This window comes from Lepidochelys olivacea (genome assembly GCF_965140295.1).
Source record: "Lepidochelys olivacea isolate rLepOli2 genome assembly, chromosome: 16".
Taxonomy (NCBI): Eukaryota; Metazoa; Chordata; order Testudines; family Cheloniidae; genus Lepidochelys; species Lepidochelys olivacea.
Window position 1 is genome coordinate 18,195,368 of NC_140426.1, and position 576,716 is coordinate 18,772,083.

General features: G+C 44.4%; 11 protein-coding genes across 19 annotated transcripts; 7 read left to right on the forward strand and 4 right to left on the reverse strand.

Moving 5' to 3' along the window:
- Window positions 1-391: 391 nt before the first annotated feature.
- On the forward strand, window positions 392-102,401 carry CFAP77 (cilia and flagella associated protein 77). Its single transcript, XM_084650239.1, has 6 exons — window positions 392-607; window positions 61,482-61,581; window positions 62,869-63,097; window positions 83,581-83,683; window positions 87,049-87,150; window positions 100,918-102,401. Exons 1-6 carry the CDS (start codon window positions 437-439, stop codon window positions 101,038-101,040), a joined length of 828 nt encoding a protein of 275 aa, XP_084506365.1. The 5' UTR covers window positions 392-436; the 3' UTR covers window positions 101,041-102,401.
- Window positions 102,402-111,900: 9,499 nt separating this feature from the next.
- BARHL1 (BarH like homeobox 1) lies at window positions 111,901-121,383 on the forward strand. The gene is made up of 4 exons (XM_084650475.1): window positions 111,901-111,968; window positions 112,283-112,954; window positions 117,422-117,644; window positions 120,549-121,383. The coding sequence occupies exons 2-4, from the start codon at window positions 112,495-112,497 to the stop codon at window positions 120,841-120,843; spliced, it is 978 nt and encodes a 325-aa protein (XP_084506601.1). The 5' UTR covers window positions 111,901-111,968; window positions 112,283-112,494; the 3' UTR covers window positions 120,844-121,383.
- A 3,459-nt stretch (window positions 121,384-124,842) lies between these two features.
- Window positions 124,843-197,863, reverse strand: DDX31 (DEAD-box helicase 31). 2 transcript variants are annotated; one of them, XM_084650407.1, is made up of 20 exons: window positions 197,573-197,863; window positions 194,470-194,723; window positions 193,395-193,470; window positions 192,672-192,715; window positions 192,133-192,203; window positions 191,126-191,190; window positions 189,715-189,759; window positions 187,554-187,595; window positions 185,383-185,447; window positions 181,738-181,857; window positions 181,244-181,350; window positions 180,509-180,732; window positions 179,504-179,680; window positions 175,637-175,696; window positions 168,083-168,133; window positions 166,192-166,331; window positions 157,470-157,551; window positions 151,983-152,094; window positions 147,800-147,980; window positions 124,843-129,800 (listed from the first exon to the last, which is right to left on the reverse strand). In XM_084650407.1, the coding sequence occupies exons 1-20, from the start codon at window positions 197,684-197,686 to the stop codon at window positions 129,653-129,655; spliced, it is 2,178 nt and encodes a 725-aa protein (XP_084506533.1). In that variant the 5' UTR covers window positions 197,687-197,863; the 3' UTR covers window positions 124,843-129,652. The 2 variants fall into 2 exon arrangements, with proteins under 2 accessions (XP_084506533.1, XP_084506534.1); XM_084650408.1 differs by lacking the exon at window positions 181,738-181,857.
- A 1,392-nt stretch (window positions 197,864-199,255) lies between these two features.
- On the forward strand, window positions 199,256-228,265 carry GTF3C4 (general transcription factor IIIC subunit 4). 4 transcript variants are annotated; one of them, XM_084650405.1, is made up of 6 exons: window positions 199,256-199,612; window positions 204,954-206,777; window positions 208,609-208,739; window positions 209,899-209,987; window positions 225,026-225,115; window positions 227,236-228,265. In XM_084650405.1, the coding sequence occupies exons 1-5, from the start codon at window positions 199,268-199,270 to the stop codon at window positions 225,094-225,096; spliced, it is 2,460 nt and encodes an 819-aa protein (XP_084506531.1). In that variant the 5' UTR covers window positions 199,256-199,267; the 3' UTR covers window positions 225,097-225,115; window positions 227,236-228,265. The 4 variants fall into 4 exon arrangements, with proteins under 4 accessions (XP_084506531.1, XP_084506530.1, XP_084506529.1 ...); XM_084650404.1 differs by lacking the exon at window positions 227,236-228,265 and adding an exon at window positions 225,726-225,845; XM_084650403.1 differs by lacking the exon at window positions 227,236-228,265 and having other exon boundaries at window positions 225,026-225,741.
- On the reverse strand, window positions 225,849-335,247 carry AK8 (adenylate kinase 8). 4 transcript variants are annotated; one of them, XM_084650412.1, is made up of 13 exons: window positions 335,226-335,247; window positions 324,256-324,340; window positions 319,891-319,940; window positions 317,259-317,369; window positions 309,820-309,888; window positions 297,311-297,392; window positions 295,860-295,931; window positions 294,576-294,776; window positions 291,050-291,181; window positions 287,140-287,229; window positions 269,853-269,994; window positions 229,297-229,377; window positions 225,849-226,536 (listed from the first exon to the last, which is right to left on the reverse strand). In XM_084650412.1, the coding sequence occupies exons 2-13, from the start codon at window positions 324,335-324,337 to the stop codon at window positions 226,302-226,304; spliced, it is 1,347 nt and encodes a 448-aa protein (XP_084506538.1). In that variant the 5' UTR covers window positions 324,338-324,340; window positions 335,226-335,247; the 3' UTR covers window positions 225,849-226,301. The 4 variants fall into 4 exon arrangements, with proteins under 4 accessions (XP_084506538.1, XP_084506537.1, XP_084506539.1 ...); XM_084650411.1 differs by lacking the exon at window positions 335,226-335,247 and adding an exon at window positions 333,110-333,438; XM_084650413.1 differs by lacking the exons at window positions 287,140-287,229; window positions 335,226-335,247 and adding an exon at window positions 333,110-333,442.
- SPACA9 (sperm acrosome associated 9) lies at window positions 334,847-342,232 on the forward strand. Of its 2 annotated transcripts, XM_084650416.1 has the most exons (5): window positions 334,847-334,976; window positions 338,265-338,420; window positions 339,798-340,000; window positions 340,669-340,816; window positions 342,164-342,232. In XM_084650416.1, exons 2-5 carry the CDS (start codon window positions 338,277-338,279, stop codon window positions 342,170-342,172), a joined length of 504 nt encoding a protein of 167 aa, XP_084506542.1. In that variant the 5' UTR covers window positions 334,847-334,976; window positions 338,265-338,276; the 3' UTR covers window positions 342,173-342,232. The 2 variants fall into 2 exon arrangements, with proteins under 2 accessions (XP_084506542.1, XP_084506541.1); XM_084650415.1 differs by having other exon boundaries at window positions 340,669-342,232.
- Window positions 342,233-348,856: 6,624 nt separating this feature from the next.
- Window positions 348,857-404,944, reverse strand: TSC1 (TSC complex subunit 1). Its single transcript, XM_084649950.1, has 23 exons — window positions 404,636-404,944; window positions 395,830-395,892; window positions 384,134-384,326; window positions 383,119-383,222; window positions 382,152-382,304; window positions 380,603-380,747; window positions 379,226-379,380; window positions 378,796-378,869; window positions 377,000-377,178; window positions 376,296-376,411; window positions 375,882-376,005; window positions 375,215-375,327; window positions 374,823-374,895; window positions 373,266-373,367; window positions 368,425-369,001; window positions 362,216-362,259; window positions 359,822-359,988; window positions 358,640-358,822; window positions 358,168-358,278; window positions 356,235-356,357; window positions 354,263-354,450; window positions 353,753-353,914; window positions 348,857-352,251 (listed from the first exon to the last, which is right to left on the reverse strand). The coding sequence occupies exons 3-23, from the start codon at window positions 384,237-384,239 to the stop codon at window positions 351,735-351,737; spliced, it is 3,516 nt and encodes a 1,171-aa protein (XP_084506076.1). The 5' UTR covers window positions 384,240-384,326; window positions 395,830-395,892; window positions 404,636-404,944; the 3' UTR covers window positions 348,857-351,734.
- A 6,669-nt stretch (window positions 404,945-411,613) lies between these two features.
- On the forward strand, window positions 411,614-428,660 carry GFI1B (growth factor independent 1B transcriptional repressor). The gene is made up of 7 exons (XM_084649769.1): window positions 411,614-411,948; window positions 418,990-419,118; window positions 421,451-421,618; window positions 423,067-423,329; window positions 424,029-424,166; window positions 425,290-425,455; window positions 426,280-428,660. The coding sequence occupies exons 2-7, from the start codon at window positions 419,004-419,006 to the stop codon at window positions 426,456-426,458; spliced, it is 1,029 nt and encodes a 342-aa protein (XP_084505895.1). The 5' UTR covers window positions 411,614-411,948; window positions 418,990-419,003; the 3' UTR covers window positions 426,459-428,660.
- Window positions 428,661-441,567: 12,907 nt separating this feature from the next.
- On the forward strand, window positions 441,568-455,498 carry GTF3C5 (general transcription factor IIIC subunit 5). Its single transcript, XM_084649822.1, has 11 exons — window positions 441,568-441,743; window positions 442,568-442,787; window positions 443,382-443,580; window positions 446,514-446,709; window positions 447,915-448,019; window positions 448,610-448,724; window positions 450,199-450,279; window positions 450,813-450,910; window positions 451,756-451,838; window positions 453,410-453,552; window positions 454,429-455,498. Exons 1-11 carry the CDS (start codon window positions 441,597-441,599, stop codon window positions 454,578-454,580), a joined length of 1,539 nt encoding a protein of 512 aa, XP_084505948.1. The 5' UTR covers window positions 441,568-441,596; the 3' UTR covers window positions 454,581-455,498.
- Window positions 455,499-455,625: 127 nt separating this feature from the next.
- Window positions 455,626-467,626, forward strand: CEL (carboxyl ester lipase). Its single transcript, XM_084649821.1, has 11 exons — window positions 455,626-456,715; window positions 459,283-459,433; window positions 460,115-460,237; window positions 460,880-461,077; window positions 461,714-461,844; window positions 462,431-462,538; window positions 462,989-463,106; window positions 464,079-464,265; window positions 465,323-465,526; window positions 466,715-466,912; window positions 467,354-467,626. Exons 1-11 carry the CDS (start codon window positions 456,650-456,652, stop codon window positions 467,544-467,546), a joined length of 1,677 nt encoding a protein of 558 aa, XP_084505947.1. The 5' UTR covers window positions 455,626-456,649; the 3' UTR covers window positions 467,547-467,626.
- An 897-nt stretch (window positions 467,627-468,523) lies between these two features.
- On the reverse strand, window positions 468,524-512,544 carry RALGDS (ral guanine nucleotide dissociation stimulator). Its single transcript, XM_084649886.1, is given in 19 exon segments — window positions 468,524-471,337; window positions 472,825-472,939; window positions 473,213-473,458; window positions 473,810-474,011; window positions 474,650-474,745; window positions 475,317-475,438; window positions 475,740-475,772; window positions 476,067-476,153; window positions 476,248-476,325; window positions 478,914-478,998; window positions 479,634-479,737; window positions 480,486-480,701; window positions 480,867-480,988; window positions 481,560-481,753; window positions 482,322-482,396; window positions 484,455-484,648; window positions 486,856-486,966; window positions 512,174-512,410; window positions 512,413-512,544. Coding segments are annotated over 19 exon segments (2,610 nt in total). The 5' UTR covers window positions 512,530-512,544; the 3' UTR covers window positions 468,524-471,161.
- Window positions 512,545-576,716: the final 64,172 nt, after the last annotated feature.

A 576,716-nucleotide genomic window follows, 5' to 3' on the forward strand; every position in this document is an offset into this window, starting at 1 on the left:
AAAGGCCTGTCAAAGGGCCAGTTCCCCAGCAGGGCAGCTGCAGGGGTTAAGGATGGAGGCGGGGTTAGTGCCTGGGACCCCCCCGCCCCTTAGTAATTTTCCCCACGCCCAAACTCTTCCTTACTCTACAGAGCCTGTTAGCGTCCTTCGTTGTCCTGGCAACGGGCCGCTCCATCACTAAGCGGGGGGGCGTCTCCTCACAGCGGTCCCTATTGGGCCCCCCCGCCAGAGCTGTAGCCCCGGTGTGGTGGGTCTCAGGGCCGGGGTCTCTGCCTCTCGTCTCTCCCTGCGCGCGCAGGGTGCCTCTGCCCCAGGTGGGGGGGTGTCTCCGCTTTCCCACTCCCGAACCTCCCCCACCCCCCGCCGCGTGGTGCGGTCTAGGGGGCCGGGAGCCAGCGGCACCCTGTTCCCGAGCGCCGGAGCGGGACCCCCGGCCATGGCGGCGGCCCCCAGCGGCCCCAAGGAGCGCCCCCGGCGCCGCAGCGCCAGCCAGATCTGCCCCCCGCCGCGGCGGCCCAGGACCCTGGCCGAAGTGCAGCCGGGCAGCGAGAACGAGCGGCTGGGGGTGGCCCGAGACAGCATGGTGCAGAACCCGCTCATAGCCAAGGTGAGGGGGCCCCCCCAGCAGAGACCCCCCCCATAGACCCCACCCAGCCTGGGTAACCGCTACCCCAAACACCCACCTTCCGCCGAACAGCATGGTGCAGAACCCGCTCATAGCCAAGGTGAGGGGGCCCCCCCTCAGCAGAGACCCCCCCATAGACCCCACCCAGCCTGGGTAACCGCTACCCCAAACACCCACCTTCCGCCGAACAGCATGGTGCAGAACCCGCTCATAGCCAAGGTGAGGGGGCCCCCCCAGCAGAGACCCCCCCCATAGACCCCACCCAGCCTGGGTAACCGCTACCCCAAACACCCACCTTCCGCCGAACAGCATGGTGCAGAACCCGCTCATAGCCAAGGTGAGGGGGCCCCCCCTCAGCAGAGACCCCCCCATAGACCCCACCCAGCCTGGGTAACCGCTACCCCAAACACCCACCTTCCGCCGAACAGCATGGTGCAGAACCCGCTCATAGCCAAGGTGAGGGGGCCCCCCCAGCAGAGACCCCCCCCATAGACCCCCACACAGCCTGGGGGGATCCCCTGCTCCAAATACCCACCGTCCCCCACACTGCACAGTGAAGACCCCACTCATAGCCAAGGAGAGGGGTAACCCTCCATAGGAGCCCCCAGATACAACCCTCCCCTATCTTAGAGCCCTCCAGGACCCTCATCACTCCATCCTCCACCCTAAGTGAGCAATCCCTCCACAAGTAGATTTCACACTTCCGGGGGAGAGCATGGTGTAGAATCAACTTGTTTTCAAGGTGAGGTACTTGGGTGCCCACCTCCTTGGAAGACACTCCATCCATGTCCCCCAAGGATAAGAAAAAGCCTCTGAGCCACACACCTCTCCCAGGGGAACAGAGAGCTAGTTCCTGAACTCTCATTCCTGGAGGGGAGGTTCCATGGTTTCCCAGTCCCACTAAGGAGTCTCCCCACTCAGCAGAAAATGATCCAGATTACACCACAACCAAAGTACCTCCCTCTCCCCCCAAGAAGGGGTAAATAGAAATGCCAGATTATGTAGTAGCAGGGTAAATTTACTATATGACTGTGATACAGACCAGTGACCTTGATCTCCTTGACATAGTAAAGTTGCTGAGCAGTGACAGCAGGTTTGTAAGTATTGAATAGAGGAGCAGTGCTTGCTGGTGCAGTTTTAAACGCTAGAGAGCAGCATTTAATACATTTATATCATGGAATGGTGTCCTGCTCTTACTAATGCTGAGATGCAAGCGATCTCTGAAAATAAACTCTCCAGGCAGAGAGGAGTTGTGAACATACTCGTTAAAATACAATTACTTACTAATAAATGTTGGTATTTTGAAACAAGCTTTCCATTGGAGTAAACAATTTTAGATCTGTTAATTTTTCAACAATAAACAGAATTTACACTATAACAAAAACAATTACAAGAGTACTAGTAAAACAAACATCTGCCATCCGTACTATAAGCTACAGAGAAAATGGGTTAGAGATCATACAGTAACCAAGATAAGGAGGGAATAGTTGTATGTGCAGGGGTAGAGGGAGCCTATACTGATCCCATGGCCACCAAAACTGCTAAAAGTTTTCAGAATGAAATATTGGGTAAGGGGGAGACTAAAAGAAAAGAAATCCACATATCTATATAGTAGTGACAGAAAATGTTAATTCTCTTTCGCTTTCTCACTCAAGGAGATTAGTATCTTTTCATTAATAAGCAGGAACAGGGCTTATTGGTCCAAAAATAGTAATGCAATAATAGTTTGCCTTTCTATAATACCTTTCATCTCAGGATCTCAAAGCATTTTATAAATATTAACTAACTGAGCCTCAACACCCATGGTAGGTAGTTAAGGGACAGACAGAGATCATAAACTCCTGAAATGCAGGTGCTGGATGTGGTAGCTGTTTATCAGCACCTAGCAACACTAAACAATAATGGAGGGCAAGAGGTGAAGAAGAGTCCTGCATCCAGTTGTAAATTTAGAGGATGGATTTAGCTTAGCCAGGTATAAGGCCTAAGCTGACATTTTAGCCAGAGTACTAGGGTTAAAACCACGGCTGAGACCTCCAGACTTCTTGGCCATATCAGCTCAGCTTATGTCTTTCTGAGGTGGATAAATTGAGCTTCATGCAGTTTACTGTGAGTGCCTTTCAGACTAGACCTTAGAAATGGAGGTTCTGTGTGGACACTAAAGATCCTAGGGTACTTTTTGTGGCAAGGTTTGCCCCAGTGTCCTTGGGCAAAGTATTATTTCCCTCTACTTTTGTGCCTTGTGTTGTGTGTCTGTTATTTATCTTCCATCCTAGACTGGCTGCATTTCAGTACTCGTGTACATACATAATTTGTGCTTTAGGTCGTCCCCTTTCTCTCCCCACCGCAGTATCTTAATATATAAATAAGCCAGAACGACATCCACAAAGCTTGTCTCAATGGTCAGATCCTTCACTGTGCCTCAGGTATCTCTTTAGAGCAACTGTAAGAAGAGAGAGATCGTTCATTTAAAAAACAATTTAACTTTGCCAATGATAGCAGGAAAAGGATTTCAGGGGGGGAATAATCAATTGGGAGTGGGAGGTGTTAGAAAATGAAAACTTGGCAAGTTTGCAGCTGTTCAGGGCTTGTGGGACAGTGGAAATGGGAATCCCGCAGTAAATATCAAACAGTGTAGAAACGTCTTAATCTGAGGCTTTAAGGTAAGAATGTGCTTATGGAGAGAAGGGGTTGAGAACTGTTACTTCTCATTTAAAAACAATAGGATGGAGAAGGGCACAGCCTACATCACAAGTGGAAATGGGCCCAAATCAAAATTTCAGAGCAGAGCACTCCCCAAGCTTAGCTTTTCCCTAGTTACAGGTGAAAAATGAATTGCTGATTACATCTTACTTGCATATCCACATAAGTTACCACAATGTTGAGCATGGCTGGCATGCTCTCAAGGTCAGGACTAGAATAACAATGGGTGCTGACTGCACCTCAGCACTGAGGTACAACACCCCTGGGAGTTAGCTCAGGGAGTGACAGAGATCACACACTGCTAAGATGCAGCCACTGGATTTGGTAGCTGTTTATCAACACCTAGCAACACTAAACAGGGATGCTTAGCATCCTCTGAGAGGATGACTGTACAGTTAGGCTCTTGCTTCCCTGGTTACTAAATTCACTTCAATTTGAAATTATTAAAAATGGTGTGTGTGACATTTTTCTACTCTCTGGCTTTTAGGCTTTCCTTTTAGTACCATACTCAGAAAGAGTTTGGTAACCAGACTTCATCCATTGAGTATTCAGAGAGACTTGGTGCTGTTTTAAATTCTTCTCATGTTACTGCTGAAGAACAAATCTCTTGCTAAACATATGTTTGTGTATATTTATAAACACTCATCACTGTTGGATCTGAGCACCTTGTAAACTTTCTTGTAGGTCTCTTCTTTTGAATGAGACATTTCAGACTAGCCTTTTTCTGTCACCTTTTTCTTCAGTCATATTCATGTTGGTAAGGTTCTGCTTCTTCACAGAAATCACCAAAGCCTGACTTTTGGGGGGCATTCCAAGTCTTTCAGCATTTTCGTAGACACTGTTTGTATTACTGTTGGGCCTTTTTAAAAAAAAAGTGATTTCAGTGAGTGCCTGCTCCATTCCTCCTCCTGTTTTGCATCTAATTTAAATGGAATTTATATTTAATATCATCAAAGCAGTATAAGTAAATGGAGGGCTTGTCATAAACATAAGCAAACAGCAGCTCTGGGACCCTGCTCTTGAGGGGCTCCCGCAGCCTGTATGAGTTCAGCAATTCATAGGCCGGCTCTGTCACCCCTTTGGCAGTGGATCCAAAGCTAAAGGAAACCACTCACCAGCAAATTCCCACGCAAACTTCAGCACTGGGGCTTGTAGCCTGATTTCTCTTCCGCAGCCTTTCTGGAACTTTGGGGCCCTGCACATCATAAGCTCAGCCCTGAGCAGACCTCAGTTTTGTAGGTATGAAAGAGTAACTGATTTGTTTTTCCCCCTGGCAGCCACTTGAATTACAGCTTTTGTCCTCTTGATGGCACTAGCAGAATAGCCTCAAGGATCAACCAACTCCTCGATTCCCAATCCTCAGCTAAGGGCTGGAAAAAAATGCTGACCTATTCGTGTTCCTCCCTGCAGTACTGTGGGGCTGTGATTGCTTCTTGTTACAGGATGAAGGGGAGACGCAAGGTCTACCTCAGTCAATGCCAAGCCTCTCTTGAGTCAGCAGCATTGAGCAGTTTGCAAGCAGTTTGACTGTCTGTGTTTTTTGCTCTCTCCCCTTGGGGGCAGCCTCTCCTGCTTAATTTCCTCATTTTACTACAACATACAGTGGTGCCATTCGCACCAATACAGTTCAGGTTGTGTCACTGTAGTTAGGGCTTGAGTTCCTTTTATAATCTCGCCCACCCCAATTCCATGGGGTGTATAGTTTAGCCATAAAAATTCAGGGTTTTAAACATAATCTAAAAACTTCCAGCCTTCCAGCAATTCATTTTTTTTCTTTAAAAATCAACTTGGTGATTATATAGTGGGAGTGAAAGAAAAAAGTAGTTTTATTTTTTTGCTTGTATCTCAAAACCAACTTCATTTTATAACCTGAAAATCTGAAGGCTGTTAACTCACTGGATCCTTCAGCTATGTTATCGAATGACAGTTCCTTTTGTTATAAGTGGAATTTGCCTGGGACAAGTTTGCACTACATTCCTTCCCTCCCTCCAACTAAAATTTTAGAAGTATTTTTATAAGGACAGATGTTAACAGATCACTATGATTTTTCTGTAATAAAATGAGTCAATATTTTCCCCCTTTATTAAAAAAGGTGTTAAAGAATTATGTATTTATTTGAGAGTTAAGGTCATGCTCAGTTAAGCAGTAGCTACCGTGTATTGGGTAAAAGCACTTTTCACAATTAATGCACATGCTTTACATCAAAACAGGCATAAACAACCAATCTGCTGGATAAATTGTATGTTTACAAAAAATATAAATTGGGATAATCCTGTCATATATGTATCATATATCATAACTGATATGCATTTGTAACCCACACAACATTATTATAGAGACAAAGCTTACACTGAAGTCAATTTAAGAACTACAGAACTGGGCTTAGAGTTACCTGTGTCACTACCGCTCAGCTGATATGATTTCTTGGAGGAGCCAAGAAAACACTTTGCTCAAATCTAGCTCCAAGGCCTGAGTTTATGTCCGGTACTGTTAGTGCAGAGGAGCGTGGCGATGGGAGTCCTGAACTGGTAAAGGAGCAAGCTTTTGCATAAGACATTTTAAAAGGGTTTTCTCTGTCTGTGTCTCTGATATCTCTGCAGGTGGCAATTAAAGATCCTATAGCACTCTTTAAAAAGAATGGATGATAATCTTGGTATCCTGGCCAACGTTCCTTCAGTCAAAGCTCTAAGGCTGATCCTGGGAGTTGAGGTTATATAGCACCTTCCAAAAACTGGTCTTACATTGGCTGAACGTGTAATGTTTACAGTCCAAAGCTATTTGTGATCTGAGATGTAATTTGAGAGAGACCGAGAAATGCACTGCATAGAAATCACATTTTGTCCCATGATATGGGTACCAAAGCATGTGCTTACTTGTAAACCACTTAAAGGGGAACTTTCAAGAAAGGAAGCTCCAGACTTGACTACACCAGGAATGAATGTGACCCAAGACACATACTAGTTTGCCTCCATTGAGTATCATAGAAAAGCCAGATGCAATTTTTTAAAAAGTTACTTCAGTGTCAGCAAGCAGCAGCTTGGAAAACAAGGATGGAAAGAATCCAAAAGGTCAGAGTTGCCACACAAGAGCCCTGTGCAGCTGTGGCCTACTAACCTTGAGAGAGCTACTTTTAAAATGCCTAAATATGCTGGCCTCCATGAACAGGCAGGTCTGTCGGGGTCCCAGAACTCAGGCTTCCCCACCACAAAAAACACCAGCGGTTTGCTAACCCTCTAAGAGTTCCAGAATCATGAGTCAACCTCCCCACGATCATCAGATTGGCTTAAAAAGCATGACATTTTAAAAGCAACAGATCTTAGGTTATTTTTATTTGCCTTCTGTTGTAGCATTCTGGGGCGGTGTCACATTTTCCAGCTTTTATCCATAGCCACAAAGGCTAGAAACTGCCTTTAAACAAAAAATGAAAGCTAGGATACTCAGGCAATAACTTAAGTACATGAGCTGAGGCTTTATAAACAAGTAAAAAATATCACAAAACTTCTGATAAAATCATGAGAGATGACAATGCAGATCCCATCACCATTAGTCCTGCAGTCACAGCGGAGAAATAATGGATTAAGTAGGCCAGGGAGACTGAACTTCCATTCCTTCCAAGTCAAAGTGAGATAGTTTGGGTAAAGCTAGCCCTGCTGCTGCCCTTGCTATGGCAATTCTATGGATACACAGAAAGAAAAGGAGTACTTGTGGCATCTTAGAGACTAACCAATTACCATTACTATTACCAGCAGGAGAGTGGGTTTGTGAGGGGGTGTGAGGGGGTGAGAAAACCTGGATTTGTGCTGGAAATGGCCCAACTTGATTATCATACACATTGTAAGGAGAGTGATCACTTTAGATAAGCTATTACCAGCAGGAGAGTGGGGTGGGGGGAGGTATTTTTTCATGCTTTGTATGTATAAAAAGATCTTCTACACTTTCCACAGTATGCATCCGATGAAGTGAGCTGTAGCTCATGAAAGCTTATGTTCAAATAATTGGTTAGTCTCTAAGGTGCCACAAGTACTCCTTTTCTTTTTGTGAATACAGACTAACACGGCTGTTACTCTGAAACCTATGGATACACAGAGTACTTCTATTTCCAGGGCCATCAATCCAGAATCTTTCAGCAGGGGCTCCACCTGGTATGTAGGTATCTAATAGGCTGGAACCTTTCCCCAACATGGCATTCAGATTTATTTTTTCCAAAAAGCCTCAATAATATTGCTATCAGATACTCCTAAACAGTCTGATTCGTTACAGACTATGGCAACATGGAAAGTCACTCCAGGAAGTAATTTTGTTTTCAGGGGCATAAAGGATAGGGAGGAAGAGGAGGACAAGAAAGAAAAGCCATATTGCATCAAGTTAAAGTTATAGTACACCCTGCAGAAGTCAAGGAAACTAAGTTAAGGAAAGACATTAGCTATAAATATGTGTGGTGGGAGGGAAAGGAAAAATAAATCATAGTCCAATGCTTTTTCAGCAACAACAACTTGTGAAGGCTAGGGCTATAACAGGGTTGATAAGAGAACTGGATAAATTCATGGAGGTTAAGTCAATTAATGGCTATTAGCCAGGATGTGTAAGGAATGGTATCCCTAGCCTCCATTTGTCAGAGGCAGGGCCGGCTCTAGGCACCAGGGCTCCGGCCATGCCGCCCCTAGAAATGTGCCCCCGCTGCCCCAGCTCGCCTCCACTCCACCTCCGCCTGCTCCGCTTCTCCCCCTTCCCTCCCAGGCTTGCTGAGCGCGAAACAGCTGTTTGGTGCGGCAAGCCTGGCTGGGAGGGAGGGAGAAGCCGAGCGGTGGCAGTGGTGGAGCAGAGGTGAGCTGGGGCAGGGAGCAGTTCCTCTACCCCCCGCCCCCATAACTTCCTGCGCTCCCCCCCACACCTCCGCTCCGCTTGCTCCCCTGAACACGCTGCCTCTACCTTGCCTGAGAGGGAGGGGGGAGAAGCGGACGGCGAGTTCAGAGGAGCAGGTGGAGTGGAGATGAGCTGGGGGGGAAGGGGGGAGGAATGCAGCACACCCGGGGGAGAAGGCAGGGCCGGGGATTTGGGGAAAGGGTTGGGAAGGGGCGGAGTTGGGGTGGGGAGCATGGAAAAAAAAGCGGGGCGGCAAAAATCCTAGAGCCGGCCCTGGTCAGAGGGTGGAGATGGATGGCAGGAGATGGATCACTTGATCATTAGCTCTTAGGTTCACTCCCTCTGGGCACCGGGCATTGGCCACTGTCAGTAGACAGGATACTGGGCTGAATGGACTTTTGGTCTGACCAAGTAGGACCATTCTTGTGTTCTTATTTCAACTTATAAAATGTACTAATCAAGGCTATCTCTAAGCACACCCGTGAGTTATTGCAGGGTTACTCACCTTCATTTGCAGTTCGGGCCTCTGTAGCACACCTGCATCCCAGCATCGTCATCTTAACCGTTTTTTGTGTGTACTGTAATCATCATGGATTAGTTTCTTGTACCTATAGTTAAATCCGATTTCATATCTTCACCCTTCTTCCCTAATCATTCTCTTTTCTTAAGCACCCACTGCACAGTTATATCCATGTGCCATGGTGAAACTGCAGCTGTCAACTAGTGTCACCAACACCCTCTGTCTTTGCATGAGCCAGTGTTACAAAGTCAAGATGTTCTCCTTAATCTTTGGCCACTTGGTTTCTCACCATTTTCTTGGCAAGCGCAATCACCCCAATAAGTAAGTCATGCCTATTTAATGCACTGAGATTCAAAACTGCATTGCTGTGCCTTGTGACACTATTAGATTTACACCTTCACACTATTATTTATTTTAGAAATTTCTCCATAATTGTATCAGGGCACATTTACAAAAAATTATAAAACAATATTGCTAGCAACTGGTAAAATAACCAGATCCCTGCTCCTCCTCCTTCTCAGATTAACCTAGGGTGGAATCCTGCAATTTTCACTCACGTAGGGAATCTGTACACAGCCTTGTGAGAGTAGGAGTTGGAGGATTGGACCTTAAGTTACTAAAATAAGGGCTTCCTTTTAAAAAGGATCATCGCTACGGAAATTTACCAACATGTTCATAACACAGCACATTAATGTTCATATGCATCTTAAAAAAATTGTGTGAACATAGTGACTTTGTGAAAGGTGACAGACTGACATATAGTAAAATCATCACCGTAGCCAAACAGATAGAGCATATGCAGCAACCGTTCAAGGTTCTACTCACTGCCTCATGTATGTGCCTCCCCCTGTGACCTGGAGGGACCAAATCTAGGAGTGAAATGATAGTTAACATAGGAACATAAGAATGACCACACTGGGTCAGACCAATGGTCCATCTAGCCCAATATCCTGTCTTCTAACAGTGGCCAGATGCTTCAGAAGGAAAGAACAGAACAGGGCAATTATCAAGGGTTCCATCCCCTGTCGTCCAGTCCCAGCTTCTGGCAATCAGAGATTTAGGGCCACCTGGAGCATGGGATTACGTCCCTGACCATCTTGGCTAATAGCCATTGATGGATCTGTCCTCCATGAATTTATCTCATTCTTTTTTGAAGCCAGTTATACTTTTAGTCTTTCCAACACCCCCTAGTGACGAGTTCCACAGGTTGACTGTGCGTTATGTGAAAAAGTACTTCCCTATGGTTATTTTAAACCTGCTGCCTATTAATTTCATTGGGTGACCCCTGGTTCTTGTGTTATGTGAAGGGCTAAATAACACTTCCATACTCACTTTCTCCAAACCATTCATGATTTTATGGATGTCTATCATTTCCCTCCGCAATTGTCTTTTTTCCAAGCTGCACAGTCCCAGTCCTTTTAATCTCTCCTCAGATGGAAGCTGTTCCACACCCCTCATCATTTTTGTTGCCCTTCTCTGCACCTTTTCCAATTCTAATATATGTTTTTTGAGATGGGGCAACCAGAACTTTGTGCAGTATTCAAGGGTGTACCAAGGATTTATATAGTGGCATATTGATATTTTCTGTCTTATTATCTATCAGTTTCTTAATGGTTCCAAACATTGTTAGCCTTTTTGACTGCCACTGCACATTGGGCAGATGTTCAAGACTTCAGAGCCCATTCAGCTTTTGACATTAGCGTGGAGGCTGCCAGTCAGAGGGCCAAATGTGGCATGGCGGTTGTTTATCTGCCATGATCTGGACTACAGAGGCATTCTAAGTAACTTCCCCTTAATTATCAGTTTTGTTGGTTTAAGTTATTGTTCTCTTTCCCAATTCCTGTATCGACTCAGTTATTCAGAACCAAGAAATCTCCTCTTCAAAACATCTTAAGGGGCCAAGTCTTAGCTTGCCTTAGTCATGTGAGTATTCCCACTGATCTAAATTATACGACACGCATGAGTGGAATGAGCAGGGTTTGGCCCAAAGTCTTTGTTTATTTTATGTTAATTATTCTGTTTACCCAAATTCTCTGCATGTGGTGCCTTCTGTACCTACCACTCAGGGACACTGAGGATGAATTGGTGTTTGTGCAGCACTTTGAGTCCTAAATATTATGATTATATTATTGCCATCTAAGGCCAGCATTACGTTTTTAAAAGTGTGTTCCAAGAAATCTACAGAGTGTAGCTCAATAATTAATTAGATAAATACATTAATGTAGGGCTGGGTAGCTGAGTAATCATTCGACTGGTTTTTGAGCTTTGTTTAACCAGTCCACTGACTTCTAAGGGTTCCCTTCTCAGCATGATCTGATCTAAATTTTTAAACATAATTTATTTGGTACCCAAGAAGTTAAACTCCCAGTGTGCTTCAGTGCTGTCCCACATCTTACATGGTCACTGCTGAGATTCATAAAGCATTTCAAAGTAGTAAATAAATATTCTTTACAAATGAAAATGCTGTATTTTTCTAACAATAATTTAAAGGCACATCAGGGTTCAGGCTAGAAACTGACAAATGTGGGTCAGTGGACAGAGGAGTCAGTTACTAGTAGCACATTTAAATGGATAGTTGCTCGGCCGAAAGGACTGCATAGAGTATATAAAAGAGTGAGCAAGAGGGAGTTTTGATCCTTTATGTGAACCAAACAATACAAATTGGTGAGACCAATAAACCCATAGACATCACAAGGTGAAAGCCTTTACGTTGGTGAAAATCTCATGTGTTTATCTGTGTAATACAATGGAAATAAAGACTCAAAGATGCTTTGATTTAAAGAAGCAGTATTAAAGTTAGGCAGTACAATAATAACCATTAGACTGGATTGTTGTAATAGTGTAACCATAATGGTAGTGTTGTCATAGCAGAGAACATCTACACTGCCTCTTGTGAGAACCTTCAGTGCTGGGAAATCTCAAAGAAATTAAGCTAAAGGAGGACAGAACATAGCTGGAAGGGAAAAAAGGTCACAAATGGAGCAATGCATAAAATGAGGCTGCAGTGCCACTAAGTGCAGCTGGAGCGGTGTCAAGGTGTAAAGTTTTGTGACAAACCTAAGACTTGGACTGTGTCTTTGAAAGATTGAAGAAGCTTTTGGGCTAGCAACCAGTTTATGGTGTGGACCTAAAACTGTGCCAAACCAGGGTGGTGGTTTTTTTCTTGGTGTTCTCAGATTAATTCAAATTCCAAGTGAAACTCAGAGGAAGGGAGCCCCTTTTAAATAGAGGAGAGAGGTCTTCAGAATCGGCCAGCACCACTCAATTTCTCACCGTTCTTTTTAAAGTTTATTCCCCTCTACTAGTTCAACCAAATACTTGATGATACCACCTTGTTCACAAGCCTTTCTCCAGAGGCAGAGTACCCAGCAGCTTGCGAGCAACACCTTAGACTCCACTAAAAGAAACTCATAAGAACACAATAATGGCCCTACCTTCTGGAACAAAAAAACACAGCACCTCTGGAAAAGCAGGCAGAAAGCAGGCTGAGCATACAGTAAAAAAACCTGAAGAGGCTCAAATAAGGAATTGCAACATCCAGAAGAAATAAGCACTACACAATGGGGAAGGCAAGAAAAATTCTCAAGCACACAAGTATATTTCTAGTTTCCTGGAGGAAAGTCATAAGAGCATCTCTTTATTTTTAGAGGATTTACTACAGTGAAAATAATTTGTCCATCTTTTCTTGTACTGGATGGCAGAAGATAGATCAAACCAAATGCCATTACAAAGGTCATAGGGACCAATTTTTTATTTCAACATTTTGAGAGTGAGTCACACTTTCTTAAAAGGCAAAAACTCCTTACCATGCTAATTCCCTTAGGCTAGGTATTATGTTTATTTATTGTATCTAAAATCTTTGTAATCTTGCAGTAATGATTTAGTTCTCACCTTGGCCACTAACTCTATATAGATTTCAGAGTAACAGCCGTGTTAGTCTGTATTCACAAAAAGAAAAGGAGTACTTGTGGCACCTTAGAAACTAACCAATTTAAGCTTAAGTGAGCTGAAAGCTTATGCTCAAATAAATTGGTTAGTCTCTAAGGTGCCACAAATACTCCTTTTCTTTTTACTCTATATAGATTACACAAAGTCCTGAATTTTCAAGGATATTCTGACTTTAACTTTTACAATTCTTTAAAATAAACTACATTGTATTGTAACTTTTTGTTTGCATTTGTTTTGATATAGAATTGATTTAAAGTAACACTGTCAAATGAAACTTGGACCAAAATTTTAGATAAATAGATGGGTAGAAATATATATTCCATACCATGTTTATTTTATATACATATATTTTAATACCAGTAGAAATATTTATTCTTAAACAGACATCCCCTTCTGTGGTTGTAACCCAAAATCAGAGCACTTAGAACCTGCAAGTGAAACTTGATTAAAAGTAAAAGTGAAACTACCTTCACCAAATTCTCAAGGTAAGAGAATGGCAAATGTTCAAAGTGAGCTAAAGACTATTTAGTGAAGAGCAATTCGGATTTTTTTTAAAAATCTGCTTTCATTATGCTTATGCTTATAACGCAGATAAAGAGATTTCTTTGTTTGCAGTATGATTTTTAAGCTGGCAATGTCCCTTTAAGTTTGTTTTGCTATGACTCATTCAGCTTGCCTCCATGGTTGCTACGTGTCCCCTTCCATAGTCCCATGAGACACCGATCAGCTGGCCAGGAGGCGATTGTAAGGACAATAATTACCAAGTATTATGGTGTGTTAAAGCACTAATACACACTGAAACGTAAGTATCCTCTCACATCCAAAAAAAAAAAAAAAGTATCTTGTTCTCTCTCTATATGTCCACCCCTCTCTTCCTTTCCTTTTCCACCCATAGCCACTGTTATGGGCTCCCTCGCTATCTCTGCTTCCATAATCAGAGACATAAAATTGTTATCAGATTAGCCCAAGCAATGAAAAGCACAGTCCCAGATCACACTCACAGTTAGTTAGCATTTAGATAGGCTGGGACAGGGGTCTGTACAATAGGCATCAAAGCTGAACTCTTGGTGCAGCAAGAGGGATTAATTTCTTTAACCAACATGCCTGATCTGGCCTATCTCATTACCCTGCCTTGTCAGTGTCGATGTTAGATTTGATTGAAGATTATACCATTTAGGCCTTTCCCCTGTTTTCCACAGAAATCAGGCCTATTGAATTGCACATTCTTCCATGGGCCCCCATCAATACTCAGTGGCCTGAGCCTCTAATTCTGCTTCATTTAAACTTCATCAACTTTTCCAATCAAGTGGAAGGATCTGAAATAGGCTCCGTAAGCAGAAAGGCCTTTTTTCCTTTTGTCAGATAATTTATTCTGTTCTCTCCCCCCCCCCCCCGGCTCTCCCCCTCACTCTCTTTTTCTTCTTTTCGCTCCCCTTCCCTGATGCTGAAAATGAGATTACAGTATTTAAATGACTATGATAATCAATCGGGGGACCTTGAGCCAAGATTGAGGTTAATTTTTCTTAGCAGAACAAAGAAGCGTGATGCCTTTGGGGATTTGAAGGTGCAATCTGTGTTTCATGCTTGTGGTTTTTCCCCCCCTAAAATTGCAGTTTTAGGAGTCTTTTCTTGTTACTAACTAGGCAGTTGTTGTGATTTTTAACGGAGGCAACCCCTAAGAGAGAAGAAATGTAATTTTGAGTTGATAAACAGCTAACGGCCTTCCATCAACAATTTTAATAGGAAAAAAAGTCACTCACATAGTGTGACTACAGATCTAATGAAAGTGCTATCATTTACCTTATTTATTTTTAAACATACTTTGAATAATTTTCCACAGTGTTATAGCTAGTAATTACAGCCTACATTGTGCCACTGTAAACTTTTGAATGAATAGCCCTTTCATTCAGCTGTACTCTGCACTTTGGCAGCTTTTTGGTACCTGGAAAAAGTTGAGACTTCATCATGTTTTTGCTAGTTGGAAATAGGATCACTTTGATCTTCCTTAAAACCCACACAGAAATGTCTTATTAAATTCTTAGATAATGTATTTTTAGTTGTAACAAGTGGCCATTCACTCCTACAGCCCTTTCCCCTACCTTTCTTAAGAAAAGGAAAAGAGAAACATGTATTTCTTTGCTTCCATCCTAGCTGTCTTGTCAGGACTGTTTTACATGCTGCCACCCAATGTTATCTTTTATTTGTGTCAGGAGAGAGGATTTGACAAGTTCAGTACACAATGTTCATTTGGCAAGGCAAATTTTTCATACCAATTTTGAGTAGAAAATGAAACCATCTTTCAACAGAATGAGCAACATCATTTTTGGACAGACTTATTATGAGGGGAAGGATTGCAAAACTTTATTTCCCTACACAATCCTGAAAATCCTGGAAATAATGCATTTTGTAAAAAATGTACCGTTGTTTCTTGAGGCAATCAATTTGTTTTAGAAATAAAAAATCACCGCAAAACGTAGTCAGGAAAGTGCAGCCCCTCTGTGCTAATCAGATGCTGCTGAAATTGGTTGCATCATAGATAATGTGGCTTTGTTTCAAATCTTTTAAACTGGCAAAAGGTTGGGAAAGGCAGATTGACTACAGAAATGTGTCAGCGTTCACCAAGAAGAACGTTCATTAATCCATAGCAGTAAAAGATGAGAGATTCAAAGGTGCCTAAGGAAATTAGGTGCTACCTCCCATAGAATTGCAATGGAATCTGGGTGCTTGACTCTCTTAGGATCCTTTGAGAATCCCACCTGTAATTTCTGGCTGTAGTAAGAACTGTGAACAATCCCATAACAGGAAAAGTCTAGTGGTAAATTCTATTGTCTCATTGTTTCCATTTGCTCCCCCAACTGTATGTATCCACCTGTTGTAATTTAGATTGTAAGTTCTATGGGGCAGGGACTGTCTTATTGGTCTGTGTTTGTACAGCACCTATCACCAGTGGGGTCCAGGACTGGGACTCCTAGGTGCTACCACAATAGGAATCATAAATAATAAGACTTTAGATAACGAAATATTTACTAAAGACCAATGTGTGTTTAAAAATGATTGGTCAGAACCATATTTTAGAAACACCTATCACAGTTTAAATATCTCCAGTGAGGTTTAGATTCATCCCAGTGCATGGGGCCCACACCAGGTTCTGCCTGCCATTTAAGTACCACATTAAACAGCTTAGGACCACATCATGCATGAGCTACATGTGGCCACAGGAGCCCACCTTTGGATGTTGTGGAGGGCCTCAAATGAGCCCTCCGCAGATGGTGAATTTCACCCTCTGTAAATAGGTCGGTCACCTCTGTCACCGAGGGGATTGTCATTATAAAAGGTGCTTCCTAGCAAGGCCGCATTTGATGCAGGAAGGAAGGACCCTGCTTACCCTTTAGAAAGTAGCAGAAATTGGAAAGATCCATGCTGTTGCAAAGAAAGTTCGTAAAATAACCAATGTACTTATTTTAAAAACATTAAAGAACATATCTTACAACAAGCTGTAATCTTTCAGATTTCCAGTGTTTTCTATTTTCTTGCATCCTCACATTGCCAAGGTGATGGCTTCCTGTATGATGGTTATCCTTTTTAAGACATTTTTTTCTACAGCAATGTAGCACATGCTCCTGCTGCCATTGAAGAAAATGGGAAAACTCCTACTGTCTTCAGTGGGAGCAGGACTGGGGCTTTACCCTTCTTTCTAACTAGGGTTATGGTGACATTCACTATACCTGTGTAAGAGCACTGATAGTTGGGGGGTTTGTGGGGGGAAGGGAGGGGAGAGATGGGCATGTGAAGTGCACTTTCCTAACCCAGAGTCAGGGTGTAGGGCTGTAACAGAGCGTCCTCTGTCCCTCAACCCCTACAGCCACTGGCACACAGAAGGAGCCATAGCTCCACGGGCTTCCTTGTGAGGGGAAGTTAGGGCTGCTGGATCCTTGTAATTCCTGATCCAGTGACCTACCCCCAGCATAGGCTTTCCACACCAGGGCAAATGTCACTCTTTGGGATTCCAGGCTTAAGGTCAGGCTTGACAAAGCCCTGGCTGGGATGATTTAACTGGGAATTGGTCCTGCTTTGAGCAGGGGGTTGGACTAGATGACCTTCTGGGGTCCCTTCCAACCCTGATATTCTATGATTCTATGATTCTATGATTCCAGTCTCTCCTGTTATACTGGAATTTTCTCCAATGGGGATGTGCATGCAAGTGTAGATTCCTCCATGCTAGGCCCTCTGCACCTGTAAGCCTTTAGGGTTTGATTCTGCTCCTGGGAAATCCCAAGTGCCACACCTCCCACAGTGTTCAATGAGAGTTGAGAGCACTCGGCACATCCCAGGATAGGGCCCTTAATGAATTTCACCCCTAATAAAAGAGGAAGTGGCCCATGGATCCTAGTTACTATGTACCTGAAAGAAAGCCTCACGTAGCCTTTCAGTTACCAAACTCATTTGGGGCAATGGTTTGCAATGACATTTTCCTCTCTTTAAGCAAATGTTGACTCACTGCGGGGGGGGGGGGGGAATTAAAACTCCATTAGACGTCGCAACATTGTACTGCAGACCCCATTACAGTGACTGAGTTGCAATTAGTTGGTTTCCTCAGATATTACTTAATTCAGAGAAGGCAAGGGTGGAAGGGAAAGACAAGGCTGAGCTAAACAATAATTTCCTAACATGACAGAATCTAAATAAACTAATGAGGTGATGATGCAGGTTATTAATCTCAATAGAAAGCAGAGTCAGGAAAAATATTGGGTTCATAACAGTTAAAAAAAATTTAGTAGAGTTAGTACCTATTCCGGTTACAGTCCCCATAAAGCAATCAGCCTGTGTATACAAAAATGGATGATGTGTTAGCACATTAATTATATTTTATGTGAAAATCTGCCACTTTAGAGGATAACCAGCCCTTACTTTTGTTTAGCTCTAGGGTTTGTGGTGTTGTCCAATAACTTTCTAGCAGCTGGGTTTGGGGTGGCTTCTGCAGATTTGTTGACTTCAAAAAGTTTTGTTAATTTTGTGTTGAAAAAAAAATTAGAACACAGTCACAGCAAATGGAGACACCAAGAATAAAAATGTGCTGTCATGAGTAGTCATTTTGTAACAGTCGCATCTGTAATATATTCCATGACGTGGTAGCCATGTCGGTCCCAGGATATTAGAGAGACAAGGTGGGTGAGGCAATCTGTTTGATTGGACCAACTTTTGTTGGTGAGAGACACAAGCTTGGAAGCTTGGAAAGACAAACCTGTCTTTCTCACCAATAGAAGTTGGTCCAATAAAAGATTAACTCACCCACCTTGTCTCTCTAATATTTGCCATGAGTCAAATGCCACCCGCTGCTTCCCCACTACTATGAAACACCCCCAAATCACAGCATCTTTAGTTGCACAGGGAGAGAGGCAGATCAGAGAAAAGCCATGCAAGAGTGAATCTGTGATGTCACTCACTGAGGACTTCAAAAAAGGGGCCAAATTGTGTGGCCTGTGGATCGCCATAATTTGTCCATCCAGTGTACTCTGTTCACAGGGGCATTAGGAGCTGTTTCTCTCTAAGGCACCTATTTCTCAATTAGCTGAGCATCCATGGACTATAATAGTGGCTGCAAAGCAGCTCTCTCATCCTGCTGCCAGGGGAGCAGGGAGAGGATTTAGTCTCTTCCAGCTCTAATGTAATTCCTCTGTGCAAGGCTCATTTACTCAGGTTGTGGGGGCAGGAAAGCATTTGACTCTATGATAATAAATAAATAGGCCACATGATGTTTTAAAAGATACTAAAAGAAAATTACTGAGTGGATGTATGTAATTTTTAATTTAAAGTTTTTACACAAAGTTATTATTTATCCCCACCCCCAGTTTTTAGGTGAATTTAGCACTTGTACTCACTGGAAATTGACAGCCCTTGAAACCGTAGGCTTGCAGCTTGGGCATCGGCAGTGCAAGCTTCCCTCACATTGGCCCCTGCAAATATACCTTAATTTTGATGATCAACCTCTAGTGACAATAGTTCAGGTTGTGTGACCCATTCAGTCCTTGGTCTGTCTCCAGAGATTGCCAGTTAGTGCAAGCTGGGGTGGGGATGTTTGTGGTGTGCTCACTGACCACTGGGAAGCAGACTGACACCAAGCTCACTTTTTTTAAGGATAATATTTTATTTATTGATTTCAGGTCATTTCCAATAAAATATTTCAATTACAGTGTCTTGACATGTATAAATATCTATGTTATTACAACACAAATATTTAACAGCATATTGTATATTCATGGAACATTGCTGTATCATTTGTTCCCCTTTTTCAGAATATTTAAACAAAACCAAAGCTTGAGCTATGTATAATTTAACCGTTCCTATTCACTTTTTTAAACCTTTATTGGGAAGCGAAAATTTCCTGGGGTTGGGATAGAGTTTTGGGAGATAGAAAGTGTGGAAAATTAGAGGAAGAAGGGTATGTAATTCAGTTGTCCTCTTTGTGTGCCCTTTTTGACTGACCAAGCTCATTTCACAGAGGCTGCTGAACAGCCATCAGAGGGTCACCACCTCTTTCAGCCACTACTGATCTAGGCTTGATTTGAGCTGAAAGGTTCTATTATCCCACTCCCAACCTCTTGAGCCATCATGTCCTCTGGAAAAAGTACTGATTTTATATATAACAAATACACTTCAAAATACTGGTCCTGCTCCCATTGACAAAAGTGGGAGCAGAACTGGGTTCAAATAGACCAAATTCACTTGACAGAATCTCTTCTGGGTGAAACTCATTGCTGGCAGTGCCCATTCCTTGTGCCTTGGAAACTCCACAGTGTCCCTGTGTGAAAGGATGCCTTCACAGGCCCCCTGCCACTTTGGGGAAGTTGGTTCTTTGACCTGGTCTACACTTAAAATGTATACTGCCACAGCTATGGCAGTCAGGAGCAGTGGTGCTGGAACTAGGGGTGCTGCTGCACCCCCTGACTTGAAGTAGTAATAAACACCAAATACCTGATTTCCATCATCAGCACCCCCACTATAAAAACTGTGTCAGCACCCTGGTCAGTGATGTGGAAGAGCCACACCCCAGTGACATGGCTTTGCCAACAGAATCCCCCGTGTAGATGCCGCTATGCTGACAGAAGAGTGCTTGGGGGCACTGCTGTTGGTATATTGGCAGAATTCCTCTTCCTGTCAGTGTAGACTGTGTCTATGTCAACACACAGGAAAGCGTTTGGGGAAAGACATATACAAATCAGCGGCCAGGAATCTTGTATATGGAACACAGCAGCCGCCATAGTGGCCCATGTAGTTTCCCTGAGTTGAGGAGGTTGATATTTCTTCAGCCCCCATGCAGAGCAGCGCACAAAGGCTGATTGGCTGAGCTTTACGTGGGTGAAGTGCATTTCACCCTATAGTTAACAAATGTAAATTACACCTGCTAAGCACCACTTGATTGACACTTAAGGCATCCGATGAAGTGAGCTGTAGCTCTCGAAAGCTTATGCTCAAATGAAGGGTTCATGTAGAGTTCATGCACCTGGAAACATTCAGGGCACACCCTGAGTGTTGTGTAGGAGCAGTGCACACACTGCTCCGTCCAAGGACATGGACTAGGGGAAGTCGCCCAGAGGACATGAACCGTGGGAAGCTTCCTTGGACTGGGCTCAAGGCCTGAGAACAAGGACTGTAGTAGACAGAGGCTGGTAAATAAGAATATTAATCAAAATCATATTATTTCTTTGTTGATGCCTCTTGCGGTCGGAATATGTAATGTGCAGGAGGGAGAGAAATAAAAGGGAAGGTGGAAAGCTGACAGGAAGAAGCCCGTTAGCAGACCAGCTTGCTTGCTTGCAAAAAGCTTTGTCCTGTCTTGTCTTTGAACCGCAACACTCAAATACATTTGTTAGTCTCTAAGGCGCCACAAGTCCTCCTTTTCTTTTTGTGGATACAGACTAACAAGGCTGCTACTCTGAAAACTAAGGCTTGAGCTACACTTAATGTATATCGGCATAGCGATGTTGTCAGGGGTGAGAAAAACCACACCCTTGCCCAATATAGCCCTGTCGACAAAACCCCAGTGTAGACGCAGCTAAGCCAATAGAAGAGTGTGGCTGTCAACACAGCTAACGTCACAGGGTGATGGTATTCGTACACAGGCAGAACTGCTGTCAGCATACACTGCATCTACGTGAGGGGACTATGTGGGCATAGGCCTTGTAGCCTCAACATAGTCTAACTTAATGTGTCCCTATTAAGCAGAATTTTTGGTAACTGTCCCATTTAAACAGCAGTCATTACCGTTTACCATCATTCTCTTAAATATGCTCCCTAGGGGACTGACCCAGTTAAATGGATTTCCCAATTAAGCACACCCAGATTAAGTGGAGTGTCTCGTGTAGACTCAGGACAAACCTTATAGTTAATGTAGAGGTGCAGTTTCCAATATAGTAAGTATATATACAGCCTCTAGAAATGCTACATAGGTTGTCTAGGATTTATCTTCCTTACAGGGAGGTACTTTTTCATACCTAACCAGGCTGTCGGTATCTAACATCTGAAGAGGGTCCATTGTAGACTGGCAAGGAATATCAAACAAGAAGGAAGCTGGTATATATTTCCCAGTGACACATCTAGTTAGATCATGTTAATTAGAGTAGATTTTCTAGAGATAAGCCAAAAGCATGCCAAAGCTTGGGCAAAAAAAATCTAAGTGCCCAGTGTCAGTTATTCCTTCTGCCACTCCAGAGCATCTTTTTCCAGGATCAGGATGCCATTTTGAAGCACCTGAACTGTCAATAGCAAGAACTGCTGTAGACAAAGGCAAATGCCAAACCAAAGTTCCAGGATACAGATTATCGATGGCTATTCAACTAGTGTCGTTCTGGATCTAATGCCTCAGTGTTTTTAATTTTCACCTGTGTTCTTCTCCATCACAGTGAAATTGCTTCAGTTGTTTTTCTGAGACTCTTAGATTACATATCATTATGTATGTACATTCAAACCTCATTTATCCAAATAAGATGTGGGATATGAAATAATTCAGATAACAGAATTTTAGATAAGTGTGTCATTTTTCAGCATATGTTATACACAACAAACTTGACTTTGGTTAAAATAAATTAGTTTTGTGGATTCTCATGATTTGGCTAGCTAAGGTTTAACTGTATTCATTTTCCTAAGCATCATTGTAGTAAAATGAATCACCATTTTAAGGGAACTGCGTATTTCACACATCCTTGTCTTCACACTCACTCTTCATTAAAATTATTGGTCTACTCATGCTGACTGAAGTCAATGGGAGTTTGGCTATTGACTTCAGTAGGAGCAGAATTGGGCTGCATGTTTTCTGTCATAAACATTCTTAAATATTTGAGGCCACTAGATGAAGTCCAATAATTTTTGTTCATCTTACTGGAAGATGTAACCACTACAAGGTCTGGCAAAAACACTTGTGAAACTTTTCAATTTAGTTCATTTCATGGTCTATCTCTGAGAATCTAAACTAAACAGACTCCAGAACCAATGGGCATTGGTGTCTAAAACACCACAGTGAAATATTAAGAATTGCTGAAATGTCCATAAGCAAACAATATGTTTTTTTAAGGAAAATGCAGGGCAATGTTCGATGATGAACTGAGATAACGTTAATTCAAACAGAAGAATCTATATTTAGCTATTCAGGTCAAGTAAAGTAGCACACAGGTCTGAATGATGAATTTTAATAGTTTAATACAATTTCTTTAATGTAGATGAAGTTTTTGTGCAGTTTCCATTTCAAGAAATGAATTGTTTGTAATGGACAGGACATTGATGCAAGAGACAAATTGCGACAATATGGCCCAAAGGAAGGGGGCCTTGCTTTGGTTAGTAAAAATTAGAGATGGTCCTGAGCTGGACCATAGTAACTGAATCCCCCCAGCTTTGGGGAAGTTTAGATATGGATCCAGACATCAATGCTCAGGTCTGTCTATAATGTGCTGAACAAGAACATTCCCCAGAGCAGGAGGACATTTGGATTTTGATCTGATTCCAGGTCAGAACTTAATGATTTGGACCCATCTCTTGTTTACTAATAATAGTCTGGGGGCCAATTACGGCTGCGCAACTCCATTGACTTCACAAGTGTAACAGAGAGCAGAATTTGTCCTTTTATGCTTGTATTAGCTCTGAGACCACATTTCAGTTAGCTGTTTCAATATTGGTGAAACGTTACAGTATGATTTCATGACTAACTGTGTTACCTGGGTCATTTCTGTGCAAAAATGAAATCCAGCAAGTGATGCTTAGAAAAAGAAAATTGCCTTTTCATAAGATCTGCGTAAATTGTTTATTTTATGCCACCAAAATTCATATGAGCCTATTTATGAAACTGTGACAGGCTATACAAACCTGCACTGTTTTCTTTTCTTCTCCTCGCAGGCCTGTTTGTGTGCATCAGTCCTTTTGATTTGAGAATTTAACAAGTAATTCTAATTTGGGACTTTGGAAAACCTGCGATCCTATCTAGCATGTCGATCCTATCAGATGTGGCTCTGTGCTTTCACTGCCTTGAAAACAAAAGGGAAGAAAGAGAACACATGGCAGTCTCAAACTAGAAAAGGCTTTGCTGTAAGAGGAATTTGAGTTGTTTTTTATGAAGCCCAATATTACGCTTGAATTATGCCTGAATAAGGAGAAAGGACATTGTTAAACAGCCCTAAACACTGACCGTAGCGGATCCCCTTTCTTCCAAACCCTTCAGTGATGTTGTTTTTGGCTGTAATGATTTGGTATTGTATTTATAAGCCGACAGGGTAATCCAGAGAGCAGCAGGAGGGACGGCTGCCTTAAATAAAGCTTTACAATGCTGCTAATTAAAATGATCCTTCCTCTCTCTAATGGCTAATGAGACAGAAAGAAGAACTAGGGGAGGGTTAATGAAAATGTTGCCATGAGATTCCTTTCTTAATTGGTCTTTTTAACGTTTTAATCTCCTTTTGCTGGGGGGGTTGAGAAGAATTTTTTTAAACCTTTCTTGTACAGTGCTGATAGGTTTAAAATCTTAATGTCTGGCCTTTAAAGTGTGTGTTTCTGAATATATTAAGTGCCAACAACAAAAATTTTGTGTGTGTGTTGTTGTTGTTGTTGGAGCATGGGGGGACAGGTTTTGAATTTGAACTGAAAAGAGAATAAAGACATTTGAAACATATTTTAATGTGCTGCTTCCAAGACTTCCAGGGGGGCTATTTTCAAGGCATCCTCGCCCCAAGGGTCGAGCCTGTAATATATCTTGAAGAATTGGTACTGATGCTTGATAGTATTTAGAGGCTTTAGTCATGATGCGCTATTAAATGCACTGTTTATCCCATGAATGTGTCACAGGTCAGCTAAGATGTCAGGAATTCAATTAATATTCCATTTAATAGAAGTCTGCATGCCCTAACCTTTTAATACTATTAGCATGTCCCAGGCCTCTTCCTTGTTAGGGTCAGTCCTCTGACTTTTTGCCCCAGCTAATGCTTCTAGCAACAACAGGCATGGGGAAATTAGCCACACACACACACAAAATTAAATTACTGTAGAACCTCATGGATCTCAGCAATTTGGTTCACAGGGACTTCTGTGCAAACTCCTTACCCACCCCCATTTTTCAGCTTATATGGGGCTTGCATCCCATTTATTTCGTGTCCAGATGCACCCAAAAACTCAGAGAAACTCAACTGAAACTGCCAAATTTTGCATAGTTGTAGGCCAGTGATTTCCACATGAAACCATGTATCTCCTCTCTGACACTTAAAACTCACTCAAAAATAGGGACTGCTCACTCAGTGGGATTATTAATGTGCATAAAGCATACTCACATAAGTAACTGTTTACAGAATCAGATCTTTAGTTTGGAACTCAGGCAATTTAGCTTGATAGTGGGTTTAAAGCTATTTACAATTGTATATCAACTGGAAGTCACTGTTTTAAAGTTTACCCACACTATGCCTCTCTTCCAGCATGCTCATGTTACCCAGTTTTAATGTGGGCAAAAGTTTAATAGAATGAAACCAATACCAAACAGTATCAGGATCATCTGTTCAAGCTTCAAGCATGCTTCTACTTTGAAAATCGACTCTGTGAAAGCAGTATCAGATCCTCAGCAGGTGTAAATTGATGATAACTGTATTAAAGTCAATGTAGTTATACCAATTGACATCAGCTGAGGATCTGACCCATTTTTTCTAAAAGCCAGCTCTCTGAACGAGTACTGAAAGAAAGCTAATATTGTGCCAGTATTTTTAAAGGGTAAATGGATGACCTGAATAATTATAGGCCTGTCAGCCAGACATTGATCTCTGGCAAAATAACGGAATGACTGATAAGGGACTCTATTAATAAAGAATTTATGGAGGATAACATGATTTATGCTTATCAGCACGGGTTTATTGAAAATAGGTCTTGTCTAACTTTGGTATTTTTTATGAGATTACATGGGTTGTTTGATAAAGGTAATAATATTGGTGTAGTATACTTGCTATACTGCAAGGTCAGAAATCTAATAGAGGGTTCTTCAGTCTAGCTGATAAAGGTATAGCAAGATCCAGTGACTGGAACTTGAAGCTAGACAAATACAGACTAGAAATAAGGTGAAATTTTTTAACTGTAGGGTAATTGGGACAATTTGCCAACAGTTGTGGTGGATTCTCTATTACTGGAAATATTTGAATCAGGATTGGATGTTTTACTAAAAAAGATGCTCTTGTTTACCCACAGCTTTTAGACTTGAAGCCGGAATTAATTCATGGAAGTCCTATGGGCTATGTTGTGCAGGAGGTCAGATTAGATGATCACAGTGATCCCTTCTGGCCTTACAATCTATGAATAAACTCAGGGATCTGAAGGTTGAGCTGGGCTTGTTCCTGTTTGGGCACCACCCGCAATAAAGATTCTGCAGTTGGAACCTAAGTTAACAATTCTCTTGGTAATACAAGATCTGGAATAGAATCCAGATCTCCCCATCTCTGTGTTGTCTCTGGAGCACTGACTGGAGTAAAAAGTAGCAAAACCTTAGGCAAGTAAGCAGATCTGGCTACACTGAAGAACGGCTGAGTAAGAAGATGCTTTTCTCACTTTTCAAAGTAGACTCCATTTTAAGAGCTCCTCAAGAAAGCAAGATCAGCCTATGCTGTGTGAGGAAAAACAGAACTCCATCATGTAGTAAAAATGAAAGAATATTCAAAGAAAACCAATGTTCTAAATTATTATTTACCCAGCTTGTCTTTACATTTCCAGCACTAAATGGAACAGTGTCCTTTTCAGGCAGCAATTATGGTGACTTAAAACAGACAATACAGTCAGTAAGAACACCTGCATGCAGGTGGTAGCAGGGACTGTGCTATCACCACAGCTGTGATTTCAATAAGATTTGTAAAAAGATCAACCAATAAATACAGAGTATGTACAACCACTCCTTAGAGTGGAATGAAAATCAGACTTCATGCCAGATATTTTCATGCAACATTCATTATTTATGCAGAAGCAGAGATATTTCAGGAACACAGCATTGAACCATGAATGACAAGGCATCTTTCCACAGTGCGGGGTACCAAAAAATTGCAGTGAAGTTGACAGCTTTTTAATGTAGAGTCACTATTTCACTGAAATACTGCATGCTGGCATTTTTAAAGTACAAGATGACCTATTTATTAGCTGTGAATCAAAAGAAATTACATACTAGAAAATAAAAAAGGGAAAGTTTCATGTTTGTTCCAGCTGGTAGGGTCTTTATCCCTCAAAAACAAAGCAGATCCAAAACTGTAAACAAAGGACCAGCGATCACAAAGCATTAAAAGGGGTGACTTATTTTAACATTGTGTGATCAGTGTTCATCTTGTAATACTGGGATTATCTGTGTTTGTTCCCTTATATGTGATGTAACACTAAAGATAAGTGTGGTCATTATACTTTGACAGGTTTCAGAGTAGCAGCCATGTTAGTCTGTATCCACAAAAAGAAAAGGAGTACTTGTGGCACCTTAGAGCCTAACAGATTTATTTGAGCATGAGCTTTCGTGAGGTATAGCTCACTTCATCGGAAAGCTTACGCTCAAATAAAATTTGTTAGTCTCTAAGGTGCCACAAGTACTCTTTTTGTTTTTGCATTATACTTTGACTTTCACTATCATGACTTTACTTAGGCTCACATCATCCTCTCCCCCCCATTGAAAGGGGAAGGTGCCTGAAAAACACTGGCTTCAGTGGAGCTGCCCGTAACATGCAGTCGGACATAAGGGCTCCCTGAGTTTAAACTTGTGTGACTCCCAGGTGCCCTCCCATTCACAGGAAGGCATTTCCTCCCCATGTAGAGGATGCAGGTATGGCTCTCCAATGCATGGGATATCCCAGGATACATGAGGATCTCAGGGTTTTTGTATGTAGAGGCAGTTCCCTCCATCCCTGCATGCTACTCTGAGGCTCTTCTTTTGATCCTAAAGAGTTAGCCAGGCCAGAACACAAGATCGCCAAAATCACCAGAGGGTGTAGAAGGTGCAGGGTTAATAAATGAGGAAATTCAGTTGCTGTGACCAGAATTAATGAGTCAAAATTTCTGTGAGGTTGAAAAGGGATAATGCCATGTAAAGCAGCCATATTGCCAACTCCACCACTGAACGTTTTACCCCATGTCCTCTTGGAATCCCAATCCTGAACAGTTTATCTAGCGGGGCATCTGTAGTATATCGGGAAGAAGGGGAAATGTCACTTGGAGTTCTCTCCCACACTTGCTCTCCCGTCTGTCATCCTCTCCATGCAAAAAAGCAGTGGAATGCTATGGGCCCCCAGTTTTCATTTAACACTGGTGAGCATAATGAATTATTTCTATACAGACATCATCATTTTGTAATTCAGCCATAGCCAATGAACTACAAGACCCCGAGTTTTGTAGTAATGTCGTCCATGTCCTACCACCAGAAAAATGTACATTTTTTTATGCTGTGGGGAGACTAGATTGTCTCTCTGATTTACAAAAGTAACTTGGACAGAGCTGGCCACTGGGTCCATCCATGACATTTCAGAACCAGCAGGAATTTGTCTGCAATTTTCCCATTTAATTAAATGGGAAACAGCAGATTAGGACCCTCATCCAAGAGACGAATATCAATGTGTAAGTGAGACTAAGCCCAGTGTAATGAGCATTTATTTGAACATGGGAAGAGGTGTCTTTTCCTAACCTCATCTCCTACACCTAGTTAACTCACTACACCAAAATCTTACAAGGAACTTACTTAAATTCCTCTCGTATGTGCAAAGGGAAGCCGAATGCTACAAATCAAAGAGGATTCAATGGAAGAATGAGGTGTTAGAAGATACGACAACTCAGGAGGAGTTTTACCGTACACTGAACAAAGGCAGATATCCAAAGCCACCTGAACAACTGTTTTACTCTCTGCCAAGAAGGGAAATGCCACATCTGGAGGAATATCAATGTAATCCACCGTTTGTCATTTGGAGAGTGAAAATTCAGTCTCCTCTGAGAATTTTGCTAATTATGGTTTGAACCAATGCCAGTAAAAAAAAAAAAGAATAAAATCCATTAAAATAGTTGGGTTTGCCAACTGAGATTCAAATGAAGGAGGAACAAGTTGCAACCGTCTTTCTCCCCTATCCCCCACAGTTGACTTTAGTGTTTTATTTTAAGAAGGGAGGAGGGTTAATTAATGTATGATCCCAGATTTGATAGGGTGTTAAATGGAGCTTTATGAATCCATACCTGTACATATGCAGTTGCATTTTATACATCTTACAACTCTCAAGGCAGCAGGTCCCTCTCCTACAGGGTTTGTTTTTAAATTGTTTCTCAGTTTTTACTTTAAGAACAGAATTTACAATCCGTTTACATGTTACCTAATCCCCACTCAAAAAAGGGAAATACATGTAGTACAAAAGCATGTGCCAAATAGGTAGATAGATAGATATACAGTAATACACGTTACTATCAATGTGCAAGTACAGGAGTAAAAATCTGTCTCCATACTGATGAATGCCACCTGTGGGTCTGTAAATATTCTAATCTGCAGGATCACAGCTAGTTTGTGGCATCATCTTCTGGCTTAACCACTCTATCCTTTTTTCCACTGCTTCTTTAGTAAGATGGTGACGTCTTGTTGTCCTACTGTATGACTTGGATGTTGTTTTCAAGATAAGAGTGGCAGTCTTTGTAGGCAAGATGAAATGATTGCTGGCTCTTTTCTTCTTAAGTTTGTTTACATTTTGGACCACTGAGATTTAGCTGGATTTCTATTTCATGAACTCTGCTGTGAGAAGACCCACAGCATTCATAAAAGTGAAGCTGTCTAAACCCACACAACTCTTAGATTACTTCGAAAGATACGTGAATTTTGTATCACAAACACAAAATTCTTTTAAAAAACCACAATTGGCTGAACAGAAGGCTAGAGATACACTTAAGACTATCGGGTAGGTGGAGTGCAAACTTCAGCACACAGGCCTCTCAATGCACTCTAGTCCTGAGCTGACACACCCCTTCATGTCTGGGTTCCAGGCCTTTCCTGAGCAGAGAATATCAGCCACATCCAACTGTATAGTAGAACAGTGATGGGGACCTATATCCATTAGGCCATGACCACCAAACTCACTGACACTGTCGTGACCTAACAAGGCTTTGAACCTATAGGCAGGTCTACACTATGGGGCTCAGTCAACCTAAGTTACGCAACTCCAGCTGCATGAACAACATAGCTGGAGTCAACGTAGCTTAGGTCGACCTTTTGCAGTGTCTATACCACGCTGGGTCAATGGGAGAAACTCTCCTGTCAACTTACCTTACGCTTCTCATTCCGGTGGAGTACCGGAGGCTACGGGAGAGCGATCGGCAGTAGATTTAGCATGTCTTCACTGGGCCCGCTATATTGACCCGCAGTGGATTGATCACCGCACTTGATCCCCCAGTAAGTGGAGACAAGTCCTATGCCTCCAGAAGTGGACAGTGGGTATTGCACAATAAACCATTCAGTATAGTTTTCACCTGTGCTAATCCATCTGTGCATCAGGAAAGGAGAGAATTTCATTTAGAATCTTAAGAAAGGAAAGTCCCCCTTCGGTGCCTTAGTTGTTTCTGTATATAAAGTAAATGAACAGTTTTGTTTGTCAGCTCAACTATCTACCTAAAAAGGTAATTAAGAGGAGGAAAGATGATAGGAAACTCCTATTGACTTCAGTGGGAGCAAGATCACAGTCAACCTTTTAGTGAAGACTGAAGCAAAATAGGCATTAAACACCTCAACCTTCTCAGTGACATCTGTTATTAGCTCTCCTTCCCCAGTAAGCAGAGGACATACACTTTGCTTTGTGTATCTCTTGCTTCTAATGTATTTATAGAACATCTCTTATGTCCCTTACTAGGTGTAACTTATTTTGTGCCATAAGATTTTGTCCCTACATACTTGTGCTATTCTTTTGTATTAATCCTTAGAAATTTGTTCATGTTTCCACTTTTTGTAAAATTTCTTTTTGATTTGTAGGTCATTAAAGAGCTCCTGATGGAGCTATATTGGCCTGTTACTATTCCTCCTATCTTTCTTTCACATTGGGATGCCTATTCCAACAGTATAATATCCAGTCATATCAGGATAATCTTTACCACCCTGCAACACCTGGCTAAAAGTTATTTTAAAATACATGTAGAATCATGGCACATTTGATCTACAAACAAGGTAGGTATTTCAACAATTATGTACATTAATTTATGCAAAGTTAACATATATGCTCTTCCACAAATAATCAGTCCATTTAAAAAATACCTAATTGACCATTTGACACTTAATCAAGTCGTCCGTGCTGAATGGTAAAACTTAACACAACTCTGTCTTTTTTGGTTAAATTATCTTTCTAGTTCTACACTTGCATATATACAAGCAACATACTGTAATACAAGATGCATACATTCATCTTAGTAATTTATCTCATTTCCTTTGGAATGGTGTCCCACAGTGGCTCAGAGAAAGTAGAGCTGTTGTTTTTAATAGATTTGAATTTTATCTGCTTCTGTATTTGCAGCAGGGCATAATAATAATAATAATAATAAATTATGATACTAATAAGTAAGTTGTACAGAATGGTAACAGTGGTACCATTCCCCACCCTCCAAAAAGTAATTTATGGGTACATTCTTGTGACTTTAGGGCTGTAATAAATTATCAGGATTCATTTTTTCATCCAATTTGAGGGAGTGCAGCTGTGTTTTGTAAGCAATAAACTCTCTTGTTGTATTTCTTAGCTAAGCACTGAAAAATAGTATGATTTTTCTCCTCCTTGCCAGTTATTGTAGCAATGCCTGGTAGCTTCTCTGTAGTTAAGAATTTGCCAGTATTTCCATTATAAACCCCAATTTTCAGGGATCTATAACTCTGCTCTTTTAAATGCACTATAAGGTGGGTAGAAAGCTGGCTAGATTGTCGGGCTCAACGGGTAGTGATCAATGGCTCCATGTCTAGTTGGCAGCCGGTATCAAGTGGAGTGCCCCAAGGGTCGGTCCTGGGGCCGGTTTTATTCAATATCTTCATAAATGATCTGGAGGATGGTGTGGATTGCACTCTCAGCAAATTTGCGGATGATACTAAACTGGGAGGAGTGGTAGATACGCTGGAGGGGAGGGATAGGATACAGAAGGACCTAGACAAATTAGAGGATTGGGCCAAAAGAAATCTGATGAGGTTCAATAAGGATAAGTGCAGGGTCCTGCACTTAGGACGGAAGAACCCAATGCACAGCTACAGACTAGGGACCGAATGGCTAGGCAGCAGTTCTGCGGAAAAGGACCTAGGGGTGACAGTGGACGAGAAGCTGGATATGAGTCAGCAGTGTGCCCTTGTTGCCAAGAAGGCCAATGGCATTTTGGGATGTATAAGTAGGGGCATAGCGAGCAGATCGAGGGACGTGATCGTTCCCCTCTATTCGACATTGGTGAGGCCTCATCTGGAGTACTGTGTCCAGTTTTGGGCCCCACACTTCAAGAAGGATGTGGATAAATTGGAGAGAGTCCAGCGAAGGGCAACAAAAATGATTAGGGGACTGGAACACATGAGTTATGAGGAGAGGCTGAGGGAGCTGGGATTGTTTAGCCTGCAGAAGAGAAGAATGAGGGGGGATTTGATAGCTGCTTTCAACTACCTGAAAGGGGGTTCCAAAGAGGATGGCTCTAGACTGTTCTCAATGGTAGCAGATGACAGAACGAGGAGTAATGGTCTCAAGTTGCAGTGGGGGAGGTTTAGATTGGATATTAGGAAAAACTTTTTCACTAAGAGGGTGGTGAAACACTGGAATGCGTTACCTAGGGAGGTGGTAGAATCTCCTTCCTTAGAGGTTTTTAAGGTCAGGCTTGACAAAGCCCTGGCTGGGATGATTTAACTGGGAATTGGTCCTGCTTTGAGCAGGGGGTTGGACTAGATGACCTTCTGGGGTCCCTTCCAACCCTGATATTCTATGATTCTATGAAATCTCATTGGCCTGAAACTTGACATACAACTTTGTCAACCCAGATACATTTTAAAAAAACTAAAATCTGGCCCCAGCCCTAAAGTCTTTCAGAGTCTAAAACTCCCATGGATTTTAGCGCTATATGTGGTGCTCAGAGGTATGCAAGAGAGTGTGTGAGAGAGAATTTATACCCGTTCAGTCTGCTCTTCTGTATTTGTGGCTGCCATACAGTGGCTGAGGGCCTCTTGTCCAGAACACAACTCAGGACATGATTTAGTCCTGAAAATGTTAGGTTTTTGTAATATGTTACTGCACAGTTGATATGCAAGGCCTGATTTACCCATGCAGTATGCCACTTCCCACCACACATCTGGTTCAGCCACTCAGGATTCCACAAGGTAGCGTGATTCTCTAGTGCTGCAGAGCTGATAACAGTTCCCACACAAGCCCACCTGCCTGAAAGCAACATAGAGAGCAGAGGCCAATACATCCTCAGGCCCACCTAGGGCCCAGCTGCCACGTCATCTTCTTGGTGCTATTGGCTGACAGAGTAACTTAGAGCAGCCTTCAGCGAGCCTATGATCCAGGGGGTGAACAAGTGAGATTTACATACACTCTTCTTCAGCTGCAGCATATGGTCTTTGGATGTAGGTGCGGATCAGACCAATGTTATCAGTATCAATTATTTAAAGACAGTCCCTGCCCAAATACATGTACTCTCTAAATTCAACATGACACAAGTGAGGGTCAAACAGAAAAAAACGGGGAGAGCGAGCAGGGAAGATGAGGTACTATGGTGATAGTGACATCAGAAGGTAACTCTGCAAGACAATTTTGGTGGTCCAGTTGCTGGGGTGGCTTGTATGATTAGAGCATGGCTCTGCCAGACAGTGATATCTCACGACATATTATTTTATCTGTGCAAAGTCTTCCTGAAATAAAAAGAAGCATTGATTTTGTCAGTGGGATTTTCTACAGCTAGTATCTTACACTTGCTGTGCTGTCTTGCTGATTCTCTGTGACAGAGGTCCAAGTAGGCTGGTAACTTCTAGCACAATGGGGTGAACCAACAGTGGAATAAAAATCACCCAGGCTTTCAAGCGCTCTCTCAGGGGGAGCATCTGACCATGCTAGTCAACAAGCATTTCACAGCCCCTTTGTGCAGCATTCGATCTGATGTTACCTCAGACCTCAACAGCAATGTTAGACTGATGCTTTTGCTAAACCAGCCTTCTACATGATCAGCAATTAAGCTGTGAAGTCAGCCCCTTAATATTATGTTAATATAGTTCAGTATATTAGATATAAAACAAGTCGTAATTTATAAAGGTACCTCAGCTTACTGAGTTTAAATGAAGGCAGCCGTAGGGCTATCACAACCGTATGCAAATCACCTGCCTTTTAAAGCTAACAATAGATTTTGCTTTATTGTTTTGGCATTTAACAACTGGGAAAATAATAAATTAAGCCACATGGGGAATCCCTGGTGTTTTTGCAAAGTGGAGCACTGCCTGTTTGGAGAGAGAACATTCCCCATATTTTTCCCTAGCTGCATTTCTTTTAACCTACCACCTTGTTAAAGTTATAGGACAAAATGCTCCTCTCACATTACATGGCAGATCTCAGCTCTGAGATTCTGTTTTCCCTACATTCATTGTACAGCCATAGATGAAGGCGACAGTTCTCTGCATGTTCAGGGAGCAGAACAACAGGATCAAGTTCTGTCAGGCCACAGGGATCTGGGAAAAGAATATTGTTCGGAGTGCTGGAACTTTTAAAATACCTACTAAGTAACAATGAACTGTGCAGATATGACTGTCTCCTCTTGCTGTAATAGGGAGTGTGGTCAAATGGCTAGAGCAGGGGGGACTTCACAGTTGTCACCATGCTGCACACCATGGTCATTCCAAACTTCATGGTGACAGGAAGGAGAGATTTCAGATCCTCTTGCTTCAAAGCAGAGGTCCTTTCAGCTAAAGAAGAATCTCCTTTAGTTGCTCTCAGCCTAGGGCCTATGACAACTGAGCAGTTCAGATTCCATCCAGTGGTGCAGATATGTATAGCAATTTTATAGGTATCTATAGAAATAAAAGAATGTGTTTGCTGAATCTTTCTATCGTGCAACAGACCACCTAAAATATTAATGATATTACTGCTAGTCTTGTGCTCAGTAGACAAGCACATGGTGGAAGTGCTATAGATGGGGCATGGAGAGAAAACAGGTGATTGTCTCATGTCATTAACGTTACCTCTCCAGTGGATTGAAAGGAGATCAGATTGCTCAGGGCATGGGAAAGAGCGGGGATGGACTTTTGCTTCTGATACGGATTCAGATCTGGTCCAGGTCAGTAATGGACCTTTGGCTCTTTGGAAGACTATGTGAAATGAAGTTGATTTGGTCCTTAATGGGCAGATGTCCACATCACAAATGCCACTGTTTAGCCCCCACTTGTTGGCAGTTTCTCAACACAGAACCCAAGTGTGTCATGGAGAGTCAACTCCCCCCACATCCCTAGAGGTGGGCCCTCCATTCCAAGGTTTTGCAAATCAGCGTGTGAGGGAAATGTGCTCATCTGCTGCCCATGCTGTTCCTGTCCTGTTACTGAACATAGGACGTGACTCTCCGGGGCTGGCACCTTTCACAGGCACTTCCTTAATTCAACAATGTACATATCTATGTGAAGTAGCATGAGTGGGCTGTTTCTCAGAGTGTGACTGATACCAAGGCCTCCTTGGAAATGGGGAAAACAAGGCACCCTAGAGACTGCAACAGCAACGTAGGAGCTCTAGCAAGATAGCCCCCCTGGAGTTACTGTGATACTAGGCAGCAATATTAATTAGCAACAGGAAATTGCCATCAAAAACCCCACAAAAAACTAAATACACAAAAAATGTAAAAAAAATTTATAAATGGAAACATTCAAAAATGACAAATACACACTGACATAATGCAGCAGAATTCCATCTTGAGCATCTGTACACTTATTTACAACCCCCTTAAAACCTTACGAAATATATCTGTTTCACATCAATGCTGCTGTTTGCCCCAGTTCACTACATTTAATCCATTGTCCTACCATTTGCATTTATGCATACGCCATGTGGGGAAATTGTAGGTATCAGTTAATGTTTGTGCAGCACTTATGTATGTTCAAAGTGCTGAGGATTATGGTTATTTTGATAATTATTCTCTACAGTTACCTCTGTTTGAAATAAAGGATGTCTGGTGAGTATAGATGGTTGAACTAGTCAAGCAGAACACACAAAAAGCCCCAATTAGTTTTACATCTCCAAAGCTCTTACAAATATTAATGCACCAAATAATCATTGCAACACAGAGTGAGTACTGGTATGTGATATTGGCTCAAATTAATTCCTTATGTATCTTGCTAGAAATTGATAGTTGCACTATCAATTAATCTAGTCCATTCTCCCCATTATATAGATGGGGAGACTGAAGTAGAGAGGGTAAGTGACAAGCCATACCACAGAGCAAGTTAGTGTCAGAGATAGGATTTGACACACTGCCATTCCTGGCTCCCAGTCCTGCACTCAGATCTCTAAACTATGCCCCTTGCAAAATGCAATCCCAACCTTCCATCTGCGAACAAACATTTTTAAAGTTCAGATTCAGCCAGAGTGAATTAGCATTCCCTGAAAATCTGGTCCTAGAGAACTGAAAACAGGATCTTGATCAAAATGTGGAAGGTATCAAAAATATGGAGCTAAATGTCTAGAGGGGCTAAAATGTTGGAATAAATGTTTGATTTAATAACATAAACGTGTGAGTACATACATAAGCAAGCCTCAGAGTGAGATTTACAGAATGGAGTGTCTTTAAAAGAGCAGATTAAAATACAGATGCCCCTGTTTTTTTTCTATAATAAAAGTGCAACACGGAACAGTTCGCTTGTGCCACAAACGATTTTTTCATTTGTGTTTTTGTTTCATGCTTCAATATCTTCCTCCAGCTGCTTGTGTCTCCTTTGCCTTCCCCTCACTTTGATCTATTAGTTTTCCACAGAAATGGGGTTTATAAATCATCGTAATGCAGCCCTGGGAAAGACGGTGCTTAGTGCAGGGAGAAATACATTGCAGCTAACAGTCACGGCAGGGAGGAAAACTCTCGCCTCGGAGCTGGTCTTTCGCGACAGGTTACTGATGTTGCCTGGTTATTTTATGTCTGCATTCGTGCCATCGGGGGCAAGGCCGCAGGGAGCACTGCCTGCACCCCCCCTTGTAATATTTCAAACCTCCGTCTGCAGGCTAACACAAACAGCTTGGGGGCTGGCACGGGAAGCGGAAGCCAGCAGTACGGTGGGAGGGAAGGTAGGACAGGTGGGGATGAATTGCTTTCGTTCCTGCTTTTGTGATACTGTCTCTTTTTAAAAAGAAAAATTTGTCATCACATCTCTAATACATGCTGGAAACATGCAGATTTCAAGCAAATGTCTAATCTCTTGGGGGCAATAGTAGGGTCCAGCTCTCCCGGGGCCTAACAGCTTTGATCCCTTCCAACCAAATCTTTGGTGCCTCATTTTTGTTCCGGGTTTGTACAGCCCCCAGCATGGTGAGGTCCTGGCCTATGACTGGGGCTCCTAGGTGCTACAGTAATACAAATCAATAATAATCAATGCCCCCCCCTTATGATTCTATCCTCTGTATTGGGATTGTGCCGAGGAAGGTCCATGTTTTCTCCTGGTCTCAGTCCTGGCTGTTCCATGAGACTGAGTGATGAAAAATCAGGCCCTACACCAAGATTTAGGACTTGACTAAATAGCCCCCATCTACATCAGTGTCGCATTCAGCCCCTGTGAAAGCAGGCACAATCCCATTCATTTCAGTGGAGTAATGCCTGCTTATTTGTCTAGCTCACCTCTTGTGCTTTGTATATCAGAACTAAGAACGCTGTTCTTTTGCTTTTGTTTTCTACTCTGGCTTTTGAAAATGGCCATTGCTGTTTAAAAAAAGAAAAAGCTAAGGGGCTGAGAATACTAGTAATAGCAAGGGACTTATCAATCATCAACATGCTTATGCCCAGGAGTAAACTGAAGTGAATTATTCCAGGCCAAATCCTGCTGCCCTTATTCATGTGTACAGTGACCCTGATTTCAGTGGGCCTCCTTGCATGAGTAAGGTAAGCAGGATTTGGGCCTCTAACGCAGGACACAAGTTCTTCTCTGTCCTGTTTGTAAGATTAGAAAATGATGCTCCCCTACAAGCCGTGCTGCTAGTTAGCTCTGCAATGGTTGGACACCAGTTCAGTGAGCAATCTCAGGAGGACCCGCAGGGTCAAGCTGGTTCAAGAGCGACTGCAGATTTTCGCACAACAGAGCTCTGGTTATACCAGATAGGAGATGGAGACAAAGAACGTTTTCCAGTTTATCTGCGTCTTCCTGCATTTCCACTCTCTCTCCACTGCCCTTCCCCCACCCGACCCCACCCCATTATTACTAGTATAACCTGTGTTGACCAAACTCTTCATCCTCCTCCACAGCCATGGCAGACTCTAACCTACTGGACATGGTTCTGTTCTCCTCCAGAATGGGAAGGAGGAAGGTCAGTGCCCTCACCCCCACCCATGTATGCTGTGAAGCTCTGATCAGTGGAAGCGTCCCTATGGTCCATAGTGTAGGATCAGCATCCCCTTGAGCACATAGATCCACCAGCCGTTCTTCCCTACAGAGGTGGCATGCACTAGTCACAGGGGTTCCTGCACATCCAAGGCTGCAGTAGCAGCCACGGTGCTGCTCTGTAGCCATTCTGCAGCACGAGACAGAAGGTTTCCACATCCCCAGCCCAAGATGGGATCCCCTGAGCCTGGCTACTGAGAACAAGAATTTAGTCCTAAATGCATGAAAACGGATACAGTAAATCACATCCACCTTAGCTATGTGACTTTTAGCTATTAATAATATGGGGGAGGGTTTTCCTAAAGGAAACCCACCTAGCTTTGTAAACACTTGCTGCATTCTTAGGACCCTGACTACTGATAAAATCACACACACAATCTTTTAGTATTGAAGAGCACAAACAGCCTTGGATTGGCCACCATGCTGGAAACTTACCTGTCTTTACCAAAGCACTTGACCCTCCCCACCCTCTTCCCTGTAATTGCCTTGTTATTGTCATTGTTCATCGGCTGGCCCCTAGAGAGGCCCATGGGAGCAGTTCTGCCTTAGCTAAACCAATATCTCCTTCAATAACCCCCTGCAGTTTCCTCTTTGCCATCCCACATTGAATAAATCCTCCATCTGTGTTTGCTGAATGATCATAAAGACATGATTGAAGTTTCAGATTTATGGCTTCCTTTGGATTGAAGTGCAACACTGGTAATGCCAGAGCCTGTTTTGTGACTGCACTTGACAAGGTATAGGTGAGGGGGAATTGTAAGAGCAGAAATAGGAATGCAAAGATTAAAATGATATTTTATAGCCATGGTATGTTCACACACGTGTGTGTTTAATTCACATACCTTTTCATAGCACCTTCCTTCCAAGGACCATAATGCGCTCTACAAACATTCCTGAGACCGGTAGGAATTTGTGTGTAATATTTTACATGGCCAATGAAACCTGTCTCAAGTAACCACACCAGGGACCTAACAAGAATTGGTTGCCTAATACAGGTGGTCTTTTAACTAAGGATCAAACAAAATGGTACTGTTAACTACTCTAGAGTGGTTGCATCTGAGCATGGTCCTTAGTGCAGGTTTCATTATCTATGTACCCATGTTGCTCCTTCTAGATTCCATTGTTAGCCAGAGGTGGACACTAAGGGAGCTATGCAAAGCAATCCTCCTCGTATAGTTACAGGCCTTTTTGCGATCAAAGCACCAGAAACCAAAGAGGCTGAAATTCCTAACCTCTGCAACTAGATCGCAGGCCCTGGTTCTCATGGGAGACTTTAATCACCCTGATATGTGCTGGGAGAGCAATACAGCGGTGCACAGACAATCCAGGAAGTTTTTGGAAAGTGTAGGGGACAATTTCCTGGTGCAAGTGCTGGAGGAACCCCCTAGGGGCAGAGCTTTTCTTGACCTGCTGCTCACAAACCAGGAAGAATTAGTAGGGGAAGCAAAAGTGGATGGGAACCTGGGAGGCAGTGAACATGAGATGGTCGAGTTCAGGATCCTGACACAGGGAAGAAAGGAGAGCAGCAGAATATGGACCTTGGACTTCAGAAAAGCAGACTTTGACTCCCTCAGGGAACTGATGGGCAGGATCCCCTGGGAGAACAACATGAGGGGGAAAGGAGTCCAGGAGAGCTGGCTGTATTTTAAAGAATCCTTATTGAGGTTACAGGGACAAACTATCCCGATGTGTAGAAAGAATAGTAAATATGGCAGGCAACCAGCTCGGCTTAACAGTGAAATCCTTGCTGATCTTAAACACAAAAAAGAAGCTTACAAGAAGTGGAAGATGGGACAAATGACCAGGGAAGAGTATAAAAATATTGCTCGGGCATGCAGGAGTGAAATCAGGAAGGCCAAATCACACCTGGAGTTGCAGCTAGCAAGAGATGTTAAGAGTAACAAGAAGGGTTTCTTCAGGTATGTTAGCAACAAGAAGAAAGTCAAGGAAAGTGTGGGCCCCTTACTGAATGAGGGAGGCAACCTAATGACAGAAGATGTGGAAAAAGCTAATGTACTCAATGCTTTTTTTGCCTGTCTTCGCGAACAAGGTCAGCTCCCATACTGCTGCACTGGGCAGCACAGCATGGGGAGGAGGTGACCAGCCCTCTGTGGAGAAAGAAGTGGTTCGGGACTATTTAGAAAAGCTGGATGAGCACAAGTCCATGGGGCCGGATGCGCTGCATCCGAGAGTGCTAAAAGAGTTGGCGGATGTGATTGCAGAGCCATTGGCCATTATCTTTGAAAACTCATGGCAATCAGGGGAAGTCCCAGACTACTGGAAAAAGGCTAATGTAGTGCCCATCTTTTAAAAAGGGAAGGAGGATCCTGGGAACTACAGGCCAGTCAGCCTCACCTCAGTCCCTGAAAAAATCATGGAGCAGGTCCTCAAGGAATCAATTCTGAAGCACTTAGAGGAGATGTAAGTGATCAGGAACAGTCAGCATGGATTCACCAAGGGCAAGTCATGCCTGACTAATCTAATTGCCTTCTATGACGAGATGACTGGCTCTGTGGATGAGGGGAAAGCAGTGGACGTGTTGTTCCTTGACTTTAGCAAAGCTTTTGACACGGTCTCCCACAGTATTCTGCCAGCAAGTTAAAGTAGTATGGGCTGGATGAATGGACTATAAGGTGGATAGAAAGTTGGCTAGATCGTCGGACTCAATGGGTAGTGATCAATGGCTCCATGTCTAGTTGGCAGCCGGTATCAAGTGGAGTGCCCCAAGGGTCGGTCCTCGGGCTGGTTTTGTTCAATATCTTCATAAATGATCTGGAGGATGGTGTGGATTCCACCCTCAGCAATTTTGCAGATGACACTAAACTGGGAGGAGAGGTAGATATGCTGGAGGGTAGGGATAGGATACAGAGGGCCCTAGATAAATTAGAGGATTGGGCCAAAAGAAATCTGATGAGGTTCAACAAGGACAAGTGCAGAGTCCTGCACTTAGGACGGAAGACTCCCATGCACTGCTACACACTAGGGACCGAATGGCTAGGCAGCAGTTCTGCAGAAAAGGACCTAGGGGTTACAGTGGACGAGAAGCTGGATATGAGTCAACAGGGTGCCCTTGTTGCCAAGAAGGCCAATGGCATTTTGGGATGTATAAGTAGGGGCACGGCCAGCAGATCGAGGGACGTGATCGTTCCCCTCTATTTGACATTGGTGAGGCCTCATCTGGAGTACTGTGTCCAGTTTTGGGCCCCACATTACAAGAAGGATGTGGAAAAATTGGAAAGAGTCCAACAGAGGGCAACAAAACTGATTAGGGGACTGGAACACATGACTTATGAGGAGAGGCTGAGGGAACTGGGATTGTTTAGTCTGCAGAAGAGAAGAATGAGGGGGGATTTGATAGCTGCTTTCAACTACCTGAAAGGGGGTTCCAAAGAGGATGGATCTAGACTGTTCTCAGTGGTAGCAGATGACAGAACAAGCAGTAATGGTCTCAAGTTGCAGTGGGGGAGGTTTAGGTTGGATATTAGGAAAAACTTCTTCACTAGGAGGGTGATGAAACACTGGAATGCATTACCTAGGGAGGTGGTGGAATCTCCTTCCTTAGAAGTTTTTAAGGTCAGGCTTGACAAAGCCCTGGCTGGGATGATTTAGTTGGGAATTGGTCCTGCTTTGAGCAGGGGGTTGGACTAGATGACCTCCTGAGGTCCCTTCCAACCCTGATATTCTATGATTCTATGAAGTAACAGATTCCGTCCTTTAGTGGCCAACGGTACTTTGCACTCCATGAAAACAGGAACTAACTTTGTAAATACACTGAGTATTCCATCCTCGTGTTTGTGGTAACAAATTACTTTTGAAAATTTGGGGTATCTGTGTTTGGAGGTTTGGCAAGTATCTTGATATTCACAGTCTTTCAGAGCAGCTGTGCATGCTGCCATGTGTTGAGACCTGTCCTACGCATTCAGCTCTAGCCCAGCTGTATTTTATGGACTTTTAATTGATGGATGGTCACGGTAACTTGAAACACTGAAACAGTTATTGTACAGCTGTCCCACTGGGAACTGCATGTACTTGGGGTGCATAAGTATTTTAATTCTGGGCAGTGTGGCCCTTAAGAACAAAGAGCCACCACTCAACCTTGCTGAGATTTACATTTTTCAGCTTTGGTATCAAAAACCAAATGGAGCTTCCCAAATATAATCTGCTTCCAAATATGTTGAGCCACCATTCTGCACAATTTTGTGATCGTAGTAAATTTACTCTTCTCTGATTCATGGCCATTTATATTCTAATTTCAGCAGAAACCAATAAAATTCATACAACACAATGCAGCCCTAAATTAAATGCATTTCAGCATCCCTATATAACCAGTGAGTCTTTGCTCTTTAAATTACGGTGTGTGGCTGAGAAGGGAACCTCTCTGGGAAAATTTATTCCACCTTATTTAGAAGGAAAAAACCCTCTTCCCACCTTCTTCAGGAACAAAGATTATTGTGTGTGTTATAATGAGGTATTTATAATAATGAAAGCATTGCGTGTTTGACTGGCTATAAGAGAAAAGGAATAGTAGACTTCTGTGAGCAGCAGTATTTGTGTGATGCATGGTAATATTTTTTTCTTAGTGCATTATCAAAAGAAAAGGCAAGATAAAAATATCTTCCATTTTCCCCTAATTTGTAGTTTTCTGGTGTTAGCAGGGCTTATAAGACACATGCTCCCAATTAGCTGCTCCTCTTAATTTAAATGCTTCATAAATTATCTCCTGCGCTTGTGGATTATCACTTCATAATGTGAGTTAGCATTTAAATAAATAGCTGCGATGTAGAAAATTAGAGGGGTTTACTGTCTGAGGCACCAGAATAATGAAGGAAAATACCACAGCAGCTGAACAGGGGTTGGGAGAGATATGAGGAGCCGCATGTATCTTTACCTTTTAGCAACCAAATTTGGGCTGCTGCACTGAAAATATGGGTCAGAACTCCAACAGAGCAGAATCCTTTTGTAAGAGTTGAGTAATAAGGGAACATACAGAATTTTGAAGCACAGAAAACATCTGATGTAGCAAATACTGGCTTTTTAGGGCCAGGTCTTGCTGGTCTTACTCACACAATTAGCCCTTTTGGAAATCAGTGGCATTACTAATGTATGTTAGACAAGCAGTATGACCCACGGTGTTTTAGACTTTCAACAAAAACTATGAATAAAGACAAAGCGATAGACATGAGTAGGGCTGGTATTTTATTGTAGCGATTTGGTGAAGAAAGGAACAAGGAAATCACGAGCAGGACTAACGGAAATATAGTAATAAAGTCCAAAATAACTGGCTTTAATATGTACCCCAAATTATTTAAACTAAAAATGTGGAAAAAATAAGTTATGTTCTTAGTCTGTGAGCTTCAATTGCAGTTTTGACCATACCAGAATGACCTTTGTAAACCCAAAGCAATAATTGGAAAGCCAGGTTAAGTGTAAAAATTTAGCAGGGTAAAGCAGGACAGGAAGAAAACTCAGGAGGGAATTAAAGATCTCACCAAGTGATCACTGTTCTGGTCCTTGGTGTCACTGCAGTTTTTCTGCATGAGCTCATCATCGAGACTGTGTAAGGTATCAGGCATACTCAACTCTGCTCCCATTGACTGACCTCAGTTGGGAACTGAAGGCACTTGGTCCCTTGTGGCATCAGACTCTCTCTGTTTGCCTCCTGTACAGACCCAGGTTTACCACCACAGCTCTCCATGCAGTTTGTTGAGCTGTTACGTCTCTCAACCCACTCGCTCTCACACACGCATGAGTCCCAACATGTCAAAATCATGGATATTTTGCGGGGGGGGACACGGGGGGGACAACAAAAATCATAGAATCTGTGACAGCCGTGACCAAAGTCCAGCCTTAGGCAGAAGTAAAGTTATTAGTCACATTATTGCCTGGAGAAACAGTTTGACACATTAAGCTTTCACAGTAAGTGCCATTATGTAATGAGGAGGGTGTGATTTGCTTGCCTGGTTTTGCTATTAAATTTCAATGTGCCGAGTACATTTTGCTGTGGGACAGAGTAAACAATATGGGCCAGAATCTTCTCTCAGTTACACATGTGCAAGCCCTATTGAGTTTACCTATCGCTGGCAGCACAATTTGAGTCCATTATATTTTATATACTCAAAGGTGTGGGACCAAATTCTGTCATTTACATCCATGCAAGCCTACTGATTTCAATAGAATTGCACAGATGTAACTCAGGGCAAAATTTTGCCTGAAGAGAGACATTTAACCCACTTGATTTCCCTATGTTTGGTTAGAAATTTTTATCTAATTTTTCTAATAGCCTGGGTTGAAAACTGCTCTCGGTTACACATGCAAAGATTTTGATGTCTGTGGGGGTTGCATATGTGTAATAGAGCTGAGTATGGCCCATTGTATACACAGATACACACCCCTGCATTCACATTGTGATAATGAAGCATGCAATTATTATAGCATATATTTCTCCCTGGAGTGATATTGCAGTTCTCATATGACAAAAAGTGAAGGGAGTATTGTGATAAACTTCAGAACAGCAAATCCTGCCTTGTTCAGATCATGAAAACATATTAGTGGAAAAAGCCAAACTTGGACACTGACAAGAAAGACATATTTACTGGTTCAGGGCATCAATAGGAAGGAGAGAGAAGCCCACACTTGAAGTTCATATGCACAGACACAGGGTGAATATTAGTGAAGATATTTCACCGCATGTTTTCTGACACAACTATCTTTAGATTGTGTGCTACCAAGTCAATTTGTGATGCACCTAAAGGGTTTAAGGTTTCTATTCCTGACCTTATAAATAGCGTAAGTGCTTCCTATGGCATGTCTTCTTTCAGGCAGCTGCAACATCCAATAAATTTCAAATTCTGGGAATGAAATCAGTGGGGCTAGAATTTCTTTCTAGACCTTTGAGGAGCCTATTTCAGCCTTTGCTTTAAAGTTCAGGTTCACTGTGAAATGTAAGTCTGTAGAAATTGTGTTGTGGGATCCCATGATTGTCTCCTAATAATTTCAATAGCAACTATGTTCCATTTACAAATAAAAATATGTTTGTTGTTCCCATCTCCACACCTCAGAATCTGAAAGTCAGGATGGGTTCTTGTCTTCTCACTCACCACCAGCAGGCCAAACTGACTGTGGGCCAAACTGTATCCTCATTGACATCTGGGAAACCCCACTGTACTCCATGACATAGTTGCATCTCCTCTATCTTCAGATTATGTTCTCTGTGACATCCAATGTGTTTGCTCAAGTGTAACTGATTTGTCCCATAACTGGAAGTTAGTGAACATTTATTCTGGTGGTGCACAAGGAGTAGAATCTAGCTCTTTCTTCCTTAGCTACGTTGGTTCTGCAGGTCTAAGTGTAAAAGCTTAAAGCACTAAAGGGGGCTGATCTGACTAAAGAGACACAGGGACTAGATCCATTTAGTAAGAAGGGGCTGCTTTTACAGTCACTTTCTGATGCAGAATGGCACTTTACATAGTAAAATTGGAACCCGCTCCCTATGTCTTTCCAACTGATCTACTAATCATATTTCTGCAAATTTTATATCCCTGACCCTTGTAAAGGGATTGCAGTGAAGGCGTTTTTTAAGCTGCATTTTAATATGTCAATATGAAAGCTCAAAATTATTTAAAGCTTCTTAAATAGGATTATATTTGATTTCTTATGGGAATTGTGGGGGATAGTCTAGTAAAGATGTTCTGTCCTGCTGAGGTTTTATTACATTAAAGAAACAGCATCCTTTTTAGTAGCAAAAACTTTTAACTGTTCTATGATGAAAATGGAAATTATTCAGTCCAAGAAGTACCAGAAGTTGGTAATTTGTTGCAATTATCGCAGCCTTGTGTCTTCCTGTGGGAGGTCTGAGCACTGCAAACAAGGAGGGGTTGCCTGACTGTAACACATTGCTTGCCAATCTCTGATATCAGATTGTTTGGCTCTGGAAGTCACTGTGAACGTATTGACTAACACATATACAACAAATACCAATTCCCTTGAATTAACGTGTGCAACCCTCAATGCAGCCAACAGATACGTATCAGAGGGTCAACTTTTGGCCCCCACGACTGAGTTCTACGCCAATGGAAGTCTGCTTTGGACTGTACCCACGACCTAGTAACATTGCCTCCACAGAAAGGCATTGAGCCAAATCCTGGTCTCCGTTACACTTTTCAGTTCCCTTGACATCGCTCTTGTTGCATGGATCTTGCGGAGACCATGAGGTCCACTGTGTTCTACTGAGCCCCAGGTGATTTATAAGGAAGGACCAAAAGTGCAAAATATGCATAGCACGGCTAAAGCAGGGGACAGGTTACATAAGTGTCTGCAGGGTGTGAACACCAAGGACTTAATTCTCCCCTGACTCATTGAGCTCACAGTGGATGTAAATCTCGACAAAATTTGGCCTCAGTGTTCTAGAAGGATTCTATAAAGTGGTACCAGTGAGGTTCATGAGGAGTTGCGAAGTAGGTAAGTATTACCCCCATCTTGCAAACCAATAGGGACTAAATCACTTTAGACTCTTGAAATTTCCACCCAAGGTGTCTATGTTGCTTTAGGAGTCATGCATGTGAGGAGCATGAATTTAGGTGTCCCTGTTTAGAGATGGGCTCAAGTGAAAGCCCTGGATCTGAACACCCCTCAAACTTTGGAAAGTTCAGATCTGAACTTCACAGCTCAGACCCACTACTATCCACACCCACTTTTGCTCTGACCAGGTGCCCCCTTTTCTTCCTGCCTAGCAGCCTTGCATAATATGTACAGTCCAATCTATCTGCCTTGTCTTGCTTGTGTGCTAGCTCTGGGGCAGAATTGCTCTGGTGTGCACTTCATCAACTATACCACCCTTACAGAGACTAGATTTGCTTTTTTGGCCCTGTACATTGGCACAAGAGCATATTTGGCCTAAAGTCAAGAGCAGATTTAGTAGCAGAGGCAAACTTATTTTCAATATTTCCTTTTGATCTAAATTAAACACTTAAGAACTTCCAATTTGCAGGTGTGTACCTGATAGACACAATGCCATCTTAGCGGAATCAGCAGAAAGAGCAAAACTGAGCCAGATGTTGTTGACTTATCAGTGATAAAATAATTCATATTGTAGACAGAAAGATAAATGTATAAATCTGATGAAGAGCTCAGAATCCATTAAGGAACCCCCACAAATCTCCAGGGTTACCTGACACCATGAACAGACTGGAGCATACCAAACTTGGAATTTCATTCCCTAGCAAATCGCCTCTTTCCTTGTTATATGGAAAACCGATTTTCTGTTTGTGGGATTCTGGTGTCAGAATTGTCCACCTAGCAGATATTGTATTCAAAGTATTCTCAGTCAAGAAACAGTGCAATAAGCATTTACAAATTACCAGAAGTTGGGAGCAAAATGTAGCTGTTAGGTGAAAACTAAAAGGCTGGTAAATACTCCCATGAAGAAGAATGAAAATAGTGTGTGCGTAAATACTTTCATATCTGGCTGGCCCTTTAAAACCAAAAAGATAGAGTTCATTTGCATTTAGATCTCTTTGGCTCCCTCTTTTCATCTAAAGACAAATCCTCACAAAGGCTGCTTAATTAGACCAAATTAGATTTCCACCTAGTGGCTTGTCATTCATTAGGAAATGCTGTTCTTTTTCTCTAGTTTGGTAATTATAAGCTGGTCTATACCAGCCTCACAGTATTCGCTTCAGACTTGAAGTATGACTAGCATTCATGATTTGTGCAGAAGAGAAGAAAATTATTCAGTTCCACCAAGTCCGCCCATTTGACAAGTTGGATAAAGATCATCACTGGAGTCTTTTATATAATAGGGAAGCCTCTTTCTTAAGTCTTTAATAATTACTTGTAGTATCATATCTCATGGTAATTTTCAAGACTAAAAACTAAGTACAAACAGTTCTTGCATGTACCAGCATCTCGCATGGTCTAGCTCCTGTACCAGATAGTGGATTTCTTTCCCTTGGAGATGCACTCTCAGTCCATCTAAGAAAACTCCCATTCAATCTTTTATTGTTATTTGTATTACAGTAGTGCTCAGAGGCACCAGTGAAGGTAAGGGCGCTAGGCACTGTATATATGCATAGTAAGGGCCACTCCTTGCCCTGAAGAATTTACAACTAAATAGACAAGACAGACAAAAAGGTGTGGGAAGGGGAAGTATTATCATCCTCACGATTACAGGTGGGGCACCGGGACAAGTCCTTTATCTCTCTCTGTGAAATCCTGGCCCCAGTGAAGTTGATAACAAAACTCCCGTTATCTTCAGCTGAGTCAGGATTTCAACCTCCGTGCCTAAGGACATGCAGGCAGTATGATGCAGAGCAGAGGATTGAACCCAGCTTTTCTGAGCCCCACTCCAACGACTTAACCACAGGAACATCCTACTTTTTTACCCTCTGGTTAACATATCAACCATATTTTTGGAGTGGGTAGCTCATAACTAAACGTCTCGACAATGCTGAAAAACCCAGCAAAGTCAGTCACCTGTTGACTAGTTTGTATCCTGTCTCAGGGCTCTATTGGGAAATTTTACTTGCTTATTCAAAGGGAGGCTTGTGAGCCACAGTATTTTTCCTTTCAGAAAGAGCAACTGAAATAAGTTTCCAACTGAGCTTCTTCAATACTCTACAGCAGCTAAGAGAGAGCATTGCTTTCTAATTGTAGACCTCTTTGATCACATATTAAGGCCCTGTGCCCCAACTCTGCTATATCAAATGGTCAGTTGCCATGTTATTAAATTCACTTTACAGCTGTCATCTGAGAGCATAGTAGGATGAGCTGTAGCATAAAGCACATCACCATAAAGAGGGATTTTTGTTTCAGACAAATAGTTCTGACTGTGCTTCTGCCCAACCTGGTTAAATGTGGACTTTACTGTACAAGGAGCCAGCGTTGCATTTCTCGGTCACTGTCCCAGCTTGGAGATTATTCCTTCATGAGTTGGGGCAAGTGTTCTCTTTCTCTGTGCCCCCTCACTTGGCCACCAATTTTAAAATCCGCCCTAAAAGTTAATGCAACCTGAGTGTCCCAGTTTTTTAAACCGAATCAGTTATTTTTCAGCACGGTCAATCCACTCGGGTGTCTGGTGATTGCACATTTGGAGTGACTCAGCATCATCTTAAATGTTGATGTTTTGCCAGCACACAATCCTTAGAGTGAGGCAGAGACCCTTCGCTCAGTGGAGGCCGGTGACATCTGACTCTGTAGGCAAAATTGAGGCACGAAAGCCAGTTTAGAGCAGTGAGTAAAGACCATGCCAGAGAGCAGATGATGCCCATCCTGCTTACCCTCACCAGCCTCTGCTACTTTCGTTTCTTAAACAGCAGCTTAAACAGGGAAAATCTTTCAAATGAAAGAACGACACTTAGCACTTCAGTAGCACTTTCAAGTTCTATACACATCAGTTAAACCTTGCAACCCCCACCTGTGAAGTTGCTAAATATTATTCTTACTTTACCAATGGGGAAATTAAGGCACAGGGGCTACGTGTCTCACCTTTGATGGTTACAGGAGGCATTTCGATCAGACCCGGTACTCAAAAGTGGCTGATTCCCAGTCCAGGACTTATACCACTAGTGCTCCGCCTGTGGCTAGCAACCATAACATGACACTGCAATAACAATTAAAAAAGCCAATCACTTTATAATGAAATATGTCAGAGTACAAGTCATTGGAGCCAATGTTTTCTTCTGGTCTATGGTATGGAAGAGCCAGGAATTAGCACATTAATCATGTTCACTTTCATTTTACATGGAGGGATTTTTAATGAATCTATAAAGAAATGAAAAACAGACACACACAGAATGATCCCTGCACCCCTTCAAAACTTAAAACAGTTCAGTAATTTTGATTTCTATTTTTGAAGCACTCCTATCACTGTTTTATTTTCTCAAGATTCATTCCAAACTTGCTAACTCCACTGTCCAGTATATTCAACCCTTTACTGATCATCTGGCCAAATGAGCGTGTCACAGATCTGCTAAATATTTATTATTTCATCCCATTTTTATATCTAAAATATCACCTGTACAACAGGAGCTTGGGGATATGGCACCAAATGGGGCCCTAGTCTCTCCTCTGCCACTGACTCGCAGGGTGACCTTGAACAAGTTACTTTTCTCTGGCACAGCACCCCCATCTGTACAATAGGGGTTATGATGCCCACCAATCTTTGTAAGTCACTTGGAGATCTAAATTTCTTTTTACTCGTTTTCAGTGCTACAAAAGCATCATGCCATCCTTTTGGATACAGCATAAGCTGAATTCTTATCACAGTCCCATCCCCCATGCAACCCAATGAAGTCAATTGCAACAATACAATGGCAAGATTTAGCACAAAACGTATTGATGTTAGGGCAAATTGTTACAGTATAGAAACACTATTGAAATCTAATGAGCAATAACTCTTCCCCCCGCCCCATACTTTGTAAACTAGGGGCCAGATTCTGTCCCTCACTATAGCAGCACAAAAGGACTGGAAAGGCCTTCTGGGGAATTTCCCCCAGAACCAGGCCAGTGTAGGTAGCCCAACCCATGCAGCCCCTGGCACAGAACTACACTGATGGGAGGAGAAATGGTCAGAGTGCTTTGCACTACAGGTATTTTGGACTGAAGAGCAGCCCATTGGCAGCTGTGGGGATAGTCCCTGCGGCTGCTCCAACTTACATTGGGTGCCATGCTGACCTCTACAATAGCCCGGAACTTCAGGAGGGACAAAGGTGGCAGAAAGCCACCCCCCCACCCCAGCCTGACCCATGTTTTTGTGCTGCATCTTCAAATTCATCCCTAGAGTAACTTCAGTGAAAAGAGAGGAGTTACACAAGGGTGAATTTGGCCCAGTGTCTGAGAAAAACAGATTATTCTCAGATACTGTAATACTTGTATCTAAAACTCCTCACCCTAACCCCTGTTGTATTAATCTAGATCGGGGTGGGCAAACTACAGCCCGGGAGCCGCATCCGACTCTCGAGCTCATGCCGTGACTCTGCGCCACTCCCGGAAGCAGCAGCATGTCTCCCGCTCCGGCTCCTATGTGTAGAGGCAGCCAAGGGGCTCCGCACACTTCCCCCGCCCCAAGCACCACCCCCACAGCTCCCATTGGCCAGGAACCACAGCCGATGGGAGATGCAGGGGCGGCACCTGTGGACAGGGCAGCACACAGAGCTGCCTGTCCATGCTTCCTCATAGGAGCTGGAGGGGGGACATGCTGCTGCTTTCAGGAGCTGCTTGAGGTAAGCGCTGCCTGGAGCCTGCACCCCTTACCTCCTCCAGCACCCCAACCCACTTCCCCAGCCCTGATCCCCCTCCCACCCTCTGAACCCCTCAGTCCCATACTCCTGCACTCCAGAGCCCACACTATCAGCCAGAGCCCTCACCCCCCGACCCGCACCCCAACCCCCTGCTTCAGCCTGGAGCCCCCTCCCACACACTGAACTCCTCATTTCTGGCTCCACCCGAGAGCCTGCACCCCCAGCCAGAGCCCCAACCCCCAACCCCAATTTTGTGAGCATTCATGGCCCACCATACAATTTCCATGCCCAGATATGGCTCTCAGACCAAAAAGTTTGCCCAACCCCTACTATAGAACGACGGATGCATCCTGGCCCAGAGGAGCATTTAGTAATCTTTTCTTAAATTAAGAAAAAAAGGGAGAGAAATTAAATACAAAAAATTCTTACCTTGTGTAAGATGAAGATTATGGTTTTGAGCACTCAGAAGTCAGGAAGTGCAAAAATTAGGATTTGCACATTATTGGATTAGAAGCTATTCCATTGCGTGCAATAGCTTTATCTATAATATGTGCAATGTGGGTGAGTTTAAGCTTATTATGAGAATATTAGCCATTGCATTTTTTTATTCTGAATATGTAACACTTATGCACGTGAGTCACTTTATTCACCAGAGTAGTTTAATTGAATTCACTGGACTACTCATGTAAGTAGCTTTATTGACATGTGTAAATGCAAGGTTGGGTCCCTAACGTGCTGTCTTTGATGTTGAGTGTAAGTAGGTTTCTGCATTTAACATTAATTTGACATTGTATTGTGTCTAATGTACCAACATACAAAGCTCATTCTCCAACTGGCATCATATTATGATTAACAGGTTCATAGACATTATATCATGTCCAAGCAGTCCTTTTCAGATGGGATGCAACACCCATTGATATACAGTCCCGTACAGTTACACTCTTTCTGACTTACTTCTGTGGCAGTAATCTGTGGTCTGGTGATCTGACCACAAGACTGAGCCAGGAACCAATAAATTCTATTTCCTGCTATGTTCCTGATTTCCTCTGCAGTCTTGCACAAGATAATGAGCTTCTCGGTCTCTCTTTCCCCAACTGTAATATAGGGATTATTACTTAAGGACGTGTTGTGGGGATTAATAAATTAGGGTCAAATTTTGTGGGCTTTCAGCAAGCAAAACTCCCATTGAATTCGACCTTTCGTGTTTATGAAAAGCTTTGAGGATGGTAAGCGCTGAGTGTTATTACTCCTCCACTCAAGAAAGGAAGTTATATGGAGCAAACTCCTTGTAACTAGCTGCCAGGTAGCATTTCTCCAGAGCTAACAAAGCTGGAGCTGTCTTTAGAAAACAGCATCCACATTTTACTAATCATTTTTGGGCAGGAAGGGAGCAAACAAGTTCCCCCCACCCTCCCTTTTTTTTAAGCTCATCAAATTTGCCTCCTTCAAAACACCAAACATTCCTGTTCTCATATACCTAAACCTGATGTTGAGTTACTGTCCCCCTGAGGCTCTCAGTAGCTCGGATCTGATGTATCCCTGCACTTTGTAGCTCACCGCCTTCTTAGAGTGTAATCAAACATCAAGCTAAGTAGCAAATAAATCTCCCGATCTCATAAGCTGCACAGCAAGATCATGTAAATGCAAATGAGGGGCTTGATTTCAAGCTGTCACGGGGGGAAGGGAGGGAAAATGCTGGGCCATGTCACTGCAATCACTTCACTCTGTAAGCGCAGTAAATCAGCAGTAATAATGGTAATGGCAGCGTGATGGGAGGCTTTACTGTACAAGGGGGTGTAATGAAAAGTGGAACAGAAGGTAGGGAAAGAAACAGGATCATATGAATTGAAAAGGCACAGGCATGGGGTTTGCAGGCAACCAAAGACCATAGAATCATCTAGGAAGGAGCTGGGTATGCCCAGCTGAATAAAAGCACAGGGAGAATTCATGAATTTCCAGAGCACCCCCTCCCAGTGAAGAGCTGTGCTAGATACAGGGATTAAAAATACATGCCTCCCTCTCTCTGTGTAGCTCTCTTTGCAGGCTTTTTCTATCTTTCTATACCTCTCACATTCTAAATCTCCCTAGATGAGTGAACGTAGGGGGTTGATAAGCTATAAGTATATATGAAATGGGAGGTGCACAAAGTATTTGCAACAAAATAGGAAATGCTTGAAATGTTTGCATTTTGGTGAAAATGTGAAATCCGTCCCATTTCCACAATGAAACAGGCCCACTTCCAAGCAGATTGCTTTTCTTTGCCCCCGAGTGAGATCTGGCGATCGCCTTGTGCTGTATATGGCTTATGACATGTAGCTGAGCAGTTCTGATTCTATCCAGCAGAGGGCAGTAGGGCACATACACAATCTATTTCCAAAATAAACCAACCCCCCCCAGCACAAACCCTATTTAAGAGTCTGATTAACCAAAAAACAAACAAAATGGACAAGCGTACTCAGATTTAAATGGAATTCATCGTTTTTATAGGCAATAGAACATTTACCACCCTTCTAAATGCATCCTCAATGAATATATGGAAAGAGTTAGTTACGGCCTGGGTCTCAAGGTGACATCTCTCTCACTCTCATCCCTGGAAGGATGTGATCTCTGCAGGATGATTAAATGTATTGGGAATGCTTCAGGGGGGAAAAAAACAGGGTCGTCTTTTCTGAATGGGCTGATTTAAGATGCCTGATTTTCCTTGCTAACATCATAAAGGGAAAAAACTTGCAGAAGGTACCAAGAGAAAATTAGGACCGCCTGGGATGCAGAGTGAGATGGTTTTAATTAGAGTGGAGAGGTGGGAAATAAGGCAGAGAGATGACATCTTAATGAGGTTTAATGAAGTTGTCTGCTGATGGGGACAGCTGTCAGACAGATCTGTATTCCAGCCAAGCAGCTTTGTGACAGGCTAAACCTGAAAGGAGGCAATGCTGGTGGGGTGGGGGAAGAGACAGGAGGCTTTGCATCCACTTTGGGTGCCTCTCTGAAGCATTTAGTAATGCAGCACATCTAATCACTTGATGACAAACAACTTAAACTGACTGATAAAGTTATAATAGTTTTTTGCTAATTCATGAACTAGGCAAACTTTAATCCTTAATGACTGTTACAAAGATTGCCTTCCTTCTATAGCCAATAAGGAGACTTCCTTACACAAGTGAGCAGTTGGGTGGAAGGACGTATATGACCAAGTTCTGGGAGGTGTTCAGAACCTCCCAGTTTCACTGATTTCAGTGGCAGTCATGGGTTCTCTCAGGGTTTGGCCTATTGGGCCAGATTCTTTGTTGCCCTGCATCTTGTGTAGTCACTTATACCATGGGGCTGTAAAATGCAACCAGATGCGACTATGCACTCACTGAGCAGTGGTGTAAATGACTGCACAACATGCACAAGAGAGAATCAGGCCTCTTGACTATGAAATAAATGAGCTCTGTTTGTGGAAAAATTCAAATCCTATGAGGTCCCCCATGCTAAAAATCTCACCTAAACTTTTTCAAACAGATTTGCAAGAGTGTTACAGGCCTCTGCCTTTGCTGGGATTTCTATGGGGTTTCTCCCCCACAACACATCTCCTTCATTTTAATAACTAATTTCTGACGCCAAATCATCATTTTCTGTGGTATCAGGAGAGGATCCCAGGGAAAAGCCTGAGCTCATATATTTGAAAAATGCTATAAAACCACAATTTGCCTTTTATGTCAAATTTTTCCTGCTCAGGAGGAGGCTGTTTATTGGTTCTGGGTTATATGTAATTGCATGGAGGTGGCATCATGTACAGACTCCCTGCAGACCCTTTGAATAGGCAGTCTCTGGAACCAGGATGTGCATTATTAAACCTTGCAGTAATCTGCAGTATCTAATGCGGCATCTCTCTATAGCTGCTATTAATCTGGAGTTCTTTAAAAAAAGGTAGACACATTGCTTTTGTGGAGACATTTTCAAGGATTACAAAATGGGAAATGACGGCCTAGGAAGGAGTATTGCAGAAAGGGATCTGGGGGTCATAGCGGACCACAAGTTAAATATGAGTCAACAGTGTAACACTGTTGCAAAAAAAGTAAACATCATTCTGGAATGTATTAGCAGGAGTGTTGTAAGCAAGACACGAGAAGTCATTCTTCCGCTCTACTCCGCACTGATTAGGCCTCAGCTGGAGTATTGTGTCCAGTTCTGGGCGCCACATTTCAGGAAAGATGTGGACAAATTGGAGAGAGTCCAGGGAAGAGCAACAAAAAAATATTAAAGGACTAGAAAACATGACCTATGAGAGAAGATTGAAAAAATTGGGTTTGTTTAGTCTAGAGAAAAGAAGACTCAGAGGGGACATGATAACAGTTTTCAAGAACATAAAAAGTTGTTACAAGGAGGAGGAAGAAAAATTGTTCTTCTTAACTGCTGAGGATAGGACAAGAAGCAATGGGCTTAAATTGCAGCAAGGGCTGTTTAGGTTGGACATTAGGAAAAACTTCTTAACTGAAGTCAGAGTGGTTAAGCACTGGAATAAATTGCCTAGGGAGGTTGTGGAATCTCCAACATTGGAGATTTTTAAGAGCAGGTTGGACAAACACCTGTCATAATACTTGAGTGCAGGGGACTAGACTAAATGACCTCCTGATGTCCCTTCCAGTCCTATGATTCTATAATAGCAAGGACAATTGGTACGAGCTCCAGCCTTATTCATTGCTAATATTTCCCCCTCCCTCCATTCACTAACTTCTCACTAGTCCTGGTCATTTACTAGAAATATACCTAAAATCACTAACATATGGAACAATAGATAAAGGGGAGGCTTATCTTGCAGTTAAAGCTCAAGGCTGGGTAACAGAAAACTTGGGTTCTATTCCCCACCCTGCAACTGATGCACTGAGTGAACTTGGGCAAGTCATTTCACCTCTTGGTGCTTTAGTTTCTCCCATCTGTAAAACAGGAATAATGCTACTCGTGGCTCAGTGTAGCAGGATTTCTCTAGTGGCCTCCATGTCTCTGAACCTAAACTTTCATTTTAAAAAATGGATTCTAGTCCTTCCATTTGTAATGATTTTGTTCTGAATAAGAATGGATGCAGGGCTGAGTCGGTTTGCAGAATGAAATAATACTCTAATGGCAAAATCCTACCTCCTCCATGGGCACAGGACACTCTAAATCAGGGGTGTCAAACTCATCCACATGGCAGGCCTGAGCCAATAACCTGCCACTGGGTGCGGGCCACATTCAGCAAAGGTTGTTAAAATAGAGATTAAAAATAAACCACAGCAGTAATGACTTACGTTTGTTTTAGATTTTAGTGACTGCTGCTCCCCAATAAAAACATAATGGCCACTTGTCACAAGCTGAATAAAGAAGTGAAGAAAGGGAAGGGTAGACCAAAGGGTGGGGGTTTTTTTTATTATTATTTTCATTTAAAGGGGCGTCTGCTGGTCTAGTGGCCACAGTCAGCATTCATCTTTTGACTTATGTAAAGTTTCCTTTTTTCTTTTTTTTTTGGACTTGCCAGGTTGGGGGTGGGTCCCCTCTCCAGCCTGCAGGTAAGCACTCTTCTGTGCCATTTCCCCTTGTCTGGACACATACCAGCTTCCACCAGTCTTATGCCTCTCAGGGCCTCAAATGCGAACACGTGGTTTGACACATGTACTCGAGGTTTTGCTGGATTGCTGTGCCGGAGTCTGAACTACAGAGGCGTGATTTGTAGAGCACACCAGTGTGTTGTACTCTAACTCCCACATGCAGACCCTCCTGCCGCACACTACATGTTCCTTAATGCAAGCTGACGTAGCCCTGTTTGGAACAGGACTATATCAGTGCATGCTGGCAGGGTCTAAATGGCGGGAGTTAGAATGCAACACACTGGTGCGCTCTACAAATCACAACCCTGTAGTGCATTCTCTGGAGCTGTGTAGACAAGCCCGAAAATTCATAGGAAGTCTGCAGGCCAGATTAAACCGTGCTGCGGGCCGGATGCAACCCACAGGTTTGACACGCCTGCTCTCAATGCATCACAGCCCTTCTTGTTCCACTGAGCGGGAGAGAGGCTGCACAGAAGGATGGGTTTGGTGGCATGCCGCAAGGTATCTGCCACTGCACCAACCCAAGGGCTAAATCCTTCTCACAAGGGTGCAAAGCAGCTACTGAACTATTGTAAGAGCACTGGAGCCTCTATGCAGCTGCTGCTCACCAAGGTGTCAGGTTAGAGTGGGGATGGTTTTATTGCCCTCCCAAAGAATTCTTTCCTCCTGTTGCTTCAGGCTTTGCAGATAGAGCAGCGGTTGGGCCAGAGAGATACGAATTGCCTACTATATCTCAAAAGGGTGTTGATCCTAGAATGTAACAACAGTCATTTAAATATCACTAAAAGAACAGGAGGACTTGTGGCACCTTAGAGACTAACAAATTTATTTGAGCATAAGCTTTCGTGGGATATAACCCACTTCATCAGATGCATGGAGTGGAAAATACAGTAGGCAGGTATAAATATACAGCGCATGAAAAGACGGGAGTTGCCTTACCAAGTGGGGGGGTTAGTGCTAATGAGGCCAATTCAGTTAGGGTGGATGTGGCCCATTCCCAGCAGTTGACAAGAAGGGGTATCAACAGAGGGAAAATTATTTTTTGTAGTGATCCAGTCACATTTATGCCCAGATAAATTTGTTAGTCTCTACGGTACCACAAGGACTTTGCGTTGTTTTCACTTGGTAGTGACCACTCACATCCTGAGGCCATAGTACTGCCTCCACCAAAGTGTTACTTCCTGTGTATAGGTTACAGCATCAGAAATAATGATTAAAAGCTCAGTTCAGTTCCTGTAGAAGTCAGGTGAAGATCTTTGACAGCACAGTCATAGTGTTGCCATTTGGTGCACCCGCAGTTAGGCAGACATTAGATAAGAGCCAATGTGTAACTGATTCTGTAAAATGTTTGCTTTTAAAGTAATCTAATACCTAGTTTATTAGCTGATTTTTGTTTGAGCTCTGCAAGACTGAAGGCCTCACTAGTCCTTGAAACATAACAGTTTTGAAATGTGCTGTAATAACTCCTGCATATCTTCATAAACTGCAATTTTATAATCTGCATGAATTGTGTTTATACTTCCATTGCAAAAAGTTTTGTCCCATCTGACAATAAAGGAAACAATTAGCCAGAAGTTCTGCTACCTTTTCACTGAAGAGACTTGTTAAGTGGTAGTATTATATCTCAATGCTTCCTTCTTTATAGATCTCTCAAGCATAAGGATAGGCTTTGACATTGATGATGTCACATGCTATCGTGTGAACTTTTTTCAAACTCCTAGTTATTAGAAAGCTTAGCCCATCAGATTTCACATCCATTCACTTCATGTCCATTAGATTTTGCATCCAGTGGTGGACACATGTTGTCTGTTTAATTTTATATATATATATATATACACACACACACACACACACACATATATATATATATATATATTTCAACTGCTGGCCACTCACTGTCTCACTGCTGATGATTTTGAAACATCCACATGTGACTAGAGCTGAGAATTTCCACACCCATCCCACCAACCTGACCCTATGATACCCTATCACTTATAATACGACCTGGCAATTTCATATTTATACCTTCTCTAGACTGAAAAATATCCCATCCCAAGCCCCACAGAAAGAACAAGGTCCACTGCAGAGGGTTTGGGAGCTCATTGCGTAACCTTGCTCCAGCCATCCGAGAGCAGAACCTCACTAGACATAAGCTTTCGGGCAGCCGGTCATGACCCCTTTGCCCCCTTCCTTTCAAAAGCCAATAAGGTTTCAAGACACACAAATCTCAGAGTGACTTCACCATGGAGATCATGGTCCAAATATAAAGGAGGGAAGTGAGGTCAGTTAATCCCACAGATTCCACAAAGCTGGGACACACAGAGGAGAGCAAAAGGGGGTTAATTTTAAAACTAAATAAAAACAAAGTGTTGGGTTCATGCTCTCTCTTTTCTGAACTGCGAACACTGTCACTAATATTTTTTGTTTTCTTCTCCCCTTTGGTTGCTTAGATTTGGCTTCTCAGAGATTATTGATCATTCCCAGGCAGGAGTGAGAACATGACAGACTCTTCTGGGGTTAGTTCCAAATTTCAAAAGGGATGCACAACTTGTAAATGAAAGACACAAATGGAGCTGAAAGAAATTTAAGGACTTTTAGACACTGCAAAGGTATAATCTTCAGAAGTAGCCCTCCAATAACCTTGTTCAAACAGATGGATCTTCTCAGAGTTAACCAAGCAGATCTGAACATACACTATGTTAATAGTTCAAATCCATGTATTCTTAAGCAAGTCTCGCCCCACTTTTCCAGTAACTCTAGGTTGGTTTATAATTTTGGGAAAAACCCATAAAAATATCACAGCTTTGACTCAAAACCTGGTGAACCTTGATGGTTTTGACTGAGTTTTGTTTTGAGATTTGTAGTTCATTTGAATTTGGGACAGGGGGATTCAAACACACATAGATCAAAACAACCTAAAGCAAATGTTGGCACAAACCCCTGTAGACAAACCTGCTGAGTAATGTTTTTCTCTGACAAAATGTAAGAATGGTCAGTTTGCTTCCCCCATCCCTGTCATTTCCATCCACCAGTCCAAACTGGAAGAGAGGGGTTGAATGTAATGAAGGACCTGGAGAGTCTAGGTAATTTTCATGAACAAGGGCTGAAGAAAACCCCTTATTATTCTGCAATACAGAATAATGTTGCATAGATGAAAAATTAAAGTGTGAAAATAAGAAGCCTTTCCATGTGCAGAAGTTCTGCTCCTGCCTCCTTCAACAAAACAAGAGCATCTCCTTCTGAAGGTGCCGTTTTTATAGTGTCACTTTTCAGTCAGTAGCCACACTTCAAGGGACCTATCTGTGACATACTATACCTTGGGGGAGTGGCTTGTAACCCCCATATTCCTCATCTGTATATAATTGTATATATACACACACACACCTGTATATAACTGTATATATATTGCAGATAAAGCACGCCATGGGAGGTATCAGGGGAAAGGTTATAATCAGCTGAAAGTCACTGTTCTATCTAAATATGTACATCTTTAGTGCATATGAAGTTATGAGAATTGTGTTGTATGGTGGTCACTAAAACATGCTGTAAATTGGGGAATCAGCCAGATATTAGCTCCCCAGAGACAAGAGCAAGGAGAGTAACCAATGTCCGGGCAGGGTGTCAAACAACCATCAACAGCCATTGTCCAGCAAGGGAGCTACAATTCAATGACTTACCTGCATAGGGCCACACCAGGGGAATTGATTAACCTTGCCTGGGGACTCAGCAATGCCCACCAAACATTCATGGACTTGTGTTCTCAAGCATATGGGCTAAGGGTATAAAACAGAACAGAGGGGGCCCATGCTTCGCCTTGCTCCTGCCCCCACCTATGCTGCAAGCAACAAAGACACTCAGAAGACTCTGTTTAAGGGACAAACCTGTATATTATGAATTGCAATATCCAGTGGGGTGAGAAAAACTGCTTAATCTAGATGTTGCCCAGTTTAATAGGGTTGAGAGTTTAGACTGCGTGCTTATATATTTTATTTTATTTTGGTAACTAACTTTTTGCCCCTTATAATCACTTAAAATCTATCTTTTGTAGTCAATACATTTGTTTTACTGTTTATCTTTACCAGTGAGTTTGCCTGAAGCGTGTGGTAAATCTGCTCAGATTTGCAAAGACTAGTGTATATTCACTTTCCATTGATGAAGTGGTGAACCAATTAATAAATCTGCATTGCTCATCTTGAGCAGTGCAAAATGGTATATTCCTGAGGTACAGTGCTGGGAGCGGGGGGATTTGGCTGGTGCCTTGCTCTATGAGATTCATGAGTGGCTCTGGGAGCATTCATGTAAACTAGCCTGGTGTGAGGCTCCACATGTTGTTGTACTGAGTGATCACAGTGCCTGGAGGGGTTTGCTGCTGGTCACTAGCAAGGCACTGTGAGATAGCCCAGGCTAGCAAGTTAAGGGGGCACAGCAGTCCCACAGTCCCAAGCTGCGCCCCCGAGATCCCGTCACACTGTCTACACTAGGAAATGACCCACTGCTGAAAATTATTGTCACCAACAGGCTCTCCTAGCCCAGCCCCATCTGCAGATGACAACAATTTAGCTGCTGATGTAGATGGGACAGACCTGTTTCCATACCATTCCTGAGAGTGTAATAAGTCTCGTTAAGACCAGTCAAGCTCCACCTTTGTTAGCAACGTGAAGAAAAGGTTCCAAGCCGGCGGTGCCATTTTAAAAACTGTGTTGCCTAACTCTCCTCAGAGTAAGTCGAATTGACATGGCGCTTAAAATGACACCAGCAACGCAGCTATGCTAGAACTCCCAGCATTGCCTACACTAGTGGAACCAAACTAGTGTTAGCAACATGGGGAACTTTTTGAGACGTTTCCCTAGTGTAAACAGGGCCTAACTGTCCAAGCTTTTATTACAAATCCCTATTTTCAGGGAGTTTAACGTGTTAAGCGAAATCTTTACTTTTCTCACCCTCTTACTCCCAAACCTTTCCCTTGCAGGCGGAAGTCGGAAAACCTCGGAGAAGCTGCTACACTCTTCCAGGCTATGACTTTGCATATGGGTTATACCTTCATGGGGCTGACGGAGGAGTACCTGAAGGTATGACAATGCAAGTAAAGATTAGCGATGCCATTAGAGGCTATTAAAAGGTTCCCCCCACGTGGATGGCACCAAACGACTGGCAGGTTAGAGTGTAACAACATGCCTTGTACCTATTAAAGTCTTAATAGCAATGGAGGAGTGCAGGGGAGAAAACACTCTCACTGAGCTGAAGCGGGAGAGTAAGAACTCTAGCATTTTACCTGCTCACATGAACACCATCTGTGGCATTTGGTAACTGTTGTGTGCAAGAGTCCCTGGCCTTGTCTATATTTGGGATTCAACCATCAATGGCCAGCAGCAGGCGTAGCTGCACCAGTGCAAGCCCAAAAAGCGTAGACCAGAAAAGTTGTAACATGCTCCAGATGAGCTTACTCCTGTTTGAAATCAGTGTAAGGTCAGCTGGTGCAAGTCGCAGCTTTCCTTTTCTACACTCGGGGCTCGTATTAGTGCAGCTACACCAGTGGCCAGGCTACAATAGTTGAATCATGTCTAATTCCAAATATCAACAAGGCCTTTGCTTTTACCAAATATCAACAAGGCCTTTGCTTTGCTTTTGCTGTACCCAATTGCTAAGCCCGGTACTCAAACACACAAAAAATCCTGCTTCACATAAATAGGGTAGAATATATGAAAATAACCATGTGCTTCAATCAAGACCAAGTCAGATTGTTGTGACCCTTCTGTCCTGTAGCAGAGGCCATCATAAGAGTATACAAAGTTTTTCTAAGAAAATGCACAGCTACTCACAAACTCAAGGTCTGTCACAGTTCCTTACAACTTTTGAAGCTGACCCACCTTTACAGAAACTTTTGCTCATGTATGTGAAAACTGAGCAGAGACGGGCCCAAATCCAAGCAAAGATGTGCATGAATTGGCCCACTTTCATGAGCAGAGCTGGCTTTTGCATTGGACACCTGTGAAAATTCACGTAACTTTCAGTGAGGAAAAAAATGGACGGCTTTGTCAAAATTGCTGAGCATTACAAATTGGAGGTGGGGAAATTGTGGGAAATAGGAACAATTTACTTGAGAAACTCTATGCTTAAGATTTGTGGATTTTCTTACTGGTCTCTGTTTGAACCACACTGATGTGAATGCAGTTTGAATTTCACTCTGAGTAGAGGACAAGCAAAAGGCCTATGCATCACTTAATTCTCACTGATGCAGTACATAGGCCTTGAGCTGGCCCTCTGCACCAGAACAAGATTCACCGAGGATGGGTTACTCAAAATGAAATTCTAGTAACTTTCTTTGTTCTGGCTCTTGTATTCCTTTCTGGCCTTAGCGATAGGCCATTGGCACTCGATGAAACCCAGGCCGCCTTCCCCAAGGGAGATGCCACGGAATTACATTGCCATGAACCGTGGAGCTGTTAAGGCTGGTTATGTCACAGCACGTGAATACAACCTGTACCGCCAGCTCAAGGACATCCGCTGCAATGAAGATAACGAGAGTCATTTTAAGAGAGCCCACCCAAGAGTACCTCCAGATATGACCTACGGAATTCCAGCACGGTAAGAGGGAGAAAACCCAGGCTTCTCTAAGGGCTAGATTCTCCACTCAGATCTGATCCTCATCTCTCTCTCTCCAAACAGTGACTTGAGGGAGGTTTGCTGTGAGCTGAATTGCTGTAGCACAGTACATAGGGCCTAATTCTCTATCACTCTGCAGCCATGTAACCATTTACACGAGTACAAAATACATATAAAATTCAGATTTGGTAGCATTTGGCATCCACTTTGCACTGATGTAAATGACAACATGAGGTGCTGAGCAATGGAGAATCTAACCCATAATCTCAAGAGCCTCAATTAGTTGGATTCAGTTATATGAGTTAAAGGATTAGTGCCAAATGTATTTTTTAAAGGGGCTTCAGTCGGGCCACTCATTTTGTGGATGCAATTTTGCACCAGCATTTAATTAGAGGCATAGCTAATTGCAGGCATGCAGGCTAGCATTAGATATCTAACTACCTGTTTTCTACTGGTGTAAATGATTACACAGGTGTAGGGCATTAGAGAATCAGGCCCTACATACTATATTCATGCATATGTGATGACCTCTATGTTTGGAGATATACATCCAAATAGATAGGTCATCAAATAGTCATTGTATATGCATGAGTAAAGAACATAGGGTCTGAATCTCCATTTCTCTGCACCTGTGTAACCATATATGTATATAAATATAATCAGGAATAAAACGTATACTCTTCAGAGGTTTAACAACAAAGCAAAATAACTCAGGGTCTCGGTTAAGAGGGCTGAGAGATTAGAAAGCTCAATTTGAAAGTCATCCAGGGAGGGAGACAAAGCAGCTGCAGACTGGGTCAGCCTCTACTAACATACAAATCATAACAGCCTATTGCAGAGGGTTTTAATTTATTGGGTTTTTTAATGAACAATAAAATCATGCAAACAATAATGTATGGAGCAGCACAGAATATTTGCTTTTCACATATGCCTCTTTATTTATTCATTTAGTACATGTATAGTCTTCTATTTAGTACCTTGAGTGGCTTGTTTTAAAATTTGTGGTTTGTCTTTGGTGACGGGGATGCTAATGGTTTTGGTCACAGTCTCTCCACTTGACTCCCAGATTATTATGCTACTAAGACTTAAAAATTCCTTTTTGTCTCCAAAGCAACTCTCCTACTCATGATTTTACCACAAGTCTGGCAATATGGGGTGTCACTTTTGTGACTTCTCCAAACAGTCTCCAATTCATTAGTATTTTTACTGCAATATCTTGGGGCAGCTGCAGCAGAGGTGAATGGAGAGGGATAAATACCTCCCTGCACTGTGACATGATGCTTCTGGTTGTTTCTGTCAGATCCAGACCTTAGAGCAGGAGTTTAATACCTGTATATTTGTCAGTAATTATAAGACTATGATCCATGTGTTCTCCGCTGCAAAAATACGGATGCAGACAAGAACTACGTGGCCCAGAAAGAGCTGTGGAGTCAGCATATTCTCCACCATGGGATAAGGGTGTATGGAGTGAGCAGCTGGATCACAAATGTGCAGAAAGCCAGAAATCTGCAGGACAGCAGACTCCCAACTCTAGGGATCCTGGCCAGCTGCATGCAGGGACCCTCCCTGTTTGCTTTCCCTGGACCCTGCTCATCTACATCAGCATGGCTAGGCCCAGGAATGCCTTAAAGCATAGGCCCAATAAGCTCATGTCTAAGGCCCCAGCTCCTTGAGTCATGTGATTACATCAGAATCTCATATTTCATTTAAAAAAGTAAACATCTAGCCCTCGTGGGTGCAAAGAAAACTTCAAAAACGTGACCTAAGTGTGACCAATGCAATAATTCCTGTCTGAGTCTGCAGATGGTCTGAAACAATAGCTCTGTCAGGTGCAAACTGGGCCCTGCCTCTCACTGGGGAGTTAACGCCGAGACCCACCAACTGGACCTCAGAGAGTTCTGAGTGTAGCAGGAGGAGATGAGTGCCGTGGGCCCCACCTCCCCAAGCAGACACATGCTGGTTGCAGGGGTAAATACTAAGGTGCCCCCCTGCTGCTACTCTTGCCTCTCCAGAGGGAAAGTGGACCTTTGTTGCTATCCCTGCAACCACTCCTGGGGGAGAGAAAGGGGCTTGTACCTCTGCTTCTACAGGAGGGGAGGGGACTACCTTGCCATTGCCACTCCGATTGTGGCACAGGGCCCCGATCACCTTATTCAGTCCCCAGCTGGGCCAGTAGCTGCGCTGCCATGAGCGGAGGAGCTGTCCATTGCACTTTGTGACACCTTCAAAAAGGTTTTGCGAAGCACACAGCAGGCATAAATGCTACCTTAACTTGCATCTGTTTTACTGTATGGGAGGGGGGGTGTAAAATTGGTGGGGGGTAAGCCCCACAGCTTCATGGGGCTCTTCCCTTTGCATCTTGACCAGGATAATTTCCCCTTCATCTTTTGTAGCGGGGAATTAGTCACCCACAAGGAAGAGTAGAAAGTATCCTGCTTAGCACCCTTTGACTTCAGCCCTGTCCTGCTGTGGACTTCTCCACAGTTCTCTCCCCTCTCACTTCCACTGGAGGGGTGGGAAGAGGGGAGCCTTTAAGAGCCAGTAAGAGTTTGTATCACAAGCATTCAGGTGCATCAAAAGGACCGCAAACACTTTCTGAACCTGGCTCAGAAATGCCTCTGTGGTTGTATGTTGTAGGTTTTTTGTGCTCTGCCAGGGGCTAGGCTAGACATTACTATCTAGCTTTTAAAATGAAATCTAATCACTAACAAAAGAAATAAATAGCAGCTACAAATTCAAGGGAAAAGACATGATGAGCAGTGGTGTGTATTTTACGTGATAGTAAATGGGCTTTGCATATGCAAATTGAATGGATTTTAAAATGGTATTTAATGACAATTTTCGTAGCAGACATTAACATTAATTGCATCAAAATGAAAATGCAGCATTAGCTTGCTGTTAGTAGCAAATGCCCCAGCTATAAAGCTTTATCTTTATCAGTACCAGCCCTTGCTGATGTGACAGGGCTGCTCTGCAAATTGCAGGCAAAAGGGCTTTTATGTTGCAAAAGTATCCCCTAACGCAGACCAAAATCAACATCAATTGTGCTTTATTTCTTCATAAACGGGAGGTTAAATGGCTGCCTGGGAGAGATCTAGGCCAGGTTCAAAAGTTTTACTGAAAATCCACAGACCCCACAGCATCAGGGAAAGAGGCACCAGTCTTTTAATTTAAAGTTATTGTAGCACATCTTGCTGGTTCTTTAATAGCCACCTTTTATGCAGGCTGATTGTATTTATCCCCTTACTTTAAAAGCAGGTTATAGACAAAATCAAATTACTAGGATTACTAGGATTATTAAGGAGTTGTTATGGGATATTTAACTCACTTCTCATAACTGGTGAGTTAAAGATACCACCAGCAAGGGCAAAAGTTATTGGGTCCAATTCTATCTCAATTTACATTAATTTCAGCAGGGCTACCGAAGTTGTAAATCAAGGTGGAATTTGGCCTGTCACTGATTTATTCTAGGTCTGGAGATTCTGTTTTAGCAGCCTCTGGGTTTAGTGGATTATGGCTTGGAAAACTATACTAGCCATGCTACATTGTATTTGTAATGTCTGTTAATGTTTATTTACAGACCCCAGTCAGAAGGCTTTAAGCAGATCCAAAATGCACAGGCTAGTTCATGCATGTTGGAGATTTCTGGGGCTTGCTATGTCAGGCAGCCAAAACTACACTTATTTTAAAAAGTCACTTAATTATTGGTACATTTAAATAATTTCCGTTTGCAGATTCAAAGCTCTTGCCCAATACATAGGACCCTACCAAATTCACAGTCCATTTTGGTCAATTTCATGGTCATAGGATTTTAAAAATCATAAATTTCATGATTTCAGCTATTTAAATCTGAAATTTCAGTGTTGTAATTGTAGGGATCCTGACCCAAAAAGGAGTTGGGGGGGGGGTGTCACATGGTTATTGAAGGTTTCAGAGTAGCAGCCGTGTTAGTCTGTATTCGCAAAAAGAAAAGGAGGACTTGTGGCACCTTAGAGACTAACCAATTTATTTGAGCATAAGCTTTCGTGAGCTACCGCTCACTTCATCGGATGCATAAAGTGGAAAGTACAGTGAGGAGATTTTATATACACACAGACCATGAAAAAATATACATTGTAAGGAGAGTGATCACTTAAGATGAGCTATTACCAGCAGGAGAGTGGGGTGGGGGGAGAGAAAACCTTTTGAAGTGATAATCAAGGTGGGCCATTTCCAGTAGGTTTCCAGGAGTTAACTAGAACATCTGAGGAAGAGTGGGGGGGGAGGGGGAGGAGGAGGAATAAACAAGGGGAAATAGAAAAGGAGGACTTGTGGCACCTTAGAGACTAACCAATTTATTAGAGCATAAGCTTTCGTGAGCTACAGCTCACTTCCTCAGATGCATATCGTGGAAACTGCAGCAGGCTTTATATATACACAGAGAATATGAAACAATACCTATTCCCACCCCACTGTCCTGCTGGTAATAGCTTATCTAAAGTGATTTCCAGCACAAATCCAGGTTTTCTCACCCTCCACCCCCCCACACAAATTCACTCTCCTGCTGGTGATAGCCCATCCAAAGTGACAACTCTTTACACAATGTGCATGACAATCAAGCTGGGCTATTTCCTGCATAAATCCAGGTTTCACTTAGTATAATGACTCAACCACTCCCAGTCTCTATTCAAGCCTAGGTTAATTGTATCCAATTTGCAAATGAATTCCAATTCAGCAGTCTCTCCTTGGAGTCTGTTTTCGAAGTTTTTTTGTTGAAGAATAGTCACTTTGAGATCAGAAAGCGAACGACCAGAGAGATTGAAGTGTCCTCCGACCGGTTTATGAATGTTATAATTCTTGACATCTGATTTGTGTCCACTTATTCTTTTACGTAGAGACTGTCCAGTTTGGCCAGTGCACATGGCAGAGGGGCATTGCATTGTAGGGGGTGTTGCAGTACTTCTGCCCTGCATTCTATGCAGCTGATGGCAGCAGCGCTGCCTTCAGAGCTGGGTGCCTGGAGAGCGGCAGCTGCAGGCTGGGAGCCCAGCTCTGAAGGCAGAGCCGCCGCCAGCAGCAGTGCAGAAGGAAGGATGGCCTGGTCTGGTGTTGCCACCTTTACTTCTGTGCTGCTGCCTGCAGAGCTGGGCCCTGAGTCAGCAGCTGCAGCCTGCCGCTCTCTGGCCACCCAGCTCTGAAGTCAGCACAGAAGTAAGGGTGGCAATACCACGACTCCCTTAAAATAACCTTTTGACACCCTCCCCCCCCCCCGGCAACTCCTTTTTGGGTTAGGACCCCCATTTGAGAAATGCTGGTCTCCCCCATAAAATCTGTATAGTATAAGGTAAAAGCACTCAAAAGACAAGATTTCATGGGGGGAGACCAGATTTCACGGTCCATAACGTGTTTTTCATGGCCATGAATTTGGTAGGGCCTTACCACTACATCTCAGCTGTGGCTGCTGATCATTGGGAGAGCACTCTCAGTTAAGGGGATGGGGTGTTTGGAGGTAAAAGGGCAGAGATAATTGCAACATATCGTACCCTTCATGGACTCCAGGAGCTGGGAACTCAAATGTCTTTAGAAAAAAGTGGCTTTGGTGAACATCATATTCAAATGAAGCAAAGTTACATCTGACTATCTAGGGCCTACTCTGGGCCTCATCTCCTGAGGTACAGCAGACAGCACAATTCAGGAGGAGTAGGGGAAAAGATGACTTTATGCCACCATTGCCTCTGTTCTGGGCTGCTGCAGGAGTCCTAGGGTGGCCAGGTGGTTTTCAACTGGAAAGTCCAGTTGAAAGGGGGACTTGACAGTGTCCAGTCAGATCTACTGACTGGACACCCAAAGTCCAATTACTGTGAGTGGAGGCACCAGGTCATCACCCACTCTGGCCCCTACTTAGCCAGGACCACCTCCTGGCCCCGGCTCCGCAGACAAGTCCTCCCTGACCTAGGTGGCGGGGAGTGGGAGGGGAAAAACAGCAAATGACAGGGGGAAGAGGGGTATAGTAGACAGGGGCGGGGCCTCAGGGGAAGAGGCGGGGCAGGGCCTTGCGGGGAATAGGTAGGACAGGGGAGATTCCGGCACTCCTGCTGGAGTGTCCAGTTTTTAAATATTACCAAGTTGGCAACCCTATGCAGGACCTCTGCTTAAACTGCCTATAGGCTGCACAGCACCCCAGAATCCCACATAGGGCTGACTATGAGCACTTGAAGACAGAGAGGCGGCACCATAGGGACATTTATGCTGGCCCTGCTCTGCATCTGGACTGGGGTAATCTCCCATGGCCCGTTGTGGTCACTTTACGCCACCAAGGTTGCCCAGAGGAGCCAGAATCAGCTCTCTAGTTCCCATTTCAGAACAGCAGCAGGAGTTATAAGGGTAAATTCATGTGGGGGAAGCAATTTTACTGTCACTGGAACATATTCTATATTACTATATTGCTGCCTATGGATAATGCACAGACTCCTTTTCAAAATGGAGTAGTGTTTCTCTGGCCTCCTTCATTTCAGATATTAGCCCCACTGCCATGACACAGGCCTATATGTGTCCCCCAGCCACTAATGTCAGGCATTCTCCAAGGGCACCGAGAGTAGACTTCCCTACCATTTTGGCTCATCCAGAATAAAAATAAATGTGAGCATAATGCTTTGGTTGCTATCCAGGTCTTATTAATCCTGATCTGTACATTCTCCATAGTAAGGCAGATCATCTTATGCTTTTGAGAATGGCACTTTCCAATCTTGGTGGATGCATATTCCACAGTTCGTTTCGTACGCACAGGGTTGTAGGCATTAGAGCGAGGCTGAAGTTATGGGGCCTGTTTGTTCCAATGGATGTTACCTTAGAAGGTCATGAGTGCTTTTGACTAGTTTACGAGGGGTTGGGTTGATTAGCCACTCTGCTTTTTGCTGATTCCACCCCTCCCCCGCCCAGAGAATTGTTTTCTACAAACCATGTGGCCAGCTTTGTTGTAAGAGTCATAAAAAGGACATTTTTCATCTCCTTTTTCATTCTCTCTCTCTTTCTCTTTTAGTATCAGACATAGATTTATTCTCTCCCTGATGCCTGTGGCATTCAGAGTTGGGAGGGGTCAGGGGAGGCGCTGATGGGACAATAATAGATAATACAGTGGTTCCCCAGGGTCTTGTCCAGCTCCATAGCCTATCCATCAGCAGGCAGTGCTTGTGCCAAGGTCAGCACTAACGAGGATGTGGTAGGGTCCCGGCCTCCCCCATGGGGCATCCTCCAATCAGATTTCTCAGATTCATGCTCCAGCTTCTGATCTTTACAAGAGCTACCTTGTGTGAACCAGGATTTGCAACAGAGAGTGTGTCCGCTGAGTACGAGAGCTGGAGTAATGGCTGGGCTGCTGCCGATGCACACGCTCAGGCCCCTCTGAATTGTAAACAGGTTTCTGTGCTTTCTCTGAAGGAAAACGGCCGTCATCAGTGTTGCCTCCTGCAATAGCTAAATACACCCTGGCGGGGTGAGAATCTCCTACACAGAGTGTAACATACCTACATAATGTTTGCAGATGATGGTTACCGTTTCCTTTGCATTTATTCCCCTGGCACCTTCACTTTAAATAAAACCTTGCTCTGTGGTGTTAGCACTGAAAAATGGGTCTAACATCTCTGTCCAGCCATGGTACTTATCTTGCCCCTATTCCTGTAGTATCTGAGCACCTCAGAATCTTTCATATATTTATCCTCAGCACCCCAGTGTGGTAGGAAAGTGCTGCTATCCCCACATTACAGCGGAGATTTTTAAAGGAATTTAAGCCCCTGAAGATGCAGATAGGACCTAGGGGGATTGTTGTTTAAATCAATAAGAGGGGCACGTAGGTGCTGTTGAAAATCCAAGTAGACACCTATCTGCATTTTTAGGTGCCTAAATGCCTTTAAATATCTGATGAAGTGACTTTCCCAAGGTCATACAAGAAGTTTGTGGGGGAGCAGGAAGACTTGGGTTCAATTCTCAAGTCCCAGCCAGTGTCCCAACCGTATGGCAACATCTCCACAGGTTTTAGTGACAAGTGTTTCTGTGACCATTACTGTGACTGGTGTTAGTTTCTCCCTTAGAGAATGCTCATACTTTGCCAATGCGCCACTAGACTCAACATTCCTGTCAGGAAGTAGATTGAGACACAAGAAATGCATTTCACTATTGGACTGAATAGGAAATTAGGAATTTCTAGAGTTGTTGTAAGATAAATATGATCACTCTGGTTTGCTCTTGTGAAATTAACCTTAAAAAAATCAGGACTAACCCCAACTGGACAATCAGCCAAAGGCAACATGTATTTTCTGTGTCCTGACCACCATCCTCATGTTGTCAAGAGAGAAACTTCTGTTTCAAGAATAATTCTTTTATTATATTGGAGACATTTACATTTCCTGCTAACTAGCTGTAGTGTTGCTAGAGGGTGATTCTCTTTTATAGCACACTGCAGTTCTCCTAATTGTCTGCACAGTGCTTTGAACATGCAAAGTGCTCTGTAAAAGCTAAGTATTGTTATTGTTTTTAAATAACTTTGAGTGTACTCATGCAAATATTGGTTCTGGTAAAATATGGATATTTGCTGCAGTTATGGTTTCTACTCAACTTCTTCAGGCTCTTGGATATTTTTCTTTTTAAGAGAAAATGAGCTGTCATATCATTGTTAATGTACAACCAAGTCTTGCTTATTATGGAAGGCATGATGAGTAAGGAGAGCAGCATATGGCCTTAGTGTTAAACTTAAGATCTAGATTTCTTCTTATCAAATAGCTCATCCTGAATAGCAAAAGAAAGGGGAAAGAATTTGCCTGCACACATGTGTAATCCCCTTATGTGGTGTGTGTGGGCTTTGATTGTATATATATTAGAGCTGGTAAAAAAAAAATTGGTAGAATTTTTTCAAACAGAAAATGGCTTTTTGGATTAAATGGAAATTTTCACCAAAAAAATCTGGTTTTTGTCAAAAAATTATGGTTTTACAATGAAAACCTGAAAATTTTAGAAGAGAAAATTTGATGGAAACCAAAAAAATTGGAGTTTTTGTTTAAATGTTTCACAAAAAAAGTCTCTACCAGCCCTAATATAGATTCAAACACTTTATTTTTGCTGTAACTATTCTTTCAGTACCGAGTGAAAGTAAAGGCCCCTACGACTGGTTTCCTCAACTCTTCTTTCACTTGTTGATTTTGATGGTTGCCCATCGAATGCTGGTGCTGGTTAAGGCTCAGCCAGAGCAGAGCACTCCAACCTGCATTTCAAACTGTGCTTTAGGAACAAGGCCAGCTGGTTTGTAATGGCCAGCTTCTAGAATAACCATTTCCTGCCTTCGTTTTTCAGAGAGCAAGACACAGACTTTCAAACAACTATGAAGGAAAAATATAGATATTTAGTTTCCTTACCCTCTCTAAAGATCAAAAGGTTAAATTGGTCACAATTACAGCTGAGCTGCCTAACAGCGATTGCACAACCTTCAACATGTGAAGTCAGTTATTTAGTGGACGGTAAGAGCTGGACTTAGTACCCTGTATATAAGATATGGGCTTGTGCGTGTGCTTATGATTGGTATGAGGGTGTCTCTTGTATTCTTAGCTTGGGAGAAAACAGTAAAGCAAATTGGTGCTCTTGTAACTACGTATACTCCTAAGTACATCTATGAGCATCTGATAAATCTTTTAAAGTGTATGTTTACAATGGATTTTATTCTTTTTACTGTCCTATACGTACGAGCCCTCTGAGCAAAATAACGGATCCTCCAACACTTCGAAAAAGAAGTTCTCTCATTGGCTGCCCACAGTGAAATAATGTATGTTATTTCCCCATCCAGATTCCAAAGAGTAGTAGAGAAACACTGGAAATTCAGAGGAATCTGCAGCAGCACAGATCCAGCAGCCCCTGTGTAGGCAAAACACCCACTGATTTCACTAGGAGATTTGCCATCATAAGGACTGCAAAAAATTGGTCCCCATTTTTATTTAACCAATTTGTCTCTTCTTATTTTCTTCAGTGGTTAACAAAAAGTGAGGATAAGTGGAGAGCATTTAAAAATGATCTTTCTGGCTTCTCTATGGGTTTATTGCCAGGGCCCATTTAGAGTTCTGTGAAGCTGTTAAGGTAACTTTATGTTCTGCAAGCTCCTTAGGAAAATAAAGAGGCAGGACATTAATGCCCTGCTAGTTTTTCCATCGTTCTCATTAGGAATACGTGTGCACATGTGTAGGGACTTTTGGAGCGGCTAATTGAATTCACCCTTGTGAAAATGTTAACAAATTGTAAATGACCTTTTATACAAATTTAGAAGTCAAGAATTTGCTGTTAAATATATGTCCCTCCTCTGCCGTTAGCTTTTATGCATAAACCACAATTAAAAAATAACAAAAAGCCCAGCGGCCCTCTTTCCTAATTAGCTGCAGAAGTCAACGCTTGTGAGTGTGGTTAAGTGCCTCAATTACTTCCCCCTCCTCTTGACTGTCCTTGTTAGAACAGACAGGTCTGCTGGCCAAAGGGGAACAATTAAAGCAAGCGAAAGGCAGGCAGTGTGCAGGGGGATGGCTGGGCTATGCCTGCCTCCCAAGCAAGGGCCATAGCTGTAATCATGCCCCAGATTCCTGCTGGGCTATACAGAGAGACAAATTAATGGTGGATAGATAGCTAGTTCTAGCTCATCAGTAACAAGGAAGGGTGGGGAGCCAGCATAATACCACCGCTAGTGTAGTCGGCATTTTCCTGTGCTGTCCACCTGCCTGGGCAGCCTGGTATAAAGCATTAGCTCTTTACTATTATTTAAATTGCTGTCACACTGGGGACCTCGATAGGACCAGAACCCCATTGTGCTAGGTGCTATATAGACCCACAGCATGTCTGCGGCCAGGGCCCATCATATGATGACCTGTAAATTGTGATAACTGTCAATGTCAGATCACATTTTTACATCTCCATGTCCTGACTGTTAGAGAGCAAATGTCTGTCTCTGTGTCCCTTCCCCATCTCCTGATTTCGGAGTTGTTAGTCTAGGCTCACCCTAATGGCAAGAAAATAAAGTTCCATCTATTTTCAAAAAAAAGAAAAATGGAATGAGGAATCAACAGAAAACCCCATTTGCTTAAGGCAATCTGCTGCCGTCTATGGCCTTGCTAAGGACACTTTTGCTTTGAAGAGGTCCAGGAAATGAATTGGATTTCCCAATGAGGAATCCACATCGTAGCACCAGTTCCCCAGTTAACATTCTGAAGCCATCTACAAATCACAAGTTCTTGCTCAGTTAGTGGGCACACAGAGACGAGTTCAGTAGGGAGAAAGTTGTTCAGTGAGTATCCAGATGGATAATAATAATAATGAGGATAAAGAAGTAAATCCAGGCATCTTGCTAAGAGGTCATTCTGTAAATGTGTTACTTTCTCTCCCACTGGGAGGAGCAGCTACTTCTCCGCAGTGTGAGGATCCCAGCAATTAGCCCCTTGGGAGTCATACTGCAGGAATGGAGGCTGAAATTTAAGCCAATCTGACCATACCGTGGGCCTGCAGTATTGGTTGCACTGTTGTGACCTGGACATTTTCCTGGCTGGTGTGGTGTAGCAAGATTTTAACATGTCATGTCCCACCATGTAACTAGAAATGATTGTTTCCCAAAAACCAATTGCCACCAGATATTTACACTGCATCGACATGGAGGGTAACTCATCTCACCACAATGCAAACAAACTCTTTCTGCAACAAGGAGAATATTCACGGAAAAGATACAATAAAAGGCTCATAAGGTGCTATCCACATTTACTGTCTCACAGCACTTTACGACAAAAGCAACAAAGCCAGAAGCTAAACAAACAGTAACCCAAAGCCAATAAAAATAAGACCTCAGTCTCCTTAGACTTTGTCTACAAAGGCAGTGAGAAATTCAGAGTTCCTGATATCAGAAGGGAACAAATTCCACAAAATGGCGGCAACATCAAGAAAATGGCTCCATCGGACTCCTACATATAGAATTAATGGCAGCCTCAGGTCAGAGAATTGTAAAAAGTGGGGTTAAGAATAAACGGGTCTAACACATTTAGGACGTACAAGGGGCCTAAGCCATGCCAAATTTTAACAGTAAAAAGCAAGATCTTAATGTAAACATTGATTGCTCCCAGAAACCAGCGTATACTCTAAGGCAGGAGTTATATATTGTCCTTCAGAAGCTCTAGTATAGCACATATGGTACAGCAAATGAAATCACCCACTGTCTGGAGACATGAGCTTAACGATAAAGTTTCAACCCTAACTCTTATCTTGGGCTTTGGTTTTATCAAGCCAGTCCCCTTAGGGCTGAATTTTCAGAAAATCTGCAAATCGGTCCGCGCACCCTCCCTTACAAGCCATTTTGCACACCATAGGCATTAAAAAAAGCCTGAGTTTGTACTTGCCAAGTTTGCATTTCTCGCAATGTTTGGAAATTTGGCCTTTACTGTGATCTTTGCCAACTGGACTGTGAATGAGGAAATGCACTGCTCAGTTCTAGAGGAGGAGGAACTGGTTTGAAAGAGATTTTGCCAAGGAGGGTCCAGCTGGAAAAGTCATCTATTCATGCACTAATCTGCTGCAGCAAAACAGCAGCTAGGGCCTGACAAACCAACGCAAACCAAAAATAATAGGACTGGGCCTACATTTTTTGCCTGCCCCTGTTGTCCTGGTGGCATCTCAACAGGACATGGTTTTATGTAGCTCGTGTGCTGCACCTGTCATCCCTAAATCTAAGTTTTCCTGGCTTTTGGTGCATTTAACTCCTTGACATCCGAAGTCAGTTGTACTGATGAGTAGTCTCTGAACAGCAGCAGCAGCCCAGTCCCCAAAAGAACTCAGCTAAACTCAATGTTCATTTTACAGAATCTGTTCTGTACACATTTCCATTTAAAAAAAATTAATTGATTAAGCCATCAGGAAGGTGGGTGACACCATAACTCATCTAATTGTTTGGTGCTATTATGGTCTATAGCATAAATACCAGGTAAGGCTAGCTCCTGCTCCTATTAAAGCCCTATTTGTCATGTACAGGTTTTTGCAATAGGCCCTATCAGCTGCACCCTACATATGGGTGAATCCAGTGACAAATTCTGTCATTCTGCTCTGCCTGCCAATTTATCTCATTGATTATCAGTGGGTGACCTGTAATGTAGGAAAGGCAATATATTGGAACTCAAATCTACCAGGACAATTCAAGAGCTCAATTTTGCCCTAAATGTTTATATCTGATCTGCTTTTGACTTACACTAAGCACAGAAAAGCATCTACAAGTATAGCTTTTACCCTTTTACAGCAGTGATCAAACCAATTGTGCCTTAAAAAATTCCTCCTGAGCACAGTCCTTTACACCAACTTTTTGCCAAATGTGATTTTTTTTTTTAATGGACAGTGTTTAAATCTTCGAAAATAAGTTTGAGGGGAAACTGTCACAACTTTGACTACAGTGGTGCCACACTCAGTCGAGTATTGTGGATAGATTTAAATTTCATCGTAACAAAATAGCTGTCTCCAGTGGAAGGAGCATCAAGAGCTAAATGAGGACCCGTCTTGAGCTGAATCACGTTGAACAGACCTCTGCACTGTCATTGATTTTCTGGGAAGAAAAAAAATGCCTCTGGCTACTAAACCAAATTAGTAGTCACTGATGACCAATTATTTTGCCCCACTGTGAACGGAGAGGAGTACTAAAATTCCAGTTTGTCAGACCCAAGGCTCCCTTCTCAAACACCTTTCAACAAGCGTGTACCGAAAGTCCCTCAGAAGGTTCTGACGGCTCCCTATTTTCTGCAAGTTCTCGTTCTCCACAAAGTTTTAATGAGCGGCAGATATGATGATGGCCTGCCGTAAAAGGATCCCGTCTAATCTCGGTAGAGCACTATTGGGCAGAACGCATGAATCATAGCTGTCAGGATTTATACACACATACACAAAGAAAGTGTCAGACTAATATTTGCAAATTATAATTACCATTTCTCTTGCATGTCCCCAGTGCCTTCATTTTAGATAAATCCCGGCTCCGTGGTATCGGTTGCAAAGCACTGAAGGATCACATTGCGGGGAATAGATTTAACTAGTTTGTAGCTCATTTAAGGTCTACACCATTTCATTTTAATGTGTGTTAATACTTTATTATAGTTAACATTATTTTTACAGTAAAAAGAACCCATTAAAAGGCTGAAAGTTTCTTTTCCAAGAGATTTCTGGCAGGAGAGTCTACCACATCATATAACCAAGTTAGCAGGAGCCTGTCATTTCTATAGAATGTAGTTATAAATCCTGTCTCTTGAAAATAATTTAGCAGAGGAGTCTATTAAAGACACAGAAAATGTTCCAAGGGTAATAGTTTCGAAAATGTGCATAAATAAATTTTAAACTATGTAGGAAATGTCAGCATTAGAAATGGCTCGAACAAGGTGACTATAAACGGAAGAGGCTGGGTTTTTTCCACAGGTATAAATAATTTGTTACATCACATCAAAACTTTTCTCTCCTCTCCTTCCCCTGGCAGGGCCCTTGTGCCAAAACAAAGAAGATCTCACTTGTTGTGAAGGAGCTTTGTTTTAATCCATAATAAATGTTTTGACTGGCTGCCGCCTCCCACCCCCCACACAAGCATCTGCAAAACAACAACAACAAAGTCTGCCTGATTTAGAACAATGGCATCTGTTCCCAGACATTTAATCAGGGCTACAGGAAGAGACTCCTCTCCTTGAGTAACACTAATGTGAAAGTGAATTTCCTCTTAGGTCTGGCTGCAGATGAGATTTACTGCATTAGTGCCAAATCCTGGGCCCATTGAAATCAATGGCAAAACGCCTAGCAACTTCGGTGGGACCAGCATTTGACCCACGAAGAGTGGGTTTCCCTCTGAAGTTTCTCTGGTTGAAGTTATTGTTGCTGAACTGTTCTTTTTTCCCCCTCCTCCACTCCCTTTTCCACATTTAGCTCATAGAGGATCTTGGAGAAACAAGGTGGAGCATCCACAATGAAAAGATATAGTAAGCCCCTGCTCCAGCCAAGCACTTGAGCATGGGTGTAACTTTGAACATGCGAGTCACTTAAAATTACACATGTGCTTAAAAGCCTTGCAGGATCAGGACCTCACTGTAATTAATCACAAGAGGGAAGGATCCCTGAAGAAGAAGATCAAACCCAAATTCATCTTTCAACCAGTAAATTCAACACAGTTAAATAGTCACCTCCGTGGAGCTACAAGACATGCCTCTGTTGCAGAACGAATAACCAGAGTCTGTATTCAAAGCTTCGTGGAATCCCTACCACACTTACACCTTTACCCCCTATGTACCATGTAGAAGTGAAATTAGTGCTGGTAGAAGGTGCAGTCTTGACAGCCTTGAAGACTGAATCCCTCTGTTTCTTGATGACACATATTCCAGTGACACTGGCAGCACAAGCTTCCTCCCACCCTCACTATTGTGCTTTGACCCTAGCCTGGGTTTCATATCCATTCTGAGAGGAGCTGAATATACAGTGGGGCAGCACCCTCTGTCTGTTGGGGGGGTGGGTAGCAACATCACACAGCAGCAACCCTTCTGAACAATGCGGGAGGGAATCCCAGTGGACCAGAAAGATGGTGGCCATAAAGTGACACACCAGAGGGAGTGGATTAGATGTGTCACCGCTCTGTCCCCAGTTTGATCATTTCTGTGTTCCAAATGTATCTTTCTGCACACTGCAAGCCAATGCAATCAGTGATGCTTTCTGTTCCTTTTGTCACACTGGTGGGTACTGTATTAGCAGCTTTCCGATGACGCAATATGCAAGCACCGCACCATTGGGACAGTGGCTTGCACTATACCATCCAAACAGTAAATAAAGGGCGATCAGCCAAGCAGCAAACAAGTTAATGTGTGTGGCTTTGTATTGTGTTTTTGCCAGGACTAAACAAACGTACCCAGGTAGACTGAGTTACTAAACCAGGCTGTCAAATTTAAGTTACCTGCTCAAGAGTTGCCAATTTTCCCCTGGGGGCCCTCTCCTGTGGATAAAGTGTGCTCAGCACCTCACACAATCAGACCTGTTCTGCATTTTCTTTTAGTAAATTATTTTAGTATCTAATTTGCCAAGCTCCCTGATTAGAATGTAGATTCAAATCAGAGGGAGAAAAGGAAACCAAGGGACAAGTCAGTGTAATCTTTTGTGTCGTGGTGTCCCCTTGCTAGCCAGCTGGTGAATGGTTAGAGTCAGCAGCTGGTTGGTAAGCAAATGCTTGAAAAGACCGACCCCAGCAGCATGTGATCTATGAAATGGTAGATTTGTAGAAAGATGTCTCTTCCCATACAAATGGCCTCTGGGGGTGTACATGGCTAGATTGGGCATCCAGTATCATTAGAAAACACGACCATAGATTAGGCTGTTCTGAAGCATGTGGCGTGCAATAATTAAGTAATAAAAGTCACCGCAGGGGTGAAGGAAACAGAAACAGAAGAGTTAGTATTTGCATATACACTGCTGGCATCCTTCTGCACTATTAAAAGATTCTCCAAGCACGAGTGGCATTTAAAAGCTGGTTGCTACTGATTTCAGACTGAGTCCTGCTGGAAACTTAGAAGCATAAGAAGGGAGTGGTTCTGTGGACCAGAGGACATGCTCTCTCCACAGAAGACAATCTCCTGGTGCAGGAGGATACAGGAGTAGCCCTGATTGCTAGCCAGTGGTGGTAGTTTCTTGCTGTTGATGCCACCTAGCAGTTGGCCTGGACAGGCCTGGAAGAGAGCATTCCTATTGTAGTAGTGGCAACTAAGGCTATGCTACAGGAGTAAGCAGAGCAGGGTGTCTGGTGGCTACATATTGTAATAGGCTGCTGCTGCTGCAATGGAAGAATTCCTCATCAGAAGGGTGTGTGGGGAGGAGAATTTATAAAAATAGTAAAATCAAGATCCCTTCACTTACTCATCATTTAGCGTTTTTAGTTTAACATTTGCTGCTGGAAATACCATCATGGAGTCGTAGAACTGGAAGGGACCTCAAGAGGGCATCTAGTCCAGTCCCCTGCACTCAAGGCAGGACTAAGATTACCTAGACCATCCCCGACAGGTTTGTCTAACCTGCTCTTAAAACAAACAAACAAAAACCTCCAATCATGGAGATTCCACAACCTCCCTGGGCAATTTATTCCAGTCCTTAACCTCCCTGACAGTTTGGAAGTTTTTCCTAATGTCCAACCTAAACCATCCTTACTGCAATTTAAGCCCATTGCTTCTTGTCCTATCCTCAGAGGTTAAATAAAATTTTTCTCCCTCCTCCTTGTAACCACCTTGTAAACTGTTGTGTCCCCTCTCAGTCTTCTCTTCTCCAGACTAAACAAACCCAATTTTTTCAATCTTCCCTCATCGGTCTTGTTTTCTAGACCTTAATCATTTTTTATGCTTTTCTCTACACTCTCTCCAATCAGTCCACATCTTTCCTGAAATGTGGCACCCAGAACTGGACACAATACTCCAGTTGAAGTCTAATCAGCACAGAGTAGAGCGGAAGAATTACTTCTCGTGTCTCGCTTATAACACTCCTGCTAATGCATCCCAGAATGATTGCTTTTTTTGCAACAGCGTTACACTGTTGACTCATATTTAGCTTGTGATCCACTATGACCCCCAGATCCCTTTCTGCGGTACTCCTTCCTAGGCAGTCACTTCCCATTTTGTATGTGTGCAACTGATTGTTCCTTGTTAAGTGAAGTACTTTGCGTTTGTCATTGAATTTCATCCTGTTTATTTCACACCATTTCTCAATCATGAAACTCACCCTGAGGAAACGAACTGTATTCACAGTAAGGATGTTTTCTGCTTCCTTGCTATTGCTCCATCTTTCACATTGGTTGGTGAAATTAAACCTGCCCTGCCTCCTCGGACCAAAGTCACAAAGAAGGAAGGGTGCAAACACACAGTTCCGATTCTCACAGCTTGCCACTCTGGCTACTATCAGCTCAATTCATTTAGCCAGGATACTAGCTGAGAAGCAGCTGCCTTTTTACTCTCTTTATTCTTCTGTTCCTCGAGGCTTAGCTAAGCCATGTGCTGAGCATGTTACCTCTGGCATCGTACATGCCCTGTACATGCCTCCTGGCGGGAGCATTTCACCATTGTATCCGTTCACACACAGCTAGTGTAGTGGAGCCTGTTGGGAAGCCACATCGAAAACACTGTATTTAGTGTGATATTAAAGTCAGACTTTTACTATTAAGACTCCATCCCTCCCCCCCAAAAAAATAAAAAAAATGAAAAAAAAAAAAGAAGGTTCTCCCAGTTCTTTGCCAACTTTAAGAACTTTATTTTAAAAGGCAGGATGTGTTTGGTGCACATGGAGAACGCATTGGACTGGAACCCAGGAGATCTGGACTCAGTTGACAGCTCTCCTACAGACTCCCTATGTGACCTTGAACAAGTCCATTTAATCTCTGTGCCTCAGTTCCTCCTTGGTTAAATTGGGATAATAATCCTTCCCTGCTCCCACATTTTATCTGAACTATTAAGGTGTTTGGGGAAGGGCCTACCTTTTATTTATGTCTGTACAGGGCCTAGCACAATGAGGCCCTGATTTCAGTTAGGGCCTATAGTCAGTAGTTCTACAAATTAAAATTTTGTATGAGCTTCAGAGCAGAGCCCCGCAACCCAGCCCAGACCGAACAGGACCCAATTACAAGTGTCGGGTTCAGGTCAGCCCTTCTCCTCCTGCCCATAGGGTTGGTGCCAGGGCAGCTTCCTACCTTGCTCCTGCCAGCCAGCACCATCTTGCTGTTGCAATGCAGAGTGAGTGTGCCAAGGAATCACAGCACCTCTCACTTCACAACACACACAGCCCAGGCGGGGGCAACGGCAGGCAGGAGCGGAGCATGGAGCCACCACTAGGCCAACCCCATGGGCCAGAGGTTGCAGATGCACTGACTTAAGTTGAGGGGAAAGAGTCGGGGTCAAGTCAGAAAATAATTAGACTCTTTTGGGCTTGGCTTATGTGGTCTTGGATCCAATTTAGATCTGGGTCGGGCTTAAACTTAGGCCTGAGTACACCCACCACTTCAGACATCATCACTTGTAATGATCACTAAACTGCCGTGTCAGGGATACCGTAATCTCTCTCTTTTGTTTTAATTGTATTTCCTTCCCGGATATAGTAGTAGTTGTTTTGTATGAAGTGTGGGGAAGGAGGTAAAAAAAAATAGAATAAAAAAACAAAAACAAAGCAAAACAGAAAATTTGAAGAGCACCTACCATGCTAGGAATCAGGGTGTGAAATGCAAGGCCTGCAACTGGATTCATGCTGGGGGCAGGGGTAGCTTTGCCATCATTAGAAATTTTAAAATCAAGATTGGACGTTTTTCTAAAAGATCTGAGCTAGTTCAAAGAGGAATTAAATCCGTGGCCTCTGTTATACCTCAGGTCAGGCCAGATGACCACCATGGTCCCTTCTGGCCTTGGAATCTGTGAATCTTTGTGCAGTTTGTGTGATGGGTTCTGGCTCCTCTGTATACTGATTGCAGGGATCGAGGTCAGTGAACGATGAGACTGGGAGACCTTGGCCTGAATGTCTATTTTCTTTGTCAGTGAGGAGGAGGTTTTTGGTTTTGCTTTTCAAGACCTTCCTCTCTGAGCACAAATGGATCATTTTTCTGATGGAACATTTCAACTCTCGTTTAAGTTGCTTAATGGGCAAGGTGTTTATCAGCATCTTCCCTTTGTCCCGCTACAGCTGGAAGCCCCTCCTACGCCCAGTCTGCCAGGCCTTCAGTTCGGCCCTGCTGTTGCCTGGTTCAGCTTCTTTGGCACATGGGAGGTCTGATGGACTTCAGAGCCTCTCATCACACCACCTCACTCTTTGTGCCCCTTTGTTAATTCAGAGGCAACTACCACTCAGATGGGTGGGGAACGACTGACAAGGCAGGACTTCTGGAGGCCTGTCAGGGCCAGAATCACAGCTCAAAGCTCTCGGATATTGATGTGAAGGCTCAGCACAGCCTTTTATCATTTTTCCCTGAGCTACTTGGTTCCCAGAATGGATGCCCCAAGTCCAGAAGGCTAGAATGTGCTGTCTCTAAGTTCTTAGCTGGGTCCCAGACTGAGTTGTCAGGCAAGGTGCTGCTGCGATCCTTCCACCATACTAGAGACCTTTATTGCTGGAGATCAAAGCTGCCCCAATATTGTGCAGAAAGGCACATTTGGTGATCGGAGTGTGGTGAATGCACTAGGGAAGCTTACACTATATATTGCGTGGTTATCTTGAGCAAATACTATACATGGGGCATTTAGTGCTGTGTGAGCGTACATGATACGGTTTCTTTCTGCAGCAGGGCCCTCTCATCAAAACAGATTTTCGTATTTCCAGCAGAGATGATATAACCATAACATTCTCACCAGTCGCATTTGCCATCCTCTGCAGACATAAATCAAAGTCTTTTTTAGAGGGACCAAACGGGTGTACCCGTGGGATGCTTTGGCCCATTGTGATTTTATCGTCTGAATGTTTTGTAGGCCTTCCACTCCCCTCTTCGACCTTCTCCAGCACAGGTACAAGGAGGTGTGGATGGAGCAACAGAGGGCAGTAGCCAATACCCAGCAAGTGGAAAAAAAAAAGGTAACAGCACTTTGGATGTAGTATCCCTCACTTCCTGTCCTAAACTTGTGTAGCTTTGCTGACCACTGTTAAGCCACTGCTTTGTTCCTCCCCAGAGTTGGAAACATTTCAGTAGTGGGTGGAGGGCACAGGGCTTTTATACTCTCACTCCCTAAGAGTGTAGGGTTTGAGAGACATGCCTCAGCCCCTAGCAGCTCAAAAAGGTTCCATGGTTGGGCCAGGACTCTTCCTACAAAGCCACTTCATGTAGGCAATGCATTTGGAGAACAAGAGCTGCTGGTAAGCAAGGTCTCCCTACATCCCCTTTTTATTTTTATAAATACCTGTGGGATTTTTCAGGGCAAAAGGCAATGCCCTAAATGTCAGTTGCTCTAAGATCAGTGATAAGTTTAAAGATGGAGCTTTGGTTCCCTGGCTGCTAATAGCACCATCAAAACAAAGCAAAAAGATCTTAAAGTACTGCATTTTCTGCGGCAAAGCATTTTCCCTCTGCAGAAATGTCCGTATTTCTCTTTTTTCCTTTCCATTAAAGTCAGCTTCGCTTCAGCTAGCAGGTATCTAGAGCATTGTTCTATGTCAGCATACACCACCATAGCTATATAGTGCAAATCTCAAGATTTGTACAACTGAGTATATGTTTTAGAGACGGGGGGAAGATTTTTAGAGGTATTTAGGCACTGAAAGAGGCAGATAGATGCTTAATGGGATTTTCAAAATCCCCTTGGCACCTAACCCTGAATGACTCAGTAGGAATTAGGTTTCAGAGTAGCAGCCATGTTAATCTGTATCTGCAAAAAGAACAAGAGTACTTGTGGCACCTTAGAGACTAACAAATTTATTAGAGTATAAGCTTTCATGGGCTACAGCCCACTTCATCGGATGCATAGAATGGAACATATAGTTAGATATAGATATACACACATACAGATAAGTTGGAAGTTACCATACAAACTGTGAGAGGCTAATTAGTTAAGATGAGCTATTATCAGCAGGAGAAAAAAAAATGTTTAGTGATAATCATGATGGCCCATTTAGGCAGTTGACAAGAAGGTGTGAGGATACTTAACTTAAGGAGATAGATTCAATATGTGTAATGACCCAGCCACTCCCAGTCTCTATTCAAACCCAAGGTAATGGTATCTAGTTTGCATATTAATTCAAGCTCAGCAGTTTCTCGTTGGAGTCTGTTTTTGAAGCTTTTCTGTTGCAAAATTGCCACCCTTAAATCTTTTACTGAGTGGCCAGAGAGGTTGAAGTGTTCTCCTACCGGTTTTTGAATGTTATGATTCCTGATGTTAGATTTGTGTCCATTTATTCTTTTGCGTAGACACTGTCCGGTTTGGCCAATGTACATGGCAGAGGGGCATTGCTGGCACATGATGGCATATATCACATTAGTAGATGTGCAGGTGAACAAGCCCCTGATGGCGTGGCTAATGTGATTAGATCCTATGATGGTGTCACTTGAATAAATATGTGGACAGAGTTGGCATTGGGCCATCTTGATTATCACTACAAAAGTTTTTTTTTCTCCTGCTGATAATAGCTCATCTTAACTAATTAGCCTCTCACAGTTTGTATGCTAACTTCCAACTTATCTGTATGTGTGTACATCTTACTATATGTTCCATTTTATGCATCCAGTGAAGTGAGCTGTAGCCCACGAAAGCTTATGCTCTAATAAATTTGTTAGTCTATAAGGTGCCACAAGTCCTCCTGTTCTTTTTTCAATAGGAATTAGGAATCTAACCTACCTAGGCAGTTTTGAAAACCCTACTATGCCCCAATCTGCATCTTTAGATGCCTAAATACCATTTAAAATCAGGTCCAAGGTTCCCACTGTGATTGAAAACCCTCATATCAATTAAGGTGAATGGGCTTGATTGTCCTTAACAGTAAGGCCTCTTTTTCGCTGCTGCAGTGGGAAGCGGCTTTTTTTTTTATGACAATTGGGACCAAAGTCTTCTGACATTCCGGAGTCCTCAAAGGAATTTTATCTTTACCCTGGGAGTCACAGTGAAAGATCTCAGAACAATGTCACCCCCAGAGATGGACTCTGTGCAAGTTACTTGGGACCAGTGACCATCCTAACATACGTTCCAACATGTGTTAAAATTAGTAAAGGCATCAGCCCTGATCTAAGCATTGCTTGTCTGTCTCCAGCAGGCAGAGTGGTCGTCCGAGTGTGAAACACTGCACCATTATATGCAGCAATATTGTAATAACATTTAAAAGCAGCCAATGACTGGTTTTATTAGTTAATGGCTCAAGGAAGAGTTGAGTTAATATGGTAATGACCAATTTCAGCGGTATTATTGCCATTACAAAGTATGTTTTATAGTTGAAGTGCAAGAATACAATGTTTTTAATTAGCAGCTAGTTTACAGCTGCACTGTCTGGAATGTTGGAAAATACATTGCTACCTGATCTATTAATGACTGATTTTTTTTTAATCTTAGAGAGACTATTGTGTTTCCCTCCATTTTCTCAAGAGTTCCTGAAATCTGCAGGCATCTCCTATTGAATTAAGGAATGCAAACCTAAACACTAGACTGCACTTAGGTGATACAGAATCCCAGGTTTCACCATATAGCCAAAAAAGTTCACAAAATCTGTAGCACTTTGTGTGTCTATCAGGTGCTACAAGCTAAGCATGGTCATGCTAGCATAGTACTTGAATGGCCAACAGTCAAGAAATCCACACCTTGCAAGATGGACTCTTCTTCTGGGTCACTATTGAACCACTGCTCGAGCATGGAGAATAGGGCTCTGTGCTGGTCCCTTTGGGATGGAGTATAAAATAGAGGTCCTGATCACTTTTGGTCACTAAGAATCCCATAACCATTTTTGCAAGAGTAGGCCCATTAACCTTTATGCCCTGCTCAGATCAGAACTACATCATCTGCTTATCTAAAATCCCTCTGCCTTTCAGTTAAATGTGGATAATTTTCTTCTTTCTCTTCAGAACAGCTGCCCTGTTTCACTCCAGGGGTTGCTGCACCATAGTGATGAGGAAAACAATGCTTCTGCATGGTTTTATCAGCTTATTACATTTGTTGAACATTGAGGTTTTCCTGAGCAAAATGTTCTCTGCATAAATGCCAGCTAGAGTTAAAAGTTAATATGAGAGGAAAACTGAGACCCATTAAATAGGAGTATCCCCTTTACCCAAAGGCTGCCTCTAAAGACCATCGATCCAAAAATGATTTATCAAGAAATGTCTTTAATTCCCAAAATTATAATTCTGTCGGGATGAGGTCTAAATTGCCACTGCATATTGGAGATCATCTTATCCATGAAGGCATCTCTTCACTGGAATAGGATTGTTCCCAGGTGGTTATTTCCCATATTTTATTTGCCTTTAGTTGCAGAAAAATAAAGTCTATGAAACTCGGACCACGCTTCTCAGAAAACCACCACAGCCTGTGAAATTGGATTCCCTTTGGCACATGCCCCACTTTCAGAAGGTATGATTGGGCACCTGCACAGATACATGTGTACCCCATTTAACACTATACAACAGTGTGCTTGGTATTATTGTACAAAGCAAACAATGAAGACAGCCCTTGCCCTGATGAGCTTGCAATCTAAAGCCCCAGTTTTGCAAACACTTACACATATTTAATTTTAAGCATGTGAATTGCCCCATTGACTTCAGTTGTACCACTCACAGGGTTGAAGTTAAGAATGTGCGTGTTTGCAGCATAGGGGCCTAGAAGACAGATATGGAGGAAATAGGAACCTCCAAGTCACTCCCTCCTTCAGGCTATTTGTTTGCCAAATTCTTGTGAACACTTTCAGCAGCTTTGCCAGATTAGAAACGCATCTTTTTATGCCTCGCTCTTAATACGAGCCAGATCTTTTATTCTTCATTAATAACTGAACCTCAAACGTACCCTTGAAATGAGCAAGCAATACTGTTCAGAAAACAGGCATTTACAAAGTGTGCCATCTTGTTGCTTAGCTCTATAAATAATTCATACCACGCCGGGTTAATTTGGTTCAAGAAGTATTGTTACCCTGAGAATTACAGGTTTCCAGAAATGTCTGCACTCTTGGTATTCCTCTAAACTGTCTGATTGACAATAGTCTCCTTGAGATTGAATGAAGGGTCTGCTGAGGTTTATAGAACCACATGACACTTACCTAATTTGATCCAGATAAGAGACAAGGTTAAGGTTTCATGTCCTAGCATGGGATCTAAGCACCTCGCTGTATTAATCTCTGCCCCCCCGTTGCACTCTTGGGTGCTTTTTTGAATTCTGGGATGTTTGTTTGTGGTGTAAATTACAGAGAGACCGCAAGTACAGAGCCAGGGGGCATTTTACAAAGAAAACGAAGAAGGGAGCTAGGCTGAAGGGGAAAACAACTGAAAGCCTGAGAATCCAAAACCTGTGGGGAGTTTACATGGCCACATCTGGCATTGATAGATACTATTATAAAAAACCCCTTAGCATTGGCCACCATTTCGGGGTGGGGGGGGGAAATTAGTTTTTGCAGCTACGTTGATTTAAACTGCAGTTTAAACAACGAAGAGGATTCGTGGCTTCCTGAAGCTAATCTACTTACACAAGTTGCAGAGTTTCGACCAGGAAATATGTTTTGCACCACCTTGATGTATGCCTCTTACGTCCTGCCTAAGTCTGTCCTATTAGCATATGCCAGTAATCATTTATCCCAGCTGCCTGTCAGCTCGGAGCTGCTACTGCAGCTAATGTCAGGGAAAGAACATGACCGATCGCTGTTAAACAGATTGTGCAAGTCACACAAGATACTGGGGCATGCCTTTGCTTTATAGCTCCTTTCACCCTGGACCTTTCCATCACTATTCATTTTTCACTCTCTCTTTCTTTTTCACTCTCCCCCTTTTGTTTTGTCCGTGAGAGTAGTTGAGTTTTTATATATTGCCCACACAGGCAGTCTCATGCACTCTCTTTTCCAAGCTCTTCTCTATCTGCTCTTCCCTTGGTCTGCTGGGACTGTTCCATTTGTGGGATCCAGGCCTTAGCCAGTTTTCTGTAGAGGCCCATCGATTCCATAATCCTTCTATTTCTTACTACATTAATCTGGAAAGCGTTGCTTCTCCCCAGCTGCAGATATGATTTGCTATCAGTCCATATGAAAACTTAGATTGGGAAAGGCAATGCTCAACAGGGCTTCAGAGCAGGGTTCCCATAAAGGGAAATTAAATATTTCCATTGTACGGCCATGAAACTATTTGCCAAGTTAATACAGCAATAATAATAAAACAAAGGAGATGCATGGTGCTATGGCTGACAGTTCCATGGCCATGTACCTCTACTCAATGTTTTCCAATCCCTGGTCTTAATACATATCTCCCACTTATAACTTCATATGAGGGGTGGTGAAACAGTTCTGTTAAAATACTAACTGATTCAACTGTTGAACCACACTGAACCCAAGCGTTTGTTGAGGTTTTAAGAAGTTGGATGAACTTCAGTTGTGCCCGCTGCATTTATTTAATTCCAGCCAGAACAAGGAGCAATACCAGAATCATACAAGAAAGCCTAGTCTCCTGATATTTCAGAGCAGGGCAGAATCAGGAGGTATAATCCAACCTTTTGTGCATGGTGCAAGGTATCTTTTTACACAAGCACTTTCTTGGTTGTGGTTAAGTGGCTGCAGTCTTAGTGAAAACTGAATATGATGGCACAGGGAGGAGACAGATAGTGCTGTCAATGCAGGCAGTTTAACATGATGCTACTTTTAATCTATATAATATGTCCCGATGCTTTGGTGATGGGGTTAAAAAAAAATCAATGAGTTAATAAACAATATAAGTCTCAAGAGTCTGTTCTCGTTAGATTTCCAATCCATAAGAGGTCAGGAGAAGCTTCTCATAAGGCTTAAACGGCATCTGGACTGGATCCTATCAGTTAGTGCAAGAAAGTCTATGCACTCAGAACTGTTTATAGACCAGTTTAAAGTCTAACAGCTCCCCTAGACCAGCCCCCTTCTCCCAGGCTTCCTACTTCTCTCAAGAAACCCTCTCCCAAGCACCATCTCCTGCAATCTTCGTCACTGCTCCTTAGCCAGCCCACCCTGGTCTCGCCATGCCCCACTCCTGTGCACTTTCAGAATTCTGCCTCTGGAGCAGAAGCCAGCGCTGTATGGTTCCTAAGGTCCAGCAGAGCAGGGAGGTGCTCCAGCAGAGATGAGGAGCTCCACAAATCAGACAGCCCACAGCTGGATTTTAACTATAATGGCTCTCCAGCTCCACCCTCTGTTCTTGGGGGCCTCTGCATTACCCAGGGGAAACTCGAAAGAACCCCCTATACCTCCTGGCCACTGCTACATTTCCCCCAAGGAAGGAGGAGCATTTAAAGCCAGTTTATGGCAGCTGTCTAGAGCGTATGGGTAAGGCGTATTCTTCTCAGCCACACTAGCCCAGAGAATGGCAAGGAGGGAGGGTGACGGCAGTGCAGCAGATGGTTCTCGGCCTTGGAGCATAATGTTTTGGTCTAATGTGCCCCATAACACACAGGGCACTTAATATACTGTCTTGCGTTATTTAGCTGTGGAGGGTAATTGGGGATTCAGGAGAAGGGTTGCTATGATACAAGACTGGAAGGCAGGAGATCCTGGTTCCACTCCAGGTCTGCCACAGACTTGCCAAGAAACTTCGGCAAATCCTATGCTTTGGTTTCCCCATCTGTAAAATGGGGACAATAAAGCTTTCTCATCTCATGAGGGGAATGGGGTGGGGGGTGGAAGGGTTGTAAAGTTCAACTGATGTTTGCAAAATGTTGTGAGACCCTCCTCTGGAAGGCACCCTGAATGGACACCGATATTGTATTAATACTTTGCTCTCACATAGAGTTTGACAAGCATTAATCAAGCCTCAGCTCTGCTAGGAGGTGGATATCATAGGTGCCGACTTTGCTCACACCAGAGGGTGCTCGACTCCCCCCTGCCCCACCCCCATTCCAACCCCTTCCCCAAAGTCCCTGCCCCAACTCCGCCCCCTCCCTGCCCCTATTTCGACTCCTTCCCCGGCCCCGCCGCTTCCCCGCCTCCTCCCCTGAGCACACCACATTCCTGCTCCTCCCCCCTCCCTCCCTCCTGGAGCTTGCTACGCCACCAAACAGCTGTTTGGCAGTGGCAAGCGCTGGGAGATAGGCGGAGAAGCAGAGACATGGCACGCTCAGTGGAGGAGGCAGAGGCGGAGCAGAGGTGAGGTGGGGCAGGAGGTTGGAGTTTGGTTGCCAGTGGGTGCAGAGCACCCACTAATTTTTCCCCGTGGGTGCTCCAAGAGAAGGAGATTCAACAGCAGCAGTGAGAGAACAAATGGTGTGAAGCTTCCTCTCTCTTAATGATCAGACTTTGTCCTTGTACATCATCTTTCAGGTGCCTTATAAACATCAGGCCTGATCTCACATTGATTTCCATGGGAAGTGAGAGGGCTGAGCGCCCTGTAGCATCACATCCTTGTAATGGAAGAATAAATCCTATGGTAATTACATTATTCTTTTAAGCTTATGAAAAGGAGAGGAAAATTTCTCATACGCTTTGCTCTGGTCACTTGCAGAGGGGCAGAAATTGGGCGCACAGATCTTCAACAGCCCTTAGACTGGAGTCAACACCGAATCCACCGAGGACTTTCACCTGACCTCAAACTAGTGCCTGGTGGGAGGGAGGAGGAGGAGGAAATGAAGGAGCTTTGCTCTTTTCCACTAATTGCCTCTGTCCATTCTCCACAGCTCCACGGTTCCATGACATTACATAGTCATTCAGTCACTAAAGTATAGAAAAATTGACTATATTGTCATTTGGATTTAGGTTTCAGCCCCACTGCTTTAGAATAATGGCACATGCTATTCAGCTAACCATTTGATTTACAAGCTTTCATTCACTATACAGTTTGTTCTTACTTAACAGCTCTTTGTGGAAGACTAACCCTGATTCCGGATTCTCCTGGGGCCCCCAGCTTGGCAGGCACTGCCCAGCTCGCTGATATAACAGGATAGTGGGGAACCAGTGACACACCAAGGTGCAGTTCATTAGTGAAAGTTGCTGATTTGTGGTATTTTTATAAGACACAACAGGCAGTTGCTCTAGGCTTAACCCCTTGTTTATCCCAACAGGAAGCCTCTACCCACCCACCCAAAGAAGGGAAAGGACACTTCCGTTGATTTGTTTTAGTTTTGTTTCAGTTCCTGGGTTCCAGTTTTGCTAATGCAGCTCTCGTGTGTCCAAGAAATTCTCTGTGGCCCATTTTATTTCTCCTTCCTAAAACTTAGTCTTGAGGGGACCACACTCTAGCGAGTGCAGGGACAGGGACAATCCTGCACAGTGAAAAACAAACTTGTGTGTGATTAGATACAACTATGCACATACGCTGCAGAATGCAGGGGAATTCCAGCTATGTACAGCCCAGAGAAATGCACCTTGAGCCCTTTAGACAATCTGTCCTTTCTAGACATGGGACTAAATACACAAGGGATTGTAAACAGTGGCCAGCCACTGAGAAAGGGCATGTGCATAAATACGTAGACCACCTCCCTTACTCATTGGTAGCGTCTGTTATGCTCCGTTGCAATGCTGAGCATACAGGATGTGCAGAATGAGTTCTTCTGTAACTTATCAGAGGAGCCGGGACTGGGGGCGATGCAAGCTGTTTCACTGGCTAGAACACATATGCCCATAACCACCCAGAATTTGGCCATAAACTTGTTTTGCCTTTAAATAAACCAAATTCCCATTATTTTATAAGGATGTTTTTCCTTGTAGGCCTGAAGGTCAGGATTCCAGCAATGCCCTTTTTGCAAGACACTCCGTGTAGCAGCCAGGTAATTCAATTTATAAGAAGGAAATTTGGGACCCAAATTTCGCTGTATGAAATCCCAGATCCAAACATTCCCAAGCTTTAAAGAAACCAACCCTTTGCAGTGCTAACTAACTGCAAGTCAAAGCAAACAGAACCAAACAGTTCTTGTGTGTCCCCTAAATACAAACCAACCTTGTGCTCCCACATTAGGGGCACAGAGTGACATCTCTGCATTTATGCTGTAGAGGGGCTGCTACAAAGCCTGTTTTATTTTTTGAATACCTTGCTGCTATATGGAATGGTTTGAAAAGGAAGAGGTCATGAAAATCTTGAGCTTCAGAAGGAGAAAGGAGGTTAAGGTAATTTTGGGGACCTAAATAAGCTGGACTCACCTCCTTGAATATTACCATGTGAGTTGATGAATCATGCTGTCATAATCTGACAGTGGTTGCCTAAAACCTCACCTTGCTAATAGGCAAGGATACTGCTGGAAAGAATTGTGTTTTGCGGTTATGCACTGGATATAAGGAAGGTGGAAGTGGCTTTCTAGAAAGAAGACACAGGATGTAGGCTGAGCAGTCCTGGGGAAGGAACCCTGGAGCAGCCAGAACTGGGGAGAAGGATTTGGCTTGGATTTTTGTGTTTCATTTTGAGTTTCTTTTGAAACTAAAACCAAACCCTATGAGAGGGGTAAATTTGGACCCACAGCAATCTAATCAGTGACAACTCCAAAGATGACTAGCTCTCTGCAATGCACTGGGCCAGCTTGGCTTCTGACCTCATATCTCAATCACGGATGTATCTGACCCTTTATCTGTTTAAGGGTCACGATTTGCCTGTTTTGGTTTAACCAGACTTTAGTCCTAGGTGTCAATTCTGATTCTGGCAGGAAGCTGCTGTTGAAATATAGCATTTGTACAGCACCAAACACAGCGAGAGCCAGTCCTGGTTGGGGCCCTTTGGGTCTACTCAAACATAAATGTTTAATACTAATAATAAGCTAGCATGTCAGTAAGCCAAAATTGGACAGTCTGGACTAGCTTCTAGTCTCAGTTGTACTGGTATAAATCCAGACTGGCTGCCAACTTGCGTGGAGTTACTCCAGATTGCACTGATATAAAAGAGAAGAAATGGCCCGTCAGAATAAATATACCTACACACTGTCATTGACACGCATTAGTGTCTCTTTACTCATTAGAGGTTTAAACTCACATAGGAATGCAGGCTTGCTTTTCAGGGAAAGTATTCTTGTTTACTTGGGCACAAAAGAAAAAGAAAAAAGAGAAATCCCACAACAACTTTGGACAAAACATTTGTCAACAGACACTGCTTTCCCAAACAGATAAAATAAGCTGCACTCAATACGCTATATGAATAAGCGATAAGCAATTGACAAGCAAGTGTTAGGATACCTTGGCAAAAGACTTAATTTGCAACCTAGCACAAAATCAAAGACACTGTCAACGGCTGAGGAGCTCTCCTTGAATATGCCTTGCATTACCTGAGAAAGCACTGTCAGGTAAATTTCCAGTGAAAGTAATTAAGGAATCCCCACCGTATAAATGTTGCAGCAAAATTCTGGGCTCTAGAATTTGATTCTCACCAGGGATCGGATATCTGCTCACAGCCTGATCCTTCACAAAAATTAACAGTTGAGGTTTAATAAAAAAAAAAAAAAAAAAAAAAGAGTAGAGTTTGTTTTTTTCTGCTGCACCTCTATTTCTATCTAAGGAACTGAACTGACAAGCACAGCTCATGTAATCTTGCAATTGTCTTGTCAGAAAAGCCTTACCCTGTGCTTAAATAACCAGTGTTGAATATATGTAATACACACTGGGCCAGCTGTTTAGATCTGGCATTTATCTTCAGAAGTTTGAGGAGGACAGCAAAAAACTTCACACATTCAGGGTGTTATAAAACTCATCTCCTGGAGATCTAGATCATTCTTAGAGAATAGAGTAATGGCCAAGAGAGCTTTCCATGCTAAGCTGTAGTTGACATCTAACTCCGGTCAGAATATTGACTGACCAAGAGTCAATAGCATCTGAGGGTTGTTTTGCAGCCTATGTCAAATGAGTTGGTGGATCTCAGTCCAGTTCCTAGTGGACTCAGAGCTCTGCATCAAATACCACGATGGCCTTTAATTGGCACCTTGTAGGCAAGTTAGATGCCTCAGTGATAGACACTATATAAAAACCTAAGGCAGATATTCTCAGCAGAGGCACCAAAGATTGAATGGGCTATGGAAAATGGAACTACCATTTTACCCTTCAGGTGACCCTTCCAGATCTGGGTTGGGGCAACGTGAGGGGAATCTTACTCCTGCCTGTGCAATCCTTGTTTTATGGATAAATTGAGGACTTTAGTCTCAAGTGTTGGCCACAAGCACTAAAATCACTTTGGTTTCTGCTAACACTTTTGCATAATGGTGGCCGATACCTCACCCAGCATGGCAGCTCTGATCACAGCCCCTGGTACTCCCCTTCCCATATATTTAATAACCCCAGTAATCCTATTTTCACCAGTATCCCTTTCCATGTCTACAGTGTAATTAGTAACTTCTCCCCTTGTGTCTCTAAGCCTTCTTCAGCAATCCTCAGTTTACCCTTCCTTCCCAGTGCACTGATGGCCCTCGTTGCTTTTCCCTCTGACTGTCTCCACTGCTCTTCCAACTCCTTCCACTTCTCCTGATTGACACTGATGTAAGGGAAAGCCGGATCGGGTCCTGAAGTTCTCTGTTAAAAAGAGATCTTATCTTCTGATCAGAGATAGGCCCAATCCAAAACCTAAACCCAAATACCTCAGAACCATTTGGAAGTTGATTTGCAACTGGTCCACTTCCGCTGTACGTTCAACGAACCATGCCAAAATCTGAGATCCAGTCATACACACTGAACTTTGCAGCTCAGACCAGCTCTTGTTTTTGATGGGTAAAAAAATATCTATGTTTTAAATTGCTTTTCCTCCACATTTTGTTTTTAAAAAATGGAGTGATTTTGGTGCTGGTGGAAGATCCCAGATTGACAGCCCTGGAGACTGAAGGCCTCAAAGTGTCCATAAGATAAGGTAGAGCACAGGCAATGCGTAATCTTCCCCATACTAACACCTTCAGGGCTGAGAAGGTAAGCTCAGTATCCACATTCATTCAAATTCTTGTCCCCTTCATTGGCTACCAACAAGGGTTGGCAGCTGGTGCCTGTTCTCCTGGTGTTTCCCATCCTGGGGACACTTAACCATGAGCAAATGGACTCCGACCAGTTTGCTTTCAACATCGTTTTGCACATGTAATACAAATCGTGTCCTCAGCATGCACTGCAGGGTACCTCCATCACTACTTTCACTATGAACTAAGCACATGCGAATGCTTTTTAAAATCACCTGATGTTTCATACCATGGGTCCCTTTTCTACCTTCAACACAGGACACATTTACCAACAGGTTTGTTGGTCTAGAGAATAGGCTCTCAGCACGCACAAGGTCCTGGGCTTAACTCCCCAGGATGCTCTGACAGCCAATGTGAAAGTTATCTGGATCCAGTGTCAAGGTGAGCTAGTTGAAGGTCCAAATGAGTGAATTCCTCTAGACCAGTGGAATCAAATGAATGAAATTTTTGATCTTTGGTCCACAGACCTCTGGGGTCCGCAGACTGTGTCTAAGATAGCCAAAGGGATCCACACCTCCAATTGAAAATTTTTTAGGGGTCCACAAATGAAAAAAGGTTGAAAACCACTGCCCTAAACCCTCCCAAGGCCAAGTGACAAGGGACTTTTGGTGCTCAACTTAACACATCTTAAAGGGCCCCAATTTTCAGAAAGTGCTGAGCAGCTACATTCTGCCAATCAGCCCCCTTTAAAGTGTCTCAAGACAAACAAAAAAAAATGCTAGTCGCTTTTGAATATCTTCATGTTTTTGAAGCAAAATAAGAATATTCCCCCCACACACAAACACCCCATTGTGTCTTTTAATCTCTTTATTTTCCTTTTAATTAGAAAAGAAAATGTGGAGTGTGAGGAGGGAAATAACCCTCCATTTATTTAACTTGCTAACCACTCTACCTACAGTAATAGCCACAGTATTTATAACCCTAATAATTCAGATGCTAAACTCTCCGAGTTTGGTAAAGCTGTGGACAGAATAACATCTGCTTTAAAAATACCTCCTGCTCTGTAACTTGTCATGGCATTTGTTGACAACCCTATTGAAAGCAGCTCTCAATGTGACTGTGAAGGATCTTTCAGTACCTCTTTCTCTTTCCCAGACAGTTTTTGAAAGGGAGGTGGCGAGGGGGACCCATCAATACAGGGGGAAAAAAGCATCAGCAGCCAGCATCGGCTGATGAGGCTCCTCACCTGGGCCCCCAGCGCACCGCCTCCAATTAAATCAAAATGGTTTGTTTTTAATGGTCTTTTACACTGACAAGTGGGCTATCATTCCAGGCCCAGATAGCTGTCAGGGAGCAGAGGCAAATCCTCCGTTGATAATGCCCAATGCTTCCAATTAGGAACCGAGGCCGCTCCTGGCGCGTTAACGATTCCCCAGCCTCCCCCTAGGCCCCTTCGGCGCTGACTGTTTCGTCTTCACTCCTCCTCCGCCGCAAATTACTGACACAAAACGGAGGCGCCCCGGCGTCTCCTCACCACGCCAGGCCCGGGCCTGTTGGGTTTAATGAGGCGATGGAAGTTTTTGCGGCTCTTTCGCTAAATTCTTTTCTTGTTTGACAGCTGCTCGACTGTTGACCTTATAAAAGATTTAGTGTTTCTCATTATTTTCTGTCAAGCTTCACAAGTGATGGCTTCACGGAAATCATTTGCATCCATATATATGTGTGTGTGTGTGCATGGGGATATTGTATATATAGGTGAGAGTGCACGTGTGTACTTGTCTTCCATATTGTGTGCTATTTTCCGCTGGAAAGAAATCTACAAATATGACAGTTATTTTGTGTTGATTTTTTTTTAAGAAAACTTAAAAGGGCCTTCCTTTGTTAGGATCCTGTAAATGAGCGATGCTTTGGAAAGGGAGTAAAGATTGTTTTCCTGTGATGGAAGCTTAAGAAAGGGTTTTGTCACCTGCTAAAGGGATTAAATCAAGTGGGTGATGGGGAAACAAGGGGGAGTCTGGGGGCATCCTTTTTGTTAACATGAAGAGTCATACAGGGATTGGATCCCACCTCCCCATACGTGTGTAGTTTGGGGTAAAGCTCACAAAAGGAACAGGCAACTGGATGCAGGTCCTTTCATTAGGCAAGAAAAGCCATGACCCCATTCATTCCCCACCTAGCATCCCTTAACAGGTTCATCCTCAAAAGCAAATCTTTCAAATAATTTAATTCAGTTATGTCAATCAACTATTCTGCCACTCTTCCATGGAGCCCTGTTCATTAATAAATACTACTAATCACTTTATACATTCAAAGGGCTAAAGTGGTAATATAAATGTAGATTTCTAGTAAAACATTTCTAACAAATTTAGTTCCTATATACTTGGAGCAAAATAAAAGTCTCAGGGGCAGATCCTCAGCATCACTCTGGAGCTCTGCCAGTTTTCACCAGCTGAGGATCAGGCCCTCAGTGTTTATTGTCTTTTGTACTATTTATCCATCCTCCATTAAAACGATAGATCAGCCTTTACTTGCAACGACTTTTGCACAACAATGCTAATGCTCAGTAGGTGACTCTCTATATTTTTCTTCCTTCTCAGCTAAAAGGACTTTGTGTAATTGAGAAATTTATGTGGAAGTAACCCACAAATATGCATCTCTAATTTTTCATAATAAGGGTTTTCCCCTGTAATTCCTGGATGTGAGCTCAGATGTTAAATACAATCCACCTGCAAAAGGCTTGTATAGATTCTTGGTGTGATCTGACATTAAAATATGGTTTCAGTTAAAAGTTGCTTTTAATGAGCTGAGTTGAAAGTAATTACAACTATAAAACCCTACAACATAGGACATTTAAAAAAGCACTTTGTACATTAGCACCCGCTCACATGATTTGTTTCAATTTGTGTATCAGATGTGAGACTTCAGTATTGCAGTTCAAACACCATCAGAATAATGGTTTAGATTATCAGAGTTCTCTAGAGAAAATGTTATTTGGTCCATCACTTAAAATGAGAATTAGAAGTGGAACAGCCAGAGATTAGGATTCACCAGTTTAGCATTGACTTCTTGTACCAACCTCTGTCATATCATGACCTCTGACATAAAGCCATCCCGGTCTTGACTATAATTACTGTCCTGGGACTAATCCATACTTCTCAAATGACCCTTGTTATCAGAGGACTTCTCATTTTTTAAAGCAAAATTTGCCCCTAACTTACACCTGGTGCTTCCCACTTATTCATACCGAGGTCAGAAGCCTTAGGCTGTTCATAGGTTTGTGGAGGGCTTTAACTGGTCGTATTGTCCATTGTTCCTACATTTGGGTGTTAGTAGGGTGGAATCTCAGTGCAAAGTTCCCAGGTGAGGTAGTGAATAAGCAGCCAGCCTCTGTCATTAGGGCCTCAAACGCAACCAGGAGTTTGTGTGTTATAGGTCTGGAGGGTTAGTTCCAGGTCCACCTAACTGCAGCGTGTTCAGATGCTCTGGAAGCTGCTAAACTTAAACTATTACCCCTGTGAAAAGTAGCCCTCCAAATTTAGCGTGTCAGCTTGTGCCAGGAAGTTAATGTAGGAATTTTGACTCTAGGACTAGTCTCATTCAACCATAATCAGCATTTACCCTGGATAACACTAATAGAATGCATCCACTTGTACTGTAGTTTATACACAAGACACCAGAATACTGCTGTTAACTTGTAGGAGATCCTTACAAACCTAGTAACAATTCTGCTTAAATAACATTTTATTTCTCTTCTGTCATCTTTATATTTATGAACAAAGGACCCTGCATGAAAAGAGGGATTTTTCCCCCGCGATGCATTCCCCTGCTCCTGTGTTCTGCTCGTGGTAGTCATTCTCACAGCATGCAATGCCAACGTAACAAATGATATCATGACTTCAGTTAGGGAATAAAGAGTTGGAATGGAGGAAGTTGAGTCAGGAGTTTGAGCTTCTGGACTTGAAGTGGGGTGGGAGAGAAATACAACAAATATTTATATATAAACTAGAATTGTTGCAAAATGTAGCACTTCCGTCCAGTTTCACACAGTCTAATGGAAAAATTAATACCATTGTATGTGAAATAACAAGTATATTAAAGTGATGCCATTTGTCCCTAAAGTATTTGAGTGGAATTTTCAAAAGCACACAGTTTCAATTCTACCTGGTTCAATTCTACTTCAGTTCAAATCAGTGGTAAAACTCTCATGGTTTTCAAAAGTAGAGTTAGCCCAACAATAAACACGTTTGAGAATCCCAAGCTCTGACTCTTAAAAGACACTGAAAAAATGATCAAATTTTTAAGAGAAAACACATTAGCTTCTGGGATCTCTCTCTCATACCCATTTTCTTCTCATAGAGAGATTTATCATGTTACAACTGTGATGTTGAGACACTTATTATAGCCAGAGTTTTCAAATGTGAGTGTCTACAGTTAAGCACTTAAATCCATATGAAAGCACTTAAATGCCATATTTTCAGAGTTGCTGATAATCTAAACGCACCCTTTGACTGCCTTAGTCTCTGCCCAGAAGAATTTACAATCTAAATAGGCAATCTCATACACACACATACATGCATAGATATTGTATATATTTGCTGTGTATGTATATGTATACACACACACACACCCCACCACTCTAAAAAAAAAGTCATGGGAACTAATATGATGTCTGCCAACTATCACTCTGATCACTCTTTAATATGTTCCATCCCTTTCCCCCACTCTATGTCTTCTTGTCCATTTAAACTGTAAGCTCTTCATGGCAACAGCTGTCTCTTAAGTATGTTTGCACAGCACCTACCACAAGGAGGCCCTGATCCTGACTGGGTTTTCTAGGTGCTACCAAAACAACAATATTTCCTCGTGTCTTCAGTGTGAGGAGTGGAATGCATTCCACACCTCTGACAATGAGCCCACTTGTGCAGGTGCCAAGCTCTAGCCATGGACATTTGAAAATGTCAGCTTAAATGAGTGATTTGTTGTAATGAGGTTATAGGACTTGTTTCTGGAATGTTAACAAGATTATCTCCATGATTAAATACTCATCAGCCAACCAGAGAGTTAGTCTTAATTTTAAAATTGTTAATTGACTTTCTTAAGAGTAATAACAATGAGGAGTCTGGTGGCACCTTAAAGACTAACAGATTTATTTGGGCATAAGCTTTTATGGGTAAAAACCCCACTTCTTCAGATGCAACTTTCTTTAGAGTGTGGAATAATGTTCTGAAAAAGACTGAAGCCGATGAGCTAAACTGTAATCTGTTTTCAATTCATATTACAAATTTCTTCTCTTTGAATTTCTGCTCGCTGTAACCAATCATATATCTGCTTCTTTCATTATAGGTTGGTCCTCATCTCAGTACCTTTCCAGACCGTGACGCTCATAAAAAGGCGTTCAGTGTCTACCACTCAGAAATGCCTGTGAGATGTGGTCCCCTTGCCCAGGGCATATATACAGCCGCCTGAAAGCTCCACAGAAGTCATTTACTGAACAATGTAATATGTTAGAATACTAAGTTAGCAATATAAGATAGATTTTTATTCTAGTGTACAATTATTTTTTCAAGTTTAGAAAGGCTACATTCATGTTGTAACTGAATAAATCAGCACATTTACCAGTTTCTGGCTTGCCATATACATTTCTTCACTAGGAGCATATGCAAGCATTTTAACCAATCTTATCATATCAAATAAGAACATAAGAATTGCCATACTGGGTCAGACCAAAGGTCCATCTAGCCCAGTGTCCTGTCTTCAGACAGAGGCCAGTGCCAGGTGCCCCAGAGGGAATGAACAGAACAGGTAACAGGTAATCATCAAGTGATCCATCCCCTGTCGCCCATTCCCAGCTTCTGGCAAACAGGAAAAAATCCATTACTGTGGTCAGGTTAATAATGCTACAGTGCATTTCTCCCTTGGATTCAAAATGGTAGCACAAAGCCACCCTTACTAGCTTGATTACATAGCATGACTACACTGAAGATAGCTCTTCTTTCTTCCATAGTACATTAGACGGGAGTAACAGTCCCTAGTTCCCTGACTTATATCTTATCATTTATATAATATTTTTCAACATGTTCCAATTGATAAATAAGTCCTCCAGTAGGCCCACCCTCAGAAAAGCATCTAATGATGTATTTAACTTCAATTGGACTTTAAGTATGTGCTTAAATACTTTACTGAATTAGGGCCTTAGTGCAAAGTAACTCTTTACTTGAAGCCAGACGATGATGACATTTGTACTTGATTAACTCTTGGCTCCTTGTAGCAATCAGGCCTGTCCATTTTCCACAGGGCTACCAAATGAATTTACAAGCTCAACCAACTTCAGTACAAGTAATGACAATTATTATTATTTCCTATAAATATTACAGTAACGCACTTATATGCCCCTTTGTGCTAGACACCGTACAAACACATATGAAGACCCAGACCTGCCCCTAAAGAGCAGCATTTACACTGGCAAGTTTAAAAAGGCCACTCCTAGTGGGATAGCTCAGTGGTTTGAGCATTGGCCTGCTAAACCCAGGGTTGTGAGTTCAATCACTGAGGGGGCCATTTAGGGATCTGGGACAAAAATGGGAAATTGGTCCTGCTTTGAGCAGGGAGTTGGACTAGATGACCTCCTGAGGTCCCTTCCAACCCTGATATTCTAGTATTCTATGACCTTAAGAAATTGCCTCTGAATAATGGGTATGATCACTTTAATTGCTTTTCTGAAAAACTGTTTGCTGAATAATGAATTACTCCTGTGTTTTCTGCTTTTCAGCTCTATTAACATGTCTCACATTGTACCAGATATATTTAAATACAATGTTTTAAACATCTGTTTGCATCATTCCTTTCTCATTGAGTGGCCATATCAAGCTAAGTCCTTACACAGCCCTTAGCATTGCAGTTCCTTAGCACCTCACAATCATTCAAGGGTTTTATCCTCACAGCACCCAACCCCATGTACAATTCTAATAGAGAGTTGGGTGGGCTTGAAGCCAGCCAAGAGATCAAACTGATGGTTCCAGAACTGGTGCCCAGCACAGGGCTTCCACTTAAGAATATCAGACTTTCCAGCCTGACCTTTGGCACCTATGCATAATGGGACAGAGTCCTGCATGAATAGTGAGATTGTTGATCTGGACACTGGGACAAACAAGCACTTTTCTTACCTTGGAGGGATGACTCCATTACACTGGCAGCTCCCTGGGGCGAGCTAGGCCTGGTGTGTTGTGTCTGAGATTTCTAAGTGACCCTGCTCCTAGGGGCATCTGCTGCTTAACTACCCATTTATATAAGGGAGTGTCTGCCTCACTGCTCCACCCTGAGCACACCTGAGCCCAGCTAAGCCTGGCGAGAGAGAGATAAAAGGCCAGTTCCAGAGACAGGTGCTCTATATATTTCTCTTTGTCTAGTGTGGGTCTCTTACTAGAGCAGATACAAAGTAACTGGCAGGCTAATAGTAAGATGTGATGTGATGTGATGTGCTGAGAGAAGTTGTGTGTAACAAGAGACCTTTCCCATCACACTGGGGAGGAAGAAGGCTGGGCCTTAAATGTCTTGTTTTGCTAAAAAGTGATTTGGCTTATAACCTGAATCCTGGAGCCAAGCCACTATGCATCTAATAAACCATTTGCAACAAGTTCTCAACTATATACTATGATTAGGTTCATGCACAACCTGCCATTCAACAACAGGAAAACAACTTCCCTGGCCATGTAAAGTGACCTGTCAGCTCATTGTAAGGCTGGGTAAAAGGGGAAAGGACCATGATAATAACATCTCTCTCCCCAGAAGGGCTTCATTAGTACAGGGCTAAAAAAAACTTTCCGTGGGCCTAACGAATGCTGTTTGAGTGCTGTGGGCTTACAGAAAGTCAGTACAGTGAAAAGGAGACTAGAACTAAGCTCCATGGGTCTGATCCCACGTGCTGAATGCCCTCAACTCCTATAGAAGTTAATAGGGTTTGGGCAATCACTACATCTTGCAAGGCTGTTCCATATGAAATTGTGAAAAGAAAGGGGTTTAGGTACCTCTCCATACTATACTATACTATGGGTCCCTGCTGGCTGGAATACTGAGGTTTTCCCAGTGGTGGGTGCCAGATGCCCAGACGGAATATGAGAATGGTTGAGTCAAATAAAAGAGTGTTAAAGGGGACTGGCTGGTAATGGACTGTGGAGTGTTTTACCTCTAGATTGCCAGGCTGAATCCAAGGGCAAAAGTTGCTGCAATCTGGTGGCCTGCTCAGAAAGAAGTGGGTGCACCTCACTCCAGGTCCGACTGGACCCGCATCCACACCACTTCAGTTTGAACCAATTCCCACCCTAATGCCTTTATTGTCAGTCACTGCAGAGAGGCCAAGGACTGAATGGGCCATGGAGCCTGAACCCCATTCACATTGCAGGTTGGGGCACAATGGCAGGAGATGCTGACCTTGCTGCTGCCCATCTAGCACCAAGTTCACTCAGAAGAAGAAAATTAGGGTCCTCTCATCTGTACATCACAATGCAAAGTGCTGTGTCAGCTAGTTCTAAAAGCTGTTTTATGTATTGGTTAATTTGTTGCAAAGGGAATCTTGGTACTGCACAAAGCAGGGGCTGGGGGGGAACAGAATATGCAGATGTCTCACCTAGTCATATGGTATTTCCAGGTCTGCATCCTGTTTTTCAGATCCGCTTTCTTCCCCCACCCCTTTCCCCAGCCCTTCTTTACAGGATGCTGCTTGTCCTGTAGTGACACCCACTGGTAACTCTAAGATTTTGATGCTCTTGCAGGTTCCCCACAGCTGAGGCCTCTTTGCAAACACCTCCTAGTTAATGATTTCTGCAAAGCACAAAGCTGCAGGTTAACTCTGATTCCCCTTTACCATGTTATCATCTTCCCAGAACCCCCTGTCCCTCTCTTCCCTTCTATTTGTGCTCTGCGCGCCTTTCTACTAGTTAATAAGATCTTCATTTAGGTGTTAGAATATCGCAAGTACAGCACATCGACCCTGCTGCATTCCCTCATCTGCTGGAACTATATGCCCCTTGCAGTAAATGCAGAGTTTACATGTCATCATATAACTATGAATTTAGCCTAATAGAGTCTACTGGGATATTTTTATAGGTTAGCCTCTTAATAATTCCAGGTGTGGTTTAAAGACTTTTTTGTGGCAAGAGTTATACAAGAAATAGCTGCTAATTTAAAAAAAAAAAAAAGGATCACTTCCATTTATAACAGCACCCAGGCTGACCTGAAATCTCCTTGCCTTAAATATCTGCACGCATTCACCCGAACTGACTGAGATCATTTACAGTTCACAGCCCCTGCCCTGAGTTAGGGGCTCTCTTTGCCAGCTCACACCCACTCGGGAGCATGCAGGTCTGGTTCTACCACATAAACAGGACGGGCGGTCACCTACAGGGCAGTGAGAGCTAAATCCTCAGAAGTGATGAACTCTTACAACGCCCATGGGAGTTTTAGATGCCCTGTGCCTCTGAGGATGTGGCTCTAACAGGTAAGGAGGAGTTTGATTCGGAGGAAGGAATGGATGTTTGTCAATGGCACAGGACATCAAACCCCTAGCCGTGTCCCTGGGTGTGAGGCATATGAGGCATATGAGGACACTGCAGGAGGCTCAGCTCAAACTCAGTGGGGTTTTGTGCTTGCACAGCACACTCCTGGTGTTTTATGAACAGAAACGCCTCAGGAATATGGGTTTTAACAGTAGCTGCACTTGTGTTGTATAAAATCACTGGGCAACAAGCCTATCATAAGGACCAGATCCTGCAAAGGTCTTGGGTGCCCCCAACTCCTGCTTCAGTCAATGGGAGCTGGAGGACACGCAGCACCCCACAGGATCAGGCCCTAAAATCTGTAATAAGGCACTCATTAACTAAAAGATTTAAGCCCAGATCCTCAAAGGTATCTCCCTGGGAGCTAGGCATCAAAATACCTTTAAGGGCCATAGTGCCTGGGGCTTGGTAATAGAACACACAGACTTTCATTTCTTGATCAGTAGTCCACCGCCGTCCCAGATGAGCAGTGTCCCAAAGTTGTTGACAGCTGCTGGCTTCATGGTGGCATGCTGTGAAAGGAGTTGATGGGGCTCATTCCACTTGCTCCTGGACAAGAGTGCACATCACAAAAGAAACCTGCACATTTGACACTGAAGACCCAGCCTTGCACACTATATGCAGACAAAACTCCTGATGCAATCAGTGAGCATCTGGTGTGTGCAAGGACTGCAATATTGACCTCCTGACATTATTAACAGAAAGACCAATGAGCAAATGGGCCATGGAAACCGAACTACTTGACTTCCTTGCCCCTAGAATGGGGCCCTTTGCTCAGGTTTGAGATAGGTTTTAAGTGCCTGGAAGATAATAGGGTAATAAGGAATAGCCAGCATGGAATTGTCAAGAACAAATCATGCCAAACCAACCTAATTTCCTTTTTGAAAAAATTACTGGCCATATCCATGATAGGGAGGAAGCTATAAAGATGTTATAGCTTGATTTTAATAAGGCTTTGACGCAGTCCCACATGACAGTCTCATAAGCAAACTAGGGAAATGTGGTCTAGATTAAATTAATATAAGGTGGGTGCACAACTGCTTGAAAGACCAAACTGCAAGCATAGTTGTCAGTGGTTTGCTGTCAAACTGGGAGGACAGATCAAGAGGATCCCTCAGAGGTGAGTCCTGTACTATGCGCTATTTTCATTCATGACTTGGATACTGGAGTGGAGAATAGGCTTATAAAATTTGCCGATGACACCAAGCTGGGAAGGGCTACCAGCACTTTAGAGGACAGGATTTGAATACAAAATTGAATATGCATCAACCATGTGATGCAGCTGTGAAAAAGGCTAATATCATTCTGGGGTCTATTTACAGGAGTGTCATATGTCAGACATGAGAGGTAATTGTCGTGCTTTATGTGGCACTGGTGAGGCCTCAGCTGGAGAACTGTGTCCCATTCTGGGGATCACACTTTAGGAAAGACATGGACAACTGGAGAAACTCCAGAGGAGAAGAACAAACATGATAAAATATTTAGAAAATTGATCTATGAGGAAAGATTTTTTAAAAACCGGGCATGTTTAGTCTTGATGATTTCTCAAGGTCCCTTCCAGCCCTACATGTCTATGATTCTATGATTCTATGTTGGTGGAGTAATGGAGAAAGCTTGCATTGCTTCTACTACACAGGTTATTGCTGTGGCTATGGATAAATAGGGATCCTCTGTTTCCAGTACAATTGATCTAATATAGTCCAAGGGAACTAGAATATAATAAATACAGTGTGTGGTCAAGGCACAGGCCTAGGAGTCAACTGACTGGGGTTCTAGTCCTGGATTTTCCACTGACTAGCAGTGAGACCTAGAACAAGTCATCTGGGGCCCAGGCCTGCGAAATGCTGAGTAATCTCAACATCTACTGATGTCAATGGGAAATGAAGGCAGTCCAGTAAGAGGTGCTCAGTACTTCATGGCATTACATGCTTAACTACCCTTCTATATGGCAAATCTAACTGAAGTCCACCTAACTCACAAAGGGAGGGTTGAGTACCACACTCATTGCTTGGAAAGTGCTTTGAGATCCTCAGATGGAAGAGGAATAAGAAGGGGAAAGTATATCATATCATATTATATTTATTATATTATTCTTCCATCCAGCGTTCAGTTCTTCTAAATATATTTCACGGCATTGGCTCCCCCAGTGCCAGATTCAGCTAGAAGGTAGAGCCAGTGAAAAGTCTAGATCCTACAAAAACTTAAGCACATGCCAACACTGATTAGTTTCATTGAAGTCAAATCCTAATTAATTAATACTCATTTGAAGTCAATAGGACTACTCACATGGGCAAAGTTAGGCATGTGTTCAAATCTTTGGGAGACTAAAACTGGCATAACATAACGTTCATTCTTTATGTATATTAATGCATTCATTATATTTATTTATTAATGATGTAGCACCCAGCAGATCTAGCAATGGACCAGGACTCCATTTTGTGATTGGTACTGTACAAACACATAACCAAAAGACAGTCCCTGCCCCACAGAATTTATTTACAGATAGTGCCATTTACCATCAAGTGACTGTTTAGTAGAAGGTTAAAGGAAAAGGTTCCAGACCCAGACATAAATATAATCCCTCATTTAGAAACCTTAGACACAACCTGCTCCAAAGAGCTTAAAATCAACTCTCCTCATTCCAGTGAGCCTGCAGAATACCCGATTTCCTAGTGTACTGTTTAAAAACTCTGAAAAGGATGAAAACAAATCTACAGGTAGTAATTTCCTCTCCAAAAATAATGAAGTTGAGATGACAGATTATGCTGGACCTTGAAAGACTCCTAGCCTGGGAACCTTACTAACGCATTTTAATGTTGATATTTTACCAGTAAATACAACCTGAGGCTCCAATTTCACAACTTTCCCTAGAATTAATTTCCTTCCCCCCCGCCCTAAACTGAGCGTTTATATTTGTGTATTAATTAATGGTATGCTGTTGTTAGCAACATTCGATTTCGAGCCCTTGGGGAATGGCTTTGTGACGTGCCCTGTCATATCTCAAAAGCCAATTGCCTACTGCATTGTCCTGACACCTGACCTGGCGCAAAACCAAAACTGCCTCCTAAATGGTGTTGGGTTTGGGCTGCTGGGGCGACCTCGCAGAGCCCGAGCTGGTCTCTGCCTAAGGGGGGATGAAGCGAGTGAGAAATAACCAGGGGAAAGTGAAAATGGCACAGCCCTGGAAGGGGCCGATTCGGTTTTCATTTCGTTCACTCTGGAGGCTGCGTGGTTTAGCTAAAGAATTAAGCCAAGAGGCGATTAGGATGTTTCTCATCAACCCGATCCAGTTAACGTGATCACTAATACAATCGGTTTAACCCGATTCTGTCTGGGGGAGGCTAAAGTCCTGGCTACTTATTGTGCCTGGATACTAGGCGACGGCGCCGTGGGAGGGATACCGTAACATAGCTAATAATGGAGGGTTACCCAGAAATACAAAGAGCTTTTATGATCCACTTCTGTCTCTTTCACCCGATTTTAAAATTCATAAAACCGGCCTCGTAGGTTGGACCCCATTGTTCTTATTTATTTTAAAATCCTGTCTCCTCGGGGCAGGTGGAATCCGGCGGAGACTGTCCCAAACTTGTGCTCTGCACCGTGTTAAAAAGGGCAAACGACTCAAAAACCACCTTCGGAGCCGCCAGTGAGAAAGCGATGGAGTCGGGGCTCTGATGAGGCCCTGACCTCTGCTAGGAGAGGCGCTGCCCGTTCCCAAACTTGTATCAACTCTAAACTCCCCCGGCAGAGAGATTTTTTGCAATGATCCAAGGGGTTGGGATGGAGCCAGACGCCTGACAGTCACCTGAAGTCTTTTCCTTGACTTCCTTGGGCTTTGGATCAGCCCCATTAATCTATGAGCGGTTCAAAAAGGCAACTTCAGGTGTCCGGTCAGAATTGAAGCGTGTCAGATAAAGGCCTAACCCCGCCATACACACCTTTGAAAGGACTTTGGGCTGAGTGACCGCAGCGTGGCCTGGCTCTGGTTGAAACGGAGCAAAGGCAGGAAGACTCCAATGGAATGAGAAGCCACTTAAAACAAGCCTCTTTATGGACTTTGCGCAGGGAGTACTAAAACTATCCAACCTTTCTGTTAAAAACGAGGGGGGAAAGAAATTAACCAGATTAACAACAAGATTTCCTTCAACGGAGGGCTTTCCTTTCCCTCCCGGCTGGTGTGCTGAGCCTGGCTGGGAGGGAGGAAACTGGGGAGGGGAAAAAAACAATAATTAAAGAGAGCATGTATGTATCCAAAATCCTGGAGGCTGTTGGCAGAGGAATCTCGATGTCAAGGTGGAGGCTAAAGGCAGCGGTTAGCCAGCCCCAGATCAGAACTCCATAGGCAAGCAGTTTGAAATAACAGCCCGGGGGAAGGAAGGGTTCAGTTACCTTCTCTCAGGAACTGGCGTAAGGTGCCTGGATTTTCGTTGACCATTTAACAGCATGCGTCAATTTCAGAGGTGGCAGGGGATGGCAGCATTGGGGCTGTGCTTAGTATTAACCTGGGTCAGGGCTGAGCATCGCTGAAGCGACGTTAAACAGCACAGTTAAAAGGGGTAAGCCCCCGCCCCTGCAGGGGGAGGGTGCGCTAAGAATCGTCCCTAGATTTTGGTTTGTTTGTTCGGTTTTGTTCTTGAAAGCGGAGGAGAAGGAAAATCTTTAGCCTGGAAATGGGGAGAGCCTGTGCTGGGGGTGGGGGGCGGAGGACTAGGATCCAGGTCCGACCCAGAACTCCAGGAGCAAGTCCTGGAAGTGCTGGCAGAGTCTGCCCCTCTGCGACAGCTGGCAGCCGCATTCGGTCCTCTCTGGGGATAAGGAGCAACTTCTGCAGTCCCGAAGCTCGGTGCATTGCCCGCTTCCAAGCTGCTGGCCAAGGGGATCTTTGGAGGAGGGACAAGAGCCAGCAGCCGCCCGGATGGAAGGGGCGAAAGGAGAAGAAGAGGGAAATAAATAAAAAATGAGAAAAAGGGGGGGAAATATTTGTAAAAATAACAAAACTTTGTACAGACAGATCCACGCCGTTCCCTGCCTTTGTGGCGAGGGGCTGCTCAGAACTCAGTGTAACATGCAAAGCGGGGGCCCAAGACCCGTCAGAAACGACAAAAACTGCTACATATAAGTACCTGGATGAATGGACAGACAGACCGATTTGTCTACAAACCTGTTAAGGTGTATTCCTTGTAAAGGGGCTTGGAAGCTCTCCCAGTTGCATTGCCAGGGAGTAACTTGAATTAATTACAAACTCTGTCCCGAGTGGTATTGTGAGCCCTTAAACTAGAGACAGCGATTTACAGATCTTCGGAGATCTGGAGATTTTGATTTTTTTTAAGAGCTCCAAAATCTAAGAAAAAATCGTTCTCTTGGGGAAATAGGAAGGGAAATGGTTCCACAAAAGGGGTGGGGGGAACCCCTTCAGAGTTCTCACCTAAATGCATCCCCCTCCCCAGCCCCCGATCCTTTATTTCATCTGCATTTCTGGAAGTTTGAGAGGCTGGGGTAGAGCAGCTTCGCCTCCCCTGGACTGGAAGCTCGGGAAAGGAAAGAGTGCTCGGCCATGGAGATCATTTCTAGGTGTTTAATGAGCAGTGGGGTCCCATTCCCTCGTGGGGTTTTGTGGAAGGGTTTAGACGGGCAGAAAAAGCCAATCCAGCAAAATTCTTTAGCGTTGACAGTGATGAGAACCACACACGCACACCATTCTATCGATTGTTACATTCACTTCATGGTAGGGTAACACCTGCCTTTGTATGTTACTTCTTCCTACCTGATGGATCGGATAAGTATCTCATTAAAAGCCAGATAATCCTGATCCGGATCTGTTTCCTACTTTATTATTGTTTCCTCTTTCTGCGCTACCGCTCTCTATATATTGCCCATTGCTCGATTTACGAGTCTATTACTGGTGTGGCGCCATTTCCAACTTCTCAGTCTTTAGTGCTATCTTGTTTTAAAAAAAAACCATCAAAAGCAAATAAACATTTCGCTAGACAGAGCCCGGCAACGGAGCAAGAAATTTTAAATTAAAAAAAAAATGAAAATCGGTGTAAAGGAAAGAGGGTTTGACAAATGTACAGATAAATCACTAAAACTTTATCCTTGCCATTTAAAGAGGAGGGGGAGGAATTCTTACTACTCCTGTCTGGTCTTCAGTATTTAGAGCACATTTAAATCATTCGTCCGTGGGTTTTTGTTTTTAAACATGCAGAAAAACTTTCTCAGCGTGAGGGGAACTAATGATTCAGCTAATTGTGGAAGAAGCAAAAGTTAAAAAAAAAAACCACAACCCCACACACATCAACCCAGACCTACCCCCTATCGGTAATAACCCCATTAAGAGCTTCATCAGCGGTGTAATGAAAGCAAACAGGGTGGAAATTGCCTGTAAACAGTTGGATCTGGGCTGTAATTAATTCAGTGTCTCTTTTAATCAAACTGAAAGGAGATCAGGTTCCTTAGTCAGTGTGTGACATCACCCCAAAAGCACCCCAGCCAATGAGAAGGGCGGATGCTCAGACACGTGGCCCTGGCACCTTAAAAAAAGAAGAAGACGACGAAGAAGAAACCCAAACTTAAGTGACACAAGTTGGTTTTTTTAAAGGGGAACGTGTCACCCGCGGAGCCGGCGGGTCGAGCCTGCCGCTGCCTCTGTCCACGGTGCTGAAACCGAGCCGCGCTCCGCCCGCCACGTCCGCCGCCAGGAGGGCGGCCCGCCCGCCCCGACGCCATGGGTGCCGCCGCTCCCAGGCGCCCGCCCAGGCGCTCTCGGAGGTGCTGAAATCTCCATCCCGCCTCGCGTCGTGGGACCAGCCTGGCTATTGAGCGCCAAAGCAGGATCCGGCCGAGGTGCTGGCAGGGCACCCTTCCCCCTTCCCCCCCCCTCCCCCACCCCCACACATTGATTTTTGAATCATTAACTAGTTACGGCGCCGAAAACCCCGTTGGGTCGATTTCCCCCTTCCCCTCCTCCTCCTCCTCCTCCTCCTCCCTGCGGGCGCCGGAGTTCAGCGCTGATAGATGTAGTGGGGAGGGGGGTGGGGGGTGGAGTTAGGATTAAATCGAGGGGGGGTCCCCCCCAAGCAAACTTTGACTTTTTAATCCTTTTTCTCTTCCTGTCTGTCTGTCTCTGTCTGTCTGTCTGTCTCTCCCCCTGGCCGCAGCTGGCTGGGATGCTGAAGCAGGAGAGCTGAGCCTTGGATCTAATGCACCGCGCCCCACGGGAATTGTTGGTCAACGGGCTCCCTGGACCCCACGCTGAACTCTGCCTTGCCCCAGCCCCACCCTCCCCCGCCAGGTCCGGACTGCCGGCCAATGTCCGCCTGAAAGGTGCCGGGTGCGAGCGATCGGCTGGGGCTGGGGGACGAGCCTGGCCATGGAAGGCTCCAACGGATTTGGGATCGACTCCATCCTGTCCCACAGAGCGGGGAGCCCGGCCGCGCCCCAAGGAGACCCGCTGATGGGGGAGTGCAGGTCCCCCCTGGAACTAAGCCCCGGCTCCGAAGTCAGCAGCGGGTGCCCGTCTCCCCACTCGCCAGGGAAGGAATGCCTGGAGGCGGCGGCTCCCAGGCAAGGGGTGGCCGTGGGCTTGGAATCTCACCTCCAGCCGGGGCAGAGCTCGGCGCCTTCCCAGTCCAGAACAGTGACCTCGTCTTTCCTAATCAGGGACATCCTCGCCGATTGCAAGCCCCTGGCAGCCTGCGCGCCTTACTCTAGCACCAATGGACAGAGCGGCCCGGAGCCGGCGGGGCGAATCCCGGCCAAACCCGGGGAGGACTTTAGAGAGAAAATGGACAAAAGTAGCAGCAACGCCTCGTCGGACTCGGAGTACAAAGGTAAGAGCCGAGGGGAGGCGAGAGCCCGAGCTACTGACCAGCTGCCCCCAGCCAGCGATTGGATTGCTTTCAAAACATCCCTCCAGCCTTTCTTTTCACTCCTCGCTCTGCTGTGAAGGCATTTTAAAGAGCTTGACATTTCCTGCACTCCCCCTTCCCATCCAAGAAAGCGCTGGTCCTCTGTCTCTGGGAAGAGAATTGGGGATGGTGGGGTGATTTTGGGTCCCTGTTATTTCTTGGGGGTGGGGGTGAATCTTGATTTGCTATTGAGCCCATAGGTTGTGTCTGGGAGGAAGCTGATTCTTTACACCTCCCGTCGACAGTCCAGCAATCAGGAATAAATAATGAAAACTTCACAAAGCTTGAGTTTAAAACAATCAGGTCGAACTTTAAATAGTGGGGTCAGGAGGGGGATGGGGGGATTTATAGCATCGTATTGAGGAATATAAAGATCACTTGGGGAGAAAAAATACAAATGAATACGCTCCTTCGATTAAACCCGCAGAATTTCCTTGCCCCTGTAAAGATCTGAATAATTATGAATCACAAGAGTGGTATGTGCCCCAGAACTCAATTAATATATTTTATTTTAGCAATTTCATTCTGCATTTTCGGGAGGTAATTGGCTAATCCATCACGCATAGAGAATTAACCTTTAGACTCTTGGAATTTTGCTTCCGAGCTATTTCCAGATTAGAAGAGCCCAAAAAGAAATGGTTGCCCAGCAAGTTAGATTTGTCCGTCGCTTTTAGACACGGGGGAAAGCTGTGCGAGTTTTTAAAAATAAGGCATTGTTTAAGTAACGTCAGGTGATCAGAATTAATTTCACTCCAGTCCGTTCGAGAAGGATCAGCTCTATTACCAAGCTATACAAATGTGGGTAAGCTCCATCATGAAAGGAGGAAGAGGTTCTTCTCATCCTAGTTCGTGAAAAACCCTGGCAGGAGACTGGGATTTTAACTTCACGTTTTTGAGAGGGACATTCTATAACCCCGGTGGGTTGTTGGGTTTTTTCCCGTCTGTGTCTGATTGTGGTGTATCCTTGCAAGTGTATTCGGTCTCTCGCACTTTCTTTTAAAACTTTTAACATGGAAACATTACAGATCGCTAGTTCTAACCTCTGCACAAAGTCCACAAGGGATACAATCATTTTAAAGGGGCCGTTTGAACTCTGCGCCGCTCGGATGCAATAATGCATCAGGCAGAATTAAGGTTTCTGCTGCAAACATTCCTAATTTCTGCATATTGTATTTATGGGTGACTGAAAGAAAGATTGAGGAATGTGGTAAAATAGGCCTGAATTTCCTTGGAAGAAGAGAACTTTGATCTTCTCTGCTTGGCTGCTTATTTATTTGTATCTTTCTTAATAATGTTTTACCTACTGGCCTCACGATTTTAATTATAATTAATTCCCATCCTCTATTTTACAGCAGATAAAAAACCCCAACAGCAACAACTAAATATTAAATTCATTCATGGGGAAGTAAGGGAAACGTGCCTCTTTAAAAATATAGTTTAGGTAGCAAACTATTTGCCAAGCAGATTTTGGAAACTTTCTGAATATGCCCGAATGAAGCTGCATTTTATATTCTCATTCCTCTCACAATAAGCAGAAGTGAAATGTATCTGGCTGGGGAGGAATAGAAATTGACTCCGGTCTTTTGAAGGAAGGTGATCAAATGGAAGTCAACATTACGAGCTTTTTTGTTTCTTTATTTTTAAATCCTGTCTCTCTTTTCAAAACTGCCAAGCTGGGAAAGAAACTAGGTAGAAAAAGAAATGCACGCTTGTATCTCCCCTCAAGCAAAAAATATAAACTATATATGTCGATCTGATCCTCAACAGGAAATTTTTCAAACCAGTTTTTACCATGAAAGATTTCTTGTCAAAGCCATGCACAGCCAGGCTGCCCGCAAGTGGGAGCTGACAAATTCCATTTCATAGTAATCGATTAAATAATATATAATAATGAATAATAATAATAAAATTAATAAAAGGCAACTAGCAGTAACCAGCCCTTCCCCAGTGCAAGGCGGAGTCCGCAGTCAAAGACAGCTTTCCCCTTCCCTATCAGGAGAAACTCGTAGCTTGTGTGTTTCCATTCGAATAAAATACAGCGGAACGGAAAACCATTTCATGCATCGAATGGTAACAAGCAACTAGTTGTTTAATTGTTTAAAAATATAAGGCCCAGACCCAAAGATAGGGCCCCTTCCTCCGTGTTGAAGCCACTCGTTCCCATTGATGTAAATAACCCTGAGCGCCCGATTGCTTTACGGACAGAGTCTCCCGAGTTCAATGGGAGGGTTGTTTAAAACGTGCTGGCACACAAGGATTTCGGGATTGAGCCCAGATGAAAAATAAACGCTTCCCATGAGTTTCTATGCAGCCAAAACATTAACTTTTTTTAAGTGGGGGGGGGACCCTGATATGTACAAGAAAAACTCCCTTAATAATTGAGCGAGCTTTTCAAAGCAATAGCTTTTAAGGGAGGTGTTTTATTTTATTTTATTTCCGCACCTCATCTAAATACTGGGCTAAACATATTTTCCAGCTGTGTTGACTAGTCGTAGAGCAAATCAGAGAAACTCTTTTGTGTTTAGTTGGACTGAAATCCAAAGGGAAGTTCAGTGGCTAAACAGGGATTCTGGGAATCCGGGAGAACAATCCATTCCAAACTCAGTCATTTCTCTCTCTCTCTTTCCCAATTAACTTTTTTGAGAAGTCCAAACTTTAATAATGTTTAAGTGTTTGGCTCAAATCATGTTTCTCAAATTCCAATGGCCGTCTAAGGAAATGCAGCTACATCTGCAATAACTTTAATGGCCAATCAAATAATCCCCAAAGTTTCTCCCCGATCGCTTCACCCTGAGACCTGAAACAAACATCGTGAAGATTCCGTTGAAAGGGTGTTTCCCAAACTATCCTCTTTGCAGAAGTCACAGGCTACTGGTTCCACCGGCCCCTATTTGATTTTATTTTATTTTTGGAGGGGGAGAAGATGGGGGTGGGTGGGTGTTTGTTTCGCCATTAAATGAAACAGAATCTCATGTTTAAGAGCTATTCAGCGGGTTTGTCTCTATCTGGTCTGCTAGATTCTGGATTTCTGGTTGAAGGGTTTCGTTCCCTGGTGGCTCAATTAACCGGATTATTGTCTTCCTACAGAGAGAAATCAACTCGCATTCAACTACAGCCCTGTCACTTCTAAAACCTTTCACAATGAAATTTACCATAAACCCCTGTAAAAACCTAATGCAGCCAATTTATATAAACTGAAGCTTTTTGTTACATAATCTCTTTCAGGAGGGGGAAAAACAGAGCTTTTCTTGCTTAGATTTTCCAATCTCGTACAGATGTTTTCGGGTGTAAATCATTCTTTCTAGCCATCAGCGTCTCTGTAATATATTGATCTGCTTGTGTGTATATTATAGACACACAGAGACTTTCCTGCGTTAATGAACCATCAATAAAACCTCTCATTAGGCATTTTAAAAGTTAAATCATGGCAAAAGCCTGGCCTCATAGCACCACTTCTCAAATGTTTCCTTCTACCCGTTTAAGGGTTCCATTTGTCTTATGCCTGTGCGCCGTATGCCCTACTCAGAGATATACGCATTTCTTTACAGCATATTAACAATCATTTGTCAGTGAAAAGTGGCTCTTTTTAAGCATTACATGAATTAAAAAGTAGGCCATGCTAACAAGCCCCCCACTAACACCAAATCCGCAGCTCCACAACTTTATGGTCAGCAAATCCAGATCCTCCCCCCCCCTCCACACACACACTTGATTTTTCCTGTACAAACATCAACCGATCCATCATTGCAAAAGCATTGGTCGGGTTGACTGGGGTAAACCTAGAGGAGATGGGGAAACTCTGTTGTCAGGCATGACAGCGGAGGAGGAAATGTAAAGGGACTCAATCAAAGAGCTCGCAGAATTATATATATTTTTTAAATGAGGATTTCTACTAAAAGACAAAATACGGGTCAATCCTGGGTGTATCCTATACATACTCTGGATATATTAGCCTTTTCCCCAGGAATTCATTCGCTCTCTCTCTCTCTCTTTGAACTGCATCTCTGGTATTCAAACGAAACATGGACCATTGGCTACTATTCTCATATCCGGTCATGCCCAGCATTTGCTCTTATTTTTCCAACTTCTTCTGCATTACCCTCCTTCCGAGCGGCATGACATTTGAATCCCATCACCAACCTCACAGAGCCAAAAGGCAGCCGTGATCAGAGAACACCAGGGCCTAGGAGAGAAGGCAAAAAACTCCAGGGCAAACTCGCCCGCTTGCATTTGCAAAACAATAGCCGGGCAGGGTGTGTGCGTGTGATACTTATTTCTTTCTCTGCCTGAGCCTCTCTGTTCCTGCTGTTGCAAGGAAGCGACCCAGAGCCGCTTTGCATCACCTCTCTTTCTGCCCTGACACGATGTGCATTCTTTCTCCCCCTCTAGTGAAAGAAGAAGGGGACCGAGAAATCTCCAGCTCCAGGGACAGCCCCCCGGTGAGGCTGAAAAAGCCGCGCAAAGCCCGCACCGCCTTCACAGATCACCAGCTCGCCCAGCTGGAGCGGAGCTTTGAGAGGCAGAAATACCTGAGTGTGCAGGACAGGATGGAGCTGGCGGCCTCCCTCAACCTCACTGACACCCAAGTGAAAACGTGGTACCAGAACAGAAGGTAAAAACAGCACAGCGCAAATCTCCCTGATTCCCACCCCCCACCCCGGACCCAGGGGAGTTCCGGGGGCAGCCTCTGGGCCCACAGCATCTTCCGCAGAGATGCACTAAACAGGCTTTCCCCAAGACACCAACTAGGAAGTGGCTTTGAAGCGAGTCCCTGAAAGCCACCAGGTTTCCCAGCGCGTCCGAAGGGCGGGGGTTTGAAGGGCGGGGGCCCAGGTAGCTGGGGTGCCAGGTCCCGGGCTGGAGCGGGCTGAGCGGGGACCAGAGGCTGCGGCGCGGTTTTATCTGGCAAAGGTAAAAAGACTGGGTCTGAATGCAGGCTGCAAAGGCCAGGCCCGAGGGGATGGGCGGCTGAAAGCGGCCCGCTGCTTGCCGCGGAGTGGCAATGCTCAGCGGGGATTTGCGAACCATAGCCACCACAGGAAGACAGACAGCCCCTTATCTCTAAAACCAAACCTCCCCGAGCGGGAGCCCAGGAAATCCGCCCCTGTACCAACCAGCAGCCCGGCTGGGCGCCAAGGAAAGCGGGCGCGGGGGGGGGCGGGTGGCATGGACCAGGATCGGGCCCGACCCCGCCGCAGAAGGCGGCAGTTTGGCCACCCCAAGCTCGGACGCCGCTCCTAGAACGGGCTCTTCATAAAATCACAATGAAAAACGCAAGCCCTGGAAGACCTGCCTCCAAACCCCAGCAGAGTGGATACCTGGGTGGGGGTGCAATGCGTGAAAGCAGAACCCGCCCCCATACAAAGGCTGGGGAACAAGGGATGAAGATGAGCCACCCAGCCATGGGCACACGGGGCTGGAAAGGCAGAGAGCAGCCCCTGGCTCCTTCCACACCGGGCCTTGCCGCGGTCTAGCGAAGCAACACGTGTCTTCCTCGTCTCCTTTTAATAGTCACTGGCTTAAAAAACAAAACACCTGCAGCAATGCCCCCCCCCTCCGTGCTATCCGTGTGGGTCTCCTATTCCCAGCCCCCCCCCCCCCATCCAGGTAACAGGAAGCCCCCACCCCACCCCACCCCAACAACCGTTCAGGAAAAAGGAAGAAATGTCCTTTTCGATAAACACAACAGCATAACACATCGGCCCATTAATAATAAATCCCGGGCATCCATAATTAACGCCAGTTACAGTAATTACACAATTATGATGATGATGAATAATTTAAGGATGGAAATGGGCCTAGCGCGTCAGCGACAGGCTCGGCTGATCCCCGGCCGCCTGCCCCGACGTGCATCCCGGGGCTCTGACCCCTGCTCCGGCCATTGTCTGGAGAACGATTGTCATCGCAACAAAAGGAGCAGCAAACACGTCTGGGTTCCAGCACGACCCGCTGCCCAGTAAAGTTCACCCTGTTTCTGGGCGCGGGGGCGGCTCTGGTCTGACATTCGGAGGACGCAAAATAAAATCGCCCAGCTAGGAGGCTGCTCCTTGGGGTAGTTTATTCTCTCTCTTTCCCACCCCCAGAGAGAAAGCGATGTGGGTATTTCTCAGGTCGGGTCTGATCAATGCTTTCATATTGCCATTTAGAAAGCGATCACAACATTTCGCTTTTTTGCGGGGGGGGAAGGAACGGGAACAAATCTGGTGAGAGTTTAGTTTCCCCGTTTAGGGTTATTTATTTGGTTTCAACTAAACTCCTAAGGCCGCGATAAAAAATTCCAGGTGCTATTTCTCTCCCCAGATTTCCAAAAGGCCTTGTACGAATTCAGTCTTCCTTCTAGCTTCATCTGAAACCTGAACTTTTTAAACACCGGTTTAAATTTGGTTTAAGTGATTTTCTGGGGCTTGTGTGAACGTTTTAAGAACCCAGCGCACTGATTAGAAACCAACAAGAATCCAAATGTCTGAGAGGGCCGAACTCTTCAGGAGAGCGTGTGATTCTGTCTTAGCATGTGATCATCATATATGATCACATCAGACAGATAGAAAGATAATCACCTGCCTGAGCTGGCAAATTAGAGATGGATGTTTCCAATCACTGTAGATCAGCGTATGTGCAGTTACATGTTACCATGTGCTGTGATCACATATTATTATTAATTATTCTTACACACACAATATAGCAGAGAGTATGTCTGATGCCATTTGCCTGAGCTGAAAAAATATATTCAGGCAACTGGTATCAGACATACTATCTGATACGTTATATACTTGTGAGTGACTAATAAATAATAATACCTCTCTCATGATCACAACACGCAATAAAATATACACATTTTGCCCGGGGGGCATAGCTGGCATTGCACTGCTAACATACTATGCTATACGTGGGCTTGTACAAATAGAGGACAATTAATACTCTTGTCAATTTCCCCTCCCCCCCCCACACACTTCACGTTAATATTCGCAAAGTTAACATCCAGAGAGTCCACCCGCGTTCCTGGCCGTCGGGGTAATAAATCGCTGCGGGAAGAGGATTTGGGTTCTGGAAACAAGCGTCAGCTCAATAAAAAGAACAGGAGGACTTGCGGCACCTTAGGGAGGAACACATTTATTTGAGCATCAGCTTTGGGGGGCTACAGCCCCCTTCATCGGCTGCATAGAATGGAACATGCAGATCAATGATTGTGTTGCCCTGCGGTTCAGCACAGGCGTGTGAGTGGGTGTGAAAGATTCCACAGCTTTCACCCGAGCTATATCAGGTGTGGGCGCTGCAAATCTCTCCCACCTGTGACTGCAGGAGGGGCTGCAGGGGTCTCCAGGGGCTTGGCTGCTCCTGAGAGAGCCGGGGCTGGAGCGTTGCAAACTCTGGAAGGGTGCTCAGGTTTCTTGCCCATGGAAGGCCGGCGGTTTGGCCACGTCCGCTCAGTCGGAGGAGTGGGGGTGCACCCCCGGGGCTGCTTTTCTGTCGCATGCTGGCTCTCTCCTGACCCGCGTATCTTGGCTTCCCTCCCCAGGACCAAGTGGAAGAGGCAGACAGCAGTGGGACTGGAGCTACTGGCAGAAGCTGGGAATTATTCAGCCCTCCAGCGAATGTTCCCATCTCCCTATTTCTACCCGCAGAGCTTGGTCTCCAACCTGGACCCCGGAGCGGCCCTCTATCTGTACCGGGGTCCCAGCGCCCCTCCCCCGGCTTTGCAGAGACCTTTGGTACCCCGGATCCTCATTCACGGACTGCAGGGGGGTAGCGAGCCGCCCCCACCTTTGCCCCCCCTGGCAGGCGTCCTCCCGCGAGCGGCTCAACCGCGGTGAAGCGCCGAGTTCGCAGCAAAGCCCGCTGCCAAGGAAGCCAAGAGGCCCCCTCTGCTCCCTTGCGTAGACCGCCCTGACCATCAGAAACTGTACCCCGAGCCTGGGGGGGGGGGAAGAGAGGCGGGCCGGATCCTTGGCACTTCAACCCCCGCCTAGCCACCTCACAAAACCATCGTTCACCCTAACGGAGCAAGAGGAAGCTGGAAAGGAAAAAACACATCAAAGGAACATCTCGCGCGCTCTTTCGATGCGGTTGGTGATCCGCGCTGCCTAACCTGGAAGGGGGTGAGCGATCGCCTGCCTAGCAATGGAGAAAGGGAACCTAACAAACGACAACTCAAACTTCCTGGAAAGCATCTGTTCAACTCTGGGGTGGGCGGGAGACACGGAGGAGCTAGGAGGAAACACACAAATAGACAAATCTTTTGTGATCGCCCAGACACAGACGATTCCGAAAGACCTTTCAATACTGAAAAATATCCTCCTTAAAAACATTGAGGGGATATAATTCCCCCCTCCCGCGCACACGCACAACACAGATTTTTTTCCGGCTTCACCCCCCCCCCCCGCCCTTCTCTTTTTGCCCATTGAGGCCTTTCTGCCCCTTCCCCCGCTTTCTAGCACTAAACTTTGCCACACACACAAAGGAGACTTGTTTCAGAGTAGCAGCCCTGTTAGTCTGCATCCCCAAAAAGAAAAGGAGTACTTGTGGCACCTTAGAGACTAACCAATTTATTTGAGCATAAGCTTTCCTGAGCTACAGCTCACTTGGTGGGATGCATGCCGTGGAAAATACAGTGGGGAGATTTATATACACAGAGAACATGAAACAATGGGTGTTCATAAATTGGTTAGTCTCTCAAGTGCCACAAGTTCTCCTTTTCTTTTTTAAAGGAGACTTGGGGACAGATAATACCCAAAGATCAAATAAGGAATCTCCACAAGCTGCAGAATTCAGAAGCGTTCCCCTTTCAGACGGAGTTAGTTTGAAGAGAGGAACCGAATTAATCTGCTAAATAAGCCTTTTTTTTTTTTTAAAAAAAGAGCCGTATTACGTTTTAAAGGATCAATAACAAGAGGAGGTTTAGGATTCTGGGCGTAGGAGACACACCGTTAAACACATCTCAGGTTTTGTTTCCATTCAACGAATTCACTGCGTTCCAATTATGTACCGGCTTGAAGCTCTATTTCACCAGCAGGACCAGCCCCTGGCTAACTTCAGGCTGGAGTTTCCAGTTCCTTGCAGTTCCAAACACACTTCCTCGAAAGAAAGAAAGACAGACAGACAGACAGACTTCCCTCATGCTAAACACGCGCCCGACTTCAGTGGTTTTTGCCTGAGCAAGGACTGGAGGATGAGGCAAAGGTAATTGCCAATAAACTAGCTCACCTGAGCATGGCTTCTCATTTTTGTTGGTTTGTTTGTTCCCAAGTATTAGCCATTCTCCTTTCTGCCATCCCCAGGCCGCGCTTTGCGATAGGGCATCCGTTCCTGGCCTTCGTAAGTAACAATTCTACTTGTGCAGAAATGGGGGTAGGTAGGCGGATGGCCCGCGTGTGCTGACATGAAACATACAACATCTGGACCCTCGTTAGATTCATAATGAACAGCTCGGAGCTCGCCCCATGGCACCGACCCATTGGGTCGCAGTATTACCTAGAGTAAGAGGAGCCCTTTCATGCTAACCCGAGAGTATGTAACTAAGAAAAAATTGTAAATACTTGTGTGCAAAATGTATATGAATTATTTATTTGTGAACCCCGAGGACGTATTTGTGTAAGTGATTCTTGTAAGTCTGTATTCCCGGGTTCTCCTGTCTGGACTTTGCAAGGAAAAGAAGCGAAGGAGAATGCGGCTTTAAAGAGATCAGAAAAGAAAAACAAAACAAAACTCTGGCTCGCCCTCTCTCTCTTTTTTTTTAAATGTGGAAATAAACTTCTTTACAAACAAGCAGATCCAGTCATTCGCGGCCTTTTTATGGTGTTTACTCTGGCTGATCAAAGAAGCCGAAGGGAAGGGGGTGGGGGAAGTTTCCACGATTCTCACCCACGGGCAAACGTATTTTGGCCACTCAAAGAGGGGGCCTGATTCTGCTGGGTTGTAACTCCACCCGCTCAAGAGAAGTCAATGCTGATTTACACACGTGTCTCAGAGAAAGGAGACTCATCCCTGACTGCCAGGGAGTCACTCCTGATTTCTACCCCTGGGAGAGGGGAATCAGGCCCTCTGATTCCAGAGCCACTCCCGATTTAGACTCCAGCAGGATCAGCCCCAGAGAAAACCCAAGCAGCGCCACAGTGCTGGCATGTGGGGAGCAGAGCCGGCAGCCCCCGCGATCCCTGGCAGCCCCCTTGTCCCGGCCCCTCGCACCTTGCGGGGTGGTGGGTGGAGGAGCCTTGGCGCAGGGCTAGCCGCGGTCCTGGTGAATTATTAACGCTAATCTTAAGTGTGTAATTGCCTAAGTGCTTTAAATGATCGCTTTGGAAAATGGATTGTTTCCACCCTTTAAAAGTGTCGCTCATCTGGCTGCAGCCAGCTAGCCCAGCAGCTGGTCACCGGGACAGGCTGAGAGCGGCTACCCGTCCCGGGGACCCGACAGATGGGCTGCGAGGCTTAGCCCTGGGCCGCCCCCCCGGCCAACCTGTGGGCCAGGCTCCTTGCACAACTCCCGTCTGAGCGCACGCTGCCCTTCCCGTGCGGGGGGGGACGGGGACGGGACCCTAGACTGCAGCAGGTCCTAGCTCCCCGGCCATCCCCTCCCCCAACCCAGCTCTGCAAACTTCTCAGCACAGAGCCCAGGCCAAGTCTAGCGCCCATCACCTGTCACACCCCCCACCACCACTAACCACCCCAATGACCCCCGGCTGCAGCGTGGTGGGCCCCACGCCTTCCCCCGGCCGCTAGCACCGCGCCCCGGGGGGCGCCGTGATGGGACCCTACCTCGGGCAGGGCGAACTGCTGCTGATCAAAAACAACTAGCCCCTGACCAGCCCCTGCAGCAGGAGTGATTACTACAGCGAGGGACGCTGGGAAAGGGGGGGGACCAGGCTGGGCCAGGGATCTCCATGTAAATGGCAACGATGGAGAGATCTCGGGGAGGATGGGGTGGTGGAAAAAGCCTTCGAAGAAATAACACCCAGAATCTCCCAGGCCTAAGGAACGCCAGATCCAGAGCTGACCCTGTTTCTATTTATTTTGTTTTGTATTCTTCCTGACAGTATGTCAGCATTGTTATAATTTTGCAAAATGCACAGCAACTAATTAAGTCAAGCAGCCCCCTTGCCTTTGTGGAGGGTGCTGTTTCTTTGCATCTGAATGGTGGGGTTTGGTAAATCCCCGGCTCTGGATAGGAGGGATTGTCCCCAGCTCAGGGTTAATGAAGTGGGAAAGGAGTCTCTCAGAGCAGCATGCAAACAAAACCCCCCATGCAACAAACCCAGTCCAAAATCCTACATGGATTGACTTAAACCCAGGGGATAAGTGCTTTAAATTAATCTCATTGAATAAGAATGAGGCCAAACAACACTCTTTAAAATCATATTAAAAATCTATCAAAGGACAACTTGCACTGGGTGCGCTTTTCATTTTGTGAGAGTGAAGGCAGAGAAAATACAGCAAACTTTCTTACATTTACCCAGTAGGAATGTAAATCAAAGACATTCTCTAATATTTAATTGTCCTTGTACCTCTTAGCAGATTGCATCTCTTACATTAATGAAGTACAAGCTTCCCTACAAGTTTAGAATGGCAATATTTAAATTTGTTTTGCTAATTCACACCTGGAAGAAGCTGGAAACCTCCATGGTAAAGTGGATTTTAACCAGCCTATTAAAATATTAACTAGCATAGTGTTTGTGCTAAAATTACTGCAGTAGGAGAAACCAAGGCTACAGTCCAAAAGAAATATCAAGCTTAGGGAATAGGAACTGACCAAACTAGAGTCCTTCTGGTAAAGAAAGTGGAGAGGTGTTGAACGTTAGAGCTGTTTCCTTAAGGGAGCTTTAATAGTCACAGTAAAAGAAACAGTTAATTTTTTAAAATCACAATTTAGTGAAAACACCACACTGAGTATATGCCCTTTATAATAATGAAGTATATTTCCCATGTAAATAGCACCTTCTGTAAGAGGATCCCAACGTGCTTTGAAACCATTAAAACATTTAACCTCACACTACCCTTCTGAGGTAGGGTATTATCGTCATTTTACAAATGGAGAAACTGAGGCATTGGGCGGGGGAAGAGACTGCCCAAAGAAATCATAGAGCAAGTTTGTGTCAGAGGTGGACATAGAATTCAGCTGCATCAAGTCTTAGTTCTGTGCTTTAGCCACAAGACTATCTTTCCCCAATATACTGAAAATTGGAATGCAATGGTCCTCAGGACAGGGCCTGCTTTATTACTAGCTGTTTGTACATCATCTTGCCAAGTGCAGCTGCAATCCTGGGCTCTACTCTAAAGCAAAGAATAAAATCCCTGGAGAATTCTTAGTGGAATTAAACCTGGTGCAATGGCTTTAAAACAAAACAAAAAAACTTTTGAAATCAAATGCTGGATGAGATGCATCAGTCATGTGAAAGAAACCAGCTACAAGACTACAACTGTTCTAGTCCAAGGATTATTTTTCCCCCAAGGGCCAAGATTTTCCTTGACAAACATTTCATTAATCTTTTGCTTTCTGTTCAGAGTTTGGGTTCTGAAACATCAACAAATTAGTACAATTGTCAGGCCCACTATAAATGCAATCTAGGTTTCCAAGCACAGAAAGGATCTTTTGTCCAACTTTGTGGTCCATCTTCATTTTTTGCTCTTTCGGTTTGAAGGGAGCTGGCTGCAGGAGGAATGGATGACAAGGGGGCTAACCCCAGCTCCCATTTCGAACATGGTAAATCTGAAGCAACTCCATGAAAGTCAGTAAGATTACTCTGCATCCCAACCAGTCTATGTGAGATCAGAGTCTGGCCTACTGTTTATACTGTATAAGCAGTGATTCACTTAAGGACATATACATGCCTGTGGATCGCTAGTCTGTTCCTTTCTCAATGCAGGGACTGTCAATGATCCTTTCTAACCGTTGACTTCAGGTGTAAACAGGTGCAACCATTGTGCCAAATGCTGGAACAAGGTCACAGCCTGAGTGATCAGGCAGCAGAGTGGGGTTCTCTGCAGAGGCTGAAGGAATACCCCCCTTCCCTCCATTCCAGACCACAGATCAGCAGAATCATCACGCTGCAGTAGCTCTCCATCAAAGGTATTTACAAGGCACCTATTACCCTAGCATCTAAGCACTGAACAAATTATGCTGAAGCACGAGTCCTGAACAAATGGTGTTTCTCTCTCTGCTCCCCTGGGTTACAGAGGAATGAGAATTTGGATGGGCAGGGAAGTTTTGCTGTTTTGTTTTTGATTACAGGCATTGGCCCAGGGAAAAGGTTTTATAGCAAAGGTGTCTTCAACTTAGATCTGAACACGCTCAGCCTGATCTTCTGGAAAGGAAGCCCCAAGTGGAGCCCTACCACCAACAGCACCTCCCCCTGCCAGCATCTGAGAGGTGAAATCTGGGGCATTTCAAATATCTGCGCAGCGTAGCTGTCTTGGAGGGTCTCAGAGGCAGTCTCTGCTGGAACCAGGCCCCAGCCCAAAGGTACATTAGGAGCAGAATCTTGAATTCTCTTCTGAAGCGAATGGGGAGTCAGTGGAGATCAAAAGCACCCACGGGATGATGCACCAACTTCAGCTTTCTTGGGATGGTTCCACTTAGCCTCTGGGAGAGCATGAATTGCTAGTCTGGCCCAATTGTGCAGCACAATTGTACCAGTCCCACCCAGGCAGGGCCCTTTCTGACCTTGAAAAGAGAGTAGGATCTGGCCCCTTACTTGGCCCTATGCCAGACACAGACAAAGATATGGTCACTGCCCCATGGATCTTACATCTTTGGACTCATGTTTATTTAGATTGTAAGCAAGAAAGTGCAGGAGCGTTTTTTGGAATGAGAATTCCAGGCTCCATCCACACACCAGGAATAGAATTCCTTGATTGTAAGGGTATATATGAATGGAAATCTGAAGTGCAGCATATCAGAAGAGGTGGGATTAACTGAAAATTAAAAACAAAAGGCGTTATCACTTTTAAAACCAAACTCTGCTGTGAAATCAAACAAAAAGTCAATGGGACAATAAAGGCGCCCTTTAAAATTTAAAGATACAGACAAATATACAGTAGAATTATGCTGAGGTTTTCACACAACCGAGATAGAATCTCTATACCAAGAGCAACACTCAATATTTATATTGTATGATTTATATTAAATGTGGTTTAAATTTAGCTAAAGCTGCTACATCTTCCTTCCTGTATTATCGGGGCAGTAAAGTGATAAACTAGATCAGAATACAGATTCTGGGACAGACAATGCAATCAGTTCGGCTGCACAGGTGTAACTGAGAGCAGAATTTAGCTACAGATAAACCCACCCATAAATCCAGGTTTGCAGAAGGGACCTCAACATCATGATCAGATCTTGGACTTTTCTTTAACTATACATCTATTTCCTTTACCATTTTTCCTGATGATCTCCCCCACCTTCCTTCCCAGAATCACTCAGCATTAATCCGCAGCTCTCAACTAAAAGATGGTGCGGCTCACAGAGAAAAGTATACAGGTAAAAAAGCTTAATGGCTCACTGTTTCATCAAGCCCATTACATGCCCCAATAACACAGAGAGCGAAGAGATTTCCTAATGTCTGACTGACATGTGTTGTCTGGTCTTTAGTATTATAAATTCACCAATAGTCTCTATTAATTCTCATATGACAATCAGCTTGGAGAAGGTCATACTTTTCCCACCCTTCATGCACAGGATCAATTCTCCCCAAGCTTACACTTTCTGCATCACATGATGAGTCATTTTCAGCCTCAGGTTGTTTTATAAACCTGATTTCCCATTCCCTTCCACTCCCACAAATATCAGGAGGGTGGTTTCTTTATTTAATTTTAATCTAATAAATGCTGATTGCCCTCCTACTCTCTGCCCTTCAGTTTTTCCACATCCTTCTTTCTCAAAAACTACTGCTGTCAAACCAGGAAGTCGCTGTTCAGTGATTGCCCGGGAGAAGGGAAGAATTGTTCTTGACAAAATACACACTTTTGGACTGATTGCTCTCCTTCTGCAACACGAGACCCAACTCACTGTTACTCCGCATCGTGTGTCACCACTTATCTCAGTGCCAAGTGGATACCATGCTGATTCGGGCAAATTTTAAGCCCACTTTGCACTGCTGTGAATTCAGTTTCATATACGTTCTTATCCCACCCTCCTTGCTGTTCTATCTGAGCCCCTTACGGTCGTGCATTAGGCGACATGACTAACATCTGTCATGTGTAGTTTGTTCTCTCTCTCTCATCCTCTCCCCAGGGGAGAATGGTGTGTGCAGTGGAGCGCACTGTTTTGGTAGGGTTTGTGTTTTGGTTCGGGTTTATTTTGTTTTTTAGCATGTGTGTTTGCTCTGTCCTTTTCTTACAGAAGGCAGACTGACGCCATGAGCCTTGCACTCAGAGCGGAAGGTGGTGAAGTTTGTGAAGGTCCGTAGTTCCAGTGGGAAACTCATTCTGCAATCTCAGACCAGGCCTTGAGAAAGCACCATCTCCTGCACAGAATGACGACCCAACAGAATCCTGGCCCGACTGACGTCACGGGGAGTTTTGCTATTGCCTTCAAAGGGCCTAGGATTTCGTTCCAAGTGCAAGGCAATCATGAATGGGCCCAATCACAGCCTCTCTCAGATCACACCACAAAGAACTCCCAGGAGTCCCCTCCCTCCTGGGTTCAGATGAGGAATAAAATAAATAAAGGAAGGAAGAAATTCCAGCTGTTGGGTCTTTCCACTTCAAAGGCAAACAGGGGAACACAAGGAGACAAATCAATTAGCCTACAATATACTCCTGAAAAGGAGAAGAAAATAAATAAATAAGCTTGACCGATGCCAGGAACAGCTAAAGTCAATGTGCTTTTCAGAATAAGCAACAAGGCGCGCTTCAAAATGATGGTATCATTAAGTGTTAGAAATGCTCCTCTCAGACTTTTCTGTGCTGAGAAGCAAGACATTACATGTGGCTAAATCCTGAAGGATTCAGGGACAAATCTTACCTATAAATTTTGCCCGAGACAGGAGTAGGGAATAGAGCATTTGGTCCTTTGTCTATTTACATACAATCTTGTTCCTAAGTGATTGGGAGTTTTGCCATTCACTTCAATGCCATTGAGATCTGGCCCAAATGCCACAGTTTGTTCAGGTCAGACTAAGGCTTGCATACTAGCTAACCTTAGAATAAGCAACTAAGGTAGTAATGCCCACTGCAATACTTCAGCTTTCTCTATTAAAAAAAATTAAACAATTGATTCCTATAGACCTTTTAAACATCATAATCGCCCCAATGAACTCCGCTCCTATCTTAACCCATTTGATGGTCACTTTATATTTTGGTGGTTGCACATTTCCCCCTACACTTCATGTGACTGCTCCAAATTTTCTTTACAAAAACAATGGTCATGGCTTAACACTGCAAAACTTAGAAACTTTGTGCATCTTCATGAAGCTGCGTTTATTTGCAATGGAGGAATCTTGACTGAGAACAGGACATGTTTGATTTCAGCCCCATTCAGGTCTTCTGGAGGCTCAGCTCTCTGAGGGTTTAGCCTTTTAAAAATTCTGTTAAATTCTGGTGCACCTCAGTTTGCGTTGCATGTCCCTTTGCCTTCTGCCCCATGCATTCTCCAGAACTAGTTTCTGCAGCAAAGGGCTGGAAACTCCCAGTTCAGGTCAGCATTTTCTGGTTGCCAGGTTTTCCATGTTTTTTCTTTCTCTTGACCTTGGATACACCAGAGTCCATCCCACTAGAGTATTCAGATCGCAAGATTTCAGCCAGGCGGGGTTTGCCTTGGGTTTTTCTGCGAAGGTCAGGCCTGAAAAGAAGAGAGCAAAGAGAAGGAGTTTACATTTCTTTCCTTTTGAAATCCAGTTTGGTGGGTTACTTATTCTACAGCTGTGCAAGTGACATTTGCGCATAGCAGCTTCCTCTCCTTGATGCCTGTTTTTAAATTCTGTCTCATGCAGAATTAGATATTGTTGTGACAGGTTTTTCATAAAAGTGGCAAAATATCATGCCATTTTTAAAAGGGAGCCTTTGTTCTGAACAAATGCTCTGGCGGGGGGAGGGGGGGAGGGTGTGTGTGTGCTGACGGCTGATGAAGTGTGTGACACAGCAGTTTTCAAATAAAAAAACCCCCAGCCTTAAGACACTGAGCAATGAAAATATTTTATAACAGAACTAAACCCTGTGCTAAAAAAACAAATACCCCAACCCAAGACAATTATTTCTGCCAGTAGCCTGCAAACAACACATACAACTTGTCGACTTTTGTGGCAGATACGGCAATTGCCTGCAATAGCCTGGAAAAACCTTCTTGAACTAAGTTTAAGTATCTTTGGAGTCCACTGTATGAGATACAAAGGTTCTGTATTATTGTGGGCCTGGCTGACCAAAGGACTGTACTGAACAATGCAGCAGACAAGAATGGTCTTTTGGGGTAATACGTATGAAGTGGGTTTCCTGAGAAATATCTAGGGGGACGTGAATACAAATTCCTGGCCTCCTCCCCAGGTATGCAAAACCCCAGCCTTTTGAAGCTATGCCCTGAGGAAGGGACCATATGGATTATCTATTCCTGGAATAGGAAGATCAAGTTGTATAAGGGAAAAGTATGCATGAGTCTGCTTGTTCTGAGCTATCGCTGTTATGAACTTGTAAACACAAGGGTTTGAAGGATTGACTCCTATCAGAGCACCCGCAGGAGTTGGCAGGCAGGGTGATCTCGAGTAAGTTTATTAGCATGTGACTAGGCTCTTTTATTCTTTTAGTACTTTTTCTCTTTGATTCTTCCACCTTAAGAATACATGTGCTTGCTGTGTGGTAACTTATACATGAGGGCAATTCTGGCCTCTGAAGAGAGAGCCACCGACGCTGGCCTGTTTAGGCTCTCTGGCTTGCGGGCAAACAACACAGTGTAGGTACGGAATTGTGCAGCCTGGAAAAACCCCAGTCAGGAAGAAGACAGATGCAGGTCTCCCCCAAGAGAGGTGATGGCTGATGAGCCAGACCTCTGAGGGGGAAGACAGGTACAGTTGCCTGGAATTGTGACAGCTTCCGCACCGGAGTCTGTTGCAAAGACAACTGTATTCTGACTGGCTGCTACATTCCAAAATGGATCTTCTAGTGGTTCTATAGGAGAGGTGGGCAAACTACGGCCTGCGGGACCAGCCTGCCCGGCCCCTGAGCTCCTGGTCCAGGAGGCTAGCCCCCAGCCCCTTCCCCCGCAGCCACGCCAATGTGCAGGCAGCGGGGCTGCGAACTCCTGCCACTCTGAGAGGCATGGTGAGGAGACGGCACACGCGCGGCGGTGAAAACAGTTGGGTAGGTAGGGGATCCTGGGGGGCAGGCAGGGAGCAGTGGGTGGTTAGGGGCGGGGGTCTCCGGGGGGCAGGCAGAGAACAGGGGGCGGTTGGATGGGGTGGAGATTCTGGAGTGGTCACGGGTTGGGGAACGGGGGGGGGGGTTGGATAGGGGGTGGGATGGGGGGCAGTCAGGGGACAAGGAGTAAGGGGGGGTTGGATGGGTCGGGGGTTCTCAGGGGGACAGTCAGGGGGTGGGAAGTGGGAGGGGGCGAATAGAGGGAGGGGGCCAGGCTGTTTGGCGGGCACAGCCTTCCCTACCCAGCCCTCGGGCCAAAAAGTTTGCCCACCCCTGTTCTATAGGCTCTGCCACAAGGTCCTGGTCTGTGACTTTAGGCAAGTCACCTCCCCTCTTGGGGCTTCTGTTTACCCTCCCAGCCTTTAGGCTGTCTTGTCTGTTTAGAGTGTAAGTTCTTCAGTGCAGGAGCCATCACTCACTATGGATCTGCACAGTGCCCAGCACAGTGGAGCCCCAGCTGTGGTAGGTGCCTGTAGGTGCTATAGTGATATAAGTAATAAATAGCAATAATGGATCTCAGAGCCCATTGCAAAGCAGGTAAGAATGTATCTGCTCTTCTACATGAGGTGATGGTAGACAACAAACGCCCTGAGCATGCTCTAGCAGTGATATTCATTCATATACACAGGTATGCACTAGACTAGAGCGTTAGAAACCACAGGCGTTTGGTCTTGCATTTTGTGTTATATTGTCTACCAAGTGCCAGGTCATTTAGCAGAGGGGGAAACTGAGGCACAGAGGTGAAATGACCCACCCAAAGTCACATAATGAGTTGGGGAACAGCCAGGAATAGAACCGAGGAGTCTTGACACACAGTCACCTACTTTTATTTAGGTAGTAATTTTAGTCACCACTTACTTATTTAAGTGAGTTTCTCAACATATGATGAAGTTTCAGACGGACACTTTCATTGAGTCTTCAAGCACTTACGACAGTAATTTGAGGGTTACTGGCCAACAAATAAGTTTACTTAACAACACAGAACTATTTGCTGCTGAGGACAAGTAATCTATCAGTAGCTGCCAGGCTGAATTTCAGCTCAGCAGGGAGGTTGTACACCACTTTATTATCAATCAGGTGAAATCACTGCCCAATTAGTAAATCAATACCCCCTGCTACAGTGATCAGCTGTAGAGGGAGAGGCAGGGAATGGGGATGCAGGAGAGGAAAGGCTGCTTCCTGTAACCAGTGCCACAACTCGATGGAGCTGTGCTGTGGAACCTACACTAATCATGGCTGACTTAGCTCTCGTCCCCAAACGCCCCCACTCTACTTGTGCTACATTGATGACATCTTCATCATCTGGACCCATGGAAAAGAAGCCCTTGAGGAATTCCACCACGATTTCAACAATTTCCATCCCACCATCAACCTCAGCCTAGACCAATCCACACAAGCGGTCCATTTCCTGGACACTAATGTACTAATAAGCGATGGTCACATAAACAACCCCCTATACTGAGCGCTATACTTCCCTACATTCCTCCAGCTTCCATCCAGGACACACCACACGATGATCCATTGTCTACAGCCAAGCTCTAAGATACAACCGCATTTGCTCCAATCCCTCAGACAGAGACAAACACCTACAAGATCTCTATCAAGCTACAATACCCACCTGCTGAAGTGAAAAAACTATTGACAGAGCCAGAAGAGTACCCAGAAGTTACCTACATATTGAATCTATTTCCCCATGTTAAGTATCCTCACACCTTCTTGTCAACTGTTGAAATTGGCCATCTTGATGATCACTACAGAAGTTTTTTTTTCTCCTGCTGATAATAGCTCATCTTAATTAATTAGCTTCTTACTCCACCTTTTCATGTTCTCTTTATGTATGTATATATCTATCTTCTTACTATATGTTCCATTCTATGCAGCCGATGAAGGGGGCTATAGCCCATGAAAGCTTAAGCTCTAATAAATTGGTTAGTCTCTAAGGTGCCACAAGTCCTCCTGTTCTTCTTGCGGATACAGACTAACACGGCTGCTCCTCTGAAACCTAAGACAAATATAGCGTTGCTGTTGGTGTCGGGACCCTATTGAAACAAGAGGTGAAAGAGTCCTAGGCAGTAGTAATAATCTATAGCAATAGTAAATTTGGAAGGTCAGGATCACCGGGCCAGATTCTGATCTCAGTTACACCAGAGTAAAATCCGGAAACTCCACTGACTTCTGAGTTACTGTAGATCTCTAGGGTCTCGTCTACAGATGACCACAGTGAGGAAGGATGGCTTTGTGGTTATGACACTGGGCTGTGGGCTCAGTGTCATAACCACAAAGATCTGAGATCTGAATTCAGTCCTTGACTCTGTCACACACTTGCTGTGCAACGCTGGGCAAGTCACTTAATTTCACTGTGCCTCAGCTCCCTCAGCTGCAAAACAGGGATGATAACATGCCCCCTGCCACTCCACACCCTGTTGTACAGCCACTTTCATGAAGGTTTGTGGGGCCCCCAGATACTATGGTAAGGGGCTCTGCAGAAAGGCTTACAAATGCATAACACAGCTGTAGAACAGATAGAACCTAACCATGTCCCCATAACTGGGGGACTGTCCAAGGTTTCTTTCTGTGATCCAGCACCTAGACATGACAGGCTCTTGAGCCCTAACCAGGACTCATGATGGGCAGAGAAATCCACAGCCTGTTAAATTCTTCCTTCCAGAAGAGCCATTCCAAAAGCAGCCCTCCACATCTGAGGTAGAGTTCTGCAAACCCAGGTAACTTAGGGGCACTGGTAGGAAAAAGGTTTCTCAACACACAGTCCCAGCCCGACTCTGAAATGCCAAGATTTTAGCACAGTTCAGAGGAGGAGCAAACATTTAAATGGATACAAAAAGCCAATCTTCTCTTTCATTAGATGGAGTAAAATATGAAAGGGTCAGAAAAAGTCAAAGTTCAGGGCACAAGATAGACACTAAATGTCAGGGGTTAGGAAGAAACTTCCCCTATAAGCAAGTCATTCCATTAACTTTTCCACTGCATGCATCCAATGAAGTGAGCTGTAGCTCACGAAAGCTTATGCTCAAATAAATTGGTTAGTCTCTAAGGTGCCACAAGTCCTCCTTTTCTTCTTGCAGATACAGACTAACACAGCTGCTACTCTGAAACATTCCATTAACTGTTCATTATGGGGTTCCTTGTACTGTATTCTGAAGCATTTGGACCTGGCTGCCATCAGAGGCAGGATGCCGTTCATGATGGACTATGGGCCTGGTCCAGTCCAGCAATTCCTATGTTCCTACCGATGAAGTGAGCTGTAGCTCACGAAAGCTCATGCTCAAATAAACTGGTTAGTCTCTAAGGTGCCACAAGTCCTCCTTTTCTTTTTGTGAATACAGACTAACACGGCTGTTACTCTGAAATATGTTCCTACTGTATCGGATCTTTGCAGCGTCTGGACTCCGGCGAAGAATTACCTAAAGCAATATTGGATCAGAGGCACTAACAGGGACAGATGTCAAGAGCACGCTCCATCTACATTTCAGGGGCACCGTTACACCCTGATTTCTAGTGCCAGGCCCATTAAAGGTCTACGCATTGCTCTGGGATACACAGCTAGAAACTTGGCACCCTCTACCCAGAGACAGCCCTGGTTCCTGTTCTTTCTTGTCAGAAATCTAGAAGATGTTTTTAGTGTTGCCAGGTGACAGGTAAGATCAAAGTCCCCCTGGAGTCCCTCTAATCACTTCATTAAGAGGGTGGGGACAAAGCTGTGTTTGTGCAGTGGGGCAGGGGTGGGGGGACAAGGTGGGGAGAGAGAGATAGAAGCCAGTAATTGCGTGGTGTCATTTGGGGAATAAACCTCCACACTGGTAGGAATAAGAGACCACACTTAAAGCTGCCTGCGCACACCTGTAATTAAATTGCAGCCTTGGAGAACAGGGCACCAGGAGCCTCTGAAGAGAGACAATTACGGGAGCAGAGGAAACAGCCTAAAATGATTTGTTTTATCCTGAGCAAAGATGAAGGCGGCCGGATGCGGCCAGTTTTCAAAAGAGGAAAAAGCTCAGCACTCCTGGGGAAAAAATAACCTGGAGTCATCTGACTCACATTAAGTACAACGGGCGATTTCTACATCACGCTGAATACAAAACCAGGCTAGTATCCAGAGGGGCTTATCAGTGTAAGAAGCTGGCAGCCAGGTCAACCTCAACCACACCCCCCGCCCCCAGCACAAAACATTTCTGAGGTCTCTGTAAAGTGCCAAGTGCTGGAGTGTGAATTCAGGAGGACATCCCCATCCCTACCTCTTGGTTTCTCTTTCCAAAAGAGAGACAGACAATGTAGAACTGACACAACAGAAAATAAATGGAAAAGTGATGGGGCCTGGCAGGAAAAAAAAAAAAAAGAGAAAAGAACATACTAGAGTGGAAAAATGAGGCAATTTGCTCTTTTTCTTCCCAGTATTCACTATTCTTAAAAATAACAGTTTCCTCCCATCCCCACCTTGTCCCACAATCCGAGTCACCACCCCAGAATGCTATCGCTATGCAGGAGGTCAGGCAGCTCCTAAATGCAGACTGACCAGAAAGGGATGGTGGTGCCTTTCCCAACAACCTCTCCTCCCCTCAAAGCAAAATCCAATGCCTGTTCTTGGACTCGTATCTTCCAAGCACCATCCTTTAGCCTAGCTGCTCTGAAGCCTGTAGCACCATTGCGTGGTGCAAGAAATATAACCCACACTTTGAGAACGCCAGCAGACCGTATCAGGCATGAATCACCACTCTCACACTGTCTTGGGCGCTTGATGGCTTTGCTAGTGCAGTGGACTCAAATGTTTATCACCTTCTAGACTCCAAGACAACTGATGGTAAAATGCAGAGGGAAAGGAAAACCAGGGAAACATTCAACATAAAATGACGTGTGACACAGGGGGAAGGGATAGCTCAGTTGTTTTGAGCATTGGCCTGCTAAACCCAGGGTTGTCAGTTCCTTGAGGGGGCCATTTAGGCATCTGGGGCAAAAATTGGGGATTGGTCCTGCTTTGAGCAGGGGATTGGACTAGATGACCTCCTGAGGTCCCTTCCAACCCTGATATTCTATGACAGCCAAGATCCAAAACAAGACTAGAGCTACTGATGCTTTGCACCAAACCAAGTTTCGGAACATTTCAGATGCTGAGACCTTCTGGACAACTGAGAGGAAGAAACAGAAGTGAGACAAACACCCAGAAACTGTTCTGCTTCTCTATAATTTCTGTTTTTTATCTGCCCATTTGAAGCGATCATCTGCTCCTGAGATTTGTTCTCAGTCTCCAAGTCATAAGATCCACCTGTGACATCACGAAGTAGAAAAAAATATGGATCAAGTCAGTCAGTCTTGGGAATTCAACAAGAGAACTAAGATGATGCGAGTTTAAAGAAGAATGATTTCCCCCCCCCCTCAATGTTCTCCATGATGCATTGTTTCTCATTCCCAACCAAGGCTTTGGCTGGTCCAAACACAAGATAAAAAGGGAATACCAAACTGAACAGAGGTTTCATGGCTGTTGTACAGATTCTTCCCCCCCAGCCCCCCGGTTTAAAGAATCATTATTGTTTTGCACAAGAGAGAGACTAATTCTTAGTAGTGCTGCCAGTGTGCTCCCTGAAAGACATCCACCATGGCGGAGTCACCTGGGACACGGTGACAACATGCACACCTCTTTTGGGTTTAGAACCTTCTGATTTACCGTGCGATCTCTTTATTCAAGAAGTGTTCTGGGGACGTAAAGCATTTAGAGAAATGGCAGAGGAGCTGAAGTCCAAATGCTGGTGTCTGGGGGATATGACTGTGATGCAGATATGAGAACATTTTGGTGGTTCAGAGTTCAGATAAATGGGATCCTATTGGAAGCACAGTAATGGATGGATAAAATTAAAAGATGAGAGGGAAAAGGACTTTAGGAGAGGTTTGCAAAGGGTTGTCATTTTATTGTTTATTATTTTTATTATGGTATCATCAACAATATGCTCAATTGTTTTTTTCATTGTATATCTGGAGCAGTGGTTCTCAATCTATTTACCATTGTGGGCCACATATGCAGCTCTCTATGTGTTATATGGCATACATTCACACAATAAATATACTACCTGTATGGCCCTGAGGATGTCACATGTGACGCAGCTGTGTGCTGACTGGGTTGCAAATGGACCGCAAGCCGTGGGTTGAGAACCACTAGTCTAGGAGTACCTAGCACAACTGGGTCCTGATTCTTGACAGAGAGCGCTAGACGTTACTGCTGTCCATTTACTCGTTGGAACACACAATTCCTGCTCCCAAAATATTTACTAAACTATAAGTAAATTTATAATCTAAGATTATAATTTTGGGGTGGGATTTTCGAAAGAACTAAAACAAAGCACAAGTCCCATGGGACTGAATGAGACTTGTGCTCCCAAACCTTCTAGGCATTTTTGAAAATCCCACTGTAGCTTTCTGAACTCAGTGGAACATTAACTCCACACTTTGCTTTGCTCTCACTGAACCCTGGAGTAGTAAATTCTGTAGTAACTCTAGTGTTCCCTATTTGGTTCTAAAACTTGTGCATCAAAGTCCTGAATATCCAACAGAGAAGGCTACTTCTGTCAGATTCAATTTGCTAGAATATGCAAAATACGCTCATGGTTTGAGAATATCAAACATTCATTGTTGGAAAGGACTAAGAGACACAGACAGAAAAAAAATCTGAAGCTATCCTTAATTTGCACACTAAAATTCTAACATGCTATGTTTCACTGATACTTTTGTTTAATTGAAGAGCTGTGCAGAACACTCATCTTGGATTCAAAAACTCCTATGTGCTGGATTAGTTCAAAGGCACATATTTGGGAGAATACTCTTGTTTTGGGGCCATAATGAGAAATCTGATAACTCCAAGAAATCCTTCTGATAATATCTTTATCGCCCCTTAACTGTGAACAAGCTCATTCTCAGCGATCTTTGTTCAGCATGGCCTGCTCTTTCTTTGTCTTCAGCTGTGTGAAACCCTTGTGCAATGCAATGCAACAAGTCCTAATGACCTTTAACCAACACGTGTAGGTTGTAACAACCCAAGGAGTTCCCAGAATTGCGCCAGGTTTAGAAAGCATATTGAGTTCTGATGCATAGACCTAGAACTCATGGTGTGTCTTTGGAGAAGAACTGAGCGGCCCGTATAATTTATCAGAGAACATTTCAATGTGGATCACGCCATCAATCTGCTTGACAGCATCTCCAACAGCTAATTCCATCCTGCGGCTGAATCTGTGCCAGGCAACAGGGCTGGGATACCTATGGGCCAAGGCTGATGCAACACCTGCTTTTTTACCTATCGTGTTGGACGAGCCATCTGCAGCCAACGCAACCCAGGCTTTTGGGGGCAAAGAATTCATCAACGGTGCCGCGTGCCTTTCGACACGTCAACAGATGGCCTACATACAATGTCATCGGTTGATGCAAACAAGCTTGGTAAGATGAAGGGAAAAGATCACTGGATGACACGGAGCATCGACTGTTGCTCTGCTGCAGAAAACGTTAACCAATAAAGAACCCAACCGTAGAATTATCTAGGTCGATCACACTATAGCTACACAGAAGAGAACGGACAGATCTCTCACTTACCAACCACCCACTGTTCATCTCCCTGTGGAGACAGGATGAAAAATGAAACTGGAGAGCTGTTCACCCCACAGCACCCTGGCCTATGTCTACTCACTCCCTTGGCCTAACAGGCAGAAGAGACTCTTCAAATAGAGAAAGGTGTTCAATTCCAGCACTGGTCATTGCGATTTTCTGGCTCTACCTGCTTGCCTTAGAACATTGCAAAGCCAAAAGATGGAGCAAAGATTCTGTATTGTGGCTTTGGTGGGATAAGACAGGCATTCAAAGAGAACCTTCTCTGCCTTGCATGCATATGATGGATATAAAGCATACTCTGCTCTCAGGACAAACCTTCTGGTAGCACCATGATGCTGGTAAAAGGACTTGCCTGTTTCGCTTGAAATACCGTGTGGAACTACTGTGCATTTGTCTCTATTGACTAGCTCCTCTTCTCCCGGCCATTCCTCCTGCATTTTTTGGATCAACTTTGAATTTCTGAGTGTGGTTCCAGCCCTTCTCTTGTATCTAACATTTGGCCCTGTTTGCCTTTTTGCAGAGCAGACAGTCCATCAACCAAACTGAGTGAAATCCCTCAATGGGCAAAACTCCAGATTTGCCTTTGACTAATTAAGTGATATTAAGGAAGCTGTAAATGCCACACAAAAATTGGCAGGCAAGCTGCTTCTAATGATTAGATTATTGCTTCATAGGGAGATACAGCTGCAGCCTTGCTATGAGAGCCCTTTTGTTAGAGGAGTCAGTCTTTTCAAGGTTGTCAATGCCAAAGAAAAGTTCAAAGATGTCACACCAAGGATACCAAAAAAAAAAAAAAAAAAAAAAGGGTACCAGTTTGCATCCCATTCTGCTCCCCACCCCTGCATCTCCAGCAGTGCCTGGGTGTGGGGCGGTTGTGAGAGTCTGCTGTCTAGCAATCAGGAGAAGGATATGATTTGGGGTATAACTTATCACTCCAAGGAGCGTTAGTATAACTGACCACTAAGTAGTCCATGTCAAAGTGCTCATCAGATGAACAAGCATAGCCATGTCACTACTTAGAGGAGGGGAGACAGAGGAGAGACCAGCTGATCAATGTTCCGCAGCAATGGTGATGTACATGGGCACAGGCATTTTCACCACTGTCTCATCTAATTCTGAGAAGGCTTTCATGACACTGTGGGATAAAACACCTGAGCCCAGTCTGTGCTAATGCTTTCATCTCTGGTAGCAATGCTGCATCTGTACCTGTGCTGAGAAACAGGTACTAATTTTCCTAATGTAGACAAAGCCATATGGCCCGAACCACTGAGGTGCTGAACACCCATAGCTCACTTTGAAGTCAATGGGAGTGGAGGGAACTGAGCACACCCTCCGATCTGGGCCCTTAGTGGGGAAGGAAAACGTAACAGACCGATTCACCATCCAACTGGCCAGAGTGCTACGCACCTTACAGACCTGCAAGTCTGACCTCTACACTAAAAAGCTGGTCATCTAAAGAAGAGCTTTTAAACCTTTCTATCTAGCTAGCTACTTAGACAGCCCCACTGTAATACCTACGTGCATCAAACTCATGAATGCATTTATCCTTACATCACCTCAGAGGGATTATCATCTTCATTTTTCTGATGGGGAACAGGGGCACAGAGAGATGAAGTGACTTGACTTAGCAAGGTCATACAGGGAGTCTGCGGCACAGCTGGAACCCCAGCCCAGTGTCTTAACTACAAGGCCATACCTCTTCCCTTTCCCTGAAGCAACAATTAATGGACATTGCCAAAGGCCCTGGTGATGTCACTTTGCTCAATGTGTTTTAGAACCATTAATTAAATTAAGCCTCATAAAGACCCCTGTGAGGCAGGTAACACAGACGAGTAGGCTGATCGGGTAAGTCCTATGTTCTTTATAACTCTTCATTTGTTACTTTATGTTCTATTCCTTATTTTAACATCCCCTTTCCTCCCCTCCCAGAAAAGAGACAATATTCAAACATCAGCCTTTAATGTTAAAGGGAATCACTGTAACTGACTTAGAAGCTGGTGGTTCCCGAGATTTTTTGGTGCTTTTGTAACTGAAAAATGGCTTCAGAGAAGCAGAGAATTCCCAGTCCAGCTTGGCAATCAAGCAGCAGCACTCCCCATCCTGATTATCTCACGTACAGCCCCTCACACAGAGAAAATAACTGAATGGATCTGGAACAGCATTCAGACACAAAGGACCATGGGAACTGCCAGACTGGATCAGACCTGAGGTTCATCTAGTTCAGTGTACTGTCTCAGAGTGTGGCCAGCACCAGCTGCTTCAGAGGAAGGTGTAAGAACCCCTCGATAGACAGATGGGGTGTAATCTGTCCCCGCCCCTCCGCCCATAAAGGGTCTCATCCAGATCCCCAATAGAGATTGGCTTAAACCCTAAAATGTTAGGTATTTTCCCCTTCCAAAACTTTTTTTTTTTTTTGGCTGCATTAATTACAACTCTAGCTATTCTTGTTAACCTATAAACATCCAATCTTTCTTTCAAGCTCAGTAAGTTTGTGACCACAATGACATCATGTGGCAAGGAGTTCCACTGTCGTTGACAGAAGAGAGAAAACTGCCAGCTCCTCCTACACAACTGCTAAATAAACGCTGCATTTCAACCTTCTAAGAAGATCCTGAGTGATTATTTTAATATAAACATGCTATCTTCCGAATGAAGTCTTGCAAAGAACGGTACTGTTAAGGGGCTATTCAGTTTATACCCAAACAGTTTATAAAGAGTACTAGCAAGCATAAGAGACAGAGAAAACAAACGTGTGTATTCAGGATAGAAAGGGTGTGATTCAGCGTTTCAGCATTTACAACAAAACAAATTCCTGGCTGCCATGGTGTCCGTTTTTGGCTTTTCTACCTGGACTTTCTAAGGGTGATTAAGGAAGGATGTTTGAAAAAATGAAAAAAAAAACAACAACTTGGTCTTTGTCCGTTTAATGACCTCCAGCCCCGGCATTTTATTTCTCTATTTCTTTCTTTTTCTCTGGGCTGTTTGCTCTTTATTCTCCATGCAGGTGGTGAGAGATGGGGCTTTGGTTTGCAGACTACTAAAAAGATATCGGGTGTTTGGACACAATGTGTAATTACCATATGACAACCGACGCTTGCAGTATCACGTGATAAATGCTATGAAGAAGAAAGTCTGTTCCATGGCTGTGCTGCTATTATTTCAAGCCTGCATTTTACAAGTAATTAAAAAAAAAATCGCAGGCCAAATTCTGATCTCAGTTACACCAGTGTAAATCCAGAGTATCTCTACAGAAATTAAGAGAGTTACTCTGGATTTACACTGATGTAACTGAGAGCAGAATTTGAACCCATATTCACTATTCTTTTCACTATAAATTCTAACATAGCCTCTCTCTCTCTCTCTCTCATACACACAGAGAGAAAGTTAATTAAAAAACAAGGCTCTGCACAGAACAACAATCGTTGTACAGGGCAACTCTGGTTACTTTGTGGACTCTTTATTTTCCAGCTGCCCCAAGTTTGAAATCTGGAGTCTGAGCCGTGACCGGCCTGTGCAAAGCCTGCTCACTTTCCCTGACCTGCAATTATACAAATCCATGTACACATGAGCGTTCAAGTCACTCTTACGCCATTTGTTCTAATGCCTCCCCACTGCCTCATGCTACCTACTGTATCTTCAGCCTGTCTGTACTCTAATGGGGTAGGAGGCTTGGGGAGGAGGAATGCCACCTAAAGAGGCACATAACAACAGAAAAAGTAGCTGTAACAGACTAGCAACATCACAGGAACAGAGAGAGGCATTGTCAGGGGCCGAGTAATCCTGTGACACACTGCTGTCAGTCATCACTTGGCTCCCTGCTGGGCCAGCAAGACATCAAAGCCCGCCCCATACCATCTTACATGCTCTTTATCGGCTAAGCAGGCTATTCTTCCCTAAATAAAGCCCTGTTAAATCCCTGGCTCACAAGGGCATTCCCGTCCTGTTGCCCATCTGCTGGCAAGGGTCAGCTGAAGCAGGAGGCAGAGCCCGGGCCTATCCCCGGTGGCTTCTCAAAGCAAGGACAATGCTGTCTCCAACTCTCGCGCCCCGCCGCCCCCCGCATCTCTTTCCCCTCCCCCCTTGCCTTTTCCAGGGTCTGTGCATGAGCTGGAGATGTCACAGGCCTATAAACCATTATGCGGAGTAGTACTTTAAATGCATGGCAAATGGTTGCTAATACGAGTTTGCAGCAACCATTACACAGAAAGAGTCCAACAGACATTTATTAACGAAAAAAGACTTTCTTCCTTTTAAACACACAGCTACATTTTAGTGGCAAGCGATTACTGGGAGCAAGTCCTCTGCTCTGGCTACTGAGCAGGACCGTGGCGCCCGTATTGCCTCATTTCCGAGCAGAAAGGCCTTCATTTGTGTGGGAGCAACTGGAACACCAACCGTCTGATTTTCAGAGGTGCCGAGCACCCACAACATTACAAGTTAATGAGTGCTATGGGGGCTCAGCGCTGCTGAAAACCAAGCCCACCGTGTCTAAGGTTGGTCACACAAGAACCAAGACAGCCCACATTAGGCCCTGTCTACACACAAAAGTTGCCCCACTTTTACTGTACTGGTACGAATCCCCTAGTGTGGATGCAGCAGTACTGGTGTAAAGGAGCTTACAGCTTATGCTGTAAGGGAAGGGGAATAAGCTATTAAAGGCATAAAACAGTTGGGGGAAAAATCACTCCCCTAACCAACATAAATATACCAGTACAAGAACTGTGTACAGATCAGGCCTTTGCAGACTTTTTCGGGAAGAACGGGCTTTGTGTGCGGCAGACTGCAGGGGTGGGAATGCATAAAGCACTGGATGAGCCAGAGCTGCCTGGGTCTGATCAAACACAAATTGCAGCCAGCTCTCTAAAAAGCAGGGGTGGCTGTTCCATCCTTCCCCAGTCTGGCAGACAAATTCAACCTTCACCAGCAAACCGAGGAGAGACTTCATCAGCCCAGTCTGCGTTACAGGATGAGACCCGCAACTAAACCCAGAGGTAACGCAACAGGTCTGTGCAACTCTGGATTTGCTGACAAACAACTATCGGTCTATTTATTAACAGTGAGTCATTTGGATTGATTCAAACCCGCTGAACGTTTGGAGCATTTGAAGCCCTGGTTGTAGTTCAACCACTAAACCTTGTCTGCACCAGCATTTTCCTTAATTTCCTGCAGGCACACGAGCACCAATGAGGCACTGCCTGTAGTCGGAACGGTGGGATTGCTAGTGTAATGGTAAAGAGGCAAATCCCGAAAGAAGAGGAACTGCAGAAGTGCAGATGCAGGGCACCTCTGGGGATCTAGGGATCTGGCCCAAGAACACGGTTAGTTGCAAGTGACAAGTAACATTTTGCGACCATCAGATTTATAAAGTACTTTACAAACATTAATTAAGCCTCACAACCGTCTCACCAGCATCATCCTCATTTGACCAGCTGTGATACGGAGAAGCTAAGGTCAACAGTTTCAAATCTGGGGGGCTAGATTCTCAGATGGTGTAAATGGGCATAATTCCCAAGGCTTCCAATGATGCTGGGCCTATTGACACCAGCTAGGTGCCTGGCCCTGGGTACCTAAAATCAGACACCCAAATTTGTATGAAACCATTTCAGCGGCCTGATTTTCAGAGCTGAATTCACTGGGTATTGTGACTCGGACAATCAGAGCTGTTGTTTATGTGCCTAATGTTGGAAATGTGAGCTTTGGTGACACGCCCAAGGCCGCACGGTAGCAGATAAGGGAACGGAACATCTAGGAGTTCTGAATTCCATTCTTCTGCTTTGACGATGACGATGTGTTACTTACACTGCGGTAGTGCTGAGAAGCCAGTAGTAATGCTAGGTGCTGTGCAAACATGTAGAATCACAGAATATCAGGGTTGGAAAGGACCTCAGGAGGTCACGGCCCCTGCCCAGAAGAGCTTACAGTCTAGGTTTAAGACGAGAGGTAGATCTGACAAACAGATGGGCGGAACGGAACGCAAGGCAACAATGCGATGAGAGTGATAAGCCACGGTTGCAGCACACCTACTGCCTACCCACCGTCAAGTGTTTTGTAGGTCTCGGTGGGTTCTGCGGAGAGACGTCAGGGAGGATAATGCCTTGCAGATGAAGTGAGCTCCTTGCATGCGTAAGGGACAGTGCATGGGGGAAAGCACCAACCCCACTTGTAGGGAAATCTGACAAATAGGCAATCAGTGTAGGCATCACCGGCAGAGCGCAGGTGGGAGTTTACATTTCTGTAGCACAGAAGAGAGGATAAATGGGATGAGAATACGCCGTGAAAGGCCTTAAAAGTGAAGACTAGTTGTTGGTGCTTGTTGTGGTGGAAAAAGGGGAGCCAGCGGAGGGCGCAAAGAGAGGGTGCTACGGTCTCAAAGCGAGTCAGGAAAACCCTTTCTGCAGCAGCAACTGCATTTGCCGAGGCCAGAGAGGAGGAGGCTGCCGTGATATCGATGGTCGCTAATGCAGCCTCACTGCTAATGAACAGGAGAGTCGCTACTTAAAAAATTGAAAGTGAAAGCGTTCATCTCCTCACCATGCCTTCGATGCCAGTGCTTCCCCATCCAACGCGGAATACCAGCCATGAGAGACTGCATTAAACTAGGTCGGGGAGAGGCTACAGCAGAATTGTTTCTGAGCGTGTGGGAAAATCATGGTCTCAGCTTCTGAATACCCAGAGGGCCAGCCTGGGAAGGTGTATTGTGGAACACAGTATTTGCACTGTATAAGAAGTAACATGCAAAGCAAAGCACTCTGCTGACTTGGGGATACTCTTCAGGAATCAATTCAAGTGAAAACAATTATCTCTTGCAAACATTTAGTGTGAAGGGCCATGTCCCAGAGAACATACCTCCAGGAGGGAGAAGGATGTAGTGGGACAGGATGGTTCTCAACCTGCGGCCCACAGGCTGTTTGCAGCCCAATCAGCAAAGAGCTGCGGCCCATGTGACATCCTCAGGGCCATACAGGTAGTATTGGGTGGAGCCCACAATGGTAAATAAGTTGAGAACAATCGCTCCAGGAGGTGCTAGAGCATGGCAGCGATGGGAGATGGACTAACTGTCAATGGGAGAGAAAGATTCCAAGCTGTGAAATGTGTCACGTTCTGCACTGTGTCCTGGAATGTTCACAGCATCCTTTGTATCCCGTCCACCCTGCCTGCCCCTCTGCCCCCTGACACACACACTTCTGGCAGGTTGATTTCCTCCTCACATGAATTCTTCAAAGGGGAGAGAAAAAACTCCCAATCAAACCATGACCTTCCTGTTTAAAAGGCCTACTGGAGATGGTGTTTTCACAGAGGTAATAAGTGCCCAGAAGATAGAAATAGAACAACTGCAGCAAACTCAGAGCTACCGGATGCAGAGTTGCTGATCCACACAGGAGCATCTTCATGCTTCTAAACTGAACTCAGAAAAGGTGATATTTACTGGAAGCCAAAATACAGGTAATTAAAAAAAATTATTATTATTATTATTTTTTTAAGACTGAGCTCCCACTCAAACACCCAGTTTAGCTGTGTTTAGTAATAAAGCATATCAAAATAACACTTAGGACTAATAAAGGCTTTGGGAAAATAAACTAATTAAGTATACACTGCAATTAGCATGGCGGAAAACTGAGGCACAGTGAAATCATATAACTTGCCTAATCAAACAAACCAGTATCACAGCCAGAATTTCCCGGTTCCCCGTCCTATGTTCAGGATCATTAGATTAGCCAGCAGCATTGCTTGTATTTATGAGGTTCGTTCGCTCAAACGCTGCTCTCCTTTATCTGCCCACATCCCAGGCAGTTCACCTCAGTGGCATGCCCACTCTCCCACATCAGGTTTCAAGGTCACTCTCTTGTCCAGGTCTCATGTGCAGCAGTGACATTACAGTGGGCCAGGCTACACTGATACACATCCATAGACCAGCTCCAGGTTTGCCAATGCCCTTCGGATCATGCAGCAGAAGTGAATAGCTTTGCACAGTGAACGCACAAGGATTTATTTTGGAACACAATCTGAAAGGGGGAAGCGTCTTCATTCACAGAAATAGATTAGAGAGCCAGAGACCCTAACAGGCCAAATGAAACAGCACCTCTCTCCCCCCCGCATGCTCATTAGCAGATTCGTGGGGAAACATACCACACAGCCATGCCTCAGTGCAGCTCAGCGCCAGGCAGATGTGACACGGTTATGTCTTGTAGGCAGGTGTGTATGAGAGTGCTGTCACTGTATGGCGTGTGTATGTGTCCCGAAAGGTGCTTGGCACAGAAATTCTGCCTCTTCACAGGTGGCCAGAGGACGGCCAGGAGCACAGTGTATCGTCTACTCAATGTGGGCACTCAGTAGCAGTTGAGTCGCCCTCCTCTCAGAGCAGGTAATGCTTTTCCTGAGAGCCACCCACTGCATCCCACCGTCTTGTGAGTGACTTTTGGGTAGCAAGTCATTCAGAACCCCAGGGCCTCTCCATGACCCCAGACCCCAGCACAGCTTGTAAAGAGGAGGATGGCTGTTATTAAAGCAGAAGTCAATAGGGCAAACAAAAAACGCTAGCCCTCTTGAAGTAGCTCTTTCCACTGCAAACAGAAACTATCAGGCCTTTTTCTTTTCTCTCTCCTGGGGGAGGCTCCTGACTGATTGGATGGTGGGATATTGTGTTGACAGTAGAAACAGTGGACCCAGAGGGGCAGGTGGTTTTTGTGTCCTCATCTCCATCTTTCTGCTCCTCAATTTATCCCAGTTTTCTCCCATTATTTCTCAGCCCCGTTGGTAGAAAACATTCAAACCAGGGGTAAAAACTGCATGCGCATGACGTGGCCCTGGCTCCAGAGAGCTGGACCTTCCTACCTTTTTGGTTTCAGTTTGGTTTTCTTTCCTGGACTGGCAGCCATGGAGGTGCTGAGGTTCTGAGGGGCGTCTCTCAGCCCAAAGCTCTTGGCCACATGGCCCAGGTGGAGGGATTTGATGTGGAAGATGTGCTTCAGGGTCTTGGGGTAGGTGGTGTAGGAGCGAAGGAAAGACTGCAGTGCTGCGAAAGACAGAGAGAGATATTTTTTTTTTAAACCTATTCCATCCTGCCTGTCTCAGCTGAAAGGATGTTGCCTAGCCATTTGTGACACCCTGGATATCAGCTCTAGGAATGGTTGGGATATTAAAAATATGTGAAGTACTAGTGCAATCCTGTAGGAGGAGGAATGTTGTGAGGAGAGAGGTCAGGAGCAGAAAAGAAACGACATGAAGATACACTAGGTTTGCACAGGTCTGCCTCTTCTAAACACTGTCCCCCTGCCCAACAGGGTGGTGGTCTTCCACCTGCTCAGGAACTGAGCTGGTGCCCTTGTCCAGTAGAAACTTTGAGAGGGGAAAAAAGGGACGAAAGAGGAGGAAGAAGACAGGAAGGAAGTGGGATGAAGAGAGGCAGAGAAAAGGTTGTGAGGAGGGTGGGGGACAGACTCCTCCGGTACCACAATCCCAGCAGCCAATAAATTCTTCGCCAGTCACCAGCTAGTCCCTTAGAAATACCTGAGAGACACATGGATTTTCCATTTCATCACCAGGCTGAGAACAGAGCTCATTTTTTAAAAGGGGAAAAAAAAAAACCCCCAGCAGCATGTATATTTCCTTTGAGTCTTTACCCCTCTAATGCCTTCCTCAGATCCTACTGCTCTAAGGACAAGTCTCATGAATGGCAACACTGCGAACCACACCTGAGGGGATCCCAGAATGCTAACGGCACCCACACTTCAGGCTGCAGCTTTCCTCTCTGCTACTGGGACACTCTTTGACCGACGTTCACCCCCAACTTCCAAAATCCCCTGCTCGGCTCACTAAATCTCCCATTCGTGCCTCCCACTCAGACCTGCACCTAAAGCTCCCTCTCACAGTCCCCGACAGCAGCAAGCTCTAAACTCTAACCTCCCATGCCCTTGCTTGTTGAGCCACTGGACCAGCAAGTTTGCCCACAGCTTAAATCTAATCTCTCAGCAGCAGCAGGAGCGTGGAGTTTATGAACAGTAATAAAAATGTCATTTTAACAGCTCAGCTCCTGGAAGGACCTTGGGAATCCATCAAAGCTCTGTTTACTGAGTAAAGCGAAAGCCTTTTCCCAATCGATGAGAAGAAACTCAGGTGAATCCTTTCGCACCCCTCCCCTGATTTCCTACCGGGAGTCTTTCAGGGACATCTGAACAACTAGGGACCAGTGTTTTCGGAGAGGATGCTTAACATTTCAAAGGCGCAGTCTGCTGGAGAGGCCCTCGATAAGACACCAAGAGCAATAAGGACCCAGCTTGAATGCTCTCAAAATCCCAATACTCCTCTCTCTCAATAAAGCTATGGGGTCAAATTCACTCCTGCTGTAAGGTGTAACTCCCATGAAAAATTCTAAGGCAGCTGCACCCACTTGCATCAGCTCAGAATCTGGCCCACTGACTATTTCACTTCCATCCAAGCTATAAAGTCCCTTACAGCACTTAAAACGCTTGGATCCCAAGGACCTTGGGGAGCCAATCCTTTTGGAAGCAGCCTGTAATCAAACACTGGACGTTACCACTGACTTGGTGAGAAAATGCAGAAAAGGGAAACAAATGCACTGCTGGCATGGTTTCCAATGGCTTGTCTGCCATGAAGGCAAAAGCCAGCTGCAAATGTTAATTATTCATGATTCTTGGCTCGGAAGGGGAGGAAGAAGGGAGTCTATGGAAGCTAGTCAGTGATGGAAAATTTGCATATGCAAATAGTGGAACCGGAGAAGGGGGGACGGGCAGCCCTGGTTCAAGACAAACAGTGGGTGCATCATGTTTCAACATTTCATGACATTCTGTATGCATTTCCCCACAGCAGCCATCAAAAGTCATCAGCATGTAGCTCAGCAACAAGAGCGTGTGTATAGTTACACTGTGCCTGCACAGACATGGATATGTTTTGTACAGGACTCAAGCCCATTCAGTTGTTTCCTTTTGTCACAGTCTATTACAGGGAGCGTGGTCTGGAGACATGAGCAGGGCACTAGGGCCCAGGACTATTCCCAGCCCTTCTGCTGACTCTGCATGACCACTTGCAAGTCATGGAACGGTTCTCGGCCTCAGAGTTTCCTCAGCTGTAAAATGGGGATAACTGGGGACACTCACTGGAATGTCAAGAAGCCTAGTTCGTTAGGAACAAGAATTTGATCAGGAAGGAGGGCTTGGCCCTTGTGTTTGTAATCAGCTTTGAGGTACTTGGTTAAAAACCATAAAAGTACTATAGCATCAATTAAGCAATGAATAGCAACACCCATGACAGCGAGGTTTGGCTACTATACTTTGCAAGTCTCTAGCACCTTCCATCCAAGGAGCTCAAAGCACTTTAAAACATGAATGAGTTAAGCCTCCCAGGCCTCCAGAGGAGGGAGGCAAGAATTAAAGGAGAAAACAAGGCAGAGAGAGATTCTATGACATACCCAAAGTGAAAGCCAGGACCAGAACCCGAGAATTCTGACTCCCAGTTCCTTGCTCATCATCATCTTGATGCACGCCGTTTGAAATGTACAGATTAGATTAGGGTAGGAAGATCTATTACTAAGCATGATTCCTTCACTATACCCTTACTCAAGAAGCTAGCACGACATTCAGAAAATAGCCCTCTTGGCAACAGACCCAGCCATTTGTCTTACATTTAAATACAACAGCCTTGAATCCTGAATTTACATGATATATTGGGCGCATCTTCTCCCTCCCCAGCATGTACAAGATGGTGCTCTGTGGTCCTTTTCTTTATTTGTACCTTAAAACAGAATGATCTTTTCTGGCAGACATTACCATCCACAAGGAAAGTATTTCGCTTTTATGGTAGGTTTTTGTTTTGGTAAGGATGATTCAGATTGTTAATAACTCAATACACAGAGTGAATTCATAAAGAACCCTCCTCTCTTAGAAGTTAATGGGAAGTTCTGAAGAACTGAAGCCAATGGGAATTCTACTGAAGTTAGGACAGCAACGTTTAGTCCGTACCTGAGTGGGATGGGAAGAAATTGACCAGGAGGCGAAGTAGATGGAAGGAAGAAGTTAAAAGGAAAACAAACAAACAAACAATCTACTTATACATTTACCCTAGAGCATAGATGGTTCAGTTCCTTGGGTGCAGGATTGGGGTCCTCGAAAGGGCATCCAATATTAAGTTTGGGTAACACTTAGTAATTTGCCTTGGATACTGTCTTCACAACAGGTACTTTGTTTTTGCATGCACATTCTCCTGTGCCCCAGATCTGCCTTGCAGAACAGGAGGGCTGTAACAGTTCATATTGTTTGGTTTGGTTTCTGCCAGGAGGCAGTGCATCAGTACAGGATCTCTGGCCACTTCCCTGGTAATTTTCCCCCAGAGCAGACACAATTTCTTGCCCCCTGTCCCACTTCCATATTCTCAAATCTAGGTATAGATGGTAAAAACTCACTGCATTGCTCTGTACCATACTTTACATATCCTATCTGGCAAAAACAGAAGATGAAACCGCAGATTTGTACATAAAGATGCAATAATCATTGTAGTTATCAGTGATTGTGCTTTCTCTGCTATTGGTGTGCTTTCCTCCATGCACACACGTACACACACGTACACACACATCAAATGGAAATATATCCTTGGCTGAGGGCTGCTAGGCGTTTCTTCCAAGACATTCTGTCTCACTGGGTCAAATGCACCCCTGGTGTGAACAGTGGATTCAATGCAGTTACAGCCAAGATGAGGTTAGCCAGTTGCCTCTGACCTTCCCCTTGTAACACACAACCTAGACACTCACGTGACTAGGTCAGAGCCGCCTGGATGCAAATCCTAATGAAAGCCAAGACTGAACCTCATTTGTGCGTAATACGTGAAAATAAGAAATTAATATTTAATATCGTTATAAAGCCTTCTGCTTCCATTTCAACCCCCCTTAGAGACACTGGCCCCGAATGCTTCTGCTAGGCCTTTCCCCCAAAGACTTCCCCATCAGAGGGGAATCCTTTCAGTTTGTATCAGCCATTCGGTAATAAGTTTAAAGAAACCTACTGACCTTTCTTTGCCCACCGGACAGTTCCCTCACTGGAGTGCACATAATTTTCAAATTCGGTCTGCAAGACCGTCGCCCGTTCCCGCACTTCCTGGGGGTTCACGCCACGAGATTTCTAGGAGGGCGGTGGGAGGATTAGAGGAAAGACAGAGTTTGAGTCAGGAATAATGAAGCAGTTTAGAATAGATTTAATAACAGTAAAATCACACAGTAACCACCCCAGGGCCAACGAGGGTAATCCTCTCAATATTACTAGGGAAAAAAATATGTATAGATAAAGATGTTAAAGTCAAAGCAACCAGTGAGCACTGCTTCGTGACGGGAGCAAATCAGGTTTAATTTTGTGTTTTCTAACACCTATTACGTATGTTTTCCCCCCCTCCTGCTAGCAGCCACTTTGGATTCACCAATTTAGCTTCCAATCTTGGTTACAGCAGAGTCAGTCTGGAATAACTCCATCCAGATCAGTGGAGTTACTCCAGACTGACACCACTGGGCCCAGTTTTCTCTTGCGTTTTAGAATGATGTTATGCTAAGTAAAACAGGGAGTAAATCAATCCATCCATCCATATAACCAGTCCTGCCCTAGGACAATGAATTAAACCCCCCCACATTCGTTCTCTCTCATTCCCTATCAACTTCCTGCTCCTTATTCTCGTCTTCACTGATCTTCCTCTCCCTACACTTCCCAGGACTCTCCATCCAAGCTGCTCTCTCCACTTCTTTCTTCCACTCTTGGCCTACTGTCTTCCTACACCGTGAACAATCTCTTCCTTCCTGCACCCTAAGTGCCCTCTTCACTTCCTTCCAGAGAGCCCCTTTATGCAATGACGTCTCTGCACCTTCCCATGCATCAACCATTGTCCCATGTATTGCATCTGTGCACGGCAGACAAGGGGATCTAGTCATTTTACTGGATTTTTGGGGGAAAAAAGGTCTCTATATAATCTCCAAGCTACAAAGCACAGCAGACCAAATTCACTCCTGGTGACACAGGGTGCAAGGCTGACTTAAATGCAGTCATGTCTGCTTACACCTGTGGAGAACTGAATTATTAACAATAACTAATCTGATGAGCTATTTCGCAGTCGAGGGTCCATGCAAGGATATAATATGCCAGAAGTGGAGCCACCTCACAAAAGCGGACATTTGTCGTTGTCATTATCAAGTTTCTACTGACGTGAAACATAAAACTTTTTTTTCTCTCCCCTCCCCACTTTTTCTTTTGTTAAGCCTCTCAGGCAGCATAGAATGTCACCTTCCCTGCGTTTTTTAATATGAATGTGAAATTAGCGAGGTTGCCCTTTCCCCTGGCGGACAGAATCCTCTGTTATTAAAAAGTAAAGCACTTTAATAATGAAAACTTTTTCTCTTTTTCCTGTGTTTTAACTGTTTAAAATTAATGAGAAGGGCATAACAGTTGTCAAAGCGATATTGAAAGCCGGGTAGCCAGGACCGAATAAGCACGAAAATCCCTCCAGAGTGTTAAATAAACAGCGCTTCAGCCCTCTCCGAATCCCTCTGTTGGTTATTGTATACATTCTGTAACAGCACTCAGAATAGATCTGAGCGCTGGGGAGGCAGAAAGGTTTCAGAATTCCAATAAAGGCCTCAAATTAAAGACAGCCTGGTGCGAATTCCAGGAGAAAATTAAAGAGACCTCAAGCTTAAGTGACAGGTGACTTGCTTCTGTGTCACAACTGTCAGGGGATTTAGTGATAATATGGCAATATATTACAAAGGACTTTTCTTATTTCCCCCTTTAGGCTTCAAAATGAGGCATCTCTTCTTGCTGGTGCGGGAGAGGGTGGGAGTAAGACTAAAACGAGGGATAAAAACTAGGTGCATAATTTCCAAAGTGTGAGGTCAGCCCAAGAAAAATAATAAAAAAAAAAGCAAATGGAAGAAAACATAACGTACTTAGAAAACAGCTTCCTCCTTCCTCTCCTTCCTTCTCTTCTATCCCCCTCAACCCTGCCAGAAAGATTTCATTTTAAAGTTGCCCCTTAATGGGCATGAAGAAATCTGGGTTTTGATTCCTGCCTTCCAGGGAGGTTGGTCTTTAAAAAAAAAAAATCTAAATTTAAAACTGACTCAGTCGAGCAGTGTAAAAAAAAAAAAAAAAACCCACCATACACCACTGTCTGAGGCTGTGGACAGATAAAACGAGTGGATTGGCAGCTACAAGAAAGTCTGCATCCTTTACACACCCGAGTAAATCTCATTCCTGAGAGCATCCCTGTTCAAGTCAGAGAGACAATACATCTGAGGCCCTTCTACCATATGCCAAGGCCCAAAAGATAATGCATCGCAGTATTGGTTTGCTTGGCTGTTTCTCCTTCCAGATATATTTACTGCCTCAGTTAGCGGAACTAACCTTTGTAATGAACGCATGCTAAACTCTGTGTGTGTGTGTGTGTGTGTGTACGAACGTGTGTGTGTACGTGTGTGTGTACATGTGTGCACACTATGTTACATACTCCGCCTCATTTACAAAAGCTTCTACTACTCTGCGTTTGTGCAGTGCCTTGCGCAATGGCACCACATACTTGGCTGGTCCATAGGCACTGCCATAATAATAATAATTAATAAATAATAATATACACAAGGAGCAACTCATTTTATCTGAGCATTTCATGACATCACAGAAAAGAAAAAGCAAGCAGGCTAAAAAAAAAGATAGATTCTCTATTTCATAAGAGAGAAACGTATGCCTATTAAGACTGGAATTTTTTTTGGAAGGAGGGGAAGGATATTGGAAATCTCCAAGTTCATTAAGGAAGAGGGTTAATAGAAACGAGAACAGGAGGGATGTTCTTATGGTTAAAAAAAGAAGGGCGAGGCCATAACATGTCCTGCTTCTGTGATACTGGAAAACAAAATGAAGGATGTTGTTTTAATAACTTTTTATTGCCTGGCTGATTCTGATCCTCCTGCACAGTCCCTAGAACCCACCACGGTATTTTTTTTTCTACCCCTCCCCCCATAAAAGTTGAAAGATCAGATTTATTCTCTTTGTAGGTGTGTGAACAGATGTAGCCACATATATATTTTATGTGTCTAAATATAAAATATACATTTTACAGGCACTTCAGCTCACTCCCCCGTTGCTCACAGGAGCCCAAAAATGTGTGTTCCAAAGGGGTATTTATAATGGACTTCAGTCAAGGTGGTGAGAGCCGAAGAGCATTATAATGAGGTCTCTGTGTGCACAAGTCTCACGTATACATGACTCCATGCGTGGAGAGCTGATAAGGTAAAGAGAACTCTGTAACTTGCAAGTAGCAAAGTCATGACTGGGTTCGGTTACATCCTTCATAACAAGCGGAAATTAAAACTTGCAGTCGCTGTCTGTTCCACACACAGTCTATTTTGTTCCTCGTTCGTTATACTGGCCCTATGGAGAAGTCCTATAGCATTTAGTAGGGGATGATAAATTTTCCATAGACCTTTTAGAAATCACCCTATAGAATCTGACAGAGAATTAGATCCCTGACACAGAATGCTACAGGCTGCCATAGAAAGGATTGCATCCTCTATTACATTTTATAGGCTTTTAAAGAGTAATGTCTATAGAATCCTATTTAATGTCCATAGAACTACATTGGTTTCATCCCTATTAAATTTTTCAGGACATTCCCGTAACAAGATATTTCCTCTCTTGGTCAAAGTCTTTTAAACCTGTGTCAGGCAGCACCACCAACTTCCCACAGTTAGGGTGAATCCCAGCTCCACTGAATTAAATGGCAAATATCCCATTGTCTTAAAAAGGGCCAGGATTTCAACTTTAGATTGGCAAGATCCCTGGGGCAGGGATTATCTTTTTGTTATACGTACCTCACCTAGCATAATGGGGTTCTCTAGACACTACCACAAGTAATGAATGGGAATACTAACCAGTTTCCAAATATCAGTTTATTTTGGTGTGGTTAGCGGTTAGCCTTATTCTACAGATGGAGAAAATGAGGCACAAAGAGTTTGTTAATGTCAATGTTTTCAAAAGTGGCCATTGATTTGAGAGTCCTCAGTCGTTGGGTTCTCAATTCAATGCACCATGGCCCTGATTTTCACAAGCTTCAAAAACAGCTGCAATTGAAAGACCAAACCAAAACCTTCCAGAGAAAGATTTTCTCTTCCCAGACAACACAATTACACTGGCCCAAGATGGGTTATATTCTGCCCTGGGCCAGTGCCAGATTTAAAGTGGGATATCTTTAGAGCCAGCAGGGCTAGAAATTGGGAGTTTTATAATCGTTGAAAGGGGATTCCAAGTCTCCAACGGTACACACAAAGCTTACTTCTTGACAGGAGCATGCACAAGAATAAAATATGATCACTTTTGGAGGAGGTGTGCCCCTGCTTGTCCCCCCTTGTGTATGCCCCTGCTTCCAAGGATACTGGACTTCAAAGTGGTGACATTTTTATGCACAGAAAAGGTACGTTAGGTCATTTTTAAAGAATGCAGCAATCCCAAACTCACACCAATGAAGCCTTTATACTAACACACACGCTTATTAAACTATGTATTTGTTAGACTACTTTACAGACCACACTCCTGAACAATAAGGATTTGTTCCAGGCAACATACAACAGAAAATAAAAAAAAGTATATACTATATATTGACTTTAGCAAAGGGCCAGAAATACATGGGTTTTGAATAGAAATGTCAGATGATCTACAGATCTTCATTGTAGAAGATGTACGGCATAACAGAAGGATGACTATTTTTCAAAGCCATGGGAACACACACAGTTCCCAACAGAGCCGTCAGTAGGAAACTGGAAGACAGTGGACAAGTTGAAGACTGCTGGGTGATGTAATGGAACGAGTGAATTGGCAAAATAATGAGCGAGTGGAAAAATAAACCTGGATAATGCTTGACTTTCACTCACATTCTATCTAAGACCTGGGCTCTTAAACAGCAATACTCTCCAATTTGCTCTAATGACTGAAAGATCCATTGCAAGTGTCTACATTCTGGGAATGAGCAAGGAAGGGGCTGATCCAAAGCCCACCAATGTCAGTGGAAAGACTCCCATCTGCAGCAATGGGCTTTGGATCAGGCCCTGGGCGAACAAGGTGAGGATTAAAAAAGCCTGGAGAATGCATCACAAAAAATGTTTATTTACTTGGAGGACTATTGTGTAGTTTGTAATCACTTAAAATAGGTCAGAATCTGCTAGCTAATGGTCTGCAGTAGGTTTGTAAAAAGAGCAATGCAGTTTGTTTGCCATAAAAGCCCTCACTACGGCATGACCTACTGTGAAATCTTTGCTGAGCATTGTAGAGGTACGTTTTGGGGCAAAACTTTCAAGGAACATAGATTAGGGAAGTGTGGAATAGAGAGGTTCAACTGTCATTTTGCACTGCCCAGATCATGGGTTTGCTAATCCCTTGGCTTGAAGAAACAGAGCCAAGGAAAAGCCTATTTGTCATGCTTGGTTAGGAAACGAAAATTTAAGCAATTCCAAATCGGAACATTTGCTCACCTTGTTTCCCCACTGGCGCCCCTTGAAACGATCGTCTTTCATCAGGCTGGACAGAATATCCTCCATCTTCATCTCGGAGACACTGACGCAGCAGAAAAGAAAAAAAAAATTGTAATGTCTCCTCTTTTCCCAAAGACGACGCACAGCTTTCTATACGGCTGTGTCTACACCGGCAATTGAACGACAGAACTTGTGTCTTTCAGAGGTGTAAACCCTCCCGCCCCCCAAAAGACAAAAGTTTTGCCGCGACAAGTGCCAGTGTGAACAGCGCCGCCCGTTGGGGGTAGAAGTTTTTTGTCGGCAGGGGAGCCAACAAACAGCCGCTACACTGCGTAACTTTTAGGGGCATGGCTGTGGAGACATAGCCTTCAAAAGTGGACTCGATTCCTCACCAAGGGGATCAGACATAACCAGTGATCCCAAAAATGCCACAGAATGGTAAAGCGGGGCAGAAGGGACCAACGCCTAAAATTTCAGCCTGAGATGATGCCCGATACGTTTTTATAGTGCTTTTCACTCCCAAAAAGTCTCACTTCAGACACAATTTACAACACTGCCATAACAGACACGGAACCTGGGAGATGTCTGAAGACCTGGAGTGAAATCTTTGTCCTACTGAAGTCAATGAGAGTTTTTTATATTGATTTCAATAGGGCCACGATTTCACCCATAATCTTGCTCCCATTAAAGTGAAGGGAAAAATTATCACACACTTTAATGGTGCGGAAACTAACATAACAGTAGCCATGGGTGGGAAGTGAAGAACACTATAGTCCATTGGAAGATTCTTGGCTCTCACCTACCATAAAGTCTTCAATAATTAGCACTTCCAATTTTAAGGTTTAACTGAAAATTATTAATTTAGCTCTAGAGAAAAGAAGCAGGGTAACTGGGAAATATTAGTGTATTATGGAAAAAGTACCAGATAAAGTTTTCATATGGTTCCTATCCTCAGTAATTTTGAGCTGGTCAGTTTTACAGTAATAATTGATAAGACTATGAACCTCTAACACACCTGGACGAACTCAAAGGATTTAATAAACATTAAGGTGACCTGCAAAAGAAAGGAATTGAGTTTGTGCACTTGTGTGTGCATATATATGAGAGAGAGAAATTCATAGATTCAAGGCCAGAAGGGACCATTCTGACCATCTAGTCTGACCCCTATATAACATAGGCCACAGACCTTCCCCAAAATAATTCCGAAAGAATATCTTTTAGAAAAACATCCCATCTTCATTTTAAAACGGTCAGTGCTGGAGAATTCACCAATACACTTGGTAAATTGTTCTAATGGTTAATTACTCTCACTCGTACCGTCTTATTTCCAGTCTGATATTGTCTAGCTTCAACTTTCAGCCATTGGATTGTGTTACATCTTTTTTGCTAGATTGAAGAGCCCATAATTAAATATTTGTTCCCCAGGTAGATACTTATAGACTGTAATCAAGTAACCCCTTAACCTTCTCTTTGAGTCTATTGCTATAAGGCATGTTTTCTGATGTCTAATTCTTTAATCATTCTCACAGCTCTTCTCTGAACCCTCTCCAATTTATCAACATCCTTCTTGAATTGTGGACACCAGAACTGGTCGCAGTATTCCAGCAGCAGTTGCATTTATGCCCAATATAGAGGTAAAATAGCCTCTCTTCTCCTCCTCAGTTCCCCCATAACCCCCAAATCCTTTTCAGAATCACTGCTTCCCAGGACACAGCCCCCCATCCCATAAGTATGGCTGATATTCTTTGTTCCTAGATGTATAAATTTACATTTAGCCATATTAAAATGCATATTCTCTGCTGGCACCCGGTTTATTTAGTGATCCATACTGCTCTGTATCAGTGGCCTGTCCTCTTCATTATTCACCACTGCCAATTTTTGTGTCATCTGCAAGCTTTATCAGTGATGATTTTATGCTTTCTTCCAAGTCATTGATAAAAATGTTAAATAGCATAGGGCCAAGAACCAACCCCCGCAGGACCCCTTGGAGACACACCTGCTGGATGGATACTCCCGATTTACAATTACATTTTGAGACACAAGAAAGGTTTTTCCCCTGCTCCCAGAAAAGAAAGTGTTTCTTTTTGCTTATTTTTTATTAGGTCTCATCTTTCCTTGTTTTAGTGGTGGACTCCTCAGAAGACTACAGAACGTGAGACGGAGCATTCTTAGCCTTCATGGGCAGAGCATTTTTAACTCTAGCATAGGAAAGGTTTTCTCCCACATGTTAACAACCCCCTCGCCCAAATATTGTGTTGAAAAACAAATGCTTGAAATGCAGGTATAAGCATTCATAGGTCATATCTTGTGCTAATTGAAGCCAATGGAAGTTTTTCCATTGGCTTCAGTAGGACCAATATTTGGCTGTATGAACAGTACTGTATTAAGAATTAAACCAAAATTCTGGGAAAATTTGAGGGCCAAAATTTTTTTTCTGGCATATTATGCAGTTGCTCCTCCACGTTTTTCTACCTTAGCAAACTCTGTGCCCATGTGAAAGCATAGAGGGGCTCTTATTTTTAAATCACAGCATTCTAAATGTAACAAACAGATTTTTTTCGCCAAGTTCTTTTGCTTAATGCTGCCATGTGGAAGACTCCAGGTCAACGTACAGACCCATCATATCATTCCCCAGCTCAACAAGGCATGGAGTGCATCCAAGTCTCCACTGGAACACACAAAGCGTACTTCCAGGCAGGCAAGTCAACCTAGATACAATCTACATGGAGCTACTATTAGGTGGGTGCATAACTGGTTGGAAAACTGTTCCCAGAGAGTAATCATCAGTGGTTCACAGTCAAGCTGGAAGGACATATTGAGTGGGGTTTTGCAGGGATCAGTTCTGGGTCCGGTTCTGTTCAATATCTTCATCAATGATTTAGATAATGGCATAGAGAGTACACTTATAAAGTCTGCAGACGATACCAAGGTGGGAGGGGTTGCAAGTGCTTTGGAGGACAGAATTAAAATTCAAAATGATCTGGACAAACTGGAGAAATGGTCTGAAGTAAATAGGATGAAATTCAATAAGGACAAATGCAAAGTACTCCATTTAGGAAGGAACAATCAGTTGCACACATACAAAATGGGAAATGAGTGCCTTGGAAGGAGTACTGCAGAAAGGGATCTGGAGGTCATAGTGGATCACAAGCTAAATATGAGTCAACAATGTCGTAAAAAACCCCAAACATCATTCTGGGATCTATTAGCAGGAGTGTTGTAAGCAAGACACAAGAAATAATTCTTCTGCTCTACTCCACGCTGATTAGGCCTCAACTGGAGCATTGTGTCCAGTTCTGAGTGCAACATTTCAGGAAAGATGTGGACAAGCTGGAGAAAGTCCAGAGAAGAGCAACAAAAAAGATTAAAGGTCTAGAAAACATGACCTATAAGGGAAGATTGAAAAAACTAGGTGTGTTTAGTTCAGAGAAGAGAAGACAAAGAGGGTCATGATAACAGTTTTCAAGTACATAAAAGGTTGTTACAAGAAGGAGGAAGAAAAACTGTTCTCCCTAGCCTCTGAGGATAGGACAAGAATCAATGGGCTTAACTTGCAGCAAGGGCAGTTTAGGTTGAACATTAGGAAAAGGTTCCTAACTGTCAGGGTGGTTAAGCACTGGAATAAATTACCTAGGGAGGTTGTGGAATCTCCATCGTTGGAGATTTTTAAGAGCAGGTTAGACAAACATCTGCCAGGGATGGTCTAGTTAATACTTAGTCCTGCCATGAGTGCAGGGGACTGGACTAAATGACCTCTCGAGGTTCCTTCCAGTCCTACATTTCAATGATTCTGTAAAAGGCAGCCTATACAGCTCTGGAGTAGGGACCAAGCAGCCTCACTGTCACTCAGCAATGATGCTCGTCATGTGATTAAGGAGCTCCTAAAATCAGTATATTCTCACCCAGAAGGATGGTGACAGCAACAAAGGGTCTAGAGGCTAGGGGAAAAGAGTGGGATCACCAGGATTTTTCCATCCCCCACCATCCTGCAAAACAAAATACTGTAAAGGACTTTGTTTTACTAGCTTGCAGCATCCATTTCCCAGCCAAGTTATTTCCCTTTCCCACAAGATCTTGCAATCATTACGATTGAATGCAATGTTACTTGGGTTAGGGCTGATCAGACCCAGTCTCCCTGTTGGATAAGCTCACTCACCAAGTCTGACATAGCCTCAGCAGCCATTTTCAATGCCAGCCCTAAGACTTTATTTTCTTTCCTTTCTGGGATCACAGTCAAAAAAGTGAAACTTCAACATCTCTTTCAGGTTACGTGTAAAACCAATGCCCTGCCTGTTTGTAATCATTAAAAATCCCATGGAGCCTTTTGAAATAAAGGAGACAATCTGGTGTCATAGCCAAGTGTCGCAAGGGGTGTTTATTTTCATGCTGTCTATTTCAATTTCTCCTGTCATTTTAACTGGATGTGTTGCTCTCCACTCCCAGTTGTAATACATAAAGTAAAGCACATGCATGAATGTTTGAAGGATGGGGCCTGGGTTCCCAAGAGGCTACATTCAGAGGTGGGTAGATAGATCCCTCTATACAAAAGACCAAATTCTTCTCTTTGTTACACTGATGTAAAGCCAAAGTAGCTCCACCAAAGTCAACGGAGTTACTATGGATTTATACCTGTTTACAGGACAGCAGAGTTTGGACCACTGTTTAGGAATCTTTCTCGATCAACGTTATCATAGGAATGTAAGGATTCTGAAAGGTATTATTTTTGTTTTCTTAAATTTGGTGAATTCAGAGATTAATAATAATGCTCTGCACTTCAGTGCCTGCATCTGAGGATCTCAAAGCACTTTACAAATAGGAATTGATCTCGATACTCACAATACCCTGCAAGACAGGGATAACAGAGGTGACCTATTTTGCAGCTATGGAAAAAGAGGCAGAGACAGGTTAAATAACTTTTCCCAGGTTACACAGGGAGTCAATGGCAGAACCAGGAACAGAACCCAAGAGTAAATACTGACAGCTCCACAATTTATTCGCTAAATCACCCTGCTAAATGCAAGCATGGCACATGGGAAAGCTTCCCCTTACAGTTCTGCTAATGAACCTTGATTGTGACCTGCAGTACCACACCATCCCTGCTATTTCAGTCATACCCAGTTAAAGAAACTGAGGTGAACACAACTTCTTGAAACATCAAGTTCATGACATGCCATGAAGGAGCGGAGCCAGTCCAGAGAAGTTATGATTCGGTCCAAAGGGTTGAGAGTTATGGTTCTGCATTGGCCAAGATCCCAACCTATGTGGAATGCAAGCATCATCCCTTATGCAGCTAGGAAATCCTGCACAGAGAAGATTCCTTCACAGAGAATGTAGAGGTAGAGAAAGGAAAGGGGAGGCAGGGGAATGGAAGGAAGGGAAATGGAGCATAAAAAGACAACTGAGGGTTTTTCTGTTTGTTTTTGAAAAGCATAATGGTAAATTAAAACATAAATGGCAACCACTTAAGCAAGAGAAATGCATTTCTCCCCATACCCCCAAAGGTTGCTTTGACAAAGCTGTGAATGAACATGTCAAGCCTTTGACACTGATTTGCCTGAGATATGTCACCCCCGCTCCTCTCTCCTGGCATGGTGCCAGCTCACAGCCTTATAGCTATGCAAACTCAGTTCACAGCGGGGAGCATCATGCAAAGGGGAAATGGGGGGAACGACTGGTGCCTTCAAGTGGATGTGCTTTCCTTCATAAATTAGTTAGGCAGCCGTTAGGAGATAAAGAAATTATCTGATGGCTGTCGAAGCAGGCGCGGCTAGATTACACTTGAAGGAACTAAAAGAGACATAAGCAAAAAATATATATATCCATATCTTGCTGACTTTCTTCTGCTTCTTGCTTCCTTCCTTTGAAGGAAAATCTTTTAGTTACACACAGGGCTGAGGCAGACCATTTTGGAATCGAACCTTAAAAAAAGAGGGAAATACATAAGAAATGACAGGGAGGGAGGGAGGGGGGAAGAGAGAGAGAGAATTTCTGGCTAGGGAGGGAAAACGTAACATTAAATTACGCAAAGCAAGAAAACAAAGTTGCAAAGGAAACCATACAGCATTCCTGAACCCACTGGGTATTACTGTTCTCAGCAAAGCCAAAATGGAACGGTTTTGGCAAAGGCTAACCCTGCTCTGAGATTTTAGAAGCCAAATAACGACTTCAGGTACAGGTGAAAATGAAGTAAAGGTAATCATTCCTAATTCTGAAAGAGATTTTCATTCAGGAACATGCTGCATCTGCTCTGATTATTTACGACTGTGAACAGTTCTGAACCTAAACCCAATGCCCACTGGGGGAGGAAAAAATCCTCCTGGCCAGATCCTCAGCTGGCATAAATCAGCATAGCTGTTAATTTACACCAAAATTCCAGCGACCTGTCTTGTGCTTTGTCTTCCTAGAAACACATTTTACCTACTATTTTACATAAACCGATAAACCCATCAGGACTTTGATTAAAAGCATATTTTCAGTTAAGCAAAGAAACAAACCACAAACCCAAACAACTTATGCAGGCTTCATAGAAAGATACAAAGAAGATCCAGGAACAAAAGTTCTCATGGCAGTCCAGCGCCTGCTGGCTTTTGCCCTCTACCCTAATTTAAATGGTCAGGATTATCACCGTAACGCTCAGGTTATGAAGTGTGGTGGCAATTTGTATGGATGGCACTTGCTGCCCTGAGCTTCAAGTTGCCTTTCCAAATCTTTTCGGTAATTCTTTAGCACTCCTCTCTTGCCTGTTGCCCCCTCACATACACTGGCACGATGATTTGGAAGAGAACAAGATATGCCACTACATACAAGCCAAACCACCAGCCTGTCCCAATTAGCCACACATTTCTCTGATCAGGTAACTGTGGGTGAATTACACTCCACTCTTCTAGAGGCCCGCAATCCTATTGCGTGCAAGTTTTATTACGAAGATTAAACTGAAAAATAAGACAATATACTCAGTGTAATTTGGCTGTACTGATTTCAGAAGGGCTAAAATACATTCACATACACCTCCTCCAGTCAAGCTGTGGAACATAACATCTAAGGACACCCAATGATCAGTATCCAGCTCAACAAGAGGTCTCCTTAGCTGCTATAACTGCTAGCAAGCTCAGGAGACACTGCTCCTTAAACGTCTCAAAAATACCCAAAAGGCTGAAACTTTGCTAATTAAAATTAAAGTAAAATAAAAACATGCAATTTCACCTCTTTCTCTCACACAAACAAAAATACAACTTTCTACCTGGAGTTAAAAACTCACAAAAATGTGGGATTTCACCTTTAAAATGTCAGTGCTATTTGTTACATGGAAGAGAAGGAAAAAAACCCCAAAACATGTCAGCTTAGCGCTCCAGGTCTTGCTGGTGTCTGCTTAATAGATTGTTTCCTGGGATGATGGATGGCTCTTTGTTAGACCACTAAATGGCTCACTGCCTAGAAGAATCTGGTATTTGTTGCCAATGTTAGTTTATTTCAAGAATCCAAAACCAAACTAGAATCTGGGCTGTTCCACCCCATACATACACGCGCAAAATAAAAGCCAGTTCATTGTATATCACAGTGATGTGACTTGGCTGTTGTTCTGAACAACAAGAGACATTGATACGAGGAGTACAGGAAGGTGTGAACATCCAAATGGCTGGTGAAGAGATTTGGGACATGGTGGCAGAGTAACGAGCGCTCCAAAACAGCAGTGATTAGCAAGGATGGGGAGGATTCACTCTAGGATGCACAGCCCTAGTTAGAGGTAGGCTCTTTCCCTCCTAAATTGTGAGGAAGACTTTAGTGTTCACAACAACTTCAAGACTGATGGCTCCCAGACACAGAACTCCTATTTATACACAAAGCAGGTAGAGGCAGTGCAAACTTCCCCCACCTCTCAATGTACCTCATGTTGGGTCACCTCTAAGGGTCAGAAGGCAATTTGGTCTTCATGACACGTTCATCCTCGGTTTTATTCAGGAGGGAGCTGAGAGAGGGACTAACAGGGTGGTGGGTTTTGTGATGTGGATGCTTGTCCATTGAGAACTAAGACCTCATTTCATGCAGACTGCCGAACAGCCATCCATATGTAGGCTCTGGGCATCCTTACTAGCCTGTCTGGCCTTCCTCAGCCATACTCCCACATTCTTTGACTAGCCAGAGCCGGCAAGCGCTACTGAAGCCTCCTCCCCAGGCTTTGCCAATACACCTCACTTTTAGCCTGCAACACTCATGCCATCCCAGTGCCAGGGCCCTGTACAGTTCTACCAGCCTCTCTTAAGTAGGACGTCCAAGAGTCTCTACTATTGCAGTCCTGAGCCCAAACATAGGGCACGGCTTGGCCAACTCTCTCAACTGTGACCTGCAACTCCCCAGTTATGCCAGTCCTGGATCTCTGGTGAAGAGACAGCATGAACTCTGACAACGTGGACAAGTGTCCAGTAGCCATTAGAGGTGCTCACTTGACTTGTGACCTCCAGTAGGCAAAGTCTGAACACAGGGCTTTAAAGGTAACAACTGTGCACAATAGCTCCCTTCCTTGCCATCCCCCACACAGTAAATTTGTCATACTGAGGATTTTATAGGTTTTAGTTCCCTCTTTTTGCCATTCTGTGGCTAGTCCTGAAGCACAAGAATTAATAACTCTTATTAAAACCTGTACAAGACACAGTCCCTCTGCAAGTGCCATGGAAGGTTAATTAGCTGAGATGAGCTGAAACTTTTGTTCAGGTTTCTGACTCACTTAATCTTGTGAGAAGCCAGCGAGTTGACATATTCTGCCTCCGAAGGAGTCAGGACGAGCAAGCTGTTCCCGTGACAGCCAATCCGAGCCGTCCTCCCAATTCGGTGGACGTATTCCGCAGGCGAAGCCGGAGCGTTATACTTCAGAAGGAAACATGAGAGGGAAAAGGAGGAATTAACAGAACACGGTGGTGTTAATTATAAACAAGGCACCTCGTCTATTAACGTAGAGAGGATCTGGGTGCCTTGCCTTCCTTAGAAAGGGGCTGTTTATAAAGAACCCATCGGACTGATCCCTGGAACCATCACTCAGCTCAGCCTCATCAGCCATAGCAGGGTTTTGACATGAGAATGTGACACATTGGCCAAGTTTCAGATAATAGGACAGTTTCCCCATCTCAATGTCTCTCTTCGCCTTTTAAATGTTATTTCTGCACAGGCTTGTCAGTAATCTGTTTGCCTTTTTTTAAAAAAAACAAGATTGCCCACACAGAGCAATAAGCTGCCTGCAGTACATTTGGGAGAAAAAGCTGCCAGGAGAAAGGAGAAGGATTCAAATTCAAAGTCAGGCTAAATTGCTCTGGTTTATTTAAAGTGAATCAGTGCCAGTTACTCGGCAGAAAACAACCACAGGCAAAGTACAGGTGTACAGCTCTTTATGTAGGAGGTAGGTGATGGATACAGACCAATTGTCTTTCCATCTCTACTCATCAGACACTATTAACATTTTGATTAAGCCCCCAGTAATAAACCAGTGACACCCATTTACTTCAGTAGGCATTAAAGGTGTTCAGCAATTTGCAGCATCAGGTCCTATAAATTGGGACACGTCCTCCCCCAAATCATCCTGGAAAACCAACACGCACAGAGATACTGCTTAGAAGTAAGCCCTCTGCAGTTTACTTGGAAAAAACCCAACGACCAAAGCCCATTTTAGTCTTTATATCTGTGCCCTTTGGCAAAAATTCTACTGGCTAGAGGTCTGAGTAAGACGCTGTGAGCAATCTAATTGCTCTCTGCAGGTCAGTGCTCATGGACACTGCTCTCAAGACAACCGAGCTTTCGCCTTCTGGACAAGCACAAGTCTCCCAGGGCCTTAGATAATTTGCACTGTGTTCAAGCACTGGCAACTATATCTTTGGATAAATAAATTTGGCCTGCAAACTAAAGACTTTGCCCCCATCCTCCTCTGACCAGCTATTTGCTACAAAATCTCTTTTTTTTTTTTTTAGCTAAAATTAAAATCAGACTAATTACATCGAGGGGCGTGCTAGAAATTAAAAGGCTTTTTTGTTGGTGAACATAGCATGCTAGTACCCAACCATCTACACATCTGCTGGGAGGTGGCAGCACCTTGGGCCAGCTGCCATCACAGCCACACTGCTATTTTTAACATGCTGGCTCGATCAAAGCTAGAGCGTGCCTGAATTACACCCCAGAGCTGCAATGGAGATGGACCCTTAGTAGGTGAAAATCTTGGGTTCCATATTTCTCCTTGTATTTTTCAAAGTCAACTTATAAAATTTACAATTATTTTAAAGTTATAAACAATATTTTACACACACTCCTCTCTCGCCCTCAGTCCTTGAACTTACAACCTGCCATTTATTCAGGGTTCGATCCAGCTCCCACTCAAAAGAAGGGCAAATCCTGCTGTGGAAAAAGAGGGTACCTGGGAATCCTGTGACCCAGAAGGAAGCTTGGGCCCCGATCCTGTGGGATCTACTGCACCTGTGAACCACGGCACTTACGCAGAGACTGTAGGACTTGACCTAGCATGGACCCCCGGCTTTCAGGGATTGTATCCAGGTATAAGAGTATCAATACAAGGTTTCACTTGTCTGACCACGAGTATATAGTATTTATTTACACGCGCACACACGGAAACCTACCTGAACAATCCAGGTGACCTGAGGCAGGTCTAATCCTCGTGCTGCGACATCCTTTAAAAGTAATTTAAAAAAACCACAATTTTTAAAAACTGCTTACAAAATAAAGGCAGATACAATGCATTCAGAATGATTGATATTTGGGGAAATGCAGAGTTTCAGGCTGTGGGAGTTTTACATACTTTGTTTAAATAGAGACAGACAGAAAGTTTAAAACCAATGTTTATGAGTTAAACAAAAACAAAGTCGAAAAAGGGTTTTTACAAAACCAGAAATATTTTCATTATTCTGGGCCAGACCCTAGCAGATGTAAATATACCCACTTCACTGTAGTTATGTTGATTTATGGTAGCTGAGTCTTTGGCCCTTTAAATTCTATGGGAGAGATTCTGCCCCCCTCATGCTCGTGATGCCTTACTTCTTGATTTGTGCCACTGAAGAAAACGGAAGTGCTCAGACAGGAAGATACTATCCACTATGACTAAGGGTGGCAGTATGTAGCCCTCTGAAAACAATGTTACTGTTTGAATTTAAGCGTTCCAATGCAATGTTTGCAATCTGGACGTTTCAGCTTGTGCTAGTGCATGAGAACCTAAGAGTGGAAACCGACTTGCCTGAGTTTACTTTCCAAGCACCTGCTTCTTATTTAAAAGGCCAACAAGCACTTCAGTAGAGACCAAGACTTGCAGGGAGCAGGTGGGCTCCTCCAGAAGATGGGACCTGATCTAGCCATTTGATTTACACTGAACGGGTTTTGATTTGGAGCAATAAAACTCAGCCCTGAAGAGAACAGTCTGAAACCCTGCCGCTGCTGGGAGAGTTATACGAAGCACTGGCTAGTGAACTGGCTTACCAACTTACAGAAGGACTTTTGAGTGAGATCCTTTGACATACCCACAGCCAGTGAAGATTACAAACAAACCTTTTCGAACAGGTCTTAAGGTTTAAATATTGCCCTCCAAAATAGCTTCAAAATCCCCATCCCTGATTTCCTGCAGCATCAGTATCATCCTTACACATTCCTTGGATTTAGCAATCGCCCCACTCAGTACAGTGGCAGTATGCAGATTTGCCTCTGCTGGGAAATGTTTTGGAACACATGTATCTTTCAGCTCATTGCAAAATAGAACACATTAAGAATGTAAGTAGGAGCCTAATGTGCTAAAAGTGTGTCAGCCGCCCACTGAAGTGTCTTCAAGCAACTCCCACGCACGTGAAAGACTAGGAAGCCGAAGTTCCAGCAGCAAAGGCCTTCCCATGAACGCCAGCCAGGTTACACTGTGGCTCCAAGTGAAGTCAAACAGGAGCCACTTTGCATAGACACTACTTAGGGTATGTAGACACCTGCGACTGGCCTGTGCCAGCAGACTCGGGCTCATGGGGCTTGCGCTGAGGGGCTGTTTAATTATGATGTCATTGTTTGGGCTTGGGGCTGCAGCCCGAGCTCCGGCACCCTTCCACCTTGCAGGGCCATGGAGTCTGGATTCCAGCCTGTCCCCCAACGTCTACACTGCAATTAAACAGCCCCTTAGCCCAAGTCAGCTGGCACAGGCCAGCCGCGGGTGTCTAACTGCACTGTAGACATACCCTTAGAAGTCAACACATCCTTTCGCCCTGAAGTGCTCATTATGAAACGGCTCACTCCTACAGTCAGATGAGCAGAGGTGCAAAAAGTCACATAAGAACATTAAAGCAAATAAATAGGGAGAAATCAATTTTGCAGCAGTACGGGAAGATCAGAGAGGTCAATACACCCTATTCCTCTGAACCTGTGTTCTCAAGCCCCAGGTTGAGAACCACTGCTGTAAACAGCATTATCCCCATTGTACATTTGGGAAAGCAGTCAGAAAAATGAAGAGGTTAATTCTTGTCCTAACAGAGAGTCAGGGGTAGGAGCTGGGATTAGAATTTAGGAGGAGTTCCAGGCTCCCAGACTCCTGCTCAGTTCATTAGGCCATGCTGCCTTCTCAGTATCAGCAGCAGGATTCAGTTTAGTTTGCTAATTACTAACCTTTATTCTCTTGAGGATTATACCAGCCTTTTAAAATGAGGTCATGTGATTTACTGGTAATTGGAAAGCTCTGCAGTCCTTCAGAGATTCCTCAACATTAGCCCACGTGCGTCTCTTGTGGATCCTATTCCTATAAACTGCGTAGCGTGAAAGCAGCACAGGGCAGTTCAGTGGTAGAACTCTGAGCCTATTCGCCTTCTGCTGCTGGGACACCCCATATGCGATGAGATTCTTACTTCATAAACCTCCATAAAATACTCTTTGGGAATCTGCTCTGGGAAGGTACCAGACAGAGCTACAGAATTGCGGGGATAAATATCCCTTTTACAAGCACCAACTAGACTAGATGGTCACATTTAGCGGTTCTCAATGCTCCAGAGGTGACATCCTGGTATCAGTGAAGAAAAGCGAGGTTTAAATTTGATTTGACCAACTCCTTCAGTTCTGACCAGCTATTCGATTCCATTCTAAAGACCCAGTTAATAGAAGTGGGATTTACCACACGCAGCAGAGATATGAGAATGAGCTCTGACTAGCCCCAGTCCACTTTATAACTAGATACGCTGCCACACTCAGTGTGTCGAAGCACGCCAGGCACGGTACAATGCATGTCAGTAATGAACATGCTGATATCATCGCTAGTACAATTAGGGCCAGATTTGCACGTGGCCTCAAAGAAATTGCTGGTGCAAATATCAATAATTCCATCTCTACCCAGCTGATCTGAAACACAGCCAGGTAGCTATCACTTCACTACAAAGAGCCAGGCCTGCAACTCAGTGAGTGCAAAAAGGTGACCACAGTTATCTGTGGGCACAAGAACTGCTCCCGCAAAAACAGAGGCGGGGGCTGAAAATCTGGCTCTTAACTTCACATCTTTAGTGGAAACGATAGAGACCCAGAGATTACAGGTGAGAAAAGACTATTCTGCATTCATGAGGAAGTCCAGAGGATCTTCCATTTAATGCTCCCCTTAGTTTTTCCAAGGCACATGACAAAAGCGAGAAAATGCCCTTTGCAGCCTATCAACACCACTCCGTAATCAGCTGTAGGGATCCCTGCTGGCCCAAGCCAGGAGCTCCTCCTCCCACCTGGTGCCTGAGTGCACTGCCTCCACAGCAATGGGCCTTCCATCCGGGAGTGGGAGGAACATGGAGACTATTTTACAGGAACGATGTGAAAGGAACAGCGATAGAGCAAGGAGGAAAAAAACCGCAGAAGCCGTATACACGTGTTTCATCTGATCCCATCTGCAGCTAGACTGGAAGCCGCAGAAGGGCATGGCATCAGGACGTATCCAGCCGGGGGGACCACTGAAATTGTTGGAATTTCTGCTCTCACCGATTCTTGTCACCAGATTGTGTTAGTTGCCTGTGGCAGGGTGTGGGGTCAGGGAAGTGACTGAGGAAGCTAAACAAGGTGAATTGCCACAAAACATTACCGATGGACATGAAACTTTTGTTTGGGCCTCGGTCCACTTGGTCGCTCTTGTGCAACCTAATGACGGTGAAAGAAATCACTAAAGTCGCTTTTGAAAGACACTCAATGGTGAGGTCTTGAAGATCCTGGGCTTGACAATTGGTTGCCTACATGAGGCCTAGAAGTACAGATGGAAGGCAGCTTGCTCAGGTGCCAGGCTGTCAGTTGGATTAAAATGACTCATTTATTTACCAAAGAACCTCACAAAGTGCTTTAGCTAACAGGGAGAGAGGGCCTAACAGCTCTCTGAGCTGGGGAAGGCGCTCTCGTGCTTACCCGGCCTGCCAAAAGTCATTACTGCTGAGTGTGGAAAGCCATCAGCAGGGTAGAGACCCCCACCGGCAGGGTGACAGATTGGGCTGCGTAATCAGAGGAGGAAGGAGAGAGCACAGAAGCTGTCAGAGGCGAAAGCTCTTGGCTGGGGCCGCCAGAAAACTGGCAAGATGAGTTAGCGTGACTGAATAAACAGCAAACAATCTCCAAATGATCTTTCCTCTCTCCCTGGAAGAGATGAACTTGTTTAAAAGGCACATCCCGAAGGAAGCTGCGCAGAACTTCAGCTGCAGGAAACCCTTGGAGAGTCATAGCCTCTTTATTCTTTGTTTGCCAGCCTACTTTGCATGGCAAAAAAAAAATTATATTATATTATATAAATAATGAAAGAAACAAAGCATCACAGGGACTGCCACCATGGAAAGATGAGTGAGAGAGACACCGGAGTCACAGAGAAATAGGAAGGAAGAGGGATTTTTATTTTTCCACGGCTCTTTGTTAAGTAACAGAAGCCTGCGTTTAGTGAGCAAGACCTGGCACCTTATGGGTACAAAGCACGTAGAGGGCTTTCTAGTAAAGGGGCTGGGAACTCCCCCACGTGAAACATTTTCACTGCTAGTCAGGGAATGACAACTGTATAGAAGACACCGGCTGTCAGATAGAGCAATGAACTAGTAGGCAGGCACATTTCCTGGCTGCCCTGGGGACGTGCGTGTTAGGTGGCACCTGCAGTTCGGGAATAGTGCTAAGTGTCTCTCTTTCCCTAAGGTATTTATATGGCTCGCATTTTCCAGACGGGGCAGTGAGGCACAGAGAGAGACAAAGGGCTTGTCTGTGCGAACACTTAATTTGTGGTAAGCTGGGGTGTGACTTGGACCTGCACTAGTCCGCACATACTAAGGATCCATGTGGATCCTGCAGCTACACACTAAAAGCTCCTTTGTGTGCTTTAATCAACTCCCATTTCACGGTGGGGTAAGTCAAAGAGCACTAGGGAACCGTTAAGAGTGCAGCAGCAGGGTCCCCGTGGACAGTCAGCAGGCTAGTGCAAGGTAGATTTATACCCCGGCTTGCCACAAACTAAGTGTTCATACAGACAAGCCCTCTGTGACATCCTCAGGGTCGCAGAGGACGGCTGTAGTAGAAGAGGGAACAGAATCCAAGTCTCCAGAGTCCCAGGCTAGCACCCTAACCACTGGAGTATCTTCCTTTCTGTCCCCCTTCATCCTATTTATCTTCCCGTCTGTCCCCACCCTGTTCCCAAGAGCGGAGTATCTTGTAAAGGAGGTTGTCGTAGACTGCGTCTCCTCTCCCAATCCATCTTCCTGTTGAATGGTCTCTCCCAGGAGCAGGTGCCCAGCAAATTGATTCATCTCTATCTCTTTGTCCAAGGCTCAGTCTCCTCCCTCTACTTCTACCTGGGAAGAAGGTAACCAAATCTTCCCGTTCTCTCCCTTCCCACCCAGCCCCGTTGCAGCTGGATTCTGTGAGCCCAAGGAACCAACACCAACTTCCCAGCTGTTTATAAAGGGTCCATGCTGAGTATAAATGTACTTAACTAAAGATCACCAGCCCAGAGACATACTCCTGCAGCCGCCTAGTCATAGCTTGAGACAAATGAACAAAGCAGGGCACAAACCAAGGAGCAGCTCCGGTTTATAAAACAGGCTAGTTCTCCAACTGCCTTTGTCTAGATTTGTGCTAAAGATGATCGCGGCATGTAGCTAGAAAGCAACAGGCTGGTTTAAGGAAGTAGAAAGCTTCACCCACCACCAACTGTTGTGCCCTCGTGTGATCCGGTAAAGCATCTACTATGCACTGCGGTTCTTAGATGTTGAGAATCACCCAGTTAAAACCATGGCACAATGATTAGCAGGAGGAAGAGGGTTAAGCCACCAGCCTTTCATTTCTGCGGATTCTGGGTTCCAAACCTGGATCAAGTTCCAAGTGAAAAGGAATTTTCAAACCAGCCCTTTGTGCCATGTGATCGGCACAGAAGAGGTGGGGATGTATTGAAATTCAGGAATGAGGTGCATTTGCACAGCTGCACCGTGCTCATTATAATTCTCCCTAACTTCTGTGGATGGATTTTGCGGCTCACTCCCCTTGCACTTCATCCATCTACTTAAAGCAGATCTGAATTTGTGCATTGATGGGAGATGGAGGGACCAAAACTAAAGACTTGATAACTTTGAACATATGCCACACAGAAAAGACAACATGTTTATGTTCCATCTGCACTTCTGCAGAAAACTGGAACAATATGTTGTTAGCAAACCTACATTTACTACCCATCAAACCTTCACACAGCCTTGCATGCTGCTTTCTAAATTGGGATTGGCCTATAATTACACAGTAATATGCTACTTCCCTGAAAATGCTTTTAATATAGAGCGCGAGCACAGATTCTAGTAAGTAACAGTTATATAGTATTTAGCATTACCTAGGCTATGACTTCACTACCCGCCGCATCGGCGGGTAGTGATCAATCTATTGGAGATAGATTTATTGCGTCTTGTCTAGACGCGATAAATCAATCCCTGAAGCAACGCCTGTACTCCACCTCAGCAGGAGGAGTAAGCGGAGTTAACGGGGGAGCTGCTGCGGTCGACTCGCTGCCGTGAGGTCGGCCAGGTAAGTCGAGATACTTCGACTTCAGCTACGCGAATAGCGTAGCTGAAGTTGCGTATCTTAGTTCGAACCCGTTCCCCCCCCCCCGTGTAGCCCAGGCCTTAGTATTAGTTTCAAAGTATTTTACAAACATCAGTGAATTAATAAGATTTACAGCCCTCCTCATGTCGCAGTAGATAAATATTATCTTGATATTATCGGGGAAACCGAGGCACAGTGACTCGATCAAGGTCAAGCAGCAAACGGAAGTGGGTTCCTCAGGCCAGGACTAGCATCAGATGGGCACATTTTGCAGGTGTCACAATCTGGGAGAAGCAACACTCTGAGTCAAAGGCTCCTCTATTCAGGCTTGGTAATCCCAGTGCAAACTATGGCTTTTACATACAATACATTAAACTACAAACCCCCACAAACCTGCCACCTTTTCCCTTTAAGAACAATATGTCACAGCAAAGAGAGTAATTTCAGAGCTGGAGAGGGTTTCTCAGCTCTAATTATTCCCGATCACTGTAATTTACAAGTTTGCCGTGTGTCGAAATCACCAAGATTCACACGTTTTCAGATCAACAGCTGCCACTATTAGAGAGCAAATCGTGCAGCCTTCTGCACCATTGCAGCAGGCTAGCTGTGGCACTGACCGGTCAGAAGCTAGAAGTGGAAGATGCCACATCTACACAAAGGTGCCAGCAAACTTTAGTAGAGCATGGCAATTTCCCTCCCCACCCTTGAAGGAAGCTTGAAGGGCAAGCCATGGATAGCAACAAAGCAAAACACAGTTATAATGAAGTAGTCCTCTGGTTGGTCTTCCCTTTAATCCCTGCATGTTTGTGTCTTTAACCTTGGGATAGTCATCAAGTCAGGACAACTTTTCGTTTACTGCACATGTAGGGCAAGTTGCCACAAATGGACACATTTTCCAAGACATGCAGGTATACAGACGCTTTACATATAGTGCATTACATGCAAGGATCATAAAGTAATTTACAAAGAGCGGTAAAGTTCCTATTCTACAAGCGAGGGAAACTACAGCATACAGCCGATAAATGCCTTTCCCCTAGAGAGTCAGGATTAAGTCAAGGTCTCCTATCACCAAGTCATCTGCTCTCCCACTCCCAGATCAAGACCCATATAGTCTTTTGCATGTTGTATGCTACTTTACCTACAGTGCAAAGTAAGATGCCTGTCTTGCATTGTAAGAACTCCTGGAACACTGCTGTCCTTTCCTGGAGGATAAAAGAAACACAGCACATGTTTATACTCTGTTGTAAAGCAAATAACTAAAATTTAACAGTTTATGTTTGAACCCTCTTCATCGTCCATCATTTCTGTCCAGTTTCGAGAAGTGGGTGGAATTCTGTGGCTCCATCCCAGCACCTTAGGAGATTTGGAAGTGAGAAAAAAATCTATGGCAATAGTGGTGTCATTCCACACAGTAAAGACGATCACACCATCGAGGAAGGTGCAGCATCTGGTGCTGGCCCAAATGCATATGCCCAGCTCAAGATGGCCAACATCCCAAGGGCCTGTGAAGACGCAGGTGGGAGGGTGATGTTAGTATGCTGAAAAGAATCACCTGTATCTGTGGGAAAAGGACCCACCAAAGAAGAAAACGGTAGTTTATGTTGGACTAGAACAGAGGGGGGCAAAGTACGGCCCACAGGACCCCTCCCTCTGGCCCCCGAGCTCCTGCCAGGGAGCAGGGTCAGGACAGGCTTGCAAAGGAGCCAGCTCAACTCCCCAGCAGCGTGGTGAGCGGGGCGGAGGCTAGCCCCTGGCCCCTCCCATTCTGCTCCCCTCCCTCCCTCACAGTCACAGTTCCCCCAGCACCTTGGCAGCATGGCTGCAGCTCCGGCCGGGTGGCACGGCTACAGCGGCCAGATCTGGTGCTCCAGGGCGGCATGGTCAGGGGGAGTTCAGGGGGTGGGGGGGAGGCAAGGAGCAGGAGGGCTTGCATGGGGGTGGTCAAGGAGCCTGGGCCCTGCTGCTGGGGAAAGGGGCAGAGCAAACCAGGGCCCCCTTCCACCTCCAGCATGCTTGGCCCCTGTCCCCAGCAGCCAAGCCCAGACAGGAAGCAAGCCTTGCCCGAATGCCAGGAAGAGCAGCCAAACGAGTAGGGGAAATGCACAGGGAAAGGACTGAGCCCCCCTGAGTCCCCCAACCCCAGAGGTAATGTGGGGTGGGGAGAGCAGGGAGGGTTGGATGGGGGGGGGGGCCCAGGGGAGCGGTCAGGGGGTGGGGAGCAAGGGGGGTTGGATGGGGGTGGGAGTTCCTGGGGGCTGGAATAGGGGTGGGGGCCAGGCCATGCCTTGCTGTTTGGGGTGGCATAACCGCCCTCAGCCTTCCCTACCTGGCCCTCCATACAATTTCTGTACCCGATGTAGTCCTAGGGCCAAAAAGTTTGCCCACCCCTGGACTAGAAGGAGGCAGGTCTAGTTGCTGGCTTAGATATAACTCTGCCTGGGAGAGTCTATGAGGTTCCCCCTAGCGATCAAGTTGGGTTAAAGCACTGTGACAGTGAAAAAAAAAAATCACTGCTTTCCTCTCCCCCAATCCATGCAGCACTCACATCTTGGGGGGCTTAAGTATCAGAATCATCAACTGCTGAGCTGAATGAAACATTTTCTCGAACCCACTCTAAAGCGAGACCCTCCCTGCCATTCCCCCATCAGCATCCCCAGGAAGACACTCGCATGTGGGGAAGCAGCTTAGCCTTGTCACCATGGCCTGGGCCATATACACTGAATTGTCACCAGAGACGTCTCTCACCCTAACAGAGCTTGGAACACGGGCTCATCTGACATCACCTCGCACAGCTCTGCCAAGACCCGACACAGCTCCACCAATTCACCTCCAGCTCTACCTGCAGAACCTTTTGCTATTCCAGCCCTGGGACTTTCCTGAACAGACACTGTTTATTGCATCCAACCACACTGTATTTTCTTGTGAAATAAAAAGGGACTTTGACTTACATCATCCCATCAAACCCACATGAGGCAATCCTTGAACCCAGGTCTCCAGAGGCAAAAGGCGAATGCTTTAATTTACTGTACCACCTGGTCTCCACCACCTCTCCTCTCTTCTCAGCTGAGGGAAGTCAGTGAACATGTCCCAATCTACTTTCCTGAGTTGTCTTAGATCTCACCCTTTCCATTTCTCTAGCTCAGGCTCTCTCTAGCCTCAAGAATATCACACGTCTCTTTGGTATCTATTGGCAGCAGGATTTCCCCCACAAGGTATCCTTGCCCTCACTCTCCAAGCCTTGCTCCAACTCCAATCCCTATCAATATAGGTCTATTTCTAGCAGGGGGCTAGATGAAAGAGGCATCTATGGAATCTTTACCCATTTGTGCCCTGGCTGGACGCATCATTCTGCTCCGAGGAAGGACACTAGCAGCCTGGGCCTCCCTGACATGCCCAACCTTCTCCCAACAAAAACGGAAGAAAAGAACGCATTGCATCTTGTTGACACTGACAGCAGCCGTGCTCAGCAGTACCATATGGGATCCACAATTTAGCTCCATTAATGCTCTTAATTTGAAGACATCAAGCACTAATTACACACTGGGTACTAAAAAGGCAAAACCCTTCCCTTGATGCCAGCTACTTAGTGGCGTTCTGTTGCCTTAACAGCTGGTCGGGGTAGAGTCGGACCAGACCAGGCCTGCTTGCTCTCAGGCGGGCAGGCTGAAGGAAGGCCAGCATACAGGACAGCGAAACACATGTTCCTGGTCTTGGCAGGATGGGAATGAGCGAGAGAAACAATGGCTCTTCACCTCTTGCCTCATCAAATGAGCACTGTTCATTTGCCACCTCTGCCTTGCTGCTCAGGGCAGGGCAGTGACTCTCCCCCTGGGAGAGGGGCAGGGAGAGGGTTGCTGTCTTTTCAGAGACAATGGCTCACACGTTTCACTCTCCTACTAAGAGAGAATGAACATTCACAGCAGAAACTGACACGCTTCTCCTGGCCTCTCACTTCCTTCTGGATCAAATCTTATTCTAATCAGCTGGTCAGCGAGGCCCTGCATATCCAACACCAACACACCAGTCGCTTTTGTTAGGTGATCTTTCGTTGGGTTGCTGTAATACAATCCCTTGCCAGACAACTCCCTCCCACGGGACTGTTCTTTGCAGCCAAAGCCACTCTGCTCAGCTCCATAATAATGGGGCCAGCAATTTGTTAGCTGATACACTGGTGGACCGAGTCCTGAATGTTATTCATAATAAATGTTATTTTATACGATTATTTCCTTTGCTAGTCAGAGAACTTTCCTGCCTAGCTCAGAAAGCTGAAAATGTAGGCTCACGAAGGGGCAATGGTTTAAGTTTGTCCACTGGGGAACATTGTGTGACTGCATCAGCGCACTGAAACAACAGCACAGCTTTGCCGTAGCGCTTCGCGGGCGTGGATCACTCTGCGTATCAATGCATGGGGAAACCGAAGGCCCCACAAGGTGAAACAACTCACCCAAAGTCACACAATGGATCATTGGCCGAGTCCGGTATAGAAGCCAGGTCTCCGGACTCCCATACCTGTGCCCTAACTGCTGGACCATGTTGCCACACTTAAGAGGGCTGACCAAGGCTGGAATCAGAAGAGGAGGAGAAGGAAGAGGAAGTTTCTGCTACAAAACAGCACCTGTAGACCCCTTCACCAGTGTTCTGTTCACACCATGTGATCCCTTGGGTATAAAGAACCCATAACATGCCTAGAAGCACAGCTGCATAGATTCAACAGCACAGTGAGTGACCAATTTCCAGTCCTAGCACCATGTACCAGAGGGGATGATGATATTGACCTCCTTTGTAAAGGGCTTCGAGAGCCACCGATCAAAGGGGCGATATAAAAGCGAGGTATTCGTATTATTAGGATGTACCAGTTTTACCCCAGTCACGTAACTGGAATGTGGTTGTAGAACAAAACAGAGGATGTGAAAAAACTTTTCCTGTGGGGGAGGAGATTAGGGTGGAGGGGCAAATGAGGACAGTCCTCAGCCCATTCCACTTTTAATACACTCTTCAGCGGTACCCACCTCCTGCTCCATGTTGCCGTGTAGTCGCAGGAACTTTAAGTGTGAAGGGGGGAGCGGCAAACGTTCAGGTTCTTCAGCCTTTCGGCCTCCCAGCAGGATTTTCAGGAGGAGCTTGCAATGGAACTCCACTTGCTCACAGCTGGAGAAAAAAACGATCATCTTGTGGCGTTTTTCAAACTGCAGGGAGAACAAGAACACACACACACGGCCATGTTTATAAGCCTCGGGCGATTCTCTGAGCCCCCAATGACCTCAGTTTCTAATACATCCGAAGACAGACCAATTAAAAATGTTGGCACATAAACTGGCGGCTAAAAACAAAAGTTCCCATCCCACACACAGGAGCCTCCCGGCTGAGCTAGGAAGACAGAGGGGAACAGCTCACGCTGGTGCCCTGCACACTCCACTGGCTCCTAGTTCACTTCTGAACACAGATCGAAGTCTTAGATATAAGCCACATGGCCCTTGATGGCCTAGGACCAGGCAATGCCCCAATCTGAGACAGCTGTATGCCACTGGAACACTGCAGCTGACAGAGCCTAGGCTGGGCTCCTCGGGTGCTGAAATAAGGGATTTCTCAGTGGAAGGCCCCAAGTTCCACAACTCCTGACCAGAGGAAGTTAGACTGAGCCCAAGTCTGACCTTCATCAGAACACAATGCAATTTAGGTATTCGTGTTTCCAAACGGGGGTGAGGGGTGTGTGTGTGTGTGTACACCATATATGTAGAGCTGGCCCTCAACCCCAGAGCCCTTGAAAACACACACACAAGAGTTGGATTCAGTGGAAGTTTAGCCCAAGGAAGGAGCTCAGGATTTGGTTCACAGACAAAATCAGGCTACCATGGAATGACTTCGGCCATTGGATTTTATGCAGCAGAACACAATCCCATCTGCTACTCACTTTCATTTTCAGTTGCATGACCCTATAGAAAAATAGGAGGCAGAAATGCTCATGAGCCACTTCATTCCAATCAGGTGTGAATACAACACAGACGGAGCCTCACCTTGCACTTCCCCAGGATAAAAGCTGCTAGGGTGACAAGCCGCAGTTTGCTGGGAACCAGCACCACATGCTGTTTGAGTTTTTCCGGTATGGCAAAGCCTTCCTCTACCATGCGGGCTGGTGAACACATGGCTTCCTGCTCTGGTGTGGTTCTGTCCCAGGTTTCATCCACAATGGCAATGCTCACTGGATCATGCAAACTGATATCGGCCAACCTCGTTACTCCTGCACCAAACAAAATCCATTACACACAAAGCAGAAGCTTCTCTGCAAGTAAACTGTAGGAAATTGTTCCGCTTTGTCTCCCTGAGTATTAATGTAGTAGAATAAACATGTGCACCTCAAGAGCAAGGCATGCTGGTCTACAGGAGCAGTAGAGGTCAGCTTGAGGTTGATGTAGGTGTAACGTTTTCAAGAAATTGGCAAAACATTCCGACAGACTTCAATGTTTGATACATGAGAGATGTGTGACCTGAGAGAGAGGCATGGTCTAGGCGTGCTCTACAATCAGAGCTGCAGGAACAATTGATATAGTGGGGGTGCTGAGAACCATTGAACCAAACCCTGTCTATGATGGAAACCACTTGAAGCCGGGGGTGCAGTAGCACCCCCAGCATCCCTAGTTCCAGCAACTATGTCTATAGAATCATAGAATATCAGGGTTGGAAGAGACCTCAGGAGGTCATCTAGTCCAACCCTTGCTCAAAGCAGGACCACTCCCCAATTTATAACTTACCCTCTGTGAGCGTGGCTGAGAGCAGGACATTCTGCCGCCTCTCACTCTCTGCATTTAAAGCATTGAGTATCACGGTCACATCCTTCTCAAAGCCCATGTCCAGGATCCTGCAAATAAGATGGAGACCACAGAAGACATTATGGGAAGAGAGAGGAAAAGAGAAGGAAGAGAAGGCTCAAGGTTACATGAGCCAATTAGGAACATAGGATGGGCCATAGTGGATTAGACAAGTGGCCTGTCTAGTCCCGTACCCTATCTCCAACAGTGGCCAGCACCAGATGTGTCAGAAGGTGCAAGAATCCCTGTAATGGACAGCTGTAGAATAACCTGCCCAGAGGGAAACGTCATCCAAACCCCAGGCACTAAGTGGTTGGTTTATGCCCTGGAGCATTACGGTTTAGATCTCTTATTTTTAAAATGTTGAATACATTATCTAATGTAGCTGTAGAGGTTCTCGTTATCCATGTCAAATGTCTAAACACTTAAAAGTTTACCTGTCAGCCTCATCCATAATCAGCCACTGAATACGACGGAAGTGAATGCACTTTGTGGACTTGATGTGATCAATCAGGCGGCCAGGAGTTGAAATGAGAATATTTATTCCTTTACGTAATCTGTTCAAATTAAATTAAATAAAGAGTTCACAGTTTATCCTTAATCTGGTAATAGCAGTGATCTGGACTTGGGAACTGGAGCCCGCATAGTACAGGGGAGAAATCCCATCCCCACTACAGTCAATGCCAGAACTCTCATTGACTTCAGTGGGGCCAGGATTTCACTCTAGTTCTTTAAAGAGAAGATGCTTCACACAGCTAAAAAGCAACCAAGGACAACTCATCCCTAGTTTGCAAGAGATGCATCTGAGTTTTCAGCTTTACTCTGCAGAAGTGCCCAATCTTGGATAGCAGCATGCGTATTATCATATAATAGCTCACTTCACTCTTCAGGTTATCTACTACACTAGCTCTTCATTTCCATCATTAATATAAATAATACATGGCACTAATATGGAGTTTTCTATCTTCAAAATGCTGTACAAATACAGCTAATTAATGCAACCCGCTGCGAGACAGGCCAATATTTTAATCTCCATTTTACACAGGCAGGGTTAAATAACTTTCCCAAGGCCACAAAGTGAGCCAATATCAGAGATTAAAACACAGGCATTTCTGGCTCTCAAGTCTTGTCCTCATAAATGCAGGGGGTTTTCCTATGTCAGTGACAAATTTAGATAACGGGGGTTTGAGGCTATCGTGTGCATAAATATATGTGCACACACACAATTTGCTTATATATAAACAATAATATAAAAATACAGATATCCACACACCCCCTATATCTGGGTAGACTGATTTAAATCATCACTGTTAATCATGACTTAAATCAGCAAGCAGGAAACCTAAATTTAAAGAATTGATTTTAAATCTTCTCTTGCATTTGTACCTTTTAGTTATTTTCCTTAGAATGAATTTTTTTTAATTGGTTGGTAATGATTAAAATATAGCTTTTACACTAAATTTGGTACTTGTTTTTGCTAACCAGGAGGATACACTGTATCTATACACATTTACTTTAGCAATTTTATAGCTGGACATACATTTCATTGAATTTTACATGGTTTATAATGTTAGCTAATGGCAAGTGATGCATTTCTTATTTACTAGATGATAATTTCTGATTTTTTTCAAGCCGCATTTGGATGTAAACTGGAATTCAATTAAAATTGCACAAAACCAGCATTTTAAATTTGTGCTGGATGTACCAGAAAAAAAAGCAAGTTTATCAAAACAAGCTCTGCATTTAAAACTGGTTTCTAAAACAAAGGAAATATTAACTGTAGTTAGTGAACTGATGGATTATTTCTGATCAGCATAGGCCAGACTTTCAAAGGTATGTAGGCACTGTACCGAGACATGCTCTGTCCCCGTACTCTGATGCCCCAGAAACTTCTCAGACTCTGTGCAGTAAGAGGCAACTTCATGTGATTTATTTACATTCCCATCACCAACCCCAACACAATCTTGTGCAGTGAATTTTTTTACAGCGCTTCGTCACCTTTAGCCCTTTCCCACAGGGCTAGGGAGGAACAGAGATCTCCCTTACTTGAGCTCTCGGAACACACCAGCCTCAGCTAGCCCAGGCCCTCTCTCCACTACTTCCTCCCTATGCCTTTCTTATAGATGGGCTAATTGGTTCATCAGCCTTCCCAGTTAATTATCTTACATATCCCCACTAGGCCTTGTGTGGGGGAGAAGGGCTGATGGTACATAAGTGATCAGAGTGCTGGCTCATCTTTAGCTCCCAGCACTGCCAAAGGCACCTAAAGATGCAGATAGGTGCATAGTAGGATTTTCAAAAGTGCCGACACAGGTTGGGCACCTAATTCCCATTGACATCAATGGGAGTTGAAATTAAAGAGAATTAGCACCCAGCCTGCTTTGGCACTTCTGAAAACCCCAAAAGGCACTTATCAGCATCATTAAGGCCAAAAGTATAACTGGGTTCAAAATAGAATTAGGTAAGTTCCTAGAGGATAGGTCCGTCTATGGCTATTAACCAAGATAGCTAAGCCTCTGACTGCCAGATGCTGGGATTGGATGACAGGGTATAGATCATTCAGTAATTGCTCTGTTCTGTTCATTCCCTCTGAAGCATCTGGCATTGGTCACTGTCAGAAGACAGGATACTGGGCTACATGGACCATTGGTCTGACCCAGGATGGCCATTCTTATGTAATATCTCTGAACATCTGACACCACATCCTTCAAACGTTTAGAATTAGTAGACCTCTTTGTCTTCCACCTGGTTTTTATTCATAGATTGGAGGAGAAAACCAGCTTCCCTGCCTTTTCAACTCCCAATCAGCTTCCCAACTTTGAATGAACTAATTCAAATGAAGAAAACATTCCCTCTGCACATACTTTTAGTCTCAGTTTAAGTAGCAATTAAGGCAAAAGCTTTTCTGCACAACACAATCTGGAAATACTTCCATTTCGAAAAAATGTAAATACCAGCATTTGCTTCATTAGAAAGACGGACAATAATACGGATACTTAATGTCGAACATGGCTGTGACATTTATAAGTTTGAATGGATCACAAAAAATTAAATGCATTTTCTTCTTGATTTTATATATAATTTGAAAAGCAGCATTAACTCACTCAGAGTTGAGGAGGGCTCAGTGAAGCATCATATTTTTAAAATGTTATTTAAATGATTTTAATCGCTTACAGCAAATTTAACCATAGAAGGTTCATTAAAAAAATAATTTAAATGAAAAAAAAAAAAAGTTTTGATTTTTAACCACACAAGGTGTACATGTATGTATTAGAACTGGCAAAAAAAATTTCCAATGGAAAGGATTTCCATTGGAAAATGCCTTTTCATCTAAATCAAAACTTTCTGTGGGAAAGTGCTGATTTTTGAGGAAATTTTGAAAAAAATTAAAATGAAAGGTTTTGATAATGTTGAAAAGTTCCATTTTGACTTCTTCATAATAGAACACTTCAATTTTTTGTTTTTAAATCTATTTTACAAGATAAATTACAACATAAAACTAAAAAAGTCAAAATCAAAACAAACAACATTTGAAAATTGTTTTGCAGAATATTTAGAAAATCTTTGGTTTTGTTCCGATTCAGAACTAAAACAAATGTCAAAATCATGGAATTTCCCACTAAATGGGAATGTTGGTTCCCACACAGCTCTTATATATGTAATATCCACTTATGCAAGAACACTGTTTAGGATTATTTGCTTACAATTAAATAAAAAGGGTGAGATTTTAACAGTAGGGGGAAAAAATCCAGCTGTTATCTCCATGACAAATACATTCCTGTTTCAGACAGTGCTGTAGACTAAGCAAATATAGGTGTTTGTCAGAGGAAGAAAAACACTGACTTCGACAGGGGTCATCTCATCAGAAGGCTCATCAACATTTTAAAACTAGAGCTAACTGAGGGAGGCGAATGCTCCCTGCTCACCCAGTCACTAGTTCTGTGTAAGATCGGGGGCGGGGGGGGTCACCCCTTGATCAAGCCACAAGCATCTCTCCCAATAAAAAGGCATTCTCAGCAATAGAAACAGATGAAAGGATACAAGTAGAACCCAAACATAATTTTAAGAAATTGGCTTCCTACCTGGCTTTTTCAGACTTCCTCTTTTCTCCCCCCATTAGCACGCCAGGCACAATCCAGGTAAATGGCTACAGTGGGGGTAAACCAAGACCTATATGAAGTAGTCTTAAGAAGAGGCCTGATACTAATCCAAAACTGATTTTTCTTGACAAAAAGATAGGCAACTCAGATTTATAGCTGTGCTTCTGATTTGATCTAACAGATACAGCCCACGTGCACTGTACTACCTGCAGCTAAATATCAGTGGTAAATTTAATTCTAGCTATTTAACTTGCTTCTAATGTTGTTTGGGAAGATGGAAATACAATCATTTTTGCATCGCTTCCAATAGTATAATAAGTCTCCCCCTCCTCCTTGTGTAACCTAAATGATCAAAGACAATTTGCGATTCTATTTCTTCCTGTTGCCTTTTAAGCAAAATCTTCCTATAGCCAAGCAAAATATAAAGAAACATAATAAAGATCCTTTATATAGGTTTGTTATTGGGCTAATAAAGGCTCCCAAGGTGAAATACCAGCTCCACTGAAGTCAATAGGAGTTCTGTCATTGATGTCAATGGGGTCCTAATCTCCAGCAGAATAGAGCGAAGCCCAGTTTTTAACAGTTGAAAACAAAATACGGACCCCCTCCACCTCATTCAAGAGGGGGCTTGGAAGAAAGATGGAACATAAGTTTTAACACGGTACATAATTAACCACAAGATATGTAAAGGCCAGGACACTGCTCAGCTTGTGACATGCCATGTAGGAATACAAGAACTCCCCTAACGGAGCGGGCCATTGGACCATCTAGTCCAGCATACCATCGCCAATAATTTATTACATTTAAACTTATAATAAATCAAATAAATAAATATTTTAAAAGGAGTGTATCCAAGGTTCTAGGTGCCCTAACAAACACAATAAAATCCCAGCAGCATTAATATTTTCAACAGGAATTCAGCCAGCTCCTTACAGAAATGTCTTTCCACCCCTTCATCATTATGGGAAGCCCTTACAAAAACCCGATCAAAGAAATTAGCTATACCAGGAAATGTAGGCCTCACCAACACTACAAATTTTACCACACTGGGCCATCATACCATAACAAAGCAGTGGCCATGACTGTATTTTAACCAGGTTTAGTCTTGCTTGTGTGGATATTACCTGTTACACATAAGAAAGAAGAAAACAAGAGTGCAAGTCCAATTTTCCCCTCCTCATTGAAATGTCACCTTTAACTGCTCTAGATCTTGATGGAATGCAATTGGCCAATGTTAAAAGGAAGACTTGAATTTAATATCAAAGATCTTTTAATTATGACATTTAATTACAAAGAAAAAATGACTAAAATATTTTTAAAATGTCTTTAGTATAATTTTTTAAAAAAAACACCTTGACAGTAGGGTGATGGGGTAGGACTTGGGAAACTAGCTGGCTGCATGGGAAGGCAGAGACTAAGGCCTCGAGCTTGCAAATGCTTATTCATAGGCATAACTTTACCACTGGCCGTCGTCCCATTGAAATCAATGGAACTACTCACGGAAGTAAAGTTCAACATATGAGTAAGTGTTTGTAGGACCATTGCCTAAAGCTGTTGTGAGGGGCGTTCTAATATTCTTACCGTCATTTTCTTTGGGTTAATTTAACCAAATTAAAAAAAAAAAAAATACCAACACAACACTTTGCAAGTCTCAAATTTCCGCACACATTCAAGAGGCCCTCTGATTCCCTGAGGCCCATTTTACTACATCAGAGCCTTCTCTGTCTAACATCAGTCTGAGTCCAGTGGTATCTGTCCCGGTAAGAGTTCCCATTCAGAGACATGGAAATTCTGAAGCAGTGGCAGGCATCTCTAAAAACAAAACATTGCAACAAATCTATTTTTAATATCTACTACTCTTCTTTAACAAATATGTATTTAGCTCCCTAGGGTATTAGAAAGAATCATCACAGCAGTCACTGAATAGTTGAAAACATCCAATAGGGAAAATCAAGCTTAAATGTGCTCAGCTTTCCCTTGAACGTTAAAAACAAAGTGAACTGGTTTTATTCTTTACTTTAAGGACTAGATATCCTGTTAGGTACGGAGTCCCCTCAACTCCCTATTGCGCTTAGGGGAAGTGATGATGCTTAGTATCTCATAGCAAAAGGCTCGGGAAGGAGTGAAAAGGAAATAAAGAATGAAATCCTTACCTTCAGCAATTTCTGGACTGTATCAAAGCTCTGTAGGGCTAGCTGCAGATATCAACAGATGGAAAATAAAGTTTTATGGAAGTCTGACACGTCCGTACTAGAAAGATAGCTTCACACAATTTATATCAAATTTTAATTTTTCTGCAGACTCTTAAAAACTGGTGATGTATGTTGGTGATGAATTCTAAATATCTTTATTAAATAAAAAAATATACCCCACCCAGTATCCTATCAATTAAACAGTCAGCAAAAAGGAAGAAACCTCTATTTGCTTTGGACCTATACAAAAACAATGTCTTGTGCTCCCTCTGCTGGTTCAAATTAATAAACACTGTTCTCAGAGCTGTGCACGTTTCTGTTGACATCTTCGGTGATGCTGATGCACAAGAAAGAAACTATCCAAGGCATGCTGGGTTTTCCTTCACTAAAACCAGTGTGGGATAATATGGAATGTCTTCCAGGAGAAAACTGTTAGAGAAAGGGAGTGTAAACCATGGGTTAAAGCAGTGGACTGGCAGCCAGCACTTGTGGGTTGCGTTCCCAGCACTGCCACTGACTCAGTGTGCGACCGAGGACATGCCATGTGACCTTTCTGCAACTTCATTTCCCCACCTGCAAAGTGGGGATAACATTTACCGAGCACACGTTGCACATGTATATGAGTGAGGCTTATTTATGTGGGTAAAATGATTTGAATTCCTCTGACGAAACGTGGGCAAGTGCTAAATATTATTTATTTGCCAAACTTTCAAAGAGGCCATTACAAACCCTGGAAAGTAAAAATAATACCAATTGTAATCACAGACTAACTTTATAAATGTACTCAACAGCAACCCTTTAATCCATTTTATGAACATGCTTAGTATTTATGCAGCATCCTGGGGAATCAGAAAGTTTGCCACTGTAAAAAATTTAAAATAGCTTCAGAGCCTTCTCCCTTCCCAGAATTGAGCTGAGATACTGCAATGCAGGTTGCATAAAACATTGTGCCCAAAACTAGTTACCTGTGATCAATTCTCCACATGGAAGTTATTAGCGTTTGATATGGAAAACATTGATACTCTGCTCTGAAATTGCCTTTGTAAGGCAAATAAAATAAATCAAGCAAGAGTTCAGAGAACAAACAAACTCCTGGTTTGCGTATACATTCACTGATGGATTTGAAAAGGGGCTTTAAAAATCAACAGGAATGTCTGTATAAACCGTTGCGTTTGCAGCACTGATTTTACTCAAACTCTCCCTTCCCATGCTAGACAAATTTCTCCCTTCCTATGTATTAAGCCAAGGAGCTTCCAGTGTTGCCACCAATTCTTAAACACAAGGGGAAACTTGGATGTTTCTCCCCAGCTTACTTCTGTATGGCACTGAAGGCAAGAGAAAACATTTCATACTGACAGCAAATATTCTTACTGGAAGGGGAAGATTTGAGTGAAGGATTGGAAAGGAGAGAAGAGATGAACCACCAAACTGTCCCACTGGGCATCCCAAATCTCTCACTCTTAAATGCTTACTTTTTGTTAAATTAAAGATGACAGGGAGACTTTGATAGAAGGGAACACATGGGGTACAGAACTGAAATCAAGATTGGACTGCCTCTCTTTATAGTTCACCACTAACTGGTAACATGCCAGCTGATCATATGGGATATCCCGGGAAGAAACATTTCCATGTGGGGGATCTGGAGACCATGTGGGCCAAAGATCACCACTGGTAGTTGTGGGCACAACTCCACTCCCTGCAATGGAGTCGCAAATGCTTATGCCAGGAGTGAATTCGGCCAATAATTCCTCCTGGCAATGACACGAGCCACGAATCTCTACCTGAAAATCTACCCCTCGGCACTGGAATAAAATCAAGGATATCCCTAAAAGATCACAGAGCAAGAACTAGTGCAAGCACTGCCATGCTGAAAGTTGTTATAATGTAACTTAGGATGGAAATTAGAGTGTACGGCAGGAGGCACTGAACTCTCCTGCACTTGAAAGTTTTCACGTAAACTTCTCACTAGCTAAGACATCTCACGAGCACTCTTGAGCTTGCCAAGAGCCCAAACCTGCTCCTACTGGAATCAATGGTCAAATACTCAGGGCCTGAGAAAGTAACAAGAACCACAACTCTAAAATGCCTGCATGAACCTTAGAAAAAAGGCGACTTAACTTACCTCTCTTGTTGGAACTAATATAAGTGCATAAGGCCCATCACTGCGCTGCAAATAGAAGAGACAGGGTACCATTGAGCAGAATGCACTGTGAACTCAGAGAATCATAGAAGACAAAGGTGGCTATTCGCTCATGAAATCAAACCTACTAAGGTTCAAGACAGAATTGTCCCCCTCACTGCATTGCCCAGTCCAGTTTGAAATGACTCAAAGCAATGGAGATTCCATCACTTTCCTTAAGGCTTCTAGTGAATTTCTACTAGACGGCAGAGCTCCGTTAGGAAGTTGTTCCCTGATATTCAACCTACATTTGTTTTTGCACAGTGTCATTCCATTACTCCTACTTATAATCATAAACAAATCTTTTTTCCTTCCCTGGTGCTAACAACCTTTAAATGTTAGCAGAGGATGGTCTTCTCTTTTTTGCACTGTGAAATCCACCATGCTGATCATGTAGCTAAGATTTCATTATGTTACACACACCTGTTATATATGATCTATACAATTTCACATATTATTTCTTAGTCTGCAGAAATACACTAATATTTGATGCACAGAAACAATTAGACACACAACAGACAGATAGTGACAACCCAGGCTGTTCTGCAATTATTTCAACCCATAAACAATTTCAGAACAAATCCCCCTTGTCACATCCTAAAGAGGCACAAAACAGGAGGACGGATCTGCAGCACCATCCCCTGGGTCAACATGATGATCTGAATGGAGAGAGGCTGTTGAAATATATGGAGGCCAGGACGTGAAGAGGAGAAAGCATACCAGGAACCTGCCTTTGCAAGTCTCTGGACCTCCACCCTAGTTCTGAGCCACTGCCATGCTCTGAAGCTAGCCTCCCGGCATGCACTGACCACTCCCATCAGGGTTTGAAAAACCACGGAGAGGGAGCTACTGCTGCTCCTAGAAGTGTCAACCTCCAAATGCTTTAAGCATGGCAACTCTTGATGGACTTGAGAGGGAACGTATAAGATAAAGCAGCTGTTCCCCGACTCTTCCCGCTTCAGGAACATGGAGCCAGGCTCTATTGCTGCAGAAAGGAAAGAGGTAGCTGTGCAAGAGTGGTGGAGGACATCTGCCATGTAACCACCTTTCCCACTACACAGATATTTCCCTTCCCCTACTCCCCACCTTAAGATTTTGGCCCATTCATCCACCCTCTGTGCTACATTAAGTGTAGGGGAACATATAGCCCTTAATATTTTTCTTATATTGCTTTTATATTTACAGAGTACGAGGGTCATGTAGGCCAAATTCCAAAATGTCATAACTAAATAGGGAGAGAGATTGCTTAACCATCATAACAGGAAGAGACACTACTGACCTCAGTGCACCAGCTGTAGTTTATTTTTATTGCTTTGAAAATAAAAGAGAGCACACTTATTTCTATGGTACATACCTGTATTTTTGACTTCATTCCCTGCAAGGACTGTACAAGGGGGATGCCATAGGCAAGAGTTTTACCTTAGTAAGAAAAACAACAAGATGTTTATGTCATTTTAAAACTGGTAGAAATTGTAGATTTCAGTAGTGATGGGAAATCAAATTTAATGAATCGGAGGAAGGTTTAAAACAAACAAAAGGAGGTACTTTTTCACATAATGCACAGTCAACCTGTGGAACTCACTGCCATGGGATGCTGTGAAGGCCAAAAGTATAACTCGGTTCAAAAAAGAATTAGATAAGTTCATGGAGGATAGGTCCATCAACGGCTATTAGCCAAGGTGGTCAGGGACGCAACCCTGTGCTCCATGTGTCCCTAAAACTCCAACTGCCAGAAGCTGGGATGGGACTACAGGAGATGGGTCACTCAAAATTGCCCCACTCTGTTCATTCTCTCTAGAGCATCTGGCAATGGCCACCATCAGAAGACAGACCTTTGGTCTGGTCCAGTATGGCCGTTCTTATGTTCTTAAGTGAATCATGAAAAAACAGAGATCCCACTGCTCCTAAATTGAGGTCAGAGGCCAGAAACCTCAAATGGGAAGCTTGATGGGTCATGGGGTCAGACTGGGAGAAAAAACGTGGTGATACTCTTTCCAGCCCCACCTATGTGAATCGGCAAAATTTGATGCTGCTCACAAAAGACTGAGCAGGTATTCAAAATATGACACTGCGTGCAGCCTGGAACCACTGGTCCCCTTGAGCGTGGCTTCTTCTTTGGCCTTTGCTGGGCTCCTTGGATTTGGGACTAGCTGGCAGATGCATGTCATGATTGAGATACACTGGTGGAGCTGCATGGAAGAAATCTGCACACCCCGTATCTACAGTGTGCCTGTCTCTAGCCAGTGTTGTTGGTCTGTCATTTTCACAAACTGTAACAGGTGAACGTAACGCTTAGTTTAAGTATATGTAATCCAAATGATATTGTGCCCGAGTAAGGAACACTGTCAATTAAATACTGACCTGACCCTGTCTGGGACCTCACCAGTGCATCCTTGCCTTTTAGCAGCACAGGAATAGTTTGCTTCTGAACACTACGTAACAAAGAACACAAATTAAGAACACCAAACACCAAATCAGTCTCAAAGTATTAATAAAGATGTGAGGTTTTAAAACCCTTCAATTGTTTCAAAACCATGTACCTGGGTTTACACAACCTGGATGCTCTCCCAGTTATTGCTGAAAATTACTACACCAGAAATGGGGATTTGTGAAAATAGAGCAACAGAAAAATGTTATTTGTGCTAAATAGAAATAAGGATGATTTTGTGGTTAAAGCCCAAGAGCCAGGACTCCTGGGTTCCATTTCCAGCACTGCCAATGACTCTCTACATCAAGTTACTTTATGGCTTGCTTTCTGGAGGTGTGGCACACTCACAGCTCCCGTAGACTTTCACAGGAATTGTGGGGGCTTATGAATTAATTACGTTTGTAAAGTGCTTGGAGATCATCCAGTGAAAGGTGCTACAGAAGTGAAAAGTATTTTATACAGGTTAGTTTACCTGGTCATACTAGACAGCTTCAAGACAGTGGTTATTGTGGAAACCTAAAGAGATAAATACAGTGTTAAAAGGTTTTAATTCTATAGTACTCACTTTCATGACTTTTGCAATGCAGGAGAGGGAGACACCCCAAAGCATGGTATTCTCTCCCTCTCTCTGATCACTAGTCCAGGCAAGTGCTTGGAAAAGTTCACTGGTCCTACAAGCATTCCTGTTAGTCCCTCAAAATGTTATTAATCCTGAAGGATCATGACATGCTATCAAATCATGGCCTCAGAGTGATCCTCAACATATTTTGGTTGGCAACCCACATGAAACCATGGGAGGTGTTTGGATGCAGTGGGATTGGGTGCCAGCTGGGCCTGGTGTTAGCTGAGAAAGATGACCTGGGACTGGTGGGGATATGGGCTACTGGTGTTGAAATGGCATCTGGATGTAGCGCTGATGTGGGTTGCTGACATTGGATGGAGCACAGCTAAGGGTACTGATTGGGAGGTTGATGCAAAAGCTGCCCTCAGATGGCAACATCACTAGTGAGCTAATCGGAGTCACCAGGAGCGGTTCCTACAGGGAGCATGTCTCACTTCACAGGGGGATATCCTCCAAAAGTTCATCTCCACGTATAAAAGCACAAACCCTCCCAAACAAAGACCCATTAAAAACAACTCTGTAAAACAGCCTTACACCACTACACAATGACCTTGTTGCCCATCTAGCACTCACCAGATGGGGATGGAGGTCCAGCTGGCTGAATGAATCCGAAGTGAAAACTTTTTCCTGCACCTGTTTCACTCCACCTCTGCAAGTTAGGAGAAATAATCCAAAGCAACTTGAGACAGTTCCAAACACCCACAGGCTACAGGCCAGATTCACAGGAGAGTCAAGCTTGGGTTCCAATGCAAAAATCCCAGTGGCAGAAAGTCTGCCTGGAACAAGACATCTGCCTGGGGAAGGGACAGCATGGAATATGCTGATTCAGCACATCCCTAGGGCACCCTCTAGGGGAATCCCCCATTATTGGTGGAATCCTAATGTAATTTGCACCTTCTGGAGACAGCAAAAGTGAATCTGACCCCTTACTTAATGCTGCTTTTTCTTTACAGGGGCTCCCATTAAAGCCTCCTTTCATGATCCAGCACAACAACAGACAATGAAGGAAAACTACCTAATCAGTACATTGTTAACAGCAGCTAGGGAACCTACTCCAGCTCCTGAGGGCCTACCCCACCAAAGGGCATGGGATTCATAAAGGACCATCCAAGAAATAAAACAGTTTAGAGCCAGGTTAAATCCATAGGGCAAACCAGGATGGTCTCCAGGCTACAGTGTTATAAATCTAGGGAGAGGTACAGTCTATTTGAGTGGTTTGAGACCACTCTCTGCCATGGGTCTTTTGAAAATACCAACCAACCCTAGGTCCAATTCTTCCATCTGCCACTTAATTCAATGACAAAACTCGTACTGACTTCAGCAGAAGCAGAATCAGGATTTTTGCCTTATTAGATCAGAGGCTCTCAGCATGGGGGTCACAACTACCCTGCCCTTCCTATTCTATTCGACATGGGTTCTTATACCTTCCCAGATTGTGAAATGGGAGAAGGCGCCTGGCTAGAACCAAGGTACATGGATGGGGGATCCTGGTCTAGAAATGGCTGAAAACCACCATACCAGATGGATGATGAGACTGCAAGTACATAGCAATGGGGGGGAAAAGGACAAAGCCTCATACTTTGTACATATAAGGGTGATAAATCAATAGCATTTTAGTGGGGTGTGTGGGATTGTTTGTTTAAAATACCTGCGAATTTCTGGAATCTCAGGGTTGTTTTTAAACAGACAAGACGTCTTAATGAAAGGTCTGCTACTTAGGCTCTCATTCTGTCTGTCAGCCGAGTGCTTCTTTGGAGGAGATTTTGATGACAAATTTCCCTTCACGCAGATGTTAGCCTCCTTAGTGCATTTCTTGATTGGGGATACTGACAACTTGTGTTTCTGCTTTGAAGGTGTGCCTTCGTCTGCCCATTGGAGCTTCCTTTTCAGAGCTTTAGGTTGCTTCAGTGATAGCAAACAAACAGGATGGATTAATACATAAGGATTAACTATGCAATATTATACCCTTCCTAAGGCCCTAGAGAGTTTCAAATCTCTTCCTATTGGAACCTTCATGACCACATATAGAGAACAGAGTTTGATTTTACAACTGGATCTGTTCACATTCTTCAGAGCAGAGACTGTAATACAAATAGTAACAATCTAAATTCTTATTTTGGTGCCCATCACTACTGTATCTGATTCAGTTTCTATAGTAACTGAACAGTACCCTCTTTAAAATATATATAATCCAAAGCATTGCTGTGCAAATCTCATGATCAAATTGAAGCCAGACCTCAACCCCTCGTCTTTCTTTCTCTCTTTCAGGGATGAATCCTCCTTGATTCTGACCTGTGCTTCCATCAGACTTCAGGAATTCTGATCTTTCTATTCCTGGCTCTACAGTGATCCTAATTTCTTTTGAAATTCCTTCTGCTTCCTTTTGGAAATGTTTTTGCTTGCCCCATATTTCTCTGTCAATACTGAGGCACACAATTAATTTAATTTTCTTCCATCGCTGAATGTCCTTCACCATCTCATGCATGTCCTACATCAGTCATGTCGTTTTGCTTACATACCTGAAAACTTTCTGAATCACCTTAACTCACTGAGCAATCCTCTATTCTTTCTCTACTCGTCCTTATATTTCCTCCTTATCCTCCACATTCTGGATTTCATTCTGCAATCTTTCCAGCCTTCTCAGCACATGCCTTTCAAGCCCCTTATTATGTTCTGCCTTTCTTTCTTCAATTATATTGGCCTTTACAAAACAAACTCCTAGGGCATGCTCCTTATCTGGTGTAAATCAATGCAATGCTAGTGACATCAATGGAACTGTGTCAATTTACACCAGTTGAGGGTCTGGCCCTTATTTCATAGATGGCTAACAGAAGTCTTAAGACGACTGCACATCAATTTTTCTTTAAATATTTTTTATTATCCCTCCATGTCATTTCCCCCATTGATTTATCTTATTTAATCTTGTCCAACATCTTATACATTCGTTCAAAATGTGCTGAAATTCAAAGGGGGACTGTCAACGTAACACTTTTTTCTTAAAAAAGTTCCCCAATCAGGCAGTTAAGATGTCAACAAACCCACTCCTATGTGCCCCTTCTAATATCAGCATAACCTCCATGCCCTCAAACACTTACATCACACACATTTTCATACTACTACTAATAATTTTAACACGTCTGCATCCGCTTAAAAACCATCATGCTCTCACAGTGCTTAAGAAGATATTGTCATTTGCTCATGATGTTAAAAAACTTCTTTCAGAATTCTCTCCTCTACTGGGGAATAGCTTGCTAACTGAATCCTATAATTCCATTGATTATGCAATTTTCAGAAGTGCCTAAGTCACTTAGGTACTTTTGAAATGTACACAAAATTCAACAATCTTCGAATGACTCAAGAACAAATTATAAACTGAGAAAGCGGCAGCCTGTAGCCTGCTGAGAATCTTCCTAGCACCCAGAGTTCTAAAGGGATTAAGTTACAAAGAGGCTCACACGTGACATTTTCAAAATCATGCCCATCAGATGATGTATTCTTTCACTTCGACAGTCACAGCCAACGATCCTAATCCAAAAATCCGATCTACATGGGCAGACCTTTGCACTCACGTAGAGACACACTGACTTCAACGGTACTCAGCATGGGTGCAAATTCCATCCATGGGGGTGGAAACCAACAGACTCCAAAGCACAAGATTTAGCGCTATAAATTTTCTTGGATGTTGATACTTGTGCAGCCCTTTCAGCATTTAATTTATTGATCAAGACCTGTCACAAGGGAATCTCTTTGCAGACTACACAATGATTACTATATATATATATATATATATATATATATATATATTAACAATATTTATTATCATTTGTTAACTACACTCAGTACTATTCAAGACAAATGAAGACTGCGGGTGCTGGTGGTGGCCTGTGATATACCAGAAGTCAAACGAGATGATCTGTGGTCCCCTCTGGCCTTAACCTCTATGACTATGACAAAGTCCCTACTCTGAAGAGTTCACAAACTAAGGTTCCAATCCGACAAAAACGTGTGCATGTGCTTAGCTTTAACCCTGTGAACAGCCCCATTGAATTTAATGGGCCTAAGGCTCTGACCCTGCAATGAAGGACTTCTGCGTCCGCACAGAGCCAAGTCAGTGGTGCTACGACCAGGCCCCTGTCCACACAGATCGATTGCAGGATCAAGGAACCAGGACAAAATCCTTCAATTACATACATGTGTGGGTAGACCGCTGTGTCTGTGCGGAGCCCCACAATGATGTGCCCAGGCAGATCCAGCTGCAGCACTGGGGCCTAAAGAACAAATCCTGAGACCCTTACTCACTTGAGTAGTCTTTCTTCACATCAGTAGCTGCACTAAAGACAATGGGAAGGTTTGAGTGAGTAAGCAGTGAGCATTGCAGGATCAGGCAGTTTTTATAAAGTTGGGGGCTTTTAAATTAGGCATAAGGGAAGCATACTGTTGGTACTGGTTTGTGTTAGTGAGTCTCACCGAATCAAACAAATAATATAAAACTCTCCTTTGGACTGAGACCAAACATAGAAAGACTCAAGCCCAAACTGGGTGCAGTGGACCCAGTTACAGAGAAGTGAATTATAACTAATGCTTATTTCAAATCTTAAAAAAAAAAAAAAAAAAAAGAGGGAATGACTTGCTGCAAATCACAAGCCATAGCAGTTTAGGTTTATAATATTGCATTTGAATTCTTTTCTGGAATAGTTTGATCAAAGTATTTTTTCTGTTTGTATCAGACTCGGATGAAGAACTAAACATACCCACTTGTCCTTGCCGGGCAGTGGCTTGCGGCACCTCTTGTGTCCTGCAGAATGGTGGGACTCTGGGGAAGGCAGAGAACTCACGTTGAGAATCAATCCCTCATCTGCCTCCATGGTTTGATACACAGCTTTTGAAGGGGGCCTTTATCTGCAATAAAACCACAGCCCTGAAGCATATTACTCCACAGAGACACCCATGCGATTGCAGAGAACCCGAAGCTCCAAGGCAGAGTTCAACTTAGCAGCAGCCAGCTACACCAGACCCCACACGTGCTACCCACTCCCAGCTCAGCCCAGTGAGGGAGGACCCCAAACATAGCTGTCTTCCAAAGTCCCCTAAACAACAAATCGCAAACGCACTTTTCTGGACAGAGTATTTCATTTTGAGCCAACCAGCTCAGGGTCCTACATTCATCCTGAGAGAGGAGGGATTTAATTTGAAGGGCAATGTTTAAAGTCTCTCTCTCTCTTTTGTGAGGAAAGATTTTTTTGCAGTACCAATGAGACATTTAAAATCTCACCGTCTTGGGCTGCTCTCAAACTGGGGAAAAAATTGAAGAAGGAAGGCTCTCTTTTTTTTGCAAAATAAATGAGTGAGATTCTTAAAATGTCGCTTTTACATTTGTAGAGCAAAAATGCTTCTTTCCAAAGAAAGCAGCTTTAAAAATTACCCTACAATCCCTATTCCAAATATTTGCCATTTCCCTATTTTATTCTTCCAAAAATCTCTCCCGATCCCATGTATTTCAGAAGAATTAAAATGCATTTCACTGTCAATATCCATGTGTACAGCTTTCAATATCCCCAGGACAATGGGTTGGCATACAGCGTAAGGCCACCAAGTATCTTTGGTGAGGATGAGCAGCAGGTCAGGTAGCTACACAGACTTAGTGGTTGCAGTAAGGGCTGTGAGCTTGCCAGGGGCTGAGGATCCAACTGTTACAAATCCTGCATAGTTTCCGCAGGCAAAGCCTTTTAATTTGGATTTCACTTGGGTCCAGTGAGAACATAGTGTTTTCGTTTTATTATTATTTATTTTATTGGTATTGCACCCAAGCGATCCACTCATATACCAGGACTCCACTGTGCTGGGTGCTACACAAACACCTAACAAAAAAGACCCTGCCTTGAGAAGGTTACAGTGTCAAATCTTCAATTTAATAACAGTAATTACTGTCAATGCAATGTGTAGAATATAGTAATATTATTTAGTATACAGCTGCACAGTATTATTATTGCAGGGGACTGGACTAGATGACCTCTCACGGGTCCCTTCCAGTCCTAGGATTCTATGATTATTCATTAAATCTCTGCCATCATGTCATAACACTTGTTGACATTATTGTAAATTCTTCCCTGCATCATTTTTGGATGATTGTTATGACAGGGTAATATAATTTTAGTTTACATGCAATATTAATAAGTATTGTTGTGGTTTATTATAATTATAGCCCCCGTGCAACATCATTACTGATCACTATTATGGATAATATCACTCTTCCTCCTGCACCATGATCATGACTCAAGGATCCACGTACTCTAGTTATTGCTCTCATCCACGGCTGGAAGGAAGGGATTTTAGTCAGGCAGTGGGTAGGCCACCCCTAACCCAAGCCGGGCATGGGTCCTTTATGGCCACGGTCTCGCCGCGCGCCGCGCATGCGCGGCGAGTGGCTTGTGTGAGGCGGCGGCAAGATGGCGGAGGCGGAGGCGGCAGCTGGAAGTGGGGGGAGTCCCGCGCTGTCCTCGGGCGGGGAAGAGCCACCGACGGGCCTCGAGTCGCCGGCGGAGGAGGCGGTGTCGGCGGGGCCGAGCACGGGGTTTCGGCTGACGGCCGTGCGGCGGGAGCCGGCCGTGCGGCTGCAGCACGGCGTGAGCGGGCTGGAGCCGCTGGCCTGGTCCGAGGACCACCGGGTGTCGGTGAGCACGGCCCGGAGCATCGCCGTGCTGGAGCAGCTCAGCGACATTCACAGCGGCGGGCAGGAGCTGGTCATCCACCGCACGGCCGTGCCCGCGCCCGCCGCGGGCTGCCTGCTCAAGGTGAGGCGGCGGAGGGCGGCTGGGGACCCTCCTCTCCTGCCCCGCGGATGGACCAGCGCCCCTGGGCCGGGGAGAGACTGTGCCCCTCTCCCGACCGGGGGCTGCAGGGTTGAGCCCCGCTCCCTCCCCACGCTCATCCTTGTCTTCTCCCGGTCCCTGCGCTCTAGTTCGGGGCTCTGCCCTTCGCCTTTTCCAGCCGTCCCCCCAAACGAGAGGCAGGAGCCGCCTGCTGAGGGCGAGACCACTTGGACCTGGCCACGCCACTGACTGTTCAAAGCGCTGTGACCCCCCTCTCCTAAGGCTGCCCTGCTCTTGGTCCAATCCCGTTCCCACAGCTGCTGCTATTGTCAGAGGTTGGCCTGTGTTTTGTTGGAACATGTGGCTTTGTTTACTAGAGGAGTTTCTCTCACCCTGACTCCACCTCCGCTGTTCCTCAGATCCAGGCTAATCCAGATAAGGATTAATTACTGGAAAACGAATTTTCTATCCTGGGATAAACTTTAGGAGATAACTTCTTAGTCCATGAGTACAGCAGTAGTGCAGGATCTGTGTTGACACACCACATAAATACCCATTGTACACAACAGCAAGAACAGGTTTTTGTCACATCCGTTTGTGTGTGACAGTACAAAGTATTGCCTGTATATTCGCTGAGTCCATCTATGTATAGCGGGTTCACAATCAGTGCCACGCAAAATAATAGTATGGAGAATGTTCATTCTAAACGTTACTTTTTAAAAAACCTTGTTGCTTTCGGTTTGCTTCTTGGAGCAGCTCCTAGAGTAGACTGACTGCATCTTTGCCAATACTAGAGAGAGAAGGTGGGTGAGGTAATATATTTTATTGGACCAATTTCTGTTGGTGAAAGATACAAGCTTACACTGAGCTTTTCTTCAGGTTTGGGAAGGGCACTCAATGTCATAGAATATCAGGGTTGGAAGAGACCTCAGGAGGTCATCTAGTCCAACCCCCTGCTCAAAGCAGGGCCAATCCCCAACTTTTGCTCTAGATCCCTAAATGGTCCTCTCAAGGACTGAACTCACAACTGCAGGTTTAGCAGGCCAATGCTCAAACCACTGGGCTATCTGTGCCCCTGTCCTTTTTCTTCTACTTTCATTTTGTGTAGGGCACATTTCAGTGTGTTCTTGTTGTACGGTGTAATACAGGATAGTACATTAAATGTAAATATTTATTTAAATAAAAACATTTACCTTGGTTATATCCTGAGCCTTCCTAGTTCTTTATTTTCAGAGCCACTTCTTCTTTAAAAGAAAACTAAAACAGAATTTTCAGAAGTTAAACTTTATTTTGGATTTTAAAATTTCCCTGTAGTTTGTTTATACCATGATTAAAGCATTATTCCTAGTACATGAAAACCAGAAAGTAAAACTGCTCATCTGTTTTCTTTTCCTAAGAGGAACTAAATACAGAAAGTAAAAAAAAGCATTAATAGTTACAAGTAAATTAGACTTCCCAAAACTTTTTCAGTTTTAAGGTATTCTTATAAAGTAGGCTAGGCAACGACTTGACTTTCTAACTCTTGAAAAAAGTTCTAGGCACTAAAGCACAAACTAAAACTACACCTGTGCTTATCCCAGGAATGTCCAAGTGAAATTGTTTCAGTGTGCAACTATTATGCATCTGAAAAAGACTCTAATTAGGACTAAGTTTTACTGACACTCTTGCTGGTGTCAGTCTTGTATGAGACTGCAAATCAGCTTCCATTCTACTCTAGAATTTGTTTAACTAGAAGAGTATTGATTATTTAAGCAAAATGCATTGTCATTTAGAAGTGCAGTGGGGAAGACTGTACCAAACAGATCAGAGTAGCAGCTGTGTTTACTTCATCCAGTGCACTAAATACCTCAATAGCAACTATATGGGTGAAACCAGACAATCCATATGTTCTCAAATGAACTCATATAGGAAAATAACACACACAAATGCCCCATCACCTGTGGGCATACACGTTTTATAAAATGATCACTCATCTGACCTTTCAGTCCTTGTCCTCAGCACTTTCAAAAGACAAGTCTGGGAGCTTAAACTCAAACTTTGCTAGACACTAAAATTATGCACTGAACAGACACACTGCATTTATGACTTATTACAGCAATTTGACTCACCAACCACCCTTTTTTGTTCTTTGACTGCAGAGGTGTTAAAGGGCCACTTACCCTAAATTTAAGAGATTATTCAAGGTGATGTGTTAACTACTTATGCTAAATAATCTATTCTACCTTGTACCTGTGACATTCTTAGTACTTCTCCCAGACTTTAAGAAGAGCCTAATGTCAGATCTAATATGGACACTAATATCAGATATGTTACCTTGGGATTTGTTTGGGGTGGATGTGTAAACTGCGGTTTGGTCTCGTTGCAGTTTCCTATGTTGTATGCTATTTGCTGACTGAAAAACTAGTATGAGTGTCCTAAGTGTATTTATATCTGCATGTCCGAAGAGTCCATTGAACCTGTTTTTGCTGACTGCTAGCATATAAAGATTTAAGCCTGAAATCTTTGGCTGATTTTAGGGCTTGTCTACATTATGGATTTTTGCACCAGTCTAGCTACACAAGTGCAAACCTCTCCCAGTAAAGATGCACTGCCCCAATATTTGCAGCAGTTTCAAACAGAGGTAGGTTACACTGATGCAGTGCATCTTCAGTGGTGCAAAATTCCATAATGTAAACAAACCCTTAAATGGCTTTTTAAACCCCTCATTTAACTAATTGGGTTAAACTTAAATGGAAAAGGCACGGGTTGTAAAACTCAGTGTCGTTGTTGCAGATTGACAATGAGTAAACTCAGGTGCAACTTCAGTTATTATTAATGTAGGTTTCTTAGACTGTAAGATCTCTTAGCCAGGGACTGTATCTGTTTTATATAGAACCTAGCACAGAAGGACCCCAATCCTGATTAAGTATGTCTGAGAGATACAGATATGAAATACTCATAAGATTGCAGCAGATCTGATCTAAGATCTTCCACACTGCCAGTGTCACATTTAGCAACATGGCTACCAGTAGCAGTAAGTTTAGAAATATTAAATTAGATGGCTCAAAATATCAGAGCATTTCAACCAGTTCAAATCTACTGAAGGGATATTAGTAACAAAGACATAACCAGTAATCTCATTTGAAGTGGTCTTAGTTTATGGGCTGGTGTTCCTGGCTCACAACACATTGTTGCCTCTTCCACCACAGAAACAAGAGTTAAAAGGGATAAGAAGAGTGAACTCTCCATCTGTTCCTAGGATTGATTCTCCAGATCATAGTTGAGACACACTGAGAGAACAGTATGAAGAATCATAGAATCATAGAATATCAGGGTTGGAAGGGACCCCAGAAGGTCATCTAGTCCAACCCCCTGCTCAAAGCAGGACCAATTCCCAGTTAAATCATCCCAGCCAGGGCTTTGTCAAGCCTGACCTTAAAAACCTCTAAGGAAGGAGATTCTACCACCTCCCTAGGTAACGCATTCCAGTGTTTCACCACCCTCTTAGTGAAAAAGTTTTTCCTAATATCCAATCTAAACCTCCCCCACTGCAACTTGAGACCATTACTCCTCGTTCTGTCATCTGCTACCATTGAGAACAGTCTAGAGCCATCCTCTTTGGAACCCCCTTTCAGGTAGTTGAAAGCAGCTATCAAATCCCCCCTCATTCTTCTCTTCTGCAGGCTAAACAATCCCAGCTCCCTCAGCCTCTCCTCATAACTCATGTGTTCCAGTCCCCTAATCATTTTTGTTGCCCTTCGCTGGACTCTCTCCAATTTATCCACATCCTTCTTGAAGTGTGGGGCCCAAAACTGGACACAGTACTCCAGATGAGGCCTCACCAAGAAGCTTGCACCTTTGCTTTATCTGTTCTGTGGATAAACAGAAGACTTCAGTTTTGGGAACTTGTCAATATTTTTATGTTCTCAGCTGAGTTGCAAATGGAAAGGAGAAATTTACAATCACAAAATGCAGTTATAGTTGGCAATTTTTAAGAGGCCTCAAAGCATAGTTTTAAATTTACTAAAAGCCAAATACATGCAAATTGGGAGAGGGGATAAAGAGGAAATTTTTGAAGTAAGAGTTTTACTTGCATCTTTCAGCTTCATAATTCAGATTTTGATGGAAAAGTGTAAGCACAGCCTTACCAGGCCTGTTTCAGCCTGGAACAGCTCTGATGTCATATGAGGACTCCCAAATCCTGCTTCTCTGCAATACTAGAACATTTTAGGTTGTACTCATCTGATACTTAATATATATGTAACCGCTGCTCAGTACTCAGGAGAGAGGCAATAATTCGTAAGTTAATATGCCCTGTAGGCTAAGACTATGACCCTTCCAAACCCAAAAGTGACAGTCATTGTAAACTTTTGCAGGTAATCAAGAATTGTGTGTGTGACCTTCCCATAAATATGGTTAGATGATGCACAGGATTAAGTGAGTTTGGAGGCTTCATTGTAATTTGTAGAGAGAGAATAGACCGTTGAGGGGAAGGTTATAGTAGGAAAGTTTATGGAAGCAATATTTTAATAAGTTGTCTAGCCTGCACAGAGTGGTGTGCGGAGTTTTTGATCGTAAACTGATTGGTTTGATTCAGTTTTCTAGTGTGTCTCTTTAATAAAATATACAATGTGTGAAGATGCTATCTCACAGGAATACTCAAAATTTGGGGCTATTGTTGGTTGAGGAAGTAGCTAGTAGCTATTTGTGCATTTGTTGCATCCATACTCATGGTGATTGGGGGAGGGGGAGAGGGATAGCTCAGTGGTTTGAGCATTGGCCTGCTAAACCCAGGGATGTCAATTCAATCCTTGAGAGGGCCATTTAGGGATCTGGGGCAAAAATTGGGGATTGGTCCTGCTTTGAGCAGGGGTTGGACTAGATGACCTCCTGGTCCCTTCCAACCCTGATATTCTAGGATACTTAAAAACTTTTATGACAGTAACCGAGTGTATTACTACATGCTACTTTTCAGGTTGTTTGTTTGTTTTTGGAAGTGTAAAAGGCCATGATTAGCGTAGCAGAAATTACACATTTGCAATTGGGTTTTCCTCTTTTCACCAGTATGAGGGAGTGCTTCACTTTAGTGTTGTGTGTACCTTTCAACTACTGGACACAAATGCTGAAGGTCACATCTTAAGATTTACTCGGAATAGGGGCCATACTTTCAGCCGTGTCTTCCATTGATTTTAATGGAAGCTAAAATCCTTCTCTCCTTCCTCTCTTCTGTATTGGACACAGCACATAGAATTATTAAATTGATATTTGTTATAGTACAACTAAAATACTGTTTTAGGAAATGTTTTTGTAAAATTGTGTTTTAATAGTACTTATTCTGTTTCAGGTTGGTTCAAAAAAGGAGGTTGCAGAATGTAAGGAAAAGTTTGCAAGCTCTAAGGATCCAACTGTTAGTCAAACCTTTATGCTAGATAGAGTATTCAACCCTGAAGGAAAGTCACTACCACCTATGCGAGGATTCAAATATTCCAGCTGGTCTCCACTGGGCTGTGATGCTAATGGAAGATGCCTTCTAGCTGCTCTAACTATGGACAATAGATTAACCATCCATGCTAATCTTAACAGACTACAGTGGGTGCAGCTGGTTGATCTGACAGAGATTTATGGGGAGCGTCTGTATGAAACCAGTTACAAACTTTCGAAGGTTGAGACCCCCAGAGGAGAACTAGGGGACTTTGCAGAATTTCAGAGACGGCATAGCATGCAGACTCCAGTCCGTATGGAGTGGTCAGGTATCTGCACCACCCAGCAAGTGAAACACAACAATGAATGCCGAGATGTTGGCAGTGTACTCCTAGCCGTACTCTTTGAAAACGGAAACATTGCCGTTTGGCAATTTCAGCTTCCTTTTGTGGGTAAGGAATCCATCACTTCTTGCAATACCATAGAGTCAGGAATAAATTCCCCTAGCGTCTTGTCTTGGTGGGAATACGAACACAACAACCGAAAGATGAGTGGACTCATTGTAGGGAGTGCTTTTGGACCAGTTAAAATCCTTCCTGTCAACTTAAAAGCAGTTAAAGGCTACTTCACGCTCAGGCAACCTGTTGTCTTATGGCAAGAAATGGACCAGTTGCCAGTACACAGTATCAAATGTATTCCTCTCTACCATCCTTACCAGAAATGTAGCTGTAGCTTAGTAGTGGCTGCAAGAGGATCTTATGTGTTTTGGTGTCTTCTCTTGATATCCAAAGCAGGTCTGAATGTCCATAATTCCCATGTGACAGGGCTTCACTCTTTACCAATTGTATCCATGACTGCGGATAAACAGAATGGCACAGTATACACGTGCTCAAGTGACGGAAAGGTAAGGCAACTCATTCCCATCTTCACAGATGTTGCATTAAAGTTTGAGCATCAGCTTATTAAGCTGTCTGAAGTGTTTGGCTCTGTGCGGACTCACGGGATAGCTGTAAGCCCATGTGGCGCATACCTAGCAGTTATTACAACAGAGGGTATGACCAACGGCCTTCACCCTGTAAACAAAAACTATCAAGTTCAATTTGTAACTCTCAAAACATTTGAGGAGGCAGCTGCTCAGCTCTTGGAGTCTTCTGTGCAAAATCTTTTCAGACAAGTGGACCTGACAGACCTTGTGCGCTGGAAGATTTTGAAGGATAAGCATATCCCTCAATTCTTACAAGAAGCCTTGGATAAAAAGATTGAGAGCTGTGGATCTACTTACTTTTGGCGTTTTAAACTATTCCTCTTGAGAATTTTGTACCAGTCAATGCAGAAAACTCCATCTGAGGTCATGTGGAGGCCTTCACATGAGGACACAAAAGTATTAATATCGGATTCCCCTGGGATGGGGAGTACTGAGGATGATCATCAAGAAGAGGGAACTTCAAAACAGGCCAGCAAGCAGAGTTTGTGTGAAGTGAGCAAAGGAAGAGACCCAGATGATCCAGCAGATGACACTCTTGTCCACTCAAGTGACATAGGAGGACATGAGCCAATGGAGGAGAAGCTCCTTGAAATACAGGCACGAATTGAAGCAGTAGAAATGCACTTGACACGGGAACACATGAAGCGAGTGTTGGGAGAAGTCTACTTGCATACATGGATTACAGAGAACACCAGCATTCCTACCAGAGGAGTCTGTGACTTCTTAATGTCTGATGAAGGCTATGATGACAGAACAGCACGAGTAAGTGCACATGTATATTTTTTTTGGGATTCCATGCTACAAAATTTCCTGGTTTTCTTCATTCTCAGCTTTACTCCCTTGGGGGCAGAAGGTGGACGGTTGCTTGTATCTGTTTTGGAGATTAGTTGCCTGCCTCTCCAACTGAGGATGGTGGGTGGTGCTGGATGTGGGAAATCTGAATACACACCTTAGAATTTGGGTCAGGCATAGTAAAGAACAAACCTGTGTATACATTTCTGCTGGGATGGGTAAACTGGGGAGGACGACAGACCTGTAATCACTTTCAAAATAATTTAAGTGATCTGAAAGAATGTGGTGGTAGAAGGGGGCATCCTTGTTTTTTTCCCCTGTGATTAGGATTATCTATCACTTCATCTATTTACACTAAAATGGAGGTGGCCTTTTCCCCCCAAAATCAGTTATTACATCTTCAAAATTTTAATTCTTGAATACAAATATTTTATGTAAAACATTGTCACTGTTCATTTTAAATGATAAATTTGGCTTATTTTAAACACACTTCCTTTAGTAGTGCTGTTATGAAATCAAGGAAAGCATCAGGTTTGAGATTTTTTTTTAAAATGACAAAAAAAATTGTAAAAGTCAGTGTTTCAAAAAAATTATGTAAATGGAAAACCAATCAATTGACTTGAAGTATCTTAAAGACATAATTTAAAATTTGATTTATAAAACATGTATTATTGCCTGAACCTCTGGGTCCATTTATATTCTAAAAATATTAAAATAAACGTAACTGAATAGGATGTTGCATCCAAGCACTGTCAAGAACATGCCCCAGGTTTACAATTCTCCCTTCTGCAGTAAAACTTAAATACAAGAGCAGCATCCAATCCATCACCAATCCTGAAAACAAAAATACTCATCACAGCAAACTCTGTTCACTCATGCTTTTTTCTGAACTATGTTCCTTGTGGTGGGTAATGAAGTTAGCAAACGTGTGCTGTATCAGACAAAGAAGAGAAGCAAGAGACCCTCTACTGAGAATGGTCTGCCACCAGATGTTCAGACTTAGAGCACACACTGCAATTAGACAACCATCGGCTGGCCCATGTCAGCTGACTCAGGCTTGCCATGCTTGGGCTCTGGGGCTGTTTCGTTGCAGTGTAGATTTCTAGGCTATATATATATATATATATATATAAACAAACCACTCAAATTCTGTTATGAACCTCTGTCAGTCATGACTGTTGTACCTGCCTAAAATATTTCTTCAGCATAATTTAGGGATATGGCTTGTATCCGTTGAAATGTCAAAGGTAAATTATAAAATGACAAGTATGGTAATAAATTTGACCTAATACTTAGGCTTTCAGTGGAACAGCTATATGTATTGTGTTTGATAGTGATTGCTAAAACAACGGCATCAGATTCATAAATAATTAACAGGACTTTAAACTCCTCCATTGTCACAGCCATGAGACTTATTTAAAAAAAATTGTGTCTTGCCTTTGATGTTCTGTAACGTGGTGTAATGTGTGGGTCTCAAGTCCAAGTTGCTTTTTTTTCAGTCACCATTAGCATTTAAGTACCAAAAATCCTGGTTATTTTAAAACAAATTTTGTATCCCTTTCAGTGATGTGTGGGGTTAGGCAATTAAATCCATCCGATTGCATGAATAGCATGTGAATCAATCCATCTCTACTACAGCACTATGTATTTGAGTTGCCTTTTCTTTCATTTGAATTCAGTTGAGTGCACTGGATTTTTGCATCTTGTATTTTCTTCTGAAATCATGCTATCCTGGGAGATTCTCCACCTTTCAACAGGCAGTCTTTTCCTGTAAACACTGCTGACTGCTGTGTGTTCCCAGGTGCTGATTGGACATATCTTAAAGAAAATGAACAAACAGACTTTCCCGGAGCACTGCAGCTTGTGTAAAGAGATCCTGCCATTCACAGATCGCAAACAGGCGGTCTGCTCCAATGGCCACATTTGGCTCAGGTAAGCGGTTAAGGAGCTTTTGCTTTGATTCTCTTCTCTGTTTTGGATGAGTGGAAGGCATTTCAGTAGCTAATGTAAAATATATTCTCATATTGTGAACGAGTTAATGGCATGGAGCATGTTGTCCATGCTCTGCAAAGAAAAGAGAGGAAGCAGACAAGGTGTCTGGTACTCTCTTCGTAAGAGTGAGAAAGAACTAAGGGATATTGTAGAGGGAGGGAGGTAGGCCTAGATTTGACGTTATTTATATTCTTTTGAATATTGTTTTATTTTCAAAACTAATGCTTCAGTGCTCCTAATTCACGCTTTGTTTCTCTTCTCCTCCTTTCCCCACCCCCAAGAAAATCAAATGGCTTATAGCTTTTTGGATGGGAGGGTAGAAGAGGAAAAAGTCCCTATGGAAATATATTTTGTGCATTTCTGGCTATTTATGCTTCTTATCTCAAATTACTTGGTTGCCAAAAACAAATCTGGCAGTTGATTGGGTCTTAATGAAACCAGTCAATTTGCATGCCCAGAGTTACTTTAACATCATTTCAGAATGACCAGAGTGCAGAATCCTCACAAAGCTTTTAACACTGAAGACCAAGAAATTGGATACTTAATGGTGGTTGTCAGTAGAGGTTTGGCCACAGCCTTTGGTGTGAATTCATTATTCTGATAACAGAATCCACTGTCTTGAAGAGTCCTTTGACCTTTCTAAGTGTTGTGAGCCCTTAAGATAGTACATAAAACCTGCATGCATCTTTAAATCATGGTGATTGCTGTTCAATGACTGTCCATTAAAATAGCTCTCAAAATCTTCGTCTCTTCAGGTGTATTTTGCTTAAAATTGTAAAGCCAATAGTGGAAATACTTCCCTCCCTGATCCTTGATATGTTGCCCTCTGACCTCTTGTACATGTATATTATTACAAGGCAATCTTAATTAGTTCATGCCAGCCTACGTAATTTGGCTAATTAAGTTAGATGTGAAATGTTAATGCTAACTCATATTTTTTAAAGGTTTTGATATGATGTAATCAGTGATATTGGGGTAAATGCTGCTCTTACACAGCCTGACAGAAGCACAGCTGTTAGCTGAGAACAGAATTTATCCCTCTGTCATAAAGCATACAATTAGAAACTTCTGTTTGATGATGCAATTTGCCACCTTTCAGGTGCTTTTTAACCTACCAGTCCTGCCAGAGTTTGGTATACAGAAGGTGTCTGCTTCATGACAGCATTGCACGGCATCCAACCCCAGAAGGTGAGCTGCTTCCGTGGCTTGAAAGGGCAAGATTGCATTTTCTCACCGAGTGTTTTGTCATCTGTATAGTGACATGGATCCGGCTCAATGACTAACTGTTATTGCAGGCAGCTATCAAATGGAGTAGTAACATTCTACTCTTCGTGATGTTTGACTGTAGTCTGTGTCACAGTTGTAAAGCCCTAATTAGAATATAATAATTAGAGAAAATCATGTGTAAATATGTATTGCATTTTAATATGAGCCAAGTACATATGCAGTCTGTGCTGGAGTGTTACAACAGATAGATTAATACTAATTTGTTTAGATTTCTTTACATGTACAAATTGCAAGCCCAATCCTACAAAATGCTGAGCACCACTGATTTCAATGAAAGGTGAGTTTTCTCAGCACAAGCTTAGAAGGATCTTGGCATCTTGCAGGCTTAGGCTCTGAAATGTGATAAATACAGCTTGTTTAGACAATGTAATCAAATTGAAGGAGCAGGTCTTTTGATTCTGAACTTCCATGCTTTTCCTATATCTGAGAAGACAGAAATTCTGTAGTAACTTGTTTTGAATTGCAGCTGATGCCTTATAGTTCTTTGAAATCAGTGTTTTTTTATGTCCAAGTTTTAACATTTAAAAATGTGTCTACTGTGTCTGATGGCAAAATATTAAACCTCAGTTCGTTAAGGTATTTTTGTAATGCTGTTCTTCAGGGAGGATATGAACTTATCTGGTTTTCCAAAGCACTTTTCTGCAGAACTGATGCGATCTCAAAGGAAGTTTTATTCTACAGGCATGTGTGTTCCCTTCCTAGAACTTGTGAGGTCTAATTCTCATCGATACCAGATCAGCTACAAATGGATCTAAAATGCTGGAGAAAGCGTTGCTGGCTTCATTTTACATATGGGAGACTGAATTACTGCAGTAATTCAAAGATCTAATTTCAACTCACAAAAACAAGATCACTAAGTTATAGCAGAAAATTGTCCTTAAACTCTACCCATTTTGTCTGTGCATGGCAGACTTGTTTGTGTGTAAAGACAAGCTGCAATACCTAGGCAAGCTATAGGGTGGTGTGGACAGCTTCAGCCTTAACTTTGTCTCTTTCTGCTGAAATGGCATTTAAATTAATTAATATGAGGAGTTGGGTTCATCCTAAATCTTCAGTGAGTCTTGTCAGATGTACATCTCAAAACATCATTTCAGAGACTTTTGTAGAAGAAGTTTGGTCCAGTTAAAGGATGTGAAGCAAAATATTCATCCATCATTGTGATCTTTCTTCTGTGTAACTTGGGCTTTAAACCACTTGTTTTCCTATTTGCAGATCCTGAATGGATCAAGAGGTTATTGCAAGGACCTTGTACTTTCTGTGATTCTCCTGTGTTCTAGAGAAAGCTGTGGGAAGCTTGAAGACCTTTTCTCTACTGCATAAGACTCCATTCAGTCTGGAAAGAGGCAGAAGGTGCAGGAGTATATACATTTTACTGAAGGCAGAAGACACTGTTCCTAACCCTGTAAATAGAGCACTTGACGTTCAAGAAGCTCAGTAGTGTAATGACCCATTTCATACTCCAGAAATGAGAGCATCCTCTGAATACCTAGCACAAGGGATTTATGGAGCAATGTTGAGGCAACCATGGACCCTGTTAAAGCATCAGCATTTGATTGGATAAATTTCCTTTTATTGAAAGATCAGAAATCTGAGAAGCATGCAGCCTGAATACCATCTCTGGTGAAAACTGGATGCTTTTCTCAAGGGTGAGAGCATCCCAGCAGGTAGAATGCAGGAGGCACTTCTTGAACAGTCTTAGTGGGAAGAGGGCTTCAGTCTCCAGTGCTCCTATTTGTTTGCTTAATGAGTACTGGCACTCACTGTACCACAGAATATTAAACTATCAGAAATAATGTGTGATTCTAATATATTTCTTAAGTGACCTGCATGTCAATTTTAGCCACTTGAGAGAAGTCAGCCACTGCATTAGATGTTTCACTCCATAACTAGCAAAATAATTCCTGGTATTTCTCAGGGTTTGGGGGGAAAAATTGCAGTCAGAAAGCTAAAATCGGCAGCTTGTGCCAAATATGGATCAAGAGGAAGTTTTTAAATTCTAATGGTTATAAGTAAACAATATTAGCATTTATATATTCCATGTCAGAGACCCAACTCTAAAATGTATAATATCTGGTGATCAAATCTCCTTATCCTTTTCTGAAATACGTTTTAACCATTTACCACACTTGTGCTAACACCTGATCTCTTCAGTTCATTTCACACACTGTCAACAGGTACCATGCTCCCCTCCTATATAACCCAGTAATCACCACTTTTCCTTCCCTCCAATCAGGCAGTGGGATTCTCTTCAAAAGCATTGCAATACCTTGACCCAAAACCAGTCATTTCTGGTTGTCATTTGGTTTTCTTAAACTGGCTTTTTATAGTAAATAGAGTATAAAAGAGAAGTATTAAATTAGATGGGAAATATCTAACCAAAACTTTCAGAGTTTGGTGAAGCTGTTCTGAGGTAGTTATAAAATAAAAGGTGATTATATCAGGCATTCAGAAACGTGTGTGAATTATCCTGGTGGAACCCCTGTTTGTCACTGTCACTGAAACAGTGTTTTCTTTGACTGTCCCACTGGATAATTGTCCTTTCTGCCTTTGGGACCCAACTTATGTGGGGGACATTTCCTTTTCAACTTTCTACAAAGTGCCAGAGGAATAATAATTCCAAAACGAGTTTCTGTCATTAGAATCCATCTTGTCTGGTTAAGAACCATTTTCTCAGGCCATCCAAAATTCTTTGTTTCTACTTAAAAATGCCAGTCCACTAGATGCTCCCTGGAAAAAAAAGATTTTTAGTTGTTTTGTTTGTGGAATGCATGATGTGTAAAATTCACTTCTCCAGGCTTCTTATTGTGTGGGAAGCAAGAGTGTGAATCTATGGCGCACCAGCTTGTTATGCATTAACATTTTATGTGGACTCTGTTACAGAGCACAAATACTGTATTAGGTATTTGAGAGCAGCAAGGAATTATCCAGACAGTATTCAACAAATGCATGTGTGGATTGATGCTTAAGTTTTCTTGACTTAATGACTATGCACATTTTCCTATTGTTCCTTTACCCTTACTAGGAGCAGTCACATCTCAATTCATATTCAAACAAGCCAGCTGCCTTTACATTTCAATGTTTCATGTGTTGAGCATGATAGTGCTCCTACAATAGACAATTCTAATAATTCAGAAGATTAGAAAAAGGTTCATTTGTAAAATAACCATAGCCTTGTCTGTAAATATCCCTGGGAGTGATACCATACTTGTATTAAAGAAATGTTTAGTTTTTTATTGGTGTGCATTACAAATTGAAATAAACTTAGTGGTATATTTGCAAAGAGAGTTTGTAGCTCCCAGTGTCAGCTAGCAAAGCAAGCAATGGAAAACCATTGTCAGTTGGAATGCTCAGAGTTGAACTGACATCTGTTGTATGCACAGTTCGAGGCAAGTACCAAGGTTGTGCCTGTGGTAGGATTCCTTTCCCTTCTCAGATGCTACCTAACTCTCCTTTCCCTGGGGAAACAAGTGCATCATTTTTAATCCAATCTGAATGCTGTGATAGTCTAGGGTTGGTGGTGGGTAATGGCCTTGAGAAGTAAAGCTTTATAGGCTCTTGTAAAAAACAGTGCTAATCAACTGGTCCTAGTCGAATATTCTGTTGCCCTTCTGAAATAATTCTAATCATGGGGAGGGTTAGAGGAGCTTTTAAAAAAATTATATAAATGAAATCTAATTTTTCTGATAAATTTGATTTAATCTCTGTTTCAGGCTTAGTGGTTGTAAAATCTACTGGTCCACTGAAGTATTTCTAGGTCTGGCAGACCAGAAGGTATTAGACCTAAACTCATTATTCTGATTACTGACTTGCTTTAATTATGGTATAATTTTAGCAGCTGTTCTCTCAAACTGCCCTAGCTCGAACCTAATGCTTTATATACTTGGAAGGTAAGAGTCCAAGCTACTTTCAGCATTGGTGTTTAGCTTCAGAAATTTTCAAGGTAGTGGGCACTCAAATTAGATTAATTTGGTGGTTGTACATGGTGGCAGTTGAGATGATGAGATTTTAAAGTCTTCCCACAACCTGCAAGTTCATATGCCACTGGATAGCTGAGAGTCTCAGATTTCCTTATGGAAACAGCTTTTGTTTCTTATTGCTCTGGGTCAAGAGGTACTGTGGGTTTTAAAGCCATGTCATTTTTTTTGGCAATTAGTTGAGAGCTGAATAAAATAGCAAGTTTCAGACCAGTAGTGTCCCACTGGATTTTTTTTCCCTCCCTCCCTCACCTACCTTCTCAGAACTTCCCTCTAGTGAAATAACTTGTAGCTGTTGAGTAGTGCCCATCACTTGTCATTCTAGGAATAGGTTTAGTCCTGTTTCTCTAGAGCATTGAAACAACCTGCAGAACCTACATCAACACCCTAAGCATTGCTCTTCCTAAATACGTTATTGTGGAATAGTCTCTCTCCCTGGAACATTTAACAGTAGACTGGACAGAATACCAGTTCAATAGGGAACAGTCTTGCACAAGAACTGCTCTCCTCTGAGAGGGTGCTTGGCATTGTCCCCAGCAGCTCATGGGAGTACTACACAATTCCAAAATGAGACACAGGGGAATGGAACAGTCATTGTCTCAACTATAGTCTGAGGAGCCCTTCCTGGGAGTCTGCAAGATGAGAGCAAGCAGCTGGGGAGAGGCCATATGTGTCTCTCCGCTCCATACTGTGATTGTGCTGACATGTAGCAAATACAATCAGCAGTGTGGGGCTTGCACACCTGGCTGTGTAACTTTGCTGTGGCACATGTTGTCTTAGTGGATTCCTCTGGAACCATTCTGTGATTAAAGCATGTGTATGCAGCAGAGCAAATGTGTTGGAGTATGAAATCATGGTAGTCTGACTGAAACATGGATGAAGTGATCAGTACTCAGCCACCATCCTTTTTAACTAACAGTTGAATGAAATGTAGAAGAAACTCCATGGGACTAGCACCCAGATACCATGGTTATGAGTGTGGTAGATTCATAAGGCTAGATTGGTCCTTCCTGGGGAAAAATGCTATACAAGCTGTGGGGAGGAGGGGGCGGGGAGGGGAAAGGTGTTCTTTGCAGAGATCCCCTCACCTTGTTCTCTTGCAGGGGTGGGAGACAGGATTTGCCCCCTCATGGCAGAATTGTGTCTGAGGATGGTATTTCTACTCTACAAAACACAGATTCTTGTACTGCTTTATCTTTGGGATTTCAGTTTTTTAAACCAATCTGTGGTTTCTTAAAGCAGTGGTTTTCAACCATTTTTCATTTCCTGGCCCCTAAAAAATTTTCAGTGGAGGTGTGGACCCCTTTGGAAATCTTTGACATAGTTGTGGCCCCCCAGATGTCCACGGACTACTGGTTGAAAATCACTGCCTTAAAGGTAAAGTCTGGTATTGGCACCCAATTTTTGTTGTGTGAGAAACTTGGTGTCCTAAGCTAACATTTGTAAAAGCACCTAAGCCCCTTTGAAAGTTAATGGACTGAGGTTCTTTTGAAATTTGTACCTCTAATGCTGAAGCGAGGACCTGCCTTTGCAATGAAAGTGGATGCTTGAAGGTTTTAGTAGACTCTCTCCCAGCTTTTTGTTATAAAGACACTAAACTTGGAGCTCCCAAATCTGACTTATAATTGGGAGGCCCATTTCAAATGTAACTTGCCATCATCTAAAACTGACTAAATAATATTTCAGGACCAGCCGAGATACTATAAGCTGGAGTCACTGCATTGCACTTAAAATACAATACAGAAGGTGATGCACAGGCAGACTTAAGTTGTTTGCTGTTGTGTTTGGGGATTGATTAGGGGAGATATATATTGAGATAGATAGATATCTATATATATATAGATCTATCACCTACTCTCTGCCTCAAGTTAATCTGTCATGATCCTTGATAAGGAATAGCTTCTTATGCCTCTAACTACTAAGATTCATACGGACATCAATCTTCCATCCTGACCTCAAGCAATTCCTACCTAACTGGTGTGTATGCCAGGATACTGGGGTGTTCTCGCTGTTGGAAATTATTGGAACTGCTGAAGAAGCTAGTAGTTACTAGTGCAACTGTTTTCCCCAAGCCTTGCCTTGCCTGTAGTTTGAGGCTATTCACGGTGTACTGTGAGTTTAATACATAATAGGCAGTACACTGGGTTAATTGGATTAAAACTGTGTAAACGGGTAATTAAATACTGAACAATATATTCTTATTGTGGTAAGACTAATGGGAGCTTACAGAGCAGCTAAATCCTCTTCTGTTGGTGCTAGCTAAGAAATCCAAACTGCTATGATGGATTCACAAACGGGCTCTGGAAAGGCACTGACTGTCCGGATTTGTGATAATTTGGTGCATAAACCTCTTCTCTTATAGCTGTCAAAGCACCATCACTCATGTTGTGGTGGAAAGCTGGAGTGGCAGTGACTGGCTCCAGTGCTCCAATCATTCCTTGGATGTCAGGATCAGTAGCAATGGAAAGCACTTATTTTTATACCAGCCCCATCCAGTGGTTGAGTATTAATTCTTCTCTCCATTGTTTCCTTACATTTAAAAGTAATTGAATATAAATAAAAAATAGTCTAGAAAGAGCCTGTTTTTAAATGCCCCCTTCCAGGCTGCTAGTTCTGCTGTACATCACTGGTTTTTCCTGCAAGACTATGTTAGTGCTTGTTCATGGATTTCTAACAAACCCAATAAACGTTTCTCAGCATATTATGTGAATTTCCCTTGTGGCTCATGTATCATATAGTGACTTTACACGCAGTGTGTTGATACCCATTTATTTTGTCATTACTGCTAAGGATTTCTTGAGAGAAGAGTTAAATGTGAATTTTGATAGTCCTAGTTGATGTCTGTATTTATATACCTTTACAAATTTCAGATCTCTTTTGTGCTGTCCTTATGCCCAAAATAAAATTGAGGACTAGTTAGTGCGAGAGATTAGTAGCATCCTAAACACACAGTCCTTCTGTCTGCTGTTCTGCAGTTTGTGAAACAGTAGAATTCTTTATAGATGGAATCACAAATATCCTCAGTTGACACCCTTGTGTGTAGCCTCTGCAGAAAGGTCAGGGAAGGTGAACTACCTTCTCTCTCCAAAAGGGGGTTCCTTATCCTTTTGGGTGGGAGACCGGCACTACCCAAACTATTGCTCTTATGTCAAAATGTAGGATTTTTAGGCTCAAATACTTCAATCCTGCATCTCGTAGAGGCACAGAAAAAACAGCAAAAAGCAAGTCTACTAAAACAAACCCCCAGGTCTCATAATTGTGTGTTGGTCAGCTTCTTAGAGAGCAGGGCACTCCTAACCACACTATCCTGTGTCCTTTTTTGAATGGAGCGGCCAGGCGTTTCAGTGGAACAACGCCATATGCCTGTGCTTGCTGTAATGAATCAAGAAACAGCTGCTAGTTTGTTTTACCTGCCAGCCTTCACTGTCTTCATTATGAGTTTCAATTGTCCATTCATTCTGGTAGCCACCTTCTGCTTTAAAAGGTCATATTTCCTGGAAGGTAGTAAACATGCAAACCTTGCTAGATTCAAGCACTAAATCTGGTTTGTATTATCTTTTTGCAGCTGGGAATGGGACTAACGTACTCATCCTTTTAACCCTCAAAGTCAGATTTAGAGGTAAGACCTAAATAATAATTTAGAAGTAAAACAGATTTAAAGTTGTAGGTACTTGGTTAATAAAAATGAAATTGTCTGAGTAGCTATTGGATTTCTTTTCTACCCTTTAAAATTTCCAGTCTAAAGTACCTCTGGAAGCCTCCTTTTCAGGCCTGGTCAAAACACACAAATTGGACCAGTTTTTAATTGAATCAGTTTAAAACTGATGCAGCTGAACTGATGCAAACCAATGGTTTAGCTTGCATTGGTAGATTTACACTGGTACATTTTTAACTGATAAAGTTGCCCTGATTTTACATAAACAAGCAGAGCTTATATGTGGAGCTAGGGACTTCATCAGCTTTGTGTAGTCTAGGAATCTAAAGTTCCCTTAAGGATGCTAGAGTCCAGTTGAAATGCAGAGTAGGGCTGACAAGAAAACAAGGTTTTCATGTTGTGAAAAATGGAGGGTTTGGAATTTTTGTTCTTGTGGGAATGAAATCTAGCTTTTGCGAAGCTTTTCATGGAAAATGAGATGCACACCCCTGTGTAGCCAATGGTCCGGTGCACTCACCTGGGATGTGGGAGACCCAGATTGAGAAGGGCCTAGATCCTGGGCCTCCCACATCTCAGGTGGGTGCCCTCATCACTAAGGTGTAGAGTGTGTCTCTCCCACAACCTCCTGTTGAAGCGGTTCCACTTCATATGACTAATTATTCACTGGGCCAGAAAAACTGACTCTATAGCCCAGTGGCTAGGGTACACTACTGGGATGGGGAAGAGACAGGGTCAAACCCTGGCTTGAATTCAGGCAGCAGACCCCTCTCCTGATTTTGATAAAACTTGTTCGTCAGGTATAGCATTTCTAGTCAAACAGAGACACTACCGAACAAGCAATACCCTAATGGTTGGGCTATGGAAGAACCAGATTCAAGTCCCTGCTCTGCCTGAATCAGACCTAATGAAAGTTTGATCAAAACAGGTACGTCTCCACAACATTTCAGTTTTGAGGAATTGGCATTTTCCAGTAAGTTTCAGCTAAATTCCCTGCTCTAATACAGAATGCATCTGGAATTTAGGCTGTGTAAACCTCAAGCCTGGCTAGTTCCTTTCATGTGTCACAAACTAATGTATACCCAGAACTATGTACAGTGATCTATTGTCTGCATTAAACTGTAGTGAAGCAGGGCTATGTGTAAATGTTTTAATTGAAATTAACACCTATCCTAATCCTAAACTCTACGTTTGGTGTTACATTGTACAAAGTATGTGTGAATATTTTTACACTGGAAATGTTCCCAGACCCTCAGCATCAGGTTGTACATCATTTTTACGAGTGGGACATGGGGCTTTTCACCATTTTTACTTAGTGTTAAAAACTAAAGCTTATATTCTTAATTCAAAAGATCCGGAGCCCCTGCCACTTTAGATTTTGTATGTGTGATCTATTTACTGCCTTTGATGTGGCATCTGACCGCGTACGCAGCCGGTGTTGCTTTCACTGCTGAATGCAGCCACCTCTTGGGTGGTACCTGGGTTACTTACTAGTGCTAACTACAGTGCAGGTCAGGGCTAGAAGTGAAGGTTTTCCCTATGCTATCCTAGACTTCAGTGGGATAAGCCAGAAGGTAGATGATGGCAGTGGAGTTTCCTCTTCATAGAGAACCTAACACACTGCTGTTTCCCTTACAGATGGTGCCATGTTCAGTCCTGTGGTATTTTCTTTATTTAATACTACTGCAGTTAACTGGTCCTGCAAAGGGAAAGTTGAGGGCAATGGAAGTGTTCAAAGAGGAGTTCTCAAGTTTTGACACATTTTTGACTTAATGATGGAGCTGGAAGTTAATTTATTCATTGATCTTTTCAGGCCTAAAGGCCACTTAAATGCATTCTGGGGTGGGAACAGTTTAGCTGGCAGGCCACTCAGTTACCAGGCTGAATGGAAGGATATTTGTTAATTTCCCTTGTATTTCAAATTCAGCTCATAAGAGGGTCTGACAAAGTTGCTGTGAATACTGATGCTGTGTATATGGCACTTTTTGTAAATGTGAAGCAAACTTGAATGATGTGTTTTGTATACTGCAACAGTAGCATTGTAATCCCACCCCTCTTTTTTATTTCAAATAAACAAACAGCCTAGTTCTTGTATTATGTGTGCATTATAAGGGGATGGCTTTAGGGGAGAAACATGGGTTCCCAAGATTTGAGGGGGAAGTAGGGGGCTGGTGGTTTAAAGAATACAGCTCTTCAGAATGGCTTCATGGTGTAGAAATATAAGGTGGGCTGAGATCTCCTCTTGATACAGCCACAGCTTCTACCTGCATAAATTGGAGCTATGCAGGATGGGGAATAGACCCCTATGGTTTGTAAAATCAAAGCACATTTCAAAAGCTCAATTATTAAACTTGAAAGGCTCTTCACATGTTTTATAGGACATGGGAAGGGTGAAGTATTGGCCAATGAGTCTGGCTGGCCACTCCTGGTATTGTGGAAGGAATTTGTGCAGTTAATGTATCTAATTCATCAGGTTTTCTGATTGTTTTCTAAACAAATATTTAAATATGGCAGCCTGATGCCAATTCTGCAGGTTGAAAAGATGAGCCTTGCACCAATAATTCAAGTGGTCCTTCGCAACTGATTGACCAGAGTGAGGAAAAAACAATAAGGATTTTTTAAAATCCACCACATTGTAATCCTTCAGGGTGCTAGCTCAGTATAGAAACTGGGGAGTTTTTTTTCACCCTTTCTAAAAAGTCAGCCCCTAAAACCTGTATAATATTTTTCAGTGCACTTAACTTCCCATGAACATTCAGAGTTAAGGCTGACCATTTTGGCTAAATCAAACAGTCATTGTATGTGGGGAGGATAAGACATTGAAGAGAACGCTTTAAGAACGCAAGGTGTTCAGGTATCTCCCATGCTACTTGCTTCAGGAGGCTATTGTCCTTTGGTAGCCTAAAATATTCAGTACTATCAGTTCCCCAACTAATATTCTACAGCTTGATCTTGGAAAGTATTGAACACCCTCAGTTCCCACAGAAGTCGGAGAATTGAAGATCCTGAGTACCTTCCAATATCGGGACTCAGAGCTGATTGATTTGAATTTGGGACCCTAGTGAATACATCTAATACCGACTGACAGGAATAGTTTTGATTCTGTGCTTTGAACAGGGCCAGGGTGCTGCTCTCCCTTTGAAATGCCCTCCACCAGCTCTTTCTGCCTTTGCAGAGAAGGGGGTTCTCTGCTATTTTCAAGGACCATGCTCAATATCTTAGTCTATTTACAGAGAAATAAGGGTTTAAATGTTCTCAAGGCAGCACAGTGGAATCAGGGAAGGTGGGGGGAGAGAATGTACTACGAAGCTTGCCTCTCTTCCATTTGTTAACAATGACTTGATTTTGTATTCTGTCATCTTGACAATAATTGAAAAATATACAGATAGTTCGAATGTCAACAAGAAAACAGGCCTTCATGTTGCCACCTTCAATTTTGGACCTCTTTCCTGTTCCTAACTCAGTAAATGCCTGCTTTGAGGTTGACAAGTCGTGTGTGTGAAACATACTCATGTGCTCTTTGATTTATATTTATTCTCCTGTTGGTAAGACACACTGCTGAAAGGTATACATCCATATTTGGTCCAATAGGGCTGGGGGGGGAGGGGGGCAGGTTTGTAAGTTAAAACTGATAAAGAACTAACAACTCTAAAAGTAGTAAATATAAATGAAATGTGTGATCCACTTCCAAATATACAGATGTGATGGTTATGTAGGTTTTGTTAGAAGTTTTATAGGTTGCATGGGGGGATATATATAAATTTATTTTTTTAAAAGTTAAAGCAGGGATTTAGGTTTTATTATGCATAGAATTTGCTCTATGAAAAGGTACGCCTGTAAGATCTTTTCATTCACTATCACCAGTCCTTCGAGTACATGCTCTGGGTCTGGGGCCCCATTGGAGTAGGAAAGGAACAGAAGTAAAATTGCTGTATTGGTTTCACCACAGAGCAAGTGTGTGGTCATTGCTTAGTTATAGGGGTCCATGCTGGTTGAGCTGATCGGCTCACTCAGGTGCAAGGCCTTATGTGAGAGAGAACTTGTACTGGCAAATGCTGCTTGTGCATGTTAGATCCATGCTCTTGGGTAGGGGCTTCTTCATGACCCATCTAGTTGTTCTACAGCAAACACATTCTGTGGTGTTGCTACCTCCTCAGAGGATGATCACACAGTTAGGATGCAGTATAAAAGAACTCCAGTGCCCTCAACTCTGACAAAATTCATGTAGGAAAAACAGAACGCTTCCAAACATCTAGTGGGAATCTTAACTTCTACCTGCACACAAGACCTCAAAACTAGGTATTGTCACCAAAGATTTTTATAGGTGCACTTATTCTTTAAAATAAATGTTTGTGTAATTCTTCCATCTACAGATCTGCAATGCTTTGCACATGGTAACTACCTCATTAGGGTTATGAGGGTTAAATTAAACTTTATCCCTGCCTGGGGAAGCTAAAGCCAAGGGAGTGCTAGCCATTACACCAGGGCACCTCCTTTTTGTATATGAATGAAGTGAGCTGATGCACCTTTCCCTCTCCTACCCCCCAAAACTCAAACGGCCTCTCCTGTAGAGGGGGGAGAGTGACCCAAGTCATTTTCTAGATGGGAAACAATTTCAGCATTTAAAAAAAAACAACCTACAAATGAGGAACAAATTAAGTCTTGAGCCCTGTTTCTGTAGCTGCATCCATGCAGCCAGAGGCAATTCATGGTCATGACCTCAGTTTGTTCCTACTTGAGACTAACCCTTCTCCCGCTGCATCTAGGGGAAGCAGGCCTGGAGTGCAAGAAATGGTAGACAGAATGTATAGTCTCAACCCATTGAGCTGCATGCAAGTTTTATCCTAACAAGGCTTTCAGAGCACAGGAGGATTCTTGGGAGCTTCTTGGTTTATATTTGATCTCTTGAACTACATTTGTCCCTCTCCCTCCACCCATTGACAGTCTTATTGTTCCTATAGTGTCTTACTTCTGAAGGTATATGTCTACCTATTTTACAGTTTTGCACCAGCACCATCACTGCAGAATCAGTGTTTGTATTCCTCTAGTGGGGATAAGTACCTTTCCCCCTCCACCAGGTTTTGTTTCACATTTACAAGAGAGGTGGGGGGTCCACTGCTGACACAGTATCAAATGAACAACATTCCTGCCTGTAGCCATTCAAACTTCATCCTGCAGCATGATTTGCTCCAAGATGTGTCATTTTATAAGACCATAAAAAGGTCCATCTAGCCCAGTATCCTGTCTTCCAACAGTGGCCAATGCCAAGTGCCCCAGAGGGAATGAACAGAACAGGGAATCATCAAGTGATCCATCCCCTGTTGCCCACTCCCAGCTTCTTGCAAAGAGAGGCTAGGGACACCATCCCTGCCCATCCTGGCTAATAGCCATTAATGGACCTGTCCTCCATGAACTTGCCTAATTTTTTTTTTTAAAAAACCCTGTTACATAGTCTTGGCCTTCACAACATCCTCTGGCAAAGAGTTCCACAGGCCAACTAAGTGTTGTGTGAAGAAATGCTTCTTTTTTCCAACAGGTATATGTGGAAGTTTGTGGAGCAACTGGACTTACCTCATTCTTTGCCAAGCTCCCCAATTAATAGTGTAAGATGCACTGTGCAATACAACCTCCAAACACCCCTCTCCGCAAAGTGTGTTTGCAACACAGTGGGAAGATCCAAGCTGTACATTTCAGAGCTGTACAAGCGTTCCAAAATAAGAAGTTCTTTCCCTGCTGTGCTGCTACCTTCTCCTCTTTACCTTGTTTTTCTTGTTGCTTAATGTTTGTTTGGCCAGAATAAGATGCTAAAAAAATCAAGCCTAGTTTCCTAATTGGTTTTAAAATGCCATATTCCAATTATAAAAGCCTAATTCCTTCTTCCAGCCACTGAACCTTTTTGGTATTAACAGGCTTTACTATGCAAAGTGATGCAAAGGGCTGTTTCATTTACAGTAATTAAATGAATGTCAATTGTTTTAGTTGTTTCTGAGGGAGAGTTCTACAAGAGTATTAGCATGTTCTGCTAACCCTTATGTGCTGCACTTCAGGCCTGCTGCAAACCCTTGGGGGTTGACCATTGACCTGAGACTCCATGCACAGACATGCCAAGTGCATCTCAATGAGATGAGCTCTTTTTCTCAGTTTCTATGGAACCAGCAGAGTGGAACTAATATAGCATTCGCATGTAGATGAAAGAATGGAGAGGAAAAAGGGCTTTACAGCTAAATTAATTAAGCAGATGTACCTGTCTAATTAAAGATGCACTGTCCCTTTGTACCCTAGTTGCAGCGCAAACAGTATTTAAATGCATTCTTGATCCATTTCAACTATCAAAATATTTAGCAGGAACACTCAAATGGAGACAATATTAGCAAGATGAGCTTCTATGTATTATTAATAGAAGGGCTCCCAATTATGCCTAGAGGCTAAAGCATGTCTTTATATCCATTGAGGAAAAACGGCTGTCCAACTTGGTTACCGAACAGCACATTTGTAACTGGGGAACTGTTACAAATCCACTGGCCCAGCCTCATGAGAGGGTATTGCAGTCAGGCCCAGCCCTGTGTAAACTACATTCACCATTAGCCCCCTGGTGCTGTGGGTTGGAATTTCTTGGCACAAAATTCATTAGTGATTCACGCTGCTGGTGGCAGTAGCTTTAGTTTCCTTAGATTTCAACACAGACACGTAAGCTGAGAGTTTCTAAATTGTGTAGGGCATTTGCATACCTGATTCTCATTTTTTAATCTTTTAGGACGCTTTGAAAAAAATCTCAGCTTTAAAGGCTGATTATCTGAACCCCAAATATCCCAAACATTTCAGTGTCCCCTGGGCCATTTGGCTAATGGAGAGGCTCACCTATGTATTTTGTATGTGCAAGGAGAGGATTTTACAGGAGCTTTCCTGCTGATTTATGTGTAACCTTGGACAAACATGATCACGACAGCCACAAGCATAGAAACTTATTTACTATGATCTGGACAGTGCTTAATTTGTGCCAGGCCTTGCTAGGGTTGAGCCTGGGGCATCAGTTATGAATATAAAAAAAATTGCTTGAGCCTGGGCGCCTCTTTCATTGCAAATTAAGCACTGGATCTGGACCAGGCAGAAGTTGTTTGGAGACTAAGAATTCTTGGGGGACTGCATGGCAGGGAATACACAGCTCCTGAAGGAGAAGGTAGGAGCCTCCCTTCCTTCAAGACCCTGGGGAAGCTCCCCTTTCATTTTTTAGTGCCTTCTCTGCACTGAGAACACTTAGGGATAGTAGATAAAGGGTCTAACTCTCCTCCTGTCTTTTCTCCCAATCCCTGCAGACTGCTGTTTCTCCAACCCTTTCTCAGGATCAGGAGGGAATCAGCGTTGCCCTAGATATGGAGTGATCTAGTTAACAGTAGTGCAATATGGTAAGTGTTGGCTAAAGTCAAGCATCTTCCACTGAAAACAGACTTACCTGGCATGGCTGCTCCTTGGCTCTAGTTTGCTCCAGAAAGACTGTGTGTGTGACTCATCATCTGCTACTTCCTGATAAATGGCTACTATTAGGCTCTGGCAGTTCAGCTGTGGCTAATTTAAGGCAGTCACAGGTGCTGCGCTCAGGCAGCAAGGAATGAGGCAGGATAAGAAACCTGGATTTTCACTCCACAAGGAAGGAGGGCTCTAGTACATGTCTCAATGGCTAGAGATAATCTGTTTAATTTAATTCTGAAACAGAGGAATCTGTGACCCATTTCATGGGTGTGTTAATATATGCTTTTGTTTTAGCTTCACTTGCTCTGCATCCCTTGGGAAGCCTGTCCCAGTCACTCTATTAGGACCTATAATACTGCAGTAGTAGATGCTATTGTGCAGACAACATGTGGGTGTTTTTACTGCTGTCTCATCCGCACTTACTCAGAGCAAGCTGAAGTGACATGGGGGTAACAGTGCTTGCATCCTGTCAACACTTCAGACTCTGCTGTTGCTACCACTGATCCTCATTTTCAAAGCCCTAGTGCCCTGTTTTTTAAATCCTAGACTAGCATGATGATGAACGCCACCATCCTAACTGTACGCCGTACAGAGAACTGCAGCTGCGCAGCACACACGCGGTCAGGCTGCAGGTTTTGTTTAGTGGCAGTGAGTATGACTCCAGACAAGTACACTTCAAATAGATTTAATATTCCACATTTCCCTGAATCACGCACCTGGAAAAGGAGAGGAAGTTTAAACATAATTTCTAAAAAATGAACTTTCTTCCTGTCTCACCCTCTGGGATTATTAAAACAAAGAGCTTGAACCACTGAAACTTTTCACCGTTTATGTTGTTTGTTTACTCTCTGCACTTCACTCACTTCAGACAGTGCCCGTCCATTTGAGTTCTAGGTCCCTGACACTAGCCCAATACTGCAATGTTTGGATTATAAACACCGCAGGGAAAAGTTTAAATCCAAACAAGCTTTTCATTTTACAAGGTTTTGGGAAATCATCCCTACTCATTAATATTAGCTTTTGCAAAAAAATTTAGCCTCATAAATTTGAGTCTTAAGTCACCAACTAATTGACATTGCCTGGTAGCATTTTGGACTAGCTGGAACTGCTGTTTTTAATATGTCAGGACTTGTGTGGAAGGGGCTTAACAATACAGCTTTCTATATACTCAAAGACAACATAAGGGTCTTGGTCAGCATTGATGTAGAAAGCATTGTCATAAAACTCCTCCAAGTCGCCAGCATGCCTGTAATAGGTCTCCAGGCAAATCCTGATATTTTCTTCAGTGTCTTTAGGGTTCTGCTTGAGACGAGCTTGGACCTCTGGTAATGGAGCTGGTTTGTACATGGCGTGATATCTAGAGATAAGACACAAACCCCACTTCAGTTCACAATGAAAATCTGGGAAGTGACAGATGTTACCAAATACACGGTTTGTTTTTGCTTATCCAAATAGGTGTCCCCTGCTGTGCAACTAACTTGGCAGTTAGGCTCTGTCAAAAAGATGTTGGGAAAGTTTAGGACAAGTTGATACTTCCGATTTATTTGATATCATGACTGTCAGGGATCCTAGATACTTGGAGATATGAGTTTTTCTTGAAGTGATCTAGTCCTAAATATTGATTTGGCACAATCAATCCCATAGGTGACTGAGCAGGAGTCTATACTACAGCAGCCGATGCTCCATTTGAGGGCTCTGTTAGCAGGAATTTGAATTTTTATGAAGACTTCAAGGGCATACCAAGCTTGGCCTGTTGCAGAGCCTAATCCAGATTCAGTTTGTTCTAGTTCTATATTGTAATCTTGGGATTCTGCTCCACCCCCACCTTCACTTGTGCAAACCCTCTAGACCCACCTGTCCCAAAGGCCACAGAGGAAAGTTAGCTGGCAATGGTGAGTTCAAATGGATTTAGGTGAACAATGCCCATGAAGTCCATGGATGTGCACATAAGGGACAAGGGCTTCCCAAGGCTGGCTGACAGCAAATCTACAACTGATCAGCTAAAAAGATTCTTAAAGTAACAAACAATGTTAATTAAGGTCATGCTGTTTTTCAGTTGGCCAGAGCAATGGCTCTGTACTGCGTCTTCCAAAAGAAAAGCCCTCTCATGGACCCGTCTCCCCCTCCTGATGCCCTAGTACTCCGCTGCTTGGTTCTCAAAGGGTTTCAAGTTTATGACGTGCTGGAAGGAGCTCTACAGAATGCTGCTGGCCCAAAGCCCATAACCACTGAACTAAAGAAGACACAAGCCACCCTTCCCCTGATCCTGTCTCTCATGGAGGGTACCACGTAGAATATATTAAATCCTGTTAGGATTTTCTAGGATCACCATCAATCTGTCTTCGAAGAGCGTATGTTTGTATATTAAAGGGAGAGGAAGACGGTTAACCCATTTCTGAACTGGATTGTGGATATTTCTAACCATGCCTTCCAAAGGCACAAGATTTTGACTTTCTGGAATTAATAGCAAAAGCCCAATCATCTACACCACAATTTTTAGTAAGTCAGAGGAACATTTTTATAACCTGAGCCCCCTAGCAATGCTGTAGCAGAGTTTGGGTTGCCTGTGTAGCTGGAACCAAAATGTGCTTTACCCATGTTGCAAAGTTATGATACAGCCTTGTGAAGATCACTAAAAACTGCTTTGTAAACAGGTCCTCAGAACTGATGCCACAGTCCTATTTCAGGTGAATTATTTATTTTCCTCAAATGAAGAAACAACTTCGTCCTTCTCACTGTATCACCCTGAAAGCAAGTCTTATGTGCAAAAGACTTACACGTAGATAAGATGGTTGGATAAATACAAAACCAAGAAGAAAAGCAGAGTCCAGTTAAGACACTGTCTTGGATATTGTGTATTCATCCTACATTAGTACAAGTTAGAATACGATGGAGGGCTAGCCTACTCCCTTCACTTCATTGGATCCATTGCTGCAGTAGCATAATGCCCAGGATTAGATGTAGCATCTAAAACATACCTCCATCAATTCACAATGAATTTGGGAAGACTAAAACCAAGACTTAAAGCCTGAAAGCGTGTTAACTAGAGCAGATACTGTAGAGACTAATCCTAATGATAAGAAATGCAAAGATTTGCTTCATAGCATTAACTTCTGCTGAATAACTGTGTCACTTATTACTAGAACAAAAGGAGGGAGAATAATTACAGCAAATTACATGTTGCACCTAGAGTGAAATGTCTGAATAATAGTGTACCACTTTGACATAAATACAGTATTTATGCCTTTAACCCTTTAGGACTAGGATTTAGAAGGTTCCCAGCATTTGTTATTGATTCAGCATTGGGAAGGTAGTAAGACATACAATCCAAATCTACCAGGAAAGTAAAATATTGTTTTGCTGTTTCTCAGCATAGGGGTTTAATATTGCTCACAAATTGATGTACTACTTACAAAAATAAAGCACAAATGTAAGGTGCAATTCAAGTACCACTTCTGGAAGGAATTTAGGAAGAGTTTTCCTTGTTACTTTATTCCTAGAACAGTTAGGATGGATCAATCAGTAGAGCCTGAAGATCACTGACCCCACCAAGCTGGAGTGACTGCCACTACGAAGAGCTGTCACATATGAAACTTGAGCTCATATCCAGTGGCTCAAATAAAAGCTTGATCTATTGAGGGACAAATGCATTAATATTTCACAACACAAGAAGCCATCAGTGGGACTGGGGAAATCAAATGCGGCCAGATCTCCAGGTGCCTCTGTTAGAAAGCCTTCCATTATTGCCGTCTGGTTTATAGCATTATCATCCCTAAACATTATTTTGCCACCCATTTTAGTTTTCATGGAACATGTAAAAGTTAGATCAACTGCTGCTATGGACTTTGATATCAGAGATTTAAAACTGCACTGAGCTGAGGTCTGGAACTTCCTTCATGGAGAGCTGGTACCTGAGGGGCGATGAATGACCTTTTCCTTTTCAGGTATCCTTAAGCAAGAGCACAGTCCACTTTTCTTTAGTTTTCTACGAAGCTTGTCAGAAGCTTTTGTCTTGCTGACAGCCCTACGAAGTTACAGAAATTGGTCCAGTAAAAGTTATTACCTCACCCACCTGGGCAGCCTTACAAATTGTTAAACACGGGACATTAGTGCTAACCTTTCTCCTGTGACTGGATCAATCATCCGCTGAGCCAGACGTTCCATGACAGATTCAGATGGGAGATTCAGGAAAAATATCCTAATTGTAGACAAACAGTAAGGAACAACATTAACATCCTCAGAATAGTAACTGTGGCCTTCACAGTATGAATTAATATTTACACTACAGGAATGCACACACAATGAGAAAGGAAATAATTTTGAACAACCCCGAGGTCAATGTCAAAAAGCATAATGCATGTAAAGAAACTCTTTTCTTCAGCTTGGCCCTTGCATCTTGGTCTTTCTTATATTTTTTAGATTATAAACTCTTTGGGCTGGGGACTGTTTTATACGTGTCCTATACAGAACCAAGCATATTACCAGCGTATAACAAATAATACAGTGCAGACTCATACTTGATTTCCACAGGCTGAGCATACATCAGTCAGGGGGTTTCACATTTCCTTTGCCATCCAGTAGTCCGTGCTACCTCTGGACCTTCTCAGAATCCACTCTCTAAACCCAATTCACAGTTCAAGTCATATTAATATTCTGCAAGAGCCAGATGGAAGATCATTCCAATGGCTAGCCTTTCAGTGGACTCTCAAGGACAGAGAAATAGTTTGGCTTGTAACAGCATCTCCAATTGCAGGATGGAGATTGCTCCCTTATTCTACAATTTCTTCCGTAAAAAACCCCAGCAACACTGTATGACTGTTAGTGTTTGTGCCAGTGGACATCTTAAGTAGAGCCCAGTTTGTCTTTTTCTCCCTTTTCTATCTCTTTGTCTTTATTGCAGTATGGCTACTTCCAACCAGTGCCCCAGCATTCAAGTCCTCCTACATCCCACTCCTGCAACTCCATCCCCAGACATCCTTCTGTAGCAGTGTATGGAATCAGATTTGGAATCCATCACATACTAATTGTCACTGTTTGGTGCCAGCATAGAATTGTCCTTTCTCTCAAACCTGACCCAGAGGGACCACTGCTATGGGAGTTTGGTTGCCATGGTGCATTCAACACTTGGTTCCTCTGTTGAGACTGCCAACATGACAGACAATTAGGGCTTGATTTTCAGAGGGTGAACACCTGCAGCTCCCATTAACTATAACTGGAGATGTAGTTGCTCAGCACTTGTAAAAATCGGACCCTAGATCCAGATCCACACAGGTACTTAGGCACCTAAACCCCAGACTTTGGCACCTAAGTCCCTTTTTTAGGCACCACTGTGATCCACAAAACCTCTCTTTGGCAGTCACCTAACTCTACAGGCACCTAAACTCACCTGACACCTACAATTTCTGTCAAAGTTTCTGTCGAAGTTCCCGAGGCACCTAAGTTTCTGTCTCTGGGCATGTGCAGTGCTGCTTCACTCTTGATACCCTGACATCCATCTTCTGCCTAAGCCCTGATATGATCCATGAACCAAGACAAAATAGATGGAGGAGCAGCTCTCTCACCTCTGGGGTCCAATCTGGAAGGCGTGCTCCAAACACCAACCCCCTGAGCTACACTGTTGTATCAACTGAAAGAAACAAATAGAGTTGCCCCGGTCGTACAATTATCTTCCTAAGTCAGTTAACCTCACTGTAATGTTTTTATTAATTTTATATTCAAGTTCATAAACTCTTAAGCAGAAAATTCTCACAAATACATTTATGAAGAGTAGATATAAATCACTAGGCTGTGGGATATTCCACAGACTGTGCTGATGTCACATAAAGGGAAATTTTTCATATGGGAATTTTTAAAAGAACAAAAAAAAAATCCTTCCAAACTTATGGAACTAAACTTAAAAAAAAAAAAAAAAAGGATTGTGGGCTTTCAAATGTAGATTTATTTACAATACAACAATTTCTGCCTTCGAGGGCAGACTTCCTATTTTGATTTTTGTCTGCCTCACAAAAGATACTGTATGTTTTAGACATTCACCAAAGAAACATTTTACACTGACTGGCTGGAATCAGACCAGATGAAAGGCTGAGCTTTACCTTGGCATGCATATAACAGATCACTAGAATTCTTTGTAGGACTTAAAGTTATGAAAATCATTTCTCTCTTCAAATGTTTACAGATAATGACTTCTGTTCACGTTGTGGTAACAAAATAACAGGCTGGAATAAAACATTCAAGATCTCGGAGATTCTAAAGACAGGAAAAGAATCATAGTTCCAACATTCTTTTATCCCTTACACTCTAACATTTTGTTTTTCTTTGTTTCTCTTGCCCAACAATGGCACAAAAATGTGATTGTCAGAATAGGTAACATCTGATGATATATCTCGAGATGAATATTCTAGTAGAGTGGAACAATGTTTATACAGCCCTGATAATTGATACAGCTCCCTATTATATTCTGAAATAAACAGAACAGTTAAAGGATTATAACCTGGCATATCAAGAAAGCTTGTCGCAATTCATAGTTACTAACTCAAAAAATATTATAGTATTTGAAACAGAAGAGCCTAAAAACTGTACTTAAAAAGCTGCAAACAAAATGAACTCTGAAAGCCTTGTCTGAGACTCATCTTTTTTATACAAGATTCTTATTATCCAGTCTGGTGTCACCATTAAAGAAAAGTGTAGGGGGAAGATGTAGGAGACTACAGACATCTTTTCTAAGATGTGTTTTTTTCCCCAAAACAACACATGACAGAATTTACCATACAACATCACAGAATCAAATCTGACAGCCTTTTCAGAACAGGGGTTAGGCCTACATGTGGTGTGAAGAAGCCTGCATTGCCCTGCCCAAACTGTACATACCGTACATGTTCTGTGGATAAGGATTATATCAATCTCTAGGGCTCATCACTCATAAGCAATATATTCAATGGAAAAATGTAAAAGAGAAAATATATATAGCTAGTGACTGCAGTTAAAATGCTTCTAACTAGAAAGATTATAACAGTTTGAGAGATATTTCCAATACACATAGGGTCTTCCTGTACCACCTAATGGGGCTTACTCATGTGATTAAGGGCTGTCCAACCTAGCCCATTAATGGGGAATACGGGAGAGACTTTTAAAATAAATCCACTGTATAATGCACATCTTGGGCACATAATCATTCTCTTTCTGTTCAGGAAAGTGTTTCTGGAAAACACCACCAACCTCCAGCCCTGCGTCAGTTTCTTCAAGAGGCTATGATTTTGGTTAGGTAATTTAACTCAGCCCACCAACTGTTTGAGTGATATTTTGGTAAGACTTCTGTCTAGAATACTTCACAGATACAACATTATGTCCTCCTTAGATTTTAAAAAGCACAGAGTTTGATCCAGCATTCATTAAAGTCAATGGAAAGACTCCCAAAGGACACTGGATTGGGCCCATTGCTTGGCCCCTTACCCTTGAAGAATGTAATATCTTTTATATATGCACACTCCATAAAGCTCTCCTTAGGAATCATCATGTCTTTGTGTGTTGCCATGTGTTGTATCTTCTATCCATAGGAAATTTGCACTGTGGTTGATAGGCAGGAAGGCAAGGAAAAGTAGCGTAATATCAAAGAATAATAATACATTATAGTGATGGATTAGCATCTGGTACTGCTTCTATTTCAGAGCTGGCAAGCTGCTATTTTAACTATGCAACCATACGTCATTGAAAAACATCCAACAGTGATGGCATAAGATGTCTAATAGAAGATTGGATGGCTTGGGGGGAGCAGCACATAGAATCTTTCCCCTCTACATCGATTCAAATCTCATCTAGCTCAGTAGTGACCAAAAGTTATTAGCATCGATTGCTGTTTGGTGTCCTACATGATGTAACTTTGTAGGGTCTCAGTTCAGTTCCCAGTGGAAACATATCCCCATCACAAAAATCACCACCACAGGCTGGCAGTCTTGTTGGCAGTCTCAGTGTACAGGCCAAGGATCGACTGGGTCATGGGTACTACACTATGCTCTCTCCTCGAGTGGTGGTCCCTTATGTCAGAGTTCAGGCATGTTGGCAGGCAATATTAGGGAAGTACATATACCACTGATGGTAGGAAGACTTAAGGATCCAGTGCTGTCAATCTAGCAGTTTTCCTAAGTAATGAAATAATAAATAAAGCAGTTAAAAGGAACAAGGTGAGAGAGATATCAGAACACTGTCTCTTCCTCACTGTATCTGAAATTACCAATCTAATCTCTTAGAGCGTTAGGGCACAGCAGTAAGGTTAAGTCCCACAGACTGATAAGATTGATGGTAACCGTCATTGCCTGTCAAGGCAAAGGACTTTTTTGTTGCTCCATTCTGGGACTTCGAGGGAACCTATTGGTTTTGCAGAGGCTCTGGGGAAGAATGCTGCTTTGGTGACAGAGTACTATTGATTGTCTAATAGGACTCTTACAGTCATCTTTTGCTCTTGCTATTGATACAGCCTCTTTGCTGTCTGAAGCCTTATAAGTCACCATGGTATTTTGATGGCTTCACGGTGACTCATGGAGTAAGAAGGATCCTGCCAAGAGCATTGGTGGTAGAATTTTCATTCCAAACTGGATCAACTGTGACAAAGCATTTCAGGAAACATGTGCCATAGTCATGCAGTAGGCAAAGGAAGGTTTCTTTACATCCACCTTGCTGTGATCACCACACCTGTTTTGGCTGGTGAACAACCTGGTTAATTCAAGTTATTTTCATCTAGTGATGGTGTTAAGTTTTTCTCATCCCGAGGAATTTTTATGCTGTTTTGTGGATAAAACTGCACTGTGCCAAAGCAATCTGTTTCTACAGTGGTAGAGTCATGACTGGTGGCACAACAAACAAAATGTTCTATACTTGAATTGTGACTGGAGTCACTCACTGATCTGCTGTGGGCGCTCTATGCTGTGACTTGTGAGTTAGATCTATGTTCCTCTTGGCTAGCGAAGGCAAATGGAGAAGCAGTGGGACCATTGTTGGTATAGACCGTGAATATCTCCTCTTCAGGAGGCAAGATGCCAGCTTCTTTTAAATAAGTGATCAGTTGCTTGCTCAAGGAAATATCTCTTGACATGGAAGTTCTCTCCAATTATTGTTCTGTCTGAAATCTTCCCTTTTTGGGAAGATTATTGAGAAGATTGTTCCAGAACATCTCCAGCAGCCTCTAGAGTCCTCAGATCTTCTTGCCCTCAGTCACTTTGGTTTTAGGCTAGCCATTTGTTAGAGGCTCCCTGGTTGTGCTGGTGGATCTTCTCTTGGTGACTAACAAAAATGAGGTCACCATGTCAAATTTGTCTTAACTGCCAACTACTGTAGGCCTTGCTGGAGCCCTAGGCATAGCTGGCAGGGTGAACCAAAGTAGTCCTGGCCTTAGCAGAATAGTAACACACCAGGTATTAGCTAACCAAGTAAACACATTCGTGACCTGAGAGGCTGGAACAAGAACACCCAGAGTTCTCAAGTAACTACGTATACAAATTCCCAAAAAAGGGTACAGGAACACACTGACCCCTCGTAAGATAAGGATGGAATGACAGGTTAATGGTTGAGGACTTTTTTTCAAATTAGCAGGTACAAGGTACAGGATAATAATGAAAAACATAAGGAAGGTAATGCGTAACTTGTTTGTATCACTGTATAAAAGGAGAGTCGAAGGAGGGGCATCTTTGTATTGGCCCACAGAACAGCATTAGGTTATGCTGACTGAGCCGCTACCTTGTCACAGGTATACATGTGTTTCGTGTACCGATAGCCATTGAGCCAGGGCACTAGTACCGTGCTTTGTCGACAATAAACCTGGCCGAGTGCCTTCTCCACCAAACTGAGCCTGTGTTTTTTCTTTATGAGCAACGCTGAGGGATGACGAATCAACATGCTGCGCTCTTTGCTGGTGCAGCTGACATCAGAGCCACAACAGCAGCAGCTCTAGGAGCACTACCGACGCTCCACAGAGCTCCCATCAATACCACTGAGCACGAAGTGCCACTGACTTGTCTTGACTTGACTTCGTGAACCCTCGCGAAGGAAGATATGAAGGAGCGGAGCGACTCAAACAGAGGTTTGTATTGTGTAGTTGTTCATCTGCCCTGAGGATGCCCCCAAGTTGAGTTTTGCAGGTTTCTATGCGGTTGGCCTGTCTGCACCATATGCTGCATATGGAATCAGTAAGAGGGTTAGTGAACCACCACAGCATACATTGTCTTCAGGATGATGAAGACACTCAGCTTTATATCACCATCTCTTCCAGTTTGGCGGGTGTGATTGAAGAACTTGTCCCATGTCTAGAAGAAAGTGGGGCACAGATGAGGGTTAACTGTCTGAGGCTCAAGTCAGATATGTCCTAGTGAAATTTAAGTAAACTAGGTATAGCCAGTTGCTTGGCTATGCTCAGGATTCAAAATTAAAAATATTCAAGAGACCAAATAGCCAAGCTTAAACTGTTTATTAGTCAAAGACAAAGCAGGAGAACATGAAAAGGAGTGATACGTACAAGCCCTCTTGGGAAGCAGCCTCGCAGCATTCACCTTAGATGATAGTTCTGCTTCAAAAATATGCATTCAAGACTACATGTATTTATACGATAGTTTACATGCTAAAAGCACTCTATACATCACCCAGCCTCAACCCACCAGTTTCTAATCTTGTTTTTCTATACGGTCCTGCACTTTCATAGAATATCAGGGTTGGAAGGGACCTCAGGAGGTCATCTAGTCCAACCCCCTGCTCAAAGCAGGACCAATCCCCAATTTTTGCCCCAGATCCCTAAATGGCCCCCACAAGGATTGAACTCACAACCCTGGGTTTAGCAGGCCAATGCTCAAACCACTGAGCTATCGCTCCCCCCTTATCTTTGTTTTGAATATCAAATTCCAGGTGTCATTGGGCCATGGAGATACCTCCGAAATGTACAAGGACATACTATTCATACATTTGGTTTCTGATGGGTTTTGTGTTTGTCTATGCCAACGAAAGAGTTCAACCGTACAAAGTGTTATAGGATACACGATATAGGATACATGCGTGAACAGCATAATATGGGGAAGGCATAATAAAATTCATAGTTATATGATTTAACATAACTACCCAACAGTCAGATAGAATAGAGTATGTACAATATTCATGTTGTGCATGTAATACATATTAATGTGGCGTGCCATATGCAGCATACCACATAGATATCGGCTAACTCTTACAGGCAACCATAAGTACTGACAGGGTTGTTACTAGCACCCCCAATAGGAGATTTTCCCACAATTTGCTATGAAGCTTTGCAACCTGATGATCTTGTTGGCTCTCCAACTGCTGATGGATCCCTCTCTGGGGATGGATGATCAGGCAGTAGCAGCTACCAAGAAAGTTTTTTTCACTTGGACTTGAAAAGAAAGTGTCAACCTTTCCCTCTTCATGGATATAGTCAGGACTGAATTATTGTGATGCGTTTACACGAAGCTACCTCGTAAGGCTACTTGGAAAGGGCAACAAGCTGCCTGCTTGCTAAGCGGTGTTTCCCACAGAGAACACATTGCACCTGTCTTCCTAACCAACCATTAATGGTTGGGGGAAGTTTAAAGTGCTGGTTTCAACCTACAGAACACTAAATAGCTTGGGCCTGCCTATCTAGAGACCATCTCTCTTCTTGAGTGATACCATGGTGCATTGCAGTCAGCTGAGGCACTGAGACTAATAGTTCCCTACTTTAAAATAAGAGGGAGCTGCTGGCAATGTGTTCTCAGTCAACAGTCTTTGGCTCTGGGATTTAAGTCTAGTTGTTCTACCAGGCTTTCCTGGGACAAAGCAGTTGAGTGGGGTTCTGGGGCTGATGGCTGGGAAAATCCACTATTGGTATTGTGCCATTTTATATATACCATGGGTCTGATTCTGATCTCTGTTACAGTGATGTAAATGCAGAGTATTTACACTGACTTTACTTCAGATTTACCCCAGTGTAATTGAGACCAAATCTGTCCCATTTTGTTTAATTACTGTCTGGGAGTGTGTTGATCAGCACATTAAAAACAGATCTAAATAAATAAATAAATTTTCATTATTAAGAAATAAAAAGAAAGATCTCAGATAGAAAGATCCATGCAGAATGCTACCTTTCTGGGTACCATTTACAGACAGACTAGGACCAATGACACAAGACCATTGGTGTTCTTGTGACAGCCTTGGTGATGGACCAAGTTCTCCTGCAATGAAGTTGGAAAGCCTAGATTTAAAAAAATTCTTTGCCACTTTTAATGCAGCATTTTAACTTTTAAGTTGAAACAGCAACTTTAAAAATAGCGGGCTATTCATCTTGTTCTTGTTTTTTAAAAAATCCTATACATCTTCCCTCTTGCACACAGGTAGCAGCTGCAATATTCCCATTCTGCACGCTCTGCACACCACACAAAAAAGAGGCCCCTGCCGGCCATTTCTTGTTTAAAACTGTGCATAATTGATAGTGGCAAATCTACCCCAGCTGTGTCTAAAACCTCTCCAGGGGCAAGAAAAACACTGTCTATGACTGTCATTAACTACTAAATTAGCAAGCGCTCCTTGCAATTTACAATGCACCACATCAGTCTGTTTTAAGGAGGAGGATGCAAGGATCAGATTCCTGTGTGATCTTAAAGTTATAGCAAACTTTACTATCAGATATTTAAACACCCCGAGTTGAGTCTGAAATGCGCTTTCAGGACAGAGAAAAACAAACAAAAAAAAACCTAACCAACTTTTCCAAGGCAGACAGACAAATAGAGCTTGTCAAAATCAGTGTTGGGAAGTTAGAAAACGAAGACATTAGCAAAGTACCATACATCTGATGGGACATACAAAGAACTAAATTCACTAGCAGCTTACACTGGCTTTACCTGTGGCACAATTCGCTGGGGATAGGAACTCTGCTGCAGGACTTGGCTCCAGAAATGTAATAGCCACAGTTCCATTAACTGAGATAAAAGGCAGTGCTGGCTAAGAAGCAGGTGAGGCTGGGCTCTTGGAGAGAGTGCTGATTCAGCAGTCCCCACCAGCAGAACTCAGAGATGGTGCTCACACACATTTCTGAAAGGCAGGCATGGAAACACCATAGGCCAGCCAAAGTGGTGAGAAAGCCCTGGTGCAATATAGGCTCAGTTGACACTGGTTGATGTACTTTCTATCTCCCTGCGCTATTTCTGCTGGGTTTGGCTAAATTGAATGCCCCATGCCTTAATTTTCTAGCTGAAGAAAGTTTCAAAGGAGATCTTTGAAATATATACTGTCAAATAACTGTGGGAAGTGCCTACAGCCATACCACCCCATGTTGGGTCACGTCAGGCCTAAGTAGCTTAGTAGGGTCTGGCTAAGTAAGTAGTCTGGGATGAGAAAAGGAATACTTGTGGCACCTTAGAGACTAACAAATTTACTTAATCATAAGCTTTCGTGAGCTACAGCTCACTTCATCGGAGGCATTCAGTGGAAAATACAGTGGGGAGATTTATATACATAGAGAACATGAAACAATGGGTGTTACCATACACACTGTGAGGAGAGTGATCACTTAAGGTGAGCTATTACCAGCAGGAGAGCGGGGGTGGGAGAGGGGGGAACCGTTTGTAGTGATAATCAAGGTGGGCCATTTCCAGCAGTTGACAAGAACGGCTGAGGAACAGTGGGGGGTGGGTGCGGGGGAATAAACAAGGGGAAATAGTTTTACTTTGTGTAATGACCCATCCATTCCCAGTCTCTATTCAAGCCTAAGTTAATTGTATCCAGTTTGCAAATTAATTCCAATTCAGCAGTCTCTCGTTGGAGTCTGTTTTTGAAGGTTTTTTTGTTGAAGAATTGCAACTTTTAGGTCTGTAATTGAGTGACCAAAGAGACTGAAGTGTACTCCAACTGGTTTTCTCTCCCCCCCCCCCCCCGCCGCGCTCTCCTGCTGGTAATAGCTCACCTTAAGTGATCACTCTGGTTACAGTGTGTATGGTAACACCCATTGTTTCATGTTCTCTATGTATATAAATCTCCCCACTGTATTTTCCACTGAATGCATCCGATGAAGTGAGCTGTAGCTCACGAAAGCTTATGCTCAAATAAATTTGTTCGTCTCTAAGGTGCCACAAGTACTCCTTTTCTTTTTGCGAATACAGACTAACGCGGCTGCTACTCTGAAACTAGTCTGGGATGAGATGCCATCTTCTGGTTGAGATATAAAAATGAGGTCCTGACCACTTGTGGTCACTAAAGGTCAGATGATGCTTTTTCCCCCCAAGAATCAGGGTGCTAGCTCAAATAGGCGGGCCATATTTCAGTTTTTGTACATTCTGCATCCCTAAATTTCCTCTGAAAGTTCAATTGGATACTTAGGTGCACCCACTAGGAGGAACAAGAGGGATATGTTCCCCTCCCCCCATTTTGTCTGTCTTGCTTATGTCCCCCTTAGTTGAGCTGTACATATTTCCACTACTGGTACACATCCCACCAATCTTTTAATGTGCTTGAACCACTGACCGGACACTGTATTTTTTATTTCCTGTCCTAAGTGTCGCTGCTGCATCCTGCTCAGTGATGGGTGAAGTATTTATCCCTTACTTATGTAAGAGGGCTGCTGGGAGGTTTAATTAATTAATGCCTTCAAGATCCTTCGATGAAAGATGTGGGGTATTATTATGGGAAGCAATCTTAGCCTCTAGGCTTTAACCATAAGGGAAGAATACATTGTATAACATCTAAGACACAGGTTAATCAACGAAAGTGAAGCTATCATCGAGATCCTATAATAATTCATTTGATATCAAGCTATTTCCAGACACTAGATTCTTCTTTTTCAACAGCTATGTTTCTGTCAAATATCTACAAAAGGAAGCTAAGTGGGTCACTATTCCCAGTACCTGGCCTCTGGCCAGGAGAACAAGATGAACAACTTCCTCTGTGGCTGCAGTCATGCTGCTCTATATATGAATCAGTAGGGCAGAGCCATGACGGAGTCAGATGGCTCTCCCTCCCCTAGATCAAGAGCATCACTTCCGAGCTGTGCTCATTCTCCAGCAGCCCAAGGAGTCAAAATGTCATGGGCCCACCCACATCACAGCACACCACTCTGTTATCTCAGCATCACTGATAGTGGGTACCAAGACCATCTTTTCATAGAGAACAAATATAACTTTCCTATGTAATTACCATCAGTGCTGATTTATATTACAAAACCAGTGAGTTGGATCTTCAGCTAGTATAAATTGGTGTATCAGTTTACACCAGCTGAGGTTTTGGTCCCATTTATTGTGTCAGGGAAAGCTACTCAATTCAAAAGTGGTCTGAAGAATTATCTGTTGTGTAAATGTTCCATAGGCACATTGAAAAGCACTCACAAATACAGAGCAAATGTTTCCATTCTGGGGTCTTCAATACATTTTTAAAGCTTCTTTTGAGAAGTCAGTTTTAACCCTTTCTACCCTTAATAGGCAGGGGGTTTGGATGCATTAGTATCTCCATCCAAAACTGCTTTACATTTTCCCCTCATTTTTATTCTTTCCCTTCTTCTTACTCTCAGCTATTATTCTAGCATCTTTGCATTCCCTCTGGAGCTCATTCCCGTGGTGCTTTATGAATCACAGAGTAAGATGGCAGCAGGGCTGCTTCAGAGTAATGTGTAGCTGGCACAGTTTCCCCTACCTGTAAGGTTAATCGAATTCCCTCTCAGATATTCTAAAGCCTCTGCTTCCTCAAGGCCTGAGGTCAGGAATCTGAATCCATTCCCAAAAATGCAATTTTAATGTTTCCTTAGAAGCTGACCGTGCTCCCCTCCAATAATTAGATTCTCCAGAGCAAATTTTGAGCAGTGCAAGAATTCCAGGGTTAAGGACCAACAAACTCATATTACAGTTGATGTCCTGGTTACTTGTCTGCACCTTTTTCACTGGCACAACCTGTGCTTAACAAAGAAAAGCTATATTCCCCTCCCCCTTTTAAACAATCAAATTTACCAAAAATAATGTTTTATCCTTGTTGCTGCTATGTAATATTGCATTGAATGATTTTTTTTTGGGGGGGAGGGGAGAAAGCATTAAACATTAGCTTTTGTTATTGGTAGGGTATTTGGTTATTAAATAAATAAATACAAAAGAATTGACACCAAAAAGTGTACTGGGAAAAATAAAAGAGTGGATTATAATGTGTCATTTTATATATGTGTGTCAAAGGAAACTAATTTCATCGTAGGGAATAAAAATTATCTGTTTAAATACTGTCAGATAAACCCTCAAATCTAATAGGGTTCACTTCTGGGGAAAAGAAAAACTAAATCTGATTAAATATTAATATCAAGTAGTATTAATTAAGAGGGAAAAAGGTCCATCAAGAGAACCCCAATATGTTTACTGTGTCCCCAGGAAGCTGGAAAATTTCACAACCAAGTGTGTAAATGTTCTAAAAAAGGGTCCTGAATATTTTATGAATATTTGTCATAAAACAGAAATAATAACCACTGTGCAGAGCTATTAGAATTAATATTTATGCTTCCTGCCATGAAATATTCATGGGGACAGAGAAAGGGGGGCCCGTAAGACAAGAATTAATTTACATTGGGCTCGGTTTACCCACTGGCTTGATGTTTAAAGACGGGTTGACAAGCCTCCATATGAATCCGTCAGTCACTTTCAGCTGTAGGTGGGGTGAAGGGATGGGAAGGAGGGGGAAGAAATGGGTCCAAGCTGCTGACAGCTCACAGATTGAGTTTCTGACAGCCCTTAAAAAACATAAACGGCCCCCCACCTTTTTTTCCTTCTTCCATTGCCCAAGGCGCTCTGTACTGCCACCGTTCATCCAATCTCCTCTTCCATCTGCTGAAATTAACGAATTAATGAGCGCTATACACTTTACAGTGGGCCCCAGGAATGTTTACTGGTGATTAAATTATAATGCAGCAGAGCTGTATAATTCATGAACCAATTAAAGGAAGTGTTAGTTGATTTGATGGGATGAGGACGTACAAAAAGCATTTAACTAATAGGGAACCATGGGCTGCCGGTCGCCTTGGCTTTCTGGGATTACGCGGCTAATTGCCCTGCTTTATAGGGCTGTCACAGATAGCCATGCATATTTCATTGTTCTCAAATACTTGAATTGTTTGCTTTCGTGTCGCTGCTGTAATATGTAGAAGCCCAGCCAAACTTCAGTGTAGTTAAAGCACTACTCCGCAAAAGCAGGCTGATTGGGGATGGGAGGGATGAGAAGGGGCAGAAGGAGAAGGCTGGCTGACAGAGGAGTAATTTAAAGCCTTAGAGTTAAATGTCACTCAGCAATTACATGATTAAAAGGCGAAACATAGGATAGTCTTTTGTTTTACAACTTTTTGGACACTAATTTTCTATGCTGACTTCACTGCAGACAAAATATTAGGAAACTAAACACTTGAGTCTTTTTTATTTATTGGGGGTTGAGGGAGGGTTTGATTAAAAAATAAATAAATAAAAAGGTCCAGAAGGAAAGAGTTGAATTGCTATGATTATCACAGATAATATACATCATGTTTTAACTTACATGGTTCTGTATTCTGAAATACATGGGAGATGAAGGAGGCTGATTTCCCTTCTGGGAGAATGTTCTATGTCTAATTTAGAGAGCTGCTGAGTCGTGCTAGCTATTCATACCAACAACTTCAGTTTACTACTCTGCAAGGAGGGGGAATTTACCAATTCTGCTTTTACAAAGTACACACCCCTAGCTGACAGGCCACTGGATTTGATTAAACAGATCCACTAAAACACTTACTGCCTATCAGTCAGGCTACTGCAGCCCTCTCTCAAAACCAGGCACATTTCTCTGATAAAATGAAAAGTACATAACCAAAACAACAAACACACATACACCCTATATTCCTGAAGATATTAGCGGTTACCACCTTAAATCCTTCTGGTGAATGGACATAAAATCACAGACCAGAAAGTGGCAAGTCAAGGAACTCTCTCACACAAATGAACACACCAGACTCAAAACCATGAGCCCAATGTCACCCTTGTCACCCTTTGCCCATTCAGCCTGGGATCTCACATACTTTATATTGATGTCTAGGCCTGGAAATCATTGGTACTAACTGATGCCACTAAATAAAAAGCCAGGTAAATACATAAGCAAAATTTTAAGTGGATAACAAGGATTGCTATCGTGAACTGTTCCCTAATCAGGAAGATTGTCATAAGGTAGTTTATGTTGACCTAATTATGTCAGTGTCTACACCACAGCCTTCCTCCCACTAATGTAAGTGCCCTACTACACCAGCATAATAACTCCACCTCCACAAGAGGCATAAGGCTTATGTTGGTGTAGTTTGGACAAGGTAGTCTCTATGCAGACACTGTATCCCTTACATCAGCTGTCTTGTCAATTTCATGGCGGGAGTGGGAGCTGGGAGGAAGAAGCTGGGACAGCTGGACCCTGCTCCCCGGGGGCGAGAAGCCCCTGACAGGGAACAGGTAGGGGAGAAGCCCCAGGCGGCTTCCTCCACTCCCTGTGAGGAACTGGGAGTTTGTGGGGGCAGGAACCTGCCAGGAGCCTGTCAGGTCCACACACTGCCCCTCTTAGGTCGGTGGAAGTGCTCCTGGTGAGGATGTGCACCACTGACCCAAGGAGGGTAGTGTGGACATGCACCACCGCATTAATTACTGCAGTGGCTATAAGTCGACCTAATATAGGTTGACTTAGGTTTGTAGCATAGACATAGTCTCAATGCCTTATATTTTCAAAGTGCTGTACAAACATTAACTACATGATTTTTACAACCCCGCTTTGAGCTACTATGGTCTGGATCATCTCCTCCCACAAACCCACTAGAGAGAGCCCTTACTGACTCCTCCTCTAACATTCTGCTATGTCCAGATGAGTGTGGGTCTCTCTCAACCCCCACCCCAACCCATGACACAGATCCCCATTGTTGGTAAAGAAGTCGATGTTCTCTACAAGCAACTCTTGTCTCAGACCTGACAAACTCACTACACCGAATACAGCATTTTCATGCTATTATCCATGAAGGGTAACTTGTGAGGTCTCTACTGAAAGCTTGTAACTTATTAATACCTATAATCATTGTGAGATACGTTTACGGGTAATATTTAAGGAATAATGTACCTATATTGAAAATGATGCCCTCATGGTCTTGGAGTATAAGTTAGTTAGCAGGGAATCATATGTCTCAGTGAGACCTGTTGAAGTGTGAGGGTGTTGTCACCCCTCCCTAGCTATCTGATTATGTAATGTATTATTCAACTGCCTACCCTTGCCTCATCCCAGAATAGTCCATGGAAAACCATCAAAGCCAACTGCAAACAATTGACACCACGTGGAGGTAAAAAGGAACACTATAACAGATGGGATCGCCCTGTCTGTGAATAAATACAGAACAGAAGACTGATTCAGTATATGAGAGAGTGGAGAAAGACCTCTGCATTCATTCACTGAGGAAACATCTTATGGAGCGGGGGGAGTTTCTCATGAAAGATTGGATCCTGATTCCTGCAAGGCCAGCCAGCTCTGCAAGGGAATGTAAGGGAACATAAATTACACTGCCTTACACATCACCTCGGTATTAGATCTAGAACAGAGGTTCCCAAACTTTTTTTTTGCTGTGCCTCTCAACTCCCATCTGTCTGAGGCAGAAAGTGACTCATCAAAGGCACTGGGCAGCTCACACCCATGGTAGCAACGGAACCCAGCTGGAGCCCAAAGGCAGTGTGGCTCAGAGCAGACCAAGGATCCTCTCCCTCCTACACCTTGCCCAGAGCCTCTCGCTCCTGCAGGCTCCAGGGAGTTTAAAATACATGGGGCTGCAGCTGACCAGGCGCCCAGGGCAGGGCAGCAACAGGGAGAGCATGCAAGGAGTTCTCAGCAGTCTGTAAGAGGTAGAGCAGGAGGGGACCAGGCTGCTGCTGTGCTGGGACAGCGCTGAGTGGGGCTGTGTTCCCTGCCCACCCCAGGTACTCCCTGTGTGCTCTCCCCGCTTCTGCCCTGCCCTGGCCCACCGCAGCTCTGTGCCCTACTTTGCGGCCCTTCATAACTTTGTTGAGCTCCCTAGTTTGAAAACCAATGGTCAAGAGAGTTTAAGTGACTTTCTCATGTCTAGCCAGTGAGTCAGAGGCACAGCCTGATTAGAACACAGGAGTTCCTGGTTTCCTGACCAATGCTCGAAGCACCAGAATACAATGGTTCTTGCTGGGATTACAATCTGGTCACATCAATCTAGGACCCACAGTACGCAGTGTTCGATATAATGAACTCAGGCTTGCTTGGTGGTCTAACAGTTGTACAACGTAATACCATGTCTTGTGGAATTTGACTTTGACATTAATTTGATGCATCACTCCACAAGCTGGCTGGAGATGGGAAATGCAATGCTGGGCAATTCCTCAGGAAAACTCCTCCAACTGTATGAGTTACCTTTACTGGCTACATAGGGATGGAGGTTCTACCTTATGCTCCATCTATATTACAAAAATACCCTCTAAACATGGTTTTGTCCAAGACATGCTATAATTTGCTTTTTCCTTGCTTGTGCAGACAGAAAAAGTTATATTATAACCCTGGTAGATATCTAGCCTAATTCTTAAAAGAAGTAAAATTTGTAACAATTTGGCCACAACCATGTTTAAACATGGTTATTTTGCAGTGTAAATGGGATTTAAGTCTTTGGCACAAGACATAGGCCACCCAGTGGAGTCTGGTAGAGGGATCTAAACATGTTCCTCTGGAAAGCCAAAATATTGGCCAAAATATGCCAATGCAAGAGTAAAGGTGGGGTGATAGAAGACTCCTGGGTTAATGTGTCATTCCCCTTGCCCATGAAACTACAAAGAATTTTCACTAATGATTACCCAGCCTCAGGGAGATACTATTATGGAGAGACAAATGAAAGTGTCAAACAGCTGAGGGGCTAGAGCAATGGGGAGCAGCCAAAACCACTGAATTCTGGAATTTACATTTGCAATTGAAAATGCAAGATCTATATTTCAGGATGAATTATTTAATCAAAAGGACTCTATTCCAACACAGCAGGGCAAAGGAGAGCTCATGTACAGGGGCATTTCAAAAAAGGCCCTGCAAGAGTAAGAAAGGGTGGAACAAGATCCCGGCAGAAAAACAACTGGATAAATCATACTTTTTTAAAGCAACTCAGAAAAGCGGACTGGGGAGCCCTTCATGAATAAAGTGAACCAGATTCATGTTCTGATGTGTGCAGGCAGCACTCAGAATCAGTGTTTGGAGAGGTAGGGCTGCACACTCACTATTTAGTCAGATGGATTTGTGGGCAAACCTGCTATAGAATCTGGAGGTCTCAAATCAAACCCATTGACTAGACAAAGGAGAGAGCTCTCCTGTTTTGTAATAGGTATGTTTGGTGTCCCTTCTTGTGATTTCATTTGCTGCTTTGATTTAAATAACGGCGGGGCAGACTTTAATGTAACAGCTGACTTTTCTTTTAAGTATATAGGGCAAAATTCTGTCCTGGCTTGCACGCCACATAGCCTCATTGAAGTTAGCAAGGCTATATGTCAAAGAAAACTTTAGACCATTCATTTTAGTCAGAGCTATTTAAATACAGGCCAACTTCAAAGTGGTTACTTTATCCTCAATTTCTGGGTCAGTCAAGCGATGCAAATTTAGCCCTAGGTTTAAGTCATTAACTAAGCAGGTGGGCTCTGGAGTAGGGAATAATGACACCAGTTACACAACAGGAAAGTTTCCCATTAACCCCACTGCCTAGTTGAGTAGAATGGAAATTCAATCGCCTGTTTAGGAAAAAATGCATGGTTAAACTGTTTATTTGGGAGAATAAAGGTGGGGCTAAACTCCCTTAAGTGAGTAGTGCCTCAAATTTGAAATCTGAATTGCTAGGTGATCAGCTGGTTAGTTAAGTATACAATTTAAAGCCTAGGAGCTGTATGGGTAGGTTTAGAACTAAACCCATTTCTGGGGTAATCAGATCTGCAACTTGCCAAGATACGTTAAATACAAATTTTACTCTTTCAATGCCTTATGACATCCAAGGAAGGAAACTTCCAAGACCCTTTAGACATAAGCTAAATGACCTGACACACCATTCCCAGAAATGATAAACTGCATCAAGATGTAGCCCTGGAGATTCCAACATAAGCAGTGAAAGATGGAGATGGGACACGCACAGAAATTGCTCTCTACCAATGACTGCTGACAGGAGACATCAGAATATGACAGTGCCATGAAATCAGAAGCACTGCAGAAATTATTTTCTTTGTTGTTTTTGAAGTGCCCTCGATACAATCAATCATAAAAAAAATCCTATATTTTGGGTCAGTATGGAAAAGACTATTTGCATTTCAATATATTCGACTCATCCTGCCAATAAAAACATGGAACCAAGAAGAAGAGATCAGCCCGCTGGAGTGAAAAACAGAAGATGACATCCTGCAGACCTTTTAGATAAAACAGCTCCTTACTTGTAACACTTCTGTTGACTTCTTTATATTTCTGAATGATTGGGTTTTCAAATGAGATCAGTCAGCATGCAAATAAGGAAACAGGATCAAGATCTCTCCCTTATCTGATTGGATGGGGAAATTATCAAAAGCCCTTTTTTCATATCAAATTTCCATCACCAAAGGTCAAACTTTCAACTCCGATTACTCTTGCTAACTGCATTTCTCTGTGCCTGCCAGCTCATTCCTGCTGCTGTTTTAGGAGAAAAAAAGAAATGTAAAGAGCGACAGCATTTTCCCCCACATCTGTCATACAAGATGGACAAATATTTTCTAATCTTATTCTATTTTTCTCTACAGCCCTGAAAAATCCTTGAAGCCAAAACATTACTTCTATCCCAATTAGCTATTCCCAACTTGAGGGTTTTTTATTGGCTCTTTTCTTATTTTTCAGCCTACATACTGACAGGACTGCTAGCTGTGTCGCCAGAACGTTTTGTTCTACGATTTGGTCATTTAAAATATTTAAGAGTGATTCTTTAAAAATATCTTTCCCCGTGTTGCCTAGCTGGATCGGCACCTATACACAAGCATAATGGACATTATAGAAAAGCTGAGAGAAAGGGGAACGAGAGAAAGACAAAACATCATTTCCCCTGAAATTCTCATGTGTTTATTATTTTACCCTTCAGACCTTCCCCTGTAACAAATACTGCCTGATGTTTGTAGACTGCCTTCCACAGTGTACTCAGAATCACTGTCTCCAGTCAGTACCCTTCTTTAACTGAAGCCCTGTAATGCCAGCTGGTCCCCTGGCAGACTAGTTCAAATGCCTGACATCGGTCAGAGTTTGCCTCACCAAGTCCACATATTTATTGAAGTGACACCATCATAGGACCTAATCACATTAGCCACGCCATCAGGGGCTCGTTCACCTGCACATCTACCAATGTGATATATGCCATCATGTGCCAGCAATGCCCCTCTGCCATGTACATTGGCCAAACCGGACAGTCTCTATGCAAAAGAATAAATGGACACAAATCTGACATCAGGAATCATAACATTCAAAAACCGGTAGGAGAACACTTCAGCCTCTCTGGCCACTCAGTAAAAGATTTAAGGGTGGCAATTTTGCAACAGAAAAGCTTCAGAAACAGACTCCAACGAGAAACTGCTGAGCTTGATTTAATATGCAAACTAGATACCATTACTGGGTTTGAATAGAGACTGGGAGTGGCTGGGTCATTACACATATTGAATCTATTTCCTTAAGAATCCTCACACCTTCTTGTCAACTGCCTAAATGGGCCATCTTGATGATCACTACAAAAGTTTTTTTCTCCTGCTGATAATAGCTCATCTTAACTAATTAGCCTCTCACAGTTTGTATGGTAACTTCCAACTTATCTGTATATATATATATATATATCTTACTATATGTTCTATTCTATGCATCCGATGAAGTGGGTTGTAGCCCACGAAAGCTTATGCTCTAATAAATTTGTTAGTCTCTAAGGTGCCACAAGTATTCCTGTTCTTCTTTTAAGTTCACATTATTTCCCCCCACATGCATTAACTTGTATTTTGCCAAGTGTAGTCTCATTCATTATTTTCTTTAGGTCCCTTTCTTAGGGAAGTGTTACTGCTGTGTGTAACACCTCGCAATCCGTGGGGGGATTGGTCCCTCTTTCCACATAGTACTCCTTTTTGGAGACTTTCACTGCACTGATGTGTGCCGCCTTTGTTGTCCTTTATGTAACTGGAGATGAAATTCAAAGGCATATCCAGCCCTTGAGGGAGCCTAGATCCTCCTCTTGGGAGCAATGAAAGTCAGAAAGAATGACAGACTCCTTGCTAAAGGGACTGTTACCCATGAACATGTGTTGGGGCCCCAGGCCTTTTCCAGTTTGAGGTGGATGGCGTTGAGGGAGTTGCATTCTTGGAAGCATTGCTTGGCCCAACCTGGAGAGATCAAAATCACCTTAGTCTAGGCTTATCTGTTCTTTCTGATCACCAATGGAAGTCACGGAACAGTACGAAATTATAGAGGAGATCTCTACCCTCGTGTGACAAGATCATGTCTGCTTCCCCTTTTATTCTTTCTCTTCCATTAGAAATCAGAAAGATCAGGTTATACTGATACACAGCTCTCCTGTATCTATCATGGGAACCTTCATATCATCCACCAGTGTCACCGCACCACCTAATGGACGAAAGTCTCATTCCAAATCCTCATTCTTTCCCTTCACCTCATGGCCTGGATCATGGGGAATTTACAATTTCTGATCTAGTATATTCTGCTATCTGGCTGTATTCCAGGAAACCATACACACTGAAATGTTTCTCAAAGAAAAAGATTTCCTTATGAGCAGCAGATACAAATCTACATCCATATTTTGCCTCCATTGTTTCTATTTTGGATTATTTATTATACCTGAATGATACACAGTATTTGTACCAATATAACTATCTCAGTTAGGGGTGTGATTTGCTTACTTAAATAATTATACTGGTACAAGCCATTGTGTGGGTGCACTTATACCAACATAAAGAAGCCTTATACCAATGGAGCTTATTCCCCTTCCCTTATGGGAATAAGTCCTGGTCTACACTAGAAAATTAGGTCAGTTTAACTATGTCAGTCAGGAGGAGGAGAGGGTTCTTTAATTCACCAGTCACTGAGGACAGCATTTCTGGATCATGACTTCTTCCTTCCCCTGTATAAGATATCAGGGATGTGCCTGTCTTCATGCAAATACCAGAGGCAGCTCAGAGTTTTCATGGGGCTTTTGTCCTCACTCCAGATTTTTCTGCCCCAGGTCATGTAAACAGCAGTGATTAGTCAGCACTCCCACCTTATCCTTTACCATACTGCCTTTAAAGCCAAATTTTGGGGCAGCAATGAGTGCTATTCTTGTATGTGGGGTGAAGTACAGGGAGATGAAGACATTAATAAAAAGTGCAGGGCTCTATGTATTTGATGCCTCTAGTCCCATAATATTTCTCTCTCAATATTATTATCATTGCAACATATATAACCCATCAGATTAGTACCTAGAGATTTCTACTCATCTGATTTTCTCTGTTCTTCTTATTGCTCAACAACTAAATGTTTCACAAAGCCATTTCCTACAGAAATATTTATGTTCCCAAATGTTTATTGGCCCCTCTATCATGATCAAGATTTTATGAGCACTCTGTACACAACTCTGAATTAAATACATAATTCCTGATCTATCAAATCTTGGCTTGATGCTATGTTTGTCTACACTATACAGTAAGCCATTGTAGTGAGCTACAGAATGCCTTATAGGAAAACTAATTTATATAGTAAAGATATTTCTATCCAACACTGGCTGTGCAGGTTAGTGATTAAAGCAACATAATGAGAACTAGGGAGATTCTGGGCTAAGCTTTAAATTCGGGCTAAGCTACTACTCACTTGTTATATTGTGATCCTTGAACAACCATTTTATGTAATTTACACACAAATATGGACATTTGGATTTGTACCATCACATGCCAGCAAGAGGAGATGGAAAAAACACCTTGTAAATGTTACATATATACTTTTCTCACCACTTAATTCACATCTCCCACACATGTGCACAGCTACAGAAAGGGATTCTCTCCCAATGCATTTTAACAGTTGGATCTTTTATTCTGTGCTGCAGCTGCTAGTCATAAACACTGATAAAATGATCAGACTGTTAGCCATTTCTACGAGCTCTTTGCAAGCTCATTTGTTTCATCTTTAGTTATCCAGGCATTTTCCTTTCCTCCTTTTGATCATGAGCTCCTCTAATGATTTAGATCCATTAGAGAGGCATCTAGTGTACCAGTTAGTCAGCCTCAGTGGTCATTTATAATGTCAGAACCAGCCCTGATTAGTTTGAAAGTCCAGCGTTACCCCAAATCGGATTAATGTGGTTGGATATTTTTGTTTCCTTTTTACCAAACAAAAACAAATCTCATAACCAGAATCCAAGGAGAATTTCTGATTTAAGGATGTTCTGCAGTTGTAAAATAATGGAGAAGGTACTTTGTCAATACATCTCCTGCCCTTCCTAATCCTATTACTACTGAGACCCAAATCATCAGGCCTCATATAATTTCTTAGTTTACTGCCATCTTCACTGATAGGGCTTTTTGGAGCTTAAAGTTTAAAATCTTCAATCTTCTCTGAAACTTGTCCAGTCAGAGGCTGTTCAGGATGCACTGTGTAACTCGACCACTGGGGAAGGCCTGGAGATCACAAGGTTTAAAGACATCAGCTAGCCCAATGGAGACTGACAATATCCCATCATGAATTTTAAAGGCTAGCAGCAAAGATTGGGACTAGTTGGTTGCAGAACAGTTCTTGTTTTCAGATAGAGGAACACTTGGTATTTGAAGTTTGGAAAATATAAGAACCAGCCAAACCTTTCTGGAAGACGAAGAATTAGAAGACTTCCTCTGGAAGGGATCAATTGGTAAAAGTAGAAAATACAGTTGTAATAGGAGACAGAGATATAACAAAACTAACTTTAAATCTGGAGCAATGTTTGTGTTTAGAGAATACAGCTCCTTTAAAAAAAGTCTAAAATGGAAGCCCTCCAAGTTCCCATCTAATTTAGTGGTGGTCAATACTACTTCTTTGGTCTACCTCCAGTCCTTATTGCGAGTGACATTATGTTAGCTTAACAAAGAGAAGGTTAATGGGTGACTTGATTACAGCCTATAATATCTATATGGGGAACAAATATTTAATAATGGGCCCTTCAATCTAGCACAGAAAAATATAACACGATAATGGCTGGATGATCGAGCTAGAACAAATTCAGACTGGAAATTCAAGTTGTAAATTTTTAAAGTTGAGAATAATTAACCACTGGAACAATTTACCAAGGGTCATGGTGGATTCTCCATCACTGGGAATTTTAAAATCAAGATTGGATGTGTTTCTAAAAGATCTGCTCAAGGAATTATTTTGGGGAAGTTCAATGGCCCGTGTTATACAGCAGGTCAGGCTAGATGATAAAAATTATCCCTTTTGGCCTTCGAATCTATGAATCTATGTTTGGAGTATAACTGGATAGAATTTGAAAGCTACTGAAAAAAATAAAAAGGTGGAGTTTCACCCTGAAGAATGTTCTGAAGAAAGAAAAACCACATGCTTTAAAGGCTCAGCATCTTCGCAAAACCGTTTGTATCTATGGTTAAATGTAGGATAAGGTCATCTCTACTCCCAATTTATACAAAGCAGGATGATCCACAGAGCCTTAAGTTTACAATAATTAAATCACAAGAATTCTCTCTCTGAAACCAATAATCAAGGCAACACTTTTGCAGAGCCAATTCCTGCAGTCCTTACAAAAGTAAAACTCCCAGAAAACACTGAATTGTTCAATATTCTAAGGGCACTGTGTGCATAGCTTAAGCAACGTAACTGGCATTGTATTTGTTTGTGCAGAATAAAGTATGTTTAGAAGGACTGAAAAATCATAAGCCATTTTTGCTAGGGCTGGTTGGTCCCAGAATAGGTTTCTATACAGGCCTTAAGTAAAAGGCTTGCTCTGTCATTACCATAAATTACACTAGAATATTAGCACTGATACAGCATCTTTCATTAAAAAAATAGAAAGCAAGCCTTTCAGAAGGGTTGCCACTTGCCATTCCTTCTAGGTAATCAGATAGCTGTTAATTAATAAACCTGTCAGGTGAATCGTCCTGCTCCGGTCATCATTATCCATTCTGTAACAGAATCCTGCTATCATCACCACTATCTGCCCCATAGCTTCCAGCTCAATTACCTTAATGCTATGCAAATGAGAGGCTCTCTTCATCATTAGCTTATAGCCCACGAATGTTAATAACATAATTGGGCCTTCAACAGGGTAATTAGACACGATTTCTTCCATTAGTCTTACAAGGCTAATTATTGTTGATAGGAGAGAGGGGACAAGTCCCAGTGCTGCAGGCAAAGAGGGGCATCTGGTTAAAGCAAATATAGACAAAACATCAACAAGGTTAAACAACAGTTGAAATCTATAGCAGGGTCAGGTAGGGGTGGGGGAAAGGAAGATATCACTATGAGAAACATAGGAACTGCTGCAGAAATTGTCCATAAGGCAGTAATTTAAAATATCATTCTGCTTAAAGACAGAGCTCTCATATGCCTAAGACCACAATAACATGATGCTTAACAAACCATAGGAAGTTAAAATGAGGTACCCCTAGAAGGGAGGGTTTGAAAGCTGGACCTTTTAACACTGCATGTTTGTAATGCAAATATATGGAGATAGAGTGCACCAAAAAGCGGCTGAAAACTGATTTGGTCCTAAATTTCTCATGTCAAGATGTTTAGGGGCCCAATTCTGGAACCGTAACTCAGGCAAGTTCCTTTGACTTTTATGGGACTGTTCACCTGAGTAACTGCTACTCAACAATAGGAAGGATTGCAGACTCAGAGTATAAGATACCATGTCTAAGAGAATAAAATGCTCTTTAAAAGCCAGTGAGCAGGATGCATTCCAGAAATTTATTTACAATTTCTTTTTTTTTAAATAAATAAAACTCAATACCACATGCAGGAATTCAAACCATCATGCTCTTTGATGTCACTATAATTGGGCTTCTAGTAATGTTCTCCAACTGAAGTTAAAAGAACTGGACAGTGTGTTTTCAAGCTGTATTTACATTTGTGACGAAGTTATAAAAACTAATGACTACATTCTGCCCCAGTTATGTCTATGCAGCCCTGGTTACAGAGGTTACACAGGTGTAACTGGAGAAATAATTCTGTCCTAAAGTTGTCTTTTTTGGAAGGGGAAAGAGCATTAAAAAAAAATCTCTAAAAGCTTTCAAACACCTGCATCTTGTATTTGAGCTCATAAATTCTTAAGTGTAATGCGGGCTTCAACATTTCAGTAAGAAAGATAGATAATTGAAGTGAAATCTGAAGACTCCTAAAGTATGATATGGATGAGGGAAAATACAGTTTTTTTACGTTCATCTCTGTTTTTTGAACCTTTGGGACTGAATTCTTGTCTACTGCAACTCCACTGACTTCACTGCAGTTACACTAGGGAGGAAGTTGGTCCTTTGTCCTTAGCCTGGAAATTAGTTTGTTAACTGTTCGGTCTTATATTTACTAAAACTGGTGAGATTTATTCATCAATACTTAAATCAAGTGCCAAGTATTTTGTGGTCTGTTCTCTGCTAAACATTAACCTGATGTACTGTGAGATGTCTCAAATGCATTAATTTAGTACATATCAGTGGGACAAGGTTTGTAAAGTAATATCTTTTATTGGACCAACTTTTGTTGGTGGAAAATACAAGTTTTCAAACTACACACAAAGTTCTTTTTCAGGTCAGTGTATGTCCAATAAAAGCTATTATCTTACGTACCTTGTCTGTCTCATATCCTGGGACCAAAAAGACTACAAGAACACATATTAGTGGGACATTTATCAGAGTTCATATTATAAGAATTATAATCTAAAGGGAATTTAATTATCTCTGTTTTGCTGATCTGTGCAATGTGTAACACTGCTTTTAGGAAGCCCATAAGCTTCTCAGAAACAAATAGTTTTAGAAAAAAATTGGCATCATAGTAGGTCTATATGGAAAAGAAGCAAACCTGGTTCAAAATTCATCCTATGCCACACTAAGAGAGAAAAACAGCATTAATAGAGAACTTGTAAATATAATGCATTTAAGGATAGAAAATATGAGACTTACATACCACAATCTTGCACCTGGCATCACCTATGCAAAGTGTGTGTGAAATGGTACCAAATTAGAATGGTGGCAGTTTACATGTGTAAATGACCGCATGAGATGCAAAGTAGTAGAGAGTCAGGCCCATTGAGGCTGTAAGAAGAGGAAAATGCTCCAACAATATCTTCCCCACAATAATAGCTGTAATGATATTACATTTCTGACTTCAGTCTTAAATTATCCTGCACTTACCTACTAGAAAATACTGAGCAAATATCTTGGTGCAAGGCAAACATCAGTAAATCCATTGGAATTTTAATGTAGATTAGATCTGTTAATCCTCATGGTAATAACAAACTCGTCTGCATTCAACATGCAGCATCACTTGACAGTTCTAACCACCCCATCTGGATTGTATTGCCGCAAAAGGATGCATTCACTTTCCAAATTTTCAGCTCTAAACAGACGATTTTAGGATCCTAAGTAAAAGCAGCATATTCCCTGCTCTGTCTGTGGATTTCACTATGGCCCAGATTCTGTCAGAACTACTCACTTTGAGTAGTGCCTTCCTCTAGGAGTAGTCCCATTGATTCCAAAGGAGTATTCGAGGAGTAAGGTCCTACTCAAGATGAGTATAGTTGGCAGAATCTGACCGTATGTTTTTATTCCCAAAGTTCTAGGAGCTGGCAGCCATGAGGTTCAAAGGTAATGTACATTTCTGATGTAGTTGCTTCAAAAGTAATTGCACTTGTGCCCTCAAAGGCAGATAGCAAAGGTAGTAACAGACTTTCATAAACTAAGTTTTAACCCACCCAGAAGCAAGGACCCTTCCACATTTACTCAGAATAATATTCACCAGACTTTTTCTAGCACAAACACTGGAAATAAAAGGTAAAATGTCAACAGTCCAATATGCTGAAACTAATGTGATAGCCTTCCTTTTCCTACTACTGTTTCTCAGTTACTATGGGCTCCATCCCCCTGTTCTTACAGAGACAAAACTCCTATCGACTTAGTCAATGAGCATTTGATCTCTTGCGGGATCAGTCCCCAGAAGATTAGAATGCTACATCATAATACATTTGATATTTCCCCACCCCAATTATTATTTGCCAAAAGTTTTTCTGGTCCCAGTCAATTCCTGCCTCCAGTTGCTTCCTTATGAAAGCTTCCTAAAACATCTACAATCAGACTAGCAAATATTTTTGTGAACTCTAGCGGAATGAGGAATGAACACAGATATTTTTGTGAACTCTAGAGGAATGAAGAAATTAAGATGAAATGGCCAGATCTATCACAGTAGAAGACTTCAGTACATCTTATGTTACTTGGTCAGTTCTATTGATGCTACATTTTAGGAAATGGAGTGATGCTAAATGACAACATTGGACATACGACAAACTTTATTGAGACTGGCTAAATAAAAGTAGCAAGTAAGCTCAGCTCAAATTTGCAGCCTGGACTTACAGTTTCAACATGACAATGCCTAAAATAACGTCTTGGGATACTGGCATCTCATTGGATTCTGAGTCAAAAAGTCACTAAGACTAGAATTAATGTGGAGCAAACTGGGAGACTTTGGTGAACCAAGTTCTGTGGGGTTAGTAAGGAGCTATTAGGAGTACGCTTGCTGGCTCTGTCTGTCCTGATTTTCTAGTGACCTAAGCAAGGAGAGTTATGGGAGGAAAAGCACAAATCAGATGATTAGACTAGTTGAATAAGAATACATTGCTTTTCCATTACCATCAAAGGGAGCCTGTATCAGATGAGTTTCCAAAAACAGCATCTGCCTCCCATGACCAAAGCCCTCTAGCCACACTGGAACAGAGCAGAGAACAAGAGGCGAATCTCGTGATAACGTGCAGCATCCCCCATAAATGAAAGGGTGTTATGAAGATGCAGGGACTCTCTGCTGATTTGGTTATGCTTGGTTCTAGATTCTCAACACATAAGTTAATGGCTTTACCCCAGGATAGAGAGGCCCTGAAGGGGACAGCACAGGTGTGACATTGTGGGTTAGGTCAGGAGGCTCCCTGCTGGACACTTCTCGGCCCTGCCTCACCCTGGCCCAGGAAAGAGCAGAGGAGAAGTCCTCTAGGTAGCCTAGAGTGGCTGCAGGAGACAGCAATCAGGGGCCAGATGGACCATTTAAAAGGAACCAGGCAGCAGAGACAGAGCAGTCAGTTGGTGCCTGGAGCTCAACAATGGAGGACTGGGTGGCTGGCTGGCTAAAAGAGCAGCAGGACCATGGACAGGTCAGTGGAGGCTGGCTGAGCCCAAGGGACTGAGCCCAGAACGTAGCCAGACCAGGTCATGATGGGCCCTGCTGGTCTGGTTGAAGACTGAGCCCAGGCAAGGGCTGCTGAAAGTACACCAACTGAATGTACCAAGATGGGCCCCTGCTGGGCTGTTGAAGAAAGCAGTGCCTCCAGGGAGGAAGCCTTTGCACTACAGCTCCATACCAGGGCCATGAACAAGAACTAGAGACTGCATACCCTGGAAGGGGGGGGACAGTGTGTGTGATTCGGCTGGAGGGCTGAGTCACTGAAGACCCCCCCAGAAAACTGTCGGCCTGGGGGAAGGGGCGCTTGCGAGAGGGGGGTGCCACCCCATTCAAAACTGAGTGATTGCAGGCACATACCAGCCAGAGAGCAGGCACCTGCAAGAGGTGGGTGACAGCCCCATTACAGCAGGTCATACGGTAGCTGCACCAAGAGCTGCAGAAAAGGCATCAATCTCTTTTGAGGGAATGCTCAGACTTTTATTTTATTCTCTGGTTCCCCCTGGGGAGCATCAAGGAACTTACTGTCTGTCTCCTCAGTCTCCAACATTTTAGCAATCTTCCAAATCAGTTTGTCCAAGTCACTTGAGTCAAAGAGTCTCACAGTCTCTAGAGGAACCAAAGAGGAGGAGGAGACTTTACCTTCCTATGAGGATGAAGGCATTATCTTTCTGACTGGTTTCCTACCCTTGCTGCCTTTCTCTGTCTTTGTCTGTTGTTTTTTCTTAGGAGGAAACGCTGTGGAGGACAGGAAACAATTCCAAATGTTCTCTGGTGAAGAAGGATAATCCTTGGTGATGGATGGGGAAAGAGGAAGGAAGGAAAGGTCAAAAGCAAGGTGGGGTTTGTCAGGTTTAGAAGTACAGAGAAGGCATCATCATCTCATTTAATGTTGTATTAAAGATTGCTTGGACCAAGCATTCTCGCTCTCCCTGGTGCTTGGCTGGCTGGCGCTTTCTCACATGCTGAGGGTCTAGCAGATTGCCATATGGAGGTTCAGGAAGGAATTTTCCCCCAGGTAAGATTGGCAGTGACTTGGTAGGGTTTTCGCCTTCCTCTACAGCACGAGATTCAGGTCACTTGCCAGGATTATCTGGGTATATCTCATTTAATATTTCCCTGCTATTGCAGGGGCCTCAGACATTGGTGTAACTAGGTCCCTCCTATGCTCTCCCTGTGACACAAAATAACAGTCTCCTGGGAGCTGCAATACCTTAGTCTAATGTGCAGGTGCTGGGTGGTACTGGTGGCCTGTGATACACAGCAAGTCAGATGAGATAATATGGTGGTGCTTTCAGGCCTTAAATTCCATGACTTTATGACAGTGTTCCTCATTGCTACTGGGAGTGTGAGGCATCACTCTTGCCACACTCTTACTGTCTCCTGCTAAGGTGCCCAAGTCTCCAGGTGAGATGAGGGGTGGAAAAAAAGATTCCCCTCTGCCATCCAGGCCACAGAAATTCACACCTCTCTGGGCAAGGAGCGACTTCTGCCAGTTAAGGGGTTTGAGTGCAGTTCTCCGCATTAAATATAGGTAGAGCTCTACCAAATTCACGGCTGTGAAAAACACGTCACGGGCCGTGAAATCTGGTCTCCACTGTGAAATCTGGTCTTCTGTGTACTTTTACCTTATACTATACAGATTTCACGGGGAAGACCAGCATTTCTCAAACTGGGGGGTCCCAACCCAAAAGAGGGTTGCTGGGGGGGTTCCAAGGTTATTATAGGGGAGTCATGGTATTGCCACCCTTACTTCTGCACTGCTTTCAGACCTGGATGGCTGGAAAGCAGCAGCTACCAGGAGCAGCGCAGAAGTAAGGGTGGTAAGACCATGACCCCCCTACAATAACCTTACAACCCCAGGACTCCCTTTTGGGTCAGGACCCCTATAGTTACAACACCATGAAATTTCAGATTTAAATATCTGAAATCATGAAATTTATTATTTTTAAAATCCTATGACTGTGAAATTGACCACAATTGCCCATGAATTTGGTAGGGCCCTAAATATAGGGGATTAGTTGGTGCCAAAAAGTATCCAACTGAGCTGCCTCTGTGAATGCAAGTGGTCTGTTTATCGAAAGGAATTCTTGAATGTGACAGCAATGTCTAGAGTTATATATAAATAAGTTACATATATATGTAACAGGCTGGCAGTGTTTGCTTGAAATATCACACGCAGTTAGCAGCTGTCGATCTTGCTGAGAAAGAATTACGCGGGGTCTGCTGACTCAGTGAGACAGATGCCTCAATCTCTAATACAGATATAAAGGAGAAGGAAGCAGATTTCTAGGAGAAGAGGATCTAGTGTGTGGGCTGAGTAGTGCTGAGTGCGGAACCCAGGAAGCAGCCAAACTTGGGAAAAAGGCTTGTGCTGATCTTTATCATTCTTATTGTTGTTTTCTTTACTGATAAGGCCAAAGTCCAGTAAAGTGATATGTTTGGACCTTGTATACTATGTTGCCTGTATTTATAAGCGTAGTTTGGGAAAGGTGCCTGCTTACAATCCCTCTCTCTGTATTCCTGATGTTAGTGAAGATTATTATATTGGTTTAAATGTCTTGATCACCAAACTTATTTTTTTTTCTGTGTTTTTCTTGTGAAAATGAGGAGCAAATCGGAAGAGAAGTTATAACATTTACCTCTCCATCATTCATCACAGATTTTTGTATATCGTCAGTTAAAATGCATGCCTATTGTAAATACATATAATCCAGCATTTAAATTTGACCCATGTTTTAAAAAATGCCCTTGTAACATTTTCCATGCCAGAATAATTCAGTCATTATATGGATTCTCGATACAACTATTTTGGGACTTACCTTTTTCCTCATTAACGAAGCAAGATATTAAGTCATTTACCTTCTTTTCCATATCTATGTCAGTTACAAAGAACAGCAAGGAAATGTTGAAAAAAAAAAGAATTTGAAGTTCTTATCTTTAACAAAAATATTTCTTCTGATAAAGAAAAGGCATCTGTGGAAATACATATTCAGTGATAAGTATTCTAGTCCATGTCTGGTAAACTCTCAGATAATGGCAGCATGGTAGGGTCACAGGGATTCTATTAGCTCAATTAACGAGGAGTAAGATAAGGCTAACACCTAGCTCTTCAAACGGCTAAAAAATAAAGCTGGTAGTAATGGAGTTATTAACCTTCGCCAGCCATTGAATTTTGCTGCTGATTCAAACTCCATTTCCTAGTTCAGGCCTCCATTAATAGGCTGTTTATTATCCCTAATCCACATTGGGATCAGCTGCAGAAATATGAAAGCTCCATGTAAAGACCAAATGATAAAAAAAAAAATCCTTTTTTTGCATTCTAATTTTTTCCTTTTGTTCTTAATATATTCCCAGATTCTATTTTAGGAAATAAAAACAACATTATCCTTGTTCTAAGTTATTGGCATACAGGCTATTATTAATCAGATGAAAAAGAAGTTTAAAAATATTAGATAAGTGACATAATTGGAGACACAGCCACATCCTTTTGAAGTCCGATCAAGAAGCAATATGATCTCCAAAATAAACTCTCTAGAGTCATATTTAAAGTATTTTCTGTATTGGTAAAGAAACTTTGGGATCTGACAACTGGAAATTTGGTGAAGTATGCCATAAACCTCTATTAATTTTAGAATTAGCTCCTCCTCCTAACTCACCCACTTCATGTGTCCATTTTGTCCACCTGTTGTGTTCCATCTGACATCTGCATTGTGTGCTTTCTGGGGCAGGGACTGTCAGCTTTGTTACTTGTGTAGTACAATGGGGCTCTGATCTTTGAGTCAGATAAATATAATAGCAATATAAATCTCTCTCTCTGTGTATGCGCAGTGTTCCCAGCCATTTGACAGTATCATCATCAGCCAGGTAAAAAGCCAGTAGCCTGCTGTTGAAGTAAGTCAGCTGGCACCCATCAAGGATATGCAACATAGTCTTAAATTGACCAGATCTACATCACGGGTCATTAAAGAAAACCCATTTGAAGAGACTGGCCACACAATTGCCCTGTCCTGTTTGAAACTGGTTCAGAGATAACCACAGGTGCCTTGACAGGTCAAAACCTGGTGGGCAGATGGTTGGGTTCGTGACAAGATAGTGATTGATGACTGTTGTTGTAGACCACTTGTTATGCCAAGCAGATTCCACCGTCATATCCTGTGGTGGCATAAGTGACCATAAAGGTCATTTATCAGCTATCAGTGTAGCAGAACATTACGGTATTGATGGCTTTGACACCATTTCACATTTCTCAGATGTTAAACTTGGCCATGCAACATACATGCTTTCCAACATATCTGATGCTATTCCATGCTCTTCCTCCAATTTTTATCATGTAATCCAGGTTGGCAGCTTTTGGATTGCGAACATATATACGTCACCAACTTTGCACTGGGGCCTCCCAACACTTGATCATCCAGCAATCTTCATTGGAGATTTCAACAGTCATCACTCTGAGTGGGAGTATGTGGATTTGGATGACGACGGTGAACGGTTCAAGGACTGGGCAATTAACAACAACTTTGTGTTGATTCATGATGCAAAACAACTTGGCATATTTCTCTCGAAAGAGTACTCACCCGACCTTTGTTGGGTTAGTTCACTAGTTGGCCATCCACAACTAGCAAGTCATATAGTAGTTGATAACTTCCCTCGCAGCCAACATAGACCATCACTCATCCACGTTGGGTTCCAGCTACCCATCATTCAATCAAGCATCAGCGGAATTTTTGTAAGACATTCTGGAAAAAGTTTTCCAATGCTTTGGAACATAGTGTGGTTACCATTCTGTCGCATAGTATCCCAGTTGATGAAGCCTATTGCCAATTCCAAGGAGCCATTTACAAAGCTGCATTTTCAGTCATAGCACGGGGCTGTCGACCAATTTACACTCCCTGCCTGAGTGCCAATTACCAAGCCTTGCTCAGGAAATTTGAATTATCTGGCAACCCAGATATTGCAGACCAACTGACTGAATCTCTAGACACTGCCAGGTGCACTCGGTGGAAGGAATTTCTGGCAAAGCTTGACTTCACTTATTCTAGCTGGAAGTGCTCGAACCTGATTGGCTGGCTGGGTGCTGCCCAATGACCTCCAGGCCAAAATCACCCACTGGTTCAGCCCAATGAGGTTGCAAGTCATCTACTGCAGGTAGCAAAGGTTCCTCTGGAAAAGCGAGTTATACACAAAGTATATGTCAAATGGGGTCATCTTCAACATAAGAGTGTGGGCAGAAGTCAACCAGAACCATTCCCAGTCATTGAGTTAGATAAGGCCCTTAACTCCATCAAACCAGGCACAGCAGCAGTGTATGATAACATCTTGCTGGAATTCCTTAAGCACCTTGGACCAACGGTGTCACAGTGGCTCACTAATTTCTATATATGGGTCATTAATGAAAAGAAGCTACCACACCCTTGGTGTCAAGCAAAGATTATTACCATTCTCAAGCTGGGCAAGGACCCCCCACAACATGGTGAGTTACCGCCCAATATCCTTCCGTAAGTGTGTTTTAAGGTGTTTGACCAATTAAACCTCCTACAAATCACTCCGGAGTTGGATGATGTCTTGCAGGTTGAGCAGACAGGGTTCAGAAAAGGACACAGCACCTGTGATCAAGTCTTGGCCTTGACCACCTTTATCAAAAACAGTTTTCAACAAAATCTAAAGACAGAAGCCATCTTCCCGGATTTGACTGCTGCTTATGACATGGCTTGGCACAGAAGTTTTCTGTGTAAACTCTCTGGAGTTACACTGTGTTGGGTGGTTGAAGTAGCAGAGCTCTTCCTCCAAAACAGGCAGTTCAGACTAAACATGGGTGACCATTGCAGTTCCTGGAAGTGTCAGATTAGCGGTCTTCCGCAAGATTCAGTTCTTTCACCAAAACTGTTCAATGTGTATATCAACGATTTGCCAGAAACACTCTCGTGCAAGTTTACCTATGCCAACAACATCTGCAGCTATCAAGCACAGTCCTTCTCAGAAATTGACAAGGTCCTGAATGATATGAAGCTCATGGCAGACTATTGTCGTTGATGGCACCTGCAGCTAACTTTTCCAAGAGGGTTTCTAGCATATTTCATCTGCATAATGTAGGCGCAAGCCACGAGTTAAATATTTTCTTAAACAGCACAACCCAAACCTGGGTTACCTCAGCATGACATTGGAAAGGTCTTTGCTGTACCGCAACCACTTTAAGAAGACAGCAGCCAAAGTTAGCACTCAGAACAATTTTCTCAGAATTGGCTGGCTCAACCTGGATGCTTAGAATATCAGCCCTTGCCCTCTGCTATTCAGCAGCAGAGTACTGTGCTCCTGTCTGGTGTCACTCATCTCACAGGAGCCTGGTCGATGAAGAACTTATCAAAGCTATGCACAGTGTTACTGGGACTTTACATGAAACTGTGTTGCCATGACAGGTTTCAGAGTAACAGCCGTGTTAGTCTGTATTCGCAAAAAGAAAAGGAGTACTTGTGGCACCTTAGAGACTAACCAATTTATTTGAGCATGAGCTTTCGTGAGCTACAGCTCTCTTCATAGCTCATGAAAGCTCATGCTCAAATAAATTGGTTAGTCTCTAAGGTGCCACAAGTACTCCTCTTCTTTTTGTGTTGCCATGGCTGCCAATACTTAGTAACATAGCAACGCCCCATATTCACCATGAGGGGGCCTCCATCATGCTCCTGGCCAATATCTGTGAGAACAGCAGGTTGCCTCTCTACTCAGACCTCTTCAACCACCTGCCAGTTTGCCTGTTTTCTAGACGCCCTTTATGGAGACTTCTATAAATAATAGTAATTAACTCTAGCAACTTGAACTCCTGAGGAACTGTCCCTTGACAAAGGCTACTATGGTCAACACACAAGGCTGTCTGTGCTTTTGCTGCCTGTGAGTAGACAGTACTGTATAGTTAAATAATTTTTTTACAAGAATATGTGGGTCTCTGATAACTTTTTAAAACAAACATGTCTGAAAGATAACAACCAATTCTTGTGCACTAATGTTGCTGATCTATTAGGGCAGGTTTGTTTACTCTTGTGCACACCTTATGATTACATTTTAAAGATGTGAATCCAATACTGTGCTTTTAGGTTAAGTTTTTGATGGTCTTCTTCAGGTTCCCTAGAAGATCCAGATTATCTCTGGAATGCTCTGGATTGACAGACAGGATTGAGCTTTCTTCCTGCCCAAGATACCAAATCATAGAACTAGGGAGAAGATAGAGAATGCTAGAGAAAGGGGTTGTATGTTGAATCAAATGATCTTGGTGGTGGACACATTAGAGAGAGAGAGATTGTATCAAGGCACACACATTCTCAGGCACTTTAACAAACTGCCAACATAAATCAGACCACAGGACCACCAGTGGTAGAAAGTCCACTAGAGGGAGGCTGCAGTGGCACAAGGTGGTCACAACTTCCTTTCTCTCAGGGACTTACAAAGAGCTAGAGCTCACAAAAAGTGAGCAGCCCAGACTAGGGAGCTGGGCATGGCCAGGGAATCTAGAAGATGCATGATTTAGAGCATCCCTACACCTGGCTTGGCCTGCATGCTTCCTACAGAGCCCATACCAGAAATGAAATGGAAGCCATGTCTTTAATGAAGGATGCTAACATGTCAATAGGAACTATAGCAGGAGTCATATTTTAGTTATCCAGGCATAAAAATAGTGTGGTGTTTAATACAGAAAATTTGTTTCCTCTTGCTCAGATAAATCAAATGGGTTATGGATTATACTCAAACTTAAATAAATAAAAACAGACAATTTCGGATTGAGTCCACGCATGGAAAGATATAGTCTAAAAATGAATTATTAGGAAAGTTATGAATGGTAGAATCCAGGGGTTTTGACTTACCAGCTCAATATTTACAGTATGATCAATAACAATAAGGTAACAAAAAGAGGGGTTGTTTTACCAGTTTTGAGGGGTTGGGGAAGAGGCATTGATAACAGGCATATAATACAGGCTTATTGGGCCTTGAGCTAAATGGTCTTATGCTACTTCTTTTTGAGTCCAAATACGCTGAATCAATATATGATATTCATGACACAAAGCAATTTTTCAGTGCATCTTCAGTGAAATGGGAAGTTCTATTCCTTAGCAAGCACAGACAAATGCAGTCAGTTTGTAGACAAATGTGCTCTCATACACTCAGTTGATGTGACTGTGATCATTGTCATTATATTCAGAATTGACTGAGACGAGCTGTGCACCAGTTGGGAGCTGAAGTTAATAACAGGAGATGTATAACAGTAATAGCCTACGTTGTTGCTGGTGAACTTTATTTCAGCTGTAAGTTTGGCAAAGAGCTGTAGCTCTGTTTTACTCAATGTGTACTTTTGTAGAAAAATCCAAACTTGATATTTTCATTTGGCCTGTGGTTTTCTCTAGATAGTTTGGAGAACAATTTGCCCCTCGACCTAGTCCATACTTGTATATGTAGGGTGGAACAGCATATTTTTATAGAGGTTTTACTGTATCTTAGAAACATCCAGAGCTGTACAATCTACTTTCTATTTTAGCTCTAGTAATAAAAGAACAAGAGCTAGAACTGACATTTGCACCTGCTTTGATAAAGGACTACACTGAACCCTTAACATCAGCAGTCCTGAGCATCTGATGCTAACCTGTAACTATATTTGGACTCTCATTTACTGCAGACACGAAGGGGTTAACAGTCTTCCTTTACTAGGAGGCTGAGAGACCACTAATAGATTCAGCTTCTTATTTGTCCTAAAGGCTGCCACAGTTCAACACGATTAGGATCCTGTCCACTTATGCTATAACTGCATCATAAGGAGGACTGTAGAAGGCAACGCATGTGTTCTCAGAGTACAGAAAGACTGGTGCTACAGGAGGACATTTCTGTCTGATAGAATACAGGTGTCCCTGCACCAGTCTGCAGGCTAGTCTTGCTCTAATACTAATTTTAAAAAAAAATCTAATACCTTAGATTTGCAATGTGAAAATGAATTATTTTCCTCGTTGTTCTTGGGCAGGTCTTTGGATGCAGTGGCTGATGCTGTATGCCCTTTTTTTATTATTACATTTTAACTAACTTTATAGCCCATTTTGTTTGTTTTCAAATAACTTTATTTTCTTTCTTTTTTTCCATCAATTACTAGGTTTGTTTCTCTTTCCATAAGACGGAGGAGTCAGGAGACTGATCCCGCTCAATGGTGTATAATTTAGTATTATGTGCACTAGGTTTATGAGGTGGGAGTCTGATAAAACATAGTATTTGAACACTAACCATTTATTAGCTCTAAGGAACAGATTTATGACTTGACAACGAGACAATAACTCTGTTTTCCGATCAGCCAAAGAGGTCTACTTTGAGTTCAAAATACAGAGTAACGTACCCTTTCACAAATAATTTTGTTTACTGATGTGACTAGATTTTAATAATAAACTTGATATATATGTAAATTTATTTTAATTTAATTTCATCTACAGAGCCCTCCTAAAATGAGACTTTGTAGGTTGTTTTGTGTCTGATTTATAGATTTCTGCATTCTATTCCCAGATTGATTTCAAGGCTATAATTCTATCAGGATTTTCTACTGATGTCAAAAACACCACCACCACAGATAGTGTTTTATAACTAGCATCACAAGAGAAACTAAATTACAGCCCTTCTATTCCGTATTGCTATATGTCCTTTGTTTATAATCTCTCTCTTTCTTTCTGTATATACCTGGTACTTCAGTTTCATGGAAAAAAATCAACTCCAGAATCAATCAGGTTAGCATGATATCTGTTTTCGTCCCTTACTTCAACCTCTGTGTAAAACAGTAAAGGGCCAAAGTCTGTACTGAAATACATACATACAGCTTCTATTAAAGCCGATGGGAATTGAGTGCATGGATCAGAGTGGAATTTTCACATCTAAGCCTTTATACACCAGCCACTGTTATGTGCATTATTATGCCCTGATTCTGCAAACATGCACAGTGAATTCAATGGGAATATTCACATGCATATACCTATTTATGAGTAGGGCTCTGTGTCTGTCACAGAGATCGTGGAAGTCATGGATTCCATGACTTTCCACTACCTCTGTGACTTCTGCAGCAGCCAGTGTGGCTGACTCCAGGGCCGCCCAAGCAACTGGCCCAGGTGGCCCCAGGGACAGCCACACCAGCTGCTGCCAGAATGGCTCTGCAGCCAGGTGCTGCTGGAGTGGCCCCGAGGCAGCATTCCGGGGGTGGCCAGAGCAGCGGCATGGGGCAGTCCCGGGCAGTTGGCCCTGGGGACTGCCCAAGCAGTGGCCTGTGCAGTTGGCCCTGGGGTCTATCTGAGTAGCAATCCTGGGGGCGATGGGAGCACCGGTGGGTGGGCGGCCCCAGGGTCAGCTGGAGCAGCCGCTGCTCAGTGGCCCCCAGCAGTTGGTGACACTGGCCACCAGTCCCTGCCCCAGAGCAGGGGTCCCCTTGCCCCCCCAAAGTGGAGCCCGCCCCCTCCCCTGGCCCCCAAGAACAGTACCACCACGTCCCACCCGCCAGCTAAGATTTAGTCAGGGGTATATAGTAAAAGCCATGCACAGGTCATGGCCCGTGAATTTTTGTTTATTGCCCATGACTTTTACTAAAAATACTCATGACTAAATTGTAGCCTTACTTATGGTCATGTATACCCAGTCATGTATACTCAGTCCCTTAATTTTTTTTGTTTATGAATGCACCTTCCAGGAAATGCTATTATTTAACCTAATCTGACACGGGTTTAAGCATCTTCTCCTCTTTATCTCAAGTCATCAGGAAACTGGTTTCTCTTTTAAAAATATTTGTTTTCAATAGTTTTTCTATACCAAAGACTTTATACAAAAACAACACCCTCCCTTCTCTTTCCTTGCCATATTCGCAATACCTCCTCTCCCAACTCAATCCTACCCTTTCACCTCCTTCCACTGTAGCCTTGGGTAGCAGTCACATGGAAAAACAGCTGGGGGAAGGAGAGATTTTGCCAGTTCAGTGTTGTGTTAAACATTTTTGCATGTGAATTGCCTTTTTCAAGGTTAGCTCTGGAAGTCTAGGAGCTAAGAATTTCTAACATGTGCTTTTGTGATGGCCACCATCTTGGTCAACACCCAAGTACTGGAATCAGGGACCTTCTGAGGTGAAAGCAGGAATCTTAACAACTTGAGCTAAATAGCCAGGAACTCTAGCTGAGAGCTGTAACAGACTCCCACCCTCTGTGGACCAGGCGCAGAGAGTGCCATAGATTATTTTCTCAAGAGGTTATAACAGTTCTTTTATGATGTTTGAGTAGTTTCTGCCCCAAGAACTCAGTCCCTCACGCTACATTCCTGAACATTCTTTTAATAAGCTAAAATCAAATACAAACATCACATTGTCTTTCATTATTCCACATAAAACAAAAAGACACTGATCTCATAGTGAGGTCCCAGCCATACCAATATAATTCTAGGAGATCACACATACACAGATGTAAGCAGCTGTAATTTGCACCCAGCTCTAACAAAATATATGCACTGCATATAGTCCAAATTTAACCCCTTCTTGGGGTCTGGCTTTAATGATAAACCACCACAAAACAAATCTCAACCTCAGCTTGCTCCCCAAGTTTGGCTGTCCCTAGGTTTTCCCTGCAGGACATCTCTGTTCTAGCCTCTCTCTCTCTAACAGAGAAGCTCTAAACCCTTTTTATATCTCTGGCTGGAGTTAACAACATTCATCTGTCACTATGACTCCACAGTATTTATCCTGCATCTTTATGCAGGGTTCAAGCACCTGTCATTGGGATGATTCAAAAGGGGAGCCCTCATTCCTGTACAAGGTCCTAGAGTCTGCCAGTCTGTTATAACTAGCATAAACAGCCAGACTCTGTTGTTTAAAGTCCTCAGAATAATAATGATGCACCTAGTTCTAAGTATAAGTCTTCTCGAAACTTGCAGGGTGGGATTTTCTGAAGCCCTCATCATTGGCCTAATTCTGCTCCCACTGAAATCAATGGTAAAACTACTATTGACTTCAGTGGGACCTGAGTGAGGCCAACACTGAGTTCTTTTGAAAATCCCACCCTTAGACTCCTGGCTCAATCAAAAAAAGTGGATCAAAAAAAAAAAAAAGAGTGTTTACCCATACAAAAACTGACTCTTCAATGAGCCAAGAAAAAATGGATAAAAGGAATCAAATGCTTCTACGAGAATAAGACCTTTTTATCTCTCAGATTTGATTAAAGTAGGTAAGAATAACAAATAAACAAGAATAATACATATTGTTATTAAAAACATTTTTTAAAGTCTTACCTGTTTGGAATAATTCCTGCTTTTACCATCTGTTCTGCCTGATCTAAATCTCTTGGGAAACCATGTAGCACCCAACCGTCAGTCATGCAGTCTAATCTGTTGAGACGATCTGTCAGTAACTTTAAAATGATGTTGTCTGGGACTGGAGAGGATTTGAAAAAAAAACAAAAAACCACCGCTTATTTTGTTTGTCAAATTTCAGCACTAAGCAGACAGCAGAATGCTTCTTGTTAGCTATGAAGTGAACTTGGATACAAAAAAGTTATTAATGTTTGAAAGCTGTAAGCTTTTTGAGTAGGGACTATCATTTACTGTGTATGTACAATGCCACAGTGGGGCTTCAAACTTGTTGACGCCTTCAGGACAATCACAATATAAATAATAAATACTGCCTACATAAGCATACAGAGTAATTTTTCTCATAAACAGTTATCTATGTATATCTACATTATCCATATTTTAACTCTCAATTGTGTGACATGACTACATAAAGACCTACACAGGCAATGATGTAAATTGGATTAAATACCTACTTTGTGGAGGAAAAACAAACAAACGGTATTTGAACATATTTAACATAGCAGTTCATAGTGGCTCCTCTCCAGCAGTGCCTAGTGTATATTCTGGCCTTAAGCTTTCCTGTAAAAATAATAATTATTTTCTAGTCTTTGACTGAGAGATAAATTTCCAAATGTGAAACAATTGTAAACTGTTGCAGTGTTGTCTTCCTTAGCTTGCAGACAGAATTCTAGCACCTCTGTTGCTGTTTCTGTTTACAAGGCTCTGATTGGTTTCACAACTGCTATTTAGAACCAAGTAAACCTTTGTTTTAATTTTATAGGATAGAGGAGAATGGAGGGATGGCTCAGTTTTCACTATAGCCTTCATAATCTAAACTACTTCAATCAAGATACTCCATTATCATTGTTTATTCCTACTGATTTATTGAAGAATTAAATTAGTGGACTGAACAAGGACTATTGCCAAACTTCCAAGGGCTGATCTGATGTATTAGGTTTAGAAGCAAATACTCAACTAGCCCCATGAAAGTGGTTAGGGAGCATGATCAGAAAGACCTACTAGGAGTCCTTACAGGGGCAAACATCTAAAACAATTTTTAAAAAGCAGAGACAGTGCCTCCTCTTGTATTTGCACAGTATCTATTACATTAGGGGTCCTATCAGAAACAAAGAAGAATAATGGATTGCCACATAAATCCATAATAAGGAATGTCGACATTTTATTATTCATCCTGCCATAGCATTTGCATACAATAGTACAGTGGAAAGTTTTCATACCAAAGTATGTGTTTCAGATCTGTAATGCTGGGACTCACCTTTGCAGCAAATAGACAGGTGCACACATGTATTTCAGTTGGGTATGTTACCATTGACATGATACTATCACAAGTGCTGTGTATTGCAGGACACACTGTATAGTCCATGTTTCTAGCAATTTTTAAAGAATGGACTCTCCATTGCATCCCCCACTTTCTATTCCTGAAACTTCAACATCATCGACAAGGGAAAAATCCCTTCAGTCCCAGTTGTTGGGGAGTCTTGTTTCTATTGACTCCTGTAAATCTATGACAGCTGCCACTCCATTTCCAGCACCAGTACATGCTTATTCTCTCATTTTTCAGAGCCTTTAACCCTCAGCCATGAAATTCACCACTTCTCCTTTTGGAATTGAATCACTGAGTTTACAGAATTGCTCTCAGGCTTCAATGTGCCAGCAAAAATGAAAGAAAACCATAGGGAATTAATTAGAAAACTGATTAGTGTATTAATTGAGGATACCCACTTCACACTAACAAGTTAAGGATAGTACTCTTCTCTAAAAAGCATCTGCTAAACGAAAACTGCAATGGAATATAATCTTTTCCAGTCACCTGATCCCATGTGAAGTGACAAAATCACAAGAGGTACTTCTGTAAAATGCCAGCATGAAGAAAGAAGCAGCCATATTGTCAGACTGATGATATATATATATATAACAAGAGGAAGATCAGAGCTACATCCAGAGACAGAAGGAACAGGAGATCCCCCACTGGTTGGCTATTTTGTGGGGAGGGAATAAAGGTGAATTCTTTATTTTTTCCAGGAGTTTCACAGATTAACACAAAACTGAAAAAGCCCAGGACAAAAATTAAGAAATCAACTAAAGAGAAGCTGTGGAAATTTCCTCCTGTTCCCTTCATCTCCGGTTTGAGGACTGGACTTTCTGTCTTGATATTCATGATGCCTGCAATAATCATCTTCAGAACAGTTTACATAGATGCCCAATTCATATCAATGGAAATTTTTAAAGATTCCTTAAAATGTTTCACCACTACTTCATAAAGGAATTAAGTGATACTGTATTGACTGTTCACTGGAGCCCCATTACTGATGTAGAATACCCTTTCATGCAGGATTCCAGAGGCAGCAGCTGGCAAGAGCTCTTGCTGGCTCCAATAAGGTGAAACAGGGAAATAGAGGGAGCAGCATAAGGCCCTGAAGATGATACAGAGGAAGAGGCTGGTACACAATATCCCCTCCAGCAGATCTCAGGGATCCTCAGATTTAAGGTGCCAAGTCTTTGCTTCTTGCATAATGGGAGGGAAACCCCCCAAACCCTAAAACAAAAAAGTCAAAAGAAACTGTGAAGGGAACATTGTGGAATTATTCCTGACCCTGGCTCCCTTCCGCAAGTCTTTAGTTTGAGTGAGTGATCAGATTCCAATTCTTAGGTGACGGTTTCTTCTGGCCAGAGTGTAGCAGCCATAAGATAAAAAGGAAAAATTCTACTGTACGGTGAACCAACAATTCATCCGTTAATGGTGTGACTCCTGTGCAATGTACTAGACATATCTGCAATGCTGAATATATCAAGTATATCATGAAATGCTGCTAATTTCAATGCCGTGTCACTAGATAACAGCAACACAAATGGATAGCCATGCATCACTTTATATATTCGGTACAGTACATGTGTACATAAACACACACCAGTGTATATGTTTACATGTTTTCTTGTGTTTCTAAGTTTGATGGTGAGAAATGAAGCATAAACAAGTCAGACAGCAGGCTCTGATTAGAAAACATAACTATCACTTCTATACAGTAGGGGAAGATAGCTTGTAGGCTGTTCAATGGCGTTACAAAGTACATCAGTCACCCTTGAACAGAAATAGTCACAGTTAAAGCAGCTGCTTTAAAACTGTAACATCCTTGGCAGACCAAAAAAAAAATAAATAAATAAATAAAAGGGGGAAAAGAAATCCATATTATTCTTACTTCCTTGTGGTACAAACAGAGTAGTACATAATGAAGAACTGTGGGGTATGGAATTCCTTTTCATTCATGTGGAACTCCCTAGTGACTGCGAGGGAAATTACTAACCTGTAATTGGAGTGATACACAGTCTCTAGATAACTAGCCTTGGATCCACTGGCCTCAAGCGTACGACCAAGAGTGCTTGCTAGCAAAGTAGAATTTAGAGCCATTCTGATGAGGCAGTCAATCTACATGCTTTAGGGGGATTATGAAGCACATGAGCTTTGAATAATCTTTTTTTTTTTTCCCAACCTAAACTTGTGTGAGTTTCCAACTCTGTCTCTGAGAGTTGGGCGAATGAAGCTCTAGAGAGGTTTCTTATCTTTACAGAAGTCCAAATATAAGAGACTTTTAGAGATTTCCACTTGTGGAGATTGTTAGCCAAGAAGGATATCCCTATTAAGTATTGTGGAAACATATCCCCATTAGCTAGTGAGATCAAGACACAGAAATGAAGTTCAGCCACTAGCACAGAGTCCGCAAGGCAGCAGAACCACAATGATGTCTCTACATTGGGACAGGGGTAAGTAGCTGTGGACAAGGAACCAACGGTGCTCCATAATCTGTATACATGGCAGAGCTCGGCTCCAGACCAGCCCCATACAGAAGTGCAAAGAAAGAATAGAGGAATATCCCTAATATCTTCCAACAAAGCATATGTAGAAGATCTCCAGCAATGGCTGGAAGTTGAAGCTAGACAAATTTAGACTGGAAATAAAGCATACATTTTTAAGAGACAGAGTATTTAACCACTGAAACAACTTACTAAGGGTCATGGTGGATTCTCCATCACTGACCATTTTAAAATCAAAATTAGAATTTTTTTTTCTAAAAGATCTGCTCTAGGAATTATTTGGAGGAAGTTCTATGGAGTGTTACACAGGAGGTCACACTAGATGATCACAGTGGTCCCTTCTGGCCTTGGAATGTATGAATACGGTGATATGTACGATAAGTACCAATGGGAGTCCCTTGCCTCAGAACCATACATTGCATTATCTGCATTATATTGTGATGTTTAGCTAAGGAAGTATGCTCTTTGCTTTACTGTGCATACCTGCCAAATAAGTATCAATGCTTCATGGCAGATAACTTAGCATGTCTCCATTATCTCACAGTCATTGACACAGTGGACACATGACCTGTGTCATACAGCTGAACTCCTTGAATTAGACACGAAGATTGAATCAGCCTCCTGACCTAATAGATGATCCAATCAATTGAAGGATGAGGCACATTGGCAGGGTGGTGTGGGTAAGTGTGAACTGCTGCTCTTTGTGCTGTAACCATTCTCTGAATAACAAGAGAACTTCAGTCTCTAGGACAGTCAATCAGCACTTTTCATGAGTACTAGTTTTCAGACATTAGAGTACAGTGCAAACACACATGATCAGAAGATAATGTAGAACGTTTAATGAACATACACTTGCAGCAGTCTGCTGTAAAATAGCCAAAACAGTAGGAAAAGTTGATGGGTATTCAAGGGAAGTCATGAACCTGTCATTCATCCCAAAGGACTGCAAACTTTCCCACAAAGTACCCACTGATGAAACTCATGGGATTGTGGCCTATAAGCTTGCGCCCGTCACAAAAAACCTCTAGAAACAATAAGAGAACAGAAATGTTGATCAGTTAAATTTTTTTTATCTTTATTGGCTGCTACAGGACACAGGATAGCAAAGAAGTGGTACATTAAGGGCAGAGGCTCTGAGGTTCAGTAGAGGCTGTGTAAGTGAAGTTGTGGTGGAAGGTTTCTCTCATGAAGACCTAAAAAGGAGCTGTGCAATCAAGCATTTCTCATGCACACCAGGAAGGAAGGAAATATATTACTTGGGAGGCTACAATGTACTACGCCCCTCTATGCATGCAAGTTCCAGTGCTTTCTCGGAGATACAGTAAACTTTATTAAATCACCTTGTCAGTCAGCTCCAGAGTGAAATACTAGAGCAGTGGTTCTCAACCCGCGGCCCAGCTAGGGGCAGTTGGGCTGCCCAGTGCAGCGGGGTCTGGGGTTGGGGCTGTTGGCCAGTCCTGCACAGTGCGCGTCTGGGGCTGCCGGCGAGCCCTGCACGGCAGGGATCCAGGGCTGCCCTGCCACCCGGCCCCATGCAGTGGGGTCCAGCAGATTGGAGCTGTCATCCAGCCCCACAGAGCAGGGTCCAGGGTCCCTGCCACCCGGCCCCCCACCTGGCCCCATTCTGTGGAGGGGACTCTGGGCAGGAGGTGCTGGGTATAGAGGTCTACAAGATTCGGGGGGTTGGGATGGGGACACTGTGGTTCTCAACCTGTGGCCAGGTAACACATTGTGGGCCGCATATGTGGTCCCCACTGATAAACAGGTTGAGACCCACTGCACTAGAGGGTGCGGATAAGCCAGGACTCTGGATCCACAAAGGATACTTTTGTAGAACTGATAAAATGCACATGTTCCAAGCTGAACACCTCATATTTCAAATAATACCTTCCCAATATCTTTTCCTTTAAAACACAATGTTGAAAGACATTGACTCACTTCTCCAAACCTATAAATCCTTGATTTCAAGTACAGCACAAATGCATTTGCAGGAACGTGTCCTGTCAGTTTTGTGCAGCAGCAGAAAGTTTAAAGTCCCTTTGATAATACTGTCCATATAGCCTTTATCATTTCCTTAGACAGAGATTTTTCAGCTAGGTCTAAGTCTTTCACTGTTAATTCAGATGCCTGAGGCCTGATCTCAATGTTTGACAGTTAACATCTTGCCCTGAGTATAAACCACTGCCAAGGGCTACTTCCCTGGATTGTCCTGTCAACCATAAATTTAGCAAAGAGTGAGATATGAATATCCTATTGTTCCAAGAGCATCAGATTACCCACACTGGATAATTTTATTTGGTTCTTCAGTTTTCTCACTGGCCTCAGGGTTGTTAGAGTTCATATTCATTTGGGTTTTTTTAATGTGCTAAAGAGAGATTTAAACAGTGATTTACTGTGGTCACTGTGGCGTAGGCTGACCAATACCTTCATTCAGCCTTGCCAATGCACCAGATTTGTGATGACAGAAGGATTTTCTTACCATATATTATGCACTGTGTTTCACCTAATGAAATACATACAAATAAATATAATTCTTCAGGTAAATGGTAAATCAGTGCAAAAAGGAATAGCTATGGGAGTGAGGGATGATTTTTGTCCACATGCACAGAGTTGATTGTAGAAGGAATTTCCTCCCCACACTATTATTGGCAGGAGCCTTGGGGAGTTTTCACCTTCTCCTGGAACATTGAGCAGGAACACATGGTTGAGTAACATATGTTCAGTTCCCTGCACTTGCAGGGGGCATGGGGCTTCAGACATCACTGAACAGCAGTCATCTAGTCTTCTGTTCCTTTGAATGTGAATTTATTAATTCAGACGCTCATATATAGCCTACCTCGACTTCCAGGGTATGTGCATGGACTCAGATATGACTCTCTAGGAAACTCGAGACACTTTGAAGATGACTTCCAAAACTACATGCAGTATAAAAGCCACAATATATTGCAAAGAGGTTTATATAAATGAGGCTTTCCATTGTACACTGAGCTTTGGACTTTTCAAGTGACAGCTAACATGTAGTATGGTGATAGCGAAGCAACCATTAATTCCTTAACACAGAAGCTGCATTTATGGTTTTGAGCCTCCTCAATTGGTGCTTTCATAAGCTCCTCACTGATATTACAAGAAATCATGACTACTGTAGATGCCTATGATAGTAATAAACAGAACAGAGATCACATTAGGCAAGGATTTTTTTCGATGCTGTTGTTTGTTATTTATTGCCACCTGCTGGTAAAATGAGATTACTGACACACAAGGTAATCACTCCAGACAAGGTATGGGAAAAGGCAAGTTAAATTATGAAATGGAGACGACCCTGTATAGAAGTTTCAATTATGCATTTCTGCAGAATCTCATCAGGTGAAGGCTGGAACAAGAAAACACGACTTGCTATAGAGCAGACTCTTATTTGTCCATAACTGCAACCGACAATAGAGTTCCACAGTATTATATGTTTCAGAGTAACAGCCGTGTTAGTCTGTATTCGCAAAAAGAAAAGGAGTACTTGTGGCACCTTAGAGACTAACCAATTTATTTGAGCATAAGCTTTCAGGAGCTACAGCTCACTTCATCGGATGCATACTGTGGAAAGTGTAGAAGATCTTTTTATATACACACAAAGCATGAAAAAATACCTCCTCCCACCTCCTGCTAATAGCTTATCTAAAGTGATCACTCTCCTTACAATGTGTATGATAATCAAGTTGGGCTATTTCCAGCACAAATCCAGGTTTTCTCACTCCCCTCCCCCCCCACACACAAACCCACTCTCCTGCTGGTAATAGCTTATCTAAAGTGACCACTCTCCTTGCAATGTGTATGATAATCAAGGTGGGCCATTTCCAGTATTATATGCCAATCAACAGCATAGAATTTTGGCTAATTTACAGAGACTGTCGAAGATACTTCTCAGTTGCTCTGTTAACCTCCTTTAAGTGCAGAGATTTAGCTACCAGGGGATTCTAGAAGCATTTCTATTTATTCATTCTGAAACCACTTTTAATCTGGTTAAGAGAAAATTTAATAAATAATAACCAGTATTTATGTAGCATTTTCAAAGCACTGCGCAATATTAACAAAATAAAAAACAAAACCAAAAAACACTCTTACTGTATTCTCATATTCACTATCCCCAGCTATGCTGATGTAGGACTTGTCATCAGAATTAGGATACTTATTTTTATGTAATAAAGTAAAATATAATAATCCAAGTATTTCCATTCTACAGTCTCAACTTTTTACCTCTTGGGACAAATGAGAAGCTTTTCGATTCCTAAGGTTTTACAGAGATAATATGGTATAACTTTGGGCTTTGATTTTTGTTTTTTTTAATAGAAAGCAGCTATATTAGAGTTGAAGTGAAAATATTTGTAAAAGACATTTAAGAACTTAAATCATTAATACAACATGTGTAGAATTAAAAATTACAAGACATATTTTTAAATGAAAGGAGTTGACCATTCTTTTTCTCAGCTGCAAAGCGTGAGTTTTGGGAGTCTTTGTTTGCCCCATTACACGTTATGATATTCTTCACGCTTAAAGAACTAAGAAAGACAGCTCCCTATACCGATGTAGCTATTAGTGATATCCTTAGTTATAGCAGGAGAAACAGAGAAGTCCAAACTCAAAGGCTGGTACATAAAAAGCTACTTAGTTTCTCTTCTAAAATATTATTTGAATTTTTCCAGTCCATGGTGAGCTGGGAACCAGAGCTCCTCGGGTCTAATCCAGGTTCTGCCACTGACTTGCTACGTGGCTTTAAAGGGAGTTACTCAAGCTTTCTGCCTCGGTTTCACCATCTGCGAAATGGAGATACTACTTACTTCCCTACCTCACAGTGATGCGTCTAATCTGACAAGTGACTCTGTAAAAATGGCATCAGTTTACTCTACATCTCTGCTCTCCACATGTATTCAGAGTTCTATCTGCTAATGTTAGGGACAAAAATACATTTGTACTACTACTGCAGAGCCAATATGGCTACAGGACAGCAAATAGAATTCTCTGTCAGCTCATGTTGAATTACTGGAATTGTGCAACCGAAGACACAGATTCTTCCCTCATTTACACCTGTGCATTTTTACTGAAGATCATAGGGTTTGTGACTGAAGGAAGAATTTGGCCTGCAGAATCTTTCCTACTGCTGCCGATGTGCAGGAAGGAAAGCACCTAGGCCAGCACTTGCAAAAAATATCTTTGACTTCTAAACTGAACAAGCTTGATAAGGGGTCATTAAGGCAATAAATCTGGAACCCCACCAGGCCATTTTTCCTGTCACTTGGAGAACAGAACAGCTTGTTCATGTTAATACAATGCTTTGAAAATATACAGCGTTATGTAAGAGCTAAGTATGTTTTTTAAACCTCTTAAAAAAAAAAAAGCAGCATTTCAGTTTCGCATTAAGGCCTGATTCTATATACATGGCTCCTAATGAAACGTACCCACAAGGATGAAACATACCCACAGAATTTAATTTTTAGTATTTACAGAATAAAAAAGGTGGCTGCCAAAATGTGATACGCTTTCCCCTTCATAGGTATCTTATAAATTGATGTGATTACTTAACCCCACTGGGAAAATAAAATTTGTTATTAAAAACAAAAACAAAACAGAAACCAAGTTAGCAGTCTAGTGCTCATGAGCCACTGGTTTAGTCAGCTGGGCAGGATGGAGAGTAGTGGGAAGGGAAAGAAGATATTTGTCAGCTTCCCAAGAATTCTTGTAAACAAGAAGGAGTCAAATAAATTTTAAATGATTAACACGTAGCACTTTGCCTCTTCAAAGCTCTTTATGAACACAGGGCTTCGCCCTATGAAGTGCTGAGCACCCTCAGTTCCTACTGACATCAGTCAAGATTTAGGGCACTCAGCACTCTGCAGATTGGGCCCACTGATATCAATGGGAGTTGTGGACACACATCACCTTGTAACATGCGTCCTATCCTGCACCCCTTATTTATGTGAATAATTCCATTAATTTGAATAGAACTTCTCATCTAAGTAAGGGTCATTAATAGATACTACCAAAATACAAGTAATAATTTTAAATAAGGGTTGAGGATCAGGACCTGAGGTCATGATCATACTTTCACTTAAGCCAATGGCAAAACTTTCATTTATGTTAATCAGAGTAGGCCCATTAACTAATTAATGCTCACATCTATCTGCATTGGAAAATACCCTCACTAGTATATATTTCCTCCGATCTGGGGTCCAAGATGGGATCTTCATTTTAACAGGATGGGTCTTTGGGATTTTTATTTCTTTGCCGAGTGATTCTCACCATGGCCCATTTCTGATCTGAATATTTGGTAACAGTATTTGTCAATTTTAGCTGGTCTGTGTTGAGCAGAAATACAGCCAATAGATTCCAGGATATTAAATTAAAAAAAAAGGGGACACTAATTTCTCATCACTGTGACAATTCAAACACATAAGGAAAAAAATAACACCAAAACTCAGACAAACAGAGGGACAACATATAGCCCACGTATGTTGATGTACAGCTCACTAGTCTACAACCTCTCCTTTTCTATTGAAACATTAGCATTTAAAAAGGAAAATATCTATATTTTAAAATGTTATTTTGTTCTTCTGACCACCAATTTTCTACTAGTGGAAAAAAAAGGCTCCTACCTATTTTCCATAAAGAAATCTTTGTAGCAGTCCCAGTGGAAAAGTCAAAAGTTTGACTTGAAAAACGGAGCCACTTCAAAAGCATTGTCAAGCAGAGGTGAAGGGTTCTTAAAAATGTATAAATTTAAGTGTGGTGTGTTAATAAATATCTCTATAACTTTATACCGTCTATTCGTGATATAGATGTGGCGTACAGAAGGTCCAGATGAATGTACAGCCTGGGTATAAATAGAACTTTCATAAAATAGAAAATCAATCTGTTTGGACTGTATGTGTATGTGCGTGCATATGTGAAAAATGAAAGAAAAGTGGAGAGTTTTTTTCAATAATAAAAAGGGAGTTGCACTGCAGGGCCTCTAAACCTTGTGAAAAATTAAACTCGACGGATTCAAACTGTCCTATTTCCACTTCAAAAGAGAAGAGGCACTGAGCTCTTCCCAACTTATCTTCAAACGCCCAGCACCCTAGAAAGTTTCTTTAAAAAAAATAAAGTCTCTAGTTCCCCCAAGCACTGTACCCGTTACTGTAGCTGCTGTCTCTCCCTCTTCTAATTATACCCATGTGAGTCTATTAATCAACTTGTAAATTATTTAGAGAGCCATGCGCTGTCTTCAGCTAGTACAAACACACTGCATGCAAAGACTTGCTGAAAACCAATGGAGCTCCCAAAGGGTCTCTCTCCAATGTTCAGACAGCTTGCAGCTCGCCAGTACAACGCTGTTAAAAACAAGAAATAACACTAAGCTTACCTCCTTAGATATCAAGATTTACTTCTCCTTTCAACTCTCAAGCTCTTTCCAAGTTTTTAACAAAAGAGAAAGCTGTTCTATTGTTAAATCTTTAGCTCACACTTAGTGATGAGAATATTAATTTACTGTCAAAAGGAATGAAGTGCTTCAGGGAGGCTGTGATCACCATTGCCAGGGGACCCCAACTTTCACAGACTGCACCAAAAGCACCCCTTTAAAATCATGCCGATTTAAAAAAAAAGCTACATTTGTATAGCAATACTTTGTATTAGTAATTTCAGAAATTAGGGAATCCCATATTTTATACCCCCACATGTAGAATGCTATTGGGGACTGCTTCAGATATTACTATTTTATAAATAGAAAAGGTAAGGGGAAAAAAAAAGCAACACAGATTGTTTGTGTTTGACTCTAAAAGGCTGCAAATAGTAGGATGTTTTCGATCTTCCACGAATCAGCTATCTTTACTATCTCAATCTTCCCTTTTGGTGGAAAAGCCATTATCCAAACAAACAGTGCTTTTCCCAGCTGAAAAGAAGCATCTAGTTTTTTACATTTTGGTGCTTGCTTTGCATGGTTCTGTTTAATTTTTTCTGGGCTCGGCTTATTGCAGTATTCCAAACAGGTATATGAATTAGCAGTGATTCTTCCATCCCATCTCTCTGATAAACACATGCAAATGTTTGAAAGGTAAAGAATGACACATGAATTCCTTCTCATGTGAAGATTAACCTTGGTGTTCTCGTGATAACCTCACATCCCAGGAAGTTATTGCTTTTATTTTTGTTAATAAAACCACACTCCTCACATACCGAACAGGAAGGATTTCAACTGAAAAATCTGATACACGTTTTTGAAGTTTTAATGTCCTCCCAAGGTATCATATTCTGACAGGCATCTGAAAAATGGTGAACATATATGCTGCAAAAGCAGCATCACTGTGCACCTGTACTCTGGCAGAGATCTGCTCCATGTGCAATCTAGCCCTACTATTACTAATAATAATCTAGGGAGTAGGTGGTAGCTGTTCATAAAGGTCAAGAGTGTACATGAATGGTCCCTATGCATGTAGATTCCTTGACTATGTCCCAAAAGGATGTAGGAGAGAGGTGGTCTGCAAAACAGCCTCTCCATAATATTTTGGAGGGAATCAAATAGATTGGATTAATGTGGGCCTTGTGTTGTTGTTGACTATGGGCTTTCTGGCATGAGCCAATGCACAGAGCAAGCAAAAAACGTGCAAAGAGTGAGAATGGTCAGCATTACCATACCACTAACATCCAGTAACACTGTTAACTAAAAGCGGGAATGGAGAATTAGACTCACTGGATTTAGCTCCAGAAAACTGGGATCAAACTCTAATACTGTCACTTTTCACATACAGTCAAGAGTAAATTTAGCAATAATTCATGTTTAACACTTGGTGAAAACACAAGATCAAAGAACCCCTAAGGAATAGTCAGTGCATTTCAGACTGGTTATCCAAAGGATCACTCTATGGACATGACAGACAGAAAGAATTTGGATGCTGAACTTTTGAGTGAAAATACATTTTTTAATTATCCAATGGGCACAAAGTGTAGGATAAGTGTCCTGGGAAATTAAAAATTCATGGACTCAAGGACATTTATGCTGCCTTCATTAAGCCAAATCAATCACCATGAACAACATGGATGAGGCTGATAAAGCAAGGAGTTGGAACTTCAGGAGAGTGTGACTGTAAGCAAATGCACAGAATAGAAATGTACAGAGTTTGTTAGTGGCTTGAATAATAGAATTGTTTGAATATAAGATTGGGGTCCTCTTGTAGTACATGTAATCTATGTAAAGGACAATCACAGGGAAAACATCCCCCGGCAATACCAAGAATAATTGTGATTGTTTTTAAATCTTTAAAAGCTAACAGAGTAGCTGTGCTTATCTACCAGAACTTAAGAACTGGTATGAACCCAGATAAACGCCACTATATTGCTGGAAAGGAGAGTATCAAGATCCTTCTGGTAGCACATAACTATATGATTTAGGGCTCAAATTTACCACGTGATGCATAGAGTGTCTCACCCCCACTCTGACCCCTTTACATCAGTAAAAAGGCTGGAGCAACGCAAAGGGGCTCAAAAAGGCCTGTGAGAGAATTCCTCTGGCACAGGAAGTGAAGAAGACAGCTACAGGCTGTCATCTGAGGACACTTTCGCAAGGTCTGACATAAAGGGGTTTGCCAGGGTGGGTCTGGAGGTGGGTGTTGGGGATGAAGCTACAGCACCTACAACTGTGAAGATTCTGTGCAGTGTTGCTGTCCATAGGCAGCCAGGGACAGGCTGCCATAACATAAACAGCCCCACAGCACTGTCTAGGGCATGTCTACCCTGCCCCTCAGTTCAGACTGTGAATAGCAGTGTGCACTAAAGTGCTGCACAGTAACTCCCCAGTGTGGATGCTATGGGCACACTTCAAGTTCCAGACTTTGCACTATGCCCAGCTTTGCCACTGGACTGCAGAGTGACCTTAGGCAATTCACATCATCTCCCTACATCTCCGGTTCCCCATCTGCAAAATACAGATAATGCTACTTACGGCCTTTGTAAAGTTCAGACTATGAAACAGTTTCCCAAGGGAAGTGGTGGAAGCTCTATTGGACAAAGTACTCAAGGATTGTACTATAGTAGAACAATCTTGAATAGGCAGGAGGAGAAATGATGCCTTAACAGGGCTATTCCACTTCTAGACTCTGTGATAAAACTATTACATTTAGATCTTAGTACTACTGCTTGTTACTGGCTTCCTTAAGCATTTTCATTATGTTTTTATGCTCTGTGGCTGGGCTAGTTGTTAATTTATTGGCATATGCCAAACTGTCATACATTGCTGCAGCGTTTATGTGTTGGGGTCAGATTTTTAAAAGCTGACCTCCAGTTTCACGCCCATAATTTGAAAGTACAATATTGTGGGTACAGTTAATGTCAGACATTGAAATGTCTCATTTATGGGCACAATGTGGTACTTCAGTATCTAACTGACATTAACTGTGCAATTACTTATGCCCACAAAAAGAGTTGCCGGGTTCAGGCCAGTCTTAAAACTTGGCTTTATATGAGAGTTTCAGAGAAGTCACATGATGTTAAGACTATTATGATTCTGAGAGATAATAACTTGGGGGTTAGGTTTCACAGGGGCTATGTTTGGTTCCCCCGTAGTGGCTGATGTCATTTATGAGTCATTGCTTGGAAGGAGGAATAGGGCCCCTTTGTCTATACCCTGTGGGGTTTGTTGGCTCAGAGGGCTAGGGATGCCATGAAAAGGTCAGTCAAATATTAATTGCCTTTCACATTTTAAATATTGCCAGTTGCTGGCTAATTAAGTAATCAGTTGACATGTGACCCCGAGACCAAATTCGGTCAAGTATTATCTATGTTTCTCTCCTGTTTTAACCTGCTTGCATTTTTGCACCATTCTAAATGGAATTCTTTGCCATCTTCTCTCCTCAGTATGCTATGCTCTTTCATTTTCTCAAGGCCTTTGTGAGGGCACTAATGAATTCTTGTTAGTGTTTACTAATGTATATTCATTCTTTGTTATCCCTTGGAGAGGAGGATTAGTGAAATCACAGAACTTATTATTCCTGATACTGCTATATAATATTTATTGCTATTCAGTCCTTAATTCTGTAGTATGTCCCACCACAAACAAAAACAAACAAACAGTGTATATATAAGCAAAAACTATGGGAAAAATTTTTAGCACAGTGCACAGGAATAGTCATGGCTCACATAAGAATTGGACAGCTGCATTATTGCATGTTACAATAAAAATACGTTCACATAAATTTGAAATAATTCCTAATTTTCTGGGGAAGTTATAATTCCAATTTCATTTTGCTGAAGTGAAAGCAGCTCACTTGGACTAAGGAAGGATGTATTTTTTGGACTGGCTAGGATATTAATAGCCTTCCAATTATTTTAACATATTGGAAATGCTCCCAACATCTTTGTTAAAGAAACCTTAATCATTAAGGAGAAGTTTGTAAAATACACTTGAAGCATTCATGGTAAAGCTCTTAAAGGACTTTCCTATAAGGATATAATTCACCCAGGCTCCCAACACAGTTATAATTCGCAAAAAGAAAAGGAGTACTTGTGGCACCTTAGAGACTGTTAGACTAACATGGCTGCTACTCTGAAAACAGCTATAATTGAAATTTAGAGAGGCATGTCTTTACAATAGTTGTTCTTCAGTCTAGTGGGCTGAGGAGAAAGTGAAAATGGAATATGCATAAGAGTGTCTAAAAGTATTATAAACTGTGAAAGATACATGGACCCTGATCCTGCAACCACTTAGGCATGCAAGTAACTTCACACATGAGGAGTCCCATACATAAATGTTTTTTCTGTGATTTTTTTTTACTAATAACCCACATAGGTCTCCTACCCTTGAGTTATATGACCACCAAGTTTAGCACTGAAAATACCTTAACGCTCGAAATATATAGAACCTTCTCTTAAAAATGGCAGCTCCAAGACAAAGGGGCGGCGACGCGGTGGTGGTAGGAGGCGTGTGAAAGTTATTGTAATCCACTTGGTCAGTGTCCTTTGTGTGTCCCCCTCACTGCTGGATCGACGGAGGAGATGCGTCTGTTGCAGACCCCAATAATACAACCTACCCTCTTTGGCTCAAGTTGTAAAAGCTTATACTTCCATGTTCTGGAGGTCCCTGGTTCAATCCCTGATGTCAGCCAAGATGGTGACTGTCACACTGTATTACATATCTTGAACCAGATGGAGTTATTGCACCAGCAATGAACATGACCCATTCAGTGGAGCTGAAGTTAAGTGTTAAAAATTATTATCATGTGGTTTGACAAATTGACAGAGGATAGGATACTGCAGCCTGCCGGAGGCCTTTTTGAAATGCTTCAAAAAGTACTCTGTCTCCTGACATGGTATCTGGGGAACATCAGTTAATTTTATAGGCTCACGTTTCGGATCTATGTAATTCAATCTCAGAATTAAGCTATTGTATGAAAGAGGGGACTTGCTGGGCTTTCCAATTCACCAAATGGCTTTCCTTTCCGAAAAAAAAAGACAATGCAGATTTCCCTGCACTCAGAGGGGGTTTGCTCAAAACTCCATTAATACTAAAGCTTAACTGAGATTTCTCCATCTTCAGCAAGACTATTTCCCTGTAATACTTGTTCCTCTGGTAACTATTTGGCATGGTGCCAGAAAAAGGACTGGAGGTTCCTATAGTGTCTAGGCTCTTGTACTTGCCAAAATACAAGCATTCCTTCACCACATTGATATACAGCCTACCCTTTGGAATTGTGGGGTCTTTTTCATATCTATAAGAATAAATGGTAAAGACTGTAAGCTTCTCAGGGCAGCAGCCTAGCCGTATTCGGCTGTTAATTGACTTGCACCGTTATGGCCATATATATAGTGTGCAAGGCAATTAACGTCCGAATAAGATTAGGCTGCTAACCTGAGAAGCTTACAATCTTTACCATTTTTCTCAATATAATCACTCGTCAGCCTCCCAAAGGCAAAACTGTTAAATTCTTATGGTGCCCCCTCACCAAAAAATCCTATGGGACAAATCTTGCAGTAGCATTTCTCCTAAGTTAAAATACTTGCGTCAAACCAGACAGACAATCTCCATCAGAGCATGCTTCAAATGAAAATCAAAAGGTTGTTGTGTTTTACAAACTACCAGTGATAAAAAAACAACACCAGATTCCTAATTTTAATTCAGGGACAACAATTAGAATTCAAATATGGGATCTGGAAGTAAAGAGTCTGGGCTCCACTCACATAGGTATTCAGTCTCAGTTACCCTGAAGAGATTTACCAACTGAAAATTCTGATCTCAGTTAACTCCAGTGTAAATCTGGAATAACTAAACTGCATCAATGAAGTAACTTCATATTTACACCAGTGGCTGTATGAATTTCTCCCACAGATTATTTTCTCCCATGAACTAGTAACTACAATGCAGTAAGACAACAACATGCCCTACCTGGCCATCTGCTGTCAAAATAAGGCTTAATGAGTTCTCCAAGTTTTGTCTTGTCTGCAACAGCTTCCTTTAGCAGTTGCCCGCAGCAAACTGAGAGGAAGGAGGAACAAAAAGACACAAGGTTAAATTTTAAAAAGGAAGCAAGCAAGAAAGAGAAAAAACCCAAGAAGCTGCATATTGGAAAAAGGTCACTGAATAAAATAAAAGTTGTGGGATTTTTTGGATTTTGGGGTTGGGTTTTTTTGGCCAGGCAAACCAAAAAGCAAAGAGATTGAGCAAGGGAGAATACTGAATAAAAAAGAATACTTTTGACAAGGAACATATTAAAAACGGACGCAGAGAGAAAGATACTAATCAAATACGTTACTAAAATAATAACTCAAGGGATAGCTGGTGGGGTTTTCACTTTTTATAAAACTTATAATTACTGAATAAAGTTACACTTGCTGAACAGCATCTGAACAGTTCTGCTAGAGGTACTGGATAATATGCAGTTCAAGAAAGTGGCCCCTTGGATCATTTAACAATCATGTAAGAATTATGTTCATGAAACTGTATTAATGCAATATGATGGTTCAAAGTTCAAATAAGCAGAACATCATGAAATTTAGAATTAAGATACCAAATCAGGCCACTGCATATTAAATAACAATATTTGTACCTATATGGCACATTTCATCCCAGCAAATTAATTAAGCCTCATTACCCCTAAGCGAGTTAGATAAGTATTATCCTCATTTTACAGAGGGGTAAGCTAAGGCATGGAGACGTTCTGACTTGTATAAGGTCACACAAACTCCTGACTCCCAATCATCTGTGCTAAATACTAGATAACAATCCCTTTGTATGCACTATGGCAGGGGTAGATAACCTATGGCACGCATGCCAAAGGCGGCACACGAACTGATTTTCAGTGGCACTCACACTGCCTGGGTCCTGGCCAGCTCCGCTGCTGGGCGGGGTACCGGCTGTCGGCCCCATGTCACTTGGGGTTCCGTCCACTGGCTCTGCTCAGCCAGCTGCTGGCCCCAGGTCCTGGCCACCAGTCCTGGGGGCTCCGCAGCTGGCCTGGGGTACTGGCTGCCAGCCCCTGCCAGCCAGGGTTCCATCCACCGGCCCTGCTCAGCCTGCTGCTGGCCCCAGGTCCCAACTCGGGGGGCTCCGCTGTTGGCCTGGGGTCCCAGCTGCTGGGCCGGGGCTCTGCAGCCATCCCCAGCTGTGGCCCACTGGCCCTAGCCTGGGGCAGTGAGGGATTCAGACAGGGGAAAGAGAGAGCACAGCTTAGCACCCCCACCTTAAAAATTGTTCCAGTGCCACTGTGCTGGGATATTTTTAAGTCCTGATTTGCTGCTTACATCACTATCACACCATGTGGAACCGCACACTGCATTTGACTTTGAGATTAGAATCTACATGCAAGAACTGGAATCGGAATTTTCTGACAGATTTCAAGATTTCCAGCAATTTGACCCAATGCTTTCTTTTTTGACTAAACCTGAAAAGTTCAACGAAAGCGATTTTATTTCAGTGGATGGATGCTGAAGATTTCGAAATGCAGCTCATTCAGTTAAAATGCTAAGAATTGTAGGCATCAAAGATTGGAGATCTGCAGAGTGCACTTGAAGCTACCGAGAGAGATCATGAGGCTTCTATTCTGACCTGCTGGACGTCCCTGCCAGTAAAATCTAACTGTTTGAAGAAAATTGTGTTTGCAATGCTTTCAGCATTTGGATCCACAAACCTGTGTTGAACAGGTATTTTCACACATGAAATCTGTTCTCTGTCCCTCTCGGAGCCGGTTAACAACTGATCACTCAGAAGCCTGTGTGCAGCTTAAAGTATCCAAATACATGCCAGATATTGGAAAACTCAGCAAGGAAAAGCAAGGGCAAGGATCACACTAAACTGATAAGATCTGCATTTTAATTTAATTTTAAATGAAGCTTCTTAAACCTTTTAAAAACCTTATTTACTTTACATACAACAATAGTTTAGTTCTATATTATAGACTTATAGAAAGAGACTTTCTAAAAATGTTAAAATGTATTACTGGCACGTGAAACCTTAAATTTGAGTCAATAAATGAAGACTCAGCACACCGCTTCTGAAAGGCTGCCGACCCCCGCACTATGGCATGGTCTTTCAGTACATGATGATGGGCCTGTTTTATGGAAAATAAAATGCAAATTGTATATCTAGATGAAATATTAAAATATTAAATCAAACTTTAGTCTATTCTTATAAAGTTCAGAAAAGTGTATAGAAATATACAAAATATGAAGAATTTAAAGAGAAAGTGTAACCAACCAATTTTATTTTTGATTAGTCAAATGACAGTCATTACTGCATTAAAGAATAAAGCTTTTGTTAAAATTAATAAAATATTTTTAAAAATAAAGGTACAATGTAACATAATGGAATTAACATACTTCAAGGTACAGTAAGGTTTTACTAATTCTATCTACAGATTTAATTTTTTTATTATACAGATTTAAAAATAAGGTTTCTTATCTTTTTTAAATTTTATTAGATAATGTTTGTTAATTATTTGTAGTGTATTTTCAGAAGCATTTAAGTAAAATGATAATTGTTCAAAATAAAAAAATACAGGGGCCAGATCCCCCAACTGGCATAATTTCAACATAGCTTCATGACTTCAGTGGAGCTACACCAATTTATACCTGCTAAAGATCTGGACTGAAAATGTTTTCCTTTAATGGCAATGAGCTAAAGGAACGGATGAGCCCTCTCTTGCAATCCATACAGCGAACTCACACTGAACTCATTGCAGGTTCTGAGCACGTAGCACTTACAGGATCGGGCCATGACTAGGACTAGTGTAAATGTAGGGCTGGTCAAAAATTTTCTGTCGAAACAGTTTTGACAGAAAAGAGGGTTTTTCAACAATATTTTTTTTTTTTTTTGCAAAAGGTGTCTACCTTCTGCAGAACAGTTTGAGTTTTTGTCAAAAAAATCAAAATCTAAAAATTATTTGTTTTCTGTCTAAAATTTTGGTTTGTTTTTTGACAAAAAGCCAAATTTTCCACAGCAATGTAGACAAATGTATTCTTTTGTTTTCATCAACATTTTTAATGACATTTTCTGATCTGTAATAACACAGGTAAGATCATTCAGTTCTTATTCACAAGAGTAATCTCACAGGATTGCTTTGCTGAGGGCCTGATCCAGCTCTCATTGAATTCTTTCAGTTGACTTCAGCAAGAGTTCAATTAAGTCCACAGGACTCGTCACATCAATATAGGAGGCAGGATCAGGCCTACTGCTGTCTTTTTTCCCTAAAACTTATTATTTCTGGTTATTATTGTAGGGTTTTGGGAGTTTAAAGCACACTAATGAAATCTGCTTAAATATTACTTGAAGGAGAAGAGCTGATCAGCTATGCAATTTTACATCACAATTCCAAAATATCTGCAGTTTTTCCAGTATTACACAATATTACACCATTATTACACATAATAAGACACTAAGAGTCTTCTTCCCATTTCAAAACCACTTTTCTTTTAAAAGCCTCCCAATACTGAGTAGACATCTGAAAGTGCAAAGTCATTATGCAAGACCCACTGATGCGATGGAGAATTCAGAGCACTACAGACTATTCACAGGAGTACCTCTGGTGTATAACACATGAAAAACTACTGATCTAAAGGGTATAAAAAATGATGACTAAAAAAAATGTTGGAGCTAGTTTGGCACAGGATATATGTTTTTATTGGTTAATATTTTTTTATTGCAAGATTTTCCAGCCCCCCCCGCAAAAAGTTTGACATCCACAGTGATGGACTAACAGGGAAATTTTACGAGCGAGTAAGAAAGAAAGACAGCAAAAGATAAATGATCAAAAGGAGAGAAAGAGGGAATGGAGCAAAGTGCATATTTACTGAGAACTTACTGTTGACAATGCTGTATTTCTGAGCTATTAGTGCTGCCTGCAGGCTCTTCCCACTGCCTGGGGGTCCACAAAAGAGAATCCGTGGTGTAAAGGGGGCAGCTGATCGGCACCAGGTTTGGACATAGGTCAGAGCTAGAAAGATAACAGAAGGATAAGAAAGTTAGAAGCCTATAAAAAGAGTTAAAATCCATTTACTTTTGCTTTCTTAACAGAAACAATAATTGATGAATTTCTTTATTTATAACTATGACATTATCATCATTTATTTGTATTACATGAATTGAGATCAGGGCTCCAACATACCTGACATATTCTATCTGTAACTTACCATACTATGGTGACAGGCATTTTAGGAATCCTAGTATAGCTAAATTATACTTAGCACTTATATTGTGCCTTTCATCAGTGGATCTCAAAGCACTTTAAAGGAGAGATTCAATTACTAACTGCACTTTTACCATGCAATTTTTAACAGAAACCAGCTTTGCTTTTTAGCTACACTTACCATGCAAGCTGCAGGGGGATATCATTACATTTAATAGTTACGGTAGTTTCTAAACAAATAGATATGGTAATTATGAAAGAGGCAGGATATCAATTTGTCATGACACTTCCCCAGCTTCATATGTGATTAATGCCCCCCTATTTAGTATGTTTTAAATTTTTGTGGGACTAGTAAGTCATGACACAATATAGCATTGATGCCATATAATTACATGTGATTTTATTCTTGTGCACATAATTTTTGCATGAAGGGTAAAGACAACTTGATGTTCTCAGCCCAGCTCCACTCTCCCTGTTGGACACAGCTTAATTTTTGCTGATCTTGCTTTGTATTGGGTAGGAAACTATTAATTTTATATCAGTCTAGGGGCCCATCTCCTGGGAACTCTGAAAAGACCATAGACCTTGTAAAGAATAATTCAAATTGTTGCATTACAGTGATCCCAACTTTGCTGCAGTCCTAGAAGAAAAGTTGATAAGATAGGTCTGAAAGAAGGTACAGTAAGGTTTAGCTTGATAATGAAGATATTTTATCATCAGAATATTTGGAACACAGTCTGCCAATGCGTTGAGACCCTCAACTCCCATACTCCTTTCAGGATCAGGCCCTTGATGAACAAGACGAAGTAGATATACAATGTTGTTGTAGCCGTGTTGGTCCCAGGATATAAGAGAGGTAAGATATTACCTGTCCTACCTTGTCTCTCTAAAGAGAAATAGAAACATTTAAGCAAGACTCTAAATTTCCCATGTTACACAATAGTGTATGGACTATGGAAGACACAACTGAATGTCTGAATGACTATTTCAGTCCAGACAACCTTAAATTCAAATAGATTCTATGACTCTCTGTGATACACACTATAATAGTCTAATAAAATGGGTACAAGAATCCAAATCTTAGACACTGATTTTCCCTTTAAGAGTAATCCCATATTTTAAACAAGTTCTCCTTCACTGCATTTGGCACTTTAAGGGATTGGTGCTTTAATCTAGCATTTTACGTGTTTTTGAGACACTAACGTATACTTGTTTAATGATCCCCCTTTGTGTCTGATTTCCAGATCCTTGTACCTCCTACTGTAGAAAAAAGTCAGAATAGCACATTCCAGTTCTGACATTTCTAGCTCCTGAACTGGGAGTAGTTGCTAAGGAGCACTTGAATCATACTGAATCATAGTGCATGGGATACATTCCTTGCTCCCAAACCATGGTGAATGCTGTACAGCTGAGATCACTGAATATATTGGATGTGAGTCTGATCTCACACCAGAATAAATCAGAAGCAATTCCAATTAAGTCATTGGAGTTGCACTGGTGTCTAATTGGTGTGGGATCAGAACCAGACCCTCAGTTCCTAAAAATGTAATGAAGTTGCAATTTCTTGACTCCCTTTCTCACCCACATCTGTCATTAAACATACAAATTAAACATACAAATCTTGAAAATCATAATCTGTCTATCACATAATTTATCCAAAAACAAATGTCAGCTAACCAAGGAGGGCTCTATTTATTCTAAGCACTTTCCACAACCAGGGTATCCAAAAGCACAAACATTATTGGCAAACCATCCTGCTTACAAATGATGCTTAATTTGCAGTAAATAACCAAGTTAATTAGGAGTAATGATCCCCCAGACAGTCTCCACATCTAATTATTCCTTTAAAAAATATCTGGCTGCTTGATGCACTGCAGAAAAAGATCTAGAGAGGATTTTTTTTCATTCCAGTTTTCAATTTATCTCACTACATTATTAATTAATAATAATTAATATTCAGGCACTCAAATTTTTATTTACAATTCAATGCATGAATTATTTATGAATTATGATATGAACTTTTAAATTTAATTAAGTAATTTAGAGGTAATTAATGTGTAAATTCCGAATATAAACTTCCTAGTTGTTTATCTTAAAAGTGCAGCACTTGTCATTAAAAAAAGACCTTTTTGAGATGCAAAATTACAGGGCTATAATAGACCATCAACAGGCTGACAGATACAAAGTACATTATCACTTGGTCTTCCCGACAGTTTCCTCATTTTTTCATGAAGAATCGACATGCAATATCAGAATGCATCAAAGTAAAGTTGAACAAAAGCAAACAAAGCATTACCACATAGCAAACCTTTCAGTGCAGGCAACTTTTATATAATGAAATACAACCTGCCTTGAACGACCACTACTTGTTAATAGACTTGTGCAGGTAGTACCTGTACAAGAGACTAGCAGTGGTTCCAGTATGCATACCAATATGGATACTGCAGGCTTTTATAACTGCAGCTCTAGGCTTCCCCATCACTTAGGAAATGATTCTGTAACCCTTACTCACATTCCATCCCCAATGGGACTGCTCTTATGAGGAATTGCTATTCGTTCTGAGTAAGGGTTACAGAACCAAGACGACCTCCCATTCAACCGTGCCTGTTCTAACCAGCAAAGAAGCTGTCTGGAACAGCCCAAGCTCAGCAAGTTACAGGGAACACAATCAAATTAGAGGCAAATCAACACTGACTGATACAGGTGAGATCTTAGTCCTATAACTTGGCACACTTGTCTCTAAAGTTCGGGAGGACTTGTGGCACCTTAGAGACTAACAAATTTATTAGAACATAAGCTTTCGTGAGCTACACCGATGAAGTGAGCTTTAGCTCACGAAAGCTTATGCTCTATAAATTTGTTAGTCTCTAAGGTGCCACAAGTCCTCCTTTTCTTTTTAGGGATACAGACTAACACGGCTGCTACTCTGAAACCTATCTAAAGTTTGGGAATCACTCTTTCAGATGAAAAAACAACAAGGAGTCCTTGTGGCACCTTAGAGACTAACAAATTTATTATAAAACCCACTGGCTAAAGCCCATGAAAGCTTATGCCCAAATAAATTTGTTAGTCTCCAAGATGCCAAAAGGACTCCTTGTTGTTTTTGCTGATACAGACTAACACGGCTACCTCTCTGAAATCTTTCAGATGAGAATTTGTCAGCTATCAAATTTCCTTCTAATTGTACATAATCGATATTTACCCTGGGAGAATACGTCTGCACAAGGTTGGTCGGCATTGATCAATTTTAATATTTGCTGATAGATATGGAAAACTCTGGGAAAGTTTCTATGATATTCCAGCAGGTGCTTTGCAGTCTCCTGTTCAGATATGCCTTCTGCCTCCACCAAACGCTGTTGCACCAGAGGGTCGCTTGGCCAGTCAAAGGTGGTATGGTACACCTCTAGAAGTTAAACAGTAATTAGGACCCATTACGAAAAAGAATTTGATAGAACTTGTTCAGTTTGCAAAAAGGTTCCTCATCATAATCAAGGTCTAGATTGTACTAAGACCTTAGGTTGGGGCATAAGGAGAGGGGAAGCACAGTGATTCCTTCCTAACTACTACTGCATAGCTCCACAAAGAAGACAGATAGTGGCAGAGAGAACTAGCCAGCCATGTGACAGTGCGGGGTAGGTATGTTTATGTCCCTTAGTGCCCGCTACCACTACACACTGGGATCTCCAGAACAGATCTATGCATATCTGGTAACATCAAGCCTTTAATTAAGAATACGAATAATACTTTGCACTTCCCTAGCACCTTCCACCTAATGATCAATAAACACTTTTTAAGCATTAAAATATTGATTCTTATAGCACAGCTGTAAGGTAGGATATTATCCCTGTTTTCCAAATGGGGAGATGGAGGTGCAGAATGGTTGCCCACGGTTACACGAGAAATCTGTGGCAGAGCTGGGAACCGGACTTAGATTTCCTGGCTCCTACCCTGAACTTTAACCAAGGCCTTTGTAGAAAAGCAAATAAAAGCCATCTCTTTAATTCAGCATGTCCTCCCAGTGCTACTCCTGAAACAACTGACATGGATTCCTGTGGAACATCCAAAGCGTGCCACCTGCAACATTGCCATTTCCTGTTGGCTCTCCCACTTGGCATCACACACAGTGGAGGTTATCCAAAGGTGTTACTGCCTTTTATGGAGAGGCAGACATTCAAGGTCTATCAAAGATGCCATAGTAAACAGTAAAATTCTTATGGTGTAACTACACATTAGGGTGACCTGTGCTGTAATACAGCAGTGCTGCTTGCCGCAAAACAGGTCTTTACAAATACTTTCCCCACTAAATTGGTGCAGAAAATGATATAAGTTGAATTTAAAACAACATCTGATTCAGAATTACATTGCCTACTCACATCGTAAAGGGACAGCAGTAAAAATCAACTTTAAAAGCATCAACACTTCAGTGTCTCTTGGGTTGACACAAAAATGTTCTCCTGATGGGATCAGTAACAAAAGCATACTACACCTTTTGTGGATGGATCAATCCTTTTCCCAAGGTTCCTCTCAATAAGCACAGTATCTGGAGCATACAGCACGACTAAGCATAGAAGAAACAGAATAGAAATGCATTTTCAGTTAGTTACTGATTTCATTTCTTGGAGATGCTTCCAAGTGTGCTCTGCAAGTAAGGATGGATTGATGCAGTTCATCTACATTTAGCCATCTTCCCCATTTGTAGCATTTTTCCTTATTTGCCTGTATTTTACCTATGAACATTTGATTTTGGGGGAAAATTTTGGCCAAAACTATCAGTCAGGTGGCACTTTTAGGAAGAAATATATTGTGATAAATACATAGTTCAATTTAGTACATTCTGTGATGCAATAATCTTGCTTCTTTAATGGTCATTCACTTACTAAATTCAACTAATTTAGGCATGTGCATTCGATCTTGCAAGGTTCTTCTTCATTTATATTCTAATTAAGGGTGCTATTTTGTTCTTGATTATACCGATAAAATTGAGGAAAGAATTTGACCTTCAATACTGTTAGCTACCTTCAGAAATGACCATTTAAACACATGTACTACATACAAGTACTATCCAATATACATATTTTTCTAAACACTATCACAGTGATTCTGAATTCCTTTACTAACAGCGGAATTGTGTACAAATCAAATCCAAAGTAGCAAATTATCCTGTCTCTGCTGACTACAACTGGGGCTGGTTTATTACTCACACTTGAGCTGTGCAGATTTTAAATCATATTCACCAGCCCCACCCTCACCCCAATTTTCATTTTTCTCATGTATTTTGGATAGGGCCCTATTTAATAATGACTTGGAAATGCAGACAGTCCGAAGGTGGGCAGGGCAGGTGCTAGGGTCTTGTCCTTCAAGGCCCTGCCACTATAGAATTATCTTTGCTTTGACTTGCCCAAGATTCCACCTGTGGCATGAAAGGTCAGGCTTAAGACCTGGGTGTTTCCATTTCATTTTGTGTGTATTCAGTAAATTGTATTTATTATTCTATCATACAGAGGGAATGGCTTGGGGGCTCTTTTAGATCCTTTTTGCTCCCAGGGATCAATTAAAGCAGAATCCTTGAGATTTGGGTCCTGAGGTCGGAGGAGGTTTAGACTCAATGGAGAGGCAGAGAGGCACAGCTGTTTGCAGTCACTTGCCAGAAGAGGCTTGAATTTTCTGGACTAGAGGGAGGTAGTGGGCTCCGAAGTGGTAAGAAGACAAAGGTTCATCTAGGTAAGGTGGGGTAAATAATTCAACAGACTGCCCCAAAGTTTCGGGGGGGGGCATTTAGCCATTTTCTCCAGTCCAGTGACTGTTTCTGGTTTGCTCTGATCTCTTGGGCATGTTATACGCATTTAAGAAATACTGGTTTTAACGTTTTAAGGTGTTTTTGTTTAGGTCAGTAGTGGCTTTCGCCTCTGGCACACAAAACAATCTTGTATTTCTTACCAACATGTCTCGGAGTGATGCCAGCTAACTGCAGCATCCATGCTTGGTCCCGGTTTTCAGGAAAACCTTCCAAAATCCAACCCTATTGCACAAAAAACATGAAAGAATTATTGATCTAAACAGAGGGAATCTTAACAATTAAATCCTATGACTAAAAATCCCATTTGTTGAACACAGACTATCTGATTCTGATCTCACATCAGTGTAAATCAGGAATAAGTCATGCATTTAGACCAGGGCTTCCCAAATGTTTCCGGAAAATGTACCCATTTCCCAGACTAAAATATCAGTTAACATTTGAATCTCCTTCTACCTCTCTGAAACACAGAGTTATCTCACCTGCTCAGACAAAAACAATTGTAACCTCATTTCATTCTTTCCTAGTGGACAAGTTCAACCTATGAAATATTTTTAGAAGAGATTTAGGATCATAATCTTATACTGACCCTAAAACAAGGGGAGGATTTGGATAATGAACATATTCAGAGTACTCATCCAAGAAATTGTTTAGTACAATCCATACAAACCTCTTAAATGAATGACTGATGAAGACTCTTCCAACACTGAGCTCATCTATGGAATATCATAATCACTTCCAGTGAGTGGAGGTAGTTATAAGTTTGATGTTTTGAAAGCTTGATAGTTTCAGTACTGGGCACTTTTGAGATTTTTGAGTGTCAAGAAGATTTAATTACATCTACAGATCACTGGAGACCCAATTCTGTAAGGCGTCAAGAGCACTTGATTCTCAGTCCATTCAAATCAATGGGATTTAAGGACATAGCACACACACACACACCTCCCCCAGGATTGAGCCCTTGGTAATATTGCTAGTTACATCAAGTTATTACCTCTTGAATATTTATCTGGATAAAGCCTGGATCTTTGGATCTGACTGAGATATGCTCAACACAGGACATGAGAAGGTGGAGAGGCAACTGGGGGCCAGTTCATACTCTGCATGTGTCAGAGCAGCCTCAGCACTGCTCTAGTTTATGGTGTAAATGCCAGGTGGGGATATTTGGGGTATACCATGTTCTTTCCAAGCGCACTGCCCCGACATAACCCTATATGGGGGTGGGGGTGGATTTTAGATGTTAGAACAGACTAGCTGTAAACCAGTCTGGAATTCCTCTTTGCTGGGGGGAATCTTCAGATGTCATTTTAGGGCAGCTTTACGGCCCCTTTATGCCAGCAGAGTTGTACAATGGGGTCATAGCATGGGCCAAGGTCTGGCTCTAAATGCCTAGTTCTTATTGCCTTGTGGTTCATCTTTTTTCTAGAAAGCTGATCTCTTAACATTTCTATAGGATACATAAAGTTAGGGTGCAGTGAGCTGGGGACTGGCTAAATGCAAATGAATTTATCCAGATTTATTTCTATTTTGCCATATTTTAGATCATTTATGTGATTAACTTTTTTCCTAATTTTGGATAGTTTAAAAAAATATTACATTTATGGAAGATTTTGGTACATGAGAAACTGCAAATAAAGCCATCTTTCAGTTGACTGCACTTCCAATTCCTATTGAAGATTATATACCATCTTCCTCCTCACTCATTGTATGATTCATTAAGTTCACATAGTATTATAAATAATATAAATTAAACTTAAAGAGACACCACCAAAAATTAGCAGCAGATGTTAAAAAATAATTTCACATGTTAACACCATCATCTCAATTTATTACAACTGAAATAATTTCTTAAATCAAATGTACTTTTCACCACTTGAACTATTAGCACTCAGCTTGGGCAGTGAAATCAGACAGGTCAAATTATTATCCCCATTTATCAGACAGGAAAACTGAGGAACAGAGCAGTGAAGTGACTTGCTCAAGTTCAGACAGGGAATCAGAGGAGGTAACAGGAACCAGATCTCTTCACTTCTTGTCCTGTGCTTTAGCTGCAATATCATCCTTTCTCCTTTATTTAAGGTAGAATTCACACCCACATCCGCCCAAAGCCCAAGAAATCAGATTTGATGTGAACCATTAAGCAGGCATTAAGGAAATATAACATTTACACATCCCAATCTGCAGGCAGACCAGGGCGTTGCAATGCAGTCCCTCTAAAGTGGTTACTCCAGCTTTCTGCAGAGGGTAGTCCACCCCTCCACAATACAGATGTGATGCCCCTTTGCCTGCACACAAAGTTTTGCCTCAAAATGGGACCTTGTACTCAGTACCAAAAATGAATTTCATCCAGCAGGGAGAAAAGCATCTCAATGACCTAGAGCATAAGATTTGTTCTACTGTGGATGTTTGGGAGAAAAGAAACTGACCATTTGCAGTGTTGAATATGTTGGAAAATGACATGCACTAATAACATCATCACAGTAAAATGGACACTTACATATTCTACTCGTGATTTATTTTTAAAGTTTCAATCTAAAAAACCTAAAAGGATACAAACAAATGTCTTCTTTCTTGAAAAAACAAAACAAAAGGCAAAAATACCCTCAAACAGCACAAACCCACCACTACAATTTTGAAATATTCAAAGGAATACCAAGCCACACCATGGATTAAAAAAAAGAGAAACTAAACAAATCTAAAGAGCAATGAGCACTGAAGAAAATATGCACTCTTTCATTATTTTCTTAAATTATACAGGAAAACTCATAGTAATGGAAACCTACTTCCCATAGCTAATGAAGCAACAGAGCAAAAGAAAGAAAATCCTTTTGCTCCCTTAAGTCCTTGTTATAGCCAGATAAGTGTTGGACTGAACGTCTTTAAAAAAGAAGCATTTACAGATCTATGAAATACCACAGGAGTGCTGCAGCATTACTCAATTTCTATGTGATGCAGTATCTGAAATCTACCTCTCTTATGTCTCCTGAGTCTAAATCTGCTAAACTTTGTCTAAATTTCTCTCTGTTAGTTGTTTAGCTGAACAAGTGCTTGTCACTGTACTCCCAATAACTTTCTGAGGTGGTAAGGAAGCTGAAAGAACATATCTTTGTATGAAAAAAGACATTTTAATACTGTATTGCATTAGCTAGCAATCATCGTCATCTCCCACATAAATCTGAAGCTCTATCACTATGGGGTACAAAGATTTTAGAATTATTTCAGCTAAACATACCTCAGTGACTTTTGTAGGAGGAAATCCGGGCATTCTAATTACACAAGAAAATAGAGTAGACTACTTAAAATTCCCTAATTAGTCCGATTTCACTCATATGCCATCCTGCAGTTATCTGAGGACAATAAAAAAAGACTCCAGTAACTGCAAGCCATATTTTGCCACTCCCAGTGTTTGCTTTATCAAATTAGGATGAACCACTGAATAAGGTCACACAGGTGCTAAAAAATCAGTTTTTCCCTTGAGAGTTACCGAGGAGAGAAAACAGAAATAGGTTCCACGGTGTTTTAGCAGTATGTTAGGATCCTAGGCATTGTAAATGTGATCTGTTCAGTCATACATGTGAAACTGAGTCCTGTACCCACAGTGGGCCAGATCCTAAGATGGTGTAAATGAGTATAACACCTCCGACATCAATATGCCAATTTACACCAGTTGAGGACCTGACCCACTATCTCCATTCCTAGTTTAATATTCTTTGGAATCCAAACTAAACAATATATTACAAGCTTTCTGGTGCCAGGGCAGTTTAGAAGCATTACAGCTCAAAAGCAAATACTTGGCAATGAACAAAAGATAGAGGATGATCTTTTTAACAAGATGCAACACACTTCATAAGATTCACATACAATTATACAAATGCCAAAGTCCCTTAAAGCAGATCGCATACAATTTAATGGCTAAAAGTTTAAGTAAGAAATCATAGCTCAGTGAATAGCTGCGTGTAACAAATATATTTTAAGTCACTAAACAAATACATAATAAATAAACCCTATATAAATAGTTAGCTTTTTGGATCTTATTTCCAAGGTCTCTGAATTCTGAGGTACCAATAGTCCCTAATTAGAATATATTATCCATCTACTTGACACTTCAGTGAAATGTCTATTCTACCACAGAGTTGGAGCTTTGTTCAGAGCAGGTTTATTGATATTCTGATGCATTCCCTCTCCATACCCCCAGTGGCTTGGTTCTGTTTTATCACACATCAAAAAGGCCGTATGCTCAGGGCACCCCATGCACAGCTCAGAGCTGGAGGTCTGAACAGCTGCAAGTAGTATGGTATCACAGGAGGGACAAGCTCCAAGCAGATGTCACAGATAAAAAAAGAAAAAGACAGTAAAAAGGGAGTGTGGCTTGGGAACTAAGCAAGAGGTAGCAACATACAGCAGAGCAAGACCTGACTTAAAATATGCCTATCGTGCTTTATGCAAACACCGGTCTTTTCTGCCCTCCTGACTATCATTAAAGTGTAATTAGTAACTTCACTTGATAAGAATGTGTTTCTTTATGAAGCCATCTATTTTCTCTTCTTGATAACAATAACCTCCAGGCATCCAAGCATGGGCAGCACATCCTCACATCTAGCCGTGAATAAAAGCTAGGATCCTGAGGATTCCATAATGCTTCATTCTGGGGCCATCATCTACTCCCCACAACTGGACCCTCAAATCCCCTCCAACTTAAAGACAGTGATAAATGCAGCATTCAGCTCTTGCCTTAAGGTCAGGTAAAGTGCTCCTTGGAGACCTATCTCACTGTGTAAATCAGCAGCAATGAGGTATTTGTACAGATATCACCTAACTCCTTCAAATTCAAGCAATCTGAAGCAGACAAAACCCAAGGTCATTCTCAAACATGGGTGTCCTTTGCTACAGTGCAGTATTGCTATCAACCTATCTGTGACTGACACCTTCCACCCAAATAATAGTTACACTGACACTCAGCTTTCTTTTGTTAGTGTTTGGCCTGAGCATCCTCAAAACTCATTACAAAAACAGAAAGCTATTTACACAGATAGGGTTAGAACGAGGCAAAGAGTGAAGAAATGCAGAAAATCAACACTCAATCACATTAGACTTGAGAAAGAATTCTCAGCCACAGGCCCACAGCTTTGGAATGCCCTTTCATAAAAGATTAGAAAGCCCACAAATCTTGTTGCCTTCAGAACAAAATGTCTCCACCATTGTTTTCCCACAACATTCAGATTTTTTAAAAATGTATTATATGCCCTTCCCTCCCATCCAAAGAAAGGAGAGGTAACCAAACAACAAAAAATTATCAATGAATATAGTCCTCTGTGGACCCAAGTCTGTTAGATACCGGGGCATGGAGTGCAGTATAAATAGTGAGATAAGCAGACAGACTTAAAGGTGACATAATAATTCTTACAAGAATAGGAGCATCCGGACTGATGTAGGCTGCATGACCTTTACCGACTGAAACTCTCCCATGACCATACCTCTTGCCAATACAATGCACTGTCTCAGGCCTTTTGATGGCATCTCTATAAGCTTCAATTGTACAATCTTTTCTGCAGTGAACTACTCCTTTATTTATTCTGTACTGGGCACATCCTCTTCCTCCATCCCTATGAACTGGGGGAACAAGACCAAAGGGAATCGGGGAGGATACCTCTAGCAAAGATGCCACAATAATCACTATGCAGAGGGCAGTATATGTGACAGTATCTACTGACAAGCTGATTCCTGCAATTTGTCGGTATTAGGAGTGTGACACTAGACCCCATATTCTTCATAGAGATACTGTTATCTCCATTCTGTGAATATGGCATAACTCAGATGTGTTTTATGCAAGATGGGTCTTTTGAGATATCATTGGAAAGATTATGATTTGCTGAATATGATTATCCTATCTGTATGCATGTATCGTTTATGTATCTGAACTTAGGAATATTGTCTATGTATCAGTTACAAAAGTGTTTGTACCTGGGGAACGCCCACAAGACAGAATGCAATCAGTCTGGATGGGCCATAGGGGAAAACAATAGGACTTTGAAGATGCTAATCTCCCACCTTTCTGAGAAGCTTCCTGGAATGCTACAAATGTCCTTAGACTCGTGGCTGATTTGACACTGCAGGGCCATGTGATCATGTCACCTGGTACTGGACTCCATCATAGAATACCTGTATTTTCAACTAAGAGGGGTGGGAATTCCACTGAAAGACAAAGTAAATCCCGCCATATGTAAATCCTATTTAAGACAGGGAAATGAGTTAATCAGGTTTCATTCTTCACTGAATCCCTGCCCAGGATGACTGCTGAAAACATCTTAGAAACAAGGACAAAAGTGGGGGAGGAAGAAGAGCTGAGCCCAGGCTGGAAAAGGTGTCTGGCCTATGAAAGAAATGCCTAAAACAACATTTAGGGTGAGAAATTACTATCTGTAACCAGTTTCTTTAGTATATTAAGCTTAGTTTGTGTGTTTGTTTTATTTGCTCAGTAATCTGCTTTGATTTGTTGGCTATCCTTTATAATCACTTAAAATCTATCTTTTTAAAATCTAATAAACTTAGTTTTGTTTTCTCTAAAACCAGTTTGTGGAATTCATAACTGGGAAGCAAAAAGCTGTGCATATCTTCCTCCACATTGAGGGAGGGGACGAATTTCATGAGCTTACACTGTATAGTTCTCTGTCCAGCGCAAGACAATACAATTTGGGGTTTACACTCCAGAGGGGGTGTGCACTTGAGTGCTAAGCAATTCCTTAGCTGAAGCCTTCCCATACAGTGCTGATTTCAATGTCTGTGTCTTTCTGCAGCTGGAGCTGCACCTGTGTGTGTGCTGGAGGAGGCCTGAGGGCCTGGCTCAGCAGGACAGTGTAAGGAAGCCCAGGCTGGTGGAACAGGCAGCCTCAGGGATACTCCAGTACATCAGGTGGCACCCCAGACAGGGGTGAAACGGGGGCAACCCGTCACAAGGAGGACTAGAGGTTGGAGGAGGTCACACTTTGTCAATCTCTCTATTGGACAGGAAAGTCTTTTCCCACACAAAAAGCATTTTGGTAGCCTCAGTACTGAATAAGAAGCCGTGTCCTGTTTAGACAAATAAATTAATGTTAATGGGTCAAATTCTCCCCTCTGTTACACTAACACAGTACACTATCAACTTGCATGGGGTTGCACAGATGAAACAGGAGGCAGGATTTGGCCCATGATTACATGATCTCATCCACCAAACAATAACCAAAGAAAGTTCCTGTAGCCAATGCAAGTGTGAGTTCATCACTTTTTACACCCAACCACCAGCAATCTTTTCTTTCACATCAATGAAAGCCTCTTCAACTCTCCCAAACTGCTTAGTATCAACAAGTAAAATACCCCAATTACTCAAGTTAATCACTGGCAAAGGCTAAGTTCCCAAATGATCTTGAGACTGGTACATAAGGTTCAACTGCCACTCTCTCAAAAAGCCATTCCTAAGGGTGCAAATTCACCACTGACCAACCTCTACACTAGACTTCTCCAGTTCTATAAATTCATTCCACAAAATTACATCCCAACAGCACCAAGAATTAGGTAATAGCCAGTGGAGCTATAGACACCATGTACTAACCCTATAAGATGAAACATCCTCATATCAGCTTCACAGGTCCCTTGTTCTAACATAATGCCTGCAATAAGTTTTCTGTGTATGCTGTAAGACCTACCTGCCTGATCCCTTGCAGTCCTAACTACATTTGTGTTAGAGGAACACACACATACAATCTCAGCAGAGCTGTTGATCAATAAAATTGTACTCCTTAGAGGATGCCTGTGACATCTATAAACCTGTGAGTGTCAAAACAATGGCACAAAAAATTCTGTATTCCTACTGTCAGTGGGATGAAAGCTGTGCAATTAATGCCAGCCCAATGACACCACAAGGAGAAATAAAACAAACAGCTGGTGGTACTATGTTAGTCCAGCACACTGCTCCTGCAATCTAGTAACATCTTCAGTATAAAATACTGAATTGTGTTATGAGCAATATAGCATAAATCTATAGAAAGAATTCAAAAATCTACAGTCCACAATATTAATTGTATTAGATTTCACTTAAAAAGCGTAATAAAAATGCACTGATCCTCTTTCATATGGAAATTAAGCATGCGCAAGTAGAGGACAGCCTTACGTTTAGTGGCTGTTGATTACTGCACCATTATACATTCTTTCTAGAGCCCAGTGAACTTATTCACATCTAACTCAACTAGTAGCAAGCACTCCCTTTTTGCTTAACTTGGCTTTTTTGGAGATGTCTGTAAGTTTTTATTGCCCCAAATGTCCCGTCACTGCAAGCACTGGTTCAGTTCTACTGGCAGTAACAACAATGGGAGTGACAGGGTTCCAGGCAGTTGCTGGCATTTTAAACATCATGATGTCCTACTCAGAGTAGGTCTACATGCTTAAAATGTCAGCAGCTGGAAGTGCCTTTTCTTGACTCAAGCTCCGATCATTGCCACCACTAGTGGAGCTTAAACAGCATTAGCAACTGTGGAAAATATGGGGCAAAAAAGTGTAGTGTGCACAGGACCTTTGGAGAAGAGTGGAATTTGTCTGCATATTGAAGAATGTCGACACTTATCTTAATAGCACCACAATGAACATGTAAGAAACTTAGCAGTTAAAAACGTGTGTGCTTCAGCAAGAGAGAATATGGTTTCTGTGAGGGATGGGAGTACATTACAGAAGGTTTAGAAATACTCTGGTGCTTTTCAAAAACTCCTAAACTGAAGAATTATTCACCAGTAAACAGAATCTGCTTTGAAGGCCTTGTCTGCACATAACCTCTTTCTCTAAAATTTCCCACCATTTCTACCACCAATCACCTCCACTACTGGTGACAACAATGGAAGCACTAATGTACACAATGTACCAGCAGCTATCATTTCAGTAGGTCTGCTCTGACCATGGTTAAAAAACATGCTTTTAAAAACGCTAGTGGCAGCCTGTAACCTTGTCTACGCTAGCGACCCCATTGCTTCCACCAGCAGTGGAGTTCCACCAGTGGTAGTTATGGTGGCAAATCTGAGTAAAAATAAAAACCTAGCATAGACACTCCTTTCTTTGATAATGCAAGGACAGTATGTCTAGTGGTTAGCAGTCAGAACTCCTGGGTTTCATTCTGGGCTTTGCTGTGTTTTGTAATTATTTTTATTTCAGTGGGTTTGGCCTCTGAGAACAAGCAAGCAGTTCCATCTAGCACTTTATAGCCATCAGGTGTCTTACCTCCCACTCTCCTGGTCTAGCCATTAAATCATACTCCCTGCCTTCTAAGTGAGAATTGTGTCACTATTATTAGGGGGCATGATAAGCATGCTGATTTTACTCAACTAGAGAAATATTAAAATGTTCATATCCAATTGTGAGGGCAACAATCGTACAATAAACTGAATCATTCCTTGCCATAGAATTGCCACAGATCTTTGACAGTCTCATAGCACTACCTCGATGTAAAATTTTGGTTGTTTCTATTGCCCCATTCTGCTCGGTTTCAATTATACCCACAACTGACAATATTGGTTTCACTTGAGTTCAGCAGTTGCTAAACCACATATCACATAATTGTACAAGACTGTGTATTGTATAGTTGTGTTTTTAAACACATTCTACAGTTACACAGAAAGGCTTAATTCCAGAGTGTATTTAGTACATTTATGCAAATACAGTAAATACCACCAGATATTTGGCCTGAAGGGATAAACATCTATCACCATTTAAAAAAAAAAAAAAGGCAGATCATCTTAAAAAAAGCTCTAAGAGAAACTAGGCAGACCCAAATAATTCAAGCATAATGATTTGCAATGCATAAGTTTAATTCTACTTTGCAAATTCAAAATGAACAGATAAATTATGGATTAAGGCATACAGTATTTTGTACAGGAAAACTGACAACCACTTCCCAGACATTTAGGTTTTTTTCCCAAACTCTTTACTAATTTCTTTCTAACAATTCAAAATGATTGTTTCAAATCTCCCAGTGGTTGAGAGATGGAGAGTGTGCCAGGACATTCTAAAATGCAAAGAAAATAGGCCATTTAAAAAAGGAGGGGGAGGGGAAGTCTTATACATAATGAACTCAAAAGCTATTCCATAGTTTTTTCTGTCCTGGACTCATACCACTATACCATGAGGATTCAAAGGGGAAATAACAGCTAGATTTAGGGAAGGAGCATTAGCTTGAACTAATAAAGTTGTGCCTTTCATCATAGATGATGTAATTTAGATATCTGGGGCCTGATTCATCATTATGCTACTCCAGTTTTATGCAGCTGTAACCCCATTGATTTCAAGGGAGGTACACTGGCATAAATCTGGATTAATGTAATGGTGAATCAGGTACTTGGTCTATAAATTTCCTTTTGTAAAGTTATGGTATATATTTGTTTGGGGTTTTTGAATACATGGTAACTTGGAAAAAAATCTTATTGAAATGTTACAAAGCATACCCTGATTTTTTGGATGACTCCAGTCTCCTTAGTAAATACATATTTAGCTAAATATATATTAAGGTATTTTAAAATAACTTTATTTGTAAAATATGTAGCAATAATTTAATAGATTCACAGATTCCAAGGGAAGAAGCAACCATTTTGCATCTAGTCTAACCTCATATAACAGGCCGTAGAACTTCTCCAAAATAATTCCACTTGAACACCTTTTAGAAAAACATCCGATTTTGATTTAAAAATTGCCAATCATGGAGAATTCACAAGGACCCTTGATAAATTGTTCCAGTGGTTAATTATCCTCACTGTTAAAAATGTACGCCTTCTTTCCAGTCTGAATTTGTCTAGCTTCAACTTCCAGTCATTGAACTGTGTTATATCTTTATCCACTAGATTGAAAAGCGCTTTATTAAATATTTTTCCCCATATAGGAATTTACAGACTGTGATTTGTTTATTCCTTTGATGCCTTCTCTTTAGATTTGAATGAAATTACTTAAGGAGTAAGACACAACATAACGCAAATAATGGTACCACAGTTTGGCCTTTTGTGAACTGCAAATATGTAACCATAGTGTATTAATGCCGTTTTTTGCATTTGGTTTCCTTTTTGTTTTTGTTTTTTTAATTTCCACCTTGTCATTTAAATGGTTGCATGTAAACTTTTAAGTTCAGATTTAATGGTGGTAATGGGTTGAGCAATGGAACAGTGCACACTTCAGCTGTTGCTCGGCTGGACAGCATTTTCTGCTACTGGACAGTACCACACCACTTATGTGGTCATAGCTATGTACTTGCAACAAAAATAGATAGAAGAGTTACACTACTTGTGCCACAAAATCTACAATCTTAAAGCACAAGGTAGTGGCCCAAGTATGTGGTGGCCCATGGTTTGGTCTCACCTGTGATGATGGGACCATGACATGTTACAATCTTATTCCAGCCCCGGATGTTTAAATGTGGTTGGTTTTGTAAAATAAACAAGGCCTCTATTTTTCCTCTTAAAACAAAAGCCTAGAATTTGCAGAACATTGCAAAATGCAGTACAAATCATGGAAACACTACAGATTCATGGGCTACATGATATTTTTGGCACCTGCAATTATCTGTTAAGGCTGTTTTAGGAGAGGATTTTTCAGTATTTCAATAAGACATTATCTCAACATTAGCTACTGTCTTGCTTTATTCAATGAACAAGCCAGGCAGTGATGTCAAAAAGGGACAAGGTTTTATTAAATGGCAAACCTCACAACATCCCTGTCATGGCAGGAATTGCCATCTGCAGGTGGGTAAACTGAGGCACAGTTCAGCTGATACACCACAGACTGCGTGAACCTAATGTAGACTGTGGTCTGTACAGTGCTTTTAGAAAAGTGCACCATATACTGCATAGTCTGTGTTATGGCATAATTCAAAAAGAGGCTTTATACCCAACAGACTGTTATGGCTCTAACAATCTTATTAATGGACTGATTATTGACTCAATAACCATAACAGCTTCTGCAGATCTAAAGGAAATACACAAGAGGGGGTTGGGCTTTCCTTTAGTCCAGATTCAAACCACTCAGTTTGCCCAGTATTAATCTACTTCAGAAGTTCCAGTTTAGGACACCCTCCTTACATTTATGCAAAGCCCACAGGAAAGAATTTCTTGCACCCATGGGCATATTCGAGCCTATTCATTTGCCCATTTCTGCAACCTAATAATTAACTTATTAATGATTACTGGGAAGAGTATATGTTCAAATACAGCATTTCTTAGCATGGAGGGGGAAAAAAAGATATGATGAGAAACAGAGGAGATTGAAATGAAATGATAAACATTAGGGCTCTTTCTCCCCACCTACAAGGGAAGTTAAAACTCTAAACCAATATATTGATTTTTACGTATTTTCTGTTTATCTGTTTTGTCCACTGTAACTGCCAGTTGCCCCAGGCAATCAACAAAGCTATGCTTGTTCAACCTTTGATCATCTCACTGCTATACGATTAGCATATGCATACTCTCATCCTCCCCTTCATCCTGCTAGTAAAGCTCCAAACTCCCTCCACGGATGTTCAAGAAAGCAATCCGCTCCTCAGTCCCTGTTGATTTGCTCCCATTCCCTCCTCTGCTCGGGACTTGGAATGCTAACTACTGTGTGTGAGTCCTGTAAGTGCTTATCCACTGGCCCTCCAAGGAGCAATTCTTACTTGTTTGATGCAGTCCACATTTGACAGACGCTCCTGGATCAGATTGGCCCACAGTGCATTGGGAATTTTCTAAAGAAAGAACAAAACAAAAAATAAAACAAAAAAAGAAAGGCTGAATATTCACAATGGAGTTCAAAAGGAATTTTATCACTCAGGCACTCTGGCTAATGGTGGACTGAAATGTCTTCTTAAAATACATCAATCAATCAAACTGAGACCCCCAAATCATTAGCACAACATATATGTTGAGTTAAAAAGAACACAGAAATTCATTTTAAAAATAAACGAAATGACTTTTTACTTGCTAAGGTCTGAGTTCATGGTTCTGCTTTTCACCTACCAGGCTTAAACATGTCATGAACATGTAAACAGCCCCGAGATCCACACTCCTACTATTGTGTTAGGCCACAATCCTGCAAGTGAAAAAAAATCTTATGATCATAAGAAGTCCCACTGACTTCAGAAGAATTCTGGTCTACGTGCTGTTTTACAGGACAAGGTCTGTGGCATTAGTGATGTTATCAGCTGTAACATGGGACATGAAGAACCCTGAACTCAGCACTGGCAATCAGGGAGAACATGATTTTCAAATACTGTATTTTATAATCTTATATCTCTGAATTTTTTACATATATACACTGCTAATTTCCTGTGTTCTTAAAACAGTCCTTCATATTTTTTCCCAAAAGCATTTCTCCTTTTAAATTAGGGGAAACAATTTACAAATATATCAGAGGAAAACAAATACAAATACTGTAGGTTCACTAATAAGAGAAGTGGGAGACAGGAAATTCACAATGATTCTAGAAAGCTACTTAACGTTTTTTTAATAACAAGGAAAAAAGATGAAAAGTGTACAGACAGTAAGAAAAAATGAAGAATGCATTAACAAAAACAATCTATACTAATTCAACGGGTCTGGATGGTCTGCAACACGGGTTACTAAATGAATTATTTGCTAACAAGTGTACTGAGCTACTGACATTGTTATGAAGCCAAGGAAAACTAGAGAAACACCTGAATACTGGAGGAGAGGAGGAGAGACACAAATAGGACACTAACTTTTCAAAAAAAGAGGAAAGGGCAATCCTGGTAATTACTCACTGAAAGAACCTAACTTAAATCACTGTTCAAATAACCAAACAACTCTCCAAGAGGAAAATAATCCATAAACACCTACAGGATGATGGAACTACAAGCAATAACTAGCATGGGTTTATAAAAATCAAATCATGCCACACACCCATGGTCGCTTTCTTCAATTAAATGTTAAAACTTAGAGGGAAAACATAATGCAGGATCCTTGACTCAAAGAAATTGGATATAGAAAAAAAAATCTATTAAGCCACCTAGTGCATCCTCTGGTAAGCCAAGACTGTTCCCTACCATATTTTGTTTAGAGCTTAAGTCAGTGTAATTTTTAATGTTCTGAGCAATATGGCTTCCACAACTTCCCTTAGGAAAATATTCAACGGTCTTGTAGCTCTTGCTGTCAGGAAAGTTTTCTTGATAATCAATTTGAATTTCCCTTTCTTTATTTTATCGCAATACTCCTAATTAATAACTCTTTGTATCTCCCTAAATAATTTGTGGTGTGTACGCCACATATCGGCAGACAATTATCATGTCCCACCCCACAAAGCTGTAGTTGTTAGTCAGACAAATTAAACATTAACAAAAGCTTTTCATCTTTCTTCATAATTAAACCCCTTCAGCCCCATTCCTTTCAGTTACTCTTTTCTGTATTCTATCCAACTTCTCAATATCTTTACTTTCTGGCAATATTTCATAAGCAAATATCTTCCATGTCAGATAGCAGAAGAGATTATATTATTCTAGATGTTTAATGATTTTTTCCCCTAATATTTGTTCCATTGTTTTACTAGGTTCACTTGGCAGCTATTGTCAGAAACACCCTTCTTTCTTTTTCTGAAGGCTGTATCACAGCTGTATTTCTCCATTATTTTAGTACCTCCCATTTCTCCATGGCTTTTCAAAAATAATGAATAATGGTTTGGTAAATTCATTAGCTAATTACTCTAATACCATAAAGGAGTATCATTCTATCAATGTTAAGATAACTATTAATTATTAAATTACTAGGGCAGTTGGCTCTTTTTCTTTTTACTTAAAAGTCTTAGCTGACTGAGTATCCTCATAAAGGCAATGTACATTGGATACTTCTTTTTCTTTGGAACTTAACATATTAAGCCTTATTTAGGTCATCCAGACTGGTGGATCTTAAAATCCCTTTCTACCACTTCTTATTCACTAGGGGCCTGATCCTAAAATGAGCTTTGCATAGGCGGACCCCCAAGGGCCCACACAGAGTTCATTGCAGGATAAGTACCTTAATTTTGCAGTTTTCCAGAATGTACCTTGCAGAAGTCTAAAACCCTCTACTGCTCAGCAAAATCATTAATTACTCTGCTAAATTGAAGCAGCTCATGGTCCATGGTACCAAGCTCCCCTATTAATTTTCACAATCTCATTGAGTTCCCCATTATTGTTAAGAACTAGATCCAGGATTACTTCTCTAGTTGGATATTCTACTTTCTGACTCAAAGTTATCCTCCACCTAACTCAGAAAACTCTTTGATTATGTGCATTTGATGTTTGTTGTTCCAAATAAACATTTACATCACTTGTGGGTTTCCCCATTCCTTGCTTTCACCACACAATCTGATGGGTGTAAACCTGAAGAAGGTTTCGTTTGGGGTTTTTTTGTTTCGTTTTTTGGTCTTCTTGTTTAGGATAACGTAGTGGGTATAACTAGATGAAAGTGAACAACAGAAAATTTGGCTGAACATCAGGAAAGATTCCCTAACAATGATCTCTGTTAGACCATGGAAAATTTCCAAAGGAAATGGTGAAAGCTCCATTATGCAAGTCATTTAAAATTGGATGGAAAAAGCATTTAAGAATATACTACAGAGAACAATGCTGCCCCTGCTGGGGAATAGCCAAGATGACCCAATTAGGTCTTTGTTATCTCTAATGTCTCCAATTCTCAATCATTTTCCTAATATCAGCCATTCACGAAACAGCATTCAAGCAGGTAAAAGAGAAAAAGTGAAAGAAATTGCTCTGTTTCTTGAAAGTCAGTCAGTCCCATAGGGTAGTGCGTCAAAGCCTCCTGCAGCCCTTCATTGTTGGAGCCTGGGTCTGTGGCTTTGAGTCTGTCACCTTCCAAAGGTGCGTCATGCTGCTATCAGAAACAGCTAGTGTCTTACTGACTTCTTTGATGTGTCATGTCAAGAAAGGCTAGCAACTGCCAGGGGGTCCACTCTGCTGAGCCCTGCCAAATCAATTTAAACCAAAATTATTCTAACTTCTTTCACTGCAGTGGTAATCTTAGTCCTCTTTTTTGACCAGAATTTGCCGGAGAAAAATAATCAAGGGCATATGTATCGGTGCTGCACTTTATCAGCACTCAAGCCAGATCTTTCTGAAGACTATGGCTCAATTCCAGTTTAGTTTCCTGGTCAGTGAAGTTTTCACTAAACAGTAGTCTACAAAATCACCACTCTGTTTAATATTTTAATAGGGCATATTCAATCACTTTAGACCAGATCACTACACTATTGTATTGTATTGCCCTGAATACAAGGGATGCTGTAATTGACTCTAGCCACTAGGCCGCGCTGTCCTGAATGCAAAGGCCGCTGTAATTGATTCTGGCCATTGGGCTGCACTGCCCTGACCCCAAGGGCAGCCATATTGTCTCTGACCTCTGGGCCGTGCTGCTTTCAGCCTAAAGACTGTCTGGTAGACTGTAACTGTGGTGGTATCACAACCCCACCATGCCCCAAAGGAGGATGGGGTGTGCGTACCATGCGACTCATACATACAGACATTTTCTATTTGTTCTTTTGTAGTGCTTTGTCCTGGAACAGATCTGATCACTGAGCATGCAAAGATAAGGATGCCTCTGTTTTTCTTCTCTTCTTTATTTCTCCTTTAAACACACAGGGAGACTATGCAGGTGCTGACTCGCAACAGCAGAGCACTTTTAAGTAATTACATAGTATGCAAATATCTGCACTACAATTTGCTACAGTCCAAAGAACAAACTTTCCACACAAGTCCCTAACACCTATAGTTGTTTCAATTTCTTGTTTTAGCCAGTTGACAAAATAAGTAAATCTTTAAATACTTAATCATTACACTTCACTAGAGGAATAACTTGAAGGTGGTTTCTACTGTATTAACATTGCCATAACTAGAGATGAGGAAATAATTTGCAATAATTTATCTAAAAATGGACCCTCTACTTCCGTTCATGGAATATTTGTTAGCAGATCATGATTCCCTCAAATTTATCCAGTATTCAAAAATATCTGACTTCTTCTTTGAATATTTGTAAATGTATATTGATGACAGCTGGCTGTCACTATTTGAGCTCATTAGTCAGTGCTAGACCATGGGTTAGTGAATGCTTGCATGTGCAAATTTAAAAATTCAGTTTCTGAGAATAATCATACATTTAAAATCCCCATTCCATAAACCTCTGGGCCAGTAAAACTCAAATGCTCAAATTTTCACAGGAAGCAAATGGGGCCAAAGTGAACTAATCAAAAAGTTTGAATAAATATTTGTGGAAATTGTTTTGCAGTACATGCCCAGCTCTAGTAACAATACATAGGTATACTAAGTTAATGAATGCCTGAGCTTTTTGGCCTTTGGGCTAATTCAGCCCTGGTTATCTCATACACACGAAGTAAAATGATCATCTAAATAAATTAAACTGCAATGGATGATCTTCAAGATGGACTTTACAAAACATAAGCTCATTTCATTTATTAAACTGCTTTGGAGAAGTTTGCAGTTCTTTAGTGCCCAGTTGTATATTGAGCTATATGTATATTGCGTTCTGTATTCTAGTCTCTGCATACTCACCCTTTTCCTCTTAGTGCTAATGGGTGCAAAGTGTGCATATGGCATCAAATTCACCACTGGAATTATGGCCACTTATGCCAAAAGTGGGTTTAGATCATGGACAGAAGGAGTGAGCAAGGAGGAAAAAAAAAAATCTTTGAGGGGGAAATCCTGGGCACAATTAAATCAGTGGCCAAGCTCCCACTGACTTCCATAGAGCCAGAATTTCATCCTTAGCCATAACAGTCATACATGAAAAGACAAAATCATGCAAGGGAATTGGAAAAATTATTTATGAAAGTCATCCCTCTAGTAGCTAACATCCTACAAACAAAGGTGTAAACAGCACAACACAAAAACACCACCGATTTCAGCTCTCAGATGCTCTTTGCCACTTGATTAGCCCTGATATCTTTGGCTTTAATCTTCTACACCATCAGTGTTTTTAAATCAAGTAAGCCCAAAAGGACACCCTTGAAAGTGCTTCTCTTCAGTCTGAGATATGTTAATAATTACAGTAATTAAACCAAAGGGAATTTTTGTTTTAAATTTCCCCCTCTCTGAATTGAGTTTCATGAATCTAGTAAAATAATCTTTAAAAAAACCCTTCACTCAAATTATTAAAGTTCACTTTCTCAATAAAAGCCATTTTTATACCAACCTATTCCATCCCATTCAAAAGCAGACGTTTTGGAGGTAGTCTCAGTGATTTTGATGGACTTTTTCCTCACAAATCTTCAGACCAGGAGTGCTACTCGAGGCATCTCCAAACCTTACTCTTTGATTCAATGTAATAAATACAGGGGTTTATTTTTATTTTTTTGTGGCAGGGAGGGTAAAGAGGGTGCTGACCCGATTTATTCAGGACATCCTTCCCCCATTTCATTTTCTTCTATCTTCACTAGCTGCGGGAAGCGGCGCGGATCAAGGGACGTGCTGGCCGCCCTTCCCGCAGCCCCCATTGGCCTGGAGTGGTGAACCGTGGCCAGTGGGAGCCGCAATCGGCCGAACCTGCGGACGTGGCAGGTAAACAAACCAGCCTTGGCTCGCCATGAGCTTTCCCTGAACAAGCAGCGGACCGGCTTTGAGAACCACTGCTGTACGTCTTACTTCACTGACCTACAAGGCAAGTAACTCTCATGTCAATACCATACCTCAAGTCAACTGGCAAAAATGCTCACTGAACAACTTATTTCAAAAAATCTTCCATGAGATGTTAGGGACGGGGAAAGAATGGCTCCAGAGTACTGGGCCATAGATGTGGGGTGGAAGGATTAATAAATTCAGAGAGAGTAGTGAAACAAATGCTCTTCTGACGGTTGGTTGGAGCATTTAAATTTGGCCAGCCTAGGAACTGGGTATGTCTACACTGCTATGTAAACCCCAGATTAGTAGAACTTGAGTTGGTTAACCTACCAGATCCTGGGTTTGTTAACCAAGGGCTTCAGCATCTACATTCAACTGTAACCCCAGTTTAGGAACTGTTGAACCCTGGGTCCCAATGTGGGACCCCAGCATCTACATGGCATTATGTGGACTTGAGTCCAACCACCCATATCCCAGACTTCCTAATGGCTTCCCAAAATGTGGCCACTCTAGCCCTTTGTTCAGGTGCAGTGTGGGAAAACTTCATTGTCCACCAAACTTGACTGTACAGAGGACAAAGAAAGTCGGCACTTGGGATTGTGGAATACTTTTGGTGGACTCTGAGAGTGTGAGTCCAGTGTAGCTGCATCTTCACTACAAAGCAATAGGGCTAGAAACCTGGGTCCCGACTCAGAGGTTCCACCCTCATCGAGTCCTGGGACCCTGGGTCTGAGCCCTGGGTGAGCATGATTTGTGTTTAGATGGAAGGGGTGTTAGTCTTGAGCCTGAGTTCAAACCCTGGGCTTACACTGCAGTACACACATACTCTAAAAGTCCTCCTAACCCTGCTGCTGCCTCCTCAGCCTGAGTGCCTCTTGGGTTTGCACTCACCAAATGACTAGATTGGCACACTACTCTAAATTAGTGCACCAAGTACATTATTTGTGTCATGCTACAGAAAAATCAACCCTACATAGCTAAGTAGCTCTGTCACATCGAAGTGTTTGGTCTCCATGAACATATCTTCTGGAAGTATTTTGTACTGAAACAGACCCCAGAGAATAGTGCTTACTTAATGGAGATCATCAAACATGCTAAAACAAAACAGGGTCTCTCTTGTGAAACCGTATAACTCTTTAAACAGTACTGTGCATACCCAGAAATGTATATCTAGTATCTAATAAGAATCTAATGTTAAGGTTTTCAATCATTGCCAATCCCTGTCTCTCCCATCCCTGTCTGTGTCATAGCATATTTTTATCTCTGTTCATATTATCATATGCAGCAAAAAGATTATTTTGTCTCTATGGAAACCCCTGCACCTACGAATTCGTACACCCATGTTCAAACCACCATTGATGCAAAACTATATACTTTAATCTGATCAAGTTGTCCACCATTTGAAATCATGGCAGTGTCATATAATTTGTCTTCCGTAGCACACTGAGCTGGTACCATTACCTCTCCCTACATACCTGTCCTCTCTCTTGAAATGCCGTTACTTCTTTTGTCAGCTCTAATGTTTCTTCCAATAAAGTCTCCTGAGTGATACAAGGGGTATTCAATTGTTTACAAAGCCATGTTGCCTGGGGAAAGAAGGGGCAGGGGGAGATGGGTGCAAAGAAAATAAAATATGTTTTCAGAAGCCCCACAGAAAGCAAAACAAGTCAGTATTTTCCTAGCCTCCAATTTAGACAAATAATCCGTAATTCTAAGCTTAATAAGTACTCACATTGCAGAACAGATGCTTTGTTAATATGTAATTAAGGTTGTGAATACTTATCAGTAAATTAAGGGGAAATAAAAGAATGCTGAAGTTTTCAAAACCATATATATTGAACAGCCAGGAAAAACTGATTTTAAGGTAAAACTTAAAAAAGCAGACAAATATGAATATGCATTGTTAAGAAACACAAAAACAACCTTAACTCTGTATCCATGCCCCTAACCCTCCATCCAAATTAATGACACAACCTTATGCCTGTATGACATCTTTCCTGGCTTAGAAAGTAATTGAATAGGTTTCTAATACCTTAGATAGACATTGAATAATGAGCCAAATACTCCCATTACACTGTGATCATACTCAGCATAATCTGTGCAATACCCACCCACTCCATGGTCACAGACGGTCCTCCATTCACAACATGGCAACACCAAATACTTACCTTTTACAAGTCATAAGCACAAAGGTTCCAATCCAAGGCCCACTGAAATCAAAGAGTATTTCCACTGACTTCAGCACATTTTGGACAAGGCCTGAATGACTCACTTAACCTCTTCCTCACTTTCCCAATATAGTTTCCTAAACACACTTGAAACTCAACTATGTAAACCATGGTATATCAGTCCAGGGGGGAATTTTGTAAAGGTGTCTGGAGTTACAGATTTCTTAAACTCTATGGATGAACCACCAAATTATAAGACTGAACCTGAGAAGTACTGAGCATCTCCAACTCCCACTGACTACATAGGATTTAAGATGTCTCCCAGACACGAGAGGTCAGGGGCCAACCACGAAGCTATATGTCGGGTTGAATAGGGCAGCTGGCTGTAATATACAACAATACTTGTCGATCAAGTACCTATCTTTCAAGTAGGGTGCACTGGATGGCGGGGATATCAGGACAGAATATAGATAACGTATGGTACTTTAATTCTCTAATTACATAGTATTGTCTAAAATTTTTAATTTAACTTAATTTCCTAGCTTTTCAATGTTTTCTTTGAAATTCCACAGTTCTTTTAAAGTTTGTTTCCTCCCCTTTTTACATTTTTAATGTGTATTTACAAGTTTAACACCATTTTCACAAAGTTTTTTTGGCTGGGAATTCCATAAAGTCTTATCATCTTGTCAAGGGAAGATACCAGTACCCTGCCACATAATGGAAATATATATTTATGTTACACGGAAAATAAACACCAGTGCAACCTCATCGTTTTCAATGGAGTTGTACCAGCGTAAATGAGAGTAATATTGGCCCTGCTGCTGAACCAGCTAACCATTTTCTCAATGATGCACAAACCAGATCAGAATCCAGCTCCCTATCTCACAACTGCACTGTTTCTGCACTGCCAAAAGGAGAGGAAAAAAAACCAAAAAACAAAAAACGGTAGAAACTTATTTTTGTCCCTGAAATTTGCAAATGTGATTTTAAATACACACAGAGAATGGAAGCTGTTGAGAAAGGTGCTAGTTGTACAAAGACCATTTCTTTGACAAGTCTTAACTGCATCTGAAAAAAGTTTCTAAAAAATAAAAATAAAAATGGATATTAATTCTTAAAAGATAAAAAGCCATAATTATTTTTTTTTTGGAAAATACACTGTTATACTGTAGTCCTGTAAACTGTAAAACTTTTAAGTCAAAAGCAGTTGTGACAATTAACACATTTTAAATTCTGTGTGGCTCAACTCCCTCCTTCCCCTCCCCTCCCACCCACCACACACATACATACACACACACACAACAGTACACTAAGAATCACACTTTCAAAAGTGGCCTCTAAGTTTGAGTGCCCAACTTTAGACACTCAGGGTAGAATTTTCAGAAGTGCCCAGGTGATTAAGAAACACTAACTTTAATAGTATCTGTGCTCCTAAGTCACATAGGCACTATGAAAATCGTACCCCTCAAGCCTGATTTTCAGAAGTGCCAAGCACCCAGAACTCCAACTTAATTGGGAGCTGTGTATGACCAGCACCTCTGAAAATCAAGCCCAAAACATCTGAAGTTGTACACCCAAAACTTAGAAAACACTTCAGAAAATTTGAACCTAAATGTCTCAAATCCATAAATGTAATAGGCTTGCTAGGTTGTTTTGTGTAGACACCGCTCGTTTCTCACATTTTTTCAGTTCCCCTGTTCTGAGGTGCCTGTGCTTCTGTCTAATCTAATCTAGTCAGTCTATCACTGTGGTATCTAGGCACAGGCCAAAACTATGGCACACAAAAGCCCACAAAACAGGAATAAAAGTTATTTTTATTCTATAGTCACAAGACTTTTGACTTCTAAATACATAGTTATTCTAGCATAACTGAAGAACAAGTTCTTATTTGCAAATATATGGCAGTGCAGTTTTATAACACTTAAGGTAATATACTTACAATAGTGGTTTTTCCAGAGGCGGGTGGACCAAGTATACAAATTCTTGGAACTATAGAATAAATATACATGAATGTCAAAATACAGAAAGGCAAGACACCTTTATTGTTTCTCCATATTACATAATATACAACATATGTAATTATATTGTAATACAGTTATTTCACTGGGAGTCCTGCTTGAGTAAGGACTGCAGGATTGGGGGACCAAACTAGTCATGGCTATGTCTTAATTAATTTCCATAGTTAACACGTTTAAGACTCTGATTTGGCCAGGCACTTAGCACATATCTAGCTTTAAGCACAGGTAGCTTATTTGTAACTCACATAAACAGGGCATAAATACTGAATACTTATTTTTCTAACTTTTCTTTTTATTCCCAACATAGAATATCAGAGTTGGAAGGGACCTCAGGAGATCATCTAGTCCAACCCCCTGCTCAAAGCAGGACCAATCCCCAATTTTTTTTGCCCCAGATCCCTAAATGGCCCCCTCAAGGATTGAACTCACAACCCAGGGTTTAGCAGGCCGATGGTTAAATGGTTTTGATCTGATGCATCTTACAGTAAAGTATTTTAATTTTGTATCTGCAGTATGATGGAAAATTTCAAAGTGTATAGTTTCTTATTTTACTACTTTGTACTAATAATGCATTTCCTTTTCATTTTTAGAAAATGAAACACGAGTAATATAATTTCAACTCACACCTTTCTCTAGACAGTTTATGTCATGGATCAGGAAGGTTTATACATTGCAAAATGGGCACTTTTCCTTGCTATTGAGGATAGCTACCTCATGGGTAGAAATAGAAAAAAAATGTATACGGAACATTTTTCAGATTACCTGTGGGACACTAAAACTTTTCATAATCACGGGAGAAAATGGGCTACTCCACATTTCTCCTCTATCCATTTAAATGCCCTCCATTTCTCTAGTCAGCATTAAGTTCCATTTTTTTCTCCCTTTGTGTTTATCTGCTGCATGTCAGTCTCCCTTCCATACGGAGGGGATGCAAGAGGGAAGGAAGGAAAAAGAGTTACTTGCCATGGCAGCAACCTCTTTTCCCTTAGCACACAAATTCCTGTCTCATCTCTTTTAGTATTTATTAGTTCCAGTTTTATTATTCGTATAGTGCCACAGCTGTACAAGGCAACCTAAAGAATAAAAAAACTGAATAAGGCCCCTGTCCCAAGAGATTTACTATCATATAGACAACACAATGATTATTCTCATTCTACGGTGATGTAGGGAAGGATCAGCAGTGTGAAAAAACAAGGAGAAAGGGAAATATTGCTTGAGAAAGATTTGAGGCTTTTTTTGCACGCATGCATTTTGGGCTGTGATCCCTTGAATCGTCATGCTACATTAACACCTTGGGTTTTTCCTCTCCACTTTCCATTGCGGGGAGAGAAGGAATCAGGCTTGAAAACAGTGACTGATAGGTATTTATTGGCAGTAGTATGGGTCAAAGAAGATGAGTTAGGGTATCTATCCAGCCAAAAACCTCCCCAGGTCATGACAACCAAAAGGAATATATACTCTCTGATCTCAGCAGACAGGAAAGAATGGGAAATGTATTTTTATGAGGACCTTCCAAACACGTAGGAGCAGTTGGGCAGGTGCAATTTTTAAACATTCATAGAACCCAAATTACAGCTTAATCTTTACAAAGTTATTTGACTGGGAAGGTTTAAGGAAAACTCCCCCTGTATTGGTTCTTGCAAGCGCAACAGAACTAGTACACAATGTCGAAAAATACTTTAAAAGGATACATCAGCTGTTTTTATCACCTAATTTCTTTCAAATGTAATGTGATTAAATCCTAGTTTCTTAAAATCTAACACCTTGAAACTCAGCCCGGTACTGAGGAATTATTTATAAACAGCGTCATAAAAGAGTGCTCGGGTGCCAACACTAATCAACTTCTTCAAACCACTTCAAAGAAAATCAAAAAACCTTTCCATCCACAGATCCTTTTGAGGTTTAACTAGGAGCATGATTTAAAATTCACAAGAAAACCCTTAGGTATTGAAGCTTTAATACACAACTTTCTTGGACAAACGTTTGATGAAAAACGAAACGTACCATTATATACACCATATCATGCTTTAATATTGCCCAGGGCTACTGTAAATGCTCACTTTGTACTAAATCTGGTTTTCTCTCTGCTTAGTGGCTGGCAGCAGATGAGGCAGTGTAATGCACTGATTTACTCATTTGCACACTTGTAAGAATCTTCTAAGGCATTTTCCCCTAAACATATGACACAAGGGCACAACCAGAGCTTCACTCACTGTATGTAATGTTTAACCCCTCAAATCAGCACACAGTTAATATTAAATGCTTGAGGTCCACACAGGCAACTAAATGAACACTGAGAAATCTGCCCAACACCTTTTTCTTTGGTAATAAACCACATCTCAACGTTGAGTCTTGAGATGTTACAGAATTTACTTTTCCAAGCAGTCTTAACATTTAGCATTCAGTTTTAGATGGAATTGAATTATTCCTGGCACAATGCAAAAGGATGGGTTGGACTCGGTAGGGGTCCCGTCAAGTCCAAATGATTCGGTGATTAATATTAATGCAAAAAAAATAACTTAACATGTAAGGCAACTCCTCTGTTGAACCGGAGAAGCATACAGTACAAGACTAACATTTTTCCAGAATTTTGTAACATTTCATCATGGGCATGGTTATATAGGAAGTACTCACCAAAAAAAATGTTACTTGGATTCTGGAAACCTTTTATTAGCACAAACCCAGATAAAGTGTACAAAACAGACATCTTTGCATTAAAAAATAGCTTAGTCATCACACCACTCTCACTTTTTAGAACAATCACATGAAAGAACACTAACACATGGCCTTGAGTACGAGAGCCCAGTCACGTAAGATTTGACCTAAAAGCTTCATCAGGATTGTTGTAAGTTATAATCATTGGGTTTGTTTGTATTTTTTTAAGAGTGCTTTAGATACTGTTGTTAATTAAATAGATTTTCTAACTTTACACCTGGGGTAGCTGCAATACCTTTTTCCCACATCTCTGTTTGAAAATTTCTCTGGGGCTAAACCTGTTTAGCTAGGCAAGCTCATGAAAATTCATCACTTTACTGATGGCTCTGATAAGGGTTTTTTCTTCTAAAGAGTCAGCACCTTCCACCATGATCAAAAAGTAAATATAATCTCTACTACAGATTTCTCTTACATTGTTTTCCATAAAATTTACTTTTAAAACAACATTTAGGCTTTAATTTTAATTGGAGTTCCTTCCACATCTTAATAGATTCTTTCAAACCACAAACAGATAGCAGTTTTTCATTTGACAAACAATTGCTGTGGTTCATTCTTTAGTCTCTTGTTTTACTGAAGTTATGAATGGCAACCTGCTTGATTCTGTTCAAATAATACTGTGGGGTTAAAGAACAAGCCTTAGCTCAGCGTGATGGAGATTTATCAGCATTCTATAAAATCTCATGAAACTCCTCATCTGTATACTTTCAACGGGGCTGTAAAACAGATCAGATTTCTCATGCTGCCCACATCAGAACAGGCTGGACACAATTTGCAGGATTTGATTTTTGCTATTTAGCCGCATTTCAGTTGACAGCCATCTGATCACGAAGGAGAAAGAGCTCTTAGCATCTCTTGTGATAATGATTTCATTGATGCTGTAGCAGAACTTTCATAATGGTTTACTATGGTTTTAAAGAAACATCAAAGCAACGTGATACCAGCTATTCCTGACAGCTCATGCAGAACAAAAATTATAGTTCAGTTGTGCATCTCCAAATATAATCTGCCTAAGGGTGAACAGTTTGTAAATCAAATAATTTGATTGAGTGTACATGCTTTTATTGTGCAGAATACATACTTCCTATTCAATTTATCAGGTTTTGTTATACACATGGGTAGGCATGCTTGCTGTTCCTTCATCTGAGATGCCACTGAGCTGTGGAACTCATTAACAGTAGCAAGTAACTAAGTACTCAAAAAAACAGAGAAGCTGCCAGCCCAGGTAGAATGGGAAACCAATTTTACACCTGACAAAAGGGGTAATTAGCGAGTTTAAAGACAACAGAATATATCAGATGGGGCACAGAAAGCATTAATAATTGATACACTAGAACTCTTTGTTATTCCCTTAGAGGATTTCATTTTTATAACAGTTAAAGTGCATTTTTATTTGATTATCCACTAGAAAAGAAATTAAAAACATCTTACCAATAACTATTCCAAATTGCTTAAAAAAATTTGAGACACAGGCTGAAAACTTTTATCCACCATTTACCAACTGAAGTAGAGTTTCACAACAATGGTTTATAAATCACGAGTTGAACTACATATGGTCTCTCATTTTCACTTACCATGATCATTGTCTTGCTTTAAGTGGCTTATCATATACTGGATGGGCTCATCAGGTTTATGGATTAACAACCCTTCAAGCATGTTCTGAAAGTAAATAGGACAGACTCAGCAGGAAATTTAACACAGCCGTAGTAATAATAATAAATAAATAACAATAATAATGATGATGATGATACTTTGCATTTCTATAGCAATCTTTCATATGAGGACCTCAGAGATTGATATTCATTCATCTTCATAAGTTCCTGTGAGGTAGGGAAATATGAAGCCCATTTTAGAGAGGGACAGACTAAGTACATAGCGGTTCAAAGACGATTTGCAAAGGAAAATAAATGGATGTGTGGACCTTTTATTGTTTATGGTGCAGCAAGAAGGCCTGAAAGATTTGGGGGCTGTTATTTATTTTATTTATAAACTCCCCCCCCTTACTTGATTTACCCTAAAAGTATCAAGAATTTCACATATGGTCTTCCCTGTTCTTGCTGAAAGGCTTCTTGGAGAACATAGAAATGTGGATTGTCAGCTCTCTCAGACCTTCATTGAAAGGGCAGGATGGTGAATCTTAAAGACATCCTTTGTCCCAAACGTTTCTCAGCCAAATCAAGTCAGTGTTAACACAAACAAATTAAAAAATAAGGAATTGTGACTAGTGTAAATAAAAATAACTTTCCCTCTTGATCAGTTTCCCCATCCTCTTTTGGTCATAATCCTATTAGTTCTCCGGTAGCCTACAGGCTTCAAGGGTAGACAAGACCTGAATTTCTGTTGTAAAAAACCCTGCCTTAAAAAAAATATTGTTTTCAAGTCTTCTTCATACTTCATAAAGAACCAAAAAAAAAAAAAAAGAGCACAAACTTCTTTCCACCATGCCCACGACCTTGTCACGTTTCCATTTCTCAGGTTCATATAGGATCTGATCCAATTCCCACTGAAATCAATGGATATCTTTGCACTGACTTTGGAATAATATCCAGGAATCCTAACTTTCAGACACTCTTACTGTAACTACCCAGCACTCCATCACAGCAGATAAGTCCATAACCTACATGTGAAAAATGTCTCTAATATTACTCCTTAGCTTTTTCAGTGCTGGAATTTTATCATAATAAGGTGGTGCATATTATTTCTGGTAGCAGGCAACAACGCTCTGGAGAAGCGGCAAAGAGTCCTGTGGCACCTTATAGACTAACAGACGTATTGGAGCATAAGCTTTTGTGGGTGAATACCTACTTTGTCGGACGCAACGCTCTGGAGGTTAGCCTTTAGGAATATAGGACCTAACTCAATAAAACCTCCTTCCATTTTCTGTGATGCCTAAGGACTGGTCTACCCTACAAAGTTAGTTTGACATAAGTTGCCTTGTGTCAACTATTTATTCATGTGTCTACACTCAAATGTGTCTCCCGCTGATGTAAGCACCCCATTCTTGAGAAGCAGTAACACCACCTCCCCAAATGGCATTGATTCATGGTTGATGTACCATGGTCAACACAATGCAAAGTAGACATTGAGTGACATATGTCAACCTTACCACTCCCCCAGCAGGTGTTGTACAATGCCTGACAGTGATCACTCTGATCACAATTGTGAACTCCACTGCCCAGGTCATGGAGACCAGAAGCCAATCCCTACCCCCTGATCTCTGCGTATTTTTTAAATGCCATTTCCTGACTGCCAGCTTGGTGAACACACCTAGCAGCTCTCCCTTGTTGTGTGCAACTTTCCAACCGATCCTGCTGGCGATATGTTATAGACATGCTCCTGGCCTCCAGTATCCAGGAGGTACTGGATCTCCTGGGCCTCCGGAGAGAAGAGGCTATGCAATCACAGCTAGAAACCGCTCGTAGAAACATGGTCATCTACAGAAAGATTGCACAGGGGACGAAAGCGAAAGGGTATGACAAGGATCAGCAGCAGTGACATGAAGAGGTGAAGGAACTGCAGCAGGCATCTCATAAGGCCGGGGAGGCCAACACTCAACCTGGTGCAGAGCTTCAGACCTGCTGCTAGTTTTACAGGGAGCAGCATGCCATACCTGGCGGAGACCCCACCAGCACCCTGCAGAGCACCCTGGGTTCCTCAGTGGAGTCCGAGACCAAGGCTGTGAACAAGGGGGGCGGGGGTCCCATGGTGGGGGGAGTCCAGCTATGAGTGAGCCAAGATCTATTCAAGACTCTACCACAGTCTAACCAGTCCTGCCAGCCAAGCCCAATCCAGGGGAAGAGACCAGGATAAGCACATGCATGTATTCTCCCATAAAAAGTTTAAATGTGAAGATGGTACCCAGCACGAACCCAAGTTAGCAGGACACAGGCATCTGCTTTTCACTGTTTCACTCGTACAAAAAGACACAGAGGTACAACAAACAGAGGTAGAGTTATCTGCTTTTCATTCCCTTGTATTATTGGGTGGGGTGGAATGCTGATTAGTTTATGTATACAGGGATGTCCCTTATACACTTCTGAGGGATATCAATGAAACTTCCATGGAAGTACAAATCCTTTCCCAAAGGATATGAGGAAAGGTTGCTGTATTTCTCCCTCCTCAGTAGGACACTTTCCTACACCACTCTGCAACGACTTCAGCAGGCACCACTGGGGTAAACAAGCTAGCAGGATAAGGGCCTGGGCAGCTTCAGGACACCAACAGTTGCTGTGCTCTCTGTGCCTTTGTTAGCCTCAGAAGTGAGATAACAGCTAAAATCACACTGCCTGTGGAATACAGCACCAGTATGCAGTGCCATTGCCCTGTACTCGTACCCACAGAAATAGGGGCCAGATTTTTTTTGGTTTACTTAACCAGACAACTCACTCTTCACCCTACTCTCTCCTCACCCTCAGCAAGCCAGACTCACTATGGCTCCAGCTAGACAGTGGTGTTGTACAGAGGTGCACCAAAGCTGAGGTGTCTTGATTGAAGCATATCTGATTTAAAACTTTTATGGGAATAGGGGAAAGGAGTTCTGAAATTTATCTTTTGCTTTCCTTTGTGACTGTAAACACGATACACCTGTCTGTTTTATCCATAGCTGCTGCCATTGCAGCCTTGAAGGGTGCCCCATTCACACCCACAGAATGCCTGACCCTGATGAGAAGAAAGAAGCAGACTTGGGGGGACATGTTCAGTGAGATCCTGCAGGCCACTGCTGTCTTGGACCACAAGCAGAGGGTTTGGTGGGTGAATATAGAAGTCAGCCTGGAGAAGGAAAGAGCAGACAGGAGAAAGGCCTAGGAGATCCAGCAGGAAAAGGAGAGGGAGATGCCCCAGGGTATAAAAGGGCATCTCAGGCAGCAAATGCAAATGCTGCAGACTCCTGTTGTCCTACAGGTCCAACAGTCAAGTGCTCGCCTCCCCTTGCAATCAGTGGAGAACTCCATTTCACCTGCTCCCTACGCCCCACATGGCATCATGGGCTATATCCCTATCATTACCACTCCGTGCCAGGAGACAATAACAAAAACCACAGCTTCACACATACTGATCTGTGAGAACCATGGTTGATGTATGTTTGGCAGAAATGAACTGAAATTGCTAGAAAACATTCATGTCCTAATTTTAAAGCTCTGTTCTGTTTATTTTATAAGTCTGCTTTTTAACTGCACATTACTCTTTGCACTGTTTTTGTTACACAATACATTTTTATTTTTTGGAAATTAATTTATCTTACTTCATAACATATACAGCAGAATACCTAGTGCTATCGAAAGCACACATTAAATTATAGTTGAACAGGATCACAGAATTCATAGGTTCAGTGCAAAACACACTGTAATCATTATAAAAGTCCAGTAACCAGTGTGATATTCATAAATGTACTCTACAATTGCAAACACCCCCCAAAACGTCAGGGCCAGGCACAGCATAGTCCAGCACAACATATTAACATTGCTGACTGTTAAAATGCTCTTTCAAGGCCTCCTTCAGCTGCGTAGCTCCCTATTGAGCTCTTTTATAGACCTGGTGTCTGGCAGTTCAAAGTCAGCGGACAGATGCTCCACCTCTGCCTTCCCCCTTTGCCTCACAGATATTATGCAGGACAAACAGGCAGCTATAACATTGGGATATTTTTCTCACTGAGAGCTAATTTAGTGAGTAAACATCACCAGTGTCCCTTCAATCCACCAAAAACACATTCAATTGTCATTCTGCACCTGCTGAGCTGGTAGTTGAATCTTTCCTTGGAAGTGTCAAGCTGGCTAGTGTAAGGCTCCATGAACCAGGTTCCTCGGGATCACTATTGGCATTTCATCACCACAAATGGTAATAATCTGCCAATCAAGAAAGAATGTTCCTGCTTGCAGCTTTCTGAACAGTCCTGTGTTCTTAAAGATACAAGTGTCATGCACCTTCCCTGACCAGCCCCTACTGATATCAGTGAAGTGACCCCAGTGACTCACAATGCTTGGATAACCATAGAAAAGTAGCCCTTTTACTGATGTACTGTGTTGCAAGGTGAGATGGGGTCAAAATATGGATATGCAAGCCATCTATCACCCCACTGCAGTTTGGGAATCCCATAGCTGCAAATCCATCCACGATGTCGTGCATATTGCTGAGAATCTCAGTCCTGCTTAGCCAATTAACCAACTCAAAAATGATTTCCCACTAAGCGGTAGCAATCCAGTGTTGCAAGCATGCACATTGCAATCACCACTTGCTTCTCAACTATCAATGCAGCTCTCATTCTGGTGTCCAGGCTCTGGAGAGCTGGTGTGAGCTCGGCAGACAGATCCAGGAATGTGGCATTTTGCATCTGAAAGTTCTGCAGCCACTGCTCGTCATCCCCAACAGGCATTGCGATGCAATCCCACCATTCAGTGCTCATTTCTCTGACCCAGAAGCAGTGATCCACCTCTTGCAGCTGCTCTGTGAACACCATCAACTTTTAATTGGTTTTGCTGTGCCCCTCAGCAGTCCCTCCTCAAAGAAATCATCCTGTCCCCCACTGTTGCGGTACTTTGTGCGGCTCCTCAATTACCTGAGGATCGCATGTCCTGTGTTTGCAATGTTCATGACAACAGGGCAGAGCTGTGCGGGCTCCACGCTTCTGTCAGAGATAGCAGGCAGCGACAATTGCCATGCAGGTTTGTGGGATTTTAACAAAAGGTCTGAAAATTATGCCATAGGGATGGTATTATGGGATGGAGAAAGTTGCATGATGGGAATTTATCACAGACTCATAGGACTGGAAGGGACCTCAAGTGGTCAACTAGTCCAGTGTCCTGCACTCATGGCAGGATTAAATATTATCTAGACCATCCGACAGGTGTTCATCTAACCTGCTCTTAAAAATCTCCAATGTTGGAGATTCCACAACCTCCCTAGGCAATTTATTCCAATGCTTAACCACCCTGACAGTTAGAAGTTTTTCCTAATGTCCAACCTAAACCTCCCTTGAACCAATGGACTTAAATTGCAGCTTGTCCTATCCTTAGAGGTTAAGAAGAACAATTCCTCTCTCTCCTCTTTGTAACAATCTTTTATGTACTTTAAAACTGTTATGTCCCCTTTCAGTCTTCTCTTTTCCAGACTAAACAAACCCATTTTTTTCAATCTTCCCTCATAGGTCATGTTTTCTAGACCTTTCATCATTTTTGTTGCTCTTCTCTGGACTTTCTCCAATTTGTCCACATTTTTCCTGAAATGTGGCGTCCAGAATGGACACAATACTTCAGTTGAGGCCTAATCAGCACAGAGTAGAGCAGAAGAATTATTTCTCGTGTCTTGCTTACGACACTCCTGCTAATACATCCTAGAGTTATGTTCACTTTTTTTGCAACAGCATTACACTGTTGACTTATATTTAGCTTGTGGTCCACTATGACCCCCAGATCCCTTTGTGCAGTACTCCTTCCTAGACAGTCATTTCCCATTTTGTATGTGTGCAACTGATTGTTCCTTCCTAAATGGAGTACTTTGCATTTGTCCTTATTGAATTTTATCCTATTTACTTCAGACCATTTCTCCAGTTTGTTCAGATCATTTTTAATTATAATCCTATTCTCCAAAGCACTTGCAACCCCTCCAAGCTTGGTATCGTCCACCAATTAATCCTTATCTCCCAGAGTACTGTGTGCAACTCATTTCTAACCTAATAAAGCCTCACATCCAAAACCTTCCTAACTAAAGGTAGGAAACATAATGAGCCACAGTTACACTCATATCCAAAACCCCATTTATCCAAATAAATTCCACATCTCCTGTTCCATTTCGATAAACTGAGTGTGTGAGGGGCAATGAATCTACAGCATATCTGCCTGACTATTTATGCTGTTTACCTTTTGTATTTTATCCAATTTATGCAGTTTACCTTCTGTATTTTATGCTGTTTGGACAATGAAAATAAACTAACCAGTTTCACTTGCAAGTGCTCATGCTGCAACATCTGGGTAACAAACACCACAGGAAAATATTTAAATCTCAGGAAAGAAAATTGTTTTCATTGGTATTACAGTGTAAATACATGAAAAAATATACTATGTTGTTAAAAAATTATTTTAAAAAACCCCCAAAACCAAATTTGGCACCTAAGTTTACCTGACAGTGATTCTTTAAAGATTATAAATAACAAACCCAGAAAACTTGTGAAGTTATGATGACACATGGTTCTTTGAGCTGTTGATGACTGTTACTTCTATGATTCTAAGCTCCAGTGCTCCAATCACTTATGCACAAACTTAATTTTACTCACGTGTTTAAGGTTAGGTAAATGCATAAATGTTGAAGAGTTGGGGCTATTATTTACAGGTGTGTGTTTGTGCCCTCAGATGGCTAACAAAGCTGTGATCTGAGCAGATCCAGATTCACTCTTAGCAGTCCAAGAAGGATTTTCTGTGATGTGCGGTCATGCTGGTGTTTTTCACCTCTCTTTGGCATGCAGAATGAAGTTTTATGTTAAAGAACAAATTTTATACAGCATTGCTCATACTAAGTGGATCTCAAAATTCTCACAGAATAACATGATTAAGTTACAGAGCTAACAAATAATAGTAGAGACAGAGAAAAAAAGGCATATGCAAAGGAGAAAAAGTATGTTTTGGGGTGAGATTTGAGAAGAGACCATCTTCCTAATGCACAAAATAAGGATGTGAACAATGTTAACACTGGTATGTGTTATGGACACTTTTTATAACAAACTATAACAATGTTCATCACAATATTAGAACTCTTATCCCTCAACAAACTTTTCAATGCTCAATATAAGTAAATTAGACCTAAGGAACAGACTGTAGAAACTCACAACCTCCTTTTTGGCTAAGAAGTCAATCTCATTCTTTACTAAAATAACAAGGCTTCTTTGTAACTCTGTTTTTATTGGTTTCATATTAGTTGTACATATTCATAAAAAGGCACAACAAGAGCATAATTTTTTGATGAAACAGCACAAAATAGACAATGCCCCCCCCCCAAAAAAAACCCAACATATATTAAGATTATGCATTAATTCACTAATCTAGTTTCAAAAAGGGCAGGTACCTTCACATAATTTTTAAATACAGATTTCCCTACTACTATTCTACCATACTACTTTCCATCACAATCCACAAAGTATAATACTTATCAGGCCTGCTTTGCATTTGATCGACTCAACACCTTTCTTCCACAGACAGTCAACATTTTTACAGAATTATAGATTGCAATTAAACCTTGTTGATAGCCAGTGCATTATGTTTTTCTAGCATATAGCTTGTCCAATTTCCTTGAGACAGGGACTGTGTCATCTAAGTTTTCCAGAGTGGCAAACTACTCAAGATAGTGCTTGAAAAGTAAAGAATCATAGTGCTTAAATAAATAACGATAACCTCAATACATGGGGGATACAAAGAGATTCATATTTCCTTATGATTAATTTGACAACACCCCAGGCTGCAGACATAAACAGTGCTCCCTCTTGAAAGATAATGAGGAGTCCGGTGATACCTTAAAGACTAACAGATTTATTTGGACATAAGCTTTCGTGGGTAAAAAAACCCACTTCTTCAGATGCACGGAGTGAAAATTACAGATACAGGCATAAATATATCTTGAAAGATATGGTCAGATACCTCGTGTTGTAAGTGATGCCTGCACCAAAAGTGCCCAACTGCATATCAGAGGTGCCCTGATGTACCCGAGGAATCATTGCTTCTTTTTTGCCAGATGCACCCCAGCAAGTGCTAGCATCACTCTTCATGGAGCTGAACCCCTCCACCCCACAGCTCTCACCTGCCTGCTGGGAATGGTCATTACACTTTCTCCCACCCTCAGCGTACCCCACTGTATGCTGGGAATGGTTTATACACCTCCTCTGAGCACTCTACCACATGCTGGGAACAGTCATTATGCCTCATGTCCTCAAATATACTGTGGCATGTTGGTACTCAGGAACAGTCTGCATCAGGTAACCCCAGGCCTGGAGTAGGGTTACCTAGTGCGTGCTAGGAATTGTCAATATGTCCAATATACCAGCATACGGTGGCAGCAACTCTTAAACCCCCACACATGGGGCAGGACCCACTGCATGCTGGGTGCAGCCCAACCAGTGCCGGGAATTATAAGCACCACCCACCTGCGCTGGGCACCCCAATGCATGCTGGGAGCAGTCCTCCTTATAGGGGGCTCCCCTCCAACCAATGCTGGTGCATGCTGGGAACTATAGTTGTTACCACCCTCCCTTCACCTCTGGCTTGGGCCCCCCAAGGCACGCTGGGAACTTTGGTTGCTGATAACCACCACCATACCCACCCCCAAGCCCTTGGGTGCCCCAGTGCATACTGGGAGGTGTCCCCCCTCCGGGGCGGGGGGGAACACTGTTATTCCATCAGTATAACCTGCGGGCGAAGGGACTTGCGGCCTCCCCGCCCCTGCCCTCACCTGCAGGAGCTGGAAGAGCTCGTGCTTTTCCGCATAAATGCCCATCTCCCGGGGCACACGGAGCGGCCTGGAGGTAGCGTCCATCGCACCCTTAGCAACCGCTCGTCGCTAAGGAGGTTACGTTCTCACCACGCGACGCAGGAGGCCTCGCCCGCCCCTGAATCGGCACGAGCCTTCCCCAGGCTCGGAATGGGGCGTGTGACCTCATCAAACAGCGACAGACTCCTTTAAAGGGGCGGCAACTGCTCCCGGCGTGTCCGTGCCCCGGCGAGTCAATGACCACCCCCCCCCTTCTGCCTCTCACCCAAGGGCGTGGGCACGAGCCCTTCGCTGTCTGGACGTGGCGGGGGAGAGAAAAGCTGAATCAGATCCTCGCGCCTTCCAAATCCCCACCCCAGGACCCGTCCCCCACAGCCCCTGCCCCCCACACAAGCCCGTGCCAGTGCCCCCGGCCCTCCCCCACACAGCCCCTGCCTCCCTTACAACTCCCTATCAGTGCCCCTGCCCCCTCACATACAGTCTCCTGCCAGTGCCTCCCGGGCCCCCGTCCCCCACAACCCCTATCTGTACCCCTCCCCCCTCCCCCACAGCCCCCTGCCAGTGCCCCCGGCCCTCCCCCACACAGCCCCTGCCTCCCTTACAACTCTCCATCAGTGCCCCTGCCCCCTCACATACAGTCTCCTGCCAGTGCCTCCCGGGCCCCCGTCCCCCACAGCCCCCTATCTGTACCCCTCCCCCACAGCCCCCTGCCAGTGCCCCCGGCCCTCCCCCACACAGCCCCTGCCTCCCCTACAACTCCCCATCAGTGCCCCTGCCCCCTCACATACAGTCTCCGTGCCAGTGCCTTCTGGGCCCCCGTCCCCCACAATCCCTATCTGTACCCCTCCCCCCTCCCCCACAGCCCCCTGCCAGTGCCCCCGGCCCTCCCCCACACAGCCCCTGCCTCCCCTACAACTCTCCATCAGTGCCCCTGCCCCCTCACATACAGTCTCCTGCCAGTGCCTCCCGGGCCCCCGTCCCCCACAGCCCCCTATCTGTACCCCTCCCCCACAGCCCCCTGCCAGTGCCCCCGGCCCTCCCCCACACAGCCCCTGCCTCCCCTACAACTCTCCATCAGTGCCCCTGCCCCCTCACATTCAGTCTCCGTGCCAGTGCCTTCTGGGCCCCCGTCCCCCACAACCCCTATCTGTACCCCTCCCCCCTCCCCCACAGCCCCCTGCCAGTGCCCCCGGCCCTCCCCCACACAGCCCCTGCCTCCCCTACAACTCCCCATCAGTGCCCCTGCCCCCTCACAAACGGTCTCCTGCCAGTGCCTCCCGGGCCCCCCTCCCCCACAGCCCCCTGCCAGTGCCCCCGGCCCTCCCCCACACAGCCCCTGCCTCCCTTACAACTCTCCATCAGTGCCCCTGCCCCTTCACATACACTCTCCGTGCCAGTGCCTTCTGGGCCCCCGTCCCCCACAACCCCTATCTGTACCCCTAGCCCCCTGCCAGTGCCCCCGGCCCTCCCCCACACAGCCCCTGCCTCCCCATCAGTGCCCCTGCCCCCTCACATATGGTCTCCTGCCAGTGCCCCTGCCAATGCTCCCCGCCAACAATGCCCCTCACAGCCCCCCTGCCAATGCTGCCCAGCTCAATGCCCACTCCCCCTACTCGACCCAAACTGACTTTCCCCCGCCCCCTGGTCTGTGTTGCCCTATGGCAGGGGGAGACGTGGATACCCTACGTCACCGTTACCTCGGGAGACGGTTGTAACAATTGCCCTGCTGGGAGCTCGCAGCTGGGGCTGGCGCCCGCAGGGCTCCGGGAAGCAGGCGGTGTCGGGGGCAGGAGGTCCGGGACATGCAGGGGTGGGACAGCAGCCACAGGTGAGTGTAGCTCGGAGTCTGGACTGGCCAGAGGGACTCACCAGTCTGCCGGGCTGGGATAAGGGGTGCCCCTCAGCCAATGCAGATGCCCTCTCCGCACCCGCGAGCCCCTCAGCCCTTGGATGCATGGGGCGATCAATGCACCTGCAGCGGGCCCCAAAGGCTGAAGCTGCATATTCAAAATTCTGACCATGCCTCTGGTCAAGGCCACAGCCCCGTTCTCCGCCAGCCCCTCCATATCCCACTTACCGGCCAGGCTCCTGAGCCAACCCGCCTCTGTCCTATCAGCGACCCAAACAGCGCAGCCTAGAGGGGCTGCTGTCGAAACTAACCAGCAGCTAAGTGAAACTGACCTCCTGCCTTGACAGCTATAGAAAATAAATCCTCCAACAGGAAGAAGGGAACTTGATTTTAAATACCGTTTTGAATAAGGTAAGGTGTCATTAGTAAGACAGGTAAGGAAAGAGGATGGTTGACAACATGCAAAAGTTAACAATGACAGGAGATAAAGAGTAGGCTTATATTCTGTAACTGAATTGATCATGAGCTTCTCTGAGCTGTAGGGTCCTGGTCAGTCGGTGAAAGTTTTTACTAAAGGCCCTAGTTAGCCTCAAGAATGCTTTACAAGATAAGGCACTTCTGGCATAATTCAGTTGCTGGAGAAGTTTGCTTATGCTGCGTTACTGGCAGCCACGCTAATCGAAACCAATTCCTTGTGTGCCGTTTAGTAAACAACTTTTTTTCTTGTCTAAGGCCTTTCTGCTAAAGACTTCAAAGCACTTTACACAGCAGCAGGGAGTGTTCAGAGGAGCCTAAGGGAGTTAGGTTCCCAGATCCCATTGAATTTCACTGTGAGGACACTTAATTCCTAGGAAAATCCCATCCATCCTCCTGTCTCTATTTACTACTGGATGAAAATGAGATTGAGAGTTTTAGTCTGTCTGTTCTTAGTGTAGTCTCACTTTTGTGACAGTCAAACTGTATTGATGTCACAGAGAGGCAGGACTGTAGAGATGACGAACAAGCAACAGGAACAAGTGAATGCCACGACTGATTCTGGGAAGTGCTAGGTGCCCTATGTGCCCCATTGAAACCTTAAAGGCAATTTGAGGACCTATTGTATCTTCCAAGCTGCTAGAGTTTCCACTTGAATGAAAACTTGCTCATAAAAATAAATTGTAACAGGAGAGTTACAGAGGGTGATTTTAAAGGCAAGGTATCTCAAAAGTTTTTCAAACTTGCCCATGAAGTGTAAGACTTTAAGCAATTCGCATGGTAAGGAATGGGAGCTACTTTAGACAAGAATATACAATTTTAGTTAAACCTATTTACTATCTTATAAAAACATCCATTAATAGATCTTGTAATGAATTATTTTGCTAGTAAAACCCTAATAGTAAGGAGTACAAGCTATATTTGTAAAAACTCAATAGTCAGACCTGTTACTTGCTCTGTTTCTGAAATCCATTGTAGACCTATACTTTTTTTTGGCCCCTTTGGACATTTTTTTCCTAACAGAGTTGTAGCCTATTTATGACACCTGCAAATAAATTCATTTGACCTGTGCTTTGATTTTTAGAGGAGCTATGTAATCCAACTCCCACTGAATTCAAATGGGAGCTGATGGTGCTCAGTACCTTTGGGAAGAATCAAGATATATTACCCATTTTTTTTTATGGAAAGTCAGATGCATTTTGTATTTAATTTAGATTTGTTATATTTCTGATCTAATCTCTACCCTTTTACAAACAAACAATTTTTAGTGCAGAAATGTAAACATGTTTGCTGTGTCAAACTATTAGGATTGAGGGAAAAAATACATTTTCTCCACTGGAGACTTTTACATTGTGGATTTCAATGCCAAATTGCTACTTAGTTATTAAACATGCAGAAAGTGTAAATAGCTTCTTTGTGATCAGTTTTGATCTTGGTAGAGGGACAAACCTAAGCCCACCCAAGTGAGTTTCCCATCCTCACCCATCCCAGAGTATATGTAGATTTTACCTCACTCCAACATGAGGGCTTCTGAGGGCCAGCTATAGTTTTTATGTGGGGATGTGTGGGGCCTCAGGCATACATCCATAAACTCCACCACATATTTGGGAGTGGGATGGTTTGGCAGCTGGGTAAAACAGATTATGGGGATACAGGAAGATTTCAAACTAGTATTGGAGGAAGATAGGGACATCAGGGTGCTTGTTGCTATGGGGCATCATCAGAAGTGTAGAGATGGGGGATTTTAGCAACTGGGAGGTGGCCCATGTTCAGTCCGTAAGAGAGGAAATCCTCATGATCTGCTGATGGAGAAGGCACCCCAAAAGTAACTATACACTTGACAAATCCAGCCATGAAATTTGGAACCATGGACAGTTTTGCCATTCATTCTGGGTCACCTTCTGGCTCTGCACTGTATCCTCGGAGTATTAATACCACTCCCAGCTGAGTGGTGTGTGCATTTATGGGCACTCTAAGAATCCTTCTTCTGACCCCAGAACTTGAGAGCCAGATTTACCCAAGGACATGCAAATGGTGGTGGTGCCCACAGTGCCCCTTCAGCATCTAGATTGCTGGGGCTAGGAGCAATAGTAATGATTTGTTGTTGGTTTTTAAACTGGAGGAAGATCAAAAGGGAAAGAACAATAGCAGCATCTCCGGAGTAGGAGCAAGGCAAGTTAAGGTACAACTATGGGGATGCAGGGAGTACAGAAACTGGTAGCCCTACGCAGTGTTCACACCGCCTCTACATTCATACAAGACCAGCACTGGAAATCAGCACCCCTTGCCAGGCCCCCATCTTGCTGTGAAAGAGCCAGAGGTTAACCTCAAGTCCAGGTCTCCCTTGTTCCATCGCACTTTACTGCACACTGCCTCTCAAGCTGGCCTTCATTTAATGTTAGAAGACAGTTTTCAAGCCGCTTGGGCAATAGTTTTACACTGGATAAGAGAAGATATTTCTCCCTTTGGTCCTCTCACAGCATTGTGTTAGATGCATTGCTACATTATGTTTACAATAGATCCACTAGGGTTTATGGCATCTGATTGTCAGTGGTCCCCTCTGGGTTCTCTGCCTCTGTTTGCAGCATCATTACTACCTCATTGACTTACTGTTTGGCGCTCTGGGGCTGCAGAGCCTTAACACAATATATTTTCCCATCTTCTTGATTTTTTTCATTTTTGGGGGGCAATTCAACCCATCTGGCTAGAGCTGTAGGTGAAAATAAAGTTGCACATGTAAAATTGTATCACGTTAAAAAAATAACTTCCTCCCTCTCCTTTTTCAAAATCCAGGAGGGCGGGAAAATGAACGAGGTAAAAGAGTGTCTGAGAAACATAGAACAGACTTACAAGGTCTTCCAGCAACAGCAGTTCACATTTATTGCAGCACTGGACCACACCAGAGAGGAAGCACATGACAAGATCAGGCCTGTAGCAAGTATTGGACAGGTAACAAAGAAATCAGCACAAAGATCTCTGCCAGTAGTGATGGGGATAGCATAATGCTGTTATGCGCTTGTGTATATTTCAGTGGCAAATAACTATTTGCTAGGGGAAACTATATACAAACCCCTCTAGTAAGATCTGTTTATTAACTCATTATTATATGCTACAATAGATCAAATAGATACAAAAGTATCTACATGATGATCTACCCATTTATACAAATGCTATACTGCTCAGTACCACTTTAGACAATTTAGCCTAACCACCCCATTTCCCTACCTCACTCCTAACCACAAATATACAGTACAAGACGAACAAACTCATCCTCCCCTGCCACACTTGTTGTAGTAAGCAGCTTACTTGCCTCTTCCCCCGGTATTGGAGCTACTGTATCTTTCTATAGTGTTTTTTTTAAATAATGGCTGTGTTAGAGAGGTGGGATGATGGAATGAGGGCTGAATGTCTCTAGAGAGTAGGGGGTTCTGAGTTGGTATGTAATTTGTCTTGGAACTTTCAAAAATATTGAATATTTTAAATAATGTGAAGAACTCAGAGCCTGGAAGAGAGACTGGGAAAAAAATCTCAATAAAATTACAATTGTGCTGAGAGCAATATTACGTCACCAGGATCAATCCCTTTGCATGTGGAGACAGCATGTGTCATCAAAATCAGGGTTCATTACGATTTAATTTTTCTACTGTAATAACGCCAGGGCTTTGTTCACTATTCAGAAGAGTATCTGGATAGATTGTGTTATGAAATGTCAGTTTCTACCAGGAATTAGCATTGAGATTTAGTCTTAATTTTTATTAAATAATAAATTTAGCAATACAGATGCTTTGTAAGTGTTAATTATTATGTCAATGACTAAGGTTCAAACTAATCCACCTCCTGCTACTCGGCAGGAAGACCTTGTACCTAGTCATTTCATCTCTTTAATTTCGATCCACCACTCACTAGTATTAAAAAAAAAAAAAAAAAGGTGACAGGACACACCCTCAGATCATAGTAATGGAGCCACACTGGCCACGTGGCTGCAGTAGCTCGGCCAGCACTCCTGTTCCAGCAGGGGAGGGAGAAGAATGGCCAAGGATTTGCACATCAGTGGATTTCACCAGCCACACCTCTCCAAATCCTATTGCATGGGAACAGAGGAAGCTTTTTACCCAGGCAGGCTCCGGAAATCCAATTGCATGTAGGTTCCACTGCACATTGCTTCCTTCGGAGCCAGGGTTGAGAGGGCAGTTTCTCTGCAATATAACACACACTGCATCGAAGCAGCCCTTTGAATGTAAAGCAATAAAAACGGCACCAGCTTGTCTGAACTAGTTTCAGTGCAGTTTACATATTGCCCTTCCTTGTACATGTTGCATTACACAGGTGCAGGCATACATGGATCATCACTGTAACAACACTACCGACAGACGCATCCTCCTTTTGTTCTTGAACATCTGTAGTGATCTGAACAAACTCTGCCAAAAGCTAGAAGCCCTGCATCCTGGTACCAGTGTAACGAACAATATTTTGGAGAAATGCAAGCTGCTCGTTAGCCCCAGCAACGACCTGAGCACCATCCGAGCCAAGTAGGTCTATTATCAGCTCACTTTGATACATTTCTCATTGTAAAAAAAGCAAACATCACATCACTTATAAAGCTGGGAAACAATCAGAGAGGCATGGTCCTCTGCGGATGTAAGCAAAATTTGTACTCCAGACCACCACCACACATCCATTAAAGCCATGTGACTAGGTCTTCTAATTCCAGTAAAAGAGCAAGGGTGCCCCAGTAATCCCGTTGGTTTTTGGAGAATTTCCCCCAATACTATTTACTCCCCACTCACAAATGGTTAGATTTTTTTTTTAAATTTGTGAATTTCAGTGCTAGTGAAATGTAACATATGCGCAGCCTAGAATACTGAAGTCACATGCAATGGCAATACAGGGTTTCCCCACCCCACACTGTCAATGGTTTATTTCAACTGAGCAACGAGCAGAGGAGAGTCAAGTATTTTTTACACGCTGTTGAAATTAAATCTGGGGGCAACCAGATTTGGGCCCAGTGGTGAGGATTGTTATTGGACAGGAACGATTTCAGCCACACAGTCTAGTTCTGACCATCACTGACCTTTTGTCTTGAGAAAGTAATTGAAAGTGTCTATGTACTTGTAGCAGCGACCCTGAAAGTGGCATTGTGGGGTTCCATGTGTGTTTATTTACTATCTGGTAAATAACTGCTTCCTGCCCCCCGCAGGTACCCTCATGATGTGGTGAATCACCTGAGCTGCGATGAAGCAAAGAACCACTATGGAGGTGTGGTGAGCCTCATACCCATAGTCCTGGACTGCATGAAATCATGGGTGGCCCACAGTGAGAAGTTACCTCGGAACTTCTTGCAAAATGTGAGTGATGGAAGTGCTGACTCTCGGAAGAGAACACAGCAGGATGTGTCAGCAAAGGCATCTGCTCCCCTAGGCCCACGTCCCGCTATCCTCACTACTGCTACTCAGACCTTGGTTAGTTACAAAGACTATTCACGAGAGCAGAACAGTAAGCATGGTAAAAAAAAGCACCTGAATGGCACAGGGAGTACCACTTGGAAATCTCTCAATGGACCCTGGAAACCACCTGGGAAACACTCCTTTTAAAAGGAACAAAGCTCATACATCTTTTGCATAGAGGTGGCTGGTTATTAAATATGGTATCCAGTATTCACTTCAGTTGTTTCCTCCTGCCTTGACCCAAGTTCTGAATATAGGTAGTCCTGTAAGTCTCCAAAAGCAAATAAACCTAGATCTTATCAGACACCTTTCTACTGAGATCCAGAGAAAGAGTGGGAACAGGGGTAGTATATGTCACATGTATTCCTCCTTGACAGGTCTAGTGGTGAGGGTAGTGGATGGAGTTAGGACTAATCAGATTCTGGTCTCTCACCAATGCTGTGTCTTGGGCAAGTCACCTGAAGTCCAATTGTATGACTTCCTATCTGATTTTCTCAGGTTACAGGTTGCTCAAACTTACTGTTGTAAATAGCCTGCTATCTGAAATCTAAGCTGGGTGCATTGCATCCCACACCAATACTAGTAACAAAGACTAAGCCAAAATCTGACTTCATTTATAGCCGTTCAACCCCTTCACTTTCTATGGGGTTGCATAGGTGTAAGTGAGGACAGAATTTGGTCCTGTAGTTTAATTGTCAGTGTGTGAACCACAACAGAATCCAGCTCACTCTCCCAGAGCTGTTTTGGCTATGCAGGGCTAACTAGAGGAAAAAGTTATTTATCACTAGTATTAGTGTGCAAGACTCCAATCCAGGGAGCAGATCTACTGAGGAAGAGGTGACCATTTTCAGACACAGCCTCTTTTCAGAGTAGAATTGCACTTCAAGGTCTCTGTGCCTCTGCTTTCCCTTGGGTACATCTTACCTACCTCACAGAGGTGTTTGATGCTTGGGGCATTAACAGCCGTAAGGCATTTGAGATCAGCTGATGGAGTGTGCATTGAAAAGTGCAAAGTATTTTTAAATCCTTGCCTTCCTACAGAGTCTCTGAAGCCAGCTAGCTATCTACCTTTCCAGGACTAGGTTATGAAAGCCAGTCCATCTGTAGGCTCTCTTCCCACAGTTATCACTTAGAACTGATCTGTATCATTTGCTCTATGCTTTATGGAAGCATTAACTAAGCTCTTAACAAGATCTTGATAGTCTGATGTATTTTCCTGTATCTGATTGCTCTTTTCCCCTCCTACAGGCAAGTTAGCTCCTGTTCTTTTGCCTCCTGCCTGAAGACACTCCTGAATAAAAGTTTCCCGTGCATGCATGGCTGTGTTTGCTAAAATTATGGGGGTGCTATTACCTTAAGATGACCAGATTTTTGAAACAAGTATCAACTGAGATGGGAGGGTTGAGCAAACAAGGAAGTGCAGGAGGGAATGGCAGTTCGGAAGTATTTACAGGTGAACTTTCACCTCCCCCTCTATGTATTTGTTCTCATTCTCTTCCCCCACCACTCACACACTTCTTCATAAGATGTACAGGAATCATTGCACTAACCCTCAGCACTGGGATAGACATGATTTCTTCAGCAAACGTCAATTATTTTTAAGTGATCCTATTCAACTGAAACTACTGGGGAATTCGAACAGATTGAAGATTGTTGGGCTATTTAACAGACATAGTTGCTAGAAAAGATTTTAACTAGCAAAAAAGCCACCTTCCTGTAGAAGGCTTTATTTAATAGCTGTATCATGGAGGTGGCTTTAGAGAGAAAAATTAAAGTCACTAATAGCATCTAAATACTTCAAGTCAAGTTTCAGGCCTGATTGTGCTAGGCACCGTACAGACAAGTAACAGATAAAATGCTCTCTGGAGCAGGAACTGTTAAGCAGGAAATGTGGGCTATTGGTTAGACCATGGGCCTGAAGGTTACCACTTCCAGGTCCTATTCCCAGCTTTGCTATTGCCTCATTGAATGACTTTAGGTAAAAGTCATCTAACCTCTGTGGCTTAATTTCCCAATCTGAAATTCAGGAAAGCAGAGGGGCTGGGAAGCTAATTGTTTGTAAAAGCACCTTTTAAAATCCTTAGATGAAAGGGGCTACAACAAGAATAATTTTTACCCACTAACGATCAGTTTCTTGAAGCCCCTTGCTATGTCAGCCCAGAGAGTGGGTGTAAATACTACCAGCAGCAAAGGAAAACCCCCAGAGGGTATCACTCCGCCTCTGGAAAAGGCTGGCTGAGCATGCTCAATTTGAGACTTGCAGAGCACTGAAAGTACATCTGCAACCAATATCCAGAGTGTCTCCAGATCCACATACACAACAAACACTGGGGGATGTTGGAGTTGGCATTTTAAGGGAGTTTGCAAAACTAGGGCCCCCATCCTTCTGTCATTTAAGTCAAAGGGAACACTGACACTGATTTCAGTGAGAGAAGAATCAGGACCTGTGTTAGCAAGTTAAAAACAACCCTTCTTCAGTATCAGTGTGTCAGCCAGTCTGAACTTCCACAGCTGCACCCTACTCCAGATTAGACACAGGACACAAGACTTCCTTGAATAAATTCCTGCTTCAAGTCCAATAGCTGTGGTTGAACTAGAGCATATCTTCTAAAAAAAAAAAAAAAAAATCATTCAATCTTGATTTTAACTGTTCCAGTGATGGAGAATCCACCACAACCCTCATTAAGTTGTTCCAATGGTTAATTACTCTCACTGTAACAGGGTTCCATTATTTTGCCTGTGCTTATGCCACACAGCAGAATTGCTGGGGGTGGGGAGAGGGGGGAAATCTAACAAGGGTATTTCCCATTCATTAAAACTACCAACTCTTTTTACTGCAGTACAAGTTGATCAGAAATCACCATCTAAATTTAGTTTTAAAAGGGCCACAAGTGTGACTAAAATGGCAATTAAAAAATGCAATTGTTAAAACAGATATTCAGTTATATTCTCTTTAAATACCTGTATTTTAAATGTCAAAGGCAAGCAGTTAGTTATCACTTATCTGTTCTTGCTACATAAAATGAGTGCAGTTTAGGATTTCTGAGAATAGTGGTTATGTGACCATACGTTCTGACCTATATTTAAATAAAAAAATAGTATGAAAATAGGGAATTTGCACTTACTGTAAATGTCTGCCAGCCTAATCAAAAGTTATGGTATATGAAAGATAAATGTCCTAGCATTTGTTTGTGCATTTTCGTATGTTGATCAGCACATTGTTCCAGCAGCTGCATAAGTCTGAAAAAAGAATCTCTACTATGGTAGGGGAGCTCAGTGACTCTAGAAGAGGGAAAGCACAAAGAATCTCCCCAAAACAAAACAAAAATTGCAGGGTGGGCAGACAGGCATATTTCATCTACCAAGCATTTTACAAACATTAAGTCATTCACAACTTTGTGAGATCGGCAAATTACAGATGGGAAAACTGAGGCACAGTGAGAGGTCAAGTGACTTGCCCAAGGCCAAAGTCCAAGTTTTGGGGATTCCTGATTTCTAATCCCAGCTTTGACTCCTAGTCCTGGGCACAGACCAGGTCTTATTGCACTAGTATAAGATCTGAAAATCCAGTTTTAACATCATTCTTTATATCGTGTAAGCTGCAATATTTGGCTTCTGATCAGCTCAAACTACCGTATTAATTTTGAGGTTAACATAGTACCAGTTCACTTTCAGTTTTGTGTATTAAATATCAGAACCCTGCCACCCAACAAGTTAAGAGCTGTTGCTCATGTCTTACCCAAGAGTTCCTAAACTTAGCAAATTAGTGAATAATTCCAAAACTAACTGCCCCAGTCCTCTCACCCAGTCCTGTTCACTAAAATTCCTCATGGACTCTTGAATGGAAAAATTGGAAGTTTCTAGGGAAACTATAGTTTTGCAATAACATGACAATGGTCTTTTGGAAGATTTTTTCAAAGATAAGTTGCAAAAACAGTTTGTCCAAATTACTTTAGTTTCTATACAAGTTTTCCTCTACAAAATAGATGACCACTACTTCAGATAGAGCGAAGTTTGAGAGAAATTTAGAAGGTTCGTAGGGTAGGAAGAGACAAGAATCAGCTTTGCAGCAGCAACCTAGTGGCAATGTTGGAAAGAGTACCATCTTGCCATAAATCCAGTTGACACTGAGTAGAAATTGCGGTAGTTGGAATGTAATTATCCAAACATAGCACTGTAATAAAAAACTTTGCTTTAACTTTGTCTTCCAAGTTCATACCCACAAACACAAGAAGCCTGTCAGGCAGCCAAACTAACTTACTTTGTGTTCCTCAAGTTCCTGAAGATCTCCTTGATCACCTGCTTTTCCTTCTGAAGACAAATACAGATACAAGCAGAGTACACAGGATCCCAATAAAATCCAGCTGTCTGTATGCTACATACTACTTCTGTAGTTCTGATCCAATTTAGACAGGGGATGGCATCAATCAACAACCTGTATCAAATCCAAAATACCCCTTAGGTTAAACTTTTAAAAACCAAATCTTTAAGACTGGAGACACCATAACCAAAAGGATGCTGCTTACAAGCCATCCAGAAGAGAGCCAGGATCAAGTCAACAATTAGGAAGTCAGGGATTCAGCTAGACCTGAAAAGTCTTGCATGGAATCACAACAGGGAGTTTTGAGCTCTGCAGCTCAAAAGATTAGTTCTGAGTGAGGTGGCAGAGTCATGGAGGCCTCTAGTGGTCAGGTTTGGGAAGCAGCACTAAAGAACACAACAAGAAGGTCAAAAGGAGAGTCTGGTACGTGGCAGCAGAACTGTGAGCTGGGAGGAAAGCCAGGCTACTGGAAGGATGGGAAGAGGAACCAGGAGTTTGGCTCAGGGCCATAGCAACTGTGGACTGAGGAGTTCCTGAAGATCAACCTGTTGTGCTTTTTCTGGGACAGCATGACACACAGTACATTTTTTGAAGAGCACAACAGCAATGTACAGCAAAGCACACAGAATTCTATGTCTGGAAATGCACTGGCCCATATCCACTAAATTAATTTGAATGCTGTCAATAATAAGTATACTTTACAACAGTATTTTAAAGTGAACAAAAAAAATCAGAAAAACGCTTGTTACCCTATCAGAAGTTCAAGAATCCCAGACATCAGTGCTCAAGCAACAATCTTCTTACTATATTGTGGGGTTTGTACTAACACTCTGCAGTTTGCAAAAAGAAAAAAGGAGTACTTGTGGCACCTTAGAGACTAACCAATTTATTTGAGCATAAGCTTTCGTGAGCTACAGCTCGCTTCATCAGATGCATTAAGATGAGCCAACAGGGATGCCAAAGATCTTGAAACTGAATTGATAAGCGTTGCTATGTCTAAATTCAGTCCTGAATTTGGACAGTTTGTTTTGTGCAATCCAGAACAAACTACTGCAGTGAAACACCCATGAAAGACAGTTCATAGCCATTAGCCATTAGCTGTCTTACTGAAAACATTTTTCCTTCTGAACTAAGTCCCAGATGCGATACATTGATCAGAAACTCGTGACTGTAGATTTCAAAAGTAGTTTTGATTTAAAAACAGTTAATCACTCATGACTCAGTTACTATGAGCCCATTGGATCTTTTACCTGGAAGAGTATATTTTATGTAACTCAACTGAACAAGTAAAAACCACAGAGTGATCGTATTTTGGAAGTGGAGGACCCCCATTCCTCTGCTTTCTTTTGAGGGATAGGATCAAGACTTTGATTTGAGATTACAATCTTCCACTGACTTATTTTTGGTTAACACAGAGGTGGAAAAATAATGTGAATTTAGAAAAATAGAATTATGAACTGATATACACATTAAAGCGTGTCAAGCAATGAGTCCAAAGCTTGCGTGAAATAGTCTTGATTGTGAGAGAACGCCTTGGAAAAGGACTTGCAAACTCAGGCCCATTGGAAGTGTAATCACAAAGGGCAGCAAAATCATTAAAACCACTTGGGATTCAAATTAGTCTCAGAAACAAAGCACATTTAAGTTTTAGCTGTTTGCCTACAAGTCAAGCCTCTAGCATGTCTACAAATCAAGAAGGCAACTGGATAATCAATTTTTGTTCATTTCCTAAATTATTTCATCCTCAGATGTCAAATAATTTTTCACATTGTTTTTAAAATCCATACCATTGCACCAATAGTTAAATAGCTAAAGTAATAAAATCAAGATTCATTGAGGAATTCTTGTACAGATTCAGTAAAATGAGTAATTGAGTATTTTCCTCTCCTGTTGTATGATTCTTATTCATGGTTGTGTTTATGAGCATTAGAAAGTAACAAGGATAATTTATTTCTCTTTTTCTACCTTTGTGGAAATATATAGTTAACTATTTTTATGCTGGTCAGAGCAGTTTTTGAATGTTAAACTTGTATTGAGATATGTAACACTCAATAAAAGAGAGTCAAGATTCTGTTTCTGCTGTTTTTCTGCCATTTACATCCTATTGGAAAAATTCATCCCAGTGCAGAGAGTCACAACAAGGCTTCCCACACCATCTGACCCTCACAGTAAGGGATTAAAGTGTGGTAGGCTTTGGATAAATCCTGTTTTGGGGATGAAGTTTATCCCCATACAAGTAGTTGACCTGTGCAAAAATAATATGATCTCTCCGGCAGCATCAAACGGTCCAAGTTGGTTCATGCATTTAAAAGTGTTAATTTTTATGCTCAAAGTACTTTAACTGCACCACTGAGATTCATGCTCGAAGAGCAAGTTTAAAAAAAAAAGTTGCATTTGTGCTCTTTCAGATTTTCATTCTGATTCCAGAATGTTGTAAGAGCACAGGTCAGCTTCTGAAACATCTTTTGACTCATCTGTATTTAAGAATGGCTGTTCCATTGCATTTGAGAAGTTGTTCTCTGGGTCTATTGGTCCTTCAGTGCATACAATTCCCTACGCTGGTACACTCCTATGTAAAAAGTCCCAAAGTGGAATTTGTTATGTAGTCACAACCTTAATCATAGTAAAACTAGCTGGCAAGATTCTAATACAAGTCAGACCTTTAAGATGATTCTAACTGGGTCATCTGCAGTAGATGTTAAATGTGTTCCAACAACTAGACACTTTTCTGTTGTCTTTGGGGGCCTCCAAACACACTCAACTTCTCTTTGGGAACTTCAGGTATGGCATCTGAAGCTGACATCTGGAATAAAGTCACAACGGTAAATGCTTTCTTTCTGGAAAGGATAGCTCACTATACCACTGTGATGTTCAACTATCATTGGCTGCTTGTAGAACAGTGGTTCTCAATTTTTTTTTTTTTTTTTTTACTGGTGACCCCTTTCACACAGCATGCCTCTGAGTGCAACCCCCCCTTGTACATTAAAAACACTTCTTTTTATATTTAACACTATTATAAATGCTGGAGGTGATGTGGGGTTTGGGATGGAGGGTTACAGCTTGTGACCCCCCATGTAATAACCTCTTGACCCCCTGAGGGGTCACGACCCCCAGTTTGAGAACCCCTGCTGTAGAAGATGAACAGCAGCATTCTGATCATAGTTCTACCCTCCAGACCAGCAAGCAGTGCTACGTAGAAGACAAGTCAAATATCCAGACTACTTGCAGGTATCTCTAGGTTTGTAGATATGCTTGGATACCAGAAGTAATAGGTCTGGCACAGAATTAACACTGAAAACTATATGTGCAGTTAAATTACTGGATTATACATAGCTATGACAACATCAAAGCTATTTTGCAAAGAGGGAAAAATTGCTCATGCTATCTATAAAAATAGGTTATAGAAATATAAAGGACCCCATCTGAAGGGCAGGACATTTATCCGTTTTGTAACATTCCCAATACTATTAAACACTTGGACCTCTAAAAGTGCTTTAATGCTATGAAAAGCGCTTTAATGCTAATCTTATTCCTGCACAGCTCACGTTTAGTCAGTATAGGTTACTGGCACAGATCCTTCACCCTGAGGGCACAGCTTGCAGAGAGCTCAACACAGAGTAGTGCAAAACAATACATTTTTATTTGTTCACAGTTAAACACAAGCAACTGCCTTGACATTTTAGAACATTCTAATAAGGACAGCAAAACCTCCTTTTGGTTTAAAGTTCTCTTTAGCTTAGATTGTACCATTTTTCCTTGTATTTCATATTTATGGCATTTAATGTGGATTGTTTAACATGCTTATAAAGAGCGAGGCAGGGAACAGATTAACTTTTGACAAAGACAGTGTTTTTAGATTTAACTAAAAGCAGTCAGTTAAAAAATATCTGTCTCCACTTCACTGATGGGATCCCTTTAAACAAAATGCAAGTTACTACATAAAGTAGATCCATAATTTTAGAGATTTACAAAAACAATGGCAAAATTTGTTCCTCCATAATCTTTGTGGTCCATAGATAAACCTTCTAAAGTGGTTTCTGATTCCATCCCAGTGCTAACATCCTTTTAAAAGAGAAAAGGTCACCTACTGATGAGCTCTGATTAGTTCCAGAGCATTTTTGCTACTAACAACAACAAAAGACCCTCCACTAAAAGAAGTGAGTTACCATGTGGCAGGATAGTCTGTTGGGAATTGCCAAACTGTAGGGATGTTCTAACTGATTCCCGTGACAGAACCGTACCCAATAGCTGAGCTAGCCCTTTTAGGGGCAATGTGCAAACTGTTTACTTCTGGGTGAGTGGGATATGAAGCCTTTGAGTCTTCACTCATTTACTATTGCAACTACCACCAAGTCTTAGAAAACCTACAGACGTGTCAACGAAACCAGTCAATGTCATTTGTTAAGTGACACTATTTCCTATTCTGTGCAGGTTCAAGCTTTGAAAAAAAAAAAAACACTGAAGTTCACCTTTACTTTCAGAGTCAGGACTGGCTGAAAGGCAGAAATGTATACAGACCATAGGTGTTATGGGAGAGGTGGAATGGAAGGGAAGGTATTGTCTGGTTGGGCAATGAGGGTGGGGGGGTGGTGAGAAGACTGGAAATCACAGCAGCTCTGTTTGTCAGGTTAGCAGAATGCCAGCCTGCTTTGATCAGTTCTATCCCTATTTAGATTAGGTCAAGCTAGAAAAACAGAGTACAAGTGTAGTTACCTTTCAGAAAATTCTCACCACCACCCATGTAGACTGTTTAAGGAAAAAAAAGACTACATCTGTAAAAGTAGGAACAAAATGAATACTGTTGCAGCTTGGCTCTCAAGCTGAAAAGGTCATATTACAGACTAAGTAATCCTGGACCCAGACATATCAGAGTCTCACAAAAATGAACTTCTCTCTCTTTCCTAATAATGGATCTCTGTTCTGACAAGAAGGAAACCAGAGTTTGATGACTGACATAAATCCTGATCCCAAAGTCCTTCAGCATGCAAGGCTCCCCATTGACTTCAATGGGAATAATAAAGATGGGAAGGCTGCAGGATTGGGTCCTGTATATAATTTTGAGCTATATACACTGGCCCAACAGCAAGCTCAGTTGCTTGGGAAATTGGAGTGGAGGGGGAAGGAGAGAGAAAAGGAGAAAACTAGGTAGCCACAAATTGGACTGCCATGACCTCTGTATCCAAGAGAGCAATAGCACTGTGGGGAGGACTTCCTTTGGGAGTCTATCCAATTATTCTTGAATCAAGCCTGGAATCTTATAACCTACTCCTGGGAAGAAGAATGTTTGAGATTTTTCAACCCAGAATGAGGCTGTCTTGGTCAGCCTGGACAAAGACCACAATGAAGAGTCCAGGCATCACAATGGTCTCCCAGCCTAGAGAAACGTTTGCAGAATCTTCTTCAAAATGCTCACTTGGAAGTTTTGGTGAACCCACTACTTTACACAAAATCTCTACATACTGTCCTTGTCTGGATCTTCCTGCACTCAGTATTCAGTTCTCATCACCTCTACTCATGCAACAATTTAAGGTCAGACAAGTACCAGTTTGTCAAACAAACAATGAACATCCTCCTTACCCACCCAAGGAAAAAAATCAGAAGCAATAGTGTTTTAACGAGACCTCAGCAAATAGTTTGGAGTTCCTTGGGGTGGGACAACATTTGTTCACATGTAATTTTCCAGGAAATGTTAAGGACAAAAGAAACAATGATTATGAATTGGGGTGAATGCAACATCAGTTTGCAGATATGTGTTGTTCTTTAACCATTTAGTCACTTGATCATAGTCCAATCTAATAAAGACTAAAGTTGGGGGAAAACAAAGAGGCAAAATAAAGACCTTCAGATGAATGCACTAGAAACTCTGGTTTTGCTTCTTTACAGAACATAATAACCAAAGTCACCTGCAAGGGCAACACAATTAACTGTTCTAAATTGGAAGCTTGCTGAGATATTTCAGCTAAGCAAAGCACTAAGCATTCATAGGTAAAAATAAAAGGAGGACTTGTGGCACCTTATTGACTAACAAATTTATTTGAGCATAAGCTTTCGTGAATGATCTGTAGCTCATGAAAGCTTATGCTCAAATAAATTTGTTAGTCTCTAAGGTGCCATTCATAGGTAGATTCACAAAAGTTAATTTGGCCTCATATTGCACTCAAGTTCATAGGATGCAACCACTCATTGGGGAGGGGAGAAGGGAAAAAATACTTATAAATGCTAACAGTTGCCCCTTCAAATTAGTACACACTACTACTGATGGGATTTGAGAGAGGAGAAGCAAAAGAAAGTTAGGCTGGGCATTACCGTTCCAGACCCTAAATCCGTTTTGCATTCATTCAGCAGTCATCTTCTGCAAAAAAAACATCAGTCCTGTTTCCACTCCACGAGCTAGCTGCTCATACCAATGAAACATAAAAGCTTTTAATTAAACTTGCATTCACGCCTCCTGTTCTATGCCAAGAATATGAAAATAACACTGATTGACTATCTTCCTTTTTAACTGTGGTCATGATGAGTTTCATTGTAGTCCATGATATGAAGCTGTCCAACACTGCTTTCCTGGTTCATGGGCGAGGGACTGGGGTTGTCAGGGCTTGAAGGAGCCTTTACCTCCACCATGCTTGGATCTTTACATAGTTCACTCTTTAGAGTGTCAGAAAGACTGTTGATGGTCATACTCTCCTCATCACACTGGCTCTCACTCTTGTTGCGGAATAATTCACGCACCTTCATTCCAAGAAAGCTCTTGGAGCTGGGGAGTGAGCCTACAGTTAGTGGGACACTAGTGGAAGGCTCCAGCAACATGGGTGCTTCCCAGCGACTGCTGAACTGACCCATTCTCTGGTTCTGGGGTTTTTCTGGGGTGGACAACTCACTGCTGCTGCTGCCGCTGCCTTTAGTGCTACTACCACCACCCCGGGTGCTCGGAGGTTTGGTCTCTCCATTTCTACCAATTGCTTCTTCACCGTATCCTGCCACAGAGTCTGCAAATCCTTCATTACTACAATCCAACCTGTTTTGGAATGAGACAGAGAAAGAGAGAGTCAAAGTGATGGTAGCAAAGGTACACCATGAAGAGATTAAGCTTGCTGGAGAAAAAGGCAGTTTACTTTGATTAGTTTCTAACTCTACCATTGCAGATGGGCTAAAACATACCCTCACCAGTTTCTCCTTTCAAATCAATCCTGCAGCAAAGCATAAACCATTGAACATACTACAGCCAGAAACATAACCAACATCACAGATTTAGTGGTGGTCGTAGGTCCAGGACTGGCAGAGAGCCAAAGGGTAGGATGTACCTGCATCCTCACTGCTTTAGGAAAGGAATGGGGCTATAGTTCCCACTTGGATTTGTAGATCTATCCTTTGCCTGCTGCAGACTTGAACAATAGCTGCTCTCACTATACCAATTGTTTTTTGTAGCCATTCTGAAATTACTACAGGGTTAGGAGCAGGAAGCATTTCATGAGTGGGAAGGATTTATTTAAATCATATATAGGTGGATGCTAATCAGCAGAACAGACAAATTCCTAAGAGGGCAAAGGTAACCGTTGAGTATAATCAAGGTTATTATTATTTCCTCCCCCAGTGGAGAATCCCTTTTTAAACTCAGATAAAAGTCTCTAGACTTCAATGAAAGCAATAGAGAGCTTTTCTTTGACTTCGAGATAGCTTCAATTCAAATGTGCTAGCATAAAAGAGATGCCCCTGACATCTTCTACACAAGCCAGTCATGCCCAAGTTTTGGTGTGATGATGGTAAATCCAGATAAGTTGTGAGAAACAATGCCTCATAACTGACAATGTTTCAGACCAGAAAAGATGGTCAATTCCTGAGACTTTTGTAGTCATAATGAGGGTTCAGCAACTTTCATGCTAATGCAGCAGTTTGGATTAGATCATAACATCCAAATTTGGATATTAGCAATCCTAACGGTCCCTATTTAATGCAACAGGAACAAAAAGTGCTAATGGAGTAAACTATTTCCCTGGACAACATCCCATTTAAATAGAAGGTATTGTCTACACTGCCTACACTAGTTCCTGCTAGTCAGTCAGCTAATTGTTACAAAGGGTAGAGCTGCCCAATCAGACAAGCTAAACTAGATTCATTATGCAGCAATTAGAATAGTTAAGAAAATTCTATTTGGTTGTAGATTAAAATGATAGGTCCTGGATGTGAGCTACTGGAACTCAAATTCTTCAGAGAGAAAATAAAGAGAGTGTTTTACTGGAATGGGTTTCAGGTGTAGCTAGTTTGCATAGTATTGTAGTTACTAAAGAGCTCCTTTACAGTTTATTCTCAACTCTGTTACTGACTCACTGGGTTACCTGGACAAGCCACTCATCTCAGTTTCATCACCTGTAAGAATGAGAAAAACTGATGCTTCGCAAAGGTGAGTAAAGTACTTGGATACTTAAGGATGGCAGACACTGAATGCTAAACATTACTAAGGGAGGTTTACCTCAAGCAGCTTGCAAGTCACTCACCAAGTTTTGTAATATTGTCCTTACCTTTCTTCTGCTGCTTCAGCTGCTTCTGTTTTTTCATCGTCAAGTTTTTTCAATAGGCTATCCTTCTCCCATCGGCCATACAGATCTAAAATCTCCAGCTCAAATGCTTGTGTAATTCTTTTCTGGGCTTTGTATCTGCTCTCTACCGCTTGCAGCTGGCCTCTGAACATACAAAGAACACATTACTATCAATTTAAATTTCTCAAAGTATAACCCATCTGCCAATACATTTTTTGAATTTTATTTATAACAACGTAATATATTTTATTGCACAAACTTCTATTGGTGAAAGAGACGAGCTTTCTTCTAAGCTTACACACGCTTCTTCAAGTCCTGAAGAAGAGCTCCGTGTGAGCTTGTCTCTTGCACCAATAGAAGTTGGTCCAATAAAACATACTACCTCACCCATCTTATTTCTCTAATATCCTGGGACCTACAGCTACAACAAAATGGCAAACAACTTTATCTATAATGTAAGTTAGTATTAGTTACTGAAGTTGAAATCCCAACCTTGCTTGGATTTTGACATCCTCCAGATATTTCTTTTGCTCCAGTAACAGGTGATCTTTCTTAGAAAGCTGAGACTCCAGTTCAACTATCCGCTTCTGGGAGGCATCAAGCCTCTGGCTTTGCTGTTGAACACAGAATTTTGCTTTCTCCAGTTCTTTCCGAAAAGCAGCCTGCATCATTTCCACTTCCTGAAAAAGAGGGGTATTCTGTGTTCCTGAGCAATATACCATTTAGTGTCACATAAGTAAAAAGGCTAACTTTCATCAGATATAGTAAAATATCTACAACAGTAGATCCATCCCATGCCCCTTTGTTTTGAAGAGTCTAAATCTGTTTTCTCAGGATTTCACTGGGGAAGAAAGGTTTTAAATAGGGCTTTAATAGGGACAGGATTCCTATATGGTTTGTAGTATTTATACGTGTGCATACAGTTACAGATAGCATAATTTCTATGCAAGATGAAACAAAGCAAGTGTCCAAAAAAAGAGATGCAGAATTGGAGAATTTGTGAATGTATCAGGGATACTAAATTACCATGAATATAGCTCCACATGACCAGAATTTATTAGCACATCAGTGTTCCTTACTTAAGCCCTTTCCAATAGGGGTAATCTTGTATCAGATTAGAATGGATAATTTTCAATTTCTTTGAAATGTGGCCCTCAAAGTGCCAAAAGGGCACTTTTTTTGGCTTTACAGTTCACTTTTACTGGTTGCTGTCTCTCATGTAAAAGCAGGTACATTGTGCTGTAAATATCACTTGCCCTACTGGTACAAAAATGTTTCCCTGAGCAGGGGTAATAAAATCATATGGTCCTTAGAACTATTACAAAAAAAGAAGCAAGGAGCATGAGACGTATGTGTGGTTGCAGAGATGAGCACTTTTGGTGACAATTGTTGAAGAAGTGACATGGCACTACTTCTGCATGCTGAGACCTACTGTATTAACACTAAGCGCATTCCCATGCAATATCTCAAGGAGCAGATTCTCTTTTTACCTTCACCTAGAAAATGATATGCGATATGGATTTCTGCTCCAGGGTGATACAAATGTAAGTTTCCAAGGTCACTGAACCTATTAAGGGTTGGCAATTTTCCAGGAAAAGCTAGTTTATGCCAGGACGCTGGTAAATACCAGGTTAAATCCAGTTTAAACTGAGAAAAATAATTGCATCCACATCCAGTGAGTTCAGCAAGCAGAGAACAAATCTTTTCAACCTTTGGATATACCCATTCAAAACTGAGGAATAAGCTCAGTCTATCTACTATATCAAAGTTGGTCTTTTGCTGCATGGCCAAATGGACTGGTAGTTTGCAATTCTCATGCTTCTGACTGCTCAATGCGTCAAGCCTACAACTCTGCATTACTGTCATTTTCCTATAATGTTTTCGACTTTTATTTATATAATACTGAAAACTGAAATGAGTCATGACATGAATAACTTCCTTGAGAAAATACCAAACCAAAATGCACAGTCATTCCAATGTTCGGTATAATAATTACATATATTAGTATTACGTCCACTGCACTTTTACTTTTTATTTGTGCAACTCTAAATTAATCTATGCATCTACTGCATTATGTAACAATCTGAATGTATAACTAAACCTAAGTGTAATGTGGTCTGCATCAATTAAACAATTTTTAAAATAGAAAATGCCTTAAACTGTGATGAACTAGTTTTTCCTGGTGCAGTAAAAACCATTATTTACCTAGTAAAAACTATGCCATCCAAGAAGCTATTTGAAGACAGACTGGATAGCCTGGCATGACTAACACAAAAGCTCTCACTGAAAGATAAATCACAGTAGTATATTCCTTCATTTGCTTTGAAACTGGATGCAAACATCTATGTCTGTTTGCTGATTTATAAAGAGTTTCCTTCTTCACTGAAAAGCCACTGCTGAACTTGATGATGATCCTAAGACAAATCTTTCCAGGAAAGCCTTGCCTGTGACCCACATACGGTACCTTTGTTGTGTCTGCATGCTTGTGCTGCAGCTGTTCCAAGTACAGCTCATTGACCTCCCCAAGAACCAGAAGTTGCCTATTCAAGAACTCCATCTGCTGCTGGACTGACTCGCTGTTGGAAAGCTTAAAAAAAAATTTTAAAAAAAGAAGAGTCCGCAGTGAACAGTTTAATCTAAGTGTCACACCTGACCTGCACTACATCTGGGGGTTATTTTTTACTGAGAGGAAAAAGGAAAATCAAACCATGGTGCCTAGGGAAAGTAGCAGGCAATTATGACAATCAAGTGAATGGATGTTACTCAAAGTTGCTTCTGGTAAATTGTGACATTCCATGAGACAAATGCAGCATTTAGTTAGCTTAACCCCTCAGTTTGCTTCAAATAAGGTAACTGCTTCTCCATTTGTATGTGAAGTCCCTTTAACTTCTGACAGGAGCTCTTTAACATACAGAAAGTTTTAATCCAAGCACATTATTAATTACTTCTGGGGAAATTCTGTGCCACTGCGCATGCGCAGAATTTATGTCCCTCACAGATTTCTTTACTTCCCCGCAGTAAAATGACTTTCTGATGGGGAAGCATAAGGAAGCCACAAGAGCAGTCATGAGACCCTCCCCAACAATATGTTTTGGGTGCCCAGGGCGGCCAACAGAGAGGTAAGTCACTGTGGGGCAGAGGGCAGGACTGGGGAAGACCTGATTGGTGACTCCTACCCTGTGCTAGGCTCAGCTGCTAGTCCTGGCTGGGCTGGGGAGGATGGGACTTCCTTTTCCCCTACATGGCATCCAGGGTCAGGTCAGACCCACCCCCAGATTTCTTCCCCAGTTGCAGGAAGCTCTGCAAAACTCCTCCTCCCACCTGCCGCTTCCTACTGCCATCGCTCCTCAGCTGCAGGGGGAAGAATCCCTGTACAGGGAGCTGCTCCTCCATCTGCCCAACCCAGGTGCATCCAGACCCCCTCGTACCCAGACCCTTCTGCCAAGCCTCACCCACCCGCACTCAGAATCTGGCTGCTGAGCCCCACGCCCCCTGAACCTGGACCACCCTGACAAGCCACCCACCACCAGATTCCCACCCCACCGATGCCCAACCAGCTGCATCTGGACCCCTACTCTCCCAGCATCTGGACCCCCACTGAGTCCCCCGCCCCCCCCCCAAACCCTCCCGCTAAGCCCAAACCACCTTCACCTGGACCCCCTGCAGAGTCCCATTACTGTTGCACCCAGAACCCTGCCCCCAACAAGCCCCTGTGCATCCAGATCTCCCCCGCAGCCAGATCCCACACCGAGTCACCCACACCCAGATTGCCCCACACAGAACCCTCTCAACCCATACTTGGATCTCCCCACATTTAAGCCCCTCCACACTTGCATTCTTCCTGCCCACACCTGGCATGGAGGGGCAGGGCCCTGGGGTGTTTCTGGGACAGGCTTGGTCCTTGCACTGTGTCAGGGTTGGGTGCGGCCTCACCACTGAGTCCATGTCCTGGCCGGGGGGGCGAAGAAGAGCTGCACAGTGATCTCCCACCTCTGTGCGGCCAGTGGCCTGTGCTTCCCAGTGCCAAGCTGGAGCCTCCATATTTATTTGACAAATAAAATTTGCAGAATTTTTAAACACTGTGTGCAGAATTTTTATATTTTTGGCACAGAATGCCCTCAGGCATTGCTCAATCTGTGAAATTCCAAATGTGGGCCAGACCCAAAATGAGGAGCGAGATTTCAGAAGCATCAGGACAACGCACATTTAATTTCTTCAGCATAACATTTTTCATACTCTTTCTGTTCTCACTCATTTAAAATCAATACCATGGAACTCAGTGTGGTATGAGGAGCAGCTTACCCAAAGTGATAGAGGCCTTATGAGGAACGAAGAGAAATTTGAAATGGGTACTAACAAAAAAAGACATAACAGAAGGGCCACAAGGAGAATCTTACCTTCTGAGAAACTTGGCTGAGAAGCAACTCTGTGTGACACACCTTGTTGTTGGCTTTCTTTAATTCTACCCTCAAATCTGCAATCATATTCCTACAGTCCTTCAGCTTGGTCTGTTTAAATAAACAGCAAGAGGCTTAAGGTTCTGAAACTGTACCACAAATCTAGCAAAATACACATTTGGCAGGATGGCCAGCATTCCCCCCACCCAGCATAATCAGCAGTTACAGACTAAACACTAAAAATGATCATCATCTACGGACTAGTGAAAGGCATGCAATTTTCCATTTCAAAGCAAAATAAAACAAAGCCACAAAGAACAGAATCACATTAGTTAGATGAATTTTTAACTGCATGTTGTCTTATTTGGATTGAAGTGAGAGGTTTAATATACTTAAGAGCCAGATCATTGGGGGGTTATTTTTAAAGCTATGTTATCTGTTCACTATAGCTTTTCCATGCTATGTTTCATACCTGCAATTCCTGGCTCTGGTTGTAGAATTCTTCCCTGTCATGTTGCAGCTGTCGGATCTGGCTGTGAAGCTGAGCCACTATATTATCATGTTCTTCCTGAAACTGGTGGTACCTGGCCTGCTCTTTCTGCAGACTAAGCTTCAAGGACTGGATATCTTTCTCCTGTAGTTTCAGCTGATCTTTCTGTCCGGAACCATATACCAAAAGTCAGATGACCAAATTTGCTACTTCAACTAGTACATCAGAGACCACTGCCCCAAGTCAACCACCAAATAAAGGATCAAAACCAAAACCCACTAATAGCACAATCTTCAAACTTGGCTATGTTACAGCACTTTAGTATGTTCCTCATATAAAAAGTTTTTTTTTGTTGTTTTTTTAAAGAAATGGTTAAAGATGCCAGGCTGAACATACTGGAAACTGAAGTTACATCCATGAAATATGGTCAGCAGTTATGTATGTTCCTCCACATCACCCCATGCTCCAGTAGTGACCTAAAGGGACAGCCTCAGGGAAGAGAGGGTAGTTCCATTTCCAATAATTACTTCGTTCTTAGCCTCTTTGCTGTGACTGCAATAAAGATCCCAATTTACATGGCAGCTTTTATAACATGGACTTAAGAATTCAAACAAGATTAAAGTTATTTCAAATGGTTTCCACACAACTAAGTTTCCATCACTAATTAGGGCCAGATTCAGAGACTCTGAAAGGGAGAACACACTTGAAATACTTAGCTTTCTGCCAGCATTCTTCCTCCTCAAATGGAAAGTATGTACCTCTTCAGGAAACTTAACAAGGTTACTAGCCTAATGCTAAGACTGCCCAAATGTTAAGCAAGCACAACATTAACTGTTAAATCACAACATCTTTCTAAGCTAAGTTTGGCAGTTATTTAAGCCAGCTGGCTTCTTCATGTATGTGTTCAGTTCAATGCCCTTTATGGGAAATTTCCAGTTTCAACTAATCATACTGCATCAAAATTATCCACAATCCATTCCACAAAAACTGGAGTGTTCAACGGTTACTTTAAAAACAAGAAAAAACTTCAAAAATAAATACTTTAAAAGATTTTAAAGTTCTATGATACTATAGTAGATGTTGTCTGGGGCAGGCATTCATAGATTTGATAGTGATGTATTAGTAGCACTTCTTGGCATGCCCAACTCTTAAATCCTTGCTCACCATGGCAGCATTATGTTCCTCCAGTGCTGTTGCTTTGATCACTTTCCGCAGGAGTCGCCGGTTCCGAAGGGCATGTTGTTGCCTTTTGAAGCGCTCATACAATAACTGGTTGTGTAGCAAAAGCAGCTGGTTACGCAGGGTGTGAATCTCATCTGAAGGGGGAGAACCTAGACAGAGTTAAATGACAGAGCAGAGGTTACTGCTAAATATATTTGATTCTATTACATACATTCAAACTTACATCCTCTTTCAGGCCCATTCTTCTTTTCCAGGGTTATTTTTTAACTTCAAAACTGAATGGAAAAAATTAGGAATTTAAATAAAGGTATCAATAGTTAGCACAAAACTTTACATGTTCAAAACTTTATACAGTCTTGAATCTTCATCATACCCACAGTTCACAGTACTAATTTATTATCTACACTTTACAGAAGGGGGTAAAGTTTTCTAGAGTGTTTAGATGGCTTAGATACTTTAGAAAGTGTGAGTGAGATTATGTCTACACTACAAAGTAAAAAACTGACGGCACCAGCTTAGAGCCTGGGTCAACTGACTTGCGCTTACAGGGCTCAGGCAGCCAGGCTAAAAATAACAGTACAGACATTCCCCCTCAGGCTGGAGCCTGAGCTCTAAGACCCTCCCCCCTTGACAAATTTCAAAGCCCAGGCTCTAGCCTGTCTATACTGCTATTTTTAACCCTACAGCCTGAGCCAACTGACCTGGGTTCTGAGACTGGGCTCTACATTTTTTTTTTTGCTATGTAGACCTAGCCTAAGCTACCTACGTTCCACTGACTTCCAGTGCTACCGAAGACACTTTTGAAAGTTTTACCCACAGAATCTGAAAGAACTAATTTGCACAAAGTTACACAGCAAATCAGTGACAGAACCAGAATTAGAATTTAGGACCTTCCAATTTCTAAGCCTGTGGCTCATTCCTCCAACCTATATAGCCTTCATAATTATATTAAAAAAAATAATACAACAACTATTTGAAGCCTGAAACTGAAGTCTGTTTCCCTGCCAACATTTTCTCTTACATTACATGTTTTTGTCTCTCATAAACAGGTTGCTCATGAGTGCTGTGCTTGTGGCTTACATTATTATTTCTGGGAAAGAGTAATGAGAAATTGTAGGACATGGCTTTTACTGCACCATCTAAAAGTGGTAAGATTGAGATTAGCCTCAAGCCATCTAAAAATGTCAGTTTTAAATATTTCAAGAGATGATGTCTTCCAAAAAGCCACGGGAAAGATTTTAAGACAGGCCAATTTCACACTCCTTTGTTATTTCACCATCCTACCTTAGTAAGACAGATTTATCTAAAAGCATTCCTAAGCACAGGCAACACTGAAAAGTTTTCTAACACTGTACAAAGTAGATTTTTGATTGACAAAACTGTGCTTAAGTCAGCTATGACTTAAGTGGAGCTTCCAGATGGCTCAGGTGAAGAAAGACAAGGGACATATTTGAATTAAGGGAACCAGACCAATGTGTCCAAAAACAACTTCTGTTCTAAAACCCCTCTGCCTCATAGTTATATTGATTTTTCAACCGGCTCATTTTTTTAAATCTCCCCAGAGGAGTAAATATTACCATCATGGAAGTCAAAAGGAAGCCTAAGGTGACAAAACTGTGAGATATATGTTAAAATGGTGAGGAAAGATTTCAGTTTTAGGCTGAGTTATGATCAGCTGGGGGTGGAGCGGGGGGAATATTTAAGTAGGTCTTTAAACCAGGTGGAATTCAGCTTTAAAACTGAAGGGCCATTCACCTGAGTAGAATTTGTTTCTGCATAGGTGGCCATAAAAACAAACCCATAAAGAGAACGAGTGTCCCTTTGAAGAAGGCCTGTACATGCAATTGCAGATTTGATAATGGGCATGAGTACCACTCCAATCTAATGGGGAAAAAAGCACATAGCAATATTTTTGGTTCTGCAGGAAAGGCAATTATCACTTTCCAAAGAAAAAGAAACTTGTAATGTTGAAACACAAAGGTGCACCGTCTGCTGAGCAGATAAACTATATCTTAATGACGCAAAAAGAAATGGAGTACTTGTGGCACCTTAGAGACTAACCAATTTATTTGAGCATAAGCTTTCGTGAGCTACAGCTCACTTCATCAGATGCTCACTTCATTGGATGCTCACAAAATGAAATGTGTCATCGGTGCCACAAGTACTCCTTTTCTTTTTGCGAATACAGACAAACACGGCTGCTACTCTGACACTGATCCTAATGACGGTCATCATGGAACTGCAGCAGTTGAAAAGAAAGAAGCCAAATACGCAGTCCACCATTTAAGTAAACCAAGTAGAAGAAGATACAAAGAAATGTATTTTTACTGATTACGGACTACACTTATGGTCCTAAACCAAGAAAAACTTGTTTACCTCCAAAGTGAGTCCAGTCAGCAGATTTGCTTGGCAGAGGCAATCTGAAAATAAAAACACAGTATTAACAGTTTATCGTTACAGACCAGTAAGTTACAGACCAGTAAGTCTGACGTCAGTACTGGGCAAATTAGTTGAAACAATAGTAAAGAATAAAATTGTCAGACACACAGAAGAACATAAATTGTTGCACAAAAGTCAACATGGTTTCTGTAAATGGAGATCATGTCTTACTAATCTATTAGAGTTCTTTGAGGGGGTCAACAAACATGTGGACACGGCAATCCAGTGGACACAGCGTACTTAGATTTCCAGAAAGCCTTTGACAAGGTCCCTCACCAAAGGCTCTTATGTAAATTAAGTTGTCATGGGATAAGAGGGAAGATCCTTTCATGGACTGAGAGCTGGTTAAAGGACAGGGAATAAATGGTAAATTTCCAGGGTAGGAATAAATGGTAAATTTTCAGACTGGAGAGGGGTAACTAATGGTGTTCCCTAAGGGTCAGACCTAGGACCAACCCTATTCAATGTATTCGTAATGATCTGGAGAAAGGGGTAAACAGTGAGGTGGCAAAGAGGTAAACAGTGAGGTGGCAAAGTTTGTCTAAACTGCTTAAGATAGTTAAGGCCAAAGCCGACTGTGAAGATGATCAAAAAGATCTCACAAAACTAAGTGATTGGGCAACAAAATGGGAAATGAAATTTAACGTGGATAATTGTAAAGTAATTCACATTGGAAAAAATAACCCCAACTACATATACAATATGATAGGGACTAATTTAGCTACAGCTAATCAGGAGAAAGTTCTTGGAGTCATTGTGGATAGTTCTCTGAAGACGTCCATGCAGTGGCAGTCAAAAAAGCAAACGGGATGTTAGGAATCATTAAAAAACGGATAGAGAATAAGATGGAGAACATCTTATTGCCCTTATATAAATCCATGCTACGCCCACATCTTGAATACTGCATACAGATGTGGTCTCCTCATCTCAAAGAAGATATACTGGCATTAGAAAAGGTTCAGAAAAGGGCAACTAAAATGATTAGGGGTTTGGAAGGGGTCCTGTCATAAATATAAAGGGAAGGGTAAACACTTTTTAAATCCCTCCTGGCCAGAAGAAAACCCTTTCACCTGTAAAGGGTTAAGAAGCTAGGATAACCTCGCTGGCACCAGACGAAAATGACCAATGAGGAGACAAGATACTTTCAAAAGCTGCGGGGAGGGATAAACAAAGCCTCTCTCTCTGTGTGTGTGATGCTTTTGCCAGGGACAGAATAGGAATGGAGTCTTAGAACTTAGTAAGTACTCTAGCTAGATATGCGTTAGATTCTGATTTCTTTAAGTGGCTGAGAAAAATAAGCAGTGCTGAATGGAATGTATATTCCTGTTTTTGTGTCTTTTTGTAACTTAAGGTTTTGCCTAGAGGGATTCTCTATGTTTTGAATCTAATTACCCTGTAAGGTATTTACCATCCTGATTTTACAGAGGTGATTCTTTTTTACTTTTTCTTCTATTAAAATTCTTTTTTTAAGAAACTGAATGCTTTTTCATTCTTCTTAAGATCCAAGGGTTTGGGTCTGTGGTCACCTATGCAAATTGGTGAAGATTTTTATCAAACCTTCCCCAGGAAGGAAGGGTTTTGGGAGGATTTGGGGGGGGGGGGGGGAGACGTTTCCAAACGGACTCTTTCTTAATAATAATACCGGTTAGACGTTTGGTGGTGGCAGCGAAAGTCCAAGGGCAAAAGGTAAAATAGTTTGTACCTTGGGGAAGTTTTAACCTAAGCTGGTAAAAGTAAGCTTAGGAGGTTTTCATGCAGGTTCCTACATCTGTACCCTAGAGTTCAGAGTGGGGAAGGAACCTTGACAGGTCCCATATGAGGAGAGATTAAAGAGGCAAGGACTTTTCAGCTTGGAAAAGAGGAGACTAAGGGGGGGATATGATAGAGGTCTATAAAATCATGAGTGCTGTGGAGAAATTGAATAAGGAAAAGTTATTTACTTGTTCCCATAATATAAGAACATGGGGCCACCAAATGAAATTAATAGGCAGCAGGTTGCAACCAAATAAAAGGACGTTCTTCTTCACTAGCGCACAGTCAACCTGTGGAACTCCTTGCCTGAGGAGGTTGTGAAGGCTAGGACTATAACAGGGTTTAAAAGAGAACGGGATAAATTCATGGAGATTAAGTCCATTAATGGCTAACAGCCAGGATGGGTAAGGAATGATGTCCCTAGCCTCTGTTTGTCAGAGGGTGGAGTTGGATGGCAGGACAGAGATCACTTGATCATTACCTGTGTGGAAGTGTGAAAGGGAAAAGAAGATTTGTGTGCAGTTATTTTAGTTTGGTTAAGAGACAGAGCAAGAAATAGGCCAACCTCAACCCTAGTAACGCAAGATTTGTAGAAGTGGGGTTTGTGTGAAGCGGATGGGAAAACTACAAGGGACCTTGCTTTAAGATAAGAATGGAAAGCAGACTATAGCAGAAATTGTTGAGAAAAATAAGATATCAGGAAGGAATATGTATAAACAAAATGCAGCTGTTGATTATTATTGTATGTAACAAAAGGTATAAATGCTTGACATAATTGTTTTTCTTTTGAGAGACTGGCCGAGGAAGGGGGAATCCCTGTCTGTGTGTACTCTCTCCCGCCTTGCAACTGCTAGAGAATAAAGACTGTCTCTGACTTGCTGCAACCAACCTAAGAGCGAAGACTCTGTTTTCTTCCACACCTGTTAGGCTCACTCCCTCTGGGGCACTTGGCATTGGCCACTGTCGGGAGACAGGATACTGGGCTGGATGGACCTTTGGTCTGACCCGGTATGGCCATTCTTATGTTCTATATACGCTGTAAGTGAACACTTTACAAGGCAGATTGAAATACAGCCCCTGTCCCTAAGGCTTTGCAATCTAACAAATGAAACATCATACTCGAGAATAATTCAGGTAAGACGGTGTAAAGATCACTGCAAGAAGTGGGCTTTAAGGCGGAATTTGAAAGACAGAAAGGATGCTTGGTAGACAGAATGGGAGAGACTGTCCCAAGTGTAAAAAGCAGCTTGAGAAAGGGGAGAAGCAGGAAGTAGGATAAGGAGATGAAGGGAGTACATAATAGGAAATGAAAACAGACATGGATGCATCCATATATGAATCTCCCTTCTTACACCTTGGCCCAAACAAGTTTTTCCAGTTCCTGACTTTCACACTAGGGGGAAGGAATTGCTATGCTTCTCCTGGGCGCTAGACTTCGCCCCATTACTGGACACATAACTCTGCCCTCATGAACAACTTTATCTAAGGGCATGACTACACTACAGACTTTAAATTGACATATGTCCACATTACCCTCCTTCTGTCAGTGGTGCACATCCTCCCTAGGAGTGGTTCCACTAACTGAAGAGGGGTGTGTGAGTGCGAGTGTGACAGAGAGAGAGAGAGAGAGAGAGCGAGAGAGAGCGAGCGCGAGCACGCACGCGCGGGGGCTGAGAGCCAGGACTCTCAGCTCCATGCAGCTCCCCACCAGGAGCAGGGGGACCAGCCTCCCCCTAGAGTTCTTGGCTCTCCGCTGGGAGTGGGAGCAGCCGCTGGACCTTCTCAGCTCCCTAAGTGGGGAGCCAGGCACTGGCAGCATGGAGCCCTGAAATTGACAAGACAGCCAATAGCAGTGTCTACACAGAAATTGCGTTGCCCTACCTACCCCAACAAAAAACCTCCACGAGAGGCGTAGGGTGAGTTATTTTGTCAATGTAGAAGGGCACTTTTATATTGGCGGGAGAAGGCTGCAGTGTGTACACTGATATTATTAGGCCGACATAACCTGACTTATCTCAACCTAACCTTGTCTCAGACAAGCATCTAAGCCACATTAGAGAGAGGCAGCCAATGGTCCTCCACTTCCTCACCATCAGGTTTAGCAACACAGCTGAGCTCCATCAGCAAAGGCAGCAAGAGTCCTTAGGTTATTCACAGACTGCTAGACTTTAAGGTCAGAAGGAACCATCGTGATCATCTAGTCTGACCTCCTGCACATGGCAGGCCACAGAACCTCACCCACCCACTCCTGAAATAGACCCAGAACCTCAAATCATGGTTTAAAGACTTTACCTTCAAGAGAATTTACCATTTACACTAGTTTAAACCTGCAAGTGCCTTATGCCCCATGCTGCAGGGGAAGGAGAAAACCCCCAGGGTCTCTGCCAACCTGACCCAGAGAGAAATTCCTCCCAATTCCAAATATGGCAGTCAGTTAGACCCTGAGCATGCGGGCAAGACTCGACAGGCAGATACCTGGGAAAGAATTCTCTGTAGTAACTCGGAGCTCTCCCCATCTAGTGTCCTGTCTCCAGCAGTTGGGTTTTTTTTGCTACTGATGATAGCCAATGGGCCACATGCCATTGTAGGTAATCTCCTCATATCATCCCCTCCATAAATTTATCAAGCTCAGTCTTGAAGCCAGGTAGGTTTTTTGCCCAGCAGTGCTCCACTTGGAAGGCTGTTCCAAAACTTCACTCCTCTGAGGATTAGAAACCTTTGCCTAATTTTGAGCCAAAACTTGTTGGTGGCCAGGTTATAGCCATTTGTTTTTGTGTCCACATTCAAGCTTAACTTAAATAACTCCTCTCCCTTCCTGGTATTTATTACTCTGATGTATTTATAGAAATAAATCATATCTCCCCTCAGCCATCTTTTGGTTAGGCTAAACAAGCCAAGCTCTTTGGGTCTCCTTTTATAAGGTAGGTTTTCCATTCCTCAGATCATCCTAATAACCTTTCTCTGCATCTGTTCCAATTTGAATTTATCTTTCTTAAACATGGGACACTAGAACTGCACACAATATTCCAGATGTGATCTGACCAGTGCCTGGTATAATGGTACTAACACTTCCCTGTCTCTACTAGAAATACCTCACCTGATGCACCCTAGGACTGCATTAGCCTTTTTCACAATTGCATCACACTGACAGTTCATAGTCATCCTGTGATCAATACACCCAGGTCTTTCTCTTCCTCTGTCACTTTGACCTGATAAGTCCCCAGCTTATAGCAAAAATTCTTGTGGTTGGTCCCTAAATGCATGACCTTGCATTTTGCTCTACTAAATATCATCCAATTTCTATTACTCCAGTTTACAAAGTAATCCATATCTTCTTGTATGATATTTTGGGTCCTCCTTGGTATTGGCAATACCTCCCAACTTTGTGTCAACCGCAAATTTTATTAGCACAAACTCATTTTTTTTTTAAACCAAAAAGTCAGTAATAAAAATGTTTAATAAGATTGATCCCAAAACCAAACCCTCAGAAATTCCACTAGTAACCTCCCTCCAGCCTGACAGTTCACCTTTCAGTATGACCCACTGTAGTCACCCCTTTAACCAATTTCTTCTTCACCTTTCAATTCTCATATTAATCCCCATCTGCTCCAATTTGGCTAATAATTTCCCATGTGGAACTATATCAGATGCCTTACAGAAATCCAGGTAGATTAGATCTACTGCATTTCCTTTGTCTAAAAGATCAGTTATCTTCTCAAAGGAGGAGATCAGGTTAGTTTGGCAGGATCTACCTTTTGTAAAACCATGTCTATTTTATCCCAATTACCATTCACCTCTATGTCCTTAACTACTTTCTCTTTCAAAATTTGTTCCAAGACCTTGGATACAATTGAGGTCAAACTAACAGGCTTGTAGTTTGCTGGGTCACTTTTTCCCCTTTATTAAAAATAGGAACTATATTAGCAATTCTCCAGTCAGAGTATGACCCTTGAGTTTACAGATTCATTAAAAATCCTTGTTATTGAGCTCGCAATTTCATGTGACAGTTCCTTTAATATTCTAGGATGGAGATTATCTGGGCTGCCTGATTTAGTCCCATTAAGCTGTTTGGGTTTGACTTCCACCTCAGATGTGGTAATTTCTACCTTCATAAAGACATTTTACTTATACAGATAAATGTTAAGCTACCTTTCTGGCTATAAAGTTCACGTTCAAGAACTCACGCATGTCCAGCTAGGAACCTCTGAAGAGGTGACTTAACATGAAGCAATTCTGCACTTTCAATATAAGGACTACAGAGCCATGTCTGCAGAGCTTCTTGGTTTCCAAACAAAGCAGCCTTTTAGGCACAGCTATTGATATATGAACTGACAAGGAAAGGAATAATGAAATGGTAACCAAGTGTTTGCAGAGCAAGGTCTGTAGACACTTACTTGTTGAGCTCCTTGGTATGTGCATCTGCTCCTTGCTGTATCAGTCTATCCAGTACTTCCATTGGAGAGGTGGAGGATGTGCAGTCTTCTTCCTGGTTTCCCTTGACTTTCTTTCGCAGTTCCTCAGTCTTCTTGCTAACAAAGAGGTAGGCAGTCTTTGGTAATGCAACCTCAAAAAGGTGCTCATATGAGGGATGCTGCCCGCTCCCAAACCCCATTTTTCTCTGTGCTGATACTTTGCAAGGGCTGGGAGTGAGGATACTGGTCTCCATAGAGGATTGGCCTACCCTGATACCAGCAGGGCCTTCATGAGAGGCTCCACAGGGTCTGTCAATGGGAGTAAATGCTTGTTTTGGTGTGTCTCGTGCACCCTCAGGCCCAGATTTGTCTAGAGACGAGGCTAATGGTTCAGAGTTCAGACTGTGTCCTTGAACACTGGAGACTACTGAATGGGGCTTCCTTTGAGAGGCTGGTAGACTCTCACTTGTGCGGTAAAAAGGAGAGTCAAATCCTCCTCTAGGCACCACGGGCTCAGCATCTGCTGTAGTGATCTCAGAAATCTCTTTTGATATTGCATCTGAGGAAAAAAAAGGAAAGGCAGTTAATAGGCAAAAAAGCTTTAAAAAAAAATAAGTTTGGTGCTGTGTTAAGACAATCCACCTTTCACCCCCTATAGAACGCCCCCAAACCAACTCTGTGAACATTTAGACATCAGTTTACCTGGCACATACTCAGGCTTGCTCTTTGTAACCTGGGATACAAATCCTGTACACTTTCTTAATGTAAAATTAGAACAGGGTCCAATATCAAAACTGAGGGATGCAAATTAACTCATGGCTTTATGTCAGAGAGATGAATTTTTCAAAGTGTAATTTGAGTTCTTAAAACTTTGGGAAGATTTTTCAAATTGAAATACACCAGACAAAGTATTTCGGAATATACACAATAGGATTTAAATTATTTACCACAATTAAGATAATACAAATAAGAGTAAGTTTTATTAAATTGGAAAAACTAGCTTGTGGGTAAAAAGCTAGAAATAAAGCAAATAAAATAAACCAGCCTTTCTATACAGGGTGAATAAAAACACCAACTAAGAAACATTTATGCTGATAATAGCTTATCCTAATTAGCCTCTTACAGTTTGTATGGCAACTTCCACCTTCTCTGTACGTACGTATATATATCTTTTTACTATATGTTCCATTCTATACAGCCGATGAAGTGAGCTGTAGCCCACGAAAGCTTACGCTCTAATAAATTTGTTAGTCTCTAAGGTGTCACAAATACTCCTGTTCTTTTTTCGGATACAGACTAACATGGCTGCTACTCTGAAACCTGTCATTTAAAAATTGATTTATTTAAATCAGAAGTTTTTAAAATTTCATTAAATACTTAAAATTTAATTTAAAATTGACAACTTCTTTTAAGGCCTAAACTTATTACAAATTACAATCATTTTAATCAAATACAAAAAATATTCAGCAGTTCATATTTGCTGCTAAGTTTTAGGAAGAAGTCAAACCACTGAATAATACTGAAAGTCACTGGATAAACACTTGGAACCAGAGTTTGTGAAAGTGCTAAACCAGCTTTTGACAGCAGTAGCCTCTTTTGCAGGTGTAGAGAGAATCTTTTCTTCATTTCAGTTTTTCAGCTTCCAATCAATTTCTTAACACTGAAATGAACTAGTTGAATAAAGCAGGAAAGCTTGTTTTCCTCTTCCAATCTATGAATAAAAACTAGGTATGAAAAAACGAGATCTATTCATTCTAAAATCTTGAAAGACACTGACCAGAAATCATCAGTTCAATTCATTAACTAGAGATAATACTTCATTTAATAAAACCGTTAGTTTTAAATGCAAAGCATGTTTTGATAAGTTTTTTTTAAAATGTATCCAGCACATTTACGGTAGTTTTATTGAATAAAAAAAAAAGTTATTTTTGTGCATTTTAACTGAATTTGAATTTCTATCCAAATAGCACTTTACACAAATCAAAAATAAAAAAAATAAGTTCAGTAAATAGACAATGGTGAACGATGCATTTCTCAACAATAAAAAATGTGAAAATTAAGAAACCAAATAGAGGTAAGTTAAGCTATTGTGACAGGGTCGGGCCAGATGGCTATAGGAGAGTAACAGAAGGCAGATACATTAGCCTCAGGCTAAGTAGGTCCCTTTTCCCTGGGTCAGGTACCAGGGAAGGTTCCAGAACAATCAGGAACCTTCTGGAGATCATTAAGACAGGCTGATTAAAACACCTGCAGCCAATCAAGAAGCTGCTAGAATCAATTAAGGCAGGCTAATCAGGGCACCTGGCTTTTAAAAAGGAGCTCACTTCAGTTTGTGGTGTGCATGTGAGGAGTGGGGAGCAAGAGGCACTAGGAGCTGGGAGTGAGAACGCGGACTGTTGGAGGACTGAGGTGTACAAGCATTATCGGACACCAGGAGGAAGGTCCTATGGCGAGGATAAAGAGGGTGTTGGGAGGAGGCCATGGGGAAGTAGCCCAGGGAGTTGTAGCTGTTGCACAGCTGTTCCAGGAGGCACTTGTGACAGCTACATTCCACAGGGCCCTGGGCTGGAACCCGGAGTAGAGGGCGGGCCCGGGTTCTCCCCAAATCCTCCCAACTCCTGGTCAGACACAGGAGGAGTCTACCTGGACTGTGGGTTCAGAAAAAAGGCCAAGCTGAGGGCTGCCGTGAAGCTCCAAGGCGAGCAAATCCGCCAATAAGTGCAAGACCCACCGAGGTAGAGCAGGAACTTTGTCACACTATATAATTGCTTAAATATAGGTATATAGATATATTGTATCCTCCTGGTTTTCAAAAAGCACCACTAAAGTCTGTGTAAAAAGACTATATTTAGTTACAAATCAACATGTTTTAATGGTCGCCAACCACTGAGAATCAACCTTTCATTAGGAAAGTAATTAAAAATATAAAGAATTATATATATCAATGTTTTCTGCTTGTTGAATTAAATCATGATCAAAACTGGTGATGTAAATCAATGCACTTTGTTTCTAGAGTTTTGGGGTTTTTTTATTTAATTCGAGTCCTTGTCAATTGAAGTTCCAAAGAAGAGTGATAAATTTGTAAATATATTGTTTAGTTTATCCATAGGAAAAAACGCCTCTGAATTAAAGAGTCACATACATCTGTAAGAAAAAGGGAGACTAACTATACTAAACATGGAAAAAGTGTTATATCGTCCCTTATAGTGCTAATATGAAGAAAATATTGAAGGACACCCTATCAACACAATGTGTGTTAAGACACTACTATGAAACTGACTACTGTCTCACTCAAATACTCAAAATAGGGTTTTAAGTGGTACATAAACCTTGCAATAGGCCTCTCCATAAGGGTGAATTTTCCACATAGCAAGTAGGGGGTCTATTTTTATACAAAAATCAAATATTTGCTTATCCTCCTATAAGTTTGTTTTTAGAAATTTTGACAGAGAGGAAATTGATTTTTCCTTTTCTGCTAACTACTTCCTAGTATAGAGTTTGGATTTTTTACTTGTGGGGAAAGAAGGCTGTTGTGAATACTGGAAATAAGTACAGACTTTAGGATGGAATAATTTTTCAAAGGAATAGTTAAGGGTATTGCAACCATTTTTTTTTTTTTTTAAATAATGGCTATCCCTGTTTATGTATCTAGAAAATACAGATATTATGCTGTTTTACAGAATATCAGAAAACTAACAGAACAGGGATGGAAAAAAGGAAAGTTAACCTGTAGATATTAAAAACTCTATAAAATTTTGGAAAAAAAATCTTAAGGGAGAGTGAAAAGAGATACTATAAGTGCCTGATCTAAAATCCACTGAAGTCAATGGAATCATTCTATTGACTTCAATAGACTTTGGCTCAGGCCCCAAATAAAGTCACTAGAAGAAAAGTCTAGAGCCGTGCCATCTAGCCTGGCATGCTAATTAAGGAACATTATAAAGTTTTATTTCAAAATTATCTTGACCAGAATATTTTATAAAGGGACTATGTAATCATCATGTATGTCAGGGATGGGTGCACAGAAGTAATTCATTCTTACAAAATGTAAATGATAATGTCCTAAAATTAAGATAGTTTGATCCTTGATTTTAAAATAAATAGATTTTCCACTTGCCTATAAATAGTAATTTTTTTTTTTAAAACCAGTGCAAAAAAAGAGTCCACAGAGTTAACTAGGGACTTACTGATTGTCTCAAAGTCAGAAATTCTTCCCAGATTAAAAAGAGGAAATACAGCCTTAACACTAGTCATGTAAAGAAGGGTTTACTATTATTTATGTATTACACTTACTTCTGAAATAATCCGATTTTTACATTGATACATATGTAAACGATAAGGATCGCTACGAGGACTGTTGCATAAAAGGAGGAGGTTTCAAAAATAGAACATTTAAATGGACCAGGAAGACAAAGCCAATGGGGGGGTTACAACAATTAAGCAGGGCAGTGTGGCTCAGTATACCTTGACAGGAACAACTTCTTTCAGAAATTAAGGATATTTCCTTCTCATCAGAAATATGTGCAGAGTTGCTGCATATTGAACATGAAGTCTCTTGATTTACGGGGGAAGAGTTGATAAGAAGCAAGGTGAAATTAACTAACTATACATTTATGCCACTTTTGGAATACTTATCAAGAAGCAGCTGGTATCCCCGATAGGTTCCCTGAATCCACACATTTTCTTCTGGCTGCAGTAATAACTAATACTCATTTATAACTGGCTTGATAAAATTAGAAAGTCTGCATCGTCAAACTCAGTACCATACTAGCTCGAGGTCTAAATGCATATAAAACCTACATAAGAATACCAACAGACATTACCTTCTTCTCTGTCCTTCTCAACACTATCTTCATCAGAGGCCAGGCAACCTAAAAATTCTGGAAGATCACTTAAATTTACAGAACTTTTACTGCCAGGCACTTCTGAAGAAAAAAAAACAAAAATTAATTGTACAGGTGCTATATGTCATCATAAGACTTAACAATATGATATCTTCCACTTCTGCTGAAATAATCTTCAAACAACATTCTCCATCCCTCTAGATCCTCCCCAAAACAGGAGCGTACCCCATTTCTGCTCCACCCACAAATCAAAGAGTCCTGAAGTGTTAGGTCACTGGTCCCTCCAGAGACAGCCAATGTGATATTGAAATGACAAGAAGTGTTACTGCAGAGTGAGATGAGGTAGTCTCCTCCACAGAAGAGAAGTACGTTGTCTGCAGTTCTCCTACCCATGAAAAGGAAGGACAAAGCTTACGTCTCAAATATGTTTGCACTGCTAGATTTCCAGGCCAGATCTAAACTCCCTTTAAAACACTCATCTTGCTCCAATAAACAGTACTTACCTACAAAAAAAGCTTAACCGAATGAATGCAGTATAAACTAAACCATGTGTGACTGAATAACAGATCAAAAGTCTGAGACAGATGATAGAGAGGCACATACTAAGCAATGCAAGGACAGAAACCTTAGGTTCGCAGCTCAGTCACAAGCTGTGAATCCAATGGAAAGTCTAGCACAAATGCCAAATACCAGAAAGTTCAGATACCAGTGTTGCAAGACAACTCCACTGTGGAAAGCTAGTTTTAAATTCCAGCATCTTGTCCACCCTGAAAACATTTCTACAGCAATTCTTTAACATCCTAAGTGTGGTGCCATCAAAGTCCTTTCCCACCCCTTCCAGAGATGTGTGGCTGTGGGATAGAGGGAAGAGGAAATGGCAAATACAGATTCCATTTCCAGTAAGATACACTTTTCTCTCAAACATTCTCTATAGATTTTACTACTCCACAAGTAACTAGAAAGGGTTCTCTCAAATGCAGTGATATAGTAACACTGCAGGAGCATGAAAAAATACCAAGTTCTGCTTCCAGAAGCATTTGAGGGGAAAGAGTCTATACTGAACTGCTGACGCAGTGAAGGAACACACCTGGGCAGTCTTATAGATGCATAACACTGCAAGTCCTTTTGAAGTTGAGGAATCTAAACATAAGAGAGCTTCCAAAGATCATCCTCAAAGCTTGAACTTCTCCTTTTTAATCTTTTGCAACCTTCACTTTAGTTCTGTGTTCCAAACATTAAATATTTAAATTGTGGAACACTGGGGTGGGGATGAGGGGCAGCTAAGAAGGCAGTCCATGCAAAGTATTTCTGGAGATGAATAGTTAACAGAAAACAAATAAAAAGTTTTTATCATGTGAAGTTAAGCTGAATCGTAGTGCTGGAGTGGGATTCTGGAACCACTATGGAATGGATGGGGAAAAAAAATGGAGAAAGGGCAAGGGAGAAGTCTTTCGTAACTGGAAACATTTATCCACAAATGAGATCACTGCTTTGGGGTAAGACTATTGAGAGCTGGGAGAAGAGGATGTAGTTTACCCAATGCTTTCTCGCTGTTTATGACATTTTGCTGTCGGGACAGCGAAGGCCTCCCGGGATCCGGTTTGTCCTCCTGGAAGAAAATAAGGATTCTTTGCAACAGACATCTATCATAAAGCAGCCTCTAGTACATGTTCAGTGAGAGGGAATTTTTCCAGACAGATGACTTTAAGTGGTAAATTGATAAAGGACTTCGGAGACAGGCTAACCCAAATATAATTTGCCTGAAGTTACAGGCAATTTGTTAGTTTGTGTTAAGGCCCAAACTATGTTTTCATAATTAAATACTTTTGATTTACACACAGACAACCATGAGTGAAAAACAGGTTCTCATGAAAAGTTAACCCAAAGACTGAAGCCAGCTTTGCCTGCAAGTTACATTTTGTCTTTACCTTCTTGAGAGGTGTGGCAGCAGCTGGAGGGAGTGAAACGTGCACAAAGTCATCTGAAATGCAGGGTGGAGGAGGGGAGGTGGCTGGTGTTCCTAGTGGGGTTCCTTTTCCACCTGCTCAAAAGGCAAAGAAAAGGTTAATCACCATTAAAACTCCATATCCTTCTTATTTGAGTTAATTTCACATTCATAAAGTTCAAGTAATACACACTTCAAATGATTTGCCATTCAAACCTCACAATTTTCAGTTTCATATGGGACATCCAGTTTTCAAACTTTGGTACTTAACTCGGGGTACCCAGTTCTCTGTATCAGTGTTCATAGTAGAACTTAGCTGTGTAAATGAGTACTTGGATGTCTAAATGCTGATTTGGAGAACTCAAATGCAGAATTGGCAGTTCCCATTTAAGACGGCCATTCAAAAAATTGTATGCTCCATTCAAGTGTAGAGTAATATAGCTAAAGACATCAAAACTTACAAACAGCAAACTACATAAGAGAATTTTTAGGGGAAAAGCAGTTTAAAGAAGTTCCAAATACACTTAGATTCACCTTTAAAGAGCCTGTATGCAACCCTAAGTATCTACACAGATATTTTTAACAAAGTATCACTTCTAGACCAAGTTAAAAAACCCATTAAAATACTAACTCTGAAATGCAGTACATACCAGGTGTGCTAAAATATTTGCTATAAGGCTGTGATGAAGTTTGTGAGGACTCTGACGAGACAATTCCTGGAGAGGTTGGTGGAGTGGTCATACCACAAACTGCAGAGGGGCTCCAGATGGTAACCTGACTCACAATATAAGCAAATCAATTAGGCATATGTAATAAAAACCTAAATGAAATACATTCTGGCCAATGCCAAATGTCAAAAACAAAAAGGTATAAATGAGGATTACATTTAATTCTTTACTATATTAGGTACAGAAGTTATACTAGGAAGCTGCAATGCTTGCTCAACTGAAAGAAAATGCACTTTATTTCTAAAATATCCAAATCCAATGAAAAAGCCAATTTAAAAACTGAAGAGTGAACATCTTTGTAATAAGAAGCTGGTATGCCATGGTTAGGTGCATTACCTGCTGTGGCTCAGTTGACAGCCGTGAAGACTGTGGGCTCAGAATCGGAGGTAGCTGCCCTTGCATTTGTAATAGGGTTAGCCTAGGAGTGGAATAAGGGGTAGAAGTGGAAGTCCCTGGAGTTTAAAAAAAAAAAAAAAAGAAAAGAAAAGGAACATTCATGTTAGTTTATCAAATCTTATTTAGGTCTTGATGGTCCTTCTTGCAGATATTTAAGTTTTTATTTAAAAAAAATCAAATCCACTCATCCGTTCTTATACACAATCTGGCTATTGGAGAGCAGATTTATCCCTTTCCATCCATGCAAAATATATAACACCACTAATTTTAAGTGGCTAATGATTTTTTCAGTATTTGAGTGTGCAACCTTAAAGAGGCCTAATTCTCAAAGTGCTGAACACTTGACCAGCTAATCACTACTGTCAATTCTGAGTATATGACAGACAAGGCAACAGGAATTGTCTTAGCTCATCCTTCAAGGAAAAAGGACACAGCTTTGTGACATTGCTAGAGAACAGTAATATCAGGACTTCATACGCATGTACAGAAGGGGGTGGGGGGGAGAGACAAAGACAGAATGTTCTTTTTGCAAAAGTCGCCTTGCAGAACTGGACTCTAAGGAGGGTATAATAGTAAGAACTGATTTTTTTGTAACATAGCTGGTCTGCTTCCAATGGATATTAAAAGTGCCAATCAGCTCTTACCGTAGCTGCTGTGTGTGTCAATGTAAGGACTGGCATTGGGGTCAGTTTGACGGGGCTGCAAGCATATGCTGACTGGCTGTGACACAGAATAATAGCGGTCTTCATATGAGGCTTCTTTTGCGTCCAGGGAAATTTTGGCACATTCTATCACAACATCATGAGTTTCTAGTCTTTTCCACCTGCAGATAGTTTTTGGAGCCAAAAGAATAAGTTAGTCTTAAATAAGCTAATTATGATTCTAAATCAAGGTTCCTGGACATATTAGGAACTGGTTTGTCGGATGGCTCATTTGTGTTCCTGCCAGCTTTGCATGATCCCATCTGAAACACGACTGAGGCACCATACAAGTGCCTTGCAACATTTTAGACAGTTTACAAAGAAATTGCACCTAGATGACTCATAAGAGGTGACTCCAATTTGGAAACGTAACCGCTTTGAAATAGATCTATTTGAACCAAGCAGAGTCTTCTGTGGAGCACTCTGGAAAGGAGGAAAAGCATACAAAGGCTTGAATGGTCCTGAGCTTCAATACATGGAGAGATCAGATCAGCTACCCTCAGATGTTGGGAGTCCAAATTTAGACAAACGAGCAGTGCAGAATCTGAAACTATTTTGCAAATTGCTATCTGGTACACCAACTAAGGAGTTTTACTTGTTTTAAGTTTTGGGCACAAATATTATATTTGTTTCTTTCACTCTGTACACCTCTTCTCTGTATAACTGAGTAACTAAACTCAGCAGTCAAATCAGAAAAGACCAAGACCTCAGAGGATGGAAGTTCATTGCATGTTAAAGTATAGTAAGAAAAAATGGGAAGTTATCCATTTAGAAGCTGCTTTGCTTTTGGCCATAAGATAACATTTGAAGTAAGATAGTTTATGCAAGATACTAACCCAAAGGGCTTTAACTGACAATTCTGTGCCAATCTAACTCTTCAGAGGTGTTGCCCTGCCCCCACCCCAAAATGCAGCTGGGAGAAGCCTGCAAAATTGATCATTGTGATAGTCAATGGGTTCCCATTTAGTAGTGTTTTCCTAGTGACTCAAAGCAGGGGAAGAGCACTATTGTGCAGGAACAAGAATCAATTTCTCCTCTTCAGTTGCTGGGCCTGTGGAGACAAGAGAAAAGCAGCAAGTGGTGCTGCTGCAGGCAAATGGGCCTATTTCTAAAAGTTAGTACAGCTGAGGCCACATAAAGACACACCTGTTAAAAGAATTGATCTGTTAACCGAATCGAATTTTCTAGGCACCAGATCAGATACACTGAAGCCATTTTAAATACTTAAATTCTATTAAGCACTTCTAATGAGCCAAAGGTAAAAAAACACAATATTAAAACTTGACCCAGTGAAACAGATATGGGTAGCTTATGTCAAATCAAAATGCACATAATGAGCCTGCAGATTCCTCTTTATTTTGTTAAGAAAAATGAGCAAATTAGTTGTCGATAACATTGTTACATCACAGTAGTACTAACTGGTTTCTTCCATAACTAAAATATCTTCCTCAGGTATTGTAATTATCCACCCACCAGACACAAAATGAAGTTCAACCCCCAAACAAACAACTGGTAAATGACCTATTACAACAATTTTTGTGTCCCCACCCCCAACTGAAAGCTAGGATGCAGAAACCTTATGATTTATCTGGGGTACCTTAGAATATTGATTGCAGAGTATCACTGGCATAGGACTTTTCTGTTGGCAGGCACAAATTTCTGTTGTGAGCCTCCTGAAAAAGACCATCTAAAGACTGCTCATTCACAGCCTTTCCTAATAGAGGAGTGAATTTATATACCTTCGTGGGTCCAGTTCATGGTCCTTGGATCCAGTCACTAATTCTGGATGAATTCGTACATGTTCCATCATTGGCTGGAAAAGTGGGGGCAAAACACAGAAATATGTATTTAGTGCTTCTGAAAAAGCTTCGTACCATATTCAACTCCAAAAATGGAGCAACAACAAGTAGTTGAAATAGGCAAGGGCTAAAAGTTTAGAGGACAGTTACACAAGTGTGACAGCTAGATTAATTTTTCAGACTTGCTTGTATTTAGAAAGCTGTTTTTGCTTCCACTAAGGGTTCATTCTGCCAGTAATCTGTCATGATCCCGTTTCACTGCACAGTACTCAATCCAATTATATCAATGCAGTAACTCTGGCAGATAACTACAGTCTTGCAGCTATAAACTACACCTTCTTAGCTGATATGAACATAAGCCATATTTTACCTTGACCACCTCTTCAAAAGTCTCCAAGTTTTCCTTCATACTGTAGTGAGAGCGCAGAAAGGAGACAAAGTTGCAAGGATACATTCCATAAAGGCGGTGAAAGAGTGCATAAACACTGGCATGGAGATGGACGAGATAGATCTCTGCCACATGACCTGGGGGAAATAGTTAGAGCCTTTTTACATGATGGAATTGGAGGAGAGAAAGAAGAGAAATTGTGCTGATGAGATCAAAGAAATTGAGCGTCAGAAGTTAAGAGATAGTGCTTTAAGAATGTCTGTTCTGATTCAAGACAAATGACAGTTTGGAAGTACAATAGCCTAGCAATGCTTAACACCATCATCTGTGTGAAAGGAGAGGCCGCACTTGCACGTCACAAGTGTCAATCAGCTCTGAACTAAAAAGTCAAATCAGGAATGGAGTATTCATTCAGGCTGTCTTTTATCCTGTGTTTGTACAGTACCTAAGGTCCACAGCTAGGAAGCCTACATGCTACAGCAATACACATAATAAATCCTTAAAACAAAGCGCTTTCTATTCAGATTGGCTCCTTTGCAGAAGAGTTATTTTTTCAACCATCATAGCTTGCATGACTGACTGAACACTAAGCAAATCAATAAGGATACCCCTTTCCGCTCAAAGTCAAATAAAAATCCGATAACCACAGGGAAAAAAGTATCACAAGTTTGAATTGTGTAACTACTGGCTTGTCTTTCTGGCCTGTAGATGCAGCTATGATATTAGTCAATATCAAAATGGCCTTCTAAATCACCCCTCTATATACTCAACTATGGCGTTTGTTCACAGGGTCACACAGACAGAAGACATACAATTTCTAGAATAGTGCCCCAAAATGGCGTATGGATTGTCAGAATGGACTAAGACCAATCAATGTTAAAATGAAAAGTCTAATACTAATAGCACTTTAGTGGTTACTGGTTCAGAAGCATTGTCAAATTCCTACATCCATAGTTAACACTCATAACTGAGAGCCTCCAAACTAGCACCTGGTTCAAGCTAGTTGTTTTCTCTCACCTTTCCATCTACTAGACCTAACTATCCATCCACATCCTTAGAGCTCTAAGGGTTGCATTCCTGCCATGTAGTGGCAGAAACAGCACTACTGATCTTAAAGCATCACAGAATCCCTCATTTCAGAGTGTTGTACCAATAAGCACCATGGTGCAAGAGCAACATCCAGACATTAGCTGTCAAAGAAAAGAAACAGCTTTGAGTTTAGTATCTAATTTTCCCCATTTAACTAACCCCAGGAGTCAGAACTGCAGCCCACCACTAGTCTCCCAAGATAAAGTGCTCGCCAGCAGTCAGAGAAATGGTGCTACTGAATCATACTTGCAACAAAGTCAGATCTCTCACCTGGATTCTTCAAGCACCAGGATGAGAGACGGCCAAATATACCAAAGAAATCATGAAGGTACATTTTGCCTGACTGTGGAATCATTGGCAGCATGGTTATTAACACTAGGACACCAGTGGTGAGTACTACAACATCTGTGTCAGTCTGCAATGAAGAAAAGTCGTATTAGTCAGAATTCAAATGGAAAAGCTTCATTTTTTCCTGACGCAGCACTGGTACACAATGGACATCACATAGTTAGGCATCCTTAAAGTAAGGACCCTTATCAGGTTGTAATCTAAACCAACCAAACCTTGACTCACTCTCACACCTGCCCTTTAATCTTGCAGATCCCCAAGAGAAAGTCAGGGATTCAGCTACCATTCTGTCTTCCAACCACTGACCTGCTGCCTAAGAATTCGTTAACTTCCTTCAAAGGCAGTCTTTATACCAGTTCCTTATCTGAATGGAGAGAACCACTACTGGTATACCTACCTCTTCCTGTCTAGAGCTAAACATGCTCTGCCTCCAGAGCCCAAGAGATTTGAAATTTGATCTGGGTACCCCACATGCCTGGCAGAGGACTAAAACTAGGCCCCAGCTGTCCTCATGTTAACATCTCTTACATGCATACAAGCCTCTTTCTGTACAGCCACACAAGTTAAATAGTATACCTGTTATAGTAACAAGGCCAAAAACATGATAAATATGAAACCATTTGGACCAGAGCATAATAATCTGTATCTTGAGTTTAGAGCTTTAGTATTAAAACTTGAGGTTAGCTACAACCAGTTTGTCAGATTGCTGAAATACAGACCAAAAAACTGAGCACTGCTGAAACAAAACACTTGTTAGCTGAAGGCACTGTTGCATGATAAATCTAAGGTAGCTGAAGAGGTCCCAAACTGTAAATTCTGTCTGCCCGATGCCTCCAATTTAAAAGAAAAAAATAAACAAAACTTTATGAATAGTGACTCTACTAATGCTAATCTACTATAACTAATTATGCAAATTTCGGTACCTTGTATTCATGTATCTTTGCAAACTTCAATCTATTCTCATAACTCGCATGTGAGATACACACAGAGTATATAAATTACTACTCATTTATCAGATGGGGAAATAAAAGTACAGGACGGTCAAGTGTCTGGCACGTTCTCTCAGCAAGTTAGGGGCACAGGAAGGAAAAGAAACCAGGAGTCTTGACTTGCAGTCTTCCTGCTAATCACAAAACATTGTTTTCTCCCTATATTAACTTAGTATCTTAACTTTTTACATGTTTTCATAAAGCAAAGGATACAAAGTTGTACAATTTAGGAAAATTCAGTGTTTATAAAACAAGAAGCATTCAGACCTAGGATTATCAGTGATCCACAGAACATCTACCACATGGGAAGTGTCAGTGTAAGCTTCCTCCACCAGTGTGCTTCAATGGAAATAGAGAATGTACTCACTATTTTTCAAAATTTTCCTTTCCCCTAACCAATTCATGCAAATGGCACCCAGATATTACAGCAAGGGCCCCTTATAATACATATAATAAATACTCAGTGTTGACATAGTTCTTACCTTAAGACACTTAAGTAAGGAAAGCAGGAGAGGTGCTTGAGAAAGTTTATGTTTCCAAGATGGCTGTCGTCTTATCACATGACCCAGCAGTGAGAGAGTATGTAAACGGGTAGCAGCTTTGCCCATATATTCATTAATTTTGTCCAGTAGGTGCTGAAACCAAATTTGGGGGAGGAGGCGGAGGAGTAGAAAATGAAATGAAATGTTACAAAATATTTACAGGAACCTGATGAACAACAGGAAAGGACACCAATCTGTATGTTTGACAAGTTGCTCTTCTCAGTTACAGGAATTACATGCGTTTTACAAGTGTGTCTAGGGAGCCAGACTGAATACAATTCTGTGAGTACAACACAGGGATACAGATTAAGTCTCTCTGTGGTGATACTGACAACAAAATGTTGTTCAAAACAGAATTTGTCATTGTGCTTGGAAACTCATTCTGCTCCAAAGTATTCAGCCATAGCAGAAAAAAAACAGCTGTTAGTTTTGCCAAGTGTTCATTTAAAAATTCCCACATGCCTGCAGAATCCCTGTATATTCTTGTGCAGTTGCACTTTCCCCTCCCTTCAATGGGAAACAAATCTAGTAACAGTAATAAGCAGCTGCTGCCACAAGCTGTAAAGCAATTCATTACAGTAAAAGATATTAAGTATCTGTATGAAAGATCTTTTATGAGCTTTGTAATTTCATCTCGTGATCAACATGTAAAGTTGATGGCAGCCATGGACCCAGTTTAAGTAATCCATGAAACAAAATGAAGTTTTGTGTTTAGGTTTAGTTTTTTAAAAACAAAACAAAACAAAAAACAAAACTCAACCCATTCTTACAACACAGATAAAATGTATCAATTGATTCTACATCAAGGGAAAAGAAGAATTTTAACTGGCCTTCTATTTAGAAGCTTCTCTAATACTAGAGTAACATCTGCCATGCTCCATCTTCTCCAAAAACTAAGTTATTTTACCTTGTCATGAGGCTCTTGCAATGTGGACAGGATCTGCAATGCCTGCTGAGAATTGTTTTCCAAGTAGTAATCTACTAGCATATTCACAAGCATCGGTCCACGGTCTACAGTTTGTTGTCAGCAACAAAAAGGAATAGGACAGGTTATAAACTAAAATGAACAAAAATTTTCTATTGTAAAAGATTGTTGTTCAATTCTGCAATTTTATTCTTACAAGTGCCTCTAAAAAGTTACCCAGGTTTTTAAAAATGAGACCTCCCAATTATATTCTCCCACCCCCAAGTGTCTCTCTGATTGTCTAGCTTGGTGAGAGAGAGGAAACAGACCTTCCTGAAAACTGACACCAGGATTTCCTGAAGTGTCCCAAACTAAATGATTAGATGTGTGACACTGACTAAACCTTTGTAGAGAGTCTACAGCTAGTGTTCCATGCTGCTGGGTGAAATCTGGCAATCAGCTGGATTCCCTCCTCCGTTCCCCACATGAAGCAAGTTTAGGGGCAAGGGGAGTAATGATGCTGTTCCACACTGAAATGGGTCCACTAATAGCCATAGGAATGCTCTTAGAGGTAGCAGAAAGCATTTGTATAGCAAAATGAAGAATGGCATTTCACAAGGAGAAGGCATTGTTTGAAGTGACTGACGTGGATGAAACACCTTCACTTGTTGGACGTACTTGGTAGGAAGAGAGCATGATATCTACTTAAAACCGGGGTGTGCATGTTTTCTTTAGTACACCACAAAACCCTAGTAACCTTATAAAAGGGTCAAGAAGACCGTCTCAAGGAACCAGGAGTTACAGTTTATCAGACCTTCCAAGAAGTGCCTCTTTTAGCAGGAGGAACATAAGGAGCATTAATCCTTGAAGCAATCACTGCCTCTGACAGAGGGTTTCTTCAAAGTAAGTCACATTTGCAGGAGATAATGAGTAGATTTGATAGGGAACTTCAACTTTTTGCTTATTTCTCTACAAAGCTTCCTCCAACCCTCCAGTTTAACATCTAAGAGGCACATACCAGAGTTGAGGTTATCTTTGAAGACAGCTGTTATATCTTCCTGGACAAGCAGAACTGAAGAATCCAACATAGAGAGGAGCTCACCAATATTTGCTTGCTGGGCCATTCTGTTTACTACTATAGGCTTATGCACGTGTTATATGAATGTGCAAGTTAAAACTTCTTCAGGTTCCTCATTGGTGCCCCTACCACACTGGGAAGACAGAGCAGAGTACAGATAACAGAATATATCTTTCTCATCTCAAAGACCTCATCACTGCTATACTGGTAGCTGCAATATTACCCTTTTTGACAGTTAAATACCAAAAACGTTTGTTAGTGCAGAATTAAGGCTGCCCAGTGATAGCTTGTACCCTTCCAGAACATCGAGTTCAGCAGAACTCGAACTTCTGAAAACCAGGAAATACAGAGTTAAGGTAAATGCTCAGAGAACCTTAACTCTGCCCCACTAGAGCTGGCAACAGCCAATGGGAATTATATGCATGCGCTCTAGCTGTAGTCACAGTGTTAGGTATAGCTGTATTGAATGGTGGAGGAATACACTGTTAGCAACAGGAACACACTGTTGGGAAAGCTGTGATTTAGGAGATCTGGGCCTGAGTCCCCTATGTATATTATCAAAGGAAAGAGGTGCATATGTGCCATGAAGCTCCAGTCTACATTATTTCAATGCAGAACTGTGTAGGTTGTATCAGTGGCAAGGCACTGGGGGTCTCTTTGCCATGGGTACTGCCAGTAGTGAAGTGGGATATGAGAGCAGTCTGGATTTAATGATGGGTACAGGAAAGGATAAGTTTAGACGGTATCCTGTGTTCAAGTGTGCAGGAGTTCTAAAACAGTATAAAATGGCTGTTAAATTTTTTTAAAGTGTTCTATTGTGTTGGGAGAAGAGGCTCAGTGTTTGAACACAGGGCAAGGACAAATTGCCTTTTCACTGTAAGATGGACTGAATGGAAGTGTGTGTATCATAGCTGTATTGGTGCATCGCTGAAAGAGGGTAAAGTTAAAGTTGTGTTGGCATTTACCATGACTCTATGTTTCCTGGTTTTCACAAGTCTGAGGTTTGCTGAATTTAATTTTCTCAAAGGGCACAAGTTATCCCCAGGAAACATTAACTTTGCATTGATGACATTTTTTGCTATTTAGTTTCCTAGATTTTAAACAGAAAGAGAAATATTTACTGATAGGCGATAGTGGTCATTTAGACAATTTTAGTTCTCACACAGGTTTGCAGATGATATGCTGCTATAACTATGTAATAAATCAAAAGACCCTTGGCTGGTCTATACTGGGAACTTACATCATCATAGCTACATCCCTCATAGGTGTGAAAAATCCAAACCACTGAGAGACATAGCTATGCCAACCTAACCCCAGGTACAGAATTCTACTGTCAACCTAGCGCTATCTTCTGCTGGCTTAACTACCACCACTTCTATACTGATAGAAGAGCCTTCCCACTGGCATAGGTCAGTGGTTCCCAAACTAAGGGCGCCACTTGTTCAGGGAAAGCCCCTGGCGGGCCAGGCCGGTTTGTTTACCCGCTGCGTCCGCAGGTTTGGCTGATTGTGGTTCCCACTGACCGCGGTTAGCTGGTCCAGGCCAATGGGGGCTGCAGGAAGGGCGGCCACCATGTCCCTCGGCCCGCACCGCTTCCCACAGCCCCCATTGGCCTGGAGCAGCGAACAGCGGCCAGTGGAAACCACGATCGGACAAACCTGCGGACGCGGCAGGTAAACAAACTGGCCTGGCCCGCCAGGGGCTTTCCCTGAACAAGCAGCACCCCTAGTTCTTTTGTTCTGTTTACTATTCCTTTAACCATTTAAAATCTGCCTTTTATACTTGATAAATTTGTTTGGTTTATTATTAAACCCTCTCCACAGTGAGGGAGGGGGCAAATTTATGAGCTTACATTGTATATATTTCTCTACAGCACAAGACGGTATTATTTTGGGTTTATTCCTCAAAAGGGGTGTACCCGTGAGTGCTGGGAGAATCCTCTCACACAGAGCTAGCTGACTTCAATCTGTGTCTGCAGCGGGGTGTGGCCCTGCCTATGTGTGTACTAGAGGAGGCTTAATAGCCCGGCTCAGCAAGACAGGTTAAAGGGGACCTATGCTGGCAGAACAGGTGGACTCAGTGGGATCTCAGCACATCAAACGGCACCTTGAAAGGGGGGCAACCCGTCACACTCAGATTTCTGCCCAGAGTGGGTTTCAAACTTAAGCCATGTCTACACATACAGCACTACAACTGCATCACTGCAGTGCGTCTGATGAAGACTCTTTATGCCGATGGGAGAGAGCTCTCCCATTGGTATAAAAAAACCCACCCCCACAAACAAACTGTCAGCAGGAGAAACTCTCCTGCCAGCATAACACTGTGCCCATTAGCGCTCATGTCAGCATAACTTAGGTCACTCAGAGGGTGGAACAGTCACACCGCTGAGTGATGTAAGTTTTGCCAACATAGGCAGTAGCATAGACATAGCCTTAGTTGTAGGCTCAGAGATATTAATTGGCCCATTCTTTCAGCTGAGAACCTCTCATTGAGACGAGAGTACCTAATGGAAATGAATACAGCCTGAAACAATAACTCTGACAGAGAGCTGCTCCATTCACATCAGTAAGCATTCCTTTTCTACCTTTCCCACTGCTGGAGAGTTCCAGATGTGTGCCAAGCATACCCACTCTCAGTTCCTTACCGCAGCCTCAGCAGCGTGTTCTTGGTGCATGCTCTGAGCATGTCTGTTCTAAGCTCCCCACCCAGAGATGGAGGGCTTCCCCAGATACTGGCTCACAGGGGAGGTATGGAGAGGAGCTAAGACACTCCCACAAAGACAGCCCCCCCCAACCCTGAACCTGGCTCACATGCAGGGGAGCAGAGATAGGATCAGCCCCCACATAGATGGGATGGGGCCCCCAGATCCTGGCATACACACAGGGAGAGGGTCAGAGAGGGGGCTCAGACAACTCCAGAGGGCATGGACCTCTAGATCCTAGCTCACATAAGGGGAAGGGAGTGGGGCTCAGACCCCGCCAAAGAAAAGCAACCCCCCACAAAGAATCTGGCTCACATGGGGAGAGATGGGGAGTCATACCTCACAGATGGGCAGGAGTCCCCCAGATCCCAGCACACATAGGGGATAAGGAGCAGGGGCAGAGCAGGGACCCCGCAGATCTCAGATTGCATGGTAGGGTAGGGATAGGGGCTCAGGGACCTCCAGAACCTGGCTCACATGAAGGGGGGAACAGACTGCCATAGATGTGCAGTCCCACCCCCGAAGCATGTCACAAACAAGGGGCAAGAAGCAGGGGCTCAGACATTCCACAGATAGGCAAGCCTCCTCCAGAACCCGGCTCATATGGGAGGGTCACACCACTGTAGATGGGCTGGGGACCCAAGGACAGCACACACACAGTGTTACTCCTGGAGGAATTCTGCACCACTGTGAATGCACAGAATTTATGTCCCCCATATATTTCTTTGCTTCACTATCAAAGTAATTTTTCTGGAGGGAAGCAAAGGAAAGCCACAAGAGCGGCCATGCAACCCTTCCCAGCAATATGTTTTGGGTGCCCAGGGCAGCCGGCAGAGAGGTAAATCACTGTGGGGCATGAGGTGGGACTAGGAAAGACCCAGCTGGTGGCTCCTATCCTGCACTGGGCTCAGCTGGGTGGGGAGGACGGGACTTCCTCTTTCCCTGCACAGCATCCGGGCCGTGTCAGACCCACCTTCAGATTTCTCCCCCACATGATAAGCTCTGCAAACTCTACTCTCCTTCCCCTCCCCAACTTCCTGCACCCATCTCTCCTCAGCTGCAGGGGGAGGGATCACTGTACAAGGAGCTGCTCCCCCATTTGCCCAACCCTTCCGCACTCAGACTACCCCTTCCCCCCCAAATGAGCACCACTCCCCCTGGACTACCCTGATGAGCCACCCACACCTGGATCCCCACCCTATCAACCCCCTACTGCACCTGGATCCCCACCCCATTGAGTCCCTCTCCCCCAGCATCTGGACCCCTCACTGAGCCCCCCGCACTCAGAGCCCTCTGATGAGCTCTATCCTCCACACACCCAACCCCCCGCCCCACTTAGCCCCAACCACCTTCACCTGGACCCCCCTGCAGAGTACCCTTACTATTGCACCCAGAATCCTGCCCCCCCACAACAAGCCCCTGTGCATCCAGACCTCCCACACACTCAAATGCCCCACTGAGCCACCCACACTCAGATTGCCCCACACAGAACCCTCTGAACCCACAGCTGGATTCCCCCACACTAAACCCTTTCACACTTGGATCCTGCCTTGCTGAGCCTGCCTGTACACACCTGGTATGGAGAGCACGGCCCTGGGGTGTTTCTGGGGCAGGCCCTGTCCTTGCGCTGTATCAGGATTGGGTGTAGCCTCACCGCTGAGTCCAGGTCCCAGGGGGAGGTGCACAGTAATCTTGCATCTCTGTGCAGCCAGTGGCCTATGCTCCCCCATGCCATGCTACAGCCTTCACATTTATTTGACAAATAAAATTTGCAGAATTTTTAGGTGCAGAATGCCCTCAGGAGAAACACAGAGCAGGGGAATGTGGGGCTGACATGTGCCCCTGCCCTCTCCCAGCTCTCCAAGCACTCACTCCCCTGTCCCCACTCCCACTCTCCTATCTTCTCCCCTCCCACTTCACCTACTCTTCCACCCCAATCACCCTCCCCTCCCAGCAAGCATTTGCTTGCACAGTTTTCTTTTTTTTTCTTTTTTAAATAGTTTCAGCACGTTCTGACTATTCTGCTGTATTCAGATTATATTTCTCCAAAATAACCCCCTCCCCTTTGACAGAGGCAGACTGGAGCAGTATACCAACTTTTCTTCCTTCAGATTTCTGCCCTCGCTTGGATTTTACCTCACAGTGCCTTGGGTAGTGCTCAGATTCAATGAACTTAAAACATCCTCAGAGCCACCCAGCCCCTGTAATACGGGGTAGTTTTCCAGATAGATTACACTGAGCATGTGCATAGAGAGATACTTGCATGCCTCTTTGTGTGCCTGATAACTGAGAAGCAAACTCTTTTTGAAAAAAGATTTTAATTTGATGTTCCCCAGTGGGTGCCATGCACTCTACTGGGATAATCTTTGAGATCATGGTGCAATGAGCTGAGCCCTGGTTTGAGCTCTATCAGTGAGCAAAGATAGTTGACAGGTTCTGGCAACTTCAACCAAAACTGCTTTTTCCCTGGGTGCTATATTTCTGGAACCGTTTGGTCAAATGCCCCCAAATTTGGATCACTAAAATAACCCAAGCCTCCAAGAGGCATTCCAACTTTCAAGTCAATCCATGTAACCATGTAGATTTCAGAGCACTTAGAATTGAGCTTTAAACAGAAAAAGTTGGTCTTAATCTTGACTATAGCAGAGCTCTCACTCTGCTGTAATGTTAAATTGAAGAGGCTACTAGGGATATTTTTCCTATGCACATGCATGGGAGAAAGTTTATAACTTTCCCTTCACACTCAATGAAACCAATACATTATATGCAACCTTGAACATTAGACCCTGTTTTGTTGAGAATATGTTGGCTGAGACACCTGGATTACGCCCTTCTCATCAGAGTGCTATGAATCTTTAGTGTAGATCTGGTCAGCCAGTTATGATTACAAGAAAAAGCAGCTGTGAACAAAGTGGCAATAGCTCCCTGAAAGCACCAATCCTCCTCCTCCTCCCACAGTGGCCCCTAATGCAGCCCGGCTTTAGAACAGTTCACACATACCAGGCTACACTCAGGAAGTAGCCTGCATACTCAAGATTCTCTTTCCTCCCATATTTTCAGGTCAGCTGCAATCCAGCCTCATTCCAGAGACTTACTTACAGCCCCTCCTCATTCTTCCAGAGGTTCATAGCCCTTTAGTGAATGAGATCAACTCTGAGTGGACAGGTTGGTGTGGGAAAGGGTACAGAACGGAAAAAGGGAAGGTGGGGGGAGGTAATAAAGTGCAGATGAAGTTAACTGTGCAAGAGTATGACCCAAGAAACATGGTGGTATCTGTCAATCAACTGTAAGGGGACTCCAATAAAAGTAGTATGGAGCTGGATTAGAACCTAGAAAGGGATGATCTGCAGCCTAATTGCATTAGGTTTCCTGCAACTAAACTAGCAATTTGTACGGTTTCTGTGGGGCAAGGAAAAATATTTACCATACTAGCAAAAAATGGTCTACCAAGCCAGCTGCTGACAAGAATTTTGATGACTTTTCTGAAATAGGAGGAATCTTGTTCACAATATAGACATCTAAATAGGGAGTGGCACATTTGTATTAATATACATAGGGCAAAACTGAACTGCATTCAGACCAGGTTTTATGACAGTAATCACAGGTTTCAGAGTAACAGTAGCGTTAGTCTGTATTCGCAAAAAGAAAAGGAGTGCTTGTGGCACCTTAGAGACTAACCAATTTGTAGCTCACGAAAGCTCATGCTCAAATAAATTGGTTAGTCTCTAAGGTGCCACAAGTACTCCCTTTCTTTTTGTGACAGTAATGTTTTACTACATTAACCTTTCAGATTCCTATTTTGAACACATGGATGCATAAGCCATTGCCGAGTGCATAACTAGTAGCCAAAATTCCATAATTTACTAATGTAATTCCATTCTTTATTTTACCCAAAGGAAAAGTAAAACATCAACCTCTCCAGATAACGCCAGCAAACAGACAGTTATTCTACATTCAAATTAAAACATGTTGATCCTTACTAAATGGGACAGAGCGATTTTATTTACCCAAAAGGTATACAAAATGTTAGACTAGCAGAAAACCAGCACAGTGACATTTCTGACTACTTGCTTGGATTTCATGAAACAAGATGTATGAATTACAGGGAGGATAATTTTATCACCTATATAGATAAAATTCTGAAAAATATGGCAAGTCACATTCTTTAGTAGTCTACAGCCTGCCCACTTAATTTTTTAGAGGGAACAAGTACAGTTAACAGCACATCACAAACAGGAAGTGAAATGAGCAAAGACAAACTTGAGTGGATTAGGAGTCAAAGCACAGATTTACACATACCGCCCTGCTCTGAGTCCACAATAAACAATGCTGGGATCCTGGTTTATTGCCCAACTAGCAGAAATCACAATCTCATGAATACACCAAGAATGGCAGACTGTGTTAGAAGTTTCCTAAAGCAAGAGAGTCATCATCTTGTGGATGAAGTAGGTTCTAGCCCACAAAAACTTATGCCCAAATAAATCTGTTAGTCTTTAAGGTGCCACCAGACTCCTTGTTGTTTTTGTGGATACAGACTAACATGGTTACCCCGGATACTTGACATCTTGTGTTTGGAACCCTCAAAGTCAGAGTTCATATTTAGCTGGACAATAGCAAGCTAAGCATTTAGCATAAAGGTGAAGGAAAAAGTGAACAACAGAAAACAAACCAGTCACTTGACAAATAGTTAAATCATGGCTCCTAAGAACATAAGGTGAAACATTTAATTCTAACATGAGTCAAACTGGAGAGAAGTTCACTAAAAGTATCTTGCTCTGTTTTCTTGAAGTCAAGAGCCAAATCAACAGCAGCAAGAAGATCACAGCCTATTATGGGTCAAGTGGAATGGGATGCTGTAGTTTATCTGTTAGACTGTTTAGCTGTAGATTCAGTCAGTGTCAACTTTATCAGGACTTTAATACCCAGGATTAAGAAACTGGGTAGGATACAAAGTTCAGATTCACACCCACAGTTAGCACTTTCACATGTATTGAGATGTTTTTCTAAACAAGGACTGAAGTAGAGAAGATTCAGTCAGAGCAGGAAAGAGAAATTACTTCAATTTAATATAGAGGGCAAGCCTGCGAGTTAGAAAAATGTTGTATTACATTTTGAATCTTTCATACAGAAGCATGCCATGCAAAATACACAAGTCCACACTCTACATCCTACTTGCAACTGCAGTGCTTCGTAACACTTTGGGGGGGGGGGGGGAAGAGGGAGAACCACCTCTGCCTTCTAGCGTAATGTATTCTTAAAGGAAATCTGTAGAAGGTCCCTTTAATCTCACTTGTGAATCAAAAAACATGTTAAATCATCAGCAGTATGTAAACTTTAAAGTTATAAGTTTCTCCTCTTTTTCTACCTGGAAGGACTAAACTTTGATGTTTTCATTTCAGTTATTCAAGCTTCTGGGCAACCTCCTTCCTGGTCCTTCAAGGAAAAATATGGTATAAAGCCATTTAAAACATTTACTAGATCACCAAATCTCAGATAAGTTAGTTCTTGCTGAATAAGCAACTATTACCAATTATCTCTTTCTGTGATAGAAAGACAAGCCTTTATCAAGTAACCACAGAGAGCCTGGTTTTAGTCTTACCACAATAATCTGCATTTTGCAAATACTGAAATCTAGGCTGAATAGTTGAAACCAGTTACCGTGGCTGTAGCCAAGCAAACTGGACACTTGCCATCGTCTGGTTTTGATGTCAGCTTTACATTGCAGTGCTGACAGCTTGACATTCTGAATGCATCACAACTCTCTAATTCCAAGTGAGAACCAGTGTTAACAAGTCTCACTTTAGAAGTTATTCTATAATCGACCTTTACACCCAAATTGGAAAGGCAACTATTGATTTTATAGTATGAACAATCTAGAAAATAAATCCCAGTAGATAAGAGTTAGAACTGTGCTAAACAAGGAACATATCACATATGTATATAAAATAAACAAAACATGGAAATCACCTGGTTAATCTGGAGCAGAGAAATAAGACTCTTTAAGTTGTACTTTTTTCCCCAAGAGTTACTAGTAAAGCGTTAAAATGGATTAGCTTTATTATTTTAGAACAAGGGCTAGTTGCTCAATAAAGACAAGGTTAACTTAGAAATCAGAAAGGGTCAGCCTTTGCAGATGCAAAGATAATTTGCTGAAGCACTCCATGAGCTTTACCTAGGGGAGATAAGAGGGGCAGCTCTAAGTAAATTATGGTTAATCCCCTCCCCCCATAGCGCACTAAGGTCAACAATATCAGGAGGCGGCAAAGGACTTCTGTTTAAGTTCAAGTGATCTAAAACAGAAGGGAGTTCGTGTGGCACCTTAGAGACTAACAAAATCTAAAAAAGTATCTCCATACTACCACTCAAATACGGCTCTCCCCAGAGGTACTGAACTGTATTAGAGAGCACGTCATTTAAAGAGCCTGAAGCTCAGTACACAGATCTTGAGTGAAAGGTTCCTTAAAGAATGTAAAGTATGAAGCAAATGTTTGCTTAGGAACACCACATTTTTAGAAAGCCTAGAAGAAAAAACTTATTTAGTACAATTTCTAATTTGAGAAGAGTGTGCTAGTAGCACACAAAAGGAATAACCAAAAGATTTTAAGAATGCATACCAGCTGGTCAATGGAAAAGTAGAGACAAATGCAATTTAGTGAAGAGGCAGCTTGGTAAATAACTAAGAAGGGCAATGTCTTATTGATCCTAACCTAGATATGCACAGAAAACTCTCATTCACATTGGAGTGTTTGCCCATAAAAAAAAAGGACAGGATGAGGCTTAATTTGACTCTAGAGTCTACTTGAAGTGTGTCTGTTATAACAGGTGTCAACTATTTAAATCTTCTGCACATAGATGGGATAGCAAATGTCTCAAATTGTAAAGAATCCCTTTTCAATCAGGTAGCATCCAGAGTTATCAATTGTGACAAATACAACCTGATAAAAGTTTGGTAAATCGCTCCCAATAAAAGTCTTCTATGTGCAATTTTTATTAGTCTCTAACATTTTATAAAGAAAATTCATTTTCCAATCTCTTTCAAGTAAATAACTTGACTGACAATGAGATCTTCTAATCACCTTTAATTCTGATATTCTTAACTCAGATATGTTCAATGAAAAACAAAGATACAACCATTATCTTGCAGCAAGGGTAAGCAAACTTAATTTTTAAACACTGCTTTAATTAAATACTGTAAGCAAAACTCAATACACAAATCAGAAAATTCTAACTTATAGTTCCCACAGTAACCAGAACCTCCCTGGTCTGCCTGTATTTGTATTAAGTTGTGCTGCTCAGTGTGTGACTTACTACATGCAGTAAAGCCAAGTAACAGCAGCTGTAGTAACCATAACTGAATTTCCTGATAACAGCTGCTATGTGGCTACATTGCATGTATTAAAACACAAATTTAACAGCATACAGTAATACTAAGTACAGGATAGCAGAATTCTGGTCACTGTGGGAACCATTGCCTTGAATTTCCTGATTTGTGCATTTAAAGTTTCACTCATCATATTGCATTAAAACAGATTCTGAAAATGAAGTGCATTTGCTGTTGTAAAAAAGAGAGTGTTTGAAAACTGCAAGTATCTCAAGTGTATATGTCCTGGAACAAGGAGACCAAATCCTTCACTTTGATTCAAATCCTCCAACATTCATTGTGAAAATGCCTATCTTAAACATTTAATCCTGTCTCATTCCCAAATACAAAGGTAATGAGAGTGTGCATGGGTCTACAGGATGAAGTCCGAACTACTGTTGTGGCATCTTTCTTTACTCTTTGCTTCCAGCATTGGGAACAGCTAAGTGTTATGCCCGCTCTTCTGAAAAGAAAAATATTAAATGCCAATTTCAAGACATGAACACAACCCACCAAATGGATACAAGTAATAAAGTAAAGGCTACAACCCCCATTATGGTAGGTGCTGCTATACAGTCATTGTAAAAATTGGTCAGGGACCAGCAAAACCAAACTCTCCAAGCTCCAGGAAGACAGTCACACAGGCTTAAACTTCTATATTTGAAAAGTCCTAGATTCATGGAAACTGAATGATTTCAATACATTACTTCACCATCACACAAACTTTTGGAAAGAGTGTTTGGAAAGGATGGGGGGGTGGGGAGGAGGAGGAAATGGATTGATACTCAGAGCTTCAACAGGAATTCCGAGAACCCCTTAGAGTGGGAAGAGAAGGACTTAAGCCAAAAATTTCTGCAGATTTCAGGCTTTCATTTTTTAAAAGTTAAATTCCTAGCTTTTATGTTTGCAAATAAAACCAGCTGTAGTGCCATCTTCCTAAACCTGCTAGGATGGCTCCGGTGACTACTGCTGTTCGTAGCTTTACCAAGAAACAGTATGAAGATAACAAAACTCCGGACAGTTTCAGTGCCAATATTCAGAATGTTGTGAGCAGTAATGAATCAAGAATTTTCACACTCTTAACACTACTTGGGAAAGCTATGAACAGAGACAGGCACTTGAGTTATTCAAGGAGAAGGAATGAAAAAAAAAAAAAGGTTGAGAAACAGTGGTGACAACCCTGCCTTCACAGCAGCCAGGAACTTAGCAGTAGGAAGACAAGACAGAAACCTCCTCCCTTCTAGCAGCTAGGGAAGGGCTTTAGATAAGATGCTTACTAGTCACAACCTGATGCAAATGATGGAGTTTCCCTCCTTCCAGCAGCGTCCAGGGACAGCACACTTACCAGCAGCTGACGTGGCAGAAGGGTCTTGGTGTCTCACTAGGCTTTCCCCCACCAATAATCTCACTGGTGAGGGCCCTACCCTTTGTATTTACCTCTGGCTAGTAGGTTTTGGACAAATTTTACAAGTCCTGAACTGTTCTCCCCCCCTCAGAAGTCCTCCCTCAAAATCAGGTTTGAAATACAACAGAGCGTGCAGGGGAAGCTTTTAACTGCTATTGGGTATGCTGTACCTGTTCTGTGGACAAGTAGGACTTCAGTTTCCAGTGCTGTCAATCTGGCACCTTTCATGATCACTGAATTGAAAAAAGGATAGAGAGGTTAGCATATGCTACCATTAACACTGTTATAAAGCAGTTGAAAAAGCCTGCTGTTATGTTTCACTGCAGTTTTGTCGTTCCTGCATTACAACATCAGCCCCCAATTTGAGTAACAACCAAATAAGTTGCATGGTTACTTCTTCTGGTTCTTGATAGCTTAAAGCCACAAGAGAATCAACAAAATGTTGGCTTCCACATTCATATTTGTGCTTAATGGTATGAATTTACAAAATCTGCTATGAAGAGACGTTTTTTAGTGTATACCTTTAATAAACACAAGATTTTTGTATTTAAACATTCCCCTAGAGAATCATGAACCAGAGAAGAAGCAGAGAAGAGGACTTTAGACAGAAGTGAAGAGGACCATTTCATTTTGCTGTCCAAATTGAGCAAGATACAAAACTAAAATTAAAACTGTAGAAAATAAAAGATTAAAATTCAGTTTTGTCTACAGTGTTAGTAACAGAATCAAGGACTTTAAATAAACATGTTTTATGTTGACAGGATTGCTTCAAAAAAAAAAAGGAAGCTGTACTTTTTTTATATACATACATATATATAAAAATAAACACACTTGCGCATCTCAAGATGATTCATTACAGAAAATAATTCCATTCACACACCTAAACTTTTGGGCCATTTCTATTACTTGGACACACTGCTATGAGTTAGCTGGGGGTTGTAGGGCAGTCTCTGACATTTATAAGATCATATAATTATTAAGCCTGACACTTCAATGATTCTCATGCTCAGTACCTTTACTGATAAGTTGTGTTTTAAAACGTGAGCTGGGTTTATCCAGTTCACGGGTGAAGCCATGGACACACCAGATACCCTACTGAGGGACTGTCACAATACAGCTGCCTGGCCTTGCATAGAATCGCAAAAGTTAGAAAAGGAGAAAGATTTAGACCACTGAGTCAATCCCTATACAAGCAATAAGCACAGGCCCCTCAAAGGGGAGCGATATCACTTGATCCTCTGAAGAAAAAGGTTTTTGGTGTAACTGGGTAGAGTGGCAGCCAAGAAGTTATATTTATACACCTTCAAAAGAGGTGCTTTTGAAAAGTTATTATGCACGTGGGCTTGATTTTGTATGGGGAGGTGAGAGGGGTTATTTCTTAGCACATATAGAGCAATTTATACAGTAGAAATGATGTAGGTTAACTTATGATGTATTTCAGTTTTCCAATTAACTGACTTAGAAATACCATTTCTTCTTCCAGTGAATCTCATTACTCGTTTAGTTTACTTAAGTTTTTGCCTGTCATTCTCAGGATGGACAGTGAGGAAAAATACACATTCATGTGTAGGAACAAAGACAAGATTAACAAAGTGATAACCACTGACCATTCCCAACAGAAGAAAGACAGAAGTGTGAAGAGTAAGAGGAAAATGGTTGCAAGTTCAAAGTTGGCAACTTAGTTGTTTTTGCAAGAGCTATATCTTTCGCAACAAACTATCCAATAATGTTCCAATAATCTATGTTACTAGCATGGCTAGAGCATACACACTTTGCTCTTCCCTTTAGCAATAAAACTTTAATTCAGTCTTCAGCAGTCATGGCTGGACAGTCAAAGTGAAATCTCACAGTCCATTTATAAACAAGCAGTGTTATGTTCAGAGTCCTTCAATAGTCAAATGTTTCAAATGTAAAAGCTATCCCCTCACACAGTCTGACTGTTAGGCTCTGACTGACGATTCCAACTGGGATCAATAGCAAGACTTCCAATGGAAGATACTTAACAGGAGACTATTAACACCTGTTTCAAATTCTCATCAGCAGCTTGTTTTCAAGTGTTTTCCAAAGCAGATGGGTGGTTCTTTATTTTTACAGGGATTGGACCACACGAGCATCCAGAGTGTGCCAAAGTTAAAATGTGAGCCTTTGGGAAAGGGACTGCATTTTATTAAGGCAACTGAGATATGAAGGAGAGAGAGGAATAAAACACACAATCCTTTATTAAAAAAAGGAAACAAAAAACAAAACACAAAAAAACAGCTAGCCCGCTCTCTAGCCTACGTTCAAGAGACTTAATGCACTGGCCTTTCACTTCAGCAACTGCATTCAACCTGAATAGACCACAAGTGGGTTAGTCTCAAACTCCCCTCTGAGTAGGTCTACACCTCTAAGTTTGACAGTTAAAACCTTCACCTGAGACATCCACATTTTTAATAGGCATACTACACATCAGGATTGAGGTACATTGGCATAACTGTATGGGAGAAAACTGCTTGCCTGCAAGCAGCATGGTCTACAACCAAGCAGCCCGTTCCTTGATTTCCGTGGCCACTATCTGCAAGATTATATAATGGAGTTAGAGAGCTTGATGCCTCAATTGTTTTTTGGGATATGGAATCTGCCAAACATAGGATGCTGGTGAATCCATTCCAGAACAATAGTGAAGTAAAGTTATTATTTCACAACTATTTGGTTGCCTAAATTAACAGAATTGGTGATCTAAGTCATTACTAGTGCACATATCCACATCAAAACAGTGACAAGCGACACCTATTTTGAGACCCAGAGGCCAAAAACAGAAGGGGCGTAAGTTCTAGCCTACTCTTTTACTCTATATGGACTTGTCTACATTGTCCTTTTTCTTCTGATCTCCCTCTGTCATACCACCAAGGCAGGTACACCTACAGTAGGGTTTCCACTACTGTAGACAGAGTGTAGACTTTCATTTAAAAAAAAAGCATCCTCTATAAATGCTCAGAATAGGTCTAGATGAAAGTGGTAATAACACCAACAGCAGCTCCTCACTAGTGTGCTTGCTATCATTAGAGCATGTGAAGCTATATTGGTGTTAGTATACCAGTGGGAAATTAAGAAAAATGCCCATGTAGGAAAAGCAGATACGTCTCTCAAGCACAAGGTTCCACAACACGATGAGAGGAGTGTGGGGAAGCATTGTTGGTGATGTACCTGTTCTGCAGATAAATGAATGTCAAACTTTTAGGGTGTCAATCTGTTTAAATTTAGTCTTCACAAAACCTGACAAAGATGAGGAGGATAGTAAAGAACATGGCTGTTCTATCAGAGATGTAGTTATCTAAAAGAATTACTCGGTTCCCTAACTAATTAAACCCTGGAGTGACCTTGTGCCAGTAAATGCAGAATATTCCTACAAGACATGTCAGTCAGTGGATTGTACATTATTACTGCTCTATTTTTATAGAAGTACTAACAATCTTCACTCCAATAAGCTGATTTTTTTAAACACGTGTAAAAACATTCTAAATAAAAGTTTCAAATTTATACTGTACAGCATCTTGCAACCCGATCTGATATATTGCTGAAGTTAAATGAAAACAGCAAGTAACACAATGCCATGAACTAAAAACGTTTAAGGCAAATTAAATACTTTGCCGACACAGGGTTTCAAATGAATTATTTGTTGATATAGTCTTAAGCTGTCAATTGTGGCTTTCTGATCAACCTGGTCTATGATGCTCACTGTAAGACAAAGGAACTCATATTTCCACATCACTCTTGAAGACTAAGCTACAAGTTGTCCTCTAATAATTAAATCAATTTTAAAGTCAATTTTGGGAAAGTATTTAACATCTATAAGGAGGCAATGTGTTCCAATGAAAAACACAGGTTTGGAAGATGTATACCCATTCCTGTCCAAAGACCTGTTGTATAATCTTCTGCAAAAAACACAGACATCACTTGAGTTTCTCTTCTGTAAGGTGGGGAATACAGATACTTAACCCTACTATGTAAAACACAGAAATCTTCAGATGAAGACTATCATAGCTGTTTGGTATTATTATATCCAACTAGGATTTGGAATATTGTCAGTAGTAAACCAGCTCTCCATCTGACCCTTGTACTAATGTGAAGAAAAGTCACTTCCTTCATCGCCGTTTACACTGTGCACAAGACAGACTGAAAACAAAATTCCTTATTTCCCAGTTTGCATGTTGCATGTTCTCAGTCCCCTATTAGAGACAGTAAATTCAGCAAGATACTGTCAGTGCTTGGAGTTGGCAGGATGACAATGGTGAATCAATAACTTTTCTTCCAGTTTATCACTAGGTATTTTAGCCCCTAGTATTTATACCTTTTTTGTGGCTAATTTTAATATCTTCTACAAGGAAAGTCAAGATCCCTTGGTTGGGTATTAAAAAAAAGAAAAGAAGAAATGAACTTGTTTAAGTGTTTACACACACACACAAGTTCATCCCCTCCCATTGAAAAATTAGAAATAGCTATAGCAAATTATCCTAATCTTACATTCAGGAGCTTTCACAAAAGAGAATCTTATTAAATGAGTCAAAGCAGTAGGACTAAAGAATTGGCCTACAGAGAAAGAGGGAGAAGCCAGGAAACCTCAATTATGGGACCTATAAACGATGTGTTCTTTTCAAGGTGCAGTTTGCCCACAAGTCATTGTAACCAGTCAAGGAACAATAGACTGAGGCCAGAAGGGAAAGGGTAAACAAAGCATCTGTACAGTGAAAGAGATAATGGGATCTCTCTGTAGGGTACAGGACTTCCACACACATTTTTGTCAAGAGAAAATTTTCTTCTGTTGTGAGCTTTTATCCCAAGCAGAAGAAAGGAACACACATTTCCTCCATAAAGGTAATACCACTTCCTATAGTAATACAGATTCAGACAAGTGAGGCACTTTTTCTATTGCTGACATCAGTATTTCACCCCACTTGCCATGACTTTACGTTTGGTGGGGGGGAGGGAGAAGAGGCCAACAAATTGTTTCAAGATGCACCCCATAAGGGGGACTAAATGTTACCAAACACAGAAACGCTTCAACAGCACATGACATCCACTAACACCCTGGACTCTTCACAATCAGGAATTAGACTTGGCTATGGTACGACAAACCTTCAGGCTCATACTACTCCACCTAATTAGTATTTTAGGCAGACACCACAAAGTGCTGCTTAACCAGCATTAGCGGACAATGGGAGTGAGTGGTGGTGTAATCACTCGTTTCAATGAGAACTCAGAAATTGATAAGCAATTGCTCCTCATCCTCAGGAGCACTTACATACAGTCCCAAAAGGATCAATCCTGTCTCCTCTCGCTTGAGATACAAGACTTCCGAGAGCCTATGTGTCACCATGGGTTCTACTGCCATCAATATCCTAACAGTGCCCATTTGTACACTTCCTTTTCAGGTAAGACTATCATCATTGCCACAAAGATAATGGATGAAATAAGTGACAATGAAAAACAGTAACTCAACTCAGAAGAGAGTAATGCTTGTATGGAGAGAGAAGCACTGAACAGCTAACCAAAGCACTGACCACACACTCTACAAAATACACGGGCTCTCCAACTGTCAAAACAGTAATTATCCTAAGGCCATGCAAAGTTCATCTTTTCCCTCTGGCTGCAGAAAGTAGCAAAAGATATCCTTCCACTCCCAGACTTACAAAGCTGCACTGTTTCCTCTCAGACCTAGCAACTATGATGCACACATTTGTCTAGTCTTAACCAACACCACTATGTAGCTGGGATTACAACAGTCCAAACAATAACTCCAGCATGTTATAATATGTGGCAGCCTGCATTTCAATAGAATTAGCCACTAGTAACACATCACACATCTCCTCTGCCCTGTTCACTTTCAAGTCCAATGTAAGCTGCCAATTCTAGTTACTTACCAACTACTGAGTTAAAATCATAGTTGCCTAGCCTGTCCATTTTCATCTACCTTTTTGCAAAAGGTTACCCTCAACAGGAAGGAAGAAAAAAGAAAAAAAATCAAGGTTAAACAGACAAATCCTAGGACTGTAAGAGCAGAGTCCAATTCAGTGTTTTTTATGCTTCTCTTGAAATTGTGTTTTGTGCCAAGATACTATGCTAATTGCTTCCCTACAAATACCTGACAGAGGAAAAAAAGAAGAAAATTAAAAAAGCACGTCAGGAAAGGGGGGGTGGGGGTGGGAATGAAGCTTGGTAGGGCTGATACTCTTTGGCTCTTTGATAGAAGCCATGGACTTACTGCTAATAAGCCATTACTAACCTGAAAGAGAATTTTTTATTTTAGCTCTGCTTACAAGACTCAAAATAGATTACTTAAAAAAAGGAACAGAGTGATCCATTTTACTATACTACTTTTATTAAATAGTAAATACCTTGTCAGATCCCTTAGGTAAACTAACAGGCAAGGGAAGGGCTCTACACTCCACAGAGATATATAAGCATCAGGCCTCTCCTAAATCTTGAGAACAAATTTTTGTCAACAACAGTACTCTTGGCACATGTTCACTGAACTGGGCTGCAACTACCCTGCTCTTGAATATAGTGCAAGACAGATAAGGTAACTAGTCTGGTTAGACTAAGCATTTTAACTCCCATAGAAATTAAGGAAAATACTTGATACTCTCTGGGTTGCATGTAAGGTAAGAAAGAAAACAGTGCAGATACACAAGGCATACCAAAGGCAAACATTTGCCTTTCTAAATACAGCTGTTCTGGTTCCGGTAATCCCACTGACTATATTAAACTAAATGACCTAGTTTGTGGCCACTACATTGTGAATTCTATCCTAAGCCATTATAATACCCCTTTAAAAAGCCATACACCTGGCTGCTACATATCATACAAATCCCACAGTCCCCCAAGGACACCATTAGAGGCTGTTGTGTTTACTCATTTGACTTGCTGACTTGTCATTGTTGAAGGCATATTTTCTGATTGTTTTCTATGGTAGAACATTCAGTTCCTGTAAAGACCAGCGTCAGTGATCAGATACTCCATTTGCAACATGAGGTGAACAAGATCTTTGATAGTGCAAGACTGCTAGGGTTAGATAAAAAAAAAATCAGCATCCTACTAATCAGCATCAGTTCTAGATCACATATGTATGTTTTAATCCAGAAGTCACTACAGAAACCAAAAGATTGTTTATTAAAATATCTGTAGTTGGACTATACACCACAGATTAAAGCCCTTTAACAAAGAGCAAAGTAGTTTTAGTCAATATAACCCTTAGTTTTTATACTCAAGTGTTAGACACCTTGTCAAAAAAAAGAGAGAATTGAGATTTGCTTTAATTTAAGTGATTTTACCTTATCTACATCAGCTGCTGTAACCATCATATTTTAGTTTAAACAAAACCTGCTTTCTCAATGAAGTCATGTGGGTCTCCTTCGTTGCTCAAAAAAAGTTACAAAACTAACTCTCTCTCTTTTATAAAGCTCTTTTTAATTAATGATTTTAGTGTGCATTTAAACATTACCCAGCAGTGTTTATAATGCAACACCAAAGCCTTGTACTAGTACACAACAGGAAATGAAATCAACTAAGAACCACAACAAAAAAAAGTGTGTATTCTTACTTATCACAAAAAAGTAAAACAAACTGCATACATTGTGGAAGATCTAATTTTTAGTTCTTTGTTTTCAAATGTCTAAAATATTGTTAGTAACAAACGAATTGAAAAGAGTTATTTGATCTAACAGTATCATTATAATACCACTTCCATTCTGACAAGCTTACAGTGACTTGTACAGAAAATAACTTATAATAATTGTCAGTCTGATCCTATGGCATCCTGAAAACCTTCAATTCTAGCATCTCCTAGGAGGTGCTCAGCATCCAGTTTCAAGAGTTACAAGTGGTTTTGTACACTCCAGCTGCTTCCAAATCTCCCTGCCAATTTGTGTGGTTTCAGACCCACATGCTCCTTACAGGCCTGTGTTTCTCTCCCTTGTTGACTTGTATGAGACTCTCACAAACAATAAGAGAAAGAGACTGACTGTATTATTCTGCTTCCCCCATACAAATTACATACAAAGTAAACAAAGACAGAAAGAAAAAAAATAATTTGTCTCTACCCTCTTAGATTTAGTCCTTTCAGGTGTTACTTGTAACACTAACAAAATATTTTCAAGCAAAAGTGTGATTTTTTCAAAAAAGTTAATAGTATCCAAACAATTTTTCCATTGACTTGACACATCAGCCATTCCACAAGAGAATGAGAAAATCCTTTATCACCAGAGAAAGAAACTTTTAAAAACTGCTTTAAAATTAATCTCAAAGGAATGAGTCCCCCTTGCAAATGTGTGAGAGTCCTTGGGGTCAGGTCTGGAAATTGCCACTCAGCATTTGAAAGGAAGGTGCAGAGTCTGCTTCCACAGTCAATGCACCAGATGAATAAAACAAAATAGAGAGAGAAACCATCTTAAAAGGAGATGCCCAGAGGAGCCGTGTCTGGGCAGAGTCACATGGGGGAGCTGATGACAAAGACCAGGTTTAATTGGGGGACACAAACAAGGGGGGAGGGGGAAATTACACGTTATTCATCCTCTCTCTTCCCCCCACAACTTCTTTCCTTCCTCTCCTCCTCCCCCATCTATCCCCTCTCCTCACTCCCCCTCCTCATTCCTAACATCTCCCATCCCCTTCTTCTCCCTCATCACCTCCTCTCTCCTATCCCCCATCTATTCCCTCCCTCCTCTCATCTCCCATCCCCTTCTTTCCCCTCCCCCATCTATCCCTCCTCTCCTTCCTCCCCCTCCTCACTCCGAGCATCTCCCATCCCCTTCCCCCATCCCTCCTCTCCTTCCTCCCCCTCCTCACATCTCCCATCCACTTCCCCCTCTATCCCTCCTCTTCTTACTCCCCCTCCTCACTCCCAGCTTCTCTAACGCCCTTTTCTTTCTATCCCTCCCCCTCCTTTCTCTCTCTCACTCTTCCCCAGCTCCCTCCTGGGTGGGGGTCCAGGATACTCACCCCTCCTTCTCTCCAACTCAGCTGTTTACCACTCGGGGCTCCTCTAGCCCACAGGGCGCCGCCATCTTGGCCCTGCCTCCCTCCCTCCCCCAGCCTAGCTAGTCACTCCTCGAATCCCTCCGCTGCAGAAAGTAGTGCGCGGGACCAGCCCCGTCTGCGCGATACGGCGCCGCCTGCCCACGCCCCGCCCTCGCTGTTTCCTCTGAGCGGCCTCTGTCCCTCGGCGGTCCGCGTTCCAGGCTTGGGATGCCCCGCGCCGAAATGGCGCGGAGTTATCTCAAGAGGGAGCGAAGCGGCCCCAGAGCGGTCTCGTGATTCTGGAGAGGGCCGCAAGAAGCGCCGGCTGAGGATCACGTGATTCGGAGTCTTCGGGAGGGAGTGGGCGGGGCGAGTCAGGCTGGGAGGTAAACAAGGCCTGCTGCCTGTGGGGGCGAGGCAGGATGGCTCTGGTAGTGGGCCTGGACCTGCTGCAGCCTCAGCGCCTAGCACCCAAGGGTGTCTGAGTGCTGAGCTCAGGCAGCTTTCCAGGCAGGCTGTCTGTCATGTTACAGTGCCAAGGGCGCACGCAGCCGCACACAGGAGGTGCCACACAGAGTGGCTCTCGGCAGTTCATTGTGGCACCACCATGGTGACATGCCACGGTGGACACGCAGTCACAACACGCCATGGCCACGCTCAATGAGGCCACCGTTGCGTTGACATCTACAATGAGAAGCCCCAGCCGCACCACGGCAATATTACAGCAATACTCTGCAATACTCTGACACCATGCAATGCAATACTCTGACACCATGTTGCCAGGGTGACAGAAGATGGTGATGCCACTGAAATCCATGGAGTTACACTACATATAAACGTGACCTATGTAGACCTCCCCCTGACCTTCTCAACCAGAATGTGCTCCTATGCAGTGTTGCCAACTCTCAAGACTTTATCACAAGTCTCGCAATATATGTGCCCAGCTCCTGGCATCAATTGGCTCTCAGCTTTCATTGAAAAAGAAAGGATATGTCTAGTCCTCGCGGTTGCAGAGGAAAGCTGGAAAACATGAAGCAAGGCTCAGAAACGGAAAAGTAAATGAAAAGAACCTCAGCACTTACTTTTTTAAAAAGATCTCAAGATTTTTGCCACTTGTGGTTTTGGGGGGCCCTGACTCATGCTTTTTGAATGCTTGAAGTTGGAAGTACTGTTTTGGTGAAGTAATGATCAAACGAGCAGCACATCTCTCTGTTTTCTTGTGTAATGCACCTTTGCAATTTCCATTCATCCACAGATCGTACTGTTACCAGTTTAAAACAGGGATCTAACGAAGCCCCATTTTTATCCTCCTTTTGTCTTCTCTAAGCCATGGTAAATTTCATTTCTGGAAACTCCTGAAATTTTTTTTAGCCATGTAATTCCCATGGAGTGCTGTAATTTTTAACCTTACCATTGCAAATGTACAAAATGGGCTGTCCTAGAATCTATCAGCCAGAGTGCCATTTCAAATTTACATTGCAATGAACAAGCTCCTTCATAGCCCACAAAGAACAAAACTACCTTACTTGTAAAAGTACGTGGAAGGTATAAGAAAGCATATGGCTGTGTGTCAGGGGGCACTATTGAAAACTCACAGCTATCAAAATATTCCGTTCTTTTAGGCTGTCAGTTGCTGTGGTTGCCAGTGTACTTTTAACCTGGGACAAAGAATGCGTTGCAGCACCACCATGTGTAAAAATAATAGTACTGCATATCTGAAAAAGAAACATCCTTGCAACGCTGGCCCAGTTCCACCCCTGATGTAACTCCACGGCCTTCACCAGAGAACAGTGGTGGTCCCACCAAGTTCTGCCCACACCAAGCTCTGCCCACTCAAGATACCAGAATGAGATTAGACTCACAGCAGATTGTGCAGATGTTCAAAATGTGACCACCTGGGTTCAGCTGGACTCCTCAAACTTGGCTCCCCAGCAGTGATACATCCTTGCACAGGCCAGATTAAGGCAAAGACACGATAGACACATACTTAGTGCCACAGTAGCCAGACTCATGGGATACTATGAGAATCTAAGCTTTCATTTAAAAAAAGTTTCTAGGCTCAGGGTTGTGCAGAAAAGCATGAAAACATGATCCGAGGATAACTTTAGGTTTATGTGAAATAATACTTACAAGACAGTATGGAGGCATGCACCATTGTTGCAAAAAATTTACAGGAAAACTCTGAAGTCTGGTATGCTCAAAATGTGATCTACTTTTTACTTTGAGTTAGCAAAGTTCATGCCATTCTTTATATTTTTAATGATCTATACAGTGATGGATTGCAAAATGCTTTATGAGCTGATGTACAAACCTTGCACAGGGATCACTTCACCCCTTGCCAAAATGCAGCAACTGTGGGAAGATGCATAACATTTCACCCCTTCAGGTTTAGAGATTAAGTATATCTTATCCAGTTCAAAGTGCAAGAATTTAGGGCGGAAGAATGAAATTATGTAAAACAGGGGTTCTCCTGCCTTTTAATTTTGTAGACCATTCATGGACCTCTCACCAACCATCTCTTTACCCCGCACCCCAGTCTCCATATAGGTTGGTTCTCAAAAAAGTTTCATTCTGTGGGCTAGCAGGAAGAGTTCTGTGGCTCTCTGGTGATCCACAGGCTACAGATTGTGAACCTCTGGCCTGATTCTGCAACTCATACTAGTAGTCCCTTTGAAGCTAATGAGAATTCTCTCATAAGGGTGGCAAGATAGAGCCTAGGTTCAAGGAAAATAAAAGCAGGATTATAATGCTACTGGTGAGGTATCCGTTGCTCTTTAACTACTGCAGCACTAGATGGCATATGTTACAGCTCTGATTGCTCTCCCTGTGGAACTGAGATCCCTCTGAGCTTGTTTCCCTTGATGTTGCACCTGCAATAGGTCATCCTATTGTAGGGTGAGAAAGAGTTTCTAGATGTGAGCATGTCTCTAACCTAGTCCTGCTTTGTGCATTATAATTAATTTTTATTCCAGTCTGGGCTGAGTGGGCTTTTTTTTCTCTCCCTGCTGTGCTGGGGACATGTTTATTTAATCTTCCTGGAAAAAAGATCTCAAATTAGGCTGAGTTTCAGAAAAGAAATGGAAGCAATTAGTGGTGTTATTCCGCATTGACTTAATTACCATAGTACTACCAGCACAAAAGGAAACCCAGACAAGCTGGGAGGGGTTTGCACATGCTTCTTATTGCTGGACAGACACAAAAAGGAAAGAATAGTGCATAAAGAGTGGTTTTTGTGTGATATAATTAACCTTGCTTAGTCTTATTTACCTACATACTTCAATGATTTGTTTAATTTGCCCATCATGAGCCATCTGAGCATGTGATGTGTATTAAGAGCAGGTAGCAAAACTCAGAATTAAATTGTCCTCAGTGGACAGCACAAATAGTCCTGCCTCCAGTATGCCCCCAGTGTACCATGGGTGAAATTCATCCTTGTGTAAGGAGCCAGCACAAACCTAAGCAGTCTCACTTGAGCCCTCCATGGCAGGCAGCCTGCCTTCCTTCCTCCTAGGTTCTGCAGAGGGTGCTCTACTGGTCCTGGAAATTTCAAGGGGGAACAGATGAGATGGGGAATGAATCAGCTGAAGCAGGGCCAGACAGATATGTATTGTGCCCACATCAGCCCAGTGGAGATCAGAGCAGAAAGAAAATACAGCCCCAAGTGTATCCATAGTGGGAATCCCCCTCAAAGGGTGTGGCTCTGGGGTAGCTGCTGCTGTGGGAGCTCTCTCAATGGGCTTCTCTGCACTGCAAAGTTAACTGGAGTTATGACATGAGAGTTGCCCTGTCCACACACAAAATCCTTCAACTCAAGTTGTGCAGCCCATCAGGGCGTTTCGGGTAAAACCCAAGTGAGCACAACTCATCAGCTACTGACATGACCACTCTGTAGGATGGACATAGGCTAGTGTCCTCCAATGTCTTGCCACAATTCCTTGTGTGCCCAGAAAGGACAGACAACTCTCATACGTCACTGGGAAAGAATTCATAGTGTGGCTCAGCTTAATGTGGCACTAAAAACCAAGGGATGTGCCCCCAGAACTCTTAGTGCCACACACAAGTGAGTGCAGTTCCAGTGTGGACACAGCAGCTCCAGTGTTATTTCAGCATGGCCGCTCTCATTCAAGGTAGGCTAACTTAGGGGGACTAACTCAAGTGTACATACAATTGAGTTAATATGCAGTAAAGACAGCTGCGGCTCTATTGAAGGAAGGGTGATAATAGTTACTCTTTGATCCTCAACTTTCCATGAGGTATAATAGGGATAATAATAATCCTTCCTTCCTCCTGCCCTTTGTCTGTGCTGTGTATTTAGATTGGGGGCAGGGACTGTCTCTTATGTACAGTGCCTAGCACAATGGGGCCCTGATCTTGGTTGGGCCTCTAGGCTGTGTTGGGCTACATATAATAATTAATAAAACAACTGTACCTATTATGTTAATGATCTGATTGTGTGCAATGACATCTCTGCTTTGGGAGATTATGGCAAACTGGGACAGTGGATTGGCTGGTATAAATGTCATAGTTCCAGCTGTACTCCTCCCCGTTGGTCACTGAGGCCCAGGAATCTAGCTGTCATCCTTCTAGTGAGCGCTGGACGCTAAACGCTTTGAAGCCTTTGACACCTGATTCAACCAGCTGGGTTTGGTGAGAATTTATTGAGTACATTGCTGGGTTCCCTGCACAGATTGCCCAGCAAACAAAACCTAATAGAGTCATGCCCGATTGGGTGACTGTTTTCCCCAACTACAGTCCCAGAACCAGATTCTAGCCCTAAGTGTGTCATGAAATAACATCTCAACCCTTTCACCAGCCTGTCATCTTTCCCTTTTTTTAATTCCTGCAATTCTCTTCACATAAAATCCCCCTGAAATTCCAGTTCACTTATTGGTTTTCTTTCACAATGCATGTTTTTGTAGGGGAAAATGTAATCCCACAAATGTCTGTGTTTAAGAGGATGCAAATAAGTTTGCCAGCAGAATGCTTTGTGAACAGTTTCTTTCATGCAAAACTCTGCTAGATAAATAAAAATCAAAGGGGGGAATAGGAGGGAGGAGGTAGAGGAGATGCTGCTTCTATAAACAACAAGAATTAATTATCCTTCAACAAAATCACAGATGTGACAGAATCAAAAACCTTAAGATCTGAATCTTTCTGAACTTTGGAGAAGTCTAGATCTAGAGCTAAATGTTGCAACAAAACCTATAGCAACGGCCCTTGCCTTGTCTAGTGTCCTGGTGAAGTAAGGAGTCTGAAGGGCTGGGGGCTGGCTGTGCATTGTAATTTGAGATAGCACCAGCAGATGGCACCACAAATAGAAAACCTCACAAGAACTATCATTAGTAAAGAGACAAGGTAGATGAGGTAATGTCTTTCAGTGGACCAACTTCTGTTGGTGAGAGAGACAAGTTTTTGAGCTACACAGAGCTCTTCCTCTGTGTAGCTTGGAAGCTTGTCTCTCTCACCAACAAAGGTTGGCCCAATAAAAGATATTACTTCACCCACCTTCTCTCTCGATTATCCTGGGACCAATATGGCTATAACAACACTGCATATTATGAGTAGACTCTAAAATACCTGTCACTTATATGTAGTAGTTTTACTTCTTCAGGATGATTGTAACATTGCAACAGGATCTCTTTTAACTGTAAAAGAAATGGTATTGCTTCCTTATACTTGCACCACGTTGAACTGTATAGGACAAAAGGACACGCTGATTTCTGGTGGACTGGTTCTCCAAAAAATAAGGTGTATTTGAAAAGGTTCCTACTGAGCAGCAAAACTCCACTAAGTGAAAGCTTTTCTTTGATGGCATCCATGAGCATGTTCTGTACTCCATGCATGGATATGCATCTAATCTTAGATTACACTTCTTAAATTGTAAACTCCTTGGGCAGACACCTTGTCTACTCCATGCTCTGTACATTGCTGAGCATGCTGATAGAGCACAACGCTTTGCACATGCCATAATACAAGTGTGTCTCTGATAGGGAAGATCAGAGAGAACAGGAGAAAGTGGAGGACAAGTTTTTATTGGCATGTCATTTGGGGAGATCACATTACTATCAGTGCAGCAAGTGAGGGCACTGTCTAATGATTATTGCAAGTTGCTGGTATTCAGAACTCACAGATTCTGTTCCCAGCTCTCTACAGACTCACTGTGTGATTTTGGGCAAGTCAGTTTACCTCTGTGTGACTAGATTTCCCCATTTGCAAAGTGCCTCACAAAGGTGTTGTGATGTTCAGTTGTTTCATATTGGTAAATTCCTTTGTGATTCTCGGGTGAAGGAAGCTACAGAAGTACAAATTCTTATCTTTACTCTTGAGTGGAAAAGCATATTGGAAAGAGGTCTATTAATTAACTTGCATTTTTCTAAATATATATTTATATAATACATACGTGAATGAAGTATGTGTAATTATTCATATAGATGCTTGTTAATGATCTTGTATTTTTGCTAAATGTATGCGTGTAATGTATATACATATTTATTTTTGTTGCATGTATATACATTACACGCATATAATGTACATTTTGTTGCATATACATATGCATGCAACAAAAATAAATATGTATATACATTACACGCATACATTTAGCAAAAATACAAGATCATTAACAAGCATCTTTTGCAGATATTAGATGGAGGTATCTAATCCTTTTTTCCATGTAGACTGCAGAGGTAAAGATACATTTTGAAATAAAAAAAATCTTGTGTATGTGCATTAAATGGTTTTGTGCATGAGTCTGAAGTGTGTGAGTATGTATATGAGAGAGAGTGGTGAGATGTCTGAGAGCTGTGATGTGTAAATGAATGTGTGTACAAATACAGCTTCCTTAACAGCCGTTTCTTTTTTTGTAAAGTCTGTTTGGTACATTATTTCCCTGTGTCATGCACTTTGTCAGTATCACAAAAGACTATTCCAGCAGAAAGCCCCACTGTGTTAAGGGCACTGCTTCTACGGAGCATAGTTGAGCAACATGAATTCTCTTCAAGTTTTCAAAGTCCTGGAAAGTTTTGATAAGCAAATACTATGCAGGCTCTGCTTCTCCATTGGTTGTTTCTTCACCGCCAGATTTTGACACAAATAATCTGATTGAAAAATCAGGGAGGGGAACAGGGGCAAAAAACAGAAAGAAAAAAGGAGAAGTATCTATTTCAGAAGACAGCTACCAAGTGAAAAAGTGGAAGAAAGAGCCACAAAAAGAGAAAGAGAAGACCTCTTGCTGGGGGTCTGTCTGGGGAGATTTCAAGGCTGAGCTTGATTCCTGCAAACCACAGCCCCCCAAACAGGTGATTTTTTTTTTTTACACGTTTACTGACTTTGTTGAATTCATTCCTATGATGTGTCTTCATAAGCTTTTCTTTTTTCTTTTCTTGTGTTTGCAGATATATCCCACCACATGAGTCAGTTACATGTGCTGGGGATTTTTTCAGGATAATAAGGTGCTTAGATAAAATGATCAAACCTTTTAAAAACTGTACATTTATTTAAGTTAAACACATGCACACGGGCATGTGCATGCACACACACTTAAGTAATTAGTAGCAGAGAATGATAACAGCAAAAAAGGTACAGATAAGATATTACTATGCCCTTAAACACCTAGGTCACAACAAGCACCTATAAGCAGAACTCATTTCCAGATGTGCCCCTTTGTATCTCAGCAATGAGGACATATTACATTTTTTCTTTTAATTGATATTTTCATGGAGCCAGATCTTCAGCTTAAGTAAATTCACAAAGCTCCATTCACTTCAATGAAGCTATGTCAGTTTACAACAGTTGAGGACTTGGCCCATATTATTTAGTATTGTTGGCTCCAGTTTACCAATTGATTTAACTTGTTTTTCCCCCTCTTAAATATGTTGATTAATGTGGCATAATTTTTAGCATATGGAATAAGTTTGAACTCCCACCTGACATACAGCCAGATCGGCTCAATGCACTGGTCAGGAGAGTGAACAAATGACAAGCCCACACGATGTGTGAGCCTGTAAATTAAAGGAATATAGGATTTGCTTTACAGTACCTTGTCAAAGCTATTTATCCTTTGACACCCGATCCAATGCCCATTGAAGTCAATGAATCCGCTCCTAATGAACAATCCTGGAATCACTTTTTAAATCCCTTTATTTTTAAAAAATGTATTTAATCCAGATGGGCGAGTATTTCCATCCACATTATGGGCAAAATTTTTATGAAAAATTGCCAGCCCTGGCACAACGTCCATTTGCCCAACCTTACCATGATAATGAAGAACTAATTATATGTTTACCTCTCCACTAAAAACAAGTACAAATTACTCATTCCTAATGAGTAGAATTTTATAAGGCTGGACTAGTGAGTTTAAGTTTTGGTTTAAAAAACTGAAAGTCTTTTTGAATGCTACTTAAGATCCAAAGCGTCAGGAGCCCGTAAAACCTCTTATTTTGTCAGTACTCAAAAAAATTAAAATACATGCGGATGATAGTGAGGTTTCTTCATAATGTAGAATCTTCTGTAAAACAGAGAGTTCTTTATTTTTATAAGGTTTGTGCTTTGGTTTGGTTTTGTTGTTTGTTTTGTTTTGTTTTGCACCAGAATACTGGGAAAAAAACTATAATATCAATTAAAGTTTGTAGGAAGAAGAAAATATTTTCCCCTGGGCTGAACACTTGTACAATGAGCAACCCATCTGAAAATGTATTTTATTTGTAACTCTAAAAGTCTGTTGTGGATTTCCTTCAAACATAGTGAAAAAAGCTTCCTTCATCTTGAGAGTTAACTTTCCAAATTCGGAGATAGAGAGATTTGAATTTCAGGAGTTACAAGGAGATGAAAGTCTGTCTTAGAATGGAACATATGTAACAAATTTAAGGCCTGATTCTGGATGGTGTTGAGTGCCTTCCAGGATTAGGTCCATAGGTTGCAATCCTGAAAACATCTGCTATCGAATGTTTGCTTATTGTTGTGAGTATTCCCCTTGAAGTCAATGGGACTACTCACAGCTGTAAGTGCTTCACTCAGGAGTAAGTGTTTGCAGGATCAGGGTCTAAGCTATGAAGACCATATTTGTCTCTCCATAACAGCAGTCTTCTGACAGGCACAAGAACCCTTTACAGCACTAACAAAGGGCCTGATCCTGCATTTTTTGTGCACTGCAAACTCCAATTCATTTCAGTGCGAGTCAGGGATGCACAAGGAATGTAGGCTCAGGCCCCATGTCTCAGCTCAAACAGAAGTCAGAAACCCCTGAAAATAAGACATTCTAATAGAAGTTCTTGTACATTGAGTGTAACAATGTGACTGCAGTACATCTTACACATTTTTGATTAGATGTCCCTATAAATTCTATTGTCCACCTATCAAAAGTGTCCTAAAGGCTCTAGGAACCTTTGGGATGGAAGGTGTGCTGCAAATATAAGATATTATTGTGAACATTGGCCTAGATTTTCAAAAGGGGCTAGTAACTTTGGGTGCCTCAGTTTTGGGGGTACCAAAGATGCATTAACGGGGCCTGATTTTCAGAAATTGCTGACCACCCACCCTTTGTAAATCAGGACCTTTAAAGGGTCTCAAGTTAGGCACCCAAAAATCAAAAAGTCCAAAATCACTAAATCACGAGCCACTTTTGATCTAAAAATCTAGGAATATTTTTTCCATGCTGCAAGCCAGAATTGTAACTTGGCTACTCTCCCTGGGGCTTCCTCTGGCTGCTTGGAAAATACAGTAGCCAGTTGTGCGTTCTGTAACTGAGCAGTAAACAAGTAACTCTGATAAGTCTGACATTGAATTTACATTCTCTTTTGAACCAAGAAGAAGCCAAAACAGTCACATTTTGAGCCACATCCTTGGCTAATCAGTGAAACCTTTCTTATATGACAGGTTTCAGAGTAACAGCCGTGTTAGTCTGTATTCGCAAAAAGAAAAGGAGTACTTGTGGCACCTTAGAGACTAACCAATTTATTTGAGCATGAGCTTTCGTGAGCTACAGCTCACTTCATCGGATGATCACCATCCAAGGAAGGGATTGTCACCAAAGAGACCAGCAAAAACCAGCTCCCTAAAAGATGGGTTTTAAACTAAAGGTTGAACAAAACTGTGCTGGAAGACTCAGTGGTTGCTTAAGACATAGGGCTGCCAATTTTGGTTGTATGTATTCCTGGAGGTTTCATCACATGACATAATCTTTAATTAAAAATTAATCTTTGATTCCTGGAGACTCCAGGACAATCCTGGAGGGCTGGCAAGCCTATAAAATAATACAAGTGTTGTCTGTTTAAGGTGGGGTCCATAGTGCTGGTTTCCCTTGATATCATGGTTAGATATTAGTAGCAGTTGACCACTTGCTACTGATAATCTGTGTTTCAGGGGGAGATAATATTTTTCTCTCACAATCTGTGCTTCCAGCTTTCCTCACATTTGGTCGTGTGAATCACAAATATAATCTGATGCAGTTAATTAACTACACTCTGGGTTCCCAGTTCCTGTTTTCTCTGTAATGTGGGGTGGGGGGAGGGGGACTTCCTTTTGCAACGTTCAGTAGTGCATAAAAGATTGTTAAACTAGGCACAGGCCATTATCTGCCATACAGACACTGAGCCAAATTTGGGTGTCATTTATACTGGTGTAAATCTGGAGTAATTCCATTGATTTCTGTGGAGCTATTCCAGATTTATTCTAGTGAACTGAGAGCAGAATTTGGCCCAGTGTATCTAAATGAAACACTGTGGGCCCAATCTGGCAAACACCCCACCTGGGAAACTCCTATTGACTTCAGTGGCAGTTCTACACACATTGACTTGCAGGACTGGGCCCTGTAACTTTGTGGTGCTTAAAAGAAGCCTCAGTAGGGAGTTATGGGAAAGTAAATAGAACTAGGTAATATGGAGTCATTGCCTGCTAATCAACACTGATGGTTAAAATACGCTGTCCATTTTCAGCTCTATATTGGTCCCCTTCTAACTTTCTAACATAAAAAAAAAATTCTCCTTGTGACCCAAACTTTCACATGTTAATCTCAAGTCACTTGAAATTTTCTTAGTAAAATTTGAAGAAAACCAGGTGAGCCTATTTCAGAGTAAAATCTGACTAGGGCGTTCAAGATTTGGCCTAATAGATGGGTTAAGTGATAGGAGCCCTGGGCCAGATTTACAAAGGTATTTAGGTGCCTAAAGATGAGGATGGGGTGACGTGTGATTTACAAAAGCACCTAAACTAGTTAGGTGCCTAACTCTTATTGACTTAAATGGGACATAGGAACCTAACCTACGTAGACACTTTTGTAAATCACACTAGTCACCCTATTTGCACCTTCCGGCACCTAAATGCTTTTGGAAATCTGTTCCCCTGTCCCTTGCACAAAGCACTAGCCTATACAATTATATTTCAAATACTCTAGGTCAGTTTCTGCACTGGGCCCTGAAGAATGGACTAGATGAACTCAGAGACCTTTCCCATCTCTAGTTGCTGTGTTTCCATGATCCATTCACAACTTTCCCTGGCTGCCCTATCCTGCCTCACTGAGACATTTCAGGTCATTCTTGCTCTACAGGTGCTAGGCTTTTTTCTTTTTTTAGTAAATATGTACATTATGCTTCAACTCCTCTCATGTGGGGGTGGGGTGAGAGGGAAAGGGGGAGAGGAACACTTCCCTGTCAACACAGAGCCAGGATTTACTACAAACTTTCCAGGGTAAAATATACCAGGCTTTGCTTTTACTGCCACTGTACTGAACAAAAAGAAAAGGAGTACTTGTGGCACCTTAGAGGCTAACCAATTTATTTGAGCATGAGCTTTCGTGAGCTACAGCTGACTTCATCGGATGCATACCGTGGAAACTGCAGTTACCTACTACAGGACAGACCTAACAAAGAAAATAACAGAACGCCACTAGCCGTCACCTTCAGCCCCCAACTAAAACCCCTCCAACGCATTATTAAGGATCTACAACCTATCCTGAAGGATGACCCAACACTCTCACAAATCTTGGGAGACAGGCCAGTCCTTGCCTACAGACAGCCCCGCAACCTGAAGCAAATACTCACCAACAACCACATACCACACAACAGAACCACTAACCCAGGAACTTATCCTTGCAACAAAGCCCGTTGCCAATTGTGCCCACATATCTATTCAGGGGACACCATCACAGGGCCTAATAACATCAGCCACACTATCAGAGGCTCGTTCACCTGCACATCCACCAATGTGATATATGCCATCATGTGCCAGCAATGCCCCTCTGCCATGTACATTGGTCAAACTGGACAGTCTCTACGTAAAAGAATAAATGGACACAAATCAGATGTCAAGAATTATAACATTCATAAACCAGTCGGAGAACACTTCAATCTCTCTGGTCACGCAATCACAGACATGAAGGTCGCTATCTTAAAACAAAAAAACTTCAAATCCAGACTCCAGCGAGAAACTGCTGAATTGGAATTCATTTGCAAATTGGATACTATTAATTTAGGCTTAAATAGAGACTGGGAGTGGCTAAGTCATTATGCAAGGTAGCCTATTTCCTCTTGTTTTTTCCTACCCCCCCCCCCAGATGTTCTGGTTTAACTTGGATTTAAACTTGGAGAGTGGTCAGTTTGGATGAGCTATTACCAGCAGGAGAGTGAGTTTGTGTGTGTATGGGGGTGGGGGGATGTGAGAAAACCTGGATTTGTGCTGGAAATGGCCCACCTTAATTATCATGCACATTGTAGGGAGAATGGTCACTTTGGATGAGCTATTACCAGCAGGATAGTGAGTTTGTGTGTGTGGTTTTTTGGAGGGGGGTGAGGGGGTGAGAGAACCTGGATTTGTGCAGGAAATGGCCCAACTTTATTATCATGCACATTATGTAAAGAGTTGTCACTTTGGATGGGCTATCACCAGCAGGAGAGTGAATTTGTGGGGGGGGGTGGAGGGTGAGAAAACCTGGATTTGTGCTGGAAATGGCCCAGCACTTTATATAAGCTATTACCAGCAGGACAGTGGGGTGGGAGGAGGTATTGTTTCATATTCTCTGTGTATATATAAAGTCTGCTGCAGTTTCCACGGTATGCATCCGATGAAGTGAGCTGTAGCTCACGAAAGCTCATGCTCAAATAAATTGGTTAGTCTCTAAGGTGCCACAAGTACTCCTTTTCTTTTTGCGAATACAGACTAACACGGCTGTTACTCTGAAACCTGTACTGAACAAGTATAGGGAAAAATGCAAATGTGTATGCAAATAAGAGATCACCTGATCTCCTTGTAGTGTCTAACGTTGAACATTTTCCCATGTTCTCTAGCACAAGACCAGTTATTAGCCCTTGGGAAGTGGGGAGGGAGTAGGCCTGGGTACTAAAGATAACAGATGCACTGCAAGTGAATTTCATATGATTAAATTCCAGCATTTGATGTTTGTTTCTAACTCGTGCATTTCAACAGCCTCATAGTGTTTGTTTCAGAGACAGCGTGTAACCCTTTCCCACTGAGCACTTCTGCTATGCCATTGCTTTGACTGTCATTTGTCAGATAAAAAGCCAAATCATCTCACAGCGCTGGTAAAGAAATTTCATGTGCATTAAAGAGTTTAACCCCACATCAGATCAAGGCTCCCTCTCTATCGTTGTTCAGCATGTCTTTCACGTTGTTTTGTTGTTATCATCATTAGCATTTGTACAGTGGCAGCACCTAGGAGTCCCATCATGGAATAGGACCCCACTGTGCTAGGTACTGTAGAGATACAGAACAGAAAGACACCCTCTGGCACAAAGAGATGTTTTCCAGCCAGCTCTCCCACCTTGTTGTCCATTCAAAAGACTAGAATCAGAGATGCAGCATTGTCTAGCGGCTAGAGCTGGGGAGTAGGAGTTCTGCATTCAGTTCCTGTCTTTGCCACTGACTCACTGTGTGGCCTTGGGCAAATCATTTAATCTCAACGTGCCTCATTTTCTCCCTCTGTAAAATAAAGATAACAATACTTCTTTGCCTCAAAGGGCAGGGGGCTTATATTAAAGCACTTTGAGATTTGCAGTCATCTCTGCAGCCACTGACAAACAGTGTTTGACAATGACATGGTGCTCCTCTTGCCCTGTCCATGGGTTTCAGTCTCCTGCCCTGGAGCTGAATCCATCCCAGCTCCTAATTCCCTGCAGCCATTCCTCTTTGACTGGCTAGGAGTAGGGGGAGCAGGATCTTTCAACTGAATGCTCTGTCTCAGTATAGGTTGTTCATCCATAAACATGACATAAGGGTTTTATTTCTGGTCATCAAAGCACCAGGAGCTGGGGGGTAGGAGAGTGGAGAGTGATAGAAAACATTTCTGTCCCTCACGATTATTTATGCCATCCTTCAATGTTTCTGCCCAGGAAGTGCCTGGAAAATGCCACGTTCTTTTTTGGTGAAGAGTAAGAAGGCCCATACCTACCACCAGCACCACTCTGTGGAAGAGGACCTGCCTGTATCCACATGGGATCCCATACCATCGCTCTGTCTTGGTGAGTCAGATGCATCCTCTGGGCTTGCTGAAGTACACCAAGGCAAACAGCAATTGGAAAGCCATGCTGGAACACAGAGCTGTGACACCAGCTGGGAACCTCTTTAAGAAACTTGCCTATTGAAGTCAATGGGCGTTTAGCTTGAGTAAAGCGTGAGTATGAACTGATTAAACAGTGAGTGAAGGGCCCCAATACACAGACAGTGGCTTCCCCTCTACGTGCTTTCTCCCTTGCCCTGCTTCTAGACCAAATCCACTGCTGGCATAAACAGGTGCAACCCTGTTGAAGTCAATGGAATTGCACCTTTTCTTCAGAAACTGCATTTGGCCTCTGTTTGTGTCTCCCCTTTGACTTGATGGTTTAGCGATTCCAGGGGCAGCACAGAGATACCATACTATACTGGAGGGCTTTGCTCGCACCTGTGAATTTAAAAGCTTGAATAAATGTGTTTCTATTGATTCCCAGATCCCTGCCTTGCTTGCATGGAAATCACTGCAAAAAACCCTCCCTTCTTCTGCTTTCTTTCATTTTAAATATAAATATTTATTCCCATGTTCCCCCCAGAGGGCAGGTTTAGGACATGCAGCGAAACCTGTGTGGATCTCGCTGCACTTATGTTCAGCCACGGCAGCTGACTCCAGCAAACATCCACTAGCGATCAGAAATGCTTGGAGTTGGTGGATGAATTTTCACGGGTGCCTAACTATGCTGCCTGTATACCTATCTGCCACACATACACTCTTTGTCTAGGCCCCATCCGTGCACTGTCGCTATGGGTATTTCTATGCTGCACCTGCGCAAGTGAATGGCAGCTTGTGTAGATATACCTGCACTAGCTAGCTCACTAAAAATAGAAGCAAGGTCCCTATAGCCTGGGCTTCCATGGGGGCTAGGTACACATCGAGGTACACACTAGCTTGCACAGGTGGTGCTGAAGCCTGCACCACAGCATCCTCACTTCTAAGCTAGGGTGCAGTGAAGACAGATATGTCTACCTGAGCTGCAAATCACACCCCAGCTGCAGCGTAACCTGTGTCTATACCCCACTGTCTGTGCAATACCAACCGCCGGTGAGTTGCAAGGAATTTCACAGCAGGATGGAGGGGTGACAGGATACCAGCGTAGTCACGACCGTGGAAGGAATTGCCCCCTGACTATTTCACAGTGAGGAACTTGAGGGGCAAGCTGATGTGTGTTGCCTGAACTTAAACCAGCCTTCTTTTGTGGATGGATTTCCCGCCCCTACCAACCCCTCTCTCCTCCCATGCATTCTCCCACAGCTGTCACTGGAGCAGGACAGATGGGGCAGTTATCTGCACCCCTCAGGCACCATTCAAATTTACTTTATTCAAATTCAGGCTCAATTTACAGTTTGTTTTGGCCCCATCTGTGAAACTAGAGCCTAGCCCTGCCATACCCTCATGGGAAGAAGTAAAGAGACAGCATGGTAAATCCCCATCCTTTGGAGAGTCGTATTGTCCAGTTCAGTATCAAGGAAGGGTCCGGGCCTTTCTCTGATCTCTATTACCCTCAAGAAACCCCAGCCTCTTCTGAAATCTACGACACTCTCCCTTTTCAGATAGCCCAACTCCTCCCATTTCCAAGGTCAACCCATTGCTGAGCAAGGAGAGAGGTGAAACCAGTACTTGGCCTCAGACCAATTCAGACACTTGGAACAGGCCCATTCCATCTCCTATTGCCAACCAGCAAAAGGTGGTGGGTCTGTTTTAGAGATGGCCTGGCCAGGTGTAGAAAATGTGAGGGTCATTGAACGCTGGGGTAGGGAGGAGACTTCTGGGCTCTGTTTCCAGCTCTGCCACAATGTGACAAGCCCTTTAATCTCAGTTTATCTGTCTAGATTTGGGAATAATAATCCTGAATGCTCTGCAGGAAGGGCGGTGAGGCTGAATTTGTTAATGATTGTTAAGCACCTGGATGAAAGGTGTTATATATGTGCAACTTACTGTAACAAACCCCTGGACACTTAGGATTTCATGGCTGTCAGCCTGCTGCATACCAAATGCCCCACTCCTTCCTCCCTGCTTCCCTCTTCCCAGTCCATGGTTTTCCACTTGAGCCGTCAAGGCAACGATAGAATTCAGATTCTTCTTCTCCAGCATGCACAGGCCCTGATTCTGGAGCTAAGAATAATCTCCATTAGCACCACAGGGCTTATGACACACAGTTAAGCAGTTCTGATTCCCTCCACCAGAGGACAATGTAGTACATACACATACACAGACACACTCATTCATACACACTCGCTAACTCATTACATTATTGATATTTTGCCAGCTAGAATAAACTAACCCTGATGCCATTCTGATCACAGCCCCATGTGACAAGTCATCAGAAGAAGTCAGGACCTTCAGCGCAGAGTTCAAAAGCGAGTACCCAGAATGCCTTGTTCCAAAACAAGACAAGGACCGTGCTGGACTGAAGGAAGAAGGTGCGCCTGCCCTGTATCTGAACAGGACATTGTCAGGGCCTCCCGCTCAAGGTTAGCTATACAAGGCCAGACTCTCCAAAGAGCTCAGGGCCTGATTTTCACATGCTCTGCACCTACAATTAGGGCCAGATTTTCAAAAGACTTCAGTGCCCAGCTGACTCCCATTGTGACACCTCTGATCACACTGTTTATGGCAGAGCTGAGCCCTTTTGAAAACCTGGCCCTGAATGGTTCATGAATCTAAGAATTGCACGATGGTTGTTGCTTTGGTAACGAGGACCTCAGAATAAATAGGGATCAAGAGATATTATTCCAGATTATATGAGGTATTGACCAACTAAAGGCCTAGTGATTCTGAGAGGGTTCCATCCACTAGCTCACCTTCACAGCCAACATCTGAATGTAGGAATGTCACGGCCCATCGGCACCAGCACCACTAGCCCCGTGTTAAAGGGAAGTCTCATATCCGCCAAGAAAACATGAGTGCTGGAAGCATCTCTTCCCTACCTCATAGGCCCTGGTGGCCTTTAAATCTGATGAGCTTGGCATATGGTTACTACAGTATGGGCACCTTAGAGATGTTGGTGATTGAGAGATAGACTGGGGTTGTTACTGTCACGGTTGCATATGGCCCCACATGTGCACACACGTCCATACCACCACATTCTTACAGCACCACCTGATGACAGTCTCCACTAGTACCTCAACCCCTCTGTTCTCCGTCTGCGGTAGGTTGCCCAGTCTGCTTGTATGTAGCAGGCCATTGACAGGCACTGCACCAAACTAGGAAGTACAAGCTGAGCTGCTGGGAAGTACTAACTGCCCTGCCTAGAGTATCAGCAACATGAAGCTAATCCAGCCACCATACGCTGGGACAGATTTGTGTCTAGGGTGGCTCCTAGACCACATACAGCAGAATTAAGACAGCTCTGCCCACCTACCAGAGTTATGAGAAGGCTTTTCTGTGTTTCCCACGGGCAGCATTTCCCTCTGTGCTTCTGGGATAGATTTGTTTCATGCCAGACAGCACGGCCATACATTTCAGACTGAGATTAGAAACATGTCAAACCCCCCTAACGGTGAGCTCGTTCTGTCGTTTCCTGCACAAGAGAGAAGAGACAGTAATGAATGCAAAGGGGACTTATTACAGAGGCACAGCCATATCCTGCAGGTCTCTCTGAGGCTCGAGCTCCCAGACTGCACTAGTCTCATTACACAGGCTCTCCCAAAGCCCTGGCCTGGTCTGGGCATCCATGAAAGGGACTGTATCCTGATCTGAATGCTGTGGCTTAGGCCCATCTGTAGATGAGATCAGCGTTTGAATTGAAGCGCACTGGTTACTAATCTTTCCCTGTAGCTTTCCTGAGTCTTGTATTCTCATTAAAGATATTAAGCAGTAATAAAATGACTTTGCTGAGCAGGTCTGGGAGCATTTGCATGAGTACCCAGGCAAAGCAGAAAGCCTGCCAATCTGTTCTCCTTCTCCTTTGCCACCTCAGAAACATCCGTCCCAGCTCTGCAAGTGAAGGGCTGCAGCAATTCCACAAGCACCCCCACCTTCTACAAGCCCAGATTCTCTTGGGATGCCTTCCATTCTCCATACAGCTACAGGCAGATGTCTTCCAGCATGCAGTCAGCCCTCCTGGAGCGCTCAGTTAGTCTGTATGGCAGCCACCTCCTGCCGAGCTCTGAGCCGCCTATTGATTACAGCATGCGTTACTCACCGGACCTGGAGACATACCACTGTGTGAAGTGCAACAAGGTACATCACCAACTAAAGCCATAGGGCTGGGGAGGAGCCTGGGATGATTTTCATCACATACATACACCAGTGTCCCACAGGCTTGATTTAAGGTACAAGGGACCCAGCTGGAGGATGGATACCATGGGTCCGATACAGCCAAGGGCACCGGGAGCCTATGCAGGCAACATGTACTTGGTGCTCAGTGCTCCCCCACCCATGCCACACCAAAAGTATAGCTCCTGCACTGGCACCTACACTACCAACCACGATCAAGTTGATAGCAGAAGGTCTCTGTAAACAAGAACCTGGCTCTGCTGAGCAGAGATTGCCATAAGCCACAGAGTTTGGATATGGATCTGAATCTGAACATCACTAAAGTTTGGATCTAGAGTTTTGGCTTAGCCCACTGGGAGAGTAAGGCTAGCTGCCACGTTCAGAGCCAGCGTAAAAGTTTGGGAAGAGCGGGTGTGTTCCCAGGGGTTTGGTTTGAGCCCCTCTCTGCTGGTAAATAAGAGCACCTCATTTTAACTAGCCCAGAAGTAGAACTAGCGGAGACAGCTAGCTATTCACTCTCCTGGCTGGGGAAATAGTTCTGTGATTGGGCTCAGCTAATATGGGCAGCTGGAGGGAAACATCAGACAAAGAGAGGGAACTGGAAAATAGAGTTGGAGACATGGCTGGCTCCCAGGATCCTCACTGGCAGCTTTCCTCTTCCAGGTATTCTCTACCCCACATGGGCTGGAGGTCCATGTCCGAAGATCTCACAGTGGGATGCGGCCCTTTGCTTGTGATGTGTGCGGCAAAACCTTTGGACACGCTGTGAGCCTGGAGCAGCACACGAACGTCCACTCCCAGGTTGGTCGCCAACAGGGAGCCGATGGCATTGCAGAGTCACCCGTGGCACTGAATTCCGAAAGGGGCTGGCTCCTCTGATACCTCGAAGCAGATTCTGGGCAAATCCCTGCTCGTGCTGAGTCCTCCTTGTTAGGTTTGGTGGCACACCTCACGTGACATGATATGATTTGCTGGACTTTAATTGGCAGGCCCTCTTGAAAAATAGCAGGGAGTTTGGGAGGGAACAGACATAACTAGAGATGGGTCTGAGCCACAACCAGGGCTGGCCTTACCATGAGGCAAACTGAGTAGGCCACCTCAGGTGCCAGACTGGGGGGCGCCACTAGGACCCAGAGTTTCAAAGTTTTGGCCCAAGCGAGGGGGCATGGGGGCATCATTTGAGCTCTCCGCCTCAGGTGCCAAAATGTTGTGGGCTGGCCCTGGCCACAACATTCAGATCTGGAGCCAGATCCAAATGTCCTAAGAGTTAAGGGGTTGTCTGGATAACCAGGGTTTTGGTTCAGTCCACTGCAGCAAGACAGGCGCACCCTGACATTCAGGTCTAAGCCTCCCCAGAGTTTGAGAGTATTTGGATACAGGAATTTGGCTGGCAGCCATCTGCTATAACAAAGGGGGAATCCCCAGCAGGTAAACACAACAGCCTTCCTGCAGACACACCAACAGAGCAACACCAGTGCCAAAAACATTTACACATCCACAACAGTCAGGAGGACTGAGGACAATGGACCTCATTCTTGGCTCTCTGTTCTCACAAATCTCAATGTTCTCCTTGGTAATTCCCTGCTCATGTCAGTGGTTCATTTGCAATAGTTTCCTCCTGTGATACACTCCTCCTGCATGACACAATCTAGTGACTAGACTCCTTTAAGCTCTTTGGGATAGAGACTTTTTTATCCTGTGTTTGGACAGCACCTAGCACAATGGGATCCTCCTGGTCCATGACTAGTCGCTGCTGTGTGCTACTGCAATACAAATGAATAATAATAATAGTATTCCTAGGAGAGGATTACCTGATTTGTCTTGTCTAACTTGCTAGCCTGCCTAGTTTTCTGCTAGCTTTGGGCTCCATCACTTCACCTGTGAATGACAAATCTGATCCCCAACATTTCATTTCCCCCAACAGGAGAGAAGCTTTGAGTGTAAGATGTGTGGAAAGACTTTTAAACGCTCGTCCACGTTGTCCACCCACCTCCTGATCCATTCAGACACGCGGCCCTATCCCTGCCAGTACTGCGGCAAGCGCTTCCACCAGAAATCGGACATGAAGAAACACACCTACATTCACACCGGTGAGAAACCTTTCTGACATGAAACACACACACACACACACACACACCTGAGCCCACAGCAGTCACGCATACAGACACACGCACACACACACCAGTCACACTTATACGTGCATACATGCACCTGAACTGACAACACTAACCTGCACACCTGTACATGCGCACCCGAGCCCACAACATTCATGCACACACCGGTGCACACATGTACACAGACACGTGAGCCCGGTGTTCACGCACACACTTGTGCATATGCACTGAGATGATGTACAGAAAGATGCTGATGGTGAGTCCAATTGTGGGCTCAGCATATGTGTTTTTAATTTTGCATGTATGCCAGAGGGTATGATAGATGCATTCACACCTGTGCGGGTGGGGGTGGGGGGGAGGCGGAGGGGGCAGCACAAGGTCTCGGCACCAATGAAGTCCCACTGGCCCCCTGCAGGGGTTGAATGTTCCCCCTTGGGACCCAGTCCGTAATGCCAGGCGGGAGGGATGAGCCCATTTTCCCTAGTGTAGGGGGTTTGAGTTTGTGTTCTGCTTGGGAGAGTTGGGGAAGAGGTGCAGGGATCAGAGACGGGGGATGAGAAAAAAATGACAAAAAGAGGGTGAAAAAGAGCAGAGGGGGCACTGACTGAGCAGCCGCGGCAGAGAGACCAGGGACTGAATGGGCTCTGCAGGCCGAGCTCCCCTCTCAGCCCTACAGGGCCGCGTGGCGGCACATCAGCAGGGCAGTGTGTGGCGAACAGACCCGCACTGCCCACGCCCATCGGCCCAGCACAAACAGCCACCTCAGTTTGGATCCGTGATGGTTTGTTTCTGTCCCATAGGGGAGAAGCCCCACAAGTGCCAAGTGTGCGGCAAAGCCTTCAGCCAGAGCTCCAATCTCATCACCCACAGCCGCAAGCACACCGGCTTCAAGCCCTTCAGCTGTGAGCTCTGTGCCAAGGGCTTCCAGCGCAAGGTGGACCTGCGGCGGCACAGGGAGACCCAGCACAGCTTGAAGTGAGAGCGCGCCCCGAGCTCTGTCTTGGACCCCCACTCCCAGCCACATGGAATCCCACCAGTATTCTGGCCTCGTCTCTCCCTCTGCTTGGCTTGGGGCACCCACCTTGTTAAATGCTTATCTCTGCCCAGATTCCCTGTGGGACTGGCACAGCAACGTCATCCTCCCTGGTGTTACCCCGCATCCCCCTGTGCGTGACCAAGAATGGCACTGCCAGGAGCACTCACTGTCTAGTTTTGTCATAGGAATTGGGCTAGGCTCTGATCTCAGTTACTCGGCTGTAAATCCCCTGGAGTCATCATTACTCTGGATTTACACTGAGTGCCGGATCTGGCTCATCTCATCCACTGGCAACACAGAGGGACTCCTGGGTTGATGACACCAACTGACTAGCAATCTGTGCCAGGCGGGTTCCCTAACCACGCTTTACTTTGATGGTTAGGAAGATAAGGCCTGGGCATGCAAATAATTTGCATTCAATGAGCTGCGCTCAGCTAAAACAGGGTTCCCACAGAGGGCATAAATGTGGGGCACATACACCTAGATTCACATTCTTTCAACAGGAGTCTTTTTGTTATCGGGTGAAAAATATGTAGCACTGCATGTTTATCTTACAATAGAGTGGGGGGGGGGAGGAAACTAAAAATCAGATGCTGCATGCCCATATTAGTACCACCTGGCTACCTACATGGACTTCTGAGCTACTCGGAATTCAGGACCATGGGGAATTTTGTTTCCCGGTCACTCTTATAAAAGAAGAAGCTGATCTATCCATCTTGCACCCATCCCATTAGTATGTGAGTACCCCACAAGTATTAGCAAGGCAAAGTAGCAGGATTTCCTTCTCTCTCTGGTCTAGCAGTTAAAGCACAGGGCTGAGAACAAGAGCCATGGGTTCTTTCCTTGGCTCTGCTACAACCGCACTATGTGACCTCAGGCAGGGCGCTTCCCCTCTTTCTGACTCAGCTTCTCCATCTGTAAAATGGAGACGATAAATATTAATGTATCCAGACTTGTCAAGTGCTTTGAGACCCTCAGCTGGAAGACACTAGAGAAGGGCAAAGTGCTATGTTAGGGAGAGACGTGCCTTTAAATGAGAGGGGCAATGCAGCCCCAACCAAGTCAGCCTGGGACACTGTGTCAAACAGTGACATCGCTGTGTTTAGCTTGAGGCTGGGATGCAGCGTCGGTTCCTTTGCCCCTCTCCTTACCCTAGCACTGATGAAGGAAACAAAAAGCCCTGCAGTGACTCTCCTACAGACAGGAAAGACATGATGCAAGTGGAGAATTCATTTACTGGCAGGAGGAAAGGGGCCAAATCCTGCTCGCAGTTACCCCAGGGTAAATCCAAAGTAACCCCAATGGCTCTGGCCGAGGATGTGAAGCATAAAAGCCTCAGTGTTTGTGCTGTGTCTAGGCTACTTTCCACTAATATGCAATCTGGCCACTCAAAAAAACTCTCCCCTCCTTTGCTTGTACATTTACATATGTATTTATACTTCTTGTAATGTATATTTTTACTGTAATACACCAGACTGTAACAACCTGTACGGGCCTGTTAGATTTCCCAGATAAACGCTATGTTTCTTCTCAGCACCCGGGGGAGGAAGACTATCACAACACTATGTGGACTAAAGACACAAATTTCAAGAAAGGCTTTGACCATGCCCAGCACTGGATTTGCAGTAATCTGTCTGATTTACAAATCTCTCTCTTTACGTATCACAGGGGCCTAGTCCACGCCATGAACTAAAGTGTCACTTGGGGGGAAATGCCAGCATAACCTAGTGGCTAAGGCACACTCAGTTGCTACAGAGCATCCTCTACTCAGAGCCTACACTCAGACCAGCAAAGAAATCTTGGATCAGGTTTTGGTCCTGTTCACAGCGTGATACATACAGAGAGCCCCATATAGGCAGAGTACAGTTACCATCAGCAGGTAATACACTGAGAGAGACTTATAGTCAGCTCCCATTTGGTCAGCTCTTTTAATAGATCACAGCCAATGTTAGGATCCTGGTCAATGGCAGGGCTTCATGGGTTGGGTATCAACAAGTGGGGGGAAATGGGACTGAGGAATCACTCTCAGGATTACGAATGGGACAGCAAGCACACACACACTCACACATACTCGGGGACACACAGCGCGTGCAACCCCTCCGCAGGGTAAAAAGTCATTGTAAGATTACTAGAAGTGCTGCCAAGAATCCAAATGTTGATTGCGATTTGTTTGTTTATTTTGCACCCCTAAAATCTATAAAAAAAATATTTAAGGAGTTCCCAGGTATCTGAACCTCTCGACTGCTTCCCACTCCCAACCTCCCGCCCTTATGCTCTGTGGCAGCAGGTGTTTGGGACTAAGTTAGGGGCAGAGCTGGTCACTGCAGTGCTGGCGTGGCCTGAATAGAAGCTACACCAAGAGAACCTGTAAAACCACTCATAAAAACAAATCAGACAGCTGGTTCTTCCAAGCACTAGCAAACAACAGCTGCTGTGTCTGGGACATTTCCATTGTTATCACTGATTTCCATGGGATGGCAGAGTCGCTGCTTGGGGGAGGGGGCTGATATCTCCTCTCCTGAATCCCTGCCTCCACAGCCAACTTCTTTCCTTCGAACCAAAGCCACTCACCCGCTTCAGTCATTTATTTTGCCTTGGTATCAGCCCTGGTATCACTGAGCTGACTGGATAACTGAAGAGTTGTTAGACTGGAGTAAGCAATGGCAGCCCTACATTTATGCTAATTATGTGATCACATGAGCCCTGTATATCTTGGAGTCTCATGTCATGCAAGGCTGACTTTAGACACAGGCTAGACAGGCAGCCTCTAGAGAAACACATTTTCGGGGTACTATGATATTCAGGCATTCCACTACTGAAAGCTGCAATGTGGCCAGAAGATGCCATGCACTGAGAGCTCATCTGCAGATCAAATGCAACAGGAGAAGGGTCTGCCTGACCTAGAAGCCTCCCCGTGCCCAGAAGTCTCTCAGAGCACATCTCTAGGAGCATGGGTGGTGGAATGAGGCCAGCTGGCAGAAGGGGACGGGAAGAAATGGAAGGTGACCTGGGAAAGGGGGAAGGGATAGAACTTATTGGGTTGGAGGCTGAGATACCACAGCTATTCTTCACGTAGGGTAACAGTATACCTGGGGTAGGGCCAGGCACTGCTCCCTGCTGCCAAACAATGGATAGCTCTAGGGACACTGGTCATTTCCTCTGCATCCTGCATTCCCTGATTTCTGCTCAGCCTCCATTCCATGCAATGGGTGCAGGGGACCTTTTCCAACTGGTTTCCATCCCCGCTTTGTGTGTTGTGCTCTTGGCTTCTACCCTTCCCTATAGCTTTTGTTCTTGGGTGGTGGCCAAGGGGGTTTCATAGGTATGTGGAGTTTGAGGGGAGAGCTTAATCACAGGCCAGGAGGAAACTGGGCAGAGCCCTGCAGGTCTTTCCTCACAAGATCCTTGAGAATCTAGGCTTATCCCTGTGAGAAGGGGCCTGAGAGGCCCCAGACTGGGGTCAACATGTAAGTTGCTCTTATCTCATAACATGGCTCCTCTTGAGGAAGGGATCCAGTTACCCAACCAGGACTCCAAACTGCATGGGGTTATGAGACCAGGAGGATAGGGGTGGGGAAACCTGAGTCACAGCCACAATGAAGTAACAATGTTCTAAGCACAACAGTGCATTTCAGGCCAACCTACTGGGCTTCACAGCACACCCAAGACATGAGTGTGGGCCATAGCCCTAAGCACCCTTTCATGTTACACCGCTTGTTCAGAAATCACAGTTCTGTTGTCCTCGTCTTTGCCAACACAAAAGGCTCCTTTGTCCAGTGGGAGCCCTGTTACAGCACTCTGCACTGACACACTTCCCACACACCTGAGCTGACTATGTCAGTGCACTCTAACATTGCCCCAACAGAGCTTTTTGCATTTCATTTCCCTGGTTTTCTGAAAAGGAAAGGGAAAGGAGGAAGAAAAGCAAAAGGCCCACAGCTGCAACACTATGGAGCTAAGTGATTCTCCTTTGCACAATTCCACACTTTAATCTGCATCACCTAAAACTGTTGAAATTCACGTGAAGGAGGGAGGGAAGGAGGAAGCAGTTGTGCCTACAGACACACCACACTGCACAGGGCTGGTGGAAGAGCCTTCAGGTCCGAATTCTGGAAGGAGACCTGTCAGCAGAGAACAGATCATGGGCACAAGATAGGGAGGAGGCCTTTAGGCAGCATACAGCCTCTTTCGAGAAGTCAGTTAGCCTATGGGCTAGGCTTTGCTGTAAAGGGCTTCCCTTTGGCTCATGCTTCATCCAAACCTGGGAGCTGCTCAGCTGACTTAGCTGGTAGTTGGTGGTGCTCAGTACCCTACAGGATCAGGCCACTGGTGTCATCAGATTCGGACACACCTGCCCCCTTGTTCCCCAAACATACAAATCCTTCCCAATTTTGACTGCTCTGAACATAGCCCCCTTCCCACCGTCTATCCCAGCATCAGAACATTTTGGTCAGTCAATCAAGAAACCAGATAACATAACAAAAAATCTCAACTAATCTTTGTGGCTGAAGAAAGAGCTGACTGTTTTTGCTCCTCGCTGAGCCCTCCCTTCTCCCCTCCCATGTCTCTCCCCCAACACCTTCGTTCCTTTATTGGAGGAAGAAATCCTGGTATTTGGACTGTTTTGTTTAGCAAATGAGGGCCATGCAAAGCGATCCCTCCGGGCAGCTGCCAAAAGGTGGGGGAGGGGAATGAGTTGCTCCCAGCAGCCTTCAGCCATAGAGGGCTCCAGCCCAGCTGCATGCTATTGATCATGGATCTGTCTGGACATAGCCTGGCCCCGGAATGATCAAAACTGGGAAGAGCTGGGAGGAGGGAAAGGAGAGGGGAATACTTTCCCAGGGGAGTGCCAGCAAGAAAAAAAGCTTTAGTAAGTGAGGTTGGAGGGTGTTGATGGGAACCAAAATCTGTGCCAGTTTCAGGAAAGCACCTCTGTTCAGGACAGCAGATTAGCGTTGCTATGAATAGAAACAGACTCGCTTAAGTCCTCTCCTGAATCAGAGCCTCTTGAAAGACTATGGGGAGGCCTAGGCCCAGTCTACATTACAGACCTATATCGGTGTAACTACGTCCCCTCAGGGGTGTGAAAATCCACACCCCCTGAGCAAGGTAGTTATTCTGACCTAACCCCCCCATGTAGACAGTGCTGTGCTAAGGGGAGAGCTTCTCTGGTCGACATAGCTACCGCCTCTCGCAGAGGTGGATTAACTACGCTGACGAGAGAAGCTTTCCCGTCAGCATAGGAGCATCTTCACTTAAGCGCTACAGCAGTGCAGCTGTACCGATGCAGCGTTTTAAGTGTAAAAAAGCCACCCCTAGTCTTTAACCTGACTTATGCTGACTCAGGTGAAAACTACAAGATGCCTTATCTCTACTAGGATTTTACCTCGTATTGGTTACCACATGTTAGCTAGCACCAGGGAAGAACCCTTCTGTTCTCCTAGTGCAGGTGAGGTCTGTGAGTAGCGGACACTCACTAAGCAAAATGGCTGCTTCTAGGCCAGGGTAGGGCAGAAGCAAGCCACACACTCTTCAGAAACAGCCTAAGCATGTCCAGCAAGTGCAGGTTTCAGAGGAGTTTGTTTGCCAAGTGCTGTTGCCTCCCTCCTGAGCTGTGGTTATGAGGAAGTGTTTTCACTGAAAGGGAAAACAAATAAGCCCATTTCCCAGCCCAAATCCCCACCTCTCTGCAAGTGCTGCATCCCTTGGGAGCTTCTCTCAGCTCAAGGGGATCAGCAAGTCACCGCTCTACACTCTAAACAGAGGACATAAATGGAAGCCTCAGGACATTAGTCAGTCTCACAATACAGCTGCAGAAACATGTTCCCCGTTAGTCTAATAAAGATTCTTTCCTATTATTAAGGCCTTGTCTACAGGGGGGAAGTTGACCGGCATATCTGTGAATAAACTATTCCAGAAAAGCTATTCAGGTATAATTTAGCTATTCCAGAATAGATCCACATATGGACACTCTATTCCAAACTAAAAGTGTCTTTGATTCAGAAAGAATTACTCCACTCACACAGTGGAGTAACCATTCTGGGATAAAAATTACTTTTATTCTGGAATAGAGTCCACAAGGGAGCATTATTGTGGAATAGTTAAATTATACCAGAATAGCTATGACAGTCAATGTACTCTGTAGAGAAGGACTGAGACAACACAGATCTATGCAGCAGAGTTACTGAACAAGGGCACTCTAACATATCATGAGTCAATGTCGACAGAAAGGTTGGTCTTGTGGCCAGGCTAGGGCTCCAGAGATCTGGCACAGATTTCCTGTGTCCTTGGGCAAATCACTTAGTTCACATTTTCATAATTGCTCAGCACCCACTTTTTAAAACCTGTCCCTTAATCCTTGAGCCTCCGTTCTCCATCTGTAAAATGGAGAGAATACCTCCTTTCTCCAACCTTTTGTCTGCCCTATCCACTTAGATTGTAAGATCTTCAGGGCAGAGACTGACTCTCATTATTTATATAAACAGCGCCCAACATGATGAAGCTCTGATCTCAGTTGGGCCCTCTAGGCATTATTAGAATACAAATAGTTAATTAGAAAAATAACTCTGCAAAGCAATCTAATTCCAGAACTATCAGAGGATGAAAGAGAATATCATCCTAACCAGACACACAAATAATAACCCCCCAGCACTATAATAACCCCCCAACATACCCAAGAGACAGGAAGAATAAAGAGAAAGAACAAACCAGACCACCAATGGTATGTGCAACTGTGAAGAACATCCCAAGGAAAGAGACCTAGGGGGACATTAAGCCTAAGAATCATCCTGCCACAGTCTGGTTTCACTGAAGATTTAATTTTCAAGGAGCAGTTTAAAGGCAAATATTTGCTATTCTGGCCCTGAGACTGGTTTTGAACTGGTGACCTAGGAGCACTCCCTTTGCCAATCAGGAAGGGCAAAAGAGCAAGAGAAGCAAGCGTAGAGAGAGCAGGAGTGGGGAAATCTGAGGCTGGGGAGGAGCTGACCATGCATCGAGCTCAGCTTTTGTCTGATAAGTTTATCAAGCACTGCCGGCTGCTAACTGTCAGCCAGCAAAGCGGGCCTGTTAGGGAGGAGGAACAGCTCCTGGTGTGAGATAGGACAGCCCATGCCTTATCAGAGCGTCTGAATGAAAGAGAGAGCTGGAGAAAGAGCGTGCTTTCCAACCACTTCATCTGAACAACAGACAGATTGGCAGGAAAAGACTGTCAAGCCCAACCAGGCCTCAACAGACAGACCTGTTCCATGCAAATAACTATGTTAAATGCAACAGGAAAGTTGCAAATTTGACCATAAAATCTCCAGGAAATGCAAAGGTTAAGATTCTAACAGGAGCCTTGCCAGCAGTGTACATTCAGATTTCCAGCAAATAGCCCAGCCAGTTATTGAGCAGACTACCTATTCAATGTGGCTGAGAAAACATTTGTTTTGGGACATTAGCTTTCCTGACATTTTGTGGATCAAATCTGAGACTTCAATGCAGCATTAATGTGGGCTTTTGTGTATAATTTCCTTGGGAGGTAGGGGGGACTTATAAAAGAAGAAAATAGGGGAGGGGAATCAGAGAGAAACAACAAGCCCCCAGCTGCTTTAATATGTAGCTGAGCAATTGGGCCAGATACCCATTTACACTGAGGCCCCTTTACACCACTCCAGCAGTATAAAGGAGCCTGAGTTTAGGAGTAGATGGCATTTATAGCCAGCAAAGCCAAAGGCCCAATAAGCAATTACATTTCCACTCATTTTAAATTCCCAGCACAGTGTAAAGGGAGCTGAGTGGGTTTTGGGTTTTGTGTTGAACAGAAGTAGTAATATGTGCCACACACAGATAAGCACCATTGTGGACACTTTGATGGCAGCCTCAGCAGAGAGGCCATGGACTGAAAGAACCATTATAACTCCTCCCCACCCCCTTCAGGGTGCTGTACATCACTGGGGCAGGCACCTAGAAGAAGCACTCCCATTTTGGGGGACTAGATTACAGGGGATGGATCACTTTGTTCGGTTCACTCCCTCTGACACATCTACTGTTGGAAGAGAGGATACTGGGCTGTCTGGACCATTGGTCTGATCCAGTATGGCCATTCTTATGTTCTTATACATTTCTGCAAGGACTGTGATTGTGACAGAGCCTTGCTTACCTGCAGGCCCTCACCCTGCATCAGAACCAGCCATGCTCTGGCTCTTAGGCTGCATTCAAACTGATGACCTAGGGCTTGTCCAGACTCCACTAGAAAGTTTTACTGGCAATATTTCTGCAGGCGTAGTGCTGCCAGCATAATGCTACTTAATAAAACTTTTTTGGCAAAGTGCAGTCACACTTGGTTGCTTCTGCCCATGCACCGTGTCCATGCAGCATCAGATTGTATCAGCAAAAGAAGTGTTGCACCACGAATGTATCATGATCAGTGAAACTGGAGTCTCAGGGCCTATGTTTCCTGGGGGGACCGACTGGACATCAATGGAACGGGTTGCTTAGACTGGAAGCACCTCAGTCAAATGAACAGAGCAGTGCACAGGGTTTAATAAAGTTCCATTTGTTCAACTTAACTTGTATTGCTTCACTCTTTGCTAATGAAACAGTGGGTAGCATCCCAGTGTCCTATGCCACCATCTGCCATGCTACTCTGTGGGAAGGATACCCTCACTCCTCTCAGGGAACTAAGAGACTTTGGGGTCAAATTCCCACAGCCCCCTCTGTTCCATTCCATAATCTACTGCTCTCCAGCCCATTACCAGCCCCGTGCACTGTCCAATCCCTTCACACCTCTAGAAGGCTGAGGCTGGTTCTAAAGCGATTCATCCATTCCCAACTTCTGTCAATGCCACTCTGAGTTTCAAAGGTTTCAACAAAACAACCCACTACCCCCTTGATTTTGGCTCCCTACTGGGTCATTTTAAAACAGGACTTATCTCGCTTCCCAGGCCCTTCTATATTAGGAGCTTTAACAGGATTTTTGGCAGTGGCCAAGCCTGTTGGTTTCTTCCCTTTATAAAATATAAGTTATCTTTTGCCTCAAGTGGGGACTAGGAAGTCAAGAGACTGGAGCATTACTGTTCCTTAAGGAGCCACATCCTGAAAGGCACCGGGGCCTGGTGAGTCAGCATGTCAATCATTCACTGCTGTAGCCAGCCATTTATTTTGATCCAGCCTGCACCAGCCTGACTGCAAGTGAGTCAGGTTCAAGAACTGCCCTTCAATAACCCTTGAAAGAGAGAGTTAGAAGAACTTCAGCTGCATTCAGAGGCAGTACAGCCTAGTGCACAGACCACAGGCCTGGGACTCAAGAAACCTAGGTTCTATTCTATTCTATTCTATTCCTGGCTCTACCATTGGCCTGCTGAGTGACCTTGGGCAAATCACTGCCCCACTGTGCCTCAGTTTCCCCATCTGTAAAATCACGATAATGATACTCCTTTGTAGAGTGCTCTGAGATTGTAACTTGGCAGCTGCCTCCCAAGCATCCTCTGGTGGCCTGGGGTAGCTCTGCACTGCCATGCCTCAGTTTCCATCCCTATAAAGTTCCACAAGAACTCCACCTCACAGTCCAATGGCAATTAAAACTCTCCCATTCTGGGGTCCAATTTATTTAGCCCTTAACATATTAACCCTACAGGACCCAACACCAGTTCACTGTTTTTCCTTCCCTTGAGTCTGGCATCCCAACCCTCCTTCCCAGATCAGGGTTCTGTTCCTTTATTCACTGCAGAAAGTAGTCTTGTTCCCTCAATACTCACCTGCAGCTCCAGGCTTCTGTCCTTCCTATCACTCCCTAGCTGGAGTCTCAGTGACACTTACATGAGCTCCTTTTAAGTCCCACACCCAATGCAGGTGTAGCTGGGCAGGGTGAATGGGACAGGGTTGGCTGACCCAAGACCTGCTGGCCCTTACAGGGGCAGGCCGCCTTGTTACAGAGATCTCTGGGTGAAAAGATATACTGGCATTAGAAAAGGTTCAGAAAAGGCCAACTAAAATGATTAGGGGTTTGGAACGGGTCCGATATGAGGAGAGATTAAAGAGGCTAAGACTTTTCAGCTTGGAAAAGAGGAGACTAAGGGGATAGGATAGAGAACTATAAAATCATGAGTGGTGTGGAGAAAGTGAATAAGGAAAAGTTATTTACTTGTTCCCATAATATAAGAACTAGGGGCCACCAAATGAAATTAATGGGCAGCAGGTTGCAAACAAATAAAAGGACGTTCTTCTTCACTCAGCGCACAGTCAACCTGTGGAACTCCTTGCCTAAGGAGGTTTTGAAGGCTAGGACTATAACAGGGTTTAAAAGAGAATGGGATAAATTCATGGAGGTTAAGTCCATTAATGACTATTAGCCAGGATGGGTAAGGAATGGTGTCCCTAGCCTCTGTTTGTCAGAGGGTGGAGATGGATGGCAGGAGAGAGATCATTAGATCATTACCTGTTAGGTTCACTCCCTCTGGGGCACCTGGCATTGTCCACTGTCGGTAGACAGGATACTGGGCTGGATGGACCTTTGGTCGGACCCAGTATGGCCATTCTTATGTTCGTATGTTCTTAAGCTTCACAGGAGAGGTAACATGAAGCCTCCTGGTTGTTTTGTGTTTGTACAGTGCTACCACAATGGGGTCCTGGTCCGTGTCTGGGATTCCCATGTGCTTCGGCCCAGATACTTGAAAGTATTTAGGTGCCTAAGTTCCATTGATTTCAATGGGAACTAAGTGCCTCAATATCTTTGGGGCTCTGGGCCCATGGTAATAAAAATACAAATTATTATTATTATTAATAACAATAATAAACAATAGCTGTCAAAGTCAATCATTTAAACTTTTGGGAATTTCTTCCTTTGCCCCACTCCTTCAATCCCAGTGTCCCCAGCAATCTTAGCTCAGAAATGGAATGTGACTCAGGCCTTAAACTGACAGGTTGTCACTGGCAAAACCTAGAGGCTGGATGTGGCCGCAGTTTTATCACTGCCCGCCAGCTGCCTCCCGTGCCCCTGCCTCCTCCCCGATGATTCAGCAAATCTTCTTAGAGGAGAAAAACAAGCATATAAGTGAACAAATCACAATGTCAGATTACAGAGATGAGCAGGGGAAAGTGTGGCACAAAGAGGGAGATAAAGGGCGACAGAGTCATGTGGCCCAGTGACTGTCAGGACTTATGAAGACTTTCTTTGTTTTATTTTGTTTTTTGTCGAATAAAAAACACATGAAAATGCGCTAAGAACTTGCAGTGCTAATACCTTCAAATGCTGAGCTTGCTAGCAGTACAATACAATGCAGGAGCGTGGGCGGAAATGGGGCTCATGCTGCTCGTAGTTGTGCTGGTGTCAATGGGGTTACTCTCGATTTTCAAGACTGTAAGTGAGAGCAGAATTTGGTCCAATCTGTTTAATATTATAATATGATGCCCATTTTATCATGCAAGCTATTTTCAAAAGTACTTTCTGTGTTAATACTAATACAAAAATACTGGCTACCATTTTCAAAAGTCTGAGTGCCCAAGGTGAGACACACCTTAAAGGGGCTGGGTTTTCAGAAAGTGCTGAGCAGCTGTTCTTGGAAAATCAGGCACCTTTAAGATATCTCAAGTTGGGCACCGAGCATCACTACTTACTTCAGAAAATCTTGGTCAGCAACCATTTCACCTTCCATTAAAAGGCAGCCACCTCTGGAGTAGAATGTGGCAGCTGCTTAACAGTTCAAAGCAATACTCCATGACAGAAGAGAAAATGAAAAGAAAATGCAATAGTTTAGATAGAAAAAATATTACTTCCAAAACTGGAATTTGACCAGGACATAACAATTAAAGACCCCCCTACTCTTACAAGAAATGCCATGGAATCTTTAATGGCTCAGCCTTTTATAGGAAGAGATCTATATTGCCCATATTTGATGATCTAGGATTATCCTGTAGAAAATAAAGTTTCCCAGTTCATATTTAGTATTCACAAGCCACTCCTTTCCTGCAGCATGGGCCATTCCAGTGGTCCCCCTGAGGTCTGCAAAACTCCAAGATAGAGCTGTACACAAGACGGAAACACAAATGCAAAATGAAGACATAGCAGGAAAGCCAGAAAGTCAGCCTTACGCAGAATTCACAAAAGTTGCTCAAGAATTTGTGATGTCAAGTTGTGAGTATGTGTGTTTGTGTATACTGGCGGATGAAAACTGTGAACCTTGATTCTGCTCTCACACCAGTTTCACACCAACATAACTCTTCCTTATTTACACCAGTGTAAGCAAGAGGAAACCCAAGCTCTGTGTACTGGAGATGGGGTACTGCTGATCAGAACAATACCACACCTGTAGACCAGTGCATATTAGAAACCTGTTAAAGTCACACATTAGGACCTTGGAAATGTATTATTGTGGCAAGTATTCATTCTTCAACACTATAGCCTGGGTGACAGTTAATGAGATAAGAACAGGGCTGAACATTAATGTAACTGACTATTGGGAAGCTAAGTATCTCGTACAACAAAAAATAAGTCACCCATATGAGACTGCTGATCCAGCTCACAATATTTGAACTGGGTACTTCATGCAAAAAGCTTTTCACCCCCACAGCTAGCAGAGAACTGACACATCTGTACTTGCCCTATCTCAGGTTGGAGGAGCAGAAGAAATGTGGGATGGGGAGGTGGGGAAACACCAATGCTCTTTGAGTCCCTTTTACTGGCTGTCACATGAACAGCATCTTTGGTAATCTTAGATGACATACTCAGCCCTGGCATAAGTGGTTGCAGCTCCCACTGACCTGAAAGGATCAGAGTCAGGGTCAATCCACCCATGTGTTTTTCCTTCAAATGGACAGAAACCACCATGCTAATAGATAGGGAGAGCTGGCATAAGAGTGAAGGATGGAAAAGTGGGTAGGTGGCAAACATCCAAACCTAGCCACAGGGCTGCAAGTTCTTCCATGTCCCCCGGTACCTGAATCAGTGCAGATGATGAGCCTCCCTAGCAACTCTAGAGTATTTTATTCCTTTGTAAGATGTTAATTCTTTCTCAAATATTAACTTAAAAACAAGTGTCTCTGTCATGGCGAACACTGACTTCCTATTGTGCTCACCCAGGGAATTATTGACGTCTAATTCTTATTCTAAATGACCACAACACCCTGTTCGATTAACAAACCACAGTGCGGCTATCAGCTGAATTCTGTCCTAATGCGCCCCCTGCTGTAGGTCAGATGAATATCAGCAACAATTGTATGGTCCCAGGACATTAGAGAGACAAAGAGGGCGAGATAATATCTTTTATTGAACCCACTTTTGTTGGTGAGCGAGACAAGCTTTCGAGCTTACACAGAGCTCTTCTTCAGCTCTGGGAAATCTACACAGAGCGTCACAGCTAAATACGGGGTGGAACAGAATGTTTAGCATAAGTTATTAACATGTATTTCTAGGGACCATTAACCTTGAACAACTTACGCTAAACAATCTGTTCCACCCCGTATTTAGCTGTGACACTCTGTGTAGATTTCCCAGAGCTGAAGAAGAGCTCTGTGTAAGCTCGAAAGCTTGTCTCGCTCACCAACAGAAGTCGGCCCAGTAAAAGATATTACCTCATCTACCTTGCTTCTCTAATCAGCAACTATTGCAAGAACTCTTTCAATACCTAGTATGTAATAGGAAATGATGATTGTTTTATCAATTGCAATATTGCCAACTTTCACAATATTATCTTGAGTTTCACTATTATCTTGAGATAATTAGTGTACTCCTTAAGGCCCCAGCTCCCAAAAACAAGGGAGTATTTCAAATCTGAGCTTTCATTTTTTAAAAAGTCAGTTTCTAACCTTAATGGTTGCAGAGAAAAGCTTAGAAATGTGATGCTGGAATATCCTGAGAGCTCAAAACACAGAAAGTATATAAAAACAACCCCAAATTAATTATTTATTATAAATCTCATAATCTGTAAAATAATCTCATGATTTTGGGTGTCCTGATTCATGTCTTTTGACCACTTGGTATCGGCTATACTACTTCCACCCTTTACCAAGGTTCTCTGGGTGTAGCACAAAACAATTAACTACAGCTGCAACAACAAGAAAAGCAAACAATTAAAAAAAAATAAATTTAAGACGTGTAAAACAATGAAACACTAGAGATAAATTAAAATATGTGTAACTCCACTCTCTGCTGTGGAGTTATGTCTGATTTAAATCAGCCAAAACAGTAAAATAAGGCCCAATGATTCTATAAGCACTAATTTTTTAAATGATAGGTTCTATCTACCTTCGGCTTTCTCCATAATTTACATCAGCACATCCCAGAAAAAAACAGCTCTCCAGGTTCATTACCAGTACTAAAAGGAAAACAAAGGAGGACAATGTGGTACAATAAATGGGGCACTGACCTGATAGCCAGAAGACACAGGTTCTGTTCTGTCCTCTACTATGGATCTGCTGTGTGACCTGAGGGGCAAGTCACTCCATTGCTCTGTGCCTCTTTCCCCCTCCTGGGTCCTTGGGAAAGGAACTACACTTAAGGCTCACCATGTTACTCAGTGCATCGTTGGAAGGCACCCAGATACAAGAATAATAGGGATGGTATAAGAATCTGAATGGAAGAGTGGTGAATGAGCTGTAAAAAGTACAGGCTTGGGAGATGCCACACAAGGGCATGGAGGCTACAGGCTGAGGTGTGTGTGTGGGAGCCGCACGCAGGACTTGAGGCAACAGGTGAGGATTTGGGGGTGAAAGCAAAGGCGCTGTGGGAGGGAAGCTAGTTAATGGTCTCCAAGCTGCAGAGAAGTGGAAGAGGCACAAATGAAGGGGCTGGAGCAGGAGGACCCACACAAAGCGGGTGGGGAGGCGGGTGGGAGCCACACAAAGGCTGTCAGGCCTTGTTTGAGCCACAAAGCCCTTGGGAGAGGGGGCTGGGAAGCTATGGAATGTCAAGAGCCAGGCTGTTCCAGGGGGCGCTGTTCCCCCACCTCGCCCCCTTGCAGTCTGGCTGGGGGCAGGTTGTTGTGGCAGGAACCGTTCTTCCCCGGAACCTTGGTGCTGCACCGGCTGGGGGAGCGCATTGAGGGGCGGACCGGAGGGGGGGGGGTGTCGCAGAACCGGGCGGCGGAGGCGGCGCGGCGGGAGATGGCGGCCGGGGGAGGCGGGGAGCAGGGCTCGGCCGTGCTCGAGCTGCCTCGCGGCCCGCGGCTGGTATGCGTGGAGTATCCGGGCCTGGTGCGCGACGTGGGCAAGATGCTGCAGACTCTGGGGGGAGACGAGGGGGTGTCCCGGGTAAGGGGGGCCCCGGGGGGAGGGCGAGCTCGGGGTAACCAGGCTTCCTGGGTAAAGGATGCCCGGGTGGCGGGGGCTTTCCTGGCTGGTTGCAGGCCTGTTGGGGCGGGTTCCTGGGTGAGGGGTTCCCTGGGTGCGGGTCATCCGGGGTAACGTGGGGATGGAGCTAAGGGCTTCCTGGGGGAGGGGTTGTCCCAGTAAATCTCAGGGAGCGGGTGGGGGTGCGCTGCGGAGGGGGGCTGGGAACAGGGTGCTCTTGGTAAGAGTTGACTGGGTTACAGTGAGAAGGGCCTGGGATTTTTCAGAAGGTGGGAGATGTCCTGGTTAACGGGACCTCAAGGGGAAGGAGGCTGGGGGCTATCCTAGCGAAGCAGAGGGCGAAGGATAGAGGGAGATGTTGGAGATGTTAACTTCAGAGGTGGGGGGTGGGTAATGAAGGTATTTGTCGTGGATAAAGGGAGCCCTGGGAAGAGGGTCTAGAGTGCTGAGTAAGGGTGGATGATCCAGTTCAGCGCTTGCTGTGGGTGACCCCATAAGGTACGTGTTGGGATTAGAGTAGGGCTCAGGTAGGGGTATTAGATAGACTGTAATTGGAGGGCAATGCCGTAAATAAGAGTGTGAGAATCTATGGTTCTCTGGGGTAAAGAGACTTGCTCTGGCATGGTGCTCTGTGGAAAGGAGGTGATGGTCACTAAGGGAAGACAGGGATAGCGTTTTGGTTTGGAGGTGGATTGGGCAGGGGGTATGATGCAAAGGAAAATTCAGTGGTTTTTTTGGAGGGACAAATTTGATGTTGAAAAGTGCTTACACTCTTGGTAATGTAGATATATGCCGACCCTGGAAAAAGGCTCGAGTTGTACTTCCGCCCCAAGGATCCCTACTGCCATCCTGTGTGTGCCAACCGTTTCCCTACCTCCTCCATGCTGTTCAAGGTAAAGAGGAAGATCAGGAGGAAGCAGCTGGAAGCTGAAGGAGAAACCCAACAGGAAGTCAAGTTTGAAATGGAAGTTCTTGGGGTTGTCTCCACTGTTTACAAATTTCAAGGTAGTAATTTCATCGGACCATGTGTGTGGAGTAGTGACTAGCAGTTCTGGTGGGAAAAGGGCAGTGCTCCCTCTTGCTTGAGTCCAACAAACAGTGTGTTCAGAAAACCCTGCATGTCAGCCTTACAGTGCTGGTATCTAGGGACCTCAATGTGTGACCTGGATTTGATACCGTCCCCCTTCTGTACTGTGACTTAATACATTGTTCTCTCTGCTGTTGCATTAGGTTATGGTGTAATCCAAGATGTTCTATAATGGATGCACCTATGCAGGAGGAAGGGGAAAAGTAGTAGTTTCATGTATTATTGTTTTTAATCTTTAGTTGACTGCTTGGCAGATGTTTAAGATAAGGAAATAGAAAGTATTATGCTTTGAAAGTGAAAGTAGGACAAGGCTTCTAGGGTGCTTTTATGAATGCAGTGTAGGGGGACCGTGGTGCTGCTTCCCAACGTGAATTAATACCTAGCCCATTTAACTCAGCTCAGGAAACAGCATCTTCCCTGAGTGAGCTGTCTGAGGAAAGGAGAACTAGGTATTGTGCAGCATATTATTGTCTCTGATACACATTTTTATCTTGACTTTTCCTTCCTCATAGGAATGTCTGATTTCCAGTACCTGGCAATGCATTCTGGACCTGATAGCAAACAGATCTCTATGTATGACAAGGTCTTGATGCTCAAACCGGAAAAGGAGGAATTCTTCAATAGGGAATTGCCCCTCTACATCCCCCCACCTATTTTTTCACGTCTGGACACCCCTATAGACTATTTCTATCGGCCAGATGTACAACACCGGTCAGTGCCTTTTCTTGTGATGTAGTAAATAGTTACATTGTCTCTTGAATGAATAGATAATGGAAACCTTTTACTGGGCCAGCATATCACTTATAAAATCTGAATTTTCAAGTTCACTGGGAGGATATCCCTGCTTCATTACCTGAAGAAATCTCTTGTAGTATAACTGGCGTGGTTCAGTAGTAAAGGATCTTTCAAAATGGCCTATAAGAAAAATGATGGGGTTTGATGACCTTGGGGGTCATGTTGTTTGTATCAGGCAGCGATCATGACCAAAGCATAGGACGCTTTTGTTTTTTGTTTCTTTGTCCAGAGTCTATCTATGTAATTGAAATGAGAAAAAAATAGAATTAAAGTAACCAATATACCACTGAGTGTTTTTTAATGTGGAATCTGTGCTCTTTCAGAGCAGCATTTTAAAATATTTCAGTCATATGCCTCATCAGGGCAAACAGCTATAACTGTTATATGCCTTTGTTATATCTCTCTTTCTGTGTTAGCTTTGTTTGTTTCAATACAATATGGACAAAAATACTTGGAAGGTAGCACGGGCTAAATGAGGCTCTGAAAGTCAAGAGCTCTGCCACTAGCAAGTGTGTGGTCTTGGGCAAGTCACTACTTTCTGTTTCCTTATTCTTGTTCTGAACTAACTGAGATGATAATTATAGTCACCTGCACAAAATAGGTCTCTCCAGAGTGGAGATAAGGGGTTGCTTAGTTGGGGCTTGTGGCCTATTAAGTTGTTTCTGGTTTGAGTTTAGTGGACTTCCTTTGTGTTTGGGGGGAACAAGTGCCATTGTCACAGAGATTTTTTTTTAAAAAAAAGGAAGAAATGGGTAGAAAGTATACTGTGGGGAAGTAATCCTGCACTAGCCTACTGGGGATTGAACAAAGGAGCCCTGTGGAGAAAATTGCACTGTGTAAGAGAGAGCCATTAATGGGATCATGTTTTGGGAAATACAGCCTGGTGGATAGCACTGCAATCTCACCTCACTTTGCTTTCAGGCAGTCTCAAAACAAACATCAAAAATAGTGTGCCGTATCCTAGAGAATTGTGCAGTATGTAAATGTGGTTCTTACTGGAAAAGTATTAATGTGATTTCAAATCTCATTGTGGCAGAGGACTTCCAGCTTGTGGCATTCAAGGTTCTGAGAAAAAGGAAGGATAGCCTCATAGTCAAGGTTGTGGATTAAAACTCCAGAGACCTGGATTAATTTCAGTCTGTCACAGATATTCTGTGAGATCTGGGCAAATCACTTGTCTGTGTGCTTCAGTTCCCAATCTGTAAAAGGGGGATAATAGCACTTCTCTACTTCACCGATGTTTGTGAGGAAAAATACAGTATCAACTGTGAGGTGCTCTGTCACTACACTGATGAATGCTATATAAGTATCTTAGATAGGTTTTTCCCTCAGAAACATAAAGAGTTAGGATCTCACCTGCGTGTCCATTTTCCATCCCATGCATTCTCTTCCCTAAAAGCCTTCTGTCTACTTTAAACCCAAACTAAAACTATAACAAAATAAATCTTTTAGTTTTTTTTGTTTTAAATTTCCACTCTTCTCCCAGTATTGAGATGCAGCTTGAGACTATTTGGCAGCTTCTTTCTCTCTCTCCCCCTCCCTAGAAATTTTGGCAGGTGAGCTGAGAAATCCCATTTTAATAGCTGCTTTAAAGCTTTTTGTTTCATTAGGCACTCTTGGCGGGTTCCCAAGTGAAACTTTGGGTTGAAGGTCTGTTGCATCTAAACATAAGAGAAAATTTCCACTCCTAAGAGTGGGAGTTGGACACTGCATGGTAATGTGAAGTTGTATCAGTTTGGCCTTTTGGCTGGCTTCCATGTGTTTCCAGTGAGCTGGAGGTTGATGGAAAGTGGTGCAAGAGCACATGCCATGTGTTGTTGGGCTAGCATTCACTGGCACTGTTTGCTTCTGTTACTTTGTTTGTTTGTTTTGCCATAAATGAAATCTGTGATGTCTCCCACGAGAAACATCTTTATTTTTCTCACTGTTGTCCTTCATTGGGGCTAAAAAGTGCAAATAAATATAATCTGACTCCAGGATTGAATTTTTAACTGCTCCATTGCCTTATCTCCCTGTATATCCCTGTACTCTTGGTGACTGTAGCAATGGGAACATAAAGTAGGTACCCATGGAAGCTAAGCCTGCCTTTGTGGATTGAAAATTCTGATTGAGTGACTAACATGTAATGCAGAGGTCCCCAAACTATGGGGCATGCACCTGTAGGTGGGGGTGGAGGAACATTCAGAGGGGCATAGCAGGCTCATGCCAGCCCCCACTGGGGAGGGACGAGTGGGGGGGAGTACCGTCCCGCCCCCAGCTCTGCTCCTGCCCCCAGCCGTGGCTCCGCTCCTGGCCCCATCCCCAGCCTCAGTGTGGCTCCGTACCCAGCTGCAGGCCCCTGTCTGTGGCTCTGTTCCCAGCCTCGGCCCCCTTACCTCGTCCACATTCCCCCGCCCCTGAGCCGCATCACTGCTCCCGGCTCCAGGGAGGGGGCGGCGGGGCGCAGACCCTCAAAAATTTGGGGACCACTGGAGTAAGGTTTATTTCAGTTAATATCAGTACATGGAAGCTCTGTCCTAGGGGTATTGGACATCGATCATAGTTTTCTCATTGGAAGAGTGATTCTCAACTTTTTCACTCTGGACTACTCCATAAAGGAGTCTTTAATGGTGACCTAGCTTGGACTACCCAAATCCATGTTTACTTGGGACCCAAATATCTTCCGACCCTAGATCTTGAGGGGCAAAGGGCTAGTTCAGAAACCCCTTATTCTACCTAATGCAATTCCCCACCACCACTTTTTCTAAGACCAGAAAATAAACTTATTTTCCACGTGGTTCAGTGGAGGCCACTAAGTGTAAAAGAGGAGGAGGAAGAAAGTATGACTAATACTTTGCATTGCTTCTTAGGGATGGCTACAACAATCCCCAGGTGTCTTGTGAGAACCTGATCGGCCTCAGCAGGGCCCGTCGACCACACAATGCCATCTTTGTGAACTTTGATGATGATGACATCCCCACTAAGCCGCTAGAGCCTGCAGTGCAGACCTGGAAGAAAGTGTGCACCAATCCTGTGGATAAAAACGTGGAGGAAGAGCTGAGAAAGGTACAGGCCAAATCTCAGGGGAAGGGACTGGGCCAAAAGCCACCCCAGTGCACAGTGTGTGGGAGAAACTTCATCAGCTGCCTTCAGTGACTTTTTTGACTTCCCGGAAAACTGCTATCTACAAGGATTTATTTTATATATCTGTGTTTAACATTATTTACAGACCTCCACAAAGGATTCTAAAGACTGATCAAGGTGCTGTATTATAAATGTGATGGTGAATGAGACAGTGTGGTCTGATCATTAGAGCAGGGAACGGAAAGCCAGAACTCATGGGTTCTGTTTATATTTCTGCCTCTTATTTGCTTTGTAATTTTGTCAGTGTTTTATCCCTCTCTCTGTTTCTTGATTTGTAAAATGGGAATGATAACATGGATGTACCTGGTTATAATATTTAATGTTTGCCAAGTCCTTTGAAATCTTGAGGTGTAAGGTGCTATAGAAATATTAGATCCCCAGGACACTTACAATTCTCATTGCCAAGAGTTTTAGGGTTCTTCATGGTTTTATGAAAATTCTATTGGAAGCAAGAGTAAATACACTGAAGGATAGGGCATGGCTTAAACCACCAAGGAGAAGCTATAATTATCCTAAGTTACTTGAAACCTGAACAGCCAGGTGGTACATCCATTACCTTCTTCCACTTCCCCACGTATTTTAAACTTTGAGTGAATTATGTGTTCTTAAATGTGAGATATATGGGATGAAAGTTTATCAGGAGCAACTCTGTTAAAGGCAGTGGATGTCATGTGTCTGAAACCCTACCCATAGCTCTGAAAATGTATCCTTTTCATGTGGGCATATATTGTGAAACCATATCTTTCAGTTTGCCTGAGCCTACCAGCTCTCAAGCCATTCAGGAGCAGAGCCCGTCTATTGTACTGAATTTTCTGGTGTGTTTTTGTTGATGGGACAGGCCACTGCCTAGGGACTAAGCTGAGACCACTGTTCATTTCATGTGCTACCCAAGTTATTATTTGAGCCTTTCTCTTCAGAGATGAAAGGCAGGCTTGTTCCCTCGCTGTGCCAACATCCCTTAAATAAGGCTTATTTTTACTTTTCTTTCCATTGCCATCGTGCTGCACTGTAGAAATGCGGTGACAGCTTTTAGTCTGGGGCAGAGGCTGTAATAAAAAGCAGATTCCCATTAGGAAATCGAAATTGGCATTATTAACGCTTACTCTCCACTTTGTGTGTTTCTTTAGCTGTTTGAGATTCGTCCCATTTGGTCTCGGAATGCTGTAAAGGCCAATATCAGTGTCCATCCGGACAAGCTTAAACTTCTGCTACCATATTTGGCCTATTATATGGTGAGTTTCTTTGTATACCTGCTGTGCAGCTTGTTCTTATTTGAGGCAGACTTGGGGGCAAAGGGATGAGAGAACCAGCTGGATGTCTATGGACAATTCCTGGTTATCTACTGTTCAGATTCCCCTGTCTGGTACCCAAAGCTTTGCATTAAATATCCTTAAGTAGGAATTCCAACTTTTTTTGGGAGGGGTGGAGAGAGGAGGAAAATCTTGCTTCCAAATGGAACCCACGCATAGTTACCAATTAAAGCAATGAGTGATGCAGTGGCTTTGTGCTACTGTTGGTTCTGGTCTGCCTTAAAGTTATAGTAACAAACAGTCAAATTGACTGTCTGTCTGGAAATGCTAGCAGGAGCCCTCAAAAACAGTCTGCTGTGAGCTTTGGACTTCATTTCTGAAATCACAAATATCTGCAGCATGTAGCCTTCCTTTGCCCAAGGTTAGGTGTTAAATGCGTGTGTTGAAAGGGGGAAAAGAGGGAGGGAGGGAGAATCTGTAAAATAAATATTTTGGGGTAACACTGTTGCGCTCATTAAACTCTGCATCTCTGTACTGTCTCCTGTAACCACTCATACTCTGTATCTGTGCAGCTCACAGGTCCCTGGAGAAGCCTGTGGGTTCGGTATGGGTATGACCCCAGGAAACATCCCGAAGCAAAGATTTATCAAGTCCTGGACTTCAGAATTCGCTGTGGAATGAAATATGGTAAAATGGCCCAAGCAAAATAGATTCACTAAAACGCCGCCGCCCCCCCCCCCCCCCACAGCTCTTCTGTCATCTCTTTCCATTTGTTTTTAAACCCTCAGGGCCTCTTTCCTCAAGCTTTCTGTTCGCAGAAAGGTGCGGGAGAGGAGGTCGTACCGGTGATTGTTTCTGAATTTCCTTCCCTAGAATCTATGGGGACATCCGATAACCCCAAGTTAGAGGAGCAGAAGGGACTTTTATTTGGCCACTGGGCATATTCCAGGCCTAACAAAAAGCTACTCAACTTCCTTCCTTGTTATGTTCAAAACACAAATGTGTGTCAGTGGGGTATCTTGTTATCTTCCTTCCCACTCCAGGACCTGCTACAATTTCAGAAGGGGGAGACATTTAAAATGCCACCTAAGGATTCGTTTCTTTGTCATTTCTTCCACTTCCAGAAGGGACCAATTGAGTGACTGTTGCAAGGATGACTTGTCCATCTGGCCAACTAATGCTGGAGAAGCAATTTCTTTTAAAAAAATAAATAATAATAACATTTAATGCCACCAGCTGGAAAAGCACATAAGACTTGTGCAAAATGGAGGAATGTGCATTATGAACTCAAGGATGCATCTGGCTCTTATCCATCCTCATCCGCCCTACAAGAAAAATCCCATAGTGCCCTATCAGATGCTACAGACAACACAGTGAGAGTTTAAGATCTTTTAGCTCAGTGGTTCTCAAACTTTTGTACTGGTGACCCCTTTCATAGCAAGCCTGTGAATGCAACCCCCCTTATAAATTAAAAACACCTTTTTTATATATATTTAACACCAGTATAACTGCTGGAGGGAAAGTGGGGTTTGGGGTGGAGGCTAACAGCTCGCGACCCCCCCATGTGATAACCTTGCGACCCCCAGTTTGAGAACCCCTGTTTTAGCTTATGCCATTGCATGAGTTTTTGGTTTATACCATTGTAACACATCTGGGGTGTGTTGTTTTTACCAATTCGTTTGGCCTATTTAAGTTTAGTGCAGTGCTCAGCTCTGTACAAAACACCTCATTTATTGCATTTTCGTACTTCAGTTTCATACGTTCCCTGCCATAGTTTTAGATGTGTGATGTAAATTTAGGTCTCTCTTTTTTTGTGGGGGGGTTTCAATACAATAATGATAGTGCTTATTCTTCAAGGATCTCAGAGCTCTTCACAAACTACTAAATCTCTAAGTATTATCATCTCTATTTTATAGAGGGGGAAATTGAGGTCTAATGACCATGCAGTAAGTCAGTGACAGGGCACATCTTCCCACCTTGTCATATTAAATAGCTTTATTTCCCTGATTGTTCTTTCTCTCTCCATCTCACCAAAATCAACAACACAGTATTGGTTGGCTCTCCTTTCAAACCCTAGTCCAACGCCCCGTGTTATAAAAACTGGAATATTCTACAGGATGCTGATCTCTGTTCAGAAACTGTTTTCTTTCTTGGCCTCCAGGTTACGCCCCTAGCGACATGCCCGTGAAAGCAAAACGCAGCACATACAATTACAGCCTGCCCATCACTATCAAAAAACCAGGTATGCCGAACAGGCAAAGGGGTTGGAAAAAGGTGCGCAGCTTACCGTGGCTTCTTCATTTCATCTTTTCGTTGCTGCTGGTGGGTGAAGAGAACACAGTTCAACTTATTTCAGTAGATTTTTGGGGTTTCCTTTATCTCAGATCGTGATATATGTGCCCTATTAAAACCTGTGGAAGTGTTGCCCTTTGAGGCATGTCTTAAGACATGTCTGGCTGATGGAGCCAGGGGTAATAATGGGAGGTGAGCGATCAGAAATTAGAAAAGGGGTCTATTTGAATGAGGCTGTATCAGAAACACTTCCCAGTAGCTGCAGAAATGGTCTGCCTGCCAATACAACTGCCAGAAAACAGGGTAGAGGGAATGAAGTGGAGGAATGAAAAATGAATGTTTACGCTAACTTTTGCTATGCTGGCTATTTTTCTGCTGCCAACAAAGTTGAACTGAAGTAGAGAAGCAGCTAAAATACTATACTATGCCATGAAGTGCAAACTATTGTGCACTTCAGGAATCTTCTTCCTTTATGTCTTTCAGTAAGTCACACGGTCAGTGTACAGGACCTAAAACATGGGCTGGACACAGCGAGTACATCCAGTGCAAAAAAACCTGCCTCCAGCAGGTACAAACTTAAAGTAGGTATTACTCTCTCCTACCAAGAGCTCGGAGTGGTGTAATAGGAAGGGTATCTGTTATGGTTTGTCACTCTTTTGGGGGCAGTGTTGACCCAGATGTACTATGGGCATTGATACAGATTTTACTTGGAGATGCAAGTGACTAGCTAAGAAGAGCTCTCTGTAAACCTGAAAGCTTGTCTCTGTCTTCAACAGAAGTTGGTCCAGTAAAAGATATTGCCTCTCTAGCTAACCTTATGGTAGACTTATCTGGAAAGCCAGTAGTCATCCACATCACTGCAAAGTTTGCTGTTGTTTTTAATGTCTTTTCTAAGCATGGAAAGTCATACATTCAGCCCTTGCCTTGAATGAGACTTACATTGCATTTCAGGAAGCAGATTGTGGAGTGCTATGAATAGCAAACTCTTAAGCCCATTATGGTGCATTTTCAGATTGCTCTGTAGAATCCAGTAAAGCAAAAGAAATAAGGGAACAGGGTAGTCTATACTTTTGCCATTCTCCATTTTCCTGTAATGGCAATTCCTCCCCCCTTCCTCATTTTGAAGTATGGGTGATAGTGTAACTGTTAATAGGTGTGAATGGTTTTCTCCACAGAACTTTGCTGTGTTAGTTCTGATTGCTGTGGCTGGCAGGCTGCAGTGCAATTCTGCTGCATCCACAGTCTGACTTTGTCCTCTACCGCACACAGACTCACACACTCTCTCACACTCCTCTTCCTGCCAGGGAACTGAACTCTTACAGGAAATGCCTGGATCCTGAAATAGCTCTTAAGGAAGGATCTCTAATGTATGGGTGTGGAAATGATTTGGAATGCCCATTGAATCTTTGTCTTTGCCTCCTTCTAGGACTCCATCTATATCTTCCAGGAAGGAGATCTGCCTCCATATCGACAGATGTTTTATCAGCTCTGTGACTTGAATGTGGACAGGTACTGCACCCGATTAGCTGGATCTTTTGACAAAGGGAGATTTTGCAGATGATTGAGTACAAAGGCCCCCCATTTGTACCTAACCACCTATCTTTCTCCTTGACCCGGATGCTTAGGAGATTCCTAGTTTCTCAACAGACAGACTTTATTTACAGTGGAAATTCCTTCCCAGTAAAGTTGTATGAGCTAGCAAAATATACTTTCCCAACACGTGTTTTGGGCCTGATCCCAATCCATTGAAATCAGTGGGGAAACTCCTAGTGACTTCAACAGGAGTAGGTTAGGCCCTACTCCCATTGGATAAATATTTAACCTGCAGAAGGAAAAACAAATTGTCACATAATTCTGGGGAAATGCATTGTTACTTTAGTTTGGATTTTCATGTACACATGTACCCCTATAGGTTTAAAAATATACACTATAGACACTTAATGTAACCAACTAGCCATCACATTTAGAAAAGCATTTTATTTACAGTCTTATTTCCCTCTGCATTCATAAGATGCATATGTTGTTACAGAGGGATAGGGTAGACATAGTTGAGGTACGATAGGCAAGTAGAACAAAGCACAGCCAGAGAAACCTACCTGAGAAGAAAAGCATGGCATGATCTAGTGATTGAAGCACAGGCTTGGGACTCTTATTGGTTCTGCAACTGACTCATGCAATCTGAGTGAGGTACTTCATCTATCTGAGCCTCATTCTTTCCTTGTGTACATTGGAAATAACTTTCTTACTTTACAGGTGGTTAGCAAGTAGAGCTGAGCGAAATTTGGCCTTAACTTGTGGGAAATTCTGAAATTTAACAAGTGTTTTCATCTCAGTCTGGGACAAAACATTGGAATATTGAAATTTTTCACAGAACAAAATATTCTGAAAAAATTTGATTTTTTATTCTCTAAACCATTTGAACAATCGAACTGATGTGAAACAAAATGTTTTGGGTCTTTTCACCAAAATGAAATATTCCAGTTTGGATTGAATCAACCTGAAATGAAATAGTTGGTTTTGATTTTTTTTTCACAATAAAAAACTGAAAAACGTAGGCAAAATTTAAATTTTCCAATGAAAAATTTCAGTTTTGCAGAAACTGCCTTTTTTTGTAGGAAAATTCCCAACAAGCTCTACGATGGAGGTCTTATGTGTGTGACATGCTACGAGATCCTTGAGGAGGAGCACTACAAACTTTATTACTTAATCTGTTTCATGAATGCAACCCTGAATCACACTGATTTTTCTGGTTGCAGGTTCTTCCAGTGACTCTGAAAACTATAGCAGCAGAAGTTTTAACTCCTGCTAGTGCCACTCAGGCTGGACAGGTCATAGGGCAGGGACCAGATGAAGAGCAGTCCACTGACCCTCCAGGTTGGGGGTTGAGTAATAGGTCAACAGCGTAGCCTTGTAAAAAGCTGAGTTATAGAAACACAGCAGTGTGGCCGTTCGGGCAAACAGCACAAGTGATTTGAACAATGGAGCCTTGTTCGTGCCCTGTGTGGTGTTTGGCGGCATAGGAAGGTTTCAGAGTCAGATCTGGCTGCCGGAGGCTGACTCTTTTCTTGACGGCTATTTAGCTTACAGAAAATCATCCATCGGAATGATGGCATGGAGGCAGAATGCACAGAACGGGACGGGTGGTGCCTTCAGAAGACCAGTGATGATCTGAGGGATACCATGTCTCTGATGATAAAGCAGATCATCAGATCCACCAGACCCGGTAAGGATGGCTCTGGGGTTTTGAGCCTTGGAGGGTATGTTATAAAAAAATGTTTCGAGACACAGGGGGGCATGTTGTTGGGAGCAGCTGAGTCACAGTGTTGCACTTTGCAGTAGCACTGGGAACTTGTCTGTTCGTTTCCTGCTGTAGATCCCCTTCTCTTGTGGTAGGAGACTCAGTCTGCCTGGTTAGATGTAGGTGGTTAGATTCTTCACTTGCAATGTTAGCATGATGTGCAAGTTGATGTCATCAACCTGGATACCTGCAGGACACCTGCTCTTCTTAAAGCAGCACTGGTTAGGCCATTGGAAAAAGACCTAAAACTCTGTGGCACTGGGAAAATGTAACTAGATTTTGCCATTTGAAGACCAGCAAAGTGAATGGAGGCATGAGTATGAAATAGTTTGGGGGTAAGAACCTCCCAACTTTGCCTTTCCAATGTCATCGTGGCTAGGTTTTAAATGTCTTCGTTCCATGATACTCTTACTCATGTTTTTATAGTTATTCAAATTGGAGGCATCTGGATCTTTTCATTAATGTGTTTAATAGCATACTGTAATAGAGCAAGGACAGGAGAGGAAAGTCTCTTGTCGTGATCCTGGCCCAAGGAATTAGGTTAGTCTCAGTTGGAATGAGATGCACGATCACTCTAAATGCAAAACCTCCTGGCCTTGTTCTGTTAGAATTCCTGGCACAGGAAAGCTGCTTTTGTTTGATTTTTTTTTTTTATTTGGTTTTATTAAGGTGCCTGACTGTAACTATGATCTTCATTTTTACATCTTCTGGCTGGCTCTGTTAATCTTATCTGCAAACACGTCCCCGGTTTTAGTGAGGAGGGAAGTAATGTTGACATCTTTTCTTCTCTTTCTGACTAAGCTCTGTTTTCGAGTACGTCGAACACTGAAGATGGCAAAGAACAGCTGACGTACGATTCTGGAGAGGAAGAGGATGAAGAGGAGGAGGAGGACTTTAAGCCTTCTGATGGGAGCGAGAATGAAATGGAAACAGAGATCCTGGACTATGTGTGACACAGTGAGCGAGCAGGATGAGGCTGCTTGGAACTTTTGTTCCTTGAGCCCTGGGGGATATGGAATCATGACCAGGCTTTCGGGAAGATGCTAACCAAACTCATGGCTCACGGGATGTGGTGCTAGCAGTTGTGCTAAGTACTCTGAAGGTGCAGGCGCTAAAGATCACCTTTTCACAGTGCTGGGGTGACAAGCATTTGTGAAGGTGGCATTGTGGGATGCTGGCCCATCCCAGGCAACATGCATGGCCGGCATTTACTCTGGCAGTTTTTTGGTCAGAGTGGAGCTGGTTGGGATTTCACTTGCTTTGGTTCTCTTGGCCATTAGATTGTTGTTTGTTTTCCCTTCCCTCCCTGTGCTTACAAACTGCAACATCTGATCCCATCATCAAAGAGATCTATACTTCCCTTTGAGACCATATAGGTGTTCCTAGGACAGCCATTGTGAGGGTATGTTAATGTACTGTCTCCTCTTACCAGAAGTTGAGAGCCTCTTCATCCTTGCTAGCTCTGATATGTCAGAGACTTCAACAAGTGCTGAATCCAACCCAGATCAGAGGTGTTCCACTGGCCTCTTGGGCCCAAAGTGTTAACCTTTCATTAGAACCATTGCAGGGAATGTGTGAAGGTCACACCATTCTAAACCTAGTGTCTGGGTCAGTGGGAAAAACTTCAAACAAAATTAATTCTGTATCGAACAAGGTCATTGCTGATTCTTAATCAAGAGGCTCTGGAGAGTGTCATTTGGGCTGGCTTAAATCAAATGTGGAGTCTATCCAATGGGACATGTGCAGGTATCTGTAATAACTTTGCATATGCATGAGAAGCAAACAGTAATTTCTCTTGGGGAAAGTCCATCTCCCCATGAAACAGAACCCCCTGTCTATTTTTCTAATAAAACTCTTCCTTTTTCCAATAACACATTCTTTCATGGATTTCCGTGTAGATATACATAATACAGCCAATATCCCCAAAATGATTTTGAGTCAACAGAAACATTTTGGTAAACTGGACATTCATTAGGTAAGTGATTCTGATTTGAGAATTTTAACTAAGAGTTGGATTAAGAGAGTTCATCTAAACTGAGTTTTACTTGGTGGTCAGATATATAAACTGAGACAAAGATCCGGATCAGACTGATAATTCACTTGAAGTAAGGAGAAAAACCTGAATGGGATTTCTGTGTTTGTTCTTCCCTGTAAAATGCACTGATTGGGTTCACATCCTCAGTTTGATGGGTAAAGATGAGAGAGAAGTTCAGGAAGGAATTCCATACCTCGCAGTTACTGGGATGTGTTGCCTTTTGCTCTTCTGAGTGGGAATAAAATATTCTTTGTACATTGACTGCACCTTCTGCATTCGATCAGCTTGAGAAGTTGGAAAGAAAAGCAGTAGGAAGGAACTCAAATTAGAAAAGACTTCCATGGCAGTGAGTAATTCACTTCTCCATGATGATGCATGTTGTCCCTGCCAGGCATTTACTCCCACAACTTTGCAGTCATCAGCCGGCTTTTGATTCTGCTCATCGAGAGAGTGTGGGGACAGAAACACACAGCTTCAGATGCTTGGAGCCTGGGACCTCTAGCCATGAACATGCTGTTGTTTTGCTGAATTTCTGACATTCTGTCATAGAAATTAAAGATCTCTTGGGACCTGTTGAGTCTTATATTCTCCAATCCCCAACCAGTGCAAGATTGTTGCCTGGCCTATAGTACGTTTTCTAATGCATGGTTTAGCCTAACTTTAAATGTAACATACATGGGCCTTAAGTCTTTTCCCTTCCCGCATAGAACTCTTATAGACATGGAACTCATGAAACAGTTGGCTTCCAGCCCATAACAGCAACAGCTGGAGGTCTCTCATACTCTAGTGCCAGTTATCTACATTTTCAACCATGAAATGGAAGATTTGGTTGCAGCCAGGTGAATTGCAGGTGTGCGTGGTCTCTGCTGGTTCACACGGCAGCGAGAAGGGCGTTCCGCAGAGTGCGTGGACATGTGCCAGTTTCTCTGCACTCCTATTCCGTATATATAGGCATACGTGCTGGGACAGGCTTGTCTAGCACGCATCATGTGTCATTGGGAGGTTCTGTGCCTTGCCCTAGCCTGCTACCTTGGAGTAGCAAGGGCTACAACAGTAAGTATGAGGTAGTTCATTGATGCATAACCATCAGTGTAAAGGTAAATTGTGTTAGAGTGAAAACAGGCTGCCTGGGTAGAAGAAAAATGTGCTTTTAAGGTTTTGTATGCCATTAGCTAGATGAGAAAACAGATGTAGCTATTTTGGATAGTTACCTAAGACTTCCATTAAAGGAGAAAGGGGAAAAAGGGGGCTGTGTCCCCTTGCTATTTTATAGTATATAAAGGGCTCCAACCCATTTTTTCCTTTCCTTTGCAGTTCTCCTTTAATGTATAGCTCGTTGCCTACTACCTCGCTGATATAAACTATCGTCTGCAGCACTCCACTTTCCGGTTTTTCTTTCTTCCTCTTCATTTTTCTGAGTAAGAAAAGGAATCTATTAAGTGCGGAAACCTTGTTGGTACTGCAATATGAAGATTGCAAATCTGAATGCACACCTATTTGGGAAATACTCATTTTAACATTCCAATGGAAACTTTACACCTGTTTTATACAGAGTTCTACGTTTAGCTATTGAAAATACTATTAAGGGGTATGTGTGGGTGATTCATTGTTGCCATTAGAACCTTAATGTTTGCACTTCCTGATTCATGGATTTTGCATTTTTTTTCCCTTTTGACCAGGATTTAAAGAACAGAAACAACTTTATCTGTGACGCTATAGTATTGTTCAATACTGATTTACGCAACTCAGTATCTTTTAAATGTTGCCACTTTAGAGATACCTAAAATATACCTGGAGCACTGTGGAGTTAATCAATAGTTGCAGGCAACAATATAACGAAACAAACTGTTTTTATTTGCAATGTACTTTAAAATATATATTCTCAAACATACCATTGACCCTGCATGCATCCAAAACTCACTGAAATTAGTGGGAATTTTGGGCATGCCAGGAATTTAGGTTCAGGCACAATTTAACTCTTCCAGAGTGGTTTGTTTTTAAATATCATCTGTTTTAATTTTGTATTTAACTTTGCAACCGATTTTTTTTATAAAACAAACTGAATCTCTTTCCCACCAATTGCCTTAATACATCAGTAGCTGAACAGACCTTAAGTCAACTTTCCAGCACAGTGAACCACTTAGATACAGATGAGATGAAATGTGGAAAGTTCCAACCCAAACAGAGCATTTTTGAGAAAAATTTGATCAAGTACACAGAAAGGGCTGGTTACCATGGTATCTGAGTAGAAGCATACCTTGTGTGATATATCTAGAATCAAATACAAGCAAAATAAGTTTTAACTTATTCTTCGATATTATGCATTAATTTGGGATAAATTTTCTGTTCTCTCTACTCCTTTGTACTGTTTTGTGAATTCGGGAAAGCGACGGAACTGCAAGGCAGCCTTCAGAGTAGCTGCATAAGGGATATTCCACATCCTGTGTGTGGCAGAGCCCTGTCTTATGGTCTTTCCACAGAGTCTGAATGGGCATGTCAGGAAGGGACGTGAGGGACAGGGAAGCAGTTTTACAAACTGTATTGATCCACCAGCCAAAACACTTGTGTACTGGTGGGCTGTGGTTAAGTAGGAAAGCAAAGTAGCAAGGGGCTGGTTTTTTTAACTTTGCATAAAGTAAATAATGGAAATGGGCAATTCTAGCTACTGAGTGCAGGCAGCTAACGTGTACCCAGAGTGTTTGAATGGGGCTGGCCTATGTTTCTCTTGCCAATGCTCATCTTCGCCTTCCTGGTATCTGGGTAGCTTTCATCCAATGAAACGAGAGCCACCCAGCCTTCTCCCTGCTGTGTCTCCCTGAGCATGCTCAAACTTGTTTGAGCAGCTCCTGCCTCCTCAGTAATGTTGAAGGGTAGGATTTATTCTTCTGTACAGCTCCTGGTCCAATATTAGGGAGCCCATTGTGATAATTTTTGGCAGCAGGTGGTGGCAAACGTTTACCTTTTGCATATCATCTGTTATATCTTGACTGTAAGATTCTCTGCAAAGTAATTTAAGGTCCAGTTCTGTTCGTTATGAGTTAATTTCGCTGCTTCTGTAGTCCTTGAAATGGCCAGTTGGAGTAAGTCTGATACTTAGGCTCCATTGAGAATCCCAGTGTGTTGATATTCAAGGGGATCTGGGTGCCTGACTCCTTAAGCTTCATTAAAAATCCCAACCCTTGTGTTGCATGGGCTGGTATCTTCAGTATTGCATAAAACAACATTTAGTTCAAAACTTTCTTGCTGGAACTCCCTTTGACTTCATGTCACTCCTTTGCTGTATCTCAACATCCCCATCTGTAAAATGCAGTCAGGATTTATCACCATCTAATATTTGTAAAACGCTTAGAAATGCCTGCTGGATAAAATCCTGAACACAAGTGCAAGTTATTCATTAACAGAGTGTGGTGGTCATTAATTTTATAAAGAGTCTTCAGAGGATGCTATTTCAGTTGAAGTCTGGTTAGGAACACCACTACTGTGGAAACATACTGTTTTCATAGCGAATGCATCTTAGGGCTGAATGATTGGGGAGATTTGTGTTCCTGCTGTGAATTCTGCCTATCTGCATTCACGGGAAGATGTTTGCTGTCCCCTCTCTCCTCTTGGCATGTGTTTAGTTGGGTGTAGTGTACACTGAAGGAGGTTTTGTTGAGGGCATCAGTGAAAAACTGGGTCTCTTTGGTGACTACGTCGATATCTTCAAAGGAATCCCTTTTGCTGCTCCTCCAAAGAGTTTTGAAGACCCCCAACAACATCCTGGCTGGGATGGTAAGACACACATTTAGAATATCTTTTGTTTTCTGCCCTCATCCCCAGAACATTTTAATTCTCATACCATTTTGGAAGCCTGGTTTGTTTCCCCAATACTGCATTAGCCATCTTGTTGAGTATGACAGAGGCCTCCTCTGCGAGGGGCTCTAGCTTTCATACCCCTGCTGGTCAAGGGTGGCTACCAATGATTTTATTTGGGGATATATTTTGCTCCACCCTCATGAACGTCATAAAGTTCTGTTCCCCTTTTCTGTCATTGCCCTTCTCTGTGGCATACCTTGCCTCAGCGGTAACATACTGCACTTTCATTCAGGTGATCAGCTGGGTATGTTGCTTTCATTCACTAAGTGAATGTCACTAAGACGTTGCCCGGGCTGTTAGAAAGGCTGATGATTGTAGACAGGAACTTTGCGTGGAAGTGCAGGGACAGAGCTAGGAACCTGCAGATTCTGTGGCCACAATTCCCGAGGTTCCCGCAAGCTTAAAGTCGTTGTAGCTTCTGCAGTCTCGTGGGTATGAGGTGGCCAGTCAGAAAGGGGCTGTCTCATCACAGCTATTTTGCTAGTTGGAAACAACGCCGTGGCGGTGAGTGAGGGCCGGGAATGGGACCTGAGTCACAGGCCTGCAGGATGGAACCGAGGGTTCTAAAGTGGGATGTTGTTTTCTCTCTCCTTGGAGGTACTTTGAAGGCCAAGGAGTACAAAAACCGTTGTCTGCAGGTCACGCTCACCCAAACCAGTACTCGTGGGAGAGAGGACTGTCTTTATCTGAACATCTGGATCCCTCAAGACAGGAAAGGAGGTACAGGCATGATGGTAACACTAGGTGATTAGGGAGAAGGTTCTCTGCAGGCCTGAGCAGCTCTGTGTTTGGCTGCCCATCCCTGACAGACTCCCTTGGGGCTGTCAGTCTGCAGTCATGTATTCTCCCCAACTCCATGGGCAGTAGTGGGCTCCTCGGGTTATGGCAGCTACAGCCCCCACTCCCGTTATGGTGAGTTCTCTTGCAAAGCACTGTGTTTCTGTGGACATGACCCTCCCTGCAGGCTCTGGGAGGATAGACGGTGATACTGGAGACAACACTGAACCTGTTTCCATGGAGAGCTTGTGCTTCTCTTGGCGAGTAGAGATTGGAGTTCCATGCTGGGTGTCTCTTCTGCACTGTATTGCTGCCCCGGGCTCCTTAAGCCCTGATAGAGCAAAGTAGCTGAGTCCTAAGTCCATTGTCATGATGAATCATCTGCCTGTGTCTGTGGCCAGGTGGACCTGGAGTCAGATGTTTGTATATTCACACAAGAGATGGGCTTATGCCTGAGTGAGGCAGTACTTGCTGATGAATGGGCCCAACAGGTGGTATCCTGCCTACGTGGCATCAAGGGACTTGGTTTCATTTGGACAAGGAAGGGCTTTCGTCTGACTCTGTGTGGTCTGTCCCTCCCCGCAGTGTCCACAAATCTGCCGGTGATGATATGGATATATGGAGGCGGATTCCTCGTGGGAGGTGGGCAGGGTGCTAACTTCCTCAATAACTACCTCTACGACGGCCAGGAGATCGCAGTGCGAGGAAACGTCATCGTGGTGACCTTCAACTACCGAGTGGGACCGCTGGGGTTCCTCAGCACGGGGGATGCCAGTATTCCAGGTATGGCAGCTATTTCACTTTGCTCCAGAGACCTCCAGTCTGCCCCCACACCTCCGCACACGCTGGGGTATCTCCTGCCACCACACTCCCCTCACACAACATACTGAGCTGTCTCATGTTATGTCCCCCTCTCTCACACACGCACGGCGGGGTGCCACCTTCACTCTGTATGGGGGAGTGTGGCAGAAGAGATCTCTCTCACAGGATGAGAGGGCCCACGTTTATACTTGGAGCAGAGGCTGCAAGTGGATTGGGTATTTGAGGCACAGCTGGCGTTGGTTAGATGGGTTGGGTACCCACCCAGCACATCTTGTCTCTCCTCTCTGACCAGATGGTTAGCAGAGTTAAGATACTGCAGTGATTTCTGTGATAGCTGGGGATAACGTCCAGCAGCACGAGATCTTGGTTTCTTTTCAGCATGTGGCACGAGGAGAACATGGGTGTTGAGAGGGAAAAAGCCCTTGTTTGAACGCACAGCTTCACAAAACATATAGACATGAACGCAGGAGCCAGGAACTCCTGAGTTCTAACCCCAGCTCTGATACTGAGTGGAGCTGGGGGCACTGGGCAGGGTGGGCTTTGAGCCTCACTGCTTCAACTCTCCTTCTTGAAATGTAAATGCCTTCCCTTGGCCAGGTAACTACGGGCTAAAGGACCAGCACATGGCCATTGCATGGGTGAAGAGAAACATCAAGGCCTTCGGGGGCGACCCAGAAAACATCACCATCTTCGGGGAGTCAGCTGGTGCCGCCAGTGTCTCATTACAGGTGTGTGATTGCCGCTGGGCCATCATGGGGTTCCTTTTCCCCTCAGTTTTGTGAAGGGTCAAAACTGCCCCATCACAGTTGCTGGTCTTTTCTCACTGCAGGTGCTGTCCCGGGAGTAGGTCCAGCCACAGTGGGTTAATTAACATCCCGTTTTGAGCAGCCCACCCTGATAGAGAAAGTAATTGTTTTCCTCACAGCTGCTCTCTCAGCTTTGATTTAGAAATGTCCTTTCTAAACCTTCCAGATCTGGAGGGTACTGCTTTCCCAAGTGATGATCCACCTTAGGGTTCCCCTAATGTAACAGCATCTCTTTATCTTCAGCCCCAGTTCTGTTCTCCTATAGGGGTTCTTGTACTGCCCTGCTGGCTCTATAGCTGAGCACCTCAGCTGCCTGGTGGTTTAGAAGATTGAGTCCCTGGATTCCTGAGACACTGTAATTGAGACTTGAAAAGAGCTAATGACTTTTGAGTCCCACGTAAAGCCTGGATGGGAGCTGGAGCTCTCTGCCATGGCCATGCCAGAATACGGAAGGATCTTTTCAGGACTTGATACCAAATAACCTTCTTATTTCTCTTCCATGTTGCAGACACTATCTCCGTACAACAAGGGGCTGATCAAACGAGGCATCAGCCAAAGCGGAGTTGGCCTGTGCCCCTGGGCTATCCAGGAGAACCCTCTCTTCTGGGCTACCAAGGTAAAGTGGACTCCAGAAGTAGGGCAGTGTCCTGAGGCAAGAGTTTCCTAGGGTCTTTGTCAGATTTGAGCCTGGGAGAAGCTGCACGGTAGTTACAGCTCCAGGAGGACAAATGGTGCTCCAGTTGTCCAAGGCCTTTGGATTCAGAGACGCACTGATACTCCCAAGCTGAGGCCAGCTGTCCTGGCCAGACTTCCTGCAGTTAAAGGTCTGTCTTGCATGTGAAAAACTGAGGGTGATTTAATAAGCAGGAGCAGAAGCAAAACCAAAAGTGTTCAGAGCAGGACAATACTCCATAGAGATGGAGACTTGCAAACAAAATCCTCTAGGATTAAAAAGAAACTCCCCCTTTCCCAATGGGTATTAGTTCAGTGCTAATTCCTGGCTGGTTGTGCCAACAATGGCTAGGAGTGTAACTACAAGGTAGTTTCTCTCATTCATGTTCCAAAGGTGGCAGAGAAGGTGGGCTGCCCTACGGACAACACCACGGCCATGGGCAACTGCCTCCGGGTCACCGACCCCCAGGCTGTGACGCTGGCCTATCACCTGCCGCTAGTCAACCTGCCATGTGAGTCAGTGGGTGCTACCAGGATGGGAATCAGGGCACTGTGTGTTGCGTGCCCACAGAGCCCAGTCAATGAGCAGATGGGACATTATGTTGATCATTCGATAAGGGAAGATGTCAGCCCCCAGCTCAATAAAGTACATTTTGTACTGACTGGGATTGATCATGCTGGAAAAGATGCTGCTCTCTTTAGCACAGTGGAGCTGCACTACCGAGGTAGCCATGGCATGGCTTAACACAACCTCTGTGTCCCTTGGAGACAGCTGTACTGGCCAGTACTGTACCACACTTTATATTCTGTGAAAGCAGAGAGCAGAATTCAGGAGCAATGCTCAAAAATTGCCACTGCCCTGCAATTTTCAGTTGGGCCACTAGGTGGGGCATATGAGCCAGCAAGACCCACTCCCAGTACAGCTGGTAGGGAAGTGTTGTTTGCCAATTCAGTGAATACAGGACTAGCTTTTCACAAGAATGGTTGCCCTGCAGCCCCATGTCTGAATCCTCTGCTGCTGGCAGCAGGTGAACAGGGCTGGAACGAACGGAGGAGCTTTCGCTCAGGAGCAAGCCCCACTCTTCTGTAGCCTTGGGTGGGCGAGTTAGCTGACTTTGACACTGGTCTGACACAGATGTCTGCTGTTTTGCGCCCTCCTGCCACCTTAATGCAGTGTCTGTGATATCTGGCTAAAGCCTGTCTTGCACTATATACTGTATATACCCTGAAGCTCCCTGTGCAAGGCAGCCATAGGGTGTGCTAGGTGAGAGGTCTATAGTATATAGGTATATGCTCACCTTCCACTATGTAACGGGGGAAATTCTGGCCCCTCTGAAGTCAGTGGCAAGACTCCCATTGATGCCAGTGCAGCCAGGATATCACCCAGAAGCTCCCTGTGTAAAGCAGCTGTCGGCCATGGCACGAGGGCTGTTGGCTCCTCTCACAGATGTATAGTGGATTTCTGTTTCTGTTCCCTCCTGCAGATCCTCTAGTCCATTACCTCTCTTTCATTCCTGTGGTTGATGGAGATTTCCTCCCAGACCGGCCAGAGAATCTCTTCGCTAACGCTGCAGACATTGACTACATTGCGGGCATAAACAACATGGACGGGCACTTCTTCGCTGGCTTTGACATGCCTGCTATCAACCGCCCGCTTGTGAAGATCACAGCGTAAGTTCCATAGAAAGGAAAAGCAAGTTGGGCTTTTGTCGAGAAGGGGACAACCAATGAGTAGAGCACCTGAGAACTGGCAATGCAGTGATTGGCTTGGGCGCCCTGTCAATAACACCACCACTCCCATAGATCAGGGCTTCTCAAACTGGGGGTTGTAAGGTTATTACTTGGAGGGGTTGTGAGCTGTCAGCCTCCACTCCAAATCCTGCTTTATCGCCACAATTTATAATAGTGTTAAATATAAAAGTGTTTTTAATATAAAGGGGGGTCGCACTCATAGGCTTACTGTGTGAAAGGGGTCACCTATACAAAAGGTTGAGAACCGCTGCAGATCAGGCCTGGGCCAAAATAGCACCTGTTTAGAGCCAGCTTTGCTCCTGCGGCATATGAATGCAATGGCAGGGCAGAGAACAGTTTCCAAGAGCCAGCCTGGATCTTTGCCTCTTGTATCGTTTAGCCAGGGGCTTAGAAAGGAGAACTCTTCCTTTTTTCCTCCAGCTTTCAAACTACTTTGTGGCTTCTCTCCCCCCCCATCTGGGTGGGGGCTTTTGGGTCCCTCACCTGTCAGACATCCTGCGTTCCAGAAAGCAAAAGTTTCTTGGCTTCACAAGTAGCGTGTAAAGAACAAGGCTGACTCAGTGGGCAACAGTTGTACCAAGTCACTGGGCATAAGGACCTCTATAGAACAGTATTCTAGAGGGCTCCAAATCCCCCTGGCTCCTTCCTGCTCTTTGGGAAGGGAAAAGGGATAGAAAATTGAGATGCTGAATCCCTCGGAGCCAGGAACTGAACCCAGGCAGGGCTGGAAGTGAAAGTCACATTCACCAGCTACACCAAGCTTAGCTTCCAGCTGTCTTCCCAGGCTGCAAGCCTTGCCAAAGGTTGAGCTACCAGTTGTGAGTCACAGGATGATGGTAACCTGCAGTCACCCTTGAGCTGGATTTACACTAGCAGCCTACTGCCTGAAGGTATCTCATCTATAGCACCAAGATCTATTGCTTTGAGCAGTGAGCTCAGAACCAGGACCTAGTTAAGATGTTTTGTGTCTTTTCAGAGATGAGGTCTACAACCTGGTGCAGGGGCTGACTCTAAAGAAGGGGGTGCAGGCCGCAAATGCCACATTCTCCCTATACACCCAGTTGTGGAATGACAAACCTGACCAGGAGGTCATGAAAAGGACAGTGGTGGACCTGGAGACAGACTACCTCTTCCTGAGCCCCACGCAGCAGGCACTTGCTCTGCATAATGCGAACGCTAGGTGAGTCCGAGAGGGTTATGGTGGGCCCAGAGGCAGAGTCTGTGATTCAGCTACTTTACTCATGGTTTAAATCAGCGAGCTGGAAACAGTCACTGGAATCTTGTTTTGCTCTTTATTTTCCTAAAGAAAGGTTGATTCTCATTGCTTGGTAGCCACTCAAACTTGTTTAATTGTAGTAAATTAAGTGTAAAGGTTCTCTTGCTACCCAGGAAGTTACACCATAGCTCGAAGCAATAGTTTAGCTTAAATTTTACTTAGAAAATGGTTACCCATGCATTTCTTAATCTACTAGATGAATATTTTTACTTGTGTCAAGCTGCATTTGGATGGAAACTGAAATTTTATTAAATGCACAGAACCAGGATTTTAAAATAAGCTACTGTAAATAACATGGTTTGTATTAAAGTATCAACTGTAGTTAGTGAATTGAACTGATTATTTCTGGTCACTGTTGTCTTTCAAAAGTTTAGATCTCATTTTTAGTCATATGGGAAAACAAGCATTCCTGCTTTTGCAACTCCCAGTCAGTTTCTCAACTTTGAGTTAGTCATTGGGCTGTGCCAGCTGAATAAACTGACATGAAAAAATAAATTCTTTCTGCACATGCAGAAGAGGCTACTGCTGTCAAAAACTGGATTAGCCCCGCAACTCTGGTTCTAGGGGCTCAGCCAGTGACTTGATTACCTTTAACACTTTGGGAGCAAATATATACTGCTTAATATTTTTTATTTAAATGATTAATAGGTTATAGTAAATTTAAGCCTTAATAATGTATCTTCATTCCAAATTAGTTTTTTTCTATTTAAAAATAAACCTACATTTTAAAAATCATTGATTTTTATCTACCCTAGGAGTAGGTTGGTGACTCAGTTCAGCCACGAATGTGTCTTCGTGGGGTCAAATTTGGTTTCGTTTGTAAAAATGAACTTTTACGCACAGGGCCCAGAAAACATTTAAAGATTCCCATGGAAACAGGTTTTATTAAAAAAAAAAAATTGTACGGCTCAAGTCAAGGTGGCCAAGGTAAAATGGAAGGGCAAGTATTTGTAATAGGATTTTAACCTGACAGTGCATGGATCTTGCAAGACCAAACCTCTTCCAGTGCCAATATTGTCTGACTTCGTGCATAGGGAGTAATGGTGGTGCAGATCCTCTTCACTTGCTGAGAATCTATTTTGGTTTGTGTAGGAATGCCAAGACTTACTCCTATGTGTTCTCCCAGCCTTCTCGAATGCCTGTGTACCCCAGCTGGGTAGGGGCAGACCATGCAGATGACCTTCAATATGTCTTTGGGAAGCCCTTCAGCACCCCACTGGGTTACTGGCCTAAGCACAGGACCGTCTCAAAGGCCTTGATAGCTTATTGGACCAACTTTGCCAGAACCGGGTAAGGAACTCAGCCTGTGTGGGGCAATGCCCTGCTAGTTGCACAGCTTGATGCAAAATTCCAGTGAGCAATCTTCCCACAGCGGGGGGGAATCTGTCACACCTGCAGCACCCACCCACATGTAGGTGGCCACTAGGTCCCCCTGCTATAGGGGAATGGCAAACACACTGAACTGGGATCTTGAGTTGAACGTGATGGTGAGGTAGTGGTGTTCCAGTGTAAACCTGGGTGTGCACCGTGGCAGTTCACTGTACTAACATACACAACATTTCTCTGCCCAGCAGCCCCATGACAGCTAACCCCAAGGTTTAGGTCTAGCTCCTCAAAAGGTGTGCAGGCAAATGCTTCCCTCTCCCAGGTTTATAGGCCATTAGAAAGGCTGACCTGTGAGCCCCTTGGCAGCTTTGCATTTAATACCAGCTGTTTCGTCTGCTTTTTCAGTGACCCCAACGAAGGGACGTCTACTGTACCCATTAGGTGGATACCCTACACTCAGGAGGAGAGCTTCTACCTCGAAATCAACAGCGACATCAACTATGATTCGGTGAAGCAAGGTCTGAGAGCCTCCTACGTGCAGTTCTGGAATACGACCTACCAGAGCCTGCCCGACCTTTCTTTACCTTTCCTGGATTAGAGCCAGGCCAGCACACCAATTCTGTAAAAAAAACTACTCCTCCTCGCCAAATTCTGATTAAATGCTTGTTTCTGGCTGCACCTCCTGGCCTCTTCCGGTCTATTTACTACAACAGAATTTTCCCTAAGAACATTCAGAGCTGGTGGGAGAAGGGGTGACATCAAATTTAGTGGGCAGTTTTGTTCTGTGAAAAATATACCTGGTGGCACCTGTTGCATGGAGCCATTCATCAAACCTGCATCATCATCTTGGCCTAGTAAATTGCTCTTCATGTAAAGGTCAAACCTTGCACAGAGAGACTTTAAAGGAGTTGCTTGAAATGGGGGTCTTTCATAAAGCTGTCACTGACTGACAATCCTCGGCAACAGAAGAGCCCTGTTTAGAAAGCTGGCTGCTTTCTCCTGCACTACACCAGATGAGATCAGTTCACTAATGCTACTTGGCCCTAAGCCTTCATGCAGGCATGGTGCTAACCCTACTAAAATCTCTACCATATTAACTAGATATTTAGCCCTGTTTTACAGATGGGGAACTGACTTACCCCAGAATGGGTAGAGCTACGACCAGCTGTCAGGTCCTGACCCTCCTCCTTTGCTCTCGCTGTGGGATTCAGTGGCCTAATGCAATGCTACTTCAGTGCTGGAAACCTGGGGTCCAGTCTGTTTAGGTGAGAAGTAGATAGTTTGCTGACATCAATCCAGCAGGGCCATCTCTGCTCCCATCTGAAAGAGCAGACCTGCTAGTAATAGAAAAAACACAGTGATTCAAATCCTGTCAATTGCCTCAGGGCCTCACTCTTTTCCTAGCAATAAAATGTCACTCACTCGAGCAATCCCTGCAGGCATCAGTCCCTCCCTGCTCCTCTTTTGGCTGGTGAGAAGCCCAGGGCTTCGCAGGAACAGCACCAGCCTTTGTCCTTTCCTCATTTTTGTGGTACGCCAGCACCTGAGGACAAACTGCATCCAGCCTCCTGGCTGTGACATTTGCACATTGGTATTTTATTGCAAAGACTAATTACATTGCTGTGTACATGTCACACCGCTCAGTGTGCTCCTTCATTGAAGTTGTGTTACAAAATACATACATATAATACATCCAGCTTCAGTGATCACATACACATGGGGCGAGCTGAGCCCACCTGGAAAGACAGGGAAGTTGACCCTGCCCTGCCTTTAATTTCAGGAGTGGGCACAGGTGTTCAGGCACAGAGCAGTACAAAAGCTGAGCAGGCAGCTGTCCAGTGGAGAGGGCAGTGGGGGTGGGGTCAGTTTGTGAGTGTGTGGGATGTAGGGGTGTTCACATTCTCATAGGGAGTTAAGGGAATATTTCACAGTGACAGTTCACCCTGTAGGATCCTCTGGAGCCAGGGCGCCCCCACAAGACAGTAGCATTTAGGCACTTTCTGCCACAGCGTAGTGTAGGGTAAGGGAATGCCCTAGGCTTGCAGGCTGGCCATGCTGGCTGATCTGCAGAGAGTCCTTGCATGAAGATGATCTCTTCCTCCCAGCCTCCCCTGATACTACAATACTCCTCAGGTAAGGAGGGGACAGGTTCAGCTGCCTGGCGGAAGCTGGAGGGGTTTGGTTTGCAGCACAGCCGGGGAGTCGCTCATTCAGCCTCCAGCGGAGGAGGTCCAGCTTGTTGAGGCTGTGCCTGGCAAAGGGGCCACTGAGACGCTGTAGGCAGGCCATGGAGAGAGGAGAGGCTCCTGCTTCAAGGAGGCCATGGCTCCCTTCATGTGCAGGAGCTGGGGGGTGGGGGAGGGAAGGAGAGGAGAGAGGGTATTACCTGAAGCTTAGGCCCATGCAGATGCATGAACAAATGCCCTTTACAAAGTGCCCAGGCCAGACCCCAAAGCAGCAACACTCCAGAGTGACAGGCCCAAGGCCCTGCTAGGAGTTACCACCCAACCCAGAAGCAGCTGCTAGAGACAGAAGTGGGGTGGAAGAGAGCAGGCAGGTCCCGGGAAAGGTCAGCATGCGCTGGATACAGTCATGCTGGGATAAGAGCTTCCCTCCCCATGCTCCCCGCAGCTTGACGCTACCTCTACATACCTGTGTCTAGCTTTCCTCCCTGCATGGCCCAAGTCACAGCACAGATGAGACATGCAGGTCAGGTGGCAACTTCCAACAGGGTCCTACAGACCTGGCTCCTAAAAGACAGCTCCCAGGGACTAGCACTCCTACAGGCTTGTTCAGGAAAGGTCCTGTCTGCTCCCAGAGCTGGCAGGCTCACCAGCATTGCTACAATGGGCAGGGGCATGGGCATAAACAGGAAAGGGCTTGAGGAGCTCCAGGAACAAAGAGCCCCCCCACTGTGAGTGTTTTGTTCAGTGATTTAAAAAACTGGGCTTTTTCTCTCCCCTGCTGAAGCAATTCCCTGTTAGTGATAAAGAAACAAAGGGGATGTGGAAAAGTCTCCACTCCTGCACACAACAGAAGGCAGCCATTACAAAGATGGCTCCCAGCAACTTTAAAGACAAGCGGAGGGCGGGGAGGGTTAGTAAAAATGTACACATTTGACGGTCCTATTTACAACCAATAAATATTGAAAAAGATTCAGTAAACATCAGGGGTTTGTTTTTACAAAAGTTTGCTCACACCCCTCCTCCATTTCATTGTCAAATGTTTAAAAAAGTCTTTTTAAAGCCCAATGTAAGTGGCACTTTCTAGGGGCTGGGTGGATGGAGCCCAGGGCTGTTAGCCCCACCTGGCTGCTCCTCTCCCACCCAACCAAAAAGAAAGTCTCTATTTACAGACACTTGTACAGAAGTTGGCTCCGCTCCTCCTGGCTCAGATGGCAGTTCCGGCTGGGTGTTTTTTGCCGACGAAGAGACACTGGCATTTGATCTTTGGTGCAGGTTTGAAAGTAATAGAGCACTGGAGGGACACGGGAGTCCAACCCAGAGGATCAGTAGAAAGAAAAAGCAGCCTTGCAGAGCTGAGTCATCAAAGCCACCGGCCAGGTCATCACACCAAGGATGCCCCACCGATCCTGTGGAACAGCAGCTGCGTGGTTTTCAGTTTCGTGTCCCTAGGGGAATGGTCCAGAGGCAAAGTGCAGCTCCCCAGGGGCAGGTGGGCGATGCAAAATGGTCATGCTGCCAGTTTACCCCAGAAGGGGAACGAGGGACCTGGAGGGAAAGCAGCTTCAGGGCCCAACTCAGCACAGGAGGGGATACACCCCGTTGGAGAGGGAGAGCTCAGCTCTTTCGCTCCAGGGAGTCCGCTAAAACTCCCTGCATGTGGCCCCCCCTGCAGGTAGGTGAAGGGGGCCCTTGGCAAGTAGTCCTCTCCTCCGCTCTTTGACAGAAGGCACCTAAGGCAGAGAGGCAGGGCCCAGCTCTGGGCGACCCGACGGCCACAGCAGTGTCACACATTGGAAGGAGTTAAAAACCCAGCCTGCGTGTAGGAGAGCGCCCGGCTCGGAACGCAGGGTTCCACCGAGAGGCCACAGCCACACCCGCCCATGCAGCTCCAGGAGAGTGATACCCTTCCTCGCGGGTCAGGCTGGCTCACCTCACCCAGGCCGGGTGGTGTAAAGATAGACCAGCAGCCAGGCCCAGAGCAGGCTGCCCTCGAAGCCCAGTCAGCGAGGGGTGCAGCCCAGCCATGGCTAGAAGATGCCCTTGGCAATCTTCAGGCCCTTCTGCTTCATCCTGGGCAGGGTGGAGCTGGAGCCGTGCTTGATCTTCACGCCCTTGGAGAAGCCCCTCTTCTTTAGCACAAAGTCGTAGTTGGCAGCAGAGTTCATGGCGTAGAAGACGTTGGCGTTGTCAGGGATCTTCAGCTCTGCAAGGAGAGTTCAGTTAAGTCACCCACGGGCTCCGGCTGCCTTCACGGAAGGGGAAGGAGCACGTAGCCAGGAGCCAAGGTAGAGCAAGGCTGGGACTGCACAGGGTGAGCCCCTGGGTCCTAGCCCCACCTCTGCCGCTGACTCACATTTAACTTTGGCCAAGTGCTGCAGCCTTGGCAGGACGGAGATGGTGCTCACCTCCCTGACAGACAGGAGAGCGGCATGGGGCTGCCTCAGCCACTGGGAGGATCACAGGGAATCTCTCTGGCTCCAGAGCATCTGGGAGGGAGGGCCCATTTTACAGGTGGGGGAACTGAGGCCCACAGACTACACAACTTGCCCAAGGTCTAACAAGAAGTCTGTGGTGGAGAGGGAACAGGATCTGGGTCTCCAGCAGCCCAGGCTGGTACCCTAAGCGCCGGGCCATCCTTTCTTTTACGACTCTAGGGGAATGTTCTCCCCAGAAAGTGATGGCAGAAGCAGCTCCAGTAGCTCCTTCCCTGGGGGGCACATCCCCTCTAAGGAGTTGTGGACAGCTCCATCTAAGGTTCTGCCTACACAGCAGCTGCCAGATGTACACAGGCTAGTTCTACTCAGGCTACTGTGCTGAAATAGCATAGCCCCAGCAGCTGGGGTTAGCTACCCAACTACAACCCTACGGGAGAGCTATGGTCTGTCCTTGGGTCACCAGCCCAAGCCCCTGGCTGCGCAGCTGCAGCCCCGGCTGCTGTTTTCATAGATCCCAAGCTCAGAAGAGACTGTTGTGACCATCTAATCTGATCTCCTGTAGAGCACAGACCTTCCCTAAAATAATTCCCAGGGCAGATCTTTCAGAAACATCCACTCTTGTTCTGAAAATTGTTCGTGCTGGAGAATCCACCTGACCCCGGGTAAATTGTTCCAATGGTTCATTTTTCTCCCCGTTAAAAGTTTAGGCCTTATTTTAGGGTACTAGCACATGTAATTCCTAGCTCAGCGAGACATACACCTCCCAGCTTCTGTGTAGACATACCCCAGTGTAACATGGGCAGCTCAGGCTACGAGGGACACCAGAAGGCCCTAGGAAGGGGGGACCGTGTCAGACAAAACATGTGTCAGACCCAAAACGTCACAAAGTTCAGAATGGGTCCATTAGCTTCCCCACCCCAACTCTGCAGGGCCTGGTCCCAGCTGGCCTGGGAGAAGCAGCAAACACCGGGACAGCTCGTTCCTTTCAGCGGCTTCTGCAGCTGGGTGGTGCAGAGCTAAGGGCTCAGGCCAAGCATCCCAGCGGCAGCACGCTCTAGTCTCCCTTGGCCAGCAGAGGTGTTTTTGAACTGCCCAAGGGCCTCTGCTCGCACAGGGCGCTGTGAGGGCACGCTCCATCTCATGATAGGGGCAGAAGTCTGGGGTGACAGCCTCATACCGAAGGGGAGAGGAAGCGAAGGATACTGTGAGGGGCAGTTAATGCCAGAGGCAGGGTCCCAGCAGAAGCCCTAGGTACCTCTTTCCTCTGAGATGATCTGAACGAGCTCGTAGTCTTCCGGCCGGTCCCCGTCCAGGTTGTGTTTGGCCATAGCCTTGCGAATCACCACTGGGGTCTTATCCTGGCTCGTCACCTGGAAGGGGAGAGTGCTCATCAATCCAGGGATCAGGGACAAGGACCCAGAAGTGGCTGCCAGGCCTAAGACAGGTCCCATGCCCCCCTGCTTGTTAGTTCAGCAGCAATCGCCCTCTGTCCTTCCCGCTGCAAGCTCTGCCAGGAGGTGCTGTGAGGATCAAACACCTGCCTCAGGAGGCTCTGGGATTGGGCACGCAGCAGACTCTCCCCCGGATGCACTAGCCCAGACTAGCCCCCTCCCCCGGATGCGCTGCGGGTACCCAGTGCTCACCAGGATGCTTTTGTACATGTTGCCATTGTCCACGGCCAGGCTAACCCGGATGATGCAGCAGTCATCGATCTGCTGGTTGTAGAGGGGGAGGGAGAGGGAGGAGTAGCTGGAGATGCCCGAGACGGAGCGCTTGTGGGTGCGCGAGGCCGTCACCGGGGTGGAGGAGACCGAGGAGGAGGAGGCGCTGCTGGAGCCAGAGCCGATCCCCGACGTGTCCAGGGAGGAGAGCGAGGTGCATTCCCAGAACTGGGGGGGAAGGAGGGACAAGCACCGGCTTCAGCATCTCCATCCAGAGAGGAAAGCGGGTGTCTCCCCCAACCGCACCCCCAGGGCCAGGAGAGGAGCGGGGGTTCTGCTCAAGGGAGTTACAGCCACAGCGGGGGGGCAGGGAATTCCCAATGACAACCCCCACTCATGCCTTGGACGGGAGGGATGGAAGGAGAGGGGCTCAGCCTCCCATCTGCTCCAGGTTAGAACCAGCCTTTAGGAGACGCGTGGGGGGAACCCCCACCCCCCAGGGCAGAGGCGGGGCTGCAATGGGCGCACCTGGCTCCTGATCGCCTGGGTGCGAGGAGAGCCCAGCGAGCTGCCCTGTACCTTCTTCTCCTGGCAGTCGGGGGACTCGGGGATGAAGCTGATGTTGATTTCCTCCACGTCGGAGCTGCTGGAGCCAGCCGAGGTGACGCTGACCGAGTCGGCCGCGTCCCCGCTGCACAGGTACTGCCCGCACTTGAGCTGGTCGAAGGATTTGGAGTGGGAGCTGCTGCTAGTGCAGGGCTCAGTGCTCGGCACCTGCCGGCTGCAGGACGGGGGAGACAGATACGGTCAGGAAGGAACAAAGCAGACATGCACCGTGCAGCCGGGGCACCCGCCCCACGCCCCCCCCTGCAGCCTCTGTTGCCCGCCCCCAGGGAACCTGCCCCGCAGCACCCACCCCATGCCCTCTGAAGCCTCTGTCCCAGGCCCAGCTCCCTCCGCTCTAGAAAGAGCCCAGTGTCCTGCCTGCACTCCAGCTCCAGCAGTTCCCTTCTGTAACCGTGAGCCCTCCCCCAGCTCTGTTAACGTCGCACAGCCCCACTGCTATTCTAACCCTGACCCCACAACCAAGATGTGCTAATGCACCCACAGCCTGAAGTGCAGCCACCCCTGCTATCCCAGGCCTGGGGCCCAAACTCTGCCAATGCAGCTCATTGTTAACAGGCAGCCCCCTAGGATCTCCCCCAGCTTGGCCATCACCCCTTACTCTCGGCCCATGGCGCCCTTCGCTGCTGTGGCTGGTTTCACCCACTGCACTTGGGTCAAGAGCGGGGGGCTGGAGGGAGACATGCCAGCCAGCAGTTACCCAAATACCACCCCCCACAGCTTGGCCTGGCCGCTAGCTCTGGGCAGCCCATCTCTGCTCGGGGCCCTGGTGAGAAGGGGAGCAGGGAGACTCACTCGCTCCATCGCTTGATGATGCCTGTGTTTTTCTTTGCCTTCAGCGTGTTGCTGGCCGACTCAGACAGGGGCTCGATCTCACATGAGAGGCTATAGCTAGGAGAGGGGAAGAGAGCAAAGATTCAGTCAGGTGAGGCTAGGGTCCCCCTCCAGAGCTAGCCATGTTAACAGTGCAGGGAAGGGAACGGATTGGAGCCCACGCACAGCACTAGGGTGACCGCAGGTTTCTGACAGCCTCAGGAGTTGGGGTGCAAGGTGGGGTTGTGGTCCAAGTCCTGAGGTTTCAGCCTGGCATCTGAAGAGCGGGGAGGCTACAGGTGTTTAGACGCCCCCTGTTCTGGGGGAGTCAGTCTGCAGGGTCACCAACCCTGCACCCCTTTCCCAGTGCCAGATTCGCCCAGTGCGTTGGGGTTTGCAGGGAGGCGGCTCGGGGCGGCGCACAGTGGAGGGGACAGAGCAACGGGCCTAAGGGCTCAGCCGCAGATTTTCAGCAGCCTGGATCTGAAGGAGACAAAGGGTCCCGCTATGGGTCCAGGCAGCAGAGCGTCACAGAGGGAGGGTGAGCAGCAGAACAGCCCACGCTCTGGAGGCCCATCCAGAGGAGGAAGGTGCTGGGTCCCTGCAGACGGACCGGTAGCTAAAGCCCCTGGCTCCGGGCCCAGCTCACCTTTCAGCCTCACTCAGCCGCTCCACGCCATGGAACCACTCCACGAAGCGATCCTCCTGCGTGAAGCTGTAGTTGTTGCAGGCCGACTGGAGCAGCTTGATCTGGGCGATGACTTCAAACTCCTGCAGGGAGCCGAGGCAGAGACAGAATGAGGCCCGCTCCTACTGGCTGACCAGACCCCCAGACTCCTGCCCCATGAGGTAGGGGTGTGTGTCTTAGACAGGCACCATACATGGAATCACAGAGCCCCAGGGAACCACTCCCCCAGAGCCAGCTACTGAAGCTTCAGACTTCAGAATGAGGGAGCCCAACTGGGCTGAGGTATCTGCAGGGCCCCAGCTGCCTGGATGCACAAAGTCAGCCCCTTCCTCTAACCCAGGTCTGCTCAAGCTGAAAGCTCGGCTGTACGTGAACAGCTCTCACCTTCCTTCTCTTCTCAAAGTTGATCAGCCCCCCCTGAAAGATAGAAATCAAACAAAGGTTACAGGGAACCTGCAAGCGAGGGTTCCCGCAGCTGCCAATAACCCCTCCCCCTGGGAACCGATCCCGCAGAGCAAGACAGGCGAGGCCTTGCATCACGCTAGGGGGCAGCGTGACTTCAGTAATGTACCCATGCGTCCCGGGAGTCTCACCATGCAGGGATCCAGCCCTTTATTTTCAGCCACAGCCTCCCTCAGCCAGTTTCTGGGAGCTCCAGGGCTCAGTGAGGGAAGCCAGGCAGAGAAAGGGAGGCAGGGGGGGAATACTTACATCCAGGAAGTCTTTCATGGCAGTATCCAGCATCACTAGGTCTGTGAGGAAGGTGCCCAGGTAGGGAATGGTGCCCTGCATCACGCCCTGGAAAAGGAGAGAGAGTCGGGGTGAGCCCCACACAAGCGACGGCCGCAGAGCTCTGAGTGAGCTACCAGCAACGGGCGGCCACGCCACTCACCATCTCCCGCTGCTGCTGCTGCCGTTTCTGGGCCCTCTTTGGGTTGATCTCCAGGGTGGCGAATTTGGACGTCCCCTCCTGGATTGGTGGGAAGACGACATAGGTTGGCTTATTGATTTAACGTCCCTGCTAGAGGCTCTCCTTGATCGCTAAGATCAGGCCTCCTGGGGCAAGAATTCAGACAGTGCTTTGCAAACCCTGGGTAAGTCCCACTCCCTGCCTTGCAGCTCATGCTGTCAGACAGAAATTCAGGTAGGGCAGGGAACACAGGAGCCCCACCCAGCCAGGTTTACAGAAGTGCCACCCACCTGCTGAGGGGCAAAGGGCTTGTCTATGTGGGAGACTTTTCTGGTGTAGAATTATATCAGCACAGTTAAGCTGCTACAGTTCTACTGGCACAACTCCCCATGCGGACACACTTATCCCAGACTAAGAGTGGCTTTTTTTTGGCTCATCTTAAACAGTGCTGCCTACTGCACAGAGCACTGGACTGGGACGCAAGAGACCTGGTTTTCTGTTCCCACCTCTCCCACTGGCCTGCTAGGTGACCTCAGGCACATCCCCTCTGTACCTCAGTTTGAGAGCTACAGGTGAAAAGCGCTAGATAAAGAGCCGGGTATTATTATTAAACAGCTTCCAAAGCGACATTTGCTCAAGTGAAACCAGGCCCTCTTCTACCGGAACAGGAGCGCCCACAAGGGGAGTTAAACTGGTATAGTGATAACGGTTTAAATTCACACCCTACCTTATACCAGTATAGCATCCCATGTGGACAAGACCTCTGTCTCTATGGGGGTGGGAACATGATCAAAGCTGAGCATTCATGCTATAAACAGGAGGAGTCTCACCCGATATGAGTCATGCCGCCCTCCCCTCATCTCAATCTCTCTCTCCGTCTCTCACACACACACACACACACGTACATATTAATAGCTCATCAAAGGGATGCTCTGTTCCCTTTTGGATTTTGTGATCTCAGCCCCAGACAGAGATGGGATGCAACGTCCGAGTGAACGCCCTGATGCGGAGATGGACATTTCTATAGCAGCATTTTACAAGCTTTGGGCCCGAGCCTGAGAAGGGCTGAGCACTCACTGCGCACCCTAAAATCAGGGATGGCTCAGTGGTTTGAGCATTGGCCTGCTAAACCCAGGGTTTTCAGTTCAATCCTTGATGGGGCCATTTAGGGATCTGGGGCAAAAGTTGGGGATTGGTCCTGCTTTCAGCAGGGGGTTGGACTAGATGACCTTCTGAGGTCCCTTCCAACCCTGATATTCTATGACAGACAATCTATGACAGTGGGACTCTGGGCAGGCCCTTTGTATGTGCAGGGCTGCTAAAATGCAGCCACCTCTGGGGCAGAGCAGCCACCTGGTGCACAACATCCTATACACACCCCTCTGATGTTGGGATTTGACCCTGGGGCCTCAGGCAGCCAGGCGATTCCAGCACAGAACCATTAAGCCCAGCCCTACATGGAGCCAGAATGAAAGCTCCATACATGACACTGGGCAATACAGTAACAAGCAGGCTCCAATACTCCTTTCGCACCCACTGCATCCTCGTGCAAGGCTGCTGCCATCAGCCGGGTTACTCTTGTGCCACGGTGGTGTGAACGAGAGCAGAATCAGGCCCACTAGAGAGATTTTCAGATGCAGTCTTGGTTTGGCCACCAAGTCGGCTACTTCCTTTCTAGGCAGCTAACAGGCGGGGGCGGCTGCCGCGGTGCTGGCTGCACACACTAGGCCAGCAAGCGCACATATATGAGAGAGAGCACGCGTGTGTGCATGCGCAGGAGCCAGTCCAGGAGTTCATCTCACAGCCGGCATCTGGCATGGGCTCACACAGCCAGAGCTCCTTTACCTCTGTTCCAGGGAGATAAGGGGAGGGAATCCCTCTGCAGACACTCCTCTCTCATAGATAAGCCTCTCCCCTACTTATCTTCTGCCCTCGCTGGGGATTTCCTTGCTGCCAGAGCTGGCTGCAGCCCAAGCCCAATCAGAGCCATGCTCAGCAGTCCAGGCTGTCAGCATCAGCCATTCACAACATGCCGCCTTGCTCTGCCCCTTTCAGACTTAAAGGGAAACTGTCCAGTTGGAAGTTCTGGGCCAGACCCTCAGCTGATGTAGTTCCACTGAAGAGCCATCGATTTACATAGACTGAGGATCTGGCCCATGAAAAACTAGTTTCCCCTGTGTGTATTATAAACACTGCCTGACAGTTAAAACTGGGGAGGATTCTACAAACCACATGCCCCTTTCTCCTTTCATCTTGGGCAGCCGAAATAGCCCAGTCAGTTTCAAGTCTCTCACTTCCTGACACTCATGTTCCAGCAAAAGGCTGCAACATCAGAGATGCAAATATTTCAGAGGGAATCCTCATTTCGGTTTTAAAATCACCCACACTCCCATATACATTCCCATTGGGTGCAGAAGCGTGCAAAAAGTTTGTCTGTGTGTGCACACTTAGTGTGTCTGTAAAGGGCATGCTTTAAAGATCATGCAAGACCTCTATCATCTCATGGTATGTGCTGCTATAGACTTCACTACCCGTTCCCATTGCTCCACACATCCTCACTGCAGACTGGGCAGCATCAGGGTAAACTCCCATCCCACCCCCGGTTCAGAAACAAGCCCACGTGTAGAGAGACTCTGAGCTCCTGGTACCTTAATGAGAAGCTCCCGGCTCAGCGAGTGGTTGTTCTCATCCGAGAAGATTTCCGACAGCTCGTGGAAAGTGCGGAAGCTCTCCCTGTTCGGGGCGAAACAAGGAGGCATCAGCACCGGTGTCCCCAACCCGTTTGGGGCTGTCTTCCCCTCTTCTTGTGCAAGCCTATGCCCCTTTCTAAGCCCCACGCTGCTAGTAGACCACGAGTCCATTTCATTCTCCAAATTTCCACTTCCCCAAAACACCAGCTTGTATTCTGGATTCTTTCTTAGGCGATGGAGAAGATTTTCCCAGCATGCCTTGGGAGAATGGCCATTCTTCCCCTTTGGCTCGCAGATTTATTGACCTCATTTGCCTGGGAATCTGCCTGAATGAAACATTCCCTTCCAGGCTGGGCCATGCCCCTGGGAAGGACCCAGCTGATCACAGCATTAGTGGGTAGTTCTGCCATTTTGGAGGGTATCCAGGAATATTTTACGTGTGGGATCTACCGTAGTTTCCTCATGCTGATAAGACAGCAAAATGTCTTACATTGGTCCCTGGCTTTTGGACACACTCCAGGAGGAGAGCCGAAATGATCACAGTGCCATCTGCACGATCACCAGGCCCTGGCTATAGCCCTGGGATGTGAGTCAGACAGCGTTACAGCTTGTGGCATAGATGGGAACCCCCAAACTATGCTAACACTCCGGCCACGGGACTCAAGGGGCTGCGCTCACCGTGACACCTCGTCCCAGGTCTTCTTCAGCCTGTGAACCGCGTTACACTGCAGGGCGGAGAGGATGGCTCGGAGAGAGGAGAAATTCTTTAGGATGCGACACTCCTGAGGGGAGACAGGGAGGCGGCAAGGTTTAATGTTAGTTGGAAAGATGGCAGCCAGGCAATAGTTATTGGTTTCCCCCTTTGGCCATGGAGACTTTTAGGGCCAAATCCTCAGCTGGTGTAAATCAGTGCAGCTCCACTGAAGTCAGAGCTATGCTGATTTAGCCCAGCTGGGCAGCTGGCCCCTTAACATCTCGAGTCCCATCTGTACCCTCCCCTCCCTGCAAACCTTTTTCAGGTAGGTCCCAGCCCAGGCTTAGGCCCCTCAAACGGGGGTCTCCCTTCACACAGACAGGAATGGGTGACTTTAGCTCTACAGAACCGCACTGGCCGAGTTTTCGTTCTGCAGAATCAAAAGTCCAAGGCAGAGGGATGTCAGAGCTGAACCCCACTTACTCAAACCCACAGATGATGGGGGTTTAGTTTGGTCCCCCTCAGCCATGGGCTCCTTGGAAAGCGATCTAGTTTTCTAGTGGGGGCATGGTAGGTGGGACAGGGAGTTCCTGCCATTAGTTACAATTCTTATCCCCATTCATAAGGCTTTATAACGGGTATCATTATCCCCACTGTACAGAGGGGGAAACGGAGGCCCTGGAAGTTGAGACTTGCCCAGGGTCGCAGAGCGGGGCTTAGAACCCCCTCCCAAGCCAGTGCCCTATCCACTGGGCTACACTGCTTCAAGCACCAGCAAGGGACATCCCAGAAAGACCCCACTGGGCAACGGCTGGCATCACAGAGGACAGTCCTACCCGAGCCACTTCAATCCACCGCTCCACCACTTTGGCCCTCTGCTGCGGTTTGAGGGAACGGTCCCCCAGGCACGTTGCGATGACGCAGTTGGTGACGCTGTTGAACTGGGAGACGGTGGCGCGGATGGTGGGGGCCAGGTGCTCTTTGCCCTTCTTGTCCCGCTGGGACCAGATGCAGCCCAGGCAGTGGTAAGGCACCACTTTCTTAAACAGCTCCTGGAAGAGAGAGGGTTGGAGATGGGTCTCTCGAGGGAACTCTGAGCAGGGAACGTGCAAGCAGGAGAGCGAGAGCGTGACAGGCCCAGGCAGACAGCAGAGCGCAAACGGGCAGGACCCCAAGCACATGGGCAGAGCACTCAGTGGCAAGGCAGCAGTACTCACAGCATCCATCAGCGTGAACTGCTCAGCCACCATCTCCTGGGAGAAGGCGAGGAAGTCTGGCTTCCCCTCCCCCAGCCCGTTCTCCTCCACTATCCGGAAGGTGCAGCTGGTCTGGTCCGCAGCTGAGAAAAACAGGGGGAAATGACAAAGGGACAACCCTCCATTCCTCAGTTACACACTTCACCCCAAATACAGACACCCCACACCACAGCCAGACCCTTCCCCCTAACCCCCCTTCCCACATCCCGATACACAGCTTGCCCTCCCCTCCCCCTACACAGACAGACACGCTCACACCCCTCAGGCCACCCATCTTGTACAGGCCAGGAGGGCGCACAGGAGGTGCCTGCAGGAACTCCCGCCCAATGCAAGGAAAGCCAGCATCCTTCCCCAGACTGAATCCTCCCAGGGTCATTTACAAACTGAATTCCCCTTGTTGTGGGCACGAAGAGGTCCGAGGGGCTCAAGAGGGCAGGGCAGAACAGAACGGACTCATTTAAGGGTGGATTCATTCGGCTTTGGTCATGTGGCAGGTTTTTCAGCTCTGGAGATCCTCCGGGGTGCTAACCCTCCTCCTTTCCACCCAGGCCCCGCCGACGGCCCTCACACGCAGTTCTCACAGGCGTCACCAGGGAAGCCCAGGACACACACCACACAGAGCACTAAGGGGCACGGGGAGGAAGCACCGCTCACCGTCTGCCTCTGCCTCGCTGTGCTCCTGCTGCTGGAACTGGGCCAGCAGGATCCGTGCTCTCCGCTCCAGGTCCGAGCCAGGGATGTTGTGGCGCACGTAGGAGATGAGCTGCTTGAGGCAGGTGAAGTCTGGGGGCTTGCGGAAGTCTTCAGAATACTGGTCCAGCCAGGCGCCCAGGATGGAGGAGATGGTGCTGGGGAGAAGCAGACGGACAGACTGGCTGTTAAAAGTGGGCATAAAGTGACACCTGTGTGCAGGCGCGTGCCAAAGTGTACGTACGCGTACACGTCTGATGGCGGAGCGCCCACATGCCCATCAGCCGAGAGCCAACATCCCCCAAATGTGCTAACAGAGCTGCAAATGTACTTTCAGCAGTGTCACATCATTAACCTGTGGAACTCACTGCCACAGGATATTACAGCTCAACAAATTGGACCTTGACAGGCAAGGACACATGGCCTAGCAGTTGGAGAAGGAGACAGGCTCGGGAGACCTGGATTCTATTCCTGGCTTCTTTCCAAGACCCACCCAATCCGAGTTCCCAGCTTCTGACTCGATCCAAATCCCAGCCCATCTCAGCCCAGCATTCTCCCTGCCTGTATCCTCCTAGACCTAATTCCACAGCACACAGCCCAGAGTGGATGGTCCTTTGGCACCGGGAGACAGTTCCATCCATGAAGAGAGCAGAGGGGCCAGGCAGACACATTCCCTCCCTACCCTGGTGCCGAGTGGAGGGCTCATGGCAGCAGAGGTATGCTTACTTTTTCAGCTCCAGTCTCTCATCCACAGTGTATCTGGTGTGGTCCCCATTCACCTGGACATGCAGTTTGCCGTACCTGACAAGGGGATAACAATGCGCCAGTTAAACCACACACCCCTGGGCAGTTGCCTCTCCACAGCGACCCTGCTGGAGCAGGCAGGCATCCTTCGCTCTGGATCTCTTCCCAGCATACCACCTGCCCCCGGCCAAATGAGTCCTACCCCCTGCATGGAGTTTGGGGACTTACGAGGCATTTCAGCCAGGGCAGGGTTCCGAAGACACCTATATCCATGCACTCCTGCCAGGGGCCTTTCAGGAGCCTGTTGCCAAGCCAGGAGGGGCAACTAGTACCCACTGTGGACTCTCAGGGTTGCCTTAGGAGGACTCTGGATTTCAAACTGTGGGGGACGACAGGACCGGCCCATGTCCCATGCACACAGGGACAACCACCCTAAGCAACCACGACAGGTCGCCCTTTCCCATGCATACCTTGCCAGGCAAAGAGAAGCTGCAGCTGGCAGGCAAAAGTCACCAACTTGTTCAATGAAACCACACCAGTTTCAGAGTTGGACAGCTTAGCCCATGTCTCTCTGGCTCAGCCTGGTGCCAGGGAAGTGGCACTGCATCCATGGGCATCTCCTGAAGTACCCGCACTGCTTGAGACAGCCGACAGGGCTGTCACGTCTGGACAGCATTCCCAGAGGCGGCACTTCTGGGAACGCCATTGTAACATCCATCAATCAGTGTTCCCACCCCCACGGTGATGCTCTTAGAGTATTTCAATGTATAATCAACCAGGTGCATTATAGAAGACAGAGGGCCACCTTCTCCTAAAGCAGCAGGCACTGGCCACGGTCAGAACAGGGTACCCGGTGGGATGGACCTGGCTTTGATCTAGGAATGCTGAGACCCGGCACCGAGGCAGCTCTGGGCATTTCACAGACTCATTGGACTGGACTGGCCCTTTGAGAGGGACAGCACAGGCATGAAGAGCAGAGTTCACACTGTCTCCCCCCTGCTGTAGTCATCGCATGGCCCATAAGGCCCCCTCCTCCCCCCACGCAGAGTGCAATGCCCGGACAATCCCGGGAGTATACATGCTCCCTGGTATGCGCTCCCGCTAACATTGCCCCCATTGTTCCGGCGTCCTGGCAAATGCGCTGTGCTAGGGGCACAATGAAAGGCTGCCTCCGGAGGGGGTGGGGGCGATACAGCTCCAGTTACAAACAGCAGCATGAAAAAGGACTCAAGGTTGGGGACGCTAACGTCTCTGGAGAAAGCAGGAGCAGCTCTCCTAGCCTAGCTTTCCACACAGTACTGGGATGTGCCCTGCTCCACCTCCTGTCGGGCTTGGAAGGCCCTGAGCACAGGTGGGCTAAGGGAAGGGCAGAGCTGGTCGATCCGGGACTACACAAAGATCTCCACTCCCAGCTATGGGCCTTGGGGGGGTGGGGGGAGGGCGGAGGGGAGGAGAGACACACTACATGGACTATTCCATCCCTGAGGCTGTAGCATGGCTGAGTACCACCCCACCACCCTGCCCCCCACTCAGTCTGCATGAGAGGAGAGGACCCAGCCCAGCCAGAGTTTTGAGGCTGGAATGGGGGCAGCTCCCCGCTAAACCCAGAGGGGCCCCCCCAAGGAGCAGCTGTGATGTGAGGTGCTGAGCCATGGTCAGAGGCAGGCATGAACCGGCACGAGCAGGGCCCGGAGGAGAGAGCTGCATGAATCGCCTGTCTGGAACATGGGGGTGTGGGGCACAGGAGGGATCGTGGCACGGATAGGGCACAGACTTCATAGATTTCATAGATATTTAGGCCAGAAGGGACCATTATGATCATCTAGTCTGACCTCCTGCACAATGCAGGCCACAGAATTTCACCCACCACTCCTAAAAGAGACCTCACACCTATATCTATGCTATTGAAGTCCTCAAATTGTAGTTTGAAGACCTCAAGGAGCAGAGAATCCTCCAGCAAGTGACCCGTGCCCCATGCTACAGAGGAAGGCGAAAAACCTCCAGGGCCTTCCAATCTGCCCTGGAGGAAAATTCCTTCCCGACCCCAAATATGGCGATCAGCTAAACCCTGAGCACCACCCCAGGGGCACCACAGGGAGGGAGAGGCAGCATCACCTGTTGAGCAGCAGGTCTAGCACTTGCTTGGTGGTGGCGAAGGCCCGGTACGTGCAAAGGAAGATGGTGACGTAGGTGGAGTCATTGCCCTTGAAGGCTGAGACCAGATACTCCACCAGCTTCTCCAGGGTCCCAGCTTTTATTGTCCGCACCTTACACGTCTCGTAGAGGTTCAAGGCCGACTCGTTCTCAAACTGGAGGTGGGGGATGATGGACGGCGTTAGACGGAGGACAGAGAGAGGAACACGAGCGCAGAGCTGAGGAAGCCAGGCCCCAAGGGGGACACACACACACACACAATCATTTCCCTAATGGTGCCAGGGCACCTCTCCCTTCAGGGCGCTATGGGACGGTGTCCCAGTGCAAAGCAGCGCTGGAATGAGCACAGGACAAATGCGGACGTTGTGCTGGTTCTTGCTACGCCACTGAATCCGTCACCAGTGGGTCACTTCCCTCGTGTGGACAGGGACTCAGTCCAGTAAAGCCTGAGTAGCTTCCCCAGGAGCTTCTGCAGCATTCAATCAGGCCAGGGCAACGCTCCCGCAATGGGCCTGCTCCTTTAAGCATGATCGCAAGCATGGGCTCCACAGACAGGGAGGTCACAAGGGGTAGGGATGGGGAACCAAGTCCCTTTGGAAACCAAAAGGCTCAAGAGCTCCGCCCCCTTCCTAGAGGCCTTGCGTTTCCCCCTAGCCTGGGCACTTGGAAAGCTCCATGCAAGGAGATCCTGCTCAGCGCACATGCATTTGTGAGAGCTGCAGTTCTGTTTAGTGACCCATGGGAGGCGCTGCTCACAGAGGGACAAAATCAGAATTGGACCAGCACATGTGTCCAGGCAGGTCTGGCTAAAGACTCACCATGACACTCCTGGGGGGGGGTGATTACCCCAATTTTACGGGGGGGGGGAACTGAGGCACTGAGAGGCCAAGCAACTCGCCCAAGGCTACAGAGGCTGTCAGTGCCAGGATTAGAACTGGGGCATTCCTGGCTTCCAGCCCTATGCCCAGTCCGCCCCTCTACTGACAGAGCAATCTGTCCCAGTGGGGAGGTGCCCAAGCAGATCCAACTTGCTATGCCCTCCCCATTCCTACACCCCTGGTATCTGTTATCCCTGCTCAAGCAGACAGAAGGGCTGGCATCCCTGGCTCCCCGTTGCCCATGGCCTGGACCTGCCTGGCTCAGCTCAGGAAACAGAAAGTTAAAGAGAAAACAATAGGCGGGGAAGGGCAAAATGAGGATCTCCAGCAGCCGCCTCTTCCTTCTACTGGCTTCAGGGCTCCCACATGGACTCTGCATGAGACACACCCACCCGCGGGCAGCAGGGAAAACCAGGCCTGGAGCCTTATGGCTCCGGGATCCTTCTCTCAGCGCTCCCATGCAGGGGTTGCCCATCCGCTCTGCCACTGGAATGTGATGGAATTGGACAGCCGGAAACAATAATACCCAGCGCTGCATTCCTGCGGGCCTGTCTGGTCCCCCGGCCCCATGCCAGCTCCCGGAGGGGAGAGGCTTTTTGTTGGCCGTGTCTGAGTTGGTATGGGAAGGACAAAAAGGATGTCGGCTTCCTCCAAGACAGGCTGTTCAGCAGGAGAGAGAGCCTCTCTTAACCCCTTCTTCTCCAGGGAACAAAGCACCAGATCCCATTGAGCACGGAGCTCTCCAACTCCCACAGATTTCAGTGGGAAATGTGTGCTCGGCCCTTCCCAGGAGATTGGGGCCCTATTCTGCAAAGGGCAGCCTAATTTGCATCCCTCCCAATCCCCTCCTGATGTGCAAGTAATCACATGGCTCCTCCTGCCTCCCCAGGGTCAGGCACCTTCTCCTTCCAACTCTGGCAAGGAGTCAGACAAGGATTTGAACTCTCCCATGCACACTCAATCCAGACACAGGGCCAGGTGCTGGTGAGCTCTTGGTAGGAGACCCCAAAATGGGGATGCCCAGTTTAATGCCCAAAGCAGGAAGAGGATGAGGCACATGTGAGCATGTTTCATCAGGCCGTCCTATTGGGGGGTCACCCCCTGCACGGAGCTGCAGTTGGCAAATCGAAACATCTGTGTCCACATTGGCTGGGGTGCTCCATCCCCTCACCCTGACTGTTGTATGCCCATGATCCCCAAGCCAGCCACCTGCCTGCAGGCAGCACAATGAGTGCCACAGTGGGTGCAATGACAGGCCTGGAGAGGGAAAGGACGAATGGATCTCCTGGCCGCTGTAGGAAACGCTGCCCCTAGCATGCTAAGAACTGGACCTGTGGCTTATGTGGCATGTGCCCACCCTGCTGGAACCACGACACCCCGAAGGCCACCTGCTGCCATGCTCCGAAGGCACAAGGAGGAGCAAGCGTGGGGAAATCAGCACAGCTGTAGTCAGAGAGGGCAAAGGGAGGCTGGGCCCAGCTTACCCCGAGCCATCGCTGCCCCTTGTTGGCTGTATGGTGGAGCTGCACCTTCCGGAGCGATATGCTGTAGATCACTCCGTCTCCCAGCTCTTCTCCAATCTCCTGCGTGGAGCTCTGCCATGGGGAGAGGAAACAGCGCAGTTACCTTCACGGCATGGGGGAATTTAGCCCTGGGAATGGCTGGGAGGCCAAGATGGTGACATTTGCATATTTAAATATGAAAATCAGGAGGCATCAGTCCGGGGGGGGGGGGGTAGGAAGGTTTTTTGGGGGGAGCAAAGCCTACAGGTACTTCTCTTCTAATGTAAGAAGAGCTCTAGAGTGCTGTACCGGGGGGGGTTCTACCTACCTACAGATAGGCATCGGTAAGGGGGGCACCTCCTAATGCATCCGTGTTTCAACAGCAGCACAAGCACTGGGAGAGCCAGCTCAATAAGCTGGTCACTCAACCCCCTGTCCTGCAAACTGTAGGAGAGCTGAACCCCCAAAACTCGCCTCCTCCCCAAAATGCAGGGGGGCCAAGGGCCAAAAATCACAGCCTCGAGCTCTTGGGACACAGCCCCTCCCACTGCCTTTAGGGTGCTCAGCCCCTCTGCCAATCAGGCCCAAGGTGCCTGACGCTGATCAGAGCAAGAACCCCGCCCCCTGCAGCTAACACTTCGGCAGCATTTGGGGCTAGGTCGGCAGCGTTCCCTGGTGGGTTTTAACCTGGGAGCGAGTGCTCCCAGCCGCCAGAACGTAGTAGTAGTGCTCCAGTTGCTCTCCCTTCCTTGCCTGGGCTGCTGCCCATTCCAGCCCCTGGAGCACTTCCTAGTCCCTCTGGTAACCGCACAGGGGAACACCGCACTCTGCCCTCTGCGCCTCACTGCTGGGCCGTGCAATCACAACACACGTAACAAACAAACCGTCACAGTGAAACCAATCTGCACTGGAGCGAGGGATCGCACCTGTGGCAGGGAACCTGCTCGGGAGACAACATCCAGCAGGGAAGCTCAGACACAGGGAAAGCCTGCGAAGTGGGCTTTGGATACAGACAGGAGAGGCTGAATTACTGCATCCACAGGAAGAAAAGGAGTACTTGTGGCACCTTAGAGACTAACCAATTTATTTGAGCATGAGCTTTCATGAAGTGAGCTGTAGCTCACGAAAGCTCATGCTCAAATAAATTGGTTAGTCTCTAAGGTGCCACAAGTCCTCCTTTTCTTTTTGCGAATACAGACTAACACGGCTGCTACTCTGAAACCGCATCCACAGGAGGCACTGCAGTGACATGCCACTGACTGGTTTGTCCCCAGCCATTTCTAATGGACCCATCACCAGGGCATTCAGGTACCAATATTTTGCCCCTCTCTTGATGGCACCTTCTACAGACCCTGAAGCGCTTTGCAAATACTAGTGTCAGGGGTTCCAACACCGAACGTGAGAGGGATACGTGCCAGGATCCCCTTTGTGCAAATGAGGGACCTGGCCTACATTCCAGTGCCCCCACATTTTGAGTGTGGCGGTTCTTGAGTGCTCAACCAGAGGTGCCTGGTGCCCCATTCTCAGAGGCGCTCAGCACCCATAAGTCCCGCTGAAGCCAACAGGGCTGCGGGTCCCTGGCACGGCTGAACAGCAGGCCTTTGTTTTCTCAAGCAGAGCACCCGAAATTAGCAGTCACTGGGAAAATGGGGGGCTAAGTGCCTTGCACCTAGGCCATACAGGAGGGCTACAGCTCCGCTAGGAATCAAATCCTCTGGCCCAACTGAAGGCCCTAGAGCTCATCCAAAAGACCATTCTGCCCCCCACAGAGAAAGGGCTTTTGGGGTGGGGGGGCGAGGAGTGGCAGTTTACGCCTGACTGATCCTGAGGTCTGAACTGGTCCAGGAGGCTGGTTAGGGCAGCTCTGATGGTTGCTCTAACTTCTGCCTGCTTCCCCAAGCTCCCCTCCAGCTGGCGTAGCTGTCACAGCAGCTGCAAAGCAGCCTTGAACTGGGCTCTAGGCCTCCAGGCCAATGAGGCCAATTTAGCTCCATTACCCACAACGGCTCCACAGAAGCCTATGGCCCTTCCTCCCTACGGCTTGCTGAGGCAAAACTCCCTCTAAGAGGATTTATCCGGATCCTTTTAAAACACTGGGGGATCCCTCCCTCCCCGCCTTTTCCTGCCCAAAATGGCGAAACATGTTGACATACAATAAACCTGCCACTTGTCCTATGGAGAACACACCTGACAGCAATACCTGGCTAAGCCAGTTCAATGGAGAGATTTACCCAGAGGAGGCTTGCAGCCAATTCCCTCCTGTGTACACACAGCACATCAACAGAGAGAAAGCTGGGCTGTGACACTGCAGAGCGAGCAAAGGAACAAAAGGAACGGTGGCTAGCAACAGCCCTCCTAGTTCCCGTGGGTGATGCGCAACGGGCTTTCTCAGCCACTGAGGTTAACGGACCCACCCCAGGGATGGGTTTGGCCCAGTCAGACATTGCACTTTGGTTTATGAACCATAACACATGCCCGCGAAAAGGCAGGAAAGCCGCCCTGCACGGCCACAGGGACCCCTTGCGCCATCGTTTATCTAACCTGGGCTGGCCGCTCACCTTTGCGCGCCTCGGAGGGGAAAACACAAACTTGATGCAATACCGGGGTTGAGCGCATGAAGCAAATGGGCTGGCCCCAGCCTGGTGGGCAGCGACCAGCTCCTGTAGCAGCCTGCCTGGCTCCCAGTTTCCAGCTGAAAAGCTGAGTTAGGCAGCCGGCTCCGAGAGCCTGTTGCTGAGGAGACGGAGACACCTTGTGCTGCTACAGAAACCCCATCCAGTGGAGAGAACAGCCTGGTTTCCACAGGAGCAGGATCTGACCCCAGTCAGCTGCTCCCATGCTGGGACCCTGCCTTCCTACTCAGACACAAACTGAGCCCAGCTGGTGGTGACTGCCACTGCACGGATTTAACCTGGGCATTGGATTGGGGTAGACGCTCCCCGTAAGCGAGCTCTGTCTGGGGAAGAGGGAGTCATGCAAATGGTGGGTCTGCTGGGTAAGGGTCTTTCCAGGATTTCTGCAAAACCTGGAGTTCTCAGCCATGGAAGTCCCTTGGCTTCTCCAGCAGAGATTGCAGGAAGCATTTCTATCATAAACCAACAAACCAAGCCACCCTGAACCAATCCCTGCAGGCAGCCATCTCCATCATAGCTACAGACGGCGGAAACTATTCCCTCCGCTCCACCCCCCATTGACTTCACAGCTTAGGGCTTGTCTACGCAGAGAGTAATCCAGGAATAGCTATTCCTGAAAAACTCCACATGTAGTTGTGCTTGTTTAGCTTCAGGAACAAGAACAAGCCACACTTATTCTGGAATAAGAATGTCCAAATAGACAAGGCCTTAGATGGGGATCAGTGAAATGGGAATGTGGTTAAGTATGGGCATCTGGAACACACACATGCTCCTCTGAAGTCAAGGCATATCCCTTACGATAGTGTTAATTATACCACAAATCCTCACACCCATTCTTAGGCCCAGTCTGCTTAAAAAGAATGCCAAGAAACGCCTTTTAAAAACCATTTCAGCCAGAAGGGTTTGTCCCAAATTGTTGATGTTTCCACAAAAAAGACAATGTTTCCTGTAATTTACACCCTCAGACATGCAATTTTCCCACCGGATCAGCCTATTAGTCCCTATTCTCTAGGATGGCGACCACCAAATGCTTCAGAGGAAACCAAACCCTGCTCCCACAAAAGGACCTATCCAGTTGCACAGGGACACACATGGAGTTGGTCAGTTTCTGCTTTGCCACTCGTGCAATCACCATAATCTAACCTGCGGAGCAAATTCTGCTCTCTAATTACACTGGTGTAAATCTGGTGATAATCGGGTTCCTCTGGATTTATGGCCTGATCCCAAGAGATGCTGAGCAGCAGCTGTACCTCCCAGCAAAGTGAACGGGGATCTGAAGGTGCCCAGTACCAGTCAGGATCAGCCCTTAATTGGGTATAACTAAGAGCAGAGCTTGATTCAGCCACTATAAATTCCTGATGCAGAATTTTGAAGGACTGCTAAAACTGAATTCACCTAATTAAAATATAAACAGACATATATTGGCAAGTACAAAATTTCCAGTGTTTAATCCATGAATCACTAGCAGAGTTGCCATGCAGCTGAAAGGGAAAGCAATGTTATGACTCAGCAATCAATCCCACTCACGAGTTCCATGTCACATGCAGATGGAATACCCTGTTTTGTCACATATATGTGCAAACTCCATTTCCTTCCTACTTTGAGTCCTTCTGATTCAGTTATTTTTTCCCCCGATGAGTTTTGCGATACCCTCTTGACAAATCATGCACAAAGTAAACGGATATCCGATGGGCATAGGACAGGCACGCACCGAGGGCCTGATGGGTTGCTAGGATGGGACTCTATTAAATATTAAATCTTTATTCTTGGCATCAGCTTCCTCTTTCCTCCCCATTTTTTCCTGCTGATTGTGCGTTCTGCACATGTTGGCCAGAAACTAAGGAAGCAAAACAAAGCAGAAACACAGAGGCAGCTAAGGCCCAAACTGACATCTGCACTAATATTTCCCCCTTACTCTGCAATTTAGCAGAAACAGAACAGGAAGTTGGACTGGGAATGAGGTGAGATCTAGTGGCTTGGCAACAGGCTCCTGAAAGGCCTCCGAAACAGTGGCAAACAAATTTGGTTTTTTAACTTCTTTGAGATGAGTCAACTAAGGTGAAAGAGGAGAGGAAGTGTGTGACTTAATTTAAGTGTGGGCATGACAAAGCCACTGCAGGTGACATACAAACAATTAACACACAATTACCAAGGCCTAAGAGTTAACTCATGTGCCCATTAGTTCACACTTAGCCGTCAGTAAATACAGATAATGAACTGTTATTAAAAAGGTATCAGCCTGCAATACAGGTGACAGAGAAGCTATTTTTACACTGAGGCATCCTGGACAGCATCTGGATTAAATAATAAGACTCTGCACTTCTCTAACACCTTCCAGCTGGGGAACACAAATGCTTTACAAGCCTATTACTGTTTATTATTTGAGCCTAAGTAAATGATACCTTGCATCCTTCCCCAAGAGATACCATCACCCTGTTTACACAGATAGGAAAAAACAGGGCACTGGAGCGGTTACTACCACAGGGTAGATCTGGACGCACAATTCCAAATAAATGCAGCTACTCCAGCGGCAGTGGAAGTGGAGGCTGCCGTACAGGCCAAGACTCAAGCGTGTTTTACCGTCATCTCATCTAACCCTGTCTACAATTCACCCGCCACCAGTGGCTCTGCACCTGCTGAGAATTAACAGGCTGAGAATGCTAGCCTAGACAAGATTAAGGACCTGCTCCAAAGCCCATTGAAGTCAATGAGAGTCTTTGCATGCAATGGTCGAACTTTAAGGGACTCAAGGGATGGGGCTCCCGTCCCTTCCTTTGGGGAACTATTCCACAGCTTGCTCCATTTTGTACAACGGACTTTGGATCAAAACGTAGGTGACTTTTTCAAGGTCAGTGAAAGTAAGATTTCCGGTGCCCCATTCTAGACAGCGCTCACTCATTGATAACTTGGGAAGAGTCCTTCAGAGAAAGCCAAGAAGCTTCCTCTAGAAATGTGTTCCACCTATGCCCCTTTCCCCCAGGGTTCACACAAGCCCTGAGTAGGGTTTCCCTCATTCACTGAAGCAGAAGCCTGGGTTCATCAGGATGAACTGCAGTTACTTCTGGGCCTCTTACATAAGCCACAACATGTGACCCTGCTTGAAAGGAAACAAAAAAACCCCTCTCTAGTGAGAGAAAAACAGCTTCCTTTCTGTGAATCGGACACAAAGGCAGAAGCTCCGCCTTGTTCTGCTTGTCTAAAATAAGAATAAGCAACGCAAGAGGTTTTCTTGGGGGGATTTCCATGCAATGCCAGAGAACGGCAATACAAGCAGCAGAGTTTTGTTTTCCCCACCCCTTGGGATTGTCCTCCCCTCACCATCTACACACAGGGATATAAGCCATATCCTTTCAAGTGCCATGCTCAGAATGTCCTCGAGAGAGGCCATACTCTGATTATTGTGCCAACCCCATCCCCGTGGTATCCAAGGGCCAAGGACACGGGAAAGATGCCCTGCGTAACAACATACCAGATCTAGATTACTGCTAGCATGGGCCTTGGTAGACAAGCAACTTAAGGTGCCAGGAATGTAGGACACCCATTTAAGGTACCAGTAGAGCACCAACTGCACCTGGGGCAGCATGTAGGGCCAGCCTTTCTGAGAAACCATCACAAGAGGCAAAAACCTCACGGATGCCCATTGAGCTAGAACTTTGCCCCTCAGGCCCTGCTGTTGTCTATTCTCCAGGGGCAGGGTTTCACTGTGCAGAGAGATGGGGTCTTCACAAACACTGAGGCAGAGGTGCTTTAAATCAACCCCCTTTCAACCATTACATCTTTGTTAACACATAACCAGGGAGGGAGCTTTGGAGAGACCCAGCAACACTGAGCTGATGGTCTCTGGAGCCAAGATGGAGCAGTCCTTTGGAAGCTGAATCTGCACTGGGTGGTGGGAGCAGATGGGGAGAACAGCAACAGGCTCAACCCAGCAAGATGCTAACCACACCCTGAGTGGCGTGAAGTCCTTGCATTCGCTTCCTCTGAAGTCCAATGGGAACTGCAGGTGCCCCACCACTGCCAAGACACCGCATGCCGCAAAACAGGGAACATACACACTTCCACAACTCCCTTCATCCCTGGTTCTCAAAGCACAAACGTTGAACAGCACCTTACAGTCCCCCTGTGAGAAAGGCAGGCATGATCACCCCCATTCTACAGATAGGGAAACCGAGACACAGAAAAGTAAAGCAGCTGTGAAAGGAACCCAAAGATCCTGACTCCCAGTCTCCTTCTCCAGTCTCACTGACTGGAAGGGGAGACAGGGCCAACCTCCCTTACTGTGGGTTACCAAGCCCACTGTAGCCTCCAGCGGCTCCATCCCTGAGAGCTAATCACTCAAGCATCAGAACAATAGTGTCAGGAAGTTAAACAGATGGAGATGTATTCTTCCAACTCTATAGAGTCTCTGCCTTCCTTCCTTCCTGTCCTTGAGCCACTTCAGTCAAGGAACAATTCCAAAGCCCTATTAAAAAGTAACTACAAAGGGGAAAACAGGAAAGGTATGGACCAGGGGCCAGAAGCCAAACTTGAATGGGGGTGAGGGAGCAGAGGAGAATGGTTTCCCCCAAGACATGGGAGCGGCCAGTCGCCCCATCAGCTGCTTGGCTTTGCAGGTCAGGATTTCCTGACACACTTAATGCATATTTTGTTTTACTTTAGGCATTAAGAGCGGAAAATTGCAGTCCCTGGCCCCAGCGGAGCCAGCCTGAGCTACCGGACCTGAAGGACCAGTATTTTCAATGGCTTTAGAAACCTCAAGTTGCCCCTGACTGAAATCAAGATCTGGGAGATACCCATGAACCCCCCCACTGTCGGGAACCAATGCAGGCATATTCTCCAGTATTAAGTCCAGTCGAATTTTAAGTGACTCGAGGGATGGGGCTCCCGTCCCTTCCTTTGGGGAACTATTCCACAGCTTGCTCCCTTTTGACCAAGATTCTCCAAAGTGACCAGTGGTTTTGGGGGCCCAACCTGACACACATTTAAGGGGCCCAATTTTCAGGTCGGTGGGGTGGGGGGGGGAAGTAGGCCCTTTTAAGGCACCTCAAGTCAAGACACCCAAAATCACTAGGCCCTTCGGAAAAACCTTGGCCTGAGTTACTAAAATCCACACTCATTGTTTTGGCAGAAGAGAACCCCAATGGCATGGGGGTCTGTTACAAGGGAGTCTTTGCAACTTGCACAAGTGAGTCAGTGGCTGGGGATTAGGAACTAAACCTCTTCGTTCAGACACGAGGCAGTGCAGGGAGACGGAGTTCTCCTCTGGTCTGGTTTCTCTTCTAAAGGGGGTTTAAAAAAAAAAAAAAGCCACACGCACACCTCTTTGCTGCACACAGTCTCCTCATCCGCTGGCAATAACGGGCTGGATTTAAAGGGGTGCTCAGCACCCACCAAGTCCCCACCGCTTTCAGCTGGAACCGCAGGGCTCAGAGCTTCTGAAACTCAGGCCCCTTACATGGAACACACAGGAGAGTTGCACTCCACAGTGTGGAAGCACTGACTGAGCGAGACACCGGGGCGCTGGATTTAATCCAAACCCCACATCTCTGAACACAACAATGTACGACGGCCACTTGTGCACGCAGACAGTTGCGCCCTATATGAAAAACTACACGGACAAGCTTCCCCAGAGGCAGGACTTCCAAGGACAGACAGGCATTCTGGGAACAGCTCCTTTTCTAGGGTGATGGAATTCATGAGAAAACTCAGCGCTGCACGTTTCTCCCTCCACCCAAAAGCTCAGGGCAAAAAGCACCCAGCCAACACAGCAATTTCAGCCCTTGCTTCCACATTTCTGAGCTTTCTGTTCTTGTTAACTTAAGCTTGCATTTCCACAAACTATATACAGCGGCAGCCACGCATGGCCACATGCTGCTCACACACGAGGGCACAGCTTAGGGCACAAGGAAGAGGAACCAGAATGTCACTGTGGGTGGCCAATAGTACACAAAACAACAATAGGTATCACTGCATCGGATTAAACAGAGAGAGTGTCTGACGGTAACTCACTCCACTTCAGAAGGACTCAAACGACGTAGATCTGACCCCCAAATGCAGGGACGTGGTGCAGGAGATGGAGAGAGAGAGAGAGAGGGGTCCAGAGATGGAAGTGTCTAGACACTATTGTAATGGGTGCATTTGATATGCAACAACATCATTACAACTTAGAGACGAATCAAAACCATAGTGATTTTTCTGTCTTCTTCCAGCCATGCCTCGGGGGTAGGTTCCCAGGGAGCCAGTACTTGACCCATGGGTTTGGTTTTTTGGCAAAAATAAGATCTGCCTAGCAATGATTTGAAAACCAAGAAAAAGCTACCTGCATTTTTGACCATCACTATTCGCAGCCTTGATAGGCCAGAATTAGAACTACTTATCTGTCCTCAGTCCCGCTGCTAACCTAGGAACATGTATAATTAAAATGAGAGCCAGGTAAAAAATAACTCTGGTTTGGAGGCATGTGGGGAGGACACAAGGGGATTGGGCTTACAAAAAATCAAATATTTTAGTGTTTTGCAAAACCTAAATCTACCACTTGATTTTAGAAATGAGCAAAACGAACTCTGACAGACTAGAGAATTAAAGGTTCCGTGTTTAATCTGGATGGAAAAAATCTCTGCACTGAAAGCATGAACCCAAAAGCTTGTCTTTTTCACCAACCAAAGTTGGTCCAATAAAAGATATTACCTCACCCACCTTCTCTCGTGAATATAATAGAAATGCGTCCAGCAGATGTAATTATTTATGTTATGGCAGTGCACACACATGACCAGGGCCCCTTTGTGCTACACATGGTATTCAAACACATAGGGAAGACAGAGCCCTTGCACCGAGGAGATGAAAAAGCAGAAAAGGTTTTATTCCTCTTTTAATCTATGAATAAGAACTAGGTATCAAAGGATGAGAGATATCAATTTTAAAATCTTGAAGGCTATGGTAACCAGAAATATTCATAGATAGATATTTTTAGGTCAGAAGGGACCATTATGACCATCTAGTCTGACCTCCTGCACAACGCAGGCCACAGAATTTCACCCACCACTCCTGCAAAAACCTCACAATTTACTTCCTTTGTTTAATAAACCTGTTAGTTTTAAATGCAAAATGTATTTTGATAAACCTTTTTCTCCTTATATATCCAGCACATTTAAGGAAGTTTTATTTAATAAAAAAATTAAAATATATCTTTTGTGCATTGAATTTGAATTTCCATCCAAACAGAGCTTGACACCAAATCACAAGTATGAAAGCTATCATTCACCATTTTTTAACATCATAAAAAATGTAAAAGTTAAGAATCTGGGGGGAAAAACAAAAAACAAAAAAAAACCCCAAAGTCAAGCTATATAATTGTTTAAATAAATGTGTACAGAATAGTGTAACCTTCTGGTTAGCAAAAAGAAGCACCAATTTTAGTGCCAAGCTTATTAGTTGCAAATCAACATGTTTTAATGGTTACCAACCAATGAGAATCAACCTCTCTTTAGGGAAATAACTGAAGTACAAATGCAAAACACAATTAAAATTGATGCTTTAAATCAAGGTTTCCTGATTGTTGATTTAAATCATGATTAAAATTGGTGCTTTAAATTGCTGTGATTTAAAATGAGTCCACGCTGGTTTCTAGCTGCCTGTTGAGCTCTTGGGACAGGAGTGGAATGGGGGGCTTCTCTCCCCTTGAGGGATTAATCCTCAACCCTCTCCACAGGGGCCAATCCATTCTTCTCCTATCCACGCACCATTCCAGAGCAGCCACTCACTGCAGCTCCACTACTCTGTAAATAGCTGCCTATTCAATAATCCACCAGCTTTAGCTTGTAACTCATCAACTGGCCGCAGTTCAAACATGTTTTAGCTGTGCGATTCCAATCTCACTTCTGTTTTTTCCACACACACCCCCACCTCCCACTCCACTGGATGCCTTTAATGCAGACCTGGTTACTAAAGTGGCAATAAAGATCAAGTCAGTGTCTGGGACTGGCAAGAGGAAACAAGGATCTCTGCGTCAGTGCTAGCCATCTCTAAGGCACCGACATTCTCTGCTGATGAAGATGACTGCCAAGGGATCTGACCTTGCCTGTACACAAATTAGCACTGCTTTACTTTAGCCAGTGCAAGGCCCCGTGTGGACACGCTTATTTCAGTTTAAGAGGGGCTGTTCCTAACTGATTTAAGCTAAACCAGAGCAAGCCACACAAACTCAAATAAGAGTGTCCACACAGGGATGTGTACCAGTTTAAATAGGATTACATTCAGATCTTAATTAATCTGGTACAAACTCTATGCCTAGGCAAACCCTAAGAGTCAAGAACTCCGGCATTTTAAGAGTCCTGGTGACCCCAACTGCTTCTCTTGGCAGTCATCAAATCACTTAGGAAAACATTTTCCAAAAAAAGCACGCACTTATTTCAGGTGTCCGACTTGGGACATGCATGGACTTTGTTCAGAGGTGATGAGCTCTCAACTCCAGCAGAAACCAGTGGGCGCAGCTGGTTCTCAGATTTCTGCAAGGTAGGCTGGTGTATGAAAAAGGGGGGCAGCGAAAGTGAGTGGGCTATTTTGAAAAGTCAGCCAGAATCTCTCTACCTCAGCTTCTTCCCCTTTTACAGGAAGGAGGATGTCACAAGGTCCTAGATACCCAGATTCATTTGCACCCTTGTCTGGATCAGCCATTGCACCTGCACAATGTAACGGCACTGAAGCGGCTAGCGAAGGGTTCCCAAAAAGATATATACAATCCCCAGACACCCCACCGAAAGTCTATGGCCTGAGTGCTCTGCAAGCTGTGAACCCCAGCCCCACCACTGATCCGCATGGCACGGCAGGGTCAATGCACTCAAGTAACCCAATTCAATGCTGCTACTGTATTAATTAAGGCAGAGAGGGTCTCATTGTACAGTCTAGCCAATCAAAAAACCACCCTCTCTCTCTCCCTAGCTTTCTTTCTGTTGTTGTTGTTATTTAGGGTGACCCAGTAAACAGCTGAAGTAGAGAAAATGCAGGAAAGGTCCATTGAATGCAGCGGCCAGCGCGGGGCTGTTTGTGAAAGGCAGGGAGAAAGAAAACGAGGGCTTTTGTTCTCCGGCCATGCTCCCCGCCCCCGATTCCGGACACAGCTGACGCATGACTCTTCCATTTGTTACTGCTGTGCTTTCTGGGTTGTTCTGCACCGCGTGAGAGGGTTCAATCCCCCCCACCCCCAGCCGCTCCCCACAGCCTTCTGACTGCCCAGATTTCATGACAGAGCCCTATGCTGCAGTGTCTCCTTCGGCTCCACCACCGTGAAATGGGGATGTGCCTGGCAATGTTGATTAGTTGGAGATTTTCCTCTCAGATGGTTACCCTCCCAGCCCCCAGAGTCGGTTCTGCCATGGGGGGGGAGGAGGGAGAGGAGAAAAGAGAGCTGGAGGGGAGGAGACCTGACAGCAAGCGCTTCTGTTTTGTAATTAGGAAAATCTCATATTATTGGGACTGCAGAGATGGCGCCCACAGGTTGGTAGGTGCTTGCAATCAGGAAAGAGAGTCACAGGCCAACAAGTTGACACCTGGGAGCTGAACATCAATATCTGGAATTAAAGCCGCCTGGTTTTCACAGGTGCTGAGCTACTGAAGACAATGGGAGCTGAAGGTTCTCAGCACCTTTGAGAATCAAGTTACTCTCATTTAAGGGCCTAACCTGTGCACCGAGCAGCCTAACTGGTAAACACCCAGGTCGGAACATTCTGACCACAGTTCCTGCCCGAAAGGGTCCGAGGGCCCAACCCTGCATACGCTGCTGAGAGCAGCCCCAGCGAGGTGGAAAAGAGTACCCAGGCTCTGTGCCCTCAGCGCACAGAATTAGGGCAACATCAGGGCTTGAGAATGGTCTTCTCTGCTACCTGCCTGAACATAGTCCCTTGATCCCCCTCATCCCTGCTTGGCCTGCATTGCATTTGTGCATGCATAGCCTGCAGCACAGCCCACCCCAGCACCACCCAAAGGCTGATCATTTGGCGATGCAGCCAAGAAATCCCCTGTAACACGAAGATTTAAAATCAATATCCTAGGTTATACGTCCTAGGGTGAGGCAGCTTCTGCCCAGGGGCCATTTCCCCTGCCCTGAGCTAGCACTTTTGAGGCCACGTTCTGGGCAGGACAGCAGCACATGACTGAAAGGCGGTCCCTAATATCTGTAATGTTACCAGAGTACCTGCAGCTCCCATTGCACAGAAAATCAAATAATAAACACTGAGCAAAGTCAGCTCATCCCTAGACGCAGCAATTTAACAAGCCACTGCAGACACATGCTGGTGGGCTAACTGGTCTGCTCCTCCCACTCAAAAACTTTCCAGAGCTGGATTAGCACTCTGTTTCCCTTTGCGGAGCCTCATTCACCTGCTCCGGATTACCAGCTACCCGCCGCCACAGAGACTTATCCCCTCCGTCTGAATTCCAAGCCACGTTCCTGTTTAAAATCATTTCTCTAGGGCAAGGACTGCTGGAGGGGCCTCAGCAGCCCCAAAACAACAGCTGTTGGGATCCGTAGGCAACATCCACCGTCACTGCGTAAGCACTGGTGTGCAAGAGAGGCAGAGGTTCCTGCCTTCCACCCACAACTCTTTGGGTTTCAGGGGCTGAGCGGAAGGAAGGACCACCCTGAACTGTCCCCTCTCGCGACACCAGAGCTTTGTGGGGAGGTTCTGAACTCTCTAGCACCCCATCCACTTTCTCTGTTCACTTGCATGGGATCAGACTCCGGGCCCTGGAAAGGACTGGAGAGGGAATTACTTCAGTGCAATAAAAGGCTGTTACAGCACTGATGGCCCAGATCCAAAGCCCCAAGAAGTTCTGACAGCTTGGAGAAGATGCAACTCAACAGCCAAGCATTCAGGGGCTTCTCTGCAGGATGTCCAAAGCTTCCCAGGCTCATTGAGACCCATCTACACATTAGCAGAGATGGGTCTGAATCCACTCCAGGGCCAGACACACTCAAATCTGGGGGGCATTCAAAAAAATCCAGAGATGAAAGTTATGGCACAATCCAACATGATCAGAAACACTGCAGGAAACAGGTTTCAGAGTAACAGCCGTGTTAGTCTGTATTCGCAAAAAGAAAAGGAGTACTTGTGGCACCTTAGAGACTAACCAATTTATTAGAGCATAAGCTTTCGTGAGCTACAGCTCACTTCCTCAGATGCATATCGTGGAAACTGCAGCAGGCTTTATATATACACAGCCAATTGTGCCCACATATCTATTCAGGGGACACCATCACAGGGCCTAATAACATCAGCCACACTATCAGAGGCTCGTTCACCTGCACATCCACCAATGTGATATATGCCATCATGTGCCAGCAATGCCCCTCTGCCATGTACATTGGTCAAACTGGACAGTCTCTACGTAAAAGAATAAATGGACACAAATCAGATGTCAAGAATTATAACATTCATAAACCAGTCGGAGAACACTTCAACCTCTCTGGTCACGCAATCACAGACATGAAGGTCGCGATCTTAAAACAAAAAAACTTCAAATCCAGACTCCAGCGAGAAACTGCTGAATTGGAATTTATTTGCAAATTGGATACTATTAATTTAGGCTTAAATAGAGACTGGGAGTGGCTAAGTCATTATGCAAGGTAGCCTGTTTCCTTTTGTTTTTCCCTATCCCCCCCCCCCCCCCAGATGTTCTGGTTTAACTTGGATTTAAACTTGAAGAGTGGTCAGTTTGGATGAGCTATTACCAGCAGGATAGTGAGTTTGTGTGTGTATGGGGGTGGGGGGGATGTCAGAAAACCTGGATTTGTGCAGGAAATAGCCCAACTTGATTGTCATGCACATTGTGTAAAGAGTTGTCACTTTGGATGGGCTATCACCAGCAGGAGAGTGAATTTGTGTGGGGGGGTGGAGGGTGAGAAAACCTGGATTTGTGCTGGAAATGGCCCACCTGATGATCACTTTAGATAAGCTATTACCAGCAGGACAGTGGGGTGGGAGGAGGTATTGTTTCATATTCTCTGTGTATATATAAAGCCTGCTGCAGTTTCCACGATATGCATCTGAGGAAGTGAGCTGTAGCTCACGAAAGCTTATGCTCGAATAAATTGGTTAGTCTCTAAGGTGCCACAAGTACTCCTTTTCTTACTGCAGGAAACAGGGGCTTAGTTACATCACCCTGCCAACAGTAAGCCATAGCGATGTCCTGAGTCATTTAGATGCTCGCAGAAGCGAAAGAGAGGCCAGTGCCTACACTAAGCTAAGCTGCATTGTGAGGACCAGGACACCATCACTAAATGACATCGTCAAGAGACGGCCAACCAGCCACAGAGCTGCAAACTAGCAACAGGCAATGGTGCCGCACCATCCATCCAGAGGCTCCAGCCAAGGGATTTAAACACCAGAGGCAAGAGAAAAGTTTAACCAAAATACCCACTTTCAAAAGTGCAGCTGAGTAAAAACAAGCAGGAGGAAAGTTCTGTTGTTTGACTAAGGCAAACCAAACAACAGCCTTCCCCTGCCCTGCTTTCAGTGACACTCCTGGAAACTACATGGAGAGCATTTGGGGAAAGATCAAGTCAATCCTGGCCTTACTCACTATAATAGCTACATCCTGCAAATCTTCATTTGCCATTGACTTCAACTGGAATTTGGTGCATGGAGCCAGACCCTGCAAGAGAGAGGGGCCAAAGGCAGAACCATTTACCCAGACCTTTTTGAACTTTATGAGGGTTCAGATAAAACAAACCTAGAGCTGAATTACCCCAAGTTTTTGGCCTGAGCTGAAAGGTTCAGCTGGATCCAAGTTTCCTCAAAGTTCCAGGGGTTTGGAGTCAGGATTTCAGTTTCAGTTCCCGTCTACAGTTTTGGCTCCAAACAGTCTTGCTTTGTCCAGCTTCACTAAGAGAAGGAATTTGTGTGTACACACATGCACATACATGTTCCTTGAAGTTAATTCAGGTTAAAAAAACAAAACAAACAAATCTATTAAACTGAAAACATCAACCTCAAACAGGCACCCGGAGCGGACTCTCAGGTTTCGCGTCACTATGGAAACACGTTCACTATAAAGAGAGGGGAAATCTCAGTGGTTTTGCTCTGTCATATAGAAAGACATTCTGTATTACGGGTAGGGAACAGTTTAAAAGCCAGATTTCCATACAGGCATTCTGCTCAGCTGTTATTTGTTAAAATGTGGTTAACAGAGAGAAAAGCAACTCTAAAAATAACACCTCAGCATTCCAGATTAAGTCACCACCATTGACTTTCCTATTAAATCTGCTTCGTTTGCAAGTCAAAACAAAATTTTTCTTCTCTCCCCCACTGTCCCAAATGCCAGCACTGAAAGCTCAACCTTGGTGAATGGAAATTTAAGCTGTGTTTTTCCTGCTTCCTACAGTATCAGCAGCATCAAGGACTGAGAAATCAGAATTTAGCCGGGCAGCTGCGTTCATGGTGCACGATTCAGAAAGCGCCCAGAAGCCAATGTGAGCAGTAAGAAGAGGCCATTTCCCTCTGTACAGTCACATTTCTGAGATGAACCCAAGCAAAAGACCAGCTGAGTAATAAAAACAAACCCACTGTTGTTTAGTTATGCAAGATAAATATGCATTACACATGCATGTATGTCAGCTCAAAGCTCTGACAACACTCTGACAATGCCAGCTGTTACGTTACTGCTGCTCCTCAGGTATGTTTGGTAGTTATTTAATGTCAAATAACTGTCCTGTTAAAACCAAAACAAACTGGAGCCCTGGGGACACATGCTCTATGTTCATTAACTAATTAGCATTTGCATAGCACTAAAGGAAAAAGAAAAGGAGGACTTGTGGCACCTTAGAGACTAACCAATTTATTAGAGCATAAGCTTTCGTGAGCTACAGCTCACTTCCTCAGATGCATATCGTGGAAACTGCAGCAGGCTTTATATATACACAGAGAATATGAAACAATACCTATTCCCACCCCACTGTCCTGCTGGTAATAGCTTATCTAAAGTGATTTCCAGCACAAATCCAGGTTTTCTCACCCTCCACCCCCCCACACAAATTCACTCTCCTGCTGGTGATAGGGCTATCACCAGCAGGAGAGTGAATTTGTGTGGGGGGGTGGAGGGTGAGAAAACCTGGATTTGTGCTGGAAATCACTTTAGATAAGCTATTACCAGCAGGACAGTGGGGTGGGAATAGGTATTGTTTCATATTCTCTGTGTATATATAAAGCCTGCTGCAGTTTCCACGATATGCATCTGAGGAAGTGAGCTGTAGCTCACGAAAGCTTATGCTCTAATAAATTGGTTAGTCTCTAAGGTGCCACAAGTCCTCCTTTTCTTTTTGCGAATACAGACTAACACGGCTGCTACTCTGAAACTAAAGGAAAAGAAAGCCATAGACATGACATGCTCCATGTTACTGCCAAGTTACAGTTATTATTTTCTCATATTGCAGTAGAGCCAGAGGGTTCCGGACACATTGTGCTAGGCGCTGTACAAACACATAACAAAGGCAATCCCTGCCCCAGAGAGCTAACAATCCATTACCAGTGTTGCCCAGTGATTAATCTGTAGAGGAACTCTCTTCTCTCCAATTTCTATGGCATAAGGGAATTCATGGCAGACAGCACAGAAAGCAAAGCCTCACCCTTTTTAAATCTGTCTGAACAGAATTGAGGACCCTTGCATGCAAACACCTTTATAGGCAGGAACAACTCCATCAAAGTCAGCAGGGCTGCTTACATATTTATTTTTGCTAACTGCATGTATTGAAACTAGCTATTAAAAGAGTTAGAGATACAGATCATTAGCTGTCTCCAGAGACATACCCTTTCCTACCTGGGGGAGGGGTGGACGAAATTTAAACGCACAATTTAGCCCTGAAGCCTAGCACTTGGTTTTCACTTCCCCTCTGCTTCACAGCCAGCCTGAGCTGAACCAGTCAAGCAGTGGTGGATCCATTTACAAGGCAGAGGACCTAGGGACAGTTCCACAGAACCAGCTGGTGTTACTGTGCTCTTTCGCTGTGTCTTTCTTTAATTGCCTTGGGACCAATGTCCAAGTGTATCTTTATTGAAGAGGGAGCCCAATCTAGTGCATTGTGGATAAAGCATGGATTGAACAGGCACATGACAACAGGATTTAACAGCACTTTCTGAAAGCGGCTACGTGAGAGTCTAAAGGGGTTCGGATTTCCATGGTCTTAAACAGTTTTTTCTAGACTTGGCAGTACGGTCTTCCCATGTTTCCAGACAGCCTGAGACAACAGCTCTAACAGTTTTGTCTTCACTGCACAATTAATCCAGGCTCTTACCTGGGTTTTAGCCCAGAATCCTCTACCATCCACACAGAAAAGCCTCTGACCCAGGTTTGGAGGTGCTTTACGCTAGTTTACTCAGGTGGAGGGATGGGTCAGAGCCGAGCTCAGCTCCAATCTATCCACTTTGCAGTAAGGATGGGAGCAAAAGTCATTTGAGTGCTGCTAAAGCTCCAATCCCACAATTCCCCCCCAAAAGACAAACAGGTTCACCCTCAATTGAGTGTGCAGAGCGCTCTAGGATTCTGTCCCAAAGAACCATAGGATACAGCCCCAGACACATGGGGCAAGTACATAACTAGTGAGGTCACAGTAACGCGAGAAGGGCCTTGCAGTGGGGATGCTAAGGCTGACCCAGGGGCCAGTCACCCAGATTAACAGTGCAGTGAAGACACAGACTAAGGGCCTGATGCAAAACCTACTGAGGTCAATGGGAATCTTTCCACTGATTTCAATGGGCTTTGGATGGGGCCTGCCTTGAGAGGCGTGAACTGCATCCATCCAGCTCAATAGGATGTTAACCCTGAGATGCTAACTATGACTGTTTAAGTAGCAAGGCCACTTAACTATTTCATCACTGACCAGTTTGGATGGGTCTGTTAAAATGTAGGTTTGTGGACACAGTTTCAATAGAACACTTGCCCCTTGCAATATAACCCTGAATGTATTCTCCAGATAACCAACATCAAAGCCATTTGGGGGATGTTGGGGATGGGAAAGACGCTCATACAAGTCAGTTTTACATTGCAGTGCACTGATGCTTACATGGAAAAGAGAATGGCCCTCTGGGGCCGTTTGGATAAACTGCATGAGCATCATATAAAACATTTTTAATTAGGTAGCTTTTATGTTGACTGCAAACTATCTGGACTGTAAGCTCTTTGGGGCAGGGACATTATCTTTGGATCTATAAGATGCCTGGCACATTTATAGCACCAGACAGACAATATAATCCATTGATGGGATGCGTCCTATCACTCAGCATTCCCTTCGAAGGGTCCAGTTACCCATATGAGCACATTCTCATGTACTCCCTTTGCAGATACCATTATACGGAGGAGACGCACAAATTCCACCACAGACCGAGCTCATGCTGGAATTCCACCTCCCAGAAAGCGAAGTCACGGGTAAGATGCTCTCCCCACATGTGGCCAGCTCAGCCGGCATTGTATCCAAATCCCATTCCTTAGCAACAGTTTTCTCCCCCCTTGCTGGGTCCATCGGCAATGCAGAGATATTTGTGAGTTGCAACAGCACCACAGCGCTGCAAAACCACATTCCTTGTGTTTATTTATACAACTGCCTGAACAGAAGAGCCACTGGGCAGTTCTGACTGCAACGGCGCTGGAGAAAGTACAGATTAGGAGGACGCTAGGCCTTTAAATGTGGTCTGGAGTGACCTAAATAAGCTCCTGACTGCTGTTTCAGTTATACATCCCGGGGGGGGGGGGGGGGGGGAGGACACACACGCAGTGACTGGCAATTAATCAAAGTGCCAGAAAGGATGGGCCTGCCCGTATAGATGCCATTTCAATGACAAGCCCAGCCGAAGTGCAATGGAGGAACATAGCGTTCACTGACACTCCTAGACTCACTGCCAGTGGGTTACAATCACAGCCCCCAGGACTCCCAAAGGGAGGGCCAGGCTTCCCAACACACAACGGTACCAAACCCGCACAGGCATCCCTTTGTTATCCCATTGAGAAATCTCTCTGTGAGCAGAACCTGTTCCACCCCCGAACAGTAAACAGCCAATACTCCTTTGCCCTTTCCCTCTCTCTAACTCAGGTTTGACTTCATAGGGTTTATGGCAATGCTCTGAGCACTAGGAAGGAAGTACTGGAAGGGGTTACCTAGGGAGGTGGTAGAGTCTCAATCCTTAGAGGTTTTTAAGGCCCATTTTGACAAAGCCCTGGCTGGGATGATTTAGTTGGGGTTGGTCCTGCTCTGAGCAGGGGGTTGGACAAGATGACCTCCTGAGGTCTCTTCCAACCCTGATCGTCTATGATTCTAAGGAGCAAAGGAGATTCTGTAACACACACCCCAATAGGGGACATAAAACTAGTACTCTGCAAGTGACATGAGTCTTGGTCTCCTCCCACAGGTCCCTCCTACTCAGCCCCAGTTCCTCAACATTAGCTTACAATCACTTCAGCCTGAGCTTTATCACGGCTTGGTTGCTGGAGAACTAAAAGGTAGCTATATTATACTTCAATCAAATCAAAGCCAGCTACTATTTATTATCTGCATTCCAGGAGTGCGGAGGAGCTCACTGTGCTAGGTTTGGTGCAAGCAGAACTAAAAGACGGTCCCTGCCACAAAACCCACTGCAGTCAATGGAGAGACTCCTGTTAGCATCAATGGCCTTCGGATCAGGCCCTGTAAGCCTAAGTCACTGGTTCAAATCCAACACTCAGGTGCTACTGATCTGGGCAGATGTGACGTGAATTTGACAGTATCCAGCTCCAATATCACTGGAACTATTCAGTCCCCTCACTGGTATTCTCACCTGGGAGGCCAAGGAATAAGTGGCCAGGCCAGGCTGAGAACCCACACCTCCTTCCTCATCCCTGCCAGGTGATCCCCCTAGGGCAGGGCAGAGGCATGATGAAGGGGTGGGTGGGGAAGCCTGAGCCTGTGGATAAAGAAGAGGTTTCCTCTGCCAGGGCTGCCAATCCAGCACTAAATCCACTTACACCCCAAACAGATCCAGGCTCTGGAAGGTCCCTCCCTCCTATGGAAACCGAGACAGCAATCTCCAGGTAACACGATCCTTATACAAACATACTTGGAAGCCTCTCCCCCATCCCGCTTTAATGGTATCAAACAAAAAAAAAATCCTGCCAGCCTGGCTGCTTATGTTCTTCTGCACACACAATCACCACCTCCTCAGCCCGCTTCGCAGCCGGGGCTGCACCTTTTGGAACAGTGCCAGAAGGTAGATCCCCATCCAGGAAATACCAACACATGATTGCCCTGCGGGCTGCAGGAGACTATCAGGATGCAACTTGAGCTCAAAGGAGAGCACTCTGTGCAGACAGGATCTCTGCTCCCCAAACCAAACGCGGGAGGCCAGGGGAAGAGAGGTCTCCTCTCCCACAAACCATACCGTGTGATGCACTGGTCCCATGAGCAATTCATGTTACCGAGGGACCAACTAAACAACAGCAGGCCTCTTTATTGTCTGTGGTACAAGTACAGCCTGGGTGGCAACCGTACAACCTTCCCCCAGCGTAAGGAAGACGCAGCATGTGTGTATAACAGAACCTGAATGGAGACATCAAGATGATGCCTTGGACATGGTACAGAGAGCAGTGTGGGATTGTTTGCTCCACAGGCATCGCAGGAGATCAGCTGAGGCCAGGAGGAGAATATGCACTTAGAAGATAAACAGCTTTTCATGAAGCCCTATTATAAGCACTGGTCCTTTGTTGGACCAATTGGTGAAGCTGTGGCCCAATGCATAGAAAAGGTTTGAGCCAGGAATGAATAAAAGCCAAGTCTGGAAAAAAACCTACATTTTTTGCCATGTGTTGATTAACACACGGTAAACTTCTAGCTTGGACAAGGTGGATGTCGTTTTAACATGTATCAGCAGGTCAAGGTAAACCCTAGGCTCTCCCCTGACCTTGATTACAGGGATTCTTCATGCATCCCAAGGCGTTTAGAGACAGATCATCAATGGTTTTTCTAACTTCCATTCACAGTCCATTAATAGGCATCAGGTTTAAAAACAAACATAAGGAAAAACTTCTTCACACAACACACAGTCAACCTGCGGAACTCATTGCCGGGGAGAGTGTGAAGGCCAAAAGTAGAACAGGATTCAAAAAAGAATGAGAAGTTCATGGAGGGTAGGTCCATCAATGGCTAGTGGCTAAACAGTCAAGGACACAACCCCATGCTCTGGGTGTCTCTAAACCTGCAACTGCCAGAAGTTGGGACCGGACGACAGGGGATGGATCACTCGATAATTGGCCTGGTCTGTTCATTCCTGCTGAAGCACCTGGCGCTGGCCACTGTCAGAAGCTACTGGACTAGATGGACCAATGGTCTGACCCAGTGTGGCCATTCTTATGTCTCCAAAGCTTTTCTCATTTAAAAAAAAATAAATAAACTGAGTTCTTCCCCCAGGGTAAGTCCCACAGAACGACTTCATCTCTGCTTTTAGTCACACCAGGCTGCTGCTGAGGAAGTTGCCACAACAGCACTGAGTTAACAGTTTGCCATTCTCTAGTTGTTTTGTCACAACAAAACACAAAAACACTCAAAGAGGAACGAATAGGCCCTTATACAATTCAATCAGAATAGCAGCACTTTCAAAGCATGTTCCTTGTGAGGCTCTCAAAACCATTTACTAGCCTTAATCCACAACACCCCTCTTGGTTAGGTAGCAATATGCCCATGTTATAAATGGGGAAACTGAGGTACAGAGAGAAGTGACTTGTCAATGCTCACACAGGGAGAGAGTGTCAGTGTCAGGAATAGAACCCAAGAATCCTGATGCCTAGTCCACTGCTCTGACCACTAGACGACTCTCTTTCCCTCAGTCAACAAAAGGGAGAAGTACTGAGATAAGACACCCCCCTTGGTCAGAGGACTGGGGGGAGGGGGGGAAGGGGCCATTAAACCAAACAAATAACCAAACAGGTGCCTCCTTCAGTGTTTTTACCATAAGGCTGCCAGCAGGGGGTGATACAAGCCAGCTCTGTTCCTATACCATGCCCCCAATCACCCTTTTCCAACCCCTGCTGCGAGTCCTGGGGTCCTGCCAAACTTCTGAACTCCAAGCCCCGGGCCAGAGTGCACGAGGGCTTCACTATGCTCAACCGCTCTCCCACCAGGAGAAGCGCAACAAGCAGAATGGCGCTCCTCCCCGCCCACTTGCGCCGAATGCTCTCCCAGCCAAGAGCCAGGCTCCGCGAGCGCAGGGGGATCTGCCAGACATAACAAGAAGCAGATGATGTGCTCTAAACAATGTCACTATGCCCACCCCTGAGAGAGAGAAGCAGGAGGAAGGGGGAGGGAAGGAAAACAGACTCAATGGCACATTTGTGTACTTTCTACAGTGTTGACGGGGCCGGTCCCTAGAAAACCTGTCATGGGGCGAGAGGACCAGACAAGCAAGGCCTGGGGTGACACAGCCAATGCCCCATGAAGCCAGGTTTTTTTTCCTCTCCTGCTGGTAATAGCTCACCTTACCTGATCACTCTCGTTACAGTGTGTATGATAACACCCGTTGTTTCATGTTCTCTGTGTATATAAGATCTCCCCACTGTATTTTCCACTGCATGCATCCGATGAAGTGAGCTGTAACTCACGAAAGCTTATGCTCAAATAAATCTGTTAGTCTTTAAGGTGCCACAGATACTTCCTTTCCTTCCTGTCTCAGATTTTGAGTGACCAGGGCTCTACATGGGCAGGGAGCTGTTCAAGGAAGTTGCCTCTGCCATGGGGACTGGCTGTTAATCCCAGTGCTACCTACTCTGCCCTGCAACCTATTGAAATCTGGTCTTCCCTCCATCCCCAGCTATCTGTGCAGTAATCCCAAAAGTTTTAGTGGTGGTCCTCTCAACAGCAAGACATATCCAGGGCTGGATAAACATAGGGCTGTAAATACTGATGGAAATGGATCTTGCTGACCCATTCTGGTTTGAATCTCTTCATCACCACTGGGACACATGTGCACACTTCAACTTCCCCCATCCCACCAACGGAAGGAACTAGACAGAATGAATGAGCCCGCTGTGAAACACAGCATTAGTTATCCAGGGATTGATGGAAGGTCTCTGAACACTCACCACCCTGAGCCAAAGCCACTATCCTAGTGAATGAATGGCTCAGTGCTCTTTTTGACCCAGAGGATTGAGAAGTGGTTGATGGGCATAGCCCTGGCTTGCAGAGACATACCAAGGGATGCTTTGTGGGTCTCCAACATTGACCTGAGAGCCCCCAGTTCCCTTCCTATGTTATGCTGTGCTATGCCAACTCCCTTCCCTGAGCTGAACCTCTCATTTGATCAGGGTCCCCCATGTTTTCCCAACATGTGAAGGTTTCATAACCGAACTCCTTGTTGACAAAAAGCAGCCACCACCCTGCAGGCTGTTTTGTGTGTCACACATCCCCCTAGAAGGGCAGCCTGGATCTGAAGCCAGCAAGAGCTGCTGGGGGCTGGTGCTAGTAGAAACAGCCACGGTCTTGCCCTAGAGTATGACAGTTTTGCATCCTCCACTGAGTGTCCCATTAGGCCAATCCCCATGGTCTTCCTCACCATGGGGGAGAATGCTTGGGTCTTCCTTTGCAACCTGGACAGGCCCAAAGCCTTCACAGGCAGCTAGAGTCAGAGCAGACGGGACCGCAAGCCTCCAACAGGATGCCAGACTCTCAAATAAAATATTTAAAGGCCCTGGTTCTAGCTCTCCGCTAGCTGCATCAGATGGCGCGCATCTCTCTGGTTTCTCCTAATAGATATTCCAGCTTGGCAGCAGGCCTGCCAGAAGGATAATGGCATAAGGGGGAGTAAAGAGATCACAGAGGACAGCTATTTACCCACTCCTAGTGAAAGGCAAAACGTGCTGCCAAAATACCTTCAACTGTGCTCCTCTCCTTCCCAGACAACCTGCACCATATGCTCCGGCCTCCCTCACCATGCCAGGGCTCAGCTTCTGAGCATCAGATACACAACACAAGCCAGCATCAGAAACACACTAGGCAGAGACTGTGCAAACTCATAGCACCTGCAAACCAAGCCAGGAGTCCCTATCCGGAGAAAAGGGAGCATGCACACTCTCCCCAACAGTTACCTGCACTGTAAAGCAGCTAAGGACCCCCAAGTGTTTTTTAGCTATGATGTCAATAACCCAGAGCACCAAATCCCAAGGGGGAAATCAATCCTCTATAAAGCCTGTGTTGTGTGGGGAGGGGAGAATGAAACACAAAGCCTATAAGTGAATCCTGAAGCAGGCGTTCACACAGACTAAGCCAGGGGTAGTCAATAGGCAGACTGCGGGCCAAAGCCAAACTACCAGGTGCTTTGGAACAGACCCTGAAATCGTATTTACTTATTATTGGGGGCGGAGGAAGGAGAGAATTTATTATTTTCCCTGGTGCCCGGACCTTGACAGGGCCCTGGTGCCTCCATGGGACAAGCTCCCCTCGTTGGAAAATAATAATTTACTACCCCGGTCTAAACCACAGCGTGCCCCCGGACTGAGCTCTGCTGAGACCCAGCGGGGCTCTCTCCCCACCCGGGGCCCAGCAGAGCCGCCCCGCGCCCCGCAGCCGGGCCCCCCGCGCCCCGCAGCCGGGCCCCCCGCGCCCCGCAGCCGGGCCCCCCGCGCCCCGCAGCCGGGCCCCCCGCGCCCCGCAGCCCCAGCCTCACCTCCAGCGGGGGCAGGTCGGGGTCGAGCTGGGTGAAGCTGTGCAGCACCACGGGGCGGCCGCTGCTCTCGCCGGCCACCTCCAGCCTCACGCCGTCCCACAGGCTCCGCATCCTCCGCGAGCTCTCGAACATGGTCTCCGGGCTGCCCGCCCCGGCATCGCGCCGCGCCGCCCGCCCGCGCTTCACCGTGGGAGCCGCCGGGCCGCTAGCCCCCCATCGGGACCCGCTGCCGGCCCGGCCCGGCGCGGCGCGGCTCTGGCTCGCTCTCCGCCGCAGCCCCAGCCCCAGCCCGGCGGCGGCGGCTCCGACGCGCCCCGAGCAGCCGGCGGCTCCCCTGCGCGCAGCGGGTTTGTCATGCACCGGGCAGCCTGATCCCACCCACCCGCGGGAGAAGCCCCGGCGTCAGCCCGCCCCGCCGCGGCCGAAAGGGGAACCCGCAAAGCCAGGCGCTGGAGCCGGCCCTTCTGGCGGGGAGGGGAAGGGCAGCCGCTCTCCTCAGCCGCCGGCGGATCGGCAGGGTCCGGCAAGGACGGGAGCCGATCGCCACAAAGCACCCGCGACGGGAAGCTGGAGCGCCGGGCTCTCAGAAGAGCTCAGCCGGGGGAAGCTGCTTTGGGAAACAGGGCCCTGGGGCCTCCATGGGAGATGCTCCCCTCAGCTCAGCTCTTTGGAAAATCTGGCAGTGATCATGAGCCCTTGAAAATCTGACCCTGGCAGGGAGCTTTAAATGGCAAGAGACACACATCTGCGGCAAGAGAAACCCGCACACAGAGAGAGGCAGGACTGGTCTGCCGAAGACAAGCTGCACCCCTGTAACTCAATCTATTTAAAATCAATCTAGTCACAGCAGCGGGAATCCCTGCTGGAGACAAATTTAACCCCCTTCAGGCCTGGTTTAATGTTGATTTAATTTAGCTTCCTAAATTATCAAATTAAACTAAACCAAGTAAGCAAAGACTATAAACTCCTCAGGGCAGGGACTGTCTTTTTGCCATGTGTTTGTACAGGACCTAGCACAATGGGTCCTGGCCTAGGACTGAGGTCCCTAGGTGATACAGTAATAATCATTCAGTTTCAGACACGTACATTAGTGGTTTGCATGGGTGTCTAGGCAGATTATAATTTGATTTAGTTACACCATTGCAACCTTTGTAATACAGACCAGACCAGAGAGAGAGATTAACCCTTAGCACCACATGTTAGGGTGACCAGAGGTCCCAATTGTATAGGGACAGTCCCAATACTCAGAGCTTTTTCTTATTTAGGTGCCTATTACCCCCTACATGCTGTCCCGATTTTTCATACTCTGGGCAAGTATGAAAAACCCCATGTTCAAAGCACTGAACAATCACATAACTCCCAACAGTTCCCGCTTTCATGGGGACTGTCCTTCTTTGATCCCTGAAGCCCCAGATTGCAAAGAAAGACCACAGCTGAAGCAGCTCCTGTCCCACAGGCCTGGCTGGGCTTGGCTCCCCCCTCTGAGCTTTGCAACCTGGTCCCTAGTGCACAGGGTTTCAGTGCTGTTCAGGTTTGGCCTGAACCCCCTGATGGGGGCATGGGAGGGGAGCAGCCACCAGGCAAAATTTGAGTAGCACCACTCGCTCAGATTTGGCCAGGTTGCCCTGCTGCCATCAGGGGGCTGGGCCAAACCTGAGTAGTGCTGCGACCCTGTGGCACCAGGGGCCAAGTCACAATGGCCAGAGTGGGGAGCCCAGCCAGCCCTGCGGGACAGCTGCTGCGGGGTCAATCCAGGACAGGCTCGCTCTGCAACTGCCTACCCCAGGGACAGCACCTCACACACACACACCTCCCACCTGTGGAGGGCAGGACCTGTCCCACCTTAGCTACTGGAAATGTTGAAAGGTATTATGCAATCATTAACTACCTAGGGCTGTGGGTCATGGTCTGTGCCACCATTGTTCAGAAGAGGAAGCTGAGATACAAGGAGATGAAGTAACTTGCCCAAGATCTCCCAGCAAGTCAGTATCAGGATGTGACCATAGGTCTGATGCAGCGTGGACATTCCTTGGTGCCCTCGGTGGGTGCAGAAGGCCTGAGAGCAGAACCAACTCAGTCCTGCTGTACCAGAGATCAAGGGGCTACAGGTGAAGACTCCCATGCAAATGGGTTACAGCAGGACTGAATTTGACCCAGTACATGGTTCATGATGCCAGCATGGGGAGGGGGTTGTGGATCTTAACCAATGGGCTCTGAGCCCCCAAACAGATGCTGAATCCACATATTGTAACTATTATTAAGTACCAAAAAGAACCAGGCAAAACTGTTCATTAGCTGTCACTGCTGCTAAAAGGTGCAATCCTGCAAACATGGAGTCCCAATCCCAAGGTCAGAACCTGGACTTTCACGTCTCAGTTTTCCGAACAGCTGAAAGAATATTAAACTCTTTGTGTATTCGAAACCCCACAGCCACATTACCTAGGAGAACATCAGGCTGAGATAAGTACATCCAGCTGTATTTTTAGATTAGCACATGAGCAGTTGGAAGCTTCTGCCAGGATGATGGGTAAAGAAAGGGTTAACAAAGCCAACACTAAAGTGATAATGAGTCAACTTGAAAGTTAACAGCCCCCTGAGATGAATGAGAGTAATCCGTGCTATTGTCCCAGCCTATCTGCAGACTCCAAAGGAACAATGGTGCATCAGTTGAAAGGTGATCAGCCCAGACACTGGAAGGCTACAAATTTTTCCTTGTTTTCTTAAACTCCAATTTAGGGACTTTAACAAAGAGCAAAAATTGCAGGAAACCAGCAGAGACCCTGAACCTACAATCAGCAGACTTTTCCTCCTTTTTGGATTTGAATGCAGTCCTGGCAACATCTGGAAGTTATAAATAGGAACACATGGGGAGGTGAACAGGGGCACTCCTTTGAAATCGGTTGGATGGGTATTTTTTATAGGGACTCAGTAGAAAAAAGAGAGAGATTGTGCTTAACACACAGAAAGTGTCCCTCCTAAATAGAGAGAGTTGGCAATCCATGTGTGTGATTGCTAAAATTCAGGGCTCTCACCAGTAGCTGGATGGGCATGTGGTGAAGGCAAAGGACTGGAAGCCAAGACATCTAGACCTCGCTACCTCACTGCATCGGTGCAGCTGCACCACTGTGAGCTCTAATGTAGACATACCCTTAGATTGTAAGTTCTTTGGGGCGGATACTGTCATTTGGATCTGTATTTGTACAGCATCTAGCATAATGGGGTCCTGGTCCATGACTAGGGCTCCTACACACTACCACAATACAGACTAATCATCATCATCATCACTTTCTGTAGGCAGACCCATGCCTTTCGCACCAGTCTCCAGTTCAGCTATGTTTGTCCTTTACTAAAAGATGCAGCTCCACTAGGTGACTAATTTTTGCTGGTCCCTTGGTTGGCCACTTAAGACAGTTTCCCTGGAATAATACTAATGATAGTGGGTAACAAATAATACATGACAGGAAGTAAACTATAAGGCTTTAAAAATAGCTGGACGGTTTCCTCTCTGTTCTCCTGGGATCTTTCTGGGCCTGAAAAACAAAACACTCAAACCACAGTCACTGGCCCAAGCGCAGAACAGTTACTCAGTACTGCCAGCCCCACACATTCAATATTCATGAACTAGCCCTCCCAAAATCATGAGATTATTAAAATGTTTCATGACTTTTAACCTAATTGGGTGTTCTTTACCTCCTACTTTTGACCATGTAGGATGCACTCAGATCACATTTTCAAGCCTTTCTTCATAACCATGAAGACTAGAAATGTACTATTTTTTAAATGAGGCTTTCACATGACTCCAGGAGCTGGGGCTTTAAGAAATAACATGAAACATGACACTTGTGATAAAATGGCAATGTGGGTTTTACCCACAGCAGAAAGGTTTCACAGCACGTTGAGTGCTTTGGCCTAACTGTGCTCCCGCTGACGTACGTCCGTGGTAAACCTCCTATTAACTAACGTGGGAATAGAATTAGGCCAATGAATAGGAATTGAGCATGATGCAAACTCCATCCCTCTGTGTCCCTCTCTAATCAGTGCTGGAACCACACACACACACACACACACTCTCTGTCTCTCTCTTCTTGAGGCTGTGTCTGTGTGTCCCTGCTCTCCCTCTCTCTCTCCTTCACTTCCTACCAGTTCCTCTTTTCCTTCCCTGCCTGCCTTGTGCGTTTCCTTTTCCCTTTGGTTATTCCTGTCTCTCTTCTTCATCCCTGCCTGCCATAGTCCTCCCCTTTCCCTGTTCATTTATCCCCCCCAGTCTGTGCCCCCCACACACACCATCACACCTGTCGCACACACACCTTCCCTGTGCCTCTCTCTCTACTTCCTCCACTACTCCCATTTCTTACTTCTCACACAGTCCCTCTCTAACCCCAGGTTTCTTCATTCCTCTCTCCTGTGGTATCTCTTCCCCCTGCCCCATTCCCTGTGGCCACTTTCCTCATGTCCCCCTTACAGCGCTTCCCATCCCCATCTTACTCCTAGATTTGGCCTATCTGTATAGCCCAGGATCAGCAGGGCTCTGTGCCGGCTGCACGTGGGCTCCTACAGCCTTCCTCCAACACCCTAGGGGGCACACTTTCTCTAATGCTGGCACCAACCTATTGTAAACATTCCGGAGTGGGGGGAAGAGGTACTGAAAGGGTTGGTAGGAGGTGGCCACGTGGCCTAGGTCACGTCCCTTAGCATTAGCACTGATCATCAGCACCAGCGTTGCTTTGCAAATCATGTTAATCTCCATGTGACCCCTGAGCATGTATCATCACCGCCACTTTACAGATGGGGAAACTGAGTCAGATCCAGCACCCACTTTCCAAGCCAGGCCTCTGGATCACTCTGCATCCGTCCACCTCTTGACCTCTGCTTCTTCGAAGCACTAGCCAGAGAAATGCTTAGTAACCTCGCCCCTTGCACAGAACAATCAGCAAGACCGGGCTGCCGGGCGTCAGAGGGAATTTACATTCAACACACCAATGTGTTTATTTCCAAACACTCAAAGAACAAAACCCAACCCAAAGAGAGAGTTCAAATCCCACAGAGACGATTTTAATCGTTTTCAGCCCTTCTGGGCCCCAGGCTTTTTCTGAGCCTCTGCGATCTGTCCAATATTCCAACGTTTTTCTCCTGGCCCATCAGCACTGCTCACCTCCAGGCTGCATCAGTGTTTCTGTTCTAATCTCCGGGTGCCGGGCTTCATGCTGGCTGGAGTGGCAGCATTTGGGGAGCTTATTTGAAGACAATATTATATTTAGACACAAGGATTCAAAGTGCCCAGTCCTCAAACTGTATTTGCCCATTTAGCAATTTATTTTGGAGAGGTTAGGAAACCAAGTGATTGCCAATCTTCTGAAACGGCCCCCTGGTTCTCATCCCAGTTCTCCATCCTCAGTCATTTAAGAACCCCTTCTTTTCTGTGGTTTGCATTCTCCTTTCCTGACTGCCTTACAACATGCCACAGAGGGGGAAAAATGTCTAGTGGTTAAAGTGCAGGAGAGAAGGGCTTTATTCCCAGTACTGCCACTGACTCACTGTGTGACCTTGGGCAAGTTTCTCAAATTGTCTGTGCCTCAGTAACCCCATCTGCAAAATGGGGATGATAATACTTGTCTCCCACATTGGGGGTGTGGGAGCTGTGAGGCTCAATGCATTAATGGTTTTAAGGTGGTTTGAGACGGAAGGTGCCAAACCCACACAAATAATGATCCCAGAGCGAGTATGCTGCTTTGAAACTTATGTGTGGCCTCCTCCCCTCCCCACTCTGGGAGTTGCATACACAATACTCCAGTGGCCCCCAGATCCTGCAATAGACTACCTTAGGGGCTGGCTGGGACCTCACGGCATCAGGGTACGGTGGGGTTAGTTAAGGATGGGATCATAAAGCCGTCACTTTGTATCACTCAGCTTCTCTTCGTCTACATTACAGCCTGATTGATGCTTGAACCATTCTTGCCTGTGTGTTCTCCTCAAGTCCAGTGTAACCCTATTGATGGCTCTTTGCCTTTTGCTTCTGCTCAGCCACTTTGTCACTGTGGCAGGGAAGGAACAAGGGGATGCAGAAAACAGAAACAGCCGTGCTGTGTCCCAGTCCCCAGGATAGCAGGGTCCTCTCTCACCATCGGGTTTAAAGATTCATGGAGAGGTTAAGTGTTTGTTTGAACTTCAGGACGAAACCATTACAGCTGGGACAAGGCAGCAATCTACCACTGGGGGGCTACAAACTATGGAGTGGGTCCAGAGGGTCTGTCCTGCTTCCCAGAAACAAGAGGAAAGGGGGAAATGGATTAAGTCAATGGAGATAGACACATCTACCTCAAGGGGAAAGAGGGAGCAATAAATGACACATCTAAAGCTCTGCCCACACTGGATCTCCAGACCTCACCCTGACTTCCCTGTACAGCTTTAGCCCCCTGTGCTCCTCGCTAATGCTTTCCACTTGTTTGTATTTCCTACAGAACAAAACAATCCCACTGCAATCCCGCTCCCCATGCAGCACGGTTCCTGCTTTTGCATCCTGATGTTGGCTCAGAGAGTGACAAAGCTCCCCGCCCCCGCACCAACGTGCTGTCATCACACGCTGATGCTTCACATGTCAATACACTGTTTGGATAAATCCCCCACATTCCCGTTGCCATACACAGACCCTTCGCTCCTTATCCGCATGCCTGGGTTTCTCCACCCAGACAATGCACAATTCCAAAATGTCTGTTCATACAGAACATTGGCATTGACAAGTCCTGACGCATAAGCTCGTGTAACTGTACAAATATCTCAAGCAGCTGTCCTGGGATCGTACATTGGTCTCTGAGTTACACAATGTACATCTCCCTCAGGCCTTTGAAAGCAAAAACGCTAACAGAGAGGAGCAGGCATCAGAGCAGAGAATTCAGAACCCCTGTTTTCAGCTCTCCGTTTAGGAGGGGACAGGCACGTACCATCTAATCCTAGGGGAGTGTCCCCCCGATTATTATCAGCTAGTGACTTCTGTTGCTTCAGAGAGTTTGGTAAACTCCCAGGCTGAGAGGCAGCCTGGTCTTGTGCAGTGGTTCTCAAACGTTTGTATTGGTGACCCCTTTCACATAGCAAGCCTCTGAGTGCAACTCCCCGCCTTATAAATTAAAAACACTTTTTTATATATTTAACACCATTATAAATGCTGGAGGCAAAGCGGGGCTTGGGGTGGAAGCTGACAGCTCATGACCCCCCACGTAATAACCTTGCGAACCCCTGAGGGGTCCCGACCCCCAGTTTGAGAACCCCTGCTCTAGTGGTTTGTGGGGAATACTGTAGGCTGGGCAACAAGCTGTCTGGGCCCTAGTCCCAGTTCTAGTACTAACTCACTACATGGGGTTGGATACGTTACTTCAGTGCTCTGTGTCTCAGGATACGTCCTATTTTACAGGAGTGGTGGAGGGCTAAACTCATTGCTGCTTGTGAGGCACTCTGGATGCAAAGGACTGTGGAGTACAAAGAGTTATGAAATATTAGTCCCAGTGCTCTGTTCAGGTTGACTTGAACTGAATCCTGAACCAAAACTTTTTTGTTGTTTCATTTTATTTTTAAAAACTTCCATTTCTGCGCCCCCCTGAATTTCCTGGTCCAAGCCAGGCCTGGATGATGTGCGTCAGAACACAGCAAGGAAGGATGCAACCATCACACTCCTATCCCAGTCAGCAATCCCTAAGAACAGTTTTAGGACCTGTTTACATAGAGAATTCACTGGAATAGGAATTACAGAATTGCTCCTCGGGAATAAGTGTGTCTACATGGGAGCAATTGCAGAATTATGAATAGCTATTCCGCTTTACATTCACATCCTACCTTAATCTGGAAAGACTTTCCCAGGTAGACAGCTCCTAATTCCCTGAGACATTCAGCCTGCTGTTTCAGATCTGAGAGGTCTGCACCATTTGACTCAGCCTCATGGTGCTTCGCAGGATGGAACCACTGAATCTTTTGAACTGATTGGGATTCTCTGTTTTGCTGATTAAAAAGCCTGTCTCTGGCTTTGTACTCTGTGCCCTTTCTACCCAGTGGCACCTGTTCTCCAGCTGGGATATATTGCTCTTCCTCAGCAAAGCCCGCTCCCCCCACAGGGAGCCATGGACAGGGCCGGTGCTAGCCCATTGGGGCCCCTCAGCAGGAATATTTTGGGGGCCCCCTCACAACACATACTAATGATTAATAGGGTGCCCCCTTGAGCTGCTTGGGGCCCTTAGCAATTGCTTATTCCTAGCGCCGGTTCTGGCCCTAGATTAAGCCACAAGTGCTAGCCCAGGAGCTCAGTTCTCCTTCCAAGTCGCCTTTAAGCATACACACTGTCTCACACAGCCAGACCAGCTCCTAATTACAGCTAGTGCCCAGAAGCAGCACAAGGACACAGGCACCACCCCCCAGGCAATCCGAATTCAAAAGCCCCTGTCTGACAGTTTTGCACAACACCTCTCATGCAGGTGCTACCTCTGGGGAGGTGCTCAGTGGCTATATAACAGTACACTGCAATACGACACAACTGTTATCAGGAGGGGAAGGGAAGCTTACCTTAGCCAATGTAAACTACATGCAGAATTTAGAGAGGCACAATGTAGCTATTTACATTGGGATTTGTCCAGAAAACCAGAGATAACAGCTCTACTTTTGCGCAAAGTGTCATGGGATATTTTAATGATCACAAGAGGCCAGTGTGATGCGTGTCACTGTGAATTTGTGATGCCTTTGTTTTCCATGTGTTACACCTTGTATGGGAACTTGAACTTTACATGCCCTATAACTTTATATGTCTAAGCACTCTCCCTGTGAGCACAGTTCAGCAGCCATTTTGATCTCAGGGCTCAGCCTTTTACACAGAAGAGACCACACTGTGTTCTCCCCGGGAGACTTGACTTTTGTTCTTTCTTGTGCTTTTTTGCTTGAAAGGATGCTGTTAGCTTAACATCACCCTTCTCTCTGAATATTTTCATCTGTGATTGTAACAAGTACCAGCTAAAGCGACTACAACTGAAAGAAAATAGAGGAAAAATATTTTTCCTCCATTGTTTGACAGTGATTTGTGTAGAGCCAGTTTCACTGTTTTCCCAGTTGAGCCACTTAGTCAGTTTCTCCTGTTGCTTACATGGGTCTTTCATACAGTAGCAAGTGTGACATGGTGGGGTCAGATGGCTATAGTAGAATAATAGAAGGCAAATATTTAGCCCCAGGCTAAGTAGGTCCCTTTTCCCTGGGTAAGGTAACAGGGAAGGTTCCAGAACAATCCGGAATCTTCTGGAGACAATTAAGACAGGCTGATTAGAACACCTGCAGCCAATCAAGAAGCTGCTAGAATCAATTAAGGCAGGCTAATCAGGGCACCTGGGTTTTAAAAAGGAGCTCACTTCAGTTTGTGGTGTGCATGTGAGGAGCTGGGAGCAAGAGGCACTAGGAGCGAGAACGTGGACTGTTGGAGGACTGAGGTGTACAAGCATTATCGGACACCAGGAGGAAGGTCCTATGGCGAGGATAAAGAAGGTGTTGGGAGGAGACCATGGGGAAGTAGCCCAGGGAGTTTAGCTGTCGCACAGCTGTTCCAGGAGGCACTCCAGACAGCTTAATTCCACAGGGCCCTGGGCTGGAACCCGGAGTAGAGGGCGGGCCCGGGTTCCCCCCAAATCCTCCCAACTCCTGGTCAGACACAGGAGGAGTCGACCTGGACTGTGGGTTCAGAAAAACGGCCAAGCTGAGGGCTGCCGTGAAGCTCCAAGGTGAGCAAATCCGCCTATAAGTGCAAGACCCACCAAGGTAGAGCAGGAACTTTGTCACACAAGGAAGAGAGAAATATTTTTCATAGGAAAACGTGGTTGGGAAAACACTAAAACTGGCCGGGACACAGGGCAGGCGTACTACCTAAATTCTTTAAATTCCGTTTTCAAATTGAGACTGTCCCTTTATTCTAAAATAAAAGTAATTTCACACCGTGAGCACGTACAATTTGCTCTTTTGTACAATGAAACCCAAATCGGGTGAACCTCAATGTTGCACTTGATCCAAGTGGTGACATCTCCATCTAACACCATGCTGGGAGATCACAGGCCTGACTCAGGAGGAATAATGTCAATTTCTCTTCACCATCATCATTTCCTGAAACTCCTACGTGCTCCTCACAGGTCTCTTACTCAAGGAATGACAGAGCCCATCCCTGCTTATCTTAGCAGACCAGATAACAACTCGAGGCTGTACAGATGCACAGAACAAAGTCAAGCTAGCTCCCGAGTCCCAGCTGCCTCACCATTTCCCAAAAGAAAGCCCAAGCTATAAAGGCACTTACTGGGCATAGCTTATTTTCCCCTCCCCACCCACTAGGGACTAGAATCTATGGAGGATGTTCTATGTATTTCGCTATTTCTTCCCCTTACATTAAATTATTGGAGGGTGGGGGGACAAATGAGTGGAATGTACATAAGCAATATCTCCAAGCTATATACAGTAGTATTAATTATGCAAAAGTGTGTACAGCAGTGACGCTAACCATCAACTGCCTGTGAAATATTGACCACAGCAGGAGATGCCAGGCCAGGGGAGAGTCTAATGGTCACAGCGACCAAAGCAGGAAATTGTCTGGATCTCACAGAGAAGCAGTTCTGTCTGGACCTAATCAATCCAACTGCATGTGGGTTTTTTGGGGAAGGGGGGTGGGAAACAGATTTGAATTGGAACCCATTCTTTCTGATTGGATCTACACAGTTTGTTCACAGTTTTCTCCTTCACCCTCTTCTTAAGCAGCTGAGAGAGACAATGGGGGAAGGGACTCAAGACGTACCAGGGCGTTCCTGATTCTGGGACATTTTGGCTGCATGAAGCCGAAGTGGGAGATAGCTGTGAAGTCCAAGGAGCATTTTGCCTGCAGCTGTCCTATAGGATCCTTCTAATGTCTGTGGCTGCACAGTGCACACCAGATAAAGCTCTCCTATACCCTGCACAAAGTCCATGTATATTACGGGCCATGCCTTCCTGTACACAGTTCCAGTGGGCCTAGAGAGCATCTTCACTTCCCCACACGCTCCATCTAGAGGGGTAAACTTTAGCAAAGTGCAAAGCTAATGGCTTGTTAAAACTCCCGCTCAGTTCAGTAAATCTAGCTTTTGGTTTCCAAGCCCCAGTCAAATCAGAAGAGAATTATCCAGGGGGCATAAGAAGCTCTCTCCTGAACCATGCCTGCGTCCTCCCCTCCATCTGGGCTTTTAGCACGGGCTTTGCAGTTGGTGAAATAGCTGTTGCTCTGGGTTATGGACTGTTTCAGCTGATCTGGGAAAACAGCCAACTTGACATAAACCCCTCCCTCTCCACTCCTTGAGCCAGCATTAGGATGCTGGGGGGCCCTCACTGACATTATCTTTGGGGCGGGGTCATTCCCTCACTCTGACACAACCATCATCTTTAGCCTTTCTCTGCCCTCCTCCCCACCCCTGCTCGAAGCACTCAGACCACAGCACCTCCAAGTATAATTTGGGAACTGGTTTGCAAATTTGGGGGGTTGGTGTGAGGCATGAATTGTGGGCAGCGGAGCTTGGGGGTCTGAGAAATCAGGCTCTGGCTCCGCTCTCCTCTCAAGAGCAGTGAGTACATTTTTTCCAGCAAACCACATACAGCCAAAATGATACATTTAGCTGAATTGAGTAAAAAGAGAATCTCAGAAACAGCCTTTGGCACCCGATCAACAGAGAAGCCTCATGAGACAAAGAAGAAACTTTGCTAAGCAGGGCACGTGCCTGCCAGCTCCGCCCCAATACATTTTCTATCCCAGTTCCCTTCTGTTCTGATCTATCCCAGTGGGAGGTGCATGATGGAACCATTAGGAACACACACACTCGCCCATGGAGCGGACAGACAGAAAAGAGGGACGGCGCCGAACGGTCTTCGTACGTGGCATGATCTGGGCCGTGCTCTCCAGCTGTGGAACAGTGTCTATGGTTCTATTCTTGGTGATGGATGTAGCAGTCTCCTAGCTGTCTCTATGAATCTGCCCAGCCTGTGCATGGCACACTGGCTCTCACTTACAAGCCCACAGGGACAGAGGACTGAGTTCTAAGTAACGGTGTGAAATGGGTTATCCTCCAGGCCTGCCCTGCAGCTGGAATTGGGGCCTGTGAGAATGGCACCTCGGCAAACCTAGAACACCACTCAAGCACCTTCTCTAACATTCCTACAGCTGCAGTTACTGTCTGACCCCCCACTGCAGGAGGGCACGGGGAGGGGGACTTCTCTGGAAGCCACCAATAGCCCCCTAACACAGCAGGGCGCAAGCTTACCATGGAGTCAAATTAAACAATAGGATCAAAGCAATTTAAAGGATGGCAGAGGAGGTGACAGGTGGCAACAGCAGCCCTGTAAGCATTTGGTGTTGAAGGAAACTCATTTAAAATGGAAAGCAATACTACAGCATTGTAGAAGGCAGGGAGCTCCCCGTAAGAGAGCTGACGAGATTTAAAGTGAAGAATGAAACCTTGCTGTCAGGCTTAGGTGAACTGAAAAGTGGAAAGCTGATGTGATCTAAACCGAGCAGCTGACCGAGGAGGATGCTGAGCACAGCCTGGCAGGATTCAAACAGAGAAGTCTGAGGAAGTGCTTCGTAGCAGAGAGGAAAATGTTACACGGTCTGACTCTAGCGGTTGAAGCACAGGACGGGGAATCAGGACCCCTGGGTTTTAGTCTTGATTCTGACACTGATTTGGTATGTGACCCCGGGCACGTCACTTCGACCCAAATTCACCCACGTGGCTGTGCAGGGACCAACATCGGAAAATGCATGGAATTTTAAACGTCCTTCTGTAGTAGTATCAATCCACACACAAGATCATTGTCTTTCATATGAAAATCAGAAAGGAAAACTAGCGTGAGGGTCAGAAAGAGAAAGTTCCGTGGTCCAGGCCCCAAACTAAGTGAAATGCAACTTCAACAGCAGCAGTGACAAAAAGCAAGTAAGAAATTTAAAGTCATTTAAATGTTCCCTGGTATTGTTAACAACACAGACAAAGGATGTTCCCTCCGCCTCTTCTACTGGCACTAAAAGAGGTTTCCACTGTGCATTGTTTTAGGAAGGGATGTTAGTCTGGATGCCTTTCAATTGCAAGCAAGACTTCTTCCAAACAACACTGGACTCCAGTGGCAGAGGACCAGATTCACCTCTTACACCGGGGCAAACATGGAGTGACGCCGCTGACATTGCATCAGTGTCGCTCACCCACACCCCACACCGGTGTCATTGTAGTCGAGCGGTGCTGCCAACTCTCGTGGTTTTAATCACAAGCCTTGCAATTTATGCTGTGTTTCTGGAGGCCCCAGATCCTGAAGTCACGTGACTGCACAAGAATCTCAGCGTTCCTTAAAAACTGGCTGTTTCTCATCCCCATGGTTGCAGACGAAAGCTTGAAAGCGTGACCCGAGTGCTCCCTGAAGGCTCACGATCCAAATGAAAAGAACTCAACAAGTATTTTTTAAGCCAATCTCATGATTTTGGGGGGCCTGGCTCATGATTTTTGACTACCTGGGGTTGTTGACCCTTCAGATGTTGACCCTATGCCTGGGATTTGCATTTGGAACAAAACTGAGAACAGTACTTGAATTATGGGGAGCCTGGGCCCACCTCACTTCTATCTTATGGCTCCCTTCCTTCTCCCTACTGTTTAAATTGAAGCAAGCTGCTTGCCAGTCAGGGCCCCCTATCGTTTCCCCATAATTCAAGCACTGGGCTGCTGGCTCTTGGCAGTCTATCAGAAGCAGGGCCTGGGGTTTTTTTCAAGGAGCAGGACTTTTGCCTCCCACCGCCTAGGGCTAGAGAAGTTCACCTCAGAAGAAAGCCTCCAGCAGACAAGCACACACACAGAGCATCCATTCCTTGCTGCCATCAGAGATCTGGGGAAAGCAGCTTCACCAGCATTGGCTCAGGGCCAGATCCAGCCACCATGGAAGTCAATGAGACTCTCTCCATTGGCTTCCACGGGCCCAGGAGGAAAGAGGATCCCTCCCCATTCAGCAGTGTAGGATCCCTGCAGAGATCTCCTCACAGCCTGGGATACGTCCTGCCCGTGGGGGTACAGTGAGTTGTCTAGTGAGCAGTGCTACATTATTTGACTCTCCTCTCAGCAGATGGATGGGTTGTTTTACTTCCTGCTGAGCAGCCTCAATTGATGAAGGTTTATTGCTTAAATCAGTCTGGTAACACTATCTCCTTATCAACAGTTAATTACCACACTGTTATGTAGGATGCTCTAGCCAGGAGTCGTGTCAGCATTTCCATTACACACACTGGGCTCTGAAACTCAGCAGCAAGAATTCACTCAGGGCTGACAGGTATAAGGCACCAGCTTGCAAGTATGCAGCAAATAAGCCCTTTTCTAAGGTTGGACCCCAGCAGGGCACCTGGATTTTGAAACTGGCTCCTCCCATGGATCTGCAGAGTCTGCTGCAAAGCCCCTAGTTTGGGGAGTTTGTGGGTTGGAGAAGGGAGGGGCTCTTCTGGAAACCAGAGAGGCAGGGGGATTGGGGTTTGTTATGTTTCCCTGCTCGCTTGGGTGGGGTTTGCTGCTGGGTTGCTATGGCCTGGATTGTTAACAGCTGTCATGTCCCCTACGCCTGGGGACAGGAGTTTTTCTGAGGGCTGCAGCAAAATTAATCCGATAAGTAAGAGGCTGGACTAGTAAATCCAGCCACTGGAGTCTTATCCCTGCAGAAAAGGCCTCCCCTGCCTTGGTGGAACCACCACTGTGGAGCACGGGGGAGAGCGGAGTTTGGGCCCATGGCCCAGCCATCCCTTACCCTCTCTCAGCTGAGACTCACCGGAGCCACTGTTTAAGCCATCCATGTACCAAGGGGAAAGAGAACCCCTGGATTTTCAGCTGCTCTGATCTGGCTCTTTGTGTCCCCATGCAGGGTGCAACAGAGACTGTTTTTCAGTTCCTAGCCCCCACATGGGCCTGGGTGACTACAGGGGCTGGAGTCACAAGGGGCGTGGCAGGGGAATGGCCAGTGGAGCCATAGCCAAACGACCCCACAGAGGAGGAGTGCAGGATCTATGGATGGTTTTGCCCCAGCGGCTGAGGAGTGGCTCAGCGAGCTCACAACAATACAACAGCAGTTGCCATCTCCTTTTCCTCTCGCTTTCAGCCCCCTCAGTTCCTACTAGTGTTCTCAAGTGTGTATTGCAGCTGCTCATGGCTGCTCTGTTCAACCAGCCATAAATAACACTGAGAATCACACTTCTTTATTCGTGTGTTGGCAGCCTCTAACTTCTCTTTTGGTTCTGGAAGTTAAGCATTTCGTACAGCGGATCTAAGATGAAAAGAGAAAAAGAAACCCAGAGCTGTGCAGATAAAAACTGAGAGGTGGGGGGAAGGAAGGATGAGCAGAGAGAGGTTATTTTAAGTTATCTTGAACTCAAATCCTAGAGCCTGACAGGCTGGCTGCACAAACCCCCTCCACTCAGTCCACTAGCTGTAAAGAGGAAGTTGGTGCGCATCTGTTTGCCTGTTGCTAGGATCACAGCTCGATGCTGCTGAGATTGTCACACTGTTCAGTTCCAGGCATCTTTCAAACAGCTTCTATACATCTCCAAATCAAAGGCCCCTTCCTGCAAACTGCAAAGGCGGCTTGGCCTGGGGAGAGTTGCATTTCGTAAGGGTGGGGTGTGACCAAGGTTTCCAGCAGAGGCATCAATACTGAAAATGCATGAGAGTAAAACCCAAGAGGTTATACTATTCAGCTCTTGATCATTATTGAATCATGCCATCCTTGACACACAGGGAGTAGCATTTTACTATGCAAACAGTCACGCTGAAATTAAGAGGCTAGCTGAGTCATGAGGTACTGCTGGATGTGAGTAAGGCTGGCAGCAGTAGACCCGGAGGCCCCAGTTCAGGAAAGCATTCCTTTTCCGGACAGCACTTAAGAATGCGATAAAAGCTAAACACATGCTTATATGTTGTCCTGAGTCATGGCCGTGATGTGCAGCACTTATATAGCACCCTCTGGATCTCAGAGCCCATTAGAAAGGAGGTGTAACTGTTTTATAGGTGGGGAAACTGAGGCACGGAAAGGTTTGGTACCTTGGCCAAGGCTATATGGTGAATCAGTAGCAGAGCTTAGAACAGAGCACAGGTGTCTTGACTGATAGTCCAGATGCCCTATGCATTACAAGAGATAAGATACATGTAACTCGAGGCTATATTTCCATTAACAGGTTCTGTCGACACCATAAACCACAAGGGCAGAGCTTGAGTCATCAAGATGAGCTGCAAGCACAACACAAGTCTCTTTGTGAGGCCAGCAGCTTCTGTTTCACCCCAACAAAGACCCTTAGATGCAAGCCCAGTTTACCCAAACTTCAGCATGATCACCCCATCTCTGCCACTCCTCTCTCCCCAGGGGAGCATGGCTGTGGCCTGTGCTTTTTATTGTCGCAACAGGGAGAAGGGAGCCCCCGGGTCTGACCTCCCAGAGGAGTGAATGGCAGTGTTTTTGGAGGGTGTAACGATTGGGCTTAACTCATCGCCCAGAAAACCCCGTTCCCCCACGGAGGCCATCTGAGTGCGGATGAGCCACAGTTCAGAACTCGAAGCTGAGCTGCATGGAGTAGCAGAGGGAAGGCATCAGACGCCAGGGCAGCACCAGTCCTTCCCTGCATTCCCCTTACTCTAGCAGGGTAGTAATTTGCTGCTGGCCCCTACCCATATCACATTACTGTCCTCTCCCTTTGCCAGCTCCCTGCCAGGGCTGGTGCATTGGGGGAGGGAGAGCTCAGCCTTGGCCACTCCCCTGCCCACATGGGAGATGGTGGGGAGAAAGGAGAAAGTGCACGGGCCCTCGATCCAAGACCTGGGAAGGGCATGCAACAGTGTTCGGAGGCCCTTATGCCCTTGTGCGGCAGCTCAGTCCAGAGGCAACCTAGCCCCACATGACTGATTTAAATTACAGCACTTGTGTTTGAACTGCTACAACAAACCACATCAGTCAATACATTGACTTGACTTTTTTTTTTTTAAAGACACCCACCCATCTTCCTAGTCACATGTACACACAGCCTTCCTAGCGCTCCCAACGGCAGCCAGTTTTCTAATGGTACTGTCCTAAACCCATCCGCCATGATGCAAACTGACAGCTGACAGCAAATTGTATCGACAGACCCTTATTGAATGCAACTGTTCAGCAGCAGCCAATCGCGTTCCATCATTCCCAAAGCCAGGGCTGAATTTGTGCTGGGGCTTGCAAGGGCTGCAAGGAGTGGCAGTTCGTAGCCCCAGGGCTTGCTGCATCAGTTACAAATGTAAAAAAAATTGCTTGAACCCCGGCACCTCTTTCATTACAAATTAAGCACTGTCCACAGACAATTTGCTAAATTTTATTCTGTCCAGCTGCAGCACTCAGAAAAGGTAACGAATTACAATCAGCGACCAGGCGCCCCAACAGGGCTTGATTATGGATCATTGCACAAGCTGCAACACCAGACGCTTTACGGAGTGAGATGACCTAGTGACAACGTCGGGATGAAAAATGAGAGCGGAAGGGGAGAGAAATGAAGGGGCAGAAGCAAGGAAGATGAGACACCATCTTAGGTGGAATGCGGAGGAGGCAGAGCCATAGAGAAAAGCTATCCCAGACTCCAGGAGCTGCAGAGGTAATGGGATAGAGGGATGTTGGGTACTAGGTGAACAGAATGAACAAGGAGGGAAATGGAGTGACAAGAGACAAGCTTTAGGGTGAAACCATTTACATCAAACCATGTCCTCAGCTAGTGTAAACTGGGATAGTTTTACTGGAATTATCCCGCTCTACACCAGCTGAGGATCTGGCACATGGTATTTTACACAGGTTTCATTCTAATTTTTGCACTGCAACGGTTACCACCAGAAGTGGATAAAATACAGTCATTTATTCTTGTACACTGAAAGCAGGTTGATCGAACAATTGCAGGAAGTGGCAACTCTTTCCCAGTTTGCAGCACAGTAACCATTAAAGTTGCTTTAACTGCACCAATCCCACAGCTTGTGCAATGACACCCAGCCAGCGCTGTTCATTCAAATGAAATATTGCTACATTACCCCTCCTACAAGGGGAAGCTATTTCTAGGTGTGCAGTGGTGTATGGATGTCCCTCTGCTGGAGCCCAGTGGGAGCACCCAACGCCATCTCTCCCAATTTCCCTGGCGCCTCCCAGCCGCAGCTGGAAGATATGGTCTGAGCGATGGAGTCTGGACTGATGGATCATGGAAAGCGCATGCTCTAGTGGTGTTGGCCTGTGACCCACATGCCAGATAAAGCCGGGAAAGCAGTAGACACAGCCTGGAGGAAAGAAAAGGAATTCAGGGCAAAGCACCCTAATGGGCAGCCTGTCAGGGGGCTGGAACAATTTGTATAGTGGGGGTGCTGAGAACCACTGAACCAAACTGAATATGACGAAAACCACTTCAAGCCAGAAGGTCCGGCAGCACCCCAAGCCCCTGTGCAGCCTGGCCCTCCAATGCCCCTCACCGGGAGGGTCTGCAGCGTCTCACCCCATCCCACACAAACCTGCCATTGGGTCCGTTAGTGGATTGTCATTTTAGTGCCAGCCCCGATGTCTGATGTCCTGTTACCATACAACAGATATCACCTGGGCAGTTTCTTCCACGTGCTTCCCACCCTGATCACATCCCACTGGGGCCAGGGGCGGAGAGAGGTGGCTTACTTGTAGAGGATCCGTCTGACCACCTGAGGCAAGCTCTGCCTTAGACAAACCTCCCCAGGGTCTCTGAAGGGAAGGCCTGCTCTGAATAAACCGACTGGGCCTACAGGTGGAGAGGACAAAGACCTGCCTATAACAGCACATTCTAAACTTCACCAGCGTACGTTTCTGGAGAGATCAGATGTTACCCTAGCGTGTGCATGTGATGTAGAGGAAACCAGTGTGAGGGAACTGCTGTGGAGAGGAGGAGCCTGGGAGTGCATTGGATAGCGGGATGACTGGGTGTGTGAGTGAGGTTTCCATGGTCAAGCAGCAACGGCCAAATGGGCACAGGAGATGAGGCCCCAGGTGTGACCCTAGCCTGCGTGGTTCATACCTGACTGACAGACAAGAGAGGGGCAACCCTCGGCCAGCTTGTCATGCCAATATAGTCTCATCAAATTGACTGATGCTCATGCCGCCTTCAGCGCGTGTTGCTGGGACCGTCACCGCAGCGACCTTGTGTTACTTATTTATTTCCAGTGATAAATGTACACAAAGAGGCGCCCTTCTGAAACCTCTCATTGCCTCCGACACCCGTGAACAGGGACACATAACCAAACCTGGCACCTACCCCCACGCAGGCCCCTCGCTTCCTCAGCTAAACGGCACCCAACTCCCACTCACCACACACGCCACGAGAACACCCCCAAACCAGGCGCCTCCCTCCTCTGGAGCCTGAGCAAAACGATTCTTCCAGGTGGCCAACAAACCTGAGCTATTTCAGTCCCCAAGGCTCCAAAGCAGAGGGCCTCTCGCGGAGAACTCTCTGCCTGCACTCTGGGCAAACGAAGGGTTTGGCTGGGATTATTAATTACATTCCCATTTAATGCGACCAGCCAACGTTTGCAGAGGGCTTTGAAGATGAAAAGCACTGAGAGCCGCATGGGGTTATTCTTGGCATTTGCTGCTGAGTCGTTTTTTGCTGAGTCTTGAAACCATCATTAAAGATAAACGTGAGGCCTGTTAAATGAAACACACGTCACCAGCTGGGTTATGCTCAGGGAATAAAGCACAGACAGACAGGAGAACCTGCAATAGGCCTGGTCGACAATGACAATTTTGGGGCAGTCCTCTGGCACCAGCGCAGCCCCACGAGGACTAGCAACCATGGGAACCCTCGTGTAGCCGGCCACGCTGCCATCCAGTCCTCCTCAGAACAGGGTGAGACACCACTGGAAACCAGTCCACCAGCACTCATACTGCAGGGGCAGTGCAAGGCTAGAGCAACAGAACCCGGGGGTGGGGGTGTCTAAAATTGTCAGCGCAGACACAGTCCTCATGGCTCGTGGTGCCCAACTCAGCTCTCAGCCTGGCTGGTGTAAACCCAGAGTAACCTCACCGGCTCGACAGAACAGCCTCTGGATTTACACCTCTGGATGTGAGGGGCAGATTTGGTCCGGATCACTTCTTCTGTGGTTTCTAGTTTTCTCCAAAGAAACCAGCCCACCCTTCGCGCCGCACCACAGAAGGGCTTGGTGCTCTGTGCTGAGAGCGAGGGGAGAGGGTGTGCTGTTTTGAACGACAGCCTTCACCAGGAAACAGTCCAACTTTTAGCTTGCAGCTCCACCCTCCCGATAACATCTACAGTGCAGGGGCAGTGGAAAAGACACAGTGTATGAGATCAACATGACAATGTCTCTGATTCATTACCGGGGCTGCTAGTGACTGTCAGTCCATCCAAACAGCCCATGCGCCGGCGAAGCCTACGGATTAATCCAAACACAGGCTGAGCAACAGCAACAGCCAGACACACCAGCAAAACGTGTCTGCTCCGTTCATGCATGCAGAACAAAACCGGGCTTGCATAGCCACAGACAGAGAGGCACTTAACGCTGATGAGGAGGCCACGAGAGGCACATGGGCTGTGTGCCAGCCTGGGATGTGCTGATGCAAGGCAGCAAACTACTCCCTGAGGCTCTTAGCATCGCAGGGCTACTCCCTTTGGGAAGCTGTTAGCAGTGAGTTTGGGAGAAAGGAGCTGGGTTGGGAGCCCTGGAGAATGAAGTTTCTGACACAAAAGGACCATGTGGATGGGTGAAAGGATACAGCAGTGCAGTCTCTATGCTCATTCCCTAAAAGAGAAACCTTCTACATTTCACTCTTCCATGAAAAATCTATCAGATTTTATGGATGGGGAAACTGAGGCACAGAGCAGGGAAGAGAGTTCCCCAGGGTTGCCCAGCAGGCCAGCGGCAGAAAAGAGACTAGACCCTTCTGCTGGGTCTCAATCCAATGCTCCATCCTCTAGGCCACACTGCCTCCCCTGTGCACCAGTCCTCCCTTCTGTGATGGGTTTTACTTAAGGAAGAGGATTAAACCCCAGTAAAAGAGTATGAGGTTGGCAGTCTGCTCAAGTGGATTGCACATGGACCTGGGAGTTCAGCCCTTCTGAGTTCTAACCCTTGCTCTGCCACTGACTCACTGTAGGACCCTGAGCACATCCTCTGTGAGCAAGGGCACAACATGTATTCCCATCTAGGAGCCTTGCAGGGACTGATTAGTTGATGTTTGCACAGTGCTTTGAAGCTGTAAAGTGCTGTAGACAGTAAATTACTAAAAGAAAAGGAGTACTTGTGGCACCTTAGAGACTAACCAATTTATTTAGTCTCTAAGGTGCCACAAGTACTCCTTTTCTTTTTGCAAATACAGACTAACACGGCTGTTACTCTGAAACCAGTAAATTACTAGCTCATTACAGCTGATCTGAAAGTTCTTTTTGTATGTGCCATAGGCCAGTGTTAAATCTAAGATACCCAGGGCTTGCAGCCTGCTTTTACTCCGAAAGCTCAACTGCACCAAGCACTGAATGTGGCAGGGAACAATCTAGCACTTGGGTAAAATGGGCCCTAAAATGTCTTTCCCATCTCCTGCCTCGGCTCCTGAGCCTAAGTTCAAAACTAAGCGTTTATCTTCCAGCTTCCAGAGTGCTGGAGAAAAATATATTAAAGGAATAAATCAGCATGTGAAATACAATTTAACCAATTAGCCCATTGAGTGGAAAATATTTTCTAATATCTTTGAAGTCAAACCTGCTGTGCAGGTAGAGGGAGGGGAACGGACCCTCGAGAACATCTCTGACTAAGGGGTGGAATTTGGAAAAGCATCCAAGTGACAGAGGAGTGCAAGGACTTGTGCTCCTGTGTCACTTAAGGCTTGTCTGCACAGGAAAGTTTGACCAGTGATACTGGTATAGTTACCCTGCTATAGTTACACCACTATAACCCCTTGTGGTTACTGCTATTCTGGTATTAGAGTGGTTGATCTGCTTTGCATTAAAACCCTTCCAAAGCAACGTAAGTTAAATAGGGAAAAAGGCCCTCTCCTATTGGAATAAGAGTGTCCACAGTTGTTTTTCTCTGTACAGCTTATGTAGCGCTTAGGTACTACAGTGATATGGGTTATATAAATGGTTGTGTTACACTGCATTACTTTGCAGCATACTCTAGCCAGGAATGGACCATATACATTGCATTTTAACATGCAGTGCATTGTAATACAGCACTGGACTGACTGTATTGCATTATAATGCATTGCCGTACAGGAGCGGATTGATTGCATTGCTTCACAGAATAATGGGGACTTGAACCTATGATCTCCTGCACCAAGTGAGCCAAACCATTAGGCTGACACACTGTACTTTGCGTTGCTCCCTGTAATAGAGTGTAACATCATAATGGGACATATCGCACTCGTCCCTCCTGATCCTGCAGCTTCCAACTGTCTCTCAGGGTGCGGATGTTGCTGGTTCAGCTGGCAAAGCAGTGTACTGTAAAGTGCCATTTGATGAAGCATTTACAAATATGCCAGAGATGCCCCCAAAAGCCAGTGTGCGTTGCTTGCAGCAGCCAGTGCATGGATTTCCCCTTCTCGGATCGGCTTGCACAGCCATAGAAGCAGCTGCTCTTTTGCTGGCAAAGCACTCCAGGTTCCTTAGCAATCCTTCCCATTTTGCCTTTCTTGCTGTTCTGGGGTGGATTTTGCAATTGTTTCTGCTGAGTCGTGGAAGCAAGAGGCCAAGAACAGGTGGGCCACAGTCAAGCTTCCTGCACAGCTCTGCCATTGCCCCTCGACCGGACCTACAGCACTGTGGTATGTCAGCCCAAGGGTTTGGGTCACATGGTGCAGGACACAGGTTCAAGAACCTGCCAAGCTCAGACACCAGCAGCCTGATCCAAAACCCACAGGAGTTACTGAGAGTCACTTAACACCACGTTCAATGGGCTCTAGTCTAGACTAGACCCTTGGCACCAAACTAATACCTTGCAATCCAGGACTTCAAAGCACTTCACAGCCCTTAATGTGCTAACCCTCACAACCCCGTGATGGAGGACAGGGTTACCAAGCCCCATCTTACAGACAGGGAACCTGAGAGGTAAAGTGACCTGCCCATGGTCCCATAGAAAGTCAGTGGCAGAACTTGGACTAGAACCCAGAACTCATCCCCCCAGGTCTGTGCTCCAATTAATAGACAGCTCTTCCTGTGCACCTGGACACTCCCGGCAGGTGAGGGGAGCTCTCCAATTTCTGCTGCCCACTGGTGGGTTTCAGGGCAATGGGGAAGGGCCCCATTCTCAGGGAACGGCATTTTTGAGGGTGTGCTGCACCCCAGCCTGTACAAGGATATTGCATAGAGACTCAGCATGAAGCTGCTGGACAGGAGCCTTGTTATCACTCAGCAAATGGCCCCCGGTGCAATTACGTCTGTTTTAAAAACACACAAAGCCAATTGTCCATCTCCCCCTTGCCTGCGGGAGGGGCGCGTCCGGGACACTGAGCCTGGAGCCAGGCCAGGACTTCCCATCACGGATGGGAAAGGGCTGCCTGACGTTATCGCCAGATGGGACAACAGCAGCTGCATACCTGGAGAATGATGTCTTCTCCTGGCCCCAAATCACACCAGACGAGCTCCTAATCAGAGCCAGAGGCGCAGGCCACAGCGAGGGGCTCCACTTCCCCAGCTGCAGGCAGCCCTTCTATGCTTCCACCTGAATCTGCCGTCCATCTCTCCTTCGGGTGCCCTCTCCATCCGTTCTCCCGAGCTCCCACCCAAATCCATCCATCCTCCAGACATCCTGGCCAGCTATCCTTCCAATATCTAGCTAACCCGAGCCCATCTCTCTCTCCCCCTAGTGCCTCTCAATAGTCCTCTTCCTGTCCATCTGTCCTCTTGATACCCTGTGTCCGTTTGTCCTCAAGAGCTCCTGTCCAGACCCTGCTGTACTCCTGCACGCCTGTCCTTCCCCCTTGACCGATGGTCTGAATCCTTCTCTCCTCCCAAGGGATGCTTGGACAGGCTTATACAGCCACTGGAGCCCTCCTATAGCGAGGTCACTGCTTCCCACTGAGCAGCAAAGTTCGCATCGTGCTGCAAGTGGAACTGCAATAAGCCCCACAATAGGGTACAGATGCACTGGGAAAATGCAGCATGTTAGAGAGCATGTTACCCGAAAGGAGGTTAAACATAGTGGTGCAGACAAAGGACAAGTCATGTTTAAAAACATGTCAGCTTGGCACGGTTAACACACACTTTAGACCTCCTTTTCAAAAACCAAGAGCCACCGCACTGGGGGCAAAAATACTTCACTAGCCATTCAGCCCAAAGACCTGATGTTGCAGGCACAATCATGACAATGGTACTCACCAATTACTTGTGCAATTGCACAGACTTCTCTCCCCCCTCCCCCCACTACAGCCCTAGGCTGCCCAGATTTTGAAAATCAGGCCCAGCAATGATAGTTTTAATCGATCCCATGTTATCAATAGCTCTCAAAACACTTTACAAAGGAAGGTCAGCATCCTCTTCCCCATTTTACAGATGGGGAAACGGAGGCACGGAGACACAAAGTGACTTGCCCACAGTCACAACAGTAAAAACTGGAAAAGAATCCAGGTTTCCTGAATCCCAGTCCAATGCTCTACTTACCAGCTAACACTGCCTCTTACTACAAGTGGTATGTCTAACCATCCACACAGTCAAATTTCTATTAGCTGTCTACCTTCATTCATCTCTGCTCTGTCCACAGGCACTCCAAAATCAGTACAGTTAATTGGCAGTGATTATTTCTAGTGAACTAGGAATGCTGTACGCGTTGAAGCTCTGGGGTACCCGAGAACGCTGGGGTCAGGCTGTGTGTGGAGAAGCTTGCACAGCACCCAGCAGGGAGCCTGAAACTACGTGGAAAGCATCTTTCACACTAAGACAAACTGGCTCCACCATACGTTTACAGGTATCTCTCCACCCACTGTGGAAATGCAGCCAATTCTGGGGTGGAACATGGCAGCCAGCAAAGGTGCCATGTTGCTAACCTGGCGGTACTGGTGCCTGATCAGGGAGGGAGCAGAGAGGTGGAGCTGGGAAGAGGCGCTGCAGGGGTCTGTTGGCAGTGCTATGCTGTTGGCAAAGAGTGGACCGGGCTCCACGGCAAGATAGCAGGGCCTACAGCAACCGCTGGGGGGGGAGTGGGGGCTGATCATCATCAAGTGCAAGGGAAAACGACTCGCTGACATGCCTGGGAGCTTCTGGGAAAGAGCATCAGGCAGCGTGAGCGGGTCAGTGACTCAGCCCCTGGCACTCACACTCTGCTGAGGCAGCACAGTGCTGGGGAAGCTGCTGCCTCCCTTTGCGTGAAGTTCATTTTTTATCTCCCCCGCCTGGCCCCCCCCAAATTCTCTCTTGCTAGCAGATCAGATCGGGGCTGGGGCCTGCTCACTGCGGCGGGGCCCATGTATTCAATCATTTGCTCATTCTGCATCTGGATGAATTTCATTGCTTGGGAAGTTGAGAATCTGATCTCACTGACTGGAGGCACATCCAGTGAAGGGCAGACACAGGACAAGTTTTCCTCTACATAACTTTGCCAATGCACCACCATCCTGACCCACAGAATCCCCTGCCCATGCCCCCCCCACTCAGCTCTGCCAATGTGCTACTGTCCTGACCCACAACATCCCCTACTGTCCCACACTCCAGCCCCCACGCAGCTCTGCCAGCCCCTCTCATGAACTGTGATGTTTGACTAAGCGGACAAAGATCCACTGGGGATGAGGAGACCAACTTCCTCTCATGCTTGTAACCTGCAGCAGGATTTGAACACAGGTCCCTGGAGACTGCACTCCAAGTTGGGCAGGCTTCCACTCCCTGGGCTGGGAGGGACGTGGAGTTGGTTTGCTGAGCCAAGGGTTGGGGTGAAACAATCACTGCCTGTAATTTTGGGCTGGGAATGAGAGACCATGAAAGGTCTTGGGAAATACGTCTCCAAAAGAGTCTCTTTGGGGATCTCCTGGGGGGCCGGAGAACAGAGATCAGAGGGTGCAGAGATCCCCCTCTCCAAATACCCAACGGTCCAGGGTCACCAAAGATTTCCAAACTTGACTCCACTGAGAGAGGCGGCCTGGGAAGCTGAGATTCCTCCTTCAGGGGAAATGCCAGGGCAGGCACCCCTCACTGGCTCTCACTGGGGTGGGTCTCCCCGTCCTGGCACAGGCGGGCGGGTGATGCTGCCAGCACAGCAACAGAAGATATGAGCGTGGGCATGCCGGGAATAATATGCTCAATTTGGCCTCCCCCGGGCAGAGAGCGCGAGTAAGCACTTGAGATTGTGCAAGTGGAGTTTCCCTATTGGCACATGAGAGATACGGCTCTGGATTTCCCCACTGAAGTTTCCACTATGGCGTGAGCTGTGCCAACCAGCAGAGGAGGAGTATGAAAGGATGCCAGCTCTGCCAGCATATTTGTATGCAACTGCTCCCCCACTTCCCAGGGCTGATGGACAGGGTTAATTTCTTCCCAGGCTTGCAGAGGGACTGCAGGGACTCAAGGCAAGTTTATACACAGCAAGAAGGAGCCCATCTCCAACCTGCAGATGCTAATCCTTCTACTCAAAAGCCGCAGTCTGCTCCCAAGCATTGCCTGTGACACTCGCCCAGCTGGAATCCAAATGCTCTCTGCTAGAAGCAGGAAGGCCAAGAAGTTGGAAAATGCCAGCATTGCTTTGCGCATGATGGACAAGAATAACTCCCTTCAAGTTAGCTTGACACCCTCTGTGTATAGCTTGCGCTTTGTCCTGAATTACCCTGTAACTCTCCTAAATTAGGAGAGTTTCAGGACAAAGCACAAGCCATACACTGAGGCACTCAAGTTGTACTTGCAATGGGAAAGCTGGGACAAATTCCGTGCTCACCTATGATGGTGTAAATCCAGAGCAACTCCTCCTACCTTGAACTCACTCCAAAGTAACTAAGAGCAGAATTCAGAATCTACACCAGACGTGAGGCCATAGGAAAATGCCCATTAACCCTTCCATCCTGAACAGGAGACCTGGTATGTTCAAGGACAAACAGCTCTCTGGTGGAGCCAGGGGCACCCCAAAAACAAGCTACCCCAGGACCAGGACACACCCTGACATTCCAGCCAACTATCTGGGCCTCTCACAGCGACTTGGCTGCTGAGACCTGTGCATGTTCCAGCAGCTGCAAAGGGGTTAATGGAAATAACTCCTAAAATACAGTGTTTATGGTCTGAAATAAAAGCAAATTTGACTTCGTGCAGTAAAACCAGGCGTAAAAAGAAAAGGAGGACTTGTGGCACCCTAGAGACTAACCAATTTTATTTATAAATTGGTTAGTCTCTAAGGTGCCACAAGTCCTCCTTTTCTTTTTGCGAATACAGACTAACACGGCTGTTATTCTAAAACCAGGAGTGACATTAACAAGGAGAGGCCGTTCCAGATCAATCCAGGCCAGGGTTTTCTCCTCCTAAATTCAGTCCTGAGAGGCCAGCTCAGGTAAGCATAAAGATCCAGTTCAGACTTTCGTCTTCCTTAGTTTACATTAATCTCCCAGAGAATCCTCTAACTGTCTTGGGGCAGCCCAGCGAGTTCCCTAGGTAATGCTCCAACAGTCACAGGTAAATCCAGCACTGGCTTTCCCTGCCCAGCAGGAATGGATTCTGGACTGACTACACTTCTGAATTCAGTTACATGACAGTGAAACACTCAGCCTGGTTAGGGCTGTACAAGCCCCTTGGTCCTAAATAGGGTGACCAGATGTCCTGATATTATCTGGACCATCCCACTACTGGGGCTTTGTCTTATATAGGTGCCTCTTACCCTCACAAGACCCTAATACCCCCAGGGCCATCCCGATTTTTCACACTAGCTATCTGGTCACCCTAGCCTTAAGGAACCTGCCAACACACTGCAGACAAATTAAATGATGAACAAGATGCCAGGAGGCACTGCCCTAAGAGATACAGGCAAATCAGGTGCTCAGATACCGCAGCGGTGAGCACAACAGACATGGGAAGGAGAATGAGATGACGGAAGTGTCAGGACAACGGGACCACTGGCAGGATCCGGCCCTCTTCGCCCCAGCCCTTTGCAGCGCTGGAGGAGGGTGTGGGTTGGCTGCACACCTCTCCTCACTCCCTTGAAATACGAAGCTTCCTGTCTTCCTCCACGCCCCTCAGAGCTGGTCCTGAGAAGCTTGGGCTGCCCCCAAGCCCCAGTCACTGCAGTGGGAGTTGCAAAGTGCTGAGCCCTGTAAGCAGCTGGCCCCCCACCTGCTGCACCTCTCCGTACACAGCTTGGTTACCTAGCTCCAGCCAGCTGTGTGGCAGCCACCCAGGAATCCTCATTACCACAGCCACAGCAGCCAGCCAGCATCTCCTGGCCAAAGCCCTGGGGTGTATCTAATTGCAGATGCTGTGCAAGTCACTTTTTATTTATGGAGACACTTTCCCAGGCTGCTGAGCACGGCCTGTTGGGGGTTTCCCTCCCTGCTGGGACCGGAACCTGCCACATGGGCGTGTGGGGGAGGGGAGGCACAAGGTCCTTCTCCTTCTTTGTCTTTTTTGGGTCTCTTTAAAACCACCGCCACCACATGGGAATCACATCAATAAATATAATCACTCAATCAATAAGTGTGACGTCAACATCAAAACGTTAATTGCACAACTGTCAAGAAATTCAGATGTAATGTCCCTGCAACAACCAAACTCCGCCTGCCCCCCTTGGATATACCCATGATGGGCGCAATTCTGCCCCCCGTGAAGCCAGAAGAAGTTTTACCCCAGACACCAACAGGACCAGGACTGGGTACCATATGAACACCCAACATGAAGTATGAACAGGGAGACCAGATGCCACCTGCGTGTGTCTAAGCCTACGGAAAGAGGGGCAGTGATATTGGGTCGTTGAGCAGTACAGCGTGTCACATGGCCCAGCGCTGTGTAATCAGGTCTGTAATGTATTCACACGTTGGGCAGAGTTAAGGTTGCTGAAGGAACCTTGCCTCTGAATTTCCTGGCATTGAATGCAGCATTGAGGAGGAGATTCCCAAATGCACCAGACAGGAATTTTGCACTTAATGGGCCAAATACCACTCTGAGTTGCTCCAGTGGGGTTTGCACTAGAGTAATAGAGAGCAGACTCTAGCTCAGAGTGAACTACTAAACAGCTGGAGAGTCAGTGATTGAAGGTGTAAAACAAAGCCTGTGCGGAAGGAGATTTAAGCTCTGTAGCGGAATGGTGCCTCTGAAATCCCACATCAGAACTGTCCTGCATTGACACAAGGCAACCCATACCAACAGGCTGCCCTGGGGTGACACAGAAATGGGGTTTCACTTGTTGTCCCACTTCACATGACAAACATCCTCTTTTGCTTTGACTGGTGAAATGCATTTAACTTTCTAGAAACGTTTCCCCCACCCTCTCCTCCCATATTTGGTCCCCTGGATTTTGGAAGAGCAAGAGACAGTCTGCCACAAAATACGCCTCTGCAAAGGAGACAAACTGTTGCTCATGGAGATTACACCAGCCCTCAGCAGCTCTAACTTCACCAGAACTTCCCCGTTCCCAGGAATGCTGCTGGTTGGATGGGAGCATGGGGATCAAAAACCCCTCCCAGCTCCTTATGCCCCATCCCCACCCCCTCGAGCAGTACACCCCTTTTACTTGCTTTCTCTGTACTCACATCATCATCCTGGACACTCAGGGGAATATCCAGCATGCACATCTGCATGGGCTGAACCAGAGCCTTCTGCACATTGAACAAAGGTTTTGCCTCCATCTTCGCAGCACTGGAAAGATTTCTCTCTCCCTCTTTTTCTCTCTCTTTCCTTCCAATTCTTAGACTAAGAGTAAGTCCAGCCCTGGAGATGAAGTAGATTGAAGCTCTCCCTTTGATCAGCTTTGCCAGTGCATCTTGCCAACAGCTGCTGCTTCTGCTGCACTAAGAGGTCTTATTTCCTTCCTTGCAAATCAAAGAGCCGCGGAGCCACACCAAGAGGCTTTCCGTGTGCGTGTGCAGCCAGCGATGTTCTCGAGATCTGAGAAACAGCCCTTCTCTGCAAGCGTGCCACAACGTGCTCCTTTCCCCAGCCTCTCTTCCTCTCACTTGGTGTGATCTATGCTGCTAGCTCCTGCGACCGCTTTGCACTGGCGCAGGGTTTCCAGCCTCATCTACATGCATGGCACTCGCAAACCCCTGTGCATTGTCTCCAAGCCACAACAGGTCCTGCCTGCTGTTGATTTCCTATTAGGATCGAACTGTGTCTGCTGTAGCTACAGCATTTCCCTGTGGTTGTTGTGTCAGGTAGGCAAGCTGTGTTGGAGGAATAGGTGTGTGGGGAGGGCAAACTTCAGCCTTATCCTCCCCCTTTTCTTTCCTTTTTCCATCCCTCTCTTGTATAGTGTGAGGTACCATTTCAGACAAATGCTTCCCTATGCTCACAGGGGCACCAGGAGGCTCAAATAATTCATGCCCAGAGAGCGCTGGGGGTTCCTGTTATGGAAGAGCAGTGCATTTCTAAAACGGACCAGGTGAGATTCTCAATCATTTCATTCGTGAAAAGCTTTGCCCCATGGGCCAGGCAATGCCACCTATCAGGGAGCCTTGCCAGCCACGGAGTCCATTGCATTGTGCCTTGAGTTTGACATGAGGCTTTGCTGGAGGTATGTTCTGGGCATGGAGCATGTCCCCCCATAATGTCCATCAGCAGTGACTGGATCGGTGTCAGCGGGGAGCTCTCCCTCCACTAGGAGTTTAGTGTCCCTGCCTCCATGGGTCAGTCTCCCCAGCAAACCCCGTCCCTAGGACCCTTCTGCTCACCTGCATTAGGAGCACACCTCTTGGGTGCAGAGGAGCAAATGAGAGACCTGCTGGGACAACTGCACTGGTCTCCAACGTCTGGAGACTGGGGACCCAGTGAAACGAGGCTGCTGGTCACCATATGGATCCGTCACAGAACAGGGCCCCTGGGGTGTCTCCACCCAGTACTTGTGTCCTCCTGGCCTTTCCTGGTGGATGGGCACTGGCTATAGAGAGGCTGCTCCCCAAGGAAGCATGGCTCTGCTGCTTTTGCCCTTTGCTCAGCTCTGCGCGGCTCAGCACCTCACCCTGCAGCAGAGCACCGGCTCCGGCCAGATGGCAAGGCCGCTCGGCGCCACGGCCCTTATCCCCACCAGGGCCTGAAATCAGGCCTGTCCCGTCTGGTGGAAATGGCTAGTCACAAAGGAGCAGGCCAGAGGGCTCAGGTAACTGGGCCCAGTGAGCAGACTGGAAGTGGCTGGAATCCCCTGGGTACTCGCTGCAGGGCTAGTTCTAGATTCCAACAGGTATGATTTCAAATGGCTCTGCCGGGTCCCTACTAACGAGAGCGACCCTCACAACCAGCCCCCTTCCAGGTAGTCTCTGTAGACAGGCCAACGGCGGAGTGTAAACTCCCATCTGCCGCACTGGTGGCAGAGAGCTGCCCTGTCTCGGCCCGCACTGACCCTCCTGGACCCTCACCCCGGCACCTGGCAGCCGTGCCAACTTGGGCACATAGAATATTTCGCCTTGGCTGTGCGGCGTGAGAGGCCTTTCAAAATCACACTGGGTATATTCACCAGGGGCTAAGGGAGCCCCTGCGCAGCCGGTTGTGGGGGCGCAGCATGATGGGGTGCAGTGAACGGGAACCCCTCGGCTCCGGGCACACACAAGGAGGCCTGAATCTCCACTGTCCCTGCTGTTCCACCTCCATCCGGCTGGCCTTGGCCACAGGGCCTGGCCTGGAGCACACGTGGATTTCCCGGGGAGCACGGGCAGGGACCTGTTGGGGTTTGCATTCCTCTGCCATTAGGTAACCGGCTGCTCAGCGTTCAGCCTCGGAGCCACTGCCGCTCTCTTCCTGCCCTCCTCCGACGTGGGCGCGTCACTCGCACACAAGCCAGAGCTGTCCAAGCCCCTGGGCCCGGGCAGGCCTCACACATGCACAGCCTCATGGGGAAAAGCTACAGCCTCCTCTGTGCCACTGCCTCTCAGGGCAGGGGGCCTGGCACGCTCCGTCAGCCCTGCTGAGATAGCCTGTCCCTGGGCACATGGGAGGGGACTTTCCCAGCCTCCTCCTGGAACTGTTCCCCAGGCTCCAGCTACCCGGAGCTGGGGGCTGTGCCTACTAGAGGCGATGCTGCCTCAGGCCCAGCAACATCCCTGTCTAGTAGCATAAACCAGGGCACAGCCGGGAGAGGCTGAGATCCAGAGTGTTCCCTCCATTACACTGTGGTAAATCTGCAGGGCCTCTGCTGAGCTCCGTGGGCCCAGGGTCTGCTACCCAGGGCCTGCACTCAGGGCGACAACCGAGAGGGTGGGGTTAAATACCACCTTTGTACCGCACAGTTGCCAAATTTCACACGGTAAATAAGCACCCCAACCTTCACAATAAGCCAAAAATCAAGCTAATCCCATTACAAAACGAGGCCAAAACAATCCAATCCCTAAGAACCCCAACACTCTAAGTGACTAGGCCCCCCAGCGTACAGTCTGGGACTGTGGTGGGCCCGCTGTGCACCCCTGACTCTCTCACCCCATTGTCCCTGCTTGCCCCTTGCCCCTGCTTGCCAGGAGCCGATCAAAAAAAAAAGAAGCAACGAGCTACAAGCCAAACAAGCAACAAGCCCCAAACTAGCCAACAAGCAACTCACAAGCCAATTAAGCCAAAACCAAGTCCAATTTCTGTGTTTTTTCCCCATGGGTTTGGCATGTCTGCCGCCCATGTTTTGGGCCTGTCCAGGGGCCTGCCTGGCTCTCGGACAGTTAGAGCAGCTCTGAGGTTGCTCTAATGGGAGCTCAGGCTGCCTATGGCTCATGGGCAGCTGAGAATAGCCAGAGCGTTCCAGCCACACCCTCTTCTTCTTTCTAACCATTCCCACTATGCCCCGATGCTGGGGACTGTGAGGGGACCAGTGTAGAACCCATATGTTCTTCCTACACCAGTCAGGATGGCTCCTACCCAAAGGCCACTTTATGCTTAGAAAAGCCCTTAAAGCAATGGGGAATCAGTCCTAAAGGACTGACCCCGGCATCGCTGACGGGGGAATTTGCCCCCAGCAGTGCCAGGGGAGGGGCTCTTTCATAGGTTTTACCAGCTAGATGGCGCTTAAAGCCTCCAGTGCGAACCAATAACTTCTGCTAGCACCCCTAAGAAAGGGGCCCTTAATGCACTCCATTAGTGCTGTGCAAGGCTCTACAAGAGGGTGGGGTGAGCAATTCCTCCCTGCCCCTGTGCTGATCAGCTCATGCTCTAAAGCAGGAGACCGGAGTCCTCTGTGTAGGATGGTCTATAAGGACCTTTAGTTCCCTTCCCCTGGGGTTCGAGCTCAAGTCCCAACTACATTTCCAGTGATGGTAGGTGCAGGGGATCATGGTTTCAGACCCCGCTCTGAAGACCTAAGTTCAAATCCTGGCTCCAGTATACACAGCCCAGCTCACGCGACAAACCACAGTGGGACACATCCCTACAGTAACAAGCCAGGGGGCACAGCTTAGGCTCGCCATCAGACCACGCAATGAACCAGTGTATGTGGGCACTGGCAGAATTGACATCTGGAGAAGGAAAATGAGGTCAGGTTCAAGCCCTGAAGTCCCCTAGGAGAACAGTTCCCTGGCTCTTTCCCATGGAAGCCTCTGCAATTAATTAAGTGGCGATATGGAAACCGAGGCCCATTGTCCACCTGGTGGATGGGTCTGTCCCCATCCCCGGTGGCAGCAAAAAGAGAAAAGCGACAGGGGTAATTGTCTCCAAGTCAGCACATGGCTGGCACGGGGCCAGTGGCTGCTCCGCAAGCCCCAGAGCTCAGTGACCTCTGCGTAGGGCAGCCATAAAGCTGTCAAAGAGGGGAAATAACCTCTCAGGGAGAGTCAGAAACCATGCAAAAGACTTTGAAAGAAAAACAAAACATTAGGTCCCCTGGACTGGCCCAAGGGAAAGGCTGGTGCCACTTGCAACAGAGGAGCATGGGCAGCAAGAGATTGGGGGGCTACACAGGGCAGGCGCACCTGGAACAAGTAGCAGCTGGATCTGGTGGAAAGGTGGCTGAAGGGAAAGATAAGGGTTTGCTCTGCCAGGGAGGCACCAGCAGAGGCCCAGCAGTGGGGCTCCAGGCTATTACTCCTTTGCATTCACAACGTTCATAGCCCCCCATCCTACATTCTGCTCCATGTCCCTAGACGACAGGCAGCAGTTCTCACCCGTGATGGACTCCCAGACTTAAGCCAACCCTGCTGTTGCTGACAGCGTCTTAAAACTAGAGCTCTGAGACTGCTGGTCAGGAAGGTGACCGGCTTTATATGATCTCCAGAGGAGAATCCACCGACCACGATCCCAACATGCACTGGGTTCAGGGTAAAACCTGGGGTGGATTCTTTGGGGGAATCAGGCTCTTCCTTGGTCCCCATCAGGTATCTGAAGTCGTTGCCAGGACACCACAAGCTTCTCCATCCACGAAGGATGTTTCATTCCCCTTCAGTGTTCTCCCAACAGCTCTGGTAGGATGGGGAAACTAGTGACCCTATCCCAGGAGCTTTGAAGAATGGCTTCATCAGGGATCTTCAACAGGAGTGGAATGCAGAGATTGCCCTTGCTCTTGACAAGCCAGCCACTTTCCACAAGGATCCCCAGGGACTTGGGCATATGGCCAAAATTCCACCTCGTCAATTTTGCACAGGAGCTTGGGGTTGATTGTTTCCTGCAGGTCCAGCCAGGCAGCTGGCAACCATTGTTGGGAAAACACCGCTTTCCAGTAAAGGTCTCGTCAGGAAAGGAATGACTCCAGGGAAGTTCATTAGGGATTCCTACGCAGGTCCCCGCGGGCTCTGACTGGTCCACCACTGCCCTAATGGATAGACAACTGCCTGTCTGGGACATGCACCTCTCCCAACACAGGGTGGTTTTTAACCCCCAAGGTCCTTTATGAAAATGCTCCCAGGTTTTCGGCTGTGAGACTGATTGCCCAGCAGATCCCTGCAGACTGTAAGGAAAAGGCTGCTGTGTGAGGTTTGCTCATCATCAGTTCAACTTAGGGCACTGAAGCTAGCATTTGTAAACCAAAAGGCCTTGTATACACTGAAATTTTAGCCACTGGTGTAGTTGCGATGGTGCAAACCCAAAGCATAGACACCATTTACAAAGACCTGGCACAGATTTGTACCGAGTGACTTAAAAATGCAGCATAGGCAAGACCTTAGGGGAGTAGACAGCTCACAGGAGACAGTGTTCACCAAGGGTTGCACAATCTGACCTGAAGGTTTTACAAGTCAAACATCAAAGGCTCCATGCTATTAAAGAAATCCCATAAAGACAATGGAAAGTTTGCTTTCCAAAGGAAATCACAACCCCGTGAGCTGTCTGCAACCCAAACATAGCAGCATCCTGCTCACACAGGAGAATGTGAAATTCAGGAGAAACACCTTGAAATGGACCCTTTTGTTTTCACTGCCCCAAGCTGATAGAAATGTAAATAGGAAATAAAACAGTCTGAGGAATGAAAAGTAAATAAGGTTTCCAAGAAGTTCTTCCCCTTTGATACCCAGCAGTAACAGAGGGAGGAAATCTGGTTTTATAAACACAGAAATCTTATCCTCACAGAGTCCCTCTACAGAATCCCCCTGGGTGGGACTAGCAAAGAGCCTAAGGGCCAGATTTACAAAGGTATTTAGGCACCTAGTCAGATTCACAAATGTGCCCATGGAGGTCAGGTGCCTAAGTCCCATTCAAAGTCAACAGAAGTTAGGCATCTAATTCACTTAGGCACTTTTGTCAATCCCACTTGATGCCTATCTGCATCTTTAGGCACCTAAGATACGTTTGCCAGTCTGGCCCTAAGGGACATAAGAACAGAAGCTGCACTAACTTCCAGTCCCTGAATGGCGAAGAAGCATTTTGAACATTCCACCCTCATTCCCATCAAAGCTTATTTCTGCCACAGGATCCCCATACACCTGGCTACTTCTGTTCCTTGCGTTCACTTTCCTTCTGCAGTGGAGCCAGTCAGGAAAAGCCCAGTGTTGCTGCCAGCTGCCCTGAAGATGAGGATGTGGATTAGTTGACATGCTCTCCGTCTTCAACCAGAGAGTTCAACTCCTAATAAATTCCACTGCCTGAACTGTCTCCCAAGTCCACGGAATGCCATGGACTCCCATCACTCTGCAAACTCCCTTGCTCCCCAGAAGAGACAGGCATGTGAAATTCATTTGCAATCAAGACCTTATGAAGCGCCTTTTAATAAATTCAGAGCGCCAATTAGCAATGCAAACTGAACAGCTAACGAGCATTAAAAGGGAAAACCAATTAGTTTTCACGGGATTCCTCCACGCCTTTAACACTTGATGTATTTTGATTTTTAAGCTCCTGTGTGGGTTGGAATTTCACACCAGGACCTGAACGTAGCGGAGATCCCAGTCGCTATCGTTACTTAATTCCAAATAGAAAATGAGCTGTTGGTTTTGCTCACCATCAATCAAACAGGTATCTAGGATATGGCAGAGCCGGGCTCTGTCTCCATGGAGACGACCATATGCAACAACCACCTAACCGATGGAGAAAAAAAAAAATCGGATACAGATGCATCTCAAGCAGCCTGTTTTGTTTGGGGCGGGAGGAGAGGGGAACAAAGGGGGTGTTTTTAGGAAATGGCACCAAAATAGCAGAGGGGCTGCTTCTTACACCGGGTCAGGAGGGAATGGCAGTTATCTATGAACGTCATTTCTGCTTCTAAACACATCTTCATTCATCAGTTAAAAAAAAAGAAGAAGAAGAAGCAGCTCTGTTGCTTGCAATCCAACTACCTTATTCAACGCTAAAGTGCTTTCTCCAGCTGAAATAAATCCCCCAGGAGTTGGTAACATTGAGCTGTCATGAAGGGTATTTCATCTGGAGGAGACGGGGGGTGATCTTTACTTGGGGTTGCTATGGTTACAAAATTTATTGAGTTTCCATAGAAAACCCCCTGCTTCTGAAGAGCATGTGATCTGCCAGAGGCCATTTCCGTAGCCAGTTCTGCTGGACACCCTGGGTTTCTGGGTGCGGTGACAGACAGAGGTACAGGTCGTAATCAGCGTCCGCTTCAACAGCAAGATGGGGTTGAGTGATAGAGACCTGATGAATGTCACACCATAGAACACAGCACACACACTGCACAGAGGCATGGATGCACATGTCCTGTGCATCCATCCAGTCACCCCCGCAACAGCCCACCATATGCATGAAGACAGACCCCACAAATATGCATACGAGCTGCATGCATGCGCTAATAAATACCTCCACATTTCTTTGATAAATACAGCTGCCCCATCCCATCACTCACCCTGGCTCCCCAGGTATTAAAAATCAAAAACACGTGGCAAACTGGAGCCCTTCTGCAGCTGCAGGGATAGGTAGAAACACAAAGGCCACTCTGCAGGTGATACGATCCCTATTATGTCCCTTGCCCTCTATTACTGCCCAGGTGTGGTGCCTTATCAGTGTGATTGAGTCAGTTCTACAGAATATCGTCTGTATTTGTTGTTGGCTTCCCTGGACATGGACAGTCAGGGAAACTGGACCTCCATCCCCCACTGAAAACTGCCTACAACAGGATGTTGTCGGTGAGTGACTCACTTCTGGATGGGGACACAACATCTGTCTAACAGCTGTTCTTTAACGGCCACGCCTCCCAAATGACATCTGTCGTCTTTTCCCCTCCAGCGCTGGTGTTTTGCCCACACTCCCTGACAACGCTGCCTAGCCTCACCCAGACACGCCTAGCATTGATCTTGAGTCACATGGGGCACTGAAAGGGTGTCAGCCAAGGGACGGGTTGGAAACTGAGCAATCTATTTTGCTGTTTACCTGGAAACCAGCTGTCTGCCCACATGATACAAAGGTATCCGCTATTCACTATGCTACCGGCCAGGTTACCACCAACCCGGCACAGAGCAAAGGTGTAAGCAGATGGATTTTTGACTGCATAGTGGGGACGGAGATGACGAGTCAGTCCTGAGTCTGCCACATGATGGGACATAGCCTCTCGTTTCCAGAGCTCAGAGGGCTGGGAAGGGGCTAGCCCGGTGGGGCCAACAGCTGGGAAGCAGAATGGTGTATCCAGTGGGGCAGGAGGTAGTTCTGAGCCATTGTGGGAGGCGGAGAAAAGGTGCAGCTTGCGGTTTCGTGACTCTCTAGAGCCGTTTGTTTTGGGTCACTGTACTCCCTTGAGTTCATCACTCCCACCCCTGCACCCCCCATAACCTAAACCCATCATTTCCCTCCCCCCCCATGGCAGATTCATCTTAAAAACTCAACCACCTGTTTTCTCAGCTATAGGGCAGCCTGTGCCCTGCATTAGGGGTCTGTGAGCCTCCCCCACCCCCGCCATCTAGACTGGCAAAAGTAGAGACCCTACAGATGGGAAATAGACGGAATTTACTGCCACATTAGATTTGTTTTTCATACTCCCTCTCCCCCACCCCAGGCTCTCCTAAGCTTTGACACGATCCCGAGAGAGAGAGAGAGAGAGAGAGAGAGAGAGAGAGAGAGAGAGAGAGAGAGTGTGTGTGTCAAGGTGTCAGACCTGCAGTGTTTGGGTTTGGTATTAGGTCACAGGGGTGGGCCTGTCCTAGCTGGCCCCGGTGACTCAGACTCTCCCCTCCCCGTGCGCACACACACACATGCTCACACACACACACACATGCTCACATACACACACACTATTCCATCTAGGTGAGACAGCAGCAGCTGTCAGAGAGGAATCCCCTGTCAAGAGCGGGGAGCATTCCTGAGCCGGGTATGAACACCATTCCAGAGGCCTGCATCATTCCTGACTAATCCCGCCCAGCCAAGGGGAGTAACACCAGTGCGAGCTCCCTGGCCCCCCACTGCCTCCCCCCCACTGCTGCGATAGAGCAGTGTGCCAGCTGGCTCCACTCTGACCAGCTTGCTTCATCAGGTGGCTGCACTGCATATGAGTACACCAACCCTGCCGCAACCTTAGCAGCGCCCTCTGCAGTGTGCTAGGCCAGTGGGGCTCACTGTCATTTCTGCCCCGGATTAACCTCCAGGCCTCCTGCCTCATCATCTTTCCAGCGGAGGACTTCTGGAGATGCTGTAAAGTCTGCCACCGGCATTCCTTTTATCAACCAGAAGGGGTGCTACTGAGCAACAAAAGGCTCGTCCCACCACCACAGCTGGGCTGTCTCCCCAGCACTCCCAGCCCTTCCCAGTAAATCCCAGCAAAGGAATCCTGTTTAGATTCTTCCCCATCCAAAAATGGCATTCCCATGCACCCAGAAGGAGCAAAGGGTGGGTAATAGCAGCAAGAGGCTGCTTCCCACCATATGCAGCCCCCTTGCCCCTCTAGCCAGCCTATCTCCCCCTCTCTGCGTCTCGTTAACACTTCCCTGAAGGCATCGTTCCTGGGGAATGGCGGGAGGGGAGGTTTGAGAAATAAGAGGCATTTCTCAGGCACACATGAGAGTCTAGGCACCCGGGGAGCACATGGACAGCTCCATCAGAACCACTTTGATCTGCTTCCCCATTGTGCTCTCACAGGGGACAGGTCACCTCATTAGGGCCTGATGAGGCAGAGAAGCTGAGCAGCTATGAAGCAGGTGATTAGCCCCTAGGGAGGGCAAAGCTTGATGCATTTGAAACTCCCAAGAGCCAAGAAAGGATCTTTCTCTGGGGCAGATGGAGAGAAGAGGGGCCCATTTCAAAACCAGGCACCCATGTGACACAGGCGTGCACAAGAACCAAGGCCACTGTGAGCAGAAGCTATGCAGTTGAACGTGCAAAACAGACAGCTACACGTGCAGTGCCCTGCTTGGGCCCAAGCTGGAGCAGAGAGGGGTAAAGCAACAGCTCTGAAGGCCCCACCCAAGGCAGCCCCCCTCATCCCCAACACACCACCCAGCCAACCCCAAGCCTGCAGGAGCTGCAGGGCCCAGAAGCCAGCCTGGCTGCAGGTGAGGCTCTGGCTGCCTTGTCTGGAGAATCCACAGGTGCCCTGGGGCTGGCAGAAATGACGACACAAGCAAGCTGCGGCCATCTCGACAGTTACCAATTATCATTCTTCTGCAAGGGCCTTAGAGACAGGATTCCTCGGATGTCCAGGGAACCTGCACGCCTGGGTGATGCAGTCAGAACCCCAGCAGGGCAGGGTGCTTCCCTGTGTGCGAGCACACATGTAAACAGGTGTCCACCAGAGAGTGCGTGTGTGCACACAAAGGAGAGTGCTCTGTGCAGGAAGGGCTCCTCTCCTCACAGCAGAAGCACCCACAAACTCACAGGTGTTAGGCATGGCCAGGCCTAGGATCCTCCTTCCCTCCCAGTCAGCGCAGGATTATTCCCGTCAGCACAGAGCTGCTTTCTCCAGGGCTTACTGAGGAGGCTTCTACCGCCTCCCTCTGGAGACCATTCCACAGCCCAGCCCATCGCACCGGAGGACTGGAAGTGTTTCCTGATACTAATACTCCTTTTCTTAATTTCATCTCATAACTCCTAGTTCTACCCCCTTGCTCCACCCTTCATAGCCCTACTCCTTCCTGGGTGCTTTACAGCCTCCAGTTATCAGCAGCCCATTCCCACCCCCCCACCCTCTTCGTTTGACAGGTGGGGAAAGTGAGGCACACAGAGGCTAAGTGACTTGCCCAGGGACTACACAGCGAGTCTGTGGCAGAGCAGGAATTGAACCTGGGTCTCCCACGGCCCAGACTAGCATGCAAACCACTGGATCATCCTTCCTCTCCTGGATGGATCAATAGAAGGGGCAATATGTATGCATAGAGACGTATATACCTCTGTATGTGGTAAGCACGTATGGAGCTCTTTTTCCTTGCCTTCTCATTTCTGAGCCCTTAGGACACACTCAGGTCACATTTTCAAACTTTTCTCCACAGCCACGTGAGCAAGACACTTTTTAAAAATGAAAGCAGAGATTCTCATCGAAAGCTTGTCTCCAGGGGCTGGGGCTCAAAGCAAATATTGTGACATTTGACAGCACTACAAGAATTTAAATAGACAAAAGCCAGGAGATCCTACAGGCAGGGAACTGCGGCACAAAGCGATGATGTGCTGTGCCCGGAGTCACACAGGAAGGCCGTCCTTCCTCTCAGTGCTTGCTTTGCAGGTTTGGCCTTTTCTACAGATTTCCATTTGACAGGTGATCCATTATTTTACCATCTCTGCTTCGGGCGGTGGGTGGGTGGATGGAAAGTGTGTATCATAGAGACAGATTCTTTGAGCGGGTCCATTTTCTACTGAGAATTTCCTTTGTGATGCGCACAAAAATTTAGTCCCTCAACATCTCCCCACCCCTTACCGTGACAAAGAGCTGCCCAATATTGCTGGAGCCAATCCCTCAGCAGCGTGGGAAGCTGATCCCTTCTGCAGACCTTTCCCTTTTCCAAGTTGGCTCAGCCGCACCCAGGGACCAGAGAGAGAAAGTCACTTTAGTTTGCATCTCTTCCTTTCCCCTCGCAGTCTGGCTTTAGTCCTGCACTCTCGCTCGGAGGGAGGGGAGGCAGGGGAAGGGCATAGTGGGGCAGGAGGGCTGTCTGCTTTGGTGGACACAATCCAGGTGTTGCAAAGGTCCTGCCCTGACCTCCTTGAGGGCTGGTGTCAAATATCAGTTCTCCCAGGCCTGGCCCCGCCTCTGGAGCACAGTAGTTCAGCCTACCACAGAGAAGACTGGATCCCTGCCAGGTTCCCAACAAGAGCCAGTTCTGCAGCCACTCACAGATTTGGGACTGAGCTGGTTTGCGTCAAATAGCTCTGTTCAGTAATTGCACTAGCAGGGGGCCCTCTGCAAAGCTACCACTCAGTCGAGGGAGGCTGGCTCCAGATGCTTTATAAACCAACAGAGAGAAGGGGAAGCCCTCCTGTGAGATGGGGCTGCTGCTCATTTACCAGGCCTGGCAGGAAGATTCCCCTGGCCCAAAGAAAACAGGTGCCTTGGCTCCCTGGACTTCAGCACCAAGTGAGGAAGCCACTGCAGTGACTGTATGAAATGCATGGAAGCTTCTGCCCTTGGTGCATTCTGAGAACAACGACCCCATGTGGTTGGCACTTGTTGGGAGCAGGGGCTGACGCATTGCATTGTGGGACTGGGCTGGGAAGGCTACCTCAGGCGGTCCCGTCCACACAGAGGCCAGCCTGAGCAAGAGCCATCATCCCAGGCATTGCAGCCAACTGGGACCACCCACCAGGCAGAACCCCATTGGCAGCTGTTGTGGGTGGACACACACAAGCTCTTACCATCTGGGTTTAACACCAGCCCTCAGAGGGCTTGAGCAGCAGGGTAAAGGATGCAGGGACCCGGTTCAGACAGCTGCCTACCTGCCCATCCGCACAGGCTCCCCTGTGCCAGCTATCTCCGCTCTGGGTCTTCCACTGCCATAACCTGAGTCAGGTAGGAGGCTTGGAGCCACCTAGTGACAGACCATTGTAACTGACATTAAGCTCAGGCCTGGGGCTGAGCATTGATTTCTGTTGCTTAACGACAGGAAAGCTTTATAATCCTATTAACTAAACACACTTTCAAAGAGCATTGGAATGAGGATGGAGCAAAGGGGGGTTATGTAAATAGCAGAGTGTTACAAAGCCCGGGAACACGGCCTGTTGGCTTTATCCAAGGCCGGGTGAATTCCCAAAAGCGGAGAAACGGTGGGTGTAGCTGCAGGTGCAACTGTCTCTTGTAACCCCTCCCCCCTCCCACAAAGATACTGGGTTCTTCTGGGGAGCACATGCTTAGGCCTTCAAATCACTAACCCTGATGGGGGAGGCAGCTGTTAGTCCCTGACCGGGCCAGTGGAATTTATGCTCCCAAAGATTCCAATACAGTTGGTTAAAACATTGTGCAACTAGGTGATAATATGTGTCACATTATTATGAAAGAGGCCATTTTTCCATGAGATTTAAAGTGCACAGCACCACCTAATACAGAGTAAAATCTCTAACATCCCATGCATTTAAGCTCTCAATAGCGCTGTCCAGTTTTGCATCGTCTTATACCCTGCCACAGAGATTCTGTACACACTTGCACCTGAGTTTATTCACAGATTCATAGAGCCCCTGCTGCAATCCTCAGAGGGTTCTCTGAGTTACAAACTACAAGAGCCTGAACCCAGTCAGTAAGAACCCTTTGCACAAGGGCTAGTCACATATGTAAGAGCGTTTAGGAATGGGTCCATACCCAGTGGAACACAGTGGAATTCCTTCACTTCATGCCCTACTGAAATGCAGCCACTTTTCTGAGGCGATAGGAAAGCTGGTCAAAGAGTTTCCCTATGCTGATTTGACAACAGCTAAATGTTTTGCAGGAACATGGAGATTCCCACAGAAAATCTCAAAAAGGCTGAAAAGATTCATCATGATAAAGGACAAAACATTTTGTGACTTTTATTTATCAGTGGAAAGGAAGTATTTTTAGATATTTCATTTTTCAAAAAATTCTGAGATTTCGGGACAAAACCAAATTTCGGAATTTCCTGCAGGACTCAATTCTGTTTTGCAGCCAGGTCTAAGCAGGCGCGAGGCAGAGGAGATACAAAGCCACTGCAGTCGCACCAGCAGCTCTACACAGGAGCTTGAGGGACAAGGAGCGAAGGAAAATCCTGTATCCTAGTGAGCCAACAAGGAAACGTTGCTAGGCAACACAGGATGACTGGGATTTGGCCAAGCCACTGGGGCTCGGGCCCAACTCTTCTGAAGAATGCCACTGGAGGAGTTTTAATAATGGCAGGCAATCCAAATGTCAGGCTGGTGCCTAATACCAATGACAGCATTTCCCACATCACAGCACACCCACAGACCCCCCCTTTAGTCATTCTCTTACGCTGGGCAACTGCCAGGCCTCATATTTTCCCAGCTTGGATTATGAATATGGATGCTTAAGCTGTTCTCTTTTTGCACCTCACTGGCACGAGTGGGATTGGCATTCCAATCACTCCCATATACTCCCAAAGGGGCTAGTGCCCGATGGGCCAGTCCCACTGAAAGGGGCTCTTTCCCCCTATTTGAATCTGCTCTCAAGAACACTGGCTGCATCCACATAATTCAGAGCACGTGGCCTTACTCACCAACAGCAGATCAAGGCAGGGCGCCATGAACCCGTGGGATCCAGGCTCTGCACTCAGAGGGTGCAGCAGGTGAAGAGGCAGAGTACAAAGGTTCAAGCTGCTGCTGGGTTGGGGATCCTCCTCTGGGATAGAAGAGCAGGAGGAAGACAAGTGGGAGGAATGGTCTGTCCAGTCAGATCTGGATCCCACTTAGCCTTTGGGATGAAGCATGCCTAGTGGTTAGAGCACAGGGCTGAGTCAGGACATGTGAGATCTGCTCCCTGCTCTGCCATTGGCTCACTGTGGGACTAGGGTGAGTTGCCGCATCACTCTGTGCCTCAGTTTCCCCGAGGGCAGAATGGGAATGGTGATACCGACAGACCTTGCGGGGCGCTGCTGTTGTTTGTAAAGTGCTCCTAACGGAGAAGGGCAGAGTCTTATTATTAATCTGTCTCTTGCCACAAGAATCTGGCCTCCCTGAGGGGAGTGACCCAGTCTTGGCCCACATGGGGTAGAGTTGTGACCATCCGGCCTGTGCTGAGACTGGGCTACAGAGCCACAGGAACTGGACTACACCGATCACAACGCAGCACAGCTCACTCCAGCCTTGTTATTTCAGTGCCCCTGAGGACAGTGCGGCTGACAGGAACTCCCGCCCCATCGCCATGGAAATGTGGAAGCCTGCTGGGACTCTGAACCACTGCCAAGCAGAACAGGCACCGCTGCTCCAGAGCGCTTGGCTGGGTAACAGACTCACGACCTTTCCATCTCCTGTTGGCCCAAAGGGCCCAGTGCAGCACTCGGAGGCCCCTCTGCTATGGGATTAGCGCTCGCCAAGCCACTGAAGCCACACAACAGCAGGGAGAAACACCTTCTCCCTTAGCAAGGGCCTTCCCGCTGCCCTAGGTTTCGTCTCACATTACGCCTCCTGGCAGACTTGTCTGCTCTGTCCTTCCCCATCTGTCCGCTCAGCACCTCAGTGCAGCTGGGCTAGGTCACCACACGGCTCGACCAGGGTACTTCAATCCTGCCCTGCAGCACCCCGGCTCCTCCAGTCCTCGGACCCGCGCCCACCGCACACACAGAGAAAGCCCTGCAATTCTGACCACAAACTCGCGGAGCTCTTCCAGCCCGGGGATTCCTCATAGCCAGGGTGGATAAAAATCAATGATTTTTAAAAAATAAATTTCAAAAAAATCGGATTTTTTTTATTTAAATTGGATTTTTTTGATAAAATGTTTTTTGAGGAAAAACCTATCTAAAGATAGTTTTAATTAAGATACATTATAGTTCAAAAATATCTCATCATGGAACAAGGATTATAAATTCTAATTCTATAGTATGAGACAATATATTCATGTCATGTTTAAGAAAAGTTTTGTAAATGAGTTCCAATAGTTCATGGATTAGGGACCCAATCTTATGGGGTTCCAGGGGCTTCTGTATAGAAAGATTAACCTATATAATCTATTTATCCAATGCTCAGTCTAGAAGATACCATCAGAGATGCTTAGTTTTACAGTTCTCAAACTGTGAATATGTGTCTCCAGAGATAACATGCTTGTTAACAGCAAAAATGTTTTTAAATAAATCAATAATATATAGAGGAAAGAAATAACAGACCTCAACCCTATTGTCCCTCTGCAAATTTGTGTACACAGAGTCAATCCCTTACCTCTCTCTAAAAGTGCAAAGTTTCAAAAAGTTCAATGAATAGAAGATTGTTAGGGGCAGAATAGATCTGGACAAGGAGAAGTTTGGAGATAAATGTGAGAAGGGAGGGACAGGCAGTAGAAACAAAAGTGAGAAGCATATTCCCACAGTCTTGAGGTCTTTCTGAGTGTAGCCTTCATTGATTTGAGATCTACCATACCATTCTCTCACTAGAAGGGAAAACCTATAATGGCAGCAGGCCGTAAAAGAGACCCAGTTTGGAAATAAGAGCCATTCAAGAAATATATGTTTGCTGATGATGTTTTAAAGAAAGTCACACCAGTGAACTCGTGGAAGTCACTTAAGCACTAGGATTCAAAGACTGTTGAAGCGATAATCTCACTTTTACCAGCAGTAGCTTCTTCTGCTGGTGTGGAAAGAATATTTTCTTCCTTTGGACTAATTCATTCCAAATTGAGAAATCGTTTGGGACCTGAAAAAGCAGGAAAGCTTGGTTTTCTTTTCCAGATTGTGAACAAACAGGAAAATGAAGGTGAAGACAACTGAGTTAGCTGCAGAAGCCATTATTTTAAGTTTCTCATGTTGACCTGGCTGATATAGTTAATTTAATTTTGTTTTGTTTTTTAAATATTTAATTTAACTATTTTAGTTAAAAACAATTTTAACAAAAACAAACCTGATTTTTAAAAACTTGAATGTTTAACTAAATTCAAAAATTCATATGTTTGTTTTGTTAAAATATTATATGTTTGCTGTTGAAGAAAAAAATCCAGAAAACATAACGTTGTTTTAGTTAAATAAAACAATTTAAATGTTTGTCTGGTGATGTTCTCCGACTAATAAAGCATGGCAAGAAAATCCTCCAAATGTTAATGATTAATCTGTTGAATTGGAGCTAGTTCACCGCCCAATGACTTCATAAATATCTGCTTCAATTACCTTTGGTAAATGAAATAACCAAACAATCATTCATTTTCTGATATAGCTGTAAAACTAATCTGAAAAGTTTTCAAAATAAATCACTTTAAAAATGTTTAGTGTTTACCTTTTAAAAATGAAACCTACATCTATCGCTGAGTTGTGAAGAATTATGTATTAATGTTATAACAACCAACAAGAATGCACTTTAATGTAGAAATCCATGATTAAATCGAGTCTTCCTGACTAGTGATTTAAATCATGATTTAAATCAATTTGATTTAAATCAAATCCACCCTGCCCATAGCTCTGCCAACGCACCACTGTCCCAACTGGAAGCCTTCCTGTCCCCTGGTATTCCAGCTCAGGGCTCCTCACGCACAACTCTGCCAATGTTCCTTAACCCGAACCTGGTGCACCCTCTGCTATTCTTGTCTAATGAGCCCCGCCAAGGGACCTCAGTCCTGACTCTCAGCCTCTGCTGCTGTTCCAGAACTGGGACCCTCCATTGACCTTTTACACCCAGCTATTCCAGCACTGGCCTTTGCCTGATCCCCAAGCGTCAAACCACCCTTTCCTGGAGGAACCAGACAGAGGCTGAGCCGTCGGCCAAAATCCCGTTCACTCAAAGCCATTCTCGGAGCCAGGTCTCCATAACCCAATGCGTCAGAGAGCATCCTCTGGATGGGCCATTTCCTTCTTTCTCAGGGAAGAAGCCAGAGTTTGCTGTGCCGGCCTTTCACTGACTTGCAATCATAGGTTCCTTCCCAAATTCCTGTCACAGTTATTTACACTAGTCAAGTCTCCAGCCAGCACTCCTCACTGCTGCACTGGGAGGCTGGAAACACAGGCCACACGGGCCTATGAGCACAGAACATGCTGCAGAGCGGCTGCTTTGCTCCCATGGCAGTAAACACATGGCAGGAAATCTGGCATCAGATGGCAGCAGTGAGGCCAGGAATGCACAACAGGACGGAACCTGGAGGCCTTTACAGGGGTCCAAAATAATCTCCCCAGGCACAGCGAGACACCCCTGCACTCCCCACCCCTATGCATCCTCGGGTGCAAAGCTGATGGGCAGGCCGACCCATTCTCTTTCTACAGGACGACTTGGCAAGTGCCAATGTGTCGGATGCAACCTTTACAGAGTTCATGTCCTGTCTAAAAAAGGAGCGGGGCATTTTTAGCTGAGGCAGGGCGAGGTGGGAGGTGGGGAAGCTTTGGAGGAAGGGGAGAAAAGGAATATCAGGTTCTCACCATCCTGAGAAACCGGCGAGGGGCAGAGACGGAGATGGCTGTTATGGAACCACATATGTCAACACAAAGGGATAATAATAGCTAGCATGAGCCTTGGGGGAGGCTGTGCCCGGCTCACGGCGCCTTACGTCAAATCCCGACACAGAGTGTCCCCTGAACAGTTCCCTCCAGAAGTTTAAGCACCACTCACCCCCATTCCTCCTATCTTCACCACCTCCTCACGCTCTTTGATGGGGAAGCTCAGGAAGGCTTGGAATCCAGGTTGGGAAGAGCAACCCAGAGCTCTACCACCAAGCCCCAGAACCTCTCTGAAGCTCCCGAGGCTCCAGCAGTGGGCTGGATGTCCCTCAGGTACAGGGTCCCACGTGGCCTCAGCTTCCAGTCATGGCTAGAAGCCAGGGTGAGGGCCAGGGGAGAGGGTTGGCTGATCGTGTCAGAACCTCAGACAATTTGGCTCTGTAATGGGCGTGTGTTTAGGTTGGTTCCAATTTCACCCCTGGGTGCTTTCCCTCATCCTTCACCTTCTCTGTCTCACAGCCTCTCCCCTTAATTATCCCCCTGAAGACACTTCTCTCTAGGCAACATAATGAAGGTTGTTATCCTGCTTGGGACAGACAGTTCAATAGAAACAAGGCCCACCTCACTGCCATCCCACCCCCCGCCCTCCATTGCAGACGTCTGCCAGCCCGGGGCTCAGAAAGAAAAGTCTGGCACAGAGACCCAACATCCCATCTCTGTCCAGCTCAGTCATGCTCCAAGGAGACAGCAACAGAGGAGGAGCCAGAGACCATAAATTTGTCAGGGCACACAACGATCTCCTGAATGGATGAACTCCCACTGTCTGCACCAGGCCTCCAGGGAGCAGGAACTCTGTCTTGGAAGCCTGTGATCAATGACATGCAGTCACCAGGCAGCCCTTGACGTCAGCTTGTGTCTACAAACATTTTCTTTGACTGATGGCCAAAGCGCGCAAAGCAGGGACACAAAAGAATGTGGAGAACAGAACATCCGATACAAAGGAGAAAGCCAGTTCGATGGACGTTAGACAACTGATTCTGCAGCCCTCCTGGGATGAATGCACAGTCATTCTCAGGCTGCTTTACGAGCTAACAGGGCCCAGAGAAGTCACTCAACCAGTGGCACAGATCCCTGGGGAACACCAAACCTGCGATCCCACCACAGACCTGATGGGAATTCATCCGGTGATACTGACCGGGGCTGAGCCGGTCAGACATTCCCAGCCACAGCTAACCCAGCAACAATCAAATGTCAGTAATAGAACAAAGGGCCCCAGCAAGGTCCAGGCCGCTCTCCCTGCTGTTGCCATTAGGTCATTTGATAAGCAGTGATGGCAGGGAATGGCTCCATGCAGAGAGGATCTGGGCATGTGGTAAATTCAGTGCACTTAGCACATTAATGGCTGGCAGCTGAAATTTTTTATAGCAGCCTCTGCCGAAAGCCAAGAGCACGAAGTGCCCTCCTCATTGCTGGGGCCTCTTCACCCTGATCTCTTTAGCCACCTTGTAGGGCAGGTCAGTTTCCTTCCAGGCATCACAGAGCACTGGACTGGGAATCAACAGACCGGGATTCCAGTCCCAGCGTTGCCACTGACCTGCTGTGTGACCTTCAGCATGGTCATGTGACCTCTCTGTGCCTCCACTTCCCTTCCTGACCTTCGTCTTGTCCGTTTAGATTGAAGCTCTTTGAGGCAGGGACCATCTCACTATGTGTATGTGCGGTGCCCAGCACAACGGGCCATGCTCTCAGTTGGACAATACTGAAATACAAATTAATAATCAACCATCAGCTGAGAGCCTTTATGTCCCATCTATGCTACAGCCACCGGAGTTAAGCCATGGGTCCCTAATATCAGCTTCCTCTCACACAAGCAAGAGCAGAGCACGTTCTATCATGGTTCAGCCAAAAGCACCCGCTGACGCAAATACCAGCAGCACAGGGGCTTAGATCTAGACAGCAGACAAAGGCAAAGGCGTTTCATGCAGCTCCGGCCCCAGTGAGGAGTACGTTCTGTATGGTAAGCTTTGTGTCAGGTTCCCATAAAAATACACCACCTTGCCCCCAATCATCTGAACCTCAGAAGAAAGCAGTGGGATACTATGGTGATGAGGGCCTCAGTATCTGAGTACTTATACGGCCCTCGTCACCGTAGTAACGCAGGGCCGCATTCTGAGATTTGTGCCCTGGAAGGACCTCAGATGGGTGCAGGTGAACAGTGCATTTTAAATAAGAGATGGCTGGGACACCTTGTGTAGCTCTCTCCTGTCACTGGATGTGTCCTATCAGCATTAGCAGCGGGATCTACGCACACCCCCAGAGCAGAATAAATCCCGCACATGTGAGGGAGAACTCTCAACGCAAGGGCAGGCTGTTCCCTTGACAATATCCCAATCCCTCTATCACTTGGGCTGGGGACGGGTTCTAGCTCCAGGCCCCAGATATGTAGGGACAGGAGCCACCATCCTGGGTCTGTTCTCCGCTCCACCAAGCCTGCGTCTCCGCATCCCCCTCTGTAAGATGGGGATAACAATACAGTCCAACCTCACAGGGATGCAAGACATAAATGCTCGTGAAGCACGGGGAGATGCATTGAGGGAAGGGGGCAGAGAGGGCAAAGGATTATTCTGATGGGTTGAAGTGTCCTTGAGGAAAAGAGGTGATCCCTGTGTGCTGCTCCTTACATGCTGGTTTTCATACAGTTCTCTTCTATATTCCAGCCACAGCAGCAGGGCCCCCATGGACCCCCAGCTTCATGTGCCAAATGAAGGCTTGGTTTGGCTTTTCCTAATAAAATGGAAGATCGGTCTCAGGGGTGGCAGAGATGCATGCTGTGCTCACTCATGAAACAGCAGAGTCTCTGCATCACAGCACCCATTACTGAGATCCTGGGAGACAGGATTCAAGTGGAAATAATCCCAACAAAATGCGGAAGAGCGCTTTGGTTATTGAGATAACCACGCTGGGTACATTCCAACTCCAGTCAGTCTGCTCTGCCTTCCTAAACTCTCTGAAATGTAACCCTTGGGTTCTGGGATGTTCACCCAGTTGTGCCAACTGGTCTCCAGCATGGGTGAGTTTGGTACATTCCACATACCTAAGCCCTCCTTGCAGTTTTATGGCATAGAGGATACTTCTTCACTTCCTGTCCTAAACTGGGGTAGTGTGGTAGTTAAACAGTTGCCAGGCCCCATCCCAGAAGTTACTGCATTTCAGGGCTGGGTGAAGTAACTTCTGTGCATAGTTTATTATGCACTCTGTGGTCATTCGGTCAGAAAGGTACTTTGGGCCTGATCCAAAACCCATCAAAGTCAATGGAAAGATTCTCACCAAAGTGAGTGGGCTTCGGATCAAGACCTCTATAAATAGTACCTAGCGGCTATATGGTGCTTTTAATTAGGAGATCTCACAGCCCTTTACAAAGGAAGGTCAGTATCATTATCTCTGTTTTACAGATGGGGAAACCGAGGCACAGAGACGTTACCATGACCTCCCTGAGGTCATGCAGTAGGTCAGTGGCAGGACTGAGAATGGAACCCAGATCTCCTAGCTAAGTGTGCATGGGACAGCCACTGCCTTGCTTAATAAATGCAACTTTGTATTAATGATCACCATCATTACCATCAATGGCAAAGCAAACCTTGTCTTCAGGCACCAAGGCCTTTGAGAGGCAAAGATCATTCTCCCCAACCTTCCGCCAGCCCCTCCTCCCCGCGGGGAAGTCCAGGTCCCTGTGCAGACTGAGGCTACCCAAGCATGATGAGGAGAGCCACAGGGAGTCGCCAAGCCCACGCCCTGGAGGTGGGTCACATTTCCCAGTGGACTCATGAGAGGTGACCAGCTGATATTCCATAGAGAAAGCAACAGCGCCACCTGCTGGACAGTCAAGCTCTCCAGATGCAGCAGGTCAGAGACTTCCTGGGTCATGCCCAGGCATGGGGCACAGCTCAGGTTGTTACCTAGTGCCTGTTGGATGGATCTGAGTCTCCCATACCAATCGTGGGGGTGTTGCACTGCCCAGCCGCCCCAGCCCCCATGGTGGTTCCATTCCTGTTCCAGGATAATAGACCCGGATCAGAGCAGCCGCCTGTAACAGTAATGTCAAAGGGTTGCATGACAGCGACAATAGGGCTCAAGCCCCAGAGACAAACCCCAGTCTCTGGGCACATCCGGGTCAGGGGCCAAACCTCACAGGGCTCAGGCCCAGCCCTAGTGATCACTTCCAACGTTCAAACAATCAATCAGGAGAGGAGAGAACTGTAGTGGGAACGGTAACGCTGCACACAGAGGCCCTCTCTGCCCTCCAACACACCCACACGACATCGATGCAGGGAGCGGAGCGCCCCCTACTGAGCCAGCGACACCACTGCCACCCATCTAGAACCCTCCCAAGCACCGACCTCTCCCACCCTGCCCATGGCTTGAGGTGGGGGCTTGCTGCAGCCCTTTGGGAGTCCCAGCTCTGCGTCCCCAACGGTGCGAGCTGTCTTCTGCGGCACCAGCTCCCCAGAGGGTCGGGGATCCGGGAAGGGACCAGGAATTCCCCCTCCCCCCCTTCTTCTAACCTTTTACTGGTGTTGATTTTTCAAGAATGATTCAACAAATGTCACCCTCAAGCTCGATTACCCTGAGGAGGGAGGGAGGGGGCTGGGGAGGCATCACACTGAGCCGTCAGCTCCCTCCCTGCTCCATTTCTCCACTGCGCGGGCTGGCACTGGGGAGGTGAGCGCACACACTGGCTGAGGCCCAGATGGCTGCAAGTCATGGGGAGCCTCACGAAGCAGTGTGACCTCTTACCTGTGCGCCCCTAGCACTGCGGGGAATGACAGCGGCTCCCAGCCATGGCAGGACCCCCATAGCAGCTGTATTTGTCTATAGAGAGCCACCAGCCAGGAAGTCCAGGTAGCATTCGGGCAATGCCCTTCCACCTCCACCATCCTGGCTCAGATCCCAGCCCATCCCACCTCCTTCCTGGGCATGTCCATCCGTCACAGGGCCTGAGGGAACCCCTGGCCAGAGACAAGCAGCACAAACCGCTGCTTGAGGCCCACGTGGGCCTGGGAGCTGGTGAGGTGCTCAGCTCCCATTGAAGGGAATGGGGACTGAGCCGCTCACTGACTGGCCGGGTCTCCCCGTCCAGCAGTGGGATGTGAGTGTGTGGGGCAACCTGCGGCTTGATCCTGTCCTTCACTCAGCACAGTGAGCAGCAGGACAGGGGGCAGAATGGGTCAGGGACACTGTGCTAAATCCCATCCAGCGACACCTTCATATAAAGGCGCTTGTAGCCAGCCCAGTGTGGAGAAAGAAGCAAACACCGCCTGGGACAGTCTCTGTCAAAACGGGCAAACAATCCCTTTTCCCCATCAACATCTTGCAGGTGAACCCTACCTCCCAACCCCGCCTCCTGCCTTCCTGACAAAGGGGAGCTGAGTGCACTCAGCATCAGCCGAAGCTGATCGATGAGGACATAAGCTGCTCTTTTTGGAAGAGATTAAAAGCAAAGTCCTCGGACTCCTGGTCATTTCTGTGGAAGTGTCAGCCTGTCACCCTGCAGTCCTGGGCCATTCCAGTGGGGAGAAGGGGGTGGGTGGGGGAACAGACATTCAGCTTCTCTAAATTGCCCCTGCACTTTCCTGAATCTGCTAGTTATCTGCCCCCGCCACCCCCCGCTCCAGTTGGACTCCTCTCCTCCTACTGCCCTAGGCTGGTGTGTGTACGAGGCTGGCTAGCGACTCCTGTTCCATGAGTGAGTTTGAGGCAATGGCAGGTGAAATGATTCCTCGGCTATCACAATGTAGATAGCAGGTTGGCATCCTCAGGAATGATCATTGCTATAGCAATGTATTGGAAACCTAGCTCGAGTCTGTGGGCAATGCAGCTTTCTCCAGGATTCCTACGCAGGGCCGGGAACGCTGCTTCCCACCAGCCTCCCCAGCCCCTAGCGGCCCCACAGCCCAGCACAAGGAGTGCAGCAGAAATACTTGGAGTGACAGAAAGAAACACAAACCCAAAGACACTGGGAAAACTGGTCTTGGAAAACCCCAAACGGGCTCTCAGAGCAAACTGGGCCCTAGGGGGGAACCCGCACTGGGCTACAGCGTGAGGATAACCATTGCCACAGGTCTGCCTTGGTGCTATCTGCACAGCTTGCCTTTCTCCCCCTGACCTGCCAGCACCTGGTGTCTAAAGGGGCTCCCCTGGCCCCTAATTTGCACCAACATTTGGAAATAGGGGTCCCAAATACACCAGCTGAACCAGTCTGTGAAAGACTCAGGATGTCCCCACCAGGACATCATGGCAGCTGGACTCCTTTGTGTACCCTCTGTCAGCTTTCCTTGGTACCAAAGTCCAAGCCCCCACAGACCAGCTGAGAGCCAGGAGGAGCTCTGGATGAAGAGTCATTCCAGGCCAGGCTCCGCTCTCTGCTAAACTTCAGGCCAACACTCAAGAAAAGGCACTGACCAGAGTTTGGTTCCAGCCTCGCTCACTACCCCTTGGAGATCAGTGTGTTTTCAGAGGCTCCTCCCGTTTTGAATCTGCCAATGCAACAATCACTCCCTTCTCCCCAAAGGCCCATGTAATTCCTCCAACAAAGGGAGAGGCAGGGATCTCCCTTCAGCCGACATTTTGCCTCCTGCTCTAGGAGTTGGATTTAGTCTGGAAGTCACTCGCTGGACTGGTCCGCGTGCAGGTTTGGGATTTAGAGGGGGAGCATCAATCTAAAATTCACACGGCAGGCCCTCCTCTGGTGCCTGCTACAGGCAGAGCCCAGAGACCCCAGGCAGTGCTTCAAGGCTGACCAGATGGAGGGTAGCGCCTGCAGGATGTGCTTCCATGCTTAGGGCCAGATTCTCTTCTCACGGGCACAGGTGTAAATCCAGGGGGAATTCCACTGAGGTCAGTGATGTTTCACCAGCCTAGGAGAGTGGAAGATCAGGTCCCCCAGTCTGAGGGGTTGGTGGGAAGCTCAGCATCTGGCCCAGGCATGCATCTGTCAGAACATGCAAATTCTTAGGGGTTAACTGATGGGGGAAAAGCAGGAGTGGGAGGAAGGAGCCAGTTGAGGATTCATGCCAATCCAGGACCCACTCTCCAAATGTTTCCAACTTCAACCCACTCCCAGAAATAGCTCCAGAGGGTTTGAGGCCCTGCGATTTGGTTGCCTAGGCCCCATTTCACCTTGAGCCTGCCCCATCAAGGCGCTGGGATGGTGCAGAGAGTTTGGGGCATAAGGGACAGTGCAAGGGGGCCTGACATCTTCTAATGTCTCTTTGGCCTAGGCATTGCCTATGTGGCTCCAAGCCCATCACACAGTGGAGCAGAGTCTCACCATTCGGGAGCATTTGCTGCCCACCAGTCTGTCACTCAGCTCAGCGATGACTGAAGCATCTCTTGCAGGGGTTCTCAAACTTCATGGCAGCACGACCCCCTTCTGACAACAAAAATTACTACCCGACCCCAGGAGGGGGACCAAAGCCTGAGCCCACCCGAGCTCCACCACCCCGGGTAGGTGGGGATAGGGGGGTGAGCCAAAGCCCGAGCCCAAACCCCACTGTCCTGGGGGCTGGGGGGGGCCTGTAACCTGAGCCTTGCCACACAGGGCTGAAGCCCTCAGCCCCAGGTGGTGGGGCTCGGCTTTGGCCCTGGACCCCAGCAAGTCTAACGCCATCCCTGGCGACCCCCATTAAAACAGGGTCGCAACTCACCTTGGGGTCCCGACCCACAGTTTGAGAACCGCTGGTCTCTAGTTTAAAAGCACCTGGTCTCTTAGACTCTGGATCCCTCCCCTTTCCATGACCCACCTCCTTTGGCACATGCAGTGTGCCATTTTCTTCGGCCATTTTCTCAGAGACCAAGAACTCAGAATGGGAAGCTCCCCTGTGGTTACTTCCCCTTACCAAGCATGCCTGCCGTGGTCTGTTTCCCTATTACTGCCATCTGTCCCCTGTACCCACCCAAAGCATGCCAGGCCATGCCCCCCTTATTGCCACCGTGCCCCGTGCCCAACAGACGTGTGGGGCATTAACAAGAGGTTCAACAAAACCTGACGGGAAACCTCGGGGATGCTGTCATGTGGTGGCAGAAGCCGAGTGGCTGCCTGGTCGAGGTTGTACCCTGCACACGTATCTACAGGAAATATAATTAGCACACAGGGCCTTCTGTAAGTAAATGTGAGCCGCCTCATCTCACTCAGTGCATCAGACAAGACCGTTTGGGAGCAGCGAAGGTGGATCCATTTATCTATCCCACGGCTCCTAATTAACACAGGTGGCTTCTACTGACCCTGAGCGTCCCGGTGCAGCAGCAGCCTGGGTAAGAGCTGGTACTTGAATCTCCCCAGCGGCGGGGGCTTGAGTGCCACCCGGGATGGTGCCAATCCAGGAGATCTAAGTATTTATCCCGCTGATCCCACTTCACCGGCATAGAGACCAGGGCAGCACCGCGGACACCCATCCTGTCAAGCTCACCTGTGTGTCGATCATCATCATCTCCCTCTCATCTCCTCCGTGGGGTCCTCACAGAGAAAGGTATCCAGAGGCCTCCATCCCATCAGCTCAGCTGCTCTCTCAGGGATTCAGATGGAGGGTGTTCTGGCTAGGAGGGGTGAGGGGAAGCTGGTCCTAGCCCCCACCCCAAGCCCTGCTGGGTCACCGGCTGCCTTCCATCTCCTGGCGCTGGAAGGAAGGAATTCCCCGGGTAAGATCCCTTGTCAGGGCTGAGAGGCTCAAGGCGTTGACAGGCTAGGAGAGGCAGGTGATGAGCCGGCATCCCTGACACAGGGCTGCCATGGTCACATTGCAAATCAAAACCACAGCTCGGAGCTCCACGCGGAATCAGCAGGATCCAGGGACCCGAAGGACGGGAGCAGTCTCCAGAAGACACATTTCCTCGCGGGGGGGCTGGGTCAGTTTCCCATTGTCTGCAAACAACCCCACGGAGCAGCAGCTTTGCCCCTTTAGGAAAGCTCCCAGTCCCTGCCTTCTCTTCCTCTTCCTCCTGCGAGGAAATCCAGCGTGTGGGACCCGAGAGCTCGTGCCCCGGTGGCGGAGGGGGGGGGGGGGAAGCTAGCTAGCTTTCCAACAAACGCACGTTGCAGGCGGCAGATTGCAAAGCCAACACACGGCTTGGCTGCAACAATTTGCAAAGCGAGCGTGAGCGTGTGTGTGCAAAGGCGGTGGAAGGGGAGGGAATGAATCAGGCACCAGGCGTTTAAGGGGAGCTCCAGAATAAAGCCTTCTTCCCCGGGTCTCTGCGCTGGATCCCTTTCCAGGGCAGAGAAACTTCCCTGCAGCCAGGAGAGCAGCAGCATTAACAACAAAAAATCGTTGCAAACGAAGCAGCCAGGAATCCAATCGCCCAGGCGGGGCTGGAGCAGGCGATCGGATGATTCTCGAGATCCAGCCGGCGTGTGGCTCAGGGAAAGGCAGGGTTTCCCCCCCGCCCAGGTCAGCCTTTCCTCCTGGAGCTTTGATCCCACCTGGGGTAACCGAGGAGACAGGGGAGTTCCCAGGAGATTAGGGGAGGGATGGTGTCAGTGCTTCGAATTTAAGATCACCACCCCCTAATGCTCCTCAGCCCCTTGGAGTTGTAGGGTTTGGTCTTACAGACGCCCAGGCTTCGCCTGCCTGGAGCAAATGAGTTGGCAGTAAATTGTGCTAAGCACAATATTTGAATGAGCCCCTGGTCTAGCACTATGGCACATAGACAAAGACAGCTGAGTTCAAAACCATGTTAGCTGGGCACCAGTGACCCCAGTTCAGTCATTCCCAGACCCACAATCACTCGGCTCACCGCTACACACAGACACAACAACCACACACAGTTACACTAAGAACCAGTCACTCATAAACACCAATCCCCCAGGCGGAGTCCATGACAGGTGCACAATCACACACATACACAGTCACTTGCAGACACCCAGATGTCACTCACACTCAACGCATTTCTCCTTGCCCTGCACTCCGAGGCAGGTGTTTTGCACCCCAGCAGAAATCTGATGAGTTTATTATGGCACCACAGTGTCCCTGGGCATCTCTTTCTGTCACAGCTCCAGCAGGGAGAGCGGAAAGGGGCTGCTCGTTGCCAAAAGCCACCTGGCAAACTGCAAACGGAAGGGAGTGAGGGCGTAGCACCAGCCTGGCAGAGGGAGGGCACTGCCCTGGATTACCTGCTTGCTGGCTCTCCCCCTCAGCACCACCCTGTAAAACGGATCTACCTTCCGGGTCACGTGCCCAGCACAAAGTGCTCAAGCGATGCGTGGGAGAAAGCAAAGCCCCTTGAGGTCTCTTGGGTTTGCACATCTGTCTACGCACGCTGCCACACGCAGTACTGGGATCAGGCCACACAGAAGAATCTATTTTTGCCTCAGCGCCTCTGACCAGTTCCCTCCTCCGGGCTGCCCCAGGAGGCCCTGCTCCTCCCAGCGTGGGACTAACAGTCTGCAGCAGATGCTGCTGTTCCATTAGATCCATCTGGGGCTCAGCTGAGTCACAGAGATCCACAAAGGCAGGCTCAAATTGGGGCTGATGTCAGTCAGAGAGAGGTAGGGCCTGCAACTGGCTGGGCGTGATGGTGTGTTGTCTGTAGTGACACATGTCAGGTGCCTCTTCAAAGCATGGGCCAGACCCATGGACCGGCCCTGAATCAAACAGGTTGGTGAGGGATGTCAGCCCAGTGTTGTCAGACCTCAGGACAGGGGCTGGGTTTGATCTGAGCTGGTTTCCCTGTCTGGGCTGGAGCAACGCGCGGTGACTGATGAGCCCACACTGCCACTCGGTCGCCTGCAGGGCACCAGCTGTGTTCAGTAGAGGCTGGTCCCTGTCTCTTCCCAGATACGCCACTCCTCCCTCGGGTGACTAACCCCTGCTCCCTCCCCTGCTCTGCTCTCACACACACCAGGCTGCTGGCAGAGGCAAAACAGATTAGGTTCTCAGCAGCAGACAGAAAACCTAGTTAACACGAAGGGGGACATGGGTTACACAACAGCCAGGGGGATATTTTGGAGGGGCCCCTAGGGATGGGGGATATCCAGTGGAGTGGGATGGGCCCTCTGGAAACCCTTATTGCACCTTTTCCCAGAGTCTCCCCATCCAGTCAATGAGTTGGCTCCCTCTGGAGCTGGCCAGCAGGGGCTGGCTCAGCACTTCACCTCCACGGACCAAGTGTGGGGCCCCGTAGGAGGTACAACTCCAAGGGCTCCCTCTGATTCCTCCGCTACCTGTGGCCAGACCCACCCCCATCCCCTAGATGCACCATCCCCATCTGAGCACAGAGACCACTGCCTCCTTCACCACACCCCCCGGCTCATGCCTACCCAGAGAGCTCAGTGCCAAACCAGCCACCAGAAGTGGAGTCCCCTCCCCTGCACCAGGCCCAGCCAGGAGGGGGGAGGCCTTTTGCAATGATTCCTGCCTGGAGAGAGCTATTTTGTAAGGCTAGCAATGGGGGCAGGGGAATGGGAGGGAGCAGAGCTGGGGGACTAAAGCCAGCCACATCCCAGCAGGACCCATCTAATTAGCCAAGCCGAGCCGCATCCTCTAGCGCCGTGTGGTATCGTGACTGTGGGGCTGCTGCGCAAACGACATCCACCCCCAGCCGTTTCATCTCTGTTCAAACGGACACCTGAAATGGAAGCAAGGAGGAAAAAGCTGCTGGAAATCTCCACGCACGATCAATTTGCTGGAGTGCCCAGCTTTTGATACTGAAGAGGGCTGAGCAGAACGGGGTTTCCATGGAAACAGAAAGGCTGCTGTTTAAAGGAGACTCCTTGTTCATATTTATGAGGGCGGTGACATGTGCCATTTCAGAGGGATGCTGGGAGAGGCAGGAGCTCAGGGGAGAGGAGGCCGCCCACACACGCTGGCGGAGCGTGGGCCCAGTCAGGTCCTGGGCAGCTGGCTCAGATTAGAACGGCAGGGCCAGGCCAGCTGGGGTCCCCAGGCCCTTTTGGAGCAGTAAAAATGGGGTCTCAAGCAGTGAGTTCAGTTCTAATGCGGCTGGCACCAGCCTGGCAGCCCTGGAGTCCGAAGTCCTCTGAAACACAGAACCCCACCAACATGCCTCGACTCAGGTGGTGCAGGAGCTACTCCTTGGGTTGAGAGGTTACAGGCAGTCTCTGGTCAAGAAGGGGCTCCAGTCTCCAGCATGTGGTGGCCCCCTGTCCACTAGAATTGGACTGAGAACCACCACTAATCTCCCAGAGATAGGGTTGCCAACTTTCTAATTGCTGACAACCGAACACCCTTGCCCCGCCTCTTCCCCTGAGGCCCCGCCTCCACTCACTCCTTTCCCTCCTCCCCCCTCGCTCACGCCCTGATCTCCCGGGGCTCACCTGCTGCCTGCAGGGCCAGGCTGGGAGGAGATGACATGAAGCCGGCTGGCCAGCCCCGTCGGGTCACAGCGCAGGTCGGTTCCCGGAGCGAGGGGCCAGGGCACGGAGACAACTGGGGCACAGTTGAGCAAAATGTGGGGCGGACAGGATTTCCACCCTCCCAGGCAGCACCTACCTCTTGGAGCCTGGTCCAGAAGCCAGCCACTGCTCTGTCAGGCGCGCGTCAGCAGCTGAGCAGAGAGCAGCTCACCCATGTGGCTGCAGCCGCCGTTGCTGCACTTCCTGCCCCCACAGGCGTGGAGGCCGGTTACTGTGGCCAACCCGATCTTTCGTGTCTAGTCAGCTGTGCTGACTAGATGCTGCCAGGTTCCCTTTTTGACTGGACATTCTGGTCAAAAACCGGACACCTGGCAACCCTACACAGAGACCACGGCATAGCTTTGAGAACGGCTCTGGGTTCCTGCCGAGCTAGGCCGCAGTCAAACCAGTGAGCGTGTATGTCTATAGTCAGTGTTGTTAGATCGCTCCAAGAAAAGGCCAGAGGAGAGTTTGTGGTGTCCTGAGACCTGTTATCAGGTCTGAGTGATCGTTTTCAGCAGGCTATTGCCAGGCATGGTGAGCAGGAACTCCTGCCTTTTAAATCCAGCATTGCCACCAACTCCCTCTGTGCAAGTCCCTTAACTTCATAGCTTCCGTCCTCCATACGTACCAGGGGCATGATAATCCTGAGCTCACTGAGGTGCTGCGAGGATAAACGGGTTCATGTTTGTACACACAGAGCTCTCGTATTGTTATAACACTCGACACTGCTGACAAAACTCTCCCCTCCAGGCTAGAGTTGTGGCTTTATGTCTTATACTAGGGCCTGGCTCCATTCATACCCAGAACTCACACTGCTGACTGCAGATATAACTGGATCTCCTAGCTCCATCTGCACCACACTCAGCATTAGAGGGGTCGCTGCTTTGCTACAGCTGCAGTTCTTCAGCTGAAACACACTAAAGCTTCTGCTATCCACCCTTGGCAGCTGGTGCTGTGCAGAAATGGAAAACGCAACTTAACTTTTCAAGACCAGTAGGGGATTCTCTCTGGTTTCCTGGCTTATAAAATAAGCCTTAGCATTTATATGATGATTACGTATTCAAAGCACGTTGCAAACATTAATTCGTCTTCCCAACATCCCAGTGAGGTAGGGAAGGATTATCCCCATTTTATAGGTGGGGAAACTGAGGCAGAAAAGTGTAGTGATGTGCCCAAGGCCACAGGCAAGTCAGCTGCAGAGCTGGGACTGGATTCCACGTTTAGCCCCCCGATGCCTCACTGTCTCTTGTAGTCTCCTTCACCTTCAACAGAATGTAGGCATCCATGGCTCTGTGAACAGAATAGAAACTCAACAGAAGAGGAGAATCATGGACAAAGGTTGTTCTCATTTACGCCCAGTGGCACTAGATGTCACTACACTACTATGAACGCTCTAATCATAGTAACAAGCCACAGCTGCACAGTGGAGAAAATACAGGTTTGAAAGACTTTGGACCTTTAAGTTGATGGTAAAATTTGCTCATGGCAAAATGTTGCTACAAAGGCTCAGAATAAAATCCTTAAAAAAGGGTTACTAGCATTTAACTCTTGTTAAATCAGTTCAATGTCGAGAGAGAAAAAGGGAAGTTTCCTGGTTCAAAGCTGCCAGGGTTTTGCATTCAGATAGCCTTAAACTCGTTCTGCTTGAAAGCATCTAGGTGAATCTGTAACTAAGTCTGGAAAAGCTTAACTAAAGTATCTCTATTTGGGAGGTGATGGGGGAAGAAGGGTTACTGAGCTTTAAAATTCACACGCCCAGTACACTCAGCCATCACAACTTTCCCAACGGAGTTGCTCCTGCAGTCCTAGGTACAGCTCTGATGGCAGGATGGGGGTCTCAGTGTAAATGGAAGGCAGACTGATGTGGAGCATTCCTCCTCCAATTCCCGATCACCCCCACACCTCCCATTGCGGTTGTTGTCACTCCTAGACAGAAAGGGGGCTGGGCACATTGCTGGTGTTCTTGGCACACATCTCCTCTGCAGATCCCCACGCATGGCTGTGGCCACCCGCAGGACGTGCGACTCCAGGAGCAGTGTTGTGAAGCAGAGCCGGGGTGCTCAGGGAGGAAGCTCCGCCAAGGCAACCCTATTGCTCACTGGGGGAGAAATCCTACCAGCGCACCTTGTTTTTATTATTATTTCTACTAGTATGAAGACGGTGATCCCGCTGTGCGAAGTGCTGTAAGTGCACAGAGCAAGAGACAGTCCCTGCCCCGAAGAGTTCACAATCTAAACAGATAAAGCAAAGGGCAGGGGAGCTGAAAACGGAGGTGGCAAGCAATGTTCCCTCTAATTTTTAACAGGCCGTGTGCGCAAAAAATTTCTTCTGTGCCGCCGCCAAAACCGGAGTGCGTGCGGTGTTTCGCCGTGTGCGCGGGGTTTAAGATCTGTGTGCGTGCGTACACGTGCACAGCTTAGAGGGAACAGTGGTGGAAAGTCACTTGCTCAAGGTCACCCAGCAGCTCAGTGGCTGATCGGAGAAGAGAGCCCAGATCTCCCGAGTTGCAGCTCAGAAACCCGTCACTGGACCATGCTTCCTCTCATTGCCCAGGCATGTCATTAAGCTGGCCAGAAGCACTTGTTTTGCTGCATTTTCCCAGCCTCCTTGTGCTGGCTTTGCACGAGGAACTTACAACTAATACACTACCCACAGGCCTCTGTCATAGCTCCCTTAAAGACCACCTCAGTTCCCTTCTTCCCAGCCACCAACCAGCCCCCTAATTGGGGTAGGGGGAGGCAGGCTACTATTTTTTTTTAAACTAACTGGTTGCAAGTGACATTTCGGATACATGACCCAGAGCACCAGGGCCTGAGATGGGATCTAGAGGAGGATCAAGAGTAGCCAAAACGGGAGCCACAGAGTGGTGCCAGCATGGCCTGGCACAGAAAAGACTCCACGCCATTGACGGGATCAAGTGGGTCACTAGCTGGCCTCTCTCGGGATTCTCTTCCACACTGGGGGTTTCTGTCCCCAGCAGCCTACCGCAGACTTCCTTTTGTGGTTTAATGCATCGCACAAGAAATCAGCAAAGAGAGGGAAAGAAAACGCTTGTCAGAAGGGTCTTGCGTTAGACAGACAATGAATGATGAGTCTGTTCCATGCATCTGGAGGGGGATGGATGGAACAGGGGGCCCTTGGTCAAGGATGAGGTTGAGTCAGAAATATCTTGAAAGCAGTGAGCCAGAGCCTCACCCGGTGTGAACTAACTTCCAGGGAGTGACAGCAATTTGCACCCACTGAGGATCTGGTCCTGTATTTCTACCTCTAATGTATACTCTAATATGGTACTATGTGGACACTTAGAATCAACTCAATTCCATTGGCATGAGAACTCTGGTGACAGCATGGTCCAGTGGTTACAGCAGGAAGCAGAGTCAGTCTAGCGTGCTGCCACCAAATAAAGGGATAGGTCACTTCACTGCTGGGTGCCTCAGTTTCCCCTATGCAATGATACCCTAGATTGACACTGTGATGGAGTGATGCTTCCAGGCTCATTTCAGGCCTCAGCCCACGCACTCCCCTTTGAAGGTAAGTGGTTTCCTTATTTGTGTTTCTCCTACATCAGACCTCCCACCCCAGGCAGCCCAATTCTCCGGGGGCCTGAGTCTCAGGCCATCATTTACAGGAGGGCAGAGTGCCACCCAATTGGAATGATGGCAATCTAGACCCACTTTGCCCTGGTGTTAATGCCACCCTGAGCTGTAGGGAAAAGAAGAATCAGGCTGTTGTCTAATTACGGAGGCCACCTGGGAGCTGACAGAGGCAGCGGATGGTGCCCTGTGGCTGGCTGCCATAGACAGACTCCAGCTCTCCTCCCACAGGAGCCAAAGCTGCCTGCTAGTGCTGGGGGAAGGGAGTGTTCTTGGCTCCAGAGGGGTGAAGCAGGGAGAGGTGATGGCAGAGGACTGGTTCCCGTCTGCTCTCAGCCAGCATGAGCTAATCCAGGGCCCCACCCCCTCCTCCCAGGCTGGGCGTGCATCTCGCCTGTCACACAGCCCTGCTGCCTGGATGCACAGGGATTCCCCAGACGCAGTTACAAATTGCAGCCCCGCAAAGCGCTATTCGCAGAGCAGGCTGCATGACAGGAGGTCAGCCCTGGGGAGAAGCTGCAGCGTGTGGGCCAGCCAGGGACAACACGGCCCATGACATGGTACAGCTTAGACCCTATGCTATGCCAATCACTGGGGT

Excerpts from the sequence above, each read along its gene's own strand:
- GTF3C4 (XM_084650405.1), top strand. The coding sequence starts at position 199,268 with ATGGCGGAGGCGGAGGCGGCAGCTGGAAGTGGGGGGAGTCCCGCGCTG. Across the intron at positions 206,778-208,608 it reads ATGATGACAGAACAGCACGA|GTGCTGATTGGACATATCTT; the intron begins GTAAGTGCACAT and ends GTGTGTTCCCAG. Across the intron at positions 208,740-209,898 it reads AATGGCCACATTTGGCTCAG|GTGCTTTTTAACCTACCAGT; the intron begins GTAAGCGGTTAA and ends GCCACCTTTCAG.
- SPACA9 (XM_084650415.1), top strand. The coding sequence starts at position 338,277 with ATGAACGAGGTAAAAGAGTGTCTGAGAAACATAGAACAGACTTACAAG. Across the intron at positions 338,421-339,797 it reads CTGTAGCAAGTATTGGACAG|GTGCAGGCATACATGGATCA; the intron begins GTAACAAAGAAA and ends TGCATTACACAG. Across the intron at positions 340,001-340,668 it reads CTGAGCACCATCCGAGCCAA|GTACCCTCATGATGTGGTGA; the intron begins GTAGGTCTATTA and ends TGCCCCCCGCAG.
- CEL (XM_084649821.1), top strand. The coding sequence starts at position 456,650 with ATGTGTCATTGGGAGGTTCTGTGCCTTGCCCTAGCCTGCTACCTTGGA. Across the intron at positions 461,845-462,430 it reads CCGCCAGTGTCTCATTACAG|ACACTATCTCCGTACAACAA; the intron begins GTGTGTGATTGC and ends TCCATGTTGCAG. Across the intron at positions 465,527-466,714 it reads CTGCATAATGCGAACGCTAG|GAATGCCAAGACTTACTCCT; the intron begins GTGAGTCCGAGA and ends TGGTTTGTGTAG.
- DDX31 (XM_084650407.1), bottom strand. The coding sequence starts at position 197,686 with ATGGAGGCAGATGAGGGATTGATTCTCAACGTGAGTTCTCTGCCTTCC. Across the intron at positions 194,724-197,572 it reads TGCCCGGCAAGGACAAGTGG|CAACCTAAAGCTCTGAAAAG; the intron begins GTATGTTTAGTT and ends CTATCACTGAAG. Across the intron at positions 191,191-192,132 it reads GAGGTCCCAGACAGGGTCAG|GTAAAACTCTTGCCTATGGC; the intron begins GTCAGTATTTAA and ends TTTCTTACTAAG.
- GFI1B (XM_084649769.1), top strand. The coding sequence starts at position 419,004 with ATGCCACGTTCTTTTTTGGTGAAGAGTAAGAAGGCCCATACCTACCAC. Across the intron at positions 421,619-423,066 it reads GTCAGGGCCTCCCGCTCAAG|AAACATCCGTCCCAGCTCTG; the intron begins GTTAGCTATACA and ends TTGCCACCTCAG. Across the intron at positions 423,330-424,028 it reads ACTGTGTGAAGTGCAACAAG|GTATTCTCTACCCCACATGG; the intron begins GTACATCACCAA and ends TTCCTCTTCCAG.
- CFAP77 (XM_084650239.1), top strand. The coding sequence starts at position 437 with ATGGCGGCGGCCCCCAGCGGCCCCAAGGAGCGCCCCCGGCGCCGCAGC. Across the intron at positions 61,582-62,868 it reads TGACGGAGGAGTACCTGAAG|CGATAGGCCATTGGCACTCG; the intron begins GTATGACAATGC and ends TTCTGGCCTTAG. Across the intron at positions 63,098-83,580 it reads ACCTACGGAATTCCAGCACG|GCCTTCCACTCCCCTCTTCG; the intron begins GTAAGAGGGAGA and ends AATGTTTTGTAG.
- BARHL1 (XM_084650475.1), top strand. The coding sequence starts at position 112,495 with ATGGAAGGCTCCAACGGATTTGGGATCGACTCCATCCTGTCCCACAGA. Across the intron at positions 112,955-117,421 it reads GTCGGACTCGGAGTACAAAG|TGAAAGAAGAAGGGGACCGA; the intron begins GTAAGAGCCGAG and ends CTCCCCCTCTAG. Across the intron at positions 117,645-120,548 it reads ACGTGGTACCAGAACAGAAG|GACCAAGTGGAAGAGGCAGA; the intron begins GTAAAAACAGCA and ends TTCCCTCCCCAG.
- AK8 (XM_084650411.1), bottom strand. The coding sequence starts at position 333,193 with ATGGACGCTACCTCCAGGCCGCTCCGTGTGCCCCGGGAGATGGGCATT. Across the intron at positions 319,941-324,255 it reads AAAGCAAGACAATGATCATG|TTCCAAGAATTTGTATACTT; the intron begins GTAAGTGAAAAT and ends TTTATTCTATAG. Across the intron at positions 229,378-269,852 it reads GCAGGAATTATTCCAAACAG|GATATTTTTCCTGAATCTCC; the intron begins GTAAGACTTTAA and ends GTCTACAATTAG.
- TSC1 (XM_084649950.1), bottom strand. The coding sequence starts at position 384,239 with ATGGCCCAGCAAGCAAATATTGGTGAGCTCCTCTCTATGTTGGATTCT. Across the intron at positions 382,305-383,118 it reads TGCAAGAGCCTCATGACAAG|CACCTACTGGACAAAATTAA; the intron begins GTAAAATAACTT and ends ATTTGGTTTCAG. Across the intron at positions 377,179-378,795 it reads CATGAACTGGACCCACGAAG|GTGGAAAAGACTAGAAACTC; the intron begins GTATATAAATTC and ends AACTATCTGCAG.
- GTF3C5 (XM_084649822.1), top strand. The coding sequence starts at position 441,597 with ATGGCGGCCGGGGGAGGCGGGGAGCAGGGCTCGGCCGTGCTCGAGCTG. Across the intron at positions 450,911-451,755 it reads CCAGCAGGTACAAACTTAAA|GACTCCATCTATATCTTCCA; the intron begins GTAGGTATTACT and ends GCCTCCTTCTAG. Across the intron at positions 453,553-454,428 it reads CATCAGATCCACCAGACCCG|CTCTGTTTTCGAGTACGTCG; the intron begins GTAAGGATGGCT and ends TTTCTGACTAAG.